Genomic DNA, 531,967 nt, shown 5'->3' on the forward strand with positions numbered 1-531,967 from the left:
TATTTTTGATTTATTTACCTGCAAATACCTGCCAGGCTTTCTGTCTCATTTTGGCTGCTCCGGCTATGTTTTATATGTGAGGAATGAAACTACATAGGTTACATCATAAAAGTATTTCTTCATACTGAGTCCCCAAAGTTTAAAAATAATGAAACAATATCTTGTGCGCACAAGATAAAAAAATTTTTGGGAACTTTGGGGGCTCCATACTTTCATCAATTCTGATGTGTTATGTGACCCTGCAAAGGGTAGAGCCCTTTATGGAGTATATGATAATAGTTTTGGTGCACAATTCATCTCCCCTTTATAGCAGAGCAGGTGCACACAGCTATCTGAGATGATTCCCTAATCAGATCATAATTCATGTTTGTGAAGCAGAGTAAGCCCACATTTAATAAATGAAAATTTGACATGATACACGCCAAATTATCCTGGATTGTCATTGTGACTATGTGACATACACAAAACAGGGCTCTGGTATAGTCTTTACCTGACCTGCCAATTTTGTTAAATAGCAAACATTTATTGAATGGTTCAGCATGCGTAATATTATGGAGATGGGTTTGAGTCTGATGTTTTATTGATTTTCCTCTGATGTTTGCAGTGGTGCTCGTAAATTCAGCTGTTAATATCTGGGGGAAACCATGGGTATCAGTAGCCTCCTTGCCAACCAAGATAAGCTTCTTCCCTGGACAAGCATACAACATTAGCTGGAACTTATAAATCATTCCTGTCAGCCCCCCCTCCTCCCCAAGGCAAAAGTGGAACTGGAACGTTATTCCATTAGTCTTAGCAGGGGAAATGGGGAGGGTGATGTATCAGAAGCTTAACTGGTTGGCCAGGGGTATCTGTAACTTCAAAGGTACCTTACTCCAGCATGTATTTGTCTTAGTGAAAGGGGCGAGTGCTGCATACACGCGGTCGCCTTTATCTTAATTTATTTCAGAATTAAAATATGGTTGCCTGCTCGGGAATCCAATGACAGTTTAGACGTGGAATCAAAATATTTAATACCAGACGAGAGTCAGGGACTTGGAACGATGAGCATAATGAGGAATAATAGAAATCTGTTAGATGGTCTATGGACTTTTCCCCCATTGATTTTTCAGAGTGCACAGAGGTAGAGGTGATTAATAGACAGAGCTCAATGAGAAACAGTAATGGCATTTCGCATGATCCGCGGTCGAGACTGACAGGCACAAAGGTCACGGTAAACCATTGGCGTTCTCATCGCGGGGAAGCAGTGGCTTTTACGAAAATGGATTTATCGCTCGTATCATTTGAATCTCACTTGTTCCATTGCTCCTCTTGGGCATGTGTGACACCGCTATAGCCCAGAATGGTTTAGTATGCACACACGTAGACAGCCAGGTATCATGCACCGAATATAATAAATGGTGTTATCCCGCATTGAGCGAAATATGAACATGTAATGTTTGGGGCTGTGCCACATTGTAGTCTTGGACATTGCAATAAATAAACATGCAAATAAAATGTGAAAGATTTTAATCAAATTTTATTTGAAAACATACATTTCAGATTTGATGAATAAATGTTACTCACTGCTTCAACATATTCCATCTATACTGTATTTGTGCATAAGGAATTATGTAATTATGTAAATATCTTATAATCTACGATGGTATAGTAACTCAGTCTAATTAAAATATGACTTGGGAGGTGTTCACTGGAAAATCCATGTTATTAAGTTGAGCTGTAATAGCGCATCTGTGTTTTTAACCTCCATGTCAACTTTATTTTCAGAGAAATGTATTTAAACAGAAACAGGTAACACTCATCAGTGGTAAATAGAGTTTTTCCAAAATGTTCATTTCTACAAAATGAAGTGACCTACTCCTGCCTCAGAGAAGAGCTTTGTTCAAATTGAGCAATGAAATGAAACAGGAATTTATTTCTGAAATGAGAAATTTAAAAGGGGCTGTTATCAGTACCATTTTATTTAAAATGCTTCCCATGCAGTATCAAGGATCTGAGACAGATGTGGAAAGTGAATGTTGTATTTATTATGCATAATTTGTTACTGTATGTAGGCCTATTCATGTTCAAACCAATCCATTTAGTCATTTTTTTCTGGCATTTTTGCCTGGTATTTAAAGAGCACAAATGCACTGTTATTGGCACAGCACTCTAACAGATTATTCATGAGATGCAATTAGAAACGGCTGGGGTCAGGGCTGAAGCTGCTACAGGTACAGTCGACATCGATGACTTTTTTTTCTGCTAGAGACAAACATTTTTTCGCCGCAAATGCTAATTTTATAATTAACTATGCACAAAGGAATGATTTAGCTTATTAAATGTATTACCTTGTTTTTTTTTGGTGAAAAAGCAAATGTCACTCACTTGATAAAATTAACTGTTTTGTCATGCATGTAGACCTTTGTTATTTCGCATTCAAGAGCTTATTCACTTCCAAAATAGATAATGTAATATATTTTTGTAGTCATCAGAGGTCTGTTTGTATTCCTGTTTGCAAAGGCCACATGCATATTTAATGCTCAGTATCTCCACTGCAGTGGTTTTTAGACAGGAAAAGCGGGATGGCCGACCTTCACATGAATGTGTGCTGTGCCTTCAGTCACAACAGTCACAACAAGGCAGAATACTGTAGGCAGCAGCTCTAGGAAATGAGCTGCAATGAGTTACTGTAATCAAATTTACTTTTGAAGTTATTTTTATAGCTCAAATCAATCTTCTTGCTGGAACAGTTATATTGTATAACTAGAGACATAATAGCTGCTGGCAAGTGGCAAAATCTTTGTTTTGTTCAAATATGTAGAATACAAACTCATCTGTGAGAGTGTGGCTCATTACAGATTGTGATAAAAGAATGTGTGCAGAATGATTAACTTTTTAAGGTGATGCACAAAAGAATCAGGAATTTGAAATGCATATATATTTAGTACTTAATGGGTTAATCCTAAAAGTATTGTTTTAACTAAAGCACTAAATAATTAGTGAACTTAAGACTTGATGAGTTAGAGCAAACTTTAATTAATTACAAACCATGAAAAATTGCATGGCACATCAAAGAGTCCCCAGGGGACCTTTTACAGATGCATTATGAAATTGTAGAATTTAATGTAATAACAGTGAATGAGCCTTGCTTAATTAAATGAGATCTTGTTAATCAGCTTCAGTATTTGTGAAATACTGCAACTCGAAAATGTCATGCCATCGTTGATTGTGTTATCTCACACCATGTTAACCCCCTGGAGTGTAATTTTATTTGCATGATAAATTCTTAAAATCAAATTTGCCTATGAAATAGACACTTATCTTCATTGATTTGTCATTGCCATTCCTGTAAATAAAGTACCTATATGCCACAGAGAATAATCCACGCTGAAGCGCAGCTACCCTGTTTATTGGTGTTGTTGCTGTCTCTCGAATGACTTGAACACAATTCAACATGAATAACTACTCAACGAGGACAAATAAACATGGGGTTTAGTGACTGCTAAAACACATTTACTTCACTCTGTTAAAGATATCAATAATTACTTTTGTAAATATCATTCTAAAACTTCATTGTGGCTGTCAACCTTCAACAGTGAAAGCAATTATGTATAACATATCTTACCTTTGGACAAGCCTTCCTAATAACTGAGGTCTCATTATGTCTGCAAACTGTATGTGTGTGTGTGCTTATATGTGTGTGCGTGTGCGTGTGTGCGAGTGTGTGTGTGTGTGTGTGTGTGTGTTTACGTGTGTGTGTGTGTGGGGAAATTGGAAAGCTTGGGGGGGGGCATGCAACCAGCTTAGGCTGCCAATATGTATCTTTGGTGTCTGTTTATAGATCATTATTCTGTATTTACATAGCCGTGGCTAGCACTGCGAGATTCAAATCAGGTAATACTAAGACTCCTCTGTATAAAGAAGTGCATTCTGAATTAGTTTGTGATACGTTTTCTCCTCCACAACAACATGCCAATGGTAAACGTGAATTACATATGTTGCCACATTTTTAATGCCCACCATGGCTGTATCTACTAACTAACTACTCCTGTGATCTGTAAAGGTGCTGTCTTGTAAGTTAACATATTGATAATGTTTTTCACTAGAGGTAAGTAAAAAGTCGGCTTTGGTAAAAAGCGTCAGTATGCTTTTATAATAACAAATAACAAATTTGCCTGGGTGAGGGCATGCTACAATATATTGAAGGATGGTATGCCGTTTTAGGTTTGCTGGTTCAGTTTTTCCTTTAACGTCCATCCCCCCCCCTTTCAGTGTCCCGGGCATTACTTTGAATGAGCCTGTTTGTGTGTTTGTATCACAGGTTAGTGATGTAGTTAAGGGGGTGGTTGGATTTAACCCCCCCCCCCCCCCCAAGGAGGTAAGAGCAGTTGTCCAGCAGTCAGAGGGTTGCTGGTTCGATCCCGACCTGGGTGTGTCAAAATGTCCTTGAGCAAGACACCTAACTCCCAATTTCTCCTGACAGGCTGGTTGGTGCCTTGCATGGCAGCCGATCGCTGTTGGTGTGTGAGTCAGTGTATGAATGGGTGAATGAGAGGCATCAATTGCACAGCGCTTTGGAAAAAGGCCCTATATAAATGCCAGAGAGTCTATCATATCAGTCAGTCAACATTTTTGCGCATGGAGGTTGCAGGAGGCAAATCCACGAATAGCCCAGCCATTCCACCTCGTTATATTCATGTATAACTGATAACAATGATCACTGTGCTGTATAGAAATCACTGGGGGTGGGAAAAGTAGCAATTTTGCAGTCACTATGGCATTGGTTTGTCAATTCGTGTACACAGGTCATGGGGTGTTTATCCCAAATTGCTTAGAATCAGCAGCCCAGAAACATACATCGCCTGTACTCTCATTGTAGACAACATTGCAGTGAAAAAACGCCCATACAGCAGGATGGTGTGTCTGTTAAAGCTGATGGTGATGACTTTGTTGTCAAGGAGCGGTTTCCTCTAATTATGGCTATGGGGGAGCAGTTTATCTTCCTGTATTCTAGTCTAGTCAGTGTGAGAAGAGGGCTTTAGGGTGGTTGCTGAAATATAGTGGCACCATTTTAGATCTGGCTTTCCTTGACTTGGACAATGTCTGGGCATTTTTGTCAATTAAAGGTGGTACATATTACATTACATTATTGGCATTTGGCAGATGCTCTTATCCAGAGTGACGAACATCAAAGTGCAAAATGCATACCCATAATCAGGGATAAGTGCGCTGAAAGACCCTAGAGGGAATTACAATTTCAAGTGCTCACAGTACAACAAAGATAGGAACTAGGGCCTATTTGATAAATGGATTATATGTATATCTAAAAACTGTTTTTATACTGCACAATGCAATAGAATGATATATGCTTCCATATGAACAATAAACGGCATACATAGCCAAGCAAAACTAGTGAGTAAGCTCTAATACACATAATGGCACACTATTTAGAACTGAAAAAAAAACAACAACTACCAAACAGTTAAGGATTATAGGGAGGTAGGGAGGGGTGGGGAGAGGTGCAGCTTGAAGACGTGTGTCTTCAGTCTGCGCTTGAAGGTGGTCAGAGACTCCTCCACGTGGAGTTCGTTACACCACCGTGGAGCTAGATTGGATTGTTCCTTTAATTTGCTTGTAAAAAGAAATATGAAGCCAGTGTCTGTGATGTCGCTCATTTACTTTCCACGGGCTTGTGAAAAGTGTTTTCACACCACGGAATTGGTGTTTTTTGGGTGCCACCATGTTGGATCCAGAGAGGTAGAATGATGTTCCGCCAAATTGGAGTCTTCCACTAAGCGCGTGAGATACAGCGAATCTGTAGTGATGCCAACTGCTCCCGATTCGTCCACAAAATCTGTCTATAATGTCCAAATAACACAACAACTTCAACAAATCAGGGCATGGGGAGACATTAGGCAAAGATAAAACACCAAAATATTCTTGTGGGGAAAAATGACTTATTTCATATTCGTACCATATTGTTACCATTGACTTACACTGAAACTGATGGCTGAAACACCTATACTGGAGCCAACCACAGTGCACTAGTGAGCTACATCTCTCCAGGAAAGTCCAGGAAATGAGGTAAAAAAAAATGCAATGGTTTTGGCCGCTTTGTCAATTTATCTGCAATATCGCTGAGCACACGACCCAAATAATCACAATGAACAGAAACAACATTGAGCTTTTTTATTCTGTCATTGGACAAATGTCTTATTCATGCCATCAATAATTTATAGATTATATTGAATATTATGCATTCATGAGCAGATATGAATACATTTACTCACCATTAATAAAAAATGAATAATTTACAAGAAATTAACCTAAAGACCAAGTGATAATTCAGAAAGGACCAGAAAAGTTTGTTATAAGTTATAGTTATCTAGTCATCTGAACATGTAATTAACATACAAAAGACATTCTTCTGCAAAAAAAATTACATACTTTTTAAATGAAGTCCCATTCTTATATAGTCCAGTAATTTAAAAAAATGCCAGATGTGCCTATTAATGAATAAAACTCAATTCATATTTTTCAAGAAGGAGAGAGAGAGGTGGATGCATTTATTAATGGCATCTGTGCTCTCTATTTACCCAAGTGGCTAAAACTGTCCTCTGCAATGTTTAATCAATCCAGAAATAACCTTCACTATGCCTTGATTCATGGGTGTGAATAGTTCATTATTCTCATTTGTATATAATACTGGCACTAGTTTTATTATTATTATTATTATTATTATTATTATTATTATTATTATTATTATTGGTAGTATCATTATTATTAGACAGCAGACTACTTGATCTAATAAGCATTATTTATTGATTGATTTATTTATTTATATTCTTTTATTTATTTATTTACTTGAATTAACTTATTTATTTATTTATTTATTTTCACATTTTGAATGTGGACATTCCCCTCACTCATCTTTACTGTGCTGTTGAATTATTTTTCATCCTGTTACTTAGGTTAATAGAATGAAATTAAATTACACTGTGTTGTGTCTAATGAGGCAAGCTGCCAAAATTCCCAGTTCTCATGGCATTCATGCCAAATGCACCACTGTTCTCTGGAGGCTGATAAAGATGGCATATCTGCACCTGGCTCATTAAACGGAATCAGCCTCTGCTGGTCCAACAATATTCTTTTAATTCCATTTTTTCCCCTGGAAAAAGCAAACATTAACAGACCAACCATTTGATTTATTTGAGGATTAGATGTGTTTTATTGGCCATATGTAGCCTTTTGAAAAAAGAAAACTAGGAAGCACTCCAACAGATTACATTTGTCTTAAAATCAGCAAAGTTTTGCATTTTATTTAAAATATATAATTTTTATGATTTTATTGACCTTATAAAAAATACATTTTAAGTAGGAATAGGCCATTTTATAGTTCATGTTTAAGAATAAAAATTTGTTTAATTCAAAATAATGTACCTTAGCCCTATTCAGACATTTTTGTGAAAGTTATTTTGTAAATGTCATAGTGTGGGACAGAAAAATTCTATTCCTGTTACATCCATCCCCAGCAAGTATTACAACTCACCCCGGTACTGGCGAAGGTTGTAACGGTAGAACTTTTTGAGCTTGACACTGACTCACACATTCTGTGATATTATATCAGATTTTTTGTATTTGTATTTGTAACAGAACAATATGGGTAGCTTATATCAAAATGTGAGAGCTCTACCATAAACTCTCATTGAGTTATACATGTTGGCACAAAAAGTGTTACAATCATCCCCTGTCTCCCCTACGTATGATAGAAAATAGAAACTGTGATTAGATACAAACTCTGTTGTGTTATGGGAAATCATCTTAGTGATCACAAATTGAGGTGTTTCCCTGTGACTAAGTTATACACATGCCTTGTCTGCTAGGAGAAACCAATGGGCAGTGCCTGTCTGACAAAGGACTCCTAGAGTAACAGGTGATAACAAAGGCTGCAAAACCACTGGCGGACAATGCTGTATGGTGCCATGTGCCACCTGATGGGATATTACTGGCTACAGGAAAAGGATTCTTGAGCAATCTCTGAATTCTTAACAAATTAGTATGTCTGTTCAAATTCACATTGTTTCCTACCCGGCCTCCAGCATTCTCAAAAATCCAGATTCATCACAGGAAGCAGAATCCATGTGACAAGTCACAGAGTGTCTCAGCTCCTCTGTTTCTGCAGTGAGAAAATCCTCATTGTTAATGATCTGCTCTGGTGACTTTATAAGGGTTTTGGACATGTTTGATTTCTTTGTTCCCTGTTTTCTTCTTTCTGCAAGAAAGAAAAACTCAGAGGTGTCAGACGTAGGTTTAGTCTGTGCTCAGATTGTGCATGGTGAATGGGATTCTGATCTATGCCATATGCCATTTGTAAATAATCATTGTTCCAAGGCAAACATATGTTTTGTTATTAATGATTGGAGATCAAGCGTGATAACAAGTTGAAGGTAACTGGTACATTGTTGTGGGAAGGAGCTACCATGGTAGTAAGCTGGATATCCTTTGCCAAATGAAATCCTCCCTACCTTTTTTAAAGATATTTTTTAGGCCTTTTTCAGCTTTATTGGACAGTATATAGTATAGAGAGACAGGAAGAATGGGAGCGAGAGAGAGGGGAAGACATGCAACAAATGTTGGACGGTCGGATTCGAACCGCCGACATCGCGGCTCGCAATGAGCATGCGGTCAGTGCTCTACAGGCTGCGCCACCGAGACACCCCTAATCCTCCCTACCTTTGGCAGGTTGTTAAACATTTATTCCAGTTTGGATAAGGGTTTGGGCCTTTCAGACAGAGTTAATTTTGACCAAACATCCAAAAGGACAGCCATTCAGCCTGGGCATGGAATAATTAATCAGCTATTCACATCTCACTCAATCAAAATGTCAGAATGATTTTTATGACCACATTGTGATTTTTTTATGACAACGTAGTCATTTTCTATTTGCATAATAATTACACCTGGGATAGTTGTGTGATGAATATAATAATTGCTTCATATTATGTAATGTTTTTTCTAGATGATTGACAGTTATGAAAGAAGAAAAGGGAATATGTTTAGTTAACATGGCCAAACAATTATCTATAATAACCTCATAGACTGTGAAAAGAAGCAATTCGCACATTTCATACAGACCAGCAATATGCTGAAGATCAAAACAGAAGAGAAATACAGAAAATATAAAAAGACAATAACACAGAATGATTGCAATTTTATTTGGGGTCCAACCCTCATTGTCAGCAATAATGAGGTCCAACCCCAGATTTAGGTCCAACCTTAGGTCCACCTGAGGAGGGCCTAACCCCCTTGAGCAGTTACCACTAAGACACACCTCAGGTAAAAGCGATGCTGAAAAGTGACTTATGATTTCTTTTAAAAATGTCTACGTATTTAGAGTTGCATAGACCCATTGGCAAACTGTTCCAAAGGCTAGTGCCATAATAGCTAAAAGCTGTCTCACCATACCTTTTAGTTCTAGCTTCTGGGAAAGTTAAAAGACCAGCACCGAAGGATCTAAGGAAGTGGCAGGCACATACCTAGAAAGCATAACAGATAAGTAGACAGGTGCATTGCCATTTAAAAAAACAGTCATAAAAGGATCTTAAAATTGATTCTAAAACAAACAGGCAGAGATTTTAAGATGGGTGTAATATGAGCTCTCTGTCTGGTGTTTGTCAACACTCCAGCTGCTGCATTCTGTACCTGACCAATAGATTTTCCTGTACACCAGATGAAAGAGCATCACAATAATCAAGCCAGCTAGTGATGCTAGGTGTGTATCACTAGAAGAAACTCATGAGAAGAGAGCCTATAGTATCCTCTGTTTCTTCAAAGGTAATTAGAAAATTAACAAATGATCACCAACATAAGCTGCAGCAATCAGCAACTGATTAGGCTTAGATGAGTATGTATGTACATGTCCATTCAGCATAGCACGTGGAACTTCTGAAGATCTGATGTAGCCCTTTGTCATTTCACAGAAAGATCTGGACTCTACACCAGCTTTAAATACCAATTCCCTGGCACACAATCACTGGCTGGAATAATTGGGGAAATATTTTTCCTTCTGACCTCAGGAATCATAAGTTACAGATTTCCATATGCAAAAATCAAACCTGAAAAGCTGTTCTCTATGAACTTTGAACATTCTCAGGGCCCATTTCCCACAGTAATTCCACAGTATTTCAAAGTAATGGCACCCGCTAAACAAGACATGACAAGATCCTTTCACAGCCATAAAGAATTTAGAAGAGGATCCCAGACAGTATAAATGCTGAACTCCACAGGCAAAATATGGAAATAACAGAGAAATATTTTAGCCTACTCTGGTTTTATTCACCTATGAAAAACATTTATTAAAAAGAGCGTACAAATCATTGCCTGCTGTCACACTGGGAAACCAGATGGTACAGATATTACGCAAATACCCCCAAGATAAATTATTTCACATTTAAATGTGAACATTTTCTTTTCTTTAAAATATAATCCTATTCTGAACAATCGTCTCTACTATTGAGAAAATGGAACATTTCTGGCGTGAAATCATCAATTGATATGCATACATATTATGCTAATATTTTTACTCAACATTTTTGACAACCAAATGCAGAGAACACATTTTTATTTTGTCAAAGAGTTGGCCTCTTCCATCCATTTAGGAACCACAGTAGAGGCAATACAATGTCCTGGGGAAGCGGGAAACATTATTTCCTGTGCTCCCAGCCGCCACATAACCCCAAAGCACAATGGATCCACCTCCATGCTTAACAGTTGGCAAGGTGTTCTACAAAGGGCTCACCGTTTTTTCTCCAAACATACCTTCTTTGGGGCCTGTCAAAAAGTTCCATTTTAGTTAGTTCAAAGCATATTGTTCCAAAAGGCTTCAGGAACATTTCTCACCAGGTCTCTGGCCATTCTATCCAAAATCTTTCTTGGTCTTCCAGACCTTCCATTTATCTTCCATTTTCTTATAATGACAGTGGAAATCGGTTTGAAACCTTGAGAGAGTTTTTGTAGCCTTCTACTTCTTGGTGGAAATGAACCATCTTCATTCTGACATCCTTGGAAAACTGTTTAGAGGAACCCAACAAAGAATAATCACAGGGCCCTTTTCCTTTTTTATATCATTTATAAACAGTAAAAAATGTAAATAAAAAGCAATCTTGCTTGTAAATTCACAGAAAGGTCTCTTATTTAACTCTTGTACCATGTAGAGTTCAAGGTTGTTTTCAATCACATACAGATTAATTGTAACAGACATTTAAACCAGGGGTGCCCAAATTTTTGCACCCCACTGTAATAGTTTTGAGTTATGACCAGAGTTGCAACCCAAGTTGGCGGGACTTGTACTTGAAAAGGGTGGTGGATTTTACCTGCTAATTAGCTAAGTGGATAAATGAGAAGTCAGGCTAATGGATAAAATGAATAACTGACACATTTATAACTGAGGAAGCTGGACTTAACCTGAGACCATACATATGAGTGTCAGTTCACTATAAATAGGGTCAAGTGATTAGACAGTCTAGACACGTATGGTAGTCATACAGTCCAACTAAGGTCCAGGGTCCACCTGAAAGTTTGGGAGGTCTGATGATGTTGCTGCTTTTCATAACTACTCTTTGGCATGTCATCATTTCAGGCAGAGCTGTATCTTTCTTTCTTCTCTGAAATTTGGACTATTATCCATCCCCTTTCAGGAAAGCTACAACAGCAAATCCATTTTTCAATTAAAAGACAAAAATAGAAAAAAGAATTGCATTAAATTTGTTGTGCAGCTTTTCACATGTGATAGAGAAGGCTAAGGCTAATGATGATGTGTGGATTACTTAGTCCCTCAGATAATTAACAGAAAATTACAGTATAGACAGTAGAGTAGGGTACAGTAGAGATCTAGGCAAAGGGATGCCCAAGTGTTACTTGACATCACCGAGACCACTGCTTGTTTAATAATATTATTTTTGCATTCACAAATTCTAGAATCTAGTTGAAAGGGGGAAGGGGGATTTCTGAATGATGTTGGCTTCCCCCATAGATCAAGCTATATGCCACGTAAATACTACTGGCACTTTAGTCACCACTGAAATAAATAACCGCCTTTCCTTGCACAAACATCTTCAGTAAAGCCTGCCCAAGCACCCAACACCATCAGCTAAAATGTGCCAAATTTATATTTCATGAACATAGAAAACAATCCAATGTATGTTCTGCAGTTCAAACACACTGCCTATGGGTTGCAGATGGCATTCAAGCAGCAGCATCCATCTGCTGAAAATAAGAGAATTACATCTGGAATCTCTTTGAGAAATATATTCATCTGTGTTGATATTTTAAAGGTGCCCATGCAACACATCCATATCCAGCTGATCCTGATGTGCTCAAGCTGTGCACTTGTAAATAGCAAACAACTGCTACCCACCTGTGCTACCTATCTAATATATTTGTAGAAAGGTCATGTACACAACGGGCATGGACAGATAGCACCCAATACAGCACAGAACAGCATAATAGTGTTCACAGGCAAGGACACGAGCACAGAACTGTCAGCTCCGTTCATCTGTCCACTCTATGGTCCTGAACCACCCTTTCTACAGATCCTTAACTATAGGTTTGACTAAAAAAGGTAAGCTGTGAGCCTTTGCTTAAATGGGTCTGAACACAGTCATGAAAAGTGAGATTGTTCCATAATACAGGAGTTCTGTTTCTCTGCCACCTACGGTGTTGTAATTTTAGCTATTCAGGGATCTGTCAAATAGCTACCTTGTAAAAGAAGGGATCATGGTGGAGAGTAAGGAGTCTACTGAGACTTATATTCTTATGAATTAGAAGAAACTTGAAACCAATTCTAAATTTAACCGGCAACTCAAGGTAAAATTAATACCGGATAGTAAAGCAACAGCCCAGCCAACTGTTATTAAAGCATGAAATATTTTTTAGCATCATGCAGGGACAGTATCTTCCTTGATTCACAGCAAGGTGAAAGAATGTCACTTTTTGTGATACTATTAGTGTGGGCTGAAAAGAGAGATTTTTCAACAACTGCAGTAGCTGTGACAGTGAAGCATGAACCAAAATGCATTATCAGAATTTATCTTTTATCTAAAGATTTAGCGTCTACTGCTAACATTTGAGGTGCAGGCATTCAATAAATGAGAGTCTTGGGTTATCCAGGCCTTAAATCTTTCAGACAGGCCTCTGGTTTCTGGGCTTAATTGATATATAGCCGACTGTAAAGTTGTCATCTACAAGTGGGTGTTAACACACATCCCTTAGAGGACACAGCAGAAACCTCTGGCCCCTCCCTCAGCCTACACTTCACCATCATCCTCACCATTCACTGTGTTATTTGATACGGACTATGCCTACGTTGAATTCTGTAAGAATGGAAGACATTGAGCACAAAACTGAATCATTGTAACATTACAGTAATGCCAGAGTTCAACAGGACAAAAAAATGTCTTGTCATCTCACAGCAAAAGAGCGAATATTCGATGGGAAAATGAAAATAAATGTATGACGTGAACTCCTCTCACAAAATTATTTAACAAAATTGAATGTTCTCCAGCGGTCGTTATGCTCCGACAAAGGTGTAATAGCAAAAAAACAAAAAAAAACACAGGCTTTGGTTTAATAAAGGGAAGCGTCTAGACTAAACACCTCCATTTAGCTGCTGCATCATCATTATTTAGGTTGATAGGCTTTCCATCAAGTCCCGTGATGCAAGACTCTGCCACAAGCAGCATGGAGGCCAATAAAGGGAAGTTTAAACTCCATGTCTGAGACTGTAATGACCCATTCAGCAAGTGAAGGACGATGTTCATTTTTACGATTCATCAGCCTCTTTATCATCTTAACAAACAGACCAATTTAAAGATTGCTGCAATGTTTTCTCATGAAACATACTGGGTCTCATTCATGAAACGTGAGCTGAACGAATTTGTGTGTAAAATGCGAGTAGAGGGAAATTTACGGGTTTTTGGCATTCATCAATATTTTAGTAGCTCCGATCTTTTCGTAGCTACTAACAAAATCTACACCTGCTGCTGACCACGCGTAGTGCTTGTGTAAATGCACATAAATAATGCTTGTCACTATTGGAAATTTACGTTTTTATTCATATTGCGCTCTGTTATGTAAACAATACGCAGATGCCTTTGAAACACGTGATATGAACATGACAATTAAAAATATAATACATTTAGTTAAATTAAATTACAGTTAAATTAGTTGGCAATTAGCAGGTTTAAGATCCAGATTAGGTTCATGATTGTGAATTATCTATGAAAATCAACTCAATAGATTACACATTCTTTGTGATGCATTTGCTTACATAAACCGGAAAAACTTTCATTCCGTTAATGTGCAACTGATCTGTGAGGCACACGCTGCTACTCAGGCCGTTGTGGAGCGCACAAACGGGGTCTTGAAGGCAAGATGGATCTGCCTGGACAATAAAGGTGGTACCCTTCTTTATGCACCCGTGAAGGTGTGCAAAATAATATTAGCCTGCTGTGTCCTGCACAATGTGGCCATTAAACAGGGCCTTCCCCTGCCTGAAGTCCCCAATGCAGAGGAACGACTGCCTCCGGAACCAGCTCTTGGGCCTCGAAATGCGGCTGCTATACAGACACGGCAGCGACTTGTAGAGCAATTTTAAGGTAAGTGTTGCTAAGACTGAATAAGCTGTGCACATTTTAGGCCGACAAGCTTTGCAGAAAGTTATTTTCATTTGTATTTTGTTTTATATTTATATACAACATCCTGTTTCAGTAGGCTACCTCAGTTCATTTTCAGGTCATGCTCTTTAAAATGTATACAAATAGGCTATATTTAATTATCAGAGTAAAAGAGAGTAGCTTGATTATCTTGTAGTAAATAAGTGTTTTCCCAGGATAAACACAGACATCACACAATACTGACAACATAACACTTCATTGTTGAGGACGCAAAAGTGCCTTGCAGATTTCCTTCAAGCTGGTGTTAATTTCTTGGAGGGACGTGTTGATTTGGTTGACTGCTGTAAGTAGACTTTCTTGATTCCTCAGGACCTCATCCGTAAGGACAGCCGGATCACCTCTTCGGCCTCGGTACCTGGGTGCAGCAGGAGCAGCAGCGGCGGCAGCAGGTGGTGGAGCCACATCATGGGAGGAGCACTCGCCAGCTAGAAATATGACACAACGTTTGTTTTTTTTCCGTTTTATGTGTGGCTCTTTTTTCATTTGAAAGAAACATTAAATAAATCTTATTTGAAAAATGTTTAATTTACGTTGGCTGCAGACTGACACTATTTTTACATTACATTACGTTACATTACGTGGCATTTAGCAGACGCTCTTATCCAGAGCGACGTACAACAAAGTGCAAATCAAACACAAGAACACGTGCAAAAGTGGACCTGAGAGGACAGTACAGTTCCAAGTCCTAGTGTAAACATACAGAAATTCAGAACCCTTGAAGAGTTGTTTGGAGCTGTACAGTATAAAACAGAGCTTTAGGCTATTAAGATTCAAATAATTTGAAGACGATGCATACAAAACTGCAGTGGGCTATACGCTATCCGTATCCTTTCTTGAAATGAATGTTAAATAGCTCTACATTCCGACACTGATATCCATTACGCACCATATCGTACAATATAACATTACTGGTTTCCCGTTTCCACTTCATTCAATCCGAAGAGAAACCCCCACAAATGTTCTGTTTGTTTGGTGGGACTGTACGACCTAGGTTAAACTACACTAACCACTAAGCTATCAGTGATGGTCTTCAGAATGTATTATGATACAACAATTATCACCTTACCATCTGGGTTTGATGTTGTCTCCAGTGGAGGCATGTCGGTGTCTCCGTCAGGTATAATTCCTGACAGAGAGGTCTCCCCAATAATGCCAGCGATGCGCTCGTCAGCAGGTGATATTTGAGCCTCCTCCTCCTGTGGCTGATGCATGTTTATTTTGTGCGCTTATGCGTTTCTTTGCCTCCAGTTTCATGTCAAACCATTTACGTTTAACCTCGGATATGGTTCTATTGTCTACAGAGGCAACATTAACAGCATCTGTCACCTCCTTCCAGGCCTTCGCTTTGCCTGTCCCTGTCACAACACGACTACTGATAGAAGAAAATAAAATATTTTGTACCCAATAAAATATATTTCACCCAAGATGATTTCGATCTCCGCTTCGGAAAAGTTTTGTTTTTTTTTCTCTCTTTCCTTGTTTGCGCCATGATGACTGACAGGTCGACTGGATGCGTCTACACCTCCTTATATGGCAATCATTGTCTATTCATGGGCGGGGATTTATGCTAATTGCTGATTACCGGGAGCGCGAGTTTACGATCAGATCTGAGTTTCCCGCGGCGTTCATGAATCCGGAGTAGGTTTTTAGTAGCGTGGACGTTTATGTGCAAATCTGCACATAGACTTACTAACGTTTCATGAATGAGACCCACTGTGTATTATCGCCAATTGCGTGCATTATAGAAGGAGAAGTGGAAATCTATCACATTCACACTGCCTGAAAAGTTTTGGCACAGGTGTGTTGGAATATTCAAAAGACTAGAAGTAGAAGAAGCGCCATGCGCTATGATTTTAGCTTCGTAAAATGTTTAATACATATAAAGGTCCATGCTAATGATTTAACAGTGAATGTACGCCAAACTCTATTAATGGTGTTAAATTTGTGAAAGATGCAGAAGGAAGTAATTGTAAATAACAAAAAGCCACAGTGAATAAAGAGTAAGCTACAAGATCAGAAATTGCTTCGAGGGGGACAATATATATTCCGTTTAATGATCAGACCCTGTCCATTGACATTTGGAAAATCCAATATTCAACCTCTGAGAACGGTGTCTCTTTGAGACTTTTCCTCCTGGCAGAGTGGTTTTCAGCATAATACAGAGACCAATAAACATTTATAACCCCCTGCGTGCTGTTTCCGCCCACTCCCACCGACCATGGGAAGGCAATAACACTCCACTTCACCTGCACTGCCTGCAGCTGCACCACCACGCTGGGCTGAAGGCACACTTCCACAATGATGCGCATAAATCTAACAAGGCGCCTGCTCATGGCTGATCAGAAAAAGGGAAAGGATTCGAACCACTGACAAAACCGTTCCCAAGGATGCACATATGAAAGGGGCTATAGGGAATGCAGGAAAGGTTTTAGACTTTGTAGCTGAAACCTTCCTCGTCGTCCAATATATTCATATAATTAAAGCCAACCTGAAGCAGTAATCTGGCACAGAGGAGCGACAATGGTGATGACCACTGTTACAACTTCTATCGTTCTCTCCTGGGCACACTCAGAAATGGCCATTATTCTACACGAAAGGAGAGTTGAGCCTTTGCATGCCAATAAATGCTGGATGGCATTTGGTAGCGAGTTTTCAGTGCTCTGTCAAGTATCTCATTTGTTTGAGGAAGACTCTTGGAGGTGGCTATCCCCAGGATACGACAATGGTAAATACCCCCCTTAGCAGCCCTGGAATGAAATTGTGAATGAGACAAATAAGGAGGACCCTTTCTCCTGTTGAAATTTTTGCTCACCATTTCAGCAACTGAGTGGTTGCAGTTAGGTGGCATGCAGAGAAAGTCATTACATGGGAGGCACTGTGAATACCTTGCACAGAAACTGGAGCAGTGACACACAGCGAGTGCTGAATACACAGCACAATACAGGCTTTTACAATGCCTCGGTTCCTGCTCTGGCTCAGTTCCTGACTCTGTCTAGCTGTGGCCTTAAGGGAAGCACCAATACAAACTGTTATGATCATTGGCCAAATAACTTTTGCAATGTGGAAATTCTTTTTTCCTAAATTTTTTTAGGAAATGGCACTAGGACTCCATGGAAAAATGTGTCTCCTTCAAGTGTGTTAAATAACACTCGCATAGCCCTCAGAGGTGAAAGCAGAGAGTTTAATCATTTGATCATTTGTGAGAAGTGACATGCAGGGAATTGCAAGCTAACTAAGGCAAGCATAGCCTAAGCAATTCATATAAGCTACCCAGCTTTTGAGAGTTGCTAACAAAAACTGGATGTGCCTCCATGACCTTAAAAATCACCCCCCAGCCCCACGTAATTGGAATCAAAGTAATGTCAAAGCTAATGATTATTCCACTTTTTCTACCTGTTTTTCAGTTCCTTTCCGTTTTTCATGATGTGTTGGATTCCTCTGTGGTTGTCGGTGTCTCATTGGCTGACTTTGTTTTCCTTTCCCATTCATGCAAGAATGTTTTGTCTCGGCCTAACAGCTCAAACACTGAATCAACACTATTATGCCGTTTTTGTCACTTCACTGGTTCTTTTGGAAGTGTTTGTGATCATGTTGAGATAGGCTTTCCCAATGTGGCACTTTATAAATGGTTTAGTAAAACAGATTAATAAACTCTGCAGAGTGATACATTGCCCATTAATTCTGCATTTAGAGAATATTCTCATTTATCAATGCTTAATTAACTTTTTTGATCCTAGAGCGCATCTTGAATGCTTATTAGCACTAAGCCTATTTTGGGGGGGAAAATTCCTTTAAATGTTTGATGCAATCTGTCAAATGCCTCTCTAATCCTGGAAAAATCAACACATAGCTCTGCTGACAAGCAGCAAAGGCAGGCCACAGAGTTGGACTGTTTATTCCATGTTCTGAATACCCTGTATGTTTTCATCTTGATCATCTTTATAGATTTTATGTGGCTGGCAAATGGATATCCATATCTAGACATGTTTACACATCACTGGCTGATGAAAGATCTTGTTTCACGTTTGAAGAAAAACCCCCATGTGGAATCTAGAGGTATGGGTGAAGTGAGAACTGCTGTTTACTATAGATGGTAAGTGCCTTGTGCTTGGTTCAGAACAGCTAGTATAACACTTACCTCCTCAAGTGGAATGCCCTCTCTGAGTGAAGCTTGTTTTCTATAAATCCATAATCAGTGTGTAAGCCCTTAATCAAGAACCATACCAGTCTCTTACAAACTATTCCTGCTCTGAGATACCAGAGGCCTATCAATTGAATAACATAAGCATGGTATCATGTGCTCCAGCTGTTGCTTTATTGCACTTAAAAACCAATGTGTTATAATAGCCCTGTGAACTCACAGTAGCCACATGAATTAACATTATCCAATATGGTCTTTATGGACATAGTAGGCAGTGATGTTTTGGGAGAGTTAGAGGTTCCCCTCTGAAAGACGTGGTGTCACCAGCTGCTTCTTTTTCCACCACAGCTCAGCTCGCATAGAGTGGAGTTGGAGGAAAACCTTTCATATGAGGCTCCAGAAGGAATTGGTAGAGAGCAATGTAATGCAGACCTCTGTCTGAGTGAACCCTCCCATACCCTGGGTAACACAATTGCCAGTTGCACATTGTTCTATGAGGATACCGATAAAGTCGATACTGGCTTGGTCCGGATTTAGTCCAAGACCACCGGGCTCATTCATGCACCACTGTATGGGGCCTTACCCAAAAGAGTCACCCAGCAGATGTTTGTTCTTATTTCTGACGTTGTGGTCCCAGCATAAAGGTCTGAAACAAGTGTTTGGCTAGGCCTCTCTCAGGGACAGATGCCGATGTGACATCATCTCCCTTGGGGCATGTAATGAGTTCAGGGAATCTGGTGGGCACTGCTTTGTAATCTGTCCCAGGACAGACAGCATGTTACCCCAATGCTAGTTAAGTCCCCCCTGTTCCCCAGCCTCCGAGTGACAGACGGGGGTTTTAAACCACACACCTGCTGCGGCACTTTTCCATCCAAGAACTGGGCTTAAGCATGCATGTTAGGCTGACATTCACAGCAATGCCCTGCTGCTCCTGGCTTCCTGGCAGCTGTTGCCTTTGAGTACCTGTTGTTCTCATTTCCACTCCACTGATGCTGCTGGGATAATACAATGTACCTGCGATAAAGGAGAATCATTCAATGAAACTACTATGGCGATCCTGCTTTCTTTCAGTGAATAATTTCAAAGCCCACCGATTTACGGCTTATACATTGCCAACTATGAACACCAACTCCAAAGGTTAGCGAAAATATTCAGCAAAAGAACTGAAACAGCGCACAGCAAAAAAGACTTCAAAAAGCATTTGATAAGATGTGAGCTTTTTCTTGGGTGATTATTTTAAGGCTTGCAGAACAGTTTTAAATCTGAATGATGAATTCAAATTTCCAGCATGAGCCTCTTGCACATGAAGAATGCTTCACTTCTGAGGATAAATTTCTACATTAACTCAACTTTCTTTGCAAATATGAAAAAGCTTTTGCCATCATTAAGCAGAAAAAAAAAATCACTTCCAGAAACGAATTTTGGGTGAATCTTGGGTGCCATAAAGAGCTCACTGAGTGATAATTCACGAATCCTGAAATGGGCGAAGCTACTGTGTTAACAGTAACCCGCAGATTTCTACCTGTACATATCACAATATTTTACAATGATGCAAACAATTATTTAATGAATTGAGTTAATTCAGATTACAGAAATGATTACACAGCATTGACCTGTCTCGGTCTATGCATTGGAGAGACGTTAAATGCAGAACATGACATGTTATATAAAGAACAACAGCTCAAAATATGTAATATTCACATTTGTGAGTAATCTGTCCATAGACTGCTTGTTATCTACCTCTGATGATCACCTGTCCCAGTGTGGATATCTGTGCTGTATGGAAAACCATCACCACCTGGGCTATGTTTGTTCAATGGCGCAGGTGTTTTCCCTCTGATTAATCATAATCAGTTTTGATCTACTGTATGGTGTGACAAATGTTCTCAGTGTTCTCAGATTCTCATACTAGTTGGTCTTAAAGTTGCTGTGCATCTGGTGCTAGATTCTGAAATTGAAAAGCAAGCAGGTTGGGCTGGGATTGAATAGCTTGTACTGTAGTGACTGATTTGCCATCATTTTTTGAAGCTTTCAGAATGAAATGCATTAGTAGGTTGCAGTTCTCCATTTGCTAACATACGACCTTATACATTCATAACTTTGACCTGGCACTTTCAGCATTCTCTATGTTGACACAGGGCATGTCATGCATGGCTTTAGGGTAAATGCTAGCACAATGACAGCTTACATTCAGCCTCCATTCCCCCATTGATTCTACATGATCTTGTGTGACAGGGCATGGCCACGAACCGCACACCACCCACACCATCATGTGCTTTTTTTTGTCTTGTTTTGCCATTTTATTCAGCATTCATACAGCATTACTCATTCACTAGATTTGTGGAGTGCACACCCAGCTCTTAGCTCACGGTTCCAGTTCACCTGTGCCATTCTACAGTGCCAATCATACAAACACCACTACTTATTCCTATAAAATGCACTAGCTTCAGAGAGTGCGCATACAACCTTCCCAGTTCCATATTCACACACCTGCCAACATATCCACTAGATATTCACACCCTCGCCGCTCAACCATTTGCCTTTCAAACAATCCAAACATACAACATATCTTTGTTACTGTTTATTTTAGTTATCTGTACATATTGGAGAGTTCTCCGTTTGTCTGAAAATTGATTTGCTGTGTTTTCCTGTTCCTTTATAGTTTTTTGTGTTCCAGCCAGTTGGAAAACTTGGGGAAAAATACCAGGTGTGTCATCATGGCGCACAACCCAAATTGAGGTCTTTGGCTTTGTGGTGCCTGCCTCGAGTTGCACACGCATGTTTCCAATCAGTTCAGGAACGTACTACAGAAAATGTATGGGCTGTGTTAAAATATAAATAATGTCTGTGCATGTGTTTTAATGGCAGTACTGTGTCATTTGCCATTCCTGCTGTAAAATTCAGCTATGCCTGCTTGGCCAGCTTGATCATTGGTCAAGCTGGTCATAAGCTGGTCTAGCTGGGTATGAGCTAGTCAACCAGCATCGCCAAGCTGGTCATAAAGCTGGTCTAGCTGGGCATCAGCTGCTAGTGCTAGAAGCTTGTCTGAGCTGGTAGTTTAGTTTATTTCAGTAGGGATCTAATGTATGAAGTGAATAGTTAATTGGCAGTGAGTACTGTATGCTCAGGCAAATTATCCCCAGTCCTCATATTTCGTATTTTGCATTATATACTGTATATTACTGCACCAATTTACACCATTTTTGCACCTGGGAACACTGTAAATAAAAACTTTGCACTAAAGCACTACTGCAGCAGAGACATTTTGGTTAAAATATACAGCAGGACTGCCTGAAACCCTTAAATGTACAATAGGTAAGATTTTTGTGTTAAAACATTGTTACAAGACCATTGTAAATCCCTTCCTATCATTGAAAAAGGCTCACTGACATTTTGACTCACCCTCTGCCTGTGTTTATAGTCCTTAAATTCAGGTTTCAAAGTGTACATTTGATGCGCCGTCACTCTGTATCAAAGCATTGTACAGCTGTACAACAATTCAAGCTCATTGGCTGAAAATTGGTTCTAACTGCCACGGCCAATGGCGTGGGGGATTATTCTGAATGTTCGTGTAGCTGCCCAAGACAAGTGTTCACTGAAACTCTGTATACTATTTCTTGTTATCCAAGGGAAGAATACATATCTAGTTATAAAACAATACCAGTTTGTTATCGGTAGCAACAAGCTAATTAGCTATAGTTAGCTTGACGAATTTAAAAATATCCACTTACGATAAAATAAAGGCAATACGAACATAGTAGCGAGTGCACAAACATGTTCAATCATCCGTGTTTAGCTAAACCTTTATTTCTCTCAAACTTTAAGTTACAGTTGCATCGTTTGTGGTAGAATATCATATCTTAGTTACATAGCCAGGTAGTTACGTAGCCAAACTTGCTTGCTCACAATATAGTTGGTTAGCTAAAGTGAAAACTTCAAAAAGACCAAAAATATAAATAGTGTTGTGTAGCACAAGTCAAAATGTTCTTACTAGAGCACTACAAAAAGACGGCAGGCTCTGTTGCGTTTGTCATTGGCAGATTTGCAAAACAGTGCACGAGAACACTGAACTGTATAATAACGCTTGATATTACGTGTTATATTCATAGACTGTGGTAAGTATGATCAGTTTTGAGGTTGTTTGTTGTTGCAATTCCTCTCTTGACTGTTAGGAGTCCAAAATTACCTATTGTACTTTTTAAGTCTACCCATGACCATGCAAAAAAATGTTTTTTGATTTCATGGAAAATAGTAATGCCTCATAATGCCTAGATGGATGTAGTGTGAATTTCAAACATTGACAGGAGCAGCAGATATTTGTGGGTCTGCTTGAAAAAGTTCTGATTTATGCTGTGGTAAATCTCCAGTTCATAACCCCTATTAAGACACAGCCCTGATCTTGGTATTGCCTCTAAGTGCGGAAGAATCAGACTGTGTCTGGGCCAGAAAAAGCCCACTGTTCATTACCAGCATAAATACTTGAAGAACAGATAAATTAAAAATTAACCAACCAATAAAACCATTAGGGGGTGCATTAGCATCTTCCGCAAGGCTGTTAACACCTAATTAGACTGGATTAAAATGATCAGACCCGCACAAAAGCCTGCTTGTTAGAATTTGCTCGTCGCCTGCTCAACACCATGATGACTGATGTCTCAAAACAGAGGAAAACAGGAACGGAAAAAACAAAAGGAGAGGGAGAAGGATAGGAGGAAATAAAAGCAGCACGAGTTACCTGCATGTCACTACAATGCAAATGAGCGGGGGATCTAAGATCTGAGAGAGAGAGAGAGAGAGACACTGCCGCTCTCTCATTCTCTCTCTGTTTTCTTCTTTTCACTTATTTAATGTTTTCCTACTCTGAAACATCAAAGCAATTCCAAGTAGCTCACACAGAAATATTTTATAGTGAAGAATTAATCAGTAAAAATGTGCCAGGCTATAGCATAAATCATTAACCCGCCCTTCTGTTATTTGTCCGGACCAGTGTCCTGAGGACATAGTCATTTCATTGTTTAACAGTGTGATGGGTGGCCTTGAGAACTACATTTTGCTGAGCTTTTTACTCAAATAAACCATAAATTAAATGTTTTGCATGTCCGGTGCTTTTACATTGAATCGAATATTACATTAAAACATAAAAAATAATAATTATCCTATAATCACGACAGAACTAGAATAAAAAGTCAGTTACCTGCCTCACAGAAATAAGCTCATCCACATTGGCTCCTCATCTGTCACTTCTACAGTATGTCTCTCTGCTCTGATTTGAATGGAAGTCAAAATTTTGCCTGTTCTCCATTATTTTAGGGCACAAATTTCCCTTAAGTCTGTTCAATCTTGAAAAACGTCTCTCTTTCTGGGCTGTAGTGACAAGAAGATCTGAGGAAAATGTCAATGTCAAAGTTTTGAGCATTTGGAAAGAATTGTTTATTGCAGGAATTTAATGTAGTTTTAAAAAATCTGTGTTACTGTACTATCAGAAGTTCATTTTCTGGCATCGCTAAAATACCTTCATTACAAGCTGCAGCAAATGAAATGCCATAATACTATTTCAACTAGAGATTCAGTGCTTTGAGGTTCAAAGTGTCTGCATTTGAACATCTTACCCAAAGGTACAGGTGCCTGTGGGTTTATATATGACTTATTATATTCAAAATGTCTGGGACATCTGTCTCAGCCCCCTTGTAGCAATTCTCTTCAAATTGCATCTGAAGAAAATAAGGCAGAGCACTGTAATCATTGAATGTGATGCATGAAATCACTGCTGACAATCAAAACACACAAGAGACAAAAGGAGTGGAACCAAGTGCGTGATACCTGCCACACAGGTATGAAGAGCTCAGGGGAGTAGATACCTTGATGCAGAGCACCAGCTTCAATGTGTAATCTGTACACTGACAGAGAGTGATAAGGCCTCAGATGTTTCAGAACTGAACTTAATTGTTAACTTCAGAAGTTAATTGATTTTATCTCATCCTAATCTCTGTCCTTCTGCAGAGATCTACCTGGAGCTGGGGAGCTCTAACTCCATGGAATGAACATGCATTGAGCACACACACATGTACATACAGACACACACACACACACACAGACACACGTATGCACCTGCACACGCATACTCATACATATACACACAGAAGCTCTATCAGGCTTGCTGAAGAACGGTAAATTCTTGAGTGTTTATGGAAGGGTTGTGCTGGGGGAGAACTTGGGTCTTGAGCAAGTGCAGCTGGACTCTATCGCCAGGGGCTCCTAAACCTTTCGATTTCTGATTCAGGCTCCCCCCTCACGCCACCCTCACCTCCACTCCAACCTCTCTCTGCTCCGCAGCAGTTACCTCCCCACAGTCCACGTGAGCGCAGCTCGCTGCAGCGAAAGCAGCCTCGCCTCACAGCAAACGCTTCTGGCAAACGGCAGCGGGGGTCAGCCAGCTCCATGGCGGCGAGGGAGGGAGGGATGAAAACAGTAATTAGACGTAGAAAAACAAATATTCTGTGCACTCAGATGAAAACCGAAAGGAGAGGAGAAAGGAGGGGGGGCCGGTGAAGTGTAGTGGTAGCCGTACTTCAAACACGCCGGCACATTTGATCACCCTAATGAGCAAAACAGACTCCCCCTGAAGAGATTCCGAGTGGCTTGGTCCGTAGAGGTGTCACTGGCTTCTGCCCTGGCCGTGACCTCAGCGGACAATGGCCGAGAATCTGAACAGTCGGAGTAGGAGTAGGCTGAGGTTCCTGGGGTTACCACTGCATTAGCTGCATCAGTGTCCTGTCAGGCCCCCACAGGCTGTTGCCGGCTGGGGGGCACGGCTGGGAAGGTGCCCTCTGTAACTCTGAATTGGAGAGTTACAGAGTGCTCTCCTCTTTAAGGAGAGCAAAAAGGCAAGGTGGGGTAGACAGAGACATGACATTCTGAAATGAAGGCAGTGTTGGGGATAAGTGCACTTACATCAATAGTGATTTGCAATTAAGAGTTCAAATCTGGCACGATGCCTGAGCCTGTGGGACCTGATTCATTGTATTCCAGCTCATCCCTTAATAGGCTGTTAATAAGCATGTGTCCCATGCAGGAGGGAGGGAGGGAGGGAGGGAGAGACAGAAAGAGGATAGATGGAGATAGATGGCACCAATGAGCAGCAAAACAAACAAAAAGATGAAGAGTACCCTGCTGAAAATACTAACTAATAAATTATTCAGATTTGCTGACAAAACATGAGCGAATAGGTGTGTTCATCAGCGGGTCTCTCTGGATCAATGGACGGATCGAGTGTGGAGCGTCAGACAAGATGCAGTTGTGCTGCAGGCCCAGCGGTCCTAATTATCCCTGGCTTTGGTCGTGACGGCAGCGGCGGAGGGCCTGGTGCTCCCACGACAGTTTTCAGAGGTGGGCGTCCCTCTAATCCCCCAAGGCAGGGGAGAGGTGGAGGAGCTCCCCTCATTAACTGCTGCATAGCAGCCATTTTATTTAGCTGCCTCCTCAAGTTTTCTCTTTTACTCTGAACAGTGCTCTTAGTCCACTCTATGAAGCTCTCTCCCTCCTCTCCGCTGGTTTGCTCTCAATTGAGATATTCTGCTCTGTGGAGGTTTTTCCACACCAAGCCATCTTTCAGGGCTCATTTGATGGCTGTTTTTTGAGGCTGGCCCTATCCCCCGGCTTTGGCTGTACAGAGGCGTCCGTAGAAGTCCCCACTCTGATGGTTTTTATGGTCGGGAGGCGTAATTTTGCAATCAGAAAAGCCTTTGATTACAACCAGCAGATGGCGCTCTGCAATAATCTTTTCCCTCTCCCATCTCCTGTCGTTTCACACACTATGCAATATATGCCCACTACCACTAAATTAAACAGTTCATGGTCCAGCAGCCAGCAGTACAAAACCATACTCCACTGTCTAATAAGCACATAGATATCGATATGGGTCATTTTGCAGTGAAAGGATGTCCCATTTACCCTTATGGTGTACGCCTTGAAAATACTTTTCTCTGGACCACATGGAAAAATAAATGTGGACAGTTGTATTGGCATCCAAATTAAATGTTTTGTTTGCCCTTTCAAGGTTAATAGCGATGGCTTTTTTTATATCCCCATTGTGGTACATTTTTCTCATCATTTTGTATGTGTCATGCATTCTAATTAAAGATGCAATGGCATGAAGAGTATATAAACCATAATTTGTGGATGCCACATTATGATTATGAAATGATTTAGAACTCCTGCAGACCTGAAGTAATTTTGGAACAGACACAAATTCTGTGCTTCCTAAAATACCCCTGTAGATGATTGTCAATCGCTCAAGCAAAATACATCAGCCTCAAACCATGAAAACTAAGTTCTGACTGCTGAAATTACATTATAGGAACACAGTGCCTCCACCATGCCCATCTCAGGTCATTATAACTGTTTCAATAATGTAGAGTGCTGTTAAGCCTTGAGAAAAGTGTAGAAAAAAAGTGTAGTGTAGAAAAGTGTAGAAAGTCTGAAAGTAAAAATGAGCAGTCCTAGGCCCCATATTGACCACTTCCTGTGCCTGGTGAGCCCATCCATCCATCCATCCATTATCTGAACCCGCTTATCCTGAACAGGGTCGCAGGGGGGCTGGAGCCTATCCCAGCATACATTGGGCAAAAGGCAGGAATACACCCTGGACAGGTCGCCAGTCCATCACAGGGCACACACACCATTCACTCACACACTCATACCTACGGGCAATTTAGACTCTCCAATCAGCCTATCCTGCATGTCTTTGGACTGTGGGAGGAAACCAGAGTACCCAGAGGAAACCCACACAGAAACGGGGAGAACGTGCAAACTTCGCACAGAGAGGCCCCGGCCGACGGGGATTCGAACCCAGGACCTCCTTGCTGTGAGGCGGCAGTGCTACCCACTGCACCATCCGTGCCGCCGCCTGGTGAGCCTGTGGATATCAAATAATTTTGTGGGAGGTTATTCTTGTATGAATAGCAGTCTTTAAAGGCCAATGTCATGGGTATGTGACTGTATTCCCTATTTCTTTTTCCACCCCAGTGTGCCACGCTCTAGGCCTGTCCCATTGCTCTTACATCCTCTGTAAATTCAGGAAGGGTGAACTACAGGTGACACTGTGTATCACTCCACACAGGTCCCATGTGTTTGCCTCATGGGGAACATGTACCAGCTGATTTTTATATAGGTGACCATGTATAGAATGGTGAATATTTCATAATTTTATTACAGTTATTTAGCTGATGATTTTATCCAAAGTAATTAAGCAGGGGCCAATCCCTCTTGGAGCAATGTGGGGTTAAGGACCTTGCTCAAGGACCCAACAGCTGCACTGATCTCATTGTGGCTACACTGCGCCCCCAACCTTCTGGGTCCCAGACAAGCAACTTATCTACTAGACTACAGGCTGCCCCAGCATGACTGAAAGCCCTCACCACTGCAGTGAATCAGAACACTTTCAATCTACAATAAGAAAATAAGGGGGGCATCTTAAAATAACGTAGTTTTGTAAAATGTTTTACAACTTTGCACATGCACTGAATAGCTGGACCACAGTTAACTCCGGTTAGAGATGTGCCCTTCCTGACTGCAGGGGGACTCCAGGCTTTATGGATTTCCTGACAGAGCAGGCCGGGGCCGCAGATCATTAACAATGGCCCCAGCTGGAACCTTTAATGATCACAACTTCTCTGACCAACTCTTTGAAGTGACTTTGTCATATCTGTCTGCGCATCAGAAACTGAGATTGGGGATCACTATTGATCCTTTTTAATGAGGTGAAGCGACGTTGCATACCTTCTCTTTTTGGCAAGATAAACTTCTGTGTGCCCTCGAAATGGCAATTATTGAATGATAGCAGTTAGTCAATGCCGGTGTGTATGCATGCAGAAGGTGCAGGGCATTATCATTACTGTGCAGGTGTGTGGAAGTGTTGCTTACCTTGCCTAGTTTCACATCCCATGCACTAATTGCTCTTGAATGTATCTTTAAGCCAATCAGTTTGGATCAATAATGTCACCAGACCCACTATAGATTTATGTACATGGACCACTGCTTTCTGATTGGCCAAAAAAGTTTTACATGCTGCTTCAGGCAAATCTTTGGCTCTGAGAACATCTTTCTTTTTCCCCTCCCCCTCCCCCATTTATATCTTTCCCTTTTGAAGCACCCAATCATAATTGCAGGCCATCCCTGGGTGACGCTAAGGCAAATCATGCGTGTCCCTCTGTTTAACAACCAGACCTGGCACTGGCACGGTCAGGATTTGTTCTGGACTGCAGCACATGTAAATACTTGTAATATCAATATGAACTCCGCAAAAGCCAGAGCAATTACAGTTTCTATATACACGTGTTGCTTGTAAAAAAGTATTAACAACAAGCTGGCGGTAAATGAGGTGGCCGATAGCTCTGGGGGGAGAACCTGCGCTGCTGTGTGAAAGGACATTGATTGGAAGGGATTGGAAAATGGACTTTTCATCTAAATACATGCCCACTGATGTGATCTCGTTTTCCAGGAAGTGGAAAGTTTGGTGTGAAAATACACAAGTATTACGTTTGATCATTTTTTCAGAATATACAGTGCCTTCCATAATCTAATGTTGAAGAATTAAATTGAGAAAAAAGTTCATTTTGATTTCATCTTGTCTTTAATGCTGATTTCAAAACCCAGGTTATATGAATCTAGAGAATATAGGCTGAAGCAAGGCCCTCCTAATAAGCAACAACTAAAAAGATTTCAATTCAGAAAGTCCCAGCTGAAGCTGGATAAATGACTAAGGGCACATTGAAAGGTGTAATGAAGTGTCTGCTCTTTTTCACCTTGGCAGTAAGTCCCGCCTGACAGTGCTGCTGCTTGAGTGACAGCTTTTGTCGCAGGTTCATCCTCTGAGTCTCTCCCCGAATATCCCTCTCTGACTTGCGCTCTCAGTAACTTTTGAGTGACGTCAAACGGTACTCCTCTCGTTCCCATTGGCCTGGCCTTTGTCCCTCTTGCAATGCAAACTTTCACTAATGGTGGCTGCGTATTGCCTGTTCCACTGGGCCTGTCAATCAAGTTATGAACCAATATAGAGTTCACAGGAAAAGATACCATCTCAAAAGGTGCCCAGGTACCCTCATTTTCCACTTTCAGCTGCACCTCTTCAATATATAAAATTATGGGACAAACCTCTGCACCGGGGACCCGATACTACTCTGGTTCCGTCTCTAAACCAGAATTTGACAAACTCAGGGCCTGCAGTGCTTGCTGTCAAAACCACCATTGTCAAGAATCATAGTGATCTTTGCATTGGCACTGACAGATAGTGACAGGTTGCCATGGAGACCTGTTTGCTATATCTTATTCTCTGCATGTGTCTGTCAGACCCCTATTCTGTTTTATATAACACACACACACACACACACACACACCTCCCCTTCACTCTTTCTCTGCTTTCTGTGGAATCGCATGACCCCCCCCCCCCACCTTTTCCATCTTGTTTTCCTCCCATGCTCCCTGGAGGCCAACGCTGAAGAAACTACCTCTTCTTAATAAAAAAACCCCCCGAAAAAAAACCAAACAGAAACAGACATAAACAACACATACAAGTCGACCCTGCAACCAGAGCAAAAGAATGTGTTTCTCATCAGGCGACAACCTTTGTTTCTTTACCATTGATCCGGTCAACTACTCATTAAAATGTGAGGCCTTCTGCCCATGTTCAGTCTCTGGCCTTTGAGCTGGGCCTGACACACCCCGATGCATAATGCCCAGTGCCCACCAACTGTTTCACATGCAGGGGATGTCAAACACTCTCCTGCATGTGAAATACACTGACCTGATTTAATATTCATCACTCTCATTTCAAGTACTGTGCTAAAAACCATCTATACTACCAACATACCTTTTGTCCTGTTAGTTTATGGGAAATATGGCATAACTCTTCTCAGTCAATAATCAATGCATTTACGGAGCTTGTGTTTTTGAGTAAATCTAAACCGAGTACTGTAATGTGTAGTGTACAATGAGCCATGGCTTAATGAAGCATATACGTCTGAAGAAGTACTCTGACCAATAACCACAATGGCCCTATTAAAGTACCAGGCCAGGCATACCCACGGCCACGTTAAACCAATGGGCAACATGGGCAGCCTAGGGCCTCCACAGGATGTCATCAATCGTTATTTCATCAATCATAGGCGTCTAATGTTAATTACAGTACCACAAATATGTAGTATACACTCACTGAGTAGTTTATTAGGAACACTATACTAATACAGGGTAGGGCCTCCCTTTGCTATCAAAACAGCCTCAATTCTTTGTGGCATGTATTCCACAAGATGATGAAAACATTCTTTTGAGATTCTGTTCCATGTTGATATGATTGCATCATGCAATTTCTGCAGATTCGTCAGCTGCACATTCGTGCTGCGAATCTCCCGTACTACCACATCTCAAAGGTGTTCTATTGGATTCAGATCCAGTGACAAGGAAAGCTACTGAAGAACTTGAACTCATTGTCATGTTCATGAAAACAGGTTGAAACGACTTTTGCTTTGTCATAGAGTGCATTATCATGGCATTCAAGCGATGATTGATTGGTATTAATAGGCCCAAAGTGTGCCAAGAAAACAATCTCCACACTATTACATCACCGCCACCAAACTGGACTGTTGACACAAGGCAGGTTGGGTCCATGGATTTATGCTGCTGGCAAATTCTGAGCCTACCTACCATCTGTATGCCTCAGCAAAAATTGAGATTCATCAGACCAGGCTACGTTTTTACAGTCTTCAACTGTCCTGTTTTGGTGAGCCTGTGCCCAATGCAGCCGCTTCTTGGCTGACAGAAGTGGAACCCAACATGGTCTTCTGCTGTTGTGGCCCATCCGCTTCAAGGTTCAACGTGTTGTGTATTCTGTGCTTTTCTGCTCACCACAATTGTACAGAGAGGTTATCTGAGTTACCGTAGGCCTTCTGTCAGCTCGAACCAGTCTGGCCATTCTCCGTTGACCTCTCTCATCAACAAGGCGTTTCCGTCCACAATATTCTGAGTAAACTCTAGAGACTGTTGTTCATGAAAATCCCAGGAATATCAGCAGTTACAGAAATACTCAAACTGGTGCCCGACTGACAATCATACCACGGTCAAAATCACTGAGATCACATGTTCACCCCATTCTGATGAAGCTCCTGACCTGTACCTACATGATTTTATGCATTGCACTGCTGCCACACGGATGGCTGATAAGATAATTGCATGAATATTGACTACAGGCATAATCTTCTGAAAGGTAACTCTGAGGTGTTTTCCAAGAGAAGTATTACTAAATTAAAGTTACAGAAGCTCAAACACAGTGGAAGTGGAAATACATTTTCTCACTGAAAATATTTTCAGTTTTTAAATTGATACAGATTATTATGGCAGTGCCTGGTGCACTTAAAAACACAATGACGCCACAGCCAAAATTCTGTGATTTCGACACATGAAAACAAAATGATATTATGGGTCTTGTAACATGTAGAAGTGTTTGCACTTACCCCCGCCTGTCACCCTTGTGCTCTCCTAAGATAGCAACAGGTCCAGAAGATTGTAAAAAATAAGTACAATAATCGCAATATTTACATAAGAACATCTTGCATACTCATCATTGAGGTCCAATGATTGACATTTTAGTCAAATACCCAACCCCCATCAACAAGTCAAACACATTGCACAATTTCACATGCTATTTATTATTCAAAAGCAGGTTTTCTCCTTATTTATAAGCATACTGAATAATAATACAATATTTTGAGAATGTATTTAGATGATCACCAATATAAAATGGGGTCACGATGATGAAAATCCCCTCTATTGTGGAGTCAAAGATGTTTTCACGGTCTTCCTCACAAATATTCACTCGAGAATATTCAAGAGGCTAGCGAGATGAGAAATTCGTTGGAAGTCCCCCAAAGGAGGTCTATTTAGTTGTAGGCATCCAAAATGTGTTGAAAAAATGTCAACCTTTTTGGCCATGAAATCTCAAGAACAGTTTTTGCTGAAACGAAACAGTCTCAGCATGCGTATTGAAAATTCTATTGTTACACAGGCAAATGAATATGAAAACATAAGGCAAATGAAAATGTAATGTCATTAGCTAAAATGGTTCTTAGTCCTTACTTCAATACCATACCACTAGCCGGTTCTACATTCAGTTGAAGTTATACTGTATTTTCTGCTCACGGATGGGGATCACGCCTTTAGTGTGCAAAAGGATTACCGATGCTGGTCAGAGAAGTTTGTACGTGGGCCTATACGAAATGTCGGTCATGGCATTCATATGTGAAATTAACATCAATTTGAAAGATTGGGAAACTTGGAGAAATTCAGTGCACTATAAGCTATCAGTGCATTCGGCATTTACCTATAAGACAGCATCCAATAGGTATAATTTGGCTTTGAAGGAGGCTAATTGTGAATCGATTGTGATTGTGAATCTCAATGTGACTTTGTAAATCGCATGCTCAGAATCACTAGTGACCTATGTGTCAGCCCAGGGCCACCAAACCCCTTAATGCGGGCCTGGGAATACCTATCTGGGCCTGTTAAATATATGTTCTTGTATCTGTTTAGCCAAGGGCCTGTATCATCTTTGTCTGGAGCATTAGACAAAATGGCTCTCCACACTACCCTATTTCTGTAACTGAGAATGACAGAAACAAATCACGCAGGTGAAGCAAGCGAGTCACAAAGCATTTGCGAGATGAGTCTGGCACTTGATATTCGCTGCGTGCCACTGCTGCTTGGCATGCGCGGAGGGGCATTTTCAAGTAAGCATTTGGATTACTGACCTTGGGGGCAAAGTAATTAAAACATTTTAATATGCTTTCTGCAAACACACTGCATGGTGCATCGAGGGAGCAACCCTCTGCGTCCCTCTCCCTCCCGTGTTTGTTATTCTTGCCCAGGGCTTGAGCACACAACGGTACAGGTGCTGAATTAGTTTACATGTACGTTGGCAAGAAAAGTTCCTGATTAAACATTCAGTGTGGTTGGGGGTTGGATGGTGGGGGGTCGGGGGGCTAAGTGGAGTACACTATTGATTTGAAAGCCCAGCTACTTTCTCTTGGTTTCAAATAAACACAGAAAAACATTTAAACACTGGCATTGCAGCAAATTGGCAATGCCTTTCATGGGTAATTGCCATGCAGGTTGCACAGGTAGGTTCTTGTGCAGGAATTAGTTAAAGTTTAATTAAAAACAGAAAGGTACACAGTGAGTGCACTGGAGGACTGCACAGTCTATGTTAATTTGCATTAAGGTCAGTGAGGTAATCTTTTGCAACAGCTTATGCCAAACTTGCTTTGTGCTCCCTTCACTAGTCAGTTGTTTATTAAACACGTTCCCTGTTTTAATTGAACCCATTCATTATAACTAATTGAGCCCCACAGATCCCACAATGGGAATGGTGGAGGTGAGGGTAATTGTTTTTCTACCTGGTTTGATAAGGCACAACTAAAATGTACAAGGAGGAGAATGAATGACTCTGTTATATATCTTCTACCTGATGGATTATACTACATTTTGCTGTAACTGAAAACCTCTTTGCCATTTTTTGTAGCAGCAGTTGCTGAATTAGAAACACTTTGTTGCTCCTCTTGAAGATGTGTTTGAGTTCAGCTTTGATTTGATTTAAGGTTACTTTTTTTGTGGCAATGTAGGGCTGTTTATGAAAATGTGTACAATAAACATAAGCTCTTGGACACACCTAAGTACTGTATATCTCTGAAACTTGAAGCCAGCATTTATTAGTGGTTTCTGCAATCAGGACACTTAATTAGTTCATGAGTATCAGAATTCGATCAACCGTAGAAATTCTACCTTCAAAGGAAATTCTGGGTGTCCTGAATGAACTGGAAGTAACATATAGAACTGATTTACATGTAAGAAATGTTTCTGGGCATTATGAAGTGCTACTGCAAATTGATTTTATTCATATTAACTGCTTCAGAGAGAAGGCAATTAAATTGTTTAAACAATAGCTGGAAAGAATCTAAATATACTGTAATTCAGGGGAAATTAAATTAAACATATTCTCATTATTCTTCACAAAGGTGTTTGGTTTTACACATACATATGTACCTAGTTTGCCAAAAATGAACAAGATCAGGGAGGTTTATTAACTTTCTTGACACAACTGAAAAATGAGAGGCAATGATTATAATTCTCTGCATAATCCCATTCACACCTCTTTCATAGGCTTTATTGATTCAATTTTAAGTTAATCTTGAGGAAAAGCCATGGGACATCACACAACAGAGGTCTCCACGTAGGTGGCCAAGATTAGGGCGAAGGCTTCAGACAGGTTCTGTCTGAATGAATAATTATTTATTATTAGTGGCATCAGACAACTTTAAGAAGTTAGAATTCCTAACCATTTTGTAATAATGAAATGTTAACTATAAATCACCAAAGTAAGTGCATCTAATTTCTTTAAGACAATACTCAATGCAGATAAATTTAAAAAGACAGCAAAGTTTGCCATTATGCATTTCATCATCAATATTTTCAAAGTGATGATTGAGTACAAGCAAACATTGCTTATAATCCTTGGTCATTTAAGAAAGAATTAATTCACTCTTTTACATTATTGGCATTTGGCAGACGCTCTTATCCAGAGCGACGTACAACAAAGTGCATACCCATAAACAGGGCTAAGTGTGTTGAAAAACCCTAGAGGGAAGTACAATTTCAATTGCTACCCGTACAACAAAGATAAGGACCTGGGCCTATTTATTTTTATTTTTTTTTAAACAACAAATTAACAAACAAAGCAAAAGTGACCAAACTTAACACTTAAACTCTTGAAGATCGTGGGTTCATCATTTAATTCCCAATCGTAACAGCTAAAAGCAGACGTGCCAGAATGTGACATAAGCCATTATTCACAAAAGATTCAGATTGAACAATGTAAATACTGTAAATAAATCAACGGGTCACAATTATAAAGATTTTTAAAGAGTACCCAAAATAATAAAGAGTATAAAATAAAGAAATTGGGATAACAGGACATGGTTATTATAATCCAATTATTGCTGGAGGTAACTGCCCCAGTAACTTACTGTATTTACTGTAAATGCACCTCATTATTTTATATACAGTAACTCTGCTTAGGAGCTACTACTTTCCTTGTTTTTCTGTCAGTAGAAACCAGCCTAGCCTCGTATTTAGCCTCAGCATAGCAAACCTGCTGATTCAGGGAGCATGTCCCCGTACATTTGCAGAATCCACTGTGACTCTGCTTGAACTTGGCATTCCAGCAGACAATCTAGGTAGGAGGCTGAGTTTGTTTCCAAACAGTGGGATTGCTTGCTCTGTAAACTGTCACACCTGACTGACTACAAGAAACAAAGTGTTGCATTTTAAATAAGACAACACTTTTCTGACAGGCTTAAGTGGCAATGGTCTCTCTCCTCCAAAGAAACCTGTGAGCCAAGACTTTTAGCCTTTACTAGACAGTCAAGTCAAGGTGGTGTCTATGCTGAAAATATTTATGAAGAAATATTTATTTTACTCATAAATCAGCCTGATGGACAGCACTTACAAATTTACAAATGAATCAGAACTGAAAGTAAAACACTGCATGCCATTTTTTTGTGAATGAATATTGAACCATTGATTAATGAAAAACAAACGAAAGACAAAGAAAACTTTCGCAACTCGAAAATTTGATCAAAATTAATTTGTAATTTGGCTCTGGAAAAATTAATTATAGTTTGCAATGCTCTCAAATTGAAATGTAGACAGGAAGCACAAGAAACTAATGCATGACTGTTTAAATGAAAATATGATGTTTGTTTATTGTTCATTAAGGCCTCAATTGAAAGCCATTCAGCATTGGACAAATGGAGGGTCATGCCACTTACTGACAGGACCTGCAAGGCTCAATCTCTATCTTTCTCCTTGAATAAAATTGTGATTGACGGCTTTGTTGAGTAGATTTAATCAATAAATGTTGCATAGTTCCAAAAGATTGATCAGAATGAATATTGATTACCACATTTTCTCAGAAGTACACCCCTTGCATCATATTGTGCATTCACTGACAGCTTTTTGTTGCACTGGGAGTAGAGTAGAGTTCACTTGTTATTCTTGAGCTGATGTTAGACAAGGAGACAGCTTCTGTGTAACTTATTTTATTCCCTCAATATGCTAATAAAATTGATAAGGCATTCAAGGTTATACTACTACTATTAGGAACCGAGATAGACACAGTCCCGCCTCAGGATATGTTATAGTTAATATGATTATTGTTGTTAACTGGAATAGTAGGTAAGAAAGTAGCCAGTTTTAGAGGACTTTATGTATACTCTAATCAGTCCACCACCTAAAATGAAACCACACAGGGGCTGCGGTGGCACAACAGGCTAAGACGCAGCGGACTTGCGGTTGCAGTTCACTGCAGTTGCACACCGGGGACCGGGGTTTGATTCCAAAAGCCAAGTTTGGCCGGCTCACGTGGAGCAGCATAATTGGCTCGCTCCCTCCAGAGGGAGGGACTTGGCAGGGTTAGTAGATCGCCGTACAAAAAAAGCACCTCGGGCGCCTTGGAATCACAGAAGACGAGCATGAGACGAGACGGCTTGAAGAAGGTGTGTCGCTCTCCTTCGGGCTGCCAAGGGATGGGGTGTGGGTGATGTATATAATACTAGCTCTAATTGAATCAGACGGGGCACAATTGGCTACCAAATTGGGGGAAAAAGGGAAGAAAAAAAAACAAAAACAAAAAAAAACAAATGATACCATACATCGTACACATCATACCAATGAGCTAAAATGTTACGGCTTAATATGTTGTTGGTCCTCTGCATGCTGCCAAAACAGCTCTGACCCACCGAGGCATGGACTCTACAAGACCTCTGAAGGTGCCCTATGGTATCTGGCACCAAGATGTTGGCAGCAGATCCTTTAAGTCCTGTCAGTTGTGATGTGGAGCCACCATGGATCGGACATGTTGTTCTAGCACATCCCACAGATGCTTGATCGGATTAAGATATGGGGAATTTGGAGGCCAGGGCAACACCTTGAACTCTTCATCATGTTCCTCAAACCATTCCCAAAAAATATGTGCAGTGTGGCAGGGCACATTATCCAGCTGAAAGAGGCCACTGCCATCTGTGAATATCGTTGCCATGAAGGGGTGTACCTGCACCAGTATAACCTAAGTTGGATCGCAAGTTAGGGTGTAAAGTCCACACTAAACGTGACATTGTAACTAGTTAGTCTAGTTTGTTAATAAAACTAAAGTTGTCTTTGTTCGGTTGCACAATTCAAACTTACACTACATCTTAGCTAAATTGACTGCAAGCCAAAACATTGTCGCATACAGTGACGTTTCTATATTCAGACTAATCACGCATGTTTAAGAAACAAATCGCTATTCACTTCTCGTGCCCTTCTAACATGTGTCAAGTGATATGTAATATAATGGCTACGTTATTCCTTCTCAACAGCTGCATACCACCTATTCCAGCTAGTGACTCGTTATGGGCTTTTATTGGATGTATTTGGACTGCCGTAACAGTGTTTTTTCTTTGGTATGAATTGCTCTCCAACAAATGACTTTGTATGAAATAAAGTATTTATTAAATGTATTCTTGTACTGAGAGATAAGGTTGGTTATTTTCTGTATCTCCATAGCTTATACCATGCTAAATTTGTCCTCCAACAAGTTTTGCAATCTTTCAAATTGATGTGCTCTATCAACGGCTGTTTTAGGAATGACTTTACACCTAGTAGGGAAGAGGTGTACATTTTAAGTTTTACCTTAATTGTACATCAGGACAAAATCAGTTGGTGCAACCAATTTAAATTCAGTGGTGTCATAACTTGAATTTACATTCAAACTCGACTACATTTAAACTTACATTATACTGGTGCAACAGGCTGCTGGCCTGCAATGATGTTTAGGTAGATGGTCAAATTGACATCCAGATGAATGCTTGGACCCAGCATTTCCCAGCAGAACATTGCCAAGAGCATCACACTCCCTCCACCAGCTTGTCTTCTTCCCATTGTAGGTGCTTTCGACGATGGACAGGGGTTAGAATGGGTACTCTGATCGGTCTGAAGCTATGCAGCCCCATACGCAGCAGGGTGCGATGCACTGTGTGTTGTGACACATTCCTCCTGTAACCACAGTACCACAGTGCCACAGTAGCCCTTCTGTCCGTTCGGACCAGATGGGATGGACTTTGTTGCCTTTGCGCATCAAAGAGCTTTGGGTGCCCAGCACCTTGTCATTGGATCAAGGTTTGTCCCTCCTCAGGCAACTGTCAGTAGGTACTCACCACTGCTGACTGGGAGCAACATGTCGCCTACGAGAACCAACCATTCGCTTACAGTCTAAGATATCACAGACCTTTACATGTGTCATTGTTATGAGATAATCAACCTTATTTGCTTCATCTGTGAGTGGTCATAATGTTTTAGCTTATCTGTATATATTCTATAACAAATGCTGTTCCAGTAATGAATAAATAAGTACATATTTGTGTCTTTGTATTTTATTTTTTCATATTGTTCTACAGAATTCTACATAACAAAATGTACTTTCTGTTGCAGTTGCATTACATTATATTAGGATATTAAAATGTAACTGACCCTTGTTGATGGAATAAATAATAGAAAATTATCTATATATTTGGCTGTCCACTTCAAACATGCTCTGCATGACCGCCTGACCGTATATCCATATTTCTAACACTTCTCCATCTGTCACTGTGTACCTCTCTGATCTATTAGTGTACCTCCCTGAGTTTGGTGTTGCTTCATCTCATTTAATCTCGACAAGAACATTGGGTCAATGTCTGGGTTCATGCATTTCAGTCCTGAGTGGGACATGAAATAGGTTTTTGCTAGACTGCTGACCAAACTGTCTGTCATCTGTCTGTCCCAATCGTGATGTTTAAAAAAAGAAAAATGCCTTTTACCTATTAGCGATTCCTGTTTCTTCTTTCTTATATATGATGTATAATACATGCCATGTTCAGTGGTTATTCCACTTTAAAGTAAAAACACACTTTAAATGATTTTGTTACAAGGAGGGATATTGTTGCAGGAAATAACTTGCCAAGATACTATGTTATGGAACCTGAGGCGTTGGGACCGTGACTGTTGACAATGAAATACTTTAGCTTGAGAATCTTACCCTGTATGATAACATTAAAATGTAATTAATGTAAGTTGGTGTCCTTCTGTGTCATTTATTTCCCCCCTTTTCACATGTTTAACAGCCAACAGCCAAAATAAACATTACGATTGAAAGTATTTCATAAAGTTCAGTGAGGGAAATCTATCTTGTTGGCAATCATCCACATTTAAGTTTCAGTGATATCTAGCTTCCCTTCCCCTGCACATTATCATTCAGGTATGGTCAGACATTTGTCATTTGCATGTTCTGCCTGTTCTCACTTTGAATTCAGAATTATTGTTTATTTTGGCCTATGGCAATACAGAGTTGGGTGTTGTTTTGACACATTGGTAAGCAGGTGACATTTAATGCGTATGACATGTTTTGGTTGCAAAACAAATGCAGAAATATGTTGTCTGCTAACATCTTTTGATTGACATTTGAGGCACTATTTACAATTAGCTCGATTTGACTGAATGGTTTATCCCCCCAATAGCAGAGGCCAAAATTACAATATTGCATAAACTACAAATTTGGCAGCTGGAATCAAGTAATGGTGGGCATTGGAAATCAGTTCAAAGCAAACCATAATGCAGGACCATAATGCTTTCATTTATGGAGGGCAAGACCAAAGATATTGAAAATATCAAAGCTCTCCAAAAGGAATGGTGGCAAAGAAATATTAGTTCCTTTGTAGAAGCTACTTTACTGAGTTATTTTATTTAGTATTGCATAATTGTAATGCTTGCATGCTGCTTCAGATAAGATTCTCATGAATGCATATACACTCTGTGATCACTTTATTAGGGAGACCTGTACACCAGCTTGTTAATGCAAGTATTTCATCAGCCAATCATGTTGCAATAACTAAATGCATAAAAGCATTCAGATGTGGTCAAGAGGTTCAATTGTTTTTCAGACCAGATGCATCTCTGAACACAACATGTCAAACATCAAAGTGGATAGGCTACAGCAGCAGAATACATAATAAGCCTAAGTAATAAATGCCTAATAAAGTGCTCACTGAGTGTATCTCCTTACTGGTGCTCAAGAAATTTCACCTCTTATTCATTGCAGTTCTGTGCACCATCCCTATAAGTTGCAGAAATGTATTATTATTATTTTTTTCCTTTTTCTCCCAATTTGGTAGCCAATTGTACCCCGTCTGATTCAATTAGAGCTAGTATTAGATATACCGCTCGGCGGCCCAAAGGAGAGCGACACACCTTCTTCAAGCCGCCTCGTCTCATGCTCGTCTTCCGTGATTCCAAGGCGCCCGAGGTGCTTTTTGTTGTGCAGCGATCTACTAACCCTGCCAAGTCCCTCCCTCTGGAACAGCGAGCCAATTATGCTGCTCCACGTGAGCCGGCCAAACTTGGCTTTTGGCAGGACCAGGAATCGAACCGGCAACTGCAGTGAACTGCAACCGCAAGTCTGCTGCGTCTTAGCCTGTTGCGCCACCACGGCCCTATTTAAAATGTTTTGATTTGAATTACACTTATGCCCCATTATAAAGTATAACGTTTTCATTACCAGTACAGAACTGATGGGAGTATTCAGGCTGGGAAAATAGTGGGAAATGTATCCAAAGCTACAAGTGCCCACTCATCAATTTAATTGCCTGTGTCTATTGTACCTTGAAGAGAAATAGTCAGGGCGTTTACCTCCATGCCCAATTGTGTGACCCTACCAGTGTATCTGTAATTGATTTACAATGTTTTGTTGAGAGCCTTGTTATAATAGTCCCAGCCCAGCATGATCAGGGTAACCTACTGTAATCTATTGATGAGTCATTTAACCATGTTTCTTTGTTCAAACAGAAAGGCTTTAGCAAGAGGTGGAGTACACAACCTTATGGAGGACTATTACAATGGATAAAAATAGCAGATTAATCCATTAAGGACAATGACTTTTTTATGGGTATGTCTACCTGAGTGAAGATGACTGTCCACAAAGACAGTCATATCTATTTATTATATGGGTTTGTTAATAATGCTGGAAGCTATGGAACCATAGATGTTGGAGCATGCTCCCTGTGGCTTGTACAGAATCAATGACACTGGGTGCACTAGTATATGGATGAATGGTCTTGTCTTCCACTGAACTTTCTAGAAGGAGCGCCGGGCAGGGTCCTGAAGGTTTGACTGAGTTGGCAACTCATTTGGTGAGCCATCTCAACTCTCTGATGGTAGCACCTCTGTCTGCCTGAAGCATAGAGAGGCCTTGTCTGCCATAGGCCTACCAGACTCACAGAAAATTATGGAGGGCCAATATTTACAATATTTAGCACTTAATGGAGTTGGACATCTAACCACAAGGTTCCAGGTTCAACTCCAGGTGGGATATACCCCGAGCAAGGACCATGGTGACAGCACCAAACATACTGGAACTTATTTATACCAAACAGGTGACATTCACATAATTGGACGGTGATAGCTCCAAGCAAGTTGGAATGAAAACTACAACAATTATTTTTTTTCTCCCTCATCTGAAAATATGTTTAGCAAATGCAAAAGATAGTATGGTGAAATTCATTGTTACTACTGAACAAAACAGGATTTCTAGACCAAAACAGATGATAGGGCATATTTCATATTCCTGAAATCCTGTCATCTTTGGCGAGGCAACGCCATACATGTACATGTAGCCAATCCCCAACCCCAGTCTATTTCTTGATTGCATCTGATTGGATCAGATCCCCTACTGTTTGAAGAACCGGAAGTTAGTAGGGTGAAAACTGTCAAACATAAATCTTAGCATCCATCTCCCCCATTTTTATTTGATACCTTTATCTATGGTCTGCAAAACATGTGGATATTTACAAAATACCATTATAGACCATCAAACGTCCCTCAATCTGACACAGCTATATCACAGAGCTTTGTGTAAACACTGGCTTTGTGTATTCAATGAAAATTGATGCGTGCTTTGTGTGGTTGAATGGGCATGATGATCACTTAATGTATTTATGCAAATGCAGCATGTACTGTATAGTAGTAATAGAATCAGGTCTTTGTAGTGAAGAGTTTAGACATTTATTCAGTGTCACCACTATATCACCATATCTAAATGTTTTTCATGGAAAATATGCAATGGAAAAAAAAAAAACGCCTAAATGCGTAAGCTTGCCACAACACGTTGTACTTCATCATGATAAACATGTTTCAGGCAGACGATTAAACAGCTCACTCTGTCTACTCTCAATTTGCTCAAATTGCAAACACGGACCGAATGCCAGAGATTGGCAAATGTTTACCATGTCGTGTAATGACAGTTGGACTTACCATCTAAATTTCAGCAGTGCTGGGACAGAGGCATATAATTCAGTAGGCTATGGAGCAACAAGTTAAGCCTTTGGCAGATTTAGCCCTAGTTTAAGTGGCAATATAAGAGAGTTAAAAAACCAGGAAGTCCAAACAAGCGAAAGTACAAGAACAAAAAACAAAAATAGAGTCCAAAAAGGACAGTTTTAAATAGACTAGTGACTGACAGACACAGGTCAGAGAAATTACAGAAATGGCAGGAAGGAAGTACATATAAGGAGTGGGGAGGTGGAGACACAAAATGAGACAGGTGGAACAAATTAATGAGGGAATGAAACCATGGTGGTCATAGAGGGAAATGAGGCGAAAAACACTAGTGACTTACACAGAAAATCAGGAAACAGAAAACACAGAAGCTGACAATAAGCATTAGCAACATAGGCTCCTTTGTATGCTTATTATATCCATTATAGCTAGTTACCTGGAAGCATAATTTGATACTGAAGTTGGGCCTCATTTATCAAACGTGAGCTGAACGAAATTGACCGAGAATCCTTCGGAAATGTATTTACACAAATTATGTGGGATTTACCAAAGTTTTCGGATGTCAGTTTTTTTTCAGATTTTTCCCTTTTTCCTCCCAATTTGGTAGCCAATTGTACCCCATCTGATTCAATTAGAGCTAGTATTAGATACACCGCCCACACCCCGTCCCTCGGCGGCCCGAAGGAGAATGACACGCCTTCTTCTAGCCGTCTGGTCTCATGCTCATCTTCCGTGATTCCAAGCTGCCCAAGGTGCTTTTTGTTGTGCGGCGATCTACTAACCCTGCCAAGTCCCTCCCTCTGGAGCAGCAAGCCAATTATGCTGCTCCATGTGAGCCGGCCAAACTTGGCTTTTGGCAGGCCCGGGAATCGAACTGCAACCGCAAGTCCGTTGCATCTTAGCCTGTTGCGCCACTGTGGCCCCTTTCGGATGTCAGTTTTTAGTAGGATCCGAACGCACTTCGAGAGCGGTCTCAGCTGTTTGTATTGTGTGCGGAAATGAAAGCGCATGGTTGTACAGCTTGTTCTGAGCTTTTATTATTCCAATAATTCATATTTTATTTTGATTTAGAGTGGCAAAATTATTTTCATTAGCCAATTGAATTTTATAATTTTTTAAACCATAATAATTAATGCTTAATTGGAGTTGAATATAATAAATTCCATAAAACAGGTCAACAAAGATTGCAATAAAAATGGCATACAAGTCATAGCTTAGACCATTGTTTATATGGCTAACCTCTCTTTACATTACATTTGCTTTATTAGAAGATTTGGCGCATGGCGTAGCCTAATTCGGAAAGAGCAAATCTTCAGCTGATTTCTTCGGTGTGGCTCAAAAGTCGGTTTAGACCATAGGTCGTACATAAATGGTTCCGACAGCCCAGACACCTTCTAAGTTTCTGCAACACACAATTTTATAACTTTGCCTCCAGTTTAATGTCAAACCATTTTTGTTTTACCTGTTACATAGTACATGGACAGAGTTTACAACAACAGCAATATCTTCCCAGGCTTTAGTCTTCCCCGACCCTGACATTCCACTGCTAAATCCAATTTTTATTCCAGTCCTATGTGGAACATACTTACAGTCATTTATGTAGCCTATATATAAAAAAGCAACAAACTATGTTTAGATTTTAGTTTGGCACATTTGTTTGGCATCTCTATGTTTCTCCACCAGGACAATCAGCTTTTCCTTGTCCATATTTGAACAGAATAAACAACTAACAATAACGGTGAGTTCAAGTTCAAGTTTCCACCTGCAAACATGATGGCATAGAAGTGGCATGGCATGTGGCTGATGTGCTTCATTTGTTACGAGTTTTCTTTTTTGCCTCACGTTCAATGTCAGAGGTTGACGTGTACTGTTTTTTCAAATCAGGAGGTGGTAATTTTGGTCATTCCCATATGTCGTGAATGCAGCATTAGGCTTCTCTCTTTACATTACATTTACTGCTTTATTTGAACATTTTAGAAATTTTCCTTAATATATGGAAAAACTATTTAAAGCACTAGCGTCACATTGTACAAATATATTAATAAATCACAAAAAACAAGGTTTTAAGTTAAATGTTTGCATTAACTAAATTTTAAATGAAATAGATCAACCCTAACACTAACATCAGCCTGCTCTCCATCAAAGTAGCGGCACAGAACTCTGACAAATGCTACAGCCATGTATAACACCTACTGTACATCAAACAACATGTACTCACCACTGGGCAGATTGTGGATTCTTTGAGAGGTTTGAATCCACAATCCACAATGGAGTTCATGTTCATTGCAATATTTTTTCAGTAGTTTTGTGTCCGGAACAAGATGGCACAGGGATGAGTTAAATCAAACCAAATGTATTTGGGAAGGGTGTTAAATGGGCTCTTTGTAATTGTGCTCAAACCCAGAGAGTTTAAAAACCCCCTCTAGCCAGAGTTTTACATTTATGGGACTGTAAATTTCAAAGGCGGAACTGTACCTCGGTGGAAGTTTAAAAGTTTATATTGCTCATATTTAATTCAGCAAGCTCTCTGAGGTGTTTGTGTCACATGCTCCTGCTTAGCAACTATGTACGGAGACAAGCTCAATGCCTCATTCGGAGAAACACGAACTCTTTCAACTCTTCTGAGTACGAAGAGGACTGTGAAAAGCTGAGTGAGGGCAAAACAGAGCAATGGGGGCTTGTTACGAGACGGGAGAAGAGATAACTCAACCAGCGATAACTCAGCCACAACGTAATTCTTAGCCCCTGGAATTGAGTGCGCGGGTATGGCTACATGATCTACATGCGCTATCCTTTTCCACAGAAAGTCACGTGGAGGGCAGTTTTAGAGTCTTTAGAGACAGGTGCAGTGCCTAGTTCCTGCCTGTGTAGTGTATTAGGTGATCAGTGATTTTGTGTCATACAATAAATGTTGAATTATGAGGGTGAATTCATTATCACACTCACCAGGATAATCATAACAACCACACCTGCTCCTTTATTTTACCATTAGCAGCAATAGGAGAATCCATCATGACCATGTTAAGGATTTCTCTTTTAAAAATTAATAAAAATGCATGCTTGACAGTAAGCCCATAAAACATATATACTCAGTGAATTACATCAAAAATGCATTATCTGAGAAATCTTTCCTAATGCAGCCAGACAGGCTGAATCCATGTTTTCATTAAGAATCTGATAAGGCAAATGGTTTTCATGTTTGCATAGTGCATGTTCCTTTCATTTAGTATATTTCAATTCAGTCATGCCTCCATACTCTCTGTGCACACCAGCATAGGTAAAAATTCACCCATGCCAGATTTCCTATGAATAACACCTAAGGACCTTGCCTGGGTGAATGACAATGTCTGCGAACTGATATTACTTGAGGTTTACTTTCAGAGAATGTTTCACTTTCAGATAATTTTTAATGACACACGTATGAGTGCATGCTTGCTTGGGTATACTTGCCAGGATAGGCGTATGATTGTGTGCGTGTGGTAATAAATATTGGCTGGGGGAATTAGTGTGATGGACAGAATAGACAAAAGGTATGTACTCCTGGAGGTCATCCTGCTGAATCCTGTCCCAGCGTTGGCAGATTCATTAATGCAGCATACTAAACAGTAATCCATTACCAGGTTGAAGCTAATGAGACATTTTTTCATTTCTGCAGTGCATAACTCAGCCATCTGCTTTGGGAACACTTTACATCTCTCTCTCTCTCTCTCTCTCTCTCTCTCTCTCTCTCTCTCTCTCTCTCTCTCTCTCTCTCTCTCTCTCTCTCTCTCTCTCTCTCTCTCTCTCTCTCTCTCTCTCTCTCGGGAGTAGCTGCTTCAGGTGAACATAAAAACAGTCAAATAGGTGTGTTCTCTGACCATCATAACCTCTTCAACAGTGATGGGCCTTATTACTGAGGCCCAAAGTGCAAAACGCTGGCAGTGAAATAGAGCTGCATGTGGAACCTGACTGAACAGCTCAGCTGTAACACTGAAACAGATTCTCAGGAACTGGGTGTATGTGAGGTTGGCTGTAAGTAGAGTGCACAGTGCTCAGGAGGAGAGTACACTTGTGATTGAGGAGGGAATAGATGTTTTGGATGCCCTGCCCCATGGTGTGCCTGCCCTCGGAAGTGGGCACATCTGTTAAACAACTGTTCAGGAATGTGGAGAATATCGGGCCAGACTGGGACACATGAACAGACAGACAGACTAACAGACAGACCGTCAGGAATCCGATGAGCATACAGTAAAGAATATATCTAGTTTGCTATCTAGTAATAATAAAAAAACAGCTTTATTACTGATGCAGGTTTCAGATTCATGTTTCTAATTAGTTAAAGCAAAATAAGGGAATCACGATGTTCCCAGAATGCTTACCAGGCCATTGATGTGCTGGTGCTAATATTATAAATGCTGAATACCAGTGTTAGCATATACTAGCTATGTAGCAGTGATTCACTTTGCTACAACAGTAGTTCATCATAAGTGTTAGCTTACTTACCAAACAAAATTGGTTCCTTGCATAACAGCCTCAATTAAGGAATTTAATATAGACTAATGGAAAAATGGGAGTTATAATTAACATCGCTTCTGGTTTCATGGGAGAGCCATTTTTTCACAGATATAATGTTATATATTTTTATTATGAATAAAAAAGTGAGAGACTAGATCATTTCTGCCACACATACTCCCCCTCAGCTATAGCCTGGTCTTGTTCTTTTGGTAACAAAAAGTAACCTCAAAAATCTGCTCTTTGTGAAATGGAAAAGAAACATTTTCTAATGTTTAGTTTGAATGGCAGCGCAGCTCAAATCCTACCTCTTGGTGGATTTTAATGTCCAACTTTCTAACATTTGTTAACTTTCAAAATTGTTATTCATTGACAAATACTGCAAAGCAAATGTCATACATTCCTTCTCAAACAATAGTCAACAATGCTTTCTGTAATAGCTTCATATCTGCTGTTCTTGCCATCACCTTAGAGGAATCCTATTGAAGCCTGCAGGTGAAAAGGGGCAATGTTGCAACAAAATGGCTGTCTGGATCTGTGTTAAAGAGATCATAGGAGCTCCAAAAGCCAAAGGCAGACCAGACAAAGCCCAGATACATGATTAATTCTGATTAGCCTCTGCCCAGCATCAGTCCAATGGAGCGGTTCCCCCCCCCCCCAAGGAAAAGGTCAAAGGGCACTGCCACCCTTTTCCTCTGTGGAGAATCCAGTTAAAGTCCATAAGTGTTCTTGAAAAGACAGAGCTGTCAGCCCCCAGCAAAGCCAAGGCCTGGAGAACTGTCAAACAGAGGTGAGGCCAGTTTTGATTTTGCCTGGAGGCTGGGATGTGATCTGTGTTTTATTGTTATCAGCCATCTAGTATTTGTGTAGCATTATCATTATCCTTCTGATTGCTAATATGATTGTTTACTCATTCAGCAGATACTGTTATCTAAGGTGATAAAGAAAATATTTAAAATAGCAAATAAGGAAATAACGTGTACCCTGAAGCAAAGGGAAACTTAAAACATAATCTTATATACTGTATATCTTAATATTGTATAATTACAGTTTGATTGGTATGATGCCACTTTCTGGGTGTAACTAAAACACACAGACAGATGCGAGCCACATCACGGTTCGACTAGACAACAAGGGCAGCTCAACGTCAGATGAAGCAGGCTCAGCCTTTCATCACATCAGCCACAAACACTCCACTGAAATCTTCTGATCCAAAACCACTGGCTCTGCAGCCAGACCCCTCGCTCCCCAAACATAAAAGAGCAGCACAACCAGAAATGTCCTAAACGCGTGGCATAGCAAAACAGGGAAAGAAGCAAGAAGTGCATAGACAGAGATTGCCAATGCATCATAGATATGCCTGGGCATGGTTATTATCATTATAACTAGTATTACTATTATGAAGGTAAAAATCCTGCATAGGATATATTGAATCCAAACCATGGACTATGTTCCTCTGTTGGTGTAGAGCAGCACTATTAAACTCCATGTCCTGTGGGTCGCAGTGTCAGCAGGCATTTGCTTCAACCATGTGCTACACCACCTGGTTTCACTAATTAGCTCATTAACTGAACTAAGCAGATAGAAAACAGGTGATGTAGCGTACTGTAGGAGCAAATGCCTGCAGATACTGCCGCCCCCAGGACGTGGAGTTGAGTCGCACTGGTGATAAGTGAAAGAGGACTGTTAGCAGGTGGGGATGCAGAAAGGTGCGGACACAAAATATTCACTTGCAAATAATGCTATTATTACTGCAAACAAACACTGTGATTCAGTAGCATTAGCTGTTGTAGTGTAGATGCAGATGAACTAGATTCAATTGTAAATAACAGGAAAGGATTGGTTTTTAATTACAAGTGTAGTGGTTTGGCTCTTGTGAGGTAAAGACACTGGGTTTTAGTGACGTTACGCCCTGTCCGCTGTGCGCCATGTCCCCAAGCTGCCATCAGGGCACACACCAAGGCAAACACTAGTCCCTACAACAGTGTGAGCAAATTATTTATTCATCAGTAATTTGCTGCAAAAGCGACATTCATTTTATCTGGTCATGTTTTACAGAACAATTACATGTAGGGGCACTGGAAACCATGTATTAATAATTAAGTTGGTAGAAGGCTGTAGGTTGGACACGAGTATCAGCGTACGTAAGATTAATTAATGTTTTTCCACATGCACACATGGGTCTTAATAGGAAAATATGGCTACCCACTTCCTCTGTTTATTAAACCAAGGAATGGCATCTGATGTGAAAAAAGCGTATTAGAAAAATAAAGGTAAATGATAAGTGATGCTGGACTGGAAGTGCTGCCTCCAAATTGGCCAGAAGACCGGCGACACTACTTCCTGTCTGTCAACTCAAGCCTCATAACAGCCATTGTACAGGTGCTATCCTTGCTGGTCCTGAGGTAAAATAAACTGCTTGGATAGGTGACAACAGATTCACCCGAGTTTGTGATTTATATTGTTTATGCTAAAATCCTTTTAATTAAGTGGACTATTCATCAAGTTGTTTACCTGGACCCTGTCTGAAATTGTCAATACGTGGACTTGTGAATTAATCTAAATGGTGAAATTGAGATACGTGAGATACCATACATGCACTCTCCAGAGGACAAGAAGTAGCTGTTTTAAATTGCTCCTCAGACATCTATGACCTGCAGAACATCTAGTGGAATGAGGCCACATGTGGCTCATGATGGGTGGAGTCACCATGTGTTCTTAATGTGTGGAAGTTGACTTGTGTGATCGATCATGTACGCTTTAGGGCTGACTTTTAAGCTACAATATGCATGCTTGTGTCTGTTTGTTCAACAGCAGTTGTTTGATGAAGATGTTTTGCTTAAGAGCTGATTGAGCATGAATGAGAACAATATAGAATATAGAATATAGAAACGGCTGGAACAATATAGAATGTGCCATGTGTATAGTTTTGACGTAAAATGCAGAGCACATACCTATATCAGAGAGCTTGCGGCTTTGTTTCACAGAATTCTCTTCATGCCGCATGTAATAAAGTGGTCCTTTCCTCAACAATTTGAATTTTTCTTCTATACTTTTATGAACCAATCAGAACATGACTCATCACATAAAAGCATTCAGTTTATTTTATGTTTCAAATCAGCAAGGTGGTGTGTGCGGGTGAGTTCTACCCGCTTTGTGTTCATGAGGCTGCACAAGTAAAGATAGTGTTCATGAGATGAAGCATGATGCAATACAATACAATCATTTATTGTCCCTTGTTTTGCACTCCAGGTTTAAACGAGCACAGAACACACAAGTTAAAAGAACACAGGACACACTTAATGTGACAGCCGTAAGGCAGAAACAAAATGTATTAATAAATAAATTACAAATAGCAAACAGGAAACATAAACATAACCACAGTCCATGAACTGAATACGAACGAGTACGAATTAGTAAATAACTCAATATGTACAGCATATCATCAATTTGAAATTCTAAATTTTGACATATTATGTTATGTCATATTAGCATTTGTCATGAAAAGTACAGTATGTAGGAAGCATTAGGTTGAAATAAATAAAAAGCATGATTAGTTCTGTGTGTTCAGCAGATTAATAACAGTGAAGATTGAGTTTCTGGTTCTATTATACTTGAGTTTCGGTGCCTTGAATTGACACCCAGATGGAAGAAGCTCAAATGTATTGTGTCGGGGGTGGTCATGGCAGTCCAGGATAGTTTTGGCTTTTCGTAAAATTAGTTTGCAATGGATATATTTCAACAGTGCCTGCTGTACACCAATCACATGGCTGCAACTTTTACTATCCTACACATCTGTTTGCACATTGCATGTTTTCAGGTTACCAAAACAAAAAAAAAGTTAAAAGTAACTCCACAAATTACCTATAAAATGGTGGCCAATTATGAAGGCACTCTTGAGATAAACTCTTTAGACATACTATAAAGAGTTGTGGAACGTGCCCACAAAATCTTGCAAACCTTGTGTACTCCCTTGTGTTCTGTCCACCATGCCATCTCAGGCGAGTGAAGTCATCACTTTCCCAGGGCCCTCCTGGGATTATCACAGAGCTCGGGAGGAGAAGCTAATTGGTGACGTCACTGGCTAGACGGCTACCAGGCCTATATGTGTGGGCATTTTATTGGGCTGTTTTTATCACCCCCTCAGAGGGAATGTTCATTGCAAAAGTGCCTCTCCTGCCTCCTGTGTCCCTGCTCCAGCTGCAATATTACCCTCACCATCTGCCTGCCTCTACCTCTACCCATCTCCTTGTGCACCTGCCGCACAGCTCTGTGCATTGGCCTTCCCCAGAGGCTTCTTTGATACACGGCAGCTACTGTGTATGCCGGGTACCCTTAGCTCAGGCCCAAGATGTTCCTCAGAGTAGCAAAAGGGCACAGCTGTAGGGCGCAGACATTAATAAATAAAGTATGAAAGTGAAGTCAAAATACACTCCTTTTCATGAAGCTTTGAACTTTTAAGGCAAGAGAACCTGCATACGGATGGCAGGTGTGCGGGCCGCTCGTATGCGCACTCCCTGTGCTCAACCCCTCAAACACGCACACCCCCCAACCACCTTTAGACACCGTGCTAGCATTTGCTTTTCTCACAGCATGCTGCAATGTTTGTTCTGTATCTTTTTCATGCTCACCCCTCCCAGAACTCTGTAGGTGGTAGCGCGGGGGGGGGGGGGGGGGGGGTATCTTTGCTCTTTCAGTTCAATATGGAAACAGTGATCTGTATAAGCACAGACACTTTGACTCTTCCCACGTTAATAGTCTTTTTCTTGTTTTCGAGTTTGGAAAATGTAATTTGTCAAGCATTTTAGATCTCTTCATTTAGACTTCCTACTACTGGTTAATATGACTGCAACCTGCTCACCGGTTATTATTTACTGTGGAAGATGCCTCATTACATTTGTTACCATCCATTCTACCCTCATTTTACAATGGGATCCTCCTCTGTAGTCAGGTTCCTCCCGAGATTTCTGAAAATAAATGGCAAGGCTTGTGTTCAAGTTAAAGACTGCAGAGCAGTTCTCAGAGACATTCAGGCATAAAAAAGGTCAAAAGTATTCAAATGCAGACATTACATGATGATAATTATGCGTTTGGCTTCTGTATGAGTGTACGCAAAGTAAATGAGATATACGGATGCTCCTGTCAATAAGTCTTTGTTTCAGTTGATTATACCTGAAGACCTCTGGATTGGAACTAATTGAGAGGGTGTTAAAGGTGATTACGGTAATAAACACAAAGAGGAGCTGAACATCACAATTGGAATACTATCAACCAGGGACAGTTCAAGCCTTTCTGCTGGCCTAGGTAAGATAGCCAACAGGGGGGCATGCAGGTTGCGATTGTGAACAGAAAGGGGTGAGTCATTCAGTTATGTTTTTTACCTGTCCAAAATACCTCTTAAACTGAATTGAGGAACACGTAATGTACCTGTCAGTCTCCTTGAAAAATGTTTTCAATGGTGGGATGTCAGTAAACATCTACTGTACACTACAGTGTTAATATTCTTAGTAGGACTAATTTGTGTTTGTATTTATATTGCAATACACATTGGTGATAGTGCAGCATCTTGGCTAATTATATTGAATTACACTTAAACCAAATTTATACAGAGGGAAGATGAAGTGGGTGCAAATCAAGGTAAATTGATGATTAATTAAGGATGAATCATGTCATTGCAGTGGTTTGAAATTCCAGTCTGAACTGAGAAACTTTGGAATGCAGCTTAAAATGGTAGTCTGTGATTTTTTAACCATGCATACTATATTTAAGTGTCTTCTCCAAAAACATTGTTTGAATCACTATACATGTCCGCCTTTGTACTGCACCTCTCCACCATTTATTTTTTAAATCATTTAGTTCACCAGGAGCCTTTCTCACGCATTTTAGTCACTGAAGCAGGAAATAACCTAGAGACAGGGAGATGAAATTAAATGAATAAAGTCACTGTTTTGCTTGACCCCACTACAGATAAAAACTGTACTCAACTTCCTTTCCGGTTTCTTACCCCATTGTTTCCAACTCTGTGAATTTCTTTATTAGGATCTGTCTCATAAATGTGCTGCCTTGCTAATTTAGTAGCTTCATTACTGACAGGAACCCTTTGAAAAATCATTCAGCTTACAATCAAGGTAATGTAGTCTTTTCCTCCCTCTAGCCATAATTTGACAATTTAGTCATTATTTTAAAGCCTGGAAATGACTACATTTCTTCTATCCTAGCATTTTTATGGGCACCTTAAGTTTTACAAATATGTACATTAGGGTTTTCACTGGATTGATGTCAGCATTCTTTTTCAGGGAAGCAGTATAAATCACCTATTCAGGAGACATACAGTAGTGGTGTTGTGTTTGCATAACGAGACAGAATGTTGGTTGCAGGCTACTCAGTCTTGTGTTTATTTTTCTGCCATAAAATTCACCGTCACTGACAATCGTCACCGTCAGACATTACGGCGAATGCCCAGCACATTAAATTAATATGGAATAATTAAATTATATAACCAAGCATATAACTGAACCAAATATTTTATGAACTGATACAACTGATACAACATGGAGGTCTGGGGGCTGGTGCCGCGACAGGAGGTGGTAGCAGTTGGGTCAGACCAACTGTGGGAGGAGGAGACCAGATCCTGCAGTTGTGGAGGAGTGTGAGGTACAGTGGGCATCATTAGTGGACAGTTCAAAGTAGTGTCAGGGCCAGGGCGGTTATCTGCAGGACAATGTACCTTCTTCAGTCGACTGGAATGCTAGAGGGAGCCATCTGGCCATGACCAGAAGGTGTGGAGTTTGTTTGCCCTGTGGAGTCGTTGTCCTCTGACCAAATCAAACACCTTAATACTAGGTAGCCAGGTCCTCTTCCTTTGGTTGTACCTCTTTCTGTTTTGCGTCGACAGCTGTGTACTGCTGGTTTTTTAGACAGGGTGAATGTGTGCTGTGTAAAGGGGCAGCTCCAGCTCATATGAGCATCAACTTGGCTCCACTCCAGTGGTGGTGTGGTGAGCAACCCTGTAATGCAACAGCGCCTGCCACCGCCATTACACTGTGGATGACAGTGAGCTGTCTTGATGAGCTTTGTCCCTTTACTCAGAGTGTAAGAGGTGAACTGAGGTGAGATAAACTGGGGGCCATTGTCTGTGGCTTGTGACTGCAGCAAGACTCATCACACAAAAAGGAAGTTGATGACAGACTCTGATGTAACTGAGCCCATAGGAGCAACCTCTAGCCACTTTGAATCCAAGTCCTATGCCAGGGCCGGGCCAGTGCCTGCAGTGGTGGTGGACCAGTCTTACCCAGTCTTACCACTCACAGGTGTTTGATATCTCTCTCCAGGCCACCATTCAATATCCCTGCATAAGTGCTTTAGCTTTACCACACCAAGATGGACCTTGTGAGCTACAGCCAGTACTCGATGAGACTGGAGGGTATCACTGTGCAGTTTCCACAAGTTAGGCACTTCCGATATGAGAGTTCATGTTTGACCATGGCATATGACTGGAGGTCAGCTGGCACCTGCGCTGGGCAACTATTTGCAATGTAATCCCAAATGGCTGTGAAGAGGGGATCTTTTTCAGATTCCTCAGTGAGCTCACGGAGTAACACAGTGTCTTGAAGCGGAGAGTGCAGACACTGGATGAGGTCCTCTTCTATATCAACCTGGAAGCAGGTGGGGTCTGGGGGCACAGAGCGAGATAACAGATCAGCCACCATGTTATCCTTCCCTGGCGTGAACTGCAGCGTGAATTTATATTGTTGGAGGTGGTCAACCCAGCTATACATGCTGAGGGGCTCATGGGCTGACCCAGAGGTGGGCTCATGGGCTGACCTCAGTGCTTGGTGGTCAGTTCTTAGCATAAAGGCACACCGGTAGATGTTCCAATGCTCACTGGCCCGAAAACCAATGCCTCTCTCTGCCCTCCAGAGTACTTCTGTTCAGTCAGGCTCTGCATTCTCGAAGCAAAAGCCACCGGTTGCTCAACCCTCCTGCAGTTGGGAGAGCACAGCTCCAACCACTGTGGCTAAGGCATCACAGGTGACCAGAGTTGGGCGATCAAGACTGAAATTGGGCAGAATGGGTGGACTGGTAAGTGGAAGCAGGATTTGAGGCTCCCATCCAGAGTTATAAAGCCTGAAATTTCGCACCTGTGGGAAGGGGTTAAGTGGCACATATTGCTATAAGGACTTCTGGTGGTGGCATTCTCCCACCTCTGTGTGTTAAATTGTGAAAGCTGTAATTGTAATTATAGGCCTTGCATCTTCCATGCAGGTAATATTAGTCAAGTTAATTACATAAATCAGGCAATTAAACCTAGCTCATATATATTCATTAGGATTTTATATGCACATTTGATTAGCTTAAGAGATCTGGGACCTTGGGCAAAGTGTGACTGCTGGCCAAAGGCTCTAAGAATCTCAATGGCGGTTTATTATTTTCCCTCCTGTACAGCAAACTCCAAGGGTTGATTGTGATGCAGTTCTGGGAGTCAGAACAAAATGTTTGAGTTAAATGTAATTTGTGAATGTGTATGCGATAATCTGGATATTTTTAACATTAGCCAGTGACATTTTTTAAAGGATTGGCTGAGCCTTTTGTCTAATGGGTAGAGGTGTCAGAGCTAATGAGAACTAATGATAATTAATACTACTTCATTTAGGCTTTCTGAACCAAATCCAATTACTGGTAAACATTATTATTACATTATGCAGTGCTGAACCCCCCCCCCCCCCCCAAAATCTAATTCTCAGATTAGAGCATAATATCAGAGAATTAGTTGCAAGCAAGTTACCAAAAAAATTTAAATAAAATAACATAAGTGAGGCAGCACGGATGGTGCAGTGGGTAGCACTGCCGCCTCACAGCAAGGAGGTCCTAGGTTTGAATCCCCGTTGGCCGGGGCCTCTCTGTGCGGAGTTTGCGTGGGTTTCCTCCGGGTACTCCGGTTTCCTCCCACAGTCCAAAGACATGCAGGTTAGGCTGATTGGAGAGTCTAAATTGCCCATAGCTATGAGTGTGTGAGTGAATGGTGTGTGTGCCCTGTGATGGACTGGCGACCTGTCCAGGGTGTATTCCTGCCTTTTGCCCAATGTATGCTGGGATAGGCTCCAGCACCCCTGTGACCCTGTTCAGGATAAGCGGGTTAGGATAATGAATGAATGAATGAATTAATAACATAAGTGAATTCAGCTTAATTAAATATGTGTTTTAAATGCTAAAGGTAGTCTCCTGTACTATTGTGTTCGTGTACAGTATGTATAATAAATAATACTACTCCCTCCCTTTAATATATAATAATGGCAAACTCAATTATTTATAGATCGATTCAGCATGAAAATGTAATTTCAAGCCATCATAAAAAAGCAATATGAATTTGTCCTGTGTTGATGTACTTTCGGATGTAGTGATATCAGTTGAATCTAGGCTTTCCTCTCCATTTATTTTTATATTTTTATGCAACAAGGACCAAGCCAGTGAACTGTAATTCACAAGTTGCCTGCTTTTACTTGCATTTGTACATGCATTTGCCTTTGTATTAAGTCATGAATTTTTCATAAATTTTGATCCAAACTCACTAATTAGCTCCTTAGGGATCCATGCTAAATTTTACATGTGTAGGGAATAATTTTGGCAAAAATGAAACTTGTCAGAACAGAGGATGCAATAGGCAAAAGGTTTTTCTTGTGAATTACATTTTTGGCCTTACATACGTGTCCATTTTAGACATACTAGTTCAGTATTTTCTCCCTTTTTCAGCATGGAGGAAAAAAAATATTTTTTGTTTCTGCACACAGCAGAGTTAGCTTGTCAAGCATATGGGAGCAATGCATGATGAGAGGTCCCCCTCCCCCTTTGCCAACAAAAAGCAGGAAAAAAAAGAACTTTACTTAACCCCTTAAGTTGCACAGGCCTGTATTTGGGCCAGAGTGCATAGTCTGAGTGCATAGTTCTGAGGACCCCATTTTATATCCATTTTACATTGGTGAGCATCTAAATATATTCTCAAAATGTTTTATTATTATTTTGTATGCTTATGAATAAGGAGCAGGCCTGCTTTTGAATAATAAATGGCATGGGAAATCGTGGGATGTGTTTGACTTGTTGTTGGGGGTTGGGTATTTGACAGAAAACATAAATCAATGGACCTCAATCAATATACTGTATTAGTATACAATATCTTATTATTGCAATTATTGCACTTATTATTATTATTATTATATATTTTTTTTACAGTTTTCTGGATCTGCTGCTGCCAGATGGGGAAAGCAAGAAGAGGCAGAGGTAGAGCAAGGGTGACAGGTAGGGGGAAGGTGAGAACACATTTTCCATGTTGAGTCATTTAATATGCAAACTATAGTCGTTTACACTTCATACAAGACCCATAATATAATTTAGTTTACATGTGTCCTGAGTCTCCAAATGTCCTCTTTGGAAACCTGCCAGAATGCTAATTTTTACTGATATTGTCATCAAATTTGGTTCCATTGTGGTCATATGCCCACCAGACACAGCCACAACCATCTGTATCCACTCAAATGCAAAAAATATTTTCTGCGAGGAAAAAAAGCTTCCACTTCTGCCTTGTTTGAGCACCTGTAACTTTATTAATTAAATAGTAATTTAGAGTATTTATGGCTCTTGGAAAACAACCCCCCAAGGGTAGCCTTTCAGAGGAGGTTCAGAAGGGTAGTAACCAGTTTATTTTGCATATGTAATGTTTCAAGCAAATGTTAAGAAAATGGGTGATACTTAAGGGGTTAATGAGGGGAATGTTACAATGTGATCACATGTTTTATAGAGAGTTAATTTTGTTAGAATCTGAAAAGCTATGATCTTGCAATGGCTCCATCTCATAAAATATATCAGTGGCATTAGGCTACTAGCTTTTTTATCGTTACAGTACAGTAACAATACAATGCTTATCACTTGAAGAATGTTCTAAGAGCAATGCAAAGGAAAGGCGAGTCCATTTATAAGACTGAATTAAGCTAGTTAGTGTCAATGTTCGGGTATTCAGGGGGCCCCCAATGGTTGCTCATGTGGGTGCAGCGCCTCGCTAATTCCGCTATGGGTGCCACCAAAAGAACATTGGCTGATACAGATTGTGTACAAGGGGTTTTGACCTCCATCAATACACTAATCCTCATTTCAGAGAAATGTGTACCTGTAGAACAGACAGCCATAAAATCAAAACACTACCCAATGAAAGAAAAAGACAGGCACTATCCTACTACTGACACCAGTAGTGCATGCTAGCTAAGGGCACTTAACTGGGACAAAATCAATTGTATTCACTGTCAAGACTAAATAAAAAACACATGGAAGTTGGTTTCGCATTCTTAAGTATCCATAAGTAATTTTCTTTCTTTGAAATGCATCTTTCTGAAATAGATTTTTGAAATTGTGTCTTTAGAAATCCTAAATTTCTGCAACAAACCAGGTGGGGATGCTTGTTTCTGAACCAGAAATGATGAAGAGCATAACTGGAAGATGTAGAGACCAACTATATACTGCTTCACTAGCCACCAAAGTCTCTCTGGGAATCCCTGATACATGAAGCACAGAAATTACCTTGGCTCCAAACACTTTGCCTCGAGAAACTCTACACAGCAGGCCCATCTGTCATGTTTCAACATAATCAACTTGACAGCTGGGGGAGACGAGTGCTGGTGCAAAGCAGACTCTCAATTGCCTTTGAATTAAATAACGAGGTATTTTATTGCTGAAATCATATTTCGTGTAAATTGATTTTTATTTGCTTCCCTGAAAACTACTAAGAATGAATCACATTAAATAACGAACAATTATAAAAGTAATTAAAAAGATGGAATATCAATCAAAGCCTTAACATCCATTCAAGGCATGTAAGTCTTCCCTCATCAACTTAGTGCCAAATCTGACTTTGGTTGTGTAATTGGGAATGAATCACAAAATGGCAAGATTACTCACTGTACTCATTTTAGGTATTGTTTTTTATTGGTCTTTGGTAAACACAAACTAATTTTGAATGACAGATAAATGTCAACCATCGTTCCTTTCTTGTTACCATCATGTTTTAGAGTACAGTTCCCCTTATATCTCACCGGATTATCCCAGGTCATTTAGACATCCCTACTATAAAATAATATTAAAGGCAATGCATGCATAATGACAGAAGTGAGCTTCTTAAAATAAGTCTTAAACATTCAAATTACAGTATTGTACTTTCTATTCCCTAGTTAGTACATATTTCTTCAAGATCAACATAATTTGTGATTCTATCCCTGCATATAAATAAATAAATAAATGGAAACAACAATTAGGTATGTGTGGCACTAGGTTAGCTGACAGCTGATCCCCTTTCAATGTTGCCTCACTGATGCTGTGGCTTATGACACAGCTGTTGAAATTTCCACTTGCACGTAGCTTTCTGCTTTTCTATGTTTTATATGATTCTGAGTATAAGAGGTGTTTTTGCTAATGTGCTAAATATTACTGCTGCTATTATTATGGTGCCTGTGCATGGAGAATTGGAAGACTGCTCCATGTTATCAGGGAGCTAGTTGTTAAGGGTGATATGGTGGGCTACAGAATTATTGGCACCCTTAATAAAACTTTTATTTCGACACATTTACTCTCATGTTTCACGGTTTTTTATTTTGTCAAATTTTTTCTGAAAACCTCAGCACCAGCATGGGAAAAAGCGATGAAAAAACTGTCAATTCAGAAGACACAGATGGTAATTGAGGTAATATTAGTCAATATTATTTGTAGTAATATTAGTTAAGGCCAAAGAAAATTGCCTCGTATTGAGGTGATATTGATCGACTAATGGGTACAAAAAAATACATAAACGGTTACAGTAAACATACCACTTAGCACTGTAAGGTCACTAATAAAAATACGTAAAACATATGAAATAGTTTCAAATTTGGCAGGAAGAGGATGCAAGTGCCTATTATCCCCACAGATAGTAAGGTGAGCAAAGCCAAGCATATTGAGTTTGCCAAACCTCCTTGGAATTATGACTGGAAGAGAGTGCTATGGTGAGATGAGACCAAAATGTTGGCCACACACACACAATGGAATGCATACAAGGAGAAGCACCTACTGTCAAATATGGCAGTGGGTCATCAATGTTTTGGAGATGTTTGGCTGTCAATGGTACTATTTAAAATCAACGACACAAAGAATTCAACAAAGTATTTGGAAATCTTGTCAGAAAATCTCTTTGTATCTTTGCCAGGTGTGTGTGCATAAATTATTAAACCAGGGGTGCCAATAATTGAACATGTTTTTTTGTAAAATTATTTTTTTTATTTGAAAAATGTCTTTGGTTGATTCCACTGAATCATTAATATTTGTTATTATTAACCTTTATTTATACAGGTTAAGTTGACTGAGCACGTGTGCACTTTTGCAGCAACACCCTGTTAATGCCCCCCCAAGTAGCCTAACCTGTATGTCTTTGGACTGTGGGAGGAAACTGGAACATGCAAAGGGGAGAACATGCAAACAGGAAGGCCCAGGCCAGGATTTGAACCCAGGACCTTCTTGCTGTGAGGCGACAGTGTCAATAACTATTCAGTTTTAGTATACAGCACTTTTTTGTGCATATTTACCATTTTGGAGCCCACTGTATATACAGCATATGATAATACATGATAATTTCCGCCAGTTTTGCAGACACAGATTAAATCTAGTCCATTTTTAAAGGAGATTCGCCATACCAACTGAATTTAATCCAGGAATAAGCATAATCTTTCGCCATGAAAATGATCCAATTCATTATTATTATTATTATTATTATTATTATTATTATTATTATATAAATTAGACAAATTCTCCATAACTTCTTGAAATAGCACTAGGAAGGAGTTTAATGCTACTTTATCAAGGCACATAGAAAAATAGTTGCAACCAAGAAAAAAAGTATTTATCCTCTTAAACTGAGATATATATATATATAGATATGTCATATTATTGTTCAAACCAAATCATTTTGCCAATAGCCTTTGTAAGGGTTTCATCAGGCTGTTTAATTTGCACATCAATCGGGTTTTACATTTACATTATTTGCTAACCCAGGATTGTGTTTGGATTTTTTAACCTCTGTACCTTAGCTAGTAGGTCAGGGACTTACCAAAGTTAGTAAGGTCATTTGAACTCTTTGATCCAATAAAATATGACAGGGATTGGAGACCAGGTGCACATGACACATCTTTGACCTTCACAATGCAAAACCCCCCCCAGAAACCCAAGGTTTGGTACATAGGTCCCTCTCCTCATTGGGAACAAATTTCAAGGACCACAAAGTGCACTTGGGTAAAGTCTTTTTTGATTGTAGATTTTTTTTTCATCACTATTACATATTTTTTATTTATTGCTATTCATTTTTTTCCATTCATTATTCATCTGATGTTGGGATTATTTATGTAGCGTTGTGCTGTAGTATTTTTGTAGTATATTACCAAGATATTTTTGGACATAATGTGTTGTTAATGATGTGTTGATTTCATATTAATTCAATTATTATTCAATCAATTTAGAGAAACTGAATCTATGAACTACTTGAGATCTGAAATGAAATGGCATGAAAAAGCATGTAGCTGAACATACAGTGCATCCGGAAAGTATTCACAGCGCTTCACTTTTCCCACATTTTGTTATGTTACAGCCTTATTCAAAAATGGAATAAATTCATTTTTTTCCTCAATATTCTACACACAACACCCCAAAATGACAACATGAAAGAAGTTTTTTTGAAATTTTGGCAAATTTATTAAAAATAAAAAACTAAGAAATCACATGTACATAAGTATTCACAGCCTTTGCTCAATACTTTGTTGATGCACCTTTGGCAGCAATTACAGCCTCAAGTCTTTTTGAATATGATGCCACAAGCTTGGCACACCTATCTTTGGGCAGTTTTGCCCATTCCTCTTTGCAGCACCTCTCAAGCTCTATCAGGTTGGATGGGGAGTGTCGGTGCACAGCCATTTTCAGATCTCTCCAGAGATGTTCAATCGGATTCAAGTCTGGGCTCTGGCTGGGCCACTCAAGGACATTCACAGAGTTGTCCTGAAGCCACTCCTTTGATATCTTGGCTGTGTGCTTAGGGTTGTTGTCCTGCTGAAAGATGAACCGTCGCCCCAGTCTGAGGTCAAGAGCATTCTGGAGCAGGTTTTCATCCAGGATGTCTCTGTACATTGCTGCATTCATCTTTCCCTCAATCCTGACTAGTCCCCCAGTTCCTGCCGCTGAAAAACATCCCCACAGCATGATGCTGCCACCACCATGCTTCACTGTAGGGATGGTATTGGCCAGGTGATGAGCGGTGCCTGGTTTTCTCCAAACATGACGCCTGGCATTCACACCAAAGAGTTCAATCTTTGTCTCATCAGACCAGAGAATTTTGTTTCTCATGGTCTGAGAGTCCTTCAGGTGCCTTTTGGCAAACTCCAGGCGGGCTACCATGTGCCTTTTACTAAGGAGTGGCTTCCGTCTGGCCACTCTACCATACAGGCCTGATTGGTGGATTGCTGCAGAGATGGTTGTCCTTCTGGAAGGTTCTCCTCTCTCCACAGAGGAACGCTGCAGCTCTGACAGAGTGACCATCGGGTTCTTGGTCACCTCCCTGACTAATGCCCTTCCCCCCCCCGATTGCTCAGTTTAGACGGGCGGCCAGCTCTAGGAAGAGTCCTGGTGGTTCCGAACTTCTTCTATTTACGGATGATGGAGGCCACTGTGCTCATTGGGACCTTCAAAGCAGCAGAAATTTTTCTGTAGACTTCCTCAGATTTGTGCCTCAAGACAATCCTGTCTCGGAGGTCTACAGACAATTCCTTTGACTTCATGCTTGGTTTGTGCTCCGACATGCACTGTCAACTGTGGGACCTTATATAGACAGGTGTGTGCCTTTCCAAATCATGTCCAATCAACTGAATTTACCACAGGTGGACTCCAATTAAGCTGTAGAAACATCTCAAGGTTGATCAGTGGAAACAGGATGCACCAGAGCTCAATTTTGAGCTTCATGGCAATACTGTGAATACTTATGTACATGTGATTTCTCAGTTTTTTATTTTTAATAAATTTGCAAAAATTTCAAAAACACTTCTTTCATGTTGTCATTATGGCGTGTTGTGTGTAGAATGTTGAGGAAAAAAAATGAATTTAATCAATTTTGGAATAAGGCTGTAACATAACAAAATGTGGAAAAAGTGAAGCGCTGTGAATACTTTCCGGATGCACTGTAGTCTGTCAAAAGTATTTTGACACATAGCAGCGTGGAATAAATGAATTGGGGATAATTCTAACTCAGTATAAAAGTGATATGAATATGTGAGGAATATTTCTGTCTGATATTTTATAGACAAACATGCACAGCATCGTCTCCGTTTGAACTACAAATAACAGTAGAAACAGTTTGCGTGTAAACTCTTATCCTTATCTGTCTGATCTCAGGGAATGCATCATGCAGCAATGTATAAATTCATATTCAAGAGCATTTTTCTGTGAGGGACTTCACATGATTTTGTTTGGGTTTCTGCTGTAGCTCTATTACTTATTCATTCATGCCGGAGAAAGAGCATGGGTGCAAACAGATTCTGAAGCGGAACCATGAGTAGATTCCACCGAATTCGTAGACCCGTCATATCTAATTCAGGCTGAGCCAGGCGGCGACTGGATGGAGAGATAAAGATTAGACGGAGAGGAAAAATGGATTTTCTCAAGCGTCCCAAGGGTTTGATAACTATATCAACACCAAATTGTTTGTGGTCAGGATTCAGAGTGCCGCTATAAGAGTCACTTCTTTTTGTGCGATTTGCGAAATTGATAGCGTGGCAGGAATTGGTTTTGGACACAGAAGCGTGGAGGATTGTGCAAATTGACTATTTCAGGGGGGCACGCAAAGAACAGAGTTTGAGGAGGGAGGCCAAGTGTGGGAGTGAGGCATGTTAACAGAGCCTGGTGTGGAATGGTTGTATTACTTACAAATACCCAGAAGAGAGAGCAATATCAAAGGCCTTCTATTTGTGACGAAGGGACTTCAGGTAGACAGGAAAACTTTTGTGTCCAATGAACGCTGTGGACAAACTTTTGATCTTTCTTGTCTTTGAAGGGCAAGAGAAATTTCAAGCAAGCAGTCAATAAATTGCCTCTTTTAATATTTTACAGTGCAGCATAAATCAATGTCAGTGGTGTGTGGGAGGAAGAAGGGACTCTGTATATTGAAAAAAGTTACTTGTTCAGGATTATTGTACAGTTTAATTGGAGGGAAACAGAATCCAGAATTCATACCACATTTCTTTATGATTAAAGACTCATTTTAAAACTATTAAATGTTCTTCAGACATTTGTAATTGTATAGCAAAACATATTTCGTTTATGTATCAGGGGCTGGAAGCCAAGATGGAGGATTGGCCCGTGATCTCTACTTGTGTACACGATTATGTTTACACTGTCTCTATGTCCCTGAGCATCCACCCTCGATCCATTAAAGGTCCAACATCCGTAACCCCATGCAGTTTGCTCATGATGAATGAAGAATTGAAAAAGTATTTACCTCTATCCCCTGCTGTGTACTGTGTGAGCACTGAAGACCAATTCCAAGCAATTCACTTTTAATTAGAGTAGAATATGCTATGGAAAAGATCTCCATTATGATTCATTATATTTTAGCTTTCTTTTACAAATCTTTTCACACTCTCCATTCCTAAACTACCTGGCCTTTTCTTTCATTATTCATCACTGTTCAGAACTGTGACTGCATCCTATCACACTGCAGTCGTACACTTTTTTATGGGTATTGCTCCTTGTCTGATTCATTGAAAACATTATTCTTGGTTTTCAAATCACTGGAGATATAACCCTGTCAGGACTGGAGTTGGGCTTGTCTTCTGTAGAGAGTTAATGCTGTACATTTGTTAAACCTGATTAACTGTACCTCATGCTATGCAGAGAAAAATCTTCCCCTGTAATATCCATGCATAGCAAGGTATATCCATATAAGAAACAGGATTTATTTCTGCACTTTCTCAATCCATCATGCAACAAGGTGGACAACCTTGAACTGAAGCTAAGATATGGGTGGTCCCCACCTTTCACAATCAATCAGTATTTTACTATTAACATGCATAATTATACATCTGGTACATAGTTATACATTAACAGAATAAATTGTAACAAATGAAATGATCGGTCATTTCGACCAAGGTCCTACGACCAAGTCTCAGCTTCCTAGGAGAGGCAACCAGATTTTATGCCAAGATTTTCTGGTACTTTGGTGAATTAATTGTGCCATTGATCTTAAATAGTGCTTAAATGTGCACTTGCGTCCTCTTCCTGGCAAGTTTGCTACCATTCTATATGTTTTACACCTTTTTATTATTGCCCTTACAGTTTTAAGTGGTATGTTTAACCATTTATATATATATATATATATATATATATATATATATATATATATATATATATATATATATGTATATATATATATATATATATATATATATATATATATGTATATATATATATAGTACCCATTACCTGACTTTTCATGGCTAATTACCGTCTGTGTCTTCTGAATTGACAGTTCTTTGGCTTTTCCCGTGTTGATGATTGACAAAGGGATTTTGCATGCTTGTTACCTCATTCTTATACTCTAGTGAAACAGGAAGCGATGGAATGACACAATATAGTTCCTTCAGACTGAGACTAACTAAATTAAGTAATGTTGTATCGCAAATTTCACTTTGTTTGATTTCATTTCTAATCATTGTTAGGGGCGCAAATCATTTTGGCACCTGTGTTTTTAGAGGATTGTTGTTTATTATATGCAGCCTTTTTTATTTTTTATCAAAGGTGCCAATAATTCTGGAGCCCACTATTGTACCTGCACCAACAGCCAATATCACTTCAAATGTAAAATGGATGGTGATGGCAGAGGATAAGAAACACCATTTGCGGCCCTTTGCAAAACCAACATCTACAGAAGAATCATAAAATAATAGCGAATGGAAATAATAATAATAATAATTTTTAATAAAAAAATGGCAATATAATGAAAATGTGCATTTATAATTGTATATATGTGTCATCATTAAGCATTCTGCATTAAATAAAACATTTTATTAAACCCAATTGTAGCATGTGACTACATTGTGTAGAACACGCCAAAAATAATGCACTACCTTTCTAAAGGCTCTATTGTAGTGTACCATCTGACCAGTCAAGTCTTTTGTGCCACATTTTTAACATACCAACGGTTTGCAAACATTGACTAGCCCCGTCAAAAGCATAATTTAAAGCAAGTTGGCATGAATTTATGCCACAATTATAATGGATTTCATGGATGGCAAATCTGGCCAATTCTGCAGGCAGTATGCAGAACTATATGCAGAATCTATGATGCAAAATGTAGTCTCTTAGTGTCTCTAAGTCTATCCTACCAGGAAACGAACTGGTGCAGGCTAATTGTACATTGCTGTAGTGTAAATCAGCTATGGGGCGAGTTGAAACAGTTCCTGGGCAAATTGGAACAGTGTCAAAAATGTCAGAAAACAGACTGTAAAAAGCTTTGTTGTAATACTCTTTCAAACTTAAAAGTCAAAAGGATTGAATCTAACATTTCTTACCATTTACATTTTTCATCAGAAAATTGTCTTGTAGAAATGGTCTATAACGTTGTCTGTACTAATTGCATATGACAACATTTATATATATAATTGATGTCTCGGAAGAAACTGATAAGAGCGAGTGTTAAATCAGACTGAATAAATGCATGAATTATATATAGACTTGGAATATACGGCATTACATTAAAAGTTATTGTGGCTGGGGCAGGGGCACATTGCCCACAGTTTCGAATCTATGTCTTATAACCCACAAGACAGTGATTCAATTACGTATATTTGGAGTCACATATAATCAGTTATTCTAAAAATACTAAAAAAAACATTTCATGGTGATGAAACACAGATTTGTTAATAACTCTTGATGAAGTTTTCAAATCATCCAACCACTCACACATGAGAAGCGCGTTGCTATAATTAAACAAACCCATCGTTCTTGCGCAAATGCAACTAGGCAAGATCCCCATCAACATGCCTTGTGTTAGTTTGTGTCCCACTCTCCCCCTACTGCCAGTGTATTCAGGCAGTTTTTTAATAATAAATAATCACTAGTGTTCCCTGACATAGAGATTTAACATTTTAAATTCAAATTAGATCAGGAAACTTGCTACTATAAGCTATGTTGCCAAATAAACAATAATATCAACCTGGAGACGCAAATGCTGTAAGCATGTAGAATTCTGGAACAGACCGTTTTGTTTCTCAGAGCTCTGCTTTCTCCATATAGAGCACCTCTCCAAGATCATGAACATCTTCCTATCATCTGCCAAAAGGCCCCAGTTAGTAAAATATGCAGAAGGCATTACTTCTCAATTCTACTTTATATTTCCCCATTTTTTTAATGTATAAATCTCTGTGAAATGAGTGCCACAAGCCCAAATGGCTTAATTTTTTGTTATTGAAATTGACAATATTCAGCCACATTCTCATCTGGAGAGACACGTCATCTGGACTGATTGAATTTCAGAAATCTAATTATCCTTTTCTCAGTATGGCGCTGATGCACTCCAGTACAAATCGGGGCGAGACGAGACCCATTCTCCCAAGATAAGCAGCTCCAGATAAACTTCCATTCTGTCAAAATTTCTCTGCTCATTTTTTAAATTGGAGCCGAGGTAACTTGATTATCAGGTATATTTTTCATTTTGGGCTTCCTCTGTGCCTCTGACCCCTTTTTGTGAAAAGGATCACACCCAGAAAGTAGGGCCGGTGGAGCTGGAAGGAGTGGAACACAATACAATGGAAATCATGCCTGGGCATAGACGATTGATGAGCCCCATAGGGGTGTGAAAAGTGTTTAAAAGTGGGTGAAATAAGCACATTTTCTCTTGAATCGCAAGTTATCAAAATCACAGAAGCACCCCCTGCTTCCCACCTGCTCTTCCTGTCAGCAAATACCCATTACATTTTAACTTTGGTAATCCATTTCAGCATTTACATGGGAAGCTTTCTTTGTAATATTTTATTGATAAAAAAGTATCCAATGAAGAGTTTGTACATCTACTCTCATATACAGTATATTAAACACTTCATAGGTATGTTAGCTACTGTCAAATTATGTTTCCAGCCATCAAAATACAAAATCCAAGATTTTTGTTTGTTGTTGTGGCATGTTATACCTTTACATTACATTACATTATTGGCATTTGGCAGACGCTCTTATCCAGAGCGACGTACAACAAAGTGCATACCCATAACCAGGGATAAGTTCGCTGAAAGACCCTAGAGGTAAGTACAATTTCAACTGCTACCTGTACAACAAAGATAAGGACAAGGGCCATTTTTTTTTTTTTTTTTTTTTGAACAAACAAACAAACAAACAGAGCAAAAGTCACCAAAGTTAACTATCCAAACACTGCTTACCTAGCCAACTAAAAATACCGATACACAAAGCAAGTCACAGAGACAACAATTAAGGTTCACAGGGAGGTAGGGAGGGATGGGGAGAGGTGCTGCTTGAAGAGGTGTGTCTTCAGCTTGCGCTTGAAGGTGGGGAGAGATTCTATAGTTCTGACCTCAACGGGGAGTTCGTTCCACCACCGTGGAGCCAGAACAGACAGTAGTCGTGAGCGTGAGGTGGAGGTTCTGAGAGGGGGAGGTGCCAAGCGGCCTGTGGAGGCTGAACGAAGAGGTCTGGCAGGGGTGTAGGGTCTGATGATTTTTTGCAGATAAGCTGGGGAAGACCCTTTAACTGCTTGGAAGGCTAGCACCAATGTTTTGAATTTGATGCGAGCCATGACAGGCAGCCAGTGGAGGGAAGTAAGCAGGGGGGTGACATGTGAGTATTTGGGAAGGTTGAAGACCAGACGAGCTGCTGCATTCTGGATGAGTTGGAGGGGTCTGATGGCGGACGCTGGGAGGCCAGCCAAGAGGGAATTGCAGTAGTCCAGGCGGGACAGAACCATCGCTTGGACCAGGAGCTGGGTCGAGTAGGGGGTGAGAAAGGGGCGGATTCTCCGTATGTTGTATAGGATGGATTATACCTGACATCATACATGACTTATGTATGTCTCCCCGGATGTTATATCTTACTCTGGAAGGTGACCCCTCCTGGGATGACACAACAGTTACCACAACCACAACGTATATAGAAAAGGAAGGAAATGTTACACAGAAGATATATAAACCCATCTAACAAAGAATTAAATTAATCCCTAATGTTTGTTATATAAGAAAAAAGTGATATGTCAGACACAGTGCAGTCCATATGTATTTGGACAGTGACACAATTTATGTTTGCTCTGTTCTCCAGCACATTAGATTTGAAAAGAAATGTACAATTCATTTGAGGCTATTTTCATCCATATCAGGTGAACCATGTAGGAATGTTCACCTCATATGTATGAAGAGATTTAATGAAGTTGAATATTAGCTCAATCTTACTCATGCAATTAGGGTCAAAAGTATATTTCCTGAAGTAAGGAAATTAATGAAGAGCATTTATTTTTAGGGGACCGTTCTTTTTCGAGAACACGTTAGGCTTCTGGCATATATTTTAGCTATGCCAATCACTGTTCTTGGGATCAAAGTTAGACTGGGTTTGTTGCATTCCCCACCAGAGCGTGTGCACCAGTTTGTCAATCTGTTCCACGCATGAAGTTAAGTAGTGATCAGGTACAATAATTCGATGAACAAAGAAGGCAAGTCTGTTGGTGAGAATATATTCACAAACTGCTGAAATACTGCCCTTTTGCTCTAACGATGAGGTATCATCAGGGTTCCAAGATGTGCTATAGTTTCATGAAGTTATGAGCGGGATGAGGCTTGGCTTTGAATAGGCTGTGCATCAGGGAGTGCCCTACTGCACGCTTGTCAGAACAGAGCTGTATACAGTAACGATGACATCCAGATTATTGATGAGAAACTGGATCATTTTATGCTCTTCCTTGCACCTTGAAACTCGTTCAACTCATTTGAATAGCTGTAATTGATTTCTTACTGCATTTAGGTTTCATCCATTCAACCTTTACACCTTGCTGACCAGCGGAGGATGGGCTCCCCCTCTATAGCTGGGTTCCTCCTGAGATTTCTTCCCATTGGGGCTCTGGCATGGTGTTTGCCCTTTTGTTATACACCTCTGTAAAAATCGTTACATCTTATCATTAATGAGGAACGACATCAGTTCCTTCTTTGAAAATCCACTTTTGATTACAATCTAAATCCCCTTTTAAGAAAGTAGAGTAAGAGTAAAATCTATTTGCTCTATTCTTTATGGGTCTTGAAAACACTCTTAAGACTCTTTAAGGACAGTATATCGGGTAATTAGGCAAATTAAGGCAGCAATTACACATCACAATTCTCAACTCTCATAAATGGTCAATGACCGCACTCGAGCTTGATGTGAAAATTATGGATCCATTAATAACGAGGCTGTTTGAACCTATTATCACAAACTGACCCATTATATCCCCATGTGTAGTTAATGTGGATAATAAATGGTGGAACCACCATTCAGTCTGTATGTGTCAGATTCATCAGGACGGTTTGATGATTGTTACAGTAGCTAAGTAAGAATTTGGCATGTCTGTTCATCACATTCAGTATGAATTTAACTGTCACAAAGTTGATGGAGTTGAAGTGTGGCTGTATTCTCCATTTACTGTACTTACATTCTCTTCACCTACAAATATTTGCTCTCTTACAGTGGCTGTGTCATGACAAAAAGGGAGTTATGTTCATATAATACCGGAGTGCTCTGCTGTGGAACATAAAAACATCATTTATTGTTTACAGAGACTAGCCTACATCAGTGTAGTATGCAAGTCTCAGAAGCCTATGAAGATTTTTGAAGATCAATTTGAATCACAATGTCTGGCCATGTCGACACTTGTAATATTATTTTAATGATTCATATTATAACAAATAATATGAATCATTAACAAGTGGTATTTTTATTTTTGCTTGGTTGAATTCAATGGTAAATGGTAAATGGTTGGCATTTATATAGCACCTTTATCCAAAGCGCTGTACAATTGATGCTTCTCATTCACCCATTCATACACACACTCACACACCGACGGTGATTGGCTGCCATGCAAGGCACCGACCAGCTCGTCAGGAGCATTTGGGGGTTAGGCGTCTTGCTCAGGGACACTTCGACACAGCCCAGCCCAGGCTGTGGCATTAAAACGGTCTCCGCAATTTTTCTGTGCAGCTAGATCTAGCTGGCTAGTCTAGCTAGTGAACTCACTTTGTTGGTGTTTATGACTAGCCTAATAAAACATAGCTGGTGATTTGGGCGTCCATAACACAGAAATGGCACAATTTAGCTCTACCAAAATCAGCAGTTGGCGAGCATGTATAGACATGCAAAATGGCATTGAACTCTCACAATAATTAAATGCCCAATAAGCCACACAAACAATTATTAATGGCAGTCAGAAAGTAGGTGATATGGGTTTATATACAAGTGTGTGCCTGTCTGCAATCTCACCCTCAAATTTCACCACAAGATGCAACACAAAATATACATTTCAAAGTGCTTTTTGAGATGTCACCAATAGCGCAGCTGTGTACTCCTGACACGTTTCACAATCTGGCGCCCAGCAAAAGGCTTGTATTGATGGAGCTTTAGAATTAAACGCCCTTCATGAATACAGGGCCTAGACGTGTAATTAATGTGTAAGATTGAGGTGAGGATTACTGGGACACTGGAATGGAATCCAGAATTAATTGCTCATTACTCTGCATACCTCTGTAAAACTAATGATCCAGAACCTTGCAACTTCTTCATCTGAATTTTACTTTCAAGTACAAATGGGAAGCATACCTCTATTCAGTCAATAAATGGCTCCTTTAAGAGCAGCACTGTGCCAATTTCTCATTAGAAGACTGTGCATAATTCTTCCCCTCTCTGCCTTTGCACACAATGTAATCTATTTTCACCAGTGGTTAATGATCTCAATCAAACTCTAGAGTAGCCCGTGTCCGAGGCTCCAGATGTATCCGGTAGTCAGCGTGTTTTTTGGGTGATGTACTTTTCTTTATTAGGCTGCACTTCTGAAAATGAACCCATTTTATCTCCTGGAGTCCTTTCAATCATGCATGCCAGTCCACAGGGGATTCTTACCCACAGTCTTTACTGCTAGCTGCATTTAATTATGTCCAGTGGTTCTGGTGTTGTAAACATGTTCAAGGTTCCTTTCTAGTGCTAGACTCAAGCTAAGAGAGAGTGTTCCATTACCTACTCAAATAACATAGAATTGCAGGTAATAATAATAAATAATAATAATAATAATAATAATAATAATAATAATAATAATAATAAGATCTTTTATTCATAAAGTGCCTTTCAAGACACCCAAGGTCACTTTACATATGCCCATGTGTATGGCTAAAAAAGTGTGTGTATGAGTGTGCAGTTAATGTCTAATATGTTTGCTATTCTGAATTAGAGGGTCTTAAGCTGTTTCTTGAATGAAGAGAGTGAGGTAAGAAACATTCTGGCCTCCAACTTCACCAGTCTGGTTGCTAAGGAACCCGCTGGAATGCATCCATTTGAGAATTCATTTTGTAAATGAAAAATTAAATGCATCACTGGTAAAAAGGATAATATTGTGTGCATTTGTTTTTAATTTTACAGTTTTTTATAGTATAAGGGAATAGCAATAGGCTTAAGTTTAGCTAAGGCAGCAGTCTTGATAAACAACTGCATTTAGAAAATATTTAGCAAAAATAGCATGCCCCTTCAAGCATTGAGATGCTAATTTATAACTATATCCACCAGTAGTGGCAAGGGGCCATTTTATTCCAAACAGTTTATTTACAGTAGTGTACTCGACAGTATGGAAAGTCCTCTGTCATACTACAGTACTATGCTTTCTTTTCAGCTGGCAGCCGCCTTCAGTTACTGAGACCAAAATGAAATTGTAGTTATTGGTATTGGTATTGTAGACCATTTAGGAGAGGAATTAATTGGCTATCAGTGATTATGGCTATGAGGCCATAAGATTTGGTTATGAGTGATTATGTGGTTGCAGACAATGACATATTTGGGCAAATGATTATACGTAGGGCCAGATTCACTCAGCCTTTCACAACTAGTTTGAGGCACAGATGCAAACTGACCTATAAAAGTGTGTCTTTTGTATCAAACAGGCTCACGCCGCTGGAAGCACAGTAGGAAAACCATTAAAAAACACAACAGAGTGCCAACAGCATCAGGGAGTGCTGTGAAGAACTGGATGATGTATAACGTAAGCAGAGACTTCTGTGTTGGTTTTCTTAACCATATTATTGATCTGAGGATAAACATTTAAAACTGATTTAAAAGAAATCAACTGATATGTGAAACTCATATGTGTGACAACGAGGTTTAGAAATTGTTTGCTCAATAGATTTTTTAACAATTTTGTATTTTTTGGGAAATCCTGTTGTTTCAAATCACTGACTAGATCCAGTCACTTTAAAACTACTATTGAGGGTCGATTAACAGTGACAGTAACTTAGTGCTTGAAGAAAAAAAATCAGTGGGCAGTTTCTAATAGAGGAAATTGAAATTTTTTAGTCAGATTTGTTACATGTTGTAGCCTACCTTGCGAGGTTCATGGGATATACGTACATCTCAGCACATATTTGTAGGAGCAGAATTACGTTCTCACAGGTACACTTTGCTGCCGTTTTGAAATGAAATGTCCAGTTGGGGTGCTAAAGGGAAGCTTAGAATTTAAATCACTGGAGAATAGGCACGTTTACTCAGAGATGGGCTTGACAACTCTGCTGGTTTAGTATAGTGGTTCAATCTTGTGGTTAACTGACCAGCTTCTCCATTTTATACAATAACATATCACTGCCTGGCGTGAATCGAACAAACTATATTAAATCGAAACTAATCAAGGAGGAGGGTCCGATGGGGAAAGGCAATCTTTAAATCTCTTAAAATTTTTAAAATTACATTTTGCCCCAAAACTGCCCCAAATTGTACCCATGAGAACGTAATTGTGGTTCAGCATATAAGTGCTCAGAAGTACGTACAGGCCATGAGACTGGGCAGGAGGTTTGTGCCTTTGACGTAGTGCCTGTTGCCACTGACAATGTCACTGTAGCTATAGGAGGAGAAGCAAGCGGCATCAAGACTGTTGATAGGGGTTGTCAAACATTTTATAACAATCTGCCATCTAGAACTGCTGAAAAATCACAGAAAACACTAAAAATGGGGAACTGCCAAAAAAAGACAAAAATCATAGAATCTGTGACACTTGTAAAGAAATAATTACTCATCTGGGAGAAATAAAAGATGACCTCCAGCAATAGTTAAACTCACATCTGAATTAGTTGACAATTGGAACATCAGCTGGAACATCACAATCCACATTTTGGTCCCGTACAGTCTGTAGTGCTGGATGTGCTCGTATATCGCACCACAAGATCAATTTCTCCACTTCCAATGAAGATATTCAATTCACTAAACAGTAGTTTTTAGTTTTTTACTTTTAAGCTGTGCTTCATATGCAAAATGTGATTAGTAGGCAGTCCTATTTGTTGATTGAGTAATTAGCTGTAGCCTTAGTAAATAAGACATTAATACCAACATACCCATGTCATGCTGAATTTTATACTTATGTATGTACATCTGGCCTCTTTATTCTGAAAAAGCAGAAAATATTGACAGAGCAGATCTAGCAGAGAGAGAGAGGGAGAGAGAGAGAGAGAGAGAGAGACACAAGGTCGGTGGTTCTAATCCCGGTGTAGCCAAGATAAGATCCGCACAGCCGTTGGGCCCTTGAGCAAGGCCCTTAACCCTGCATTGCTCCAGGGGAGGATTGTCTCCTGCTTAGTCTAATCAACTGTATGTTGCTCTGGATAAGAGCGTCTGCCAAATGCCAATCATGTAATGTAATGGAGAGAAGAGAGAGAGAGAGAGAGAGAGAGAGTTTTGGGTTAAGGGCCTTGCACAAGGGCCCAACAGCAGGGTTCTTCTTTCTTTTGGGGATACAACTTAATCTGTACAGTTGCAGGTCACCATCCCTATATGCCGACTGGGGGCTGAAACCAGCAACTCTACATACAGTATGTGTGCTTCACTTTTGGATGAGGGTGTCCGGGGTCTCTGGCCAGTGACCACACTTTGCACTTTACAACTCTGACCATCTAATCACATTCCTCGATGGGTTCTTTCAGAATCTGAGCTAGGCTGGTGAAAACAGAAAACATGTCATATATCATTGTAAAAAATTATGTGAGGTTTTGCCATGCTCTGGTGGGACAACTATGGTTGAGATCACTATACTGTCCACTTTATTCCCCTTTCCTCAATCCCATAATTTTTTGCTTGGAGGTGGGAGGTTTATGATCGATGACCCAACCGACCAGCCACCTTCGTGCCAGCTGTGGGTGATGCGTACAATGACATCAGTACAAAGCAGTGTTAGGGCTGGATGAAGCCTGTGAGAAGACTGTTTCCTTGGTGTATTGCACAAGAAGACATCTGTGATGAGATGCTGATTACAATTTATGATCAGACATTAAATGCGAGACAAGAGTGTCCATGGCTCAGGCAGTAAGAGCAGTTCTCTGACAGTCGGAGGGTTGCCGGTTTTATCCCCCACCCGGGGTGTGTCGAAGTATTCCTGAGCAAGACACCTAACCCCTAATTACAAATTAAAATGTTCATGATGCCTTCATGACAGCCAATTGCCATTGGTGTATGAGTGCATGTCTGTATGAATGGGTGAAGGAGAAGCATTTGTCCAGCGCTTTGGATAAAGCCATCTAAATGTTAGCTACCTTCCCTTACATTATAGTGTCAGGGAATCATGACTATTTCACTGTTTTCACTGGGTTGTGAAAGGTTTATCCAACAGGTTGCTCTACCTATCAAATACTTTGTCAATGTAATTGAGAATTGGTATCTTTGATAATAACTGATAAATGACATCAAATAACACTCCTTACTTATAAAATATATTTAACTGTTGATATACTTGTGTTTGATGGACTGGCGACCTGTCCAGGGTGTATTCCTGCCTTTCGCCCAATGTATGCTGGGATAGGCTCCAGCCCCCCTGCGACCCTGTTCAGGATAAGTGGGTTAAGATAATGGATGGATGGATGGATGGATATACTTGTGTTTGGTGTTCAGAGGGTGCTGACGGTTAAAACTGCTGGATTCCTTTTTTTAAAGGCATTTTACTTAATCCTTGGTTCCCCAACAATAGTATAATAATATAATATAAATAGTATATACAATAATAGCATAATAAACTGTTTCACTCTTTAGGAAGGCAGTGAACAGGAATGCATCCACCAACACTTCTAGGCCCCCTGCATAATTTAACAAATCATTAGTAAATAATGAAACTGAAACTGCTTTGTTATGTAAACAGTATAATTTGAATAGCTTCTTTGTATCCGTTCAATTAACTGACTATTCTTTACAAGATAGGAATGCGTCCTACACTTAATTGCTACAAAAAGGCCAATGCAATTCTACTTACTGTAACATATTGTAGATGTAGGATTGACTTTGGCAGGGCTGAGGCAAAACAGGAAGCTTGACTGCTGTGTGAAATCACAACAGCATCCTGACTGAGAATGTTAAATTTAATGAATTTGTAAGCAGGTGTTTTTTAAATTATTATATAGCATTTATATTGAATCCTGTGCAGTGTTTTTTTTCTGTGTGCAACAGCTGTTCTAGAACAGTACATCACACTTGCCTTCACACGACTGATGTTTGCCTTGGCCTTGATATGAGTCCTGATAATTATTGCAATTATAATAGCCTAATAAACCTAATATAGGCAAGCTACAACTATAATAATATAAATATAAATCATAGTAATAATAATAATAACAATAACCTTACCCTTTAGTGTGGAAACTGCCCCCACATCAGTGGATACCGTCCTCCTTCATCCTACACCACGTAACCACATGGTGTTTTGCAGCTGCTGTTTACATTTATAAAACAGATAAAATCTTTATCTTCATTCAATTTTGCCTGCAGTGGATATCTGACAATTTATTTGTGTTGAATATGGCTAAATATACTGTTATGTACGGTACTGAGGACCCAGACGCAGACCAGGGGGTAATCCAAAAACGTAGTTATTTATTCTGAATTCATAGCAAGGAGATCCAAGACAAAGACAAAAACAGCAAGCAAAAGAATGGTAGAGAAAACAGGCAAAAAGGTCAAAAATCCAGTAAGTCAATAGGTGAAAGTACAAAAGGGCAAAGGCAAAAACCAAAGTCACTAAAACAAAGCAGATAATCAAAAACCAGGAAAACAAAACAAGAGGGTAAGGCAGGCTCGAAAATCAAGGTCAAAGGGGTGTCTTTATGAATCTCAAGAAATTGGCGTACAAGTAATTTGGCACTATAACTGATCAACGTTCTGACAAAGAAACGGAGACTGAGGTTTAAATACATGAGGGAAGGTGACAATCTAGGCGGGGCAGGTGGGGAAACATAATAGGGTAATAACATAGTAACAGGAGGGAGACGAAAACACGGACTGGATGCACGTAACCAAACATGTAAAACATACGGCTCCGGATTAGGGAGTAGACATTTGCATAGATTGAAGACGTAGTGATAGTCAGAGACAGGTGCGCTGAAACTAAGCGAGTAATCAGGGATAGCATAGGGAGGCGGAGTTATAGAACAGTGCAGAAACACTAAGAGATTGCGTTAGTGAATTAGTCACGTGAATACTTCTACTACCCAATAAAAGTGACTGTTAGTTAGTTAGTTAGACAGACAGTAAGTTTATTAATCGGATTAGTACTGTACAATATCTAGATTAGTAGTAGTTATTAAGAACACTGCTTTACAACATTTAACTACCAAGAGAAGCAGGAAGTAAGAATCGCGAGTTTGGAAGGAATGTTGAAAACCCGAAACTACCGTAAACACCCGAATAGTGGGACATGCAGACAGGGGAGTGACTAGGCTGGTAAACATTCAGACGCAGACATAACAGGGGATGACAAATGATAACTGTAATGGAAAACAATAACGAAGGATGTATGAAAAATGAATAAATAACAGGACTAAACAAAAATATACACAGGACAGATACAGAAACATTACATATACAACAAATACAACAACGCTAGATGGCTCTTTGTATAGCAGGTACATGGCAATACCGCCTGAATTGTACATTTTATTATACTTCTCATACACAAACATTTTCATATTCTTCTCATAAATTGCTCTTATTTTTTTACATACGAAGTGCTCATAGGAATGTGCCACATTGGATTCAACAAACTCACCTAACTTCAGACAACTGTCCTAAATGAACATGTCCATTATAATTAAGCAATAACTCATGACAGGTATTGGTATATTGTAATTTTATCACAGCTAAGGGCCGTGGTTCGGCCCGACACACATCTAAAGCAAAGAGCTGCATCATTCAATAATTACAGGCACTCAGGATTCAGTGCAAACAATCTACGGACATTCACTATCTCTGCATCAGAAGGTACAATCTTGAAGGGGAAGCATTTATTTATTTATTCAGTTAAACATTTTAAAATTGTTTGCATTCCTTATGTCGGTGGTATGATTTATGAAGGATCCAAGTTTTGCTGTGGCTTGTTGAAAACAAATGGCGCACATCAATGTTTATATTTTTTCCATTTCATTTCCTAGCCAAACATTCTGTTTTTCTCATCAGTTGTGCTACAGTATGGTATTTTAAAGGTTCATCATCATAATGTGTTAGCACAGCAGCACAGAATATTTTATAAAAGGAGCTGTATTACAGATGGGCCTTGTTTACAGCGCATATCTGTAATTGCTTCAGAGAAATTTCAGATCTCCTGCTGGGAGAGGGGCTGTAATTAAGAAAGGAAGAAAAAACAGGATCGGAAAATAAAAAAAATATGAGAATACCACATCTGACTGCATTTGAAATCAGAAAGGCTCTGTAATAACTTGGACTTGGTTACAGTTTAGCTACAGTAGATTGGGATTGGTTAGTGATGCGACAATGAGACAATAAAAACCATATTTTCCAAACAGGGGCACACAATCTATATGCTACAGAAGGTTGACAACATGCTATGCTCTTGAACCTGCATTGTCAACACATAGAACACCACCACCTCCTCCTGTGGGAAAAATCCTGAATATTTTTATTTGGTAAATGGTAATTCTGCATTTGTATAGCACCTTTATCCAAATTGATGCTTCTCATTCACCCATTCACATACTCACATACCAAGGAAGACTGGCTGCCATGCAAGGCTCGTCAGGAGCAATCAGGGGTTAGGTGTCTCAGGGCCACTTTGACATACTCCGGGCAGGATCGACACATCACACTGCCAGAGCTATCCTGAGCTAATGTCGCCCCATGCATAGCATGTATAGGGTTCCCACATGGCTGGAGAATTGAGCCAGGAGCTCCAGTTTCACAGTCTATTCCACGGTCCTTCTGTTTTTTCATGCAGCAGTTGCACTCAGCAATAAATCTCACCAACTCGCAATAAAAAATCAAATATAAACTTGAATGAAAGCCCATCGGATTTTGTATTATACATGTAATACCTGTAATAAAGAGAATACTACCTTCCGCAATAACGACACAGTTTACAGTGGAGGCTATGCTGTATCTTGCTCTGCTCACCGGGTATAATATTTCTATCTTGCAATCTAGGCATTTTGTTCCTTACCTCAGTTATGAGTGTCTCTATTTCTCGATGGGAAAAATGATGTACGCTGTCTTGCAGTTGTCACAGTGGTAGAGGTTGAGGCTCTGTCACTCTCTGCACAAATTAAATGCTTCCCATCCTGAGCAATGGACAGCTCTGAGCATTACCTGCCCTATCGCGCACATTGCACTAGCAGTGGTACAATTTCCTGGGCAAGGAGGAAAGTGATATTTTGCATCAAAGCTATAGCGGATATGATGTTCATTGCCTTTGCAATTCTGATGCACTTTGCATGACCTGTGTGGCCCGCAAAGCCATTTTTCATCAGTGCCCCAGTAATTAAACAAATGATGTAGTTTGTTAGGAGAAAAAAACTGAAACAAGTGAATTTTTTTCTGGTATTCAAGGATTGCCTACCACAATACTGGTTCTTGAGGTTGATCTAGATTTTCCCACATTCCTATTTAGAATACGTTATAACAGCTATAGGCCTTCTCCCATTACTGCTGTGTCCTCCATTGATTCAGAAGGGGGTACAATGATATGCGCAGCCTTCTAAATGCATGCAGACCTCCACTTGTCATTCTACAATCCACCAGCTCAGTTGCAGCAGTGGAGGCAAAGACAGAAGCATGTGCCAAATTAGTCTTTATTGAGAATTCAGGGAACAGCGCTAAACAAACCCTCCGTCCTTGGGGGATGTTGTGGTTGATTGTGTTTCACCCTAAGGGACTCAGGGTTACTGTTGGCACTAATGTGGTCTGGATTTTATCTAAACCACATCGCACATCACTGAGTGCCTCAAAGGGATTCAGGAATTTGGAGCTCCGGATCCAAAACATCTCACAAATGCTACTGGGGACAGATAATAAGCCTTTATTTTATTCCTGAAATTGGAGAACTACTCATATCCTTAACAAATACTCAATGCCGAGTACTTTTTTTTGTTTTACATAGGCAAATATACAAATAGTCACACTAAGTACTTGGCATAGCCATTGCATAATCTGACTGAAGGGGACCATTTACATTATTTTAATGTTGTTCACTGAACGACAACAACACTATACTGTTTGAAAAGTGTCCGCTGATTTTCAGTGGTTTAGCACCAGTGATTCATGAAAGTCATTGATCAGCTAATCTCCTGAGATCCACACTTGGATCTCAAGGCCTCAATTTGCTGCTGATTTGAAAGGAAACCTCGAAGAAATCACAAGCCTGCCAACCAGCTGCTTCTGACACCCGTTTTGACACAGTAGTGTAGATGATAAAGAAAAGGATTGAACAAACACTATTTCACACATTGTATGACTTCTCTGCAGGACCTTCCAACATCCAATGCCTTGTCGTGAAAATTCACCACTGTTTGCCCTGGCAGCCATTGAGCAAGTGAGTGAGGGACACTGCAGCCTGTTGGCCTGCATCTTACCAGTCCCAGCCGTGAAAAAGAACATGAATAACAACAAGCCTTATCTCTTTTCATTAGCTGGCAGAACCTGCTTTGTGGCAGTGACACTAAGCTGTCTATTTTCCTTGTCAATAATTTGTGGGTTTAATACAGTTCATGGGCAATAAAAGCGATGTCAGACTTACCACCTGCTCTGCTTACACCTAAGTCTCTCCAAGCATGACTCTGGACGAACAGAATCCGAGGGATTCAGGTTGTTGCTTTGCAAGACGTAGTAGTGCTTCTTATTTCTGTAGCAGGAATAAATCTGTGAACCATGCCCTCCTTCTACCTGCTCAGTCACAGTCAGATTGATTGATCAGGCTTTCTCTACAAGGAGAGCATAGTCAATTGTGGGTAGATACAACCCTCTCAGTAGTCATCGCTCCCCAAATAGTATGCAAAAGAAGAATTATCTAAATGGAAACAATAAAATCAAATAATACAGCATGTGAGTCAGCTACATAAGCATTTGGTAATAGCAGAATAATAAATGCTGTTTTGCACTTCAAGTTCTGTTTTTAAAAAAGTTTCTCCCCCAGACCCCCCTAGCACCAAAGTTGCCAAACTGGCAAGTTGCCAAAACACTCCTACACTCTCAGAAACAGGTATATTCCCTCAAAGCTTGAATAGAGCTCCACTGGCTTGAATAATGATCATTTAACACAAGGCTCAGAAATTGCTCTCCTGGCTGCTGCTTCCATCCTTATCTGGGAGAACCCTGTGATAAATGCTACTGCGGTTCTTCATGGAAAAGGCAACAAGTGGATTATTGAGGAATCTCCTGATAAGTACTGTTACGTCCCATCACACCCCTCTGGTTCAAATACCGACGCAGACGGTGGCCCTACCAGGACAAACAGCATACGCTGCCTTACAAAATGGGTTTAAGGAAATTAGCAAATTTCGAAGTCAAACAGTAGGCAACCAGAACAATTTATTGGGCTTTCACAAAACAATATGAACCTACACTAGGGTACCGGTGGAGTGGATTCACCGATTAATAAAAAAACTTCCAACCCGAAACACACAAACAAACAAAGTCTTCTGGATCCTACACTGCTATAAAACCGCACCGAAACTGAGGTACTAGAACCTGGATACCATTGAGTTGGTAATGACCCGAGGTCTGTTGAATAATTTTTTACAGAAATTCCTCTAGTCAATTCTTCATAACCATACGAACACGTATTAAAGTATATATTCTATAAAATGGATAATAGTTGTGTATTTTCACCACTATGTTTTTTTTAAAAGATTTTATATTGATGTGTACCAGTGGGCGTATATGTCAATCAAATGTACATTTTCTGTTCCCCTCCAATCTATATCCCTTTCACACAGCGGCGTGCATCCTCATTTGACGTCTGCCTCCTGATTTGTCAAATTGACTCCAAGTCCTTCAAATATTACCAGACAAAATCATTTCACTCATCAGTTTCACTATGTAATATCGCGGAAGTTAGTCCTGCTTTAACTTCTGCTTCAGCTTGACATTAAGGGGTAGAAGTAACAAAAATGATGTGATAAAAAATGTGGATAAAAGTCAATAAAGAGATTTCATCAAGGCATGAATGATTTTAAAAAAAACAGGCAAACCCTCCTTTTTATCATTCAGCACCATTATCATTAAGCCAAAAAGCCACACCCCCCAAATCTGATAGCAAGTTTTCTGCTCCCAGTTGCTAACCTTCAGCAGGCAAATCACCTGGCGCAAAATCAGCTATCACCTCTCAAACAATTCACTGCAATACCACTACTTGTGTATTTTTGAGGAAGGATTCCAGCTGCCAAATACTTTGATACTATATCACATTGTGAACAACTGAGAGTAAGCTTTTACCTAAACAGGATTTGTGGGACAAAGCCACTGTTCACTGTTGATTATGATTGGCTGCTTGAAGGCTATAGGAGAACAGCAATCGGGAGCAGAAAACCTTGAGCAGATTCAGTGGGCATTGACTCATGAACACAGTAAATGATAAATGCTAAAGTAGTGTGAATCTTATTGATGACCAGACAGAGCAGCAGTGGTAGATGATCCAAGAAAGAACTTGGATTTATAAAAAAAAAGCCTGTTTTAATCAAATAACTTGGGCTTTTATCAAGTCACTTGCAGTTCTAACATCTTATTTTATATAATTTAACAGTGAATTTATGAATTTATCAATTCACTTGCACTTTAGTCAACTCAATTTTGGAGGTCATGTCCACCCCTCAGTCTTAAATATGTGACTAGTTAATTTTGCATGATTCAAAGACAGCAGAACCACACCAAAAAGATGAGCTGTAAAGATGGATATAACTGAAAAATGGTGAAAGATTTCCAGGTCCATGATTCTATTTCACTACAGAAAAAAGGTTTAGCGTAAGATCCAGGATTGCATGAACAACAGAGGCTGCCATGTGACACTAAAATACAATTCCTACTACAAAGTCCAGCACACTGCTTCTCTGGGCCAGAACAGATACACTACTAGTGAATAAGTTCAGTCATAGTGTAAAAAAAAAACATAATAAAGTTGCAAAGTTGTAAAAGCAAAAGAATTAACCCTTTCATGCACAAGCTATGCAAAGATATAGAAAATAAGAACTGTTTTGACGCATATTGTGCTTGAAAGGGTTAAATGAGTACTTTGTAAGTGTATTTGAAAATATCAGAATAAAAATGAAACTCATAATCAAGATCTAAAAATAAAATATGTGCATGGAATTCATTGTAAAACTACCCGTATTATTGGCTTCTGTCAATAACAGTAAACAACTGGAACTTATTTTCATAGTGAGTTTTGAAAAATAATTAAATGCTGTGAAAGAGAACAGTGACCACTTTATTAGGTTTACCTGTGCACAAGCTCCTTAATGCAAATAATTAGCCAATCCTGTCAGAAACTCAATGCATAAAAGCATGCAGACATGATCAGTTGTTGTTCAGACCAAACATAAGAATGGGGGGGAAAAGTAACTTTGGCAGTGGAATAATTTTTGGTGCCAGACGGGGCTATCTCCTGGGATTTTCCTGCACAACAGTCTCTAGAATCTCTGGTTCAAGCTGATAGGAAGGCGAAAGTAACTCAAATAACCTCACATCACAACAGTTTTATGCAGATGAGTATTTCTGAATACACAAAATGTCAAACCTTGAAGTGGATGGGCTATAGCAACAGAACCAATAAGTCAAAAAAAAAACTTAAATAAATACCTAATAAAAGTGTATTTTACATGCTTGGGTATATCAGAGAAGTCAGAACAATGAAAAATGACGGGCTCTCTTCAAATTAAGCTTACAGGCATTTAAGGGGCTAAGACAATTACACATCTTTGCAGATTGCAAATCTGGGGCTCATTTTGCAAAAGATGGCATGTGTGAGTAGAGATTTGCAAGATGTGATAATTTCCCTTTTGAAATGTTTTACATAGAAATCGCGATTGCAAGCCATAAAGGCATATCGTAAAGCATGTTCATATAGTATATCAGTAAATCAGTAACCATTTTCATTCCCCTGCCTTGTTTCGGTTTTCTATTTAACCATTGTGTTTGTGCGCAACATTGTAGCACTCCTCTGCTCCCAAGGGCAGCCACAGGTGTCAGTAGCCAAGGATGCAACGGACATCTGGGGGGTGGAAAATTTAATTTGCACTCCTATTCAAACTGGAATTATATGTAGCAATATGAAAATGACATTTGAACTGTTTATTTGACCTATTATATCTCCAAAGTAGGCTTAATATAGTCTACAATAGTAACATTAGGAATGTTGCAATTTCTAATAGACTTGAAGAATCAGTATTGCCACCTGTAATGTGGTGACAGAAATCACCGTTGCTCCAAATATAGCTGTTGTAGTTGAGTGCATATGGATCTAAAGCTCTATAATTGGCATGGCACGCAACATTTTGTGTGTGTTTGTTTTCATTTGGTGCCCTGATGAGAATTTGCAACCCATCAGTTGCACCAGAAACTTTTGGGAGATGAGTTTTCATGAGTTTCCCTTTATGCCTGTGTTGGGGCTGGGGAAACTGAATGAATCAGTATTTACAATGTTTTGAGCTGTCGGCACTTTAAAAATGGCCTTTCTCATTCTACGGCATTGTCCTACAACCCTGAGAAAGTTGCTGATATACGTACTTATGTATGCCACCTGAGGATACAAATTTTAGTAGTAGTTCATAAATGGTATACTTAAAGTACTGCACTTAATGTGCCAATATAGTTTTATAAAGTTCTCAAAAAATATACTGAAAAATAAACTGAAAAAAATGAACTTTTTTTTAAATAAGTGAATGTTTTCTATGATACTGGTAGGGCTATGCTCCTTTTAGTTCTTGACCTAAAAGCTCTGTCAAGAAGGTCTCATAAATGTAATATTTCATGCCCTGGAAATGTATTTCTTTTGAGTGGCTCATTATCTTCACGGTTATCTAAAAGGGTGGCAGTGAACACGGACGATTTTCTCGGAGCATGCCTCCATCTCTGCACAATCAAAAGAAACGCCATATTTGTGAGGAAATAATACACCTCTACCGTAGTTGTCACACATTTTTTGCAATTTTCAAGACGCATTTTTTTAAAAAGTTTTTTGCAGGATATCGCGATATGCGAATGAAAATCCTTGATATGCAATATTATAATGGTAATGACTATGTAGTGTCCTGTGATTGCCAACCATAATGATCATTTTCAATCAGTGCTTCTCCATGTGGAAAGGCAAGTATAATAATGAGTGATTCTGGATAGGAAGGTTGTTTTCCTGACAAGCAGCTTCTTGATTGTAGTACGTAATATATTCTAGATAAAATCGTCAAAAGTAGCGTTGATGTGTTTTACATAATAAGGGGGTAATGACGCTCATGTCTTCTGGAGTTACATATTATTTTACTGATGACAATGTGCTTTGCTGTTGGGGCTGGGTTTGTGTCAGGAAAATCCTGTTGTTGAACCTTTGAAAGAAGCTCATAATCAGAATTTCACAAGGAAATATCCAGCAGTGAAAAACGGATAATTTGTTAATAAGAATGAAAACTATGTCATCAGACCGCTATAATTGCATTTCTTATCCAAACAATGGATGACAATTATATAACTTTATCTTTTCATTCATGCTCAGAAGCCAGTGACATGGAACATTTCCCTCAGATACTTTGGCCACATGCTGTGATTACTAATAACATGTACACAATTACTTCACAATTACTATATTTTTGTACCCAGCATAAAAGCTAATAGAAGCTGAATACAATATCCATGATTGAAGTGGATTTTTTTCATATTTAAATTTTTTTATTTTTTAGAAACAAGGGCAAATGCTGAACTCCAAAATCTAATTTCAGGCAACTTGGGGTGAGTGATGGCACAATTAGTATTTTGTTTTTATTCCTTTTGCAAATGAAGATGATAAGTTTGATAACTTTAGATGCAGCAGAGAGAGAACTGAACCAGCTCTCTCAAAGTTCATCAAATGCTCCCTATTTATAATGTGAACATCTGTTAAGCGGAAATTGTTCAGTTGTTGGAGCTGTTACGCTGGGTCTGACACTCACCAAATGACTGAATTCAGCGTGATTAAAGGAAAAACTGAAGGAACCACCCAGAATATATTCACACATTAGGGAATGTCTGTAGCTTCTTGAAAAAAGCCTTAGATTTCACTTTCTTTTAGAATACAAGGACAATAGAAAGAGGAAACTTGTCTGTATAAATATTGTGAGCTGATTTAACATCCACAATGGTGCAATAAATAAGCCCCTACACAATCTATCAGACCCACTCCTCCAAACCAGATGTTCTCATCACAGCCCAAGATTATCCTGTCACAATCTTTCATTTAATTTGTCAAGCTAAATATAATGGGGTCATTAAATAAAGAACCTAATCTCCCATGCTGTCACCTTCCTCACTAATAATTGTCAAAATCAAATTTCAAAATAAATACAATTTCTCCTTGGATATTAGTGCTGTCAGTTCAGGATGGAATCTTTATTCCATCTTGCATATCATAGAATAGTTGTATCCAGTTTATTCTCTGCAAGAAGATGGTAGGCTTAAATTATGAAGTTATACTGCATAAACCATGAAATTCTGTCCTGTAACATTCAAAGGATGATTAATTATACATTTTGATTTCTCTTTTGGGAGTTATTTCAGTAAGCTGAATTCCATGTAAAAACACCTTTAATAATTTACAGAGATTCAATTTACAGAGATAACTTTTAGATATATATTTTAATTTGTCATAAAATGAAAATGCTTTTCACACAAGGGTTTGAATACAGCCCTTTTTTAGTTTGTGTTAGGTCTATTCAAACAGTGATTTCATCAACGTCAGTAAAATATTCAAAGCCACCTGAGGATGGGGTAATTTGTAATTCCATGTCTTACTTTCCGTGTCTGGGCAGCCTGTAGCCTAGTGGCTAATAACAAGTTGTTGTTTTTTAGTTTTACAGCTTATGCACTCAAACCTAACCTAGTCAAACCTAATTGTGCCCACTCTTTACCCCACACAACATAGCAAGAGCTGTATGGAACTGGTTTTGATATAATGGAAAAATAAATGATATAACCAGAGTATGTTATAGTTTATTGGTGTGCTGAAACAAGACATTTACATGTACATTTTAATCATTTGGCAGATGCTTTTAATGCAAAGCGATTTACAAGTGCATAGGTTATTCTGACTGGCTACTGACTGGCCCACTGCTGTTAAGCTGGCCTTGGAGTCTATCTGACTGGCTACTGACAAAATTGGTCTGAGATTGTATCATTAGTAACTTTCATGTTATGTTGCCTCCTTACCATACAAACTCCTTGAATACTTTCTGCATACCAGAGTCCTGTTTCCCATGACTCTTGTAGCGCCCTTGTAAAACCCTTGTAAGGTGTATAATCATGAATGTAGTTGTTTCACAAAATGCTGTACTTAAAACCCTGTGTCAGGGACCAGGTCAGAGGAAACAAGAGCAGACTCAGGGATAACGTGAAAAAGGCAGATAGGTACATACAGGGCAATCTAAGGTGTAATGAAAAGCAGGCAGAGATCAAAAACCAGTAGAAAGTCCAAAGAAGCGAAGGTACAAATACTAAATCCGAAGCCAGGCAGAGATAAAAAAAGGTTATCCAAATAGAATCAAAACACAGCAGAAAGCATGAAGGTTTTTTACAGGCTACAGTAACCTACATGCAACTACTTGAACTTTACAAAAAACTTTTTTGTAAGCTTTAAATGGGGTGAGCATAAGATTTGTGGGCTCTGCAAAATGTAAAAAGTCATTTCATCAATAGTAAACGTCGACTGATGATGGACAAGCAGATAAGCTGTCTCAATTGTCATCGTGCCTCCTCATTCTCTCCTTTCCTTAACCTATCTCTTCCCCTCCTATCCTCCATTTACTTCTAGGTAGAAGATAAGTGGTAGGTGAGGTGGTGAGGAGTGAATAGTAATGGGACACACCTATGCTTTTTGTAGCATTTAAACTTCCATCCATGTTCATTTTCCTTCCCGACTCTCCCTCTTATACTTTACTGGTAGTTTGCACAATGTTGCATTGGAGAAGACAGCGGGCAGGCCAGAGCAGAGCTACAGAAGAAGACTACGAAGGGCCCTCGTGTGGTGTCTCTTTATATATAATTTCTCTTTATTATTATTCTTGGGCTCATTTTGAAGATCTCTCCAAGGACCCACAGGCTCACAGGCCGGCCCTGTCCTTGGAGCAGTAGATATCTTTATGCGCCTCCACAGGATTCCTACTCTGACCGAACTGTACATGGCGCACACAAAGGAGAGCAAAACAAACAGTGCCTGCCCTCCGCAATCTCCACCACACAAAAGGCTAAAGAAAGAAAAAGAACACATGGAGATCAAGTCATGAAAAGACACAGCCGGCTGTCGCAGAGGCCAGAGGGCCGGTGAAAAGCCATTGAGAGAACCAACACGCAGGCAGGGACTGGCTGCATTTATCTCCAAGAACGCAGGCTTACCCAGGTGTGATTCAACAATTAATTAGGCTCCTACTCCAGCTCCACCTACAGGTGCACAATCGCAGCCTCCGAAAAGAAAACAGCAGGGGAGCGAAACAGAGGAGCGAAATACGAAATACGAAAGGTGCAGCGTTGCCCAATTCACAATGAATGACTTGGCTGCAACTTTTAGCCATTTTGAATGCTTTGTGAATCCCATGCTACATTTATACTTGTTTGACAGACACAAAAGAGCACCGTTCGTTATTAAAGTTCCTTTCCTTCTGGTTTTTGGAGGCATGAATTTGTGTACATATCTGACAAGAAAATAATTTTCCCAGGGATCCTTTTATTCACTGCTGAAGGGTGTTTTCCTAGCTCATACATCATCAGTGAAGTGAGAAGAAGCTGTTCAAAAGCAACAGAGAATATGTATTTGCCTAAGGCTAATGTGGGAGAGTATTGGTCTTGATAGATGGCATAAACAGATGCTAAAATGATGAAATACAATCAGCAATGCAGCACAAAGACTATTTGACTATGACTGTCCATCTGACTGGATTATCCAACATCATTTGGATATCAGTGGATTCTCCCTGCTGTAGGATAACAGATCAAATGGCAATGTCTGCACAATTATGAAATAAAATCCCAAAAGCCATTGCTTGTCTCCTTTCCTGCCCCTTTACCCTTACCTGTTGCTGCTAGGATAATAGCCAATGAGTCCCAAACATCCATCAGTTTTTAATAATGTTTAATCTTGTGTGAAAGCTGACTCATTGAACAAATATATTGTATGTATTATCCAAAATGGAAACATTGTGGAGCACACTGCATTGAAATGCTTTATAAATGTAGAATTGTTGAAAGTCTGCGATAATTATTGATGTCAATCCATAATAAAGGCAGGGCCTGCGTGTTTGTTTTTATACATGCATGCTCAAATAGTGCTTTGACTAAAGTGTGATGTCATGCTTAAATATGTCATGTCACAGTGCTCCTTTCATCTCATAACTGGAGTGTTAAGGCAGCTGAATTGATATGGGTCAGGCCGGCAAGGAATTTTAAGGCAATACTATCGGGAAAATGTACTGTATTTTCACATTATCGCAGTGATAACACCAAAATGAGGATGGTGCTATGAAGCTTCCAGTGTCATGTTGATGTTGTGATTGTGTTGTGACAATTGCAGTGTAAGGTTAATGCCACATTTATCAAGTGTAACCATTGTTTGTGAATAATCCTAAAAGACAGTAGTAGGAAGAAAGAACCAAATAGAAGTCACTCAGAGGATGTCCCAAGGATAGTTGGCATTGTGCTTACAGTTTACATTCAACCACTGTGGACCACTCCTGGACCAATGTGTTTTGTTCAATTCTCAGTTGGTCAGAGGACACAAAGCCTTCACCCAACTTTGACATTCGTAACGCATACACCCTTTACTTAGAATAAAGATCAACATTATTCCCAACAGCCGAGAAGATATTACATCTCCGGTTTCCACCAAAAGCGTATCTCTCTACCATATTCCATACAATATGTACGAGGACGGAGCCCCCTGGTAATTAGACATGGATATTCTTTAAAGGCTCTCAGCAACACAAACACACAATTACCATACAGTATCATACCATCTTTTTTGCAAGCTGATCAAGGAGAGGAAATCAAACTTCTGGAGAATCTGATGAAAAAACAACAGAATATTCTGTGAAGCTTTGTTCAGTCAATAAGCGCAATGCTCCTCTAGAGCAGTCTCCACTAGAATAGTGTAGAGAATGCTATTTTCTAATCCATCTTGGTTCCGTTTTACAATTTTGTTTTATTAAATACATATATTAATTGAGAGGATCATCAAGAACATGGTTGATATATAGTATAGGGCCATCCTGCCCACTTCAGTTCCTCAGCTAGTTATGTAATTCTGGAATGTTCTTGACATATTCTGCATATCATGTCATTTAAATTGCTATTTTAAATATATATTTAAATACCTTTTCACTTGCATTTCATGATAACTCCTGGCTCAGTAGCTTCCTTGTTGGCAAGGCAGGCAGATAGCTATCAAGCACGCATATTTGGAGCATATTTAGATTGGTATCAGATGAAGGGCATGCTAAACTGATTTCTTACTTTTTTTACCGCAAAAATACTGCTGTGAGAATATTTTTTGTTGTTCTTCAACTGGAACTGAACTGTGTACAGTAGGAATGGCTAGACTATTGCTGGCCAACATAATTTGCTGGCCAACAGAAAATATCCACTTATGAATATGCATATTGATATTTCTTGGAGAAACCCTCATGGGAGTAGAATCGCTCATAAAATACCAAAAAATGTATATACAAAGTAAGAAAGGTTAGTGTTCTGGGAATTTAGAGAGACAATAGCAAAAAGTACAGTGGTTGAAGAAGCATAATTACTTTAAATTAAATTAGGTACTTTTCCAGTTATTTTACTGTTTTCAATGTGTTTTTCATTCCCTGAAAATATATTTTTTATATTTATTTTTCAAGTTATAGAATTAGAAAAAAAGTTACATATCCCAGTATTTCCCAGTAACACAATCGTGTCAGCCACCTATTTAATTTGTCTGGCCAGTTTCAGAATTGTGCCAAAATAGTTTTTTTTTACTGCTGATCATGAAAATAGGAGTAAATAGTAATAAAACATAGTATGAAAAAAAACAGCTATTATCCAGCAATACGCCTACTCTCTGAACACAGGCTACATAGATGCAGGCCACTATGCAGAACACATTGTATGCAGGTATGTCTGTGATTTTATAAAAGAGAACCAAAGGCGAAAATGCTGTCATCCTCTTGCAGCTGTATGTTCTTATTACTTCATAATGATTGTCCACTCCTCCCTTGTTGCTACTGTAGTTGAGGATGATGGATGCCCTCTTGTCCTCTCTGCAGCTGACAGCAGATATTGATCAATTGGGAGAATTAATCATTGTGGAACTGGAGGAGGAAGTATTATGTCGGAGAATAAGTTCATCACAATCATGCTTTCCTCTCAGTTCTGAACAGTACGGTATGGCAATGCATTATACAATGAGTGTACGCTGAATACACTTTCTGTGCAGCACATGCATAGTGCATAATTCATATAAGAGACCGTGACTCTAATCATACATTCATGGCAAACACTGCCTCAAACACTCACATGCACTTGACCATGGACCATTGACCATCTCACCTTTATTCAGGCACCCACAGCTTTCCTCCTTCCCCTCAATGGCTCATTCATTTTGCAACTTTGTTGCTTTCCTGAAGGACACATCAAAAGAAAAACACAACCTGCTTGACTTGTCATTTTAGTGGAACAAAGACAGAGAATTGGGTCTTGGAAATTATTTTGGGTAACGATTTACTGTATTAAATAAAAATCAGATAAATCTGTCCTGAGGTGATAATAATATACGCTCCCAGAGCACTTTATTTGGAACACCTGTACACCTACTTATTCATGTGATTATCTAATCATGTGGCAGCAGTGCAATGCATAAAATAATGTAGATATCAGGAGCTTCAATTATTGTTCACATCAACCATCAGAATGGGGAAAAAATGTGATCTCAGTGATTTTGAATGTGGCATGATGGTTTGTACCAGACAAACTGGTTTACTCAGAATGGTGTGAAAAACAGACTTAAATGCATTCATGATGAGAGAGGTCAACGGAGAATGGCCGGACTGGTTCGAGCAAAGCAAACTGGGTTCATGTACATGACAATTCAGTGTTCTTCAGTGGCCTTCCCAGTCATTGGATCTGAATACAATAGAAAAACCTTTGGGATGTGGTTGAATGGGAGATTCACAGCATGAATGTGCAGCTGACGAATCTGCAGAAATGTTTTTGCTCTGTGCTTTTATCTGTATTTTCTCTTTGTTTTGAGGCTTTCTGTTTCATTTCCGGTGTTCGTGTCTTGTGTCCCACTTCACTGTCCGTAGTCTGTTCTGTTATGCTTTGTATTGTTTGTAAGAGGAAAAAAGCAAAAAAGCAAGGCCCTTAACCCTGCATTGCTCCAGGGGAGGATTGTCTCCTGCTTAGTCTAATCAACTGTATTATTTACATTGAGTGTATTCACTTAATGGGCGACATGGCTCAGGTAGTAAGAGCAGTCATCTGGCAGTCGGAGGGTTGCCGGTTTGATCCCCCGCCCGGGCTGTGTCGAAGTGTCCCTGAGCAAGACACCTAAATGCTCCTGATGAGCTGGTCGGTGCCTTGCATGGTAGCCAATCGCCGTTGGTGTGTGAGTGTGTAAGTGTGTGTATGAATGGATGAGTGAGAAGCATCAATTGTACAGCACTTTGGATAAAGGCGCTATATAAATGCCAACCATTTACCACTCAATGTAAATAATGATACACTTGTAGAAATTCTTCAGTCAACAGTTCCTCTTCTTTCTTCATGGGAACTCCCTGCACCAAAAAAGAAAAGTGAATTGACAGGTTAAACAATGGAGTGAACATAGTAATTAGGGGAGGTCAAGGGGTTCATCCAGCTAGAAAACCGGTCCAGTGCAGTGACATGCCCTACATTAAGTACATGAATGACATTTGGTAGACGCTCTTGTCCAGAGCGATGTACAGTTCATTACATTACATTACATTACATTATTGGCATTTAGCAGACGCTCTTATCCAGAGCAACGTACAGTTGATTAGACTAAACAGGAGACAATCCTCCCCTGGAGCAATGCAGGGTTATGGGCCTTGCTCAAGGGCCCAACAGCTGTGCGGATCGTATTGTGGCTATACCGGGATTAGAACCACCGACCTTGCGGGTCCCAGTCATTTACCTTAACCTCTACAGGCCGCCCCCTATGGTCTGGTACAGAATCCTGAACGTGCTACTGCTGACTGCGGCTAGCAGCACAAGATGGCGGTGCATTATTTACAAAAGCATCATCCAGAGAGGGAGGGTTGTCCCCATTTCCTATCGCACCAAAAGAGTAACTCTCCGGCGAGATTGGATACCTGCACCTTGCACAACTCGGCTTGTGGAATACAGAGTGCTTTTGCCGGTGCTGACTTGCAAAATGGAGGACACTGCATTTTCCAAGCTACAGAGAATGTTAGCAATATTATTTTATTGGAAATCATATTGGAAATTATTTTTGATAGAATAGACAAACATAAAACAGCAATTAAACAAATATTTGGACTGCAGAGCAGTATAACAATCCATGATCAATCCTTGGACCTGTTGACCTTTGCTTTTGACCTTTGTCACCCCATTTGCTAGCAGTGTGTGTGCTGTCAGGAGAGTCATAATTTTGATCTTGACATGCTATAACTGCACGTGAAGACAGGCCTAGGCTTGTGGTGGGACTTCTGTTGTGTGCTTTTCATTAAAAAACAATCAATAAAACTATTGATGTTGGTTGGTAATTTCCTTGTTTCCTAAATGAGGCACTGAAGGAATCATGGTGGTTTGCGCACCAGGGATGTGTGGTCAGGGTAGGCACAGTCGTAATACTTTAGAAGTAAAAATGGATGTTTATTCCAGTGTTTCCCCCACACAGCGCCACTGCTAGAATTGTATATGCTGTGCTGTCAGGCAAATTAATTAATACATTTGTTGAAAAAAAAAAGTAAAACAGTGGTCTATATTGACAGTGACAGTAACGCAAATAACCACACAATACAACAGTGGTATGCAGAAGAGCAACTCTGACCACAAAATGTACCAAACCTCTTAAGTGGATAGGCTACAGTAGCAAAAGACCAATAAGTCCTAAAAATATGTGTACTCACTGAGTGTATATTGGTTTGTCATTCATTCTTCTATGTTGGCTTGTTGCTTATGCATGTATTAATTGTATTGCCATGCATTTGTTTGCTCTCCAGTTGTGTGAACTGGGCTCAAGGTACATCATTTCTGTGTGAGTTACAGAATTTATATTTTCTCAAGTTTTAAATATTTCATGGGAAGAATGTAAAAACTAGGAAAGGTTCAATTCTGGTCCAATTAAAGCATTGCCAGGTTTAGTGTAATACTATGCATTGAAGGATTTAAAAAATGTCTTAGAATTTTATGACTGCCACCTGATGTTAAGCAACTGTGAGTATGAAAAAAAACTGCCTTTTAATCTGTGAAAGTCGGAAAATCATTGCAAATCATATTTTCTTTCATTTACATTTTTTTGAAGTCTCCAAGCTAACATTTATAACCACAGGACTAAAGCTTAGCTTCTTAAATTGCGTCCTCACCAAAGCTGGATTAGAGATGATTCAGCCCAAATCTTCCCCTGGTTTGATGTTTGAGAAGTGTTACATGTAATGTTACAATGCTTACAGTGTTACAATGCTTCAACTTCCTTGGTATGGCCCATGAAATTTCAAATTGCAGATTCAATCATATTTCTTAATGGGTCTTTACTGAATAAATTAACTGATAAAACAAGGTGTATTGAATGCACCTGCGGCATTTTTCAAAAGCTTCTCAAACCTGGCTCATACATATGGAAATCGCTAGGAAACCACTTCATGAATATGCTAATGTCTGCTGAAAAGCGCCATTAATTAGAAATCGCTGCTTGTTCAATATTCTACAACTTTTCAAACTAAACTCAGCCATCAAAGGAATTATATATGCACTCACTGTAGAGAGTTGCTAGGGTGACAAAACTCTTATCATGAAGAATTTCTTTCTTCCTTGTGCGGAATTGCAACCTTGCCAGCTTTGAGAAAACAAATGGAAAATGAAAAAATCTAACAAAATGACTCCTTTCATTGACTGTTATATGCCTCTGTTGCAGGAAGCAATATACTGCCTGGTGGAGCATGAAAACGTAATCAAGCCAACTATAGCAATTTAAATGAATGTCCAATAAGTTCTACTCCAGAGACACCCTGATTTAATATTTTGAGGAAGTTGGAGGAATCTTGTGTATATGAACTCTATGGTGTCATATACCATTTTGTTGGTATCCTTTGAGGCTTCTTGGGAAAATTAAAGTAATTAAAGACCAAGACTGCACGGAATGCTCACACAATTTCATAACCTGAACGTATGCAAAGAGGTACAACAGTTTTCTGATACAGGACTCATAGGACTCTATTTTGTGGATGTGAAACACCCTTTGCTAGCAGACGCACAGCTTTTGCAAGGGCAGATTGCAGTGCTCTGAGCAAGTGGAAATGGAAGAGGGAGTTGGTTGGTCATTTTGAGGTGTATATTGGTGTAAACTCACAACACAGTAGTATTTTAAGTGGTCAAAATGCATAGCACAGAGTAGTGCATGTGCTGGCAATACCATATTATTTAATGGGGGCAATTAGTAGCAAAGAGTAAAAGAACTAATAATAAAAAATGAGTAAATTTAGTTGAATATGATCAAGATACCAAGATACACATATTACAACAACAAATTCCATCCGTTTAAATCAAAGTAAAATGAATAGTCATGATGTATTTATTCTCTAACCATGTATCATGTTCTGAAGTTCATGCAGGCAAGGAAGCCTATACTATATACATGGATATTACACTGTAAATTGGCAAACAGTGTCACCTCATGGAACAGTGAAGCCCAGCCCAAATATTGTCTACAATCAGGTTGTTATTTGCAGCATGGAGTCAGCAAGGTCTGTTAAAATAACACCGCTCCATGCATTTGCACCAATCGATACCCGTCTAATGTCCAACCAAGTTCAACCATTCTAGCACAAGAGCTTAACAACCAAGAGTAACATTTCTGTCTCAGCAAAAATGTCCTGGCACACAGCTCTCCTCCTTTGACAGGTGCTTGCAAGGTTTTGTATCCACCTGTATGTTGAACATTCTATATGAAATACAACAAACATGGTTATTATTTGGTTATTATGTTTTTTATGCATTATTTTTATTACATAGAAAAATGTGTTTTGTTTGTAACAAATGCTCTCCCAAACAACATGATTGTATTATTGTGACCATGTGTCGGAGGGTTGCCGGTTCGATCCCCCGCCCGGGCTGTGTCGAAGTGTCCCTGAGCAAGACACCTAACCCCCAAATGCTCCTGACGAGCTGGTCGGGCCTTGCATAGCAGCCAATGGGTGAATGGAGAAGCATCAAATTGTACAGCGCTTTGGATAAAGGCGCTATATAAATGCCTGCCATTTACCATTTACCTTTATGTATTTGGGGGGTGGGGTAAAAGTCTGATTCCATTAAATGTACACAACAGACATCTTATATACAATATACTGTACATATCTCCTTCATAAGCACTACATAGCTTCTTCATAAGCACTATATAGCTCCTTCATAAGCACTACATAGCTCCTTCATAAGCACTGCACTGCTCCTTCATAAATACTACATAGCTCTTCATAAGCACAATATAGCTCCTTCATAAGCACTATATAGCTCCTTTATAAGCACTGCTCAGCTCCTTCATAAATACTACATGGTTCCTTCATAAGCACTACATAGCTCCATCATAAATACTGCATACACATTAATGTATTTGAAGCTGTGCCAACTTAGAAAAGAGGATTTCAATGAGAATAACTTTATAGTAGCTTAATTAGCCAGAACTCTGTATAGGCATGCATGTGTCAGTGACTGCTGTCCACAGACGTCTTCACAGACAGTGAACTACACTGCAAACACTAGCTAGCAGCAAAACAGGATGGCCCCATTAGTTTGCCAACACATACATGCAGAGTTCTGGATAAAGCAATAAAAAAGTACAAATTAGATGAAGGAAAAACTACATTTTCTTGCAGGAAAAAATGACTGATTTTGGATTTTTTATGTATTGTTACCATTGATTTACATTGAAAGGGGTGGCTGAAACACCTATCCTGGAGCCAAATGCACTGGCACTAGTGAGCAACATCTTAAAACCAGGAAATTAGCTTCAACAACAAAGCTCAGTTTAAGCCGCTTGACTCAGTTGATGTGAGTGTGGGCTGACCATCCAGCTGTGATAATATCAGATTTAATTGTAAAAAATAACTGAAGGTTATCTCCTAGTATAAATATAGCTACAGGAAAGATGAAATACTGTGTAATAATCAAAGGCAGTCTGTGGACAGCAATGATAATTGGGAATTCAGATACGGAATTGTACAAATTTGGCAGTATATTTTTAGCAATCCCAGTTTCCTGCATTTCTCCAGAAGTAATTAAGTTAGAGCTCACATCACACCTTAAGAATTGCATTCCATTTTATAAATGATAAAATTATTCCAGTTTTTTAAAATTATATTCCATACATGAGTACATGATGTTGTATACTTGAATATGACTACTTTTATATAGCAATTCTTGCTTCTGTGATAAAATAACAAGCAGTAAAACACGGCACACCCACACATGTATAGGAATTCACTCAGGAATGTGCATGTGTACTCTCTCTCTCCCTCCTTCTCACACACATAGTGGCAAGAAAAAGTAAGTGAACCCTTTAGAATGACCTGAATTTATGTATAAATTTGTCTTAAAATATGGTCTACATATAATAAAATAACAAAATAAGTTACAATAATGAACAAACATAATCTGTATTGTTTGTATTGTGAAAGTATTGTATTGTTCTTTTACATATTGAATACATCATTCAAACATTCACAGTATAGGTTGGAAAAGTATGTGAACCCCCTAGGATAATGACTTCAATAAAAGTTAATTAGAGTCAAGAGTTCGCAAACCTGGAATCCAATCAATGAAACGAGATTGGAGGTTTGGGTCAGAGCAAGTTTCAGCATAAAAAACAGTCAAACGTTTTGAGTTTGCTATTCTGTATCTGCTGATGTGAACCATGCCTTGCACAAAAGAGAGCTACCTACATTCAAAAATGGTTGGTTTGCATGAAGCTGGAGGGCTACAAAGTAGTTTTGATATTCATCAGTCCACAGTTAGACAAATTGTCCATAAATGGAGACGATTTAGTACTCTGGCTACTCTCCCTAGAAGTGGGCACCCAGCCGAGATGACTCAAAGGCACAACGCAGATTGCTCAATGAGATAAAAAAAGAACCCCACAGCTAAAGGCTTGAAGGAATCATTGGAACATCTCTGTTCATGAGTGTACCATATACAACAGCCATTGCAGGACACCACAGAGAATACCGCTGCTCTCAAAAAATGCATTGCTGCACACCTGCACTCCACAACACTACTGGGGAAAATGTTGATGAAACTAAGGTTGAATTGTTTGGGAAGAACATGCCGTAAAAAGGGCACCACATACCAATATGAAAACATACCAAAAGTGAAGTACGGTGAAGGGAACATCATGCTTTGTGGCTGCTTTGCTGCTTCAGGGCTTGGACAGCGTGCCATTATCGAGGAGAAAATTAATTTCCAAGTTTATCAAGGTATTCTGCAGGATAATGTTAGGGTGACTGTCCTCCAGCTTAAACTCAGTAGAAGTTGGGTGATGCAGCAGGACAATGACCCTAAACATCAAAGCAAATATACAACAAAATGTGTTTGGAATGTGTTTGGAAGCCCAATAGAAATGCTGTGGAATGACCTTCAGAGCTGTTCAAATCAGACATCCTAAGAATGTGACTGAGCTGAAGCAGTTCTGAAGCTGAAGAATGGTTCTGATCCACAGCAAAGCTGAAATTGTTTGAGGTTTTGCTGCCAAAAGGACAAGTTATTAAATCCAACGGTTCACTTACTTTTTCCGCCAGCACTGTGAATGTTTAATGGGTGTGTTCAACACAGATTATAATTGTTTGTGTGTTATTAGCTTCAGTATATTGTATTTGTCTATACTTGTGACTTAGATGAAGATCAGATCATCACATTTCATGACCAATTAATGCAGAACACTAGTAAATCCCAAAGGGTTCACAAACTTTTTCTTGCCTCTGTTAACACACACACACACACACACACACACACCACATACATACATACACACACAGTATGCCCTTCGGGTACAGTATGTCAGTGTGGATAAAGATATTGTAGAAACTCCTGTCACAAACACTTAGCTGTTTTAAATAGCTTAGGGAAGAAGGCTTGCTGTTGGGCATAATCTCTGAGCAATGGATATTCGAGCAGATTTTGAAGTGACATTTTCATTCAGGATATTATTTCTTTGATCTGACCCAAACACACAATGAGCCTTTGCTTTTTTTTTTTCTCCATGTGGTGATATTATTTGGTCTGTAAAAATAAAATCTCAAAATAATCATGGAACTTTTTTTATCTGTTATTTTGTGTGTTATTCAGGTAGTTATTTTGAATATGTTCTTGTCATCTTGTATGTGAAACTTGCATATGTAAGTCAAAATTAATTAAACTGTGACCACAAGATGATGGAAAATGGCTTTAAGATTTGACAAAGAGGAAGCCACTAAGCTTTCATCATGGCAATGATTATTTGTATATTTCATACATAGGGCAGGATAAACCAAAGTGACATCAAAGCCAGAGTGTTTCATTTTGAATTAATGCATATCTCAAATGTGGCGTATGTGTTTCTACCTACTGTTGCCCTTTGATTACAATGCCTTCCCCGAAGGGTTCCATATAAACACCTTTGTCTCCATTGCAAACTGAGCTGCACTGGTCACTATTTATTTGCTGTTTTCAGCTTAATTACTGGAAGTCCCATCTGTTTTGTATTTTCTATAGCTCATTTACACCGGTCATTAGTTTTTTGTTCCATACAAACATGCATACTATGGGCCAGATATACTAAGCCTTTCGCAACAAATTACCGACAAAGATATGACAGATTCTGCCCCATTGTGCTGGAAGTGCAGTTTAAGTCATTGCAAGGTGCACGTCTCTCCTTAATGCGTATGGAATGCGGGAGGAAAGTGCAAATACGGGGTGCAGATATTATAAGTGTGGTTGATTATGTATTCTGTTGAATTTTACTAACATTCATGCAATTAACAAGGGTCGACTTTCTCTGCCTCTGAAGGGCCAGGTGAGCAGTCTCAGTTGAGTGCCTGGTTTGGAAGCTGGACTGATGAGGGTCAAGCGGGTTGTTCAGATTGAGAAAAGATGATAATTGTTTCAGCACTGCTTATTCAAGAGTTTTAGGAAGAAACACAAGGCAAAAGTCCATAGTTCCTGAGATGACGAGGGTCTAAGGTCTTAAGGAGCAGGGTAACACAAGCCATTGTAAAGTCAGAGGGAACATAGCCGCAGGTGAGAGAACCATTAATAATAGTTAACCGGATATAGACTGCTGATGGGATGGGGTCTTGTGGATTTCAAACTAACAGTGAACATAAAAGGGCATTATGACAATGATTTTTTCCTTTTATTCAATTTTTATATTAAATGTGGTTCACAAGTGTTTATCGCAAACATTATTACTATAGCCTGGAGAATAAGCAAACAGAACCATCTGGTTAGTCAACATACATTTTAGCAGATATCCTCCAGGTGTCCCCAAAGGCACTCAGTCAGCGCAGAGGCATGACAAATTGTACAATTAGGGACTAATTATGAGGTGTCACCAGTGCAAAATAATGTAAAAAATGAAGCACGGATGCACAGTGTTAACCAATGACAGAGCAAAACTACTGGTACAGTGGTTTTGTTTTTCATTTAGCGCCCCCCCCTCAGGAGATCTGCCGGGTAGCTGCACATTTGCATATATTTTACTACTTGTTCACACAACCACCACCAGGTGAAATATGTGTGCACTCTAATCCACAGTGGTCTGAAGTACTTGCAGGTTCAGACGGCGTCGGGGTGTAGGAGATATGCCTCTACACTATGTGTAGAATTGCAAGGTTTGATAATTAAGACATTTCCATCTTAATAATCATCAAGTATGGCACCAGCTATGTTGTGTTTACTGCAAAATTAATCTGTCACATAAAATGACTGTTATCTAAAATATCTAACCAAAAATCTGAAGTTAAAATTAATATGTCAAATTACCAAAATGAATGGTCAAATATAATTGATAACCTGATGGTTCATTCGGTTCAGTCTTACTGAGTGCATTCACACACACGTTGTTTTCTCTGGGGAAAGCTGTGGGCTGTCCTTTGAGAAGCAACGCAGAGTTGTGAAGTCGAATTAGCTAGCTAATTTTTTTCAATATATTTCATGTATCACAACCTGAAATAAATGAATGATAAAATCTTTGAGGACCCCTGCTGCTTTACCCCCAAAAGCAAATGATATCTCCAAACTAGAGCTAAGTGTGCCTCAGTATGTGAGATGCAACATGACTGCCACCTACTGTCGGAACTTTGCAAGTATTTTTTCCTGGCTGGCTGCATTCTTGCCGGAGAGGCAAAAACTAAAAATGAACCATGTAGCAAGTAGCAATATATTGTGAAATTGTTGATTTGGACCTGTCAACCAATAGTGGCAGTTATTAATCTGTTTAGCTTGCAACAAAAAGGTGAACCTCTCTCTAGCTAGGTTAGGCCTCTAGAAATGAAACAAAGTCTTATTTATTTGATTATTTGATAAATTGTAGCTCTGTACATAGATTAAATTACATTTTTGTACAGTCAGTGAAGCCCCACTGAAAAAGAAATTTACACATTTCTGTGTTAGGGTAGAGCATTATACTTTGCACATTATAAAACACAGAGGTTGCCTATCATTGCATGGCACGATAACTTTCAGGTATTCACAATTTATGGCACAAAACAATTGTGTCTACTTGTGTGGCTGGTAATGAAGGTAGAGCAAGCAAAGGTTGTGTAACTGGAAACACAAGCTAATTTATTGGCTCTTCAGCAAAAGTTTTAATGTGTGGCAAATGAAAAAGAGGGCCAGGCAAATAAAATGCTTAAACAGACCTTCTCACTATCCCTATTGTGCCTTTGGGAATTTGGCTTTAAATAGAATCAGCCATGCAATCACTGTTGAAATGCCTGTTTCTCACCACCAGTCAGCCTACCCCTACCCCCACAGCCTGATTGATAACATTGCATTCTTAAGTGACCATTCTGGACTGTTAATATTTTGTTAAGAAAGGCAATTAACAATTTTGATGAGCACAGCCACTATAACCTCCCTTCCCCACCATCACAAATAAAAACACGGAGGAAATGATGTTTAAAAACTGAGAAGAATCCAATTAACATTTCTCATTATCAGAGCTGTGCAGTGCTGATGCCATTCCATTGAAAGGAGTGACAAATGGAACAGCCAATCAATCACCATGAAACGAGAGGGTGGGAAAGCAATTAGGACTAAATTCTCATTTTAACTTTGACTGGTCAATTGCCAAAAATTGCATCACTCTGCAATAGTTAAGCGGCAGAGTATCACCCTTTTACTGATATGATTTGTACCTGCTGCTTCTTTTTATTACTGGGATCAAAAACTATTTCAGGAAACATAACAGCATGGAAACATTCTCATAAAAATTCCAATCCATAAGACTGACATGAAATCAACTGAGCGGTTCCCTTTTATTTTTGCTTCCGGCCTGCAATGGTGCCTCCATGCCATTTCTTTTCTCCAAATACCTTCATATTGTGAGGCTAAACTCAAGCCTTCTTTAACCCTCTGGGGTCTGAGGGTAAACTGAGGAAAACTAGTGATTGTTGCACTCTCCTGGACTCTTAATCCTCCCCATGTTGAGGTCAAACTCGTCACTTATAGCCTCATCACGGTAATAAATATGAATTGAGCCCCCCAGGAAGAACATAACCTGCCCGTGACTTTTCAGTAATTCATGGGATTAAAATACCAGCCCTTCTGGCTTCCTTGAAATTCTACCCCTTTCCATTGAATATTTCTGTCTTAAGGCAAGTTTAATAATATGTCTACTAATAATAAAATAAGGGAATCCATCTTTCAGGTTTGAGATCATGACCTGGGGCTGGAGGGATGGAGAGAAACAGGTGAAACAGTTGACCTGCAATGTGGAAAGAATCAGTGACTTGATCCTGAAACAAATGCTTCATGTTTGCTGAAAAGTAATGAAAAAAGAGATATTAATGACTTGTCTGCCCATTAAGAGACAAAACGGGATATAATATATTACATAAGTACATTTAAATACATACAAGAGGAGAAAGTTAGAGTAACAGTTCAACAAAGGGCTTTTTTTATTAAGAGTTTTACAGGCACCATTATTTTCTATAGCTGTAATGACAATGTTTTCAATTTAGGAAATTTTGGCTTCATACTATTTTATTAACAGGCTAAGGATATTAACTGAACAAAGTCAGTTTTGAACACTGCTAGAAATTCAGTTTCTTTCAATGTACTTTTGTATTTTGGAAATGGGGGAATGTCCCTTCCCGGTTTACCACCAGCCATGTTCCATTATACTTTTTTTAGTTGTGAAGGCAGGAAGGATCTGCAGGATTTGCCTCAAACCCAACAGGGGACACCAGCTGATTCACTAGAACTCTCCTGAATGTGTGCAAAACGCTTTATTTTCTGGGGAAACTATTTGATCAACCTCCTAACTGTTGTGAATTCAAGGTCTTTCTGTTGTCTGCTCACATAACAGAGCCTGGCTCGTAAGTGCTGTCATTATATTGAGTCTGCTGTGAATCTAGGGAGACTGATCAGAGGTGTGCTTTGTACAGCTCTGTCTTTTGTTGCTCAAGCTGCAAGCTGTTTCGTCAGTATTGAACAGTGAACGCTTGTGCTGGCTGATGTTAATGCAGCTTCAGGATGTGTGCGAATTGTCACTGATGCATAAGAAAACAATGAAACTGGCATAATGGTAATTCCGTGATTTAACTACGTTTTGTTGGAATTATATTATTTTTCCTCGAAGAATTGTGTTTATTTTTATAATTTGCAGTATAAACTTCTGCAAACATAAGATTAAATGCTTTTTTTGTCCATCCTACTTTCCAGATAATTCCGATAGGAAAATAACTCTTCATTTGTGTATGTGTTGTGGCACTAATCTAGAGGAATTTGACCCTTCTGCCATTAACCAATTAATTATACAGACATTTATTTTGCGGGGAAAGTTCATTATAAGTCCTATTAAACGAGGAATCAAATCAACTGTAGGGCTCCCTAAATAGTTTATATGAATATAAATAGTTAATATAAAATGTTCAAAATTATTTACAGCCCAGGTGTAAAACTATGACTTCTTGATGAATGCACTTACAAACTTTTTGTGTGTGCTTACATTCCCATGTTTCAGTGCACTTAATCATTCCCTAATGTCAGGGGAACATATGCTTGCCTGCTTTGCTTAACTTCTGCCAGGCTACCTGGTGTCTCCTACATACAATAGGTACAATATGTAATTTCAGACTTCTATGGCCAAGAGAGGAATTGCAGCAAAAAACACCTTCAAACCACAACACTGTTTATCCTACCCCTTCTCTGTGAACGTGCTGAAGTTGAAACGCCATTGGCTGTGGCAATTAGAACCACTTTTCAACCAATGAGCTTGAATTATTGTACAGCTATACGTTTTTTTGGTACCGAGTGCTGGCCCATCAATAAACACAGGTAGAGGGCGAGTCAACATGTCAGTGAGCCTTTTTCAATGATAGGAAGGGATTGGTCTTGCAACAATGTTTTAACACAAAAATCTTACCTATTGTACCTTTAAGAGCAACTTATCCTTGCAAAACCAATCATTACCAAAATGCACCAACATATTTCCTTATTGTTTGTTTTTTGCTGTCCCCTGTTCAATAGGCTTCCCTTCAGCTCAAATGTACAGCTCAAACAGCCAGGCTCCATATAAAAAAGGGCCCTGATTGGCCCTTTTTTTTAGTCTATGGCCATAGACTTAAGGCAGACTTTTTTATTTTTATTTTGAGTTTTTAGCACTTGTTTCAGTGTTCCAAAATTGTAATACGTGACAGGTTGAGGTCCACAACCTCTCCTCTTCCAAGGGATCAAACCCCAAACACTTACAAAATATTCAGAGCATTGAGCTACATTTTGGCAGGAAGGGAGTATTACACATCACATGAGAATAGCAGTATCTGTTGAATCAATTTAAATAGCTCTAGGCGATTTAAATGATTTTTTTACTATTTGTCTGGGTCATATGATTTTTTCATGGAAACTATGCATGCAGCAGACATATACAAGGGGAGTGGTAGTAGCCTGCGGTGGATTTAGTGTGTGTGGAGACTACCCATGGGTGATTATACCCTTCAGATACCCCCGAAAAGAAGCAGAGAAATGGCAAGTTACCACCAGAAAAAGCTGATGTTACCTGGGAGAGTCATACATTATAAATTATAATATTTGAGAAACAAAGCGAAGAACAGCCTGAAGCTATTTTCACTGGAATCTAAATCTTAATCTGGATGCAGACCCTGAGATAGGGTTTTAATACCAACCGCAAAAGTATCAAATTCAGACATCTCCAGACTGCAGAACTTACTAAGGTAAGTATGGGTCTGAAGGATGTTATTCCATAGAAAAATTGGAGAACATTATCCATGATAGCCTTAATCCTGATGGGGAACATCATATACAGTACACTAGAAGAAAATGGTGTCCTGCTCTTCACAGTACTTAAGTCCCTTGGACCTCTCAATGGTCCATGATTCGGAAATGTCTGTGTTTGAAGGTCTATCCCTCATGTGTGCCTATCTTCTTGGACATCATAGTGAACCCCCCCCCCCCCGACAAAACTACTTCATTTTGTGTGTGTGTGTGGGTGCATGTCTGTGTGTGTGACACATAATGTTTCCTGCTGGTGCTAATAATTGAGATTCAAATGTTTATTCTGCAAATTGTTTGCTAGATCCTACTGGTATGCTTTCTGCTGCTCAAGTGAAGGACATCAGAATGTCGCTGAAATATATTTGGGCCCTTATAATGTATTTTATAAATATGGACCTAAATAAATAATTAAAATGTGTGTGTGTGTGTGGTTTATCTTAAGCTGAAAAAATCTTTAATAATGAATAAACAATGAAAACTGAAATTTAAGGACATGCTGGCAGTAGTACAATTATGAAAAATAAAAGGAAACAACACTTTTTTCAATGTGTGATACAGCACAGCTACAGTATTAGCAAGTTAAAACACGTACACCAGATATATTTATGAGGTGTTGAAGAATTCAAGAGTGGTTTTAATCTGATACGAAACAATGAATGATATAATAATTTTTAAGGTCTAATTTTCCATGGGAATATGTCATTCTATCATTTTGGCCTCAGAGCATCCATCCGTCCATCCATTATCTGAACCTGCTTATCCTGATCAGGGTCGCAGGGGGGCTGGAGCCTATCCCAGCATACATTGGGCGAAAGGCAGGAATACACCCTGGACAGGTCGCCAGTCCATCGCAGGGCACACACACCATTCACTCACACACTCATACCTACGGGCAATTTAGACTCTCCAATCAGCCTAACGTGCATGTCTTTGGACTGTGGGAGGAAACCGGAGTACCCGGAGGAAACCCACGCAGACACGGGGAGAACATGCAAACTCCGCACAGAGAGGCCCCGGCCGACGGGGATTCGAACCCAGGACCTCCTTGCTGTGAGGTGGCAGTGCTACCCACTGCACCATCCGTGCCGCCCGCCTCAGAGCATACTGACATGAAATTCTAGGGATAAATAAAAATGTGAATTGACAATGGCAGTACATTATTTGAAATCAGATTATAATTAATATCCTTTATTTATCCCCTTTTCCCCCTTCCTGATTAGAAATAAGCTATTGTTCCTCTCTATTCAATGCTATGCCACTCGCTCCCTCTCTAGGAGTACTGCAGACGAAGCACATACACTGCTCCAAAACACGTGCCCAGAAGGCAATGATTTTCTTTTTACACCACGGAGACCACCCAGTGCAATAGAACAGGGCTGTCACCTATCAGAATAAAGGCATATGATGAGAACTGGTAGCCTGCAGGTGTGTGGCATAAGGCTGAGAGTGACTAATCCTGCATTAACCCAGGGAAATCAAACTGACTTAAGCCCACCCTACTCCTGGCAAGATGAAACCAGGGGATCAGGGAGAGCGATTTTTCTCAAACACGGTCATATTTTCTCTCGTCTAGCACGTCCCTTATTTAGTTATTGAAAGGACTTTAGGCTAAGGTAGGAGAGAATAACAGACTTTTAGGGACAATTACTTTTATTTAACAGCAGATCATTAAGAGCCCATTCACATATGGCATTTGAATCCAAGCATATTTCTTTCTGATTGATCCGTATGTGAAAATGAGGTGTGTTTTTTGTGTGCCATTGACATTCATTAGTTTGCTTATTAAAATACAGTCCACAATATTAACACAGTCTCCTTGGAATCACTCAATTCCCTTGAGCTTGTTTGCCTGAGAAATGGGACAGAAAAAACAGAGCATCCACAGATAAATCAAGCTTTGTGGATACTTGTATGTGAGCCAGTGTGATGTTCTTTGGGCATGTTACAAAAACCCCCAACCGATGTTAAAAGCAGGAAACTATAATTATACACTCACCTAGCACTTTATTAGGAAAATTTTTACTTTATTACACCTACTTATTCACGCGATTATCTAATCAGCCAATTGTGTGGCTGCAGTGCAATGCATACAATCAAGTAGATACGGGTCAGGAGCTTCAGTTAATGTTCACATCAACCATCAAAATGGGGAACAAATGTGATCTGAAGAAGTGACTTTGACTGTGGAATGATTGTTGGTGGCAGACAGGGTGGTTTGAGTAACTCAGAAACTGCTGATCTCACACTAGAAGTCTCTAGAGTTTGCAAAGAATGGTGCAAACAAAACAAAGTGAGCAGCAGTTCTGCAGACAGAAAGGCCTTGTTAATGAGAGACGTCAGAGGATAATGGCCCGACTGGTCAAAGCTGACAGGAAGGTGACAGTAATGCAAGTAACTAAACATTACAACAGTGGTATTCAGAAGAGCATCTCTGAACGCACAACACATCATAACTGTAAATGGATAGGCTACAGCAGTTGAAGTCTAATAAAGATAAAGATAAGTCTAATAAATGACTGAGAATTTGCATATATCGTGTTCATAATTTTTCCATTGCAAAGGTTTTTTCAATAATAGAGAAATGGTTTAAAGAAAAACTATCCAACATTCTCCACACTTTATTCAATCCAGTTTCTTTTACTTTATCAACCACTTCATCAATGCTGATGAAACAGCTTGTAGCTTGAGCAACAAAAGAGAGAGATGAAGCATTCCTTTGATCAGTCTCCCTAGATTCATAGCAGACTCAATATAACGACAGCCTTACTGTATGAGGTAGGCTCCATCATGTAAGCTGACAAAAGAAACACTTTGAAATCACATTTCAGTTAGGAGGTTGATCAAGTTAAAAAACATTTTTTTGTCATGGAATCAGGGACACATGAATATGGTTATGTATACTCTTTTGAGATAATGCTCATAAAATGCAAAACAAGTACATATGGTGCAGTAAAATCGGCGTTAATTCAACTCTACATACAGGTATGCGTCCAATTAGGAACATATGTAGGGGAGAGCAGAACATATTGTCACATATATTGCTATATTTATTGGGTGCAATACATCACAATGTAAATACCACATTAAAAAAATGACACATTTTGCATTCAATACATCTTCATATCTCATTTCAATACAGTTTTATACAAAGTTAAGTAGAGAGTGTGCACTTGTGATAAGTCCCAGCTGAGACTTAAGACTATGTAATTTATTATATCAAAATGTTACTGGAAATAAATATACAGTTAATATAATTTGGCACAAAGGTAATTTATCATATTAGATAAAAACAAATACAAATTTGAAATACTTAATAAAACTAAAGATTTAACCAAACAGAACTACAGACAAATACAACTTTAAATACTGTATGTTTTTAACCAAACCTATTTCAAGCTTGGGAGCCTCCACTGTTATCCAACCATTTATCCAGTTGTACAGCAGGCTGTTATGAAGCTATTGAAGTTACATGTCTTAAACACGCGTGGTGTCCACACTATAGTTATTAATTCCCAGAAGTACACTGCAGGTAATCATTTGGCAACTTTAGCACCAGCATTTCATTTCATTAGTGAGCACAGAATTACTTAATTTCATTAAGTTCTGAAGTAAACAGAATGCTGTTTCAAGAAATGTATTGCTGACAAGATCCCTACATCCATGTAATCCTTTGTACTGCACAAGCCTGTCTTATCTGCAAGGAAAATGATCCTAGTATGTGATCAATTAACATTTACAGTGGTGTGCAAAAGTGTTTACCCCTTCCTGATTTCTTATTTTTTGCATGTTTGTCACACTTAAATGTTTCAGATCATCAAACAAATTTAAATATTAGTCAAAGACAACACAAGTAAACACAAAATGCAGTTTTAAATGAAAGTTTTTATTATGAAGGGAGAAAAAAAAATCCAAACCTACATGGTCCTGTGTGAAAAAGTGATTGCCCCCCCTGTTAAAACATAACTTAACTGTGGTTTATCAAACCTGAGTTAAATTTCTCTAGCCACACCCAGGCCTGATTACTGCCACACCTGTTCTCAATTAAGAAATCACTTAAATAGGACCTGCCTGACAAAGTGAAGTAGACCAAATGATCCTCAAAAGCTAAACATCATGCCGAGATCTAAAGAAATTCAGGAACAAATGAGAAAGAAAGTAATTGAGATCTATCAGTCTGGAAAAGATTATGAAGCCATTTCTAAAGCTTTGGGACTCCAGCGAACCACAGTGAGAGCCATTATCCACAAATGGCGAAAACATGGAACAGTGGTGAACCTTCCCAGGAGTGGCCGGCCGACCAAAATTACCCCAAGAGCGCAGTGACGACTCATCCAAGAGGTCACAAAAGACCCCACAACAACATCCAAAGAACTGCAGGCCTCACTTGCCTCAGTTAAGGTCAGTGTTCATGACTCCACCATAAGAAAGAGACTGGGCAAAAATGGCCTGCATGGCAGAGTTCCAAGACGAAAACCACTCCTGAGCAAAAAGAACATTAAGGCTCGTCTCAATTTTGCCAGAAAACATCTTGATGTTCCCCAAGACTTTTGGGAAAATACTCTGTGGTCTGACGAGACAAAAGTTGAACTTTTTCGAAGGTGTGTGTCCCATTACATCTGGCGTAAAAGTAACACCGCATTTCAGAAAAAGAACATCATACCAACAGTAAAATATGGTGGTGGTAGTGTGATGGTCTGGGGCTGTTTTGCTGCTTCAGGACCTGGAAGACTTGCTGTGATAAATGGAACCATGAATTCTGCTGTCTACCAAAAAATCCTGAAGGAGAATGTCCGGCCATCTGTTTGTGGCCTCAAGCTGAAACGAACTTGGGTTCTGCAGCAGGACAATGATCCAAAACACACCAGCAAGTCCACCTCTGAATGGCTGAAGAAAAACAAAATGAAGACTTTGGAGTGGCCTAGTCAAAGTCCTGACCTGAATCCTATTGAGATGCTGTGGCATGACCTTAAAAAGGCGGTTCATGCTCGAAAACCCTCCAATGTGGCTGAATTACAACAATTCTGCAAAGATGAGTGGGCCAAAATTCCTCCACAGCGCTGTAAGAGACTCATTGCAAGTTATCGCCAATGCTTGATTGCAGTTGTTGCTGCTAAGGGTGGCCCAACCAGTTATTAGGTTTAGGGGGCAATCACTTTTTCACACAGGGCCATGTAGGTTTGGATTTTTTTTCTCCCTTAATAATAAAAACCTTCATTTAAAAACTGCATTTTGTGTTTACTTGTGTTGTCTTTGACTAATATTTAAATTTGTTTGATGATCTGAAACATTTAAGTGTGACAAACATGCAAAAAAATAAGAAATCAGGAAGGGGGCAAACACTTTTTCACACCACTGTATACAGTGTGAAAATACAGAAGCTGGAAATGAGTAGCCTTTGCTATGAGCAAGCACAAGGCTTTCCCTTGTATTATAGAAGCCTCTGTTTCAAGGTAATTAAGGGAAGGAATATATGGGATTTCTGCCTGACATGTCTTCATAGCCAACAAAACCAGACAGGTCCATTTTCATATTTTCATATTTTATATATTTTATATAGTCTCAGTTGACTTCATTTTCCTTCACCATGATCTGTGCTTCAGAATTGAGAATCGCTCAGTTAAGCTCACACACTGTAACGCCAATGTGGCTGCTTTTTTAGATTTTAGGAAAGATATTTTGCTGTTCTATGACTATGAGAAACAGAGGAAGACACAATGAAAAATCAAGATTTAAAAATTTATAATGTGGTTCTTTAATTTATTACTGGAACATTGGTGCTGAATTTTGCAAGTGAGGCCTGGAGCCTGCTGTTGGCTGGGAGAGCCTCCATCTTGCGAGGCAACAGTGCTAAGCACTGTGCCACGTTGTTCTTGAATGACATGAATGCATTGTTTGCACCGGGAAAAACAAACAAGCAACAGAACAAGAACCAAAATACACAGAAGAGAACCATAAGCCTGTTGCAAGGCTAAATCAGTGTATACTATACATCCCCATCAGTATCAACAGTGCTGGGTCAGCTCCTAGTCTTATCCTATTGATCATACTGTGGCTGTATATTTATTGACATTTTTTAGTGATAGAAAAAAAAATCTGGGAAGAATTTCAGTTAATCTACAATGTGTTCCAAGATCTGTTAAGTCTGGCCAAGCATGACTAGCATACTGCAAATTAATACTTCCTTCTGAAAAAAAAATTGTAGAATATCAGTGATATTTCAATGAAAAGAAGCCAAGTGGGCCCTGAAGTAGGCAGGTTGCAATTATTTGTGTTTGACAATGTCAGAGAGGAACATTTACAGTAAAGGCTTACTGTTCCCCAGCACTCCTTGTGGGCGATAACCAATCCAGAAATAGTTACTGCAATTCAGGTCATTTTCTTCCATACATTAGAAAACTTCTACTGGTAGAGCTGCGGGCGCACACAGCTAAAGTAACGGAGCTCGATGCAGCATCAGTTTGTTGCAGTTGCACACCCAGGACCAAGGTTTGATTCCCGGTCCTGCCAAAGCTGAGTTTGGCTGGCTCACATGGAGGGTGGGGGTGGACTCAGCAAGGGGGTTTAGTGAGATTGCCGCAAACAACAGCACCCTGGGCGCCTCGGAATTACGGTCACGAGATGATGCGATGGCTATGCCAGTCCGCAATGCCAAAACTATGCTTGTGGTTTTGCAAAGAAACATTACATTTACACACCGATTAAATGAGTGCTGGTGATGTCTAAAGAAGAGACTGTTCATGAACTTCTGCCTGCCCCATTAGCTTCCACACTCCAAATAAAAAGGGCAGTACAAATGTCATTATGGAGTGCTGAAAAACTATAGAATATAAGTGCATTACAAAAGTTGTTCATCAAAGAGTTTGGAGAAAAAAATATGTTACCTGTACTGCCTGCAATTGCCCTATTCCTAAACAGCACCTTGCATACTGACATGAGTAGTTTTTCATATCAGAGCATGCTTAAGACAAATCAAGGTGTTCCGTAGCCAATACCAACGAAAATGCACCTTCTCTCAATGATACCAACAAATTGTGTCCACTATAGATGATTTGCATCTCCCCTCGATTCCCCTCCAGGACCTTTTAGTATAATTCCTGTCTGTTTTAAATAAAACCCTCTTGACTTCCCCCACCTATCTAGAATGTAAACCTGTCTCTCTCTCTCTCTCTTTCTCTTTCTTTCTTTCTCTCTCTCTCTCTCTCTCTCTCTCTCTCTCTCTCACACACACACACACACACACGCATGCACACAGACACATACACACTTATGTCTATATAATTCCTCCAAAAAAGAACAGATTGCACTCTTTAATTGATGTAACAATATTGATTGCAGGGGAAGTGACTCAATTTAAATGCAAGTAGCTCCCCAGCACTCAACTCCAACCCTCACAATAAATCACCCGAGCAAACTCATGGGGATCATTAGTTTTCGTTGGACTTTGCAACAGGGCTACGAGTTCTGATCCTGTGTATGGCAGACAGACTCAGTACTCTCAAGTACTAGCCTAAAGGAAGTTAAAAAAAAAATTTGAACATAGTTTAGTTATAGTATAGTTTAGTATAGTATCATCTTATTGGATTATTTTATTGGGTTTCAGCTGGCTTGGGGCTTGCGAATCGCGTACCGTTTCAGCTGTCTTTTGTCTCGGCTCTCTTTCCTCTCTGTTCCCCGATCTCAGTGGAATAGTGAGTGAGTAGGGATGTGTTTAGTGTTACTCACTCTCCAGACAGAGCGCCGGCATCATATAAGCGCAGGGCCATGTGTGAGGTAGATGTGCAATTGAAAGTGGAAGATAAACTTTTTATTTTTTATCATTGGAGATGAAGAAAAAGTTATCTGTCATAGTCTTGTGTACGTTGTGGATTTCTGGAGTCCTTCGTCTGTCGTGACTGCATCTCTAAACACAACACTCCTAAAAAAATTCTTGTTATTGACCAACTTTTTATTTTATGGTCACCGTGCTGATCTAAGTAGAGAGAAGACTGCCTTCTACACACACTTAGCTAAATAGTCTATATTTAATGTATAGTTGCAACAGCTGGCTAGCTAACATTAGCCAGGCATAGTGAATGACAGAACACAAGAGTAGGCTACAAGAGTAGCAGTCTTTAAAAACGAATTTCTATTCCACATTTAATTTTACATACGAAGTCTAGCTTATTAACTAGCTGCATTTGTTGTAAGACTCAATCAATGGAGAGTTGGCAGGGGATTGACTTATGGCGCAATGATGTCTCGAGTGTCGCGTCTGAAATAGAAACAGGCTGAGCAGTAGCACAGGTTGGCACGTGAATTGACGTGACGCACGTAGCTTGTGTTGGTTTCAAGATTGATCATAATAAAGACCTTTTTTGACACTATGCGGGCTGATGCCAGTCTGGAGAGGGTGTTAGAAAGAAAGAGGTTTAATTGTTGCATCATTCATAAACAGACATTCTAATATTGTGTTCTAAACACACTGGTGAGACCTGTAGGCTTCAGAGACCACTCAAAACAAACCAGCCGTTAGGAAAGTGTAAGTGTTAATATTGTAAAAAAAAAAAAAAAGAATATTCAATCTATCTATCTGTCTGTTTATCCATGAGGTGATGGTTGTCCTAACTGAGGTCACCACTGCTTTCTGAGATCATGTTTTCCAATCTTGTGTGGGAGAGATAGCAGCCAATTTTATATAACATTCTCAAATTTGTAAACCTCTGATTTTGACAAAAAATAAAATAGTAAAAATAATGCAAATATTGAGGTTTTATTCAATTATGAAGAGAATGGGTAAGCTAAAAATAAATATGTATGAATATAGTTTGGATGGATCATTATAATCACAACTTTTTACATTCTGGACCTTTCCATGGATAGCTTGGCAAAGAAGCTGGCCCAATTACCCTGTCATTTGGAGAGGGGGTGAAGAATAAAGGGAGAAGGAGTGAATACCTTTGTGATGTCTGGATTTGTGGCAGTCGTTTTGCCAGTGCAAGCTGGACAACATTAATAGGAACTGACAAGTGATTCTGAGGTGTCCTCCTTGGGCCACAGGGTTCCTCTGCCAGGAACCTGTCAACCTATTTATTGGGTCATAGGTGAATGTCTGGCATACATACTGCTAACATTTCAGAATTTTGGTAACAAACAACAACACCTCTTGTTTGTCTCCGGATCTGAATACCTTGCACCTTTGGTGTTTGTTCACAACTAACTGTGTGGCTCCAATACCGAAGAATGGGTTCGGCATAACCAATGCGAAATAATAGTCATATTATGATATAACCAATATCCCCAGGGGCGACATGGCTCAGGCAGCAAGAGCAGTCGTCTGGCAGTCGGAGGGTTGCCGGTTTGATCCCTCGGTGTCAAAGTGTCCCTGAGCAAGATACCTAACCCCCAAATGCTCCTGACGAGCTGGTCGGCGCCTTGCATGGCAGTGAGTGTGAGTGTGTGTATGAATGGGTGAATGAGAAGCATCAATTGTACAGCGCTTTGGATAAAGGCGCTATATAAATGCCAACCACCATAACAAAAACTGGAGATTAATTATTTTACAGTAATGATTTAACGGTTGTTTAATGGTTGGGCGCTGTGATGGACAGCACTAGATAATGTTGTTAATAGCGTATGCACTTTTTGCACTTTATTTGGAAAACTACTAATACTGGGTAGGGCCTACCTTTGCTCTCAAAACAGCCTCAATTCTTTGACAAGATGTTGAAAACCTTCCTTTGAGATTTTGTTCCATGTTGACATGATTGCATCATGCAATTTCTGCAGATTTGTCAACTGCGCATTCATGCTGCAAATTCCATTATACCACATCCCAAAGGTGTTCTATTGGATTCAGATCCAGTGACTGGGAAGGCCACTGAAGATACAATAAATGCAATAAATGTTTTGAGATGTTGTGAGATACCACGTGAGGAGAGGTCTGCTGAGATGGAAGGGAAAGTAGGGATGCTGAAGTTGAGGATCTCGGATAGCTTTCTCATGACCTCCGACCAAAACTTCTTAATTTGAGGGCAGAGCAGTGTATGCAGGTGTTGTTGTCTGTGAAACCCATATGATACATTTTGTGGGTGGTGATGTGTGCTTTATGTTGAAACTTGTACTGAATAAGCCAAATTTATGAATTGCAATACATGGAGAATGTGTTCAGATCTTGAGATTTTATGCCAAAAAATTGTGATGCCTGAATCTAAATAGAAGACTTCCTTAGGAGTAGTTCCAAGGAATCTCCTGCCTGAGAGTGAATATTTCTGAGGAAGACAGTGAAAACACCTTTGACTCCACAATAGAGGGCATTTCCAGTGATGTAACCCCATTTTATATCGCTGAGCATCTAAATACATTCTCAAAATATTGTATTATTATTCAATATGCTTATGAATAAGGGGCCAGTCTGCTTATGAATAATGAATAGCATGAGAAATTGTGGAATGTGTTTGATCTGTTGATGGGGGTTAGACAAAAACTTAAATCAATGGACCTCAATGAATATATAAGTATACAAGATGTTATTATTGTGATTATTATACCTATGTTTTATGATCTTCTTGACCAGTTGCTATCTGAGGAGAGCGCCAGTAGAGGGAGGTTGAGATAGAGAGGAAGGGGGAGGGTGACAAGCAGGGGGTAATGCAAAGACTTTTATTCTGTGACTCCAAAAGGGTTACCTTTCAGAAGAGACCAGGAGTATGCCTAGTAGGCTAAAGGTTTCAAGAATAGTAACCATTTTATCTTGGGCACGTAATTTTCAAGCTGTCAAGAAAAGGGGCGATATTTAAGGGGCTAAGAAATTGATTAGCTCATCCAACTGCTTCAATTGTCCAGGTTTGAGTACGGGGAGTCCTCCTTGGAGACTTGCTACTCGATGATCAGAAACAGATGGGGTGGGATGTACAGCGTCTGGGTTTTTCTGGGGTGGACAGGCAAGCTTTTCACCCTCAAAGGTGGCTTTTTATAACAAAAAGATACTGACAAAATTGAACTCCATGTGTGCCTCTTCGACCAAGATTGGTGCATGGTAGATTTGGTGGCATCAGGTATTTCATTGGTCTATGTTATCAGAGCTGTCAGTGAAACGCAGATATTCCACCATCGACATCCTGGTGTGAATCAATGTTTTGGGGTTGTTCTATGAAATCATAATTGGTATCCTTTCGTGAACATAATGTCTGACGTAAGGGATCTGTGCTGGGCCTTGGAACATTCCATCCTGACATTGGTGTAAATTATGGCCATGCAACTGTATGTGAAGGTCGCCTGTGTTTGCCTTCACCCAAACCCACTGTCCATTCATTCATTACATGAGCAATCTCGAGATCTTGATTCAGAGTAAAACAATTTCAGGTGTCATATGGGTTCTTTTTGAAAGCATTGTCATTCATGAAGGATGTGTGAGATTGTTGTAAACAGCTGGTGAAAACAACACGATGATGGTGTTGTTTTCTTCTAAGAGTACATTATTTACCCAGTCAACTATTGAACTCCCTGGACCACAATGCAATTTCTAATTGTTCCCCTCTTGGCAATTTCATTAAAACCATAATACATGCCTCCAGAGAGTAGCTTGCATATAAAGCCAGACGCAACATTCAATTCAAAGAATATTTTCATTGAGCCAGCCATGCTGGCCCCTTGGCATTGTGCCACATGTAAAGCATGGTAGAATTTGGGCTCATTTACAAAGCCATCTTGGTTCATATGACCACCGTTTCTTACTGGTCCTTTATAGCAGTGTCCTCAGGCTTTTGATGCTGTCAATTCGGTACAGTACATTGCAGGTATGGCCACATCAAGCAAAGTGTATGGCGTTTTCCACAAATAAAGGAACTCTCGTTTTCCTTTTATGGTTTTCTTTACACGCAATGTGGATTGTCCATTCTGTTTCATTGTACTCTTCTGACTGTGTGACAGACTCCGTGCTCCTACCCGTCTGTAGCGTTTAGCAACGTTCTAATGTACTTTGTTGAATTTTTGTTGTTGTTATGTTACTGTTGTAGCTACAAAGTAACCAACTGACACCTTGCTCCCTGCAGGATTTTTGCATTAGAGATGGCACAGCTACGCTACCTGTGTTACTTCTCTCTCTTCTTTTTGGCAGTTGTATATGACTTGTCCGATCGGGGATGTCAGTGATGGGTCCAACTAGCCCAATTCTCTGTTGTTCCTGCCAATTGGCCAGTCTTCATTGTCGGACCATTGATATGTTCTTATAATCTAACAAATAATCTTATTGCTTCATACCTTGGGGAGACATATCTTCAAATAGTATGATAATTGTTCCCTCCTTGCCCTTTTCCCCGGAAGGAACAATCATAAAATGTACAAGATTATTCTACGTTAATTGAGATTTCTGATGACTTGGGGGGGTTTAAACTCCCCATAGGCCATAACTTCCATGATTGAGTTTAGGGAAAAAATTTGTTAGAATAATGAAGAATGGACAATGCACTATGATGATTTTGGCTTATTCAGTGTGTGATCATTAAAACAATTCCTGGAGAGACTGGCAGCTCCTGAAATCATTATAGAAGAGAGAAATCTAATGGTTCATAGTATGAAAAAGTAAGCGGATACATATGAAATCACACCTTACCTCAGACCCTGTCCCACAAGATTCAGATGTTGCCAAGCAACCAATAAACTGCAGAATTCTCTCCAGCCTTTCTGAACGGAGTCAACTTTGCACAATTTCCAATGATATTCAATCCTACCTGTGAAATAGGAGCATGACGCGATCAATCAAGCCGCATGGGTAATGAAAATGAAAATTGTAGGAAATTTGTGCTGTTTGTATTCTGTTCAGAATAGCTTTTCATGTGTCTTTACTCTTTATGCTAGGGTACAATATACTGGGCAAACCATGGTTAGAAAATAGTTCTTCTTGGGAACTTCAGAGCGGCACATTCATCTAATGCCCTATTACTTGATGCAGGTCTGCCACACAGATTGGGATCAAATCCTGGCTGCATCAACTGAGGCCAGACATCCTCTCAAGCAATTCACAATTAGCCACTGTGGTATTTGTATTAGGAGGGTAGTTTCTCCTTCATCATGTGAATATTTACAATTTGTATTTTATTTTATCACAGTTATTTGGACACAAACAATACATTGGAAACCTGTGCCTGTTTAATGCCTGCTAATGTCACTCACTCCTGAATGTAACAGTACAGCTGCAGGGTGTGCACCCTGCCACAGGGGAGCATTTCATCCCCTTCAGCCTATAGATTACTACAGAAAAGATCAATGTCTCACTGACAAAAAAGAAAGAAAAGATAGAGACTAAAAATTGTATTCGGTGGGCAGCTAGCATATCATTGGGATGAACTAATACACTGGTACTGACTAAATGTGTTTGCCACCCCTGTCAGGATGATGTGTCCTGTGGCTGTTGACTCACAGTCAGTAGAGGACAAATCCGGAGCCTGCGATGATAGGATCCTAGGGTCCAGTTAACTAGGAAGAAATAAAGAACTCAACTGCCCAAAACAAATTAGTTTTTTAGGTGCTTTATGAATACCTTGAGTTAGAAAATATGTGTACAAAAGTATGAACAAGCATTCAATTTATGAGCACAAAATTATTTCTCTGATGCTAAGTTTATATCATGATCACACCCAGATTACATCCAAAATGAGGCACAAATGGCGTACCGTTGTCATGGTTTTTCCTTTCACCATGTAATGGTCACATCTGTCTACCTTTCGTAAGGGTAGTTACACCCCTGCCACCTTTGTGATCACAGCTGACACTATAAAGGCTCCTCCTGCACTGTTCCCCGCACACAGAGACATTCTTGTCTTGTTTGTTTGTGCCTTTGGCTTTATATGATGCACAACACCCTCTTTTACCCCATACAACAGCATGCTTTACACAGTGACATTACACGGTCCATAGCTTTGGTTATGTAATACGAGCATTTGGGCTTATTAAACATCTTGTTTTCTTGTAATCATCGGTGAGGTATTATTTATCCTTTGGTATTGAGCCAGTCATAACAGCTGAAATTTGCTTTTTGCAGAGGCTGAGTAAGTGAAGAATCTTGTTTGCTGCCTGCAATTTGATGTTGGCAGAGCACTAACATCACCCTTAATGTTCTCTCTGTACATGTCAAGCCTCCTCAAAGTTGGCCAATCATAACAAGAGAGTGATTTGAATACATTTGTCCTGGGGTATTCTGCTGTCCCACCCAGCCCTCCCTGGAAGCCCCTCCTTATTCTCACACTCTTGGCCCCTAGCAATGTAAAATACCATAACGTGGATTAATGTTTGACTATTTTGACTCCAAATTCCAGCACTGAGGTAACTGGACCACATGGTATCTGCATGGCCTTGAATATGCACACAGTAAAATGTATTGTGTAAGAGTTCTTTTAAACTGAACATTTTACTGACTAGCTCTTGGCTTGCTGTTGCTGTCTACTCTTACCCTATTCCATAGAAATGCCAGGTATAAATATGCATGATTGTATAAACGGTGCAAATTCTGGAGTCCTTGTATTGAATGTGCCACAGCAATGCCTACATGTGTTCAGGGCCAATTTGTAAAAAAAAAAAAACTCCTCTGATCACATCCGCATCAAATCTTGTTGTCAACATGATTTATTGTCCAGACCCTATTAAATCACAGGCCATGTGATGTACTTAATGGCTCTCCACAGTTAGTGTTTATGAAGTTTCTCTACTGTTATTTAAATGTAAGACCCCTGGCCAACATGAGTGCTGCCCTTGTGTGCACTTCATTAGACAGCAAACACATCCAAAACAAATTGCGGGGGGAAAACATGTCTGAAATGTGAAAACTGATGTTTGATTTTTAAATGGATTTCAGATCAAACACATTACATAAAATTGCCCAATTAGGCTATAATTGCTGGCACACAACTAAAATTTTAGTTAGGATTCAGCTGAAATGTAAAACTGAGAATTAAATTGCAAACATTCCAGACACACACGCACAATTGCAGTTCTGTGTAAAACTAGCAAAAAAAAGATATATTTGCATCTGCTTTGCAGTTTCACGGGCAAAAAGCTTGATTAAAAAAATCCACCCTTGCACTTAAAGTTCACCAGACACTATACTCTTCTAGAGTCTCATTATTAAATGCTCACATGGTTATTGAGCCCTACACGCTGATTCTCATTTATTCATCACATGGGTAGATGCAGTAAATAATTTAGATTGGCAGCCATTCATCTCCCTAAATGATATCTGTGGATGCAGCAGCTTCCCTGTAATGAGTGTTGCAGTCACTTTGTTGACAGACCACAGCTCCCTATCCTCCCCTAGGGCCCTTTCATTTTCTATGCTGAGCTGGGCCTTTATTTGCCACACGATCTGTGCAGCAGATACCAGGGTGCTGGAACTGTCCAAGATACTGGAGTGCATGCTGTGCTGGGGAAAATCAAACTCAGGAGTATCATGGAATGTCAGGTGACTCTGAGGAGTCTCATTTGTTCAAAGTAACTGCAGAGATTGAGATAAACATATCTCAGGATAACATTCGGTCATACTTTAAAGGAAGTGTTGCTTATGAATGCTTCATGAAGCATATGTAAATAATTTCATAAACATGACATAATGGCTTCATAAACCATACATCAGCAAATGTCAAACTTCATAAAGGGAGACATAACACCTTATGCAATGCTTTATACCAAAAATGACACCTGGCTAAAGTCTAAATGTTATAGAAGGGTGAAATAAAGCACTTATTTAGGATGCTAGGCTAACTGTGGTATCCACTTGGTCTAATGAGCTTGATATTGTGAAATCTAAATCACATGGCTCATGGCTCATGGCTCAGGGTGACATGGCTCAGGCAGTAAGAGCAGTCGTCTGGCAGTCGGAGGGTTGCCGGTTCGATCCCCCGCCCGGGCTGTGTCGAAGTGTCCCTGAACAAGACACCTAAATGCTCCTGATGAGCTGGTCGGTGCCTTGCATGGTAGCCAATCGCCGTTGGTGTGTTGGTGTGTGAGTGTGTAAGTGTGTGTATGAATGGATGAGTGAGAAGCATCAATTGTACAGCACTTTGGATAAAGGCGCTATATAAATGCCAACCATTTACCATTTAAAACAGGCCAACGAAAATAGGTCCCCTTGACTCTAGCTAGTATGGTGATAAAGATCTCTCATGTTAAAAATGTGCCATAAACTTCAAAGGCTATGCGAAATTAGTGATGCAAATGCCCTTTAAATACTATGACCTTCTCTTGGCTCACAAGATGACATGGACCTTCAACCAGTCTGGGTCTTCCACTGAACTTTCATATGCCGAGGTAGATTCAGAGTCAGAAACAATTATTTGTTTAACCCTTTCCATTTTGGGCCCCTAGAGGACAATTTCAGTGTCAATATCTCAAAAACGATTTACTGCACACTCATGGTTGAAGACTTATATTGAAGAAGATGCTGGTACCATCCATACAATTATAACAAGAGAGTGATTTGAATACATTTGTCCTGGGGTATTCTGCTGTCCCACCCAGCCCTCCCTGGTAGCCCCTCCTTATTCTCACACTCTTGGCCCCCTAGCAATGTAAAATACCATAACGTGAATTAATGTTCAACTATTTTCACTCCAAATTCCAGCACTGAGGTAATTGGACCACATGGTATCTGCATGGCCTGAATATGCACACAGTAAAATGTATTGTGTAAGAGTTCATTTAAACATTTTACTGACTAGCTCTTGGCTTGCTGCTGCTGTCTACAGAACACATTTTTGTCATGTACATACAGTTTACACAAAAGTTGCAGAAAGATACAAAAAAATTGAAAATGCCTCATAGTTTAACACTGAATATCTACATTTTTAAGTCAAGGACCAACCCAAAACTAATTTATATTTGCGCACAAAATTTTTGTGAACTAGCGGAAAATTCCACATGCGTTTTTCCCAAGTCCCAAGTGTCCCAAAATCTATCCAAATACAATACATCTGCATATCCTTTTGTCCAAACACATGAATGATCAGAACAGCTTATTGTTCTATTAAAACAGATTTTTTAAAATGCAAAATATAAGAAAATACATATATGAAAGTATGTTTTTATAAAGCATCCTCTCATATAGCATTTCATATAGTGTCCATAAAACTAAATAATAAATGAATAATAAAAGAACATTTGCACATTTGTTGCCTAAAGACAACTGGCAAGTGCCACATTCAACCACCTTTAATTTTAAGTAAAATGTAAGTATGTAAACATGGACTAATGGACTGTCTAATTTGGCATTAAAATGCCATTTCATCCCATTAGTGTGTTACCTTGCTACCACCCATATACAATAATCCAGGTTTAAGAACTACACAGCATGTTCTTTATTAATGAACCAAAACTGACAAGATTATTTACTATTTGGATTCTGCAGTATACCCAAGATGCACAGAAACATCTCCTATATCAACTGAAATATAAATGCAATTGTCAAATGAAGTCTGCTTTGTAGATATGCTTGAAATCACTATTTTAATTTAATTCAGGAGAATATTCAACCAATGATACATATGAACAGTTAACTTATGATGGGTAAAGAATAACTGTTTTCTCTTTTATAGATTGAACATTTTAAATTTTATTTGGAATAAAATCTAATTAAATAATTCAAAATTAGTGCCTTTTTAATGTCAGAACTAAAGAATTTAGTGAAATCTTTTAAGATGGCTTGGCCATTATGTTATGATTTTAAGTCCAATGTTACCTATGTTAGGCCAATATCTTACAAAATACCAAGTACCAAGCATTTCTTAATCCTTTTTTATTCAGTATTTATCCTGACATTTCTTTTTTGGGGCATGATTGGTATTATACGGTACTATACAAAGATGTGATAAAATTTCAAATTATTCTTGAATACTTATCTGCTTATATGTTGCAGTCCTCAAGCTTGTTTGGGAAAATAGAAGGGGGGAGTCCCATAAAATGGTTGTATTCTAGCTGGTAACAGTGGTATGCTACTTAGACGGTTGATTTATTCTTCACGAGTTCAAAGTTCTATCTATGTGATCACTCTAGGACTTGGAACTGTACTCTAGGGTCTTCATCACTTTTTCCCCTGGCTAAATGACTATAATGCAGTGTAATAATGTAAAGAGATCAGAACTCACCTGAGGTTGACTGTCGTCATCTCCTGGGATTGGACACTTTGATTCACCCCTTCCTACCCCTCAAATGTGATAGATTCATCAGATCTACTGCATATAGATGCAGCTTGAAAGCCTGGGAAACACTTTGCAACTGGAAGGATGAGCAGTATCATTTCTCTTGGACCCTTCAAAACAAGGGGCCAGCTTTTCCATCAGTTTCGTGAATGGATATGAAGTCGCCCCCTATTGATACCTATATATTCTCATTGTGCTTGTGACTAGGCATGTGACCAAGGACATGACTTAGCATATTGGTATCGCTGCCTCTATATACACATTATATACACTTTAAAAGAAACATAATATGTTCCCCAATGTTTGCATGATCAAAGGACCTCTACTGGACATTTCTGTTCTGGGAAAAGCAATTGGAATGGAAGTATACAAATGTCAAAAAGTTTAAAGTATATATTGTTTCCATAGTTTAGTCATGAGCTTTTCACTAACAAAAACAGTAAAGGAGGTTAAAGTGATCATATCTGGCTTTCTGCAGCATTTAGCTGTCCCTATGTCAATATCTATGTCAGTGTCAAATGGAATGGCTGGACGTGAAATGTGGTTCATTTCCATTTAAGTGCCCTTGGTGGACTTCCCAGAAAAAATTTACTGAAAGAATTGTATTATGTAACCAATTTGTTTGGCCTGCACATGTCCCTGAAAATAGTTTTCATTAAAATCAAATAATAATCGAATTGTTGTAATTTTTTGCATAGCATAAAACAATCTATGTTATTAAAGCATTTAAAATTTTCTTGTTCATCTACTACTATTTAAGGTAAAATGACTTATGTGTAGAAATGTAGATTTGATACAGAGTCAAGGATTTAGACTGAAAAAAATGCACCGGTTGATACCATTCATGCATTGATGACCATAAAAGGCAAGGGAAGACACCCTGCACATTATCAGTATCCTGTATGTAACTGACGCATCTCCAGATCATCATACTTATGTTCCAAATTGTTGCAAAGATACCGGGAAGCTCTGTCCAGATCAGCTGTGTCTGTGCTCCTGTACATTAAGATGCCATTTGAATCAAATCTACAAAGCGCAGACAGCAAAACACGTTTAACAACAAGTCAGGGATATGGTTATTTCATCACAATAATAGAAAAAGTATAAATGCAACCGGACACACAATCCACATTGCATTATTACACTGGTAAATGAGCCTGCGTTTTTGTTTTGTTTTCTTGATTCACAAGCGCATGAATTTAAAACTTATTTTATAACACCCATCCACAGCTTATTTCTCTAGGTGACATATTTGCATATAAATAATAAAGTCAAATAAAAACCTCAAATTCTTTTAAATCCCCCAATTTTGCTTTCTCAAAACCTTTATGCTGTAAATTGTGTGTTTTCTTGCTGTGTATCAATTTCATGGGCTGCTGTGAGGCTTGTCACCTCTGCTCTGCTCTAAGTTAAATGTTACGGATGTTGCCTTCAAATCCGACCACGGTGACTTTTTATGTCACCGCTTAAACCTCTACCTGCTCACCTAACCATGTTAGTCAGTATCAGGAGAAACTAGGCGTTGACCAGACAGTAGTTCATCCACTGAGCCTTGAAATTACCTCCCCTGGACCCTGGCAGGCCCTGCTGGCCAGTGCACATGTCCACACTGGGTCTGTTAGGTTTCACAGCATGGCTGCAATTGGCACACACTGACAGACCACGATGCTTGGAACTGATTGTGAGGCTTTTTTTAAAGAGCATATTTTAATTTACAGTATTTTTAGCCAGTCTGGAATTATAGCTTGCACCTATAGCCTGAGTTTTGATTGGAATATCTAATGAAGGAATATTCGGATAGCCTACACCAACCATAATCATTAGAGGATGTGGCCAACTGTTAAACATACCACTCAGTACTGTAAGTGCAATAATAAAAAGGTATACATATATGGAATGGTTGCAAACTTGCCAGGAAGAGGACGCAAGTGCATGTTATCACAAGGCCGGTAAGGACGATGGGGACGGAGGCCATAAGAGGCCATAAAGATTGCAGTTTAAGAATCGGTTGTGTCTTCGGGTCACAAAGTCTTGAAAAAACCCAGCTAATTTATAACAATGGTGGCACGTTTTGACATCCATTTACATGCAGAATAGATTTTACTATAGGTACATCCCCATATCATTCTGTCAATTGTTTCACTTCTGTTATGCTGGTAAAAAAAAAACATGATAATGTTTTCTTTTTACAAAAAAGAAAAATAGAAAAAAAAGATGACTTTGCATTTCTCCTTTCCTATAGGCTGACCAGACATTCTCTTTTTTTTCCTGGATTTTTTGGGACTAAAAATATCCTGAGGCAGGCTTGAGGCAGGCTTTCTGAATTCCTAAATTGTCTGGTTAAGTTTCGTTCATTCTATGGATGTATATAAAAAAAAAAACAAATAGCCGAGTATGATGTTCATAATTCACCCGCCAGCCCCTGTCCTCTTTTTTCGAAATTCATATACAGTATGGTTACCCTACTTTCCTAAGGCCCCTCCCTTGCCGCTTAGGAAGAATCACTATAAAGCATTTGTGACATCAGCACAATAGGTCAGGTTCTCAAGTGAGGTTTCTGTCTCAACTGGGCCAATTAGAACAAATTGTTAAGTGGATAAATGTTCAAGCACTCTCTGGCTGCATCCCAAACTTTCTATTTTGCTTGTGATCTCAGAAAATTTCTTCTCTAAGCCATGCTGAGCCAGTTTCTATGAATCTTGCTCTTTATCTCAAGTGCACATTGTCTAATAGTCAAAGGCAAATGCTTCCCAAACTTTCTGAGTCTCTGACCCACATGAAAGTACATTTTCATTCACCGGCCCTTATTAAAATAAATTTAAAGATAATTATGTCAACAAAACCTAATGTATGCTATGACTAGCAAAACACCAAGTTTTCTGCCATGAATATGGAAATATGAGATTATGGAAATTGCGATTACACACAAAAGTCTGTAAGTATTTGGACAGTGACACAATTTTAGTTGTTTTGGTACAGTTGCAAACCGAGGACCAGGGTTCGATTCCTGGTCCTGCCAAAGTTCACATGGAGCGGCATTAGTGGGTTTAGAAGGTTCGCTGCACACAACACTGCCCCGGTCACCTCAGAATCACGGTCGCTAGATCCATCAGGGCCGCCGAGGGACAGAGTTACCATAATACCATAATTAACGGTAATTAATTACCATAATTAGTGGTAATTGGAATGAATAGGGTGCAATTGGCTACCAAATTGAGAGAAAATGAGAAAAAATAGAAACAAAGAAAGAGTCAGAATTGCAACGCCCCATTTTACACATTAACATAATCTTGAATAAAGTCATCACATTTGGTGGTTGGTTGCAAATCCTTTGCACTCGATGACTGGCTGCCTCTGTTGATACACAATATATTGTACCACATGGAGACCATTACATTTTCATCAAATTCATTTTATTGTCAAAAATAGAGCTTTTGTAGTGCAGATGAGGATGGCTCTAAAACCCCCCTTAAATTGAAAGTGGCAAATCTGTTTAATCTAACTGAATGATTGGAGACCAGTTGAAGTCATCTCTCTTTTGCTGGGCCGCTACGATTTGCAAGACCAGTCTCTAGATCACAAATACCAATAAACGTTTATCTAGCGCACAATCTTTCGGGCGGAGAGTCTTTCAAATGGAGCCTCAAGGTATTATTCATCCAAGGCCACAGAGGCACAGATGGGGGATGGAAATTGAAAAGAAATGCTTCCCATAAAGAGAATTCTTTATTTTTTCCAGAGACATTTCAAACCCCATTAGTTCTACAAATTGAGTTGGAGGTGCTTTGAACTTCCCGCAACTCTGTGTCAACTTTGCGTTTCACCAATTTTTTTACAGCAGAGGTAGTGAGTGTAAAAATGTGAATGTTGCATTACATGACTTAATGTAATGAACTTCAGATGGAATGTGTTAGTCTTTCCATAAGAAATTTAACTCACAAAAAAACACCTTTAAGATGTTTTGTGTGTTTTTTTATTATTTTACTGGATTACAAGTATAATTATCTGAGACGGCAATAAAAAAATTTAACAAGCAAGCGATCAAACAAACAAACAACAGTTTAGTTACCCCAAAGAAACTTAAATGCATTCACTGCAATACTCTATTTTGTGGTTGCCCATGCTAATATTCAGTTTTTTACAATCCTTGGTTAATGAATAATATAATTGGTGTTGCTATGATGAATAATAGCATAGCATGTGGTCCAAAACCACTAGTAAAAATATTGTTTCACCATCACTTACAGGGCCGAAAAGAAGGCAGGCTTATTTAATTTTCAGGCAATTAACTCAGCACCTGGCTCCAGTACAGTTGCATACAGTAGTATTTACAGCATTATTATGTCACATATTAACAGTTCAATTGAGAATGGCCACAAACAAACTACAGAATACAGTACACAGGATACATCAACAGTGAAGTCAATTTTTAAAAGGTGTGGATAAAATGGTACTAGCTAGCTAACATTATTTTAACAGATATTATTATTGTTTTAGCAAGGAAAATCAAACTCTAAGAGTTCAAACTCTAAGATACATTGGTCACTAGCTTACTATCCAGAATGTTTGGCAGAAGGGAATGAACCATGATCAGTGGTGTTAATTACCTGGAGGGGAGAAGGCAGTCAGTGAGCTGAGAATTGGTGGGGTGTAAACCTTTCCTATCATTTACCTCAACCTGCTTTCATTAATTTTCCTCGATTAACAAGTGTGTCAATGATCTGACTAATCAATTGGCAAGTAACAGAACTTCTTCACATCATGTTAGGGAGACTCAATGAAAAAAATGATGATTCATGAAAATCTAAGCAATGGCGGAAACTGCTCAAAACCATCAGATTTTATCAACATTATTTGTAGATGCATGTAAACATCTTCCTTCTCCGCACTCACTCGAAGAGTAGATTATTCATGCAAAGATAGATTGCATGAATGCAATGCCTACATTTTTTCTATTGCTGGTTACACTTAAAGCTAACATGCTAGATAATGTTTTGTTGATTGTAGACCACTTAGTGATTAAAATGGATTTTTAAGAGATAAATATTATTTTTCACTCAATCCACAAATACGTTGTGAAGAAGCTGTACTTCATTAGTCCAATCATTAGCATGTTTGTTAATGAAGGAAAACTAATGAAAACAGGTTCAGAACAAGGATAGTTTAACCCAGGGCTGCCAACTTCTGGTCTTAATTAATTAATTGGCTGAATCGTATCTTATCTGACATGTGTATGAGTACCGGCTACAGCTGCAGACTGCACGTGTATCCCAATGATTTTACTGTGCTCAAGTACAGGCTTGAACCAGGGTAATTTATAGAGCTGTCAGCAAATTAAAAACAAGGCAATTGGTTGAAACAAAAACCAGTATGAGTTGTGCACCCCTGGTTTAAAGGAAGGTTTTGCACCCCAATTTTCAGCTCACCAAGCCAGTTTAAAATAATATGGGCTCACTAGTTTTAGAAAACTCGTTTGTTAGCTATCTAATTATGCATCTGGCGAGACAACAACGTAGCATAATGAATTGGCAAGGGTCTGCTAAAACAAAGGACGACAAGACAGTACACAGTAAAACTGCATCAGATTTCATTTATTCTGGGACTGATCAATTATATGTCGCTGCCGAATGACCTTCCAGGTCTGAAATGCTCCTCTGCTGCCAGTGGCAACAAGCAACTTTCCCATTTTTTATTTAATAGAAAATAGCAAAAGGCAAGAGTTCCAAAATTATACAATGGGTGAGATTTACACTTTGTGATGTCAATAAAATTTAACATTTTAGGAACTGAACAAAAATTATATATTGAATGGAACAGGAGCCCAACACTGAAATTTCTCTACATTCTAGACAGAATGTAAATCAGAAGAAAATAAGGAAATGTGATAAAAACGGAAGGGAGAACCAGGTTGAAGGCTTTGCAAGGGTTTTTCCCTCACAAAGTCCCTGCAGGTATTTTTCGGTAACCACTACAAGTAGTGCATGCAGGCTCAGAAGCTTCTTTGAAGTGGAACAAAAGTCATCAAGAGAGCTGCTCCACTTGAGATCTGGTTTCCTTGGTATCATTTTAAATAAATCATCAAACCTGCTCAACAATTCTCAGGGCTTCCACCATTTTGTGCAGTTTCAATAATGTGCTTCAGAGGTGCTCCCTTGAAACCTTTCCACAAAGGAACCAATGTTCCATTTGTAGATACAACCTACTTAAGCCCCAGTGATTAACAAATGTACCATTGTTAATCAACACTACTGAGAAGAACATATATTGTGGATTTTTACATATAGTTCCAGATTAAACCTGCCAGTTGTATGATAGATGGTTTATCGGTATGTAGATAATGTTGTATAATGAATTATGTAGGCACAGGGACACATCTGGTGACAGACTGCTTGCAGTTAACCGTTTCAGAAAAAAATTAAATAAAATACATGCAATCGTAAAGTCATTAGACAAAATTACAAGAAATTACATCTAAATGCATTAAGGTGCCAATCAAGATTTGATACAACATGGAGAGAATGGAGACCACAGTTTCAACCATATACTAGATTTTATTCCTGAAACAAAAGTGTCACTAAGGCACAGCTAGCTGGGAGCAAAGAAATTGTTTATACACATAAAAAAAAGTCATGTCCACCTGGTGGTACGATGGAGAATAACTCGACACAAATCAATTAAAGCGTGAGCCAGATCCAAAAGTACAAATGCAAGCATTTAAAATTACCCCGGTTCTTGCCAACATCTTGATTCCAGGAAAACTGAGGCAGCCAGCATGGGAGGGTATTTTTATGCTGCCTCTCTGATCAGGAAATGAGCAGCAGCTGCTCTAATGACTGATTAAACTCAGCTGCAGCTGTGTCTGTGAGCGGGGCTGCTGCCGTCCACGGCTCTGACACGGCGGCAGGATAATCTCCTGAGGCTCCACCGCCGCTCGACAGACAACGGCTGAGACGAGACCTGTACTCTGCATCCGCATCGCACTCTCTGGCACCAGAGTCACACGACACACTGCTCAGTGCAATCACTTTTATATTGCGTTGTCCCTGCTATCCAAATGCCAATGGTGCTCTTGGCAGCTACTGTAGGAATTAACTTTTAATTTGCTACATAGATAAAATTAGAGAGACCAAGTGATGACACATCTGTCTCCATAGCTAGCCCGCTGAGGCCTTAGCTACAATAAAAATCCAGACACATTCTGAATGATAATCAGTTGCATGCCCAAAAGTATTACAATATAAAAGTGTAGGCCTACTTTGGCATCAACAATGAAAATAACTGATTAAAAACCCTGTATGTTTGCCCCTACTGTTCCCACCTTGTTAGTCTGCTGTGTTTGCTTAATAGTTCACATATCGGGCAGTGATGGTTCTTCCGAGAGTGTGCCTCATAATACAAATATACAGCGGGCTCCAGAATTATCCAGAACTGAATGCTGTAAACTAAAGTAGTTATTGACATGTTCTATTTTCAAACATGTGTAAAGCAATGTGCTTTATTAATGATTCAATGGAATCAAACAGAGTATTATATATTTCAAATAAAAAAAGTAATTTCCCACAATTATTGGCACCCCTGATGTAATACTGGCAAACCCCCCAGGAAAATATGACAGCCCTGAGTCCTATATTTCCTATATTTTGTTAGAGGACACATTTGAGGGATTTTTGACAATTCTTCCATGCAGAACACTTAAGAATCATTGATATCTCAGGGATTTGAGTCTAGAGACTGAGATGACCATTGCAGAACATGGTTGTTTTTTTACTTAACCATTTCTGTGTGGATTTTTATATATGTTTGGAGTCATTGTCCTGCTGGACAATCTACCTACGACTAAATCTCAGCTTCCTGGCAGAGGCAACAAGATTTCCTGGTACTCTGTTGAATTCATTGTGCTATTGATCTTAAATAGTGGCCCTAGTCAATGGCAGCAAAACATCTCCAAAACATCAATTACCCACCACCATATTTACCAGTAGCTTCTCCTTGTATGCATTCCATTTTGCCACCAAATATGTTGATGGTGTGTATTTTCTATTTTGTTCTCATCTGTCTATATCACTATCTTCCAGTCATAATTCCAATGAGTTCTGGCAGACTCAAGTTGCTTGGCTTTGTTTATTCTGCTTCCTGTCACCCTTCCAAAGAGTTTGTTGGTATGGATCTGCCATTTTATGATTTCTTTTGAGACTTGGTGAGTCCAAGACACAACCAATTCTTAAAACTGTGATCCTTGGGTTACTTATGGCCTCCCTCACATCTTCCTTACTGTCCCTGAGATCACTAAATGAAAAACATTGAAATGTGAGAGAAAATGTATTGAAATAAAAGTATATCGTTTTCCCATATGTTTGAACATAAAATATAGATCATTATCCATGTTGTTCATTATTTTTTATTAAGGGTGCCAATAATTCTGGAGCCCACTGTACCACTGTAAAATGTACATGTATACAGTACAAAGCCGACATATTGATAATATTCATTCTGCTTAACTGCATTCTGTTTCCTGTTATAACTATTGATTATTATATAATTTTCTTATTTTCATTTACTTTTCTAAGTATCCATAGAGTGATGCTCTGACATACTGTGTATTACATTGTATCTGTACATAATGTAATTTTCAGTCATGTAAGACTGAATGAACAAATTAATGACTGAACCAATATTTATTCTATACCACTATTTACAGTAACTCAGCTCAGCACATGTATACTAGTACCTACACCTGTTATATCTGTTCAGTCCATGGGAAAGATTCACTTTTCACCAATGCATTTCAGGCAAGGCAAATTTTACTGCGCAGAGATAATAAAAATTCATGTTGCAAAGCAAGATGATATTAGAGCGTTATAAAATATAATGCCATTGAGTGAGTTGAGTCAGCCAAGATATTCTAAATACTATGAACCTACACATACTGACAGAAATATGTTCCTATTTTCTGAGACCTAATCTCTTAATGCAAGATTCTGTGTTCTGATCCTGAAACATATGCAAGGAATGACATTAAAACCATATTATTCAGCCTTTGTGCATTGTCATGCTTAATTGCAAGATAACTCAAAAGCTTCTAACTTTACAATTTTCAAACCTAAATTTGAATGATGGAAAATTTTACTTGAGTGCTTGAATTGAATAATGCATCAATTCAATAATTCATGTTTAAGTGCCCTGCAGTCTGTCTGAGTTTTGTTAATGATAACCATTGTAGGAATATAGTGCGATTCATTTATCTGTTTCTAACATGCTCTCCTAATTGTCATTTAAATGACTCAAGTTAATCATTCAGCAACCATTTACATTTCAAAATATCCCCACCTCAAGTGAATTATTTTAGATAATTAATTTTCAGTCAGTAAGAAACTTAAATAATTCATTTTATAATAAATAATCATACACAATATGTCCCCTAGAACATGACTGTGATGTTAATGAAATTAATGAAAGAAATCTTGCTGTAAAATTTCCAAGTCCAAGAATCAGTCATGTTTTTCAATTACCTTCAGGGTATGTTTGTGTTGGTCACCTCTCATATGAAACAGTATTTTTTTAACCTTGATACTTCTGCTATATGAAATAGACTCTGTGAAAGGAGGTTTGAATCTGCCCAGTGATTAGTTGTTTGAAGTACAGTAGACATATACTGTACAGGGCTGTAGCAGTTGTCAAAGCTCTGTTCTGATACACCTTGATGGACAGCGGACTGATGTTATTGTGAGCCCCATTTTCATTTCCCCAATGATCAGCCCCATTTCCATTTCCTCTCTTTTGAGGTTTTTGGCAAACACAAACATTTGACATTGACCATAATTTTTTGTCATTAATATAACATCATTTATATGTCAAATAATATATATATTAAGCAAACCATGTACACTAGTCCATTACCTGTATACCTGAAAATGGCTTTGTACAGGTTTAATATATTCCATTTTAAATATAAAAACACCAAGGGTAGTCTTGGGCCTTAATCATTCCACATAAAATGTTACTTGTAATTCTGAAATGTGAGGTACCATAAGGATCTTCTGGTCTCCAGTTCTCATAGACTGCAACTGCGCTTAAAGCTACGTTATGTGCTTTTTTCAATACCCAGCCAAATCCAGCATTTGAGACTGGAGTCATGTCTATTTCCCAATTTTGTCACGCTGTAATCTTAGGTGATGGGAGAGTAGTCCTGGAGACAAATTTATACCGAGGTGATAAGAACTGAACCTCTCTGCTAATTCATTCATACAAGCATGAAGCTTTATCCAATTAATTAATGAGCAGGCATTAGTATCTCCTGTCAAAGCTGTGCACAATGCTGCCCACACTCATTAATTGTCAAGTGAGCAAATATGTCCTTGGGTTTAAGAAAGCAGCAATGACACAGTCAGACAGACGAATGTTTGGTTTTATATCATATGCACACAAGTGGTTTTCAATAAATGAATGAGTAAATGCATAGCCAGCAGCCATACCCTGCCATTAAACTGGCATACATTTCTGAGTTAAAATAATAGCAAGCACACACGAATACCAAAAAGACAACTGTTGAACCTTTATTAAGGAGACAGGTTTGTGCAAGCCACAGTTTGTGTTAGCTGCAGTTTTCCATAGCATGGAGGCACAAAGTGGGGAAATAATGGGATGAATCTAAATTTCTGTTGAAAATCTACTGAGCTCTTCTAACAGATTTTAGAGAAGGCTGTGGTCTATTGTCTCTACCCACTTGAATGAATGCATAATTTGGATCACTACTTTAAATGTCATTTTATTTGTTGAACTTCCACAGCGCATAGTCAGCCTAAATCCTTATGCCAATATTTCTTTGTGCTACTAGCATGTTAACATTAGCTGACTCACAAGAATAATGAAGCATCATTCTATAAATGTACATCTATTCAGGAATATACACTTGCTGTCACCTAGTTAGAAGGCAGCAAATACAAACACGACTGGAAACAGTAATTTGTCATTGTGTGGAGTGCAGTTATTTATTAAAGTAAGAGATTGCCACAGCTAGTTTAACAGGTGATAATATATCAATTTTGCTTCTGCATTATGGCCATTTGTATAATGCTAGATGTCTAGCTGAAATCATTATATGAAATTACTACAACCTTTTTTTAATATGAATATGTACATTCAGAAATATAATGGCAGGCATTGGAATGCGCTGCTATTTAACTTTAACTGAAATAATTTCAAATAACTGTTCAGATTGTGACTGCAACCACCATACTGTATGTAACTGTGACTGTTTTTATATACAGATTACCGTTTCATGGAAATTCTTTACCCTTGAATAAAAAATAACCCAATTGTTTATGAAAGTAATATATTCATAACAGAACCATTCAGAAGAAAATAGCAAATGTTACAAAATTAACAAAGGTCTAGATGAGTGTTTCCCAACGTCACATTGGAAAAATCCTTGTAAAATTTTAAAAGAATGAAAAACTATACGCTTCACCAACAAATAGTCACCATTAGAGGTACAATTTCTGTGTTAAAATATTGTTACAAGACCATTGTAAATCCCTTCCTATCATTGAAAAAGGCTCACTGACATGGTGACTCACCCTCTGCCTGTGTTTAAATTCGGGTTTCAAAATATGCAGTTGACTGGCCGGCAATCTGTACCAAAACATTTTCAAGCGGTACAATAATTCAAGCTCATTGGTTGAAAAGTGCCTTAGCCTACTGCCACTGTGCCCTGATTCCGGATAAGCGGGTGATAATGGATGGATGGATGGACCTTTAATGAGCAAAGTTGCAGCATCCAACCATAAATTGACTATTGTGATTGTTAACGTTACCTCTTAGCTTAAGCTCGTAGGCCTGTAATGATGTGTCATATGTCAAAACAACAACATACATGTAGGCATATTTGTGAAACAATTATTCTTAAGAAAAATATTTGTAAATGAAAATGTATTTCTGTACAGTTTATATTTATTTAATTATTTATGAGACAATAATAACCCATAATGTTGTTAACCTCTAATTTGTTGTCCTGATTTTTAGTTTTTGTTGTACTTTGTTAAGTCATGAAATCATTTGCCTCTTGATGTTCTTGTCAACCATTGCAGGTCATTGCTGGATTTTATTATTATTTTTTTACAACACAGCCTGCAGACCAGCAGAATCCCAAGCCAATTGACTGCATCTGTACAATGAGAGCCATCAACATGAGCCGGGCCTCAGCCTGGGTGTTTAGTTGCAAAAGATTGTGACTCTACTTGCCACAGCCAAGGAAACATCAAGATTGTGATTTGAAATTTATGCGCCATCTGCATGAACTGAGGCAGATTTCCCTGCCTGCTAATTAAATGGCAATGAATAAATATCAAGTAAGTTTGGTAAAGGATAATGACTGAGGGGCTGGGCGTTATGCAGTTTGAGCCCCTGACGCAGAGGTAGTAAATTTCCCTCTGCAAAGGGCTTTCAAGTTGCATAACGCGTGGACCAGTGGTCATTATCCTGCTTATACAACGGCTTACCAACAAAAAGCTAATATAAACATTTGTTTCAACTGTCACTGTTAACATTCCCATTACTTAACTTAATGTACTGTAGAAACATTACTTAAGTATTCCAGTAGATATCTCAAACCCGATAACACAACAAATGCATTTTTCTAGTCCCTTGTCTCAATTTGGTTAGATAAACAAGCTTTATGCTGGGTTCCCTGTCACTCAAGTTACCGAGTTCGCATTAAGATTTAGTTTGGTTTTATGTTTGTTATCATGGATAGCTAGCTAGCCAACTATTATTTTCAAAACAAGGGTTAAAATATAAACCTAGCTAATCATTCTCACATATAAGCTACAGAACCAACTGTGCCCATGTGAATTAAATTGGCTAACAAAACACATCTTTTACTTTAACATGAGGGGAATGATACTGAAGGCTACCACACTGGATGGTTGGCAATAGTAAATCAAGCAATGATTAGGCCTGCAACTCTGTACAGCACAATCTAACCATTTATATCTGGAGATACCAAGGGACACCAGGGTAGTACGTACACTGCATTTTGCTTCACAGATCTTTTAGTAATTCTGAGTAGCTAACACCTTCAGATTTTGCACAATTGTTAATAGGTTTATGATGCAGGAAATGTGTAGTTTAATCTGTTTTATAGTTGCGACTGTCAGTATTTAATTGCAAATGGTAACTAAATGGTAGCAAGCTAATTGTTTTTGTATTTGTAGTGGACTAAGGCGTGGACAGCTCAGACCAGTAGGTCCGAACGTCTGACTCGATACAAGACTAACATGATCTTGTACTGAAATAAATAACATAGCGTCGTTATGAGTCATCATTTGCTTAACCGGGGTTTGGTGGTCTTGCTGGCATTTCGATCTGAGGATGTTGCCTTTGTTGTATTTTTTTCATTCCTACTCCTTTCTAAATCCCCGAGAAGGTCAAATGACACTTTAAAATCACTCATTTCGTTTTACTTTGGTAGGCTACTAGCGGTGAGATGAAGATAACTTTACGTTTATTTTGGCAGATAATCTACAAATGCAGATTAATATTAATAGATGTGTGAACATTACATTTAGCTGTGCGCATATCATGGATATTGGCATGGCTGGAATGCTAACTGAATAATAGAGACAAAAGACTGGACCTATCCATTATATAATAGATATAAAATGGATGTATTTACAAACAATCCGTGGGCGAACGGTAAAAACATTGTAGCAACAGATGGTATGGTCTGGGTTAGGGTGAAGATGTAATATTAACAATATTAATTGAGCATAGAGACACAAAAAAGTTTTGTACTCACACATTCCAGTGCCTAAGTTTTGGTTGGGGAATTAGAACATATTGTTAACTTCAACCGCTAGGGGCGGATGTTCAGATTTTGGAACACAGAGGCCAATTTAAGTTGTGAGAACATTCGGTCACCTGTCGTCGAATTAGTGTGAGACCAGGCTCTACAAAACTTTGGGTTGCTTATGCTAGGTTTGCTGTGACTGACGTTGCCTAACATTCTGTTTGAATTTAGATCAAATTGTCTAACAGCATGTTTGTTATCTCAGATAGTCTTGCCAACTACCAAATAATATTTAAAACTGGTGCTAAACTATAAACCTAGCTAATAGGGGTGGGCGGATCGATACCAAAGTATCGAAACTGCCGATACTGTGATTTTGTTTCTGGTATCGATCTCTCCCATAAAATATCGATACCTTTATTTACAAAAATAAGTTTTGCTTATCTGAACCCGGGCTGAGCCAGTGCACTGCTTTCACAAAATTAAATGTTTATTTCTCAAACTCGTGAGTACTCTAGTTTTGTGCAGGGGAATCCATTTTGTAGCTGCCTGCAGAAATGTATCTTTATTCTTTGTACAGGGATTTCTGCGCAGCGTTTACATAGCATGAGTGCTCATGAACTTCCTGCGATTGCTTCTGATTGATTCCTCACCTCCCAGAACGTTGTAGGAGCAGGAGACAAAACCAGGTTAACCAGGTGAAATGGCTGAAAAGAAGCATTGCATAATGATAATCTGTTTAACATTTCTACTTTTTTTTGTCTTTTTTTTAAAGTGACTCTTCAAGAGCACAGGAAATTCCTACAACAGCATTTATTATTGAAAAGTATCGGTATCGATATTGTTGATACTGGCCTAGTATTACTTGGTATCGTATTGAACCCAAAATTTGCCGTATCACCCACCCCTACTACCTAATCGTTTTCAAAGATAGCTACCGAACCAACTGTGTCCATATGAATGAATAGGCTAGCTGGATAGAAAGAGTCTTTTACTTTGAAACAATGTTATGATTTCATATTTCACAGGACTGCTGGCAACACTAAATCAAATTACAATTCGTCATTCATGGACAGCAACCTGACAATGCTCGAGCTAGCAGTGGCCCCAACATCCCTGACTGTGTTGCAAGTGTGATATTGTAAGTTTTCAATTTTCAACAAAAAAAAAATCATTATTCACTGTTTTGTGTTGACGCACATTAATTTAGACCTGTGATTAAGCTGCTTCTGACGACGTTACATCACAGCTGGCCAGATATGATGAAATAACACTTCCCTCCCAGCCAATCAGAATTGAGTTTTTAACCAAGCCATTGTATAAGCAGTTGTAACAGACCATTGTTTATGTACCTTTTCATTTGATTCAAACACTTGAGAATATGTCAGGATGCTCATTATATATTACATTTGGCCAGGTACCCCTAGAATAAGAGACAATCTTAAGGGTGTTCTCGTCTGGAAACATACATAAATAGTATATTAAATGGAGTAGTAATTATACCTATGTTAAGGCTAATTTAATACTACTTTTTTCATTGTTATTTTCATTGTTATATAGCATTAAATTAAGCAAATGCGGTAAAAGCCCATGATAAAGTGCCCCTCGAAACCGCAAATTCTGTTAACATTCGTCAACTGCATAGCATTCTTGACTTTGCAAGGACTTAAGCCAAAAAGCCAGCCAAAAAGCTGACTACTCCAGATAATTTATTTAGGAAATTATTGTGCATGTGTTATACAGTTAACTGTTAAGACTTATATCCTGAATAAAGGTTTCTGCACTCGGTAATTGGTGGTTCAGTATTTCAGAACTGTATTAGTAAACCATAGCAATGTAATTTCTCACAAGGTTTTATGTATGGTACGTGCACATTTTGTTTGTACTAATCTATTTCCTACATGTTCAGTTTCCGTTTATACTGCATGTTAGTAGCTTATTTTTCTTATTCAAAATGGAATAAATCAATTTTGTCACATACCCTGCATGTATTGAGTTACGCCTTATACAGCAATGATAACAAGTCATTGCATTTTTTTATGAACTCATTTTTTTCATCATACACAAGTTTGAATCAGTGCAGTGTGAAATAATCCATATCCTTGAAATATTTAATGCGTGTAAAGTACAATATGTGCCACTGGCCTGTTTTTGCTCCAAGAGAGCTGAAAAGTGTCACCATTATTCAACAGTTTATTTAGCACCATTTATATTTTCTATGCGGGAATTGAATAGGAGGCTATATTAAAATAATTTTATTTAAGTTTAATAAACATTTTTGATTGGCCCAGACAGTTTTATGCAATGAAGGATATTTTAGAAATACTTACAGAAGTCTTTGATGATTAGCTGCCTTTAAAATGGCTGGTGTGGGGGGGCCTTCTGGGGTTTGTAGTCTAGAAAATAAGCAAGAAAATACACTTCAGATAATTCCAAAGCAGCGTGTACAGCGATGTTATGAACAGATTAAGTTTATAGGATTTATTCAGAATTGTAAAGATAAAAATGTGTTTATATATTGTGCTTAGTAGTCTCAGGTTAGTTCCAAATGAAAATAAGATTACATTTCATTTCATAAAGAACAGTAGGGTCATATATACTGTACACACACAACCTCTGGAGGATATGCATGCACAAGCTGCTTAATCGTAGCTTGAAGTGAATGTCCCTAAGCCAGCCATTGTACCATCAGAGACTGCATAGTTTTTGGAATTGACAACATGGATTTGTTTTGCTTTTTTTGTTGAGATAATAATATACAAAAACAAAATGCAATTTAACACACTCAAGACAACATTTTACATATATACTGCAACTGTACTCATCAACCTAAACACCTGACCAATTGGGAAATAGTATGTTAAACGTTTTAAAATAAACATTCTAGTTTCAATGATTTATAGGATGGGGAAATATTTTTTCATTTAGAACAGCATAAGTATATACACTCAGTGAGCATTTATTAGGTATTTTTTAGACTGATTGCTCTTCTGCTGCTGTACCTATCCGTGTGTGTATCCGTTGTGTGATCATAGACACTCTTCTGCATACCACTGTTGTAATGTGTGGTTATTTGCATTACTGTCACCTTCCTGTCAGCTTTGACCAGTCCTTCTCCTCTGACCTCTCTCATTAACAGCACGTTTTTGCCCACAGAATTGCTACTCACTGGATGTTTTTTGTTTTTCGCATACTCTAGAGACGGTCGTGCTTGAAAATCCCAGGAGATACTCAAACTACCCTGTCTGGCACCAACAAACATTCCACATCCAAAGTCATTTAGATCAGATTCTGACATTTGGTCTGAAAAACAGCTGACCTCTTGACCATGTCGGCATGCTTTTATGCATGTAATTGCTGCCACACGATTGGCTGATTAATAATTAGAATTGAGCAGCTGGTGTACAGATCTACCTAATAAAGTGACCACTGAGTATATACTTAACAGAAATGTTGTAGGATGATAATGTAATAATAGTTAAAGGAAAAACTGTACATGACGTGTTCATTTCCATACATGTATTACATACAGAAGAAAGTGCTCATGTGACCAGTGTCATGTGACCTTCCTTTGATCAATTTCAAAGCAACAGAAATGCAAATCAGCTGTTTGTACCATAGGCATTTACATTCTTTGTCTCTCCAACGTCAGCTTTGGGCAGCATGTTGAGGTCAAGTGCCATCAACATGCTCCAGTCTCTCTTTCTAAAGCTCAGTGAAGGCTTTGAAATACTAGCCACATGATCCCAAGGATCACCCCTGCTTTTGCTAGCATATTCATTGAAATCATATTGGCCTTGCAGAGACATTGCTCTGTGAATTCTCAAAGTCTCCACCCATAAATGTTTAATGATATCAAGGTAAACAAAAACTGAGAAAAAGGTCCCTTAAAATGGAAATAATGTTGGATAAGCTCATTAGAATTTTTATCATGTGCTGCTTTCTGCCCAGAGTTTGTTGCTATCTTTTCATTCTAATCTGCTTATCTTTCATAAGCAGCCATTTCCAACTGAGTCAATTGGTTAAACTGGAAAATCAGGGCACATTTATAATCAAAGATGATCGGATGCTTCCAGTTATCTGTTACACTTGCAGTCTTTAGTGTAGTGTGGACAGCGATTCATAAATTGTTTTTAGATTGCAATGAAAATAATTAAGCTTTATCCTAGTGAACATGTTGGAAAAATATCATATCTCAGACAGTACTGTACAAGAGATTCACACCCACATAAAGTTATATATCTCACAGGGGGATTTCCAAGTCATTCTGAACTCTAGGGTCAGTGGGAAACTGCCCAGCAGTTAACAATGGAAACAGCCAAAGCTGTCAATTTGACCCCATGCATATTCTGCTCCTGTGAAAAATATACAGTTTCCCACGTTTTCTCCAGTGTGCCTTACACCTTCCTGCCTCTCAGTGTTAACCCCTTAACTTTGCCATTGCATTTTCTGAGTATTCACTCCTTGCTTCCCTTCCTAACATTTTTGTGTCTTATGTCCCTGTTCTCTTTTCGTAGTCCATTGTGTGCAGCCTGTTCATTTTTTTCACCTGTGTCTCCACCTTTCACTCCTTATTTGTAGTTCCTTCTTGTCTCTTGTCATTTTTTTCACCTGTTACTCATTGTGGGCCTGTTAATTTGTATTTATGTCTGTCCTTTTTTCATTTCTTGTTGCTAGTTTGTCTTATCCTGTACCTGGCTCTTGTTATTCTCCTGTCCCCAGTTCTAGCCTCCACTTCCCTGTTTCCGTTACCTATGTAGGGACCACAGGACAATTGCACAAAACGTCCACCCCGCATGGCTTGTAGTTACACCTAGTTTACCTCGCGGTATCTTAGTGGCCTATAGCGAGTGGAAACTGGTGTACGCAGAATGCTACATCAGTTCACCACAGCAACTGAACGGACTGGACGACAATGCGCGGCTGAGACGGGAACACCCCAGCTTTGCGCTGCTTCTCCAGGACATCATTCACAACACCATGGACAGCTTGTAGAAGCCCCAATGGTGTTGTGAATGGATTATGGATCCAGCAATGCAATGCAATGCAATTACTTGGATCTTAGTAAGACTCAACAACAAACATTCAGGCATAGCCAGTGTTTAGCTTAGTCTTAATTGATATTGTGAAACTGTGTTTTTTATATTTGCTTTGTGTTCATTCACGTTTGAATGCATTTGGTTAGCTGGTTACATGAATAGATTCGCCATCATTCGCATATGCATAGAGTAGGCTACGCAAGTAGCCTCTCTTTTTCACAGCTTACACTAACACTCCCACTACCCAAGTAACTACCCAAGCTAGCCACCCAAGGTAGCTACTCTTACTTTTCCTTTGTTCAAGGGACACGCATACATTCCTAACATACCTTATCCTACTAACTTCCCATTAGTTCAACCCCATATATGTTCTGTGTTGTATGTCTGTTTAATAAATATCTTTTATTAAACCCGGTGTCTGTTTTTGCGTCACATAGACATGAGAGCGGAGTCAAAGCAGTCTTTCAAAGAACTTCCAACCTTCAGGTTATCGGTATGTTTAAACATTGATATCGGTTATTTTACAATACTAAATTTGTGGTTAGATATTTCCGATAACAGTAATTTTATGAGACAAATTACTTTTTGCAGTTATACTGCTACATAACATTAATTGGCGCCCCGGTTTCATAGAGAGTAAAATCCCTATGTTATTTGGCGGTCCGTGCAAGAACCCTACACCTGTGTGGTCTTCTGTTCTGTTTATTGTTCTGTTTTGGATTTACTGTTTACGACCTCTGTCTGTATTATTTGTATTCTGCATCTGGATTGTTGTTTTTGTACCTTTGCCTGTATGGACTGCCTACCCTTTACTGAACTCAACCTGTCTCACCTTTCCGCTACTGAATTGCCTGTCTGCCTGGATTTCGACTATTGCGTTTTTTGGATCACATTCTTTGTTTGCCCATTGTGAATAAAGCCTGTCATTTTCACCTTATCTGAGAATGCATTTCGTTCCTCTGTCCTGCACCCTGACATTTATGTATCGCATACCCAAAATAAAGATTCTTGAACCCTTTTGAGTGTACAATCCTGCACTCTTCTATAAGATAACCCTTTGGGGTATTCCTGGAGTCAGAATTACTCTTAAGTATTATTAAATCAAAGTTATAGAAGCTCAAACACAGTGGACGTGATTTTATTCTCACTGAAAATATTTACAGTTACAAAACACACAGCCACAACACTGGACAAATCCAAAAGTTCATTGGAACAATGCATTTTGCGTTGTTTTTTTCTAAGCTACGTCTCAGCAGTTTTCCAAAAATGACATTTGGAGACTGCAAAAGGAGTGTTTGCACTTCCCCCACCTGTCACTCCCTCTCCTCAGAAAGAAACAGGTGGAGAAGATTAATACAAGATAAATAAGTACAATACTGACAATAATAACATCTTTGATACTAATGTAGTCATTGAGGTCCATTGATTGAAGTTTTTGTCTAATACCCAACCCCCAAGTCAAACACATTCCACAAATTCACATGTTATTTATTATTCAAAAGCAGGTTGGGTCCTTATTTAGATAGATAGATAGATAGATAGATAGATAGATAGATACTTTATTTATCCCGAGGGAAATTTTAGGCATTCAGTAGCTTATACATACACATATCTCACACACATAAAGATCAAAAGTAAAAAAATCAGAAATAAGGTGCTATGGTAATAAAAATAAGGTGCTATGTTGAATTAAATAAATGTGCAATCAAATTTTTTATTTATAAGCTTACTAAATAATACAATATTTAGAGAATGTATTTAGTAGGGGTGAACGAGTACTGCATTATCTATATCTGTATCTGTATCCGTTCAACCAACTATATTACCTGTATCCTTAGCCGTACTCGTAATGCGTGTAACTTAACCCGGAAGTGGGCGGTGTTACCTTCCACTTATGTATGTCTGTCTGTTTCCCCCCTTAAACCCTACCGATGAAGCCATCAACCCTTTCCATTCGCTGTCCCTGCTGTCAATCATCATTGCCCTGGTCCCGCCCCCACCAATCACGTTCCTCCTCTGCTTATATGAACTGTGTGTTGGCTGCCCTATGGGGGGGCGATGCTAGGCTTGGCTGCTCATTCTATTGAGATCCCTGTTGTGTGTATGTGTGTTTATCCGTTCTCCTACTCATGTGAATGTGGTTGTCCGTGTGTAGGCCCTGGGGCAGGTAGGACAGAGGCCTCTATACACTGTTGCTGCACGTAGGGTGAACAATTGTTTAGACACCTTAGAAAAGGGGTGATTGCCACCTATATAATTTTGATTATAGAGTAGAGAGATATTATTTTGTTCAGGGAACAATTAGTATGTATTTTGTTTTTAGCTCTATTTGGTTTTGTTAATTTCATTGATTTGGCAACACCCAGGTCCCTTGGCCTTGTACCCCATGTGTCAATATTTGTTTGAAAACTGTAAATAGCACCGGTCTGGTTTGTTCGATCATTTTCACTCCCATAACGTTCAAATATATCCTCCCGGTCATTTTATTTCATTATAATTTTGTTGCTTACTCCCTCCTACCCCTGGACGCCTGAGAACATAACAGGCGGGGTTTCACCTGGCAGCTGTTAGATCATTCCCAAGGCGTTGTATGTTTACTTCTGAATTTCACCTTTACAAAGAATTACGTCTTTCATTTTTGTAGTCGGTGGCACGGATGGTGCAGTGGGTAGCACTGCCGCCTCACAGCAAGGAGGTCCTGGGTTCGAATCCCCGTCGGCCGGGGCCTCTCTGTGCGGAGTTTGCATATTCTCCCCGTGTCTGTGTGGGTTTCCTCCGGGTACTCCGGTTTCCTCCCACAGTCTAAAGACATGCAGGTTAGGCCGATTGGAGAATCTAAATTGCCCGTAGGCATGAGTGTGTGAGTGAATGGTGTGTGTGCCCTGTGATGGACTGGTGACCTGTCCAGGGTGTATTCCTGCCTTTCGCCCAATGTACGCTGGGATAGGCTCCAGCCCCCCTGCAACCCTGATCAGGATAAGTGGGTTCAGATAATGGATGGATGGATTTTTGTAGTCCATCCAGGGGCTTGGCTATTCGAAACAAAAATCAGGTGAGTAGTTTTGTAGTTTTGAAGAAAGCCAATCCATATGGAAGTCACAGGGTGAAAGGCATATAGGCTAGAACTGGCACAGCTGAGGAACAAGAGAGCAAACCAACTATTTACAGAACAGCCTCAGAATTGACTCTGCCAGTGTATTTGAGCACAAGAGTAAAACATTTAGAAAACAACATGTTTATATATTATTTATTTATTTATTTATTATTATTATTATTAAGTGTAGTCAGCTCCAGAACTACTGGCACCCTTTATGAAAATGCTGCATACAATAAACACAGATAATAATCATATGCTCATTAAGTTGCTTTATTAAACGTGCCAAAGGTCCTGTTGTGATCAAATTGTGTTCCGCTTTTAATGGGCAAATGGCCTTCGAGCTCATGCGCCCAGCTCCTTTAATTTTTTATATCACAAACTAGGCATCAACTGCCTTTTCATCATCACAAGTCCCTGCCCCTTTTATCAACTTGGCTTGTCCCCAGTTGAACTTTTGAGGCCTTCATTCTCTCTCATTGAATATTATTAGGTTAAATTCTAAGATAAATATAGGCTAATGTAATATCAGGAACTAGCGAAATGGCAACCCAGCCAGAGCCGGAGTTGTTTGAAATATTGTCAGAAATATTTATTCCTTGGAAGTTCTCCAAAGGAGGTCCTGTATTTAAAATAATTTTTTTGTTGTAAAATGTCAACCTTTTTTGGCATAAAATCTCAAGAACTGTTTTTCTCTAAGCGCAATAATCTCCATGAGCGTATTGAAATGGCTACAAAAAAATGCTGTGTTGTTTTATGCAAGCCAAACAAACTAGACACCACTGGAAACACTGGAATGTCACTAGCTAAAATGCTTTTCAATTGTCACTTCAATAACATGCACATAGTCGGTTCTTTGCAGGATAGGGAGAATGCCTATACTTTATGCAATGCCTGTATGGTCAGAGAGTGTTCTAGTGTGCCAATACAAAACATAGATAATGGCACTGATATATAAAAGTACTTTTTTGTAACAGCAAAACAAACAACAATGATAATTACTCCAGAGCAAGTTTACAATGGACCAGTGTTTCACAGAGTTAACATGTTTTTATAATTCCAAACTATTATGCATTCAGTTTGCGGGCCCTGAAAAGAACACTGACATTATGGTATTTCCCGTAGTATGTGGATTTCCAACGTGCAGAGAAGGCAAGTTCCCCAAAAGCTTTTTTTGCCACCCATGTTACACAATAGGTTACACAGAGTTTCAATGCTTTCAAACAGTATATCCTGTTACCATAGTAAAATTGTGCAGTGGAAAAAGGAATGAATGCAAAAAAACCACACTAGCCCTAACTAATTAAATGTATTTTTATGAACAGTATCCATAATTTGTTACCTATAAAATAAAATGTGCTGCCAAGTATATATGAACATATTGTATCTAAGAACTTATGGTACATTGCTATACTGTTAAATATAAATAATGTGTTCGCTGGGAATATATATATCTGAATCAGAAAGCAATGCTCTCTTGCAGGAACAAAACATTTCTAAGTAAATATCCCTGAGACAAATTGCATACGGATTCCAATTTGAATTTAATTTCATAAGGTGATGGGCTGATGGGCAAGTAAATCCATGAAAACTAACTATCTACACAGTCCTGCTTTTATAGTTTGCATCATTTTTGTAATCCCCAGTGTGGAACAGTATTATAATCTTTCTCCTCTGCTGTGGCTGAAAGAGCTGAGTCCCTCCGTCTTTATTACCTTTGCTAGTCACAGACAGGAAACATATTTACAAGAGACTCCGTTTTGCATTTCACTCATCATTGTTCTTCTCTGCTTCATTACCACCACCAAGTCTTAGCATACATTTTTGATAGCAGTAAAAGAAAAGTGGATTACATTCATATTTTGGAAAATCTGTGTGGCTCAAGGTTCCCCTTCTGCACCCTGGCTCTCAGAGATGCTAAATCCATGGTCGGTGTCAGGATGATCTTATACCATTGGCCAGAAAGAATGAGTAACGAGGTTACATTCATTTTGGTTCATGCTGCCATTTGTTTCCATTTTGTTGAAGGTGTGCCCTGTATGTTGCACAATCCAGATGTGTACATTGTGTTTAAATAAGAAGAAATGGAGGATAAAATATTACTTACCCTCTTTTGTAGAAGAGCACACTTCTCTACTCATTTTATAATTATTCCACTACAGAGGTACAGTTTACTCAAACAATGCTGTATTTTAAATGTGAGTACAATCAAAGATCAAACCTTCCAGTATATTTGCATATATTTCCATTACCTATGAGGGGCACCAGTTCATCTATGGCACATGACCCAAAATTATTTCTACCTGCACAACCATCTGAATCCCTGTTGAGTCACTGTAGGCTTCAGATTGGCATAGTCACCTGACTAACAACAGAATTAGAGGTCAGGGAGAAGTAGGGATTGTCCATGAAACACATGTACAAGAAAAGTAAAAGCTGACTGCTGACTAGCATGACAAAAATATGGTCACAGGTTTTTAAAATTCCTAAAATATCAATTTGGCTTGTTCCATAAGCCATATATATATATATATATATATATATATATATATATATATATATATATATATATATACACACACACACACACACACACACACACACACACAATAGCCTAGTACTATGTACAGAATGCCCACCAGCCCTGTTCTTTTTTTTCTGAAATCCAATATATAGTCAGCCATGCTGAAATCATACAATGAAAACACATTATAATTACACTCAATCATTAAATTAACCAAAATGAATACATTGGTGTAATTATAGCTTGAAGGATTACATTGGCGTAATGTTGTTGTCAACCGACAACTAAAATAAACAAACCTCTGCACAGAAGTTCATGGTCTGACCAAGGGATTATCACCCTAATTTGTCTAATTACTGCATCTTTAAGCATGCAATATTAATGTATAATCACCAGAAGGTTCTCACGAAAGAAAACTAGTGGTGAAGATATGCTTGTGAAAAAAATACATACGATGATAACATCTTGGATAATTTTTCACATGGAGTCCTTCATTATGAAAGTGTCTCAGGTCTCACAAATATAAAGAATTATCATCCGAAAGACTGATAATCAGAAGCTGTAAGCAGAATTTTATAAAAGGAGAAATTAATACTTTCCCATTAATGCATATATATATAACCTTTATTTGACTAGGAAGTCACATTGAGATTAAAACCTCTTTTACAAATGAGACCTAGCCAAGACAGGGTCAGATAGTAGCATAACAAAATCACAATCACGAAACCATTACAATACAGTGCTATACATAAGCATGCAAACCTTGGGCTTTCAGTATGGAGGTGGCATTGTTTGTGGCACACGGATGCTGCTTTGTGGGAGGAAAGTTGGATCAAAGATTAGATTCAATGAAATAGATAACAAATTGAATTTTCATTCATTGCTTCCACATAAGGGTGGTATTCACGTGACCTCGACATTTTTCTTCACACCCTCGTCCTTGTTCTCAACCAAAGGATTTTGGTCAGACTTGATTAAAATAACTAGAAATATTAGAAATAATATTAACATTTACATATATACATTTTTGGCGGCACGGATGGTGCAGTGGGTAGCACTGCCGCCTCACAGCAAGGAGGTCCTGGGTTCGAATCCCCGTCGGCCGGGGCCTCTCTGTGCGGAGTTTGCATGTTCTCCCCGTGTCTGCGTGGGTTTCCTCCGGGTACTCCGGTTTCCTCCCACAGTCCAAAGACATGCATGTTAGGCTGATTGGAGAGTCTAAATTGGCCGTGTGAGTGTGTGAGTGAATGGTGTATGTGCCCTGTGATGGACTGGCGACCTGTCCAGGGTGTATTCCTGCCTTTCGCCCAATGTATGCTGGGATAGGCTCCAGCCCCCCTGCGACCCTGTTCATGATAAGCGGGTTCAGATAATGGATGGATGGATATATACATTTTTGACACATTTATTTGCTTATATAATGAAAAAGAAATTACTTTAATTTTTCTTTTTTTAAATATATGTACATTTTGGAGTGCTACAGCATGCTGCAAGATGCTAATAGGCTCACGGTTAGGGGAGCTGGAGTGCCTTAAAAAATCAGCTTTCTAATTTTATGAGATTGTATTTCATTGTTGTTAATCTAGCTGACTGGGTGGCTTGATTTTCTCATGTGTCTACTTCACCTAATAGCGGCCTAAATACCTATTAAACTAATCACCCTGCTAACATCAATTGTATAATCTTGTCTTCTATCTCGGCAATTCAAGTAATATGCCAAAGTGTCCATGCGCTTTAGATTTTTTCACCTCAGTAGTTTGATTATTAGCTATAGTAAAATATGTCCTTTAAAGTGGGCTCTGGAATATTGACGCAACTTCCTTAGGGCTGATCAGCCTCCCGGATCTGACTTCACAAAGCAGTGTTTTGGTGAACCTGAATGGGTCCTGAGCTGAGCGCCCTTGGCTTCTTTCTCTTTCCTCAGTTTCTGAGACGTTCTGCCCTTCTCAGTCTACATAGTTGCCATCAAAGTCCACTGACCAGTGTTTTGAATCTCTGAAAGAAACATGCAATACTTGGAACTGGTCTACTGCATTAGTGCTTACTGCTCTGAGGTCCCTGGCCATGAACGAGAATTTAACTTCTTTTAACTCCATTCATACTTTTCTTGAGAATACTGTGTGTTCAGAAATCTGGATCTCATTCCCAAGATGCTCTTTCACTGCCTTTAATATCTTGTAATTCAATTTAACCAGTTTTATTTACAGCAGATTGATCTGATTCTCATGTTAACATCAAGGGGGTCTGCTCTACATATTATTTATACTTTGCAATGTTTGAGCCAGGGGCAAGAACTAATCACACCACTGTTGATTTTTTCAAAGAAGTCTTCTCACGTTTTCAATGTCTTTCATTTTGTATAAAGTACAAAACTGCTACTGTACATTACACTCATCATTGTGTCACACTCATCATTCATAGTTTTCTTTCAGTTTTTCCATATGGTTAAAAATGAAATATATTAATTATTGAGTGATTATTTCTTGAAGGGCTTCATCTGTATCCTGTCATTGAAAGAATGCAGCTTACAGTGGCAATTTTGAAGGATTTATAAATATGTAAATGTCTATGCTAAGGTGGAGGTGGAAAGTTCTGCCTCTGGCAAGAGGCAGGCAGTAATGGAATTCTACAGTGCATAGTGATATTGCTCTTTATTGCTATTTGTCTCAAAATTATTCTAGGGAGTAAAATCTGACTTTTTTGCACTTTTCTAGCAATATTTATTTTATGAGGCAATCAAAGTCAAACTCTTTTTGAAGAGTTTTAAGTGCACATAAAATCACTTGTTCTATAACATTTTCAGAGGCTACAATAATTTTACTGATTACCTGCTGGGTCAATGCATTTGTAACAAACTGTTCAGGAAGTGGGCTGAGCCTGTATTATTGCATGCACTTGAGATCTATTTTGCTGTGGTCACAATAAAATGTTAAAAGTTGCATTCACTGGAATATCAGTTGGTGGTCTTTGGCCCTAATCTATTTCTTTAAAACATGACATATTATGGCCCAATCATGTTAATAAACAATACCTAAACAAGACCAGCCTGGTTTAGCCAGACCCTGATGTAGCTTCATATATCACAGCTTGCTACTAGCCTAGTAATAATAACGTGATTATTATTATTTGTCAGTCACACTGTAATGTGGAAATTGTGCAGCTAGGGGGCGGCTAGCAAACCATGTATGAATGACTGTCCTGTTCAGTTGTATACATAAATATATTCACTGCCATGTAAATATAGTTCCCTGTAACGCTGTCGGGGGGACTACACTGCCCTCGGGGGGCGACATGTTAACTGTGCGCTTGTTTTTACTGCAATTTCTACTGTTGTGTGAATTGCTTGCTTTCTCCTAGCTAGCATGTACTTGAAGTGTAAGCTGACACAGCATAGCTGTTTACTCTCACATCTTCTTACAACTGTCTGTATCTTCCTATGTACTGCATAAGCCGTCTCGTGAATGCGCATTTTAACAAGGTTTGTCAGTCACTTGATAATAGAAAACACGATTCCAGCAAGATGGTAATTCATGCCTTCATTTCATCCTGTTTGGACTACTGTAACTCTTTATAGATTGCTGTCAGTCAGTCCTCCTACCTCACCTGCAACTTGTTCAAAACGCAGGATTTTAACAGGCACGTGAAAGAGGGACCATGACACTCCTGTACTTGCCTCTCTCCATTGGCTAGCTGTGAGTTTAAGGTACTATTTGTTATCTTAAGGCCCAAGCAGTCTGGTTCCTCCTTACATCACTGACACTCCACCTTGTGATTGCTCGGATCCTCCTCCCAACTACTCCTGTCAGTTACTTCTTCGCAGCTTCAACTGAAAGGTTATGGAGCCTTTTCAGTGGCTGCCCAGAAGCTGCGGAACGCTATACCACTCTATGTTAGAACTGCCCCCACTATTCCTTCATTTACATCCCACCTCTTTTCTCTTTTGGAGACTAAGTTGTTGTGTCCTTGTCTTTTATTGCCTCTTTTTCTGTATGATGTATTTTGTACAGCACTTTGGTCTACTTCTGTTTGTTTTTAAATGTGCTTTATAAATAAATTTGATTTGATCACAAGGTCACATTCTGAGCTGAGATCTGTTAGGGCAAGCATCATGCAAATCTGAGGATGGTATGAAAATTCACTGACATTTTGTTGCTATTTTCACAGAGGACGTCCTTAATTGCTCTTAAAAATATATTACTCCCATGTGTACAATACCACACGTCAAATGCAAAATTTACAATCCTATTTTAAAGGCCATTTTAAAACATTTTCGAAGAACAGCATTAATATTCCCCATTTTCTGCTTTGTTAAGGAGTCCATCCATTAATTCTCCCCCCCCCCCCCTTGCTGCTTGGCTCTCATTGCAGCAAGTTGCAGTAGCTTCATTGACTACCTGGCCTCTAAAATTTCAAGCAATGGACATCTAATAACAAAATGAGCGACATTAGCGGGTGTCAATGGGGAACTGAAAGGTGAACTGAAGCAGCATTTGCCATTCCTCCATTATGAGTTAATTTGTGAATCTCAGCTCCAGAATCAATGATGTAGACTTTGATTAAAATACTGTCGGCCCTATTTTCATGACAGCATAAGTGCAAACATACCTGGGCACAAGTGGAATTGCTGTTGCTCATTTCATCTCCCGCAAATAGAATACAGGGCGGTGAAAAAGTGTTTGTCCCCTTCCTGATTTCCTCTATTATTGCATATTTATCACACTGAATGATTAAGTTATTTTGACTAAATGTAACATTAGACAAAGGAACCCCAAGTAAAAAAAAGTTTTTTAATTCTTATAAAAGTTATCAAAAATTCATAGCACCCATGTGCAAAATTAATTTCCCCCTGAATTCCTAATAATTGGCTGCACACCATCTTTAGCAGCGATAACTGCAGCCAAATGCCTCATTTCATTTATTGAAAAAAAAAAAAAAGATCAAACACCCATATCACCAATGTTGCCTTTGCCAAGTTTGGTATTTCTTTGGTTTGTTTTCTGCAGTTAAACCCAATTGGGGTGGGCACCAAAATAGGGGGCATATCAATGAAAACATTTGGTGCTGTGCAAGTTTGGTGCTCAATAATGTGTTTACTTTTTAAACCAACTGAGACCAGCGGCTGTATGTATAAAGCCACTCAGAAATACTCCTAAGAATGGTCTCAAACATTAACTTGGAGTTAGCAATCCGCACCAAAATGTAAGTGCTATGCATAACAATGCTATGACCATTTTTTAGCAAAGATAAGCAGCATTCTTAGGTGCTCAGTTTAATTCACAAGAGGAACTACAATGATGGCGCCCAGGAATCAGCCAATAGCAAGCCTTCATAGAACAGCCAGTTGCATGAACTGGAATAATGCTCCTGCTTCCATTAAATTTATTTTAAAAAGGAAGCTATGTTTACAAATTTGCACTTCCCTCGCCTGTCACCCTCGCCCTACCTCTCTGTCTCAACCTCCGTCTCCTTGTAACTATCCTCAGACAGCAACAGGTCGAGAAGATAATAAAAAATAATTGGAATTATATCATCTTTGTACTAATCTATTCATTGAGGTCCATTGATTTTTGTCAAATACCCAACCCCAATCAACAAGTCAAACACATAATTCCACATGCTAGTTATTTTTCAATCCTTATTTGGAAGCATACTGAATAATAACAAAATATTTTGAGAATGTATTGAGATGCTCACCGTTATAAAATGGGGTCATGTAACTGAAAATGCCCTCTATTGTGGAGTCAGCGGTGTTTTCATTGTCTTCCTCAGAAATATTCACTCAGACGAGAGATTCCTCGGAACTCCTCCAAAGAAAATCCTCTATTTAGACGTAGGCATCACAAAATATATTTTTTTGTTTGTCAACCTTTTTGGCATAAAATCTTTTTAAATTTAAATGCTACTTTTTCGTTATGCAGGGGGAAAATGCTGTGTTGTTTTATGCAAGCCTAACAAACTAAAGTAATTGAATAAAAAAAGCTGTTTTCAAAAGTTCCGACTAATGGCTATTATATAGGAGTAAACGTACAGCGACAGAAGGGCAGTTTTAAAATCTATTATCTTAAAAAATATTTCCACTTCGGTTTTCGGTCTGTCAAACAAAATAAATACTGCTTTAAGGAAATCAATAATTTGTTTGTTCTCAGTCAACACAGAAAGAGAAATGTGTGTACAAAGTGTACACATTTTGGGAATTGTATGTGTGATAGTTGAATTGTACATGAATTACTGACTGGACACCAACATTTTGTCTTGTGACATCAACCTCCTGGGAGGAAGAATGGTGTATAGTGCTGCAGTGCCCTGCGTCCAGTGTTCAATAAACCCAAACCAAAGGCTACAAATGGTTTCCCCTGCCTCTCTGGTCTGTGCTAAGCTGTAAAATAAACAGCCATACAGAAGACTGACATTCCTTTCAGGGGGTGAACTTGAAGTCTTTATAATAAAACAACTTTGGCTTCTCATAATAATAATTCTTTAAGGGAATGTCTGAGTCTGGCAGGTTCCCAAAGTTGGCACCCATTGGCCATAAAATATTAAGTCCAGTCAGACATGAGGATTTGGAGAAAACATTACTCCTCTCTTTTTCAGTTTCTTTATTAATCCCTTAGCCTTAGGCAGTGCCTTTGCTGTTCATTTTAAATACCAGGGAACACATTACAATGTACTCTAATTTGGCTTTTCATTTATAGCCATACTGGCAGGATTCAGTGTAATGCTACAAAGGCACAATTCATCCATTTTGTTAAGGTTTACATTGCTGAATAAAAACATACAGGATAAGCCCATGGAACACAAAATTCTTTCAGAGCTGTCTGTGCTGAAATTATTTCCAATAAAGGTATTATGCAACCATTTTATTACTCTGAAATACAGTAAGTTGTCAGTTGAACATTTATTCTTATCCAGAGTTTAAACCTGTGTTTACCACTGCTTAATTGATACCAAGACTCAACATTTAAGCAAAGGGGTAATTTCTGGGCAGGGTGTGAGAATCTTGGTTTACCCTAATAATTTGATTCAAATTATTCAGTTTCATTAGAACTGTATAAATCTGACAAAAAGGTCAGCTTTGGTCTCTGCTCTAACATTATGCAGAGACAGAAGGCAGAACGCTGATATGTGTTGGGTAAGCCATTAACAAGGTGATCTGATGATCCATCATATATCTCAGCACACTGTACACACATAGTGCAATAAAATATGGTTTCCTAGTCTTGCGGCTATTACTCTACTATGGATTACTGCTTTGTGTGAAAATAAGCTATGCAATATTCATGTTTGAGCCACAAAAAAATATCCTGCTTTAGAATAATAATAATAAAGGTATAGGTGCTCCTCCAATGTTTATTTTATGAAAGTATGCTCTAAGTAGAATGCATGAAAAATGTATACACATGCCTCATCTTTGTTTTGAATTAAACTAAATATATACGATTGCACTTAGATACTTACATGATGATATTATATCTGGTTTCAGATCAAAACTCAATCATTAAAATAAATACATTGTACAGATTATAATTACTTGTTTCTCAGAAAGGCTGTTCTTAATTAGGCCTTGACATGACATATTTTTTTATTTCTGATTCATTCATCAAAATTTGTGACTGAAGTCACAGGAGAATTAATTGCAAGTAAGTGCTTGGTTCTATCTAGAGGTCCATGCTGCACCATGTGTCTCTCTCCACAAGACATCTGAGGTGATGATTTTTCATGTCCTACCTGACCGCACACATTTACAGTGCATCCACTGTTATTATTACGAAGATGGCATATGGCCAGGGCAAAGGGAGTACTGTCTTTTGACTTGCGCTGAACCTCTCATAATGTGACACATATCTACAGGCAGTGGAGAGGCGCAGAGGGAATAATGAGAGCAGCTGCATTGCTCTGGAAGGTTCTCTGGAAAAATATCTAACAAAGAAGCTTATTTCCAGTATATGATTTACTTTGGCCTGCTCTTAAATGCCCCATCCCCCTCCCCCCGACCACAGCACTGTCAGGAATAGGCCAGCCTTTAACCATTGCAATGCTACACTGCCATATGTACCACAGGCTACTGTTAGAGGACAATTCAATTATCCTAGTACAATTAGGCTACCTAAAAACATTCACTATCTAAAGCTATTTCCACAAGCCTAACACATTTTTCTGAAATTTAGCAGCTTTGGGAAAGTGATCTTATGTTTGACTACGTACTTCTGCAAGTTACAATTTTGTTGATTCAAACTGCCTCAGTAGCCTGAATTGGTGCATTTTCCAGTTTTAATTATGTTGTTAGCACAAACGTCTTAATGACATTTTCATTTTGTATTGCAAACACACCTTAGCACCTCTGCCATACTTACTGTACAGTGTCAGCTAGTAGCCTACAACACTGCTGTGATTTTATGGCACACTGCATTAACCTCTGCTACAAAAAAGAAAAAAAAGAAAAAAAGAAATAATAATAATCTTCATCCAAAGTGACTTACAGTTGATTAGACTAAGCAGGGGGCAATCCCCCCCCTGGAGCAATGCAGGGTTAAGGGCCCTGCTCAAGGACCTTAGCCACTAGGCTGAAGGCTGCCCCACATGTTTGTTCCACTTGCCTTGCTCTCACATAATTTATATTTAAATAGGCATTAGCATTCACTTATTTCAAAGTGGGTCTGTGAAAAAATTGTCGGAAGGATTTGGTAGCCTTCCAGAACAAAAAACTCACCTACTGTTTATTAGTTAACTGAAGTTCTCTTGGAGTAACTCTTGAAAGATTCTGTGTAAGCTATCTTTTGGGAAACGCATGTAAATCAAGAGCTGTCTTGATACATTGTCAACACATGTAACTTTCAGGAAACTCACCTCATTTAAACAAGGTACTTGTAGAGTTTAGGTAAAAGCTTGGACGAGCTAGCTTCAGCTGAATCTTTGATGTCATAAGGCCATCAGTCAAACAGAGGCCTCTACTTTATTTGGCTCAAATATTTGTCTGTCTGTTCTAGCAATGACAAAATTTCAAGCATGATCTGTGGCTTTTCCTGTCTCTGTCAACAATATGAAATAATGGAATTAAGTTGGTTTTGACAGATTTCAGCTGCATTAGCTCCTCCCAAAAGATTGCACACAGGCCACCAGTGTGACCTGTCATTTGTAAAATACTTAGTGACTGGTTTGCAGGTGAGTACACTGGGGAGTGTGTATCATTCAGCTGTAGTGCTCTTTGCTAGGGTGTTGGTGGTACAATGTTGATTCAAGAGACCCAATGAATCATAATGAAAATATTTCTTTAGAATAACGGGACAGCAGCCTCTCCAGTTATTGCTTTGAACAACAGCACAGCGAAGCAAGCACATAACGGTATTTTATGTTTTATAAAGTAACACGTGCTATACATTTGTAGAACCAATAACGGGAAGCTAAACTAAACCTTGATTTTGCTTTCTAGAGAGAGAACCTATAATTTCCCCATACTTCATAGAAATATTGATAGTATCGGTGGCAGCCAAATGTGTATTTCTGCAGCCATACATTCTGGAAACATGCTATTGTATAATTACATATTGATTGTGTTTGGCAATTATGGGATTAAATAGGAGCACCTAGAGCCACTGCAGTGATCCCTTCTCCCTCAATCACATGCATAATTTCACAACAATGCTGAAATAATGTAATAAATGAAACATGACAGCATATAACAATGAAACTGCTTTCAGTAGATTGTTTTCAGATATTTGCACTTAACCTGTGAATGTATAACATTTTAAAATATCCATTACAGGCATCCCACCTCTCCGGGAACCACAGGCAGAAGTGAAATTAAGAAATGTGTCATTTGAGGGCCATTAAATTGAGGAACTGAAAGGTGTTCCTCAGAGGCATTTCAATACCCCCCCCCCCCCCCCCCCCCCCTTCAAGGACCTCTCTGTATGCTGCGTTCATCCTTCCCTCCCTGACAAGTCTCCCTGTCCCTGCCACTGAGAAGCACCCCCATAGCATGATGCTGCCACCACCATGCTTCACTGTAGGGATGGTATTAGCCAGGTGATGAACAGTGCCTGGTGTTCGCCAGACATAGGCCTGATTGAGTGAGTGCTGCTGAGATGGTCATCCTTCTGGCAGGTTCTCTCATCTCAGCAGATAACTTCCGAAGCTCCCATCCCTGACCAAGGCCCTTCTTGCTTGGTTACTTAGTTTGGAAGAGTCCTGGTGGTTCCAGACTTTTTCAATTTCACAATTATTGAGGCCACTGTACCCCTGGGAACACTCAAAGCTATAGAAATTATTTTATACCCTTGACCTGATCTATGCCTCACCATAATTTTAACGCAGAGGTCTATAGAGAGTTCCCTGAACTTGCCTTAGTTTTTCTCCTGACATGCATTGTGAATTGTGGGACCATATATATATATACAGGTGTGTGCTTTTCTAAACTATGTCCAACCAATTCTATTGCCACAGGTATACTCCAATAAAGTTGTAGACACATGGCAAGGATAATTAAAGCAAAGAGGGTGTGAATACTTATGTAAATGAGAGATTTTGTTTTTTTTCCATTATGTCATTATGGGCTATTGAGTGTAGATTGATGGGCATAAATGGCAATTTTATCCATTTAAAATTAAATCTACGACACAACAAAGTGGGCACAAAGTGAAGGAGTCTGAATACTTTCTGAAACCACTGTAGATTCACAATAATCTGATTGGTTGCAACAGATCATTGCTACTAGTCTTGATGGCTGGGTAGTGGGTTATTTCATATATCCACCCCAGATACTTTATGCCTGCCCCTCCCCCTAACTTCCGACATAGTACTGCACAACTCTCCTCGGTAAGGGCTACTCTGCACTAATAACTTTCAAATTCTGTAAAATGGCACAACTATTATTAAGCACTTTACATAACCATTCTGGAACCCTTCACATAAGTGACAATTGAATATCCACTGTGTTGCAGAATTGAATTGAAAAACTAGATATGAACCAGTTTTGCTTCACTGGCTCATAGGCTAACTTGAAATGAAGGTTGCTGTAATACATTTGCCTACTCATTCTTCCTAGCTAGCTATTAAGTAACTAGCTCTAAATACAGCAATTTCAGTTATTTATATTTTAGTAATTGTGTCTGTAATTGAATCAGCATTGTGAATGCCATACTACTTGTGTTCATTTAGCTTACAAAACTTGTAAAAATGTGTACTCTGCTGTGGTGATTTCATAAGACCTTTTTGAATCTGTTATAGCATGTTTGCAACATTCATCTTGCATCTGCTCTGAAACCCCATTAAGTGAAAACTCATTTCAATGGCCATGCTGTCTTCAATACTGTGATGCTAGCCCCAACAAACTACTGGTTTTGGATGAGTTGATGTTAAATGTTTATAGGAGATGCCATATCTGCAGTGACTCAAATAAATAAAATCTGCACTGCAAGCATTTCCTTAGAATACTCTCTATAACTCCAAACTGCAGCACAATAACAAAAAGTAATCTTGTTCCACTCTTTCTGTCCAGAATTCAAAGGCTCTGGTTCACTTGATGGATGGGTAGATTCTGCTCTTTAATTATTTAGCGTGAACTGATGTCTTAGCAACATTTATTTTCAGTGAGCTCATGAATGATAGGGTTTTCCCTGTATACAATATTTAAAAATGGTATTATCTACAAGTTAATCCATCAATGATAATTAATATTAATTAAACCAAGGTACAGTAATTACTGGGGACACATACACACACTAGCTGTCTGGAAAAACAACAACAATAAACACAGCTGCCAGCACCGCAGACACTTTAACAGAGGAAATCCATATTGGCACTTGGAGAACATGTTAACTACATGGAAAGGGCCCTGGCCAGATTCAAACCAGGGACATTCTTGCCCAGAGGCAATGGTGCTATCCACTCGACCACCAAGCAAGCATGGATTTTTACCAGTGGAAAAAGAAACTCAGCAACACTGACACATTCACTGGGACCAGGGGCTTATTCCAACTTACTTTTTTCCTTTTATTTTCTCCTTTTCTTGCTCCACCCATGGGGAGCGGCTAGGAAAAGATGAAATAAAAAGAAGTAAAGAAGTAGATACTATGGTTGCAATAGTTTGCCAAGTTGCTTGATGATCAGATAAAGCAGTCAAAAGTAAAAGCTGTTTCAATTAAACTGGCCATGGCCACAACAATTGCTTGACATGTCATGGACAAACGGTTTGTAGCATCAAAAGAAAGTGACAACTTTTATTGTCAACAGCATGCTCTGTGCCAAGTTTTTGGCAGAGCTTTTGTAGGGCTTTTCTCCTTCTTGGTGGAAATGAACCATCTTCATTCTGAAATCCTTAGGCAACTGTTTAGAGGAACCCATGGTTGTTAACACCAGACAGAACAGCCACTGCAGTTGGATACTTTTGAAGGCATGGACTTATTTCAGAATAAAAATTTCAGCCCTGGAATTATACTCACCTGACTCATTGAAACCCTAGCGAGTAAATCACCTGGGCATTAGAAATCAGCTTTTGAAAAATAACAAAAAATAATACAAAAGGGTTCCCAAACTTTTGCACAGGGCTCTTTGTTTTGTTATAATTTATAAACCATAAAAAATTCAAATGAAAAGCATTAAATTTGCAGAAAGGTCTCATGTTTAACTATTGTACCATTGAGTTCAGGTTTGCTTTCGATATGGTAAATGGTTGGCATTTATATAGCGCCTTTATCCAAAGCGCTGTACAATTGATGCTTCTCATTCACCCATTCATACACACACTCACACACTGGCAACCCTCCAACTGCCAGACGACTGCTCTTACTGCCTGAGCCATGTCACTCCTCGATCACATGCAGATGAATTGTAACAGACATTTAAACCAGGGGTGATCAAATTTTTGCACTCCCCTGAATATACGGTCTAAAGTCAAATTGGTCAAATTAAACAATTTTATTGTATTTGATAATAGTAACCCAGATATAAATATATAGATATAAAAAGATGTCATAGTATAGCATATATTCCTCACACACAAACACGCACACACACACACACACACACACACACACACACATAATTACTAAAGCACTCAAATGAAATGCAAAAATTAAATCCTTGCGGAACAGAACTCTAGAACAAAACATTTTGGCTGAGTTTGCCTCTTTTCCATAAAATATATTTCATATGGAACCATTATCTTCTCTGCTAATAGAATGGATTTAACAGCTAATTAAGATGATGGCCCAGGCAAACTACGCCTGAGGTGCATAATGTTGTTTATAAAATGTAAAGATGCCTTAATCAAGCCAAACACAGAATAGAAAAGATTTATAAAAGAATTATAAAGCACAAATTATTCTGCATCCTGGGCGCAAATGAAACACTAACCCTCATATTGACAGGCGTTTGATGTAGCGGGAATTCACTTCTGTATTTGCTCATTACTGGCTTTCGTGAAGTTTAATTATAGCACACTGTCATTGTCTTTCCAGCCCTAGGAAGAATATTAAGGTCCCCCAATTTTGCTCACTCAGACTGATATGAACAATGAGATGGATATTCTTATTTTCCATCAAAGGGGGTATGAGCCCCCAGAAAAATAAACATTATATTTTATTAATGTCTAATGTCATTATAATATCAAATCAACTTTCAAATTTATCATGTACATGTTAAGGAGTCACCATAGATTAGGGATATGAATGCATGTGCATAGGTCTCATCAAAACTGATTTCACTTAAGCTATAAACTTGAGGGGACAGTGGTCACAGTTTCTGTGCTGCATAACTACTAATAATAATGCATCACCCACCCTTATACAAGGCTATTTCTGGCGTTTTGTTTAGGATGGCTGCCTTTAAACGATAAAATACTGTATGTAGGCATATTCGTACTTCAGCTGACCCCAGACAAGAAATTCAGACACTCAGGCTTCTAAACAGCAAGATATGGCAGGTCCAATGTGAAATAACACTGACACAAATCCAGGCTGTTTCTGTGCTTTACTGGGATCAAAGTGATCATAATCATGTGCAGACCCATAAAAATCAACCCCTTGACCAAATGACAACAACTTCATTTCAAATTTGACCCATGCTCTTCAGAAGTATGAAGTCAAAGGACGAAGGCTAAAGCCAATCAAATGATTTCTTTTGAAGTAGCGTGGGACGATCTCTGTGTAGACACTCTGTGAAATGCAGATGCGGTCCACAAAGTCCTCTTATCCCCTTGAGGCTCCTTGTTATATAATACCATCAAAATGCTGCCTGGCTCCCCTGAAAGTCACAAAATGGTGGTATGAATCATAGAATGAAAGATACTTATGTCACAGAGTGAATGTAATGGCATAATTTGGTGTGATGAAACCAGTTATGAAGGAATGAGGCATGACCATATAGCTTTAACGTACTTTGAACTAAGTACAGCCTTCACAGGCTTCAACATCGCTTCAACACAGCACAGATACACAGGGCCGACACATAGGCGTGATGTCACTTTCCGTATGTGGATGGTAGTGGCGGCATAGTGTGGAGGTAATTTGTCCGTTACTAAGATGTAGAGGCTACGTCACTTACCTCGGAATCGGATTTGTATATAATTATTAAAGAAATCAAAAGTATGACACAAATATGAAGGAACCATGCCTTTGAGGAAATGTTGAATTTATGCCTCTGGTTTAAGACGCTGGGATATCACATCAGACATGTTCCAAACGTAACAACTGCAAATGAGTCATACCGAGTTCACAGGTTTCCTTTGTAAATGGTTGGCATTTATATAGCGCCTTTATCCAAAGCTTTGTCTGTCTGAGAGCGTGTCATCATTCACGCCGTCATTTGTGTGAATTGTTATTCTCCTCATTTGTTAGAGCATCCATGCATATTGTCAGAAATAAATAAACCTGGCAACAAGGCAGCTGACAGCAAACTTATACATAGACAAAAGAAAATAAAATATAGCTTGTTTTATGTTCATTATATTGTATCTCAAGGAATACAGACGTTATTCAGGGTAGATCAACTGTAGTAGACAACATTCTTCTGTCATCTTTTCTGTTAAGTTTTCCATCAACATGACCTGCATTCTACCGTATCTATAACATATAGCTAGCGACTATAATTTCATTTGCTGACGTTACAATGATACAAATTAGCTAATGGATGAATGAACGTATTGCCTCGTAAGGAATTTTTCTTGTCCACAATGAGCACACAAAGGATGGTGCATACACAACAAATCTATTTCAAAACACAAACTCCTGTATTCACGAAAGAGTTTCCTCGGAGCCTCTCGGTTTTTAACCATCTGCTGTTGCTGCACTCGTTGTACTTCTATGTCACATCCCCAGGTTTGTTAGCTGTAAACATGCCTGTATGCCTACTTAATACTATAACATTTTACTCCATGCCATTATTTCAACATTTGTGAAATAATATCATTTTGGCATAAAGAAAAGCTTATTCTGCAGCCCTATAAAGTCTGAAAAATGCTTTCTGCTGTCCACTCTGACCACACACCAATTGTGATTGAGTACCCTTTTTGAGGAACCTCTCAAGATATTGAGTCAGAAGATTTGTTGACGCCCACACATTTTTTAGTGGCTCATTTTCAAAGTTGTAAAACCAGCTGTTACCAATCACTACGCGGAAGGCTGCTGGCACCCGATTGGTTGGCGATTGGTCGGAATAAATTATTATAGGACACACCTATTATACCACAAAATTTCTTTTTTCAAAATTATGTAGAAGGTGGAGCCAGGCTGAGAGAGTTTCAACTCTTTAAATTCATTTGAGTGAATCTGCCCAGAGAGCGAACCAAGAAATACATGTGTAAGTACTGAAAAATTCAGAGAATAAAGGAACCAACTATGGGTCTAATCCTAACTGCACTGAATTGATTGCTTTTTATACAATGGATAGATCGGGTCCATTGTGTCACTTGAGAAATGCAGTCACAGAACAGAGCCACAAGTCAACAAGTAATCTCGTACAATACCTTTACACTCTTTTTTCACTTGGCTTGACATTAGGGAGCCCTAATCCATAGCCATTTCAGTTGGCTAAGGATAGTTTTGTATTGTACCTAACCGTACTGGGACAGTGTCAGATTCCCATATAAAATGTGATAAATGATTTCCCAGTGTTATGGCTGTGCGACTACTCTGCCATCTGTTGTGCTCTTCACGACTCATCTGAGATGTTCCGGAAAAATAAGAAAAATACAGCTGCGCTTGTGATTCCCAGGTGAAATCATGTGGCATTATGGCACCTTCTGGCAGGATCATGGTGACACTCTAAGCCATTGGGGGCACATACGACATATGCTCTCTGTGGTTCTATTATTGGCAGAGGCGTATGCAAGGCATGTGCTGTTTATATGCAATTCTACTGCTATAACTATAAAGCAAAACTAGAAAGATATGATTTTTATTTTCTTTTTGCAAAATATGCCAGCAGGCTACACTGTCATGATGCTCTATTTATATGCATTTTGCTTCATCGGTGGGAAGCGCAATGGCAGTTATATTACATGATTAACAATGCAGTCAGACAATTAATTTTATCACTTCTGCCTGCATACGTGAAAGAATCCGGCCATTTTTAATCAGGTATTTTCTATGCAGAGAAGAATATTAAATATGTATGAAGAGTTAATGTAACAGTAAGCATATTATGTTTATGTTTATGTTTAACATTATTGTAGTAATGGTTGTTATTGCAGAATCAGATGTAGGCAATTTGTTTAGAGCTTTTGTGACCCCCAATTGTAAAGTGCAATTGCTTTTTTTAAGAAAAAAGTATACAGGATCATTTTAATGGCAGATAAAATAATGAGACCGTTCCAATAGGCCTGCTGACACTGGGGGGCTGTTGTCAGCAGGGCTGCACTGAGTATTGCATGGGCATGTAACCTAAAAATTGAGTCGATGCAAATTGGCGTAAATAGCTGACAACAGATGGGAAAACAGTAGCACATCCTCAGAGACAGTTTTGGGGAGTGGCAGCATGGGACATAACCAAAGTTGCTTCTTAAAATCATTATTGTGCTTTTTTTATCATCTATTGCACAATAAGTATACCATTTATTTTAAATGCAATAGGGGCAAAGCCCCACAGAGAGACAGTAGGACCGGATATCCTCATTTGCTCAGTTCCACTGCCGACCCCTGCCACGAGGATGTTCAGTAAGGAGAAGTCACTTAGAAATCACTTTTCAGAAAATCTAATTATAGAGCCATTAATTTCTCCAGCTAATCCAGACTGTCAGGCATGTTGGAGAAGCGATCTCTTGGGGTTGTTTTCATCAAACCCATAATACCATTTGCAACGAAGCATTATCTGATTAATATATAATCATTGGTAGGGTGGTGGTAAAGGGGTGCAAGTGTAAGTAGCGATTGCAAAGAGATTGCACATTCCTCTGAGTTGAGTTTGCACTGAACATTTTACCTTTTGATCACAGTATTCCTGGCAACAAAAAAACATCCCTTCTTGTCTCGTAGCCTTTTCACAAACAGGAAATGCAAGAATACAAAGCTGCAGTATGCAGATTGGAGTGCCCAGTGTTGGGGTAAAAAACAATCCTCCATTTCTCACTCATTTGCAAAGTTTAATTATCAATAAAGCCCTATAAAACTCCACCCCTATATCACGTTGGGCATGCAAGTCATTAAGCCATTCAGGTTAAGAATAATTAATGTTAACTAAGAGCTAAGCAGTTAAGTAAAATTAATTCAGAATTCTAGAGTGTCTAGAATATTCACTTTTTGGCATTTGGCTTTGTGCCATCAGATTTATGACAAATCAAACATTTTGTCTAAGTCTGGGTAAGTCAGAAAAAAAGGCATATTTCCCAAAATGTTGGTGTTTTCCTTTAAATTAATCATTGATCTCAAGGTTCTTTCATTGGCATTCATTAACAAGCGTGCCAAAGATATGGATAATAAATTGGAAAATAACATGCATCTCATACTAATGACGGCACGTCATAAATGGCGGAGGGTTATTTGTGTTTTGGAAATGTTTTGCTGCCAGTGGTCCAGGAGCACCATTTAAAGTCAATGGCAGAATTGATTAAACAAAGTACCATTATATCTAGATGCCTCTGCTCAGAGTCTTGGTCATAGGTAGTGTAAAACCTCACGCTAACCCAACGACGGAATTTAGCGAGGGCTGAAGGTATCAGCGTGCTCGTCCTTCTGGTGTTGCTGAAAGAATACTAATAGGGTTAAAAATTAGTGGCCCCTATGCAGACAGTCTAGATCAGCCAATAATCAAACCACGATACAAAGGCAGTAGTACCACTCTGCCTTCCGCGCTTTACTGGTCCGGGCTGACCCAGAATCTCCACAATCACATTCCACATCGCGCACTATGTGCACGTCTCACAAACTGACTAGCTATCTGTAGTCATTACAGAGGTCGCAGGAATAGCTACTAGGGACTAGCCTAGGGACCCAAGCAGACCAACATAGCTACGGCTGTGCTCGATATGAATGAACTACCATGCGGAGGCGAGGGATTTACCAACATAGGTCTACGGGTGCTATACGCCGTGATACAGTAAGTGGAAATAATCATCCTCCCTAGACCAGTTCGAGGGGGTAAACCACGCATTCCCTGTGTAACATTAAGTGTCAGATCAAGTTTTAACAATTTTATTTTACCAGGCAGGTTACATACACGTAATTACATTCTAGTTCCAAATCAAAAAACATCACAACGGAAACCAAATTACGGAGTCTTAAAAGTCATACCTGGTAATAAAAGCTACATACGGGAGTCTGGCTACAGACACCCTGTACATAGAAATTACGTGCACGGAGTGCATGGGAGGCTGATTGCATTCTCCCAGATTGCTTAGTTTGCTGTCCTTAAATCCAAAATCTGGCCTTTGATGTTAACCCTAAAAATGGGTCACCCATCTGTAATTTGGAGCCACGCCTCCCCAGGAAGCGCAGGGGGGTTGAGGCACATGGCTTTCACTGGGGCAGAGCTCCACACAGCTTCTCCTGGTTGGTTATGATGTCCAGGGTTTGCTGTTGCAGAAATAAAACCATTGCACCAGTCGCACTGAAACAATCAGAATAATACCAAACAAGAATATTATCTAAACTGACTTTGTCATGAAACATCCAGTGCTGTACACATCATTTAGTGACTGAGTAAAGAGGGAGAGAGCAATAAAGGGGGGTTCAGGAGATTGTCAGGGCCTAACAGGCCGTGCCCTCTGAAACCTTCCCGTGCCGTAAAGGATGTTGCCCCGTCGTAACGAGTTTTACGGCTGGAGGCCTGAGTCTTCCCCCACAGGCTCCTGCCCGTATGGGTGCGGAGATAGTGAGGGTTAATGGTGCATGCTCCTTAAATTACTTTACAGCCACATTTTGCCACAATACCAGAGGGAGCCAGCAAGCTGACCAGCCCTGAGTGATAATGCCAGATATTAATAATTTAATACTCTTACAGTAGATTGTCCAAGCAGGACAATGACTCCAAGCATACATCAAAATCCCCACAAAAATGGTTGAGTAAAAACAACAACCACAGTGCCAATAATTCTGGAGTCCACTGTATATCACACATTACATTTAAATTCAATTGACTATTTTGTCATATTGAGTTAAGCTAGTTACGTTAGTTGTCATAATATTTATTTTTTTCCATTTGCATCATGATTGAGTATGTCAGTAGAGTACCTTATATGACAGTTTATCCCTGTTGCCTACACTCATTACTAGTACAAAGCGTATATTTTTCTTTACAGACAATTTAATGTGACAATTTGCCTCGATGGCATTCTTTTCCTCGTGCAGTTTAATTAATCAATTACATTCTCACCTGCCAGTGAGATATTGTACAGCCTTTGTCACCCATGGGACCGAGGATATGTTGGTTGGGGAGAGAAACTGAAGCTGTGTAATGTCAGCAAATACATTTATTGGAACAGAAATACCAAATCAGCATCTGTCTGCAGAAATAGTTGCAAAAAAAGCTGTTGTGTTTTTTTCGCAGCCTAGCCAACATATTAAATATTGGTTTTTACATAAAATCGTATGCCTATGCAACTATGCAGGATAGCTAATTTTTAAATGACTCAATTTTCCAGATCATACTCTAAATGAATGAAATATAAAATATTAAAACAAACTTGTGGCTGAGATTCAGTATCTGTCTTTAACTTTGACAGTTAAAAATAAGATTTTTTTTTTTCTTAATAAGATCAGTTTGGAAATCCATAAAACTATACATTTGTATTTTCCTGATTCCTGAATTCTGCCAATACCCTCATACCATCCAGGCTTTTCATTTCATCATGACAATTTCACCAAACAATAGGCCTCATACAAGAACAGATTTCTTCTTAAATCGCTCGTACAGGTGATTTAAGAGAACTCGGTGCATTTACCAATTTTCTCTGAGTTAGAATTTTTTCTTAGGTATGAACAATGGATAAGGAGGGAGGACACACACCAAAAAATTGTAACTAGGTGCAGACCCATGGAGAGCAATGAGTGGGTATCTGTTTTAACATATTCAAATTATAATATAATTCTGAAGTTATCAACATAATGATATTCATTTAAATTGGCTATTGAAGTAAGAGCAGTCATCTGGCCCGCCCCGCCCTGGCTGTATCGAAGTGTCCTTGAGCAAGACACCTAACCCTCAAATGCTCCTGGCGAGCTGGTTGGTACCTTGCATGGCAGCCAATCACCATTGGTGTGTGACTGTGACCACTGCTATGCGGACGATACTCAACTCTTCGTCTCGTTCCCGCCGTCTGATACGCAGGTTTCAGCCCGTATCTCCGCTTGCCTGAGGGACATCCAGAGCTGGATGGACAACCACCATCTAAAGCTCAACTCAGGTAAAACTGAAATGATATTCATCCCTGCTAATGCCTCTCCCCATCTGGATCTCTCCATTTCCCTCGGGGATACCACACTCACGCCGTCACCCAGTGCAAGGAACCTCGGCGTGGTGATGGACAGCAGACTGTCCCTTTCCGAGAACATTGCGGCGGTGACCCGGTCTTGCAGGTTCTTCCTATACAACATACGGAGAATCCGCCCCTTTCTCACCCCCTACTCGACCCAGCTCCTGGTCCAAGCGATGGTTCTGTCCCGCCTGGACTACTGCAATTCCCTCTTGGCTGGCCTCCCAGCGTCTGCCATCAGACCCCTCCAACTCATCCAGAATGCAGCAGCTCGTCTGGTCTTCAACCTTCCCAAATACTCACACGTCACCCCCCTGCTTACTTCCCTCCACTGGCTGCCTGTCATGGCTCGCATCAAATTCAAAACATTGGTGCTAGCCTTCCAAGCAGTTAAAGGGTCTTCCCCAGCTTATCTGCAAAAAATCATCAGACCCTACACCCCTGCCAGACCTCTTCGTTCAGCCTCCACAGGCCGCTTGGCACCTCCCCCTCTCAGAACCTCCACCTCACGCTCACGACTACTGTCTGTTCTGGCTCCACGGTGGTGGAACGAACTCCCCGTTGAGGTCAGAACTATAGAATCCCTCCCCACCTTCAAGCGCAAGCTGAAGACACACCTCTTCAAACAGCACCTCTCCCCATCCCTCCCTACCTCCCTGTGAACCTTAATTGTTGTCTCTGTGACTTGTGTATCAGTATTTTAGTTGGCTAGGTAAGCAGTGTTTGGATAGTTAACTTTGGTGACTTTTGCTCTGTTTGTTTGTTTGTTCAAAAAAAAAAAAAAAAAAAAAAAAATTGGCCCTTGTCCTTATCTTTGTTGTACAGGTAGCAGTTGAAATTGTACTTACCTCTAGGGTCTTTCAGCGAACTTATCCCTGGTTATGGGTATGCACTTTGTTGTACGTCGCTCTGGATAAGAGCGTCTGCCAAATGCCAATAATGTAATGTAATGTAAACTGTGAGTGTGTTTATGAATGGGTGAATGAGAAGCATCAATTGTACAGCTTTGGAAAAAGAGCTATGTCACGGTGTTGCCCTGCTACCATTGGATGTAGGACGGGGGAAACGTGGGAATCAGGAAGTGCGCACAATTTCTATCTCACCTGTAATTAATCCCCAAACTACAGTGTACAATGGCAAATTCAATGTATACGATTTATTAGTGAATAGTAATGTTTTGTCTTTAGTTAACTGAGACGGATGTGCAATGATTAAATCGGGTAATCTCCTAGGTAGTTTTAAAAGTAAAGATACCAGTGAATGCAAATGGGCAAACAGGTTTGTCAAATAGAAGAGACTAGTCTCAAATTAAAGGAAGTTTATTCATTTTAGTTATAGTAAATACACTTACTGACTTGCAGGCACACTTACTTGCAGAACTTCCTTCACGGCACTGCAAAACAGAGGCGACTGTACCAATACTCTTAATATAGAGTCCCACACTTGGGAAATGGGAAAACCCATCTATTTTGGTGTTTTGGTGTAATAATGACCATTATTATTTTTGTTGATCGATTTTGGTTTATTTAATTGTTATTTCTTGGTATTGTCAAGGGGAAGTGCTTTGTCTTTTTAAGGTCCTGCTGCAGGTTCCTTGGGAGAGAAGGAGTTGAGTACAGTGGCACACTGTAGAGGGTCGATAGACATAGCCTTGTGTGTTATACAGTAGTTATTTGGTAAATTTTAGTTTCTTTGTTTGTGTATTTGTTAGTCTTTAGTAAATAAGATCACTGCGAATATCTGCACTTTTGAAAAAAAAAAAAGGAAAATAAACGCTGCACTGGTTGTGGCTCTTGAGATTTTGGGCTCTGTCTCCCTCACTCCTACACCACCCTCGGGCATCTTACCACAAGCTATATAAATGCCGACCATTTACCATTTACCATTACTATCAATAAAATAAAATAATTAGTACTATAGTCATGTGACAGAATATTAAATTTTCTTAGCCTTTGTTGATATTAAATGCATTCTATGCAGGATTTCTCTCCCTGCTTCCCTCCTGTGTTTACAAACAAAAAGTGTCCATGCCCCCATTTGTAACCCTGCCTACACCCCAAAATGATTCTGGCTAGCTGTTGGTATCTTTGTAATACTGTAAGACTAGGCTATTGCAGATTACCGTGCGAGAGCATTCAACTAAAACAGTGGTCTAATAGGATTCCTAAATGATCTGCTTAACCCCTTAAGTATTGCCTTTTTTCTTGACACAAGCTTAAAAATGGCATAAATAAAATGGTTAATATTCTTGAACATTTTTGACATAATCCTGGTCTCTTCTGAAAGGTAACCCGAGAGGGTTTGTTTTCCAAGATTCAGAATTACTCCAAATATTACTCACATTACCCTAGATGCTTTCTCAGGAGAGGAAATACTCTGGTAGAAATACTCTGATCCCCATGATAAGCAGTAGTGCTGTGCAGGGGTACCCAGTAATTTTCATTTAACAACTAAGAGCGCCTTTCCTCGAAGCTAACCTATTTTTTCAGATCATCAAATGAACAGGCCTATTGTCCAACCGGCCCAGTGCCTGACTCACAAAAGTTTGTCTTTCCATTCATATTATTAATGCCTGAATGCTCATGAAATTTGGAATGGTCATATTGTTTTGCATTGCCCATGTCAGACAATGCCTCAGAGACAACAACAACATGAAATTAGCCTCAAGACAGTGCATGTTAGCTTGTTATTGTTATTCTAATTCCGTGTTTATGGCTTCATCAGTGTTCCCTGCAGTGTCTGTTTTCGTCATCAGAACATCCCAGCCAGAAATCAGAGTACTAAAAATATCTTATAAAAACAGCCAATCAAGCAGAGATGGCTTCCCTTACCATGCTGCTAGCATCATTAACTAAACAGCCGAAAATGAGAAGTTGTTCTGTGAACACACCAGAGAGCCACAGGCACCTAGTACATGACAGCGGTACGCTTTGTTTAGCGGCCTGCATCAGTGATTAATCAGAGGGAGGCTGGAATCGGCATCCTGTCAAAGGCGTGGACCAAAGTAGTGCAAGAAGTGCAATTAGCCGTCCCTAAAGACAGTTAGGAGTGACAAGGTGGCCTCTCACCAGGGGCCCCAGGGCTGTCTGGGTCATTATACCCCATTGCACAGTCCATCCATTCGGCTCCAGACCCAGTTTATAATCTTATAATTGCCTGCAAGTGTAAACTGTTTGTTCAGGTACCAGTTGCAGAACTACAGAGGGTTCGATCAAATGCCCTGAGGACTTTGGGGAGAGGGGGTGGGGGTGGACACTACAAATATATCAAACACAATTTTAATTGATCACAAGGTAAATTTCCCTGAATTTTCAGTAGTTGGCCCCAAGCCAAGGGAAATGTATGAATTTCATCCCATGTATCTCAGTTTTGCATATAAAAAGGATATTTTGGTGCCACTGTTTTTGACCTCCACCTTTGGATGAATGCTGTGTAGTGTGACCAGTTCTGTAGTGTGACCAGTTCTGATTCTGAATTTGGTATGTTTACTGTCTGACTCTTTCCCCATGTCTTCCAGGTGGAAAATTGCGATTTGAAAAACAGTTTTTGCTTCCCCATGTGCATTTCAACAATAACCCGAAACGGCAAACCGTCTCTGCTTTTCCTGGAGTGGCTTGCAATGAGTCATGCCTTCTCCTTTCAGATTAAATCACTAAGTTATTGAAGATAAGATAGAGTGCAAGACTAAAGCAACCATGTTGTCCAGCTGGTCACATGATCTCATAGCTGCACTTATTCTGAAGAGAAATTACAATACAAGTGCTAGTATCCACATGAAACAAGACATTGCTATGAACAACATTTTAACAATCAAAGCCTGATGATATTCTCCTTCCTGTCATCATCATATCTGCATATTATTTTCTTCTCCTCAGCCAGGAACTATGAGCCCCTGGAGTTATATATATTTTATGTGGCAATATCTTCAAACTAAAATCCAAGTCATGACATGGTGTATGAAGTTGTAAAGCTTCCAGCAAAACAATAATTGAAAAACATGAGATCAAGGAAATATTGCAATGCATCACACAAAGACGCAATCTTGATTTCCTGTATTTGTCTGTCATGTTCTGTGTACAATCTCTGTGGCCAACCTGCTGTGACAACAGAGAAGCTGAAACGGAGAAACTGAAACTCTCACACATATTAAAAGATATTTCATTCAGACTGTGTGAAACTTTGAGGGAATGTAAAAGTTGCCTTCAGTATGATTATGAAGATGGTAGACAAAAATCAAGATGGAATACTATCTTGATTCATAAATGTCAGTTGCCACAGGTTTTTTAATGTCACTAGTATTGTTGTATTGTTGCATTGGATTCTGAACAAGAGCATGAGAATAAATGTACCCAGTCTCATGGCAAATACGTAGCTCTCAGCACTTTTTTTTTTTGCACAAAGAAGATTACTGTACGCTCTCACAGTTACATTTGACTGCAGTACTCTGCTGGCTTAGAGTAGTGATTTAATCTAGTGGTTTGCGTGTCAGCTTCTCCCGTTTGTGATCTGAGTTTGAAAACCACACAACAAACAATATATAACATCGAAACTAATCAAGCAGGACGGTCCAGGGGGTTTACGGAAAGGCAATCTTAATTTCTATCTTTAAATTTTTTCTTAATTAATCTTATGTTCTGTTAGATTTGCAGTCACCACACGATGCTTGTCTACCTAATATGTAATGGAATGTTACATTCCGTAAATTAATAGTGGACATTTTGTTTCACAACTGCAGCAAAGTGTACCCTTGAGAATGTAATCTTTGTTGTGCAAAAAAGTACTCAGTGGTAAATATTTGCCATGAGACTGGACTGCAATAAATGCCTCATGCTAGACTTTAGCTTTTGGTGGAGATCTTATATATTAATATGGCTTTTTTGTAAAACCTGAAAACCTGACACTGTTGATACATGAGGCCAGCAAGGATAATATGTATAGTCAGTTTGCAGACAGTCTTGGGCATGGAGGCAAACATCTTAAAACTATAATGTGTCCCACCATGCAAAATTAATTGATTTGTATTCCAAAGTACATTGACTTGAATGTTTCTGTTTCAACTTTAATTTCAACTTTAAATCAAGTAAAATAGCAGGAGCTGAGTTCGAACAACTTTAAAACCCCAAAGCAAACAGAAATAAGCCTGCTGTAGAGTTATTGAATGCCCTAATGAAATTGAGACTCTTGTCAAGAAAATTCGATGAACAAGAATTGCTCCTTAGCTTATTTGAAAAGAAAAAACAGATTCAAGAGAGCACTCTTGCATTTGTCTGCAACGCAGATGAATTCAACTCAGTCTGACTGAATGAGTGGAAGCCAACAAGCAAATCAACAACTTAGAGAAAGTGCTGAAAGAGGCCTGTCTATTTCAAAGGCCAATTTTCTATCACCCACGGGACTCCCAGGCATGTCTGGCACTGGCATGCAAACAATTTGCTGAATCAGGAATCTAAAAAAGGGAAATACACTTTTGATCATATATACAACAGATGTTCAGTATAAGATAACTCTATATTCAACAATTGTTATCATTTTAATATGCTACAGGCTATTTTTTCCACTTTTTCCTATTCTGTTTTGACTTCTGTTTTTATGCCAGAACAAAAAAAATTATTGCATCTCCTTTAAAAAAAGACAGAATGTCATGTACTGGAGTGAATTGCAAGAAGTAATGAATTGTTCCAGACATGAAATCCATCAATGGCAGGATTACCAGATTATGTCCATACATGATAAATATGGTCAGCCTGGATTCTTTGGAGATGAAATAAGGAAATATGACATGCAAGCTGCCATCCTTTCTATCTGTGACAGATATTAAATTTGAATCCCAAGAATTTTGTATGTAAATGACCCTGCCTCGATTAGGTAATTAGCTATACATACCACTGTTAGTTCCCTCATAGGTAATACTAAGGTAAAAAGTTTTACATATGAATACAACAGCAGTGTTTGGTTGCCATTCATGAGTAACCAGGAAATGCAGCTAAAGTGTCCCACAAAATGACACAAATGATTAAATCATTAAGAGTTGAAGAAGGAATGAACTTTCTTGCCCTATGGTTTCAGCCCTCCTATTTATCATTATGTTTTTGAAAACAGCAGCCATCACTGTGGATAAATATGTTTTTCCACAGTCTATAAGAGCTCTTGGTAATGGTAACTTTGTCTGATTTACATTTTGTTTATTAGATAATTTCCTGAAGTGAGTACAGTTGGTCCCTTTTCACAAAGATCCCCTCCCCCTCATAAAAAACTGAACTTAGATTCATTTAATGCATTTTAGCAGTGAGGGTTTTGTAGTAGTTTTGTTCCTCAGCTGCAGGTAAAAAACAATCCTACATGACCATCAATCTGAAAGTGCACTTCTGCCAAATGTGGGAGATTATTATATCTCTGTCTGGTGAAGATCATAGTGCTGATTTACCCAACTTTTCATCATGCTCATTTGAAGAAAGTGAGAAAATGAAGTTTGCTCCTATAAGTAGAATAAATTGAACATCTAGTTTGTCCTAGAATTTTAGTGTCTACTCAATTAATCTATTCTACAGAAAGTCGACTTGAGAAAAGGCAGTAAATCCTTCAGTAAAAAAGTTTTTTATCGGATCAGGACAAACTGGTTCTGAGCATGATTACTCTATTAGTCTTGGAAGATAGTTTGTTTTCTTATGTGTCTAGTTTATTTTATCACAATACAAAAACAGCTTTAGACTATGACAATACAAACACTATTGATTTGGTATATTCTAACATTAATTACAGTTTTGTTCTGTTTCTAACCTGCTTCATATTGATGTACCAACAAGCACTGAACATAAAGCCATCTTTACAAGGTTCCTTCAACAAAAAATAATCACCATCTTTTGTTAATCTCCCGATGGTCTTTTCAAACTGAACATTTATGTATGCCCCTGGTATCACAAGTACAAAATATTATTTCAAGTTCACAACTTAATGCCATTAAATTTGTGAAGAGAACTTTGAAGAATACATTAGGATTGCCTTTCCCCAAACCCACTGGATCCACCTCCTCAATTAGTTTTGATTTAATATAGTTAGTTGTGTTTATGCCAAGCAGTGTTATTGTATAAATGCTTCTGAATGGGAGAAGCTGATGCACTAACCTCAATACTAAATCAGTGGACTGGTTAAGCATGTCTCTCGAACAAACCCCAGCTCAGCTAAGTCTAAGCTTCTCTTTAACACTCTGAGTGGACATTGGATTTTCGAAACTGGAGCAAATTGCTTCTGCAAATGAGTGCTCAGAGGTACATACACTCACCAAGCAGTTTATTTGCCATTTATTAGACTTATTATTTTTAGACTTCTACTCCTGCATACCACTGTTGTACTGTGTGGTTATTATTGGGTTACTGTCACCTTCCTGTCAGCTTTGACCAGTCTGGCCATCCTCCTCTGACATCTCTCATAGATAAGGCGTTTCTGTCTGCAGAACTGTTTTTGTTGTTTTTTGCATCATTCTTTGCAAACTCTAGAGACTAGTATGCGTGAAAATCAGCAGTTTTGTGAATAAGTAGGTGTAATAAAGGACAAAAGTTTCTAATAAAGTGCTTGGTGAGTGTATATCACATGAGACGAAGTATAGCATAACACATGTATGCGGACCACTGCAATGGTTTGGTGGGTCAATTTACATGAACAAAATAGCATACGATGAACAAAGCAAAGGACAAGATAACAAAACAACAAAATTGTTTTGAATGGTTTCCAAAGTGCAATCTCTCAGTTGACAGTCCCACTGAATGTGTTTTTAAAACAATAAAAGAGCAGAGGGCATAAATCAAAGGAAGCAGAATGAATTATTTGTTCTTTGAGCAATGGGCTATGTTGGTGATAGGTTGCCCTTGGGAACAGCCTCTAATCCAAGGCTAAGTGAATTGAAAACCAGTACATGGGATAGTTCCCCTAGAATGGGGCCAGAATTGGACATCAACAGCATAACTGCTGACCTTGGTGACTGTTGATTTTGTGGCCACAGTTTGTCCTTTTGTGTAACCAAACTTCACATGAAAGCATAACCAGAATACCCTCAACTCCCAAATAACATTAGCATTTTAAAAATTGGCATGTTTATTTCAAATGACTTGGTTCTGGTTGGTCATCAGAAAATGAAATATTTTCCCAGTGACAGAGATGAAAACTGCAATCACCTGAAATATGAAATAATGTTTTGTCTAAAGATGTGTATAGTATAAAATATAAGTTATGTCAGTAAAAATTATATTATTTAATTCACATACTCATGAGAATAGTATTTAAAAAGTAGATTTTATCATTCTGGCAGATATAAAAAATAATGGTATTAATGGACCATTTTATATAGAATTTTATATTATGCAGTATATAAAAATAATTTACCATTCAATGTTATCCTATTATCAATCTCTATTGCAAACAGATGATGTTCAGCCAGCATGAATTAATGCTGATGATGAGAACCATTCTTACATTTCTTAAATTGTAACTATTTTTATTGCAAAATGAGAATTCATGTGGTAGAGTTGGAACCTGAGGAATCCATGCATTTTATGTTTGCAACATAAAACAGGATTTTCCAATGCCATATTCTTAAGGCTTTACACGAGGATTAGCTGAATACAGGATTTTGGAATTCATTCATTTCATTGCATTATCATCAAATGAGGAAATACTTTTTTGACAACTTACAAGCATCCTAAACATCAAAAACCAGAACACAGTTTAGTGGAAAAAAACTATTAATTCAAGGAAAAGAACAACTAATGCAGGCAAAGAGTATGAGAAAGGAATAATAGTTAATAGAAAAGTTAAAAAGAGAAACATCATGAATGCAGCACAAAAGCTTTTCTTAGCTGTCATAAAATTATTCTAGGCACCTACCTAAACTTTAACCTGTAAATAGCTTTGTTATAGCATACTTGTGTGTTGTTGTAGTAATTAATTCAGTGAAGTACAGAGTGTGCTGGTTGAGAACTTATTTCAGGGATAATTCTGTGCATGCCCCCTGGATGAGGCTTCTGCGCTGAGCTACAGTGACCAGAATTTCAGTGCACTGCAGGCTTATGCCAGTCAGTTAGGAGAGGTGTAGAATCTCTTCAACTGGTCCCTGAGCCTAACACAACAAACTAAAATAACAACCTAAGATAGCAAAGAAAGTAAAACCAACCTACTGGCCCAATTCAAGCAACTGATTACAAGGGGTGATGACTGAAACCACAACAAAGTAATGTCTCCTGTTTCTTTGAGCTAATTGTCCTTCGGTGTCTGACATTTGTGTTGTTTATTAATGCAGGTGTGTATTAAGAGATCGCGAGAGTAATCGCTTTTTTTTATATTAATAGCCTTTTTTTTGTATCACAATGGAAAAAAGTGACAGTCCAACTCTGCACCTATGGATCCCCATTTGCCACCCATGGCTCTTGCTTTGAGCTTTAAGCCTTTCTTGTCATATATTTAAATCATAGCAATTTCCAAAAGTTTATTGCACAGCGAATGGATAATTGCCAAGAAACCCATGGTCAGCAATATCTAGGTAGGTTACTTATCATGCTTATGGATCGTAATGTAGTAAACATGACTTTTAATAAGATAGAAGTCAGGGAATGATATCTTCAGGTGACTGAGTTGGATGATTTGTCAACTCCACACAAGGACACTTGAGTCCTGTTTGGCTTATATTGCAACAATATCTTGTCTGTTCTTTGAGTATTGAATGTAATGTACTGCCCCTACTATTTGTTAAAACACAAAAATAGCCATTATCTACGATAGCTCTCAATTCAGAACAATGGCAGATGCGGGTTTGCTTTCCCCTTCGAAGGCTCCAAATGCCTATGATGCGTGACTGACTGGATCTATGAAGCCAAGTGTGTAAAGGCCACAGACTATTCCAAATGACATTCCAGATAATGTTAACTATCTTGTTACCCTCCTGATTAGAAGAAAATGAATAGGCGCATTAAAGGAATGTGTCATGTTAACATTCAGGGCCAGATTTGTTGAGGGTTCAGTGAGTTCTGAGATAAATGAAGGCTCGACTGAGTGATTTTGGTGACAAACAACACACTGGGTTGCTGAGATTATTCAGTATAAAACTTTTTTGTTTTCCATTGTGCAAAAAAAACATGGTATGTCTGCCATGGTGTTGTTAATAATACCCCAGTCATAAAACATTTAACCTTGCATCCTGCTTCAGACAAACGGGTCGATCTCCAAAAAAGTTAGACTGAAATAATAAAGTTAAAACATGTGGGCCATGCAAAATAAGCAGAAAGTCGCGATGTCTGCCAACTGCAACTGCCTGTTTTTCCCCTCTAAAAATCAGTCAAACAAAGGGAGTGACTGACAGCTTGCACTCAAATAATTTAAGTGTGGGAGAGTGGCCTTTCTGTTTTTATGCTCATAACCATGTCTTTTCTGCCTTCGGTGCCAACCTGAACTAAGAATTACTTTAAAAATGTTGGTACTATAGGGCAATGTATTCACGATAAGTAAAAAAATAAGACTTTTCATAGATACATTTGTTTACTTTAATTATTTGAGTGCAGGCTCCCTGTATCTGTAGGTTGTACCTTTTGTTAGTGCAAAGCAAAATAACACCCTCTTTGTGTGGAAAAAGTAAAACTATATGAGAAGAGGTGTCTGCATGTTGGAAAATGGCCTTGTTGAACCTGTTCATAGCGAATGGAGTGCCCCTTTTTTGTTCTTAATCCTAATGGCACTGTGTGGCATTTATTTTTCACTGATTACTGAAAGCTGTCATCACATGCAGGGCATAGGACAGTGTGTTCTACTTATTTTAAAATGGAATAACATACAGTAAAATAGTATGCACAGCATTCATTTCAAATGGGATTATGGTTCATTTTTATTCTCATCAATGAAATTTGATTGTGAGCTGTGCTTGCAAAAGTTTTCATGCATATTTTGCCATATGTGTTTTAAACATGCATAAAGGTACACACAAAAGAAAATAATTTTAGTTATAGCAAGGGTTATCAATACATTTATTACAGTAGTAACACAGTAGTATAGTAACATTAAATATACTATTGACCATTTTAACTATATTGACCCAGGTTTGGTAGTATTACTTTTTCCTTTTTATTTCAGTTTAAGATAATGATAGAAAAAAAAAATTTCCCCTCACAAAATTTTCATCTTACAGCGCCATGAAAAAGTATTTGCCCCCTTCCTGATTTCCTCCTATTATTGCATTTGTCACACTGCGGTGAGTTTTCTGATAGCCTAGTCTGGAAAATGCACGACATACTTCACACACAAGTGCAGCGGACTTGCGGTTGCAGTTCGTTGGAGTTGCACACCAAGGACCAGGGTTCGATTCCCGGTCCTGCCAAAAGCCAAGTTTGGCCGGCTCTCGGGGAGGGGCACAATTGGATCACTGCTCCAGGGGGAGGGACTTGGCAGGGTTCGCGGATCCCCGGGTGCCTCGGAATCACAGTCACGAGCATGATATGAGATGGCTCTCAGAGACAGGGTGTGAGCGGTGTATCCCCCAGCTAAAATGGGAATAATCTGAAATACATTTATTTAAAAAAATGAAAAATAAATACTTCACACACAAGTCAGCTCTTGAAAATTTTATGAGTCTTTCCCAAAAGTTGTGAAAATAATTTATTTCAGGAATGTGGGAGAGAGGGACCATGCACAGAGGTGAAAAAAGCAAGGTTTACTAACAAGAGGCAGACCAAGAACGAAATCCAAAAACAGGCAAGTCCAAACCGGATAGATGTGTGGAGACTGTGGCGCTTCAAGCGCCCCTGGGGTTTTCAGGCGGCCACGGAACTTCAGGCGAACCAGGAGCATCAGGCGCTCATGGAGTTTCAGAGTGCTGGACCTGGAGAGGCCCGTAGTCTGAGACAGCATAGTCTGAAGTTTGGGCAGAGCAGGAGCTACGCAGCCATGTCTCAATGTCAAATTCAGTTTAAAAATATAGTTTGAAATGTTTAAAGCATAAGATGACAAGGTAGCAACAGAGTTTGTGTCATTTGAAGGCTTCATGGTCATTATGTCTTAATGTCAAGATGTAAAGAAGCTTTCATGGTCTGTATGTCTTAATGTCAAGAGTACTTACATTCTCCTCTTTAACTCTAGTTTCTAAAACTCAAAATAAGTTTTGGGGTCTATGTCACTGATTGTTTATAGAGCAAGTCACATTTCACCTTTGGCAAAAAACACATTAAGAACCTTGTAAGTCTAGAACAAGGATGTAAAATCTTATCCAAAAAGGGCTAATGTGGGTGCATGTGCTTTAGCGCTGCACCTGTATCTATTTACGAAGGTCTTGATTGAAGACCATAATTATTAATGGTCTAGAATGGTCTAGAATATGAATGGCTTTTTCTGCTACAGATAAGCCAGTTGCATGCTGCAATGTTTATCTTGTGAAAATCTCGTGTAACCGGACACAGTCAAGATGTGCTTAAAAATCAATATGATGTCTTGGTTTATCGATTTCCATCCTGGCAATGAACATTCCTGGGTACTGAGACAAACTATTAACAAAGCTGTAGCCCCACACTGTAGCCCCATTTCATTTACAAGTTTCTGTGATGTACTGGGGCTAAGAAAAAGTTTGCTTACTTAATGTATAAACAAATTTCCTTCCATCATACAACAGTTGTCATTGTTTTGGAAAGTACCTGCATCGCAAATATTAGAAAATAATAATTATGAGTGTCTGTACAGTTTCCAGTAGATGGACTTGTTCTCTCGTCCTTGTCTTCTTTCTTGCTCAGTTAATTGCATACATATACACTCACTGAGCACTTTATTAGGGACATTTTTTACTTTATTACAACTACTTATTAATGCAATTATCTAGCTAATTGTGTATGCATACAATCATGTAGATATGGGTCAGGAGTTCACATCAACCATTAGAATGTGGAAAAATTGTGATCTAAGTGACTTTGACCGTGGAATGATTATTTGTGGCAGACAGGGTGGTTTGAGTATCTTAGAAACTGCTGAATCTCCTCGGATTTTCACACACACACTAGTCTCTAGTTTTCAAAGAATGGTGCAAAAAACAAAAAAGTCCAGTGAGCAGCACTTATGCAGACAGAAACGTATTGTTAATGAGAGATGTCAGAGAAGAATGGCCAGACTGGTCAAAGCTGACAGGAAGGTGACAGTAACTCAAATAACCACACATTACAACAGTGGTATGCAGAAGAACAACAATGCTTTATAACTGTAAGAGGATAGGCTACAGCAGTAGAAGTCAATAATAAATACCTAATAAAGTGCTCACTGAGTGTTTGAGGGTGCATTAAAACAAAGGGGTAATAGTTTCTTACAATCTTATCTAACCATGCAGGTTGCACTGCACAGGCTTGTATATTTGAATGGCAGATAAGCCATTGTAATTTAATCTGACCCTCTGAGATGGCTGAACGGGCGTTAAATGTGCCAACAGTAGCCAGTTTCATGGGGAAAGTGCGGCACATAACCAACTTCCTCAACAGAAGCACGGTGGCAAACCACGCTTTGGAGAAAAACCTGAAAAAGATAGAGCTCCCGACGCACAAGCTCAAGATTGATGTCAGCATGAGATGGAACAGTGCTTATGAACTGCTCCGGCGTTTCCTCAGATTCGTGCAGCGCTGTTGTCTCCCGAAGTGAGAAAGAGTGGAACAGATATCTTCACACTGAGCGAGGTGGATATTGGGAACGCCGAAGACATTGTCCTGGCCTTGAAGTCAATGCAAGTGCCGACCATTGTGACTGAGGAAAAGGACCCTACTCTGTCACTCATAGCACCGCTGCTTGCACAGCTGTTGCAATGGCAACACAGCGCTGGTCAGAGACATCAAACAAAGCATCAAGAACTTAAGAAGAGATCTGCCAGTGCAGTAGAGAAGAATACCCTCTCCACATCATCTACCAGGTTTAAAACCCTGTCGTTCCTGTTCCCAGAGGAGTGGTTGCTGAGTCTGAGACCCTTCAGATAAACAAACATTGAAATAATAATGCTAGAATGTAACCCATTAACAAATGTCACTGATTTATTTCAAACTTAAAGACAAATTAACCACAAAATGATTTAGCTTCCACTGTCTCACTTCAACAAAGAGAAACAACATATGTGCAGCAGACTTAATTAAAGATATATTAAACATATTTATTCTCTCCCTCTCTGTCTCTGTGTGTGTTTGTATTCTACTGGAAGGCAGCAGACTATCTCTGAAATGAGGCGGCAGACGATCTCTGAGCTAGAAGCCCAAGAACATCAGGAGGAACCTGGCTACACTGAAGAGGATCCCAGACCCCCTGTCATAGCAGCCAAGATGAGGAAGTCATGTGGGCTAGCAGACTTATGATGTTGGAGCCCCAACAAAATCATTATCTTCCATAGCTGAGGAGGTGATACCAGGAGGTACCACTGGCACTGGTGGAAAGCACATGAGTCTATCCTTTCCTGGCCAAGCTGGCAAAAAGATACCTTTGTATCCCAGGTAGTAGCATCTCCACAGAAAGAAAAACGTATTCTCGACGGCTGCAGACATTATCACAGCACAAAGGAGCACTCTGACCTCTGGCTTGTTGATCTGGGAAAAAATGCTAACATTCCTTCACTGTCCAAATGTATTTTAACCTCTTGCTGAGCAAGAATGCTAACATTCCTTCACTGTCCAAATGTCATTAAACCTCATTCTGAGCAAGAATGCTTACATTCCTTCACTGTCCAAATGTCAAGTGTACATGTTGTATTTAAATTTAATTTCAATTGAACAGTAATTTACTTTCAAATTCCCCCTGTTGCTGAAGGGGCATTGTTCAAAATACCTGTAATACAGTAATCCACACACGTTTGCATTCAGTTAAGTTGGACTATGTAGACTGTAATACAAACAGTTCAGTTTGTCAGGTGCATGCAACATTTATGACAGGTTTTTGTGATAGTGTGTCAGTCTGTCTGCTTGAAAATCCCATTTTGAAATAGAAATGATTGAAGTGAGATGAACAGACTGAAAACCTTATCTTATAAGATAAAACAGAATTAAAACATAATTTGTAGTTAAAAAAAGGTAATAAATTACAATATATATTATCACAATACATGTTCCAAATTGTTTAAAATTGCAATAATATCATATCGTGCCTTAAGTATCATATTGTGGGGACCTGCATTAGGGGTGTGAATGGTTAAACATTTAAATGGTTAACCAAAATTAGTTGTACATGTTCACAAAGATTACTAACCGATTATATTTTTCTGAAGCTGAAATGGTAAGCTCAGGTTTTAAAAAATGTGCTTTCACCACTCGTGACAAAACGCACAAATGATAATTAAAACAAAACTTCTGGCTGCGTAATAACTTCCTGACACTCTGTTTACATTCCAAACTAGCACTCGACAAGCTAGTCCTAGCAAGCAATCTTTAGCTATTTCAGGGGGTTAAGAATGAAAACACAACAGGGAATTGGATACTGCAGTGTTATAGATATCAAATTATTTCTTTGTGTTTCAAATCTGTAGCTGTGGTTCACTTATGGCTTATTGTATGCCGCTTCTCAAGGTTCACAGAGGACTCCTTGTTTATTCGTATTTTTTTGATTGTGTCTAACTTAATAGTGTAATCACTAACCAAGGTTTTTTTAAATGTTGTATTCTATATATCTACTGTTGGCCAGAGTCAGCTTACCTACATTTTCCAGGAACTTTTTGCGATCGCACAGCTTACCTGGACATAACCTACATGGCTTTGACTACAGAATGCTGGACATCTGTGAGCATGATGTCAATGTAAATGAAAATCTTTAATTTCTCAATTAGGCTATTATTATCTGACTTACAATTTTGAAATTTAAATGGAACTATTTAAGATGATTTTTTTTTGTTTGTGGGGAATACTGTAGGTGGCACAGCTCCCAAGGTACAACTGCTGATTCTAAACGGGGGACGAAACCAGCAAAACAAACCTAAATGTTTCAAAAAGATGAAATAACTGAACAACAAATCAATTTGTTAATAATTTAGTCATCACAACAACAAAAAAAATCGTTATTGCCACCTCAGTAAGACAACAAACTTCGGATTCAAGGTTGAACAAACAAACCACATGGCCACTTAGGAAATTGCAATTGTAACATGTCTTATGTCATTCCTTTATGGATTCTTTGTGAAGTATTGTAACACTGCCATGTGCCGGAATATACTATAAAATAAAACACATTTAAGTAGCAAAGAATTGAGATCTCACCACTGAATTCACTTGAATGGCTCATACAGACTCAGGTGCTGTCACCACTTATCCTGATTATTGATGGGGAGGAGTTGGGGGCATTGTGTGATGTTACAGTGTTGAAGACATTTCCCTGGATGCGCATTGTCAATGTGACAGGCAGTAACAGGGCTTGTCGTATTCGATCTGAATGGCTTTTCCTCTGAGATGTCATACCTGCCAGTTTGGTGCAAGGCTGACAGAGGAGACTGTCCAGAAAACCCTGTGAATTCTCAATAAAAAATATTTTTGTGGGTTCTACTTACTCTATCGTGATGCTTAATATGTGAAGGCAGTTGAAGGGTGAGACAAATAGCTTTCTATGGAGTGATCAAATTGACATTAAATAAATAAGTCTCAATAAGTGCCAATTAGCTTGCTAGCTGATATAGGCAGTGCATTTCCCACTGTTTGAAAAAAATAGCTGGGTGGAATATGCACACTTTAAGAATTTGAATCCTCTGAAATTGGGATTGTATACTGAATTTAAGGTATAAGGAATTCGATGTAGCTACAATACTTCATTCAAAATATAATCCAGTGAAACCTGCAGTGATCAGGATCTCATTAGAACATTTCATTTTATGCACTGTTGGTGTTCCCACTTTAGCTGTAGTAATTTTAGATGTGCCACTTTTGTCTAATGTTAAAAGAAAGACTAATTTAAATTTAATCCTCACATTTTCACAACATATTTAATAAGGAGCTGAAACAGTGTAATTGCATATGCTACTTCTGATTTCTTACTCAGCTGATAAGCCTGTCCATTAATTCAGAGGTTCATAATCAGAGGTTTTACTGTAAACTGTGAGCAACAACAGCACTCATTACAAGAACTAGCAAGGGCCTTATTCTGTCTAATTTTTGATGAACTGTTCAGAACAAGTACACTGACACACACAAACAAAGACACACCCAGCACAATTTAAACACATCTAAACAAATAATATCTTGATCTCTGATGTCAGGCATGTTTTGGATTTTCAGTGGATCTCCCCAGTGTCAATGCTGACTATATTTTTAACCTTGCATTCAGACATTTAATGGTAACAGGGCAGGCTCGCTCCAATCAGAGAACCTTGGTTAGGTACAAGTAGGGGTTTGGTCGTAACAATACACAGTTCAATTCATCCAGATGTGTGTAAAACATATTAATATTATTGTTTACACAAGTACCTAAAAACAATTAATCAGGGATACAAACCCTCTATGTCTCCCTGTCTCTGTCCTCTGTCACGAAACATCAATGGCTTTGTCCTCAAGCTGGCTTTGTTCAAGGAACGTTGTGGAAAAAGGACGTGGGAACCAATAGTTAATTCACATGTGTGTAAAATGTATTTAAAAGTCTGTTTATACAAGTACCTAAAACAATGAATCAGGGATATAAACCCTTTATGTTTCTCTGTCTCATATGAAACATGTCCTCTGTCAAAAAACAATCAATGGCTTTGTCCTCACGTTGGCTTTGTTCAAGGAACCTTGTGGAAAAAGACGACATGGGAACTAAAAATGACTAAATTATCAGAGATTGAAAAACTGAACTGAGACAGCTTGTATGAAAAATATGCTGCTGTAACCTGACATAGAAATATTAAAAGTACCTTGACTTTGTTTTAGTCAGGTTAGCAAATCAGTGTTAGAAAAAGAGTTGCAAATAAGGAAGAAAACCTTTAGATTTAACACTAAATAATAGTGTAACTTTTATAATTAAAAACATTTGAGAAACGTTTTTCGCAGTTTTAGCATTAATCACCACTGAACTATTGACTCTTTTTTCAGATGCTCGAGTAGATAAAATATGAATGATAGCCATAACCATAACTATGTTACATTTATGTATTTATCAGTGAATATATAATTTTAAAAATTGTTAATAAGTTGTTTATGAGTCTACAAATAATACATACATAGGTGCAGGATTATGCTCAAAGAAATGCACATTTTAGTTTTGATTTTGTTCTGTGTTAGATACAGGAATTCCTATGTGAAGGTATAGGTAATTTGTATGGCTTTGTATGGTTCTAAACACTACACATTCATGTTGCATCATCACCTGCTGAATGTATTTTTTACTAATATACTGTACTATATTCTGATTTTTCTCCTTAGAAGTATCGTGTACAATACATGCCAATGTAAGCTAGATTTAATGTTTGCCCATAATTTTAGTTCAGCACTCCAGATAGGAAATGGAATTATGCCATTTTAATTAATAATCTTTTGTCTGGCATCTGCCTGGGTAATTTTTATTCATGAATATGAAGCTGATGTCCCTAACCTTTTTAACACCCAGGCTGAATTTAATTAATTGTATTTCTGGGAGACAGTCATGACATTTTCAATTGACTGAATTCATTTTAAAAGCTTACATCTAAATGACGATCTTTAAATCACCTAATTGAGACAAAATCACCATGTAATGACTTCTATTTCTGCATCCAGTAAGGGCAAACTTAACCCTGCAAAATGGTCACTTACCCATGTTTTCTTTGCCCCTTTTTCCATTGATTATTATACATTTCTCTCAGTCTCCTTACATCAGTCCCAATAAAACCACTTTCTGATGGTAAACAGATAAGATTGTTTGTTTCTGTCGATAAACACCATGAGCCTGTTGCCATGTCTACACTTTTCTCTTCAAGTCCTATTACTCCTGCTTATAATACCACTTGCATTTACCATGCTCTTTAATCCCTTAAGCGGGTTTTGTTTTTGCATTCATTCCCTTTTTTAAAGGTGCAATTTTTAATGACGAACAGGTAACAGGATATACCATTTCAAATCATTAAAACACGGTTCTATCTGTATAACCTATTTTGAGATGCCAACAGTTCTTTCTTTGTAACATCCATCCATCCATTATCTGAACCCGCTTATCCTGATCAGGGTCGCAGGGGGGCTGGAGCCTATCCCAGCATACATTGGGCGAAAGGCAGGAATACACCCTGGACAGGTCGCCAGTCTATCGCAGGGCACACACACCATTCACTCACACACTCATACCTACAGGCAATTTAGACTCTCCAATCAGCCTAACCTGCATGTCTTTGGACTGTGGGAGGAAACCGGAGTACCCGGAGGAAACCCACGCAGACACGGGGAGAGCATGCAAACTCCGCACAGAGAGGCCCCGGCCGACTGGGATTCGAACCCAGGACCTCCTTGCTGTGAGGCGGCAGTGCTACCCACTGCACCATCCGTGCCGCCTACTTTGTAACATCTGGGTGATAAAACAAGCATGGGGGGACATCATCTTCTCTGCATTTTGGAAAAAAACGTGCAAGCTCAGGGGAACATCGATAGAATGCCCATTGTTTACTTTGAATATCTCTGGAGAAATTAGCTTTGTTGTCCGCTTCGCCATGCATACTTTTACAAAAGTATGTGTACATAGGAATGCTATTATCTACGTTTTGTATAGACTCTCTGGAACAAGAAGAGCCCACATACAAGCTTCTCTGACCAGTATTGGTAATCCAGTTGCAAAGGCGTGATCCCCATCCATGAGCACAAATAAAGTATAACATCAGCTGAGCCTAGAACTGGCTAGTGGTATGGTAATGAAGTAACAAATGAGAAGCATTTTAGCTAATGACATTACGTTTCCAATGGTGTACATTTTGTTAGGCTTTCATTTTTTTGCCTGTGTAATGAAATCATAGCATTTTCAATATGCACGCTGAGACTTTTACACTTTGGTAAAAACTGTTCGTGAGATCGTATGGCCAAAAAGGTTGACGTTTTACAACAAATTTACAATTCCTACATCTAAATAGCTATTTGGGGGACTTCCGAAGAATCACTCATCTTTCCAGCCTCTTGAGCATTCTTGAGTTAATATTTCTGAGGAAGACAGTGAAACCACAGTAGCTCCAGAATAGAGGGCGTTTTCATTGATATAACCCCATTTTATGTCAGTGAGGATCTAAATACATTCTCAAAATCTTGTATTATTATTCAGTATGCTTATGAATAAGGAGCCAGACTGCTTTACAAAAAACAAAATGGCATGTGAAATCCTGGAATGTGTTTAACTTGTTGATGGTGGTTGGGTATTTCGCAAAAATGATATGCCTGTAGTCAAAAGGGTTCAAGAATAGTAGCCATTTTATTTTGGGTATGTCATTTTCAAGCTTGTGTTAAGAAAGGGGGTGATACTTAAGGGGTTATCACACATTAATCAGAATGACATAATCCTGCCTTTCATGTAGACCCTCCATATCCTCCATATCTAGTAAGCCTAGGAACACTTGATTAGTAAGCTTATGGAGAGCCTCATTTAGATCAAAGATCTAGGAACAGCAATACATGTGTCTGAAAATAAGCATAATCTATTGTAAAGACTGAGCTCAAAGGCCATCAGCAGTCATTATGTAAGGTTGGACCACTTCCAAGGACCATTGAGGCATTTCCCATTGAGTGGAAAAGCAGAAATGGAGGAATCTGAAAGCAGATTGACTTTGGACTGTTTGCAGACAATTTCCTGAGACACAGCAGTTTGAAAAGGGTAATCTAAGGTCCTTTTCTGTTCTGGTATTCTCGCCCATATCAAGTACAATTTGTGTAAGCAAAAGTTCCACTGAGGTCCTTTCCCATTTTCATGCAGTCATCAAATGAATCCCTTGTTGAAGCCCAGGCCTCTTTCATGAGGGCTAAATGGTGTGTCATCCTGCCCTCCTGACTGAATGACTGGTGCTGTGATCAGAAGATGGATCGCCTCGGGAATCAAGTTTCCGTTGTTTTAAGTGGAGGTCAGCAGAGAGTCCCAGCTGGCCTTGTGGTTTGTCATGATCAAAAGGCAGAAATTATTATTTTGTCAAGCTATTTCGCCATTAGTTGCACACATAAAGAGGAGAAAAGCAATTATTTTCTGTGACAGCTAGATAAAAAATGGAGTTTACTGAATGAAGAGAACAGGTTTTCAAGAGATCATGTGAGTGCAGTGGTAAGGGAATTATAATTATTCCATGTCAAATGGCATCAAACTGACATGTCCAAGTCCTAAAATAATTATATGGACATAAAGTACACAGCCATTATAACAATGCTTATGTTTAAGCTGATTTTGAAGGGAAAGTTTTCTTTAGGGTTCTCTTGGTCAAAAGAGCTGGAATTTCAAACATGATGCCTGTATACCACAGATAATTTTCAGTTCACTGCTTTTAAAAATGTTATGAAGATAAATCGACTGTTATGATTCAGACACATGTTGTGCACATGTATGCAGTGTTTGAGTGGAAAGTAGTAAACAATGTTGTGTGATGGATTACTTCTATTCAGGGAAACTACAGTCAATTCTGTGGATTTCAGTTATATTAATTTGTAATACATGTGCCCATTGACTCCCATTCAATAACAGCCATTCTTGAAAATTAGAATTAAAGTGGTAGCATCACAGTTAATGCTTTATCGTGGGTTTCCAAGAAGCTAGTATACAGACCACAAAAGTAAGCTCTTTTATATGAACATAATGGTTACCAAATATCCAATAACAAATCCCCCTGTACTACACAGAGGCAGAACTAGTACTGTTGTTCAGCAGCTGACCCATTTCTCAGATGGCGTGCGACTCAATTTTAGAAGTTTATGTCAGATTGCATGCTGCTGTGGCGCACGGTTAAGGCATTGGACCTTGATCCAGGCATCAATTCCATGCAGTTGCAGTGTGCATTTGCATACAGAGGACCGGAGTTTGCGCCCCGGTCCTGCCAAAGCTTACCCGGTCCTGCCAAAGCCGAGTATGGCCAGCGGGTATGGGGGAGCGGCATGATTGGGCCACCGCTCCGAGGGTGGGGGGAGGGACTCCACGGGGAGGATCGCCGCATACAAAAAGCACTCCAGATTCCCCCGGAATCACAGTCCGGAGCATGAGTTTGGCCTGAAGAAGGCATGTCGATCTCCTTCCGGCCACCAAGGGATGGGGTTGTAGCAGTGTTTCCTCAACATGGGTGATTTAAATAAACAGGGTACAATTGGCAACCAAATTGGGAGAAAAATGAGAAAAATTAAAAAAAGAAAAATAAATTTACATTATATTGGCTAACAGGATGTTTTCCAGCCAGCTAGCTAGCTATATTGATAAATGTTATTAGGCACAGTACTCCCACCAGTAGCTTTAATCTAATGAAATAGCCAGCCAATATTAAATGTAAGCAGACAGTTGATTAATACTACAGCTAACTACGTAGCTATTTATAACATCAGGTTACCATTAGGTGATGTGATTGAGCCAATAATAGCAACCTGCAAAGCAGACGATGAAACTTATTCTGTCTATCACCTAAAAAATCTCCAAATGTTGCATATTACAATAATGTAATGTAATATTAAAAAGTGAAATGCAAGCAAGCAACCAATGAATGATGTGACAAAAATCCAAGACTGGCAGTCTGTCTGGAACTGTGGAAATGGACTGTCTAATCAGGTGTGAGTATATAGTATATGGTCACTTTCCTACAACTGTCAAGGTGCAAAATCAATACAGGCTAGTGAGGCCAGAATATTATATCACCCACTGTCCCCTTTTGCAAGCATAGTGCCGATTACTATATTGTAAGTACCACTGCACATTTTATATGCTCTGCAGCTGACTCTCCGATCTGAAATATCTATGAGCTCTTAAATCTCCTTTAAACCACACTGCCTTAAGCATTTAGTGAGGCGAGTGTTAGGTAAAGTCAGATTCATGCGGCTGATTATGAAAGTTGAGACTGATACTTCTTTTCTTCTTTTCAGCAATGCCCAGCTTCTTTCAGCCTTGAAGTTGCTTCAGGAGATTATATATTTTGCAGACTTAACTATATTTGAAATGACAGTAAGGAAATTAGAGAACCCACAGGAACACAGGGAGATCACGTGAACTCCACAAAGAAAGTACTCGGACTCAAGCTCAAACCTTCCTTCTTGTGAGACAGCAGTGCTAATCACTGAGCCACTATGACAGCCCTTTTTATTAATGTAATTTTTTCAATATATATACAGTGGGTAGCACTGGAGGTCCTGGGTTTGAATCCCCGTCGGCCGGGGCCTCTCTGTGTGGAGTTTGCATGTTCTCCCCGTGTCTGCGTGGGTTTTCTCCAGGAACTCCGGTTTCCTCCCATGCAGGTTAGGCTGATTGGAGAGTCTAAATTGCCCGTAGGTATGAGTGTGTGAGTGAATGGTGTGTGTGCCCTGCGATGGACTGGCGACCTGTCCAGGGTGTATTCCTGCCTTTCGCCCAATGTATGCTGGGATAGGCTCCAGCCCCCTTGCGACCCTGTTCAGGATAAGCGGGTTAAGATAATGGATGGATGGATGGATATATATATATATATATATATATATATATTTTTTTTTATGAGACAGAAAGAAGTTTGGCACATGCTCGCTTTCATCTTGCTCCTTTGTCACAGGTTCATTGAAGGCTGGATTTCAAGCAGGGAAACACATTATGAAACTGCCTCTATGCATCTTATTTTGAGAAAAAGTATGTTTCTCATGTTTTTTTAAAAGGGTTTTTTCTTTGATAATTCACTTTCTGCTATTCCCCCTCCCCCAAAGACCGTCACCGTCTATCATGGCGAATGCTTAGATGATGAATCACATACCCTGATTTTGTTATCGTCCCAGCCTTAGCTGCCAGATATCAATTTGTCAAACTGTTTATAAGAAATTCAATTTCACAAGGTTGCATCAGACAACACAGGGGCTCTTCTACCTACTTGGCTAGCCAGCCACTTCATTGAACACGCAAACTGGTGATATGATGGTTTCACAAAATCGCCTGCCTTCTCCTCTCTTTTCGTCTTCTCTTCTTTTCTGAAATAGAGCCTTCAGTGCCATGTATGACATGCTAGGCAAAGTAGGGCAGATTTCCTGAATTTAATGACAATGTCACACCACTTTACGAAATCATAACAGTGTAAGGAGTGACATCTGGTAAATACGTGGGGCGTGTAATGTGTGCTCAGCTCCACTGCCTCCTTGTATTTCCACAGTCTGTGTAAAGCATGTGTGGCACAGTGCCAGCTGATGGAGGGGGGAGGGGTGGGGGTTTGTCTGGAGCATAAAGGGTTGACCAGCAGTGGGACAGTAAGAGAGAGAGGGGAGAGACAAAGAGAGAGAGAGAGAGAGAGAGAGAGAGAGAGAGAGAGAGAGGAGAGAGAGAGGAGAGAGAGAGGGGAGAGAGAGAGGCATAAAAATATAAAAGCTTAAAAAAGCATAAAAGAGGAAAGGCAGCACTCAAACTGGCTGTGAGCAGGTGCAGCCATAAACTATACAATATATAAAGACGAAGGCCTGACAATAGGCCCTAATCATCATTGTTTTTAATAAAAAGGGAATAAATAAAATCCAAACATTTTAACTGATGGCAAGAGTTGCTACTGTTCATTGTTCAGTCCAGTTGCAAAACTTCAGAGTTTGCACTGCAAGTGAGTACTGATCACACCCACCACAAATTAGGTTGATTTTGGGTAAAGGCTCCTAATCTTTTAGTCATTTAACATCCATTAGGAAAACAGAATGTTTTAGTAAGTAAAAACCCTTCTGTTTATTATGATTAATCAGCCAGTACGCTTTACACTCTGGTATAGCGTGCATTTATCTTTATTGACCTCACTGGTGTGGGAAAAGTCAATGTTCCTCTCACTGAGTTTAGTTTTTCATGTGTCACCAGGATTTCTCATGTTCCTCCACACTCCAAAATCCATCTTACACCATAAAAGAGAGATTCAATAAAATTGGAACATGGGAACCATGTTAAATTTAAATCTCCCATTTTGTGTCTTTATTTATATACCCACTCTCTCGCTCACACGTTTACGTACAGTCATGCTCAGTTTACGTAGAGGGATGCTCAGTATTATTTTGTGGGCCGATAATTAGGCCCTGCGGCTAGGTCTGCATTCCTCTGGGATTGACTCACCATGTCACTTTTCCTATTAGTCCAAGAAGCAATAGTGCTAGTTGTTCAGCTCTCTTAATTAAACCTGCCTTGCATTAGCCTGACCATAGAAATCTCTGGGTAATCAAATAGTTGGTGTCATTGTTTTCCCACTTATCTTTCCATATTCTGCACTTAATTGCTGATTACTTGCAAGTATTATAATTACAGTAAAACAGTGTTTTCAGTCAAATATTAATTGGACATGATGGAGATTAATTTTACTCATACAGTCTGCAGCCTGTTTTCCTGCTCCACACATGTGAATTTGACCATGTAAATGATGATGCATTTGCATTACTTTAGCTTCACTAGAGGTCAGTTACAGGACACATAGATTATGTTTTCGCAAAAGCAATTACGTATTCTACTACAATCTTTTTTTGTGATTAGTAAACCAGAATCCAGACCTCTGCACTAATGGAGTGGGGCAAATGTCATGATATGTCTGAAAAGGATGATCTTTATTTTCCTTTTAACGTCACCCTTGAAACCTAACAAATGCTTCTAGAATGAATGTATGATTACTCCGGGGATAAAATTCTGTCTTGTGTTCCAGAGCTACTTTGGACATTGCATTGGACATTTTGAGGTTAAGGTCAGGTCACAAGGTAGGGCGACAATAGTCGACTGGGTCATTATCAGGTTTCAGAAAATACCAAGAGGAATGCCATTGTGGTCATTGTAAGAACTTTCCTTTTGCTAGGCCTCTAGAAACATAAGCATGGAAGGCTGCTTTATTGTAGCATGCTGGATTATTGTGGTTGTTATGTACAGTTCAAAGACCCAAACGCAGACCAAGGAGTATCTAAAAACATATGTCACGTTTCAGGTCTGTCTTGCCATGTTTTATGTTTATTCATTTTGTCTTAGTCACGTATTGTCTTATCATGTATTATGTTAGTCTAGGTTCGTCATGTTGTTTAGTTTATTTCTTGTTACGATTTATTTTCTCGTCATGTCTAGTTATGTTTCGTTACGATTGTATTACCTTGTTATGTTGAGTGGTTATCGTCTTAGTTTCGTTTTGTGTTATGTTTTGATTCATGTTTATTGTTACGTAGACTGGTTACTGTTTAAACATACACTTTTACATGTCTTTCCGCAAACCTTGCATTCCGCCTTTTCTCTCTCTCTCTTTCTGTCATTCACACCCTAATTGTTTCCATTTGTCTATTTACTAAAACTACTAACGCTAGATCAGGATTGGGTAGAACTAACAAACTAAATATGTATTCATGTTACCTTACGTTTCTCGTGCATGTCATTTACTAATTTACTAATGCTAGGGCAGGATAGGTTTATTACTAACGATTACTAATTACCTTGTTAACCTCGTCAGCCTTCGCACCTGTTTTTCATTTCCTTTCTGCTCTCTAAACGAATTGTCTACACCTGTCTACACCCTCATTTTTAGCCCAGTCGCGCAACTGTTCATTGCGAAATTGTCTGCCTCTTGTTAACGCAATTCTTGAGCATTTACATTATTGATTACACGTTACGATCCAAGCCTGTTTTACCGACCATTGATTATTGATTTCTGTTTTGTTGACCATCGTTTGTTTTTGACCACGTCCTCGCCTACCGATTTTGTACTTTTGCCTCGCTGTTTGTTTTATGGTTTCGAATTCCGCATCGCCCACGACTACGACCCTGCCTGCCGTCCGCCTGTACTTCAGCCCCGCTGACAGCTTTCCTGCTATATATATGTATATATATTTATATGTATGTGTATATATATGTATATATATATGTATGTATATATATGTATATATATATATGTATGTATATATATATGTATATATATGTATGTATATATACGTATATATGTATGTATATATACGTATATATATGTATGTATATATACGTATATATATGTATGTGTATATATGTACATATATATGTATATATATGTGTATATATGTACATATATATGTATATGTATATATTTATGTGCATATGTATATATATGTATATATGTATATATATACATACAAGGCGCCACAATATATATATATATATATATATATATATATATATATATATATATATATATATATATATATATATATATATATTGTGGTGCCTTGGGGTGGATCCTGAGGTGCAGAGGGTGGGCACAGCTAGAAACCAACACAGGAGATAGCAGATGTCAGAAAAAATACTTTTTTATTTTTTCTGTGTTTTTTTTTTGGGGTATCGGTGATAGCGCCCCCCCTCAGGGCAAGGGTAGGGGAAAACTGGAGAAATAAAAGGGGCCGTTTAGGCAAAAAATAAACGAAGGTTCTTCCCAGACCAGGGTATTTTCCAGGGCTTCCTCCCTCCTCCCCCCTCCCCCCTCCCCCCTCCCCTCTTCGGCCGCGTCAGGGCTGGCGGGAAACACAAAGACAGGGGGTGAATAGGAAGGGATTTTGTCTGGCTCACGTGACCGGCGTCCGTTTCCAGGTCTTTGGTGTTGCCGTCCGTGAAGGTGGGGTCTTCCTCAGTTTCAGTATGGTAGGGCGTTGCCGGTCCTTCCTCTCTCTGCCTTCCACACTCTCACACGCTCAGGAATGGCACCGACTGAACCTGGCTGCAGCCTCGACCACGCCTTAAATCCCATTCCCTGCTCATTAGGAAAAGAGGCTGCAGCTGAGTCAGTGATTTTCCATTCTGCTCACTCACGTGCGCTGTCCTGGGTCCTGGACCGCAGGTAGAGGGATCTCTCTCCAAGGTGCTGATCTCCCCATCACTTCTCTAGGCAGATATACTCCTTTGCACACCTCTCCCAATGAGTGACGTCTGAGCGGTTGACCTGCACGGGCCCCTCCAGGGTTCTCCACCCACATGGCACAACATGCAGGAGCAGGGGTGCCACAATATATATACTTGCAATAATAATATGCACTTTGTGACAATATATAATAAATATTTTTTTTATCATATATATATATATATGATAAAAAAAATATTTATTATATATTGTCACAAAGTGCATATTATTATTGCAAGTAATAATTTTATACTGTCCATGAATAGCTTAAATGTAGCCACTAGACAGTTCAATTCTCACAAAAACTTATGCAAAAGTCATAAAATTCACAAAGCTTTCATTCTCAGGTGGATATATCTTGGCAAGGGAAAGGCCATATTTTCTGATTCACTATGCCGTGCTATCTGTACAGTGCAGACGGGTTATCCCATAAAAGAGAAAATAAATGTGAAATGCTCCCATCTGCCCATCATACATGTCCTCCTACCCATTATATCCATTCCACATTCTGACAAAAGAAGCCACTTTTGTTGGGCACAATATAGGATATTTGAATGATTACACAGTGACAAATGGCATATATTCAGCTATATAGACATGTGGTGAGCTATTGCCAGGATGCTTGGCATTAACCCTTGCCTCTTTAACCTCTGTAGTAACACCTTAATTACTGCAGTGAGTTACAGCCAGGTGCAACATGTCACTAGACACAGTTGATTCAAGGTCACTTAAGATGCTTCTGAAAAATAATAAATAGGGTAAATGGTTGGCATTTATATAGCGCCTTTATCCAAAGCGCTGTACAATTGATGCTTCTCATTCACCCATTCATACACACACTCACACACCAACGGCGATTGGCTGCCATGGAAGGCGCCGACCAGCTCGTCAGGAGAATTTGGGGGTTAAGTGTCTTGCTCAGGGACACTTCGACACCGCCCGGGTGGGGGATCGAACCGGCAACTCTCCGACTGCCAGACGACTGCTCTTACAGCCTGAGCCATGTCATAACTTATATTTATGAAAATTATAATTACATTATTACATTTATTATTATTATTATTATTATTATTATTATTATTATTATTATTATTTATTATTATTGTATAGGTACAATAGGTAAGACTTTTGTGTTAAAACATTGTTACAAGACCATTGTAAATCCCTTCCCATCATTGAAAAAGGCTCATTAACATGTCTGCCTGTGTTTATAGTCTTTAAATTCGGGTTTCAAAATATGCAGTTGACGGACCAAAATTCTGTACAAAAACATTGTATAGATGTACATAAATTCAAGCTCAACTGCCATAGCCAATGGTGTGGTGTGGGGAAGGGGAGAGGGATAAACAGGGTTTGAAGGTGTTTGTTGCAGCAATTCCTCTCTTGATCATTAGAAGTCTGAAATTACCTATTGCACCTTTAATATCTCTGGAACATGAAACTGACAACTGAATGAAAGGGAATTCCAAAAAAACGTTTAGTCATTTTTCACTTTTGGAAACTGGAAAACAAGAGTTCACTTTTTGGAGTAACTTACTTGAGTAGAGCAATTTGTTCAAGTATTCACTCGTTTTTAACATTTAAACTAATTTTGACTCTTTTTTTGAATAACAAGCTGTTTATTTAAGCTGAGACTACTCAACTAATTGAGTTGCATTCAGGTTTGAAGGTAATAAGTCTGTGATAAACTTCCAAGTGTATGCTTCATTTTTTAACCACACTTAATTAAAAATGAATAACATTCAGTTTCTATCTCAGGCCCTTTAAATAAAGAGTGACAGTTTTCTTATTCAAACCAGCTTTTATGTCTCAATATAAAACGAAAGTTCCATAAACAAAGCATGTCCTCAATCTTTCAGTGGGCAAAGCTGTATAGTCTCACTGATCTTTCAAATATAAAGTTATATTAAATAAAACGTATAAAAATACTGCTTGTTTCATGGGTAAGGATCAACATCAAATACCTTTTCCTATACAGTATATAAAATTTAGAGAAAGCAATTGGGGAGTCATACCATGCTGATACCAAATGGATGGCTGACTGGAACTATTTCATGGTGCACACAAGTTGTATTAGTTTACAGCATTAACTTTTCTTATTCCCCAGAGAAAAAACGACTGTTTTATTTTTTAGCAGTTTTGAACAGCTTCTGGGGTTATAGCCAATAGCTTGGAATCCTTCTTAAGGGAGATATACTGTACCTGACCTCAAAACACAAGCACATTCTGTGAACAGAAGAAGCACAATTCCGCTGACGAATTTATGTGACAGGAGCCATCATTGGATCATTTTTGTTTACTGGAATTATATGTAAAAGTCAAGCAATGTAGTGAAATTTCTTCTAGTCATCAACAAATAGTCTCATTTTCAACCCTATCCACTGTGGCCCCTTGTGGTTGAGCCATCGACGTCTCAAATTATTGTTGCAAAATGGCAATGCCAGATTGTTAAAAAGACTCCGCTAGTGAGAACAGCATCAGATTTTTAGCAGCCTCTTATCAGACAGATTTCTGGAACCCAATATCCCACTTGGTTATGAAGCTGACTAACATTGAAGTTTATTTCATAACCCGTTCAACCATTTTCAAGAAAACTGTATTTTTGCCGGGACTATACCTATACCTTGAACTACTTCTTATAAATGCACTACTAGGTCATTTCAGTACTGAATGAATGTAAAATATGGCAAGCTTCTTTTACGTAGTTTCCTATACTTTCCAACAAGGTGTAATGTGTCATATTCAGGTGACGGACAGTTGAGGAATATCGCTATGTTCACATAGCAGAATTAATATACAGATGTGCATAATTACACAATTTGGACGTGCTGGAGTTACATTTTAAATGTTATGCAGATTGGTTAGAAAGCGTCAGGGTGAAGAATGCTTTTTGGAGAGCTTTTTGGAAACTTTGGGCATGCTTTATAAAAACATATTCTCATATATGTGAGTAAAACACATGTGAAAATTAATTTTCTTTACATTTGTATCAAAACGTCTGTTTAAAAGAAAAATAAGCTTTTTTCTCATTCATGTGTCTGGACAAAAAGACATTCTGTTATGTTAAATGTATGTATTTTGTTTGTTTTCTTGTCTTTGGTGTTGCAAATGGTGCTAATGATGGGGGCGGCATGGCTCAGGCAGTAAGAGCAATCGTCTGGCAGTCGGAGGGTTGCCGGTTCGATCCCCCCGCCCGGGCGGTGTCGAAGTGTCCCTGAGCAAGACACCTAACCCCCAAATGCTCCTGACGAGCTGGTCGGGGCCTTGCATGGCAGCCAATCGCCGTCGGTGTGTGAGTGTGTGTATGAATGGGTGAATGGCGCTTTGGATAAAGGCGCTATATAAATGCCAACCATTTACCATTTAATGATGACGAAAAACGAATTTCAGAGCAATCTGATAATAAAGTATTATCAATCAATCAATCAGAAGAGGTTTTGTATTTAGAGAGATTTGTGGACATTTGAGGACATCTGGGTACAATTCTGGGAAAAATGATGTGGAATTTGAATGCCTGTCGATATCTTACCATCGTTTGTACTCAAGTTGACATCAAGTTTATATTTTTGCACAAAGCAGTTCTGGGTTGGTCCTTGGGGGGAGTGGAAAGGGTTAATGATACCATACACCACATGTATTCCCTATAATGTATTCCCCATAAAATAGTAAAATATGGAATGTGGTTCACAGCAATTTAGGATCACCTTTTCTATGTCTTTGTTCCAAATTGTTACCACAAAATCAGCCATATTGTTATGATATGCATGCTGAGTGCATGCTTCATAATCACAGCATATTCACATTCACTTGCCAATCTGTTGTGGCTCTTGTTAGGGGATTCTGTTATATTAGGAGCAGCAACAACAGACTATCACAGAACAAAACAATACAACTACTACTACCACTAATAATAATAATAATAATAATAATAATAATAATAATAATAATAATAATAACCATTTTAGTGTACTGTCGCATTCCATTAGGAACAAAGTTATTTTCCAATAATAAAATCTCATATCTTCTCTCTGCACATTTGTATGTAAATATAAACATCATCTGCAAATGCATGCTTCATAGTAGTAGAATTCTATTAGTAACATCTTTCAGTCCGGAGACCAAGACATTTGTAACAACAAGCTTACTTCTCTATATCCAGACAGATGGTGCATACTTACCAATATAATCATATTGATTATTCTGGAAGGTTGCTTTATGGTATATTCTCAATTGAAGTAGACATCTCATTATCTTGTCATTATAATAAACTTGCTATCTGCCTGTATCGTTTCATGGAGGGAAAAATCACACATGATTGCAAATAATATTTCATTATTGTCTTACAATGCCTACAATGAAGGGTGGTTTTTCATCTTTCTGGAGGTTTTTCATCTTTCATCAAACTAATCAAAAGCAGTGGGGAAAGACTGATAAGCATACATTATGCTCAACTTCATTAGGGTCAGAGCCTTCTTTTCAGCACCCCTTCAAATGATTTAACTGAAAATAGAATCAATTTATTGTCCATGTCTGCACAAATATGTTAATGTAAAAATGCTTACTGAAAACAAAATGCTGTACCAGTTAATGGGACATTAGCAGTAAGGTGCCATTATTGTCAAGATGTTTATAAATTTGCCTTAATATTACTAGTGATGTCATGGTTGCTTGATGATCTCTCGGTCTTTTCTTATGTAATACTATTTTATTTGAATAATCTTATACATAAGGCGTGAAATACAGTGGGCTTCATAATTATTGGTACCCTTAATAAAAATGAAGAAAAAAACTATACATATAAGAGACAACACAGATAATAAGCTATATGTATGTGGAAACCATGTTGTTTTATTTCAATTTGCCTGTCATCTTGCGGGGGTGACATTGTCTGACAGTCAGGTGGCTCCTGGTTCGATCCCCCACCGTGGGTGAATAGAAAGTGCCCCCCCTAAAATCTGTAACTGCCGCCCCAATCAGAGCAGTCAAGAACCAGGGGCTGTTTTAACCCCACATCTGAAAAGTACTCTGAAAATAGACTCTGACATCAGACATTCTGCTGCCTTAGAACATAGCCTGTTAGCGGATATTTACCCAATTTAATATCTTTGAGTGCTGTGAGAAAGTACCATAGAAAAATTGGTGTGCAATCTGACCATTTTTCTTCTCGCACTACACCTGCCACGCAGGTTTTGGCCCTAGCCACAGTCATACATAATGGCTCTGTTTTCATAGACCCATTTGGAAAGTGCATTGAAGAGGCAGCCACTACCATTCAACTGTAAACAGATGTTTCTCATTAAAGGCAACATAAGCTATCAAGGGGGTTAAATGCTGCTAATGAAAATCAACTGTGGTTTGTCTACAAATAACATTAGGTCCAAACAATGGCAAATGATATGTTTTCACAGAGCGAGAAATGTGTATTTGGTTGGTGGAGCTGGAATGGTGCGTGGATTTACATTATATTCATGAGCAGGAGTGCTCATGCATCACAGACCGGCACCCACAACATTGGAGGTGAGATTATGCAGTGCACAAAAAAGAATATGCAAACAGCTGCCAAGGCAAAGACTCAGGCACAGCCCATTAAAATGGGAAATTAGATTTTTCTTCGGTGTCATGCTGGAAGTCAATGGCATTATCTGAGTTATTAAATCTGATGGCTCTGCATGGATTTTTTGTTGGGGGAATGGGGGGGGGGGGCATAGACACAAGAACTATGAGTTATGCCCATGAGACTATGAGTGATGGCAGGGTGAATCATTGACATTGAGGACCACTGCTACAGCTACTAGGGGTGAGCTGAATAGTGGGAAAATGTAACTACCTAGTACTGATATTGTGTTTTATCCATGCTGCCCAACTACTATGGACCAATATCCATGAGCAAAGGAACACACTGCATATTTTATCTGAATATGTAAGCGTACATACTGCTGAATGGAATGTGAACTTAAAGCTTGTGGGGGTAGTCGTAGCTTGGTGGTGGTGGAACCTTTGCTAGCCACTTGTAGCAGGCCATAACTTTCAGTCTGTTACGGTTACTGTTACTGTTTTAGAAGGACAGCATTATGTAACGCACAAATTAATGATAATTCCAAATTCCCCAAGCAGACAGGGGCCCTCAATGATTCTACCATTTAATTTGGTTGCATATATAACATTAACTTATGGTGGAAGTGGCCGCTTGCCCGTGTTCTGTTTGGAAGACTGTGAGTCTACGTTAGCACACTAGTCTACAGCCTTGGCTGAAGCAGTTGACTGCCAGATGTAGAACGGCGAGAAACCATTGTACTCACCGCATGTTTTTATTCCTTTAACTTGAGTTGCTAATGTTATTTACCTAATTTATTTTATATCCCAAATATTTTCTTCATAGAGCTGGCTTGCTTTTATGTCACCTAGCTGGCTTTGTCTGCACGTCACCTGGCCATTGCCAGAATCATGGAAGACTGAAGGATCATGTCGGTTCGATCCCCCACCCGGGCTGTGTTGAAGTGTCGCTGAGCAAGACACCTAACCCCTAAATGCTCCTGACGAGCTGGTTGGTGCCTTGCATGGCAGCCAATCGCCATTGGTGTGTGAGTGCTTGTATAAATGGGTGAATGAGAAGCATCAATTGTACAGTGCTTTGGATAAAGGCGCTTTATAAATGCCAACCATTATCTATCTAATGTTTCTCTGTTTCAGTTAAAAAGACAAATTGATTTCAAAGTGATAAGTAGCCCTTTTTTGATCGCGCCATGTTCATAATTTTGTTGACAGCATGTAAGAAAAGAAAACACATTATTGAATCATTTCAACATCTGTTCAATTTGCTTTTGTGTTCATACGGACTTTGTTCTGAGATTTCTTTCTCTGTAAAGCAGACGAGCAATCCCAAACATTTGGTGACAGTTGTTGTCGTGCAACATAGTAATGTGGGGAAAATGATTTATTTTAAGACTTAAAATAATGACAGGACAGGACAGGACTCCCTGTTGCAGGCTGCTATGCCCATCAAAATAAATCAAGTTATGCTTGCAGAGGAGAGACTTACATTATTATCAATATGGAAATGTGCTGATATGATTGCATCTAATCTAGTGAAAGTAAGAGTTTGAATTATGGAGCTTTAATGAAATGATTGGAGGGTTATGAGAATTTTTGTAGGTTAAAATTTTTGTGAGGCAAGGGGCCCAGTGCATTATCCTTCCATGGGGACCAATACTCTTACAAAAACTTCCAGTTTTGCTCTCCGATCGATTAAGCAGAGTGCTGCTTCATGCACAGATCTCTTCAGTTCTAGCCTACAATAGCCTTCTAGCGATTGGAATTGTGTACTGTTGTGTCACATTCATTGTATTCTTTCGCCAAGTGCATGGTTAGTGCAAGCGCATGGAATTATTTAAAAAAATGTTTTTATAAACATAGGCATATATTTCTTGGAATCTACATTCATGCAAAAATGCAACACAAATGATATAAAATGAGCACACACTAAAATTAGCTAACGTTAGCTACTAAACTACTTTCAGGAATTTAATGAACATTTTACTGGCAGCAATAGGACTGTAAAGAGAAACTTAGAAATAATCTGTAACAATTAGCCAATTAGTTTTCTTTCAGCAGACATCTAGCAACAATGTCCATTTCATACTGTTACCATGCGTTAATCATACCCGCTAAGAAAATGCGAGTGAATTTAAAAGATACGATATGCTAAATTTCATTGTAAGCTCTGATTAAAAATATGCCTTGTCTATCGATCTTTGTGTGTACCTTTATCATTCTGTGACTTTTGTTTTTTTTTTTTATCAAAGAGAATATCAACAAGTATTATCTCACTACTCAGCTGCCTGTGAATCCATTCCCATTGGTGTCAGGAGTGGCGTGGTACTCGAACTGAATTGTAAATTAATATCGCCAGAAAATGTATAATGATTGTGTTGAGAACAATGCATGCTAACTGGTGTCGGAACTATGCAGTTGTGGGGGCTGTCTTATAGAAATGGAAGGCAATCAGTGTTTATTTTTAGCCAGCTGGCATAAACGGTGGTACTTAATAGAAACAGATGTCTTTGCTTTATACATATGAAACAGACCATTAAAACGGGGCAGAAGCATAACTGTACGTAGTGTAACAATATGTGTTTGTTGTCACAGTTACTTATGTGCAGCATTTCAGTCAAACTAATTTAGCAAAATACAAACGGCATGAGCTTCCGTACAGTGCTGCTAACTAACGAACAAACCATTCTCTTCTTCTCTCTTGCATTTTTATAACGATGTTCATGTGGCATTTTACAACAAAGCAACACCAACAGCAACAAGTGCCAGCCACACAGAGTAACCCATTTTTTTCCCACTGACTCGGACCATAAACACTTGGGGCTGGTTTCTGGATATGGATCAAGCACTGACTATGAGGAGGTTGGCTCAGGCCTATTACCTCAGCATCAAGTGAAGGAGATGGCTTTGAAAGGGTATGATTTTTCATTGTGTACTTTGACATGTGTAGTGTGGACAGGTAACTTATAAAAGCTCTCAAAAAAGTGCATTCTCTTGAAACAGAACAGGTGGAAACTGAAAGAATGAATGTTTTTTTCTCCAGGTTATGGAATCAATAATTAAACGAGCTGTCAGACATCAAATATATAATGGATAATAACCGAGGGGAGGTAGTAAATTGCCAGAGGTGAAGCCCTTATCAAACTGCGCCCGACCCCTAGGCCATTATCCTGCTTATACAACAAAAAGCACTATTCTTATATACGTATTTGTTACAGATATTACTGTGTTAACATTATTTAACTTACTGTACTGTAGAAACACATATTCCAGCAAATATGCCAAACCCTATAACACTTAGCAACAAATGCATTTTTCTCGTCCCTTAAGTCTCATCGGGTTAGATAAACAAGCTTTTAATGTTAGGGCCCCTGTCACTCACGTTACCTAGTTAGCATTAAGATTCAGTTTGGTTTTAGGTCAAAATGGCAGCATGTTTGTTCTCAGTATTGTGGGTATGCCTTTAGGACCCTGGGGGAGATAATGGTTTTGGGCCTTCCTTTTGCGCCAAGCCTGAGTGGAGTGTTTGGTGGGAGAGAGCGCTGAAAGTTTGGTCACTCCTGGTAGGCTAGAAGTTAACTTAGTTTTAACATTTTTGAGTTGTGGCAATGATTTTGTGACAAGGGTTAACTTGTTATGCCCATTGTTGAGCTTGTCCAACTTTTGCTGTTTGTGTAGCCTCCAGTCCCTGCAACCATTTTGGTCTCCATTCAAGGAGGATATTTTAAGGGGGAACCTTGGGTAGAAAAGGTATTGAACTTCATTTTCAATGGGAAACATTGTAGTGTTTGTATATTATACTGTTTTGTATTGTAGTGTTTTTATATTACTGTTGTTTTAAGAGTGTTAGTTTTAAAACAATGTTTTTGGTATGATTTTGTTTCATGTAGATACACTTTATCAACTTGATTCTTTTGTTTTGTGCAGTAGTAACTCTTTTGTTTGCTGTGGATTTTGTTTGCTGTGCCTCTTAATAGGTATTTAAGCCTTCTGCCTAGGCCCCTGTATTACTTAGATGCCCCCTCAGGCCTAGCCCATCCAGGGTAGCCAACTCCCAAGCAGCCACTGCTCTTTAGTTTTCCATATCAATCCATCCCCTGTTTTGTTTATTTTCTCTGGTTCTGGTTTTGTATTTTGTTATTGCCTTTTCGCTTCCTCCTGTGATGATTGTTAAGCCATCCTGTATTGGAAGAAATAAAGCTTGACATAATTGTTGCATTAGCCTCTGGTTCTGATTTCTCTGAACCCGTACTTGTCTGGGGACATTGACCTTGGTAAAACATATATAGTTCATGTTTCTTGTAGGACCTCTCACTCCTATAAATGAGGGTGGTGTTGTCATTTATTTGTTCGAGCTAAGTCCCATTTGTGCCACATCAGGGATATCTGGCCAACTACTGAATAATATTAAAAACTATTAACCTAGCTAATCATTCTCACAGATACATATTCTATTTTTCCTGGATTGTGGGCAACACTAAATCAAACTGATTAGCTGCTCTACTGTCATTCATTGACTGCAACCAGAATTGAGTATTTAATCAAGCTGTTGTATAAATACATATAGCACACATTACATCCTGTGTGCTGTGATAAATTGTTTAATAGTACAATCACATTTACATAAGTATTTCAACAGCCCCGTTTTAACTGCAGTTATTAATAAAGAATGACTTTCAGTGATTCCCACATATTTGACTTTTAATTAACCCATGAGCTGTCTTTGGGTTTATGAATCAATTATGAATTGATTTCCACCTCAACTATTGGACATCTACTGACTACTAATTGGAACATTAAATTGCTATCTTTAAAACTTTAAGAAAAGTGCAAAATCTCACACGTGCGCATGCGCATGTGCACACACACACACAAACACACACACACACGCATGCAGAGCAAGGGGATCATACTTCATTCTGAAAAACCTGAAACTTAATTGCATTCAGCAGTGCTAAAGTAAGCAGCAGATGGCCGAGTGCTTTAGATAAGAAAAGTGGTAATTAATACATTAAAAAGCCACATTCAGTATGGGAAGATGTGGTGATTGGAATGGGGGAAGCACAATGGCTTGCGTCAGGGTTGGTGAGAGTGGCTCAACTCCCCTCGACCAGCTTTGAATTCAGATTTCAGCTTTGTTATTAACCCCCCTCCCCCCTTTATGACCTGCTCTCATTATCATTCTCCTTTGTGCATCTCGGCAGCGATGAGTACTAAACTTATCTTTTTTGAGCAAGGTGTGAAATTGCTTGGCTAAAGAGGTTGCAAAATAAATATTGAAAGTTGAGAAGGGGGAAGAGGTTGTTATTGAGAATGTGCTTAGAGCAGTGTTTTGTGATGTTCCATCTGCTGTTATTCTCCTGTCTTTGGGAGTGGTTACTTAGGTCTTCCTTTAGCAAGACGGCCTTGACTGAATTTATAGTGTTGCCAAGCATTCTCCTCACCTGCAGTGATTTTCTTTTTTGTAGAATTGTATCAATGTATCTGCCACTGCTTTGTGTGCTTTAGAGACCTTGTTTTCGTGGTCCCCTTAAGATGGCTTTAGTAGATACATAGATTGTTATGTAGCACTTTTCTCGCACTCAAAGCCCTTTACAGTGATGAGGGGGAAACTCACCTCGACCACCACCAATGTGTAGCACCCACATGGGAGATAGGCGGCAGCCATTTTGTGCTAGAATGTTCACAAACACATCAGCTAAGGTGAAGAGGGAGAGAACATTTTTTTTAGACAATTAAATCAGGGGATGATTAGGTGGCAAGTTGAAAGAGCCAGTTTGGAAATTGGTCAACCCCCTTCTCATTGCAATGAGCATCATGGGATCTTTAATGACAAGTCGTGTTTAACATCTTATATAAAAGACAGCGTTTTATACCGAACAATGTACCTATCTTGGCACTGGAGTTTACTTGACCACAAGGACGAACACCCCTACAAGCCCACACTTATTTAGCTTCAGCCATTTCACATGAACTGGGTGCATGGTGGTATGGCTGCTTGTGTTATTGATTCTGAGAGCTCTGTCTAACACTGTATAGTGAACAGCAGAAGGAGCCCTGAGATTCAAGACCAAGACTACTGGCAATATGCTGCAGTGATGGCTCTCTGCCTGATTTACAAAGATTCCCTGCTTAGTTTGGTGTAGAACTCTCCTGTGGAATCTAATTGGCTGACACACATAATGCATAATGCAGAGATGAGAAGCTTTCAGCAGTGAGGGAACCGAGGTAAGGCATAGTAAGACATTAGGGATTGCAATAAAGTGTACAGGCACAGAAATAAAGGGTGCTCACAAGAGATTTGCTGAAACACTCTCCACCTTAAAGGCATACAATGCAGGATTTTTGGCCTTGTTGCGGCCCTGAGTTTACAATCCTCCTCTGTCCTCAACTCTGCCCTCACTTCTGTTGAGGACAAGAAAAATGTCAAGCAAAGAGGTGAGGTGATCTTAAAAATAAACGTCTTAGCAGCATACATGGCAATGTTATAACAATCTTCACACTATAAGTGCACCCCTTAGCATGTGGGCACATCATTATATAACGCCGGCTACACTCTCAGAAATATGCAAAGGTAAGTGCCTTAAAAAGGTACAAATGCTTGTAGCTAGGGTGGTACCAAACATTGTATCCCGAGCCAGTAATATGATTCATTTGTACCTTTTTTGCTTGGAAAACATACTCATTTGTACCCAAATGTGTTATTTCTGAGAGTGTGCATTTGCAGCAATTGGACAGAGCTAATCACATTAGCAACTTTGTTAGTCAAGATGGCTACATGAAGCTACACAGCATGTGTGCTCGATGGAATTCAGTTCGAGATGTGTTCACCCTGATTTAAATGAATACAGATGAATTACTTAGCTACAACTATAAACAGTAGCAGCAGTCCCCATTTGGGGGATCAAATCTCGATGGGGTGCAGAATTTGATACAAAAGGTAGGGTAATGTAGCTAGCTGGATGGCTAGAAGTAATGTTACTTACAGGTCCAACAGAAAACACAAAAACTTCACAAGGCCTTTCATCCCCTTTGCAAACTTAAGCTGTCACCACTGAGGAAAAGCAATTCCAAGGTTAACTGTACTTCTTGAACGAGCCCTGTCGGCTTGGCTTTTCGTTTTGCCATATCTGGGATGCCTGCCTCACTCCAACATTCTGCTAAAATCTGATCTCAAACCCCAGGCTCTGTGGCCATACTCACCCCTCCCCACACAGAAAAGAGTGCCATGCCCAGAAATGTCCCCAAAACATTTTAGAATATCAATTACAGGTATAGGAGTGCACATTTGGCAAAAGTGGGAAAAGCCAGAGATTGCCAGTGTATCATAGATATGCCTTAGTTTGGTTATTTTATTATATTGTCAATGTAAATATCATGCATAGTATGCCTTTAACAAGAACGCATTAATGGCTTAGCAAATAAAAACCATTCCAAAAGGGGTCCTCGGCTGTCATTGTTCTCAATGTCAATAGGGAAAAGCATTGGTATATTATCTGGAGGTGATGCTCCATGTCCCACCCAAACACCAAATAAATGGAGGATATACTGTATAATGGGCAATAAGGCAGAAAGGGCAACATTAGTAGGGCGTGTTTAATAATGCTTGAATCACTGTGAGTGTAATACAGTTCAGATTATATTGGACCAGGAATAAACAGCCTTTGCTTCTATTATGCTGCATTGCGCTATTCTGGCAAATTCTTCCTCACAGGGCCTGAGGTGGTATTCTGCTCAGGTGTTGGTAGAGGCCTCACGGGCTGATGCCACCCAACGGATGATGAGGACGCCTGTTACAGTGCACTATAATATCATCTAGTTCACTAAGTGGTGCCGTGCTCAGCTACACAGTGTCAACATGGCCAAACTTAGTGAATCTCCAACAATCCATCAAAACATTCTTATCCCATGAACAAGAGCTTCTGCAGGCAAGGGTCACATTGTCTTCTCAGGAAAATGTACAGCAGGAAGCAAAATTGCATGGAAGAGTAATAACCTCTGTCAGAAAAGGAAAGTTTTTATCCATAGTGAGGTTTTGGAAAGTTTATTTTATTCCTCTCAGCTTTGCCTTTTGCTTGCACTGCGTCCACATTTTTGGAAGTTCAGGAAGGTTGGAATTATTTATGACAATTACTGTTTTTTTTTATAGCTAACACAATAATACTGGTTCTTAGAGGGCCAACACATCTCTACAAATGTCTACAAACATATGCCCTCAAGAATCTCCGGTTTCACTCCATGCTCGTGCAACAGACACTAGCAGTTAAAACAGTTATCTCAAGTCATCACCATCTAACCTCACCTAACACACTTTTCTCCAGTTGCAAACACAAGGCTGCAAAATTGTTAACACACCAATCACAGTCTCAGGATCAATATAGTTTTTCTTGATTGCTAACACACTAAAACTGGTTTTCTCAGGCTCTCAGGACCAACACATCTTTCAAAACTAAAAGCACTTTTCCCTTGTTCTACCACATGCTGCAAATTGTAAAAAAATGTTTTCTGCAAATCCCTAAATATCATTGGACAGCGTGCCATTGTTGAGGTGTCAGGACAGGAGGCAACATGACCCTATGTGCCACCATCAGCCAGTGGGATGTCCTCCACCACCAAGCTAATCTAGGCCCTTACAGCAAGGTACACCTCATTGCATTCCTAAGTAACATGGAAAACAACAGACATCAAAAGGAGCCAGGGTGGCCAGAGCAGTCCCATTATCTCATTTGGGACAATGTCAGTTTCCATTGTGCTGTTCTTCTTCATGCCTGGTTCACTTACCACCCTAGATTTTCTGTGTTATTTCTGCCTGCATATTCACCATTCCTTAACCCTATATTCCTTATACCTGAGATTTTTCTCTCTGCAGAGGTAGAGGGTGTATGATCACAACCGTTATATGCAGGAATCTTATCCAGGAGGCATGTGGAGATCTTGCACTTGAATCCATCCAAAGGTAGACCAGGCATACCAGGGCATAATACATGAATATTATGGAAAAGTTTAATTTTTTCCGTAATTTAATACAAAAAGTGAAACTTTCATATATTCTAGATTCATTAAACATAAAGTGAAATATTTCAAGCCTTTTTTGGTTTTAATCTTGATGATTATGTCTTACAGCTCAAAAGTATCGCGTATCTAAAAATTTTACAATATTATATAAAAAAAGGATTGATAATAAAGAAATGTTGACCTTCTGAAAAGTATGTCCATTTATGTACCCAATACTTGGTCGGGGCTCCTTTTGCACAAATGACTGCATCAATGCGGTGTGGCATGGAGGATATCAGCCTGTGGCACTGCTGAGGTGTTATGGAAGTCCAGGCTGCTTTGATAGCGGCCTTCAGCTTGTCTGTATTGTTGGGTCTGGTGTCTCTCATCTTCCTCTTGACAATACCCCATAGGTTCAGGTCAGGTGAGTTGGCTGGCCAATCAGTCACAGTAATACCATGGTCAGAAAACCAGTTACTAGTAGTTTTGGCACTGTGGGTAGGTGCCAAGTCCTGCTGGAAAAGGAAATCAACGATATTCAAATTTTTGAGATGCACCTGTATTCTTTAAATTGCTGTTTTTGTTTATAATGCTACATATACTGAGTTACTTTTTTGAATGTTACTCTCCTTTGAAATGACTTTTTTTGTTTTTTGTTCCTTCAACTGTGTTGTGTTTCCTGAACATTCCTTTTCACTCAGCATATATTTTCAGTACTGCAAATAACTGCACACTCCCTCATTTGTTAGTAGGGTAACATTGCAAAGATCAAAATCTGAAAACCAGAAAATGACTATTTTACTCTTGACTCACTGCTATTAAAGGTTTTTGCAGTTGTGCTTTGAACTTAACTCACCGGTTTCTCATCTACATTGTCTGTGTTTTTGATGGCTTGAGTATGCCATATGAAGGCAAAGTTTAATTTTGCTGAAAGAATGCATGTTTTTAAGAAGAGAAATTGAGTTTGGCATGGAGGTTTCTACTGATTGATGTGTAGTTTTGGTATTGTGTTAACAGTTTTGTGAAAAGGGAGAATTGTTTCATGAAATGTCTCTTAGGAATTGGAATTTTGTTCCACTCCGTATATGCGTTGGCAGCTCACTATGAAGACGACTCATCAGCTGAGTTCCCAGGCCAAATAATGTAGTTCAGAAAATTGAACGGTGCTCTATCAAATCTTACACAAACCATGTTAGTCAATCACCAGTATGTCTTGCCAAGTGTCCCCGGCGTTGCTGCAGCACTAAAATTGTTTTTAACATTGCTTGTGACCGTTGCCACTACTGGGAGATTTATCAATCCTTAGTAATGAGAGCCAACTTGTGCGCATCTAAATACAAGATTTTGCGTGAAGTAACCCCGGCAGCGGTGCTCGTATAAAATTAAACTAAACTCCTTATTGCTTTTTTGTTTTGTAATTTGAAATGTCACATATTAATGTAGAACAATATACTTTGCCTTCTGTGAGCCTTGAAATCAAAATATTGTAGGCCTACATAAGCAAGCATGTTTAGCGATAAGGTTCATATTAATAGCCTACGGATTAAATTAATGCATGGATATTCTATCTCGGAGAATGTAGCAAGCTATTTAGTATTAAAATTTAGTTCCAAAAGATCAGTTCATTAAAAGACCAGTTACATGGCTATAAATATAACAGAACCTGATTTCTGTCAAGGTTTCTTTGATGCTAATTACTAATAAACAGCTACATATTTGTATGTTTATGTAGCATGCCTTTATGTAGTATGTGGATTGCGGAATTTAGGCCTACGCATTTGTTTTTATATTCATAGATATATTTATGTGTGGATATATAAAACACAATTGTGATACGTCTCTTATTTGTGGATCATGTCACACATTTTTTTATATTACCCATACAATTTGCATTTTAACAGTACGTTAAAATTTTGATTACGGCCAATGGCACCAAAAGTTTCTGTTGCAGCATCCATAAACAGCAGTTTAGAGTTAATTTAAATATTTAAAAGTTATATACGAGATGCCAGTGCTAACAAGGTTTGGTGCTGCGGTGAAAGATATATCCTATGCCCTCACATTTGCCACCTGGTGGTGGTTGTATGAAAAGCAAACCCTAAATCACTAAGGATTATGGGACATCTTGCTACAAATGACTGCTTGTGAAATGCAACGTGACTGCCCCTCAGTCAAAACCTCACTATTTTTTTTTTCCAGCTGGCGATCAGTTTTTATGATCTTATTGACCTGTTGCTGTCTGAGGAGAGCGCAAGGAGAAGCAGGTTGAGATGGAGAGGCAGGGGGAGGGTGACAGGCGGAGGAAAGCGCAAACACTTTTTTTCAGGATAAAAAGTGTTATATCATTTAGTAAGCAAAATGCCATATTTTACACCTTATAAGACCCATAATATAATTTAGTTTCCATGTGTTTTCTTGAGGTCTCAAAATTCAGAGGAAACAATGCTCATTTTTGATGATATTGTCATTCAATTTGAAAGGGGATTTGTCCAGTGTGTGTGTGAGGAGAAAGGCTTCCACATTCACTGTGTGTGAGAATCTTGGAAAACAAACTCCAAAGGGTTATCTTTCAGAAGAGACCAGGATTATCAGAATAGTCATTTTATTTTGGGCATGTCATTTTAAAGCTTGTATCAAGAAACGTGGCGATACTTAAGGGGTTAAAAGCATTCAAGCTGAACTCAAGCTGAATTCAAGCTGAACTGCTGGGATACAAAGAAGAATTTCCATTAAATAAAAAATAATGCAAGTAGGCCAGACTGACAGGGCATCTCAGTTCCTGCGATGGCTAGGTTAGGCTAGGCTCATTATTTACAAATATGCTTGTGAGGTTTATTCATGTGATACAATCTCAGGTACCATCCCTGTGGAAGCCATGTCTCATTTCTAATGTTTAGTATTACCATCAGGAAGCACTGAATATGATGTTTCACCCTGTTGATTTTTGTTTACCCATATCTGCTTCATTGGTTCACTGGCCTTCATTATACCTGAATTCCAAATGAGTGAAATTGTGCCCAACCGTGCATGATATGAACACAGTGATAAAAACACATGGGGAATGAAACTTTAATTTATGGGCTGTTTGCTGGAAAAATGTGACTGAATGTCTTAAGGTGGTGCATAATGTTTGTCATTATGAATAAGAAAATGATGCCAGTGACAGTGACAACTTTTATTTTTAACTTTTCATTTTTACTTTCAATTGCAAGTGAAAGGAAGAATTATAAACATCACCCTTTACTGTCTAATGTTACTTTGTTAGACCAATACTGGAATTCTGGTGGATAACCTACAGGTACTGTCAATGCTGTAAGACAAGACATCCTAAAAATGATCTCATCAGTCAGCTGTCAAATTGAGTTTTCCTCAGGTATGTTTTGCATCTGTGAACCAACTTAAAATATTGGTGGGGTAAAGTTGGATTAGCTCATCTAATAACATTGGCTTTTGGATACTAATGATACTAGTGAATAACCACCTAACTTTCAGTCAGTAAACTATGCTGTATAATAGGACACTTCAAATATTAGTTTAATGTTGCTTTCCAAATAGCAAACTCAACTGATGCTTTTCATTTGCCATTCTTGTTAGCCAGTGTTATGCTAAGTATTCTTGTTCACCCCTTGAGTTGCAAATGAGCAACTCTAACTTTAGCCCACTTGTAATAATGACATGTACTTGGTAGCTGTCAATTTAAAAGACGTCCATGTGCCTTGAACAACAACATGAAAATGTCAGGACCTTATTCAGGAACACACCTGCTTCTCTAATATTTAATCATTTTTTTAAGACAGTCTGACTTGTCTGGGGTATATCTGAAACCATGCAGAGGCAACCTCAGTAGCCAAACCAGTGTAATATACTGTATATCATATACATTATATTAATCTTATTGTTGTTGTTGTTTCTGTTGTTGTATTAAAAAAGCAGTATTAATACATTACTACCAGAGTGTGCACAATTACACTATCATAATTACTATTGTTTCCGTTGCAATGCTATATTAATTTGTGATGTAGAATCATTGTTCAGGAGGGCTTTCACTGTAAGCTGTGAGACTGCAGGTTCATGAGAACTGATGGAAAGTGTAAAATGCATCTGTGAGTTTTCATCAGTGATCTCAGGTCATTATATGCACAGCTCAGTTTTATTTTGCCCATATTTATTTTGAGAGGAGATGTGACATCTAGCAACTAAATAGCTTGAAGTCATACACAGCCTGTTACCAACTCAGAGTTTGCAAGACAACGCATCACACAAGCACTGTAAGAGGAAAAAATAGAATTCTTGCAAATTGCAAGAATTGTACATGCATAGTATGTGACAGTTTTTTTACTCAGTGTCAAACCACACTCAGTTGAAAGAAGCACACCATCAGTCTCATACAATTACTAGTGTTCAACAGAGTGTGGCTAAGTTTAACCCCTGGGTTTTTTTTTCATTCCTTTTTTCAGGGCGCAATTTTCAATCACTATGGTAACAGGATATGCCATTTGAAAGCGTTAAAACTCACATCTCAGTTTTACTTTCTATCTGTATAACCTATTTTAAGATGCCATTGCTTTAGTGACAACAGTTCCTCATTTTGTAACATATGGGTGGTAAAACAAGTGTGGGGTACCTCACCTATTCTGCATTTTGTAAATCCCCATACTAGCAGTAAAATAGGCCAATAAGATGCTAGGATACATAGTCAGGAATACTGATTATAAGTCTATTTTGGAAAACCTTTTGTTCTCTTACTGGTGCCACGGTCAGTCTCTCCTCTGGTTTTCATTCACAGTCCAACGGCCAGATGGGAAGGGTTAACCTGGATCTCAAGACAACCCTCCAATGCCTCACCTCTACTAATCCTTCCACCTTGAGCAGCACCCTACGCTGCTCATCCACAGGTATGTCGCCTGAATGCATGTTCAGGAACCAGCCCCCATTGTTCCTGGACCAGTAGAACAACGTACAGGTATGTTTGACAGTCGGCGCAGAGGTACGTTTGACAGTGTTGGCAGACCTGGAAGAAGGTCCGGTTGTGTGTCCTTTCAGGATCAGGAAAAAATCCAGCATCTTATCATCTCCAGCTTCCCCGGTCAATGCAGCTCAACCCCACCTTTCACATTTCCCATCTCAGACCAGTGGTGGCCAGTCCCCTGCCTCCTGCCACAAGACATCTTCCTCCTCATCTTATTGATGGTCAGCCTGCCTACATAGTCCAACACAATCATTCTTTCACGTTGTGTTGATATATACTTTACTAATGGTTATAGAGATATAATCCATTTTCAGATTAATCTGCAAGGCAAAAGTCCTTATCTTTGTTGTATTCTTAGCTTCCCTCTAGGGTCTCTTGGTTATGGGTATGCACTTTGTTGTATGCCGCCAAATGCCTATAATTCAATGTACTGTGTAATATTTCAATGGAACCAATCAAACTTAAACATTAATTTAATAAAAAATAGAGTGTTTTTCTGTAATGCTTGACAAGGTTAGGGAACACATTTTAGACCATTCCTCTGTGCAAAATCCTTGCAAAATCCTTCTCATTCTTGTGTTTGCGCATATCAACTGCCCTCTTCAGCTCAGCCCACAGGTTTTCCATTGGATTGAGGTCCAGCACCTGAGAGATTATGTTGTCACGGAACCATTTCTGTGTGGATTTTGAGGTATACTTTGGGAAATTGTCTTGCTGAAAAGTCCACTAACAACCAAGTCTCAGCCTTGTAGTGGAGGCAACCACAATGTCAGCCAAAATTGCCTGATGGAGTCCATTATACTATTGATTTTAATAAGTGGCCCTGGACCTCTGGAATTAAAACTGCATGAAAACATCTCTGATCCACCACCATATTTCACCCTGGCTATGAGGCAAATCTCCATTTATGCATCTCATACATTCTTGGCTCATCTGGTTTATCTCTTTCAATTGAATGCAGAGTACAGCCCGTTTAAATGATGCAAGTCAACGTGCAAGTCTGATTTCATAACTGTGGTTGATTAACAACTATGTGTATTGTACATTTTTTTCACTAAACCCTCCTGTGGAATTGCCGGCATGATTCAGTACTGCTAAATAGGGTGTAGTGTGGCATTAAGTCAAAGAAACACAAAGAAAACAGAAGGAAATATCATTTTAATTGATGATAGCGATAATGAGACCACACCTCAATAGATCTCCTTTTCCTTCATTTAATCCAGTGTAGTCTTAACATTCTGTATACTCCCCTTGTCCTAAGGGTCAAAAAGGACTTCAGACAAGACGCCTTCACTAAACCCCTAAAATAAAGCAGCTTAATTGAATTTGAAATTCATTTTGCATGAAGAAACAACTCTGCTGTTATAAAAAAAACAAGGGTTATCTCTGCTGTTAAACATAGTGGCGGGTCATTTTTGACCCTTAAGGGTTAATTCCCCTCCCATTTCTGAATATTGACATACAAAAGGAGATCCATGCATTATTTGAGAAGTTTTCCATTCATCTAATTTCAAAGATCTGAACCCAATATGAATTGTTTTGGTCCTGGACTAAAATATACTGCAAAGGACTGTATATGAACAACAACCCACACTGTTTAGATTTCTGAAGATACTGATGTCTCATAAGATCCCTGACCTCAGAGATTACAGCATTGGAAATGGTGACAACAAAAAAGCAAAGTGTTCACAGACCCCTCAAGGCAGCAATCCATCTCTGCCAATGTAAAACAATTTTGAGAGTGGCTGCCAAAGTAGCGCCAAACCTAGAGCGTGAAAGTGAATGCTGATAAAGAAAAAGAAATACTTGCAGAGAAAAACTCAACCAAAGCACCTGCACCTCCCCAAACTTGCTGACTTATCACTGACGATTTGGGCTATGTTACAAAACAGTAGCACTGAAAATAAAATAGAAAAGACGAAGATTTTGTATTTTTGCATTGTTTACAAAAGTACGGGATTACAAGACACGCTGAAAATACCAACACTGCTTTGATATGACTGGCAGTTACAATTACCGTTTACTCAATTTGGTAAGCATACTGTATATGTGCATTCAGTGTGTTGGTAGTACCAGGAAATGGTGTATGAGGTGTCAATTGCCAGTTTTAAGGTTGGGAAAACGAGTGGCAAGCCCTTGCCCTTGGTTTGCAGTGGCCTTTGAAGTCTGGCTGCTCCCCGTGATTACAGTGACTGTAGGAGAGTTAGACATGCAGCAGAGAAGTTTGAATCATTTGAGTCACTGGCTTAGGGGTGTTATGCGGTAGCAGGAAATTGTTTGTTTTATAACTACTGCAGATGCTTTGTGAGATCTCTATATGTATCCCTTCATTAACCTGGGGGCTAGCTGTTATCCTGCATTAGTTATTTTGCTTTTGTGCTTTTCCTTTAATTAAATGCTCCTTAACATTTCTAAGTGCAAATGGAGAGTGAAAGGCCACAAAGGGTATGTCCTCACATCTTTTTTGGTCTCTCTGTAAATGGTCTCCTTGAGGCTACAGTTTAGATAACAAGGAGGAGCTGCCTTTGCCGCAAGAATCAGTAATTGGAATGCGTGGAATTTATTATATTATTTTACATTCAGTATGTATACATTCTGAGCCCCCAGGAATTTGTCATTCTGAAATGTGGGCGACATAAAGCAACACTGGACCTTGGTTGATAGTGAGTGCACTTTGTTGCACAAATTATGACAGCACTGAGGACAAGACATTACACTCACTTTATAAAATATAGGACAAGGAATCTGTGAAGTTGAAGTCAGTATACAGAATATACAGAATGTGTATGTGAGTAAAGTATGTATTTATTTTACTTTCACAGCAATTGTAAGTTCCATAAGGGAGAGGGACTGAATATTCCAAATCACACATGCACACATAATAATTTACATATATGGGTATTGGGTCATATGAAAGCTATGAATTAATTCGAGAAATTATACATGCATATAAAAAATGATTATTGGATATTTTAATACAAAACATAGTAAATACTGAGCACCTGCTTTAAAAAAAATAAAAAATAAAAATACATTGCAAAGATCATCATCCTTTTAAAATAGATTTCAGAGCTGCAGCTCTGAGCATACACCCACAGCTTACGTCAGGCGCATGCAGTACTGGAAAAAGTTGCAATGCGGTGTGGATTCTGGGCGGTTGCGTGGCCTTGTTTTCGAACCTCAGGAATATCCACAGAGCTCCTTGACATTCCTCATTTCTCAATGCCCTGGAGTGTTGACATCAAAAGAAATGTGGAATGGATAAGCGCCGGGTGGACGTCTTGGAAATTACGAGGACTGAAGATGATGTTGGATCGGGAGAGGAGATGGGGAAATGAGAGACCTCTGAGTGGAAACGATCAACAACATGCTGCAGGGGGAATTTATCTTTTTCCCATAACACATTTCCTGCCAAACATGGCAAAATTATTGTACAGAACTGTACCACACATAGCATCCCAGTGATTATAATACAATAATATAATAATTCCATAACACATTATCAAAACATCATTAAGATTAGTTCAAATTAATACATTATAAGAACACTACATACGTATGTACAGTATATGGAATGGAGTTAGTGATGCTTCATCAGTCAATACATGTATTTTAAATTGAGGTGTTACCACTGCCAAATGGCACAATGCATATTGTATTTTGGGTTACTATCGAGTTCTACTATATAGGCTACTACACTCACTGAGCACTTTATTAGGCAGATCTGTATACCTGTTCATGCAAATCATATGGTAGCAACTAAATGCATAAAAGTATGCAGGCATGGTCAAGAGGTTCAGATGTTTTTCAGACAAAATGCCAGAATGGGAAAGAAATGTGATGTAAGTGTCTTTGACCATGGAATGATTGTTGGTGGCAGACAGGGTGGTTTGAATATCTCAGAAACTGCTGATCTCCTGGGATTTCCACGCACATTAGTCTCGAACTAGTAGAATTTACAAAGAATGGTACAGAAAACGAAACAAATCCAGTTCTGCTGACAGACATGCTCGAGAATGCTGTGTTTGACTTACTTGAGATCCTTGATCTGCTCATGACACGTTAGAAGAGGAGTGTGCAAATCTACCAGAGATCTGTATCATTTATGTGGTGCAGCCAATTATTAGATGATGAGGATGCATAAACTGACTTGCTGGGCTGTACATTCATCATTTTGACAAGATACAGTCCACCTCAATCATTAGGGGTTTGTAAAACAAACTCATGCATTATTTGGAGATGTCTGCTCTTGTGGTTTAGCAGGAATGTATGTCAGCATGAAAAATGGTGTTACTTGCTGTATAAACAAGAACAATACCTGTTTTTTTTACAGAAGTCACACTAACAATCGTGTAAACTGAAAAACACTCCAAACACAATGCCGACTGGCAAATATACATTTAAAAACATCTACATTACACTGTATGATATATTCAGTTCTATAAGAAATCCTATCCTCAAAACAAATGACATTTCTGTCAGTGGTTTCATTCACCATGCAAAGGCTAAATTGCCTGTTATTATTCATATCTGCCAGTAGAGGGCGCCCCACAACACAAGTCTTCCCGGCTCAAATAAAGATGAGATAGCAAGGCTTTTCTCTAGCCAAAGCGAGAGGCATTTTATGTTCTGACTGTTGTGAGCAAGCCCCTGGAACTTAATTGTTTCTCTGTGATGATGAAGATCAGACCCTGGAGTTTATTCACTCACAGAAATAAACTGGCTATGAATGGTTTTACATTTTCAAATATGCACCCCCATCTCAGATTGTCATGTTGCAAAAGTGACAAACTCACCAGAAATTCCAATGCACATTGATCAAGAATATGAAAATTATCTGATAAGAAATTCAACTAGACGTTGAAGAGTGAAAATAAAATAAAACAGTAGCAATAAGCTAAGGTGCAACTTAAAGTGAGAGTTGGGTGTTTTATTATTATTATATATACATTTTTGTAATTATTATTTTTAGTAGGCCTACTTCAGTTTTAGTGTGTCCCAGACAGTTATTTGTGGGCAATGAAGGAATTTTTTATATTTACAAATGTTTCTGACAATATTCTGGCTTCACAAGGGCTGGTATTTGAAAATCTCAGGTAGTTTGGAGTTTGTATAGTGCTATTGTTTCCAGAGTACAAACATAGCAATTATTTAGCATGGTAAATGGTTGGCCTTTATATAGCGCCTTTATCCAAAGTGCTGTACAATTGATGCTTCTCATTCACCCATTCATACACACACTCACACACCGACGGCGATTGGCTGCCATGCAAGGCGTCGACCAGCTAGTCAGGAGCATTTGGGGGTTAGGTGTCTTGCTCAGGGATACTTTGACAGAGCCCGGGCGGGGGATCGAACCGGCAACCCTCCGACTGCCAGACGACTGCTCTTACTGCCTGAGCCATGTCGCCCCATATTCACATGATTCACATGATTATTAAAATCATTATCAGTTTTATATTATGTCTGTAGTTTGTTCCTTCTCAGACTGCTTCCACCATAGGAAATATTTCCAGCTGAAAATATTAACTCTGGAGGCATAGCACGGCTGTACAAGTTGCTTTGTCGTTATTTTGTTTCTGCAACCCACGAACTGATAATGCCCAGGAACCAGCTATCGTAAAGATTGCAGTTCTTTTGTGTCAGCAGGTATGATATACACTCAGTGAGCACTTTATTATGTAGACCTGTACGCCAGCTTATTAATGCAAATATTTAATTAGCCAATTATGTGGCAGCAACTAAATGCATAAAAGCATACAGACATGGTCAAGAGCTTCAGCTTTTTTTTAGACCAAATGACAGAATGGGGAAGAAATGTGATCTAAGTGACTTTGACCAGGGAATCACCACTAGTCTCTAGAGTTTGCAGAGAATAGTGCGCAAACAAAAAACATCCAGTGAGTGGTAGTACTGCAGGCAAAAAGGCATTGTTAATGACAGAGGTCAGAGGAGACGGGCCAGACTGGTCAAAGGTGACAGTAAAGCAAATAACCACTCATTACAACAATGGTATGCAGAAGAGCATCTCTGAACACACAACGTGTCAAACCTCTAACCTATATTATTGGCCATCTGAGAAGAATGGCTTGGCACTGTCATGCTGCTTTTGTAGAACATTTCCGCCCATTCTTGTCATCAACAGAAAAAAGGCTTTAGTTCCAGCATCATTTTTACCCCATTTTATTCTCAGTTGGATTCAAATGGAACTCAGAACACATTTTGGTTTAATGTTTTCCCTTGAAATGCACTGTAATAAACATTATGTGCAGTTCAAACAGTCGACAGGACACGTGATTTCAAGGGAATAACATTATAAGCACACAAATTAAACGTACAAAGAATGTAGTAATTTCAATAGTGATGCTGTTTGAACTGCGATCATACCGATCACTCAGCCATTCCAAAAGTCCAGCTCTGCAACTGCTGTAGGCAGCTCTCTAGCATTGATTTGTTCCAGTAGACGTATCACAAGTATCTCCATGACACAGTGTCCAAAATGGTTCAGGTGCTCCATTTGCAAAACAAGGTTTAAGAGATTAAATGTCCTTATACGGTTCATTATGGTTGTCTGTCTTGTGTGTTTTGTGTGTGTGTGTGTGTGTGTGTGTGTGTGTGTGTGTGTGTGGAATTATTTGGTCATTCTGCGGTTCACGAGTGTGAGAAATAGAGAGATGAGTGAGCCAGAGTGTGAATGAGAGAGAGAGTGAGAGAGAAAGTGCATGTGTGTGCGTGTGAGCGAGTGAGCGAGAGAAACTGAGAGAGAGAGAGAGAGAGAGAGAGACTGAGAGAGAGAGAGGGGGGGGGGGGGGGGGGGGGCAAGCGAGAAATACATTTTCTGGGTTTTTTTTTTGCATGGGTGAAATACTCAGTGGCGTCCATGAGGACAGCACGTAAGAATTACTCGCAAATGCTGGAAGGCTATGATAGAATGGCCGAATTAAGCCTAAACGTAATTCTCAGTAGCTTGTGATTTTCTGTAAGCTTTGCTGTAAATAAACAAAATCTAAACATTTTTTTTTATTTTCCATTCGCTTACACGAACAGTACCATTTTCACATGGTCCGTTTGACATTGCTTGCTGCTTCCCATACAGATGAGATCTGAGGACTCACGCACTCCTTGACGTCGTTGGCTGGCTGCGGCTCCGCGCTCCAGCTCAGCACGTATTGCGCAACGTGACTGATCATCCCTCAACCAATCCATCCCCTAAAACTGTGTGGAGGAAAGGGAAAAAGACACACATACATCCAGAGATTCACCTCCTACTCTCCTTTCTCGTCGAGGTACTGAGGGGAGCTTACACGATACCAGGTGCACGATCTGTTTCTGTTCGTGGACCCGTCCCCATCCGCCGGAGATGACTCGTCTGGACACCCAGGATGCAGTTGTGGTGTGTCTGTGAGCACATCGAATCCTCTCGCCTCTGAATCTTGGAACTTCCTCGCTTTTCTTGACTCCAGAGTCGCTCTGAATATTTGGGGAAAAGAGAGAAAAGTCAACCTGCAATGTATGACGATTCAACGGATGTCCAGACGGACTACGGCTTGCAGGATGTGTTTTGTCAACGTATAGCAATGGGAGCTTCTAGAATTGGAGAAGAGGGTTGCCAGTGGATATTGCAAGTCAAGTCTGCAATCAAGCGTATTTCTATAATTATTCACTAGGGAGCTTCTGTTACTTTTAACGCATCAGAACTGAAGAGGTCCTGTTTTTTGGACTCTGATTTATAGGTTAATGCACTGCCCACTCAATTTCTCGGTTTGTTAGTCGTACAATATTCCTTTCCTCCATCACTGTGAATCCATTGCTTGTGTACACCTGCCTTTCCAAACCAATTCTTCAAACCCCGTTTAAAGAACATTACAAATTCCTTCAACCGGAATGAAAAAATCAGCTGGTAATCCGTCCATTTTAATTTGAAATCGATGTTCTTTATTTTAAATACTGAATTCAGGACCTTGATTTATCATCGAGGGCACGGTGTGATTTTTGCCGTGATTCGAGTTCTGCCGTGCAGTGTCTTGCTTCAGGAAGGACCCGTCACCGACGAGCTGGATAGGTTGACATTCACGTAAAGATGGATTTAGTTTTCGGTCTCTTGTGGCTGCTCACTGTGTTTCTGGAAGGCATTTATTGCCAAGGAGTCTATGGTAAGTGATTGTGCAAAGAAATATTCAATTGAATTTTAATGAATACGATCATGACCTTGTAAAAAAGGAGGAAATTCGCTTCCCGATTCTTACACCCGTTCCTTATAAGATGATAACCGCATTTCACTGGACGCATGTACGTATGTCAGCATAATTACTTGAAACCGGCTTTCTGCAAACCACAGGTGACATGTACTGAGCATATTGCCGTGAATACATAGGCTGTCGTTCGCACCAGTGCTGCATGCCATTTGAGCTGCATACAGGACATTGGTTGCAGTTTTAAGGAACATGAACATATTCACGAGTAGGCTACAACACATATTGCACTGTACTTTTAAATCAAATTACGAATCATGGATATTGGTAAATGTTGAAGCATGCTAAAACCTCAATTTTTATTCAGCTTCCCGTCTATCACCATGGAAATCTACCGTGCTTGCATTATTAAAACGAATGTTAATTAGTATTGCAAAGCTGCAACTGCTTGCTGTAGAGTAGTGAATTGAATTTCCTCCTTCGGCGAGGTCGTGTAATTTATTAGGGGTTCTTGTGTCCTAGTGCGGAGGAGACTGAAGCATAGTCATTGTCAGATAGATTAACTCTTTGGATGCATATTTTCTCTGTTTCTATCAACTACAATTAGATTATAGATTGATTCGAGGAAAATGTTGGACTTGTGATTCAGATTGTTTTGAACTAGGAGGGATTCAGTTTTAAAGGTATACGACAGACGCAAAAAAAATGTTTTCAACTAAATCCAAATTGTAGGCTATTTCGAGTTATCGACAGCTATGATGTTATGCCGCACTAACTAATGCCAAGCCCAAATCTGCGATTGAAAGATTTATGTTGCAGCGTGGAAAATAGGTTTGGTTCCTTCATGATAGTGTTTTTTTTTTTTTTTTAAACGATCAAAATTTGGTAACGCCGATTTTGTGAATGGAACGCATGCACGTTCTATTACAAATAATCGATGTCTTTAATTTCAATATTGTATGTAAGGTGAAATCTGCCCAGTGGGCTGTTGAAGCATAGCGCACAAGTGCAACCGGTGTCATAATGATACGCTGACATAGCAAACGCCTGGCGAATCGATTCATTGCTTATTGAAATTCTGGTTATTAATCTTTAGCCGTAGCACACATATGTCATCTAGAAACGGTATAAAAACATCACAGCTGAATCCTGTGCTGTGCGTTGAGGCTGAATGCATTTCGCCAGAGAATGGGTCATGCCACTGACAATATGGTGCTTTGGCAAATAACTCCATTGGTCAGTAACAGTTGAAAAATTGTGATTTGAAACGCTGATTCTTCTGGATAGTACTACTTTCGCATGCTATGCTATAGAATTATGACAAACTGAAAAAAAAAAAATCTTAGACCTCGATACCGCTAGTAGGCATCACTTTGGCTTGTTGATAGGGGTGTGCGTGCTAGAAAGACATCTGTACAATACTCCAATTGACGTCATTTGGGTTTAAAACATGGGATTTAACAACCAAGTAGGTAGAGAAAATAAATGCATGAATTCAGCTGTCATTATGGCGCTGTTATCTTCCCCCTCTTCTGGTGGACCGATGTGCACTTTATTCAAGCGGTGTTGTTTTTCTTTTTTTCTGTTTTCTTTCGTTGATATAGTTTAAACGTATTCACGTTTATTATGTTCTCGTAGTTTCAGGCCTACTACATTTTATTCGATTCATATGTTATGTAACTTAATTATACGACTGTAAGCTGTCTGAAGCAGTTGTAAAGGGCTCATATATTGCTTTTTGAGAATTACCTCAAACACTTTAAAGAACAATTTGGGGATACGATGAAAAAAGCCCACACTTTCTTACCTCAAAGGCAGTCATTGTTAAACTCCTCCAGAGTACATACTGTACAGTACAGCATGGCCCCGAAAATGCTGGGCATTTCACTACGAGGAAGTACGGCATACTAGAGATCTTTTTAAAATTTATATAACCACTAAATTAAAGTTACATGGAGATACATTATTTTGTCACCCAAGTTGTATCATATTTGATTCTTGCTATATTGCTATCTTGTGTAGATAAAAGGTTAGTCAAACCTAAAAATGCTTTATGGTATAGCTATGTGAAAGACAGTGGGCAGTGATGTTGACATAGACTGTCATTGCACACAGTATCAATCTTTTACAGAATGTTGCATGCTATTCATTGAAAACCATACATTGTAAACTACAAGAATGCTCATATTGTCTAATAATAACAACAGAAAATCAAATAGCTGTTGAATCATTGCAGTTTTACAAAAGGCAATACAGTTTCCAATATTTGTCCTTGTAAGTCTGCTCCGTAGTTACAGAATAGTAGTTTAAAGTATATTCCTCAGTTTCCTCGGAGGCCCTGAAAAAAATGGGAAACTTTTTCTACCAAGTAACATTTTTTCTTGTCGTTATTAATCTGGGATGGCAGATGTTTCACTGTGTTAGAGGTTATGAAGGCAAACTCCATGCCCCATCGTTAATGAAAAATTCACTCCCTCACTAGGAGTACACACCCACATTTAATAGGTGGTGAAAATACCTTTTTCAAAGTATGAGCAATAAAAAAAAATGCAACGCAAGCATGCTGGCATAACATCAGACCCTATGTATAATACATTAATTCCAAATAATGACAACAGTCTCAGGTAATAAGATAATCAGGCTTTGTTGTCATTTAGAATACAATTCATTAACAGCTAGTCACCTGAAGACATCCAGAGTTGCAGGTAATGATCAATTATTCAAAGTTAGATTTCATTACAAATTATAGTTACTTATAATTGACATGATGAAGCAATTACCTGTGACTGGACTCATTCCGGTGAATTGATACCTGCTAATTAATTATATTCCAAATGACAACAATGGTTGATCATCTGGTTATATATGATTGTTTCCCAATTTGTGTGTAATGGATTTGACAGCGTAGAAGTCATTCATTTACCTTGGAGACTGCTTGAATATACAAGCATCATATATTCAAAAAATGATTCTGGGATTCACTAGAATAAGATAAAAACACTGGTGGATTTAGTTTCAGCCTGAAAACATATATCAGTGGGTCACTTGTTAAACAGTGATTTTAAAAACTACAATCAAATCAAAGAAGGTGAAGAGCCAAGGTGGTCCACTGCTAAGGAAGTGCATATGGTTGTGGTAAACGTCCAGTTATTCCTCCTAAACAAACATTTGATGTGAGAAATTACAAATGCAGTTGCTGAATCTGTATTCATATTTGATTTGACATGCCTAGTTTGAAAGTTTGATCTGCGTTTTGATCTGCACTGGCAATTTCCATACATTATGTACCTGAGCAGCAGTGGGTAGCACTGCCGCCTCACAGCAAGGAGGTCCTGGGTCCGAATCCCCGTCGGCTGGGGCCTCTCTGTGCGGAGTTTGCATGTTCTCCCCGTGTCTGCGTGGGTTTCCTCTGGGTACTCCGGTTTCCTCCCACAGTCCAAAGACATGCAGGTTAGGCGGATTGGTGAGTCTAAATTGCCCGTAGGTATGAGTGTGTGAGTGAATGGTGTGTGGTGTGTGCCCTGCGATGGGGACCTGTCCAGGGTGTATTCCTGCCTTTCGCCCAATGTATGCTGGGATAGGCTCCAGCCCCCCTGCGACCCTGTTCAGGATAAGTGGGTTCAGATAATGGATTGATGGACGTACCTGAGCACTGCGCTTGTCTTGCACTGCCAGCCTCTCCAAAGAAAATGAATGGAATGCATTGCTTACATGATTAGTATGAGCGATTTTGGAACAAATCTGTTCATATGAGTGGTTCTTGCATGAGGCCCGTTGTTTATATAGTATCGCTCAGTCAAGGATCTATCAGTGAACTCTTACAGTAGTCTGCATCCATACTGTATTACAGCCCATGCCATCACAGCTCCAACCAGTCCACTAGCACAATACAACATGAATGGTACCTCTCACAGCATCTGTGGCATATTCCCCTCCTGCTGTTTTTCTTGAAAAGATGTGTGTTCTTAAAGGAATACTTCGGCATTTTTTAAACTGTATCTTAAGTCAAGTAAGGTAGTTACCATGATCTAAACAAGCAATCAGAATCAGAATACGCCATCGTATTCACAGAGAAAATTGTGAACAACAACTAAAATTACTACAACTACTACCAATTCTGAGGTTTCCTGGATGGCCGCTTTCAAGGTACAAACAAAATTGATTAATGTCATGGATGTTTCTTGATATGAAAACCTCTAAACCTGTGGAGCTGGCAACTTGAGAAGTGCTGCCCCCTCGCATGACACTTACGAGTAAAAGGAGGGGCTATATAAATGCACCAACCTTACCCGTATAGACCCCTGCTCATTTTGCTGCTGTGCTACCATGTTGTGTTGCCTGCTAGCTGTTGCTACATTGCTCAAATTGCCCTGCTCTGGAAATCATACAAAAGCTGCCCTGCTGCCTGGCTCCTTCCACATGCTAAAGCCATAGTGCTGCCTGGCTCTTTCTGCTGCATTGCTGATTTTGTTATGCTGTCGCTCCTGTGCTGCCTAATTGCATGCTATTTCTGCGTTTGATTTAATTATCCTGCTTATTCCCGAATCATGCCTTCAATTACTTGTAGTTACTCCCTGTTGTTTTGGCTGACTTACAACAGGGAGTGATAAGAGGCAGAGCCCTGACACCAAAGTTTACATTTACATTGAACCTCAATAAATATTGCTTAATTCATCATTGTCTGGCTGAAATAGAGTTAAGGTTGAAAAATCAATTGATAAAAGACATATTGTTCTCACTTTGTTAAATGTGAAGGTATTAAATAATTGAACACTGCAATAATTAAGAAATATGTGCTGCAACATTTAAAGTGGAAATCTTACATTTCTGTCTGTTAAATTTGACTATTGATTGTGGTTTACACAGGTAACATACAATTTGCAATTTTTTTTTCAGATCTGGTTTAAAAGATAAAGGAGAATTCTATTTTTGTCCATCTCCTCTGCTAACCATTTCCTGCACTTAAGCAGTTGGGCTTAAGCACTTATCCTTCCTCTGGTCCATGTATTAGTACTCTTCAAAAAGACTACATGATTTGAACTCATTCATAATGCTGACTTTTATTAATTGTATTAATTTTATGAATGCAGCTAATGTTTTTTGAAATAACAACCCGATACTTAAGTCTCAGCTTCCCTTCACCCACGGAAAATACGATTTCACGTTATATATTAATATGTACACCCACATTTCTAATCATTAATTACAGTATTGCTGTGAACCTGGCCTGAATAGTTATAACAAGAAAGCGTTTGTGTGATCACATACACTAAGTCATAAGACTTGTTCCATCACCATACATCTTTGATCAGCATGTATATGTCCTTATCTTAAAAGTTTAGTATTCAGTTAAGATCAAGACTGAAAAATAGGGCAACTACAGAGTTTTAATGAGCATTGCAAGGAGAGATGTTCTGTCAATGTCAATGTTCCACGGTAATAGTGATACATATTCAAGGCTAATATGAACATTTAACTTACAGTCTAACAACTGATTTTTAACTGAGAATTTTTTAATACTGTGTTCCACATTTAAATGATTAGGGCTTCTTTGGGTCATTCCTGGGTGGCTTTCCCGATATCGTTAGATCTTAGGATTAACAAGTGTGTTTCCAACGTTCTTAAGCAATGAACATTCTCCCGAATGGGTTTCCCGAACACAGTCATTAGACGGCCTCTTAAGATGAACTTATCGAAGAGCATCTTTGCAAAGCGTATTCCTGCAAAGGCAAGAGTAGTTGATAAATCAATGTCGAAATGAGCAAACTTGTTTTTAGCCAATCAACACAGAAGAATGACCTGTTTAAAATGTGAGAAGATATTGTGTCGTCATTAAACTACCATTTTGATTTCAAAAATCATTTTATGATATTTTAGGCAACTAAATAAAACTAATATTAAAACAAAAAAATCCTAACTAAATAATTATAGGCATTTCCCCAAACATAACCCACCCTAGGCGTCATCTGTGAAGTGGTCTAGTTGTTTAAAATTTACCCTGATTGCAGCATTAAATCTCACAACATTATTGCGTCCTTTACGTTAAGAGGCTTTTGGGAAACCCACCCAAGATTATCTGGTTTTGGTGTTGAAGTCTGTAGATTGAATGCTGTAGAAGAGAGGGATGCCAAATTCAATCCTGCCCTTTTTGAAATTTATGGCATCAGTTGGCATCTGTTCAATGTCATTTCAAAGTTGCTTGCACCTTCCCTGTGCCGCAAAAACAAAGTGATCTTTTCTGGGTTAGGATCTTTCCTTAACATAACTTGTTATGTGTGTTTTCTCCCTTTGTGAAGTCCTTTGAGAAACGCATTGCACCACATTGTTATCCAGTGTAGTTTGTGACAATTAGGCAATACATTGCTTCCAAAACAAATATGGAAATGCACTTGTGATAGGAGCAGTTGATGAATTATGAATTATGTGCCCAAATCATAATAACTGTATTACAAGCAGTGTCCGCTTTGAGTACTGATGGGTTTGTATCCGGGCAGACTAGATATCGTAATGTCATACAACACAAAAAAACATAAATTTATATGGAGCCAGGGTTATAGTCTGTAAAATACCACAGTTAATTGTATATATTCTTTAGAATATATGCTTTTCCCACTTTTGTTTAATTTAACAGGAATAAAGTGGAATAACCAGAATAATGTGGAATAACCAGAATAAAGAAATCTTGGGAAATGTAATTGCTGTATTCTATATGCCCCATCCGAAAACAAGCATGCCCACAACAAGCTAAAGCTAAAGTGATGAGTTCAACATGCATATTGAGACTGTTTCATAATCAGTCTGGTCTCACACTAATTTGACGACCGGTGACTGAATAGTCTGACCACTGAAATGAACCCTAACCCTTGACCCTAATCATAACCTCTGTTGTTGCAATTTTTTGCCATTTACCCACCGATTATGTCTAAATATATATAATTTTCTATCTATTTTATTTCTCCCTGCAATTGCAGAATATCATCATGGATTGGCATACTAAGATTCTGTATATGTGAACTGATTTCCAGGGCAAGAAAAATCGGTGCAATATCATTTTATAAACATAATTTTGTTTGACCAGACAACTTAGGAAGTGATACTGCTAAAGAGAATTTGGGAAAATATCTCATTCAAGCATACACAATACAAAATTTTTTTACCACCATTTTCTCAGCAGTTTATCTTGTCGTTTTTTACTCCCACTGCCATTTTCCTGGGTGATGTTGAAGCCTCTGCTAAAAGACATGGCATTTCTCAAGGGACTTCTTCATGGCTAGTTCAGACGTTGAAGTCCAAGCTATTCAAATGCATTCTGCCTGTGATAGCTGTAGTCAGGGTAGTACTCTGTAGTCTGGCTCTCAGCGCCTCCTCCATCAGCTTCCTCATAAATTCCCATGGACCGAGACCCTCTCATTCCCTTCCAGGGTGAACCATATTAAAATCACTCTCTTAGATCCCCCACCTGCTTACTATTCTGCAATCCGCTGGGGAGGAACTGCTGATCTTTGTCCAGATCCAACTTAAGTACAGACAAGGAAATTCATTCTGTCTCGCCTCCATGTTTTGATTTGCTCTACTTGTTCCCCCTTTCTTCTTTCCTGGAGGATTACTCTTAAGTGCATGCTGTTGGCTCAGTTTCCTCTTGGTGTCTGCACATTTTGTACATCCATATGGAACATACCATCCCAAGTGTTAGCTTCAAGAAATTAATCAATTAGTTGTATGGACCTTTGAACCTTGTTGTACTTCATGGACAGTGCTCTTGATGCAGTATCTTTTGGATTTCCAAAATAATTTAGGCCGTCGGACAGGGTTATGTTCGACCTCTGCTTTTTGAGTAGATTTTCAGATTATTTTCTGCTGAATGTCTCAATGGCGGGTGGCCAAAACGGATGACAGGTGCATTGTCATCATATGCAATCTAAGACATGATCTCATAAGCCCCGCTCTTTAAGCAGGACACCACACTGCCATCTGTAGACATCTGCGCTCACATAAAGGACGCTGCTACTACTACTGACATCACCGGCAACCACGTTGTCAACATCTGCGATCGCAAGTCATATTTTTTATCTGTTTGTATGAGCACAGGCGTTAATTGATGGGATTATTGATTTATGGCAGACTGCATGGTTTACGGCTGTGGCTTGAGGGCAGCCTGTACAGCAGAGTGGCTTTCCTCGGTGAGGGTGGAGTGGAGCCACAACATTACCCCAACGTCTCCGCTGTGAGTTATGGGTCATCTGAAGATCTGACAGCTTGTTTGGCAGAGGTGCTGCTTTGTGTGGCCGAATAATATTGCTGGGATATGATTTGATGGACAGATGGAAAGGTTTTATCTAGCTGGTGCACAATTCTATGGTTACATAGCAACCGTTGTGTGGCTTTGACAAATTCGAAACCAAATGTTCAGGGATCACTTTGTCCCCAAATATTTTGACGGAAGCTTTAAAATGCCTGATCCTTTGTGTTCCTACCAAACTTGAAGATTTGGAAGCGTATTACGAAATAATTCATAAAAGTACCTTGAAGTCTCATTGACAGTGTGGAATCAATCAGGAGAAAGGCTACTTATCTCTGGAGCGAGTAATGCTTAAATAGCATTGACAAGCAAGAGCACGGCTATGGTATGGCAGTGACAGTGATGCCTTCAGAAGTCTCAAAGCTGAATGCTAAACACCACAGGCAGTAGGGACTGCAAAACAAATATTCTCCCCACACTTCAAAAGTATGACAAGATTTTATCTTTAAAGTTCATCTTCTCATTTACTTAGTTATTGAGCAAAAGCCAATGTTTATATTATACCACATACACGATCAGATGTATACTAAGAAATTGGCACTGGATCAAAGCAATTTTGTATCTTTATTTTGAATTAAATTACTGGTGTAGCGGTTTGGAAACTGCACTCACAACTCGGTTCATATCCCAAAAGGGAATTGCTTCAGATGTTACAGTAAGTGCCTTATCCATGAACAAGGTAGTAAAAAATACTAGTATACAGTATATAAATTGGTTTGATTATGGGTATCTGGGAATAAAATAAATGATCAGTGGGTCTTATAATACATTTACTAATCATTATGTTTTTTAATGCAGAAACAGGTTTGAAGTGTTATTTGGTGATATAATGCAATCAAACAGATATGTGTCAAAAAATACAAGTTTTCCTGTGCATTCTCTGGACCATAAATGATGAATGCATGTATCATTTTTTCATGTATCATTTTTTCATGTATCATTTTTTCTTTTAAGTTTTTATAATTCATATGTAACTAAATCAGCCATATGGTTATTGTACATAGCACACATATTCTACCAGAGAGATTGATGTTCTGTTCAGCTTTAATTCATAAAGCACTTATTTGGATTTGAAATACACATATTCCAGTACATTTCATTTACATTGGTGTTTGATCAACTTTATATTTTTTGCAGAACATTAACCTTTGCAGTTCCATCATTTGCATAACCCGTGTAATAGGATACAGTAGTACCCAGTAAAATGATTATGACCTCAAATAAAAATATGCTATGCTCAACCTATCTTGAGTAATTCGATCGTCAAATATCAGATTTTATGTTTAACGGTGCTCTACTGTGAGTATTTTGTTCAAACATTTTTTTCTGAATTATCTTAAAAACATCCCCTTAAAATAGTTTCCATATAGTAAATGAATGCTTTAGCCCAAATCTTTCTCACTATTCACAGATTGTTGACCATTTTCTCAGTATTACCAAAGGACATTATGCCTAATAAGGTCTAATAGTTACAATTGCTGCTTCATTCAAGCATCTCCTGATTGTATATGTAATATGTGAGCAATGTGGAATTCTGTAGGTTTAGTCTGATGTATTCCAGAATTTGTGGGACACAATGGCATATAAGTCTTATGAAATATATTTTATTACTTACACATCCAGGATAAAGTCTTGTGCATGGATGATAGAGGATGTGTCACCTGTATTCATTTGAGTATTTTCTTATCATTGACTGACTGGACATATGGATCTCATTTTGAAAATGATCAATAGGTGGCTTTTTGCTGTGGATTAGGTGATATGAGATATATTTCTTTGATTCTCACTTTGGGACAGAAAAACACATCCTAAAATTGGTAGGAAGCCATTTAAATAATTGCGCTCCTTATCAAATATAAACATTGCAAAGTTGATGTTGTCCGTACCACATTCTTCCAACCACTGACCACAAGACCTACCATTTCAAAATGTGTCCGAAAGTTTCAGTCCATGCTGAACAGAAATAATGTTGTGGTTGAGCATAACATGGACCTGAACCATAAATCATACTGTATGATAGATTTGTAGCTGCCAATTTTTAACCCTCTTTTGCGCGTTAGTGTGGACTGAACCCCCAGTCATCTATCCTTTCTGACACTCAGTAAGCTTAATCTCCTTTACAGCGCAATGAATTGAATGGAGTCAAGCCCATTCTCAGGTCCCAACATTGGAAGATCTATCAAAGGGCACATCCAAGGACATGAAGTGGCAACAAGAGGTCACTGAAACAAATACCAGACTGATGGTGGTAGCTAAGAGCCACCATTGTTCCTTTAATATGCAACTGCAGGAGATGAACAGTAGCGTGACACTTCCATTTGTACCTCCATTTGTGGATTTCTGCTTCCTTGTTGTCCAGTAGTGCCTACTAGCTACTCTACTAGCATACTGACCTACTGGAAGATGCGTACAATGCCATTACTTAAAGCTTGTGATGGGATTTGAGGCTTCTTATAAGAGGGAATATGACAGAATTGTATTGTGTTCTTTAAACTGGGCTTTCTGGGCCAGCTGACATTCCAGCCTGATCTCACGCTAATTTGACGACCAGTGACCGAATGTTATGACCACTGAAATCGGCCTCTGTGTTCCGAAATCTGAACATCTGCCCCTAGCCCTTGAAGTTATCAGTACATTCTAATTCCCCAACCAAATCTGAGGTACTGGAACATTACGTACAAAGCGTTTTTGTGTCTCAGTCTTGTTAATGTTATATCTTAAGCCCACAATTTGTTTGCCGTTTTCCCATGGATTATGTGTAAATACATCTATTTTATATCTATTATATTTCTCCTTACAATTTCTGAATGTCTTAGTGGGGTAGCACTTATCCAGGATTTGGTATATGTGAACCGATTTCCAGGGAATGAAAAATCAGTGCGAGATCATGTTGGACATTCTCCCCTTGCATTTTATTCAAAAAACATAGATGACCAGGTGGAATCCTGCATTTAAAAATTCCATGCCAAAAAATAACTAATAGCTGGAATCTGTGTGTAGACAGGTAGAGTCAAGGTGCATTATTACAGGTTTTTTATGGTAATGGAATTTTAAGCCAGTGTTTTAAGATATGGGCTAAGTAGAGCAAACCAGTTCTGTCAGAAATAGAGACAGAATGAGATGTTCCTGTGCTCCTTTTTCCATTTGATGATTTGTTTGGGCATTTAGAATTAAAATATAGGGAATTATCTTTGGCAAAAATTCAATAATTTTATTCATCTGTGGATTCAACCCTTACTGTCCCCCAAACCTGTTGTAATCTTCGCAATTCCAATGAGTAGATTCATCCCTGACATGTTCATTAATTTACGCATGTAATATGATATCCCTTGTGTGAATTATGCTTGGGGGAGATATCTCTATAGAACAGTAACAATGTGAAATAAATTGCATCATGATAATAAATTGGATTGGATTGGATTAATGTTTAATCTTTTAATAACATGGTCAGGAAGTTGTATGCTCTTGAATGCCGTAGTCATTACAATGACCCATAAAGTTGCACTGAAAATCCTCAAATAAAGCTAAAGCAGATACTGTATTGAGTAATTCTGCCCCAAATGCTTGTGCAAATGTACAACAATACGGGCTCAGCTGAAAGTGTCCAAATGATAATGAGCCTGGCTTCACAGATGTTCACAGGTGCACTCACTGAAGGGTGCACTTAAGTTTCTTTCCTTTATTTAATTTCATGAGCAGTTGTTTTCATGTAAAAATAACTTCGCTGCCAGCCTTGAGTACAGCATTTGTCATGCAGTATTAATGGCCGGCATTAACACTCACATTAAAGGTGCCCTACAAGCAAATGGCCATGAGAGAATGCCGATTGTCTCCAAAGGCCCATTGAATCCTATTCTTGGGAACAATGTTTCTGCAAAGCACACTGCAGTCATTACCCAATCGATATTCTGTAATAGAGAACCATAAATGCGGTCTATTCCTTTTCACAATGATGTGTGAAACACAGGCATTCTGTTCCAGAAAATTATTTGGTGTCAAAGTAATGTTCATCTTAAATTCACAAAATGCAATACTTATAGTTATTTTAAACTGCAAATCCATCCATATTTATGCAAACAGAAATTGCACTGATTTGCAACAACATAATAATAACATTTACATAAACAATCTATAACTGTAATTTGACCCAAGTGACTCAACAAATGATAGTAAAAGGGAAAAAAAGATTCCTTCTAAGAAGGAATCTTCCTTCAAAGTCAATAACAGGAAGTCCAAAAACTTTCTTTTGCATTGGCAGTAGCCAAAGTTAGCACAAGTTCATGTAAAAAATGACAAAATGTGAATGAATTGATCACTCGCATTTAATTCAGTTTAATTTAATTTGATTTGTATAACATTTTCCACAGAAGACTGTCACAAAGACACTTTAAATAATAACAGAAGAAAGGAAAAAATGGGAATTACCAGCCCTTAGCCCCCATATAACACATGAGGCAAAAAGCTCCATAGTGGGGAATAAAACTCTCAACCAGTGGTGAGGAAAAACTCTAAGAAATTGTTTGAGTTGGTAACAGTTGAGCTAGTAAACTGCAGTTCAGAGGGGAGGCGGGGGATGCATCTGTAGCTTCGACACAACTGAGTGACATATTCTGAGCCTTTTAAAACATTATAAGTTAAAAACATAATCTTACTAAATTTAAAAGGCAGCCAATGTAGAGTTTTGAGCACCAGACTGATATCTTCACTTTTCTTAGTTCTAGTAAGGAGCATTCTGTACAAGTTGGAGGTGTTTCAGGTCAGAACAAAAATATTACAGTAATCCAGCTGTAAGGAAAGAAAATGCATGTACCATTTGGTCTGCATCCTGGAGGGACAACATCTTCTTTCATTTAGAAATGTTCCTCATGTAGAAGAAGGCCACTCTAATGATGTCACTGTGGGCCTGAAAAGAGAATTCTCAATAGTTACACCACGGTTTTTTAACCCCATCCACTCTGACCCTTGTGGTTGAGTCATCAATGTCTCAAATTATTGTTACATTCATATTTATATAAAACAAAAACTGCAACGTAATACGACTGCAAAATGGTGATGCTAGATTGTTAAAAAGACTCTCTGCTAGCAAGAACAGCAGTTTAGATTCATATCAGTTTATTTTTTGCAATGCAGGGTAATACAACAGCAGGCCCTCCCATGCTACACTAATGGTTTGCAACCCTGACCTGGTCACAGACTCAGATAATAAAAGGCATATTCTAACAATCTTTGATACCATTTCTCTATGTCAAAATGTTCCAATATAAGAGACAAAATATACAATTCAGAAGTTTTTCTCAGCTCAGTTCTTACCAAAGTAATGTCAAACATGACATGCTTCTACCCTTTCCAAATAGGTATAATTTGTCATATTCAGGTGGCAGACAGTTTAGGAGTAATGCTGCATTTGCATAGCAGAATTAATATACAGGTGTGCATAATTACTTGATTTGGACTTGCTGTACAACCTGTAATTGTACTGGCTAAAGGGGCTCTGGTTAACCTAATTTAGAAATAAAGTTCCGTTTTAAATGTTTTTCAGATTTGTTAGAAGGCGTTAGGTTGAGTAATCTTTTTTGGAGAGCTTTCTGAACCCTTTAGAGAGCTGTATAAAAACATACTCTCATATATGCGAATAAAACACGTGAATGTTTTTGCTTTTTTTTTAACAACAAATTTGTTTTTATAGAAAAATCATGATCATACATGTGTCTGTACAAAAAGATATGCAGATGTTTTGTATTTGGAGAGATTTGGGGACACTTCAGGACATCTGGGTGCAGTTTTGAGAAAACTCATGTGGAATTTGAATGCCTGTCGATATATTTACTATATATTTTGTGCAAAAATATAAAGTAGTTTTGGTTGGCTTTTGACTTAGAAATTGAGATATTCAGTGCTAAACTATAAAAACATAAGGCTCTTTGTCATGCTGGATGTACATGCTCTGATATGAATTAGCTCTGTCTCAAATTTCTGAATGGTGCAAGAATGAGATTTATTGATGTAACACAGCATGCTGCATAAATAAAAAAAAGGGACAAAGCAAATTGTGGCATAGATCTGAAGTTTCAGAATAGCCGGAGGGTGACGCAACACACACAAAAGCCATGTGGATAGCCAGCATTGTCACAAAAGTGTGAGATGTTAGAAACTGGGTGTATGAGCCTCAGATTGGCGTCAATCTGTGAATCTCACATATGATATATTAAGTCTCCGTTGCAGTTGCAGATTTTATCTTGGATCTTGGCCTAAGCGTGATTCAGTTTACTGACTGCGCTCTTTGGCACTGTGCTGTATTATTATTTAAGGTTTTGACTCCTCCTTTTAGTAAAGCCCCTGTGCTGCCGTGATACATAAATCTTTTTTGACACAAGTGCGAGCTGCCATCTGACAGATTTTTCAAGATGCAGAGATATTGCAGTCTTTTTATGAATAACCTACAGCAGGGATCCTCAATACTGGTCCTGCAGGATCACAGTACTGTATGGTATATGCAGTTTTTTTTACTGTTGCTCAACACTTAATTTAGAAATTAAAGTCTGTTTTTGGGTCTAAATTCATTGCTGATTCGGTCAAAAGCAGTGGTCATGGTTCATGGCATCACACAGAGTTTCTGGTCTTTCAGCTGTATGTCTTTTGGCTGACATGGTGGTGTGCGATGATGTTCTGCGAATCTTCATTCTTATAAAGCATGTATGCAGCACGGTGAAAGCATAGCATAACCTTTGTATTGAATACACTGCTTGTAAAGCTCTTCGGTGGTGGTTCTTTTTCAAAGAAAATATGGTCAGACTGCCTCTTGTGTAGCTGGAACATGCTGGCCCATCCCTGACTTCCTGTCTATTTCTGTAAGAAAATTGCACAGAATTATGACCTTGATCATTTATATTAAACAATGTTGTGCTGTCTGATAATTCCTCTGAAACTAAAGTCATGTCAGTTTTCTGTCAAAATGGCCTATCTCAAATTCCCTTAAATACCGTGAAATTCCCCTAAAATTCCACCAGCTATCTTTGCTCATGTGTCAGAAATGTGAGGATTACCAGGGATTCAGTGTAACTATATTTTAATATCACTGTATTCCCTCTGTCTGTGAGTTGCTTTTTCCCTGAAATGCATTCATGCAGCTGTGAATGATTTCTTAAGGTTCTAGTTCCTTCTGCAGAGGTGGGACTTCATTCTGCATTCCAGTGTGTTCAGGGTGATGATTGAAGACACTTTTCTCTCAAGGGTATTAAAATTGTAGTTCTACAGAGATCATAATGACTACCTCATGATAATAGTCCAACTACATAGGCTGCATTTGACCGTTTAATCAGTTTCAGCTCAAGTTTCAGTTGTTGAGGTAACTACTCTCATTACAGACCAGTGGCGGACCAGGGGTCTCATTTATCAATCTGTTCGTAGAATTCCTCTTAACAGGAGCATTTCATGAATGCACAGTGAAGGTCATGTCCCTAAAGAATGCCCCATTTATGCCCACACATTCCCTATATATAAAGCCACAGGTGAGATGGAGAACGGCGGCTTCCTTGATATAATTTCAACTGGGCAGCTATCCATTTAGCCGTTACACTGGACAAGGCAGACCTAGCTAGCTAAATAGTTAGGCATAAACTAGCTGGCTCATTTTAATTTTGGAGAAAGAACATGAAAAAAACACTTGACACAAAACATCCATTTACTGCCCATCATTAGTAGCATATTCATATATGCAAGTACACTCACCAAGCTCTTTTTCACTTTTTTAAACCTACTTATTCATGCGATTATGTAATCAGCCAATTACATAATGGCAGCAGTGCAATGCATACAATCATGTAGATACAGGTCAGGAGCATCAGTTAATGTTCATATCAACCATTGGAATGGGGACAAGATGTGGTCTAAGTGACTTTGACCATGGAATGATTGTTGGTGGCAGACAGAGTGGTTTGAGTATCTCAGTGAGTATCTTTGAGTATCTCAGTTATACAGTGAGCAGACAGAAATGCCTTGTTAATGAGAGATGTTAGAGGAGAATGACCAGACTGGTCAATGCTGACGGGAAGGTGACAGTAATGCAAATAACCTCACATCATAACAGTGGTATGCAGAAGAACATCTCTGAACACACCAAGCATCATAACTAGTCTAATAAATACCTAATAAAGTGCTCACTGAGTATATACTTTTACTGCATTTTAGTGCAACTTTGGGGATGCTATATGAAAAATGGTTAATTATGCTGGCATACCTGGTGAGGGGTGAGGGGGCTGGGCAAGCACCGAAACCTATCGCTATGGTCTCCACCATGTGCTTTAAACTTGTATTTCAATGCTTATCCTCCAGGGGTCCTGATAGGCACTCCAATGACACAGTCAGGTGCCTAATCACACATTTGGGTTTCTAATTGAGACATTTATAAAAACAATTAGTTTCTCATGTAGGGAGATTCAGGAATGAAATAAACATGAATGTCATGAAAATCATCTCTTTGAGCCAGTGGTCCTCATTCCAGGTCTTGGAGAGCAGCGGGCCTGCTGGCTTTGGTTGTTACTCAGCTCTTGAGTAGTACAGCAATTGATCATTCAGGCCTCCTGGTTTATTGGGTTTCTCCTGGACCAGGATTCAGTATCACAGAAAACCACATAAAACGGTTTTTGCTGTTTTTGAGTCATGAATGTTTTTCCGACAACAAAATGTGTACTTTATTAAAAATGACTATATGTCCACATTTGAAAGCAATCAGATTGAATTTAACATGTGATTTTCACTGGTAAACATTGCTGTCTGCCATTGTCTGCTTAATTACTACTTTATCAAATGAGCTGATGCAAATGGGATAACTGTTTGAGAAGTGGCTTGACAACGATGCTATTGTGACATCTAGCTGGTGGAGGACTGAAGTACCATAGCATAAAACAAGGGAGGACAATCTGGTGGCCCGACCCTAACTGCATTGTCTGGTTGACAGTCCAAACAATCTTGCATGCTTCATGACCATGCACTTATAATAATAGCCACCAAAAACACTAGCCGCAGCAAGTGATTTTCTACTCGCTACTAAGTCTAAAAAGTATCCCAATTTGGCATGGAAACTGCACAGCTGGCTGGTGGCGAACCTTTTATATGTACTACCAAGACATTTCTCTACAAAACGAATGACTTCAGTTATGTATGACAAAGGGGCCAATCGCAAGAAAAAAATGTGCACCAACCGCTACAGATTAAAATGTCTGGGGCACATCAATATGGATTTTTTTCCCCCAGATTGTGAAATAGGGTGATTGGCGGAGGTCTGCTCCCGAAGAGTTCATGGCCTTAATAGTGACTAATGTTCTCTGAGGAAGTGGACCTAGGCTATAGCATTTGCTGAGTGGTTGAGTGAACAGCTATTGAAACGTTGTGATTGCGTTGATTATTGCCCCCCATTCTTTAGCCAGCTTACTCTTGCTGAGACAAGTATATGATTTTATGTTTCAAATCCCTTGAGAAATGAAGTTATTGTGCTGATTAATGGCTCAGCAGTAAAACTCATTTGCTCGTCTTTCTGTGCTCTAAATCCAAACAGTGAAATAAATGAATAAAAGGTTTAGAAGTGCTGTGCGAAGGAATTATTTGATTGATTCGGGTTATTTGGTATTCACTATTCCCTGTACTTTTATTCCGGCCTGGAAATGCAGCAACCCGCCCCTTTTTAAAAACAAGAGTTACTATAAAAAGCCCCCGGTATGTTTTTTTGATTTAACCGCTGAGATTAAAATCCATCTTCACAAGAGTTCAGGCTCAGGGTCTGGAGAGAGTTGTACATGCAGGCTTACAAAAACAAACAAAAAAAGAAACAAAATGTGATTTAATGTGCTTGAATGTGTAGGTCTTTGCCTGCTTTTTTTGTCACATTTGTTCACTTAATACTTTGGATCCACTGGCTGTGTGTGGCATGCGTGTGATCGACATGGCCTTGGATTGGCTGCCTTGATTTAAAAAGTCAAAAGATGCTGAAAAATGTATGGAGTCTATACCTTTCACTTCAGCCGCCTCAGAGTGTGTACCCCGGTTTGGGTGAAGATTGTAAACTGACACTAGGCAGGGCCTAACTCTGTGTTTTACTGTGAACACATTCACTGCTCCTGTTTTTATTAGGCCATTAGCTTTAGATTGTGCGGAATGAGTGCTAATGAGGATGCCGGTGATGAAGTCATTAAGCCCGCGCCCCGCAGGGACGCTGTGCTGTGCGGATTAGCCAGAGCCGTACGGACACCCTTCATTTTGTGCTACGCCGCGCGGTTAGGATTTATGTCCGTCCAGGCTTTTACTCCCGGGCCATCGCCCAAGGATTATCCCGGAACGTTATCTCTCCCCGGGCACACGAAACCCAGGTGATCTGTCAAGGCAAGATCCATCAAAAGCTACAGGAAGGCCTGCTGCTTGTTCGGACTCTTGAGGTCACTGGGTCGGCTGGGCTCAGCCACTCGCAAACCTTCAGTCCAGTAGTAATTCATGTGTTTTTTTTAAACTGTCTGGGGGCAAAGGTCACTGTTGTAAGTCCTTGTGTCCTCTAATTTGCATGCTGCTGTCGGAGGCTTATGAAAACATTGGCAATCGCTTCCCAATGACTCCATTAACCGATGTGTTGTCTTAAGGGTCAAAAATGACCTGCCACTATGTTTAACAGCAGAGAAAACCCCCTAAATGACCTTTTTTCAACTACAAAATTTGATGACAAAGTTTGTGATGACTGACAGGTTGTTTCTTCATGCAAAATAGATTTGGGGTTTAAAATTCAATTAAGCCGCTTTATTTTAGGGGTTTAGTGAAGGCGGGTCATTTTTGACCCTTAGGACAAGGGGAGTATACGGAATGATTAATAACTTTCAGTGGGGCAGACACACACAAAGCTGCTGTTTTGTTCCAAATGCACTGAAAGTGCTTTTGCTCTAAAAGCATCTTCAACATTTTTAAGCTATACCAGGGGGCGAAGTTTAAAAGGATGAGTAATTAACCAATTGTGTTTATTTTCCCGTCATTTTTGTCTTGGAGCACAAGATCGAATAGCATACACGTCCAACAAATTTCACAGTTTGTTCACTCACAGGGAGAAAGTCAGCACCCCGGACCACAGGTTGTTTTTGCGCGATATAATTCCCGAGGCGTATTAGACGAGTCAATCGCGGCCCTGATTGAGTTATTCCCCAGCCCAGGCCGTGATCTTCTGAAAACGAAGGCCCGTTTTACGACCTCTGTGGCAGCGATCGTGCATCTCTTCAGCCGGAGCGATCAAGGTGAAGGCACCCGGCCAAGGTCACTTTGTGTGGCAGATTAATGGGCACGGCCCAGAGAAAGAGAGATCTGTGTGTCAGCCCTGTATCATCACAGGAGCATAACGTACAGAGGGCTGCATCCATCCTGGGCAGTAGAAAAGCTATATTTTATTTACATTACCAACCCCCCCCTCATTTTTACAGTATGGAAGCTGCAACGTAGCATAAGTCCATCTCTTGTGCCCACTAATGATGTTCTTTCCGCTCCTTTTTCTGCTATGTGTCAGCAACACACGCTGACTGGGAGTAACACTGCATGTTACCGTAGCTCATTTGTGTTAGGATGGAATGAGCTCTCTGAAGCAGACCTGGTAAGCACTCAAAGCATTTCTCACTTCTAATAACACTGTAAAAAAAAAAGAAATATCCGGTGGAAAAGAGTAAACGAAAAATAAAGAACACGTTACCTGAGCAAGCAGCCTACTTTCTCGTACCGCAGGTATACTCGGGGGCTCACGGCGACTGCTGCCCCATGTTTTGTTTTTGTTTTTAATTCGCGTGACCTGTGAGGACGACCTTCAGATGTAATTACTCTTTGTCGTGAGAGTGAGTTACTGGGCTCGGTCCGTCTCGAGGAAGGTAAAACTACAGCGTAATGTAATGGCTGATTTGATGCAGGGAAAATGCAGGCAGCAAGCCGTTGCTCCCAGGTGGGCTTAAGGCATTCACTCTAAGGTCAGGTCATGCTCACTAAGGGAATTGCAGCCATTAAAGGTGCAGATCCACTTTGACTGGATGAGGGCTAAAACTGCTCTCTCCATACTGAGAGAAAAACAAAAAAAACATTTTTAATTTACAATTCGGCTATGAGATTTGCATTCCATTTTATTACTAGTAATTACATATTTTTAGTTAAGTAGTTAAGTAGTGGAGAAACATTCTCTTTCAAAAAATACAGATTGATATAGGCAGGCCATCCTCAGGCCTCACATTGAAGACTCTTGGGTGAAATGTATATGAATTCCTTATGGATGTACAGTACTTTTCCAGACCTGGGGGATGCACAAGCATAATAAATTGATAAACTTTTGTTTCATTTGGGCGCAATCTGTATTACACCTTAAAAAATAAATGATATGAATCTCAATAAGGTTTAACATTTTGCTACAAAATGATTCCCATGAATACTTCCTTGGATGCTCTTAAAAACATCTCTGAATCCTGGCTAGTGGGACTTCTGTGTACTTTGTACAGTTGTAGGTGTATTTATTAAAGGCATTTGCTGTAAGAAATTTTTGTCAATATCTGTTAATTTAGCAAACCTTAAGGCCACATTCTCACTTAGTTTTAATAGACTTCTCAATTAAATGTTTTCGGTCCCATTGCAATGGATTGCTTAAAAAACAAATCCTAATTAAGCTGAATGCTAATCTATATAGCCAACTCATTGAACAAATTATCTATCAAATTATGTAAAGCTCACATGATAGCTTTACATGAATATATTTATATACCTTTGATAACAAATCAGGTCATACAGCAGAGATCAAAGAGATTATAGATTTGATAGTTCGATCAAACCTAATTACTGGAGTTTAGGTACAACCAAAATGAACATGTACAGTGGTGTTCTCCAGATCAGGATGAGGAATTGTTTTGTTTTTTTTACAGTTTCTGTAGAAATCCACCTGTCAATTTTGTTTTGGATTATACAGTGGATAGTCAATGTTGGTTTACCTCAAATTAAGGCATATATAGAATTGCCATATATAATGCTTACACAAATTCACTGCAAAATACATTTTCCATTTCTTTCCTTACTCTAATCAACAAACAGTATATTATTTTTATAAAACCTTTTGCATATGGGTACTGTGCTGCTGTCGCCTGTTATTAATATGTAGTGACATGCGTGTGCTCCTTAAACATTCCCTTGATGTGCGGTCAAGGCTCATATAACCCAGCTCCCCACAGCGTCTTCTCCTCATCACATGCGGAGAGCTACCACCGCCGCATACACAACTCTGCAAATTACATTCGCCGTAAATCACAGCGCACTATAAAATCTGCTGTTTTTCTGTGATCACATCAGCGGAAATGTATGCATCTTCAGACAATAAGAGGTAGCAGGATGGAGCTCTTTTGAAAGGTGATGTGCTCAGTGGATTTTTTTCCTCACTCAATTCAGTCTCTGCAAAGCCTGACGTTAAAGTGAATATGGATAGTTCTCTTTCACAGCTAGAATGTAGATGATGCCATGTACTGTATGGGACATCAGATTTTTATTGGGGTTCTCCCACAGGACATTTGCTAAACTGAGTTTGATGCGTCGGAGCAGATGCTAAGTGAACAACACGCGGTCCTTTTACGCGGTCGTGGAGGTATTGGTTCATTAACGGAGCCCAAGTGGTGAAAGTCACGCTGCTTTAATTTACCCAAAGTTGACACCAGCAATGCGGATATCAGCTTCCATTGCTTTACAAATGAAGCAGGCTGTCAACTGTGATTGATTCCCGCGTTCTGTTCTGTTAAAGACTTTGCGGTGTCGAGCTGCAGCGTGTGGCTTTGTAAATTTGAAGGTTAGATAAATTAGTCGGAGAGAAGAAATGTCACGCATGGGGTACTTACATGTACATGCATTACACTCAATTACAGACTGCGTAGCTATCCGTATATTGAAGCCTGCGCCTGATTGATGTTTTCAGTAATTTAGTCGGCCCACCTCTCCCTGCCCATAAAATCTTTAATGGAAATTCTCCTGTGTTGCACAGTTGGCAGAATTTCCATATCCAATAGGATTGGAATGTTGAGTTTAGACTCCAGGAAGGTGGAAGACAACCACACTGTTTTTCATGGCATGTTACCTTGGTTAAGATTCCAGCATTGGTGCTCTACTCCAGGTAGCCATTGCAGGTTGTAAATATAAATATAATAGATGTTCCTCCCTCCTCTCTGTTTTCTCCTTTCGCATCACTCATTGGCAAGTGTGCCTCTGCTCCAGTAATACGAGTCTGTAAACAAGAGAGCTCTCCAGACCACTTAATCACCAAACAGTGACTGTTTGCACAACAGAAACCCTGTTGGTCCCCTTATCTCCCATTGCTGGAGGAGATCCGCTGAAAGTGTTGATTGGGCGCAGGTGCAGCTGGACACCAGCGGATGAGGCCTGTCCTCCAGTGACGCTCCTCTTCTCTGGTGCAGGGTGATGATGAAACATTGTTTATAGATGCCACAATAATATGAAACAGCGGATACTGAAATTGGGTGGCACAGATGGTGCAGTGGGTAGCACTGCCGCCTCACAGCAAGGAGGTCCTGGGTTCGAATCTCCGTCGGCCGGGCCTCTCTGTGTGGAGTTTGCATGTTCTCCCTGTGTCTGCGTAGGTTTCCTCCCACAGTCCAAAGACATGCAGGTTAGGCTGATTGGAGAGTCTAAATTGCCCATAGGTATGAGTGTGTGAGTGAATGGTGTGTGTGCCCTGTGTGCCCTGTGATGGACTGGCGACCTGTCCAGGGTGTATTCCTGCCTTTCGCCCAATGTATGCTGGGATAGGCTCCAGCCCCCCTGCGACCCTGTTCAGGATATGCGGGTTAAGATAATGGATGGATGGATGGATGGATGGATACTGAAATTGTGCGGGCTGGGATCAAATGCAACCTTTGAGAAATGCCAGTTCTGAGTCGCATGGTGATCACGATCATGATGATTGCAACTCTGACATCATCATGGATCTAGCATATGTTTTTTTGGTTTGCATTGTGATTTAATATCAGGAGGAGGAGGAGGAGCAGAAGTGTATTTTCCAGTTTTGTTCTTTTTTTTGGCATGAATGCCAAAAAAAACCTGACCCTGACCAAATTGTTCCCTTCGGCCTTGTTGCTCCTGTCATTATAAACTGGGAAAAAAAACATCTCTGCAAGTACCATAGGAGCAGGAAAGTAATGGAACAGGACCTAAACCTATTCTCCAGAACCTCTTCTTTCTTCTGGTGCCAGGTGACGATGAGTGTGACTGCAGCCTGGGAAATCCCACACTGCCCTTTTGTACCTCATTAGGCCATACTGTCACTAGCCCTCTTGTTCATTTTGTAGTACACGGATGCTGATGTCACATTGTACTCAGTAGCAGGATTTCACAAATCAGGAACGGTCAAACTCTCGTGTACACACACACACACACGCACGCACACCAAAATGATTTATGAGTTCCCTCGCGACTTTAAAAGTGTTCTTATGTACAGAGTAGATTCCCCTTCACTATTAAGGTCATCTTGATAATAAATGGCCCGTGCACCTCTGCATTTTGTCTCACACACTGCACAGTGTGTCAGAAGACTCGTACAATGACTTTGCATTTCCCTCTCTTCTGCCCAGCTCACTTCCCTAGCTTTGATTTCCCTTTGACACAAGGCCTGATGTCCCCACAGGGAGGAAAAGATGATTTTACGGTGTGGTAATGCACTTCAAGTCGCTCCTCTGTGTCGGGTATTCGTATAAGACATTGCAAATCACACCGCTGACTTTGAATTAACGCTGCACATCCACGATCAATCACAGGTGTTCAGTAGCAGGGACTCCGTGTTTGATACATAGCTTTGCTTCCTTGGCTTGTCTGCAACCCTTGCAGACAGTGTTATCAGTCTGAAAATGGCTGCAGTGTCCCACAGCTGCTCTCCCTTACACCACTCCCCACTTTCCACTGTTATACTCAGTGAATTTAAGCACCAAGCTGACTTGGTATTCCATGGTTCCAATATGCTGTCCATATTAATACACGGAATACTGATTTTTGGAGACTTATTTTAGGTTGTTCATACAGGATCTTGGGAATACTAGTGCTGATAATAATGGTACATTTTGTGTTCAGTGTAGACTTCTTTCTTTCCATACGCACTCTAGGCCATGATCAACAGCTGTTTTGTTTCCCTTCTCAAAAATGCAGAAAAAATGGAAATAAGTGGAATAATTGAAGAGCGGAATAATTTAAAGCAGCCGTCTCCATTAAATCCACAGAACCCCTGTGACTGCATCTATGATAATCATGTACCACAATGTATGCACAACTGTGTATATTCTTTTTGAGTGTTCTGTACCGGAAGTCAGATTCAAGAAAGATTCACATGCATATTTATATAATCAAATTCAAAATATCTTGCAGTATCTTGCCGTTTCAATTATTAATGCAGCAGCCACGATACTTCATTCATTCTCAAGATAATGAGTTGCATTTCCACTGTAACAGAATACTGAGCACCGATTGGTCTTTAAATAAGAGGCTGTTTCCTTTGGCTCCACTTCACTCTGGGGGAGCCATGCCTGTAATCACTCCAGTTAGGCATTGTTACGTGCTTTGCCTCATTTACAGCAGTCGTCTTTGTCATATACACTCACTATTTAATTTGGCAGTAGCATGTTGTAACTGTCATATTGGTTATAATTCTGTGCATGCAAATCCTAATATCTGTACTATAACTGAGCCAATAATGAAGTTAGAATTTGATTATTGAAATAATTTGACAAAGGGCAGAGTTTGCATATTCCCCAAGAAGGATTAACTATGTTTGTCACAGCAGGGGAGTCATTGCTTTAGACAGGCTATATGTGCTAAACAGGAGGCATTTCCCCCAACATCACACATTACAGGGCATCAGACGTTGCATTAGCTACTTGATTATACTCTTTAACTTTAACTCCTCATAACAGTTTGTAAGCAGTACTGCCCCATTGTACTTGCATTGTAATCACTTTAAATGGGCAGTAGACTCCAGTTGTTCATGCTAGAATTTTGTTTATTTAAAGATATTTTTTAGGCCTTTTTCAGCTTTATTGGACAGTATATAGTATAGAGACAGGAAGTGAGAGAGAGGGGAAGACATGCGACAAATGTCAGACGGTCAGATTCAAACCGCCGACGTCGTGGCTCGCAATGAGCATGCGGCCAGTGCTCTACAGGCTGCGCCACCGAGACACCCCAAATTTTGTTTATTTTAATGTTTGCCACACAAGCCTCATTGTGTATTTGTTGTCAAGTTTTAGTATTTAGTTTTTTTTCTCTCGCTTAAAAAAAATGTAAGGAACATTTTTTAAATTCTCTGTAGAGAGACAGAAGGGTTTAGTGATTCAGACAACAGGCCAAATGAAACAGAACTCTTCTCCCGTTGCCGTTTCTGTGAAACAAGGGCTGTTGTTTTTTCAATGCATGTTTTCACAAAGGAACTCCCATCATCCTACAAGGGATCCTTTCTGAAAACATTCTTTGTCTGTCTCAGTCAGTCAGCTTCAGCACCTGGAGAAAATCTCAATAATGAGCAATCATCCGCATTATTACGTAATACCCTTCTCTAAACAAAACTGGCAGCCATTATTGGATTTCTACATCAGATGTTCCTCATGTATCAAAATGAGTCCTCCTCAAATGACCAGAAACCAATTTGAACCAGTTAATTAATTAAATCCACATTTTACTTTCTTCAAGAAAGCAACTCAGATGTTCTTTTGTCTCCATAAGTACCACTATTCTGTCCAATGTCATAACCTTTCTCATTTCTAATCTTAATTACAGCTACTACTTTCACATTCATTTGAATATCCATGTTTTATACACTCATCAGAATCTGACACTGTCCTTCTAAGCCACACAAATAGGCATTTGCAATTTCTGTCATTTTCATTTTAAGGTATCTGAATGGTGTAGATTGCAAAAATGATAGTTGTTCAAAGGTTACTTTTTTCAACCTTGCTTTTCTCACTGCATGTTGGGTGGGTGTGCTGGATGCACTGTATTTGATCAATCAATCACTCACATTAATGTAGCCCTGCAATCAGGATAATCAGGCTTATATTGGATAATAGAATAGCAACACAGGGTCGAGACGGGTTCAAGATGTGCAAGCACACAAATATCAATCCAAGTTCAGCTGAACCTCAGAGATGTACATGGTGATACAAGGGCATCCAATTATATTAGCTGTGCAGTCCTTTCCTTCACAAGAGTTTCATGGAAAACCTGCTCAGTCTAAATCAGACTAAGTGAAATTACCTATGCGTAAACTCTATACTCTATTGTCTTAGACACACTTTTTCAGACTGATATACTCTATGGTCAGCACACACCTGTCCCTCGTTCTTACCTGTTGCTGTGAGGGTGACAGTGTTAATGTGTCATGTTATTTCTTTAATATATGGAATGCAGAAAGTGCATTTCAGACACTTGGATAGGTTTAATGGGACTATACAACTATGCAAAGACTAACGCCATAAAATGGAGAACTGCAGGAGGAGACAAGAGAGGCAGGAGCACAGGGAAATGCTATTTAGCTGTGATGGTGGCTCAAATACAATATACTGAAAAGTGAGCAAGTGTGCACAGTCACACATTTTATCACATATTCTTAAATCTCAGTTATTACCCCTTGTCCCTTACATTGCATGCACTGCTAATTGTTATTATGGTAGACACACCTTGTTTGATCTACAGTTGTCAACTGTGTTTGTGGAATGAAATATATTTTCATATATAAATATTTTCATATTTTCAAAGTTGCCAAAATTATGAAATGGAAAAGTAGCAGTACCATCCAACCATTGTGACCATAACTGAAATAATAAAATATGCAAATTTGCAAATACAAAATATGCAAATCTTTATCTCTATTTTTGCATTCATTATCTTTCTTTATTTGAAAGACTATCAACATTGCATACAGTGTAGCAATACCTCGGTAACTAGGCTTATGATGTGTTCATTTATTATATGATGTGTTCATATATTTATTGCAATGCTTAGAAGAAGGGATAAGAAGAAGATGTCTTGGAGAGGGGTTCATGATATCACTGGTGGTGTTTAGTGTAAGTTATGTGTTAAAAAGTAAATATTAATATTTTTCATGCATATCTCTGGTAAACACAGATGTAACCTGCTTTTTAAGCAGAAGTATTGGATTGTGTTTAATCAGGGCATGTTTCAATTGTAGGGCCAGACTAAATAAAAACTTTGGCCCATTGGCTAATCACAAATTACAAACCCATTACTGATAGCTTCTCCATTTTGGGGGAGAACCAGAAGCCTAACAACAAAGAGAGAGGAAAAGGATGTTCTTTATAGGGCCAAGTTTTCTGCTAGTAATTAGCAAGTGTGCCAAAGTTTTAATTGGATTCCAGCCGTAAAATTACAGTGGTGAGGCAGCTAGGCTTAAGTACCTGAAAAGTTCTATAAGCTGTTCTATGAGAATGTGCAAAGGCTTGTTTATATTTATGAGGTGATTTGAGACATACTCTTGACTCATGTTTTTAATTTTAGATTTCCGGTTCCTGTTTTATTTGTAAAATAACAAGAAAAACGGTTTGAGATGGCCAGTATATTTGTCTCTTATTCACTTTGAGGTCAAAGGTTTTTTTGTGCAGTTAATTCTTTTGGGCAGCTGTTTGCGAGAGTTTATCCCTTGCAATTCCCTCTCCCTTGGTCTATTGTCAAGAGGAAGGCCAGATGGGCTAGTGATTGACGGTGTGGGGGAGGGGGACATAGCAGGATTTCATGCTTATGTGACTGCCATATCATATTTTCTCACATGAAAATATGCTGTACACAAAGACACACAACATGTTGACTCAGTTATCTTAGACCCTAGGGAAATTAATGAAATCGTTTAAATTCATAGGGGACGATTATAACACCATAGTGCAAATATGTGCAGCATGCATCGGTGCTAACAAACAATTGATGTTGGTGAAAAAATATATATTCCTGGGATATTGAGATGTATAATAATACATTGTGCCTGTACACAAAAGCAAGACCTCTTAAAATGTATGGATATTGCATTATGCTGTCTTTGGCAGGTGAGGATAGGGTTGGAAAAATGTTGAATGAATAGATATGAGTAAGAAAAGTATCATTTGGTCATTCACATAAATGTAAAATTAGTTTCCATTCTTAGATTTTCACAACACATTAAAATTAGTAACAATTTTATTTAAACAAAATGATAATTAAAAATAAAAGAACCAGAACTTTCACAGGAGATACCACTACTGTGCTGTAGTAGAATATAAAATAGGTCCCACTTTAATCATTCCTTGATCAACGAATGCACACACAAAAAATATATCAACATATTTAATGGAAGCATTAGCATTTACCAGGATGATTTCTGGGATCAATTCAGTCTACCCGCCAGCAGCTACTGCATAAAAAGACTATATCCCTGAATCCTACGGTTGGTTTGATGCTCCACATCTCTTTTCCTCCACAGCGCCACCTTCTTGGGGGGCGGAGGCATATGCTCTCTTACCCTGCTCCTACAAGGCTTCCATACTGGCCCCTCCAGTCATGGTGGCCCTTGTTCGAAGATGGGACTTGTGCCAAACCCTGTGTGTTACTATGCTATCTTTTGTAAATAAATGTCCAGAAATCAGACTGGTTGAAATTATCCTCATATTTCACGTTTGCAAGCTTTCTGTCTGTTTTCTGTGGTTTTTCAGCATTTGAATTTTGTGTACATTAAAAAAATGTCAAGAAATGTCTTTTGGCTTCATAAAATTTGAGAGAAAATTGCCAAGTCACACAGAATAAAGATAGAGAAGATCATTCTATTTGCTAATATTGCAGATAATTGCCATTCAATCAATTTCCTGTACCATTACCATCACTTGGAGTCTGGAATGTCTTTTCATGTACAGCAGACTTGCCATAGTCGAGATATTATTATTGTTCATATTTCCAGACAAGCAGCTATTATGAGCGTACATCACTTCTGATGGCATTATCAACACCAAACTGCGTGCAGTACTATTTGTTTACTGTTTCACTTCTGCGGCAGGGGTTGTGGGAGATGTAAATGTCTCTCTCCACTTCTGAGCTGGCATTAGTTGCGACAGTATCCATAACCTATCGGTACATCCAGCATATAATAATGCATTTCCACTGGGGAGCGTTTGCCAGCAGCTTTTAATGCTTTCTGGATGAAATGCTCTATGCGCACCACTGTATTCCTAGCAGAGAGGGGTGCTGAATCTATAGTTGAATCATCCAGACTAATTCAGAAGAACCTAGGCTGACAGATTCCTGCCAGACAATTATCTCGTCACACGCTCAGAGGGAATTAGGAATTTCATAGAAGCAGACTTCAAATACAGCTCAGCTCTCAGCATTGCTCTACCTGTCCCCCGTTGAGAAGCCCCACCTCGGTGCAGAAGCCTTGCTAGTGTACAAGGGTGGAGCCATCATTTCAGAAGTGTGGGGGATGGCATACTTAGGAGTCAGACCATTTTTTTGCAGCTTTATAATCACATTAGATGTTTACGTGCCAATGGGCTTTACGAAAATGCAAGAAATATGAGAATAAAGTACAATGTAATACAATAACACAGAATGATGTAAAAATATGTGCATTAAAGTATATGCTGTAGAGCCTCAGAGAACCGAACACGTTGGGAATAAAGGTCATTCAGAAAAGCATTTTTGGTACTTTGAAGTGACATTGAAATACACATTAAATTTCCTAAAATTGATGTATTTCATTTCATGTCATTTCATTTCGAGTCTCAATAAACCAATAACCTTAATAGCATTTTCCCCAAACAGTAATGGTCATAAAGTGCAATCAAATAGGCTAACCAACAATAGGCTGAACTTGTAAGCTAAAATAAAATAGACAAATCAGAAACAAATCCGTATACTGATTTTGGAAAAGCTCACTCTCTTGTGGCTGTAACACTAATGGTAAGCGAAAGTCACCATCTGCGTTGTACGGAGCAATCAGTGTGATGCGATTTTTGCTGAACTTAACATTATTTGCCTGCTTCTTGCTTCCATCCAACAGTGAATTTTGTCCTAGTCGAAAGCGGTAATTTCCTTGTAGGCTACTCGTTAGCAGCAGCTACAGTCCCTTGTCTATAGCTATTCCCTTAGCCAGCTAGATTTTTCTAACTCATGAAGCCTCACCGATTACCTGTGGTGAGCACTCTGAGCTACCCGCTCCCTCTACTTTATGTTGCAGGACATATAAAACCATGTCCAAAGCAAATTGAGTTTTAAAAAGTCTCAATTGATGACTGACAGGTCTATGTTGATACTGAATGTAAAAGTGTTTGAAACAGATCCAAGCTAGTAGTGTTACTACAGCTAGTTTAGCACATTGATAGACAATAGCTTGGCCAGTTATTGTCTCAATGTAGACTGTTTTAAGGAAATTACTGATTTATACTAGCTTAACTAGAGTAAAATGCCTGATTTGAGCTCACTCACTTCACTGGCCTGATTTATACTCGAAAGGCTTCTGATTGAAGTTCAGATTGGAAGTATCTGAAGTATTTTGGAATGAGTATAAACTCAAATCCATCAGTTTTTGCCACTTTCCTCGCTTCCTGTTAGCTGTGAGCTGTCATTTCTCAAATGAAGGCAGAGCAGAGCATCTGATGTGGACCGTACCCCGCATACTTTTCCAGCACAGGATTATGGGGGACTGAGTCAACAAGGAGCTGATCTTGCCAGATTGTGTCACATCTTCTTCAGGAGTGACGAGAGGGCTACAGTGCATGTTGGTCTTGTCCGATGTGTAGAAAAGATGTCCCCTGTGTATACTCCGCCTCTGCTCCTGCACCAAAATCTGACTGTAAATTCAGGTGTGTGCATGCTAAAATGGGGATGTCTTAAGTATGCCACACTATTGCACAAAACAGAATAACACTGCCACTTTGCAGCCAGTTCTACTCCAGTCATCTGAGGAACTGTGTGATTCCCCCAAGTTCTAAATAATATTTTCCTGGGATAAACACTCCTATTTTGATGATCTATAGTCCGGAAATTGCTGTTATTTTTGTCAAATGGTCAATAGAAACTGCTGAGTGGTCACATCTGCACAGTTGGGTTTATTCAATTCACAGTCACTAAAAGGGACACCAGACTACATGACTGACTGAATTGTGCCCCAACCCAGTCACTTGCATTAGTTGGCATCACTATCAACTCATGAAAAGAATGATGATGATGCTGTCAGAGCCTATGCAAAGCACTGCCAGGATTGGATTAATGAAGATGGCTGGACCTCTAAGCCTCAGCCTTGTCCATGATCCTCTGCGTCATAGACTCCTTCAGTAAGGTTTTGATGTGTTTCAGCTCTACCGATAGACACCACATCTGATTTCCAAGCAGCACAGCCTGCAATAGGAAATCAGAACCAGGCTCCAATGGTTCCAATGGTGTGGTGTGAATATGTGCAGCCCTCTGTATTCAATACAGATAGTGAGTCAAATATAGGGTGTCATCTGCTTATGAGGGGATTTCACATGAAAAATGTGATGAAGTTGTATGAAAGGGAATGGAAGATGACATGGTTTTTCGCATGTTACATTGTTAAACTGGCAATGGATAAATTCTGCAAATTAGTATTCTTTTCACACAGAGAGTGGTCACTGTGTGGAATAGCTTGCCAGGACATGCAGTGGAGGTGGAAACACTGGGGGGTTTTGAGACCAGGCTTGATACGATGCTAGATGCTGTTTAGCTTTTAGGCAAACTAAACAGTAGGTACGCTTTATGGGCAGGAAAAGGCGAGCAAGGCTTGGTTGAATGGCCTGTTCATTATTATGTTATGTTACGTTACAGTATATTCGGTTTCTTTAAGGGTATATATATATTGTGTTATGTGTGTACTTTCTGCTGTATGCTTACATATTGCAAACATCCAGATTGACTTCTGTCATGGCAAAATCAGAACATTTCCGCACAAGTCATTTTGCAAAGTCAGCGGCATGATATATTTCCTCTGGGCCAGGTGAACTAGCCGTGATTTTAAAACTCTCAACTGCCTCACAGTACAGAAATGAACAGACAGCTGTAAAGCCAAGATAAATATTAAATATTGGGTTGGAAGAAAGGTCAAGCACTTTCTATTTTCAGTCACACTATATTCATATTAAATACAATCAACAGTACAAATCAATTCTAACTTACTATTCATCCAAACTGATGCAACAATTTGAACTGATGAATAGTTATACACCTACAACACTAGGTATTCGTTAGCGCTTCCACCCAGTGCCTGGTTGGGGTATGGATGTATAATTAAAGACCTGGGATGTTTCTTTAGTAAATGTCCTTTGCTTCAAAAATCAGACTTTCGGGAGGATGACATCATCTTAACCGGGGAAAGCTTCCTTTACCTTCCATTCCAGATGCACTGCTTCAGAAATAGGCACCTGGGTGGCTTTGAGCCTTCAGAATATTCATTCAGGCCCATCAATAATGCCTCGTTGACTGATGTGCATGGTAGGGTACTGATCTCTCAAATGGCCTTGGCAGCAGACAGTTTTATGGCAGGGCTGTGCATTGGCAAGGTCTTGGAAGGCGCCCTTGCAACCTGATGGGGAAAATAAATTTGCAGCTGATTGGGTTTTGGTGGAGGGGCTGTCTCCTGATGAAGCGCACACTGCCTGCTGAAAGGACCCTTATGTCCATTTCGGCCTGGCTCTCGCTCCATGGAAACGCATTTTGCAGCGTGAGGTCATCCTTGAAAAACGTGGAATGACACAGCACAGCACATGAGGAGAGCATGCGGTGGGGGTGCACGCATTGTAAATTTAGCATAGCCGTTATAATAACTAAATTATTATTTCTGTGCACATCAGCGCTCGTTTGTGAAGATGACATGAATGGTGTTCACTTGGAAAGCCTGTGTGTGATACAGGCACGGCTGCGTTAAACCAATGGGCAACAAGGGCTGCAGCCCAGGGCCTCCCCTACCGACAGGGCCTCCCCAGGATGTCTTCAATCCTTTTGCATCTAATGTTAATTACAGGACAACATTACATTTCATGACATTATTGGCATTTGGCAGACGCTCTTATCCAGAGCAACGTACAGTTGATTCGACTAAGCAGGGGACAATCCTCCCCTGGAGCAATGCAGGGTTAAGGGCCTTGCTCAAGGGCCCAACGGCTGTGCGGATCTTATTGTGGCTTATTGTGGATTAGAACCACCAACCTTGCGTGTCCCAGTCATTCACCTTAACCATTACGCTACAGGCGTGTAGCGTGTAGTATATAATTCATATGAAACTACGCTTAATAAAATAAACAAAACTTTACGCAAAATGTATTTGCATGCCCTTCTCCTCCCCACCACACAATTGCATAGGCCTACTAACTGCATCTAAAGCTAACTTTAGTGCAAACTGTAGTTTTCAGGTATTTAGTTTGCACATCACATTGTAAGATAGCATACATTCACAGCATACTTAAACGATTTGAGAAATGTCATCTGACATCAGGAAACACGAAAGCGGGCCGAAATTTCATTTTACTTGAAAGCAAGGGAAGAGCCATGGATTCCTATGGGAGCTGCTCAATGGTGCGAGAAGCCCATTCACGGAGGCGACCATGTCGGATTTTTTGGGTTTTGGCACCGGATTAAGTGCACTGGGTACCAAGAGTATGGTCCAAAATAATATAATTCGGCCAGGTTATGGACGCCTACATAATGCCATTATTTATTTTAATTTAACAGCTGTTAAAATCCTATATGTGCACTTGCCTGGTTTGAATAAATATTGTTTTGTTCAATTTGTTCAATGTTCGTGTGTCTGCCCAGGGCCTCCAAACCCCTTAATGCAGGCCTGGAAATATAATTACTGAAATATGTAATGCTGGTATACTATTTCTTTCAATACTAAGAGCCTACTGTTCTTTAGAGGAACAAATATATAATACGTCATCATACATTATATAAAAAGTAATTATGTTATTCTTTGTTCAACTGCTCCCAGCTCTACCCGCAGAGTAAAATGTCCAGTGCTAATTAAATAGAGGTTAGATGCATTGAATAGGGATTGCATGTGCACTGTAAGAGTTCATTTTATTGTGCAGGACATACTGTGAATAGAAGTCCTTCCTCTGTAGCCATTGCACACTCCCACAAAACTGAGATCGAATAATTTTCTTTCTCATTTTTTATGATTGGATTACCTTTCCTCGCATACTGAGTTAATCCTCACCGAGGCAAGAATTCTCATAAATTATTCACGTGTTGACTGTGTACCCAGTGAAGTGGCGCTTTGTTTAGGTTCTGATTAATCTGATTAATTTGGATCTCTAATTGCAGGTGCAGTCTGCAGAGGTTCAGTATAAACTTGAACTCAGTGTATGTTTTGACAGATAGCTTCCTGCTTCCATCTTTTATTGGAGATTATTACTAATTATGACTATAAAAAATAAACTACAATTTATTACTCTTCAGAGTCATAAACAATTGGTTTTATTGTTTCAGTCAACAGCTCAGCTCAGGCCTGGTCAGGCAAAGAGCAGGAATACTTCTGTCCTATACAGTATTTGAGTTCTTATCATCAGTGATCATTTCTAGACATTGAGAAGAAGAAAAGGCATCAGTCTCTGTGATATAATCAATTAAGAATAATTATTATTAAGTCTGGGCATAACAATAATAATCATTTATGATGGAAAAATTAGGCAATAATCCCAGAAGAGGTTATTCCCAAATCAGGGAATAATAAGAATTCAGTGTGGAGCAATAATCATCATTTAGAGAGATATAATCAGGGAAGAATCATGAGTCAATTAAAAAATAATCAGGAAGCTATCGCCGGCCAGTGAGGAATGATTAAGGAATAAAACCGGTTTGTGAAAATATCAATCCAGCCAATGAAGACATGATGGTACAGCGCAATACCAGATGCCCAATCCACAATGTACATAGTTAATTCAAGTCCATTCTGGCCATAGTGGACTTGTAAAAACACTGCACATTTTCCTGTGCATACAATGCTCGTCTTTTCCTACCCATAAGTGCACTTAATTTGCCTAAAAGCTCAATATTATCTAGCACCGTATCAAGCCTGCTCTTGAAAACCCCCAGTGTTTCTACAATAATCCTGTGCTACCCTCAGCATACTCTGACCCAGTGCAAAGGTTCCCCTCCGATTCAGGTGCAGCCCATGACACTTGTACAGGGCACCCCTGTCCAAAAAGGAGTCCCAATGCCCCATAAACCTGTGGCCATCAACGTGCCCTTCATCAATCCTCCCACTCTCAGGGACAGGGACCAGGTCCAATTCCTGGAATTGGTTGGACACCACCACCTCTGCAGATGCCAGTTCCTGGTACTCTGAACTCTGAGCTATACAATTGGCCTGCGAGCTGGCCTTCCAGATCAAGAATCTTGCTCTGGAGATGGTCAACAAGCAGACAACAATGAACGGCTCAAGGAAATCACTTTCCCGCAGAGCGATTGTTCGGCACCCCTTGCGTAGCTTAGGCTGCATTTTACCCCAAACTATCTCATTTTCTCTCCCTAAATCAGAAAGTTGCTACCCAAATGGAGACCCAAAAACCACTGCTTAAAGTGTGAAGTGGCTCTGAACAGTGGCAGGTGGGAGGTGGCAGCAGAACACCTCTGAACTTCATAGCTAGCTACGCTATTGTTCAAAGAAAAATATCAGGCATTAGCTATAAATCATAGTATCTTATCAACATAGTATTTATCAACAGACAGCCATTACCTGGGTTTGTCATTGCTTGCACTGCTTCTTGCACGACTGTCTATTGCTGCTCAAAACAAATATTTGAAATTATATGCTCTAGATTGTTGTTCTATTCACTCAAACAATCTTTGCCATCCCTTCACCACCCCAGCTACCAACTGTTGTTCTGGTATTCTACCTGTTCTAGTATTGTGCTCTATGTTCTATAGGGTAGTGCCTGCACTGTAGTATCCGAAAGAGACCCATTCAGCACCAAACCTAAAAAATGTCTACTTACATATCCCTTGACAAATTCTTCCCCTAGCCTATATAACAAAACCAGTACAATTTAGGAATACAAATCTTGTCATTGATTTGATTCAGCAGTGTCCTTTTTTCAAGAAAATAGTTTTTCAACATTACAAAATTAGGTCACTGTGGTTGCAGAAATCAATGCTGTAATTCTGGACCTAATGCTGCTGGGCGGTTCTAGGTAGTAAAGAACTGTGTTAAGGGGAATTCTATAAAGGCTGATGATAATCTGATGATCTACCGTTATGGGAATAATCACTTCTGCTCACAGTCAGAGACTGTACTTTCTTTTTGGATAGGAAACAGAATAGCATTTGTGTATGACTGGTCTCCATTACAAAATATGAAGACCTTTATATGTTTATACTAATCAACATGTTTAAAAGCTGTCACTAGTATCTTGTGTCATTTGTGACAAATAAATATTTCCCTGAACATGTCATAATCCATGCATTGAGTTAACTCAGTAAAAGGCATAGGGCAGCCTGTAGCCTCTTGGCTAAGGTACATGACTGGGACCCGGAAGGTTGGTGGTTAAAACCCCAGTGTAGACACGATAAGATTTGCACAGATGTTGGGCCCTTGAGCAAGGCCCTTAATGACACATTGCAGGGGTATGCTTAGTCTGATCAACTGTAATTCACTTTGGATAAAAGCATCAGCTAAATAAGAAATTATTATTATAATGGGGTGGCTAGATAACTGTACTTCTCTTTCTCATAAAAAATCTAAATTGAATCAAAATGACTGTTTAGGATGAAGATTTTGCTACACAAACTGGTTGTGAAAGTAAAAGGATACCTGCCTTTACCACATTGAAAAATGTGAATATGCATTTATTTCTTTGCTATAATATGACTACAAGTAGTGTCTGCTGGGTGCTACATTCCTTTGCCGCACTGTTTCAGATTTGCCATTCCTTTTTTTCTGTGAGAGAAACAGTGCCAAATATTTGGTTAACAGCATTGCTATTGCAGTTGCCAGGATCCAGTGACATAATAGTTTACTATACTATAGGGTGGCCTGTAGCGTAGTGGTTAAGGTAAATGACTGGGACACGCATGGTTGATGGTTCTAATCCCGGTGTAGCCACAATAAGATCCACAGCTGTTGGGCCCTTGAGCAAGCTCCTTCACCCTGCATTGCTCCAAGGGAGGATTGTCTCCCGCTTAGTCTAATCAACTGCACCTCGCTTTGAATGAGAGCGTCAGCCAAATGCCAACCAATAATATATATATATATATATATATATATATATATATATATATATATATATATATATATATATATATATATATATAAGAATACTATTAGTACATTAAAACCATTAAAAGGAGGGAGGGTATTCCAAAATATAGACACTATCCCAACCATTTTTACCTGCGCAAGGAAGGAAGCCCATTTCAGTGTCAAATAGTTCAAACTGGCAACCTCAGTCTTTGTACTTAGCTTCACAATTGCAGCATTCGCTCCTTCAGCATGTTGGGAATTGTTAGGGAACTTTTGCTGACAGAATGAGGGACAGGATGCCAATTCCAAACCAAGTGTGAACGGTACAGTATGCCAAGATTCAGCAAGCAAGCCAAATATTTCAGGTTATTTCCTTCATGCATTCAGAAAGTTAATGGCTTTGTATATATAAAAAAATAGTTAATTCAGATTCAGAACATCAAAACAGGGATCCTAAGTATGTTAATTGTTACTGAATCAGCAAACATATAAGATAGTACTGTACAACTGATCTAATTGGCAAATTAGCTATAAAAAAAAAGATGTATTCCCAGTTGTAAAGTTTACTTTATTGAGACAGTTGATGTTGACATTGATGAAATGATCGCAAACCAATTTGTATAAAAACCCCACATTTGCTTGAACAGGTGACAGATTTCATTTCAAGCATATATATTATTTTCTGCTAGATGAAATCATTTCACCTGCTAGACACCTTCCGCCATTACAAGGAGAGATAGAGGGAAAGAGAGATTTAAAGTACCGGCTGCTGTCTCTGTCCTTCCCTTCTTCTTCCAAGGTCTTCCTCAGTGCATGGTGCCTTGCAATCATTCACCACCTACACCCAACCATGCCTGCCAGCATCCCCTGTTCACAGTATACTGCTGGCATAGGGAACCCAGACATTACCAACAGCCAGTATTTTAGCTCAGTAAAAAAGTGTGAACCATGACCAAATAATTCACCTTTTACCTCTCTAATCAGTTCAGAAATTGTGTACAATATCAGCAATCTAAACATTCCGGCATTGCAGTATTCTTGAAATAAAGCATTACTCTTCATGTTCACGTAAAATAGTAATAAATAAAATGTTTTATTTATATACAGCTAAATAGCAGTTAATTTAGCTATAGAAGGAATATAATCTATAATATACAAGGAATGTACACTTTATTCGGTATTTATTAGACATATTTTTTTTACTTCTACTGCTGTCGCCTATCCACTTAGATGTTATAATTATGATGTATTGTGTGTTCAAAGATGCTCTTCTGCATACCACTGTTGTAATGTAATGGTTATTTGCATTACTGTCACCTTCCTGTCAGATTTGAACTGGTCATTCTCCTCTGACATCTCTCATTAACAAGGCATTTCGGTCTGCAGAACTGATGCACACTGGATTTTTATTTGTTTTTTGCACCATTCTTTACAAACGCTAGATACTAGTGTGCATGAAAATCCCAAGAGATCAGCAGTTTCTGATATATTCAAACCACCCTGTCTGCCACCAACAATCATTCCATGGTCAAAGTCACTTAGATTTTTCCCCATTTTGATGGTTGATGTGAACTGAAGCTCCTGACCCATATCTACATGATTGTATGCATTCACTGCTGCCACACAACTGGCTGATTAGTTACTCGCATGAATAGGTAGGTGTAATAAAGTAAATGTAAATAAATGTAATGAATGTCCCTAATAAAATGCTCGGTGAGTGTATAACATGAGTAGATTGGAATAAGACTTTCTTAAACTGACATAAAGTCACTTCCATGCACATTCTGATGTTTCAGAATTGTTTAACATCCATGTAATTTTTTATGATTCATTTTTTGATCCTATGTGCCTCGCCCGTCTTACTCATTTGCACTTTTGACTCTTAATGATTCGACGCATCAAAATCATTTCAAAAGAAACGCATTTCGATGGGTCTTTTTCTAGGCGGATTCTGCCCCGTTCTCCACTCAGTATAAGTATCCCCCTTCATCAAAGTGATGTATTTTGTCAGGATTCATATCCGGCTTTGTTCGCACTCAGCATGACGCCTCTCTATAGCTCTATAGCTTTTCCTGCCAGAAATAAATTCATCCAATTAAAAGGAACTGGTTTAAAGGAGATGTGAGCTTGGGTCAATGTGTGTGGAAGATCTGCCATGCGCTCACACGAAGGCGCTGGCCCCTGTGGCTTCCCCCTCTCTCACCAGGCACTCACGGAGAGATGTGCACAAACAGTTCCATAACCTCGTCGCCGGATGCCTTGTTAACTTTTCTCCCCTTAATGGGTTTCTGTCAGTCGCGTTCCTCCTTTGATCATGCATCCAAGGATTTTTCCTCCTCTTGCATCAGAGGAATTTTTCCTTTTCCAAAGGTGGCAGGTACCTTTAGTGAGAAGAAATGATTGAAAAGTAAAAGGTTTATTTGGCGTGTTCTTTCCCTGTACTTCCTCCACAATTTGGAATGGCCAATTATGCCTCTCAAGTTCCCTTTGTACCGAATGCTGCTTCGCAAGTAGGACTGGAGCCGATGCTTGTGCATTCCTGCCATGCTCTCACATATTTTCAGGTTACACAGTGTGACAGAAAAGCTAGCACCATTGTTCAGAGAGGCATATCTCACCGAAGATAAAATTTTTCTTTGAGTATACCCTCAAATGTAATGTTCAACTTTGATATTGGCCATTTGTTCATTTATTGCGTTGGTTATATGTGGCTGAAAAGGGTTTTTTGACCACTTGACTTACAAGGGTTGTTCCCAGTGAATTTGCTCATTTCCATCCTGTCAATATTGTTGTTAGACTATAGTGGTTATTGCAGTAGTAAATGGTGCAGAAAGCCATAACTTTAATAATACTAAAACACATTTAATGTAGTTGGATCAATAACAAGCAGAGTCATATAGATGTCCTTCAGTGAAACAAAGCCCTTGTAACTTGAGCAAGGGAACGCTCCTAGTCTTAATCAGTGCCCTTGCGAACACAAGGTCTGTTTCTTTGATTATTGTATATCATCAGCCAGTATGATTTATGCCATGTTTCAATGTCCATGCATATTTTATCGACTTCCTTTATCCCGGTGGCTATGAAGAATCCATAAACACGCGGCAGAATTTAATAATTATTAAATGCTGCTACCTATGTGCAGTGGTGTGTTCAGAGGGTCTTCATTCATGTTCAGTTGTATGCCAAAGGGCATTCCACCCCTATTTTCAAGATTAAAAAGGAGACCGTGAGCAGTTGAGACACAGAGAGGCGGGTTATTCTCTATCGTTATTTTTATACATTACCCTGATCGTATGTGTCCCGTGCAGAACATTAACATGAAGAATGAGGACAGGGAGTTCTCGCTGCAAGGTGCTCTTTTGGCATTTGGAATGCACCATTGTTTTGCCTCTTGACGACTTCACAGATTTACTGAAAAAGAGATGAAAGGCTCAGAAGAGACAACATGTTCCAGCCACTGGATATGAAATTATGTACAATGTCGAGATAAGACATGAATTACAATGTAATTTTGCATTGTTTCCCTCTTCTTGTGACATCCACTGTGGTGCAGTAGCTCAGAAGAAATGATTACACTGTGACACTGCCTACTTTCAGAGGATATGAAAGACATTTGTCTCTCTTCCTACTTTATGTTGAGGTACCCTAAGGTTTAATGGAGAAATGTATGTGTGAAAGCAACAGTGGGCTATACGAGTGGAATACGTGGTATATGTTGGTTGACATGGTTAAACACGGTGTTTTAACTTCTGTTTTTTTACTCCCTGCTAATGTCATACAGTAGATGAATTCTTGTTTCCACTGGAAAGCTACTCAAACCGTTCTGTTCAATTAGAATTAGTTGCTTTTCATGAAGAAATGGCTAGGTGTGCATTGCAGATAATTAAACCCATTAAAATTCTGTAGGTTTAATAGTCCAGAGAAATCCATAAGGAGTCACATTAGCATTTACAAGGATGGATCAGCAGGTGTCTGAATGGGATTTAAGACTGCACACATCATCAGCTTAAGCATGCTGTGCAGGAGATCTTTTTAAAAATGCACATTCCTTAGTACCTACAGGGGGCGATGTAAATAAAAGTGACTACTTTACACTAAGTACAATAGAACATCATAGGTACAAATCCTTCACGAATGGAGGAGATTTGAAATTCAGAAATGTTGGTAACATTGAATCTCGTCTTTTTATTGGAATTGTCATTTGAACGACTCACATTTTTATAATCAGGCTTGGTACCACCTTAGAATAAGATGAATCGGCATTAACTAATGTAGTTTGCAAACCAAATTGGCATTAACTAATGTAATTAGTTTAGTTAGTTAAGCCAAATTCATTTTAGCACTACATAATTCATATTGGAATAAAAAAAGTTTATTCTATGGTCTGCTAATGTAGAAATATTCATGTGGCAGCTCTGCAATAATGCCTTGTTAACGATAGAGGTCAGAGGAGAATGGCCAGACTGGTTCAACAGAAAGTGACTTGGACTCAAATACAGTGCAGTCCGTATTTATTTGGACAGTTGGTATAATTTCTGTTCTTTTGGTTCTGTAGTCTAACACATATTTGAAATGAAACAGGATATGAGTATAAATGGCAGACTGTCCTCTTTAATGTGAGGGTATTTACTTACAAGAACAGATCTAACAGGTGTGCAGAATTTTTTCACAGCTAAAATATCCAACAAATATCAATATGCGCAACATCATGCACAACGCCATTTCTAATTCCTGCAAGTAGCCGACCTGGTGACAAAAATTATGTTACCGTTGGCTACATTGCATTGAGTTACACTTTACATTGTAGTAAAGATAACCGTGGGAGATGTTTCAAACATAATATGACCAAGCCATTCAACTTTGTTAGTAACTTAAACTCACCATGTTCTGAACAGAACACAGGCAAACGGCTGCTTCTACCTGAAGTTAACGTCCGTTCAATGGCAGTTTTTCTCCTGAAGAATGCGGTTTATGATTGTGGCTGCTTATTGACTATCTCAGACACTATAACACAGTTTGATTGATGTGAATCGGACCAATATTTATAGAGAAAATAACTGCAGAATGTCCTAGTGTTCGGAAGACCTTGTTTGCTCACGATGGTCCAGTTAGTCTGTCGTTAGCAACAACTTCCCCACGACAGTGTCACAGTGGATCACCATTACCATGTCAATGTATGGCGAAATGGATCGCGTATGTGACTCGTACCAAGTTTTATGAAAACGGAAGGAATTAGACTTTACACACACACAAATACCAACGCTGATCTGGAAGTATTATTTTTTTTTATTTACCATGAAATTTTTCAGAACATAGTGCGTGTGTGAGGAGGGAATGATCAAACATTGTCTATAATTCACTCCGTAAAACAACAGAAAAGTCACAAGCATAGGAGAATATGCTTAGATATGGAACACCTCCTGATGCAAAAATATATTCACTACACTGATATTCTCTGTAAACTACATATAACCTGAAGTCCGTAATAATTTAATATGTTGTTTTGCGGGACTGGATGCAAGAACGAGACATGCCAGTTGATTTTGTCATCTGTGTTGTAATACTCTTCGAAATATTGAGGTCTTTCTAAGCTTCAGTTTAAGGGCTCTGTTCAGTTGCAGGGCACTGAAGTCTGGAATACAGCGTCAAATTTCTAGTAATTGCTTACTATTATTTCGCAAGCTAACATTAGTTAATATTCTAGCGTTTTATTTCCTTTCAGCAATGGTGAGCTTGTAAACTTTTCTTTGGCGATGATGCAGTTGGCTTTTAGTTGCAGCAAGCCATTTTAGGTTGCATTCATTTTTTTCTTCTTCTCAGCAACAGGGACTATTGTTTCCATTGTGTTTCAATTAATACCTTTGTTTCTCAACTCAGAATTGTCCAAAACTACATTACTCTGCCAAGTTAGCTGTAGTTTAAGCTGGTAATATCCTATGAACAAGGCAGTTATGAAGAAATAATTGGCCTTCAGCCCACTCTGTCAGGCAATTATTTCCTCATAACTGACTCCTTCATAGGGTATTATCCCTTACTTGTCAACATGAGGCCAGAATTGTGCCAATCACAGTCAAGGAAGCCATTATGAGGCAGAGAAATTAGAAAAATATATAAATATATAATTTCCAAAACAAACAGTTAGGAACATCGTTAAGAAGAAAGAGAGGCCATAATATTGAATATTACAATATTTCTTAAAGGCATATCAACAATATGAAAATACAAATGAATAAAAAATATGTTTTTGTCCCAAATGTTAATGGAGGACGTGATCTCACCAGTTGACTTTTTTCATTTTGAAGCCATTGATGAGCGGAGTTGATCACTTGCGGCAATTGCATATATTCTCTAAAAAGGTTCACTTTGTAGTGCCTGAAAAACTGCAGAAGCTATCAAACCAACTTAGCTTGTACCTTTGCCAAAAAAGTGTGAAATTGTGCAGTATCCAATGCCTGTTGAGACATACCATAGTACTGCACGCATCCTGACTGAAATTTGCTTGCTTCTGAATGCTTTGTTGGGAAAGGTGACAGGAAAGAAAATGTTCAAAGTATTCCCTTCTAACTCTAAAATTTTCTGACCTCTGGGAGCCAGAAACTACTATTCTCAGAGCGGAATTGGCACTTCTCCACCATCTTACCATCAACTGCTGTTGCATGCAAGTTCTGCCTTTGAAGGGCCTGACATTGAAGAAACATAACATGATCTTAACTTGTTGGTGCCTTATCTGTTGCTATCTCAACCTTACCTGCATTACTCTGTGGGACATGCGTGTCATACAAGCTGTATGTACAAGTAAACACACAGGTCACATACAGGTGGTGTAATGCAAACGTAATAGATTAAAGATTGGATTTTAAAAAATCCCATTCAGACTTCAATAACTGCAGTGTAAAGGTAGCCTCTGTGTGCTTAGGAAACCGTTAGACTAACTGTGTAGGGAGAGGGAGAGAGAGAGAGAGAGAGAGAGAGAGAGAGAGAGAGAGGTCTGTGTCCATGCCCTGGCCTTGTGCCACAGATCTGCTCATCTTTTCTGCTCCATTCCAGACAGTAGTCGTGTAACTGACTAGTTCAATTGTGGCCGGTTTATCAGCATGCCCGGATTCTCATACAATAACTTGGAAACATGCTTTACGTATTCCATTTTGAAAGCATTTTGGACTGCCAGAACTCCCCGCAATAAAGCAGTTTGTCTCAGGGCATTGCATCCCATGAACTACTGTTCTTAAATCCAGTGGATGTCACCGAGCAGAAATAAAATTGCCACTGTGTTGAGGCTTATTAGATTTATTGAAAAGATGAAGATGTGTTATTATGTCTAGCTTTGAAGGTAGAAGGATTGGCAATTTACCAATGGGGAACAAAAAATAAATAAATTAATGAAAATGAAAATAACACATTGCTCCGGAATTATGTGCAGTGCATTACTGCCTTCTAAAACAAAACCCTCCTCAGTCTTGCACTGTTTTTTTTCCTGCCTGAAACTCTTCCCCTTTGATCATTTTTCACCCCCTATCCATATTGCTGTGGATATATTTCCACTCACATGGTGCATTAACTATTTATTGTTATTATTTTACATCTCGCTTTCCCTTTGATTTCCAAAACTGCTCTTTTGAAATATTTATCTGCATTAAGAAGTGTGCGAGATACCAATATGAAACCAGTGTTTAAGGTGGGGACCACATACCTGCCTTTTCTGCAAGGTTTTCATATGCTCTTTGGCCTCTGAGGAGGACAGACCATTTCTATAGTGTTTTGTGGGAATACTGAAATGCACTCTTTGCTTAACTTAAACTTCGGCATTGTGTAGTTGTGAATAAGGACTTATTTTTGAAATTCCATAAGATCATAATGTCTGATTTTCTGAATATTTTCCTGTGTCATAATCTTGCTTTTTTCTGTAAAATAGGCTCAAATAAATACAACTTAATTCCCCATCTCGAACAAGCACAAAAAAACAAATAACAAGTTATTGTGATGTTTAAAAAAAAAAAATCATGGCTTTCAAACTGTTTGGTTTTTCCCTTGCAAGAAATCTGACATACTGGATAAAGGCCCTTCAGGAGCTATAGTGATAACTCACACAGGCTTTGTATGGGGTAAATGATGCCATTCTAATGATTTCAAAAGGGGGCCATCAGAGAAAGTCTTTAAAGGATTCACTCAGGTCTGCATTGAGTAAGCAGTGCCAGAGAGACAAATGATTTTGTTTTTCTCTCCAGTCAGGCATCTCTCATCAGAGGCTTTCAAGTGGGAATCTGCTACACTATGTTCTCAGCAGCAAAACAGTTACAGTGTTGTGCAAACAAAATCCTATTCCGCAAGTCTTCCTGGCATTCGGTAATCCTTTATCTATTGCGAACAGGTTCTTTAATTTTGCCACTGTTTCTCAAACAGAATTACTTTTTACCTAAACCTGATCAGGAAGAATCCGCTTACATTCCTGCTTAGCCAATTTGGCACCTATTTGTGCATTCTTAGGCCCCTAATTGGAACTCTAAACTGCCCTGCGGTTTGTAGGACAAGAAAACAATTCCAGGCACTCTGCCGCAAGTGGTTGTAGACCTCGGGGAAAACAAAACAAAAAATAGTCAAGGTCAGAGACTGGATCCAAGACTGGTGAATGTCATTACACTGCTGTCCACAGACATCCTTTTCATCTCAAGCAGTTCATTACTGGGGGGAAAAAGGGGAACAGCTTCAATTAGGAGAAATTGAGTTGATGGTGAAAGAGTGCAGGGTCATCTGTGTCCTTGGGAAAGTGGCCGTTCTCCCTCTGTAAATTCTACGTCCAGTCCTAATCACCTGCTCTGAGTCCAGGGCAACAAGGTACTTGACCGTCTCCTTATTTGACTTAATTGCTTTTAGTTCATCTCTGGAATCCTGCCTCACTGGAAATCAGTTACTTTTCTGTGAAGCAAATGTAGTGTTACAGTGCCATCCAAAAGCAGGGGAACAGTAGAGTGAATTTTTTCATTTTTGCAATATAATTAAGGCATGTGGATTTGAGATCAAAAGATGAATACGAGACAAAAATAAAGACCATCAGTTTTTATTTCCTGGTATATTTGTATATGTGTATATTTTATATAAATGGCTGTTTTCGTGTTCAGTCCCACCATTTTCTTCTGTGCAAGAGTAAATCAAAGTAATAAAGTCTATTGTTTGGTCACATGTAATGCCTGCATCAAGTCTATAGCATCACAAATTGTTTGGGATCTTCTTTGGAAATGCCTTTCAATGGCTTCACTACAGCCGCTTTCAGTTGTTTTTGTACCGGAGGTTTATGTGTTCAGTCGCCTCTACAGCAAATTAATTGCATACTTTATTGGATTTAAATCAGATGACTAACTTGGCCAGTCCAAGACTTTCCATTTTTCCCATAGACGAATGCTTTGGTTGTGTAGGCAGTGTGTTTGGGGTTATTGTCTTGCTGCAGGATGAAGTGGCAGCTGATGAGACAAAATCAGCCTGTACACTTGCAAATTCATCCTACTGCTGCCATCCTCTGTTACATCATCCAAGAAGACAAGTGAGCGTGTTCAAAAAGCAGCTATACATGCCCAAGCCATGACCCTACTTCCTCCATATTTCACAGATGAGGGGGAAGGGGGGTGCTTTGGATTATTTCTCTTTAGCTAAGGTTTACTTGAGTCTCATCTGTTCATAAAATTATGTTACAGATCTCTTTTGGCTAGTCTCTATATTCCTTACCAATTTTAACGTGGCCCTGCATTTCTTGTTGTTGATGAGAGGATTGCCTCTTGCCGTGCAGCCTACATGATTCTACAATTTGAGTTCTCTGCTGCCAGTGGCTTGTGATGTTTTACCGCTGTCCTCTGGAGACTGCTGGTGATGTCACTGACTGTTGTTTTAGGGTTTATCTTCACAGCTCTTAAGATTCATCTGTCATCAACTGCAGCTGTCATCCTTGGCTGACCTGAACAGTGTTTATTTTTGAGTCCACCAGTCATTCATTTATTTCTCCAGACTTTCCAAATGCTGTACTTCTGTCCACTCACCTTACAGATTAGTTGAGATTAGTAATTCACATGTGGTTAAATTGTAGATAGTCTTTTATTGAAAGTGTTTATTTGTAATTCTTCAGGTTTTCGTGGATGGGGGCATACCAAGTGCTTTATTTTTCTTGAAAGATAATCTAGCTGTGGCATTTTTGGGGAACGAAGACTGCCTAGAGACAACCAATTGTGACGCAGCGCGATAAATGGCGAGTCATAGTGGAGAACTCATTGATGTGAAACTAGAACAGATCAGAGCTACAAAATAAGGTCTCACTTGTCAGGATTGGCCAATCAGTTTTGGAGATATGGCTTGTTAAAGCATGTGTGTCTGACAGAAGTGGTTTTGTGAAATTAGCCTTCAAAGTTTTTTGAGCGGTTGTCACCCATAAATGACCTGGGGTGCATTTTTTTCGGCTGGGTAGAAAACAAATATGATCTAATCTGTTTAAAACACCTAAATGTAACATTATATTTAGAGCAGATTTTGGGCTGGAAATTTCAGCAGGACCTGGAAACCCTGTGAGCCTCTCTTCTGACCCACCCTCACCAATGCAATAGCTCTAATGACTGTGCATCTCTGAACTAGTGACGGGCTTTCCGGCTCTTTTCAGTGTGTTGGATACTTTGGCTCAGCTCACCGATAAGAGCCGGCTCTTTCGGCTTCAAATCTGGAGACTGATGGCCATTGCAAGACATGAATTTTGTCAGTCCACCCTTACTTGCTTGATACTGAGTCACGTTTGGAATCATCACTATGCAACACAGTTTGAGAAACCTGGCACAGGGAATCAGATTTTTTCCAAAATGTTTTGCCCAAAACAGGTCCTGGGCCACAAAATGCAATAATACAAATACAACTATCCCTGGTTGCGGGAATGCACTTTGCACTTTGTTGTACGTCGCTCTGGATATGTGCGTCTGCCAAATTCCATTAATGTAATGTAATGAGTGCTAGTTTGGAATGTAAACAGACTGTTAGGAAGTTATTACGCAGACAGAAGGTTCGTTTTAATTGTCGTTTGTGCGTTTTGTCACTAGGGGTGAAAGCACATTTATTTTAAACTGAGCTTTAAACTTCAGCTTCAGAAAAAAAGAATCGGTTAGTAATCTTTGTGAATGTGTACAACTCATTTTAATACATAATACAAAACAGCATATCAAGGTGTACCTGTGCATAACCAAAAAGATCAAATTTGTTTACATCTGGCTAAAACACTTCAAGTTCCAATGCCATTTAGCAAACTCCTGATTTTTTGTTGAATGTGTTCAATAGTGGTTTTCTAGAAACCCTTCCAGAAAGTCTATTAGTATGGCGGTGGCATCTGGTGGTACATTTGGAGGCTTTGTTTTCCAAAGATGCAACCAAACTTTGTTGCCTACAACAACCCTGTGTCTTGATTTTGCTTTGCCTTTCCCCATGGACATGGGTGACATATTGTATATATTGTAAGTATGCTATAGCATTGTTATACCACAATGAAATAGGAAAAAGAAATACAATAGATTGAGATTAACTTGAAAGAAATAGCATGTTACTGTAGATTTATTTTTAATGGATTGTATTAATGGTCTTGGCAATCTGTGTTACTCCTCTTTGTCGTATGTCATGATTAATGAAAATGCATTTCCCCAAAGTGGATCTGAAATCTGCTGCAGTGGCCTTGGGATTCTAGAGATTCTTGAGTCTCTGTCATGCCAGATAAAAAATAAATAACCAGGATCAGAGGTGTCACATTTTCTTCAGAACTTTCCAGACTTTTCAGCTTAATTAGAGTTCCAAATATGTAAAGGTTGTTTTTTTCTTATTTTAGAAAAGGCATCTGTATAGGAGTGACATTGGCAATTAAACTAATTACAAATCAAATGCAGAACTCAAGCAACAATGAAGAAAATCCTTCGTGATCCAAGCCCCTGGTCTATGGATGCATTTCTGCTTAAATTCAAAGATGTGAGCCAGACAGACGCAGTCACTGCAGCTGAGATAACAAGCATGTGTGCACTGTGCACCACTCCCATTCATACAGTCTACTGTGCTAGCAAGCTACTGCCTGTCATTATGCCAGACTCTGAGATTGCAAAGAAAATAACATGTGGTTGGACAAAAGCAGATTTATTTTTGTATTTCATTTTTAAATCTTCCTAACCATGCAGTTAATCTCCAGGCAAGTAGATATTTGATTTTGACATGCAAGATTTTTGCTTGGTCGATTTTATATAAAAAGTATACAAAGTATACTTATTTCTTAATTAAACTACATCAACGCTTACCCTTGATGATGTTCCAAACAGTTTCTTTTGGCAGGCATAATTGTTTGCCGTATGTCTCTGATGGCTTTGTCTTATTTCTCTGCCTCATAATGGCTTCCTTGACTATCATTGGCAGAACTCTCATGTTGACAAACACCAATAACAAAATGAAAGGGCAATCAGAAGCCTAGAATCAAGACTAGATACTGAAAGCTTTCTTATACCTGCACTATGCAGCAATTGAATACACCTGACTAATCAGAAACAGTGGAGAAGCCAACTATCCAATTACTTTTGGTCCCCTATAATGGGGGGTCTATGTATAAAAATGTAATTCCTACATATCACACAATATGGTTGTAAATACCCTCAAATTTATAATTTGTTGCTTTAGTAGTCTGTTTAGGATCATTGTCTTGCTACAGGATGAAACACTGTCCTATGAGTTTGGAGGCATTTGGTCGAATTTTCGCAAATGAGGGCTTCAGAATTCATTCTGCTGCTGCTATCAGAGTTTGGTTCTTCGGCAGTTCCTTTTAGTCTTCACAGTCTGCTCTTGCCATCACTCTGATACAAGTCAATCTTGTTCTCATCTGTCCACAATACCTTTTTTTGGAACTCTGCATGCTCTTTTATTTACAAACCTTAACCTGGCCATCCTGTTTTTGTGGCTGTTCGCATCTTGCAGTGTAGCCTCTGTAGTTCAGTTTGTCTTCAGTGCACCATTGGGGCGACATTGGCTCAGGCAGTAAGTTGGAGGGTTGCCAGTTCGATTCCCGCCCTGGGCATGTTGAGGTGTCCCTGACCACCAAATGCTTCTGAGGAGCTGGTTGGTGCCTTGCATGGCAGTTTGCATGGTGTATGAATCGGTGAATGAGAAGCATCAATTTTACAGCGCTTTGGATAAAGGCGCTATATCAATGCCAAACAGTTGCCATTTGCCATAGTCCCCGACACATTCCTGCCTGCCTTCTGATCTGTCAGACAGGTGTTTGGGGACTACATTGTGATGAGAATTTACTAATCATCAAATGTAGAGGTTGTCCTTTACCTACTAGTTCCTTTGTGATGACTTCTTAATAATGACCCAAACAGTTGGTTATGTGAGCATTTTGAAATCTGATTAAATGAAGGCTAACAGGAAAAAGCCTAAATATGTAGAAAATGTATAGTCTCCCCAAGTTACCTGTCTTTTTGCATTACATCCATTTGCATTAATAATTTTTTGGGCCCTTCGCCTCAGCCAAGTGGGTGCTATAATAATATGCATTAACATTTTTTTGTCCATGTAAGAGTTTTTTGTCATTTTGTGTCCAAATGTCAAAGGTAGTCTCTCCTGTCCCATTCTGCTCCTTAAGCAGTTCTTGATACATTTTTAGTTTTGAGAACGAGCGTTTGGCTGTGGAAGCAGTGACTAATAGCCTATGGTGAAATTGAGAATTAACGCAGTGCACACATCGGCAAAAGCAGTTGCTAGTTAAAAAAAAAGGATGTACCTTTGGTCGTCGTGTTGCATTTTCCCGTTCCTTTTAAAATTTTTATGTTTTTGTGTGCCACTTGTGTTTATATTCTAACATTCTCTTGATTTATTTTGCTAGCTATCTTTTGCTGATGTACTGTAAGGCAATCCCGAAACTGAACATGATATATCAAGCTCAGATCAAAGCAGGCCAATCATGTGAAAGATCATCAAAAACAAATAGCTTCCCACAAGCCTTTGTGAAGCACAATTACAAAGATAAATACACAGATATCCATCTCTTAAAATATTAACGTGTCAGTCCCTTGCTCTACTGCCAAAAAAAAAAAAAAGGAAAAACATATTATTGGTTTGTAGCAATGGCATGCAAATGAAAGGTAATTTTAGCCTGAGCAAAGATCGTCTCTCAGTTCATCTGTACTACTCAGCAGTCTTCTTGTCACCAAAGCACAAAGTCCCAAACTTAGCTACGCCCCTGGATAGCAGATAATCCCTCCTCCCTATGTATATTTCCACTTTATTCTTTAAAACAAGGAGAGCACTCAACATATTTGTGTCAAACCATCTGCTTCATCAATGACAGCAAACCTCAATTTTAATGTTTAATTTAAATGAACTCAATTTGGATATTGTATAGTCTTAAATGTATTTCTGTCTTCTGCTCACTATTGGTATGGGCAGTCCACTGGCCAAATAACCACCTAATACTTGTTATTGTTCATATCACGACACTACTGCTGATAGCACCCCACTTGAGAGCACAGGTGTGGTGCATTACATTCATAGGCAGCACATAGGCAGCCTTTTATACACTACTGAAAAAATAACTACCAAATGCATGTTAAATATTGGGGGGGTCACTTTTTCATTTCAGTTTTAATATCTTGTCTCCTGCCTAGATTCGACATGGCTCAGGCAGTAAGAGCTGTCGTCTGGCAGTCGGAGGGTTGCCGGTTCGATCCCACACCCAGGCTGTGTCGAAGTGTCCCTGAGCAATACACCTAATCCCTAAATGCTCCTGACGAGCTGGTCGGTGCCTTGCATGGCAGCCAATCGCCGTTGGTGTGTGAGTGCGTGTATGAATGGGTGAATGAGAAGCATCAATTGTACAGCGCTTTGGATGAAGGCGCTCTATAAATTCCAACCATTTACCATTTACCATTTAGATTCAGCAGTCAGTGATTAACACCAGTACAGAATCAGTTTGACATGTGGACCTCTCTTGAATCTGGTATTCCACTCAGGATTGAGTGCTTCATGCAGCTCAACAAGTGTAAATCGTGATGGTACCCAATGACACGTGCTCCAGTCAAGAGCACCGCAGACATGCTTTGTTAGGTTCTTGTCAGGTCAATTAGATGGTCATTCAATCACATGCTCTTTGCATATTTCCAGGAGAGTTTGACGGATGTGTTTGACAGATGCATTTGACACACAGCCGTGCATGCTGTAGTTGTGGAGGACGGTATTTTCCTTTTTTATGTGGAGGTGAGAGCATTGTCTCTACTGTACTTGAGGCATAACATTTCATAAATATAGTACTGTATACTGTATATATATTTGGGCGCCCCTGGCCAAAAAGCCTTTTACAATAATATCTGGATGAACAGAAGCAAACCTGACCTCTTAATGGTACAAGGTTAAACATGACACGTTTCTAAAATTTTAAAGCTTTCTTTTTATAATTTTTTTTCACAGTTTCAAAACAATAAAAAAAGGAAAGTGGCCCTGTGGCCCTATCTGAACCACACACCCGTTGGGCCCTTGAGCAAGACCCTTAACCCTGCATTGCTCCAGGGGAGGATGGTCTCCTGCTGAGTCTAAATCAACTGTACGTCACTCTGGATAAGAGCATCTGCCATTACTGTAATGTTTCTGACAGTGAAAATAGGTTTGAAACATTGAAAGAGTTTTTGTAGCCTTTCTTGGTGGAAATGAACCATCTTCATTCTGACATCCTTGGACAACTGTTTAGAGAAGCCCATGGTTTTTGAAACCCAACAGAACAGTTGGATACTTACGAAGGCATGGTGTTACTTCAGAATAAAAAGTTGACCAGCCCTTGAATTATACTCATCACTCATTATACTCATTGAAGCTATAACTAGTAAATCACTTGGGTCTGGGCCTTGGTAAAAAGCAACAAAGAACAATACAAAAGGGTTTCCAAACTTTCGCACTGGGCCTTTTTCCTTTCATGGAAAAATCGGAGCTTTTTTCAGTGCAGTCGCTGCTACCCAGCACACTGGCAGGATAAACTGCAGCATAAATCAAGTGCATCCAGTAATTGTACCTGTGTGTCTTGTAATTGGCCACTATGAACAGATCTTTTTATTGGTTGAAGTAGATGTGAACAGCTGTTGTTACTGGCTAATGTAGATATATGGGGAGAATTAGTAATGGGGACCTGGAACATCTCTAATGATTTATTCTGCTGGAAAATTAAGAAGGAGAAGAAGCAGAAGACTGAGATGAAAGTTTGGTGCTTCAGTGTGACTGTGTGAAATATTTGAAAGTGTGTTTACATGAGGGTATAGGGTACAGACGTTTATGTTTGCAAGTATTAACTCTCTGGTAATTGTCATAGTTTCTATGGGAAACCCTGAAACTCTGACTTTCTGTGCTGCATGGATGTATAAAGAATTCTGTGCCAACCCATAACTTGCCAGATGCATGCCTACCATCCCAATTTAAATTGGGAATTTATAGTATCTACAGTCATATCAAAAAGCCTTTTACAATTAATATATTGGTGAACAGAACGTTTTACTAGTTATAGATGATAAAAAAAAGGAAAAGGGCCCTGTGCAAAGGTTTGGGAGCCCTTTTGGTTATTCTTTGTTACTTGATGATTACTAAGGCCCCTGACCCAGGTGATTTACTCATTGGGCTTCAATGAGTCAGGTGAGTATAATTCCATAGCTGAAATTTTTATTTTAAAGTAACTCCATGCCTTCTAAACTATCCAACTGCAGTGGCTGTTCTGTCCGGTGTTAACAACCATGGGTTCCACTAAACAGTGACAAGGATGTCAGAATGAAGATGTCAGAATGGTTCATTTCCACAATTCAATCAGGCTATTTCCACTGTCAGAAACAATTTTCAAAAATATAAGATAAATAGAACAGTTGAACTCAAGGCCAGGTCTGGAAGACAAAGAAAATGTTCAGATAGAATGGCCAGAGACCTGGTGAGAAATGCTGAGAGGAACACACACACATCACTGCAAAAGAGCTGCAAAAAAGAGTAGCATGCACAGGTCTCAGGTCTAGCTGTTCACAGGACAACAATACACTGTACTTTAAACAACAATAACCTACATGGCAGAGTAGCCAGAAAGAAACCTTTCATACGAGCTCAACACAAAATTAAGCATCTGCCTTTTGGAACAATTTGCTTTGGACTGACAAAGCCAAAGTAGAACTTTTGGCCACTCCCAAAGAAGGTATCTTTTGGAGAAAAAAGGGTGAAGCCTTTGTAGAGAAGAAAACCTTGCCAACTGTTAAGTTGGATTCATTATGGAGTGGATCCATTATGCTTTGGGGTTGGGTGGCAGCTGGGGGTACAGGACATATTGTGCAAGTGGAAGGAAGAATGGATTCCTGCAAATATCAAGAAATTGAAGTTCAAGAGAGATTGGGTTTTCCATCATGACAATGATCCCATACATACCTCAAAATCAACCATGAAATACCTCTAGGAAAGACGGATGAAGGTTTTGGAATGGCCACCATAGTCCCCAGGCTTGAATATTATTGAAAACCTGTGAAATCATCTCAAACATGCCGTACATGCAAGGAGGTCAAAGAATATTTCTGTGCTAGAGGTGTTCTGCCAGGAAGAATGGGGGGAAATTGAAAAACTCTTAGCTGGCTACAAGAAGCATCTGCAAGCTGTTATAGTTGCCCGAGGAGGAGTTACAAAGTACTAACCGACAGGGCTCCCTAACTTTTGCACAGGGCCTTTTTCCTTTTTTTTATTATTTTGAAACTGTAACATTTTTTAATAAAAAGTATTCTTGCTTTGAAAATAGAATAAATGTGTCATGTTTAACTCTGTACCATTTAGAGGTCAGATTCGCTTCTGTCCACCAAGATATTAATTCTAAAAGGCTTTTTGACCAGGGGTGGCCAGATTTTTGCATATGACTGCGGACTGAATACTCTTAATATTCTATCTTCTGCTACAATAACAGCATAATCAGTTGCACAGCAATACAACAATATTTAGAAAAATATGGCCTTCTTTAGTGGTTGTTTATTGATGAGATGGGAGCATTTGTACTCAGGTATTTATCTTCCCAATGCCCCACAGTTCATTGACACTGGCTCAGGCGATAAGTGCAGTTGTCTGGCAGTTGGTGGGTTGCGGGTTCAATCCCACCCTGGGTTTGTCGAAGTGTCCCTGAGCAAGACACCTAACCCTGTCAAATGTTCCTGATGAGCTGGTCGGTGCCTTGCATGGCAGCCAATTGCCATTGGTATAAGAGTATATGAGAAGCATCAATTGTACAGCACTGGATAAAGGTGCTATATAAATGCCAACCATTTATTCTACTTTCAGGCATGCATATGTCTTCAGTGACTGACCTTGCAGAGTCTTTCACTTGTCACACCTAGTTTACTTATCTTTAAAAACAAATAAAATAATCTCCTTATAGAAATTAAAATGTATATCTCTAGGGAGTGGTTGTGAGGTTTTACAGTGGGTGCTGTCTTATTATGCAGGCTGTAAAATATAATAGAAACGTATAATGTGAAAGACTGAATAGCCTCAGTAGGTCTGTTTTAGCAGAAACAGCAGCCAGCAAGTTCAATTTAATTTTCGCACACAATGCAAAAGCTTGTCATAACAGAAGTCTTTTGCTAATTAAAATTGTATCTCTCAGAGCAATAAAGCATAAGTTTTGTTTGCTCTCACATAAAAAGTTTCCTTTCTTTTTTGTGGTTTATGCTTAATTGGATGATCTTTAGAACAACTGCTTCCAGGCAATTTGTCAGAAAATGTATTTAAGTGCTGCAATTAATTCAAGTGTTATCACAAAGATATGAGAAAGCTGTAGCTCACAAGTGGGTGTCATTGAAAAACACAAAAAGGCTGCAGTGCACTTAATGATGACAAATTGTCAAGTGGAACAGGATGGCAAGTGACAACGATGTGTTAAATCAGAAACATACATGAATACTTCCAAAATGACTGCAGGGCAATCATCTACTTACTGATGTTTATACGGTCTGCCATTTTGTATGACATAAACACGGTATAATTACTTACAAACCTCTTGTTCTCTGTGAATGTGCTGCTTTGTTATTGTTACTTAAAAAGCGGCACCAATCCTTCTGATTGTCACTCTTAATATACAGCAACATCTGGACAAGGAGGAAGGGTTCCAGCCACAATTGGGTCAGAAAGGCAATTTATAATACAAGGGAATGGCCTTTAGAGACAAGAATGTTCTGTTTAGTCAGTGTCTTCTCTCAAAGTCATTTTCCCAGCCTGCCCCTTCATGAGCCCATAAAGCTTGTAATAACTGTTGTGTTAGGCATGCCTTGCAGAAAAAAGTGTATGGGTAAAATAATATGAAGACCTGGACATTATTAGCAGGTATGTTGCACTAAGCTCCTTGCCTTTATACAAAGTTGGGTGGGTTAACGACTGACAGCCTTGGCTGAAGGTTAGAAACTGTCAAAGTGTCTGGGATTCCTAAGCTTTTTCACCCTAACCACCCACCATTACACACAAACACACACACACATGCAAACTCAACATTCGACAACAACTTGTGTGCACACATTATACCATAAAACATGTATGTGATTTTTTTTTTTTACGATATAATCACTCAAAATGGTTCACCAGCAACATACGGTTGCACGCTTTTGAGATGCTGAGTATGCATGGGCATATGGAGCACTTAAAATGCAGAACTTTTTATTTGACATGAATGATGTCAGTGACTAGTGACTCATAAAGATTTTAGTGCTGCATTTTCACCCGAGAAATTACTCACTGCCTAGATATGTTTCACGTAATCTGGGGGTTTATGACACATACAGCCTTGAGAAGATCTGCATGATATTACACTCAGTCTCTACTGGAAAATTAGGATGGAAACGAAGCAGAAGGAAAAGAGAGAAGAAACACAAATATACCTCATTTGATGCTTTAGCCGTGTGAATTTGTACCTGAATGTTTATGTGAGTTTAGATGTTACAGAAGATTACATTTGCAAGTACTACGTGTGTATGGTCATTGTGGATGGTTATGGTCCTTATGGATTTTCATAAACTCAAAGGATACTAGTAGTATCAATTTATGAATCAGGAGTTCTGGGAAATACAATGTATCTTTGAATTAGCAGAGATTTCCTTTGAATCAGCACATTGATTGTTAACACTGAGTCTGCACTTTTGGCGATCCGCACCTTGAATAACTTATCCACCCCCTTAACACCAACTCAGCACAAGCACTATAAACAACACAGGGGAAAATAGCAGCTTGCACTTTGCAGTTTGCATGTTGTGCTTCCATTTTGAATTGCAAAAACAGAGCACTTTGTTTCTAACCTCACAGAATAGGCTGTCTTAATGAAATCTTCATGCTTCTAAAGGAAAGCGCACCATGAAAGCAAACCACACACTCTCAGGTTTACTTTGCTGTACAATATTCTGAGAAAACTGCATGTTCTCTAGTGCACCTGGGTTGTGTGATTGAGTTCAATGCACTCATACTGTGAGGAAAACGACATTATTTCCATTAAATGGTCTTTTTTGGAGGGTTGTTCCTCAAGAATTATCTTCAGAAGATTTCAACGCATGGATTTGCTTGTTTCTTTAGCCTTTCTTGTTCTGAGTTGTTGATAGACAGTGCAGGTTTTTGTAAAAAATACCTAAGAATAAAATAAAATAAGCTATTATAGCATTTTACAAATAAAGCTGCTAATTATATTCTCACAGTTAAAATGTGGTATGTATAACATAAGACAAGATGATACTTTTACTACTATTTTCCATAAATAAGTTTTCCATTTCACAGCTTCTATGTTCCCATCTTTTATTCACTCAGAGCTCTGGAATTTGATAACAGTAATGGAACTTTGAAACAGGTGAAAACCAATTTATCTCACATGCAAATAAGGTCCAAATGATGAATTCTATTTCCATGCTAGAAAAGATTATCTAGATCAAAATGCAGTGATAGGTAAGAGTGAATGGTAGAGAACTGACAAAAACTTACAATATCTAAAGTAAGAGTTCCCCATATAATATTTAGCCCCCTTCCTGATTTCCTCTGTTATTGCATAGTTTTCACATCAAATGGTTTCAGATCTTACAAAACTTAATATTAGACAAAGGGAACCAGACATTTTCATTTATTTTTGTTATTAGAACTTTTTATTAGACTTGTGACACATTCCAGCCAATAGAGCGAACTATGTATATTCTATATTTATTAAATACACCCACTAACATAAATAATGGAATAATATAAATGTATTTCTGGCTACTATTGAGAGTCTCTAACTGAATTCCATCATCAAGGTAAAACAGGTAGGATGTTTACATATCACCCATATAAATATGCACTCGTATATTTACTGAATCAGTTTGGGTTAATGATGTTTGCTAAGTCTAAGTCTAAAGCGCCTCTTCTGGGATTTGAACCTAAAATCACCAGGTACAGCTGTTTTCAGACCAAATGTCAGAATGGGGAAGTAATGTGATCTGGGTGACTTTGACCGTGTAATGGTTGTTGGTGCCAGACAAGGTGGTTTGAGTATCTCAGAAACTGGTCTCCTGGGATTTTCATGCACAAGAGTTTCTAGTGTTTGCAGAGAAAGGTGTTAAAAACCAAAAACATCCAGTCAGCAGTTCTGCGGGCAAAAACACCTTGTTAATGAGAGAAGGTAAATGGCTGGCATTTTTATAGCACCTTTAACCAAAGCACTGTACAATTCATGCTTCTCATTCACCCATTCACACACACACAAACACAAACCTTGTTCGGCTGCCATGCAAGGCACCAACCAGCCTGTCAGGAGAACTTAAGTTAAGGTTAAGTGACTTGCTCGGGGACACTTCCACACCGGCCAGGCGGGGGATCGAACCAGCAACCCTCCGACTGCCAGACAACTGATCTTTCCGCCTGAGCCAATGTCGCCCCATGGAGCTGTCGGTGGAAGGTGACAGTATCCCCACATTACAGCAGCGGAATGCCGAAGAGCATCTCTGAACACGCAATGCGTAAAACCTCTTAAGTGGATCGGCTACAGCAGCAGAAGTTTAAATAAGTTTAAAGAATTAATCTATTAAATTCCTAATTAAGTGCTCACTGAGTGTATATCACACATCTGAAACCTCTGAATGTAGCCATCTCCAAGCTAATGGTGTCTGTACATTATCAATACAAAACCCCTGGGCAAGATGCATGAAGTGAGTAAGATACCTCTCATTCATGCATTTCAGATGAGACAGGCAAGCTGTTTACCCGTTAGGATGACATCTGTCTGTCCCCAGGGCAGGCTAATATTGTCTGTGATAGTTTGACCTTGCTTCACTGTCTTAACCTGTAAATCTTAGCAGCTCTTGTTTTGTGTGAACATTTCAGACTCTGTTGCCCACAGACGGTGTGGAAAACACATGTTGTGCAAAGGTTGTTTGAATTTTTGGATGAGTGCCAACCTCCTGGCATTTCTTTGGCATTTAATTAATTAAATTCCAATTACTTGGTTATGCTGCTTCCAAGCTTAAAGGCAACAGGTTTGTGCAGTGCAGTTATAATAGTAGCTGATGATTGAGATTCTCATAACGCTGAATTCTCCTAATTGCAGTACAACAATATCTTACTCTTAGAATAATTTTGTAATAAATAGAGTATTTATGTCTATTGGTATATTACTCATAACTATATTTCCATAATATCTTAAAATATTGTAATGACCCACTCTGGAAATAACCAAGCGAACCAGTATAGCATCTCAAATTCCCGGTTTATTAAGGAACCAGCTACTGTTAGTCGTAGCATGCACCAACAAAATAAACCCGAGGTGGTATAGTTCAGTGGTTCCCAAACTCGGTCCTGGGGGCCCCTTGGTATGCTGTTTTTTGTTCCAACCACAATTTTAACAAACCGTTCATTTGGCTTAATTAGGTACTTCATGGGTTATTTAAGCCACATTATGTCAGATATATCTATGCATGCCATGAAGAATAAAATTGGACACCTGGCTACTAAAACTAACCAAGAAGATAAAGAATCCAGTTCAAGAAAATGATAAAGAGCCAAACTGGTATGGTGTTAATTATTAATGAAATAAAATAATAACCTGAATAGGAGTGTATTGATTAACCTCAAATATTTTTATGTTTATGTAATTGTTTGCAATATAGCACAATATGAATTTGGGAATGGTATACTTCATGGCATGCATAGCTATTTCTGACAGAATGTGTCTTACACAATCCCTTGAAACATGAAGCACCTAATTAAGCCATATTAACTGCTTGTTAAAATTCTGAGATTGCTATTACGGTTGAAACGAAAACTAGCATACACAGGGGACCCCCCAGGACCGAGTTTGGGAACCACTGTTATAGTAGACACACTCAGATCTCGCATAACAAGTGCACCTTTTCTTTTTAGCTACAGGCTACCGAATAAACTCACTGAGCGCTTTATTCGATAGACCTGTACACCAAACTGAAGATGTTTGGTTTTGCTTATTTTGGTCAGAGTGCTCAGGGCTGTCTCTGTGCCTCCCTTCCCAAAGGTATGCTGGTTTGGAGGTGCCATTTAGACTTGTTGACCCATACAAACAATCTCTGCAATTGGTAAACTGCGATCCTTCGGTTACTTATGACCTCCCGCACCATCTTTCACCATCCGTAGGGATAATATGTGCTTGCATCCTCTTTCTGGCATCCTCTTCCTTTTTATTATTGCCCTTACAGTGCTAAGTGGTATGTTTAACCATTGTTTTTTTTATACCCATTACCTGACTTGTGATGGCCAATTACCATCTGTGTCTTCTGAATTGACAGTTCTTTGGCTTTTCCCATGCTGATGATTGACAATGGGATTTTGCATGCTTGTTACCTCATTTTGTATACTCTAGTAAACAGGAAGTGATGGAATGACACAATATAGTATAGAGATTTTTCTAAAATTGTATTGCCAATAATACTTTGCTTGGTTTTAATTGTTAGGGGTGCAGAGGAGGGAGTTAAGGGAGCCAATCATTCAGCAGCCCATGGATATGTGATTTCATGGTGTCATTTATATTTGCAAAAAAAGGCTAAATATACCATGTACCAATACCAATAATCCACTGTTTGATTAGATTAGATATAAAAAATAAATATTGCTCTTATATTTGCTCAGAAATGCCAAAGACTAACAAAGTAACACAACAAATGGTACTAAAAAACATAATTTTTTCAAAAATTTCATCTGTGCACTTTCAGGGAATCTGTGCACTTTCTCTCCTGAACAGGAGAAAAAAAACTAGCCCTAATTTTTCGGTCTTTATTTTCTATGGATTATTTCTGTATTTTGTTCTATCACACAAAATAAGGGAAATCTCCCACCCGTATTCCCACCAAACCACACACCCACTGTAATACACCGTACATATCGTACTCTGGGTATTGATGCACAATGAAACATTTTGTCTGAGATTTGGAGCTGGATATGGGTCCCCTCGACGGTTCATGCTCAACAGCACACCTCTGATTTGCACCCTGCTCCCACCTGTGCTCTTTCTTCCACTGTTTTTCTTTGCGGTTGTATCACAGCATGGAATCGTGGTGTCTGCCATATAAAAAGTTTGGCTTCTTTGTAAACGAGAACCCTGGAAGGATCATTCAAATGTATTTTATTGTCGTTCTTTCACTGTGATTAATACCTTTGCTGTAGGCTGCTTTGCTTTGTATGAGCGTTACTGTGCATACTCAATTTAAAGTGTACTGCCCTTTGTTGCTGCCTAAAACTCTTCCGAAACCTGGCAAAGTAATTAGGTTATCTGGGCCATCTGACAGTCGGTCAGGTGGTATTTTAACTAACTGACCCACACAGGCGAAAAAGGACACGGTAACCTGTGGCAAGTGCATTTCATTTATTTATTCTCGCCATGGAACTGAGTTTGCATTTATGTTTGACTTCCTCATATTTTCACACTTCCAATGGCATTTTGTCATGGAAGATTAATGGTATAATCTCATGCTGTCCTGTCAACTGTTTCCAAGTCTTTATGCATGAACAGGAGCCTGAAATATGCCTGGCATAGGATTTGCTGGCAGGAACAGAACGTCGAGGGCAGCCAGTGTTAATTTCACCACCTTCTGAAGGCTCTATTTTTTGCATGACCTGTCTGCCGGCTTCAAATGATTATGGATTTTTTTTTCCTGCAAGTTTTTTACGTGCCGAGCAATGCTGTTACCAGCTCTGAAAGAAGCACTGTTATGAATAATCTGTTTCTGTATCTGTTCATTTCTCACTACTATAACATCACTGTGCCCATAGTCTAACCCTTTTTTTTTTACTCTATTTTCCATATTGCTTTTGAACTATGCAATGACAAAATGTCTTTGTTAAAGATGATAAGCAATATTTATTGCTTCTCCACTGAGGCTGACATTTCACAATCAGGATTTAGTGTTACTTTGCAGGACATTATCATCCATTTAAATGAAAATCAGTCAAACATGGGCCAAAGGTTCAGGTTTTATAAAATACCAGAGATTCATATTTAATATTTATTAACTTTCTGACAGATATTAATTTCTAAACTTTGAAACGTTCAAATATATAGTGTTATCACTGACAAGCAGCACAATAATTTAAGGATAACACCAGCAACTGTCAGGCTAGTCATCTCTGCCATTAGGATACATCATCATATCCAACATAGTAGCTGAGATACTTCACAGACATGGAATTTGAATCAACAATATGCTTTTCAACATTTTAGTAAATATTAGACCGCAAAAGTAAAAATATAAAATACAGAAAAACTTGAATTCTAAACAGTAAGCACACTCAGTGTAAAATATTACACCTTCTGAAGAAATGTTCTTTTTCTTTTTGAAGGGTGTTGACTTTGTATTTTACAATCAGTCATGAAGCACAAGGCAAAGTCAATTATTTCAGGCAAACTGAGAAACTGCTGTTTTGGCTCAAGGCACAAGAGGCATGGTGCTATTTCAGAGAGAAATGAGGTAGAGTCTTAGAATGCACCTGGGTCTTATTATATTATGATGAAGAAGAAGAAAAGGAGAAGAAGACGCAAAAATTGCTTGTTTACTGCCCGCTGGTTTTTGTGAAATATCAAGAATGGTGGCTAATGGTTTCTGTGCACATGGTATGAGACTGCACGGTTTAATATTAGACCAAGGCCAGCCTTTTTGTATAGCAGGTCATTGGAGCGCATGCTTAGTTTTGACAAAGACAGCATGCTCAAAGATAAATATTTCCCTTGGCTAATAATACGGTCTTTGTGTAGCTTCATGGTCATATCAACTTTGGCACTTAAATCCCGGTGTAAGTGTGATGTTGTTAGGTCATGCTGAAGGTGATTAGAGTTATATTCTCAGGGGTTTTCTGGAAAGGTCTGAGGGAATGTATGACTGTACTGTATGAAGCAAAGTCATGCAGCGGCCATCCGTCATTCACTCGGGAACAGATCTGCAGCTTGGCATCTGTACCACCTCAGCCTGATAAGGCTCTCCAAAAGAAAGTTCTTGAAATGTTCAATCCTCTTTGTATGTGCCCATAACTACGGTTCCACAACATCTGCTCCTGTTTTGTTCACTTTTTGTAAAGATTCGGTTGATTTCTTTGGGTAAAGAATGGCAGGTGTTTGGGCAGGGTATGTGGGGAGAAACAGTCAAACTCCAAGGACAAAGGTAACTTGTTTCTTCCATAAAAGACATGTCAAACCTTTTCTTCAGATTTGAGAATCTTTTATTTTCCCTTATTTTTCTTTTGCAGAGAAATGAAAGCCTCAGAACTCAGCCCTTCAAAGGTGTTTTGTTTGCTGGAGTAGAAAAGAAATAGTCTCTTAAAAGATTTTTTGGCTAATATGGACATTTTTCATTGTTGGAACATGGCTATTACAGGTCAGATGCTGATTGGGCTCTGAAGCTGAAATAGTGTGGCATGCATCATGATAGTCTCGATGAGAGTAGAAGATGAGTTTTTGTGTTTTGATGTAATTTTTAATTTATCCAAAACTCAACAGAAAAACTGAATTATTTGTATGAAATATCATCACTGTCTCCTGTTTGTTCATGAAAACTGCCCAAAACAACCTCACAACTAAACAAATTATAATTATTCTAACAGTTAGAGTAATAGAAAGCTTTTTGTGTACATATGGACATAAGCAATTACATTAAACTATTATTTTGCCATGGTGCATTTGTTCCAATTCAAGATTTCCCCTCTCGAGTTGAATTAATGCAAGCTTAGAACATCGGAGAATCAAACCAGTAATCTAATCAGCACCTCTCGTGTGGACAGCATGCTGCATTAAAGGATTAGCTTCACTAAGCTGAAAGCAGTTTTTCCAAATTTCATTATTTTATTGTTCATGATCAGGTGTTTTAATAAAATATGCCAGCCACCTTGTGGCCCCGAGATGTTTGATAGTAAACAGTGAAATACTCCCCGTTTCTGTTCCAGGCTTGTGGTTTTGCCCACTGCAGCTGAAAGCACTCCAGATGCCATTTTATTATTAGACGCACAACCTCGTGGGAGCTACCATCCCGATACAAAACATCAAAAAAAGTGAAAGCATCTCATTTAGATTCTTGGAAGCCGGGAAGATGCGATTTTGTCGATCTGGACTTTTATTTTACACTGTGTCAAAACTTTGGCAGCTGGAAATCTGACGAAGGGCAGCACACAAATAGCATTCATGAGCGGGCTCTAATGCGATAGCATCAGTATGCGGCGCGGAGCTCTGGCTTGCTTTTTGGCAGCTGAACTTTCCTCTGTGTTGCGGCGGGATGAGTCACTGTCGTCTCCGTGCTGCTACGGGAGCCAAATTGCCATGCCTGTAACCGGGCCCGGTGAGCCCCCCCCCGTGTCATTTGGGAGGGGGGGCCCGGGTGGGATTTATGGTGGGGAGTGAAGTATTATTCCAACAGTCTGGGGCTCTTTGTTGCTCACCACTGTTGACTTGACTTGCAGGTCTGTCTTGACATCTGTTAGACCATCTTCAAAGTTGATTAATTTATGATTATGATTTTGATAACTTATGATTATGATAATGAAATGAAATACACCCAGTGTACTTTATTAGGTATTTCTTAGACTTATTCTTCAGACTAAGTCTTCTGCTGCTGTAGCCTATCCACTAAGAGGTTTGATGCATTGTGTGGTCAAAGATGCTCTTCTGCATACCACTGTTGTAATGTGTGGTTATTTGCGTTACTGTCACACTCCTGTCAGATTTGACCAGTCTGGCCATTTTCCTTGGACCTCTCTCATTAACAAGGCATTTCTGCCTGCAGAACATCCAGTGAGGATGTTTTTTTCCCCCACACCATTCTCTGCAAAGTCTAGACTATTGTACATCAAAATCCCAGGAGATCAGCAGTTTCTGAGATACTCAACCTACCCTGTCTGCCATCAACAATTATTCTGCAGTCAAAGTCACTTGGATCACATTTTTTGATGTGAACATTAACTGAAGCTCCTGACCCATGTATGCATGATTGTATGCATTACACTGCTGCCACACAATTGGCTGATTATATAATTGCATGAATACGCAGGCGTACAGGTGTTCCCAATAATGTGCTCAGTGAGTCTATACAGAAATATTTCACACATGAACTTTTAAACTATAATGGTAAATATTCATTGTATATATGCAAACAATAAATGTATTAACACTAATTTGATGTGCCCATTTAGTTTTGTCAAAGCAGTGGAAAACCATGAAAACATTTCACTGGAGCGTATTGGGGTGCAGTTATGTCATGACCAGTGCATGGCTATAGCTGTGGCTATACTGCATGCTCTAGATGCGGCTGTGCTGTGTACTGTTGCATTATCCTCACACGGATAGCACACAATGTGTTTTGATTTGCGTCTTCATGAAATGCAGGACTTCACTTCATAAGTCAAAATGTGTTCTATGCTTAGTACAGATGTAGCCCTTGGTATTTCTCATTTGCTTTGTTTCCCTTTTCCGCCTCATAAGACCCAATTTCTTTAACAATAACTCTATGAGTAACAATGAAAAATTGTAAAATCCATCCTTATATTACATTGCATGGCTGACTGAAATGTCTGACATTAAATGCACTAATACTATTAGATTTCAGTCAGTTATGCAATGTCATTTAGTGATAATATCCATAATCACCACTGTCAGTTACTGTACATGAATTAATTCAAAATGGACACATTGAAATGTTGAAATCCAGGTGGTATTTAAAACTGGTCATATTAATGACGTGTGTATTTCTGTAAATGTGTTCCATCCATTGGCCCTTTGGGTTAGCGATCTTTGTCGGTGTGTGAAATATCTTCATTTTTCAGCCTCATCATCAATCAAGGCTCACCAGAGACCATTGTTATTTTGTTATAAGCCAAAACCCAAATGAACTAAAGACTGTACACTGAATTTAGTGTCTGACTGACTTCTGATTTAAATGTAGGTGTAGTCCTACATGTTGTATCTTTTAAACACTAGCATGGCATGGCATGTGAATTTAGATTCCTGTTTGATGAAGGGTATGTGATTAAAGAGACACCTGGCCTAAAGGGCATCTGTTATGACATCTATGATTGACACTTAATTTCCCGAAAGACATTTGTATTTCTGTCTTTGTGGGAGGTACATGACTTGATCTGAACACTTAGAAGCTTTGCACCCTCTTTTTGCACTTCTATCCTCGCATGACTGCAGTGTCCTAAAAAATGAGATGCCATTATGCATTACCCTGACTAACTTATGCATATCTAGTAAATATTTCATCTTACTTGCGCGACAAAATCTAATGGGTTTTTTTTTTTTTTTTTTTGCCTGCCCCTGCAAAATCCACAGTATATTCTTGTAACTCTCGCTCTCATTGGTCATGTGTGGCAAAGATGAGTTGTACATTTGGACAGTGTAGAGTGAAGAACGGGGATTGAACCATGTGGGATCAAATTTAGCCCTGTTTATTAAAAAGACAAAAGATGCACTAGTCACCTTAAATGCCGCTATACGGTTTAGATAAGAATATGGCTGGGCAATTCCACTTTCTTTGTTTAACTGGTCAAAATACAGAACAGGCGAGGCTCGCCAACATGAAGTGTAAAAAACTAAAAGATGCAATGTGGAAACTGAGCCAAGCAAAATAAATAACTTTTTGTGGGTTAGAAGGTTGTGAAGGCTTATCTTTTGTATTTTTCACTGCGCTATTTTTCCACACAGACAACCTCATTAGCATAAGGTGCAACAGCCGGTCACAAGAAGAATTGAAACACAATTGTTCATTAGTCATTCTTTTTTTTAGCCTCATAATAATCTAATCTAAATACAGAACATCCCTAAGTACACACACATGCACACACACAGACACACACACGCACATACATTGTCTGTAACCTATCAATATCGTGAGTCTTATTTTCAGGTTGTCCTACAAGTGATACTAAAACTTTTTGCATGTGAATGGATATCAATGGGAATTGGGGGGTGGGACTAGATCCAGCAGTAAATTACAATGGTACAGTATGGAACACATTTGTTGGTTGAAAAGGCTCCAAGTGATCAAGGATGCAGGAAACAATAAACATCTAAGACCAAATTTATATTTATCTAGGGTGCCTAAGACTTTTGCACAGTACTGTATCTACTGTATATCTAGTGGCAGCATGGTGGTTTGAGGCAGGCTTGATACCTCAGACTTAAAGCCATTTACCCAACAAATGTGTTCCATACTGTATCAGTGTAATTTACAGGTGACTCTAGCCCAGTGAGATCCATTTAAATGCAAAGAGTTTTCATATCATTGTAGGACAACCTGAAAATAAGATATCCAGACTCTGATGATATTGATAGGTCACAGACATCGGGAAGTCATGGCATGTAAAGAATATGCAGCCAAATACAAAGCATGGCGCTTTTATTTGACAATTCGTAAATTCGTTGATTTTATGTATGCGCATACCCTTTAATAAAAGCTATGAGTCTGTGCTTTGTCTATGTGTGAATTGTTTGATTACAAACAGAGAAAATAAAATAATACATCAGAAAAAGCAGAAAAGGGCAAGGTGATTCCAAACTTTTGATCGGGGGTGTATGTACATTATGCCAGAGGCAAACGTTGTCTCAGCACCTCTTCAACCTCTCGTTATGGTTTGTACATTGTGCTGTGAACAAGATTTGAAACAAAGCAGCTTCGCCATTTTGAATGATAGGACTAGTTACAGTATGTTTGGAGAAGTACATTCCCACTCTCAAACATAGATTTGCAAACAGAGGGGAAAAGGAAAGGAGCTATTTCCTGTTTACTGATTACTTTAATAGATTGATTTGGCCCTGCTGTAGCATGCAGAGTCTGTTCTGAGACCCTTGAGGGACTGCTGGCCACCTGCTGTGGACATGTTCCATATGCGGCAGATATTGCTCTGTTCATTTGGGAGTGTCAGACATTAAACAAACAAAGGTGATGTTTCTGATCAAAATCCAGTAAAATGCTGTGCAGAATATGTACATCTATCTGGGGGGGGGGGCTTAAGCCTGGGAGCTAGGATAGGTTCTTCTAGGACAGCGGTTCTCAAACTAAAGTAGTGATTCTTGCTAACAACCTCAACTCCTCGCACCTGCACATTTCACCGTTGGATGGTTTGTTCATTTACATTATTAAATTATCTTGTGCACAAACTTTAATAACTTGTTCCAACAACATACGGATCTGGTTCCCGACAGCTTTATGCAGGGAAATGTACAGTGCCCTTCATAATGTTTGGGACAAAGACCCATTATTTATTCATTTGCCTTTGTACTACAAAAAATATTAGATTTGTAATGAAGAAAATCATGTGGTTAAAGTGCACATTAATCACTGCTGATTTTTTAATAAAGGACATTTTTATATATTTTGTTTTTACAATGTAGAAATTACCGCAGTGTTTAGCCATTTCAGGGCACCATAATATTTGGGACCAAGCAATGTTATGTAAATGAAAGTAGTCATGTTTAGTATTTTGTTGCATATCATTTCCATGCCATGACGTCCTGATGCCTGTGACCTATCAACATCATCAGGGTCTGGATATCTTATTTTCAGGTTGTCCTACAAAAAAAATATTTGCATTTGAATGGCTCTCTATGGGAATTGGGGGTTGGGACTAGATTCAGCTGTAAATTATGCTGATAAGGTTGTAAGGTTGTAAACAGTATGGAACACATTTGTTGGCTAAATGGCTTCAAGTCATCAAGGGTCCAAGGTATCAAATGAGCCTCCAACCACCGTGCTGCTGCCAGATATGCAGTATATACGAAAATAATTGTTTCTCCTGAATACTTTTCCATTATGGTCAACAGCAAAATTGTCCAGGAGAAATAATTATTTTCATTCCTACTGCATATCTGGAAATGTTAATTTACATAATATTGCTGTGTCCCAAACATGGTGCCCTGAAATGGAGGACTACGTATAAAAACTGTTGTAATTTCTGCATGGTGAAACCAAAATGTGTAAAAATACCCTTTATTAAAATCTGACAGTGTGCACTTTAGCCACATGTGATTATTACAATTCAAAAATTGTGGAATACAGAGGCAAATAAATGAATGATGGATTTGTCCCAAACATTATGGGGGGCACTGAAGTTTTACTATGTTAGTGACAACAATATGCATCTTCTAAATGTAATTCTAATATTGCTGTTAATAATATTGAATGATGAAATAGCACAACATTTCTAAGAATGTTCTTACAAGCATGTTGCAATGTCAAATTATATAGATTAATTTGGCATCAAGATTTTGAAGGCTTAGTTTCTTAATTTTATCAACTATCTGGCTACTGAAGGTCCAAGGATGATGTGTTCAAGGGCAAACATTTTAGCAGTAAGTAATTGAGGCATAGGGTGCTGTATTTTCATTTCCAAACACTGGCCATGACTGCAAAAATAAAATTCCATGGATTGACTGGGTCTCAGACACAGGGAAATGTACTGATGACCGTTATTTCTCTCGCAAACCAAGGCATGGAAGCCTGATATAATGGGGTTGATTTCCTTTACCTCTGCCTTTCAGCTGCTTTGATGAGATTATTGAATAAATGAATTTGGTAGTCCTTTATTATAGATTTTTCTCCCTTCCAAACTGTTTGTAAGTATATTGTCTTCATGCTCTTTAAAATATTGTGGGAGATCTGGGCTCTGTGAGAAAGCAATAGTCTCTGTTCTATAGTTATGTGAACAGTAATTGGTGGCCCAAAAGGGCACTATCCTATGCATTGATTGATTTCCTGTTGACATATCATTTGACATTACTGTGGTTGGTTGCTGTCAGGACAAATATAAGAACTCTAAATTTATATAATAACTCTCATATTCAAGCGATAATTCAGTGCTATCCCACAGCTTTGAGGTGGTTGTTAATTTGCTCACTCTGTAGCGGAGGTAATTTAAAAGCACGCAAAGATAAACACTAAATGACTCTCATTCACCCATACACTTGTACACCAACAGCGAAAGTCTGCCATGTAAGGCACCAACAAGCTCGTTGGGAACAATTGGAGGTTTGGAGTCTTACTCAGGGACACATTGACACAACCAGGGCGAGGTATCGGTCTGACTGACAGATGACTGCTCTTTCCTCCTGAACTGATGTGGAAATGAGTGTTCGAAAAAATATTTTATGTCTTCCGTTGGCAGAAAACAAGAAATGTTCTATGTTTCAGAATGACTGGAAAAGTAGCTAATGATATTGAATTGATTGCAGATGTTTGCTAATGGTCATTTCTTTCTTCTGGGCATGAGCATAGAACATTTAAACCTTGCTGGATCTGTATTCTATTTGTTCAATCTGGTATCGTGACAAGCTTTCATACTTCTTCTGGAATGTGAAGGCCCAGGATAGTTTTTTTTTTAACAAACTTCAAAATGTATCTCTGCGTGAGCTGGAGTCATAAAGCTTGAGTCATCCTATCTTCAATGGTAGTGATTTGAAAACATTTAATCATAAAAGGATGCATTATGAATTGCCCAAGACAAGGGCATTCACTTCACATTCAGAATAAGTAGGTTATCAGCAGTGATTAATATTGACTACTAAAAACGACAGGACATCTGAAAAGCAGTTGCCAAACTGCACTCATTTGCGCCCATAGACCTCCCAGAATTAGCACGGTGGCAATGAAAGATAATGACTAATTTCACTATGGTAATTCCATCAGGCCTACATAAATCAAAAAGGAGGGACTGTGAAGTCCAATCAAGCGCAACTCCTTGCCCACTGGGAGAAAAAGGACTGGCTGTAGACAAGCTGATCTTTCTAAAAAGTTGATCTTGTCCAAAGCCACTTTATCCAGAAAGGTCACATGGTTAATCTTAAATTAGACTCCAACTCTTGCCTGTGTATTAACACTGTGGGTTGACTGCAGAATGCCTTCAATGCCTTTTTAATACGCAGTGATTTTTAGACTAATGAAGGGTTAGCGGTGTATAAGGTTTTGGAGGTTCCTGATTGCACTGGGCAATTGGAGTTCCATATCAGCTAATCCCCAGTCTCGGGCTTGTGCCAAAGTTGACTGTTTATGGTTTCCCCACCTTTGTGCACATATTCCTGAGTTCAGAGAGAGGAGGTGTAGACACCGCAAAAGCAAATAATTGCATTGTAAAAAAATTGATACGGGCCATTTTATTTATTCCTTAAACATCTGTAATTGTAATGATTACAACCCAAAGCCAATATACACAAGTCAATGGGTGAGGCCACATTACATATGTTAAATATGCTTGCTGACTACAGCTAAACTCACATTGAGGAGGAACTTTCATATGTGCCTTTTTCATGCAGTCGACTGGCACCCAAATCGACCACAGGGCAATTACACGATAAGGATAAGGACTCCTGTCAAACTGGACCTTATACTCTGGGAAGCTCAGTCTCCTATGGCACATGTGGATACCGGCCACAGTCGGCACTGGTGTGACCCAGATTCGATCTGAGGGCATGAGTCTCTAAGTCTTTGAGTTAAGTCTTTAACTTTAACTCAACAGTCTACTGTAAAATACCCATTTAATGGAAGAACGGTGAATACCAAGGACAGTGATTTTGGAGACATTACACTATATTATTTTTTCAATGTAAAAAGCACTTTATTACACCTCCTTATTCATGCGATTATCTAATCAGCCAATGGTGTGGCAGCAGTGCAAGGCATACAATCATGTAGATAGAGGATGATTATAAGTGAATAAAGTGCTCGGTGAGTATATTTTTTTATGTGAATAATTTTTACCAGCCAGTTGCAGATGGATGGTAACATACATGAATGAATAGGCTATAAAGAGTTGTGAACATAGACAATTTTTCTTTATGACGTGGCTTTGTTGAACGCTCGATTCTTCTCTTTAACTCTGCAGAAAGTGTAGTTAATATTCAAATTTGCTAACTTGTGGCACCTGTTGTCAAAATACCTGTTGTCCACTGTTAACTTGCCTTTTATTAATTTCTTTCATGAATGTCTTGCAATGCATACAAGGAGAAGCACCTCATACCGACCACTGACAAATATTGTGGTGGGTCATTGATGTTTTGGGGATGTTTTGCTGCCAGTGGTGCAGGGGCACTATTTAAGATCAATGGCACAATGAATTCTACAAAGTCACAGGAAATCTTGGCAGAAAATTTGGTTGCCTCTGCTAAGAGGCTGAGAGACAGAAGAGATTGACGCAGGGAGGTAGTGAAAGACCGGATTTCATACAGAAAGTCCTGTGATAGTCTGCAACTTGCCGGCATCAACCCTGTATGTTCAGTGTTATATCAACTCCACTAGAATACATCCATTGTGAAATCATGTAGACTTGAGTTTAAACTACAGCTTGAGTTAATAGGACATTCTTGTATGTATCGTGTTGGCTAAGCAAACTATATGCAAATACTGTACGTAACCTGAGTAGGGTTGCTTGAACAAGGTTGTTGGAGAGATCTGCTCCTTCCATCCAGATTCAGCACCTGTACTTCTGAAAGCACATGCTACCTTACTTCTGCACTTGCTACCAATCTCTGGTGACTTTGGGGGTTCACATTTGTAATTGTATTTTCATTGTTTGTCAGAGTGAGGTGGACGGCTGGCCGGTTAGGTACGTATATTAAGTGGCTGGATCATTGCTTGGTTGGGTGCTGCCAGTTAGGCCCGCAACATTAACGAGAGGGGTTGCTATGCTGATTCAAGTACGGCCCACCCCCTTTCGCCATCTGACAAATTGTGTGTGGAGGTGCCGTCCTCACGCAAATAGGAGCGGATCAGCACTCAGTGAGACTGGGCTGGGCAGCAAAAGCCCCCTGCAGCCACCTCCTGCCATGTACATCAAAATGGTGATGAGAGAGCTGGTGGCTTGGGCCAGCCAGTCATGGCTATTATCCTCCCCCTGCAGATGCCTGATTAGAGCGATTGAGGGAGAGGAACTAACTGTAACAGGAGATTACTGGTGAATTAGACCTCCCAGAGCCAGTAGGGTAGATAGGATAGCAGACCCACTGTGGCAAATTCAGCTGGAACACATTCCTTTTGTATTGTCCGGCTCATGCATAATGCAATCAGCGCTCCATATACTCTGTGGCATTTACTGTCAAAATGTTTTTTACAAGATTACCTTTTGTAAGGCAGAATTTTCAGAGTTTCTTAATTTACATGCAGTCCAAAAAAAGGCCACTTTCTGTATTATTTTGTGTTATATATCCCATATATTTATAGACATAGAGTATATAACCCCTGCTATAAAGATTTATTTATTGTGGTCTCTTTAACTAGAGTTACATGCTTTGGGGTTATACTGTGCATTTCTGTATTTAGGTGATATGCTATTCTTGTTAGCTGTTGCTGAGCTGATGCTTATAAGATGTAAAATTCCATGGGACTGTTGGTGTAGCCTTTAGATACAGTATCTAATGCACGGAGACAGATTGTAAACAAAACATTTCCTGTATTGAACTGATACAGCTTCAGTTGTCATGATGCAGTACTGTGATGTTGTAGCAGTAGGTCCTTGGGCATTTTGTTTGTAGAATTAAAATTCAATATCTGCAAGGCAAACTTTACTCACAGCGACTCGTCTCCTTGTACTACTGCCTGCTTTACATTTGAATGGCTGCCTCAGTCCTCACCATTGATATTAAATAGACATAAAGTGTGTAATGATGTTTTTGAATGTGAATGTTGCTGGGATTAAGGGCCACTTTATGGAATATTGAATTATTTCATTGAATGAGTTCCCATTTTTTTACTCCAGCATTATTAGAATATTTTTGGTTCATGATGAGGCATCATACAATTTATACTGATAATTGCAAATTACTAGTCATATTTTGTATTTTCTCTTCCCAGAATCTATGCAAATTGTATTTGAGTCCGATTACCCTTCATAGGCATGTCAGCCAACTTTAAATTTTTTATTTTCCATGAAATGGAAACCACACCATGTTATATGAAACACCAGCCAGGTAGTGAAAAATATTTTTATTCTAAAAATCATATATTTTTTTGGTGCAGACTGTGAGGACACAAACCTGAGAGACAGTACAGTGAATAGTGAAGACTCCATACGCCCATTCCCACTGCTTTCCCTGTGGGGTTCAACACCACTAAGAATAGATTCATCAGCATTCAGTCCCATGGACAGATCCCAAAATGGAACCCATCCAGTCACAACCCTCTGTCAGAACTCCAGAAGCAGAACAGTCATTTTATTTTGCTGGCTTTGCACTGGCTCCTCCTTCCATTTTCAGTATTTTCAGTATTCAGTATTCAGTATATAACTTCCCCCCTTACAAACACATACACACACAAGCATGCACACACACACACACACACACACACACACACACATACACAGACACAGACAAGTATACACACAGATACTCACACAGATACAGAAGCATGCACACACGCACACACACACACATACACACACACACACACACACACACACACACACACACACACTCAAATAAATATAATTCTTTGTTTTTGTCATGAAAAAAGTTTTTTGGGTTCTGAATGCAAATGCAAAATAGCAATTGTGGCTTAGCAAATTGCTATCCACTCAAATTTTAGCCGATATGTTAGGTTTTGAATTTGAGTGTTTCAGTTTTGAAATAGTGAGTGCAAGCATTTGCAAATTGGGCTGTAGAAATGTACCACTGAGAAATGAATTCAAGATTTTTGAAAACTTTGTCTATTGAATGCATTTTTGTCAAAGCAATGACAATATTGTTCACAGTTTGATCCACATAGTGCTATTTTGCTGTGTGAAGAGTTCTGAAAATGTACTCAAAAATTCACAACAAATTGAGCAAAACAGAAAACAAGAAAAGAACAGTCAGTAGCTCACTTCTCACTTCATTCATTAATTTCACCTGTTCCCCATTTAGTGTCTCCGCCTCCCATACCATATATGTACATATGGCTGTTCTCATTATCTGTTCCCCAGTACTGATACCTGTTTATCGTTTAGTTAATTTGTTACTGTATTTAAACCTGTCCTTTTCAGTTTCTTGTTGCTAGTTTGTCTTTCTGTTATTCTGTTTCCTACCCTGGTTCTAGCTTCCTCTACCCTGTACCTGTGCCCTGTTATTTTTTGTCTAGTTCTTCTTTGCTCTGCTTTTGCATTTCATGATTTTGATCTCTGCCTGGATTTTGGACTCTGTGTTTTGGTTTTTGTACTTGTATCTTTGCTTGTTTGGACTTGTTTTTGAACTCTGCCTGTTTCCTGACTTCACTCTGCCTGCCTTGCATGTACCTGTCTGTTTGGATTCTGACCATTGCCTGTTTTTTGACTATGTTTTGGATCTGCCCTTTGCCATTAAAGCCTGCCTTGTTCACGTTATCCTTGAGTCTGCGATTGGTTCCTCTTTTCCGAAACCTGACAGTAACTTTAGATGCTGTTATTTGGCAATGCAGTTAATATGCAGACTGAGATTTGTTTAGCCTTCAGAGATGGACATTTTTTTCCATTCCAATTGTGGGTGATGAAGGCAAGAAAAATGACTATAGTGCTGTATTACATAAAAACATGGGTGTCTCTAGTCTTTGGGGTATGGTTTGAGGGTATGGTGCAATTAAATGTCCAGGGAAATTTGTGTTTTATTGGCCAGAATATTATGTATTTCACATAAAAACACAAGTATTAAAAGTATAGCCTATCATTGAACAGTCATTCCATGGGCAAAAGTCACATTTCTTCCCTCTGAACAACAGCTGAATCTCTTGACCACGTCTGTATGCTTTTATGCATTTAGTTGCTGCCACATTGGCTGATCCAATATTTACATTAACCAGCTGGTGTACAGGTCTACCTAATAAATTGCTCACTGAGTGTATATACTGTACATAAAATAAAATAAAAAAGCGTGATATATTACCGTGATAATTGTAGTCCATCTATGACAAGAAAAAGGGCAAATTCTATGACACCTCCATTAATAAAAAGCTATTTGGATCAATACATAAAAAGCAGTCTGAAATGTTCACAGTAGTTAACCGTTGGGGGTCTTTTTGTGAAAACCCAAGCATTTACAACAAAAAGGACATTGGAAACTACAGGAGGCACGCACAAAGTACACAAGCATACAAAAAAGGAGGAACAGCTGCAATCTCCAGCAGCAAAATGTTCACTCTATAATATCATGTAGTGTTCAGAAGGTTATATCACTTTCACAGCAAAAAGAAAGAAACTGGGCCTGTCTCACATGAGTTCACCTTTCCTTACCTTTCTGTATACATACTTTAGCCATGGCCTTGGAGCTTAAGAAATACCCTTTGTGCTACTTTATTCCCCAGAGGCCTGGGAGGGCATGGAGAGGTAGATATGTTTTAAAGCCAAGGACAGATGAAACTAGAAGCTTTAAAAACCCTTCTTGCATTAACATTGGATTGGACAGCCAAGGCAAGAGAACAAAATGTATCAGCCTTTGTCAAATACTGCGCAAATACATTAGTATGTGGAACATACTCAGTGAGCACTTTATTAGGTATTTATTAGACTTATCTTTTTAGATGTATTGGTCTTCTTCTGCTATAGCCTATCCACGTACAGGTTTGACACATTGTGTATTCAGAGATGCTCTTCTGCATACCAATGTTGTAATGTGTGGTTATTTGCATCACTGTCAGCTTCCTGTCAGATTCCCCAGTCTGGTTATTCTCTTCTTACCTCATTAACAACTCGTTTTTGTCACTTAGATCACATTTCTTCCCCATTCTGACATTTGTTCTGAACAACAGCTGAACCTCTTGACCACATTTTTATCCATTTAGGTGCTGCCACATAATTGACTGGTTACATGTCTGCATTGACAAGCTGGTGTAGAGGTCGAGCTAATACATTGCTCACTGAGTGTATATGCCTAGCAATACAGTGCCACTGAGCTTGTCTGAAAGGATTCGCAAAAACTGTGAAGAACGCAGGGGATGGATGCGATTTTTCCACTAATGTGCCAGAGCATCTAAAATCACTTGGATAGGAAGTAAACCCACGCACATACTGTAAACATGCACAAATCACTGAGAACATAGAGGTGGGCAAAACTTGGTAGCATCTCCCATGGTTGGACACATTAAATCATACTCCACCAAGCCCCAGCTGTTCTGCTTTTCATACTAATGTGTGTGTTGCATTTGCATTTTCTCAGTTCCAAGGGAAAAAAAACTGGCACTCTGTCCTGGTAGACTCGCTATTAACAAGGCAACCAAATCCCATTTGGCCTGCATTGGCGGGCCGACAGTATGCGATGTTTATTTTTTCCTCATGCATGGCGGGAAAGCTGATGTTCTCTAGTGACTGCTATCGAATCAACCCTCTCCCCACTGGTTTGCCACCATGGCGGAAGTTGAAGAGGTGTGATCCACTTGGACCCTCGTTGATATCACTAGGGACACAGCATATGCGCTCCAAAAAACAAGGGTATTGCCGCCGGAAGAAGTCTGCATTGATTGAGACGCGTTGCTGCTTTGTGTGCAAGTACAGTAGCTATAGCCAACGGATGTTTGTTTGTTGTCTGATTGCTGCGTGGTGCAGAATAATGAACAGACAGCATCGTTGTTTTACTTGCTGCATTTTTGGATGGATTATGTCTTTGTGCCTTTGATTTCACTTGTGAAACCCTCTCTGTGAGCACTTGGGAATAACGACTGCATGTGATGCGTGTGCCAGTACCTCAACTCTGCAGTGAGAAGCCTGTACAAGAGAGGCATGTTCCAGCATTGAACACCGATCCCCGGGCAAGGGAAAAAACTGAAACGTAAGCAAGGCCCACAGAAACCCTCAGGAGTACGGCATATTCAGAAGCCGTCTTAAGCTTTTGTTTACAGTTGCACAGCTTTCTTTGTTCACTTCCGGGTTTCTATACCCTGTTACGGCCTGGGTCGTAACAACAGTCACTGCACATAGCATTATTACGTACATGGGACAATTAAGCTGGAAATTAAGGTTGCGCGATCGCCCGAGGTGAGTGGTTTAGAGGAACACCGAGTAAAAAAAGAGAGCATTAGCCTGTGGGATAATTCATGTTAACAACTACATTAGTTATTGCTAAGTCACATTGGAATGAAAATAAATAACAGTTAATGTATTTGTATTAGTTAACTAATCATGCAGTTATCCAATGGTTTGTATAAATATGAATGTGGCAAATAAATACCTTAACTAGCAAAAGGTTAATTTCAGAGGTGGGTTTGGTGGGTGGGAGGACTATAAAAAATTATATATGCTATTTTGAAATTGAAAATATATTATACAAAAAATTACTTTTGTGATGTTTACATGTAATTTGATTAGATGAATTTGATGTCTAATGCTTGCTCTTTATGCTTTAAAATTAAGTTGTGTATTTTGGCTTAGTGAAAATGTATCTGGGCAAGCAAAACCTCTACAGCAGTAGCCAAAAATTCTAAACTTCCACCCCTGCATATACTTAATACTATTGTATGCAACCATTGTTCATTGCAATTATTCATGTTTTTAGTTTAGGAAAAGATCTATAACTTACATTACTCTACACATACATTCTTTGCCAAAAGTTGAAAACATTGGAGGAATTTGAGTGAAGCGTGCTTACTCTTTGACAATAAATAGATACATTATAAATTCAGTCAAAGTGAATATCACAGAATGGCAATATCACCTCGGTTCTAGCTCCCCCGTATTGTTTGGATTTAGTTTTATTGGAAGTGAAGCGTGTATCCCATCATTTTTTTGTCTGTTCTTCTGGTTGATTTCCTCATTGAGAGCTGGTCATTTGCATAATTGCCATTGGATTTCCTACGTGCAGCACTCTCCTGCTTGGCTGATGAAGTCACGTTCATTAAGCACCTGGAGTCAGCCAGAGTGTGGAATGAGGACTCCCCGGTAAAATGTTTTCATTACTAAAAGGATATTCTGCTCCAGGATAATGACCAAATATTATTTTGTTGAAAACAATAATTGAACACCCTTCTGCACAACATACAAACCACAGCCTGACACACCACTCTGTTTCAACTTATTTCAATTTGTCTTTTTTTCCCTACTATGAGCTGTTGCGCCCCAACCAAACAGAGAATGAAGTGATCAAATCAAGCCATAACTGCCAGAATTGTCAGGCCAACAAACAGTGGAAAGTGTTGTTTTTGATCAGTGCTGTTGTTCCTCTTGGTATCATAACCCTCATCTCTGAAAACGTATCGCAATTCCTGGAGCGTTCCCGAAACAGGTGTAATTGGAGAGACCTCTGACTCGCATCTGATTTGTCATTCATCCCAGTTTGTCCCTCATTTTTCCTCCTTCCCAGCTGTCAGCCAAGTGACGCACCTCAAAGGAGAAGTGTGATTAAGCCGACGCCAAATCTGAAACCGAAACCTTTACAAACAATTCGGGAGGGCCCTAATTACTGGCAGGGAGCACTCCTGTGACCTGTGCCCCACAGCCATTAAGCTCGGGGGAGAGCATGATTGGATGCCACCGTTTGTTGTCCTTGGGGGCCCTCGGGGTGATGCGCCTGGCAGAAGGCAGGAAGAGACTTGGGGTGGGGGGTGGCGGTGGTTCACTTTATGGAACATTACAGGAGTCGTGGGGGGAAACAAGCTTGTTTTTCTGAAAATAGACCTGGGGAAACTAGGCCAGTGGAAATTGCAGGCAGCTGGAACAGAAGAACACCTCTGTTTTCCTTGGCTGCTGAATTCAAACAAGCTCCACTGACCTATCCCCTGTCAGATTTGTTTTGCGGTTTGTTCCCAAATGGTTGACGAGCAGTTCTTAGCACCCAAAGGACGCTGCTGAGGCCACTGTCTTCTTTTTTTTTTCGGTTTGGAAAGAGATTGAATCTGTCAGAAATCCAATGTTGACGGTTAAAATGTGAAGCCAATGCTTAATTGAGCTCTTGTATAGTAGGGTGTGTGGAGCATGCTGACAAATCCTTGCTAATTTTATATTAGAAATGTATACTGTATCATCTACTTTATATATGCAAATAACCTATAATGCAGTAGAAAACTGTAGTCATTTCAACAAAGTTGAGACATTGATACGAATGAACTGTCCCTGAAACTTCCAGCAATGTGTAATGTGAAAAGTTTTGGATTGAAGATTTCGATCCTATATTGTGCATCATCATTTTTGCAGAACTTTCTCGTATATGGTGCCACAAATGTGCAGTCTCAGCTTACAGTATATCCAAACCTGGTATTGCTTTTATTCTGTTTGTGAGTCGTCGTCATCCCCCATACTTCCCACTCCCACCAGTCTCTCGGAAATAATTCTCACAAGAGTCGGATGTCTGCAGTGCACTGTAGTGAATGTGTCTATGGAAAATGTGCCAGATGAATATGGTTTTTGTGATGAGTGAATGCAGGTATGTATAGTACATTCAGCATTATACTGATATGTCCTATACTCACCAGTTTACGCAGTTTGTGAATGCTTATCTTGTTCTAGGGTGCAATACATCACAGCTAAATAACAAAAACAATATTATGGACTCCTGTGTAGAGGGAAAATATATGACTTATGTTGTTTATGTTCTGGTGTACTGCCTTTACAATTTAATCCATTTAACTGAAAATATTGCTACACATCCAACAGAATCACTCAGCTCAGTTGGAATTTATGAATCTTCAGCTTACACATTGTTGACAGCGGATCCTAAACTCTCTATATAGCAGCAAAAGTATGTTCCTTTAACAAACCAATTGTTAATGTCATGAATTTCCAGATGCTTAACTTGCTGGACCTCCCATCCGAGACTTCTTGCTGTGGGCAGTGAGACTAGGAAATGTTATGTCTAAGAGTGATGAATATATAAAGAAATAATAAATATATATTATAGTATAACACATATTATTTCAAGCGAGAAAGAGAGAAAAAACATCACTATGAAGCCTTTTGAGAGGGAGGTAACACATCAAACAGAGAAGAAAAAGTAAATTAATAAACAAGAATAAAAAAGAAATAATTTTAATACAAAATTTAAAAGTTGTACCCCCTTTTTCCTTCCCTCTTGCTACTACCCAACTATTTTGCCACCTAGGTACCACTGGGTTTTATCCATAGGCCCTATGTTTCCAGACAATGTTTCCAGCCTCAATGTGTAAAATTGCATTCATGGTCAGAACCAAACCTCTGGAGATAATCCACACTCCACTGACCCCCTTACATAGCTCTGGGAGGTGCATTGAGTAAAAGAACATGGCGGAAGGGGGGAGGCAATGTGGTATCTACTGGGCTCCACTCCCTGGTAAGATATGTAACAGGTGAAAAATAACCAAGAAATAACATGACAAGCTCTTTATTGTGATCACCTGATGCAACATAACAAAGAGTTTGCCTTTTGACAGAGTAACAAAGGATAAAGCAAGTTTTTCCTTTGCTTAGGCCCATAGTGTACAATGTTGTTCAATTTTAAAATCATTTTCCATGCAGCTGTTATAAAGCAGAATGCTGTCAAGGCATCATTGTTGATTTTGAGAAATTACATTATGATTGGAGCGATTCAGGCAAATGCTTCGTAAACGAAGATTACGCCAGTTCATGTGCTGCACCGGTTTTTGTTCTGCCGTGTATAGAAAAGGAAATCAATGGTGAAAAAAAGTCTACTTCATCAGTCTCTCCCACTGTACTGCTTGCTCCTAAGGTGCAATGAAATATGATACGATTATGGCAGTTTTGCCTCCAGTCTAAATTGGGCTAATAATGTTTTTTAATTTTATTTTGTCTTACTCTCCATTATTCTCCTAGAATTCGCTCCAATTGATACGGATAAAGATAATGAAAGTTTCTTGTCCAAGCAGATCTTTTTAAGGTGATTGTTACACTTTGTTTGAGACCCTATGATTAAATATAGATGGAAGATTTCTTTGATTGATTTGAAATCATTAATAGCAGTTATGTTTAAGAACAAATCCTTTATTTTCTGCTGGAGAGGAGCTTTATATTCTGAGTCACTGTGAATGCTTTGATCATCAACGTATGTTGTGTCTGATTGGATAATGCTTAGTCTACTGGCCCATGGGAATTCCCAACTGTGGGTAATTCCAGTTCCCTCAAACATGTACAAGATAATCAGAAAAGGAGTGCCACTTAGGTATCTTGAGATCCTGTGCATCTTCATCAAGAAGCGGCTCATTGGAAGAGGTCCACTCAAATCACTTGACAAAAAGAAAATCAAGGCAATTTTTCCTAATGTTTCTCATGGTGCCTTTCATTCATTCATTTTCCCTATCCATGTATGATATTAAAAAGAGCAGGCCACCAAAGTGATACTGTTAATGCAGGGCTTGCCTGACACATGACTGGTTTCCCTCAACAGCTCCGCCTACTGTCCGAATTGTGCACTCTGGCCATGCGTGCAACATCGAGGAGGAGCGGTACACGGAGAGGGTATACACCATCAGAGAAGGGGAAACTCTGGAGCTGGCCTGCTTGGTCACTGGCCACCCTCGACCGCAGGTGAGCGCACCATTCGTATTGTAGTCTCTAGTTTGCAGACAATATTGCGAAAAACAAAAAACATTCAGTGAGCAGCAGTTGTTATGCGTTCTTGATGAGAGAAGTCAGAGGAGAAGGGCCAAACTGGAACAGGAAGACAGCAAGGTGACAGTAACACAAATAACCACGCATTACAACAGTGGTATGCAGAAGATCATCTCTGAACACACAACACATCAAACCTCTAAGTGGATAGGCTACAGCAGCAGAAGACTTAATAAGTCTAAAAAATATGTCTAATAAATAAAGTGCTCACTGAGTATATATGTCTTGTAGCTATCATGTCACTGATTTTTTTATGCTTTCAAAATGTTGAATTGCATTGACATGGAACTGTATTGTAAGTGGAAGGTTGAGGCAGTACAGTGAACAATACTTGACAAAGCATAAGAAAAGTATAATCTCTCTGATGTGCACCACAAAGCTGAGCTTTCTTACTCATTTCCTGTTTGTATTGTGTTTGTCATTGACATGCTCACAATTAAAGATCTTACCTCTAATGAGAATGTGAGCTGAGAGGAGGAGGAATACAACTGTTTATATGGCAGGAAATGCAGTCTGCACAGAGTATCTTTTATATTTGGCAGTTAAATTAGATTATGTTATATTACACATAGCCACATGGCCCTGGGTGTAATCTTGGACAGGGCATGGCAATTGTCAGGCCCCAGTTGATGAAGCAATACTGACACAGCCTGAGGTTTGTCCAAACTTAACCACATGCGCAAAACACAATGTTTGCTCGATATTTTAAAAGGATGGTCCCACTCACGCTGCTCAATAAAATTCATTATATCTGACTAATAACGTCTCAGGGATAGACTGTGTCAATTTATTCTTAATTAATATTTAACACCCTTTGTGATCGATGGACAACCGGTTGATATGTGCTCACCCTCCTCAGGAGATCATTCATAACGCATATCGACTTCTGTTTCAAATTAAAAGGTCAATCTCCCTTGAATAAGCAAGATGTTCCGACACAATGGATTTATGTTTCACTGCCACGACAGTCACTCAGCGTTTCATCAACTCTGTGTCTTCTTAATTGAATGTAAGAAGGAAAGATCAAAGTTTTAGCATTCCAGGGGCCAGGAAAAGCCAATGTTTCCTTTGAAATCAGGTAATTGGAATCTTCATTCAGATCATGAGCGACTAAAAGAGGTTGCATTCGTCACATCCACTGATGCTGTACGGATCTGATGTGTTCATGTTTCACTGTCTCCTTCAGCTACTTAAGGGAACTCTAAAGACTATAATGAAAAGTGCATTAACAGTGGTCTCCTTCAGATACTTAAGGGAACTCTAAAGACTATAAAGAAAAGTACATTAACAGTGGTCAGCAGAATACACCGAGAAATTTAATGGGAAATATCCAATTGTTTCATTGTATTTTATCATCACAAAATTCTTGTGCCAGACTGTTTCATATTGTGGTGCAAGCATTAAACGAAAGACATTTAGATGAGTCATATTCTGCAATCTCGATAGAAAATGTTCCTCCTGATGTAGCAAGGCATACATTTTTCATCATCTATTTATTGTTTTTCTGCAAGGCATATAAGATCACTTATTGCTCTCTGAAAAGATGACTTTGGCAACATTAAATACTGGGTTTATAGTAATGTCACACCGTTCAACAGCAGTTCATTCATGGTCTCCTGTACTCATTTAACCCTTGTTAAACCATGTTGGTGGGCCCCTGGATACCTATACCTTTTACACACAAAGAAATCAAGAATTTTGGATTGCAGTTCTATGATTATGGGTTGTTATAGATTACTTGTTATGGGAAGTCATTAACAGCCAAAGTATCTCTGTGGGACCAGAGCTTTGGTCAGTATATGCGACACATTCCCCCTGAGAGACATTAAGTCCTCTCCAGGCAAAGGAAGGACAGATTCCATCTTAAACAGGACATTATTGGTTCTTTCACCAGCCTTTAATTATTTTCATGTCAGCTCAGGGTGATGTGCAATAAACACATTGTACGTTTCTCAGTCTGACCTCCCAGGCTTCTGTCTGATGAAACTGTTGGACCTTGTCCAACCCTGACTCCAGTCCTTTCTTGGCGGCTAGAGGTGTCGGCCCACTCCTACATGGAGCATTTTTTGGCAAGAAAAAAGTGGGTTTGTCACACCAGTTCCTCCTCTCCCTGTTAATGAAATGACCCTTCATTGTTTTCGTCATTGTTGTGATCTATGCATATTTAAGGGCATTTATGTGCCGCTGACAGTTGAAGCCTGGAATCAGGATGTTTTGATATTTGACAGTATGCAGTATATGTATTTGGATAAATTTATGGATAAATAATATGTCTATTCTGGTGAATAGGGATTTCACCTTGACTGGTGGTGGGGATATTGAAACACCAAACAAGACCAGAGATTTTTTTGCATTACATAATGTAACATAACATAACATAACAGGCCATTCAGGCCAGCAATGCTTACCTCTTCCTACCACTAAAGTGTACCTACTGCTTAGTTTTCCTAAAAGCTAAATAGTATCAAGTACCATATCAAGCCTGGTCTTGAAAACCCCAGTGTTCCGACCTCCACTACATGTCCTGGCAAGCTATTCCACACAGTGACCACTCTCTGGGTGAAAAAAAACTTCCTAATGTAAAGTAATTTATCCTTTGCTAATTTTCATTTATGCCCCCTCATTATGCTAACAGAGCTCACCCTGAAGAATTACATGCAGTTCACTTTGTTAATCCCTTTAATAATATTAAAAGCCTCAATCAAATCCCCCCAAAGTCTCCATTTACTAAACTTGAAGAGATTAAGCTCATCTATATAAGCTTACATTTATAAGATATAAGCTTTATTTTTCCTCATAAGTTTTATCTTTTATACATGGAAGCAATCTGGTTGCCCTTCTTTCAACCTTTTCCAGCACCTCTACATCTTTCTTGTAGTAAGCAAAGTGATGATTACACAATTAATAATTTCAATGGCAATGATAATTGCCATATTATGTGTACATTTACATTTGTACATACTAATTTCTACACTGCACCACCAATCACACACGTCCCACGTCACAGGGTTAGAATGAGGTCAGCATATTCTCAGTTAATGCATCCATAGGTGCCTGGTCTGAGCAGGTGTGGCCCCTATAGAGCTAGACCATGGAAGCTAAGCCAATTGCACCACCAATGTGGACCTTCTCCAGCCATTTCCAGCAATGGTGTGACTGGCTGAGAACACCATGCTTTTGCTGTGAACAAGCATCTTTATAGGTTGAGCCACCCAGAGGCTAACAAAGTGTGTTATTTACAGACCTGAGTCATTCATTGAACATCCACTGTCGATTTGTGAGAGCACAGAAAAGCATGTACCCCCCACTGAAGCCCAGCTTGTCAGGACCCTGCTTTATTTCATACTGCAGTGGACCAGCTGAGCTGTACTGTCATTGCACAGAGGAGCATACTTCACCTGTAGTTGCTGTGAGTAGACTGCAGCTTCCCAAAAGACCATAGGAGGTCATTGGTCTGCAATGATATAGAGACAACCCTGGCAATGCTATGGCAAATTATTGCAAGGCTACCACCCACAGTCAGAACTCAAGCAAGGATTCATTACCAGATCACAGAGGGCATCATTACACCACGCCAGTGCTTTAGCAGACAAAGCAAAATATGGTATTTAGCCAACAGATCTCCCTTATTATCATCATTATTATTATTCATCGACTGCTTCATTGGGCTGCTTTGACATGGATTATCTAACTGTATTTGTATTTCATTCGCTTTACACATAATAGCCTTTTTATGCTAAGTTACTTTCAGACACATACAGTACGGAGGTGCAGTAGGACAGCGATAATTTTAAGAGGCACATAGGATTTTCCTTGGGATTGGCCCTTTGGCGCACGTTGTGATAACATTCGAAATTAGAGGGGAGAGGCGGCGGGTCTCTGCGGCTTTGAGTAGGTCAGTCTCAGCAAAGTGTCAGCCCGGTTGAGGAGATGTTCTGACCACCCTGGGGCCCACTCAAATGTGAGACTAATGCTCTTCCCCAGCTCCAGACCGAGCTGCTCTCCTACCTTATCTCCTACAAGCAAGGTGTTTCCGTATATGCCCCCCGTATCCCCCCCCCCCCCCCCCCGTTCCACTGCACCTACAGCCTCCTGTCATATCAATCTTTTTCCGGAGCTGGCCTGACGCCGCACCAGTGTCGGATACATTGTTTGAGAACACGCAGCTGCCTTGTCAGCCAGCGCTGAGTAAATATTGGCCATTTTGTTTCAATCAACCACCCGGGGTCGGGTTCAAAAGCGCTTTGCGAATAGTCTGAGGTGAGCAGTCATATTATTGGCACCACTACTAGATTTACTGTCGATCTCATTGTAAATACCTATAAATGTGTAATACGAGCCTGTTTTTTAATGTGCGGTTTGGAACAGAAAAAAGCTGTATAAATACAGGGCAGAAACAGCGAGTATTCTTGAACAGGATGGAGTCTTGTGGCCATTTTATGGGCCGTTTAATTGGATTGCGTGATACTTTGTGCGCTCATTTTAAAAAGGTTGATGCACATGGCAGGAAGGTAATTGTTTGAACTAATCCTTCCGTCTCTGCAGTAATTGTTTGGTTTCCATGAAGACCTTCTGGACAGATTTTTTTCTTCGACAAAAACGCTTTCGTTTAACAATAAAAAAAATATTGTGCAATTCCTGCCTAGGCCATCACAATATTCTCCAAAGGAAAACCATAAATACACCGCTTATTGATTTTTTCTCAGTGTACTGAATGCTGTAATTGCATTGAATAGGCAAGTGGGTTTTAAAAGCTTGGTGTGCCTGGTTACTTTATATAGATTCGGTGAAAGGCCTTGGGAAGCATACGCTTCATTCAGTTAAAATTCCTGCAGTTGCATTAGAAAATTAATGGCTGGAAAAGAAATGTGGCAGAGCACTGCCCTTCAATTTACTAGCCCTCTGCTATGTTCTGGGTAGGGCCCAATTCTTGTGATGGAGTAGACACAAGAGCACAGAATAGAAAATAATTTACTTTTAAATGCCAGTTGGAATCCAATATCATTTCTCTCATGTCAGTTACAGAAAAGCGTGCTTCAGAGTAATGTGAAGGACACTGTCTACATGTTTCATGTTTTCTTGAAGAAGATCAGGTCCCTTCATACACATATCTACTCCGCTGCCCGTGTTCTTGGTGCTGAGCTCAAAATAGGCACAACCTATTGCTCTTGAATTGCCATTCCGTCTCCATCAAAGGACTGGTATCATGATATTATGAAGGTGGCTGTCATTTTATGGGGAGTAGGTGGGGGTGGCAATCCAAATATTAACACGAACAAGAACATGGGAATGTGGTACTCCATAGGGAGAGACTTGCTCAGGGCTACACTGCAGTACGTAGCTTGAACATGCAGGGTATTATCTCATTACCCCTTCACCACATGGTGCCAAAGTACCCCTGTGACATGGTGACCAATTACGGGGGACTGCAGCAGGGCCCGAATGCACTCCTTAAAATAACCACGATGGCGAAAGAGCAGATGAAAAGAGCCAAAATTAAGAGGCAACTGTGACCTGAGTTCACAAAATCCAATAAAGCACTTTATGAAAGAACAGCATGCACCCAGCAGGTTATGGAGATAATCCCGCATAGTGGGAGAAATTACTTGTGTTGTTTGTCGCTTTGAAAGCATCCAATTTGTACTGAAAAACTAAGATGACACGACTCTGCAGTCAAGACAAATTTCTTTGCGAAGGCCTCAGCACGGAGCTTGGAAAAGGTGGTTGCACAGATGTGACGTGGGCCAGTCTGCATTTGTCTATGGAAGAATCAATTGAACTTTCAATTTAAAATAAAATAGCAATGCACAGCTTCATCTCGACCATGAAGTGTTTAAGTGAACAGAGTGCTGGGAAAGAGGCAGAGGTAGAGAATTGCACAGTAAGTTGTACTTGCTCATGAATCACTCCATTGAGCGTTGCGATTTAAGGTTGTGGTTGTTCATCTTAATTTTGGCACATGTCACCCCCCCCACCCCACCCCCCACCCCCAGCATGGAGGACACACTCTCTTATGTATGTGCGTTGCGTATTGCTAAGGAAGAGGTCAATCAGTAGAGCAGGGCCAACGGATGACGTGGAGATTTGTGGATGGGTGAACTGCACGGCCCCCTCATCCATCAAAGCGCGTGTTGTGCCGGAACGATCTGGAGCGGCAGTAGGATTTCAGATGTGTGGGTGACTGTCCTCTGTGCAACTCGGCCTCTGCATTGTCTGCATTGCGGGTTTGCTTTCAGCTGCCGTTCATTTCTTGAGGGTATTTTAAAATATCTTCCAGTTGCAGTTCAATTCTTGAGGATATTTCTAATCCATTTCCCTTTAAATCCAAAACCATGTGATCACAAACTTACGTATTACTGTAACTACTGCACCACCTCAATGTTGGTAGATAAGTACCTCCAGAGCAGAAATAACGTGTGAAGAAAATAAGGTATTATAATAATTATTTGTTATTTAGCTGAGGCTTTTATCCAAAGTGACTTACAGTAGACTAAGCAGGGTACCTTAGCCACTAGGCTACAAGCATCCCCCATTTCTACCATGGTATCAGTTTTGCTACTTTAATCAATCACCCAATACAACTGTCAGAAAGATAGAACTCACAAACTGGAAAACACCCACACAAAACACAAACATTATTTAACAAATGATTTGCTTGGGCAAGCCTCCAGAAATAATTCTCTAGACAAAATCCCTTAAGAGTCATGGTAATCTTGCTGCAAATACCAGGTATAAATCACCCTTTCCAATTTCAAAATAATAATTTATTGCATTGGAAGAGTGATGTATTTGTTTATTTATTTTGAGATTTAAAAATGAAAATGGGCTTATTGGTTTTTACTGTTATTGAATGATGCTATTATGTGGAATGAGACAGGGATAGATAGAAGCACAGAAATGCCAGGTTGGAGAGGTGGCTTGCTGTAGTGCTAGGGAGCACAGAAAGTGACATGCATTTTTAATAACTGAAAAAGTGCAGTGTGTCCCACGCTGCCAGCTCTGACAGCTATGATTTCATCACTTATTATCTCCATGTTGGTCCTGTTAGATATCATTTCTGATATACGTAGCTGACACCACAAGCAAAGAATTTGTGTGTGTGTGTTGTGCATGTTTGTGTGTGTCTGAGTGCTTGTGTCTGTGTATGTGTGTGTGTGTTGTGCGTGTTTGTGTGTGTCTGAGTGCTTGTGTCTGTGTGTGCGTGTGTGCGTGTATGTGTGTGTTGTGCATGTTTGCATGTGTGTGTTTGTGTGTATGTGTGGCAATGCTAGCATAGCCAATACCACATGTTGAGAGGGAAGTGGAGACATTTCTAACAGAGAGATAGCTTAATGAATTGCTAGGTCTTCCCAGAAAAATATAAGCAAGAGTCCATAAAGCACGTGTGGCAGCCCTGCTTCATGATGGGCCGTGAAAGAGGTGATGCTGTTTTCTGTCAGGCCAGGCCCCTTTCTTAAATGAGCGCTTACTTTACCATGTGACCGTCTTTTATGCAGCCGTCACTGTGGTACAATGTGTTCATTCTAGCCCCGCTTCTGAGATTCTGTGAATTTATTCAGGAACTCCTTGTGCCTGAAAACTCATTTTAGATCATGTGCAGAAATTCAATGCTGTTCAGCTGCTATGAAACTAGCTTCACAAGTTCACAAATGCCCTCTCTTCTTTTTTTGTCCAGAAATCCAAATCACACGTATATCTGATGACTGGTTTCATAGCCAATATAACCTCAATGTGAAATGATGGATATCAAAATGGTACTGGAAGGTGTTTTTTAAAGGCCCACACGCATTAGTGGTCTCTTCCTGGTTTTAGTATCTAAAATGCACACATAAATTTCACAAAGAGCAATAACATAGGCTTTTTGAAATGTCCCTAACCCCGCCCCTAGAGCTCAATTTCCCTCCTGCGGTCAGCTCTCTGTGTTGTTCACATGGACAGTGACTAAAGTAATACAAATATATCAACATACACTCACTGAGCACTTTATTATGTAGACCTGTAAACCAGCTTTTTAATGCAAATATTGAATCAGCCAATCATGTGGCAGCAGCTAAATGCATACAAGCATGCAGACATGGTGAAGAGTTGTTATACCACGATGGTTATATCGCCCAGCCCTAACACTACTGTAATATGTAGGTCTTTATTTTCATGCTACATCTGTACATTTGTGAAGATCGTAAGAACGTAATATTGAATGTTATCCTGATTGGGCCAGATGGTAAAGGGACGCCTCTTGGCTAAAGGAAGGATGAGAGACGGGCTGAAAATAGAGTAACGGTAGCTGGTTTAGTGCCTGCTCTTTAGCGACCTTCTTTTATGTTGTCCGAATTAAATTTAATGGCTGTTTGAATTTATATGAGCATCTTCATTTCTCTGACTAAAGCAATCACGGAACTTCAGAAAACCCTCGGTCCACTAAACTTCCACGCCTTACACTACTATAACATGGATTGTTTCCCATATTATTAATGCGTGGTTGAGCACATTTCCTTTTGCCTTTAAGCTTACATTTAACAGGCAACGTCTGTGTTATTTGTTTCACGGAACATTTTGGGAGTCTCTTGCGGTCCGCAACTCCAACTGTTCCATACAGAGTTGATGATTGGCTATATGGTACACGCAATCGAGGTGCTAGCATTGAACATCTGTGAATCAGCTGTGCATGCACGTGTGCAACAATGAGTGTCATCGTATTTGTATCTTTAGAGTGGTGCACCGCTGCTGGACAATCCTAGGGGAAAATCCTGTATTCAGTTGTGACCTTTATTTATTAGAAAATAGTTCTACAACATACATTATGATTTCATATTATGTATTTTAGGTTGCTAAGGGTGCAGACAATGACGTTATAATGCTGGATAAGCATTATATGGCTAATATGAGGTTTAAAAAAATACTGCATTATTAAACCTCATAACTTGTAACTCTTGTCACATGGGAAATCGTTTTACAAACAGCTTGGAAAATAGCAATTTGACCCTAAAATATGCATATGCATTAAAAATGACACATTTGTACTTCAATCAGTATGGAACACAAATTGAAAGATCAAAACATGTTAAGACCAAAAACACAAAAAAATATGCGGGTGGGCCTTTGACATTTGGACCAATCACCTTTGTATATGGAACTGACCTCTGAGGATGGTTGTGTAAAGGAGAATGGGTTCATATTGGACGGTTCGGTTGACTGCCAATAGGAAAAATGTCGAGAGAGATTGTATTTTGCACTCATCATTTCTTTAAGTGATAGAGGCTGCTGTTTTGAATAGCTCAGATCAATTATCTTTTGAATAAATACTCAAATATTACTGAGATACATTTTATTGCCTCTGCCAAAAAGACAGAATAAATACACACAAGAAACAGAGCCTTAAAAACAGCCTACCTCAAGCATCTGTGGCATGACTCTCTTTGTATTTCAGGTTTTTTTTTGCAAGGGAGAACAAAAAGGATTCATATTTGCCTTGTTTCTGCGTGCTGCTCACTGAATGATGCGTGTAGAGTCCTCAAGGCCCAGTCTGTCATGGTTTGTCTTTTCTACAATAAGGGCCAGAGAGTTTCACCAGCTAGTTTGTTTTCTTCATTCTCTGTGAACGGCACCCCAGCGCTGGGAAAATGAATTTGCCAGATTAATGGTAACGCCTGTCTCATTCTCCCACCACCTGGCTACTGGCACTCTCTCCTTCCCTCACTGGTGAAACCCTGTTCTGGAAAATGGAAGCTGAAGTCTTATATTCCCCCGTCCGCTTAGTAAGCTCCTGCGCTTACTTCCTGAGGGGGATCTGGAAATCTACACCGAAAGGGTTAGCGTTCCTGAGAGAAGGTTCTCAGTTTCCCTTCTCCACCCCAACACCCCGCCCCGTTTCCCTAAAGAAGCCAGTGTCCAGATAAGCCCCTTGAATTCCAGTGCATTGTTATCCCTAATGAACCAACAGAAATATGCATGTAAACAAAGCCATTCCGCCTCCAACTTCAGCAAAGCGTGAAATGGATCGCCCCCTCCCCCCTTCTTTGCCGTTTGGCGCCTAGGCCTGGGCTTTCTGCCGCCCTGTTACATCCCAGACTTATTTTTCCCTCCAGTTTAATTCCTAAAGGGAGCCGAGGGCTGCCCTGTGTGGCTTCTGGACGAGGAGGTGAAGCAGCCTCCGATTAGCGAGTGCGGGGGAATAATTTGTGGGGCGGGGGGAGGGGGCAGTGGTGGTGGGGGGTCGGTGTTTCCTGGACGCCTCTCTGAATTGAACCCCGCAGTTGGGCCTGATTCCACGCACGGCCTTATTTGTAAGGAGCAGTATTGATAAAGGGAAGTGTTGTTGCAATGTAGGTCAGCCACACAGGAAGCCCTCAGACAAGCTGAGCAGGGCCACGCCGGGGATGAATGAGCGATTCGCTCCGCTCAACGCCGTCGTAGGGCACAGGCACGGAGGCCTCCACGGCAACAATCTCAAAGTGCCGTTTTCCATTCTGAAGCAGCCGCACTTCGGGGAAAAAAAACAGAAGCGTTCACATACACTGTATATGTAAATGCCGGCAGGCCCGCAAGCATAGCGAATGGTGTAATGACCCAGGTTAACCCCCCCCCCCACGTCCATTTCTTAGCATATTGTGTAGTTCCCTCACTATATGTTTACATGGATATTATTGGTAGCTTGATGAAAGTGGGACAAGACAGCATGGTCATTTCACAATCGCAAGCATCGCAAACAGTGAAAACTACCCAGGCTTAACCCCCCCCCCCCCTCCTTGTATTTGTTAGCATATTGTGTAGCTCCCTCACTATATGTTTGCATGGTTATAATTGGTATGTTTATGAAAGTGGGATAAGACAGCATGGTCATTTCATGATTGCAAATAGTGAAAATCACCCAGGCTTAACCCCCCCCCGTATTTGTTAGCATATTGTGTAGTTCCCTCACTATATGTTTGCGTGGTTATTATTGGTATCTTTATGAAAGTGGGACAAGACAGCATGGTCATTTCACGATCCGCACACAGCACCAGCAGCTTCACCATCTGTGGGTTGGTTTTGCTGCTGTTTCATCTCTGAACGACTCTGACTCATCATCGTGAATCATTTGGGCTTTTCCTTCCTACTGAAAGAATGCATTAGAAGATCAGTGTGAACATGGCTTCTAATCTGATCCTTAATATCATTATGTATCGCCTATTTGTCAACATTGACCTTCAAATTTTAAACTACCTCAAAAATCCCCATAAATTTTAAATATGTGCGCCATTGTCTGCCTGTAATTGCAAAAAATGAAATAAGGAACCAAAACAAGCCATCCATATGAATTAATGTGGTATTACATTGGCTGTCTTTAAACTGCTTGGGTTTGCAGAACTTTTCAGCTAGTTTCAGACCACAATACTTTTCAGACCTTCGAGCCCGCTTCTTCCGAATCTCTTGACATGGAGACAGAAATAAAGATAGAGACAGGGAGAGGGAGCCACAGAGAGGTTTGGCTGGTTGTATTATACCACTGGAGCTCTTTGATTAGCTATTCTGTTGGGAATGCTAATTCTGCTGCATAATGTAAATAAAGAAACCTGCATTTCTTGGAAACTCAGGGAGAAGCAGTTAAAGCTGGACAGAGAATGATGCACTATAAATGCTATGTGAAAAGTATACAAAATGAAAGTGTAAATGGTAATGGTAATAATGATAAAGCAGACATGTTAGTTTTTAAAGCTATTTGCATGGATTTAGCCAGTATTTCATACAAACATTACATACAATGTTTATTTAAATGCAGATATCTGTACATTTTTCATTGTGATTTTATTTGCTCTGTAAAAACGTTTGCTTTAACTGTGAATTAGTGCTGATTACTTGTAAATATTTGGCAAATCTGCTGATCGGTTGCTTCCACAATATTCAGTTGCTTCTAACCTGCTTCATTTATTATTTTCACCAAATTCAGTTATTGCAGACTATGTAAAACAGTAAAGTGGTTATTGCTTAGAAACTATATAAGAATCATGGCAATGCACAAGGACTGTTTTTCATTACAATGTAATTAAATAAATATTTGTCTTTGCAGATCATTAAGCTATGTGTCATTGCAGACCTAGGGTATGTGCATGGTTGGAAACTATACATACATATTCATACTGACATAAAGTGGTATATCATTCCGAAGTCATATTGGCTCAAGTCTGCGTTCTGTCGCTCCAATTGCTGTTGATGTAATTTGCTGAAATTACAGTAGGTGGCAGTGAGCAGTCATTATCAGACAGAAAAGGGTGTGAAGGCACTTGATTATTTATATATATATATATATATATATATATATATATATATATATATATATATATATATAAAAATATTTCAGTTAAAACACATTGATTGGATACAGCCGCTTTGTTAAGTCTGTAGGAGTACTGTAGGTGATCTGCACTCATTTTGGTCTTGATTGTGAAATTAAAATGTTCACAGTTTACTAGGGAAGACATTTAACATATGCTGCATGGTAAACCTCAATATAAATTCAAGGCACCTTCAGTAAATTGCACATCCATCTTATGTATCTGATGTATCCAGTTCCTGCTGTGTATTACAGCACAGGATAGATTCCATGTTTTTGAATAATCTCCTGTGAGATGAATGACACATTGCAATAGCCTCGTTATTGTTATACCCAGACCTTGGCATTTCATACCGCCGCATGGATAGTGTATACATACAAAGTGTGGTAGTACACAGGAAAGGGGCAGCCATCTCTGGTCCTTGTGTGCAGTAGAGCCTGCTACTTTTAATTCTACCAGGCAAAAACAAACAAAAAACGTCCATCTTAACATCCAATTCTTACCAGGTTGGGTGAGTTAACACCTTAGGATTGATGACTTCAATCAATCTTTTTTGATAATGGAGTGGAGGTGCTGCTACTGTCACCACCTCACCTCCACCTGAGAACCAAAAGCTATGGAGGTGGCAGCACACTAAATAGAAAAAAGAGAGACATTACCTCATGAACACCATTAATTGTGGCCTTGGCTAATAACGTTTCGGTATGAAACATTCGTCAGAGCGTCAAACTAGGATACTACAAGCTTGTACATACTAGTAGCAGTAGTAGTTTCTATGTATCTCTCTGTCCACCTTGCAGATCCGATGGACCAAGACGGCGGGAAGCGCCTCGGACCGATTCCAAGACTCCAGCGTCTTTAACGAGACCCTGCGCATAACCAACATCCAGCGTCACCAAGGGGGGCGCTATTACTGCAAGGCAGAGAACGGCCTGGGCTCGCCGGCTATCAAATCCATCCGGGTGGACGTATACTGTGAGTTAACAAGATTTCAGGAATTTATGTCATCACGTTCCCATGAAATAACGCAAACATTGAATCAGCCAATTATATGGCAGCAACTAAATGCATAAAAGCAGGCAGATGTGGTCAAGAGGTTCAGCTGTTTTTCAGACCAAATGTCAGAATGGGGAAGAAATGTGATCTAAGTGAGTTTGACCGTGGAATCATTGTTGGTGCCAGACAGGGTGGTTTGAGTATCTCAGAAACTGCTGCTCTCCTTGGATTTTCACTCGCAACAGACTCTAGAGTTTGCAGAGAATGGTGTGAAAAACAAAAAACAGTATGTAACGCCAGTGAGTAGCAGTTCTGCTGGCAGAAAGCCGTTGTTAATGAGAGGTCAGAGGAGAAGGGCCAAACTGGTGAAAGCTGATAGGAAGGTGACTGTAACGCAAATGAGCACGCATTGCAACAGTGATATGCAAAAACATCTCGCGTCACACAACGTGTCAAAGCTCTAAGTAAATGGTTGGAATTTATATAGCTCCTTTATCCAAAGCGCTGTACAATTGATGCTTCTCATTCACCCATTCATACACACACTCACACACCAACGGCAATTGTTTGACATGCAAGGCACCGACCAGCTCATTAAGAACATTTTTTGGGGGGTTAGGTGTCTTGCTCAGGAACACTTCGACACACCCAGGGTGGAATCGAAACGGCAACCCTCCGACTGCCAGACGACTGCTCATACCACCTCAGCCAATGCCGCCCCCTAATGTCACCCCGTAAGTGGAGAGGCTACAGCAGCAAAAGACCAATAAGACTACAAAATAAGTCTAATAAACACCTAGTAAAGTGCTTACTGAGTGTAGCTTGCTTTAAAAATTCTCGTATCCAGGCTTAAACCAGATTTCCATTTGTTTCTGTGAGTCTGCAGATCCTGTAACCAATTTACATGCTATATTTTTAACTTGTTGTTTAACAGCTACAGTAGCGTCTCACTGATATTCTAAGCTTTTAGTGAAAGCGGAAAACTGTTCCCCTAGATAGCTCGCTGAGTTCTCATTATGACATGATGCATTATTTACAGTGCTTGCTTGGTTCCTTCCCCTCCCTGCATTGTGTTTCATTCAGCTATGCTAAATCAGCTAAATCACAGCCCTTCAATGAACTACTTCTCCCAAATTCCCTGTCAGCTCTGGGTCAGGGTGAGACTACATCGAAACTGACATGTCCACAAGTTAACGGCGGGCTGTCCTGAATAGTCCATTTTGAGTCCTTGAATGTCACACCCTATATCCTGTATCAAACTGATTCAGGAGTGATCTGGATGACATTTCTTAACCTTCACCCCCCTCCCTGTGACCCTGCTTTAGATGCAGCACCCCCTGCAGGATGTACAGCAGGGCTTCTCTTTTTACTTAAAGGTCTACATCTCATTTTAAGTCAAGCTCAGACGTCCAGAAGGATTGTCGATAACAGAATAACATTCATTCATTCATTATCCTAACCCGCTTATCCTGAACAGGCAAGGGGGCTGGAGCCAATCCTAGCATTCATTGGGCGAAAGGCAGGAATATACCCTGGACAGGTCACCAGCCCATCGCAGGGCACACACACCATTCACTCACACACTCATACCAATGGGCAATTTAGACTCTCCAATCAGCCTAACCTGCATGTCTTTGGACTGTGGGAGGAAACCCACACAAACACGGGGAGAACACGCAAACTCCGCACAGAGAGGCCCTGGCCGACGGGGATTCAAACCCAGGACCTCCTTGCTGTGAGGCGGCAGTGCTACCCACTGCACCATCCGTGCCGCCGACAAAATAACATTTAATCACCTAATTTAACCTATTACTTTTGAACAACATTGGCCTTTTTTAACAACATTTCCCCCAAATTGCATTGTTTGCCATACCAAAATGTCATTGTATCAACTCACTTATAACTTCTTAACAAAATACATTCAAGCTCAAGATAAAGATAGCGAAAATACTTTCAGATGTAGTGGGAGAAATAGCATTGTTTGCCGTCAATTGGTTGCTTGAACCTAGGTATAAAAGTTGTAATTGACAGACACTGGCCCAATGTTCATTGGTGTGCTGCGGTATGAGCTTTTCACCACATTCATGGTGGAGAATGCGGACTCATGCCGATGCCAACTAAACATGGTGAAAGAAGGCCAGTGGGAACATTTCCCGCTGTAACTATCTTTGCCCAGAAGGTCACAGGGTCACAGTTCATGTCAGACAGAGCCACATTCTCTTGCAGGTCGATCAGCCCTGTTTGCAGAGATGCAGCACTAGCCCATGGGAAGATGCTCTTTTGAAAAGCTCTTGAACGCTCTTCGCTAGAAAAGGGGATGGAATGCAGAGCAGCACTTACTTACCCACATTGAAGCCATCTAAGCGTTCTCTGAAATCTTTAGCCAGCCTCTCCAGGAAGGAAACATGACTATGGTGATGATTGCCATTAGTCTGCTGAAGAAGAGTTGGGAAGTGGAGATGGTTCCTCCATTATGTCACCCATGAAGATCTCCAACTGCCTTTGGAAGGATCGTACTGCTGCATTTAGGTCACACACTGTTTCCTTGGCCTTGGGGTTTGAGATTGAGCTGATTTAGATAAGATGTTATGTCTATGAAAAAGCCAAAAGCTCCATGGTGTGATCATCTTGCAGAAACTGCAAGTCCTTCCAGGCTTTGGCATTCTTCTGTTCTGTTAGAAACATCTCCAGGTCATTGCTGACAGCCTTTCCAGGACCCTTCCCTTACTCAGGGTAGGAGTAGGTCATCATAAGCTGCATTGACCTGGTAAGAGACAGGGAGAGAAAATAGGTAAGACTCTCTCTCTGTCACACACTTTCCCCCCCCCACACTTACTATATCAATATATTCTATTGATGACATTTCTAGCATTGTTGCACATCAAATACAGTAAAACAGAAATGGCTACTAATATTAATACTCTCCTCACCTCAGTCAGAAAGGCTCACAGAAGATAGTGCTGGAGAGCTGAGGAGGCTCTAAGGTAGTTCACAAACTTGGCACCAGAGTATTCCTTTCCAAGGCTGGCACACAGTACTGACTGGTGTATTATGCAGTGGTGCAGCAGCAGGTCAGGACGGTGCTCCTACAGTCGCTAGAGAGCTCTCTTCTCCACAGTCATGTCTGGAGCGCCATCAGTTGCAATGGATACAGCCTTGATGTAAATTCCCCTTTCATAAAGGATCGGAATGATGGCCTCATAAATGTCCTCTCCCCTAGTATGGCCAAGAAGTGGCGTCAGGCCTAGTAAGTATTCACAGAATTCTCCCTTTGACTTGCTGGAATATCTGACGAAGACACACAGCTGGGCTTTGTCAGTGCTGTCTGTTGACTCATCCACAGCGAGCGAAATGCACTGTGTGGTCTTGATATCATCTTAACTGCTTTACGAGGTCGGCAGCCAGTAACTCTGTTCTCCTGGTGGAAGTGCAGTTAGATCATGGTATTTGCTTGCTTTTCTCTGATATATCCTTTTTCTCCTTTCCCTCGCACATAGCCCCAACTATTCCATCCAAACACTCCTTAACTACCACTGCACCAGAGAAGGGCCTTTTGAGCTTGTCCAGCCCTCAGGCCACTTGGAGTGAGACCTCAGTTGCACTCTCTTGCTGTGTCACAGATCTGACAAACAATTTGTAGTTTGATACAAAGACTTTAACTGCACTAGTTATGTTGACCCACGGCCTGTCTTCCACACGTTGACCAAACGGACCGCTTCCTGAAATACGCAGAGCTCAAAGCAGGGATGAAACGTGGGGGAGTGGAGCACGGAAGGTAGGTGACGGGGGAGGCAGGCAGGGTCTGGTAAACAGAGACGTAAAACCGTTATATCGCAGGGCAGGGTGGCAGCTGTTATAATGGAGGGTTTGATTGATCAGCTCCCTCTTTTTTTCAGAGGCGTGCGGAGTAGCCGTACGGTTTACGAGCTTCATAAAGAGCCAATCCTAAGAGGCGTTTATTTTACGGGGGGCCATTCCGGCTCCTCTGGGCCGATAACGAGGGAGCGTCGCCCCTCCCATAACCATCACGTCTCGCCGACATGAAAAGCGAGAATGAGAAAATGGCAGATGCCAGACCTCCAGCTGCTGGAAATATCTCCCTAAGAAGCGCAGCAGGCAGACTGGGAGGGACTTGGAGGGAGAGGTGCAAATAGTGCCCTCAGGATGTGTGACGGCAAGCAATTTCCAGAATCCATCGCGACCGATCCTTTCTGCTGCGTTGCGACGTGCACATCAAGCCCACGCCCAGGTCCGCTCGGCATGGGGTCCTCTCGAGTTGCGACGACTGCGATCTCCGATCTTCGATGTTGTTTGATCTTACATGGAAACACATCGATGCGTGAGGGCCCGCAGCCCTCGGCGAACGGAAACGGGGCTCGATAGGTACAGTTGTCCATCGAGCCCTGTGTCCATCAATTGATTTCCTGTTCCTGTAGCAGAGCCGACCGGTCCTTTTTATTTTCCCTTGATGTGGTGACCTGAGTCCCTTTTCCCATTCATTGAAGGTGAAGGGAGGCCCCTGTGGGTAGTCTTAATTGATCTCTCTCTGAAAGATGCAACTATTTTCACAGATTTGCTGCCTCGCTTTTTAGTATGGAAATCATTTCTTTGTAGAAGGCAATACCTCCAGTACAACAAATCAATGGTAATTTGGTAACATTGTTTTGTGCTGTAATCATGCAGCACAAAACAATAAATACATGCCCTTAACTTTAGTAATTGCCTCCTTACAGTGTGTAATGTGGCCATTCCCCACAAAAATCAAATATTATGCTAGAAGGAAGGCAGGAAGAGGTAAAAGGTTAAAAGATTTGGAGAAGAATAGAGAGAGAGAGGGTAAGGAGACAAGATGATTACTGAGAATTGAGAGAATAGCATTTGGGTCTTAAAGCCAAGCAAATATGAAGAGGCCTATGAAATCTCCCCAAATATGAAGAAGCTTATAAAGTCTTTCCCTCTTCACTGCTACAGCGAGGTGAGCTAGACTAGGTGAGACCCTGGCTGCTTCATTCTTATTACTGTGAACAGATGCGCTCCGTGGCTGCAGGGCTGTGCTGTGCTTTTCATTCAGCTGGAGACAACCTCACTGTCTAAAGAATGAAAGAACGCAAGCGCCGTGGTGCTTTACCCATGTAAAGGCAAAAAGCAGATAAAGTGAGACTCCCCCAGAAACAACAGAAAAAATATTAACAAACGCAATTGTGGAACAGAGCATTTAGGGACTCGCGAAGAGACGTTTTATTCATGTGCTGCTGTGGAGTTTTAATCAAGGCCAGCATGCATTCTACAATGATCAAGGTCTCTGAGCTTCCATTGTGAAGTAGGGAGCTGCAGGAGAAATCAGTCGCAGATGAAGGAACGGCGAATTAATACATGAAAAGCCCGGGTAGGTGGAAGGAGGCTCTAATTCCCAGGCTGTGCTGCACAGGTGGGGTAATGAGTGCCGGTAGTTCTCAAAGCAGCCGCACAGATTTGAGGAAACCTGCAGTCATTTATAATAATATAATATCTCTGTGGGAAAAGTGCTGGCGTTGGCACAGGAACACCTCATTAAAAGTATGTTGTGAAACTTTTTTTTTAAGTTGTTTTATTTGTGCTTAAACCTATCAGTGTTGCATACCTCACCGTCTTCTTGATGAAAGCTTTTTAACCTTAATATCTTTAATAAACCATTTCATTTAAAAATAGGCCTTTGGGGGTTCATCTTATTTTTGCATCATGGTAGTGTCCCAGTTGAGCAATCCATCACTTCCATAAATCTCAACAGTCTTATTTATTCCACACCATCTTCCGCACAGTACTATATGACATAGTATTAGATGCTCCACCCTTTTTATAGCTCACTCAAAATGGAAGAAAATATATTCACCCCAATGTTACTTCTCTTCATTGTTAACAGTCTGGGAATTTTAGCGGGCTAGAAAAATGGCTTTGACTGAAGCCCTTCATGACCCCTCAGTCGAATGCACATGGATGCGCTGAGCTAAGAGGGTATTCCCTTCCCCCACCTCCACTTATAGGTTGTCAAGCCAAGAGCTGATAATTCACAGTGTGCACACTGCATCCCGAATGGTGTTGTTTTCAGCCTCTGTTTAATAACGCTCTGTCGACATGATAACGGGTTGCGCGCCTGGTTTGTAATGTGAAAGAGGCCTGTGTCAGGCCCACATTTGCCTTTTTTTTTCCCCCGGCTATTGCCTGACTCTTCTAATCAGAAGGTTTCAAACAGGCAACCCTTTTTTTTTCTCCGTACCCCCACCAAGTCGGCCCCCGCCACACGCACCGTGCTCTCAGAGCCGGTAATTACGACATCACGCTGACAGGAGACCTAGTTTTCGCCGGCAACACCACTTCTTGCGACCGCCTACATCTTCAGGAGGAAACATGGCATCACCTGCTGCTGGCTGCTTGGGCTGCTTCGGTGGGATTACTCTTTTGTCCTCTTAATGTCTCTCCGCATTGCTTTTCCCTCTTTGATCTGGAGTGTGGGAAACCGTGAAACGAGATTAGGTACGTCTCCGACTAAAGCGCCTTTCCGGTAGATGAGGACACCGATGGCGAGAACGCACGGGGAGGCATCGCAGGCGCCTGCTTTGCAGACGTGAACTCACTGTGTGGTGGCCTCCAACGACAGGAAAAAACAAGGTTACGGACATCGCGCCGTCTGGATGTCGCGACGCCAATGGCGCTATCAGCGTGCGCTGATACTAAGCTGACACACAACACATGGCATGGAGACCCAGAGATAACTTCGTTATTTAATGCTTGAAAAACGCATTTTCTTTTTCCGGTCCGGCTGTGAGTCAGCCAATGCATTCAAAGTATAGCGGTTAATATTACTATTTTACATCAGTCCTGCAAACGACTTATTTCTTTCCTATAATATCAGAATGGCTGGCGTCCCATGTCATCTGGGAAATTAGAGCGGTCTTAGCTGTGGAGCATGTGCATCACCACAGAGTGCCATGTCTCCATTGGCCATGACTGTGGCATGCTGGGATATTAATAGAGATGGAAAAAGAAGGGCAGACCCTTGCCAAGGGACTGAAATACATTCTGAATCAATCACCGCGGCGGCGTCAATGAGGCCCGGCTACCGCAGATGGACTCAAATGAGGCATTATGCAGATGCCGCACGTTCGTGGGCCTTCACATCATTGATATTTGCAATCCCAACATTCAAAGAGGCTCAAATTCAATTTCTCTGAAGAGAAATGGGTGTATTTGTAATGGATGCGTGTATATTATGCAGAATGCGGGGGTGGCAGGGAGGAAGAAGCAAGCATTTTTATGTGGGTAAATTATCAATCTGCGAGCGAAATTGAAAGTTGTTGATTTGAAAGGGACATAATAGATGCAGGAGAGAATTTATTGGCTTTCTGCTGTGAAGAAAATAGATTGTACATGGACCCCCGGAGCCGTCTGTTTGGACTTATTGACTAGTCTTGATATCATCATATGCAATGGTTTTCAGCATCATTGAGCCTGTTGTGATGAAGTGCAAGTGTTGAGGATGGCCAGATATAATTTTAATATTCCATATTCATAGTGTCAGGAACGTGGACAGAAGAACCAATAGTGGACTCAATGATGAAGTGAAATGGCAGGCTTTAATGCGGAACAGTAAGGTAAGGCAAGTGGGGTCAAGAGCAGGCAAAACAAATACAGTGGGATTAAACAAGTTTGGAGTCGTTATAGCAGGCAAACACAGGTAGGGAGTCCACACATGCAGTGGTGCAGAACGTAATCCAAGGGTCAAAATCCAAAAGTCCAAGCAAAGTTTGGTGACAGGAGATCCAAGATGGAACAGATGGCAAATCCAAAATGCAGAGGTTGGGGTACACAAAGGGAGTCAAATTATTGATGTTACAAATGATACCGAGGCTCTGAGGAGTGTGTCAATACATAAGTCAGTTTTCTCTGAAGCCCCGCCTCGAGGCTTGTATCATTTTCAGAAAATCACATGACTGATGGCAAACGAGGTCTCGTTTTGTGTAGAACCACCTGATTGGTTTCATTTGAACAAACGTCTTTGCTCTCTGGTTTGAGTTTCAGGTTGTCGATGTGAGGACGCAAACCACCACTTTAACTCACAGTTTTTCATAGTGGTCGATAAGTGCCGAGAGTGTCCCGAGTTACAAAAGCACTTTTACTGCCCAGTTGAACCCACACAAATTGTCCCTCTTTATTTCAATTTTCCATCTTCCCCATTTTGTAGTCAACTTGACATAGTTGTATTATTGACCAATTTTCTAACTTGTTGAATCAGACATTATATATTAATCCTTATTGGTTACACCAGTAGTACACTTTACTACTTGTCAAAGCTGTTTTGGGTAGTGTCTGTGTGTTTGCTAATAAGTCAGGGGAAATAATATAAAAGATTTGTTGTTGGTCTGACTGTCTTTCATGATGGAGACCAGGGTTCAAGGCACAGCTATTTAATTTTTTTTCTCTTTGTTTCTCTCACTTAAAAAAATGCAGTAATAAATTATATTTTTCAACTTATATTTTTTTGAAACAGGTCCATTGGAACAACTCTCAGTTTAGACCAAGGGTGGACAACTCCATTCCTGGAGGGCAGGTGTTTATGCAGGAATTTGCTGCCAAAAACACATCTGCACTATGGCATATGGCACGTGATTATTCGGCAGCGGTACATTATTCATCAAGAGATTAATCCATTTGTAACACAATTGGCTGGAAAGCTTCAACGGTTCAAGAAGCATCATCTTGCCATCACTAAGTCAAACAGAGGCTGTAGAGAACTACAGATCTCAAGCAAAGAAGCAAGAGAACAAAATGAACTAGCAAATACATACACAGGCTTTTAAGAAGCACTGACAATGAGAAGACAATTAACAGAAAGGAAATTCATATATGGTGTGGACGGTGGAGACATGTAATGAGGAGGAAGGGAAAACCAGGACTGGAGCAGGAGCTCAGAAAGCGTAGAGAAAACAAGGAAAAAGGGGACGGAACGTAACATATAGTCTTGATTTCACAACCATATACAACTCATGTTCAAAAGCAGAGCCAATTTGAGGATCAGAAATATGCCATAGATTTCCACGAGATTCGATGACAGTATAAAACAATGATATCTTTATTTCCTTTGAAGAACTGCAAACATTGAGGGATACTTATTACTGACATATTGCCAATAAAAATATGCAAGCATATTTTGTAAGATAATTAAACAATTTGTTACAGTAATTTATCTAAATATGCAGGATCACTTGCAGGATGAAATCTCCAGAAATGAAAAGAATCAGAGAATGTGGGATTTTGAGAAAAGATACTATATCTGTCTCATTATGAAGAAGAAATGTATCCTGCCAGGTGCGCAACCTTCTCTCAATAACCTGAGACAGACTTGCTAGCATTAGGTTTTACTGGAACATTTTCTAGGAATGCTATGAGGAGCAGCCTGGAAAAGTATAAAAGAGATACAGAGCATTACTCCTAAATGTTCAGCAATGGCTCGAGTGTAAATGTGGCTTGAGTGAATACATTAAAATAAATACATTAATGCGTGTTCAGTAAACACAGTGTTAAATGTAAGAAGTGTTGTTACTGATTGCAAAAAGGGATGAACAGATGAAAAATGTGACAATTTGAAAGGTTGCTGTCAGGGTTGGAGGTAGTACTGGTTGTGGCCATCAGGGGGCGTATTACTTTCACCTGATGGTCATTAGTGCTTACATGATGTCTACCTCCTGAAGGTACTTAAAGCCCGCATTTCCCCTCAGTCTTCGCTTCGGTGTCACTGTTCGCTCTGCCACCTAAAGCCGGTATTTGGCACATGGTAGACTCAAAGCTACGAGTCGGGTATTGTGCTGGTTCGCTCGTTTTTTCAAAAGAAAAGGGTAAGGAAGGGGTCTGCGTGCGAAGTGTGTGTACACTGCGACCGCCTTCCGTTTGGTTCTTTTGGTTCTTTGTTTCTCTTTATTTTCGGCTCGTGTGAGTCCGTGGGTGAGGGACGTTGTCCCCGGTATTTTGTATTTTGATTTGTGTTATTACGGAGCTGCGTCTCCTGTATCTTTATTTTCGTTTCGCCCAGTCTTTTATACTGGGTTGTACTTTTACTTTGGGTTTTCCCCGGTCCGGGAGAGAAGTGCTAGCAGTTACGCACTTATTTTTGGTTTGTGATTTTCGCCCTAGTTTTGTAGGGTAGTTTTATTTTCAGAGCCGTTATTTGGGGCTCTTCCTTTTATTTGTTCGGAGTTGTCTCCGTGTCTCAGAGCTGTCTCCCCTACCCCCCGGGGTCTTAGTGGCGGGCACGTTTGTGTGTCCGCTTATAAGGGATTCCCCTTAGTTGCACCTGGCTCTCCGCACCTCCTCAACCTTACAGTTGCATTACATAGTTACTCATTAACTGGTAATTAATAATAATAATAAAACATCTACACATCATGCCACAACTATATAGACTAGCGAAAATGGTCCTGCTGATAGTTTCCAAATTTCAATGAAATTTCAATTTCAGAACAGTACCAAAATATAACATTCTCAAATGATTCACCATATATGTGATTTGTCATATAGTTGTATGATGGTGTCTGCTTTATCAGAATGCTGCACCTCTAACTTCTAATCTCTACAGTCTTTGCAGGTGTGCCTGCCAGTGTTTGATGTCACATCCACATTTTACGACCTAATAATCCTGAAACAGTACCTCATATATTGCACAGTTATCATGTCATAGTTAGTGCTTTACATAGCACCTTCATTTTTTAATGTTGTTTTCTGACAGTTGTGAAATGTGGAGTTCAATATCTGCATGAGGCATGGCACCCATTGAATGATGGGGAATGGAGGACTGGGATGGATATGACAAAGTTGGATATAAGTTGCTTTCCAGTTTGACATTGTCACAATTTGCGGAAGGGAATTGAAATCCCAGGAAACCTTAAAGGGGACTATAGCTGGAATCTGCTATCGCCCACCAAGATCAGACAATAACAGCGCTAATCTCAACAACATCAGAAAGACCTGTGTGGAACTGAAAATATCTATAATGGCCAATTTACCTTTCCCTAGACTGGGAAAATGCACAAGGAAATGAAAAACTGGAGCTGGAAATTTGAAAGGAGTTCAGTATGATGTAAATGACTATCTTTAATGTAACGTGGTACCTCTGTGATAAATCTAAAATAGAATTCAGATAATAACAAGCAATTCTACTGTAAAATCGACTGGGACGTTAATAAAAATTAAAAAAAGGCTGACCAGAAGATACTTTGAGATGCAAAACACTCCGGAGCCAAAAAGTAATTTGACGGGTAGTATAAATATTGTAGTATAAAAAGGTAAAGTCAGGGATTACAGTAAAATGGATGTACATTTCTGTCCATAAATATTGGGACAGTGACACAACTATTGTTCTCTGGAACATTGGATGTGAAATGAACAATGAACATGAGGTTAAAGTAAAAGGTATTTCAGAGTATTAACTCTTTCATGCATGGTGTCCACGTATGTGGACAAGTGATTTAAGGTTATTCTAGACAAACTTAAGATGTCATTAACCTCCCAACCACTTAATGGCAGAACAATGAGTGCACTCTAAAGTTACATTGACCATGACCATGGGGCTTCATTGGCTCAGGCAGTAAGAGCAGTGGCCTCGAAGTGTCCCTGAGCAAGACACCTAACCCCCAAATGCTCCTGATGAGCTGGTTGGTGCCTTGCATGACAGCCAATTGCCATTTGTGTGTGAGTGTGTCTATGAATGGGTGAATGAGAAGCATCAATTGTACAGCACTTCGGATAAAGGCACTATATAAATGGCAACCATTTATGACTTTACATTTTTATGATTCCCTGATTGTTCACATTCTAAATCCAATGTTAAACCTTTGTACTCAAAAAAACAAAACAACATTTGTATTTAACATACTCTGATGAACAAAATTATGTAGGATTAAACTACTTTTCTGGTATAGTCTGAATGTTTTACTATACAGGGTGATCCTTTTAGGAATTACAGCCCATTCATTAGACAGCAATTGGACAAATCAACATAATCTTAAAGTCATATTTAGTACTTGGTTGCAAATTCTTTGTATTTGGTGACTACCTGAAGGCGGCAACATCACCACACGTTGGTTATCTTCCCTGACGGGCATGCGCTCATTGTGGGGAGGGGGTAAAACATTCATTGGCAAAAAAAAAGAAAAGAAAAAAGATTTATAGACTGATTAAACCTTTTTAACAAATGGCCGTTTGCCATAATAAATTAAATACACAAATTAGTAGCCTACAACTAAAAATAAAATAAAGCATCTGCCGGATTAGCAGTCGACAGTTGAAAACTGTATGTTCCATAATGCATCAGGACAGGTTGGCAGGTTTGCAGCAGCTACAATATCAGGATGAATGTTACCCTTTTTTTTGCTGAAGTAAAAATCACTCACATTGTCACATTGTCAAATAATTTTGCAAAAAAATCCCCCAACGGATGCTACTGCTAGCCACCAGGATAATTGCGATGAGGTGGTGGAAACAATGAAAGAGACTGAAAGCAAGGGGACCTCTTTGCTTCATATTGCCGGAAAAGGCCACAGCCAACCTAATGGCGGATAAACTGTGATTCCAAGCTGGCTGGCATCAAATTCCAGAAGCTAAACAGTGGCTCGAATATTCAGACAAATGCGACCAAATGTTTTGCTTTCAATGCAGGTTCTATGCATCTAGTAGCCATATAACCACATTTAATGACACTGCTTTCATAGTGTGAGGGTATGCTAATGGAAAATTTGGTTGGCATAGATAAATAAAAACATGCAGCAGGCGATCGCCATAATACGCCAACGTCTGAACTTCGTTGTAGTGCTGTCCTCAGAGATTTTCAAAAATCACTTCATTTTTGATATTGTAAGCATAGTAGCATTATATTAAACAACTGCTATGAAGAGGTGCTGTTGGTGTCTCAAAATAATGTTGCAGCTTCAGCTATTAAATTAAATAAATTTTCGCAAAAAAGGCTTAACTCAAGCAATGTTCCCAACAAATAGGCCCCTTCCACGTTATAAGCAGCTTATTTGTATCAACCCTGCAGATGTCGCTAGCGTTCAGATTCAATTGTGTCTTTCGTTGAAAATGCAAGTAGCCTGCTTAATATAGCCTGGCCATGTTCCAAACACCAAGTTAGCTCATGATGTTCCAAACAGTGCTACTTTAATGATGAATAAATAAGACATTACTTCCAGATAAGCTTTGGTTTTTCTGTGTTTGTAAAGTCTCATTCCTCCTGTTTCTATAAAAACTTAGTACAAGTTACGTACGTGATCCGAGCATACAGTGACAAGGTAATAGTGTTTTCCTGTGACAGTGTGGTGGGGAAGCTGTTGCTAAAGAGAGACTACGAAACAGGCAGACTTATACAGCTCAGCCAAATAAGCCTGTGCAAAACTGTAATAGTTGTGCTTCAGGTGCTGTTCAGAAAATAGTGAGCTAACACAGGGAACTTCTGTAGTTATTTATCGTTTTTGCTATAGCCTAATTAGCCATTGGTTCATGTAAATCAAAGTGTCTTAGTGTATGGGATAGTCAATAAGCAACCATAATCATAAACCACATTCCTCAGGAGAAACACTACCATTGAACGGATGTTAACTTCTAGTGGAAGCGGGCGCTTCCTGTGGTTTGTTTGGAACACACTTTGTCTGCGTGACTACACTAATGTTAAATGTGCTGCAATTTTTTTGCGTGCCTCCCCCCCACGAGAGGGTGATTTACAATTCCTGTGCACGCCTTTGTTCCCCAACAATGTTGCCTTGAGTCATCGCTTCAGCAACTGAAACACATGCTCATTTGGATTCAGGGCAGGTGACTGACTAGGCCAGTTAAGAATATTCCACTTTGTGGCCCAGAAAAACTCATTTTTTTCAGTTTGCGTCATTGCCCTGCTGCAAGGTGAAATGTGTTTTGAAGCATTTGGTTGGAACTGCGCAGATAAGCCGTTTCTGGGCACTTCAGGATTCATCTTGCTGCAGCCATCAGCAGTCACATCAATAAAGATGAGTGAGCCGGTTCCAGTGGTAGTCGTACCTAAGCCATAACAGATCCTCCACCATGTTTTACAGATGAGGTGGTATCATGACATGAGTAGTTCCTTCTTTTCTCCACACGTTTTTCTTTCTGTCACTTTTGTGTGTTTTTCATACATGATGTATCAAGTTTGACTAATGTTGAACTAACCAGCTTCCAATACAAAACATGGCATTTGTATTGGACAAGAATTTGATAAAAAGATTGCCTGTGCATCATAGATATGCCTTGGATGGTTACTGTATTTTATAATACTTTCAGGGTAAAAATCCTGCATAGTATGCCTTTAAGGTCAGAGTTGGGTGACGTCTGGGGGTGTTTGTTACCCTAGCTGTATATCTGACAATTCTCTGGTGAGCTCTAAAATACATCTTCTTGTTCTCACTTGATGCAAAATAAAAAAAGACATCCAGAGCAGGAGCACAGAAAGCACATAGGTTGTTTTTTCTCATAGGATTCCTCAAAAATGACAATCCTGTAAAAAAAACCAGCCACTGAAAGTCACCAAAAAAGTTCAGCCCAGCAAAAAAAGAAAGAAAACCACAATTCCAGCTTTGCTGTAGACATTCTGAGTGTCTGCCAGTTGCTATATAAAACTCCCTGCACAGACATCAAACAAAAAACAAAAAGTGTTGTGTCTGTACTCGAAGCATGCTTATGGTGTCGTGGGATCCTGGGCTGGCTTGTTGCTGAGGTGGCAGACATAGTTCAGATGGACTCTTGCTGACAACAGCGCCAGGAGAAGCCAATAAAAAGACTCATTACTTCTGAATTTTAAATTAGGGGCCGGTATCTTAATATCTGCTCCACTTAGGGTTAGAACCAGGAGAGGAAGGCCTCGATTGATCACCTCTCACACAAACAGACAGTGCGATCGAAAGACTGACACATGTTGCTGATAAGAACAGAGGTGCTCGAAAGCAATGGATGGCCAGTAATGTTGTTTTGTGCTGAGACATTGTGGGTTCACTTTATGTATGCAGTGTGACAGCAGATAGCACTCTTGTGAGTATTGAAACCTGGTGGTGTCTATTAATGATAATTCTTCCTATTATAACACCGTATCTGTCATATTGAATAAATGCCTGCCAGAGTGAAACATTATTAATTATTGTGACAATTTCTGCTATTGTTTGAATGTGTATTCATACTTGTTTATGTGAATGTGCAATTCTGTGCATGTCTGCATGTATGAGTGTCTTTGCGCTTGCTTGTAAGAGTGATTACAGTAAGTGTGTGTATGCTTGTGTGTGCATTAGGTGTTGTTCAGTTATTTCAAGCAGATACTCTGGGCTTAAAGTACTTTTTTTCACATTCACATAAAATGATGAGATGATTGTTTTTTTTAAAAGCAAGTATCGGCATAATTGCTTTGTTAAGTACTATAGTTATAGCCTGTGCATCTAAGATGCTTTTTAAAATATCTATATTGCACATATGTGACCTATTTTATCAAAAATTGACCACAAAATGTATCTTGAGTTTTAGAAACTAAATGAAAGAGGAGAATGTAAGCTTTCTGAAGATGCCAAAGTTCTCTCTACTCCAGATATCAGGGAAGTTGTGTACCATTTTATTTTTTGTGCAACCAAACAATGTTTTTGAGAAAAACGGATTCAAAGTTTCACAGAAACCAATGGTCAACATTCTCTGTGGAACTGATGAGTGAGACAGTGCGTGCAATAGCAGGAGAACAGGATGGGTGAAGCATGCTGAATTCCTTAAGAAATGACCTTTTAAAAATATCTAACTATATTTCTTTAGCTAATTTTTACATTTTCATTTTCATTGTCTTGTTTTGCACATTTTATCATTTTCCTCAGTGTGGCTGAAATAACCTATGCCTTGCCTTGCTGGCTAGTTTACCTGCTAAAAACCTATATGTTGCTCAAATGGCTAAGATTAGTAACTCGTGGCTACTGTCGTAATCATCAGCTGGTTAAATTCAGTGATAATTGTGTCATTTTCAATTGACTATGAAAGCTATTCTGTGCCACATTTATATATATATATATATATATATATATATATATAGCTACAGCATATCTTTTTTTAAATGTTGAAATACAAATGTCAGTATGGTTTATCTCCCATGTTACATATAATCAAGCTGAGATAATTATTAGCCAAGTGCATCCTGGGTTGTGTTCATTTAAGCCATCTGTAACCTACCGATGACAGCTTTGATGGGGCTGTGCAAGTTGTTTTTTCCCCCTCCAAATTACAGTCCTAGATTACGCTGGTTGAAAGCTGCACATTATGTCGCCCCCGCTTGCTGCCTCCCTCCCAACCAACTCCATGCCTGCTCTCAGGATGAGGGATGGGAATCTGACTCTGTACCTGCTACTGGTGACGGAAATCACTACTGAAAGGAACAATCATGCTGTTTGATTGAGATTTCCCTTATAATAGCATTGCCTCGGACACAATGCAGGGCAGTCCGTAGGGCGGTTGACTGTCAGCCCATATTTTAAATCCCCCTCTGTGGTGGCCAGTAGTCAGATTCCCTGCCATGGAAATTTTTGCACTGGAATGTCAAATGACCACTCTGCTTACATAAATAAGCTTGACTCTGATCACTCTGCTTTTAAAAGGAAACTTTGGTTGGATGCTGTCTCATTGTCAAACACCTAAACATTCCTCAACTGAATGAGGTTTGCTCCACCATGAAAAACACATTATTACATTTTAAATTGTTACTTAAAATGCTATAATGTGATAAACTATAGATGCCACAGTTATGGTATGATTCAGTCACTCCTCATACCTAATGATACCTGATACCTAATGATACCGTCACTCCTTCCAAAATGGGCAACAGCTGCTCCTGAAGTTGTTTGCCTTATTCTTGCAGGTTTTTTTTTTTTAGCAGTCCAGAGCTCTTTTAGGTTGGTTTCCATCTGTTTAATCTCCTTCATCTCTGTTTGACCCAAAATATTCTCAATTGCAGCTAACCCCTTAAGAGCGAGCTTATTTGCATACACTCTGTTTTTTTACAGTGAATTTTCCACTTCCACCGTGCTTGAGCTTTCAGTAATATTTAGAGTAATTCTGACCATTTGGAAAATAACTCCCAAGCATTACCTTTCAGAAGAGACCAGGATTATTCATGTGCTCAAAAGGGTTCCGGAAGAATAACTTCTTTTTTTTGGTATGTCGTTTCCAGGCTTGTGTTAAAAAACGGGCTAGCAAGGGGGAGGCTAGCTGTATTGGCCTACTCACCATCTCAAATACTACCTCCTCAAAGTATACCTACACACTGTCATGGCTTCCATTATTCCATGTCTTCTAAAATGAGATCAACATGCATCCAATGACGCATTAATCTAGCTTCACCGTACACTGTAATAAGCATCGTACACTGTAATAAGCATTTCAGCAATAGTCTTCCTCTTCACCCTCCTCCCCCACTTCTGTACTGATATATACAGTGGGCTCCAGAATTATTGGCACCCTTGATAAATATGCACAAAAAGTGCTGTAAACAAAAAAATTATACAGTTACTGACATATGCTTTATTTTCCAACATGCATGAAGTAGTGCGCTTCATTAATGATTCAATGGAATCAAACCAAATTTGTGACTCATTTGGGGGATTTTTGACCATTCCTCTATGTAGAACTTTTCTACGGAATCTATTCCGTGCCACATTTCTAATTATGAAATGAACGAGGTTGGCTGGCACACGTGGAGCTGCATAATTGGCTCGCTGCTCCCGAGGGTGGGGGGGAGGGACACGGCAGGAGCTTAAGAATCACCGTATACAGTGGAGCGCTGAGTGCTGTCACCTCGGAGTCACAGTCGCGGGAACTTGAGATGATGCGGCTTGTAGAAGGCGTATCGCTCTCTAATATCCTGATCCTCCTGGGCCGTCGAGCGACGGGGCTGTTGCAGTGTATCCAAGGCAACATGGTGATTGGAATAGATAGTAATAGGTACAGTTGGCTGCCAAATTGGGAGAAAATTGGGAAAAATCAGAAACAAAATTTAAAAAAGAAAAGAAAAGAAAAATAATAATGATGTTGCATGCAAACTGAATGAATTAAAAAAAGACTGCATGCGATTTGATTAAAGTGGTCTTTATTTAGTTTAAAAAAAGATCCGCCTTGTAACAATCCGCCTTGTAATTTAATTCAGCTCTCAATGTTTTCTTTGCAGCCAGAAGTAAATGCAGTTTTCGTGTAGTTCTGCAGTGAGGTTGAGCCACACGGATTTTAAACGAAGGAAGAAAGCACCTAGGCTATTGAATGAGCAGGCAGGTTAGAGTAGCTCTGCAGTTTGCTCAAGCAAAGCGATACTGAGGTGAGCAATAGGCCTATCTTTTGGTTCAGCCATTTTCTTAACCCTGCTGCTAACACTAATAGTATTTTTAATTAATTGTAATTATCAATATTTCTATGCATTTTTATTATTGCAGTGCATATGTGCATTTTTTTGGTACCAATTACCTGACTTGTGATGGTCAATTACCACTGAATTGTTCTTTGGCTTTTCTCATGCTGATGGTTGACAAAGGGATCTTGCATGCTCATTACCACATTTTTTCTACTCTAGTGCAACAGGAGCTGATAAAATGAGGTAATATAGTTTGACTAAATTAAATTTTAAAAATGTAATTCAAATTTCACTTTGATTTTATCTACAGTAAAAAATCATGAAAAAATTTGGTATTACTAAATAAAAAAACTATGAAACATGAGAGTAAATGTAGTGAAATAAAAGTATATAGTTTTCTCATATGTTTAAACATAAAATGTAGATAATCTTCCATGTTGTTTATTATTTTCTGCTTTTTTTCTCCATTTGAATTAAGGGTGCCACTAATTCTGGAGCACACTGTTCATCCTCAAGGAAGTTTAGCATAAGAATCAATCAGCACGCAGCCAGAATGCATATCCTTATATTGAAATGAGGCATCTGGATAACAGGATGGGATCTGCATCGTGGCAAATTGTGCAGCAGGAATGCTGGCAGCTGAGGCATGGGAGACAGATGTAAATTTGGTATTTTCAAGTATATCAAGCTGATTCTGGTCCTGTCGGCATTTTCAGATTTTCATACTCTCGATTGAGCGCAGTGTCATGAAAAAGGAAGGAGCCTTGTAATCAGCATGCGGCGGGTTAGGTTTATTGGTGTTATACTGCTATCACTGTTATCAGGCTGGTCAAGGTGATTCACCTGAAATGCTGATCTGTACATGTATGTGAAGGAAAGACCCTAGATTTGCCAATGCTGCTGATTTTGGTGACTGCTAAAAGAAAAATATGTACAGACGGTTCACAGTGATTTTTTACAGTGTCTATGAAGGCTGTCAACTGATTAAAACATTGGTTGGTTCAGTTAGCCAGTTAGCTGAATTATTCAGTAGATTAATCTGGACACTCAAAATTGATAATTAAGTTTTAATAGAAATATTCCTTGGAATATAATGCTTGCTGTAGGACTTCTTCTAACCCCATCATTGACCATGTTAATTGGCCAGAAATGTTATGCAATCCAGACTACAACTGCAGTCTCGGTAAAGGCTTTTTTTCTTTTCCGATGCATTCAGTGTTGTTGACTCGAAGCATAGAGTCGTTTGCTTAACATTAATGCAGCAGTCTAGCTGAGTCAGATGGGTCGTTAGAAGTTTTCCCATCACCATTTTTGTTTAACTGTATGTTCAACTGACACGTTTAATGGTAGCTATAAAAGGGTGATTTCTTTGCAAGGTATACTGTAAAATCATCACACTATCCTTATTGAAAAAGCCATGTTTACAAGGCTTGCAGTGCACTTTATTTTTATGATCATGTTTCCCTGTGCATCAGACTTGTTTATAACCGAAAACTCCATGTAAATGGCAGCAGATTTAACAAACAAGATGTTGATGACTTTTGCACTACTTCCTTTTCCCCAGATAACAGAGACAGCATTACATATTTAAAATGTCATCTAAAGACAATGTTATCTAAAATTAGTTTACTTTAGCATTAGTTGTTTAGCCAGATCAACTGATATGTTGTCACAGCCCTAGTTTTTAACTGTATTTTTTACTGTACTCAATACTGATGTGTAGAGAGATACAATACATCCTCTGGGGTTGTTGTCTTGCACACCGTACATTATTTTCAAAGAAATATAGTATGTCCTGGGCACATTATAGTTTCCCACGTGTATGTTGTCACCACTATTTTGCTGTGTTGTGAGGAGAAAGAAAAAAAAGAAAAGAAAACGTCCTCTGTATGGGACTGTATTAATCAACTACCCATGTGTCAGTGTATTTATTTAGAGTAATGAAAAAGCCACCACCGCCTTCCTCTCCGCCCAAACAATATAGATCACGCCACACCTAACAGCCCTTTCATTTGCCTAATTGTTTCCTTGTTTTCATTTTTCAAGTAATTGCCTGAGCCGACCACATTTGATTGTCGAGGAAATATTGACCAACACTACATTTTAATTGAGTGTGGAGCAGAAGGGCTGAAAGCATGTAAACAACGCAGGAATGGTCATTTTACTATGCCAGGGGTTTTTGGTGTGACCCCAAATGAATGTTCGCAAACTTACATGACCCCCAACACTGCACCCGTACACATCTTGTGCCTAACAACACCCTTTAGCTACGACTATACTGGAAATATACCAAAATCTCTCATTGCTTTATTATAGTTGTAATATTAAACATGTAGTGGCCTCCATTCACATATTTGAAAGAGGCATAAATGTCATTTTATCTTTTTAAAGATTTTCAGGCGACCCCATCCTGAAATCGAGTGACCAAACATGGAGTCCCGACCCACAGTTTGGGAACCCCTGTACTATACACTTGCATGCATACAAACTTTTTGTGTGTGTTGGTGGTAGCTGACAAATTAATGGCACCAAACATTGCATTATTAATTGTAGACTAAATGCGTAATGTGATAAAGCTGTGCATTGAACACTGTTTGTAATGGTACTGACTATTAAATATGCGGTTGGCCTTCTGAGTTAATTATGACAGTGATGGATCAATGGTTTCAACCAATCATTGGGCACCAGTTCTTGAGTGCCATTGACAATTAATAAGGAGGAAATTATAAAACCTTGAAATTGAGTTCATATTAATCCACTTTCTAGCATAAAGAGACATCACAATTTGTAACACAAAACATTAAATTAAAAATATTCTACAAACGACAGAAGCTTTATTAGAGAGGTGAATGAATATTTGAATTAAATGAAAAAATAATTAATTAACCCTTTGAGGGTGATTTTGAGTTTGAGTTTTTTTCCCACAATTCTCTGTTTTTTACTGTATAGTTTTTAATCCCTTGTGCAAACCCTCATTCTTTTCACAAGACATGTCCCTTTCAGACAATATCAAGATTAGAACTGAAGATCCAGGCCTGCTGGTTTAGATTTCTTACTGAAACCAAGGTCTTTGACTCAGGCGATCTCATAATCTTCTGTCCCAAGAATTGGAGTGAAGAGAGTCCCAGCTTACCAGGCAATAACCACATTTCCACAGTTAGGCCAGCCAGGTCAAACCAAAAGTTTTGCCTCAAGCCTCTTGTGTCCAAAGACTCAGACTGCTGGCTCAGACTCCAGTCTATGTTTTCAAGTGCCAATGAATTTAAATCCCACCCCTACAATGAATCATTGGTATATCATATTCCCATTGAAAGATTGAAATTAACTTTCCCTTTCATAATGATAACAGGTACCAAGACCATGGCCATGATGCATCATGTTTCCAGGGCCAAGGAATCTGGAACTGGGGGGAAACATGAAGCAGAGAATAGAGCTCTACTGAACAATAACAGTTGGGCCTGGACCACCCATTCACAAGCTTGGCCCACCCTAGAGATTTGCATATTAACTACAATGTCTCTTTGTTATAGCTATATTAAATCCCCCATATAATTCAGCAATACAAGCATAATAACTGTTTTATTGATGATGTTTGGTTTTGTATGTAAAATATTTAAAATGTAATTATCTTCCCTTTGATTTCTAAATATATATAGTACTTTTAAGATATATGTATTGATTTTATAATCAAGAATAAAGACTGACCTTGAGTTCTGTATTATACAAAATAGAATAGATAAATCTACACTGTTAAGTGTCAAGCAAATACTTGTACTTGACACATAATCACTTTCTTGGGAACTGATTCTCATCATACAAGTATGGAGATCATAGGCAAGGACAATTAAATTCAAATCAGTGCTCTAATGCCCGCAATGGGCACTTCATGTTGACCCCAGACTTTGTAAATACCCTGCCAATGAATATCTCCCAGTAGGTTTTGCATGCGTATTGAATTTTTGCAGAGGATGTCAATGAATGTCAAACAGTAGGTGGACGGTTGACTGCACACCAGGCATCATTACTACCAGGAGGCTGGCAATGAAGGCCATGCCTCTCTGATTCACATTGGCCACATGATATGTGCTACCCCCTTGGTGCTTGAGTTCAACTTAATTTTAATATAATAAACTGTAACATTTAAGTAACAACCTAGATACAGCTATCACCTGTGATATTTTGGAGGTAGAAGAGCTCACCTTCCTAGCATTAATGCAAACCTAAGTGTCAGTGCAGTTGGTTGATGGTGACCTTTGATCTTCCCTGATAGCAAATTCCTGATAGTGAACCCTCCAACAACCAAACAAATAAAAACCGCATCTTCTAGCAAGGAGGGAGCTGTAAGCACATACTAGGAGTGTAACAGAAGTTGTAGAAATATAATGGTCGATCTGTTGCTTTAATGATAGTTCCTTATTGCCGCATTATCACATTATGAAGCAGTACGGCTAGATTGGTTTAGTGTTGTGTTTGTTGCTACTCATCTACAAAATATCACAATGCATTCATTTTAATTAGGCCTCTGGCCATTGCCAAGATGACCTGCAAGGGCTGTTCATCCGGTGAACACAGTTGTGCTCCATTTACTTGGTTCACTTTAGGTGGGAGTGAATGGTCAGGTTGCCGCTAAACAGCCTTTCAGCTGGGAATAACTGGGTCACTACAGGTGAGAGTAGGTGGTCCGTTTGCTCTGCTGTTATGAGTTTGATCCTCGGACACCTGGGTCACATTTTCATCACAAAACATTCTTGAAATACCGGGTACAGACAAGCTCTGGGAGAAGTGAATCATTGCTGCTCCATATCCACTTTCTTGGAACATGACTCATGCCCGTTTTCAGAAATAATTGTGAAGGAGAACCCTAGGGTCCACTGTCAGCATTGATGTGCAACTGCAGGGCCAGGAGCTGGGGAAGGAATCATTATGGCTCGGATAATTAGAGGATCACTGTGGTGTGACACAGATGTCTTATGCCACGACTGTGCTTCTCACTTCTGTCAAATCACTCTCTACATCCTGTATAGAATGGGACATAGAATAGGTGTTGCTTTTTGGTGTTTCTGTTTGGAGTGTCCTTGTTCTGATGGGCAGGCATTTCAGGGGCCCATTTTCTTTAAAAGGGCACAAATTGTTGCTTGGTTGGGTAGTGCTTTATCTATCAGTAAGATCATTTTCAATGTGAAGTGTTGCAATAAAACATAATGCATAAATGTATAGTAAATATGAAAAATAATATTAATTTGATGGTACATTGTGATACTTTTTTACTCTTCTCATTCTCTGCCTATCTTTGTATGTCCCTTCAACATTCTGTGACTTCAGTACATTAACAGTTGCTCTCCCTATTGTTTTATTACAAAGCTCTGACTGACGAGCTATCCCAGAATGCAATTGCATCTGAAAGGCTGGCGGACTAATGGGTGCTCAGGCATGCAAGTGTTGTCTCCCGCTGATAATGATTATTACAATGTTTCTCCGACATTTATCCATCCATCCATCTATTATCTGAACCCGCTTATCCTGATCAGGGTCGCAGGGGGGCTGGAGCCTATCCCAGCATACATTGGGCGAAAGGCAGGAATACACCCTGGACAGGTCGCCAGTCTATCTCAGGGCACACACACCATTCACTCACACACTCATACCTACGGGCAATTTAGACTCTCCAATCAGCCTAACGTGCATGTCTTTGGACTGTGGGAGGAAACCGGAGTACCCGGAGGAAACACACGCAGACACGGGGAGAACAGAGAGGCCCCGGCCGACGGAGAATTCGAACCCAGGACCTCCTTGCTGTGAGGCGGCAGTGCTACCCACTGCACCATCTCCGACATTTAAATACAGTAAAATGCAGTAGCTTAATCTCAAGTATATATATATATATATATATATATATATATACACAGCGGGTAAAATAAGTATTGAACACGTCACCATTTTTCTCAGTAAATATATTTCTAAAGGTGCTACTGACATGAAATTTAAACCTTAGATGTCCAGAAATTAAGTTATGTGTAATAAAATGGAATGACACAAGGAAAAAGTATGAATGAAGAAATGGAAGCCAAGACAACAGCTGAAATCTATCAGTAATCAGAAAGCAATCCTGCCCCTTGTCAGTGCAAATTAATATCAGCTGGTTCGGTCCCAATTGATGGCTTATAAAAAGGTGTCTCATTGCCAAGGTGTCACACAAGAAACAACTCATGATGGGTAAAAGCAAAGAACTCTCTCAAGACCTTCGCAACCTTATTGTTGCAAAACATACTAATGGCATTGGTTACAGAAGGATATCTAAACTTCTGAATGTTCCAGTGAGCACTGTTGGGGCCATAATCCGGAAGTGGAAACAACATCATTTCACCATAAGCCGGCCACGATCAGGTGCTCCTCGCAAGATTTCTGACAGAGGAGTCAAAAGAATTATCAGAAGAGTTGTCCAAGAGCCAATGACCACTTGTGGAGAGCTTCAGAAAGACCTGGAATTAGCAGGTACAATTGTTTCAAAGAAAACAATAAGTAACGCACTCAACAGCCATGGCCTATATGCACGCTCACCACGCAAGACTCCATTGCTGAAGAAAAAACATGTTGAAGCTCGTTTAAAGTTTGCTGCACAACATTTAGACAAGCCTGTGAAATACTGGGAGAATATAGTCTGGTCAGATGAGACCAAAATTGAACTCTTTGGATGCCATAATACACACCATGTTTGGAGGTCAAATGGCACAGCACATCACCCCAAAAACACCATACCAACAGTGAAGTTTGGAGGTGGGAACATCATGGTGTGGGGCTGTTTTTCAGCATACGGCACTGGCAAACTTCATGTAATTGAAGGAAGTATTGTCGTGAGCCACGGACCCCTTGCCGAGCTCAGACCTCACGTTCCCACGAGCAGTACCTCACCATGAGGTGTCTCGGGGACGAACTCAAGTACTCCGAACGTTCTGGAGCCCTGGTAAGTTCTACTGAACTTCCAGCCCAGTCTCGAAGTGAAGGGTGTGATGCAAATCTGGTATTCGATGTCCTGTATTCAATGTATTCCTCTAAAGAATCTTTATCACATATGATTATAGTAAGATATACTTTATTATAATCAATCAAAAGAATAGAGTTATACAGATTACAGTGTAAATATCATCTTTCAGTTTGCTGATCACATGCAAGTTACATATACCCCTTTAGCTCTTTCTAATTTACCTTTCCACCATGATGTTTAAAAGTCAAGGTACACCCCTCAAATACCCATCCTCCTCTTTGGCCTTTACCTTATCTTATGGCTCCCCCTTCACGGAGATAAAAGCTACTGAACTTCCATTAATACAATGGGTACGAACACCCCTAAAGTCTACTACTTATTTATATCGTACATAGTATCTTACTAAAAAATAAAAGACATAAAAATGAAAGGAAACTTATAACGTTGAGCTTCTATGTACTACTTTTCCTACTTTTACAAGTAATATAGATTATAATTACCACCCATGCCCTAAATATAGCCAGCTCGTTTTCTGCGGGATTTGATCCCTCCTCCTTGCTGTTGATGAGCTCTTTGAACAGCTGCATTGGTTTGGGAATCTGGGGCAGGATCAGGACCCAGACTTTCGAAAGATGTGACTTTGCACTTCGTATTTCTCCTGCCTGTTGTATGGGATGTGCACTGGTATGTCTTCGAACACGTCGGGGGTTTTGCAGTGCAGCCGCAGCATATGCCTCTCCTCACTGACACTGAGGTTAGGGGGGGAGGCTTCAGGTTCTTGCGTGGGTCCAGCAGGAAGGTAGCGTGGAGGAACCCCGCGTCCCGTCTGTTGGCCTCCAGGTGCAGTTCACGGCTCCAAGCATGTCGTAAAAGCCCTTTAACTCTTTCACCAGCTTTTCTGTATGATGAGGGATGCGCATGAACACCTCTTCGACATCAGTCCCGCTGCCACAACTCTTGGGCTAAGTCCGCACCGCGTACATCACTCTGTTCTCCATATCCAGATCCTGGAGTGGCGCGCAGAGGGAGCACGCCACTCCAGCTTGACTACAGCTGTCCTGCGTTGCTCTCTCTTCAACAGCTCGTAGATGTCTTCTGAAGCAAAATTCTAAGATCCCATCCTAAGGTCTAAAAGCTTATTCCTTATATATCTTTTTTGCATACAAAAGTTTACCTTTTTGATAAGAAATGTCCCCAATATTTCAAGCGGGAAGACATTTATCTCTTATGTAACTTGTTTTTAAATGATCATATTAATTATTTCTGTTTTTCCAATTGTCATTTTCTCATACCTCAAAAGAAATTTCCCCAATATTTTATCTCATGTGCCCCTCCGGTTTGGGAATTTCCACCATCTTAATATACGAGTGGAAAAACACTAGCTCTTATGTAATTTTTTAATGAACCTATTCATCACTGGTATTTGTCTCCCTGTCATAATCTCTCCTTGGACTCTCTCCAAACTTTGACTTCATACAAGCCAGAAGTTAGTGCCCTCCACCATCTCAACACACTCTTCAGGTGCCCCTCTCCGCGGCGCCTTAAGGGATCTACAAAGGACATCCAGCCAATAGCTGAGTGTAAATCATCCACCAACTCTTCTATAGTCAGTCCTTTGAATCTATCCGATAAATTATTTGTGCTATAATCAGGAAGGCCCTTGAAGCCTCTTAATTTTCTTTCGGTATTGACATCCCTTCCATTTTCCTTATTTTTGTTTTTCTTTAGCCAGGCATTGTGCCCCTCCCCTGTAGGGTTGGGGTATTCTGAGTCAGAACTTTAACCTTGCTCCTTAAAACCCTAAATCTAAGTCCCCCGACTTCAGACTCCTCTACTGACAAGTATGGCTGCTCATTATCTGTGAACCACATATTTTTCTTCTTACGGGCGTTCTTACTACCACCTCGATGGCGTGTGCGAGGGGTTAACAATGCATTCCTTCTGAACCCATCCCCCGTCAATCTCTCATCAGGGGGGCCTAGGGCCGGGTCCTCGACAGTATGAATGGAAAAATGTACCGAGACATTCTTGATAAAAATCTGCTGCCATCTACCAGGATGATGAAGATGAAACGAGGGTGGACATTTCAGCAAGACAATGATCCCAAACACACAGCCAAGGAAACTCTCACTTGGTTTCAGAGAAAGAAAATAAAGCTGCTAGAATGGCCCAGCCAATCACCTGACTTGAATCCAATAGAAAATCTATGGAAAGAACTAAAGATTAGAGTTCATAGAAGAGGCCCACAGAACCTTCAAGATTTGAGGACTGTTTGTGTGGAAGAATGGGCCAAAATCACACCTGAGCAATGCATGCAACTAGTTTCTTCATACAGGAGGCGTCTTGAAGCTGTTATTACCAACAAAGGCTTTTGTACGACGTATTAAATAAATTTAACTAAGTGTGTTCAATACTTTTTCCCTGTGTCATTCCATTTTACATTTTATTACACATAACTTAATTTATGGACATCTAAGGTTTGATTTCTTATTGATATTCATATTTACTGAGAAAAATGGTGACGTGTTCAATACTTATTTTACCCGCTGTATATATATATATATATTATATATATGAGAAGTTTCTTACTGGCTGATGTATATAGCCCCCCCCACCTCCAAGGCAGGTTAGAAGGGTTTAATTTCTCACACAGTTACACACACACTCATATACCTCTGTACCTGCCACACTTTTCCCCTTTGTCTTGTTACAGTAGTTAGACAGCATAAAGGAACAAAGGGCTGAGCATCTGCAGTAGAAACTTACTAAACAACCAGTCATTAAATAATTAGAGATGCTATTGATTTCTTTTTTTGTAAAACAGTTAATTAAACCGGTCATTTCCAGACAGGCTAAATTTAGATTGTGTATGCTTCGTTGTCAGGACACTACACTATTGAATACAACCCGTTTCGATTTTAACCATCCAACAAAAATAAACCTTTAATCTTACTAGCGCCGGTCAGATGGGAGCCACACTACATTAGCTACAGCTAACGTTAGGTAGCTCGTAAAGTTAGTTACCTAAAATATATTAGCTAGTACCTTGTTAACTAGGTAACGTAGACTCACAGTGTTCAAAACAGAAGATGGGAAAGTGGGGGCTCTCACCAGACATCAATGTCAATGGTAGCTTTTCTCCTGAACAGTTTATGTTCATGATGATGGTTGCTTTTTGGACCAATACTTATTGAGAACACGATAAATAAATGTATAAATTCCCTGCATTCGGAAGTCCATGTTAGCTCACAATGTTCTGAACACCTATTCACAATGTTCCAAACAAAAACTGAAGCATAACTAGTACAGTTTTGCACTGTTATGAAATTAATTTGAATTATTTGGTTAATCCTGCTTAATCGTGCTTAATTAAAACCTGATGCCGTCTATATAAAATTATGTATGTATATGCGTGAACAATTTTACAAGGAACACTTCTGTTAGTTCTTGGAGGACTAACTTGCCTTGATATTTAATTTGTATTATAAATTACTTCCAGTTTCAACAATAAGGGGGATGATAGGTAAGCACTTCGGGAATTTGAATCCACCACTATCTAATTTTTGACCATGTAGTACTCCTCACGGTTTTTGTGCTCTCCTGTAAACAATAGGGTTTATTCACTTTGGGTCACAAATCCTGAAAGATCGTGAACTGGATGACTCTGCTTGTTCCCCACAGACCTGGATGATCCTATCGTGACAGTCCACCAGAGCATAGGAGAGGCTAAGGAGCAGTTCTACTATGAGAGGACAGTCTTCCTGCGGTGTGTGGCCAACTCCAACCCCCCAGTCCGCTACAGCTGGCGGCGTGGGCGCGAGGTCCTCTCCCAGGGCTCTGACAAGGGCGTGGAGATTTATGAGCCTTTCTTCACACAGGTAAGCTCCCAAAGCAACACCCCAGAGCAACCGGAGATCAATCATGAAAATTCAGTGGGTGGTCATTTCAATGGAGGTTGCATATGGAAGGTCATTTCGCCGGGATACGAAATAACTGTTTCACGGGGAACACCTGGTTGAACATGACAAATTAAAGTGACAAATTAAAGTTTATGCATTAGAATGAGGAAGAAATGTGATGTGACTTTGACCGTGGAATGATTGTTGGTTCCAGATAGGGTGGTTGCAGTATCTGAGAAACTGCTGATCTCCCGGGATTTTCTTGCACAACAGTCTCTAGAGTTTGCAGAGAAAATGGTGATGGTGTGAAAAATTAAAACATCCAGTGAGCGGCAGTTCTGTGGGCAAAAACGTCTTGAGCCTCACTAGCTAACTCACTAGCTAGCCACTGCACAACATACACAGGCATATTTCCCAGAAATCTAGGCTAAAAAATTCATACATTTGGAAAAAACAAATGTTAGGAAACTATCTGACAGAGATAGTTTTATTTTTCATTCGTCAAATTTTTAACTTTTTCCCCCAAAACAGAGCAACCCTTATAAAATTGCCAATGTGGGCAGTGAGTATCACATGGATATCAGCCCTAAGATGTCCACATCATGCACTTTTCCGAATATTTTGCAGGTTGAAGATGCTATAAATTTTATTCCAGAGGAGCTGTGTGTCCTCACACACCAAAGTATGCAACCCAATAAAGTATAGCAATATAGCTGGAATGTCTGAAATTTCTGGAAACTTCTTCCAATAGCGTATTTCACATTTTCTTCACTTTTCATCATGAGGGGCAAATATGCAGGACTGAATCATAAAAGCTGGTCTAAGTGAAATAAAAAAGGGCATAAAAGGTTAAAACATTTCTATTTAAATGAAAATGTATAAAATATAAGGAATGACCTGTGGGCATGTGCTAGAGATGGGCAGGTGTGGAATTAAATCAGAAACTGTCAGTCAGTTTCAGTTTGTTCGCTTCCCCATCTTACCTGAGTGTTCCAGTAAAGATAGGAATGTATTGCTTCCACCTGGGCACTTGACCTTTTATCCTGTACAAGGGCTCTGTCTGAAAGCCTTCAGTGTTTTACCTTTGTAGTACTTTGTTAGGCTGTCTTCCAGTACTTGCTGAATGTTTCTGCAGAACATGTCTGTTAGGAAAAGCATGCTCTTGAAAGGCGATATTTACCTGTGCTTTGGAGTATGGGAGAGAGCGGAATTCTGAGGCTCTCCTACATCAAGAAAATTGCACTCAAGGATGGGTGGTTACAATGGAGCCATTCCACCACGGACTGACTGGAGATTGATGGGTACAATCAGGAGGAGAAGCAGTGGCCGGTTCCATTGTCGGCTGAGCCTGGGAACTCTGTCTCCACCACAATATCTTGCAAAGTGCCATCACTGATGGATGAAATCACAAGGAGGAGACCATAGTGCCATTCCAAGCACTGGAAGACAATTGTTTTGGTAATTTGCAAAGGCAGACATCCCCATTGGGGAGCTCACTACCTTTATTTTATATTCTTCTGTATTCCCATGGACAGCATTGAACACAGTGGATCAGACGGCACATTTAATACTCTAACTTGTTTTTCAATCTAAACATGAGAATACCATTTAACATGCCAAAAGCCTCAAATGCTTGTTCTTGAAGGTGACGTTCTTGATGTTCTGCTGAGACGTCGATACCCCTCCACCACCTCTAGACACGGCACGATTTTTCGTGATCCGCGTTGCGGCTGGGACTGTATGTCCTCAGTCCTGCTGCCCCTTGTTTTTCAGCTGAAATATCTGTCCTCATGTATCAAAGTAGAGATGCCCGCCAAAGTCAGAGAAAGAGGAAAAAAGGGTGAGCGAGAGAGCATAAATCTGTGACTAATCAAATTACGTCCGAATAATAAAGAGTAATTTGATAAATGGCTGCATGTCCAAGGACCATTACAATGCAGGCTCCCAGATGCCTTCATTTTTCATTTAGGGTGAAGCTTAGATCGAATAGGCTCTGCTTGGCTCTTGGCCAGGCTATTGTGTTTCAGCTTTTGTTCTATACAGGCAAAGTATATGGTAATGTCTCTTTTGTTATTAAGCCGTCAAGTCGAAGGACTGTGTATGTCTTGGCAGAATTCCTTCTCTACGGTCTGACAGGCCTCGCTGCCACAACAGCTGCCCCCGCTTCACTAAGGACATAGAACGAAAAAGCTTACCTTTGACCTTCATGAGCTGATCCTCCCGCATGAGCCGCCTACTGTCAATCACCGCAAATGTATCCGGACATATATTTGCTCTTGTGTTATCTTGCCAATTAAGGGATAGACTTGGAGATGAGGGAGGTGGCCATTGAATAAAGTTGGAGGGAAAAACTTGCCTGTATAAATAATTCTGGTGCATAATTTAACAACAAAATAATAAGTTGTCTTACTGAAACATATTTATTGTAATAGTTTTTGTTTGCCTATGTGGCTCCTCTGGAAGACAGTCTGTCTCTTAGGTAATTGTTCTTAAAAAGGTAAAGCCTTTGTCAACATTTGATGTGGGCTGGATGATGGCAGGTAGTAGATAGTTATTGGGGGGGGGGGGGTTAAAGTGTGAGCCCCCTGTACCACATTATAAGGGCCTATAGAACAGCATCAGACCACAGTCCAGGTTTTCCCGGCCTGGTTTAATAAATCTCAGAATGCACATCTCTACAAATATGCGAGGGGAATAATAAAACTTGTCCAATTAAGCAGCTCATTAATTCAAGTAGGTAATTAGGGGCTCCGGTGATATGACAAAAAACAGATCTCCCACCTTGGTTCTAAAATATGGACATAAATTAGTGCCTACTGATCAGGAAGCATGTACACATTCATGCAGTGAATACAGAATGCATTAGCACAGGGGTCAGCTACTGGGATTGGCCCAATGGCAGATCAGATGAGAGATGATGCTCCCCAACTCTGTTTCTGGAGACCTATAGTACCTTCCTGTATGTTTTCATTTCAACCCTAATTTGGCACACCTGGTTCTAATAATTATCATCTCACAGAGATCTCTAGCTGTTGACTGACGTATGCTTTTTTATGGTTGGAGTGAAAACTTACAAGACAGTAGATTTCCAGAAACAGGGCTGGGTAGACCTGCTCTAAATGCTGCACTATACACTGTTGTTGTTATTGATCTGAGTTGCAGGGGGAGACAAAGATCTTAAAGCTGAAGAACCTTCGACCTCAGGACTATGCCAACTACAGCTGCATTGCCTCAGTCCGGAATGTATGCGGCATCCCAGACAAGAACGTCCTCTTTAGGCTCACCAACAAAACAGGTAGTGTGTGCATGTGTGTGTGTGTGTGTGTGTGTGTGAGAGAGAGAGAGAGAGAGAGAGAGATCTGTCCCAATTCTCAGTGTTCACACTGCCCTAACGTTCAACTCCTCATTTGCATCTATTTGCATTCTTTACCTCAGTGAACACAAGTTCCTAATGGTGTCTGCATTGTTTGCCGGGAGTTCCACCTCTTTTTAATCTTCTATGGAAATAGAATATATACAATGGTGGAAATATTTGGACCAAGATATTTAATACTGCCAGCGTAGGTGAGGGGTGAGTTTTGAGATGCAGAATTCCTGCATTGCAGCATGTATTTATGGGTAAAATAGTAGATTTTGTCCAGTTTATAGCATAGTAGGATATTTCGGAGAATTAATGAATGAGCTTGATGGCCTCATGCAGGGAGTTTGATGGGTCTTGTAGGTAGAGCAATATATCATCTGCGTAAAGGCTGAGGCGTATGGTTTTTAACTGAAGAGTGAAGAGGGGATTGATGGAACTCCCAAACTGAATATGTTTTTCAAAATAAACAAGTCAGAAGGGATTTTTTTGCACATTTCTGCCACTTCTTTGGCTCCTTTCCAGGCTCTGATTAAAAGGTGCAGGGTTTAACGTGTCACAGACATCCTTTTGGCCTGTTCCATGCTGTCAGTCTTGAATAAATGGTCGCCTTTACTGTTACTCATGGGTCCCCTGTGGAGCCCCTATTCTTCGGCGCGAGGACCGGATCTTATGTAACAACATTAGCGGGAGTCCGAGACAGGCTCCATACCCTATCTCCTCTGACCTTTCCTGTGAGTGATATTAGGCCCAAAAGTAAATCCCACTGTGCCGGATGAAAGGGCCAGCATGCCCCGAAATGGCGCCTGGATTGACTGCGTCGCCTTTCATAAGTGCATCGGGCCAGCATTAATGCCATTTGTATCTCAGCGGGTGCTGGATGGGCTGATGGTCAAGCAGCTTGCCCCCTCTGGCCAAATATATCAAAAAAGCAGTATGGTCTGTCAGTGTAAGGAATGCCAGTGCCACTTTTTGTCAGTGGGTCATAGTGATTGAGGGGGTCTCCGAGATTGATGGTTCTCCATGGACAAGGGCAGCTAATGTCAATATCTCCATATTGTATCATCTTCAGCAATTTGATCATTGGACAAAGTGTTGGTCGTCTTGATTATTTCTTCCAAATCATCTTCTTAACATTAAGTGTGATCTCAGATCTCAGATTTGCACTGTAGTGTTTACAATGACATAAACATTTTTACAGAAAAAAATGCACACATTTTCTGTACATGGAATGTAGAACCAGGACCTCTAGTTGTAGTCATAACTTTAAATGGATGATTGCTCTCATTCTGTTTCCATTTACTTTGCATGATTAACAAATGTAAATTATTTTGAGATATAATTATTGTTTTTTGCATCATGCACTTGTTTATCATTTTCCTATATCCATGTTTTTCATGACATAAAATGTGTTAGTATGTCCAGCAAAGATTCTGTAGCTCAATGAACAGCACAGATTTCCCAAATTCTTTTTTCAAGCTAGAATTGGTTCAAGACACTTAAAGGGTTTTTCTCTTTAAATCTCAGCTCTCTAATGTTTAAATCGTTTTTAAAAATGAACACCATGCTATGAGATACAATGCAGAGAAAGCTTAGAATTCTTTGCTAATTAATTATTCATATTATTGCCATCCTTGTCACATTGTAATTATCTCTTTGTCATTATCATTTCTTCATCATTATGGCTACATATTGGTGTTGATTGTACAGATATTTAATTGGTTGGTTGTTAATCAAGCAAAATAAATGGAAACAGGTTGAGTGTACTATTCGGTTTAAACACCCTCACATTTTGTTCTTTAAGGAACACATTTCCTAAATACACCCTGAAAGTACAATAATGTTATATTTAGGTAGGAATAAGTATGTTTTACAAGCAAAAAAATGACAAATTAATTATTTATTGCCGGCTAGGGGTACAATTGTATGTAGGGTACCACCCCAGTGACACATTTTTTACCTTTTTTCCTGCAAATTAAAGTAATGCCCTGCTTCACTGTGCACTCAGCCATCACTCCATTATACAATTGTATATTTCAACACGACACAATTTAATTAATTAATTCAATTAATATCCTAGCATGCAAGAACTCACTATATGTATTCATTCTGCTATTAATTTAATGGTATGATTGATGAACAAGAACTGTAAATGGAAACAGCTTTTGAATAATCATCCTTTAAACCTAAGTTACACTAATTATTAATAAAAAAATGTATGCAAGGTAATGCTTTGTCTCCTTCAACGGCTTCAAATTGTGTAATCCAGTGCCTCCGTCTGGGATTTCTCCTCATTCCTTGATGCCTGTCTCTCTCTAATCTCCTCTGTGGAGCTGAGGAGTGCACGCCTGACCCACTACTGGCACTGGCTGAAGGAAGCTGAAGCAATAAACCACAGCTTTGCCAGTTCCGCCACTAAATCTCCTTTGTCGATGCCTCATCTGCAGATGGGTGTCGAGTATATTGTATCCCTGTGATTGTGAATACAAGTAACAGTCTCACTTGGTGATTAGAGTACTGGACTGTATTGTAGTGAAGACTGCATGCATTGGACAATAGTGTAGCAAATTGACCAGTGTAATAAATTATCATGACAGACAGTGCCTTGAAACCAATGAAGTTGAACTTTGCCTAAGGGTCTGCAAAGCTATTTGATGCACAGGTGTCAGGTCTGGTTAAGACGGTAAAGCTTGCATTGTGTTTTTTGTAGCATCGCCTACCATCAAACTGCTGGGGGATGACCCTGTGGTGGTGAACCCGGGCCAGACGGTGACTCTGGTGTGCATCGCGTCTGACAGGGAGCCCACGCCCACCCTCACGTGGGTGCGGAATACGGAAACGCTGCCAGAGAAGAGCGTCCTGAACGGGGGCACCCTCACCCTGCCCGCAGTCACCTCTGACGACGCGGGGGTCTACAGCTGCGTGGCTAACAACAACGTGGGCAACCCCGCCAAGAAATCCACCACCGTAGTGGTCAGAGGTAAGCCTCACCATGTCTCTTTTTGCAACGGGAGTAGTGGTGGGTGTGAAAGATGGCGAACGTTAGCAAAGTTAGTGCGCGGCGAACAAAAATGGCTGTCGACAGGGTTGACGTTGAGAGAACAAGAGTTGACAATCCTTTGGCTGTTATAATGCCCTTTAATCAATGTAATATTCATATTAAAGGGGCCTTGGTGGCAAACTAAATGGAATGTTCATTTAAAATCATTCAACAGTATCTGTTTGCTGCAAACATGCAGTAGTTTGCCATGAACGTCTGCTTTTATTGGGATGATGCTGCCTTGTGGTACTGCATCACCATTCTTGGTGATTACTAGACAGATGTACTTGATGTCTTCATTGGTCCTAAAAATTATAGCTATACTGTAGGGTGGGTTAGTAGCCACAGCTCTATGATCTGTTGTATTTTTCCTTGCTTGCTTGATTAATTTATTCAATTATACTCTTCCTACTCTGCATTCATTTGTGCAATGACTACAGAGCAGCCTATTTTTTTTTTTGTCTCTGTCGGAGAATTAAATTAGAAAAGCAACCTCCTCAACCCACCACAAAATACCAGCAGATAAAACATTAAATGATGCAACTGTTTTATGTAACAGTTATTAATATGCATAATATATTAATAGTTACATAAAAATGTGGTGCATTACTTATTTAAACTAGACCCACTCCATGAGGGGAAATACAAAGGATTAATTATTTTTATCACCACAGTGATGGTATCTGTATATGTGTGACCTTTGATGAAGTGCTGGGATGGTCTCCAGTTGTATATATGCAGATATGGATATTATATACTGTAGCATTCCAAACTGACTTACACTGGCAGCAATATTCAGACTGTGGAACGTTCTGCAAACACGACAGAACCAAAAAGACAGGAAGAGGGTGAAGCCATACCTTTTATGTAATTTGGTGCACCCCTACTGGTTACTATGGCTCAAAACATGCCTGGAGAAGTGCTAGTAGCATCTGTTAGGAGGCAATGCATAATTAGTGCACAATCATTAGGGTACGGTGTAATGACATGACAATGCTCACGGGAAAGACAATAAAGATCATTGGTACAAAGAGCATCAATGGAGCACAGAGCACCAAAACAGCACACACAGTTGGGAAGAAACATACAGTGGTGTGAAAAAGTGTTTGCCCCCTTCCTGATTTCTTATTTTTTTGCTGCTAAGGGTGGCCCAACCAGTTATTAGGTTTAGGGAGCAATCACTTTTTCACACAGGGCCATGTAGGTTTGGATTTTTTTTCTCCCTTAATAATAAAAACCTTCATTTTGTGTTTACTTGTGTTGTCTTTCACTAATATTTAAATTTGTTTGATGATCTGAAACATTTAAGTGTGACAAACATGCAAAAAAATAAGAAATCAGGAAGGGGGCAAACACTTTTTCACACCACTGTAACTGCAGTCACATACTTGCTCATATAATACAGGTGCATCTCAAAAAATTTTAATATCGTGGAAAAGTTAGTTAAAGTTTTTTTTATCCCGTAATTTAATTCAAAAACTGAAACTTTCATATATTCTAGATTCATTACACATAAAGTGAAATATTTCAAGCTTTTTTTTTATCTTGATGATTACAGCTAATGAAAATGAAAATCAAAAATCCAGTATCTGAAAATATAAGAATATTACATAAGAAATGTCGACGTTCTGAAAAGTATGTTAATTAATGCACTCAATACTTGGTCGGGCAATCATACTGACTTGACAGATGTCCAGTAGACACTCATTCACACCCTCCACAAGGAGGGTAAGCTACAGAAGGTCATTGTTGAAATGGTGTTCACAGTGCTGTATCAAAGCATATTCATGGAAAGTTGACTGGAAGGGAAAAGTATGGTAGGAAAAGGTGTGCAAGTAACAGGGATGACCGCAGCCTTGAGAGGATTGTCAAGCAAAGCCGATTCAAGAACTTGGGGGAGTTTCACAAGGAGTGGAGTTGGTGCATCAAGAGCCACCCCACACAGATGTGTCCAGGAAATGGGCTATAAGTGTCGCATCCCTAGTGTCAAGCCACTTCTGAACCAGAGACAACGTCAGAAGCGTCATACCTGGGCTAAGGAGAAAAATAACTGGACTGTTGCTCAGGGGTCAGTGAAATTTTGCATTTCATTTGGAAATCAAGGACCCAGAATCTGGAGGAAGAGTGGAGAGGCACAGAATCCAAGTTGCATGAAGTCCAGTGTGAGGTTTCCACAGCTAGTGTTTATTTGGGTGTCATTTGCTGGTGTTGGTCCACTGTGTTTTATCAAGTCCAGAGTCAACACAGTCGTCTACCAGCTGATTTCCTTTTCCAGTAGGACTTGGCACCTGCACACAGTGCCAAAACTACTAGTAACTGGTTCGCTGACCATAGTATTACTGTGCTTGATTGGCTAGCCAACTCGCCTGACCTGAACCCAATACAGAATCTATGGGGTATTGTCAAAGGAAGATGAGAGGCACCGGACCCAACAATACAGACGAGCTGAAGGCCCCTTTCAAAGCAGCCTGGGCTCCCATAACCCCTCAGCTGTGCCACAGGCTGATTGCCTCCATGCCACACCGCATTGATGCAGTAATTTGTGCAAAAGGAGCCCCTACCAACTATTGAGTGCATAAATGAACATACTTTTCAGAAGGTCGACATTTCTGTATTATAAATCCTTTTTTTGATTGGATTATGTAATATTCTAATATTTTGAGGAACTGGATTTTTGATTTTCAAGAGCTATCAGCCATAATCATCAAAATTAAAACAAAAAAAGGCTTTCAAAAGTCTTATTGAAAATATTTTCAGTTAAATATTTCACTTTATGTGTAATGAATCTAGAATATATGAAAGTTTCACTTTTTGAATTCAATTCCGGAAAAAAATGAACTTTTCCGCGATATTCTAATTTTTTTAGATGCACCTGTATGTTTTCTATAAGGTCAATTTCAGACACAACAATGCATATACTACTCTTTTGAAAATTACATAAATACTGTATCAGGACTATAAAGAGGCATATGTATTTTGGCTCACGTGTGATCATGTCCTTCCCTTGATAACCAACAATTGACAAGATCAAATAGTATACAGTGCCCTCCATAATGTTTGGGAGAAAGACCCATCATTTGTTTATTTGCCTCTGTACTCCTCTGTACTTGAGATTTGTAATAAAAAAGACCATGTGGTTAAAGTACACATTGTCCGATTTTTATAAAGGGCATTTTTATACATTTTGGTTTTGTCATGTCGAAATTTCAGCAGTGTTTATACATAGTCCTCCCATTTCAGGGCACTATAATGTTTGGGACACAGCAATGTTATGTAAATGAAAGGATTATGTTGATAGGTCACAGACATCAGGAAGTCATGGCATGCAAAGTATATTCAACAAAATACTAAACATGACTACTTTCATTTACATAATATTGCTGTGTCCAAAACATTATGGTGCCCTGAAATGGAGAGACTATGTTCAAACACTGCTGTAATTTCTACAGGGTGAAACCAAAATGTATAAAAATGCCCTTTATTAAAATCTGACAATGTGCACTTTAACCACATGTGATCTTTTTCATTACAAATCAGAAATTGTGAGTACAGAGGCAAATAAATAAATGATGGGTCTTTGTCCCAAACAGTATAGAGGGCACTATAGCTTTGAAATAGCATGTTTTTTTGGGGGGTTTTTTGCCAAGCCAGGCCAATTTCTCTGACCTTTGCTTACTGCCCACTCACACCCACATCTTGCTCTTTTCTCTATATCTCCCCTGCCTTGTCTCCTCCTTTCTGTCATTTAACCATTTCCCAAAGAAAATCCCCCATATGCTAAGACATCTTTTTTCTGCATGTGGGGCCCTGGTTTGACTAAATCCCTTCATTTCTCAGGACATAAGTGGTGTCCGATAACAGGGAAAACCAGATTTGCATGTGCTGGGGGGGAGGGGGTGGCAGTCTTTGCAAAGGCTGACAGGCTGGTTATTGGGAGGCGAATTCCCTTTAAAGCCAAGCAGGCTACTGACAGATACAGAGATCTCCTCCAGTGCTCAGCCAAGAGATGCTTCCATACAAGCAAGGTCCCCTGCCCTACATATGAAAAATGTGTTGAATTTAACATTTTATTTTTATTTAACCTTTTTTAGTCAGATGATAATTTTTTTCCCCAATGTGGTATGCCAAGTTGTATTCGCAAACCAGTCCCTTGGATACTGTGCTTACAATTCCGGAGCTGACAAGCAAGCACTCTCCAACAAAACACACTCTGTTGTTAGCTGCCACTTGTTTTCAGTCTGTTGTTACCCAGCAGAGCTCTCACATTGGTTCAGAGGTTCACTCCATGTGCAGCATGTGCAGAAAGACTGCAAAAAATAATATATAAAACTATAATCAATAAATACTTAGTTATTTAGCTGACGCTTTTAACCAACACATCTTACAGTTGATTAGACTATGCCGATGCTATGAGCAATTATGCACTGCCCTGCAGTGATGTTGGCCACAGTCAGCAGTGGCACAACCTGAATTTGGGGTGCTGCTACAATGGAACACTGTTCTAACAGCAATAGCCACAAAGTAACCCAGAAATGATATTATTGACACAATGAAGTCAATGCATTATGCTGTAATATGTTAGAATGTATTCCAACCTCATTTATATCAATGTGTGAATCCCTTGTTAAAAGTCTTATTGTTTCACTTCATTATGTCTGTGTTTTAATTAACAGATCGCATACTTATATAGATTTTGTACTCTCTGATGCATCATAGTGAAGACCTTAATGGAAATATTACGTATTGGACTCTTTCATTGACTGTCTTTCACTTCATTTTTCTCCACCTCCAACAAAAGCTACCAATCAAAATGTACCGTGTACACATAAGCTTTTGGGACCCTATTTGAGTGAACATGCATGGCAGGCTGCTATGCAGAGATGTTAAACGTGAAAGATTAAACATGCACTTGTCAAAAATAATGCCTGTAGAAGTAGGGACTAGTCTCTGAGGAATGGGCTAAAACACAGTATGCCTCTGCACTTGCCTCATTAAAGTCTTATTGTGTCAAGCTATTGTTAGCTCTGTTTTAGAGAAATCACCAACATACATTATGAAAGGAAGGCGGCCTTGTCAGAGAGAGGAAGTGTAGCATAACATATTGCTTGAATGCTTGCTGTTGGAAGTTGTCCCAACAGAATACTTGCCCGAGAGGCTTTGTCTTCTCAACAGCCACGTTAGATGGCTGCGTCGGCCTACAAATTATTTCTCTGGTAAATGCTCCCAAAAATGAGGGTGGCCATTTTATTGAGACAAAAGTAGCTACACTGAGGCAGTTTCACAGGAGCGTACTTGATGTCATTGCTCCAGTATCCCCAGATGGAATTCTCTTAAGCGCACAGCATTTTATAGAAAAAGTAGGACATCACCCTGCATTTGTTCTTAATCACAGATTAGTGGTCAGATGAAGGCTGGGATTAAATTGCCATTGTGGCCCACAGTCTAATCACGAATTATAAAGATGATATAAACACTTGGTTTCAAGGTCAGTTGTATTTACCTTAAATTGAAACTGTTAATAGAGTGTCTACTGTGGTTTTGTGTTTCATTCAACATTTGCCTTCGCGGCAAGAATACCGGCAGCCAGGAAAAAATACTTGCAAGGTTCTGACAGTAGGGGGCAGCCGTGTTGCATTCCACAAAACGCAAATGGTGTGGCAAGTGTATGACCACTTCAACTGTCTGAATTCTGCACTAACCAAACAACAGAAATGTATCTATAACATTACTTTACATTACTATTCTCCTGTCTAGCTCTTAAGAGTATAATATCGGTCTAGCTAAATCGGTAGCTGAATAGGAAGCACAATTAACTGATACAATAAAGATTGTGGTGAACAAGTTGTTAATAGATAAATGGGGGGACACATGACCACTAAAATGAATAATTTGGTAATGAAGCATCTAAAGATAGGCTAAAGCAAATGATAACATGACAAACCTGCATTGTGTTAATGAGTTTACTGTTTAAGAAATATGAACGAACTGAAACATGTTAAATAACTGAAAGGAGCCTATTGATTTACTGATCCATTTAAATATGTTGTTACCTTTTAATATATGCTAATTGTTTGCAATATAGCACAATAAACACAAAATAGGATTTGTACTCTTCATGTCATGCTTAGCTAACTATTTCTCACATAACATGGCTTAGAGGGTATAAATAATTCCTCTAAACATGAAAAGCACCTAATTAAGAAAAAATAACAGCTTGTTCTAGGATTGTAACTCTGTTCACAGGCGGTTTGCAGCATGGGTGGTCATTTGAATTTTGTACCTTCATATCTCCTAGCAAGTGAGCCACACTGCTTCCTCCTTTCGTGATTTTTTACAGTATGCCATAGCCTATCTACCTGTTTTAGAATTTCAAAAATTCCTTTCTGAAAACAGAATACAAAAAACATATGTAGAACAGCAGGACAAAAGCGCTGAAGCGAACCAATTTGCATATTCGATTATATTCTATGAGTGAGCGCTAACAAGAGAGACTTACTGCAGACATACACTCAATGACCACTTTATTAGCTAGACCTGTACACCAGCAAACATTTAATCAGCCAATCATGTGGCAGCAACTAAATGCATAAAAGCATGCAGACGTGGCCAAGAGAAGGCTGTTTTTCAGCCCAAGGGTCAGAATAGGGAAGAAATGTGATCTAAGTGACTTTGACCGTGGAGTGATTGTTGGTGCCAGACAGGGTGGTTTGAGTATCTCAGAAATTTCATGTACGACAGTCTCTAGAGTTGAATGGAATAGAATGGTGCGAAAAACAAAAAAAACATCCATTGAGCAGCAGTTCTGAAGGCAAAAAGCGTTTTGTTAATGAGAAGGGGCGAACAGAAGAGCATCTCTGTTATTTTTCTGTTAGCTCTGTTCTTGACATGTTAATGAAAATGTGTAGGTTTTCAGTGAATTAAGGGGAACATTACAATGTGAAATTTTATACTAAATAAATTTTGTCAGAATAGCTACGTTTTTTTGGCACAGTAAGGACATAATGTTTATGACTTGATGAATGTTCTTCAAGAAATCATGGGCAAACCGAATAACGGCAGCTACTGCCAGCAACACATGTCAACAAAATGGGCACATTTAATAATAATAATAATCATTATCACAATGCAAATGCACCAAAAAAATAGGGGAATTATTAGCCTATAGAACAAACTGCATAGACTCTGAATTTGTAAAAAAAAGCAAGAAAAAAAAAAGCAACAATTTAACTGACACAATAAATCGTCTGGGAGAACCAGCACATTTGTTACATTTTTTAATTCTTACTCAATTACTCAAAGGTATGTGATTTAAACCTGTGAAATGTCACTTCAGAGGGCCTACACTATGTTAAAGGTGATCACAAACGGTTTGTGTACAATTTAAACAAATGCAAAACATTGTCCGATGTTGCTATTGTAAAGTATGTGAGGGATATTGTAACAGAGGTATGGTACAACTGTAACAACTGCAGAAATCGTTAATATCTGCATTATTTTCCATGCCAACACTTGGTTCAAATCAGCATGTTCTGCACAATTATTTTTACATTCATTGCGAGAGATGGTTTTGCATTTTTGTTCCTTATTAATAATTCATAGTTAAAACTGTTTATCTGAATGGTAAATGAGTTGAGTTTATACTCAAACTATATATACTCAACTGTTTATCTGAGTTGAGTATAAATAGAAACAAAGCATAATCATGATTCAAATGTCATGTTGTTAATTTGATTTCCACATAACTCTTTTGAGAATTGTATGAGTGTTCTGTGTTTAATGTATGGTCTCTCCTCATCAAATTCCCTATGGCGGGTATGTTGGTACTGTATTCTTACTAACTGAAACAACATTTCAGTTCGATAAGGATAGCCCTTTATGATGAAAAAGGGCACTGCTGCCTTGTACTGTAAGAACCTGCAAGTATTTCAGACCGCCATGGATTGGAGTGCTCACATTTGCTACCTGGTGGTAGTTGTGTGAAAAACAAGTAGTTTCTGTGGAAAAACCCAAAAATATATGCTAATTTGCCACTGTCCGGCAGATCTCCTGAGGGGGAGTGCCAAATGAAACACAAAACCACTGTACTACATGGCTAAAGAAACAGACAGATAAAGCATTTGATTTTTGTTTGCTATACATCAAAACCCCTGTATACATACTGTATGGACTCAGCAAACTAGAAACCCAAACCAAAACATTTTCTCCAGTTCTTACAAGAAATGTCTGTTAGTTTTTTGGTATTATGTGATCTTATAACTGGCATAATTAGACACCAAGATAGATTACGGACAGATCATAGACAGATCATTGGGCCCCAAGGTTTCGACACATTTTATATTGAAACTGATGTATGTACGTGTATGAGTTTGTGGTTGACCAGATATGCTGGTTGGCCAAAACTGATTATCCTTGCTTTCTTAAAAAGGAACAAAGCAGGATAATGACTTTTTCGCGAAATAATACTATTATTTTGAATAATAAATTATTTAAGATGCATAGCCAGATGGTTACAGCTTTTACCTTGTGGTTTTCAATTGCTGATTGATTTTTTAGAAGGAAATGTGGGGATGAAGTAGGGGTGCGATCTCATCTCAGTTGACACGCCAACAATTATGTTCAAGTTAAAACAAAAATAAATGATTGGGTAGACTCTTGACAGGAAGGCCTTGTAATTGCACAGGCATGAATGTATGGTGGAAGTTGAATGTTAATGTGAAGGGAGAATATAGTATGAATAGATTTGCTTAAGGAAATGAAACATCTGCCATAATGATGTTCCCAGGACAGCCTAGGAAATGCAGCAGAGGGAATCTTTGGAGTATGCCCTGTGATTGTGAACATAGAAAGGGGACAGAATTACAGTTTTAGCAAAAATTATTTCATTGCTTAGGACTGCAGAAGAATCATGTTACTTCAGTGAACATAGTGGGGCAACTTTGCAATATGAAGAGACATGCTATAGTAATGCCCAATATATCCTATCGCCTATACTCTGGTGTTAGTGCAGTGGTTCCAAACTCAGTCCTGGAGTACATCTGTGTATACTGATTTTGTTCTAACCCTAATTGCCATTGAATAATTTTAGCAAGCTAATTTTAACAAGATTAATAAATTAATCTTTCATAATTAGCTGCTTTTTATCTTAAAATTGATTATATACTTTAAACCACATTATACCGGAAATAGTCTTGTAATGGCATGAAGAATAAAATGACCACGTTCATATTGTGCTTATTGCAAACAATTACATAAGAAGAGTTAATAAATAAAAGACCGAGGTTAACTAATAGGCTCATAATTAGGTAGTTGAACATGCGTTTAATTTAATTTGTAATTTCTTTCCATTAGCGTCTCAGCACAATGCTGGTTTGCCTTGCCTTATTGAATTCTTCATTATCTTCCAAATGATTAGTTTGGTGACCAGGTGTGAACACTTTCACCAATTATGAGCCCAGCGATTCACTTCAGTCTTTAATTTCACTATAGTCTTTCTTCAGAATGTATGCATTCTTTGCAATATAGCACAATAAGCACAATATGAACATAACAATTTTATTCTTCATTGTATACATACCTATCTGTCAAAATGTGGTTTAAGAGGGTAAATAATCCCTCTAAACATGAAAAGCATCTAATTAACAGCTTGTTACAATTCTTGGATTGTAATTGTGGTTGGAATGAAAACCAGCATACACAGGGGTACTCCAGGACCGTGTTTGGGAATCACTGCCTAAGAGGGACACATCACATTCTCACCAACCCTATTTCTTGATCAATAGCTAGAAAACACACATTAATTATATTTGGTGTAATCAACCTATTTATTGATAGCTGCTAGTTGTATGTGGATAATATGCAACACATACATGCACAATTTACAAAACCTTTTATCTTTTAAATTCTTCTTAAATTATTTTCTTCATAAAAGTTCCAACACAAAACTGATATTGGATTCTTTAAACATGTACATACCTTCGATTTGTGTGTAGGTGTATGGAGGGATGAATGCCAATTATTCATAAATTGGATGCACATGCTTGTTTGTATTGATTTACTTAATGAAACACCCGAGCAATCCCATAAGAGGGAGGCGGACTTCAGGGTTGTGTGCAAATATCAGCAAGTCATCGTTCTCTGCAAATGTACCTACACGCTCTCCCCTCAGGATGATTAGCCAAGTATTCCAAAAGCAAGTACATTTCTCAATTAACAAAATTAATAAAAATGCCTGCTCTAAACTGAAATTAAATCAAAATTGAATTCAAATCAAGTCTATTTAATATCAATATATTGTATTACAATATTAATACATATATTGATAAAACATGTAAAATGACTTTACATAAATAATAAAGCATTCTATATAGAAACTTCTGTGTATGCCTTTTTACACATTTCCAAACACACACAAATGAAATGAGATAAAAAATAATGAATGCCAAAATGTTTTCAAACACTATCAATTTTTTGTCTTTCAACTGAGCCGATGAGTCAAGTAAAATCAGATGGATACGATTTCTAAAGCTCACTTGTCTTAGCCTTAATCTGAGCCACTGAAGGTCATTGCAAAAAAGGAAGAATACTGTTGAATGACATTGAAGGACCTTGGATGTACCAAGCAATGGAAAGTACTCTGGTTAATTACTTTGAAGAACTTGCACATTGATTTATGAGTTATGTAGTTACAAAGGATAAGAAAAATAGGGGTTTTAATTATGTTTGATCAAGGATACTGTTACCGTTGTTAAAAAGCTGTATTAAATGGCAGGCAGCATGCCACCACTGCCGGCTTGCAATCACTACTGATAACCAGGACTTACTGAAGGTAATAGAGTTTCAGTTTTTGCCTGAGGCGAAGAGACAGATCCGGGCATCTTGTTACGCTCGTCCAGCGAACACAGTGACACCAGAGCTTAGGCCATTCTGGCCCCAATTTTCACATTTGGCGCTAGCAGATATCTATCTGTAGGGTTTCCCTGACAGGCTCTGGAGGCTTAGACCCCTCCCGGACAACATCATCAATTAAAGCATTATGGTACACTTCAGTTATCGCAATACAGCCCTTGCAGTGAGAGCATCAAAAACCCAGAGAAGATGGCTGTGTGGCATATCTCATAAGTCAAGGTTATTTGCTGAGCATACAGACTGCCACAGAGCTCGCTCTTATTTACAGATATCACCTCTTATTTGGGATATTTTTTCACTACACCTCTGACTGGTAATGAACAAAAAAAAAACTTAAAAAATAAACAATATAATTGAGAAACACAAAATGCCAACATGTGAAAAACACTGTACTTTAATGTTTCAAAGGAACCAACCAAAATCAAACATTAATTTAATGAATTAATTTAAACAAAATAAAGGTTTCATAATTATTGGCACCCCTGTTTTACTGCCTGGTGCATCCACCTCTGGCAAGGATAACAGCATGGGGTATTTTACTGTAACGCTTGACAAGGCTAAGCAACACATTGAGGGATTTTGAACTAGTCCTCTTTGCAGATCCTTGCAAGAGCATTCCCCTGCATTGGTTTGCTTTTATCAACTGCCCTCTTCAGTTCAGCCTGCAGGCTTTCGATCTGGTGCGAGGTCTGATGCCTGAAACGGCCAGTACAGAACATAGATTTTGTTGTCACAGAATGATTTTGGTGTGGATTTTGAGGTATAACTTCGGGGTCATTGTTTTGCTCTATAGTCCACAAACAAAGTCTCGTGGTAAAAGCAAGCAGAATTCTGATTCGGAATCCATTATACTATTGACCTAAACCAGTGCCCCGGCACCTCCAGAAATAACACCAAAATGCAAAAAGTCTACCCCAACTTACAAGAAAACAAAAAAAGAGTCTTCCGCAAGTAAGCTTCCCTACTCTGACCGAAACCATCTAAAAATGTGCTTAAACAAAAAAGAACCTGCCCGACCATCTACCACCTTACAAAAGAACCACTAATCACTGGAGCCAAAACATGCAACAAACCACTGCAGAAGCCTCCGGCATATTATTTTGGCCAGGTGAACACTGCTTTAGATAATTGCCAATTAGTTAAATTGGCAAATTGGCTGCACCTGCAGGAACCAGCCACAGGCATACAGGGACTCCAGAGCTCCAACGGAGCGTTACACCCGCGCCATATTTCACCGTGGGTATCAGGTGCCTCTCCTTTTATACATCTCTGTCTCAACACTAAACATGGCCATGCTGTATCTGACCAAAATGCTAGTGGCAGTAAACATCTTGGGCAAGACCTACATTATTATAATGGATACAAAACCTTCTAAGGATGCAGGTTTCCTGAATGCATCAGCAGAAAAAAGCTCATCAGTGGTCTTCAGGCTGTCAGTCTAGCTAATTGATGGGAGGGCCTTTATGGCAGAGACCGTGTTCATTAAAACCTGACTGAGGAAACGTTTCCCATGCCAAAGTGACCTGCCGGTACATAATCTGTGTTCGGAAAATGCAGGCGTTAAATCGAGTGCATTGGCAATGGATTTACCTGCGACTTTCCCAGGGTGTGAATGAATAACTGATACTTTGCTTTTGATGCCAAATTGTTAGTTTGTTTTGTAACTACTGGAGGCATCTATACAGAATAGCATGTGAGCGCTTGTGCCTTGGAGGCATTGAGCAGTTCATTTGTTATATTTAACGTGTAAGCAGATGCGGTGCCACCCTGCCTCAGTCATTGGTACAAGTAAGACAGCCAGTTTGTCTTGTAGATTCAACCTCATTCCACAGCTTGAGTTGGCACAAGTGACTCTTGTGTGTATCGGCCCCTGGTCCTTGAAAAATCCTTTCTGGATTGTTTTGCCGTCGGGCCTGTCTGTGTTTCCACAGATCCTCTCAGAACAGATGGCTGCTCTTCTGGCCGTACTTCCGACAGCCCGGGATGTCGTTCAGTTTGGCCTGCCTTTCCAAGACGCCAACATGTGCTTTGGTCCGCCAAAGTCCCTATAATGATCCTCCGGTCGGGTCTGTCTTTATGTTACCATTCAGGTAACAACCTGGATCTTCCACATTTTCCAGGTACGAAACAACTTTGGGACAACCAGAGTGCAGCTTACCCAGTCTAAAGTACACAGGGGCTGAAGATCCAAGTCTGCTGGATGATACCAGCTCCCCAGAAGGCGGTGGGAGTCTATTAAAGTGAGAAGCTCCGGTTACTGTCCTTTTAGCCAGCTTCTACAGAGAGGGCCCCAAAGGACCGGATGGAATCACATGCTCCACAGCTTTATCTAGTTTGTGGAGGCAGCTGGCTGTATTGGAACACGACTCAGTAACTCATGGCAGTTCATCCAGTTCCCTCTGTTCATAGATTGTCTGATAGCATCCTATTGGTGCGGTGAGAAAATAGCCGTGTTAATGCACACTGTTCTGCTTTCCAGAGGACTGTGAGGGATGTTTGCGCTTTGACGACCGTCTGCAATTCCTTTCTGAATTCTGCAGTCATCCCTCAGAAACACACAGACATTCACTTCACATGTTTCAAGGACTTTTCTAAAGTGACTTGTGTAAAGCGGAATATTTTTACCGCTACAAAGTCTGTAGTTGAAAAACGGGGGGAAACACTGGGCTTATTGTGACCTGCCCCCCAGCAAATCTCCCACAAACGCTGATGTAAGGGTGCTATCACCTTGTGCATTAATGACTTTTCTACCGTGGCTTTTCAAGATGAAGCAGGCCTCAAAGCACCAGAATCATCCACCACACAGTCCCACCCCTAGTCCACAGACCCCATCTCCATAGCAAAATTAAGTTGTAGTTTGTTCTATTTTATAGGAGCACACATTGAGATACTCATCCATTCTAGTTTGTTTTCAGTTTGGATGCATTTAGGAAGGCACAGAGGAGGGGGTTACAGGAGCTGGGGAGCAGCCTCTGTACCGGCCTCATCCTCAAAGGCATTTCTAGTATTGGGAGGACAAACATACAGTAGCTCTGAATAGGAAAATGGCACCTACAGTACCATTCATACTGTTGTGGTTTGGCTACATGTATAAAAGTCTTCTCAGTCCTGACTTGTAGAAACCTGCCGACTACATGTAAATCAACATGTAAATCGGATCTTATTAAATTTGTTTTTAAATAATTTATGGCCTGGAGTCACATCCCATTAATGAATGGCAGATGAGCTCTGAGAATTTTGGACAGAAGGGAGCTACATCCCCACCCACCCGTCCTATACAGCCATTCACCATCACCTGAGGCCTTTGGGAATTGGCTGGCCTACAATTCAATAGGCAGACAGGGTCAGCTAACTTCCATGTGGGTCCTCATATGGACAAACATCCACTGTGAGGACCCACCTAGTTAGTTATTGCTGGACAGATGAACTGCAACTTCACTGGTTGGTGGAGGCATACAACCGCAAGGCGTTTATTTTGCTGTAGTTATTTATTTATTTATTATTATTCTTTTAATGATATGACTTTGTTTTGTTTATCTGTTTCCAGAAGACTGTATTTAGCCTTGAAAGGTTATTTTTAAAGTTTCAGCTTATTCAGTTTGTCTCATGCAGCAGCTGTTCTGGTCTGTTAATAATAATCTGGACAGACAGATGCCATTCACATGAAATGAGATGAGTCATGTTCTGGTTATATAAAGATAAGTCGACCTGCAAAGTTGTTGGGACTACTTTGAACCTTGCACGCTCAGCCTTTTCCTTTTTTCTGAAAGATTAAAATGATGCTCAGAAAATAAAGTGGTATCAGAACTCAAGACTGTCCAGACTTTTTTTTTTTTCATGCATAGTTGATTTTGCCTGACTAGGCACTGTTTTGCTGAGAATTACAAGTTGAGGGAATGCCAATCACTTTGCGGGTGTCACAGGCTACATGCAGTATGTTTCACTGCTGTATAGCTGTTCTTTTAGCCCGGATTCACTCAACATTTGTCTTTAAGTTTGATTTACAAATACAGGCGTGTCTTTTTGTCTACACATGGTAAATTTGGCAAGTTCAGTTGTCTTTACACTACATAATTGGCAGGTACTTGGTGGAGCTGCTATCTATGCCTGTGTAGACTTCAAGTGGGAAAAAATGCTGTTATTTCTTCTGTGTAAAGTAAAGCCAGAGGAATGTTGCCATGGTAACAAGCCATGTAAACATTCCATTAGCTGGCAGCTGTCTGCCACAGTTACTTTGTGTCAACAGTTTCAGCAGAATTATATTGTTAAAGAAAAAGTGTTGTGTAAGTTACGAATTTAAAAAAAGTGAACAAACAGAATGATGGCCACTGGAGGGGATATAGGACATAATTAGACAGAACTGGAGATCAGGGAATTATTAAATATTAAATTAAATATGATATAAGATTCTTATGGAATCAATGCCGGTTCCTTTGGAACATTGTAAAGGCAATAAAAGAACATCAGTGTAAATGAATTAGTCATTGTTTTTGTTTTTTTCTGGCTCTGATTCAACATTCTTAACCAGTATAGCAGTGCAAAGACGGCTTTAATGTTGGTAACGTCTGAACTTCCCTCACTATGTTTCTGATGAAAAGGATTTGCACTTCTTTATAACTAAGTTCGAAGGATAAAGGTTCGGTCAATACATGCCTTTGACTCCTGTGCAGACCATTGTGTCCTGCTTCTGTGGCAGTTCAATGGTTGGATATTTTATCAGCATCTTTTGTGCCCATTGTTATGAATTGGGTATAAAATCCAAGCATTTCCTTGCTGGAGCAACATCAGAGTGGGGGGAGAAGAGCATAAAGTGTGACTTACTCGATCTGATTCGCTCTCAAGTCTTATGTCTCGAATCGTACGCAAGCAGTTCTCGCTTCATTCTTTTTTGCACGGTCAAATCTGGGATCCACCACCAGCCATGCACTGCTTGTCTGTGACTAATGTGTAAATTAAGCTTTGCTCGTCTCATCAGAATACTGCCTTATTCAGTAGAGCCATTGACGGAAATGGGGTGATATAATCTTTAAGTTTCATCGTTGCGTAGAAAAAGGCTCTTGCCTCTGCAATCTATTTTTAGACCCAACAAAGTAGGTCTGCTTAATAATAATGCCCAGAAAAAGGACAATTAATTTAACTAAATGTCTAAAACCACTGGAAGACAAGCATTGTTTTTTTTGTTTTTTTCATTTCTGGATGAAATTAGATTATATATAGGGCTTGGAACCACCCCCTGACAGGCTACTCTTTATTATATATAATAAAAATGACATTTTTATGGGCTGGCTAAACAAATATGGAACCACTCCAATTTGATATAGGATAGGTATTTGAAATGAAATGCTAAACATTCAATTGGGATCAGCTGGGCTTTGAATATATGGGCGAGGGCACTTGTGTACCGTGTATAATTTTATTTTGGCAATCCTTTTAGCTCGCACTGAATCACAGCTTGTGCATAGGGGATAGGATGGGAGAAGATCTGAAGTTAGCCCTGTTGCATTTCTGCATGCTTTGTGATACCACCTCACTTGCTTCTGGTGATCCTCCTCTGTGGTTTAAGTACACATTGGGCACAAGGAGAAAGAACCTTTGGAATCTTCTGCATTAATAATACATCCTGATTGTTGTGAATTGTTCTCTGTTATTTTCTCCTTGAGACTTTTAAAGCTCCTCGTTCCCAGGCACTTTGTGCTTTGTGCTTATCCTAAGCTTGTTTCAGACACACTGCTGCTATCTGCTCAGGTCATGTGGTTACCAGTCTCCTGCAGTACTCAGTAAGCCACTTACAGTACTAACCTTTCAAAATGAATCCTAATGTACTTTTGCGGCTGCAGCAAAAAACATCAACGCGCACAGAAGTCAATGTAGTCCTATAAGAGGGAAGGAAAAAAAAGATGTCATTTCTTGTCAGTTCCCGCATTCGGACAGTATGAGTAAATTGGAAAACGATGTTTTGGTCAGTGTCCCGGTTAAAAATTTAGCAAGGCTCTCACAGGGAATCATGTTTTCGTGTAGCTGAGGAGGACAGTGTGACAGCTGACAGTGTACGAAGCCGTAAAAAAACATCCTCGAGTCACTTTTTCAATGTGCAGCCATGCCGATACAGTGTCTCAGATGTCTGAGAAGAGATGCATGAGGCCTGGCCGTGGTCTAAACCAGTACAGTGGAACTGAACTCCAGGCTTACTGCATCATCAGGGCATGCTAAAGCTTTCTGGGGAGGCAATTCAACAACAGACGCAAATTGCATGCATATAAATAGAAGCTCTCTGAACCGGAATGACGGCCACTGTGTAGTTGAGAATTTGCGGCGACAGATTTGATTGAATCATCCATTTGCCTAATCCTTTGATCTGGGAGCAAACACTTGCAAGTACTTGCCAACTTCTCTGCAGTGTCTGCAACTGGAATGCTGCCTCTTTGTAGAGTTGGGGATGTGGACAAATGCTTGTTTTCCGCTGGCAAGAAATTAGCAAATTTCAAAGAGTTTAGCTTGCAGTACTGTGACACAATTTAGCAAAGTGTGAGTAGTTCATCTTTTGTGCACATTGCTGCAGTACCACGTTATTCGCCTGCTACTAGTTATAAGGGAAGGGTGTGGGTACAATAAAGATACAATAAAGCCATCTTTCAACTCTAGTTGGAATCAAATGCATGTCTTGTTTATGTCTGTTCCTTTTCAGGTATTTCTCTAATCGTACAATGGCCTGATCTCGTTAACAACCTCAACGATACGATCAGAGATGGTCACAAAAATGACCATATCGGTACCAATAACTTCTGCATTACATGATACGAAAGATTATGTTTATGCACAGCTATGTACAGGCTTGATAGTAGATTAAAATGTTTAGAAATATGCTCAAAGCAATAGCCTATATTTATCTTAGTGACGGCTGAGGCAGGCTTGATGCTGCTTGTTTTACCCGCAAATTTTACAATGTGTTTCCAGACTGAGTAGAAATAACCCTCCGGCCAGCCTTGCTCCCAAGGCGACCGTGAGCTATTGTCGCTTCCCTGTCTGGATGATAATTGATCCACTTTGTCTGGTTATGGGGGCCTAGGAAAACACTGACCAGCCCGAGAGCCGTGTCTGGGCTGACCCACAACCACAGGGTCATTAGTGCCAAACCAGTTTAACTGTGGATGCTCAAACACTGAAATCACTCGCTGAGAGCTCAACAATGGAAAGAAGCCGGCCAGTTTGTTTGGATTGCTGCCCTCCGCACAGAGCTTTAGGGGGAATACGGAGGGGCTGTTGTGTGCTCAGCAGCGATTCCGCCAGCGCCAAAATATCTCTTATGTTTCATAGTTGGATAGTAATATTCCCAGGTTGCCAAACTACCTTATTTTTGGATTTTCTGTTGGGTAAACTTCTTTCCCATGAGCTCGGGGAATTTTTAAAAAGCCTGTGTAGACATATTTTGTTTACCAATATCTGAGGTATTTTTATTTTGTAATGTTGTTTTATCAGTGTTGATTAATGGTTGTTCTGTGTGGCAGCACCACCCTTTAATTGCTAATTCTTCACAGTCATTAATATCCGTATGGTGATACACAATTTTCTAATTACTTTAGATTTCCTTTGGGAAGTACAACCAAGGTTATCTATAGTTTGCAGGTCCCTGTAGAAATCTGCATGAATAACACAGCCCAGATTGATGGAAAGAAAGAATTGAACGTGCTGCAATAATCTTCTTTCTTCATTAAATTTTTTTGATCTATTACAGAATTTAAAGATATTGTAGTTAATTGGCTAGCATGGTTGTGCTTGGGTGTATTGAAGTTAATTTGTTATTTTGATGCATGCTTTGTGCTTTTCAAATGTATCTTCCATTAACAATATTTGAATGCAGTTTGTTTTTACAGATACATGGAAAGAACAATGTTTGTGTCTTCTTATGTGTCACTGCACTGTGTCCTAATTCATATCTCGGCATCCTTTCCTTTTTTGTCTGAAGCGCTAAAGAAAGGAAGATTCTGGATCACCCCGGACCCCTACCACAACGACGACAACATCCAGATTGGACGGGAGGTGAAGATCTCCTGCCAGGTGGAGGCCACGCCCCCTGAGGAGCTGATGTTCAGTTGGCTGAAGAACGGGCGAGCGCTCCGTAGCTCCGAGCGAATGGTCATCACCCAGACCGACCCTGACGTCTCCCCAGGCACCACCAATTTGGACATCATTGATCTCAAGTTCACCGACTTCGGCACCTACACCTGCATGGCCTCTCTCAAGGGTGGTGGAATCCCAGAGATCAGCATTGATGTCAACATCTCCTCCACCACTGGTGAGTGCCAGTACAATTACCTCACCACCCCTAAATTCCCCCTGGTCACTGATACACTCAAAAAGTGAGGAGTAGATGACCCAAAATAGCCTTCCAACAAGAGAGGAAATTATAGCAATGAGGAGATAACGTGCAGGAAGCCATTTTCTGATCACAGGAGCATTTATGTAAAATATTATTACGGCATGCGTTCATTGCAAAGTGGGGCTTAATCAGGCTGGACCTGCTACTAATGTTTTGATGCTCGTTAGCACACCGAGGTCTGTGATTAATCATTGCCTCATGACAGAAGTTCTCTTGCAAGTCTGCAGTTTGTAAGCTGGTTTATATATAGTATGTATATGTGGGAGAGCTTATGCAGAGGGATTTTAATGGTCTTCCTTTTCTGCTGGAGAGTTCTGCAGTTTGAGCTTAATTTCTAATGACTAAAAAAATGTGTTTATTTGTCGATTAAGGGGAAAAAGTGAATTATTTGGAGAGAATGAGAAAATAATTTCATGTGTGCAGGTATTTAGTGGGTCAATCTGATGTAGCTTGGACTGATTCAGCTTGACAGTTCATTTTATACAGGAGCAGGAAGGACTGGCATAAATTTATTAATTTGCATTAATATAAGAAGGAAACAGGAGAGTCGTTGAGTAAAAACTGTAAACTAAAATATATTTTAGAATGAATGGCTGATGGAAAGGTAATTTTACACCTAAATTAGGAATGCTGTGTCAGCTCTTAAGACATCGATTGTAATTTCAACAAAAACACTGTTGCCATTATGTAAGCTTCACAGTATTCAACCAGCAAAGGGCAATTTGTTGGGTAAAATGGGTAACAGTGGGAAATTATGTCCAATGTAGTTGCAACTAAGTTAAGGTCAGGAAATTGGTCCACCAAATTATCTGCTGGGCCATTGCTAAAATGTTTTCTTGTTTTTTTTGTTGAGGACAGAGAGATGAATCCTGAAAAGATTTTTCCTGAGCAGGTTTTACAATGGTCTGCCAGGTGGTCTTCCTACCCCTCACTGTGCTACCTACAGTCCTGTGTCCCTCATCACAGTTTGCGGCAGCCTCTGTCTGAATTTAAACTTGCTCACAACTTGTTTAGCCAAGTTATTTAAAAAAAACTTGTTTGGCACCAAAAAACACTTGCATTTATTTATCAAGAGTCAAGACAACTGTCAATTGAATCCAAGCCAACATTTTCTATAATTGTTCCTTGCAAGAGTTCATGTGCTGATAACCTGAAAAAATGACACATAACATATAGTTACATGCCAAATGGAACACAGCATAGTGAAATATAAAGCACCATTCAAGATGCTTCTCACCATAACTACAGTGGAGAGTGGGTGGCATAGAGGTTTAGTGGGGTGGGGGAGGTTGTTTTTGTCAATAACAACACATTCAACTCTGGCTTAACAAAGCTGTTAACAGCCATCATGCCACCTTTCATTAGAACGTTGTCTATTTAAAGGATAACAGACCTTAAACAGGTAAATAATAGGTCACTGCTGTGGACCAGTGAGGTTCTCCCTGTGCTGCTCTTCCTTAACCCCTTCTGTCACACAATAGATGGTTTTGATGAGGTTGGTTTCTACCAAGCATCTGCAGCAAGACAAACATTTGCAGTGGCTCAGAGCCCTTCCTTGAAGCATGTGATGAAAACACAAAAAAATAGAAGCATTCCTGATGAACTGTCACGTCAAGTGTCCTTCAAGGAGCACCTCACATGTCTGTCAGACAGATACTTACTAATCGCACAATGCCTTATATTCACTAGCTTTGTTAAGTGATTATGCCAGTATAGTTCAATAAACTGAATTGGGTAAGGTTGCTTCCTGACTCCAATTAGAGTGGTGTTGTATAAAACAACAGAGAGATGGTGTCATCTGCCAGTTTCCTTCTGTTCAATATTTCAATAATAACCACTATTCCTTATTCTATTCACAAAATGTGGCAGCATTTGGACTGTTGGAGCTGTAGTACCCCTTTATATACTATTGATAAGGAGCTGTACAGCTCTGTGCCTGTTTTTCTGGAGTGTAAGACTGGGGAGAACTAAAATAGAAATCATGACAAATGTACTCCAGTTCAGTACTATAATTCTGCCATTCAGATAACTTCTCTCTGTGAATACAAAAGGCATGCACAAAGTAACAGACACACAATGGCTTGATTTCATTTCTTGTGACACTTCTTATAGATGTTTCTCATTCCCGGAAAAACTATAAAAATACCTTTAAATATAGACATTAACCAATGGAGTTTTCTTAGATTTTACAGGCAATGTTTGATTCATTGTAAATAAGGAAGATGAGTGAAAAGATTTCCTGTACAACTGTAGCAAAATTGAAGAGTTGGTACAAATTATGTTTTCATCCATCTTGTTAAAATGTGATGCAGTTTCACCTTCAGTCTTCTGAATGTTAAATGTGGCGATGTATGGGAAGTGCAAACTGCTGATAGAACACTTGTTGAAAGCAGTTATCTTTTGAATGTGAAATATCTATTTTCATAAAGATTTTGAGGCCGGAGTCATATGTTATTATTTTTTTTAATATCAAAAATTGGGAGGCAGACTATGCAGTAATTTCTTTCTTTGCTTCGCTCCTGTGTTTTTATACAAAAAACGTATACGCCCCATTTTCAACCCTGCCTCTCCATTGCATCAGACTATATATGTGCCGTGATAGCAATGAGCAGAGAAACCGCAGCCTACTATGATTTGTGAAATATCAGCTTTAGTAGTCACCCTCCACACAGGCCGTTTAGCTACCTATTTAACTGAAGTTACTTGTGTTTGTATTTAGTTAGCTAACAATTGCTTAGCTAAACATTAGCTAGTGATGACGCTAGCCGCTGATGCCCTATAGTAGCTAGTTTCAGAGCATATTCAAGTAAATAACACAGGCTGTCTCTGATCCTCCCCTGTGGATTTCCCAAAATATTGATTTAATAGATCAAGAATTTGTTAATGCCACTTTAGAACCGATTCCTGGAACCTGCGCAAATGAATCTGTGACTAAATTTGCGTGACCATAACGCCTGCTCCTGACCAGAATACACACCTCTCTTACTACCAATATATTAGCTAGCTTTGTAAAATGTACATTTTCAGATTATGAATGTCTGATAAAATACAATAAACACGGCCACTGGTTAACACTAATATTAGCTCCACAATTCATGCATCAACCATCCAATACAGAACGTTCAGTTAACAAGGCGACAAGTGGTCCATAATAATCTAGGAATCTCAAATATCTTTAATCGTGCCGTAACTAGATTGTCAACAACAATCATTGCACCCAAAATGCACAACAAGATAAATGAATAGCTTAAAAAGCACTTAGCCTACTAAGTCTTATAAACAAGAGAGTTAGTTTATGTTAGATAACTAACTCGTAAAAATGACTGACTAACTCATAAAAAAAGAACTTACTATCTTGTTAGTGGTCCACATTTTTTTAGTTTCATTGGCAGCAATATGCTTGGATTTAGGCATGAGCTCCTTGCCCAGGAGAGCAAATACACTGGTATAAGCAGTGATGTTCGTACTGTGAAGTGGGACCCAGGTATCACGGCCCGCCAGCTGACATACAAAACTGAATTTAGTTAGCTTATAACATGGTGGCTAATTAATGTTACTGAAAGCTGGCCAGCCGCTTGATGAACGGTTATCCAGCAAGGCTAATCTCTCGCAAACCCAGTTTACCACTCCACTTACCACTCCCCCCCCCCCCCCACCTTCTATTTGATCTGCAAGCATATGAGTTCAGTATATTTGACACATGCTTTTCAGATACAGTACAGAAATAAAAAAGGCGACGTCCAGAAGAGGCCCGAGGAGTTTTTAGAATAACAAATACAAGTAGAAAAGCAAGGGTTTGGGCAGAAGTGAACACAGGCCCAGGCTGCCAGTGTATCATAGTAATGACTGAGCATGTTTGTTTTATAATATTTCAAGGCAAAAATCCTGCATAGTATGCCTTTAACAAAAACATATTTCTGCTTTACTTTGATGCCTTGATGCCATACAGTAGATATTTTGACAGAATCCTTCGTCTTTCTAAATATATCAGCTACTACAATGTTATTCTGTTCTTCAGGAAAATTTAAACCGAAGACAGTTAAAGTCAGAAAATGGTGTGGGCTTAATTGTATGCTTGAATTTGTGCCTTTGATAGTTTACTCCCATTAACATTATTTATAGTCAGTTAGGCAATGTCCATATATTGAATTCCATATACCTGTGCCAAGGCTTTTCTCCTGGTGGAAGAACACTTAATGTAAACGAAGGTGAAAGTGCCTAAAAAGGTATAATTGCTTTTCGCTGGGGCGGTATCCCATAAAAACTTTTTGGCTTGAAAAACATACCCATTAGTACTAAAATAGAACATTATTGTACTTTAAAAGAACATTTCCAAAAAGAACAAATATGTACCTCCACTGAACCTTTAATTCTGAGAGTGAGCATTCCAAAATGAATCATTGCTGCATATGCATTGTGCAGCAGAGAAGTTTTCATAACTCTTGTGCTCCAGTAATAAGTCTACACATGAAATATCTATTGCTTTGCAGTCTATTTATGGATCTTTTTCCCTATTCCGTGTTGCAGATTGTCCTCTCCTCCTCTTGTATGTCTCTGGAGGCTTACTCATAATCCAAATGATCACTTTGTCATTTCCATTAGCCTGCTCTCACTCGTTCTATTACTGCCGCCCAATTTCCTCTTCACCGGACTCTCTCATGGTAATAAGCCAAGTTGACTACTGTACAAGATGATTAAATGATCCCTGGTTTATAGATCAACACACTCAACAAAAAGGAGGAGAACAATAATGGTAATGAAAGGCAGACAAGGGCAGGTTTCTTCAGCCTGCTTCACTCATCAGCTGGTCGCCATCCCTGACATTTTGCCTTTCCGAGCATTCATCGCACTGCGCTACATCTGGGCTAACCCCAGAAGCCATATTGTCATACAGTACTAATCATCATAGCAATTTACCTTTCACCCATGCAGCAGACCCCCAGGGAGAAAATGAATCTCCCTTTAATGTGAAAAGTCGGCATGTGCGGAAAAAAGAGATGTCAGCATGCCAGGCGGAGCTTGGTTTCACCGTGGGGTTCTGGGTCAACTTTGGAGAGGACAAGGACATCCAACCTTACAGTGGCATTTCTTTTTAGTCAGGTCTGCCATCTCTGATGAATCAGTGTTAATGCAAGAGACCAAAACATGGTTTTCTGAGTGATAGAAAATGTGTTAATGAGGAAGGACAATACATGGTAGGTTATATAATGCCAGCTAATGACATGAAGGCAATCAGCCACAACAGACCACTGAGATTTCATCTTAAATATAAGGATAGGTAAGGGCTCATTTCTAAAGATTGTTAGGAAGGTCTCTTCATTTGTGATGTGAAGTGAATAAATGATGATTTACTGTGTTTATTCATTTAACAGCTTGCTTAGTGGTGTAGCTGTTGCCTGGCAGCCACCTATTAGGTAAAAGGTTCTGCTTGCGCCCCAGACAGCGAGATACTCTTAGTCCCAGCGGGAGAGGGAATCTGAGTACTTTCTCAAAGGTGAAGCCACTGAGGCGGGTATGGATGCTTGAGGTCCACTGACATGCTATTTTCATGTTATGCTGTCAAGAAGTATCACATATGTGCAATGTAACTACTGGCATATTTTTTTTTATTATACCAATCATTGATTGGTTGCTAGGTTACAAAAGTACTGGCTCATCCCTATAGAGCATTTAGCTTGCTAAAGTAGTTGATTAGCTAAAGTATACTGTAACTGGGCTGCTTGCTAGCTTGCCAGCTAGCCACCTAACAAAAAATGATAACAATGATGACATCATCATGTTGGAAAAATTATGCCATAATGCTCACAGGTAATGTGGATAATGTGATAAAGCACTTATCCTTTCTCACTGGAAGCTGGAGTGGTGACAAGTGGAAGCAAGCCTGGAAACCATCTGCCAAAACCTTCATCTAAATCTGCCAGATTCAATGTATGCCATTCAGAATCCCAGTACACCAAGTCTTCAACATGTTTTGTGCTTCTCAGTGCAGCAAAGGCTTCTTAAATGTGGAAAGCTAAATGCTAGATAACACTTAGTGTGCGAGTGACACTGAACATTTTTTAAATGAAAAAACTGGTCCACACTTTGCCGCATAATGCTCCTATGTTGATTCACAGTAATCTGCAGAATGTGAATAGAATTTGAACATCCTTCTGCCTCATAATGGTGTATCACAGTTTTCCTAGACCAAGGTTCTTTGATTGCCCACCTCACTTAATGGCTGATTTGAATGGTGCTGATTTGAATGGCCCAACTACCCTATGGCTGTTCTTTCAACAGCTGTATGCCCAGACCCTCTTAGAGTACAGCATTCATTGTTAGTAAAGCTTGCAGTCATTTTGCAACATGAGCCAAGGGAACACCAGCACCGTTATGCACTGAGGAGCACAAAGCTCTCAGTGCAGCAGGGGATTCCACTGACATAGCAGTGATCCCTTACAGGACTCCCTGAAGCAGAAATATTTACATTCTTTACATTAGCAGAAACTCATTTAGTAATTTCCTACAGGAATGATGTATTTTTCTTCCTGTTTTCCCAAGAAACGTTGGATTAGAGCAGTAGACGGACTGAGCACAGGGAGTTGTGCATCCAAGTATTCATAAATTCAACCGAGAAAGGGGATTCTGTGCAGATGCAGGGTAAACTTGTTCTTCTGGGAGCAGGCAAGGCAAGTGAACTAAAACTAGACAAAAGTCGATCAGATGCTATCCACTATTGGGTATTCATGGCTGTACTGATAACCTCTCTATAAACATATAGTTTGTGGTTGGTACGAAGGTAAATTAAATTGGGTGTATTGCTTAAATAACAATGAGCTGAAACATACGTGAACATTCCTGCTAATCCACTCCTTCCAACCTTTGCACAAAGCTCTCATCCAGGGAGAAACTAGTCTTAATATACAGTAAGCTTGGAATGAGCAGTGTTCCAGAGTACATTTTGAGATTGACTCACAAATAATAAAGAGGTGGTCTTCAGGACTGGAGGCATGGGAGATTAGCCGGTTGGGTCTGACCTCCTAATAGCAGCAGAGGGGTTCCTTCAGCCAGCTACCCCAATAATCCAGTTTACACTCTTGCTAGAGCCCCATATCAGTTCCTCCCCTGTTTTTCTCTTCCTTAGTTCCTCCGAACCTGACAGTTCCACGCGGGAAGTCACCCCTGGTGACCCAGGAGGGCGATACGGTGGAGCTTCAGTGCCTTGTTTCAGGAAAACCCAAACCCATCATTCTGTGGTCCCGGGCTGACAAGGAGGCCCCCATGCCAGACGGGAACATGCAGACGGAGAGCTACGACGGCATCCTGCGCATCGTCAACGTCTCCCGGGAGATGACCGGGTCCTACCGCTGCCAGACCAGTCAGTACAACGGCTTCAACGTCAAGCCCCGGGAGGCCATTGTGGATCTCATTGTGCAGTGTGAGTACCTGGTGCTTGGCTTGCGTGGAGGGGGGGGGGTTTGAATCCATGACAGGTTGTATCAGAACTAGCAGTCCTGCTATTGTGTACTGAGTTGCAGCGAAAGAAAATGTTAATGGCATGTTTGAGATGGAAGTTCCTCTCTAATTGATGTCAGCTAGATGCTCACATCAGATGCAGATGTAGCTCCAGATGGTAGAGTTTGGCCTACTATCAAGAAAATGAGTAGGAGTATCTTAGACATTACTAATGCTAATTGACAATCACAACATTGTTGTATTTCTGTTCTAATTATCTGGGCGCTGGTTTATAGAAAGGCTAAATGCGCCTTTGCATTGCACAGACTGCGATTGAATCAAGTGATACAAAACACACATATATGAAAAACAAAAGGAATAGATAACAGAATAAAAGCAAGCAAACAGCAGCATAAAAGGAAAGGAGGGATAAAATAGAATAAAACAGAATAAAAAAATTATAAAAATAAATAAATACATTGACATTATTTCACCACTGACCAGGGAAATGAGGTAGATGTTTGTGTACATCTACAGTATACTAGATACATACCTTTGAGGAGCAGTCAATCAAACTACCACGGCACTTTATTGTACTTTTGAAGCATTTAAAAATTGAATTTAAGCAAGCATTTGTGGATTTCTTACACAATGAATTGTAAAGGCCAAGGCAATTAAACGGAATGCATTTCTCCCCGAATGCCTGTATATTTTATATGTAGGCAGTAAACCATGTAAATTAGTGGCGAGCGTGGTGCATGGAGACCCTTTATGATTCATTTTGAGATATTCACAGCCCGCTGAACTGGCGGCATTCTTTGTATGTGTGAGTTGGAAATTAGTTATGAAACCCACAGGGATGTTGAGTGTCTGGGGCCAGCTTGTTGAAGCACACCGAGGGTATTGATCAGGCCCAGACTGCTACCGCCACTGTTTCTCTCTCTCATTTCCTGCTGAAGTGGACACCCCGCGCCAAACCACTCACACCTCACAACCGGTCTGGTTGTACAGGACATTTATCTGCACATCACCTTGCAATTCTGCCCCTCTGACAGTGAATGGCAGAATTCTGCCGATGCTTTTATACTCAACTGTGAAGTATCTAACAAAGTGCAAGCCTGGTGTAAAATCCTGCTATTACCAGCTTGAAAGTACCAGACACCAGCTGTTTTAAAACATACAGTAGCTTGAGCTGGGGAAACCATGTGGACTATGAAGCTAGTCTGAAAAACCAGCTGCCAGCTGTTTTAGCAGGGCCATATACAGTATATAGATACTGTATGTATATACAAGCACCCGACAATGCGCACACACACATGCATGTACACACACATACAGAGGCTGCTCACTCAGTAAAGCCAGCCCATCTTTCACAGTGCCTCTGGCAGTCGTGGTAGCTGAACAGTGGAAAGTTGAGGCACACATATTTGAATTTGAAGATAAGCCGACAGGGAAATTGTATTGGAAAGATATGGCAGCAATGCAGAAAACCTGACTCTGCCAATGGGGTTAAAGTATGTGCTGCACCAGGGCTGGTTCTAGGCAGAGGTGATATAAACAATCGCCTCGGGGGCGCCTCGCACCTGGAGAGGCACCAAGCTGAAGGAGGAATAAAGGAAATGATAGTCAGCACCCCATAACCGCATCCACCACCACCCCCCGCCGCCCCACTCTGACCGGCCTCCAATCTCTCCTACGGTGTCACAAAGGCGAGAGCCAGGCCTGTGTTGCACTATGTGACTGGATAACAATATCATAGCAGAACACCCCGAAACAGTTATCAAATAGAGAACTAAGGCTGAACGCCCAATAGAACTGTCTGACTTCGGTGGAAACAGTTCAGCAAGGATTCCATTATCTCTCGTTTCCAAGCAACCTTTCTGGGTCTTCCTTGCTCCCTTTGCGCATTTCAGATACTGCGCACAATCAACAAGTGGAATACTTTGTGTATTTTATCTGCTTTCTTCATGTCCTGTGTTATTGACAGGATGAGGAAATGTCTCCATTTTATCTCCAGTATTATGCTCCAGCTGTCTGGAGCACCCTCCAGTAATGCTCCACTGTATGACCCAGTGGAATGGAGGGCCCTGATGGTGATGACTCATACATTCCACATCTATCTGCATCACCCAGATGCCTCCTTTTAGAATCTATTCTGTTTTTTTCCCCCCTTCTATTCTGACTGCGTTCCCTTTTTCAAAATAAAAGCGGCAGAAAGGCTGGTGATAATCCCCACTCTAACGTCATTAATTGTGAACGATCTGGGCACACACGTCTGCCACTGAATGACGTGGGCTCATTTCTGTGACAGCTGAGTACTCACACAGGGAGGGAGGGAGAAAGAGTGAGAGAGAGAGAGAGAGAGAGAGAGGGACAGAGAGAGATAAAGATAAAGACGATAGAGGGAGAATAAGATGGGAGAGTGGGAGGAGTTGACCACTTGGGGGGAAAAAAAGAGGGCCCCTTGATTGCCTCTGGATTTTCACTGAAATAACCCCCCCCCCCCCCCATGCCATTACTCTGTTATATTAGGGATGAAATAGAAAAAGCTCCTCTATTTTCCTCCCCCTTACCCATTCAGCATAGCAACCACACTAATGCTTTAGCGCCATCTGTTAGCACAGCCCCCACCACCCTAGCTTTTTGTGCAGTTTGTGTTCATGCACTATTTAATCATTTCCCCTTTCTCTGTGGATCATCTTATCTTGATTCCTGCCCTCCGATCCTGGCCCCGGAAGAGTGGGCAAAGTAATACAGCCACTTAATGCTCCACAGCTGAACAGTATTCAGTCACATGTTCAGCTCTTTAGGAAGGGTAGTGCTGCAGGAAACAAAGACAATTGACATTGGTGTATATAGTACATGCCATGTTATTCACTGGCCACTGCTCCATGAATATTGAACTGTTGTTAGATGAATGCTTTCATGCATTTTAACTCATAGCTAGTGTTTGCTACTTTATCTGAGTTAAACTGAGTCTTTTCACCCCTTTCTCCCATCCAAATTCTCTCTCTCTCTCTCAATCTCTCTCTCTCTCTCTCTCTCTCCCCCCCCCTCTGTATGTATATATATATATATATATACACACATATATATATATATATATATATATATATATATATATATATATATATATATATATATATACATATATATATATATTAATGAAAAATATTTAGCGCTCTCTCTCTCTGAGTTATTGTAGAATAAGTTTGTTCAGTAACTACATACTGTATATGCATGACAAATTTTCACGGTAAAGGTTTGTAATTGGATGTAGCAGACTGAAAGATGAGACCGTCTTTTTTTCCAGATTAATGGCTGTGGTTTGCCTTGATCTTGCTCCCAAATTAAGAAGTTGTTTGAATCGGATGTCGCCTGTGCAATTCTACACAATCAATACTTCCCATTTTCTCACACAAGCATTGTCTCTCTACACACAAGTGTAGAAAAAGTGTGCATTGCCGTTGCAATCCCAGCTGTACTTTCATTGTAACGTCAATATAATCAATGAAAAGGATGGATTGCAGGTCAGGCCCATTGCAAGCCGTTCAGTTTAGCTGACCATTAGATAATTAAAAAAAGAGAAACAATTGAAGAGCACGAGCCATGCAATAACCCGGTCGTTTGCCATTCCCGGGGCTGTAGCGGTCATATGTTTGACCTGTCAGACATGGGTGAAGTACCCGACATAGGTGAAAACTGCTTCAAGGGGAAGAGTGATGGTATGCACCTCTATGTTGCTCTAGTTATTACAGAAAACTGAGCAGTCAGAGTGTACGGATCAGAAGAAAGTGGGTTTGCTGGATGACTCAGAGTATGTAGCACTCGAGTGGTTTTTGGTTATAATAATAACAATAACTTTATTCATATAGCACTGTGCTGTACAAAGTAAGCAAATACAAACAGAAACAAGATACAGAAAAAAACTGGGTAATAAAATTCAATAAAGTTAAATAATTAAAACCCGAGATGTAAAGGTAAAAGCAGTCCTATAAAAGTATATTTTTAATTGTGACTTTAAGATGGACTTCTTGGAGTCTTGGGGCCCTGGCAGCAAAAGCCACATCGCCTTTTTATTTCGAACTAGACTTTGGGACGGAGCTTTGCCCGCAGACCTCAGGCTGTGTGACTGGTGGTAGGGAATTTAAAGCTCAGAGATATAGGGATGGGCTAGACCATGAAGGGCTTCATATTATATCAATAAAATGTTTAAATTGTCTCTGCAAATTGTGGTTCTAGTTAAAATCCTTGCCGCTGCATTTTGGACAAAACAGGGGCCTTTTGGCTTAGTGAGGAGTATGGTGAGTTGCTCTAGTCACTCTAGATGTGATAAAAGCATGAATCACTCTTTCTTAAGACTCTTTCTTATTGTATTAAGAGAAAAATCTTGAATATGACCCAGAGATTATAAAAACATGATTTAACAACTGCTCGCACTTGTTCCTCATAAGTAAAAGCAAAGTAAAAAATAATGCCAAGGTTTTGGGCAGAAGGCTTGATCACAGCAGCTATGTAGCGAAGGTGCTCACTGAACTCGTCATCACCAATGCCGCTATAACACTAGGAGTCCGGACCCCAGGGACTGCTGAAACCCAGAAACTTGCTCAGGGCCAATGAAAAGCACTGAATTGAGCCGAAGGACATTTTGTGCCATCCAGTTCTTAATATCATTCAAGCAGTCAAAGAAAACTGCCTACTAAAATCATTGGGGTTTATGTACAGATACATAATATACAGACATGTATATCATCAGCATAACAATGAAAAGAAATGTCATGTCAATGAATGATGTGTCCCAAGGTACAACATATACATAGAGAACAAAACTGGCCCCAAAACAGAGCCTTGAGGCAGCCCAAAAGTCATTTTAGCAGCTTTTGAAGAAAACATGTCTAATAGACACTGTAAGAGATGTATCAGAAAGATATGATGTGAAGCAGTCTCTGAGACACCTATACATTATTTTAGTCTATTTATTAATATGGCAAGATCAATGGTGTCAGACACATCACTGGTTGTTTATTTAAGTGAAAGGTTTACTAGTGACAAAGATAGTATACACATTTAGGAAAATGCCAGTGATGGAAAAGTAAAGATGAATTTTATATAGTAAAAGAGGCAATGGAACAAAAAAGGAAAAACGAAGCCCAGGAGAATTGATGATAATTAAAAAGGACGAGCTCTAATAGAAAGGCCACTGATAAACAGACACAGAGTGTTCACAGGTAATGCATTTGAACCCAATTAACACTGCTTCGGTTGGCTCCTCTGTCTCTGTGCAGAGGGTGCCATGTAGCCAGACTTCTGGATAGAAGGGTTAATCACATTTATTGGCCAGGCACTTCAGCGTAAAACAGATGGATACTCCGTTACATGATGAGCAGTTCTCCGGGATCAACCCCCAACCCAACCCTCCACCCACCGCTCCAGAGTCGAGCTGGGATAAGAGGATCGTGACCAAGCCAGTGGGTTCACTGTTATCCAAGCTCATCACCGGATATGGCCAGCTGACTGGAGACTCGTTATCATTTGCAAAGGTCAAGTGCTGCACTTGTTATGTTTCCACCAGCTGCCAATGGTGTGCAGGCATAAATAATCCAGTAATAAAAAATAAAAAAACGGACAGGCCCTTGAATTATGTCAAAACTGCCAAATCCACTGCATCTCCTGGTATGGCGAAACTACTGGTCTGTTTTTAGTGTCAATATTAAAGGGAACAGGCAGCAGAATTTTGGTCTACTATGAGCTTCATAATATTTGGGACAAAAGCATATTTTCTTCTTGATTTGGCTATGTACTCCCATCCTGTCTCTCTCCACTCCACAATTCCGCATTCTTGAACATATTTTTGTTTCACCATTTAGAAAATACAGAACATTTTACACATAGTCCCCTCCATTTCAGGGCAGCATAACGTTTGGGTGTTTCCGATTAGGGAGGTGTGCTTCCTTAGTACAAGTACAAGAGAGCGTTCAGTATCTAGGCTTGATTCTTGGCTTTTGATTGCCTTTAGAGTTTGTTATTGGTGTTTGTCAACACAAGGACTTGAAGAAACTCAAGGAAGTCATTATGAGGCTGAGAAAAATAGAGATGTAGGCCAAACCTTAGACTTGAACAACTGTTTGGAACATCATTAAGAAGAAAAAGAACACACTGATTTAATAATTTGGTCATCGCAATGAGGAAAAACCATATGCTACACCTGTCCAACAAAGAACTAGGTGAATTTATCCAGCTAACATGGTAATCCTGCTTTGGGATAGGCCAAGCCCATAGAGCAAGCCCAACTTAGCTAGTGAATGATGTTTAATGATGTTTAAAGACTTGCTAGCGGGTACAGGGCTGCCAACTTTTGACTACTGGAAAGCGTGAGATTCATATCGCAAGACAAATGAGCTCATACATATAATAAACCAATTTGCTACAGCCTTCAACCCACTGCCTTTTTTTCGAGTGTCTAGGATCTACTTTGTTTAAATATACTGTAGCTAGGTTTCTGTATATTGTAGTATATGGACCATGCCAATATACAGATTTGTGATGTAAATCTATAGCAAAAAACATTACTGTGCGCTAAGTGCAGCCGTGAGTCTCAACAAGCATTCTCTGGTGTCACACAGTGCTTGTTTCGCTTCTGCATCATATTCCAGGGTCTATGTGGGTATGATTCTGCTAAAACCCACAAAACAATTATGTGGTAAAAAACAACATTTATGGAGCAAGCAATACATTGTTCATGAACTAGCCGACAGTTTGGCCTTGCCATGACATGCAGCTAACAGGTTGCTAGTTTTAGGATAAAATAACTATTGTTAATACTATGCTTGTAAGCATAGAATTACCCGGCCAAAACGTGTTTGTTCTGTCTGCCTGTGCTAGTATTGTTGCAGGGTGGAGCAAACACTTCCCTCTGTCTTTCGTGACTGTGTTGTGCTTGTATTGCTTGTTGTTTGCAAGCTAATGTTACAGTAGATTGTCCAATGCAATGCCATCAGGAGGGCCAAGGCAGGCAGTGTTAAGATCGTTTCACCCAATTATCTACATGATTCGAGTAGCTGGTTAGTGGGGATAAGTGCTCAATCTGCCCGGATCGAAAAAGCAGCACTTCAGCATGCTCAACTTTTCCCTGCTAGATGAGACCTTTGTGAATTGTTTAGAGCAGATGCTTGAATTCATATAAGATTATGATAAAGTCGGCCATTTCAAATGAATTTGCTAAAACAGTCTTGCTGCTAGTTTGTTGAAAACAATTTGAGCTAGTGAGCTAACTTAGCTGTATTATGTGGAGCTTAATTGCTCCTATAGCCTTTTACATTTCCTCAATCTACTGACGAATCTTGTGACAAGTGATGAAAGGGCACCCCTCCTTGATAGGAGGAAAATTCTGTGCTACAAAAGTCTGAAGTATGGGCTATGCTCAAACTCTTGAACCCACTGCCTTCTTCCATATTTAGTGCACATTTAGTAAACAGCTGAAAATGTAAAAAATTGCTAAAAAAGGGTAAAAGGCATCAACAAGTACCAAAAAATGTACAGCAAAAATATATACATTATAATATAAAAAATGTGTATAAACATATTAGAACTTTCAGGCAACTAGCCACCGAACCAAACAGATGGTGAATTATGGTGGAAATTATGTGAACTTCCAGACTGCTAAGTCACTGGATCGAGAGGAACAATGCCTACCACAGTCATAATGACTTATGCAAAATCAGGGGAACAAATTACCTTTCCTGACTGCAATCCTGATTGCACAAAATAAACCCCCCTCCAGACGGCGTGAGGGAGAGACTCAGGCCAGTCCAGATCCAGCTGTTCCTCTCTGCAAGGTTGCAATTAGCTCTCATGTTTGATTCACTGCAATAACCCCCCCTCCCCATAAAACTAATACGTAATTAAAAGGATTATGAACCGCACTGATCCAAGCAGCTCGGTAAAGAAGCACCACTGCAGAATTTAATGATCACTTGAAACATGGGTGCTTCATTTGAAAGGGGAAAGGAAAAAAGCATATTAAATGCTCAGATTTATATTAGCCGCTCGAAATGAATCTTCCGCCCCCCCTCACCATTACCCCCTTTACCAGGACACAATAAATAATAGTTGAATTCTGCAGCACAAAATTGGAATAAGGGGCACATAATTATCGGCTTTGTGATTAAGTGGGGTGAGGGGAGGAAGGAACGTGAGCCAGGGATGACGATTCCCACTTGTACCCAATAACGGGCTCTGTCACAGAACTGTTTTAAATCCCCGCTGTTCGTTAAGCGTGGCATTCAAAGCTGGCTCCCAGCCTAATTAGCAGCGAGCTAATTTATCCCCACTAGTATTCATTTATGTAGATTTGGGGAGAATACTTACTTTAAAATACGCTGCTATTGCAAGCGACATCGCCCGAGCATGCAGTTCGAGGAGACCCACAAGTTTTCAGCTGTAGAAGTCCTCAACTGCAGCCCTAAAAAGGTCTGTCTGGAGCCTGTCCATTCCATGCTGGAAGTTTAAATGACTGTACGATCTGAGCCTTTGATGTTGAGTTGTTTAGAGGCCGGGTTCATTAATTGTGTCGACAGAACCAGCGATGTGATGTTTGGAACAAGACGAGAAGATACTGTAAGTGCTTCTTTGTGCTGCGTCAGGACCAAGAGATCTCCTTCCTGAAAGCACTGTCATCTTTATAATATACCAAGCTTAAGTGAGGCATCAAGCCAGAGACAGAAGAGCCAATTGTGAACAAAGAGCGCATCTTCAGGACACAGAAACAAACAGGACGAAAAGTAGGACGACCATCAGTAAAACACTGCCCTTTGTGCGACACATTACCGTAGGGCTTTACCATTCCACCAGTTTCTCAGTCCAAAAAAACAGAGCATCCCTTGAGCCTATTTTTCTCCCATCCCAACCTAGTTTCCTGCCAACTTATATCAAACTCCACTTTGAGGAAAATTTGACTGCAAAGGATCGCTTTGGCACTTTTGAAGTTTAACAGTCAGCTTTATTATCATCTTCCTCCCCTGCTTCTCGTGTGTCGATTAGTCGACTGCAGCAATGCAAATAGGTGAGGCCAAGTTGGGCATTAATTTGTACTGTCCTGATGAGATGTATCACTTGACAACCCAGCATCTGCTATTCCCACGTTAACACTTTACTTGAACCCCTCACCATGACTGACGTAACACTGTCATACACGACATAACAGCTGTCAAGACTGCATAACAGACTGTCATACTTTTATTGGTAAATTTTATGACAGTAATATTTGATAAAAGTATGATGGTTTCATATCATTTGACATCAACTGACATCAACTGACATCATCTGTTATGCCATCTTGTGACGGCTGCTATATCATGTGTATGACAGTGTTATGACAGCCTTATGGTGAGGAGTTCAAGCAAAGTGTGACTGTGTTTTGGCTTCCTTGCCCCCCTCCCAGTGCATGATATCATATGCATTGCCAGACCCAAAAGGCAGTATTGGTATTCATTAATATTTTGTTTTATATAAAGTGACTTACAAGGTCATCTTGGAGTGTACACACAGTGTATCTTGTTACAGATACAATAATAAAGGCATAGTGCAATTCACAGTAAAAGTGAGGCGTCAAGCCTAATAATGAATGCAGAAATGTGCACACAAGCTTACCAATACAAGCTTATACTGAGTCGGTGTACATTGAACTGCCACATCCCATTATTTCTGTAATCAAATGCGGGAACCGCAGAGCAAAGGAAAACTGCTTGAGTCGCAGTTAAGAGGGCTTGCAGGTTAGGGGCCTCACGCAGGAACAGAAAGAAACTTCTACAGTATGCCCTCGATCATGCTTAATACGGGCCCTCCGTGCCCCCCTACACCCCCCCGCACACCCGCCTTCCCGCTTTCCGACGGACGGCGTGTTTATTTTGAGCCGTAAAACGGCTGGAAGAAATCGGCAGCAAAAGTCATTAAGTCATAATGCAGTTTGAAAAACAATTGTGCTGCTGTATGTCTCCCTCAAATGGACTATGATTGAGAGTTGCTGCCTGTTGCCCCAGAACGTGAGCCAGGGTGCACTGATATAATGGCCATGGTTGAGATGCATGGATGTAGTCGCTGCTGCTGCTGATCAGCCACTTTAAGCTGGCGTCTGCAGTTCAAGAGCACATATCTATTTATTGCTGTAGCATGGGCTTGGAACATGCATTTTTTATTTAAGATTCTTGTCATAGCAGCTCTGTTTGACGGGTGCCATGTTTGTAGAGGCATTGTAGAAATAGTAAAAGCTATAGTATGCTAAAGCTCCAGAGAGCATGTATAAATAATGAAGAAATGACTTCATGATTTGTCAATCTATTTACGTGTTCCATCTTAATGCATTGCACAGATGTAAAGGACGTGGGAAGGTGAACAAAATTATCTTCCCCTTAAAGGCTTCTTTCATTCATCTTTGAATACTGCACATTTCTATTTAAGCTGTGATTACGAATACAATGGGATAATGCATTATTTAATGGTTCATGTACAGTACCTGCAAAATGACACAGCCATTCAAACCTTTTCCATGCATAAGCCAGGCTTTGGGTGGAAGCGGGCCTCTAATTGCCTAATGCCAAGGTAATCGTGAACAAATGGTGTTTCCTGTGTAATTTGGTTGGGCGCTGTGCTAATGAAGACATAATCAAATCCTAGTTTTGATAGACACTGCATTTGAAGGAGGATCACAGGCAACCTCTAAACCAGGGATGTTAAACTCCGGTCCTGGAGGGCCGCAGTGTCTGCAGGTATTTGTGATTTCCTTTGAATCAGCATCCAATTAATGGCTTGAGAACAAGGTGTGTGGACTCTTTAGCCAATGTAAGACTTCAATTCATCACTTGTGCTGATGCACGCCAAAAACAGACACTGTGGCCCTCCAGGACTGGAGTTTGACACCCCTGCTCTAAACTTATGGTATCTCTAAATGATGATTTTGGAAACCCTATTATGGGGTCGTGGTTAAAATATAACTATGCTCACACTTATTTAATACAAGTGTTTTATATGTAGGAATATTGAACTAATTAGCTCTTTTAGGTCATATAGAAATCGTGCTAATTCAAAGGTGTTGGTCACATTTAAAACATCTCACGACCACCAGAGTCTCCCCTATCTCCCCTCCCCCTCCCCCACACACACACAAACACACACACACACCAGGCCGGCCTGACACGTTGTCTTATTGTATCCTCTCGTTAGTTGATTTATGTCAAAGATTGTGCTGTAAACACACCTTAATTAGCCTGCTCCCTGTACCCAGTCACCGAGCTCTCCTCACCCAGCCGGCTGCAGGGATTGGCGGAGTGACTCACGTTGTCGATAATCAGTCACCACCCTGTGACACCCGCGTTCTATCCCGGGCTATTTTTAACCTTCAGTCCGCGGCTGGCCGACACTCGCATTTTAATTCCAGCCGCCTCTCCGTCGACGACGGGCGTGGTGACGGCATTTGCATATTTCAAAGCGTTAGCTCCCAGTGTCTGCGAGAGGGGATGGGGTGTCGTGCGGAGTGCAGCGAGCACCAGAAGGACTGCAGCCCCCATCAGGCTCAGTTAGTGGGATGTCATTGTGACTCTGGAGGGTTGTGCTGTCGTAGGTAAAGTGGGGGGAGTTCGGGAAGTGCCTGGTTCGGAGAGGACATCGATGCTCCAGATGGTGCCGCATGGCATCCTGTCGTACTGACTGCTAGGCCTGCATACTATGCCAGGCAAGGTGACCCCAATTTAATGAGCAGCCCTCCACAGAAACTAAGTAGGTGAGTAAGTAAATAACTAAACAAACACAGTGATACACGGGTTCCCAAACATCTTTCTGATGTGAACCCAAATTAATGTTCACAAACTTTCATGACCCCAACCCACCCACACACATCTTGTGCCTGACAACACCCTTTAGCCACGGCTATACTTGAAATATACCACAACCTCTCCTGCCACATTGCTTTATTATAGTTGGGTTGTTATAATGTTAAACATGCAGTGACCTACATTCACATATTTTAAAGAGACAAAAATTTAAGTTGATCTTTTTCCAAATTTTCAGGTGACCCCATCCTCGACAACATGGGGTGCCTACCTACAGATTGGGATCCCCATCATTAATAAATAATACCGTTGCATGTGTTGATGTCAGCACTGGCAGTATAGTGGGGCAGGAGAAAGAAGATGGGTTTTGTGCCACCCCAGGGCAGACCTTACTCACCGTACCAGTTGAATGCAATTTCTTTTTCTACTCTGACCCTGGCTGGCTCAAGCCCCTGCCTCTCATGACAAGTGCAAATTTGAAATAGTGCAGTTTAGCCTCAGATCACTGAAGGGCTAATTATTAATCTTCGAGCTTGCAGCATTCTGCCATCTGGCTCCCACACATGCCAAAGAGTTTAGATGGAGGAGAGGAGAAGGGAAGCATGGGAACAGCTGCAGGCTGTAGCTTCTCAGCTCTGGATGTAGAGAAAGCGAAGAGCATTGTAATCACTGCTCTAACTCGTACTCATGCATCGGGAGAGCAAGACTTTTCAAAGAATGTATAAACATGAAGCTTCAACCCACAGCTCAAGGTGAACACGCACATAATCTCACACTAGTTTAACTTCAGCCCTGATCGACTACTTGCTGTTTTCACATTTTAATGAGACCTGTCCTTACAGGAACAATTTCACTGCTGCTCTAATCATGAACAAATCTCACCGCTAGTTATTCTTACCACCTTTTCACAGTTTTCAGGCCAACTGCTACAAGGTCTTGGTCAAGTATTGCAGAGGTGGCACAGCTTGACTGTTTCCCCCATACAGAGAAATTATTTTATTGTTGATTTATTCTGTGTAACCTTTATTTAACTTAAATGTAGTTCAGTACTTATGCCATACGGTAAATCATGAGGGCTGTTTTTCTACTCACAATTATGGCACAGCTTCTTTAGATTCAAAACACAACTGACTAATGTCTTGTTGTAGTATTTGGATTAATGTCTCCAATGCTATTCATCTGTCATCAGGATTTGTTTCCTTAACCGGTAATTTAATCTCACTAAAATGAGCCATCAACTCAAACTGGGCTTAATTTCAGGGGAATTAGATATGAATGGCAGAGGAATCAGATTCAGTGGGTCACACAGGCCCTGTACTAATCAATATTTACCCGTGCTAAAGAAAAATTACACTTGCATTTATTAAAATGTTGTTATATATATTAATGTTGCTTATGGGTAAACCTACTGGCAAATCGATTCAGTGAAGTTGGCCCTCAATGAAACCTTTCACTCTGAGCTTGCTGCGTGTCTGAACTGATTAATTACCTGAACAGATGCATCGCTTCACGGATCTTGATCAATGTTTAAAGTGTATCCTATTAACTGAAAGTGATTACCATTAATCATATCAGATTACTCATTAGTCACTTGATCTCTGAATCCAGGTAGATTTCAAGGGCAATAGGAACATGCCCTCAGGACAGCGTAAACCAATTTGCATGATATGTAAGCGGTTATCTGTTGCTGCAGTCATTGCAAGCACAGATGTCCCCAGCCCAGACATCTCCCATTGTCTAGAACACGTTAATCCTAATGGGCCAGCCTGAGCGACTGTGTTGGCTGTGACAACCTTCTATGGCTTTCAGAAAGCCAGGAAAACCTGTGTGCCCACACTGCATTGGAAGCAGGGGATTTGGATGTTTATGCGGTAAATTTGAGGGTTTTCACTTTGGGCCCTGATCTTCATGCTCACCCGCCAATCCTCCAAGATGCTGTTCTTCCCAAGTCCCCTACCCGCCTTCTCTGTACCCAGCATTTCAATAGCCCTGTCTGAGATCCCCAGTAATTCATTTCTGAGTCATATGCAGAGCTGCATTCAGTAGCCTGATAGAGGCTGAAGGTGCGTTCCACTGAAGCGAGGGGGTTTGAAGGGTGGTAATAATAATAACAATATTAATAATTATAAATAATTATGTAAAATAAACAGTTGTACAGTCTAAAGGATGTTTAGCTATCCATGTCTATGTTTTGAGGCATTTGTCTGCAGCAAGTCTTCGGACGAATGATATTCTCAAAGGGGAAATAACTACAATGACAATATTTATTTATATAGCGCCTATCCAATAAAAAGTTAACGGGCTTCACAGACAAAAACATTTAATAACTCATATAAGTTGCCTTTTCCCTCCTCCTTTGATATTCTCCTTTTTCCAGGAATATTTCTTGCAAGTATAAAAAATTGTGAATCAAACAAAAACATTTAATCCTACCTTTGAATTCTCACATTATGAAAGGGAGGACTTGGCTGAAGGTTCTAAACTGGAGTAATAGTATATTTATGCCTTCAACGAAGACCCAGTCCGTTAAACTGCAATCCTCCTGCTAAATCGCCCTCAGGTTCAGAACAATGATAAAAATGTGCTGCCAAGTAATTTGATGATAACTCAGTAGTCGTTTCAATGGTAACTATCAACAACACCCTGCTTAGTGTAGCCGCAAGACACACTTTATCTGCTTTGTTCGGTGCAGTTCATTTCCCTTGGGTTAGATGTTTTTTTTTCTAAGCACAGTTAGATACTAGCCAGAGGTCATAATCAAAACCAACACAAACAAGATGGCCCCAGTGCAGTGATGGCCCTTCTGCATCCTGACAAAATAATGTATTAGACATTGATCATGCCGAATATGGTTCTTTAATCATATTTAATGGCCATTGGGCCATGCCTTATTATCTGTCTCATTGCTACCTCGGTGCATAGAAATTTATCTTTTGCTTCAGCAGCTGACAAGCTTGCAAAGTACATTTTGCTTTTGGGTAATAACTGCTTTTAAAAGTAATAAAGAATTCTCTGTAGAGGTCAATGCCATGTAATCAACAAAACACCTTTAACAAAAGATTAACAAAAAACCTCTATCAACAAAACCCTGCTGCCAACTCCAGAGATACATGTATAGACATACACTCACTGAGCACTTTATTAGGAATACCTACACACCAACTTATTTATTTAATTATCTAATCAGCCAATTGTATGGCAGCAGTGCAATGCATAGAAACATGCAGATACAGGTCAGGAGTTAATGTTCATCAAGCATCAGATTAAAAAATTAATCTAAGTGACTTTGACCGTGGAATGATATCTTGTACCAGATAGGGGAGTTGGGCATCTCAGAAACTGCTGATCTCCTGGGATTTTCACGTACAACAGTCTCTAGAGTTTGCAGAGAAGGATATAAATAAAATAATAAAAATCCAGTGAACAGCAGGTCTGCTGGCAGAAACGCCTTGTTAATGAGAGAAGTCAGAGTAGAATCTCCCCTGAATCTGACTGCAGTTAAATCAAAAGGCCAGAGGTTCAGCAGTCAGAATCCAGCAAGGTCCCCTCAAGCAGTGGAGAGCCACCTCAGATGGATCAAGACTGATCAAAGCTGACAGGAAGGTGACAGTAATGCAAATAACCACACATTACAACAGTGATATGCAGAAGAGCATCTCTGAACACACAACACATCAAACCTCTAAGTGGATAAGCTACAGCAGCAGAAGACTTAAGTCTAAAAAATAAGTCTAATAAATACCTAGTAAAGTGCTCAGCGACACAAAGTGCTCTACATGTTATATGAGTAAGAAACAATCAGGTCTGATTGAGTTGAAATGGATGGTGGAGACCTGTTTATCTCATAAAAATAGGGTGCAGTGATTTACGCTGTTAGCCAGTGTATGAAGAACGGCCATCTTCGGGCAATTTGATCATAGTTCCCAAGGTCAATTGCAAGGGTTTCTTTAGCCACTTTGTCTTGTCTAGAGGCTGTGGTCAATTCTCTGGCTGTAGCTTCCACTCTTTGGGATTCTGGTGGATGGATAAAAAAAGCATTTGAAAAAATGTTTATGCTCAGGATTACTTCTGAAATGTAATCTCTTGAAAACTTGATTAAGATAAATCACTTTGTGCTCATATAATGTGATGACAAATGGATTCTAAATATCTGGTGCCCTTTAGCATTGCTGTCTCAACGGAAAGGTTGAGTTTCGAGGGTACTGAAGCCTTGTAACAATGCCAGATACTTGGTTGCATAAGATGATCCACAGCTTCCTTCTTAGAGGGCATTTTTCTTCTGTACAGTGGGGTTTCACTTAATCCAATCTGGTGTTCTGCCACTCACAAGTGCCCTGGACCAAGCTCCTATGTTCCTGTAATTTTGGAGCAAAAGTCAGAAGCACGGAGCTCTGGATGAGAAGAGCTGATCAGTTAAGCACCAGCATGGCCCAGTGTTCAGGAAATATGGCTCTGGATTGGTTAAAATGAGTACATACACTCAGTGAGCACTTTATTAGGTAGACATGTACACCAGCTTGTTAATGCAAGTATTTAATCAACAAATCATATGCCTAAGAGCATGCAGATGCAGTCAAATGTGATCTAAGTGACTTTGACCTTGGAATGACTGTTGGTGCTAGACAGGGTGGTTTGAGTATCTCAGAAACTGCTGATCTCCTGGGATTTTCACACACAGCAGTCTCTAGAGTTTGCAAAAAACATCCTGTGGGCAGCAGTTCTGTGGGAAAAAGTGCATTGTTAATGAGAGAAGTCAGAGGAGAAGGGCCAGACTGGTCGAAGCTGACAGGAAGGTAACAGTAACACAAATAACCACACATTACAACAGTGGTATGCAGAAGAGCATCTCTGAACACACAACGTATCAAACCTCTGAGTGGATAAGCTACAGCAGCAGAAGACCAATACATCTGAAAAAATAAGTCTAATGAATGTCTAATAAAGTGCTCACTGAGTGCATCTTTTACAATGGCTCGTTTGAGCTGAGTATCTCCAACCTGGCCGACACAGTTCTAATTGCTTTTGAAGTACAGTACACTCTGTTGGCCTCTTGTAACTGTTAAATTTAAATTCAGGATTAATAGGGGATAAATATTGGCATGGTAAAAAATGAAGGGGTCTATTTTTACATGTATTTTCTTTGTTGTGGTATCCTTAGCATTTATTTGTTGAGTGGGCTGCCTGCATTCATGTGTTCCAGAGCTTAAAGGTATGCCCTTGTGGCAAGATTCTGAAGTGACTGTTGTTGATGTAACTCCTAGCTCCCAGCTGAATTCTAAACATGCCAGCACTAGAAAGGATCCATTTCTGGATAGGGTGAAAAAGTGCCAAAGCTCCAGCACAGGTCCAGAAACTGGTCTGATTCAGCTGGAAGGTGGCAGTGCAAAAAGGGGCAATAGATTCTTTCTCAACAGAGTATGCAAGCGCAACTACTTTTTTATTTTATTTTTATTTTTTAGGCCAAGCTAAGATTTAAGCTAACTTTCATGGGCAGCTGAAGGAAAGGAATATTAAAGGGCATTAGGATCTCATTACTCCCATATATTTTTCCACTTAAGATGGAGCTGTCTTTTCAGCTAATTGATTAAGCTGGAGCCAGTGTCAGCTTATGACTGAGTGTATTTGGAGTAATTACTGTCAGTGATCGTCTAAATGTAGAAAAATGAGGCGTCCAAAATTCCTAAATAGCCATTTAATTTTTTTTTGTTTTGTTATGGATAGAAGGCCTGTGGTATGCTTGGATTGGTTTAGAACTACACAATATGGTGCGTGAGCTTGTGTTTTTTTTTTGGTTGCTCCTGAAGAAGCAGCCCTAGAAACAATTTCTGATCGACCGACTAACTCGCTTGTTCAGTGAGTCCCGCAGCAATAATGTCTTCTCACCAGAGGGCAAAAGGATAAGCCATGGGAACTGGGCCTATTCAGATCTCATGAAAGTTCCCAGTAATCATTCTCCCTTCCTCCTTCCCCTGCAGATCCTCCCACCGTGGAGCCAGTGTTTACGGAAATTCGACAGGGCCTGACTCGCACCTTCGCCATGAGCTGTCGGGTGCTGCGAGCCCACCCGTCGCGGGTTCTCACGTACGAGTGGCGTCTGGGCTCCAGACTGCTGAACACGGGGCAGTTTGACTCGCAGGACGAGACGGAGTACAGCGTGAGGAGCCTGAGCCGGGAGGGCTACGGCGAATACACCTGTAACATCACCAACGAGGCCGGAGCGGGCCGCTGCAGCTTCCTTGTTACAGGTAACCTACTTCCTGTTCTCTCGCAGAATGTGGAACGAAGAAATGCTGTATTCCTTGCCATGAATATTTTACCGCTGTTTCACCAAGTAGATAATCATCTTTAGTTCAGCTTGCATTGCAACATCTTTGCTTCATCTATTATCAGTTATTGCCTTACTTGCAGTGCATTTCTCCTTATAAATTCAATGTAGCTGGAAAATTATTATTTATGCATGTATTGTGTAAAATCCTTGTTAGTACCTATAGGCTGGAAAATGTAAAGTATAAACACAGCGCACCATTTACCTGTTAAAAGGGAAGTATGCTTCCTTTTCCGCTCATTAATAGACTATGGGCCCTGTTTTGCAGTGAAGGTGCAAATCTAGCAGTAACTCATGCTTGTGGCAATCGAAGGCACATCCAACTCCATTTGGTAATTTTGTGAGATCATAGTGCACCTGCAGCACAATTGTAAAAGAGGTTGGTTTAAGAAGAATAAATTGTCGGTTTGATGGTTTGGATTCATTATGGCTAATTAGATTGGCCAATTTCTTCACCTTAAATCCTAATACCTCAATAACATAGCCAGTTTATGGTTTGGCCATGTCAGATAATTGTCTGGAAGATGTAGGGTTGCCTTATGGTTATTTATCTCAGAAAATCTTAATCAAGAACATGATGTCATGCTCAAGATAGCCTGGAAGGGCTGCAGGAAGGCTCATGTGGTTAAGGCATCGCACTACGGTGCGTGGATGAACCTCACAGACTCGGATTGGGTCCAGAGTACACCAGTGACGACTGGCCAGACGCAAAACAAGCCATAGCCTGCAAACTAGACGAGGAAGATATGGTACATATGAATGGTTCAGTTTGTGCATTTTCATCTTGATAAAAGCCTGAAGTATTTATTAATTATTCATGCATATAGACTGTGCACCTTTTTCATTTTTTCTATTTTGCACATTCAAGGTAATTACGATAGGACATTTAACAATAGGACATATAAACTCCACCCTGCTGTGGTCAATGAAATGAAAGGCCAAATAAAAACGGCCTGAAAAGGAGATGTTGAGCAAACATTTCTAATGAGATCACAATTACCAATGGCTTTTATTAATGATTCATTTTACATAAAGTTTATGAACATAAAATAAGTGTAGCCTCATTAAAAACATGGAATGCTATTATTTAGTGGCACAAGTTACCATAGAAATATTTCAGTTGGAAAACAACCTTCATTTCCATTTATATCCTAGAAATTCTTTCTGTACATACAAACAAATCTTCACATCGCCAAACATTTTCATTGACACACTACGTTTTTATGCCTGGACAGAGGGGGAAAATATATTGTTTGCAAAGGACAAAATCAGCAATTCCACTGTCACTTTCACTGTGAGGATTACAGACAAATTCCAAAGCACCATGCTCTTTTGTTTGCAACTTTGCCTATCTCTAGCTCTTGTGGTGCTTGCTTACCATGCTACACGCAGTGCTGTAAGTCAGTTTTGCTAAAAGTGTCTGCCAAATGACTAAAGTGTAAATTGTAACTATAAATTGTCTGACACTGTTACAGCAGGACACATTCTGACAGCATTTGAAAAACAAAAATCAGAATAGCTGGCCTTACCATCTGCATAGCTTCATTTTTCCTGACAAGTCGCATTTGCACCATCGGCGCATTTCCAGAGTTGCGAGGAGCGGGCTTGTCTGTCATGTCACCCTGAGCGATTAGTGAGGATCGGCAGGCAATTTGTTGCTTTGATTTTGTGCCACTTCATAAGTAGCCCAGCCTCTCTCCTGGTGCTGGCGTTTTTCCCCAGAAAGGGCCATTTTTTCACTGCCCTTTAATATTCATGCATCAGACTCCCAGATGGCAGTGATCAGGCACCAAATCCACAGTAGAAGATGTGCCTACTGATAATACACACTGTGGGTTATTCACTGAGACCTAGTGATGCCACATAGTTTACTCACTGAGATACTGTATGTCTACTGATGAAACATACTGTAGGTTACTCACTGAGATATACCTATTGATGATACATACATTACTCACTGAGATATACCTACTGGTTATACATACATTACTCACTGAGATATACCTATTGATTATACATAGGTTACTCACTGAGATATTGTATATCGACAAATGGTTTCTCACTGAGATACTGTATATTTACAGATGATACATACACTCAGTTAGCACATTATTTGGTACATTTGGTATTTGGTATTTGGTTTTTTTTTTACTTATTAAGTCTTTTGAGCATCAGAGATGCTCTTCTGCATACCACTGTTGTAATGAGTGGTTATTTGCATTACTGTCACCTTCCTCTCAGCTTCCAACAGTCTGGCCCTTCTCTTTTGACCTCTCATTTATAACACATTTCTGCCCACAGAACTGCTGCTCACTGGATTTTTTTTTTCCGCACTATTCTCTGCAAACTCTAGACACTGTTACGTGTGGAAAATCCCAGGAAATCAGCAGTTTCTGAGATACTCAAACCACCCTGTCTGGCACCAACAATTCTATGGTCAAAGTCACTTAGATCACATTTTACCCCCATTCTGATGGATGATGTGAACATTAACTGAAGCTCCTGACCCGTATCTGCATGAGTGCATGCATTGCACTGCTGCCACAAAATTGGAAAGTAGTTTGCTTATACTCAATTCTGACATTTGGTCTGAAAAACAGCTGAACCTCTTGACCACATTTGCATGCTTTTATGCATTTAGTTGCTGCAATATATATTATTGACTGACACCCCTCTAGCCATGTACATTGTATTGATAATCCTACTTTGCAGAGCAAGTCACAGATAGGATTATATCACGTTCAGCTCTCCCATCTATCCGGATTTGAGCCATCTGGCCATGGTGGCTACCAAAAGTGTTGAAGACTTATTGCCTTTGGGATACGCAGCGCTATTCAAAAGCATGCTTGAATCAAAATCAAGTATACTCGGGTTAGGCTACCCTCACTTTCTCCATTATCACCAATTCAATTCAAAAATAAGGTGGTGTTTAATTAACAGGTTGATAAGCAAGTTATATTCAAAAAGGCACCCAGGGGAGAAAATGTGTGATTTCTGCCTCTTTGTTGATTTGTATGAGTGTCTTTCTCATACAAAGGTGGTTTCGCTACCCCATGACTCCAGGAATGAGGGCCTGATGCTGAGGCACTTGTAATCCTCCATGGTGGGGTTCTCTCCAATATCCTGACATGAAAGGGGAGAGTGGTCTACGGACAGGCCTCCCCGGTTCTCGGTGATTAAACAGGGCAAGTTGCTATCGTGTGCCCAAGCGGCAGGTTGGGAGGACATCTGTGGTGTTGCAATAAATGCCTGTCAGGATGGCTGTTGCACAGCTCCGAGGAACCTGACATGAAATATTCATTAATCGGATAACTTTGGGGCACAGTGCTTGGGGGGGGGGGGGGGGGGGGAGAGCTGCAGTGTCAATGCTGCTTGTGTAATGAGAGGCCAAGTCTCATCGTAATTACTCGTAGCTGGGCCTTTTCACTGATGACCTCATACACTATTGTCGGCCTATGGCTCTCCTTCTCCCGTTTTTATCTCCATGGTGCTTTCTTTACATATATTCTTTAACATTTTCCGGTGGATGTCAACGCTCCGACCGCTCATTCAGAATTTTACCGTTTGAACCCCACCGTACGCAAACCTACGGCCTCCAGACAATTCCCCTCCGGATGGTGCTGTTTCAGACAATGGCGCATGCGACACAGTCCAGGGGAAAAAAGCGGGCAGATGATTCAAATCTGGTAATTACGCCTGACAGCCACTTTAAGGGTAATGGATGTACAAAGAGAATATGCTGTGTGCTGCACCCGCAGGCCCTACCAACTGTTCGAGGAGACTGAGGGCTGGTTGAGTGGTCTGCTGTAACGGTCAGGGGAGAGAGAAACACCTGGGGCAGCACACTGACCGATTAGGCACGAAGGGCCCCCGGACCTCTGACATATCTGCGTGGTCGGCTGCGGTCACCTCACAGCTGTAAGGCCCTGTCTTTACGGATCTTGTTGTTCCCCCGTGGCTGTGCTTTCCTCCCTCCATTGGAAGACGTGCTGTCGAGGTAGACACGGGCGGACAAATCATAAATCCATTTAGTATTTCTCTGGGCTCCCGAAGAGCAAAATCTTGTTGTTGAGCCAACATTTTGATAGGCCAGGTTTACCTGGTTTACCTGTGTGTGTGTGTGTGTGTGTGTGTGTGTGTGTGTGTGTGTGTGTGTGTGTGTGTGTGGGTACTACAGAGGAATACTTGAGGTAGCATTTTGTTTTTTGGACATAGGCACAGAAAAATAATTGGAAGCTAAATAATTGGAAGCTAAACAGGTAAATTATCTATCCAAATAAAATACAGATTCTTATGTGTGAAAACTCACCTATAAATCAGGGCGGCTTGATATGTCTGACTGGTGGTGGCCATTAACCAATACTCATGCTATAAACATTGTTTAATTAAATGTATTATTTCATACAGTATTTTAAAAAAATTTTTAAAAAGCATGCATCGGATCATTTTGATTCTCAGGAGAAATAAATAATTAAATCCTTGAACTGAAAGATTGAATCAACATCTGTTACCGTATTATTTTGTGCTTACTTTGTTCACCATAGTAATTCTAAAGGAAAATGATCTTTATCTTCAATAAATTCAATAGTCATAATATTCAAATATGAGTAATCCTAATAATCCATTTTGGTTATCTGCATACCATTCATGGTTATTAGGTGGGAAGCAATGCAAGACCAGTTCGATAATTGAAAAATGCTATGCACATCAATAGACCCAGATCACTTTGTAACATGTAAATGGGAGGTGGGGGGAAATGAAAGAAAATAGGATCCAAAGCAGATTAAATTAAACTGAGCCGTTGCAAAAATGATTTCATTAGGCTTTAATTAGATATTGCAGGGGTTGTGTTCTGTCAGTATTAAGTACAGTACAGTATATCCTATTATAATCTATTAACTGTGGCTTTGATGGAAGCAGAACAAAATACAGTGGGGTTCCGATATAGCACTGCTTGGCACCAGACATGTTAGGAATGTATAAAAACACAATAAAAACTTGAACAGATGTGTTGCCAAACACTTTGACTAACTTTGACTATTTGTGCATTATAGATAAAGCAGGCCGGTTTCCAAGGCCGTTAATACCCTTTTTGCATAATGCAACTTCAAAGACAGACATTTCCCCAAGCTTATTTTATGTTATGCTTCAAAGGTAATGGATGCAAACTCTTGGCATATAGAGCTGTGTGCTCATGCAGGTCATACATTATGTACATAAGTAGAAGGGCATGTCGATATGAAATATTTCGCCATATGATGCCTTTAAAATTAATACATAAATTAGAATAATAAAAAGTTTGAAAAGTTTCACGGTTCCAGTCTGGACATTGGTTGTTAATACGAATTCCAACAAACCCATACATTTAGGATTTATTCTTTTATTGGTACATATACAACTTAAGTAAATCTTCACATTTATTTACTACTTAACCCTTGCGTTGTCTTAAGGGTAAAAAAAAATTTTCTATGCAAAATAGATTTGGGGTTTAAAATTCAATTAAGCTGCTTTATTTTAGGGGTTTAGTGAAGGCGGGTCATTTTACAAGGGGAGTATGCAGAATGTTAAGACTACACAAGGGTTAAAGTCTGCATCTTGCATCTACTATGGCACTAAACATCACATTGATTATATCATTATCATTATCATTATATAATTTATGTTACTCAATATGATATAATTCTAGCTCTTTGCCTACAATACAGAGGGAAAATATAGACTGTGCGTGTGAGCTGTAGCAACACTCATAAACCTCACATTACTCTGTGACTCTGTGTGCAAGGCCAGTGTGTGCCGTCTCATCAAAATTAATGAACTTTAAAATGTAATTCCCTAGCATGCTACAAATGCAGCTCAGCAACCGTTATATGGGTGGTAAGCTGACAAATACAAGCAAGCTTTGCTATTAGACTGCACTGTGACATTATTGTGCTTCAGGGCACATTTCTACTGTAGGTATTGCCCCAAAGAGAGGCTTTTTTTTGGCTGGTGACCAGATTTTCTGTAAAAAAAAAAAAATACATAAACAAAAACAAAACAAATGTGAGATGATTGCTTTTAATATATGTATGAGCAGACTGACAAATAATATGTACCATATCCAAAATGCAAATAAATATATTAAATAAATATTGTACATATTGTGAGTGCCATAATAAAAAAACTGCAGAATCACATTTAGCAGAATGGCAGAGCATTACTGTTTCATAGTTGAATGAATATGAATATGAATATGAATATGAATACTGAATTCCGGTAGGGACTTAAAACTTGTTGTCTCAGTCTCTGTATTTTCTTTAATCTGTTACTCACACATTCTAAATTTACTTTTGTTTAATCGCAATCGCTTTAAAAGCATACATAAATATTGGGTCTAGTGAGCGTGTATGCCATTCAAGTGCAAGGCGGTATCCGATGAGAAACTTTTGAATAACATACTTTCATACTTAACATATTCTACTATAAAGAGATTTCCTATCGATTTCTGTCTCAAGTTAATAATGCATGAAAGCAGTTATCAAATATTCATGACACACTTTACGTAAATGCTTTGTATTTTTTGCCATCAAAATTAATCTTCAGGGCCTTCCTAATATAAAGTGCTACCAGCCCTTGCAGCAGAAGGAGAGGTGCTGTGGAAACACTAACACATTTTGCTTCATAAGAAAACTGAATGAATTCAATACATTTCATTGTTGGAATTCATAATTTATCATTATTATGTGTTTTTGCCTTTTTTGGGGCTTACCTATTGCATTTGCCAGAGGAGCTACACTGTTATTTTTTTCCTTTGTGTGTGTATGTGTGCACGCATGTGAGGGTATTTGTGTGTGCATGTGCGTGTGTGTGTGTAAGTGTGTGTAAAACTTCAATGATGTTCTGAAGAAGCAAAGCAAGAATGAGCAGCAAATTCGCCAAATGAGAAGCCAGAGTTCTTTGAAGCCAGAGTTCTGAAAAAACACTACATTTACACTACAGATTTTCTCGTTAAATTACTAAGTAAATCATAGTTCTAAAAGCAGTGCAATTTTAACATTGTGCTTTTATTTTACTCTTGTAAATATTAAACTCCCTTTGAACACAATTGTGCAATGTGGCCAAATGATATTATATTTTGCAGCCATAATGAGGGAATATTCATTAATCACACCTAATTCAAACAACAAATACTGCCAAGTTATTACAGTGATGTTCTGAAATGAATTTAGTTCATTATGGCTCAAAATATTTTGATGGTTCCCATGAGCCACTTGGAAAAATCATAACATCACACAACACTCTTTCAAACATGGCAAGGCAATTGTGTATTTCAGTGGGTTTCAGAAATCACCAGGGCCAGAAGGCAGAAGCAACAAGAAACACTAGACACTAAAACCTACCTCAACTAGTAGCTGCACAAGTTCCGTACACCCTCTCAAAATGAATTCCAGTTCTCAGCCTTCTGCGATAGAACAGGTTTTAATTGTGGCCATGAAAAAAGGAAATTCCAAGGTGAGCAATTATGATTTCCCCCCTGTTTCAAGAGGAGCAAAGTGTGCTTGTAGAGTAAATTTGCCTTCACTAAGGCAAACATCCCAACCACATCAACCCTACTCCTTTTGGGCTCCTGCGGGCAAATTCTGCAGGATTGCTGAAAGTGTCTGTGGACTCATTCTGTCTTAATAAACCTTGGATAAAATAAACACCGCTCCTTGTGACAATTTAACAGCTATAACCTGCAGAGATCAGCAAATACCCATTCCCAATTTCATCTGGATTCCTCTGACACCTAGATTTATCTGGATTTAACATAACTTCTCTATAGCCCCACCCTACCCCCCAACAAAAATAGAAAATTATATTCTCCAGCCGCCCCAACTGATGATTTTGCAGAATGACTGGTGGCACTTAAGGCTCACATTCCTGATTGTAGGCATATTTTCCTACAGCGTTTACGTATTAATGATCAGGGCTCATTTCACGGAAGCTGAGATCTACAAGGTGCAATAGGTTTCTACTACTCTTTTTGGAGTGTTTCATGTACAAAATTGTATGCAGCAATTGCTATGAATCTACAAACATATGTCACAAGCACATTTATGTAGACAATAAGTAAATTGACTGTCGTTCCCATCTGCCTGCCTTATTTTAGTTTTGCACAGAATTTTTGCACTCCTCATCTTGCAGTCAGATTAAAGTAGAATCATAGGCCTACACTGTAATATAAAATGTCATTTTATTTCATTTGAACTATTACATCTCCCCGGTAGGCGATATACCTAATATAGGCTGCAGTTTATAGTGATGTTAGGTGTTTTGAAAGATACAAATAAACCTGCCACCTAGAAAGCCTAGAAATCAGTCATATCACCTGTGACAAATGGTCACACAATTTGCAGCCGCACCAAATGTAGGCCTGGCCGATGTGCATGCTCCCAGGCCATTTAACCTCAGTATCCACACTCAGTGTCCACTTAATTGGGTATACCTTTCTGGTACTTTCTAGTGCTTGAATTCACGCTGCGAATCTCCAATTTGGCCACATCCCAAATATGCTCGGATGGTGACTGTGGTAGCCATTGGAGTACACTGAAATCATTGTCATGTTAGTGGAACCAGTTTAAGATGACGTATACTTTTAAACATAGCGCGTTATCCTGCTGGAAGTAGCTATCAGAAGATGGATAGACTGTGGCCCTAGGATCTCTGCCAAGAAGGTCACAGAAGCATAGTATTTCTTATTACTATATGAAACTATATCATTCAATCATCAGTTAGTGCGATCACAGAAGATTCTCTCTAGAGCCTTCCTCTGTAGTCATCGCAGTTTGCGTCACAAGCGATGCATTTTTGCAAAAGCATGTTTTGACAAGATATTATGATCTGCGGGTGACATTTGCAGCTTGTCTGTGGCAAGTTTGTTTTTATTTTAATAGGGCACAGACAGGTCTTCCTGCTGCATCCTCCCGCATGGCTCATCAGCTTTCAATCCTCCTTTGCTGCTGGGTTTTGAGCTGCCATGTTCTTTGAACCCTTAGCGTTGGGTGCCTTTACGATACAGGCTTTTTTCTTGATTAATCACAACTCCAATGTTCCCTGGAATCAGTTCGACACGTGAGGAGAGGAGACGCTAAAGAGCTCCTCCCATCTCCCTTTCCAACGTGCCTATGCATTTGACTTCAAAGTATCTGACAGCCCTGTCAACCCCCACGCTTCCACATGAATAGCTTCTCGACTGCGTCGGAAGGATGTCCATTTTAATATACGTGGTACAGGCTGGGTATTGCGGAGAATTACAAAAGTACACATGCACTACCATCACAACCTCCCAAAATGAATAGAAAGCCAAGAGTTAAGCTTGAATGTAAAATGTTAAAAAAAAAAATCATATATTTGAAGCAGCAGGTCAGCAAGTTGAAAAAAAGGTTTTGTTAATCAACCAACAAGTGTTCAGCGCAGAAAATGGCAGTTTAACAATAAAAAAAATAATAGTCCTCTTTTTTCTACTTTGAAAAAAGAATGCCTTCACTGGCAGAGATCAGGATTACAGCCGGATGTCTGTTTTATTTACATTGGGAATTTTCATGAAAGGAACTGATCCTGCATTTGAAGACAGTACTATAAATGGTGACCTACTCAAATGACTTGTTTCAAATTTTATGAATATCATCGCATATTGTTCAAGTCATCATGCTTGTAATTTTAAATCCATGAGTAGTTAACTTGATTAAGTACTTTAGTGATGCTGCATATACACTCACTCAAAGTCACTTAGGTCACATTTTTACCCCATTTTGATGGTTGATGTGAATATTAACTGAAGCTCCTGACCCATATCTACATGATTGTGGTTGGGTTAGGTTAGCAGAACGAGTGGACACAAATGGAAATTCCCTACTGATATTAGGAAGTATCACACAGCGAATGGTCAATGTGTGGAATAGCTTGCCAGTGCATGTAGTGGCAGAAACACTTGGGGTTTTCAAGACCAGGCTTGATGCGGTGTTAGATTCTATTTAGCTTTTAGGCAAATTAGGCAGTAGGTACACTTAGAGGTAGGAAAAGACAAGCATTGCTGGGCTGAATGGCCTGTTCTCGCCATTACCTTATATTATGTTATGTTATGTTATGTTATGATTGTATACTTGTATTGTATACTTCTTGGTCAGGGAATGTTTTTAGCCAGGACCTGTTGCTCATGCAAGTCAGATGGACGCACTTACATTCTCTTACATTTTAAGCATGTCTGGGTAAGAGCCTTAGCTAAATGAATGCGAGATAACGTCATGTAATTCGGATGCAGCAAAGCGGTTTTTACTTCTGATGCTATGTTGGCAATGACAGCACTGTCCAGCTGTATTACCGCTTTGAAATTAAGCCGTATAAATGGGAGATATGTCAAACGCAGACAATGCAAATTGCTTGGATAAAGGAGTCTGGTAAACTGCTACTTCCAATCCGTGGTCAGGGTTGACGAGAGCCACGCGTAACAATATGCTGATGTTGTTGGTTTTTTTTTTATAGGAAAGGCCTATCCTCCAGAGTTCTTCTACGACACGTACAGCCCACTGTGGCAGAACCGGCCCCGCGTCTACGCTTTCAAGCTGCAGTGGACACAGATGAACCCCAACGCCGTGGACCGAATCATGGCGTACCGCCTCGGGATTCGGCAGGTGAGAGAGAAGAGCACCTCCGTCTCCCTCCTTCCTCCTCCTGCCTTTAATGACTGCATTTTGCACTCCAGGCAGCCTCCCCAGCTGTCTTCTCAGGTGGAGAGGTAATTTGAACATCTGCAGGTTTCGCTGTGTAGATGCCGCGGTGCTCTCTTTCCGCAGTTCAGAGGCAAAAACAACTCTTTGCCTCACGTCTGAAAGAAGTGGCATTTTCCCCCCACATACTGTAGACATGTGCATCTGCTAGTTTATTCAGTTTTAACATATATGTACATACCTGGCTTTAATTAACACTTGTGTTGGAGGCTGTGCTTTATGTTTAGATATACATTACATTACATGTAATTTGGCAGTCTTTTTATCCAATGTGACTTAGAGTTGATTTTAGACTAAGCAGGAGACAATCCTCCACTGGAGCAATGGAGGGCTAAGGGCCTTGCTGATCAATCCACCGACCTTGCGGGTCCCAATCATGTACCTTAAACACTACACTACATTATATGTTGGACTATGCAAGTATTTGAACTGAGACACATTTTGTTGTTTTGGCTCTGTATTCCAACACATGCTTAATCACAGTTTGAAATCACGCGATAACATTTGGCTTCGGAACAATGTTTTGACATGTAAGTAGTCTGGATGCTGACATTGGGTTACATATAGACTTCTATAGACTTCATGCACCATTCATAATCATAGTATAGTAATGTAATATTTGTAACTCATCTAGTCCAGAATATGGAGGGGGACTAGAATTTGTCGGTGGAGCGAATGTGTTAATTATTTTTGTTTCTTGGAAAAATTGTCATGAAAAAATTGAAGTTAAATCGTAAAGTATGCATACTTCTACCAAAACTTCTATGCAGTTGTTTTACTTGGATCAGTTTGGAACACATATCTAAAGCTCCAGGATGATATCAAAAACTCAAAAACACATATGCTGGTGGGCCTTTAATATATCCTCCTAACTGCCATCAGATTGAAAAACAACTATCAAGTTCTAGCATTTGTCTACACTGTAAAATTCTTGATGTTCCCCTGGAAAATATGTTAGGCATGGTTAATTGGACAGGGCTTTGTGTAGAGTGAATAATGAGCACCCATATGCTCTCCTAGAATCCAATTTATTGTAACCTGACATATCTATAAAAACAGTATTAAGAGGATCTTCTGATTTTGTTTAATGCATTTCTTCACTTAGTGATCTCATTATTAGTTAGACCTAACACCAGCTTGTTAATGCAAATATTTAATCAGCCAACAATGTGGCAGCAACTAAATGCATAAAAGCTTGCAGATGTGGTCAAGAGGTTCAGCTGTTTTTCAGACCAAATGTCAGAATGGGGTAGAAATGTGATCTAAGTGACTTTGACCATGGAATGCTTGTTGATGCCAGACATGGTGGTTTGAGTATCTCAGAAACTTCTGATCTCCTGGGATTTTCACGCACTGCAGTCGCTAGAGTTTGCAGAGAATGGTGGGAAAAACAAAAAACATCCAGTGAGCAGCAGTTGAGTGGGCAGAAACGTTTTGTTAATGACAGAGGTCAGAGGAGAAGGTGACAGTAATGCAAATAACCATGCATTACAACAGTGATATGCAGAAGAGCATCTCTGAACACACAACACGTCAAACCTCTAAGTGGATAGGTTACAGCAGCAGAAGACTTAAGTCTAAAATTAAGTAATAATACCTAATAAAGTGCTCACTGATTGTACAATACTATGTTCCTGGAATTAACAGTTAAATTATTGCATTGTAAATTTAAATGAATGTGTTGTGATATGGAACATTTTTATTTTACAGGCATATCCGATGTGATCACAGTGCTGACATTCCAATCTTGTTATGTGATGCTTGATTATTGGCTCCCCTGTGCATACCAGGATGATATATTGCTCTTATGAAAAATAACTTTGTTCTGTGCAGTTGAAACAATTCCACAATGTGTCTTGTCTTTTAAGGTTGCCAGATACAGTGATGGTCACGTGTCACTTTAAAAATTACTGTTCTATTTGAAACCATATTATTTCAACTCCTATTGTTTATCGTACTGATTTGTACTCAGATTCTGGTTCTATCATCAGGGTATCATCAGGGACATTCAAACTTGAGACAGTTGAGCAGACTTTTTAAAATGTATTTAGCAATTTTTATTAATTTTTGGGGTTGAATTAGTGCACCAAAATTATTGCTGCAACAGCACATTTTTCCCACAGACCACCAGTTACTGACCTAGGCTCTTGATAAGTTATCTGTTCGGAAAGAAAGTACATTTATTAGCATAACAGTAGCCCATATCCAGGCAAACCTACTCAGCCGATTTTGTTTGCACTTCATTTGTCATCCAATAACACATTAGTATTTATTTATTTATTTATTTATTTATTTATTTAATATACATAGTTCGGTGTAAATGGCCAAATGCCATTTTGGTCATAAGTCCAGGATGCAATCGACTACTCTGCAGACTCCCATTTTCGGACCTGAGGGGAGAGGATTAGCACAAAGTAGCTGGGGAAGCTTTCCAAATGGGTTATCCATGTCAGTATCAGGGCAATGATCATATCTAGATCACTAGGAGAGATGGGCCTGAGGCAAAATGGCTGTTATTGTTTTGAAACACATAATGGATTTTTGACGATGCGACACATGATTCAGTTAGCAATCCGTGGTGTGAAAGGTGGTCTGAGAAAAGACCGGAAGGCTGCCCACTGATGTGATGTGAATCTCAACCACGGCAATGTCATTGCAGCCGCCTCCTCTGCCGTCTTTATGATAATGGCGCTGTCCAACGAGTGCTTTGCGCCGTTGTCACCCCGACTCTTTCCGCTCGTATCCCACTTTGTCTTCCCTAACCTTTCCCTTGGCTTTTCTGGCGTGTTCTCCCCTTGAAATGTTTTTTTTTTTTTTTTTTTTTACAAAAGCCTTACTTCTCCCCCGGCAATTCTCTCCTCCCGACTAACCACTCTATGATGGCATTCAGAGTACCCACGCTGCACCGCAACCTGGACTGAACTTGGTGAATTTTTGTTGAATTATCTAAGCTGGCACTCTCTGTGACCTTGCCCTCCTACTCTCCTTCAGCTTGTTGATTAGCCGGCACCTCTTCAAAGCTTTCTGAAGTTACTGTGTGGCGTTAGCTTGCAGGGAGCTGGTAATACTGTCCCTGTGTTGCTACATTGCACGTCTGACTTTTCCTCTTTCAAGCCTGCATGATTATTTCAGTGCTCAAAAGGGTATTATAGGTAGCCCTGTTTATACGTTTTTCTCTGAGAGTCCTCATTGAAGGTAGGATAAAGGGGGAAAAAAGCAATTTGGTACTTGATTAAAAGGATTCAGAGACTAACTATTCTATTGCATGTGATAGATACTGCTACTGCAGGTCTCATCTTGTTTTTGCATTTTTTACATTTTTAATTTATTTGAATGACAGTCTCACTGCCTGCACCTCACTATAGATCTCAAGGATCTTTTTAAATTATTATTAAGTTTTCTGTTTCTTTTCTATTCATATTCTCAATGTTAACTGAAGAAAATTTTGCATCCACTTTTTGTATCCACTCAGCTGTCAGCATTCATTATCATGAATAACCAGTCTAAACTGTGATTTATCTCTTTCGTTTAATCATTGTTGCCATTTTATATTGTAGAAAATGTCCAGTAGTTCACTAGCTCTTTAGTTTGAGTGACAATACTGAAATACTGGCTCAGTCTGCAGTCATTTATGCTTACAGACAATAATATTTATACATTTATTGCAGGCTTTTTCACCTGATCCTACAATTATGCAAGACATGAATCATCTTTAAGAACATGATTACAACAAACATAACAATAAGCATGTCCCCAGTCTACCGATACACCCCCCCCCCCACACTCTTGGTCTTGCCCATCTTTCCGTGTACTTCTGAGGGACAACATCTTTTATTCTAGGGCCACAGGAGAGCACTGTGTTTGTGTTCTGTAAAAATCATTGCAGCATGCCTGTCATATCAAAACACGGTTCTCGTTGACGAGACAAGCAAGGGTTGGCTTTTGCTCCGTTTGCTGCCCTGCGCTTTCTTTTTTTCTGGGCTGTTTCGAAGGTCTAAATGTACGCAAGGATTTACGGGAAAAGGTCAGAGCGCGCATGCTGCCCAGAGGGTCAGAATGTAATAAGGCACCACGAGGAAACCCATGATTTCACGGCCCTGTGGAGTTTGGTTATGGATGTGGCTCGCGTGCGGAGGGTGGGGCGGTGTGGGGCTGAATGCTAGGGTAATGCGCACACTTCACCTTTTATGAAACCTGCTAGCAGTAGAATGTGAATGTGCGTAGGTTTGGGCCTTTTGGTTCTGAGGCTTAGAATTCCACTGGGGAATCTTCTGTATGAACACTTAGAGGCCCACTGCAGTTACTAATAAAATGCTTGTGGCTTGCAATGAGCCAAAAGACAAAGATATGGTATACTCTCAGAAAAAAGGTTATTTGGCCTGTCTCCATAGATTTGCCGTTTTTAGTTATTTATGGAATCACAGGGTTTCTTTTGGAACCATTTTCTATGCGTGTATATAGAATTATTCTCCCAAGACAAATTATGATAAAGAGCCTCATGAAAAGCACTTCAAAAGGAAAAATAGGTTTCTAAAATAAGTGTTAGACCGAGACTACTTCCTTGTTCATCTTCCTTCTTCTGCATTTCATTCTTTGTCTCTTATGTTGATATCAGCATTTACAGTATGTAGTCCTTGCGCAGTTCAGCACCATGAAAACAAACTCATCGCTCAGTTGTCAGTTAACATACAGTCGTATGCAAAATCTTTTGCCGCACGGCTAAAGTAATGGACCCTGATGCAGGCATCAGTCCATTGCAGTTGCACACTGAGGACCGGGATTTGATTCCCAAAGCTGAGTTTGGTCGGCTCCCATGGAGCGGCATAATTACCTAGCCACTCTAAGGGCGGGGGAGGACTCAGCAAGGGTTAGTGAGATTGCCACATACGACAGCACCCCGGGCGCCTCAAAATCATGGTCATGGGCAGGTCGTTTTCAGGATCAACTGATCCATCCAGGCCCCAGAGGGACAGGGTGTAGGCAGTGTATCCCTAGCTAACACATGGGCAATTGGAATAGATGGGGTACAATTGGATACTGAATTGGAACAAAACAGGAAAACAAATGAAAAAATAAGAGAAATATCCCTTGGCCTCCTTGCATGTACAGCATGTTGATCTCTCCACAGAAGTCTGGGAACTGTGGTGGCCATTCCAAAACCTTCATCCATCTTTCCTAGAGGTACTTCATGGTTGATTTTGAGGTATGCTTTGGATCATTGTCTTCCTGAAATACCTAATCTCTCTTCAACTTCAATTTCTGGCCTACGCACACAAACCCCCAATGCATAATTAATCCACCTCCATGTTTAATAGTTGGCAAGGTGTTCTTGTCTACAAAGGCTTTACCCTTTTTTCTCCAAAAGTTACCTTCTTTGGTGATGGCCAAAAAGTTACATTTTGGTTTTGTCAGTCCAAAACATATTGTTCCAAAAGGCTTCAGGCTTCACAATGTTTTCTTTTGCATACTTCAGACACTTAATTTTGTGTTGAGATCATAGGAAAGGCTTCTTTCTGTCAACTGTGCCATGTAGGTCTTTATAGTATGTTGTATTGTCCTGTGAACAGCTAGACCTGTGCCTGCTAGTCTTTTTGCAGCTCTTTTGCAGTGATGTGTGGATTCTTCTCACCAGGTCTCAGGCCATTCTATCTGATACTTTTCTTGGTCTACCACACTAGCCTCGACTACAAATGCTCCGTTTATCTTCCATTTTAATGTTTCTCATAGTAGAAATAGGCTGTTTTTTGTCGTCTCCTTCTTGGGGGAAATTAACAATCTTCATTCTGACATCATAGAGGAAGCCATGGTTGTTAACACAAGACAGAACAGCCACTGTAGTTAGATACTTTAGAAGTCATGGAGTTACTTCAGAATAAAAAGTTCAGCCCTGGAATTATATTCACCTGACACATTGAAGCCCAAACAAGTAAATCTTGTCTGGGCCTTAGTAATCATCTTTTTCAAAAGTAACAAAGAATAATCCAAAATGGTTCCCAAACATTTGCACAGAACCATTTTCCCTTTTTATCATTTATATACAGTAGAAAATAACAAGTAATCTTTATTTAAAATTTGCAGAAAGGTCTCGTGTTTAGCATTTACAGTTCACGTTTGCTTTCCCTGACATACAGATTCATTGTAAGAGGCATTTAAACCAGGGGTGCCCAAATTTTTGCATACCACTGTATTGAAAGGACTTGTCATTTCCTCAGTACAGTTATATGAATTGCAGCAGTAACAAAGGCTAAGCTGTCACTCAGGTTACCAAGATGTCAGTGCAGGATCCAATACAAAGCTCCATCCGAAGTTACCATCCGCGTAATTTTCATCGATTAGCAGCCAAAGTTACTGCGTGGACCTTTAATCAAACGATAGCATGGATTACTCTCTTGATCAAACAAATAGAGCTAGTGCCCCAGTACTTGGAGTGCTAATCATTTGTAAAGAGCTCAGAAAACAATTTGTTCGTGAAGTGGTCATTACTGCTGCTAAGAGAAGAAGCATGTTGAGGCCATTGAGAAAAATGGCCATTAGTGACTTAATACACAAATGAAACAGTTTAGAAATGTTGACTGAATTTAAACCCTGGACCTTCTCCCTCCGTGACTGTAACTGTACATTCAGCTCTACAGGGTGATGGACACCGTCTAATTTTTCACTTCTCCTCTGGCTGCAGTGAAGCATGGGATGGAAATGTTTGCATCCACAACTGTTTAGCAGGACTGAGCTTTCCTCCTTAGCATGCAGGGTACAAAAACATAAGGAGAAGCTGGCTCTGGATTTGTATATGTCCCTATTTTTCCTTAGCTATTCACCAAGGAGAAATATAAATGCAAACATCCGTGATGACTCGTAGGCATTGCCATTCAATGCCTTACCCCTATGCCTCTCTAAGCCAGGGGGTCTTGCACTACTGAATATATTAGAATTTTTACTTTTAATATCTGCAATTTGTATGACCACATGTCATGTGGAAGACCAATGTTCAAGGCCCCGACGGGGAGAAAATAATTCATCATGTTTAAGGAGCTGAGTGTATAACCCAGAGGTGGCAAGTTCAGCAGCACTGCGGCAGTACCCATGAGCATTTAGTAGATTGCTATAAAAAGATTGCATTAAAAGAGATATCATTAAAAATGTGATATCATTAAAAATTCGCCTGAAATTTGCAGACATCCTCTCCTTCTCGCCGCCATCTATCTGCTGTCACTGTGGAGTCATAATGACATCATGCGGCTTGATTAATGTCTGGTCAGGATTGTCATTGCTGGTAGCCTCCCACTGGTACTGAAAGTCAACATAAAACACACAAGGACACTGTTTTTACCCATCAATGTGTCAAAATTAATAACTAATTGCTCATCAAAATTTGGCATACTGTCAGTCATCACGGCAGGTAACTGAGAACAGTTTTTCTTTTTTTAGTTTTGGGCCACAGGTAGGATTTCTGTTTCAGTTCTGCTGTTTTACACAGTAGAGCGATTCTACTTTGGCAGAGGGAAATCTGGAGGGGACCTGGACACATGGCCAGTACTGTGGATTCAGCAGCTCTTCTGCTGTCAAGGGGAATTAACTGAATGGCTACTCTGTCCTCCTAATTCAAGATAATGAAGGACAGTTCCACATTTGAACTTTATTTGCAAATGACCTACTAAGCACAGGTCGAATTTCCCCATGTCGTCTTAACGCATCCCGGTGCAGCTGGTGGTCAGCTGTCAGGACTGAAGCCAATGCAGTTTGTACTGACCTCTGCAGGTCATTCAACCCTGCTCACCTCTGACATTTTCTGGACTTTGTCTTCCGGGGGGGTGGACCTCTGCTAGCCGCTCTTATTCTGTCGGCTGAACGTGGCATCTCACGAATCGAGATACTCTCATACATAATGCATCCCCCGTTGACACTCAAGTTATGTCCTCTCAAAAGAATAAAAGGCTTTTACAACCGTGATGGTAATGAAAATTACCTCTCTGTTTATCTTTAATGTTTTATTTATTTGTGTAGCGAATGTCCTGACTTAATGTTTCTTGCCAGGCGTATGTCTCTTCACACATTAAGGACCCTATTTGTGCAGTCATTTGATCGGAGCAATTTAGTGGAAAGGAATCAAAGGGATAGCGGCAGTCTCTGGGGTGATTCAAACTCAGAGCCCTCAGCGTTTAAAGAGATGCCTTACGGGCCCTGCATATTTACTGCAGGATTCCTGAAGGTGTTAATTGAGCCTACCAGGAATTTGGATGAAGCCTTCTTGAACTTGGCTTCATACAAATCACCCACCCTCCTATCAGAATCTTGCCTTTGTTGCCTTTGTTTACGTGGCATACTATATTGACTGCTGCAAATGACCTCTAAGGTTTGCAGTTTTGCTTTTATAACCTATGAAAGTTTTATATATGGGTTATGATTATGTGACTTTAAAGTCCAGCTGAAATCCAAATTAAATTTTTCCTCAGTTTAGTCAATTCTTCATAACCATATGAACACATCTCAAAGTACATTTTAGAAAAAAAGGTTAAAATGGTAATACTTGAGTATTTTCACACCAAAGTTTTTTCCCATCCACTTACCGGAAAACAAGATTGTATGTTTACCGCATGGTGTACCACTGGCCATGTATATTGATCAAAAATCAATCTTCCGTTCCTCTCCAATCAATATCCTTTTCAAACAGTGGAGGGCATCATAATCTGACAACCCCCTCCTCATTTGACATGAGTCAAATCGACTCCCCGCCCTTAGAAAATTCCCCCAAAGATCTGTTTTTATTTATATTCATTAATTTCAATTAATTTATACAATTGTAATGTACTGTATGGCTTTTGGGAGGGAAAAAAGGGAACCTCAGCTTAACCATCCATAGTATGTGGTACACAATTACTTGCCATGGTTGGGATGGCATGATCGCATTCTGTACCAGATATTTCATGTTAATATATCATTAATGGGGCTAGGACCATTTGAAGTCCTCAAGCATCAGAGCATAATTAATCAGATTCGAATGATATGTATCTCCATTGGAGGAAGAACAATGCTACCACATATTATAACATTTTGTTACTATTGCATTGTGATGGTATTTATCATACGCTGTTATAACAGCATTCAAACAATATTTCTCTGTGTGGTGGGACATTGTGAGACATGTTAGACGAAGGAAATGAAAAACCACAGAAGTGAATAACAGATGCTGGTAACTCTTCTTCTCTGGTGTTCCTGCCACTTCCTTTGCCTCCGGGCTTGCAGACCCGACCTCATTGCGCCCATCCATCTCGCCGGAGTCCCACGGCTTTGTGACATGCTGCTGCTTTCTGATGTGCGGTCGGTAGGACACCCTTATCTCCCGGAAACTTCCTCAGATGTGTGGCCCCCATGCTGCTTATCCTTTTAATTTCCTCAACGGTGACTTTTCGCCTCAAACCATCAGAGGTTCTTGCTGGCTGGGATTTGCGCCGCTGTAAACAACATGAAAGTCTCCAGCCAGAGCATTGCTTCCACCCAGCGTAATGCATAATATTCCCACAATGCTCCCTGTCATGCTGAATTAACATTTCACTAATGTCCGTGCACCATTACGTAAATGTCACGTGTCAGGCCCGGGTTGTTGCCCTGGTGATGAAATATTGCACTTTGACCATTTTTGGTCCAGATGGAGGTATAAAGGCGTTGGGCTTAATGGGACTCACTGTAGGCAGTAGTCCACCGGAGACACACAAAGGGGGTTGCATTAATATACCTTAGCCAGTTGTTGGCCTCATCTGATGGAGCTCTTATGGGATATGAAATTAGTTAAAATGACTAACTGTTAATCCTTCTGTCATATCTCATACAAAAGCAATGTCCCGAACTTCATTTGAGGAATATCTGAGGAAACAGATAAAAGGAAATACAAAGTCTGTTGGGCTGGAAGTCAAATAAATGCAACTGCATGAGATATTGAAAGTCAGTCTCCTGCAACAAAAAAAATTTAATTAGCTGAGCAATTTCCATGACCTGACATTTTAGCTAAATCTCTTGATAAGTTCACAAATGGCAGCTAATGGCTATACTTGTGCTCCTGTCTCAAACGTTTACTGTGGTCTAATCTACAAATGGATGTCCATTATGTATCTGAGGCCAGTTAGGCACATTAGCTATGGCACAGTTGTGTATCCATACTTTCACCATTATAGCAGAGCAACAGCTATACACTACATGAGAAACACTGTTATAGGAGAGTTGTTTTCAGCTGAGGAGAGGCTGTACTGTTTCTGAGAGATTGCAGAAGCTACAGAGATGAGATAGTTCACCCAAACATCTACGGCCAATATTGCTCTACTTATCTGTACTTAAGGAGGAGGCTGGGGAGTGAGTCGTACATCACTGATAAGTCCAGCCCTGTCGTTGTGTTCAAAGGGAGCATTTAAATACATGCTAAAGCGGCGAGGGTTGTTTATTTGTCTGAAAATCAGAAGCAGTAGCCCCTTTATTGATTAATCCATTAACATTAATTGGCTGCTAAAGCTCTGTTACAAAGTTGCTTCTCCAAAACATAGGATTTTAAAAGCGTGGTCCCATGTGTAAAGGTGGGCGGAAGGCCCTTGACAAGGTGCACAATTTGCAGAGAATGAAAGGAACGTCTGCCTTCCTCCATCATCATTATTGCAACCAGCTGCTAAGCGTTTGGGCAATTGTACATGATCTATTACTGTGCAGTGATACATACTAACAGGATCTGATCCAATGGCAGGCATCATAGAAGGATGAAAAAAGTTCTGACTTCATCATACGCCTCTCCAGGAATGCCACAAATGGAATATTTATCAATTTGCAGGACATTTTCTCTCCCAATATTATGAGATCAATGAGTACAGATCATAAATATTTACTGTTAAAGTATGAATCAGTTTGTTATGATTTAGTGTGCTGTGACAAAAAAAAGAAGCTATTTTAATTTCATAATTATTCTAAGAGAATGAAGGTGACTGTATTTTGAACTCCAGTATACCGCACCTAGCCATGACAAATAGCGCTAATTCCATGAAGTAGCCAAACCTTCTCCTTTTAAACCTATCAAATATGTACAGTATGATGCTCTATAAAGCATCTATAACATGTTACCTGCTGTGAAACAAGTTGCAACAAAGTGTTGCTGTGTCTCTTCTGTACTGCATTAAAATTACAGTTAACTTTGCCAGGAATATATTGCCATCAGATTACTATGAAATGGCATAATATCACAATTCTTCTGTTTTCTGGACTAAGTGGTCATAAAAATATTTGGTACACTTTGCTTCTTAGGGATTCATCTCAGATACTGAGCTACAACTCCATATTCAATATGCTAAACAGTGTGCTCGCTAGTAGTACGGAATGGCCACCATTTCCATTACATATCAACAAAATGTTTTAGGAATACTCACTACAATTGCCTCTTTTATTCATTTTAATATTATAAATTAGGCATCGTATAAGTAGATTTCTTTGTAAAAAAAAATAAAAATAAAAAAAGAATAGTGATCATGGTTTAGATGACCTACTGTCAAATAAAGACTGCTGCAATGGCTGAATAAAGGTGGGTGTTCCGTGTGTTCTATGGGAGGTCCCACAATGGAGGCTCTCTGGGTCTGGTGTGTTTAGAATCACAGAGTACATGCAGAGGAAGGAATTAGCATGAGCAGAAATCCTTCTCTCTCGCTCCTGCTGGAACGATGACATGAATGCGAAAAGGGAGGCCTGTTACCACGGCAACAAACAAGGCATTTTACGCCTGACTGGCATCGTGTATTAAATGGCTGAACAATATGGGGGGGACTACGTTCTCGCAGGAAACTCAGAATGGCTGAGAATGATCTATTGTTTTTATTTGTATCACTTTTAAACTTTATTTGCATCAGTCATTTGATATGATTGTATCTCAAGGATGGACCCTGTCTGCTCATGAATACTCTGCCATGGAAAGGGACTTGAATGTTTAACTCGCATAGCCATTCCAAAGCAGATAAACAGTTTATTTTTACTGAGGTTGAGGTGCTTTGACTGCTTTAAAGGGATATCAATCAGATTACAGCTGTAGTGGTTAAGGCATGCTTTTTTTATACGGCTCGGAATGAGGTTTTAAAATGCGACAGATTGTTACGGCACCTGAGACAATATCTGTCTGAGATGCTAGCCAGGGGGGAGTTTATGACTTTCACCTTAACTGGAAGGCAGGGCTTCAATAGCTCTGATGCCTTTCATGAATTAATTCCGGGCTGTATAGTTCAACTTTCAGAGGCCAGACTCGAGGGGATAGACCTGCATATATCCCCCAGATGATGGTATTTGAATAAAGGTCATTTGGGTAACGAAATGTCAGAATTGTGGACAGTAAAAGTGCAGCTGTAAAGGGTGGTGGGCAGGGTATGGTAGGAGGGGGGGGGGGGGCACAACTCTCAGGCTCAAAGTGATAAGCATCTCGATCAATAGGAATCATGATCAAATCCTCCAGCATAACCAGTCATCTGATCCCAGGGATGTTAAGAGTTTAGAGTGCCTTTGTGGAAAATAATCTGGAGAGGAGACTGAGCTTTTTATCCCTGCACAGAGGTAGGTCAGGCTCAAATGGTTCATTATAGCGTTATTTTGTGCACTCAGTGACCACTATATTAGGTACAGCTGTTCCTTACTGCTGATGTTTAATCAGCCAACCATGTGTCTGCAGCTCAATGCAAAACAAGCATGCAGACACTGTCAAGCGATTCAGTTGCTGTTCGGACCAAATATCAGAATGGAGAAGAAATGTGATCTATATTGACCGTGGAATGGTTGTTGGTGCCAGTATCTCAGAAACTGATGATCTCAAGGGACTTTCACTCACAACTGTCTCTAGAGTTTACTGAGAATTATGCGAAAAACAAAAAAATAGCCAGTGTGCTGTGGGCAGAAAGGTTAGCTATATTTTTGCCCTCATCAGCACCCTGGGGGCAGACGGTCGTGTCAAAAGGGTAATTTCTTGTTTGCTAATCAATCAGGGAAAAAAAGAGCCTTGGAAATGGAAGTTCTGACTCTCAGCAGATTTGGTGTTGTGGTTAATGCATTTGTCTTATGTCAGAGACCAGGGTTCAGGAATAGGTCCATTGGAGCAACTCTCAGTTTAGACGGTTGAACATTACTATCGAGTTCGCTTTGGTGGTAACATCAAGCAAAACACATTTGTCTGCCCCCAGGGTGCCATTGAGGGCAAGAAACCACATCAAAGTGGAAAAAAGGCCTTGTTAATGAGACGGGTCAGAGGAGAATGTCCAGACTGGTTTAAGCTGATAGGAAGACGACAGTAACTCAAATAATCACGTGTTACTGCAGTGGTATGCAGAAGACACTTATCACACAAGTGGAACCTTGGAGTGGTAGGGCTGCAGCAGCTGAAGACCAATAAGTATAAAAAAATAAGTCTACTAAATACCTAGTAAAATTGTCACTGTGTGTATGCAACAATATAATTAATTCTGGTCACTCTTTTCATTGTGCAGCAAACCAGCACGTCTTAATATTGCAAAAAATAATTGCTTCGACAGTGACTAAGTATCATTGTGGGATGATTTTGTTATTAGAAAACTGTAGTAATTTCTTTCTCAGGTTTGTTTAACCTGGGGGAATCTGTTAGCCTGAGAGCCCACACGAGGTGTGTTAGGTGTGTTAGTTATTGCTTCACTGTAGATTACTTTAATTCCTTACCGCAAATGTTTTTATCTCGACACACTCTCTTTCTCATGTTTACCATCTCCACGGCAACAGCCATTAAGGAAATCTCAACAGAGCCTGCAGTTTGTTGCCTATGATTAGTAATGCTCAAAAAGGCATCTGATTAGACCCCCTCACACAGTCTCTCAGGGGTCCTTCAGAGGGAGGGGCGGCACCTGTGGGTTTTGACTGGGGTCTCTTGTTGAGAGGGTTTTAGGGAGTGTGTTCAGGGAGAGATTGCTCAGGGGCCAAGTGATGTTAATTAGAAATCTGCTTCATGTCATATTGATTCATGGCTTCAGCCCCTCTCTCAAGATTAAGAGCTTCTGCTGTCCCCCATGCATTGATGGACTACTCTCACCTTGCCCTGAGTCCAGTAAGGAAAGACTCCAAGTTCACCATTTCCCCCAGTTTTTCTGAAGTGAGAAGCAGTGCTTTATTAAGATATGTTCAATCTTGTCATCATTTTTTCACCACAGTGGTTCTGGTCTTTCGTGTCTTGGTGGAGAAGACATGCAGTCGATATGGTCTTGAGCATGGCTGCCCAATCCTGTTACTGCAGATCTACTATCCTGTAGGTTTTCATTACAACCATAATTTGGCACAACTGATTCTACTAATTAGCAGTTCAATGAGATCACTAGCTGTTGAATGAGTTGTGCTACAGGATGGTAGATCTCCAGGAACAGGGTTGGGCAGCCCTGGTTGAGAGTATAGTATTAAACATAAAACACACACACCCTCTTACACACTTGATAACTTTGCTCACACAAGATTGGTCAAAATGGATCCTGTTACTGTGTACTCATTCTGTAAAACAGGAATTATTCCAATCGGCCCAGTACCACTCCATTCTTTCTTGGTAACCACGTTGTCTAGTATAAGATCATGGAGAGCCAGTCCAACCCATGGCTCATATATTACCATGTATTAGGTCAACATGCAAACCCCATGCAGAGAGAACTAGATTCAAGCCTTGCACTGTGAGGTATTAATAACAATGCCAAGTAATGGAAAACAATATTATCACAAACATATTTGTGTATGTGTTATGTAGATAATGATACTAAACTGTTAGGGAGTGGGAAGAAGTGACACACTCAACGGTTGAAGCCACCTACATGATTCAAAAAGTTTGTTGTGCAAGAGCACTCATTCAGCTGAGGTGGATGAGGAGGGACTGATTCATTAGCCAGGTGATTATTTATCCAAGGCAGAAACAGCTGTTTCGGGAATTTAGCGAAGAGATAGCAACAAAAAGATAATGGCCATAACTTGCAAGAAGTGCCATGGCACTAACAGCAATCATGGTGAGGGAAGGACCGTAGGTACAATGGAAGCACCACACCCTTTTCATCTCCATAGTCTCTTTATCTTCCAAGCTGTTTAAATATTACTGGTTTTGAAATATCTTTTAGTAAAGATCTATTTTGTATCTATCTATTAAAAGATAAAATAACTGAAATTCTGCCAGATTGCAGCCTTCCAAGAGTGGGAATGAGAAGCCCCCTTAGAGGATGGGTTAATAACAGTGAATTATACTAACAGACGTGCCTCTGTGTCCTCTGAACCACACAGGCCAAATCGCTGCCGATGTCAAAAAGCCTGTCACACCAAGTGGATAATGACCGTGTTTAAGAGCACAGGAGTCGCATGTTCTCTTCCCCCGCCGCACTTTAGAGTTTGGGCTCTGGAAACCCAAAAAACAGACCTGACAACCTTGCAGGAAATTGGATCCATTCGACGACCTTTCGGTTGAGATTCAAGTAAAATTGACGAGGATAATGGTGGTCTGGGCCATTGGATAACTATCCCCACACTCACAGAAATACATCACTAGGACCATCAGGTGTTGGGAGGAGGTTGGAGTATGTATGTATGTATTGACGTGAGAAACAATTTTAGTCTTGAGTAAGGTTGTCATGGTGGGAGGTAATTCTCACTGGTGCCACTAGATGGCCGAGGATAATTGTTTCCACCTGTTCCTCGTTTACTCCAGGGGAATTACCTCCCGGGAGAGTATTTAAGACCAGCATGGACTAGTTTTCAGTGCTTTTGTGTTCAACCGTTCGCCCTTGGCACAAAGCCGGTAAAGCGCCCGGTAGACTCTAAACCTATACGAGTCAGGTACGGTGCTGGTGGATAATTCTCTCATTGCTAAAGAAAGAGAGATATCTAAAAGGTAAGGAAGGCGTACAGCTGGAAGTGTTGTGTGTGCTGGCGCCTTCCTCAAGGGTTTTGTTTTTTCTTTTGGACTCGTGTGAGTCGATGGTAGAGGGACGTTGTCCCCGGTGTTGTATTTTGGTTTGCATTTTTGTCCCGAGCTGCGCCTCAAGGTTTTTATTTTCGTGCCTAGCTTTTCTCGCTAGGTTGAATTTTCTTTTGGTTTTCACTCAGTGCCCAGCTATTTGGCACGGTACCAAAGTTATTGGTTCGCCCTGGTTATTTAAGGGTTGTTTTACGTTCGCTAGCCGTTTTTGAGCTACTTTTCTGTTTACGATTTCGAAATTTGGTTTGTTTAATTTCTATTCCTCCCATTGTTCCGGGAGAAGTCTTGTTCCTAGCTGGGTATCCCTATTTCGGTTCTCCCTGGGATTTAGTGACTAACACGTTCGCGTGTTGGTTAAAAAAGGTTCTACCTTTGGTCGCCCCTGGCTCTCCGCTTAGCTTCCCACGCTACAAAGGTTTCTTCTTGCACTGGATTTGTATCATTGTTGTAGCGCTGCAGAACAGGAGGACAATATGTATGGCCAACATCTCTCTTTACAACCATTCCCCTTCTTTACTGTGTGTAACTCACCATGCCATTTCTATTATGAACTATCCTGCACTCATCTTAGCCACCAAGAGTATAATTACACGGCTTGTCCTCAGCTACTCCTGTACTCAAGTTCACATTTGTGACTAATCTATTTTACTCATTTGATTTTTCCCCCTCAACAATTCTTTCCCAGATTGTGATCTGATTTCATGGATGGCGGGTCAGGGCTTTTGGCCAAAAAGTGGGGGATTTTTCCTCTCCGTTAACATGCATTTGTTTTCGATTTAGAAATTCCTTCTTTGTCATTACACGTCTGTGTGAACAAAACATAAAGCACAGCTGAAAAGCTTAATTTTCCGAAGGCGTGTTTTTTGCCAGTCACTTCATGCTCCGTGTCATTTTGTACCCACTGCTGGGGAGGAGGTTCAATGCAGTCAAAGTGAATTGGAGAAACACTCATGTAAACACTTACATCATACATCCCTGAAACCTTGCGGTAGTCTGTGCTGCTATTATCTTGTTTCTATTCATATGTTTTTGGTGGGAAGACTGGTTAAGGTGGTGGATAATAGCTGTGGGGGAGCTGTGGGTCTCAGATTGATGACTATGCTAGAATGCTGCAGTCAATTTCATCTTGGTGCTGTCAGCATTGCCCCACGGTCCACCCCTCAGCTAATCCGGAATTTCATTTCTAACAAAGAAGCGATTTAAAACAAAAGGGTTTTTAACATTTTTAAAAATTTATTTAGTTTTTTTTTTGAGACAATCGATAAGAACTTACTTGGCTGGCACGGGGTCACATTTCCATATGTCCGTGTGTGTATTTGCATGTCCTTGCACATGCATGTGTGTGTGCATAGAGATGAGTATGTATGTGTTCAGAGGTATGGGTTCCAGAGTGTGAATGCATGTGTATTATTAGAGAAAATATGTCAGTGCATTAGACCAGGGTCAATGCACTGTAAGGGGTGTTGTTCAGTGTGTGGGGTGGTTGGGAGATGGTTGGCGGGTGTTGTTGAGTGTGTAATGCACTGAGGGAGACAGCGCAGTAGCTCTTTTCTCCCTTTCCCGCTGCTCTCTGGTGACCACTAAAACCTGGAGAGTCCAACAAGGCCAGCCTTTCATTAAGCACTGGACAGCTTGGAGAAAGAACTATGACTGAGAGAAAACAGCGAGGCATTTAACCATAATCAGAAGTGAGCTTCAGGGGGGGAAAAGCAAACTCATTCATGCTTAAGTGTCACATTAACACATGCAACGCCATATCATTTAAACTGGATCATTAACTAAGAGGGAACAGGAAACTAGCCCACAAAAGGGCAGGGACATTTCCACTGCCCATACTAGTGAGCCAGGAACTCCAGCGACAGTTTTATTGAGCAAAGGCCAAGACAGATGATGGGCACAATCTCATCCAGCTATTTCTTTAATTAGCAATCCTGGGAATGTGCATTTGCTTTTGCCATTTTCTAACAAGTGGAGAGAAATCAAGTCTGTGTTATGATTATAGATTTTTATCCCATCCATTGAAGTGTCCATTTTAATATTTATCTCCTTGGCAACTGTTAGAGACATGGAAGTGATCCGTGAAGTCTGGAAGAGATGATTAGTAACCATTAAAAATGACATTATTATGATGGCAAGTGACTCTGGATGCATTCAGCAGTGTATTGCCTGACGTTGGATAGGATGAGGACATGTCAGTGTCGACGTGTGAAATTGAAATGTGAAGAACATATTTTCTTGGCTCCAGCTCCTGGAAAGTCACAGGGATTGCCAAGTTGGTGTCCAGATCCTAAGCAAAAGTATTCAATCTGCTTGAAAAGCCAATGCCCTCAACTTTGTTCATTTTGCCAAGTTGCCAAATGGCTGCTTACAGCAAACAAGGCATGTAGAAAGCTAAAATATAGTGTTTTGTTCTCAGGAATGAATCCATCTTAGTATCTCAGCTGTGAGTTTTGAGGAATTGAAAATGAAAATGATTTTATACAAAAACAAGCCCAGAAACAGTGGAATAGCAGTTTTATTTTCACTCACAAAAATCATTTGACTGAAAATGCAAACGCTGACAGAGAATGAATTCAGGAGGACTGGGAGATCCTTACACTCTGGCTTGATGAAGAAAAACCTGCTGGTGTGCTTCTTTTACCGTCGGCTTCGCCTGGACCCCTGAGAGTTGCCTAAGTTGGGCTCTCAGGAGTTACTGCGTCTCAGATGGGCAGACAGTGATGCTGCTCTACCTCCGGTTTCTGTCCTACCAGAGGAGGCCGTGGCCATGACCTGGAATCTGGATGCATTCAGGGCACCTCCCTGCACAGCACCAGAAAGCTTTGAATAGAGCCAAGATTGAACAGTAAGTCATGGAAGGAAAGGGAGGTCTCTGAGGGGTCTCTTAAATAGCTCTACTTCTATAACCTTCCTTCAAAGGTTAAAATAAGGGGAGTTATTGAAGTGGGTGGTTTTGGCACAGGCATTCCTCCGTGATGATATCGACTACTCCTATTTCTCTATTTCTAGATAACGTGGACAATTTTCCCCCCAAACAACCAAGGTCAGATTCATAATTCTGTTTAGTTACTCTAACATTTGTTCTGAAAGCATTTATTCTTTCCCAGAATAGCTACAGTTATTATCTCGGTCTGCTTTCAATCACAATTAGTCCTTAATATTAAAAGCATTGTATCTTTTCTTCATAAACTCAGTGAGTTTAAGAGATCTCTAAACTTGTGTTTGTGATGAAAAACGAATGTCGCTTTTAATTGTTAAAGTTAATGATAAATGTGGGTTAAATGCCATCATTTGGACTCTAAAAATAGTAGCAACAGCTATGTTGCCGTAATTTTATTAGTTTCAAGTTATCTCTTGCTAACTGTGCTAATTACATAAATTATTGCATTTGCCAAATTAAAACGATTGCGCAACTAGAGTGTATGTTAATTGGCTTGTCAGTCAGATGTTTTTTTACTTTCACAATTCACATCAAAATAGAGATTTCTACAGTATACTATGTATGAGTTTTAGTTGATGTTTAAAAATTGGAATTTTACCTGACTGATACAGTAAGTGTCTGATAAATATGTTATAGAGATGATGTGTTTGCATAGCCCACTATTTACCTGACGAGCTTCAGTTCTTGAGAATCTGTGTGGGCATCACAGATGTTTATGTCCAAAGTGGAAGACAAAATTGTGAACAAAAGGTTTTTGGCCCCCTTAATAACAGCAAACTGGGATGTTGCTTGTGAACAATGCATCTCTTGGGGTCTCTTTCTCTGGGAACCTCAGTCTTCATGCCAGGTTTTCTTCAGACTAACATCACTCTTCGGGGAAGGTTGTTTTGGTTGCACTTGAAAATATGAATGTCGCTTGTCACCTGACACCCCTGGGATCAACAGGGAGAGGTGGTAATTCCAGTTCGCACTGGTGTTTTATGAGAGAGAGAAGAGAGTGAGAGTTCTTAAACAAATAAACAAAGGTGAATCTTCACCATTCACCCTCATGGGATCCTGGAAAAATGTTAAACTAAAATAACAAAGATAAAATAAAGCGAAACAACATGACAGCTTTTCAGCTCGGTTTCTGTCTCTCAATCTCTCTTCGTGTGGATTCTAGCCTCAGGCACCTGCTGTGAAAAGAAGCACACATTTATAGCTTGGGCTGATTAGCTAACACAAGCCCGGTGCTTGTGCCCACTTAACCAGTAGGTGTGGTCTCAGATTGCCCCCATTTCCACTCCTAAAAAGAGCCCTGCCACAATGAACAATCACTTAATATTTCATTTTTTTGTGCAGCTTAACTTTCTCAGACTGTGGCAAGGTAAAAATATATTCTTGATCTACATTACTGTATGTAAATTAAAGTTAAATAGAATAAAATATGTTTTTCCTTTATGTAAAGCTGAATGTAGAAAATTAGAGCCTTGTAGAAAGAATGAACAATAATTGAATTTGCAAAAAAAATAAAAATAAATCTGGTTAGCCGGCTGTAAGGGTGGGGAAGTGAGCAGGGAGAAAAACACTGGCTCCACTGGCCAACTGGCTTTACCACTAGTTCTATTTTCTTCACATGATTTAGCCAATCAGGTTTTATTTGTCCCAGGTGGATTGGGTGGGATACTTTCCGACATTTTCATCAGGTCCGTGGGAGCTGGAGCAAGCCCCGGTCTGCGCAGCGTGGCACATTGGAAACAATAATACAAGCCGTAGCCTATCCCTGCCAGCAGCTGTGGCCAAGAACAACATCCATCAGCGCACCGCTGCTTGCCAGTTGCAATGCAGGATGCCAGGCTTGTCTATAGGTTACATGCTCATTGATTTTCCTCAGCAAATGTTGAGTACTTTGAGCCTTTGATCGCTGCTTTGAACAGCATAGATGCTGGGTAGGTAAGCCTTTGTGTGGAAAGGTTTTTTTTTTGTTCTTTTTTGTATGTCCTAGGAAGCAGAATAACCTCACAGAATTTGAAACCCTGTAACTCCCTCATAATAACATACATATTTACCCAAAATGTTCCATTCTCAGCTATAGCTCTGTATATTGCATTGTTAATTTGAGCAATTAAATAGTGTTGCTACTTCTTTAAGTATTGTACAAGTTATCCTGTCGGAATGATGTTGTCATTAGTCTATTAACCTAAGAATTTTTTTTTTTTAGCTTTTTTCTTTTTTTCTGCTGCTAGTTAATCATAGAAATGCATTTTGGAATGGTGGACCCTGTATAAAAATAGTAAAGTGTGCAATAACATGTCACAACTGTGGATCAATGGCTCTTTTAATGAACGGATTCATGATTGATTTCCCAATGACCAGGGTTTATCCCATGTCTTTCGCAGTGAAGTATGTCACGCTGACACTCTGCCGAGAATTATGAGACACTCTGTCGGAGTTTGTTTACTGCAGTAGTATTTATGCCCCTGGAGAATTTTGAGAAAGAATTGGTGGTGTTGTATTTTAATTAGCTGTGCTCTCACTCCTGGGCTAAGATGGCTTGCAAAGGCAACACCCAAAACCTATTTATGTTCAAAAGCTTTTCATTTAAGGGCCGGTCGTGGAGATAAAATTGCTTCTTCCCCATCATTTGTGCTGTTCAACATGTGTTCCGCTCAATTGAACATCGTAATTTGGAGGTCAGAGTGCAAAAATAATGTACCACTGTGTGATTTACTCTGATTTATTTCTGCAGTTATTTTCTGCAGTTTTGTCAGCTGGTTTGGTTATTTTCTTGCAAAACCGTGTGGTTGTGTGCATGTGTGCGTGCGTACTCTGTGTTGTATATCTCTGATATTTATACAGATATTATCTTTCTGTTCACTCACTGCTTTGCTTCTGGAGTGATATTTTAGTCCATTGCTGCTTCCTGATAGCCATAATATAAACTTTTAAATGATGTGTTCAGTACATTCTATTAAAAGCATACAGTAAGCACTGATTTTTTTTTTCTTTTATATTTTGAGCAACATGGAAATTTATTGTTTCCCTGCTGTTTCACTCAAAGTGTAGGGAATGAATGCACCCAACACTCACACATTCAGCTGCAATTATCTGTCTGAATTATATAGCCAGTAAGGCTTTCTTTTTTCACCAGTGATGAAAAGATGAGCCACTTTTTGTTCCTTTCCATTTCCACACTTCCTTTAATGTTCTTCTTCTCTAGTATTTACTTGGCGAAGAGATCTTCTAAAGTACATTAGACTGTTTATTCAGTAACTTGCAAATGCCAGCTCTGTCCATCTAAATTTAGGCTGACCTCTCTCTGGTAGACCTGGTAGTTGACTGTGATGTGCGAAGATGATGTCAAAGCTGTGATGTTTTAAAGTCGGACACAGTTCTAGTTAGTGTTTTTTCTTGATTGATCAGATTTCTTCCTGTTCATAAAGCCAAAGTGAGGAATGAATAATGGCCAATACAGAACCCATGGCCATGAAAGGTCTGATTAACTACTACAGTAAGACCTGCTGTTTTGAGATATGGGCCTCTGTGCTCTGTGTATTGAAACTACACGACAACTATACAGCTTGCACAGGTAAACCTGTCTGGTTTCCACTCTGTTTCTTCAGGATTTAAAGGGAACAGTAGCGTTATGGTAGTGTTTTGGTTGTTCGCTTTGGTCTGCTTCTGACCTATTTGGGGACTGCTCCAGCCTGAACCCATAAAAACATTGTGACACTGAAGTGCTTTCAAACAGCCTCACAAGCTGTTCTGTTGTTTCCGACCCAGACCTTCAGGTAGCACCACAATGCATATGTTCCCTTTCCTCTGAAAATAATTGCTTTGTCAATTTGTTTTGGTTCACCATTAACTTTAGCAGGCAGGATCAATGTGGCACGCTCATCAGCTTGCATATGCATTTCTAATGCACTTAAATACCTCAGTCTCAGTCATGCGGTATCACAGTGTGAGTATAGATTGTGAGTAGCGAATGTGTCATGACTACACATTGTGTATTTTGGTGCCAATCGGGCTGTCAAAACACACGCAAAGATGGCCGTTCATCGCAAGCCTTTTAGCCTCACCAGCTGCTGGGGATTGTCATAAACAGATACAAACAGAGTTGTGTGTCGAAAAGTTGGTTTATACAGAGGGGTGTGTGTGTGTGTGTGTGTGTGTGTAGGGGTGGGGGTGATGTAAGCTGAGATTTGCCAGTACTCTGAGGTAAGTGTGGGGAAATTAAGCAGGTAGAGCAGGCAAGCAAATTACACAAGCAATTACCAATGCGTGCCAAGCATAAACAGCTAAGTTCTGATGCTTTCCCATGGCTCTACCTTTTCAAATGACTGTAATTTCTTAATTGCACTCACACCTCGCTCCTGTTTTTTTAATTGACATAATTATTCCGCCAAAGCTTTCGAAGCCGTTCATTGTATCACAGCCTGTGTCCTGGTCTCTGTTCCATTGAAGGGAATCACTCGAATTGGCAGGAACCTTTCACCATATGGCCACAGCTAGAAGACCGTATGCCAAGAGGGAGAGGAGATATGGCACATTGGTTGGTGCTCGGTCTTAAATATATAGTGCCCTGCCAGGAAGCTTGTCTTACTTTCCTGGGCGGGGAGGTTAAACCTGGTACATAAAAAGTGCCTCTGTTTTTGTGTAAGCTTGGCGCATCTTCCATTTTTGTGGCGTTGACCTCCTCAACATGACAGGGCCACTCTGTAAGAGAATCACCGTTTCAGGGGTGGGAATCCATGAAAGGATTGCAATGCTTTTTCACCTTTTAAGCCAGCACAAGTACAAGAAAATATTACATAAGATAAACCAAGAACCCTCAGTGGAGGGAACGTGCATGCAACCACACTACCAGGGAAAGAGCAACACAATGTGCTGTCTATGATAAGCAAATATTAAACTGCATTATCTCCATAACTTCCAGTTCCAAATTGGCTCATTTTTGTGTAAATGGGCTCTCTGTGTCCAATTCACAAATATAATCACACCACTTACAATAGGCATGGATTTTTTAAGAAGACCTGAAAATTTGTGGTCATGCAGATCTCCCATACAATGTTATCCCTCTTTGAGTAAATTGAGTAAATTGACACCAAGACCAATTTTGGAATTGGAGAAAGAAATTGTGCAGACTCAAATTTTAACTGCGCCAGAAACATATCTGTTTTGCTCAAAACATCTTTAATGAATGCTCATAATGGCCAAAATGTTTTGGACATGGTGGCAAGGTTGCTTCATTTGCATCAATACTTGGTGTGAATAGTGAAATAGTTAGATAGCATTCACAGCTGTGAGCCGTGCTTAGCATTTTTCCTAAGTGAATCTGGATATAGCCCTCAGTGTGCCTTTCTCTGTAAGAAATGTAAGTACAAGTTTAAGCTGTATGCAGACTACTCTGGTTCAAATGATCTGTCTGCCAGTTATTGCCATGTTGCCATTGACATTTCATGTGATTAAATACCCATAGTTTCAAGTCCAAGAGCCTTGGCAGTACCACAGCAGGTGTTTGTATTTGTTTATATGTGACCTGCTCTCAGTCATATTGATCCAAAAACGGATTTTGAGTTTTAGAAACTACTTGAAAGAGGAGAATGTAAGATTTCTAATGATACCAAAGTTATCTCTCAACTCCAGTTACATTTTGAGTGTCACCAAACACGTTTTTGAGAAAAACAGCTTAAAAGTTGAGTTGCAAGATGGTAGTTACGTGAGGCCTTGGGGCTATACCTTGTCATTTTATGTATAAACTTTTTAAAACTAAATTTTTACTCTGAACATTTACTCTTGACATTAAGCCAAGACATTAAAGTGGTCGCATGATTGTGTGACTGCATGGTGACTGCATGGAAGCTGGCTAACCTCCAAACAAACAACTCCAATGTTACTTTCACTTTGACATCTTGCGTTTAAAAGTTTAAAAACAATATTTTTATTCTGAAATTGCCATTTAGACATTCATCAGCCACGATATAGTTTATTACGATGAAAGCCTAAAACAGCCAAAAATTGATCATTTTTTCATAAACATCGATTGACATAAAATTGGCCATCGCGACTTCTGGCTGATTATGCTAGAGCGATTAGGAGTGTTCCTCCCACTACTGTATGTACTATATTTGTCTTATGCATTTTCACAGAAGTCTGTCCCATTGGGCTGCTACTTGACTGGTGAGCAATGAAGTTTAACAAAAGAGTGAACAAAACCTGAATGCCAGATCAAGTAGAAGTAAATCCTGTAATCACAACAGATAATAAAGTGAGCCAGTTGTAAAGTGAACCTTCTCTCCAGACAGGGCAACAAAGATGGTGGGAGCAGGAGATCCCGATCGAGGGCATGATCCAGAAGGGAGAGCTGATCACCTATAATCTGACGGAGCTTATCAAGCCAGAGGCCTACGAGGTCCGCCTCACCCCCATCACCCGGTTCGGGGAGGGGGACTCTACCATTAGGATCGTCAAGTACAGCGGTAAGTGAGTCTGCCCCTTTTGCTTATACTCCACCTTCACCACCCCTATTGGTCTCACTGCACCTACTAAAAACATTTGACACCAGAGAAGCCAAGGGAAGTGCTGTAACCATAACATTGTTGTATGCACAAGCCTCGTCTTGCTGTTTTAGCATATTGTAAATCAAAGCATCTCTGGTTTCACTAGCAAGGAATGGGTAGAGGTTGGAGGGTGTTTGCAGACAGTGAAACGCTTCAAGCCTGATCTTCAAGCAGACTGCCTGTTGTTTCTGAGAGTTTATCACTAGCGGAGTTTCAGGTGTGACGACGTCACAAGATGGCACAGCTGAAGCTGAGGGCTTCGGTGCTCCTGGGTTGAAGAGTAGCGGTGTTACGTCATTACACTTTGTTTCAGTCACTTCATCAGGGCATTGTGGCACCGTGAGTCTCTATGGCCCTCTCTGCACTGTACGAGTGGCACATTCCCACAGTCCAGTACGAAAGTCCTTCCTCGGTCTGTTCATTTTGTCAACAAACGCCTAAGCAAGAACTGGTACACGTGCCGTTTCTGCACCTCGATAAGTGTGCCAGTTTGGAATAATTCAGTCATACTGCTGCCATCTGCTCATTGGAATCTCCCGCCCATCATGGCTGCTCCACTGACTCTATACCCAGTTTCTGCCTGGGACAAGGTTAATGGTCTCTAATTGAAACCAGTTTTGCTTGTGAGTATGCTGATGGGCATAATATGTATTGTTGGCAAGTTGTAAATATTAAGCCTGTTTGAAGCCTATTGAAGCCTGTTATCCTACATAGGCTGACTTCTAGAAACCAGAGGAACACTGTACTTATTCGGAAAAATACCTTAATGCATCATACTGACTGTTGTATAACCTGTTCTAGCAGACTCTGGTTTGATGAAATGTGTGATATTCAGGAATAATGTATGTTAATACACACAGCATGTAGAGGTATGGATGCAGGGTTAATCATACATCCCTTATATGCTAAATGGGACCTATTCTGAGAGAATTTGCCTATGTTTAAGAAGAAATTGAACTGATATTGTTGTATTAAACCATCATCAATTGTAATGGAGATTGTATTATGGACTTATTATTTGTCTTCTGAGAATTCTGTCTATTGTGCCACCTGAATGAAGTAGGTTGGTTGTATTGGCTGATGTTATGAGAGCATTAATGCACATACTATTCAACAGGAGCAAGTGTATACTTGACTGTAGAAGATGTCCATCTTCATCTTTGAAAGCTTGTGAGAGAAATATATACAAGTCCTAAACGTGTAAATAATATGGCTTGGTTACATAAATCTAGCTGTATAGCATACCACTTATTATATAATGAAGTTACTGCTTGCTGCCGGAGGTGGGATTCATAATGTAACAGAGACACCTACTGGTTGTACAAAATATATATTTATTATAAATTCATTGATGAATTTTGAATAAACGAGAGTCTGGGAGCATCTGAAAGCGCTGCTTTGGGTAAACAGCTAATCGACTGGCAAAGGAGATTTTCAAGGGCTCTTCTCTGCCAAGTCTGCTTTGAAGCATCTGGGTTGTAGGCAGGAGAAGGGCAAATGTTAATTATTCAAAAATCCAGGGAAAGAGGAAGGAAACGAAGGCATTAATGGAGGTTACGTAGGTGTGCGGGGGTGGAATCGCTAAACGCTGACCTGATAAATCCAAAAGGCGAGGACAAAGCGTGAAAACACCACAAGTGAAAAGAATTGTACCGTCTCCTCCGAACTTCTGCATGACGCATTCATGAACTTGACTGTTGAGAAAGCTCCAGTGCCTCTATTCAGGGAGTCAGCGGCGCCCTCTTTATTAGAGATAATCTTGCATTACTCTCAGCTTATGTCAGCCATGACATGAAGCAAACTTGGGTGGAATGTAGGAACAAAATGGAGTCCTTTCTGAAAGACTCTTTTTGCGCCTCATTTCAACTGCTCATGTAGTTTCACAATGGGTGGCCAATTAATTGCTGGCTGGTTATAGCCATGTTACACCATTCCTTAATTGGCTGCTTTTGACTTACTCGTTTTGCTTTTCTTACGCAAGTAAAAAAAAACCTGTCATTGATTTATTATTTATACTTAGGAAGGAGAATATAAAGCATATAAAGCAATAATGTGCTCTGAGGTCTTGTAATGACTGTATGTCCACCATGACACAATGTAGTGCCCCACCCCTCCCTCACCTCTACTTCACATATGTTATGTCTGGGGGCTAGCAGTAGGGAATATGGAACTAGGTCTAACAAGATCTGCTTTCCCGCAAATAGTTGTACACACCTCACTAATCTCCCATGCTGTCTGTGCAACCCTAGTACTGGCAGTCATCGATCATATACACTTCACTTCTCAATACAGCCTCGATCCTGAATGTCACCCATTCCATGTGGCACACCGATTGTGATTTTACTCATTGAACAAACCAGTAGGCTTATCAGTAAACAATTGTATTATAGACTGTATATTATACTATAAATAAAATGATATATATTACATATGGTAATTCAACTATGAATTGTGTTTATATTTCAGTTTACTGCAACTCATGCATTTTTATGGTTTTGCATGCTATCATTTATGCATGAGCTTGACTTGTGACTGCGGATCCATTCATTTGTCTTTTTTTGTCTTGTTTCACAAAGGGGTCAGAAGAGGTGAAGGTAAAGTATTGCAAATCACCTGTCATGCAAATCTGTGGGTACTAACAAACTCCTAGAGCCGGCCGCGAGACTGCTGTGGTGCTACTGCAGGCAGGAAGAAAGGCAGGCACTCGCACATGTACAGTGTGTGGACAGTGAGAATCAACAGCAGGCTTTTTTTGTAGTGTGCAGCTGTGCCGTTGCTCGGAGTCCTGCTCCGAGCGAGGTCGTCTCATTAGCAAATCCGTCACTAATAGCGTCAGCTGGCTCCTCATCTCCTCTCATCCTGTCACAGCCCCCAGTGCCCTCTCCAGCACACAAACAACCCCCTATTACCCCTCTACTACCCTCCGCTGAGCAACACTTTGTCTGAGTTTTCATCACCAGGGAGCACCAGACATGACCAGACAAGTACGACAGGTCACTGACCGTCCCTTCTGGCTCATATTGTTCAACCCATTCCTTTTATATTGTGCTCTCTCTACTCCCCACTGCAACTTAGTAATTGGCAGAGAAGACAGCCGTGCAACCTCAAGCTCACGGCTGTGAGATTCTGTGGGAAAAAGAAACACTTTTTAGAGCGGATATATTTTGAATTTCAGGTTGAGTCTATAATGTATCCAAGGTCAGTGCTTTAGATTTGGTTAATTAACAACCAGTGCATTAACGGCCTTTAATTCCGTTGGAACCAAAAGTGGTACTCTATTCACCCATTAACTGTACTGAATGGATTTCCCCATTTGACATGGAGAGTGTAGACAATCACACTCTCTGACTAGTAGTCTTTTAATAGCCTGAAATCGGAAAGCATTTGAAATGTTTGGCTGTGTGTATGGCTGTTCAGGTAACTATATATCTAAAACAGCTGTAGTAATTCTTTGGAAGTAGTAACACAGCTTGAGATACTGTCACAAGATGAGATGTCTATCCTCCATATATTTCCTTGCTATTGTAGGAGGCATATGTGCTTTTAGTGCTTTTGTGATGTTTTCCTCCAGCCTAAAATTAAACCACCATCTGCCATTTTAGTGTGGCTATTACATCAGTAACCTTCCTTACAAAGGTCTTGCTGGTCCTCGGTGTTTAAGGAACTCAGATCTTATAAGCAATTCTCAAAGGCTTCTGAGCTTGAATGCATTCTAAAGATATTGAGAGTTCCAGTATTTTATGTAACAAGAAAAACAAAGAATGTGTTTTAGCTGACATGCATGTGTTCATCACACATTTGTAGTACAAAGGGATTATGTAAAACTGTCAAGGGGAGGGGCTTTCAATCAAATCTTACTGTATGTAATATGGCTGCTACACCATGTGAGCAAGTATATTTTTAATCAAATGAATATGAACATATTTTCAAGTGGCTATCGCAATCGGCCCTAAAGCGTGTAACTCAGGCAGCTTCCAGCTCTGATACCTTTATGAAGATGACTTAATACTACAAAGCGCTTCTGAGCCCTGAATTCTTTGTGTGACAGAACCAGTGAAATGTGCAGAATCAGGCTTTTTATCTTATCTTTTCACTATGCGTGATATGGGTGCAAAACCTTTTGATCCAGTCCATTCAAATGAATACATATGAGGATTACTGCATACCTGAACCCACTTGCAACATCTGAGTATGCTGCAAGACAAATATTTGGAGAATTGGCTTTTATACATATGGACATAACCAAGTGACAGTTCTAATGTTTTAAATGTATACTTATAAGTATAACAGGACAAGACAAAATTACAAGAATGGCATTTATTTTTTCTCTATAATGGTCAGTCAATGTAAAATATGGGTGCCTAGCTAAATTATTAATCCAACTGTTTACAGTGAATATTTATATATAATACTGATTATTATAAGCATTTATCATATTCTCAAGCCTCTTATAACATTGAGGATTATGAACCTTTTTGCAAGATTTGAAGGTTATGTTGTGGGTTATGAGATGAGCATCTTAAGCATTATAATGTGTATTCATCATATACAGTTTGGTGGTTATAATATGTGACCAGGCCCATTGTAAGTCACAGGACAATGTGGTTGTCAAATAATCAATCTATATGCTAAACAGCCATATAAATATCTAATATGGTTTGTCTTGGAGTAGAACGATACTGAACACACAGTTAAATGCCCACTAGTGCAATTTATTGGTTTCTCTGCACAGACAACGTTTTAATCAGGCAGGTCTTTTTCAGTAATTTCATTGTGATGAAATCCTATACATTCAAAATGTTGTCTGAGATGCACAACTGCAAAATTGTACTCAGGAGGGACTTTATTTCTACAACACTTACCCATCACTACTGCAGGCTTTCATGCAATGAGCTCCATAATGTTCGGGACAAAGACATGATTTTCTTCACCTGTATTCTACATTTTTTGTATAATTCACAGCACTTTTTATACATAGTCCCCCATTTCATGGCACCATAACGTTTGGTACGGGTGGCTTCAGATGTGTTTCTGATTAGTCAGGTGTGTTCAATTGCTTATTTACTGCAGGTATAAGAATTCAGACCTTTCAGAATCTAGTCTTGACTCAAGGCTTTTGATTGTCTTTAGTTTTTGTCAACATGAGGACATGAGTTGACAAAAACATGAGTTATGCCAATGAAAGTCAAGGAAGCCACTATAACTCCGGGAGATAAGAATGAAATGTCCGAGACATAAGCCAAACCTTAGGCTTACCAAGCAACCAAATAATTAAGAAGAAAGCGACCGGTGTTGAGCTCAGTAATCGCAAAGGGCCTGGTAGGCTAAGGAAGACCTCTAGTTGGTGACCAAATAATTCTCACTATAATGAAGAAAAAAATCCAAAGATATTTCAGTGACTACTGTCCATAGAAGACTTCACAAACAGAACTACAAAGGCTAGAGGTATCCAGAACAGCCTGCAGAATTCTGGAAAAAAAGTTTTGTGGACAGATACTGTAGATTCACTTGTATCAGAGTGATGGCAAGATCAAAGTGTGGAGGCCAAAAAGGAAGTGCCCAAGATCTGTGAAACATGGTGGTGAGGGTGTTATGATTTGGGTATGTATCGCTGGCTCACTTGTCATCACTGATGATGGAACTGCTGAATTAATTATAAAGTGTAAATTTGCTTAGGTTAAACCAAATGCCTCTGAACTCATTGGATGGTCCTTCGTTCGATAGCAAGACAATAATTCCAAACATGCTCTTAAAGCAACAAAGCAGTTTTTCAAAGCAAAAAACTGGAAAATTCTTGACTGACCAATTTCAGATTCTCGCCCAATCTGAATCCAAATGACCATGCGTTTCATATGCTAAAGAGAAAACTTGAAAACCCTGAAACAAGAAGTTGAAGATGGCTGCAGTACAGGCCTGACGGAGAACACCAGAGAACATACTCCACACCTTGAATGACTATTTCTCACAGGCTTCAAGCAGTCATTGCATGCAAAGAATATGCAACACAGACTACTTTCATTTACATAACTTCAGACTCTTACTATTCCAGGCAGCTACAGTCATATTGATTTGATGAGTTGAAAATATAGAAGGATAGTTAGATATAACTTTGAATGACTCATTCTTGAGTATGAATATTGTTTCTTGAATATATACATTGTAAGTAAATATATTGATTACCACAGGCAGGTATCTGCACATCCCTTTTGATATGTTTGAAGCATAATCATTGTAATATAAATTACATTTTAATCATAGTATTTTATCTGCCAATTTTTGGTAACCCATGTTCAGTTTGAAGACATTCTGCTTTATTGGCTATATAGGTATAGTCAAGAAACTTAATTTCTGTGAGATTTAATTGTGTTAGGTTCATTATATGGGAGAAAGGATTCCTAGCCTCCCATTCTCAGACATTTACAGCAGTATTACCGTGCTAGCAATTCTTGAAGTGGTCCATTTAAGGTGTTAGGCAGCTTCTGATCAACAGAAATATTCTGGCAAATTGAATGTGCCCTCTAATGCAATTTCTTTTGACTGTCATTTTGACCTATTTTAGTAAAGTGGAATGAAAAAAAATAAAAGCCCTGAATGGCACCTCATCCTTACAGCAACACATTTCTTGGCTGTTCACACTGTTGAATCGACTCCCAGGCCAGCAAGGCTGGCTGATAGTGTCCCTGTGGTTATACAGATTATTGTGAGCTGAAATCATTTTGATACTGAAATCAGCTTCACAGAGCGTTTCCCTTCCTTCTATAATACTACTGTGGGATAATTTTTGGCCTCAGGAGCAGGGTCATATAATATGAAAACTGTGCATTTCCTTTCTCTATTTACAGTCCCATGTGAGGGTAAAATGCTTGAAACTGGTAATATTTTTTGCCAGTAAACTTACCATGATGAATAGCTGAGAATATTACAGGTATAAAGCAGATGAAGGATACAGAAGAATGTACATTGATGAAGGTCTGCTGAAGGACAGAAGAATGGGAGAATGTATGTTTAGTTAGAGCAGTGGTCGGCAACCCTGGTCCTGGAGAGCCGCAGGGTGTGCTGGCTTTCGTCTCCACCTTAAAATAAGCAACCGATTCAGACCCAAGAAACCAGGTGAGGTGAGTTAACTGTGTAATCAACGGCTTTCATTGATCAATTAATGCCAAGTAACAACGAAAGCCAGCACACCCTGCGGCTCTCCAGGACCAGGGTTGCCAACCCCTGAGTTAGAGGAAACCAAATGAGCATCTTTTAATTTTTTGTGTCAGAAATGGAGAGGTTCTCACTAAACCAGACTGGAAACAAGTATAATATGATCACAAAATGACAGAAAGACATCTGGCAGCAAATTATATCACACTGTATTCCTCAAAATAAAACGCATGACTGTCGTTGCTGAGTACCACAGGGTAACTCCAAATTGCGTAAATGCTTGGTAAGCCACCTTTTCATTTCATTTCAGTTTATTTGTGCAGGAAAAAAGTTTAAAAGCAAGATTTGCAATGGTGTTACAAGAGTACACAAAGTACTTATAATCCTTGGCCCAACTCAAAATATAGAGAAAAGGAAAATGAAAAGACACACGATAAAAAGAGTAAAGAAAGAAAGAAGTATATGTTGGGGGTAAGCAGGTGACACTGGGGGAACTACTGTCGTCCATTGAAAACAGTTGGTAAAAGCAGTCATCTGGCAGTTGGAGGGTTGCCGGTTCGATTGTCCCTGAGCGAGACACCTAACCCCCAAATGCTCCTGACGAGCTGGTTGGTGCCTTGCATGGCAGCCAATCGCAGTTCATGTTTGTGTATGAATGGGTGAATGCAAAGCATCAATTGTACAGCGCTTTGGCGGGCAGCAGGCGCTATATAAATACCAACCATTTACCAGAAAAAGTAAAAGGGATATGATATCCACTACAAAAAGGAGCACGAGAATTGTTAACTGCACAGATGTTATTATTCCTCCCATGGGATTAGTGCTATTAATGCTGCATTCATGCATTCTGAAGTTGTGACAAGCTTACAGTGAGTATTTTTATTTTATGTAACCTTTATTTTCCCAGGAAGCCCCATACAGCGATATACTGGAGACTATCCTTAATAGGAAAGCACATCTCAATAAATACAGATGATTATACAATATCAGACACTAATGATACACAGTGAACACACCAATAGAATACGAACAGATATAAACAATTACACGCTTCCAGTATTGCTTTTTGAATTCTTGATTTGAATTGTTTCAGAAAAATAAAGCTCTAGAGATTCTTATGACGATTATCCCTGGACTAAGAAGCCAAAATCTTTCCTTCCTAGCTCTTACTCTTGGCATGTGTAATTCAATGAAGGATTGAGAGTGGAGGTTATACAGCTTTGTAAATGTACCTGTATTTTCTTTTTTCACAAGAAAAGGTTAGACTACAGTTGGCACTGATGACAACCAAGGGAGTTACAAGTTGTACTGTAAATCTTAGACACAAGCTATCTTTACCCCCGTCCAAACATTTTTACCAGCGTATTTCAAGTTTATCTTTTTTTTTTAATTATATTTATTTATTTTTCCAATTGCATGGTTTCTCAATGACCAGCTATTTAAACATTTCCAGAATTTCTGACCAAATAAAATGCTCACCGTTTGTATTTTATTGACTTTTGTTGGGTCCTTAATAACTGCGGCTGAGCTTGATAAATCTGTACAGAAGAATGCTAATGGAATGTTGCTAGTGACTGCTGGTAGGGGGAGACATAAGGGAGGCATCACATTCAAATGAAAACAGGGTGATCCTTTGATACCCAAGCTTTTACAGTAGTTATATATAAAACAAGCAGATAATTACAGGTCTTAATGTATATTTTGTGACTCTCCCATTTTATTCATGTGTCTCAATTGATTAGTACCTCTGCAGGCATCCCAAATACAGCACACCGCAACACCATTTTCTTCTGTCCATTCTCCATTTTAGCATGTCATCCATATTTAGATGTGCCAGTAATTGCATTTAATATGACTGAGAGATATTTAGTATGATTCACTCATGAGGAATATTAGATTTTATGTTGATTAAATACAAGCAGGGTGTGTTGAAATGGCTGTAATTGCAGAATTGAATTTAATGCTTCTCAGTGAAGGACATGCTGGAGCAGGGTGGACAAAGGGAAGGAGGAAGAAAGAGAGGGAGGGAGGGAGGAAGAAAGCGAGAGGAGAAGGGGATAGTGTCAAAAAGCTGTGTCCGTCAACTGTAATAACATCCCCCATGGCAACGTTGTACAGTAATTGGGAGGTCAGCAGATGGGAGTCGCCTTTGTCAGTTTGGCAGGTCCTTCAACAAGGCTACCTGACCTCTTACTGTGCTGTTTGTAACACTAAGTGAAAGGTAAAATGGAGAAAAGAGTCTTTTGTTTGTCCCGCAGCAAGGCAGATGTCTGTGAAGCGTTGTAACTCCCCTGAATCTCCATGTAAGGTTGCTGCCGCATGTAAATGGCATATGAATTTTCAATATATTGTCCCTTCTATCATTCTGAGTTTAATTTTCAACATGCACAATTTTTATGATATCTGTAATGCCCAAAGTTCTGCTCTGGTTTACTGCATGGGAGAGATTTACGGGTTCATGAATGTCCCTGATGCGTACTATGCAGAGGGGACTGGTGAGCTACAAATATTAGAGCCTGACAATTTGACTGTGTTTGATAATCCTCCTGAAGTTCTTTAGATTGTGCTTGGTGATTAATGAAGATGTGAGTTTTTTTTAATGCCAATATAAATAAGCTGCAGAAGATTCCTATTTGCTCGATCACATCAATAGCAATTCTATGCTCTTGAGCACTCCTCATTAATGGCATACTATGCAGGATTTCTTTACTTGCTTCGATCTTATGTTTACACGCAAAAAAACGTCTACGGCAGCTACCTAATATTATTGAACGCTGGCCAGCCACTTGATTAATGATTAGCCACCAATGCTAATCTCTCACAAACCCAGCTCATGACTATAGTAGCCAGTCCATACACATCTCCTCTTGCCCTCTTCCTCCTACTATTGGATCATAGAGTATATGAGTTCAGTGTATTGAATGCTGCAGCCTGCCTGATCACCAGTCAGCCCAGGTCGGCTCATGTCACCCCACTCCTCATTGGCCTCCACTGGCTTCCTATTGCCACATGCATCAGATTCAAGGCCCTAGTGTTGCCATTTCAGGCTGCTAAGGGGACTGCCCCACCTTGCATCCAGTCCTTAATCACTCCCTACTCCCCAGCTAGACCACTCCGGTCTGCCAGCTCTGGTCGCCTTATGGTTCCCTCACTACGAGCACCTGCCGATCGAGCTGCACGTTCATGCCTGTTTTCCGTTCTGGTTCCTCAGTGGTGGAATGACTTGCCTACCACTGTCAGGACAGCAGAATCCCTCCCCCTATTTCGACGCAGACTAAAAACACACCTTTTCTGTACCTTAGTCCTACCCCCTGATCCCCCCCCCCTTTCCGATATCCCTATCCCTCTTATCTAACCCAAAATAAAAAATTTAAATTAAAATGAATTGCACTTATGATGAATGTATGTTTAGAACAGCACTTCATGTGTATTTTACTAGTTATGGATGTGTTGCTTTAACTTGTGGAAGAACCTATGCACTTGTAAATCGCTTTGCATTAAAAGCGTCTGCCAAATGACTAAAATGTAAATGTAAATGTATGGCACACATGTTTTTCAGATAAAGTACAGAAATCAACAAAATACAGATCAACAAATACAAGTAGAGAGCAAGACATTTTTTACAGCAAGTAAGGTATTTTTAAAATATATTTTCAAGCTGAAATTGCTGAATAGTATCCCTATAACTATTTATGCTACAACAGGACAAAATATGTTTGTGAGTTACAAACCACCTTGCAGTTTTTACCCTTTTTTTCATTCCAAAATGCAATCATCTCCTTTGCCTCTTGAATTACTGCTGTGCCACTTGCACCTGGAGCAGGGGCACTGCAGCTGAAGTGTGTGCACTCCTCTCATCCAATCACACGTGTTTCCGTAAAGAGGCCAGACTTTACCACAGGAGAGCAGCTGCCAAATAGGTGTAACTTTCAGCAATGGAAATCTGCAGCTTGTGGGCATCACTGGGAGTAGCCAAAGCAGCGGCAACTCAATGAGTCCAATGCCAACTCAAAACAGCTCTACTCCTGCTGGAACCCAGCCAATTGTTTCCTACCACTGCAGACTGTATTCTTCAGGATGCTTCAGGCACAGCTCAGCTTACACTTGTAAGGGGCAGCTGGCATACTCAAGGTATACATGAAATTATTAAATGACCATAGGCACCATGCAATCAGCTGGTGATTGGCTGATCTTCGTGAAACAGGCAAGTGTTTTTTTTGTTCCCACCTCTCTTTTTTACTCTTCACACCAAAGGTCATTTATTTATTCACTCCCCCCCCCCCAACACACACACAACCAGCATAGAGATTATAGTATATTATGTAACTGTACGTATACTGTAATCTGTATTTTAGAACTGGGTGATCTACATGTAGGCTATTATTGTTTTGCTCTGATCTTAACAGTACTGTCTGCCTAATATGGCCTCAGCTGAAAGAGACTGTCAATCAGCTCTCTGTCACCTAGTTGCAGGCACTGCAGATGATAAAAAAAACAAAAACAAAGGCCTTCGTTATGTAAGGCAAAACCGAGAGCTCTGGTACACTCAAACGCATTATCTCAAAATGGCCCTCAATCACAGACACGGGGAAGGTGTACATATCTATGAATAAGGGATACCGTGTAATGCGGGCATTTAATCATGTTGACTGAGCGTAGACGCAGTTCCCCCCTTCCCCCACACATGCATTAATTATGAAAACGGCCGCAAGGAGAAAAGGTGGGAAGCCATTAATTAGACATTCTGCTAATGCTATGTGCATTTCCCAAATATGCAACATCTGTTTATGTTAGCTCAAGCGTTTTCTCCTTCCTTCCTCTGTTCACAAACAGCTGGGTGGGCTGGTGGAGGGGGAGGCAGATGAACTTCGGGAATGAAGTCGAGTTACAGTCCGTCTCCGCAGATAGTTTAAAAAGTCCTATCCCAAGCCAAACATTTGGTTCCATTCCAAAAATCCCTCTGTTTTTCCCCCCAATTTTATTTTCAAAACTTATTCAGTTATTCAGAGAAGATCATGCCTTGAATGGATATATGACATAAATGGGTCACACCTATTTTAAGGCTCTGTGTACACTATGAAATCAGTTAATAACCACCTTGGATATGGCGTCTTCGTAAAAGTAGCTGATAAAAAGACAGCAAACAGTCTGTAAAGAGGTAATGAGCTGCCAATTTAGTGTGACATTATCAAAAGATTACTGGGCTCTCTAAATACATGAATAAACTACAATTTATGGCCATATCATTCAACTCACTTTATCGCTGATAAAGTCTCTGGAATTATTGTTTGGTTTGCTAGTAAAAAGCAAAACCTTTTTTTCTTATCAGTTTTGCTGTCAGCAATTAAAATTGAATTTCATTTAATGAAATTTTTCTGTTATTCTACTTTTTTTTTTAAAATACTTTGATATTTAACATTTTTACTTTGTCTGGTGAGCTTATCCCCTGCATTCCTTTTTAGGGCATCCCACATCTCCGCATCTCTGTATATGTGAGATTGTGTGTGCTTATTTGCGTTACTGTCACCTTCCTGTCAGCTTTGACCAGTCTGGCCCTTCTCCACTGACCTCTCTCATTAACCAGATGCTTTTGCCTGCAGAACTGCTGCTCACTGGTGGTTTTTAGTTTTTTGCACCATTCCGTGCAAACTAGAGACTGCTGTGCATGAAAATCCCAGGATATCAGCAGTTTCTGAGATATTCAAACCACCCTGTCTGCCACCAACAATCATTCCACGGTCAAAGTCATTTAGGTCATATTTCTTCCCCTTTCGGACATTTGATCTAAAAAACAGCTGAACCAGTTCACCATATCTGCATACCTTTGTGCATTTATTTGCTGCCACATGATTGGCTGACTAAATATTTGCAGTAACACGCCGGTGTACAGGTCTACCTAATAAAGTGCTCAGTGAGTGTATGTGTGTGCTCTCTGACATTCGGTTGGTGTTTTGTTTTGCTCAGAGATACTGCTGGGTGCCTACGTTAGATCTGGAGGCACTTGTGAGTCAATATTCTTTCCCCGCCAATCTGCCATGCCATGAGTGCGTTACAGTGAGGTGCGCCCATGTTCCCAGTTCCTGTGTGAGAACTAGCTATGTGCCCTCACGGGCATTAGGAAAGGCAGAATTTGTTGGATATAGAGGAAATGGTGAAAGAGACTTGCTTGAAAACACATAATTTATTTAAATTTATGTCGGGGCTAAGTCAGTGTACATGGGAAGCAGTCCAGTCAGTTGGCAGCAGAGGGTCACATGGTTAAATGATCAGGTTAAATCACATCCCTCCTCTTCACTCCACTTTTCCCAGAATGCAATGCTGTGCTCCTGGAGATTGCAGGGCACTCTTGTTGTTTCTGCAGAGTACAGATAGGACAGTTCTGAATTACATTTCAAAAGATGTTGGACTGTGTCATTCACCTCTGTGTTGTGCATAACATTTGTACCAGCCTTCATTTCCCATAAACCCCCCCCCCCCCCCCCGGTTCTGATGAACAAGGCATTCTTTGAGTCTGTTTTATTAGATTTTCAAAGTCACAACACCCTTCAGGGACAAAGAGTAAGTTTGTAATGCACATCGATATTCATTCCATTTGTCAGTCATTTTCATCTTGAAAAAACAGCATGATCATATTTTTTCTGTTTTGATCATTTGACAGGCTAGCACATTTAATTTTTTCTCTCCTTTTTTGCAGCTCCAATCAACCCACACCTCAGTAAGTATTTCCCTATATGAAGATCTTTAATTGTGTGGTCTGCTATAAGAATTGGTATATTATTTCACCATGAGAAATAGTTGGTCCATTATATTCTCTGTTATTATATTCAGCAGATAATGTATGTTTGTTAATTAGAGTAATTAAAACTTGATTTGTGAGAAACTGCTGAATTATGTACATCTCGTTGATACATAATTATTTTGGAAGAGCACATTTAGTTCGAATCAAATCAAAACACTCTTTCTCTTTTAATGAAAATGAAAAAAAATATATACTGAAACACCAAAAAATGCACATGTTAATTTGGCACAGATTGTATAGCTGCAGATCTCCCAGTTGGGTCCAAGCATCAGTTGATGACATTGTCTTTTGCTGTGGAATGAATGTCACACGACTAATGGGCACACATTGAGGAAAAGCTGAGCCCTTGGGCAACTCAACTGGCAGCGACATTTGTAAACTGAAAATGACAGGAGAGCTGTTTGTGCAGGGGGTCATGCTCTGCCGACAAAGCTTGTGAAAAGACATAATTGGCTGTGGTTTGCAGAGGTGTGGCAGACATTTAAACCTTCAGCTTTCAAGAGGGAAGTCAGGAGAAGGGCACAAAGCACAACAGAACCTTAATGTTTTGTACTGCAAAACCACTGAAACGACAGAGCTGAAATATGCCGTCATTCTTTATTTCAGTATGTACATATTTTGTATTGATTTGGCAAGATATGATGTGTGTGTGTGTGTGTGTGTGTGGAGGGGGGTATCCTGTGCTTTCACGTTAGTGTTGAAAGATTGTCCATATTAAGTTTGGTGATGTTGAGCCCTCGTAAACCCTGTTTGTCTTTCGTAGCAAACATCTGAAAAACAGTCCAGACGCACAAAGAGGAACATGCAATTATATTTGCGGCTTACTTTCACGAAGGTATCAGGAGTCACTCGGTTCAAGCCCTACGTATAATTAGAGTATCATTTCCGTTTTTACATTTCGTATACAATTACAGCCCCATTAATGGAAGATATTGAGGTTAATATCCCTGTTAATTTCACTTAATGACGCTTTGCACCTAGGAAACAGCCGCACCGCATGCATTGAAAGTCACCCGCTCGTTACACGTGCACGTCCTACCAGCGTGTCTGTTCCCTCTTCAACAGGAGAGTTTCACTGCAGCTTCGAGGAGGAGCCCATCTGCATGTTCACGCAGGAGAAGAGCGACGATTTCGACTGGACCCGCCACAGCGCCGCCACCCGTGACACCAAGTACACCCCCAACACCGGGCCCAGCAGCGACCGCGGAGGCTCCAAGCAAGGTGAGCCCAGCACGTGTCACGCAGGAGAACTACTACTACATAATAATAATAATATGTTATTTAGCTGACACTTTTATCCAAAGCAGGGCTTTTAGACTACACAGGGGACAATCTCCCCTGGGGCAATGCGGGGTTAAGGGCCTTGCTCATGGGCCCAACAGCTGTGCGGATCTCATTGGGCCACACCAGGGCTTGAACCACCAACCACTAGGCTACAGGCTTCCCGTAGCATTAGTGCCCCCATTACTGCTCTACATCCTAAAGTTTCAGCTTTCTCATTTCCAGACATGTCATCATAGTGTCAAGGGAACAAAATTAAACACAGAACTAAAGGAATATAGTGGGTAGATCTGAGATGGGTCACTTCAGTCCACTGAGGATACATTTTCATCAGGATGCAGGGAGAATTTAAGATTTTTATATCAAAGGCAAAATGTTTTTGATTTTTTCTGGTATTGACTGCATCATTACTTTTCTTTCTTTAAGAACACGCATGATTTTCCCTGATTAATTATATTATTAAAAATTATTCATTAAAATGATATATTTTTTAGAGTAGCTAAACTCTTTTCCTCTGCTAAAACAATAATTCCTTGTCTTCAGGTTGGTTGTGAAATATTTGTGCACGTCTTGATCCATTTAAAAAACCTTACACACTTTTTATATTTCCTTTTGTGGCATAATGTTGTCTTAGCCACCTTTGTGCTGTTTTTACATTACTGAGTAGCAAAGATCATAGCACTGAAATACACAGTACAAATCAGTTTTCCCCCTGGGTATTTCATCTCAAGACACAAAGATACTTCACAACACACTGTTGATTTCAGGTGCTAAAAGTACATAACATCTGTGTTTGACTGTGCTAATACGCCGTGCGAAGTTGATTCATCGTGTGTGGGCAGGTGGAAAATGGGCTTGATTATGCTCACTATATTATCAGTTAATCTGGTGCACCTTGATTCATTCATATCCAATCAAAAGAACTATTTTCATGACCATTAAGATTCATGCATATTGTGCAGGTTGGATTGGTATTTCCATCGTCTCTATGAATACTGTCTGGCTTCGGGACAGAAGAACCATGCACACAGACAGGGATAAAGTGTAATAGCAGGTTTAAAGACGGACAGTGGGAGAAATCCAGCAAACAGGTTTAACAGGGCTGATCAGCGGCGTAATTGTATGACAGGTCCAAAACTGGGAAGGCAGTCCAAACAAGCCACAGTACAGAATGTAATCCATCGAGAATCGAATCCTAGTAACCAAGTTTTAGTTTAAAAATTTGGCCATCACATATTTGATGATTAAAAAGTGACAATTTTAGAAGGTTCATTCTGTGAAAATGACAAAATAAGCATGAAATTACAAGGGTTTACATCCCCATTTTGCCAATGTCAGGGAATAGAAATGCTTTTGTAAATGCACTGAAAAATGTTGCCCCTAATGGTCCACCATCATTCATAAATGACGTTTCCCAAAATCAAAGGTCACATTTTAGAAACAAAGTATAATTTGGAGTGTATTTGAGTGTAAGAACATATCAGTAGATTTTTTTCTTAAATCATACTCTGGTCCATAGAAGGTTAATTACTGAAACTTGTGCCTTAGACCTGGGTTGAACAAGTGGGTGGCAAAAGGGTGAAATGCGGACCTCTCTGACCGGAAAATTGCAATAACCTACACCAAATTTGCAATGAGCTGCTCGCTCTTGACTGACACACGAGCAGCAACTCCCACTTTGGCGTGCTGCAAGTCCTGAAATTACCAGAGGCATCTGGATCGTCCAGAAAGTGTGAAATCAACAGTACGCCTGCTCGCAATACAGCAGACACCGGCCAGAAATATGTCCCTTAATTTTCACCTGGCAATGGCTGTTGTAACTGACTTACTAAGCTGTATGTTCATTTAAAGGTGTAGATGTATGTGAATAAACCTTGAAACTCTGAAGCTTAGCTGCCCAGACTTGTTCTGTTTTTATTGTCCCAGCCATCCCATTTGGATGAATGCATAAAACATGCAGAAAGGAACTGGAAACACCAAAGTACTAGTATTGTGTTTTTCATTTTATTTTTCAGTCCTTGTCAGTATTTGTGACAAGAACCTCTTTTGTCATTGTTGTCTCTCTTTTTTTTTGGAATAAACAATCAGAAACAGCTTTAAAGACTTATCTTGTGCGTCTTTTATAAGATTGAGGGAGAGAATATATTTGAATATATTTGTAGTTTGTGTTTAAAAATGGGTCTTCTGTGAGTGTTGTTTATTCCAGATGGCGCACTTGATTTCACGTTGAAGCAGACGTGATCTTTATCCATGTGGAATTGCTACAGATTGCTTGATTAAACGGGACCTTCTCAGGAAAGGTGCTGGCTCATAAAAAGTCCTTTGGTTCAAGCCAGCCAATTAGTCACAGTAACAGTTTACTTTGTTAACCTCACTAGTGCTAGACAGCAGATGACAATGCCATAACGAGTAATGTTATGTCCCCATTTCATTTCACCATTATTGCAGTATTGATTCCCTTCAGCCTTAATTGTGTGCAACACAAGGGAATGTTCATACATTTGAAGCGCTGCTTGTGGAGATCAGCTGTTACCGAGGGCAGAGTGTCTTTTTTGTTTTTTTGTTTTTTCGGTGGTACCGCTCTCATTCTTGATGCCTGCTCCTTCTTCCGCTACATTTGCAGTAATTGGTCCTCTCTCTGCGTCCCCGCGGCACAGAGACCGCTGTGTGCCAGATTTGACAGGCATTTGTGTCACCGCGGGATTGGCGCAAACCCATTCATTAGGATAGGGTGGGCACGATGTGAGGGTCTGTCACCCCCAGGCCCTGGATATCCGCCTGAAGGGGAGAGAGAGGGAGACCAACCGCCAGGCAGTGAAAAACCCACAGCGGCTGGGTCTAGTCTCCCTTCATTAAACCTTTAAAAGGGACCTGTTAAAATCAACTAATTAATTTGCGGGGGCCTCCTTAGGGAGAGGTTGGTTGATGTATTCTCGTTTTTTGCAACGTTCAATGTCATAAATAATGCATCACTGTAATTACCTAAGGCTTTGAAGCTTCAAGTACATTGTCCAGGGGTGTCATTGAAGTCATATTCTTTGTAAGCTGTAATTATCTACTATTAAATAGTTCAATTAAAAAAAAACAATTTCAGATCAAGATGGTTTGTTTGTTTGGGGTTGGATGGAATTCCTGTGTTCGGCCATGGCAGGAAACATGGACTTTTCCCACATGGCCCTTCGTAATTGTTATGTGGGTCACAGTCTTCTCCAGAATGTATTTGCCAATTGATGTTATATAATGCCAGCCACATTGACCGCTGTCTCAGTCCATTAGCTTGTCTTGCTTTGAATTCATCTGACAGACCAACTTGAAATATAACGCAGAGATACCTGTTTCCAAGCAGCACCACAAAACTCAGTTTCTAAATAGACCTTGCACTAAATAAAGATGAGAAACATTCATAAGTTTGTGCTGCAAATATTGTAATTCTTGCCTTTTTTTCAAGGGGCACCCTGAAGCAGAGAACAAGGGAAGAACTGGCTCTTGTCCTGGGAGTGAGCAAACTGACTGCTTTATAGCAGTAATAATTTAGATCTGAAATTTAATTGGCCACTTTTCCGGGTTGCAGTCACTTGCTTATAGAGATGTGCATTTTGCATATGGGAATGCAGGCCCATGAGGGATAGACCTTCTTCTGTTCTCCCTGTGTACATGCAGTATCACAGGCTACTGTAATGCTGTAAACTCATGATATGACCAACAAATTAAATGTGACATTATTTCCATAAAAGACATGCAACTTACTTACAACTTTAGCGGTATTTTATGAAGATGTTAATAAACATATGAGTATGATGCGTATGACTGTTTCTCAGACAGTTACAGTACCAATTAACTATATACCTCTCCTTTGATTAGCATGGGCTCTCCTAAAATAATACCAGCAAGACTGTGTTCAAAATTAAATAGAAAATATAAAAACATGTTAAGTTGAATAGTTTTGACCTCACAGGGAATAGGAAAAGGTCTTATAAACTGTGAGCATGTGCAAAGTTTGTTCACAAAAGAGACCTGGCATACAAGGCTAGTTCAGAACATCATCGTTGCAAACTTTGGTCAGAGGTAATATCTCCATATAGACAGGACATAACTGATTTTGAGTCATTAATATATGTAATCTGTTTATGGCACCATTCAGGGTTCTACATGTACATCGAGACTTCAAGACCACGAATGGAGGGAGACAAAGCACGTCTGCTGAGTCCAACCTTTAACATTGCCCCCAAAAACCCATATGGCACCACCAACCCCTACCACCAAGCCTACTGCTTCAGCTTCTACTACCACATGTACGGGAAACACATAGGTAAGATTTCAGCCCTGCAGCCCGTCATTTCCACAGAGAAAACGTTTCCATGCTCGTTTCCGTGATTCCTGAAGGTAACATGAGCACATATGCTGTTATAATTTTGTATTTGGCAGCTCTCGCTAGTGTGGCACAGGTGTTTGGAACTAGGTTGCTAACCTGCAGCTGCAGGTTCGATTCTCAGATGGATCAGTGCTACTGCACTGTTGAGTAAGATATGTCACCTGAAATAACTGCAGGTAATACCCTGCTCTAAAAAGTGCAGTTGATAGTGTCCTCGGGAACTGGATGCAATCCCATGCCAGATTGCAAGAGTCACAAGTGACACTTGTGTCGAGATGAATATGGAGACAGCCCCCAGTACCTCCAAGGCACACTCATTGCATCTCCTACACTTCTTGAGTCTCCTGAACTTTTGTGAAAGTTGTGTGTCTTGAAATAGAATTAATTGGGTGTCTGTTGAGCAAAACGCAAGACACATTGTTGCATTATCGGTACCTCTTGATGTGCTCCAGATGCACTCCCATCCATGCTGGTTGAATAACTGTGTATAGGATGAACATTGCCAAAGGTTCTTCTCCCCATCTGTGTAGAAAGAGTGTCTCATGGATAAGTCAGGTGGAGGGAAACTGTGGTGCTCTGTGGTGTCATGGAAGATGAATCCATATAAGGGCTTATCGACAAGCAGAGCCAGGGTGCGAGCTGTCAGGCCGCCTGGCAGTTAGGAGTGCACATCGTACCAAGGCTAAAGGTCCGCAACCACTTAGCAAAGGTTAGGCCGGCCTTGACATTTCCCATTTGCTCGGATTGATCCCTCTCGTTGACGTGGCACGGGCTCTGCATTCTGTGTGATGCTAAAAGGCAGAAAAGACCAAGGCTGTGTTTACAGGAATGAGAAGACTAGCATCTTCCCTTTGTGCTATTTCTCTTGCTATATTTCATGTTAATTCATAATTGTTTAAATGGTGCTGCCAGTTATCATTATGTTATTATTGTATTTTGTATTACAGTGCCATGAAAAAGTATGTCCTGATTCCCCTTCTTGATTTCCTCTATTATTTTGTATTTTTAACACAGAACGGTTTCAGACAAAATGTAATATTAGAAAAGGGAACCTGAGTAAACACAAAACTCATTTTTGAAATTACTATTTCATTTCTTTCATGAAAAAAGTGTCAAATACCCAAATCACCCCTGTGAAAAAGTAATTGCCCCCTTAATCTTAGAAACTGGAGGCACAACCTTTCCAAACCGCAGCAATAACTGCAATCGAATAGTTTGATATCTCAAAGGAAAGTCCAGACGAGATTAGAAAAGTTGTTGAAATATATCAGTCTGGAAAGGGTTACAAAACCATTTATAAGGCAGTGGGACTGAACCACAGTGAGAGCCATTATCACCAAATGGAGAACAATTGGAACAGTGGTGAGAACAGGAGTGACTGGCCTCTCCCGTTCAATTCCTGCAAGGGCACAGTGACAACTATTCCAGCAAGTCAAACATGATCCCAGATGAACATCCAGAGACCTGCAGGCCTCTCCAGCCTCAGCTATATCAGTGTTCATGACTCTATAATAAGTAAGAGCAAAAAAATTGATTTATGAGAGAGTTACAAGGTGGAAACCAAGAGAAACATCAATGCTAATCTCACAACTGCAAAAAAGCACCTGGATGATCCCCAAGCCTTCTTCTTCTGGCGTAAAGCAAGTGCCCTATTTCCCATGATGTAAGGACATCATACACTACCGAAATTAAGACATGGTGAAGTTAGTGTGATGCTGTCTGGATGTTTTGCTGCCTCAGGACCTGGACAGCTTGTCACTATTGAAGGAACCATGAATTCTGCTCTGTACCAGAAAGGTCTTCAGGAGAATGTCTGGTCATCAGTCCATGAGCTGAAGGAAATTGAGCTATGTAATAAAACAATAATCCAAAATAAAAAAGTCCACATCTAATTGATAGAACCTGAATTGTAGTTTTGGAGTGGTCTAGTCAAAGTCAAACTCGTATAGAGATGATGTTGCACAACCTGAATGGAGCAGTTCATGCTCAAAAACCTACCAATTTGTCTTTATTAAAGCAAAAGAGTGGGTCAATATTCCTCCACAATGATGTGAAAGACTGATATCAAATTATAGGAAGGAAGGTTGCAAGTATTGCTGCTAAAGGTGATGAAACCAGTTATTAAATTTAAGGGGGAAATTGCTTTTTCGCAGGGGTGGCATGGATGTTTGATAATGAAAATAATAAAATACAATCATTTTTTATTCAGTTATTATTATTATTATTGTTATTATTATTACTAGGATTCTTGTGTGTGCACAGCGGTGGTAAATCAGTTAAATTCTCTGAGGACATTCTCCGCTGTTGTCATGACATATATATTGTATGAGTATCTTGTTGTAGGAATTTTCCACAATTTCACACTGTCTAAATAATCTGCCTGTTTTAAATATTATCAACCCAGTACAACACACCAAAGGCATTACAGTGCACTATTTTTCTCCATAATGTATAAGAAACTAATACAAAGCAGGTGATTACAAACAAAATGCAGGCAGTGTGACTGAAATCAGAATCGCATTAGCACTCTCTACTAATGAATCTTAAGTAAACCCTGTTGGGATTTTTCCGCGGTTTCTCTGTGAAGCTAATGTACAAAGAAACCGTGGTGTCAGTGATGTGATTTGTTTCCCCAAATCGTTGTCAGCTAAAACATAGGAAAGGATTAGAAAACTCCAGAGGCCAATGTAAGACACTGCTGATAATCTTCAGCCTTTGAGTTCATCTGAGGTCGTTCCAACCCCAAGGACTAAGGAACAAATCCAAAGCCTGATGAATGCAGGCTAATAAAATGCATTCCTACTTGTGATGGAACTGGTGGACCCTGGTGCTACTACACAGATGCTACAGACCCTGCTAATACTCAACACCGTATTCTTAACAGTGCACAATCTGTCTCCCTGCAGTTGAAACCAAAGCTTTCCAAAATTACATTGTGATGAGTTGTGAATATTCATGAAGGGACAAGTACAATAGCCTGGAAAAAGATTCTCTGTACTGTAATATACACTCACCGAGCACTTTATTAGGAACTTATTACTTTACTACACCTACTTATTCATGCTATTATCTAATCAGCCAATTGTGTGGCAGCAGTGCAATGCATACAATCATGTAGATACGGGTCAGGAGCTTCAGTTAATGTTCACATTCCTATTTTTTCATCATGACATAAATTATATAATAAAATATTTCTGACATTATACACCATGGCAACTGGTCAAAAAAGTTGAAATGATCAATTTCTCTTCTAATTAAATGCATATCTCAGCATATTTATAAGCTTCTAACTCCCACAAACCCCAAATAAGTGAATAATTGCCATTTATCCCTCAATATTGTCCTTACAACCATTGTAGGACTGCTGTCACATGGACAAGCTAATGCTGTTGCCTTTCCATAGAGCATGGATGTGCCCATTTTTCTGAACAGAAGAAATATACATCATGATGAATTAGAAATATAAATGTTAGGCCATATATAATTTATTTGATTGCAGTTATCAATGAATTTGGAAGTGTTTATATGAATACATTTGTGTTTATGCAATCAAATAAATGCTGCCACTAACTAAAAATCCCAATGGGGAAATCCATTACAGCAAATCCATATGGCAACATACCTATTTTTGTGGAGCAATTTGACATGCGTCTTCCATGTGATAGTGACCATGGGAAAGAGAGGCCCAGAGGGAAATTCAAATGTCATGCAACTTAAAAACAACACATTATTGGCTACCTAAAAGGTATGTTTTAGTCTCATTGCATATCTCCTTCCATAGTTTCATGACAGTTGTAGATATAGATTTTTATAGAGAGGTTTGTAGCATAAGCTATGTGGCAGCATGGTGGTGCAGTGGATAACACCATCACCTAACAACAACAATGTCAAGGGTTCCAGTCCTGACAGGGTGTCTTTCTGCGTGGAGACTTTGCACTTTGCTATTTTGTCAGCTCTTAACCCCTCTACCAACCATATCCCTTTCTCAGTCTCTCTCTTTCTCCAATACTATTTACAAATGAAACTCTGCTTACTTTGCCCAGCACACTTTGTGCATCCCTGCTGGGCGAGCTAGCCGAGATGTTCGCACACCAACGCAAATGCAGATTCCTTGCAATTGGTTATCACATGGTCGGCTGCATCCCATCTCCGCGTCTGATTAAGTAGATAAACATACCATCTTCTCTTTGTTATTTTCTCAATTTTAGCAGAGCTAAATAAAGTAAAGCTACTTAATAAACATCCGTCCGACAAAGCTTCAGCTCCTCGAAAGCCAAGATAACATTCTACAAAATTACGACAGCCAAACATTTAACATTTTTGACAAACATTGATTTGTGTGAAATACAACGACTTCTGATGGGTCACAAATTGTCGATAAAGACCTTTTATAGATTAATCTAATTTCTTTCATAATTTTCTCAGTCTTTGTTCCTTTAACAATTCTTAAACATGGGCAAACTAGGTACCACATATACAGTTACAAGACCCCACCTGACACCTGAGGTATCCAGCAGAATAACACTGCGCTACCCAACTTGGTAGGGTGATATCTTGTAACTCTATATGTGGTACCTAGTTTGCCCATGTTTAAGGAACAAAGGAAAAAGCTGTGTACAATGTTTGGATATATCTCGCTAAACAATTGGTTTGCACTTGGATTTGGCAACTGGATAGGTGGTATCTTGTAACTGGTATCTTGTGTCTACTTTGCACTGCCTTTTGAACTGGTTGTCTCTTCATTGCAGTTCTTGCGATGCCATTGTAAGGAGTCAGGTTTAAGGGCACTCAAATGAAAGGGTGTGATGATTGTCCCTGAGGGAGGATAAACTTCCATGCATGGCTCCACTGCCTGTATATTCCCTGATCTAGTTTCTTTTTTGTTCTTCTGATCTTCTTGAAGTGCATTCGATTGTGTTGGAAAAGGCACCCACAAATCCTTTGGGAACAATAATTATGCACAACAAAGCTTGAATTCACTTAATCCGCTGTTAGCATTTTTTAGGTAATTGTGGAAAATCACTATCAGAACGTGAAATGATATGCAAGCAATGTACTATACAGGCTTGCTGTGGCCCATTAGAAAGATACAGAGACCTGGAATAGATAAAAAAAATATTGTGCATTCAGTACTGTACTCGTATGATCTAATTAATTTGATCTTGATCTAATTCATTTTTGTTTGTATCCTTATATGTAAGTAATTATGTATATCTACAAGAGCAGGAAGGAGAAGGTCTGCCTAAGCCAAAACCTGACTGCTTACACAGTATCTCTGTGGGGAATCAATCTTTGTAATCATGTGATTCATCCTGTTGAAGGCCATCCCAGGAGACTGCAGTTTACCACTGTGTGACTGCACCTTCACCATTTGAAAAGATATTTGCTTTGCCGTCATCTCCTGTACAGGACACAAGAGTTAGCTTCCCAGACAGGGAGACCAAAATGTAACATTCATTTCATGCTCTTAACAAATGTCAAGGAGGAATGTTAAGACGGCCAGTGAATACTGTGGGTCAGAATGTGTTTTTATACTGGCAGTAATACTGACTTTATTCACAAAGGAAAATCAGAGCCAATCTGTTGACATCAGATAATTATAGGAGGATAACTATGAGCTCCTCTGGTGTTTGTGCTTCCTTTCCCTTCTTAGACAATCTCATTGAACAAGAAGAACAGAGCATAGAATCTTTTTGAGTAATTTTATTTTTTGGTTGTAATGTTGACCCTATAGTGTATAGTGCAAAAGTTATATGGTTCCACATATACTGCGTCTTACAGTTGAATCTTTTTTTACTGCAAGCCTGACAGGCTTAGATCAGTGAGCGTGTGGCAAGGTGGTGAAGAGATTTGAACACCTCCATGATTGATACCAAAGGTGGCAGCTGTGGCCGGGCTTTTGCCGAGGGCCTTTTTGCGCCTCAGACTTGTATGTGGCACTCAAGTGTCAAGTGGTGAAGAAACACTCAAAGGCTGAGTGAAACAGGAGAGAAAAGTATATCTTCTATGGGGTGAGAAGAATAGAGGAGAGGAACATGTTTTTTCAAACATGAATGTAGCTTACGCTCAATGAATTTGCTCGCCGGAACTCTTTCCACTGTGTCACTGCATATACATAACCATTAGATTCCCACAGGCGCAGTGGACATATAATCCAATTTCCTCCGTGCTACCAAAACGTTCTGCTATCACTCTGCTATGGTTGGCGCTGGAAGAACCAAATGTGTAGTTTCACAAAGCCCTCTTCAACATGCTGCTTCCTACAGAAAGCATCTTTTTTGCACTGTATGCAGCATCTCTGATCAGAACCCACTCTCAGCCTGTGTGTCGACTCGGAGATGAAGGAGAAAGCGGAGCAATTAAAGTTAAAATGCATAGCTGCAATACATTCAAGGACATTCAGACAAAATGAAATCAATATGTACGCGCATGATCTAAATGCAAATCCAACCATTTAAAGAACTTAAGTGCTGTTACATTTCGTGATTTCATGCTTGCCCACCCTTTTCTGCCTGAAATAATGAAGCATGTACAGAAGTGGGCTAAATGAGTGATTTTCAGTGTTGGGTGGTGACTATGTACATCTGTACTTGAACATGGAAAGGCAAGGTAATACTTAAAGTAGAAAAAACATCAATTTCTGCCAGATTCTTTTGCCAATATTAACCATAAACAAACAGGCTCCCCGATATCAATATCAGCTGTGTATAATGGTTGTTTGCTTTTTTTTATCTAAAGGTACGCTGAATGCCTATTTGCGATTGAAGAGTCAGACCATGACCGAGAGTCCTGTATGGACACTGAGTGGAAATCAAGGTGACCGCTGGAAGCAAGCCAAAGTGAACATCCATCCGACATCAGCTTTTCAGGTTAGTGGCTCCATGAACCATCCACCTGTTTTCCTAGCAACAACAGTTGGCGGTTGTCATCTGTTGCACAGAGTCCTATTCTGAGCCTAGGTTGGTGGGCAGCTAATCTTCTGAAAGAGAACATACACAACCAGAATCACATCACACATAAGGAATGACCTACCTGGCCAGGAATAGCATTAGAAAGCGCTAGTCAGGCTTTCATTACTTAGTAGCAGGCTGTGTGCTCTCTGCAGGGCTGAACCTGATATTTTATTATGCACTTGCACTGTGAGAATAGGTTCAATCACTCAGCTTCAACCATTAAGGTTGTTTGTAGGCTGGCATGTTTGTGAATATATCCCTACCCCCAAAGTGTCTCACTGTGACAGAGTAAGATCAGTTAACTAAACACCAGGATTCCCCCTCAGTGGGATTTTCAGTCAAGTGTATTGATTTTTTTTTTTATTGGTTCTGCTGAGCATTGCAAAAGTTAGACATGGCTGATCTCTGGAGAGGAGTGCTCATATTGCAGGGACATAAAAATCCAATATGCCTCAGCCCGATTCTTCACAATCGATTTAATTAGCTTCATCAAACCTGGCACATTCACAAAGATGTTTTATTTCCATTTAAAAGCTGGCGTCCATTTTTTTTACTTTCAGAGTTCAGAATTTTGATGATATTTTTGTTTATAGTTTGTTCATAGCCACATTTGTTGAATTCCTTGTGCCATTGATCTTAAATAGTGCCTCTGGACAATTGGCAGCATTATTATATGTAGCTTTTTTGCCAATCATTCTGGAGCCCACTGTATATGGTACATATTACAGCACAGCAGAGTATGTGTATGTATGGGATTTGGAATCACCATTTCCCCAATCTTGTGATGAATCGCATCTGTAGCCATAGTAACCATTTTAACCTTTACATTCATGGTATTACATTAATGGCATTTGACAGAGGCTCTTATCCAGAGCGACGTACAGTTGATTAGACTAAGCAGGAGACAGTCCTCCCCTGGAGCAATGCAGGGTTAAGGGCCTTGCTCAAGGGCCCGACGGCTGTGCGCATCTTATTGTAGCTACACCCAGTCATGTACCTTAACCACCACGCTACAGGCTGCTCTAATAGACACGGCCAACAGGCTTATTTGAAATCATTTTATTTCAGGATTCTCTCATGCTTATTTGGGAGGTGCTCAGCCCAAGAGAGAGTCGAGATGGGGGGAAAGAAAGAGTAGCCACTTGGGAATAAGCAAGATGGGGTAGACATGGTATGGAAAGAATGCACATGTCTCCTTCCTACAGTTTCCCATATTGTGTGTATAGTGTGACAATGAACTTTAAGCTGGTTGATTGCATTAAAAAATGGGATGAAATTTTACAGTTCTGTATAGCATGAACAGGTAATGCATAGGGGCTGTGTCAGAGACAGCAACCTCTGGACTGAAATCTGTAGTAGACTTACAGCTAGCTTGTCGTTTCAGGACAGTGCCTGAGTTCGCTGAATAAATCATTCAGATGAATGTAAATGTCCATATGTAATGTACGTACATTGCTCTCATTCCCGGTACATCCAGTACTTGCATCTTGATGATTCTTTTATCAAAATACATTTTTCTAATCCAAAATAGCTCTCTTCACATTCAAGTTGCTGTTGTTTTCTAGCTCGGACTCAACAGGTTTCCTTAGAACTTGGCCAAGAAGCTATGAAACTGATCTGGAGAATCTGGCGATGTACATTTTGTTGTCTAAGTAGTGATTTGTTTTTAAGCAGTCAAGCAGGCTATAGGATAAATTAGATATGACTCTTAATGTACCTTTAAAATGAGCCATAAATGGAGATTATTAGTTACAGTAAGTGCTTCTTATCCATCACCCAGTTCAGCGGTGAGCTTGCAGTGGAGACCAATCAGTTTGTCAGAATAAAAGATCCTCCTTTTGAAAGCCATCCCTTTATCATGTAAAATGCAGTATTTACTGATAATAATGGTGTATGTTCAATGGAAGAAGAGCAAGTGAATTATAATATTTTATGTTTTTCTTAAAATCTTTATGTACATTTGGAGTGTATGATGAATACTTCCTCACCTATTCCAAAGGTTTTGATACATTAGTCTTGATGGTACACTTGTGCCCTTCAAATCCTGCCATCAAGATGGGGCAGAGAGAATGGATTTGGCCGTGACTTTATTTAGCAATGCAAAAAAAAAGAAGGCAAGGTACATGGTACGTTGGTCCTCTACGACCACGATGATGCTACCGCAGCACAGTACAGTGTTGAGATGATTTGGAAAAGAAAGTTGAACCCTGCCCCCCCCAGACGATCAACCATAACGCAACCAACCATGTGTTATTTCGATCAATTGTAGATGGGGGGAGGTCTGTAAGCTGGTAGCCTGTTTGTGAACCGCTCACTCGGCATGGGCTTGCACACATAGCACTACGCAAACTCAAAGTGGGAGAGGGACTCCATCTCAGCTACCATCGTGTGCTACTTCAGTAACGCTTGACAGCCATTTTGTATCCAGAACATTCGTCACACTTCCACCTTAGACGCAAGGATGTATTAAACCAATTCAAGGTGACAGCTCAACTACATTAGAAGCTCAGAGAAAATTGAGGTCGCCGGGTTGCATTCTGTGATAGGGAAGGATTGACACTACAGCCAATCACATGCGACCGCAGTGTCTTTTTTATTTTTTTTGTGTCTCTCAGAATGCTCCATAGCCCAAGAAAAAAATGCACAGTAATTTTGGTTATTCAAAAGATTTTGGGCAGAGGTGGAGTCTGCAGGAAATTGGTGTGGGAAGTGTGAAAATGACTTGAGTAATGTCTGGTTCTTGGTATGCACGGCAATAGCAGGACATTAATTAGAGAAAGGGCATAAGCTGATATAGAAAATGTCCATCAGCACAGAACCAAAGTCTTGGCGCAGTCAGAAAATAAATATCCGAAGCTAACAGTTTGAAATGTGGTTATTTGATCATTCAACCTAGGGATCAGATTCTCGGGTTATTATTATTTGTTGGCAATTAATAGATCAAAATGAGAAAATCAGGTTCTTAGTCACAAACAGGACATCACTGTCTTGGAGGAATACTGAGAATCTGAGAATACTGTATAAGTTAACACACAATTAACTTTTTAATATATTTTCTGTATGAGAAAATGCATGTCTTGTTGTAGCAAGATTTTATAACTTCATGGAACTAGTTCATGCAGTGCAGAGGGAAAATAAGAAAGGTTTGAAAATTATTCATAAATACCTTTGGAACCCGAGAATATTTAAACATTAAATCAAGATGAACATTCATAATGGATACCAACCAAATGGAGGAATTCTAACTTCTGGTTGTGAATATCTTTTCTCCTCTGTGTTCCCTCTGTGTGTGCAGATGGTGTTGGAAGGTATCCGTGGCCCCGGGATTGAAGGGGATATTGCCATAGATGATGTGACTATTGAGGAGGGAGAGTGCGGAGACCCTCCACCTAGTAAGTACATTATTTTATTACGATGACACCCCCATTTATTGGTTGTTATTTTTTCCTGATGATTTGAGACATCAGTACCATGGAAGATACAACAGCTCATCCACCTTGTAGTGTTGCCAGTTAATTCAGCTCAAAGGAGCCTTTCCTTTTGGTTGCTTGCAAAATTGTGAAAAGGCCACCAGATCAGAATAGAGTTTTGAAAGTTTGTTGGCTAGCCAATGAAATTTAGTGTTTTATGATTATCAGTCAGTATGGTTTCAGAAAATAAATGGGGCATTGCAAAACTTGACTTAATGCGTTCAGACTTCTTATTCAGTTTCCTCCACTCTGCCAACAGATCTGAGGTCTGCAGCCTGTTCCACTCCGCCCCTTATATGGCATTTATGTGTCACCCTGCTCCTGGCTGTTTTCGTCAATCGGAGGTGACCTTGCAGCGGCAGAGGCTATAAAAGTATTCACCTGGCTCTTATACCAAGGAGGAGCCTGTGTACCTGGACCTTCAATATATAATTACCAAAGATTCATCCAGTCAAACTACAGAGGGAAAGAGCAGCACACCTGGGGCTCAATTGGGAGCGAAAAAACAATGAAAAAACAACAAAAAACAAAAACAAATAAAAAACTATGGAAAAAAACTATACAAAAATGAATAAAGATCATGAAGATTATATTATTTTTGAATAAATATATGCATAGAACGCTCCCAAGGGCAGGATGGAATATTGTTTATTTGCTCTTTATGGACGGTCTTGTTTCGGGTGCACCCCAGGCTACCCTGTTACAGACATGGTTTTGGGGAATTGAAAGGGAGAATCTTTGTAAAGCACAAGGACATTGCTGAGGTTTGTTCCATAAAGTCGGTCTGTATTCTGTGGATTTGTTTTTCTCTTCAGAACAATTTTCTTTTGGCCAAGGATTTATATCTATTTGAAAGGAAGTGGTATAGAATATAAACACAAAAGCTTACCTGGCTGACTGATTGAAGAAGGTTTATAAACCCCCTCGACCTTCATGAAGGCATGATTAACCCTGGCAAGCACTTTTGCCTTTGGCTGTTAGTTTTCCTCCAGTGACCCACATGATCTCAAAGCTTATCAAGTTTTTTTGCCTTCCTTTACTTGCAACAGATAACAATACCTCCCTTTTCAGCGAAAAAAATCAGCAACCTGAGTTTTCTGTTCAGTATACCCCCATAAAAAGTGGGAGTAAAAATCCTCATATCTATGTTTTAACCCTGCATGACTTTCTGATTGTTGTTCCACGACACTGTGCCCACGTATCATTGTGGCAGCCTGGAGGAGAGTTGCTCGTGAGGTTTGAAAAGGCGGTTACGCTCTTGTACGTCCCATTTCAGCAGCTTGTCAACCCGAGGAATGGGAGCCACTTTCTGCCATGAAACCAAGTGCCTTCAGATTTCAAATAAAACTGCATCCCTGAAGTTCAAACGAAAGTTCAACGATGTATTCCAGTGCCGCTGCTGGGCTATTTTCTACACAATCCTGGCCCAAAGGCACGGTTTATAGGCCAATAGTAATACCGGAATTAACGGCCGATGTTACGTCAAAGGCTAGACGATGTTTATGGATGACCCGGCTTCTGGAATGAGCAAAAAGAAGCCCACCTATGGCTGTCTTGGTTCTGATGAAGGCAGTTACCTCCCTCAGCAGTAATGGCCTTTCAGCATGCAACAGACACCATCCTCACCTTCAAACGGAAAGGAGAAAAACTGTGCTGAGAGAAGGAGAGTGACGGCAGAACGTTTTCACAGTCACCAAGCCAGAGGACTAGGCGCACTGGTGTTGGGCCTGTGGTATACTGGGGTGAAAAGCTAGGCGGAGTTTGCCCTGGCTCACCAAAAGCGATTCAAGAGTTAGCCCCCAACCCAATCCAAGAGGTCCCTAGGCATGCAAAGACATTTCTCTGACATACAGGGACTACAGTGCTAAGAGAGCCTCAGCATCACAATCTTTAAGGACAGGGTTACACTGAAAACTAGCAACCCGCTGGATGAAATATAGGTTTTCCTGCCTCTGCCCTGTGTTTCCAGCTGTGTGGATTCTGACAAAAACAAATATTTTATTAATCTAGCGAGTGTAGCTCTGCTTTTACACAAACTGTAAAGAATGACTTTGGAACTACCTGAGATCATTGGATACCTTAACCAGCTGGTTTTTGAAAATGTATTGTAAAATCTCCCTTACATTGTTGATTATGATGATATCTAAAGACTCCTTTCATTTTTCTCCTTTCTCCATGCTTTCTTTTTGCCGAAAAGATCTGAATTTATAGCTTCATGTAACAGACTCTTTTTTTACTTATGGTTTCATTCTGGAATATCACCCTTTCTTTGTCCCCTCACATTACAAAAATATCAAAAAGAAGCAGAAGATGATATGCAAATTAATTAGGTAAATTATTTTAATTGAGGGCTCCATTAGGTAACATTTGTGAGTATTCATACAAAAGCACAAGATGTAATAATAAAGATACAAAACCAAGGCTCCTTTTTTCTTTTTTTTCTTTTTTTTCTTTTTTTTCTTTTTTTTTGCTTTAATCTGTAGATTTTTACACCCAGAATTTTAAAAATTACATCCTTGCAACTTATGACATAAACCAGAAAAAAAAAGATTTTACATCTGTGTTCAATAAAGCTCTTTTTTGGGTAAGATGTGATTTATTGCATGTGTGTTTGCTGTTATAAAAAAGCAAAAGTCTAAAAATAAGACAACTATTAGCCCTTTTCATTTTACCAGCTCTCCAGAGGCTTACAGTTTTGTGTTTGACTGCTTTGTTTATCTCTGATTTGTGCAGCCATTATCAACTCCCCAGTGAACACTTGTCTGAAGTTCAAAGGAGTTGGGTGGAAAATACAAGTACAAATTCGTTTTTTGTGTCTTGCAAATTAATCTCTTTGCACACTCAGTTTTTACAAACATGTAATGTAGTTTCACACAAAGAGATCAGGTGACACTCTATTTCTTTGCCCCCGTCTGTTTTTCCATTTTACATGTCTACCACCAGCAAACCCACTGTGTACAGCAGAGTATGTTTTTGCTCATGGCCACTGCTTCCACAAGAAATTGCATTACAATGGGTGAAGTGAGTTCTTATTTTTTACCTAAGGTAAATGCTCTATATAATGCTTTGCATAAAATACATAAAATACATGAGCTTTTGGGGAGGAGGCGCTACCCCATTTTTTCCCATTGAGGATGAAAGTATGCCTTTTCCCCATCTCAAATAACCTGAAACTTATCTCTAACTATAATTATTCTCTCATTATTTCTATTTATTTCCCTAATGATATAGTAGAGCTTACATAACGTAATTATAAATAAATATATCTAACGCTTATTTTCCATTATGTGTGCTCAGTAGTTTATCCAATGAGAGTCTGTGAGCTTTCTGTCTCAGTTTATTGTTCTGTCTCATTATGTGATTGTAATAGTTCTCACATCTCACATCGCCCCACCATTTCATCTGTTGAGTGCATTTTTACTGTCTTCACGCAAATGTAAAACAAATTTATTTCTCGAATTAATATCTTGAAGTAACATACATTAATAATGCTGTTTTCCACCAGGAGGGTTGACAGGAGAGTTCCAAACCAGTAATATCATCGTATTCTTGTGAACTGCTAGTGGACATTTTTCATTTTACACTGGTATTCGACTACAGCAAAGGTCTTCTGCCCTGAAGTGCCTGTTTTCTTCAGGGAACTCAGGAAAAACTCACCTTCTCAGAATACATATATCTAACATGGACCTGTGAGGGATCCATATGTTTCTTTTTCTGACAGTAATAATAGTACATTTCCCCTATAGTTCGACCGATTTCCCAACAGTACATCTTCAGCTATAGGCTTGTGTGGGTCAAGGGCAGCCTACTGTTCAGGCATTCCATAATTTATTGCTGTTATACCTTGCTGTCTTGAGTTGTGAAAACGGTATTGACATGCCATCGTTGGCATGGACATGTTTTGTTTGCAGTTTTATGTCCATATTTTAGTAACCTGCACCATAATGAACAGATTAAAATATACACTGTGTTAACTGCCCATCAAATTAAAATGCTGTGTGGAAGTCCTTTTCGATTTTTAAAATAAATAATTATCTTTCTTAAATGGGGCTAATTTTTTCCTTCTCAAAATATTATTTTCCAAAACATGTAAATGTACAATATTATACACTCACAGTGCAAGTGATAAGGGTCCTTTAAAATCACTGCAGTGGTTAAATATTTAATGATTGGGACGAGTGTCAAGGTTTATAACCTTTATTGCATTTTGATTGCCAGAGCAAGCCGCAAGTTAATACTTCTTCACGCTCACAGGGGAGACAGTGAAAGGCTTGATCTTATATGCATTCTTCGGGATTGTTGGAGAAAATAAATCTGGATGGGAAAAATCTGTAGAGTTCTGGCAATATTTGCCAAGGGGGGATTTTGAAATGTGAATGAATTACTCGAATGCGCATTGTGCCAGCACAAAGAAAAAACAAACAAACAAGCTTATCATGAAGTGCAGGATCCAGATTTGGACAGCTGAGCTGTGGCAGGAGACAGCAGGTCCAAGCCCTGCCCAAAGACTTGTGCTCGTTAAGTCTGAAAAACTGACTACATTTTCAGTTTGGCATGAACGTGGAATGTAAATTTAATTTTATATACATTTTTCTTCCAGAAATGTTTTAAAGACCATTATGAATCTGATTTTACTATGCTAATCATTCACACAGATTTGTTTTTATTATTAGGCAAGATGACAAAAAAAACCCCCAGAATGTTGCTAGTCTGGAACAAAAACAAAAATACTCCCAGGGGGTGAATGCCATTGATAAAAAATATGATATCTTTCCTTTTATCCACTTTTTCACCTGCACACAAGGAGTGTTTTTAAGTAATGCATCAAGCGATTTCCTTCCTGGAGCAAAAGAGTGGAAGCTCCCATTCTTTCACAAGACAGGTGTTAGTCAGTTCCTCCAATCCTGGAAAGTAGAGCAGCATGCTCTAGCTGTGTATGTTATACTGAACATTTTACCGTATAATATTGGTTCTGATCCGATATCCCTATCTATACCTCTTCAGGCGCTGGCTCAGTCGATCCCCTACACCGCTGAAACTGGGGAAAGGGGAACGGGGGAGTAATTTTGTGCACATCTGGGCTGGAGCATTACCATCTGCTTTGCCTCATCTGCAGTCAACACGTCCACCTCATCACACACAGAACACCCCCTTCTGCACATTATTAAATGTACATGTGGCTTTTGTAATGGTGCGGTTGTTTATTTGCACTGTGGCACGTTCCTTGTGTTTACCGGGATCTGCTCACTGTCGGGGTCAGGTTAAGTTGGGGCACTAAGTTTAATGAATATAAATAAAGAGATGCTGTTTGGTATGTGTAGTGTGCTCAAGAGCTGCACAATGTGCAAATGTGGACAACACGGTTAATGAGCATGAGTCATTGTGAAGAATATAATCGAGAGGGTGACCTCGTTTTTGGAAAACTGTGATGAAAATTCATCACCAACTCAGGTGAGTTTCTTCCTTTTTTCAGTTTTTTCTTCTAATGCAAGCACATTTGTGATAAGGTGTTAACCATATTGGTTGGACATAATTAAAATGAGAAACTGAACAACATATAATAAGATGGTCCAAACAGAAAAAGTGTAAAAAAAAGGCCAGGAATGTGATCTTGTATGCTTCATTTATACAGCTTAAAAAAACAATTCAAATAATTGTTGCATTCCTGTGATTTTACTAACCATTATTTCCTACTCTGTGTATTTTTCATTTCATTTCATTAAGTGTGTATAAAGCCCAGCAGCCTTCTGCAATGTATGAGCATGCTGAATGACTGTTCCGATTTGATCTATAACGGTTCTGGTTGACCTTCAGAGTCCTGGTCTGTTGTTGTCACTATCATACTTATTTTTTCTCATTTTAATTTCCTCTGTTTTACTGCATATCTGCATGTTATGCTCAGTTTGCGACCATGGGAGGCTACTCAGTTTTGCTGATTTTTAGGGAGATAGATACAAGAATTGTTTCTCCTGAATATTTCCAGTCAGTTCAGGAGAAACAATTCTTGTAGTATGGACTGCATATCTGGCAGCAGCATGATCGTTTGAGGCTCATTTCATATCTTGGACCCTTGATGACTTAAAGCCATTCAGCCAACAAATGTGTTCCATACAGCATAATTTACTGCTGAATCTAGTCCCACCCCCCAATTCCCATTGAGATCCATTCAAATGCAAAGGGTTTTAGTATCGCTAAAATAAGGCCATAAAATAGGACAACATGAAAATAAGATATGACTCTGATTATGTTGATAGGTCACAGACATCAGGAAGTTATGGCATGCAAAGGATAAGTAACCAAATACAAAACATGACACTTATTTAACATTATGTTAATTTGTCTCAAACGTTGAAATGGGACATTACATATACAAAGTGCTGTAATTACTACATGATGAAACCAAAGAAAATACCATTTAATAAAATCTCTAGGTCTGTGCTTTTTTGTTTGATTACAAACAGATAAAATAAAAATAAGAATAAAAAGCAGAAAAAGACAAGATGACCCCAAACCTTTGAACGGTAGTGTATGTGTCACTACAAATTGACACATAGAATTTACTCAAGAATCCTTGTGATATTGTCTACTCCGCAACTTGGTATCTTATAATAGTACAAAATGTATTGTAAATGGATTATTAAAAAGTATAGTTTAGAGTGGCAGACATATCCAAGGGCTACACAAGACTGGTTTTTAGTCTATCAAATTGATGTTTGTGTCCAAGGCCAGGCAATTCATATGTGCCAGATCTGTAAATCTGACTAATCTGAGTTAGTCACATATTTAGAAGACTACAACTTCAGCATACCACAGTGTTCTCCTGTTGTTCACTTTGGAGATTGTTGATGGATGGGGGAGCTCGTCTTTCATCATCGAGATTATTGACGAGGATGGCGGGTAAAAAGGGGTGTTCTGCGGTTGTTCCTCATGGAGATGGTTGCAGAGGTTCTCTGACCGTCAACATGCAACCAGTCATTTTAACCAGCAAAACCCCCGCAAAACCCCCCCCCCCCCCCGATCCAGCCTCACTGGTCCTTTGATGAAGTTATAACTGGTTTGGAATTTTATATGGAAAATAAAATCTATATTCACAATCAGTTGGCTGTGTTTTTATCTGTTGAAAGATCAACTTACTATAAATGAAAAGCTGCTGTATACTGTACTGTGGATGTTGTTGCAGCAAAATAGTAGTTTATGCTTAATTTATGTCGTTTATGTAGTATTAATGCTTAATGTGTACTGCTACCAAGAAGTTTTGAAGTGTATAAACATGTAATACACGTTTTAAAAATGAGCAATGGTCTGGAGCTTGCTAAAAATGGAAATGAGTTAGTTCTGCTCATACTAATAGAAACCAAGTAGCTACAAATATGTAATGAAAAAACAAATGCAATCCATTGTACTGAACAAATATGAAATACTGTCTGTGTATTTAAAAAATGCAAGTATATGTTGTGTTCAGTTCAAACCAACTGCAAGCTTACAACCAGATCTCTGATTATTTAGTAATCAAGTCAATACAGTGTGGCAATAAAAAAAGTAGCATATGAGGCACCCAAAGTGATGCATGGAGTTGGTTTCCAATATATTTATTATTTTTCTCCTGCTACATTAATTTGATCTGGACAGGAGATCAAGTCAGGGCAAGGCAAAAGAATGCTGGTTTATTTTTTTACTTGGTCTGCCAATGGCACAGGGAGTAAATGAAAGGATTTCATTTTGGGCAAGTTTGTGAGGGCATGCAATAGTCCTGATGAGCGAGCCTGCCAAACAGCTGAAAAGGTTGAGTGGTGAGACAGCAAACACAGCACGAGAACAAGCATACTGAGGAGCCTGTGCCTGAATCTTGATAGATTTCAATACCAGACAGAAGAGTTGTTCTGCATGAGCTAGCAGTGGCTGGGGCTAATACACTGCATTACAGTGCCGAAATAGCATTTTTAAAGAAAAGATAACTATTTAGGGACACGCATCTATGACCTCTGGTTATCAGACCTAGAAATTTGCTTCCAAAGGTTTAGAGGATATTTATAGTACGAACGTTTGTCTGGGAATTGGAATCTTAAACAAACACATTAAGACATTGCTATTGTATTGTATATTCTAGTATAGTCTAGTCAGATTTTTGCAATAAAAGTGAAGCTGTGTAGCATGTGCTATTAGGCTCACCTCTCTTATGCCCATCTATTCTATAAATGGAATACATATTTGCATATGCAGGCCTAAAGTTTGTTTTAGTTCATGTTTTAACCCAAAAATTAGGTATGGTTCCTAAGCCACAAGCCAGCTGTAAATGTTTATTTTGGTATAGCCTGCAAATATCAGTACAATAGATAGTCATCAGTTCTGTAAAACAAATACAGTAACATTGGGAGGGGAGAGGGGGCTTTGTCACACTTTTGGCACAATATATCACAATGGAATGAATGGAATAGCCCTGGCAGTATGACAGAGAAGCCCATCTGCCCATGTCATAACAGATTTTCTATGTTGGCCTGTGGGGCCCGATCGTCTCAGCCCTACGTCTGGTAACGCCCACAAGGTGCAGGGCGCAGAAATCGTAGCTATGTGTCAATTGGCTAGCTGTCTGTAGATCGTAGTAGTTGAAGCTGTAGTAGCGGTCTCGTTATAACTAGGAGATTTTCATAGTAGCTAAGCTGTAGCCTAATAAATATCACAGCTTATGAAAATATGACCAAGAACAAGGTTGAAAACCTCTTAGCCTCTATAGAGAAGCCACAGATCAAAATGTTGGGATGTGGTAGCCTAGACTAACGTGGTCAAATCCTTTAGAATTACCTACTATTTTTACATTTTAGCTAGAGGAGTGACATGCTGTGCTTTTGTAAATTTAACCACAGAAAGTAAGATTAAGAAGATTAAGGAGAAAAAAAGTTTAATTGCTTGCACTGGACACATTTTCATTGAATAATTCTATGATATACAGTAGCTTGTTGTATTAATGCTAGCTAAGTAGTTTGCTGTGGTATTATAAAATTAATAAAAATAGTTGCCTACACATAATTTCAGGGAGATTGAGCTGATTTTGTTCTTACTCTGTGTGGTAGCGTAATATTTGACTGTAAGCATAGCCTGTTGAAATGATCCACATTTATTTCACCTTTTCTTCACTGTATCATGCAGTTGCAGACCACCCACAATATAAACAGGTAATTATACCAGCTAACTTTATGAACTGATAATTATGCCAGCTCCCCTGATTACCTTCATGTGTGATCAAATGCTAAATTGGCAAAGATTGAGCCAAACCGTTTCATGTGCCTCCCGAATTTAGCTTTGAACGTCATTTATTTGAAATGCTAGGCCCATCTGCACTCCCAAGGTAGGTTACTTTCTTATAGCCCTATTTTGCAAGTGAGCAGCTAGTGATAGTATGTTATAAGGGTTTCATCACAGTGTCAAACAAGCAAGGTTGAGGCTCACAATAGTCACTGCTAGGCTTGACATGCTTGTTGGTGCCCCACCAGAATCTTTATGCTAAAAACGGCACTGCAAGTCATTCTGAATATTCAAATAACTGAATCAAAGGACCAACTGGGCCAGATCTGGGAGGTGCTTTGTTCCCCAAATGCAATTGCTGGTAGCCCTGTTATTGTCAGACGCGAATCTCTGTGACCATCAACAATCCCCATGACGAACAACTGCAGAACATCCCCTTTACCCCCCGTCTCCCGTCAATAATCCCTACAATGAATGACAGTGGAACGTGACCCTTCAGAGTCAGATACACAGTTCTAGCACACATAAATTGCCTGGTCTTGGGTACAAGCATCAATTTGCTAGTCACTCAGCTCAAAGCCTGTCCAGGGATACATCTGTGTCCAGGGAGGGAGATGCGGACTTCCGGGATTTGACCGTTGTTTGTTGCATGGAGAAAGAGAGAGTGCCCACGCCACCACAAAATAAATAATAAAGAGTATTTGCCCTTCCCCCTCATGGTTTCCGGGCAAAAATAATAAATTAACACAATAAATCCATTCCATCAATTGGGTATTTATGTACGTTGATCAGTGCTATGTGAAATTACAGTACAATGTTTTTCATGATTAAACTGAACATTCTATATGTTAGCTTTATCATATACTAATTTGCCTAAACTCTATTTATAGAAACACTATAAACACACATTTATTCTTTTCCTGGAATGCTATTTGTTATAGTGACATAGTTTTGACTTTAGTCTACTGGTAAAATAGTGCTATGATGTATTTAGAATTCAAAATAGCTCTCTATCTCACTTGTTTTCACTTTCTTTCTCTATCTCTGAGGGGGCAACTGCAATGTGAGGAGTTATAATGGATGTTTCCCTCAGATTATTTTGAGAAAAAGGATAAGATTACAAATTGAACTCATGCACACGCATTCTAACAAAGGCTTTTAGATGCATTTCTGTTGCTTTCCTGGGCAGAGCTAATACTGTTCACATGTGAGCAGCAGGAGAAAAATCAATATTTTTCACACAAGCAAATGAATTATGCTCATCAGAGCTACATAACTTTAGCAAGGCCTGTGGAGTTATTGCAGTGACAGTGACTATGAAAATAGAGATACTGTCAGAGCCGGGCGGCCCTATACACTTAATACGCAAGTTGCATAGGGCCCCGCAAATTACACAAGGGCCCCGCCTCCCCCTCGTGTACATGGATTCGCAATTGGAATGAATCCGATTGGAATAAAAATGCCTCATGTAACCATTCAATTGGAACATAATATCCTATTCTGAATTTTATTCGGTTTAAAAGGGAGAACATATGCCATGTAACACTTAAACCGACTACTGTCTTTGGATGAAATACATATTCTTTCTGCACGTGTTTGTTGACAGCAGTAATTGTCAGCTGCCTCTGGGAGACTTGCTTTTTTCTTTTGCAAACATTAACGGTACAATAGATAAGATTTTTTATGTTAAAACATTGATACCATTCCTATCATTGTAAAAGGCTCACTGACATGTTGACTCACCCTCTGCCTGTGTTTATAGTCCTTAAATTACGGTTTCAAAGTGTACATTTGTCAGGCCGTCACTCACTCTGTATCAAAACATTGTACAGCTGTACAGCAATTCACGCTCAGTGGTTGAAAATTGGTTCTAACTGCCACAGTCAATGGTGTAGACGCTTATTCCCATTTTTCGTGTAGCTTCCCAAATTGCACTCCAGCGATCACTGAAACTCTGTATACTATTGCTTATTACATAGACTACATATCTAGTTATTAAACAAAACCTGTTTGTCATCGGCAGCAACAAGCAAATTATCTATATTCAGCTTGACGAATTTACAAATATCCACTTATGATAAAATATAGGCAATATGAACATAGTAGCGATTGCACAAGCGTTGTGCTTCAGGTGGATATTTGTACATTTGGGAAGCTAACTAGTAATAGCTAATTTGCTTGTTGTAACTGATAGCGAACTGGTATTGTTTTCTAACTAGATAAGCAATAGTATACAGAGTTTCAGTGATCGCTTGTCTGGAGTACAATTCGGGCAGCTACACGTTCCTTTTTTCTCTTTACATGTTCAATCATCCGTGTTCAGCTAAACCTTTATTTCTTTCAAACTGTAAGTTACAGTTGCATTGTTTCTGGTAGACTATCATATCTTAGTTATATAGCTAGCAAGTTACATAGCCACATAACTTGCTTGCTCACAATATAGTTGGTTAGCTCAAGTGAAAACTTCAAAAAGACAAAAACTATAAATAGTGTTGTGTAGCACACCAAAGTCAAGATTTCATAAAGTCACATGTTCAGCGAACATTTTCTTACTAGAACACTGCTTTGTATTTGTCACTGTCAGCTTTCCAAAACAGTGCACAAGAACACTGAACCGTATAATAACCGTTTATATTGCGAGACTGTGGGTTGTGGTTTGAGGTTGTTTGTCATTGCAATTCCTCTCTTGACCATTAGGAGTCCAAAATTTCCGATTGTACCTTTAAACGTTAAAAGAACTAAAAAAAATGTGAAAGGCTTCGATGGTCAACCAAATAAAAAGAAACGCTGGAAAAGTTTAAAGACTGCTAAAGGGCTAAAAGCCAAAAAAAAAAAAGTGGTTCTGGTTTGGACAAGAAGCAAGTATTGTGCTGCCCGAGCATTCTGCGCTATTAGAAATATCTGATGAAATGCCTGGCATGTAAACACACAGCTTATTCGGATCAAATTTATTCAGTGTGCATGTTAAATCAGAACAAATTATTCAGAATGAAGAAATATTCTGTATGCAACCGCAGCTAGTATTTACAACTTTGATGAGAGGATGAAGCGGAACTGTCACATTCTGTTTCCCCAGTCCTAGTGTTGTGTCCTGTCAACACAAAATGTCCCAATTTGCTTGTCGTTCTGTCATTTGTTTTATTATCTCTTACCAGACTCTACAATTCACAGATTATGTTCTCTACCTTCGCCAGTTCGAATTGCCTACCTGTGTAATGGTAAATGGTAAAAGGTGTCCATCCAGAATCAAACACGGCCTGGGAAATAATTAAGCCGCGCTGTCTCCATGTGTGTGCACAAGTGCGTGCGTGACTGTGTTTATGCTTCAGTGCTCACATGTATAAATGTACGTTTGACAACAGAAAAGCAAAAGCCAGGTTGAAATAAAGAGGAGCTCACAATGTTTTTTGACTTGGGCTCAGACAAGAAATGAATGTACAACTGTCTGGTTTAGTCGGGCTCAGCTAGCAATTGTGTGATATGGGCCAGGTTCGGACACCTATCTGAGGCTCATGCAGGGCTCTAATTTGGGAGCCTTGTTGGACATGCACAGGATAATTCAGTAACTAATATAATGTTACAAATATGGGAATGATATCATCTTCCAAGGCTATTACAGCTCATTTGTCAATGTTTGAGGAGTCTGCAGAGGTTATAAAATGGAGTAGAATTGCATAGCAATGCAAATCAAGGAACCCTCTGCACTGCAGCATCTTATGGACATAAATATTGGCTTTTTTCATAATGAACTGGGGTAATAAACCAGTGCCATACTATAAATCTTTGTGATGGCATGAAACAATGTCACCTCCATAACAGCACCCATTCAGTGCTGCCAAATGTTGGTTACAGCATATGACTGTATACAAACATTGAAAAAAATTTCTACCCCAAAGATTGCACATCCTCCACGAACAGCTCACATATTTAATGGGCACTTTTTTCTTAAAGGGTTTCCTTCCCTAGGTCATGCATTGCTAGGTAATTTGAATACAGAACTAATGTAAAACATGGAAAGCTTCTTGTAGGGGGTTTACTCCCCTTTCCAACAAGGTAAAATGTGGCATATTCAGGTGACGTACAGATTATCTCCGCGTTTGCATAGCAGAATGAATATACAGATGTGTGTAATTACAGAATTTGGACTTGCTATAGATACACCTGTGCGGGCTAATGGGGCTCTGGTTAACCTCATTTTGAAATAAAGTTCCATTTTAAATGTGATGCAGATTGGTTAGAAGGCAATAGGGACACTAATCCTTTTTGGAAAGCTGTTTGGACACTTTGGGCATGCTTCATAAAAACACATTCTCATATATGTATGTGAATAAAACGTGGTTTGTTTAGGTAAATTTTCTTTAAATTAATGGAAAAAATATTCAGAAGAAACAATGCTTGTTACCGAATCCCGTGCTAGTGGGTTATAGCCGTTACATAGCCTGCGTAGTGCATGCATCGTACAGTAAGTCGCAGACAAATGACCAATGTGCCTGGCGAGCTGCTTTCACAGAAATACAGTGTGGAAATGCACTGTTGACGGTCATATTTGCGCAATATCACAGCAGAAGCATATTCCTAGACTTTATATTTGATAAGCAACCTGTAGGTTCACCAGTCACAACACAAAATAAACACTGTGAGAGCCTGGAGAAAGAGGAATGTAGAAAGTTAATTGTCCAGGTGGAAAAATTACATGGAGTTGTAATCTACGACCTCCAGCCCACCTTTAAAAATAAACGTGGTGAAGTGCCTTTTGCAGCATATATTGCACAGTTTAGCCTATTTACGTCATTTTGATGCCACCCCGAAATGCCCATCATGCTCCTGTTCCACCAATCCAGAGCAATGAAATCAGTATGAATAGATTCACCAAGGCACAAACATTTCATGCAGACACTGTACGCCATTCCAAAATACAAATCTGCGCTTGTGACAGCTGCAACTGCAGAAGTTCCAGGCTTACTGCATTTTCAACACAGAGGCCTTGAATTATAAACTAAAAGTTATTGCACTGTAGCATATTTCATACCCTGGTGAATCTTCGGAATCATCAAAGCTATTTGTATGATACTTGTATTTGTAAACTGGAGCTCAGAAGCAAATTGCATAATGGCTCAAAGGATCATACCAGGATTATTGATGGTAACTCAAGTCTTTAAAAGAAAAACTTACAAGAGGCTCCTATGTCCATTAATCCAGTGCTTGACATGTCTATTGAGGAAGGAGAGGGCGATAGATAAATCAGTCTGTCATGGTGTGGCCATGCTCCACTCTGCCTGTCCTTGGGCCATTTCCTGACACCCAAATAGGCTCAATTAATAGTCTATCAGTGTAGAGAGGGAGAGCAAGAAGAAAGAGAAATGGCTGAACACACAGGGACAGTGGATTTTTTTGGATGCCTTCCAGGTTTTTGATGTGGGCTGGCAGAACCCAATCTTGTTTGCATCATTTGGTCGTGGGGAAAGAATAGCAATCATTACATATACTGTTTTGATGTGACAGCATGTCTTTTCAGTGCTATGCTATTTACAGACAGCTTTACGTGATGTTGCAGCCATCCTTGGACTAAAATGCCCATTTTAAAAGCTTATAATAGTTTACAGGAACATAATATCCTTGTCTGTTTGTGAAAGCATTATTTTGCACAAGTAAGATGTTTTAGTCAAGAACAAAACATCGGGGCTTATCAAACCAATGACAGAATATGACTGGTCAACTTCCGATTGCTTTTTTACATATTATGCTTTTAAAACAATTGTATGCTCAATGATTCCTTGTGACAGTCAGCTTTTTACTGATTTAGAGAAAATAATCTAGCAATTTATGTCTATAAGGAAGCAATGAAGCTGAAAGATTTTGGAGATTTTCCAACCAGACATACTGGCCTTATGCGGGGGTGCTGATGGCTCTTGGTTTATTGCTATCTGGAGCTGAGTCTATTAACCATCTTTAGACAGCTGAAAATAACAACATGCCACATCTGCAGATTATTAGACTGTAGAAACTGTTGTAGTACTTGCTGTATTATACGTACAATCATCTTTACAGTCAGTAAAACTCAATTTACCTAAATTTAAATTTCAGATTTAAGATTTTGGTTTCCAGTTGAGAAAATGAGTTCCTGTCAATGCTAGTTATGTCAGAATCATGACAGTACTAATATTGCTACTTCAAGAAGATGTTGCTGTCTCCTCCTGAATAAGGAGTCCCTATCGACAGCTTTTCAGAGGACAAAGCTAGCAGACTGCTGTAGAAGTGCCTCTATGTTTTAGACGACAGCCATGAGCGCAGGCTGTTTTTTGTAGTTGGGATTGATTGGCAGCCTGACAGTGATGGTGCCAGGATTTTCTCTCAAACGGTGCTAAGCGAGAGCTAGGACAATACATGGGGATGCTAAAAAAATTGTGCGAAGAGCTCTTGTTTTTTCAATAAAGGCAGATACAACTCAGCACTCTTGAAATAAACACTTGATATAAAGGGCAGCTTTTTGCGAAAAGCAAAGTCATTATGCAAAGCCAAGGACAGATTATTGCTCGCCCTGAGCCTCCAAATGGGGCCCTGGTGAATCGAACAATTAACAGGAATAACTGTTTTAAGCAGCCGACCCCCTTCTACATCTACACTATTAAATGAATTACTTATGAGTCTGTATATGACACATAATCTTTTTTTTAAAACAGATATGCTCTTTGGCATCACTCATGATTTACATTGTTCACATATGCGTCGATTGTACAAGAGACAAAATGGAGGGTAAGCATCATGTGAGTGGGTGTAAGAAAAGAAAAATAAAACCGGAGAGAAATGAAAGACAGGCATTAATATTACAAAAAAGACTGAAAATGAGTGGTTCAAAAAGAAGATGAACAGTAACTGCTGCCATTAGTGGACAGGTAGATGAAGGTAGCTGGTCTAATGTAGCAGGTGTGCTAGTGGTGGCCACGGAGGAGTCAGCTCCTGCATGTTCCTGCATAAAAATGTATTGTGTTTGTCAAAAGGAATGCACAGGACAGACCATTGCACTGATACCATCCTCTCCATGAACATTCATGCGATGCTCCAAACTAGAATGTTTTCAGAAGCAATGGCAAAGAGACAGAACTTTCCAGAGACATCTATTGTAGCTAGTCTGCGTAATCTGTGATTTTTACCTAATGATTTGCTCATGGATTAAAATCTCTTTTAAAACCAGTGGCTCAGTGCAGGTTAATAATTTCTGTACAAATTATGGCTGAGACATCATTTACCTACACTGACTCTTTTGCCTTTTTTGTGGGATGAAAAGCATACACTGGATTACAGATTTACTGTAGCAAAGGTCTATGTTTGGGCTTGTGACCATAACATGACCTATTAACATGATTTGCCTGGACAATAATTTGGCAACATTGAATTTCACTTGCATCCCAAACTGAGAAAGATATGCATGCATCGCATGGATGGTAAGTGCAGTACAACCATGCTATCTAACACATCTAATCCACAGACTAGAGAAGAAGGCTGATTGAATGATTATTTATATCAGGTGGTTAAGAGCCTAGTTTGGAACAAAAGTCTGCAAACCCTGCATCCCTCCAGGACAAGAGTAGAGTGATGCATGCACAAGCATACACAGTATTCCCCAAGGACCAGTGTTGGAAACACTGTTTTTAAATGTAACCCAGACCATGCTAGAGCCCAGAAAGGAGACAGCACCTTGCCTCCACTTATTTCACTACACCGTGATAGAGGCAGCAGCTAATATGCATAACATTAGTCTTTTTCTTATTTATTCATTTGATTTGTTTCATGCCCTGGAGGTGTAATTGTTCCAGAACAAATAATAACAAGATTAAAAACAATTGTGTTTCAAGTATGGTTATTTTGCAGAGATTCATAGCACAGTCTTATACTCTCATCTAAGGAAGTTAAGTACCTTTGGACATTTAGATGGAATATACCTATTAGAATAGAACCATTCAATTAGAATAGAAGGTTACATTTTAGTCTTATCTGGCCACAGCACCTTCATTCAAACATAATTTAAATGACTAAATGAGAGAAAAATGGAACATTTTGGTCAGATACCGAGTCGGCATGTTTGGCGTTTGAACAGAGATGCAGCTGCAGCTTTCAGTCTGTTATTGAGCCTGCTTTGGTTGAAGCACAGGAAAATACATGTTCCTCTTCTTCACTCTTGCATAACAATGTTCAAGTGCCATTTTACAGCAACATAACAGCAAAGCAAGTGTCACACAGAGCTGCCGGTGTTCTTTTATCCTCGCTACAAATATGACTATGACTACAGGGGCTTGGCTACCGGATATGAATCTGTCTTCCATAATGATGTAGTCACCTCAGCCCTACTATTTGAGCTTCTGAGTCAAACCCCATAGAGCACAAAGATTCCTCAGAGTTTTGCTTATGAATTGAAATGGTCTATTAGACACCAAAACAGAAGAGGGAAAAACCAGCAAGCATTCTGTTTCGGTATGCTATGCAGACCGTACGGGCTGTAGTTTGAAACTTGTAGCAGGCCTACCTCCATTATATGTGTGTCTTCAGTAAAATGTAGACTGATGATGATTACGGTCCGAATTTACAGGGAGTATGTAGAGCAGTGTAGTGACATCGCCCCCAAGAGTCAGAACAAGGGAATGATCAGTGATTCCTTAAGATAAGGACCTAGGCCTTTGAGTAAGTCAAATATACATAACTTCCGGTGTGCTACGGGAGTAGACTCAAATCTGACTCAGTCATTTTGTACTTCTTTTACTTATAATATAAATGAACAGGAAAGGTTTACATCTTAAAGAAAAAACTCACAGATCTCTCTTATAGCTTACCATCTCTCCCCTGTAGACTCCAGCTGAGTGCCAACCAACCAACAGCATAATAATGGGGCTCCAGTGGGCCAGAGGAGGGAGCTCTGTATGATCACTAATAAAGATACTTCTCTTCAGATCAACGCTCATCTAAAGCCTATTGAAACCAGGGCACATATTCACCCTTCCCACTAGTCTCCTTACAAAGTATTATTGTTCAAGACTTTCGATGGAGATTCAAGAGGCCAAAAGAGTTACTGTGTGGTTTGTTTGCATCCTGAGGCAAAATGTATATCCTGAGGCATCCTGCGGTATAAACAACTTAGTGTAGTGCTCCAATCTTCACCTTCTCCTTCAGGGCTTCCATGCCACTATAACACCCATCTGCCCCCCCAATCAATCCAAGAAAATACAAGGGGGAAAAGAGGTCATTTTGAACAGAGTGTTGAACTCCTCCTTAGCAGAATTTTAATCCTTCAAAAGCTGAATGAAAACTTAATCCTGATATTTGCAGAACATGTAGCTGCCTGTAGCAGTCAAGACGGTGAAATATCAGGCAGCATCAGTTCCCCAGCCTGTAGTCTTGCATTGACAGGTTTGTTGAGTCTAACCCTCCAGTTCGCATCCAAATGAAATGTGCCTTTCACACTCAAGACCTGAAAATGCATACCAAGTATAATACAGTGTTTTGCTGCCTGCATATTATGCTAAAAGCATAAAGATGAACATGAATATTCATAATCAAATCATGAAGCCAATATTAAATGTGCAGGATAATCTACTTTGCAATTATCTATATTCACACTGCACTATCATCAATTCTATACTCCATGTGCATACTTAAAAATAGGGCTTACTTGATCCATCCTGAAACTGAATTTCTCTCTCTAATTGCCTGAATTTATATTCTGTTGAAGGATTCCATCAGACCACCGTGAGAATAAATTAAACAATGTTATTACAATGTGTGCTCTCTACTCGTGCAGAGATCATGTTATGACAACCCTACCGCTGTTTTATGAAAGCCCACTCAAAATTATTGGTGAGTGGGTTTTTTTGTTCATTTTCAGGAGGTAGGCCTGAGGGCACTTTTCAATGGTGACAAGGAGGCTCTATTTCTGATTCTGGAAATGGTTTTCATCCCAGTTTGAAAAAGTTAAACAACATGGACATACTATGGCCCTTTGTTTACATCAGTTATCAAACAGATTTAATTTAAAATATATTTTTAAAAACTAAAACATCCACAAAATGCCTTATGTTAAATTACAAGACCTATTTTAGGTTAATATTTTATCTTCTTATATTGAAGAGTTTGGATATTTTCATGAATTCTTTTTCTTACCTTTTATCTCTCTCTCTTTTATCTATCCCTCTCTCTCTATCTCATGTACCTATGTATGCACTCAAAAATTTAAAATAATACCAAATACCTTAAGTTCAGCAATGTCAGATCTTTGATAACTCACAACCTTTTAAAAAGCCATTAAAGGTTTCATTTGAATACGAGATAAAAAAGCCTTTTATAAATGCATGCTATTTTCTTGAACAGTTTTTCCATTTACACAGAAATGAAAAAAAGTGCAATCAATGGATATTTTTAAAAGAAAGTAATTCAGAAAGTATTCAGCCCCCTTCTATTTTTGCACACTTTATTATGTTGTAAATTGATCATTTGCCCATCAATGTACACTCCCATAATGACAAAGTGAAAACATGTTTTTAGACATTTTTGCTAATCAAAAACTAGTTTACAAAGGCACACCTGTGCATATAAGGTCCCACAATTCACACTGCATGTCAGGACAAAAACCAAGCCATGAAGGAACCGTCTGCAATAAAATAGTGCCGAGGCATAGATCAGAGCAAGGGTTGCAGTCCCAGTGGCATTACTGGTGCTAGTGATCAGGTGTATCACTCTCAGGGTTAAGGAAATTAGCAGGATGTGCCACTTCCAAACAGGATGCCCATGCATCTTTCAACATTCTTGTTGCTGACAAGAGGTGGAATGGATGTGACCAGAGCGTTGTACAGTATCCTGTTTTCTGTGGCGTCTCTAACCTCCGAGAGGGTTGATTTATCAGCGAGGCTCAGCTCTGCTATTGGTACTTGTGGAATTACTGGTCATAGAGGTCTGGAATCTGGTAAAGGTATATCTTGACAAATACTAGATGCTCACTCATGATCAGTGGAGTACCCTGGACTTCTTCTGGCCATAGCAAGTGAGCTCAACAATGGAAATGAACCCTCTGCTGTGGTTGGACTTGGCTCTGCTGAAATCCTTGCTGATGGTGAGACGGGTGCATGGGGGTTGGACCCAAAATGCACGACTCAGAAACAATAGTTATATAAAGACCCCTCAGGGCTTTATTCGGGACGAATCCCAGGAGCGTAGTCAAAACAAGCAAAGTCCATACACGTAGATCCAGCCAAACAAATAGTAAACAAACAAAAAGCACGGTGCCGAGGGAAGAGGCAAACTCGTAGTCGGTAGACGTGCAGGGAGGTCCGGTAGCAGGAGAGCTGTCAGCGGGGCAGATGAACAGGCGGACGGCAGGCAGAGGCGTAGTCGTGGGCGAAGCGGGAGTCGAAACCATGAAACAATCAGCGAAGGAAAAGTACAAAACGGTAGGCGAGGACGTGGTCAAAAAACAAACAGTGGTCAACAAAACAGAAATCAATAGGCAATGGTCGGTAAAAGGGTTGGATCGTAACGTGAAATCAAACAGTAAATAATGCTCAAGAGTTGCGTAGTAGAACTAGAGGCAGACAATTTCGCAGTGAACAGTTGTGCGACTGGGCTATAAATGCGGGTGTAGACAGGTGTAGACAATTAGTTAGAGCGTAGCAAGGAAAGGGAAAACAGGTGCGATGGATGACAAGTTTAACAAGGTGATTAGTAATCGTTAGTAATAAACCTATCCTGCCCTAGCATTAGTCAATTAGTAAATGACATGCACGAGAAACGTAAGGTAACATGAATGTCACGTTTCAGGTCTGTCTCGCCATGTTTTATGTTTATTTATGTTTATTTATGTTGTCTTAGTCACGTAGTGTCTTATCATGTATTATGTTGTCTAGGTTCGTCATGTTGTTTAGTTATGTTTCGTTACGATTTATTTTCTTGTCATGTTTAGTTATGTCTCGTTACGATTTATTTTCTTGTCATGTCTAGTTATGTTTTCGTACGATTATATTACCTGATTATGTTGAGTGATTATCGTCTTAGTTTCGCTTTGTGTTATGTTTTGATGCATGTTTATTGTTACGTTAACTGGTCGTTGTTATGCATACACTTTTACATGTTTTTCCGCAAACCTTGCGTTCCGCCTTTTCTCTCTCTCTCCCTCTCTTTCTGTCATTCACTCCCTAAGTGTTTCCATTTGTCTATTTACTAAAACTACTAACGCTAGATCAGGATTGGGTAGAGACTAACAAACTAATCATGTGTTCATGTTACCTTACGTTTCTCGTGCATGTCATTTACTAATTTACTAATGCTAGGGCAGGATAGGTTTATTACTAACGATTACTAATCTCCTTGTTAAACTTGTCATCCATCGCACCTGTTTTCCATTTCCTTGCTACGCTCTAACTAATTGTCTGCACCTGTCTACACCCGCATTTATAGCCCAGTCGCGCTACTGTTCACTGCGAAATTGTCTGCCTCTAGTCTAACTACGCAACTCTTGAGCATTACTACTGTTTGTTTACACGTTACGATCCAAGCCTGTTATCGACCATCGTCCATTGATTTCTGTTTTGTTGACCACTGTTTGTTTTTTGACTACGTCCTCGCCTACCGTTTTTGTACTTTTGCCCCGCTGATTGTTTCATGGTTTCGACTCCCGCTTCGCCCACGACTACGCCTCTGCCTGCCGTCCGCCTGTTCATCTGCCCCGCTGACTGCTCTCCTGCTACCGGACCTCCCTGCATGTCTACCGACTACGAGATTGCCTCTTCCCTCGGCACCGTGCTTTTTGTTTGTTTTATATTTGTTTGGCTGGATCTTCGTGTATGGACTTTGCTTGTGTTGACTACGCTCCTGGGACTCGTCCCGAATAAAGCCCTAACGGGACTTTATTTAACTATTGTTTCTGAGTCGTGCATTTTGGGTCCAACCCCCACGCACCCATCTCAATGAACACATGATTAGTTTGTTAGTTTCTACCCAATCCTGATCTAGCGTTAGTAGTTTTAGTAAATAGACAAATGGAAACAATTAGGGAGTGAATGACAGAAAGAGAGAGAGAGAAAAGGCGGAACGCAAGGTTTGCGGAAAGACATGTAAAAGTGTATGCATAAACAACGACCAGTTAACAATTCAACAATTCAATCAATTTCCCCTGGACTTACTCTTATAAATCCATCAAAATACAATATGTGTACTTACATGTAATGTCTGTAGTAGTTTGATATCCCTGACTCTCAAGGGAAATATACACATGCTATTACATTTCTTCATCAACATCAAACTATGTGGTAAAGACATGCAAAGACTGTATTACAGTAGCACCCATATCCTACATAATGTATGAATCATTACCAGTTCTCTGTCAGTGCATTCTTCATGCAAACTTTATTAATGTGGTAACTTTAACCCATTGTTTACTTCCTTCCCACCACTAAGCCAGAGAGGTCAGAGAGGATGCAAGAATCTATCTAAGGTATTATATTGCAAGTGCCTTGAATAATTATTTGTAATTTATGATCTGAAGGCTCCAACCAGCAAACCCATTTGTCACTTGTGACACCCCACTAAGAAAATGCACATCTTAATGTATATAGCCAAAGTGCACATCTCCCCCACTCAAAGATTATTTTCTTAATCTGGCTCTGTACTCCACAGTTCTAGATATGCAATCAAACTATTAAGATGTGGTTAAGGTGCACATTCTCAGTGTCTATTTGTATACACTTTAAACATATAGACATTACAGCACTTATAGACCACAGTATATGTTATTTAATGGGAGCCTAATATGAAGCATTGCAAAATTATAAATAATGTGCATAGCATACTTTCATAAAGATACTGTATTTTTTATTGCACCACTTCTACCCACATTATCTCTGCTTACTTGCATTTATACCTGAGGCGAAAAGCCACAGTATTTGTATATATATTTGATCTGAAGTTTTGGATAGAAACAGCTACATTGTGTTTAATATTGGTACCTCACACATTATAAACTTGTCTATAAACACTTAATATTTCATTATATAATATGTGTACATATATAAGCAGAGAATCATAAGTGAATTATATTCAAAAGTTTAATTTTTAAATGAAAATTACCATTTTCTAAGCTCATTGTTTTGTTATTTAAATATCTTGGTTCATGATCACTTCTATCTTAACAGATGCTCCAGTACCTGTAGAATTTTTCATAAAAAAATAAAGACCACCCGCCGTATTTAAAAATGCATGGCATCTAATCAGTTTCGCCCTTCTTCCCTCCATTGGAATTACACAGTACTGCATGTGGTGAAACTTGCAATGTAGGAATAGATCCATGCATTTATAAAAAATGTTGTTCTTGCAACCAGTCCTGCAAAACAATTTTTTATTATTATGGACTTCACGCTATACACTCAGTGAGCACTTTATTAAGTATTTATTAGACTCATTTTATATTTTATATTTTACAGAATATAGAAGCCGTAATCATCAAGATTAAAACAAAAAAAAGGCTCAAAATATTTCACTTGATGTGTAATGAATCTAGAATATATTAAAGTTTCACTTAAATTACAGAATTACAGTTTTTTCCACGAGATTCAATTTTTTTTAGATGCACCTGTATTTTTGTCACCAGGTCCGCTGTACCCGGAAATGCATTGTTAGTACCTAGTGTATATTGAGCGCATTGATATTTGTTGGATATTTTAGCTGTGAAAAAATTCTATGCACCTGTTCAATCTGTTCTTGTAACCAAGGTTACACGAAAATAATGCACACCCACGTGACACGTCTCAGCCAATCAGAATGCTGTATTTGCCCTAGGTGTTCGGTTATTTTTCAGTGCCGTGATATAAGATCCTTTATATGCAAGTAGAAATAGAATGGGACTCACACATTTCTTGGCTAGTTGCTGGCAAAGTCTTCTTTAGAAATTTGAAATTTCAATGAAATTCATATCTTTTCAACCCTCAGCAACGCTTTTTCAGCATTCACATCCTTTTACATTAGTCATCAACCACATAAAGCAAATGGTCACTAAAGTAATCAAAGTCTACCTAGTGATCCATTAAAAAAATTAATTTGAGCTTTGGAGCATTAAATATCAAAGGCTGTTCTGAGCCCATGGCCAGCCTACAGACTACAGACTACAGACTTGTGCCTCCCATCTCCCACGGTAGAGCCTGACTATTTGGGTAATCACAATGAGCTGTTTACTCCACGATGCGACCCTGATGACCAATTTATCCAGAGATGCGTACTTACAACCGACTTTATCGAATTGAGATTCCTCTTGGAAGCGCCCAGCACATTGCACACCGGCACCGGAGAGTTTAATTGTGTCTCCAAAGGAGGTGTTGATGAATTGGCCTGGGGTGTAATGAGAAAAGCCCAGAATCCTAATGTGGTTGTCAAAGCAGGCTCTGTCAGTCAGCATCAGGCAGAGGCCCTGATACTGCGAAACGAGCCAGGGATCGGCGCGTTGTTGACTTGCACATAGGCTACTAATCATAATTCTATTGGCTTTCTCTCGGATAGTTCTGATATGTGGCGGTGAATTCCTTGTGGGGCTGCTTCATTTTCATTTTACTGTGGTTTGGTTTCTTTTCTAGGGAGCTAATAAAGATAGAATGGTAATGGGTTGATGGAACTCAATGAGGTAAGTGTGTTTTTGCAGTCAGTTAAGGTCCAATGAACAGTAAAAGATCTGTCACTGTCACCGTCTTGAATTCATCCTTAATCTACCGGGTATTTTCCATGGATATACAGTATATATGTTTAATCAATAATGCTGTTTTGGTAATTGGATTATATCTCATGTTTTTTCGGGTATAACAATGTTCTCTTCACACTGTAATGGACTGCTATACATATAATGTAATGACCATAATCAATCAGTATGCATGCGATTCTTTTGAGGTATATGAGATATTTGGATCTATAATTTAACTATAAACTGTGAACCATATTCATAGCAATTATACCAATTCAACTGTACCATAGTAGGGTAATGATACTGTCATGGATTTAAGAAAATACATGCAAAATTATGCATTTTATTTATCTCTGTCAGTCAAATGCTGATAAAATATGCATATGCAAGACATACACTGTCTGAAAGAGGACTATGGAATTAAATGTACTGTATATTTCTATTTTTGGAAGGGATTTATATTGGTATATTAGGACCTGAAAGAGTTATCTATCTCTTTACCTCATTTGGCTTGTAGGATTAGGGACATGTTTAATGAAATTATATCTTTCTGAAATGATATACTGTTCCTTACTTCCCAGAACACAACTGGAGTTTTGTTCAGGTCCATCCAGCATCAATACATATCATTAAGCTACCATACATGCTCATATTACATCATAATATTACAGAATTCTTTATATTCCTGAGTTGCACACCTCCACATTTGATTTTGATTTTGATCTCGATTTTATTTCAGGCTTCAGAACACAGACATGGCATCATGGGGATAAATTATATTTTTTACTGCTGTGAAGCTTTGAAGCTCTTACAAGAGCATTGCCATACAGGTCATTTTGCTTTTGATTTCACATAGTTGCTGTTTTGAGAATGTAGAGTTCATCACCTCTGGATAGTGGGCCACGGTCATTGTTCATCTCAGAATGAACTTGTCATGACTCAAATAACACGAAGTGGTCACACTTTACAATCATGGATTGGCATTAGCTAGTTGTTAACATGCTTTTCATTAGTTAATGTATTTGTTGACTACTAACTAATATTTTACATGAATGTATGCATTCAACAATCAATAGGATACATTTAGAATGAGTTAATACATGAACTGGCATTAACTAATATAGTTGTGAACATTAATGAATGATTTACAAATACATAAACTGAGCTAACTTCTCAGAAGTTAGTTAACAACTACATTAGTTAATTCATGTAACCTTACTGTAAAATGTTACCCCAAAAAGCTCGTAACATGCAGCTAATACAACTACATGCTTCTTTATTTTGCTTTAATTTTTTTTAGATGAAAGGCTGATTTATACAGTATGAAGCACTTAAATGGAAAATAGAAAAATACCTTAGTTATAATCATCACTGCAGTGGTATTATGTAAAACATAATTTTTTTGTCATTGGTTCCGCAACATAGCCAACTATACAGAAACCCCAGAAACAATAGGTTGTTGTGGTTCAGCCAAGATCAATGACTGGGCCAGGATTGTTCTTATAGGCGGCTGTGGCCCACCCTTGCCTACTCCAGTGCATTGAGTACAACAAAACAACAAGCCAGCCCACATGTTTTATAAAGGAGAGAGCTTTCAACTGGGTAAATGTTCTTTTTGTCGAAATGCACAAGCTCACCCCCCAAAAAAGGAAAATGTGGATGAATGGAACAGTACTGTCCTGTGGTATGCTTACAGGACACTGATCTGAAAGATATTGGCTTTCATTCCACGGTAAAAGGTTTTATATACCGTTAACCAAGTCATTTATATCTGCCATTGAACATACAGTGGTGTGAAAAAGTGTTTGCCCCCTTCCTGATTTCTTATTTTTTCGCATGTTTGTCACACTTAAATGTTTCAGATCATCAAACAAATTTAAATATTAGTCAAAGACAACACAAGTAAACACAAAATGCAGTTTTTAAATGAAGGTTTTTATTATTAAGGGAGAAAAAAAATCCAAACCTACATGGCCCTGTGTGAAAAAGTGATTACCCCCTAAACCTAATAACTAGTTGGGCCACCCTTAGCAGCAACAACTGCAATCAAGCATTGGCGATAACTTGCAATGAGTCTCTTACAGCGCTGTGGAGGAATTTTGGCCCACTCATCTTTGCAGAATTGTTGTAATTCAGCCACATTGGAGGGTTTTCGAGCATGAACCGCCTTTTTAAGGTCATGGCACAGCATCTCAATAGGATTCAGGTCAGGACTTTGACTAGACCACTCCAAAGTCTTCATTTTGTTTTTCTTCAGCTATTCAGAGGTGGACTTGCTGGTGTGTTTTGGATCATTGTCCTGCTGCAGAACCCAAGTTCGTTTCAGCTTGAGGTCACAAACAGATGGCCGGACATTCTCCTTCAGGATTTTTTGGTAGACAGCAGAATTCATGGTTCCATTTATCACAGCAAGTCTTCCCGGTCCTGAAGCAGCAAAACAGCCCCAGACCATCACACTACCACCACCATATTTTACTGTTGGTATGATGTTCTTTTTCTGAAATGCGGTGTTACTTTTACGCCAGATGTAATGGGACACACACCTTCCAAAAAGTTCAACTTTTGTCTCGTCAGACCACAGAGTATTTTCCCAAAAGTCTTGGGGAACATCAAGATGTTTTCTGGCAAAATTGAGACGAGCCTTAATGTTCTTTTTGCTCAGCAGTGGTTTTTGTCTTGGAACTCTGCCATGCAGGCCATTTTTGCCCAGTCTCTTTCTTATGGTGGAGTCATGAACACTGACCTTAACTGAGGCAAGTGAGGCCTGCAGTTCTTCGGATGTTGTTGTGGGGTCTTTTGTGACCTCTTGGATGAGTCGTCGCTGCGCTCTTGGGGTAATTCTTGTCGGCCGGCCACTCCTGGGAAGGTTCACCACTGTTCCATGTATTCGCCATTTGTGGATAATGGCTCTCACTGTGGTTCGCTGGAGTCCCAAAGCTTTAGAAATGGCTTCATAACCTTTTCCAGACTGATAGATCTCAATTACTTTCTTTCTCTGTTCCTGAATTTCTTTAGATCTCAGCATGATGTCTAGCTTTTGAGGATCATTTGGTCTACTTCACTTTGACAGGCAGGTCCTATTTAAGTGATTTCTTGATTGAAAACAGGTGTGGCAGTAATCAGGCCTGAGTGTGGCTAGATAAATTGAACTCAGGTTTGATAAACCACAGTTAAGTTATGTTTTAACAGGGGGGCAATCACTTTTTCACACCGGGCCATGTAGGTTTGGATTTTTTTTTCTCCCTTAATAATAAAAACCTTCATTTAAAAACTGCATTTTGTGTTTACTTGTGTTGTCTTTGACTAATATTTAAATTTGTTTGATGATCTGAAACATTTAAGTGTGACAAACATGCAAAAAAATAAGAAATCAGGAAGGGGGCAAACACTTTTTCACACCACTGTATGTAGCCCAAGCATTGGCAAAGTAGCCTACTGCACCAAGATATGCAACAACATATGCCATTTAGAGGCAGACAGTACTGTTAAATATTTCAAAAGACACCCAAGTGTGGTCATGAATATATTAATTTGGGTAGGTCAAAGCTCAGAGCTGTAGTGATTGGTCATGATTACTGAAGATTTCCTGTGGTAATTCATGCAGTGGATGGACATCATTGGCACACAGAGGTCCTGCACTGGCACCATTAGTCCTCTCATACTAGACTTGTTCTCTGAGGTACTCTTCAGAACACTGAAGAGCACTGCTCACAAGACCGTGGAGCAGAATTGTAATTTGGCTTCATGTTTCGTTCATGTTTCACATTTTACTTGTGGTTTTTTTCCTGAGAAGTTGAAGAAATGTTTTGTTTTGTTTTTTAATACACCAATACACCATCTTATGCCTAGGAACAGAAAGCATTGTACACTGTAATAGAGAGTCCATCCTCCCAAACGGCCTGAATATCTACTTGCAATTTTGCTTTACTGGCATTCCTTCACAATCTCTACGGTGAAAGATACAAAAAGTGATGACGATAAGATTAGCTAATATAGAATTACAGTGCTCTAATATATAATAATATTCAGTAAAATTATCCCTCCCCTTGGGGGAGAAGAATGTAATCACTCCCTTCCATTTTTTAAGCTGATGGACTTGACTTTGATTCTGATTTCTCGTGCTGTGCTAGGTTGTTTACAGGGTACTGTTTTTTTTATTGGTGTTTATTTTTATCCAGTTCACTGAGTCATTCTAAAAATGTAAATTTTCAACATGTGTACTGCAAATAAAAATGAATATCTGTAAACATTAGCCAATGGGCGTCTCACTTTTTTTGGTGTTCTAGATCAAACCATGGGGAACACCATGTTTTTCCCCAGATGATGAATATACGGTGTCTTATTTTATGAAATTCGTTATGTATGAGCAGTCCCAGAACTTTCCGAGTAGCTCCAGGACTGTTCCGGATTGGCTCCCACACTCTCTGAGATTATGCTAAATATTCCAGAAATAGTTGCCAATCACATATAAACCTATGTTTGTGAAACCTTGTGAAGCTTTTCTGGATTTCTTAGTTCACTGTAATGGAACGCTTGTGTTATATTCAATCCTATAACGGTCTCTCCTAGCACCAAACTGCAGGCAGCATATTCATTTAGAACAGCGATTACACTTTACCTGGACTATATGCCAAACTTTGAAGGATTATACAAATTTAATCACCACCTAGCATCCAATCAGAATTGAGTATTCACCCAGACCATGGTATAAAAAAGTAATAAGTGGGATCTCTTTACAAGCTTAGTGATTTTTTACATGGGCTTTACAATTGATGTGTCTCTTTTTTAGGATTATCTTTTACAAACCGTTGCAAACCTTTTACAAACTGTGTTATTTTGCTCCAGCTATGCTTTTTATAAGATCCAGTTGAGTTGTACAGTTGCATAACTTCGATTGAATGATTTGGATTTTGGTGTTTCTCTGCACTGTCCTGGGTGCACCGTCTCTTGCTCTCTCTCTCTCATAATACACACTTGAGTGACACAAATTTGAAGTAGAGCAGCAATTCCATCTCTGTCATGCTCTTTAAAATGGCATCTGGCTTAGTTTGAGTCTTTCTTTGCCTCATTTTCTGTCTGAAGAAAATGACCTTGAATAAAAAGAAAACATCGCTTTCTTTACTGATCAATCCCCTAGTATTGTATCAGCTGCAATTTTCAGTGTGAGAGAAAGAGAGAAAGAGTTTTACTTTGGAACTCGTGGCCTTATGACATTCAGTAAGTCCAGACAGGCTATCAAGCCTTTTAATAGACTGTCTAAGTAAAGACTAAACTACATTGGGCAACAGCTTACTACCCATAAGACACCCAATGTTATTTCTGCATATCTCTTGCTAGAGCTGATGGTACTTCATTACACCTGCTAATTTTTTTAAATGAATGCAGCAATTAATCAATAACATGCATTAACAGTGTTTACTTTTACCTATGAATGCTGTTGAAACAGGAATGAACAGCAGTATCAGAATTGTTTGCATTATTTTTAAGACATGAATGATGGCACGGCAATTAATGTTAATACATGTTTATTCATGTCTGAATGCATGGCCAATGAATGGGACCTTTATATACTGTTGCTACAACCTTCTTCAAAAAGACACATTTATATCATATACACCTCCAGTAGGCCTAAGGATAAATGCTGTCAAAATCAAGCACTCTATGATACAGAGATAAATACTTACTGACACAGAGCTGTCCGTATAGACTTCCTTCAGTTTGTGTCACTCCCCTGTTGGAGCCATATCAGAATAATCATGACAATGCATTATTCTTAGGTGCCAGTTTAGATTAAACAGCCGTATTTGAGGTAGAGACGCTTAGTTAGAATGCAGGCACTGCAAAGAACAATGGTGGGGTGAGGTGTCTTACAGAGCACACTCTCCACAGAGAAAGGGAACCGGGCTGATAAACTGTGCTAATTGTCCGGATTAGTTCATTCATCTCCCACTTAAGATGTCAACCCACGATAAGCGGTTTCAGGAAAATGGCGTCACTTTACACAAAGACACATGCCACTAGTTGCTAATGAAGTTTCGAATGCAATTAATATCATCTTGCCAGAGCTCTTTTCAAACCTCCGATTGCAAAGTTGCATTTCTGTTCTTCTCCATTTTTTTCTCACTGTGGTTCATTAATGTCTTGTGCAAGTACATTCGGCCTGAGTATTTTAAACGATGTTGCTAAACCATTTTAATTCAATGCACAAAGCAGACAGTTAGTGGCAAAGCTGTCTGATGACTCTTAAAAGATCTGAGAAGTAGTCAGTTGAATAAACTGTACAGAGAAACTCAGTTGGACATAATCTTTTATGCCTAGAGGCCACTGTTCTGGTTATCAAATCACTGGTATTTTTCATTATGAACTAATTGAAGGCAAGATCTGGTTGGGTTTATGCCTCTGTTCTGCCAAAAACAAAAGTTTGTTAATTGATGTTGGATTAACACTTTGCTAAAAACAAATTACTTTCTCAAAGCTGCAATCTGTAAGTGTATTGGGATAACTTGATCGTGTTTTAATTTAATGTTAGTGAGACTGTTATTTCCTGACACAAATGAACGTCCTTCTATGTTTTAAAAGCGAAAATAAAGTATTTATCATAATTGATTGTATAGCCTCCATTTAGCTCAGACACAGAAAAAAGTGCTGTTGGCAGATTACGCAATTGTTTTGGATTCAAATGCTTTACTGTGCTTGGTTCATCTTGCCTGGCGCAATTGAACCAACAAAGAGAACCAGAAGGTGGGGTTTGCACTTTTCATGCTGTAGGTTTCAATACACCAGACAAGCTCAGTAAAGCGTAGAAAAGTATGTGAATCCAAAACAATTATGTAATTGACCCAGGTCTGCCTGCTCGTCACCCCAGAGGTGCAGTGGAGTGTGTGAGCCTGTCATCCTCATTCCAGAGGCAGTGTCCTCTCTTCTGTTTCTCAGCCCTCTCCAGGAGCAGGAGAACTGGCCATGTCTAATCACCACACAGTTCACTACTGTGGAGTGTCAGCGTTTGACCCTGCAAGTGGAAAAGTCTCTCAGTCCAACAGGCCTTAAAACCTCAACTCTCTCATTAGCTTTTTTTCTTCTGTAATAAATGTGTAAGAGGGACATTTGGACTGAAGGGAAAAAAGAGGTTGAAAACAGGGACCCTGCATCTGCCTAACTCCAGGATATTGTATGTGCCTATATCAACAGTTGGCCATCAGTGGTTTGTTTGTCTTGTATCATTCTTGATAAGGAACACAAATGCATCAACGGTTTACTTCCTTAAAAGATACAGTATACAGTATTTAATGGGATTAAATTGCAGAATTTTTTGATAGGCAAAGCCTACCTGTTGGATCAACTTTTATGAAAACTCACAACCAGATTAAATATTAGAGTTGTATTAAATTACTGCAATTTTTTATATGAAATCGAAAGACAAAGGCTCAACTACATTAAACAATGAATATTAGAAACATAGACATGTTACAGTCACAAAGAAATGAATGGAAGAATACATGGCCAAAGCCTGTCCCTTTCCAAGGTAATCCCAAGTACATGCCAAGACTAAAATTCTAAAACTAACAGACAACATATTATTTAAAAAAAAAAAAAACAGAATGAAATGTAGATTTCCAGACCTAGATAAAGGATCTGACGTCAATGTTAAACTACAGTGGCTTCCAAACATACTACTCTTATTTCCAACTTAAAATAAAAGGAAAAATCTGCATTTTACCAAGTTGAAGGAATTATCTTGGCCCATGGATACTAAATGGATGATTGAGTATGAATTCAAGGATGAATTCACTGGTTTCTTCCCTATATTATTATTAGTTAAGGTCAATGTAAAATAAGACTCCTATTTTTCAAGAATTAGCCTTTACCTAGCGAACATTATGGTGACATTAAATATGAAGATATATATATATATATATATATATATATATATATATATATATATATATATATATAGATTTGGGAGGGACAGCTTTAGCTATTAAGGAAATGTTTGTGAGCTACTATGTAGAGACTAGATCAGGCAATAAAGTTACAAATCCAGTAGTGACACCCTAGGTTCTGCTTTTTTTCTGGCCTGACCCAGAATATCCAACATAGTGCCTGTAGGTATATCAACCAATGTATATTGTATGGAATCCAATGTGCATTTTCACAGGCCATAACTGTTGGCCCACACACATGAATATGTACACACCCACTCCAAAGTGAAATATGAAACATGAGATATTTCAATACATGAGTATGTAAAAAAAAAAAACAGATGTGCTCATGAAAATTAATTTCATGCACCAGTTGGAAAAGTCAATTCAAGGATTGTGATGTGCTTGAAGATACTTATTACCTATTCACAAAAGATCACTCTCAGATCAAAATCATTTGTCACTGGTAATGTGTGAAGGTACATTTAGTAAGATAATTATGTCTAATTGCTGCAGGACGTCCGACAAGTTAAGTATTGCTGATTGTAGAGAAAGAATTAGTAATCATGGTCAAGACACATGTATCGGGTGGCAAGAGTTCTGTATTTATTTGAGTTTGAGACAAATAAAGCATTTTTCAAGACAGTGAACAAACAGGTAACAAACATAATACCTGCCTTGTTCCATCCGGTGTAAGACAAATTAAGAACAGAGTCAACCTCTCTACAGGAATGCATTTGAAATTAACCTGACACAGAAGGAATAGGGTTACTCCTTAGGAGACAATTAATAGCATGTCCTGAAATTTCAAACTTAGTTCCCAATTTAAAACTGCTGAAAATATGAAATATATCTTTCTGCTTGTCACAATCTTTACCTGGATATAGTGTAACCGCTTGACTTGTATTAGAGGTGCTCAGCATTGAGAGCCATGAGTTTAAGGTTCAAACTTGGTAAAAACGTCAATGATGCCAGTGACCTGCAAAGCAGCAAGTTTCTATATGGTGGAAAACATAATTCAGCTACTTTATTTTAACTTAATTCCTTTTCTGTAATTTGTGTTGGCCATCTCTGCCTATCCTGGATAATATTGCTTGACACATTAAAGGTATGTTTGAGAGAAATGACACATTCCACTGAGTACATATGCTTGCCTTTTTTGCTGTGTGGTGATGAGACAATCTTCGTTGTTTATACATTTGAACCAATATCTGCTGAGGACTAAGGCAAAGTAAATGTATTATATTATTAGATAATTATATTATTGTAAGGCGGAAATGATTAACATCTGGCATTATCACTCAGGACTGGTCAGCTTGCTGGCTTCCTCTGGTATTGTGGAATATGTGGCTGTAAAGTAATTTAACCCAGGAGCATGCACCATTAACCCCCACTATCTCCGCACCCATACGGGCAGGAGCCTGTGGGGGAAGACTCAGAGCCTGGAGAGCCGTAAAACTCGTTTCGACGGGGCAACATCCTTTACGGCACGGGAAGGTTTCAGAGGGCACGGCCTGTTGGGCCCATTATTCCCTTCGAACCCCCCTTTATTGCTCTCTCCCTCTTTACTCAGTCACTAAATGATGTGTACAGCACTGGATGTTTCATGACAAAGTCAGTTTAGATAATATTCATGTTTGTTATTATTCTGATTGTTTCAGTGCGACTGGTGCAATGGTTTTATTTCTGCAACAGCAAACCCTGGACATCATAACCAACCAGGAACCAGAGAGAAACTGTGTGGAGCTCTGCCCCAGTGAAAGCCATGTGCCTCAACCCCCCTGCATTTCCTGGGGAGGCGTGGCTCCAAATTACAGATGGGTGACCCATTTTTAGGGTTAACATCAAAGGCCAGATTTTGGATTTAAGGACAGTAAACTAAGCAATCTGGGAGAATGCAATCAGCCTCCTGTGCACACAGTGCACGTAATTTCTACGTACAGGGTGTCTGTAGCCAGACTCCCGTATGTAGCTTTTATTACCAGGTATGACTTTTAAGACTCTGTAATTTGGTTTACATTGTAATGTTTTTTGATTTGGAACTAGTGTGTAATTACGTATGTAACCTGCCTGGTAAAATAAATTGTTAAAACTTGATCTGTGTGGTTTCGCTTACTGACACTCAATGTTATACAGGGAATGCTTGGTTTACCCCCTCGAACTGGTCTAGGGAGGATGAATATTTACGCTTAATGTATCACGGCGTATAGCACCCATAGACCTATGATGGTACATCCCTCGCCTCCGCGTGGTAGTTCATTCATGTCGAGCACAGCCATAGCTAGGTTGGTCTGCTTGGGTCCCTAGGCTGTAAACAGATATACCCAAGAGTAGCTATTCCTGCGACCTCTGTGATGACTATAGATATCTAGTCTGTTCGTGAGACGTGCACATAACGCGCGATGTGACATGTGGCGGTACCAGCAGAGGACTGTTCGGAGAGTAAATCTCAGTACAGGATTCCTATAGCGATCAAGTCAAAATTATCAATAAGAAATCTACCTAATGTGGATAACTAATCTAAATTATTATTCTAAAATGGAGTCAGATAAACGAAGGTGAATATATTTGCCCTATTGTGGAGATTCTTGGTCAGCCCGGACCAGTAAAGAGCGGAAGGCAGAGTGGTACTCCTGTCTTTGTATCATGGTTTATTTATTGGCTGATCTAGACTCTCCGCATAGGGGCCACTAATTTTTAACCCTATTAGTATTCTTTCAGCAACACCCGAAGGACAAGCACGCTGATACCTTCAGCCCTCGCTAAATTCTGTCATTGGGTTAGTGTGGGGTTTTACATTATTGTTTATTTTTTATTTGCACATAAAGAACCCTTCAGAGCCCAATGCAATGCCAGGATAATTCAAGTAAAGCAGCTGTTCAGTTCATGTGCACATTATTTCTTTTAGTTTGTTGTTTAGTACTACATGACATTGATGGCTTGAAATCGAGATTTACTGTATTCTCCAATGCCAGGTCCGAGGTCTTACAAGGCACGGGTAAAAAAAAAAATAATAATAATACAATGTAGGATAGTTTCTATTTAATGTGGCATGTAGTCTCAAAATTCAAGCAATTAATTTGAAGTCCCTATTCATTTTTATTTATTTTGTGTTTTCAAACACAATGTGCAATTACAGTGCCAGGACTGGCATCACTGTGAATTGCTCTATGTAGGTCAGCTCCAGTGGGAACAGGAAACCAATGTGGCAATGAGGCAAATGGACATGAAGAACCTGCTTCATGTCTCCCCTTTCATCTGTCTCCTCGTGTTAATGTGAGAGAACCCTGAAAGTGCAGGGATAACTTGTACAACGTCAACGGCTATAAGAACATCAACCTGCTGGAGAGCAGGAAAGTGACATCTGTGTGGAAGAAGAAAAAAATAGTATTTCCTCAGAGGCAAAAGCCCTTTTTAGCAGCCTACGATATCATGTTGCCTTGCCCCATGTTACCGTTTCGCCTGAACGCCTCTCTCTCTCTCACTCTCTCACTCTCTATTTTTTTACTGTATGTGTGTGCTTAATTCTATGAATGACAAACAAAGAGAACCATTTCAAAATATAACACAGTTCACAGCCTTGGTACAGAACAGTACAGTACTCTACTCTGCTCCATATACAGTATGTGCTTGGTGCCAACACCACAACACCTTCATTTATCAGGGTGGTAATCACATTTGGAGGCCCACTGATCTGAGAATATTGAACTCAATCACATCAATCATTGATGTGCAGAGAGTAGCCATGCACTCTTAAACCCGTTACACCACCCATGACCATCCATTTTCATAGTGCACCAAAAACACATTGTAACAATCCAATACAACAATAACAATACAATTTAACAATACAATCAGTGATCACTTTATTAGGTAGACCTCTACACCAGCTTGCTAATGCAAATATTTAATCAGCCAATCATACGGCAGCAACTAAATGCATACAATGTGGTTACGAGGCTCAGCTTTTTTTCAGACCAAATGTCAGAATGGGGAAGAAATGTGATCTTTGACCATGGAATGATTGTTGGTGCCAGATAGGGTGGTTTGAGCATCTCGGAAACTGCTGATCTTGGATTTCCAAGCACAACTGTCTCTAGAGTTTGCAGAGAATGGTGCAAAAAACATAAAACATCCAGTGAGCAGCATTTCTGTGGGCAAAACCGCGTTGTTAATGAGAGAGGTCAGAGGAGAAGGGCCAGACTGCTCAAAGCTGAGAGTAAGATGACAGTAACGCGAATAACCACCCAATACAAGAGTGGTATGCAGAAGAGAGTCTCTGAACACACAACGTGTGGATAGGCTACATTGGCAGAAGACTTAATACGTCTACGAAATCAGTCTAATAAATACCTAATAAAGTGCTCACTGTTGAAGACATATTGTAGTGTTGTGAAAAACCATTCATTTTTTAATTCATTTTTTTCTTCCCGCACATCACTAAGTGCCTGCAGTTTTCCTGCACACTTCTCATTCATGTCAGAGAGGCACTGTTATTGCTGTCTCGTTGTGAGATCTGAAGATCTGCTCCTTTTTTCCCAACGCATCTTTGATGTTTTGCAGAGCAAAGTGAGGACAAAGCATAGTTTAATGGCACAACTATTTACCTGTCATTTTTCAGCTCTTCCTTGCCATGTTAGAACTCAAGTTCTGAACTCTCTAGCATTCAGGCAGTAATTATTCAAATTGTTAGCTACAAAAAGCATCAAAAGATTGTGTTCTTTTCCCAGCTAGAATGTGAGAAAGCTGCATTATTGTCTAATCAGGCACAAACTTAATTAAAGGGTGATGTGTTCCAAATTTTCCTTTCAACTGCATATTTAATTGTGCAGTGGCACAATTAACTATTCAAATGCCAGCGTGAATGTTTTCATTGAATAATTGAACACTGCGTACTATTCAGAGCATAGCATGGGAAAAGGATGTGCTTTGCTTGTATTTTATAGCAGACATGACATAAATCACGCACATACTTACCACTCAACTACAGTGGGGTGCATCTTAAAAATGATGATGATTACCTCTTTGCCTCTCTCCATTGTCAATACCATTGCCTGCAAAAAACTGATTGAGAACCTCGCAGTACTCTTCCCATGTCAGATTTCTTTGCATCAGACAGCACCAGCGTGCCAATAGTTGCCATATTTTACTTTTATTTCGCTCATCTCATCCCTTCTTCAGCTGACTCGGTTGCCAACTGTTTGCTTGCTAACGTTAGCTGTCCAGTGGGCCAGCAGGTGTCAGGCCCTTCACTCCAGTCGTGCTGCTGCCCCAAAATTTATTTATCCTCATCACCAAAAAGCTGCAGTCTCTTAGTGAATTATATACACAATAATACTCATACAATAATACAGTAGTATAATTCAAGGGGTTTTAATCACATCAACTGGCTGGAACGTGATTAACCACATAGCAAGTCTTGTATATATCACACTCTTCTGTTCCTCCTCTTGCAGGGCTGCACTGCTCTAAGACTTGCAGCGCCATCCCCTGGTAGGCTGTATAATCAACAGGTATGCACATGTAGAACACTATTAATCACTATACCATAGTAATGTTTCTGGCAGCGGCCTATCAACTCAGAAAGATATGCCATCTTAAAGAGAAAACACGCCCCTCCAATTGAGCATTCATGTGGGCCCATTCCAAATGCACCCACAGCTGGAAGCAAGAGGCATGCCCAGCCAAACTAACATACAGAATATGAAAAAAAAGGAAGAAAACAACAGACTTTAATCAAGTCTTTATGAACATGACTTACCAGACAGAAAATGTGATTTACCTGACAGAAAAGCCAATTTTAAATATAATTTTTTGTAAACAGCCCAGGCAAGGTGCGTTCATGGTCATACATTCTATTGCGCAAATGTTGCTAGGTAGATTGTGTTGCTTGGCTACAGTACTGCTATTGCTTGATTTGTTGACATTAATCATATCCCCTAAAGTATTCTGAGAAGCATAGAATCTTAGTGCTGCTGTTAGCAACCGCAATGACATGACAGCGCACCATTGCAATCAGAGACGTGCTCTGAGGTGAAAGCTGGTCAATTACTGTAATTCAAACAGCTCAACCGTACTGAAACAAAAGTGTTCACAACTCACTGTCTCCATATAGCCCTACGTCGAGAGAATTTGTCCATTCTCTTGTATGTGAAGCATGCTGGTTGAGACACTAAATATTCTCAGTAGAGAGGTTGTTTTGAATTTTGCAAAGAGCATTACCTATTAGAATAGTCCAAAAGTTTCACTTAAACAAACCCCATAGTAGCAATACAATTAACACCCAGATACAGTGCCATGGCCAGTTTGTGCAATCTGCGTATTTTCTACATCTGACCAGCACATTTTACATTATGCACAAGGCTAGGCGAATGTCCAGCTGTGCAACTGGCCCAAGAACACTTTATTTAAGGGCATTTGATTGCATCATAATAAACTTGTACCATAATAAAACAACATAGTAATAAAAATACAATAAAATAAAAATCTCTATTTCATAAAAACTATCATGAAGAACAAACAAGAGATTTGTTGTATTTGTCTGCCATTGAAATTATGAAATTGAAGCTGGCAGATTTCACAGCAGAAGGTCAATAATTTTCTGGAACCTTGCTGGAAATGGGAGGGAGGCAGTTGTGTGACTGCCACTGCTCTCAAAGTTTTGTTCATCTGCTCCTGGTAGTAAAACCAGTCCAGAGATTATGCTGAGCCTATTTGAGCCAAACCAGCGTTGGCAGCAGCACAACAGTTTTAGTTTTTAACAGAAAATCACCAGCTCCCCTCCGACCTGATTCTATTTTCTATTTTCTACATTATAATCAGCATAGTTCTCCGGACTCCTCCATTGATAGGCAGAATATTTGAGGAAAAGAACAGACAATTCAGCTGGTGGAAGAGGGATATGCATACCTGGATGTAGAGCTCTCAGTCAGACATCATTTTGAGGATAATTAATGAAAATCTGCATTAATCAATGCTTCTTGTTTTCTGCTTTGGAGTGCGCACATTAATTATATAATGTGTGATTTTGTAAATCATACAGATAATTCAATGCACCATGAATCTAATTCAACTTCACCTCAATGTGTTACAGAATATAATATATTATTATATAAGTGTGTGGAGAATTCAGCCAATTCAAAAATCTGCCCTGGTGCCTTTTTCATTAACCATGAATAACAAGTATTTATAGGCACTGGATATTGTGTGAAATATTACACAGGATATTACATAAGATTCAAACAAATGTAATAGGTACTTAGCATTCTTAAACGATTATGTACATAATTGAATTCCCCACCTTTCATAAAACACACAAAAGACCCTTGGTCATTCCGGTGGACCCATTATGGACCTCTTCCTTATGACGTAATTCAGAACTTATTGATTTGCAAACATTTCTCTGCATTTCTTTATGCTTTGAGTTTCTCTCTGAACCATACAATTAAGTAGTCTCAGGCACATATCAGCCGTAGACACATTCCTTTAGTCTCTGATTGGACACAGAGTGTTGCCTTGGGCTCAGGCAGATGTCTAGGGCATGACCTGCAGTGTCTCCTGGTGTCCCTTTATAGGCTTGGCGCCAAGGTGACCCAGTCACACCTGCAGCACGGTAGGTTCCGGTAACCCACCCTGCTGTAGTGTGGGTGAAAGCGGCTGCATGGGGAACCAGCAGCTGTTGACCTCAGCTCCAGGGCCTGATGGGGGTGACCACATGCTTTACCACTCTACCCCTGGCCTAGTTCTATATGGGGTTACACATCTTGTTCAGTTCAGCAAGCAGGTCTAAGATATTTAGCATTAAAATGGATGCCATTATTTTAGTCTATCATTGGTAAAGAGCTCATACTGTATTGCAGGCAATAATTTCAGAAGGGTGGCAAGATCTGCAATATCATCTGGGAAGGATATAATGAGCCAGGGTTTGGTTTTGTGTACCAGACAGTTAACTGTGCACCTGCTAAGTCGTAGGAAGCAACGTATTGGGTCATTCACCTGACACGCCTGTATTTTACTTGTTCTGTGCAGCTTCACCAAATGGGGGAAATTAAGGAACATAAAAGGAGAAAAGCAATGGCTTTAAATTGAGTTCCTTCTAAAGAATTGGACATGCAGCACATACTAGAATAGAGAGACAATGATATACAATTTGTAACACACCATTTGAGTTCAAATTGTTGACAGAAGATTTGTTCAATCAGATTTTCTTTCTGATATATTTAATGTTTTGCCCTGAAAGGGAAGCTACACTAGAAAGATGAGCTGATAAATTAAGAATGTTTCCTGCCTGTTTCAGCAATTCCTGCTCTCTTTATTATTTACTTGCATGTATTTTTTTGCAGTAACTTGACATCCAATGTAATTACCTTGCAACAGCAAAATTTGAGCTAACCAATAACGAAAGCTCACTAATGTAAATTTGGAGAATCTTTAAACTATCTTCACCTGCAGTTACACACAAGTGCAATAAAAATTAGTTAAAACAAAAATGAGGTATGCAATTTAATGGTTGGTTTCTTTTGAAGTCATATAACATTCCACTGTGCACCAAATAGCTAAGTTGAAAACACAATTTAATACAGGCATAATAAAAGACATGCTCTGCTAAATGTTGCAGAAGTAATTAACATTACAGTAGTCCCAGAGGTGTGACATTGCTCATTTGAAAATGAGATGATCTGATGCTGAATCCAAATGAATTAAAAACGGTTGGTAACAATGAACCCAAGACAGTCAATCCTCTTTCTTGGGAAAATCTTTCACCTTCACCAAATGGAGCTATCTGAACACTTCATTCTGGCTCATGAGGGAAGCCTGATATTCATGATATTGGAGATTATGCGACATGAAAATATTCTGTTTCAAACCAGGATGATATCTGTTGTTCTCAAATGCTACCATTCACCCTATATTCTATATGGGTGACAATCGGCTAAGGTGTTTACATTTACATTTTCGTCATTTGGTAGACACTTTTAATCCAAAGCAATTTACAAGTGCATAGGTTCTTCCGCAGGTTAAATGCATCAAATCCATAACTAGTAAAATATGCATGAAGGGATAATATTCATAGGCCATTTGGAAATGGCACTTTTAATTGGTATTTTTTAAAGAAATTCATGGACTGATGGTGGTATGATGGAATTTATTTACCCAAGACATTTTCTGTTTTCATTCCATATGATTTTTTTTTTTCTTTTTATTCTATTGCATCCTCTTGCTGAGCCCACCTTTGATGTCATACTCTTAAAATGCTCCCTGTCTGAAGAAAATGGGGAGCATCTCAATTAGGACAATTCTCTTGGTAATTTGTGTTCAAATTCCAGTGAAGCCTTGGAAAAAGGCAAAAAGAAAAAACACTAAAAAAGCAACATAGTGTTATAATCATGTTAAACAAGGTATGTTGTCTGAGTAGACAAGATTTCTAACACCCTTTCTCCAGCACAGTATCACATTAAAAGTATGTCTGTTTTCTTGAAGCACAACCCTTTTTTGACTGGCATGGTAAACCTTTTCCTTGCAGTCATTCAGCTGGAATTTTGTCATTCGCTTTCTCCCTTCTCCTAACAGGGTGATGACAGTCTCATCTAGAGCTAAAACCAAAAGTGACATTAATATTCTTAATCTTACTCAATAAGTAATTTCATCCCTCTGTGTACATCCTGCAGGAACTCTCATTCAGAGACCTAACGTGAACCTAATCTTAGTCAGATATTTCTATTGTCTTGCCTGGAGGCCAGTGGCACAAACTATGGGTCACGAGTTATAGGGGAGGGATAAGGGGAGTGGTTATCCTCGTGTGACGCACAACAAGGGGAATATTCTCAACCGGTTGAATATAGGACAATACATTTAAAAGGCTTACTTCTTCAAAATGAAAGAACGGACATATTTAATACTTTCATCATGTTTCTTCAATGCCCCATTGTCCAAATTGCATATGAAAACCTAGGAAGTGTGACCAACCACCATGTTATTCCTTTAAGTTTCTATGAATAAATTACAAACCCGTTTAAACTGTGCCTGAGCTACTGTATAAGGGTATAAGACAACTGACAAAATGGGTAAAATAATGTGTAAATCAAACAATGATGAGACTATACAAAAAGAAGGGATTATACTATCTATGTGAAGAGTTTATAATCAGTTTATAAAACATTAATTAAGATAAATAAAATGTTTCTATTTGGAGCATACATATACTGTCATTGTCCAGTAATAACTAGGTTGACAGTGAAACAGAAAAATTTTAGCTTGAAGATGAAAGCTGAAAAAACAAATATGCTGAATAGCCTGTTTAAAAATAAAGCATTAATCAATCATATTTATTTCATACTGTGTAGAGGTGCATCACAAAAAATTAGAATATCATTGAAAAGTTAATTGTTCAACTTTCATATATTCTAGATTCATTACACATGAAGTGAAATATTTCAAGCATTTTTTGTTTTAATCTTGATGATTACGGCTTACAGCTCACAAAAATCCAGTATCTCAAAATATTAGAATATTACATAAGACCAATCAAAAAGATAGATTTAATTCATTAATTCATTATCCTAACCCGCTTATCCTGAACAGGGTCGCTGGAGCCTATCCCAGCATACATTGGGGCGAAAGGCAGGAATACACCCTGGACAGGTCGCCAGTCCATCGCAGGGCACACATACCATTCACTCACACACTCATACCTACGGGCAATTTAGACTCTCCAATCAGCCTAACCTGCTTGTCTTTGGTCTGTGGGAGGAAACCGGAGTACCCGGAGAAAACCCACACAAACACGGGGAGAACATGCAAACTTCACACAGAGAGGCCCTGGCCGACAGGGATTCGAACCCAGGACCTCCTTGCTGTGAGGCGACAGTGCTACCCACTGCACCATCCGTGCCGCCAAAAAAAGATGGATTTATAATACAGAAATGTTCATTTATGCAGTCAATACTTGGTTGAGGCTCCTTTTGCACAAATTACTGCATCAATGGGGCGTGGCATGGAGTGTCAGGGTGGGAGGTAATACCCCTGGTCACCACCTGAGGGCTGAGGATCATTGATTACACCTGATCCTCATTTACTTCAGGGGAATTACCTCCCGGGAGACTATTTAAGCCCAGTCCTGACTTCCTTTCAGTGCTTGAGTATCAACTGTTCGCTCTTGTACCAAGCCGGTAAAAGCACAGGGTAGACTCTATACTCTATGAGTCAGGTATTGTGCTGGTGGTATTGTGTTTCAATTACGGGTAAGTTTGGCATGCAGTTTGTCACTCTATTTCACTGGCGCCTTCCTTTAAGGTTCTATGTTCTTTTTATTTCAGACTTGTGTGAGTCATGGGTAGAGGGATGGTGTCCCCGGTAATTGTATTTTTGTTTGTCTTTTCTTCCCGAGCTGCGTCTCGTGGGTTTTATTTTATCGTGCCTAGCATTTTTACGCTAGGTTGTATTTTCTTTTCGGGATTTCCTCAGTCCACTACAATCACTGAGGGTTTACAAGCACTAAGTTGGTTTGATATTTCGCCCTGTTTTGTAAGGGGTTGTTTTATTTTCTCCTCAGCCAGTTTTTGGGCTTCATTTCTGTTTATTTACTCTGAATCGCCTTTGGGTTTGTTTTTGTTCCTCCCTCTGTCTCGGGAGAAGGGAAGTATTTAGTTCCGTTTTGTTCAGGGGGTAATTAGTGGCGAACACGTTCGCGTGCGCGCTTTTTGAAGGGTTCTCCTCCTAGTTGCAACTGGCTCTCCGTCACCCCCAACCTCACATGGAGGCAATCAGCCTGTGGCACTGCTGAGGTGTTATGGAAGCCCAGGTTGCTTTGATAGCGGCCTTCAGCTCGTCTGTATTGTTGGGTCTGGTGTCTCTCATGTTCCTCTTGACAATACCCCATAGATTCTCTACGGGGTTCAGGTCAGGTGAGTTGGCTGGCCAATCAAGCACAGTAATACCATGGTCAGCAAACCAGTTACTAGTAGTTTTGCTGGAATAGTACATCAGCATCTCCATAAAGCTTGTCAGCAGACGGAAGCATGAAGTGTTCTAAAATCTCCTGGTAGATGGCTGCGTTGGCTCTGGACTCGATAAAACACAGTGGACCAACACCAGCAGATGACATGCCCCCCCAAACTTCACACTGGACTTCAAGCAACTTGGATTCTATGCCACTCCACTCTTCCTCCAGACTCTGGGACCTTGATTTCCAAATGAAATTCTAAATTTACTTTCATTTGAAAAGAGGACTTTGGACCACTGAGCAATGCCTTAGACCACTGAGCAATGCTTCTGATGTTCAGGAGTGGCTTGACACTCGGAATGTGACACTTGTGGCTCGTTTCCTGGACATGTCTATGCGTGGTGGCTCTTGAACCTCAGTCCACTCCTTGTGAAGCTCCCCCAAGTTCTTGAATCGGCTTTGCTTGACAATCCCCTCAAGGCTGCGGTCATCCCTGTTACTTGCACACCTTTTCCTACCACACTTTTCCCTTCTGGTCACCGTTCCATGAATATTACTTGATACAGCATTCTGCGAACAGCCACCCTTTCAGCAATGACCTTCTGTGGCTTACCCTCTTTGTGGAGGGTGTCAATGGGTGTCTTCTGTGTCAAGTCAGCAGTCTTTCCCCATGATTGTCCGACCAAGTATTGAGTGCATAAATGAACATACTTTTCAGAAGGTCACCATTTCTGTATTATAAATCCTTTTTTTGATTGGTCTTATGTAATATTCTAATATTTTGAGAATAGATTTTTGCATGTGTAATGAATCTAGAATATATGAAGTTTCAGTTTTTTAATAAAATTACAGAAAATTACGATATTCTCATTTCTCTGCTCCTGTATTTATTGTCTGTTCTACCTGAATTTCCTTACAATTATGTTTTATTATTACGTGATATTTATATTCTTATTTAAACTTTGATGTATGTCTCTTGAATTTAGGGCTGATTTCAGGATTGTATAAATAATATCTCCATTAATGTGCATAATTTACTGCTATGCCATATCCTTTGTCGCACTCGCTCCCGTGTCCTAGCATGTTCTGTTTCCTGGCTTGTTTTTGTGTTTCTTGTCCTGGTTCACTTTCCGTAGCCTTTCACTCACCTGTGTCGCCTTACCTGGTTTCCTGCACTCACACCTGTTCGTAATCTCAGTTAATTTGTAATTTGTCAGTGTATTTATACTCACCTAGTTTCCTTGTTTCTTTGCCAGTATATAACTATATAGTTTTTCCATATGTCTGAAGATAACTTTATTATTATATTATGATATTTATTATATGCAGCCTTTTTTCCCAATTTGTATGAAGGTTGTCTATAATTCTGGAGCCTTCTGTATTTGTGACATCTTCAACTTAATTAGTTGAAGTCACATATACTCAGTAATATTGCATGCAACCACATTTTTATCTTTTTGAGTGTATGTTATTTTTTACAGGCTTATGTTATATGTTTTGGATGTGGATGTTAAAATGTAAAAATTGGCCATTGTTTTCTAATTCTGAAAATATATTTGTACCAGTTTTTCTTTCTAGAAGTGTGTTCAATTTTGTAAACCTTGTTTTGAAATGGCTACAAATCTTTTACATGCCTCTCAGAGCGAATGTTGCACCTCCTTTGCCTTTCCCAAAAGCCAACTGTGAATGCTTGAAAGAACAAACACAAAGCTTTCAGGGTTTTGTTTGTTTTTGTGAAAAATGTTTAGCTTTTACTTCTGAAACATTTGATGGCATTGAAATCCCAGTGTTCTGTAGGCCCAAATAAGCAAAATGGCTGGTGCGGCCATATCTGTGTCTTAAACTAGTTACAAGCTGCTTAGTACATCTGGCCTTATGTATTGAAGGGTGATATTCTTTGTGGTGTCATTCATAAAGTAGCTGTTGTAAACTCCATAACCTTCTAATTGTATTTCTTTTTTGGGAAATGATTAAATTAATGGAGTGCAAATGTCACTCAGATTAACATGCCCACATATTAGAAAAACGAACTAAAACAGTGTGCCTGAAGATGAAGCCTGAAGGTAGGTGTTGAATGAAAGCATTGATTTCTTTTTGAAGTTACATTGTTTTGAATCCTGTGCTGTTGTTTGCCAGTGAGGAAGCATATTGAAGCTGCAGTCTTGAGAGAAATGGTAGGATCACAGAGAACTGCAGCTGTGGAATTTGTTACTGACTGCTTGAGTGTGTGATGGTGGAAACATAGAAGGGGTGATTGATGAATGTCTTCCTGTGGTGTACGCTTCCAGGGACCTCTGATGTATGTTTGGTATAAACTGGGGGCCGGAAAGAGATAGCCCTCTTCATCCAGATGACCATGAACCTCAACATGCAGATCATGGAAAAAAATGCAAATACCAGTGTGTTGGGCAACCACCTGGCCAATATGACCTGATTATGGAGGAATATAATACCATAAGGATATGCAGTATAACCTGTATATAGAGGAATATAATACCACACTGATATGTGACCTGTATATTGAGTAATACTGTATACCACACTCATATATGACCTGTATATTGAGGACTGTGCCACACTGACATATGACCGGGATGTTGTCTCTGGTGATTTTCTAGAAAAGCCCATGAATGCTTGATCAGTCGTGTGGCAACTGAGAAAACCATGACATATTTTGTTAATTTCTTTTTCTTTTTTTTCAATTTAGAAAAATACTCTGTTAAAGTAACTGCAAAAGATGCATATTTTATTGTGTGCAAGCCGTATTGCATGTTTTATTGTAGTCAAGTAGTTACCATCATTTGTTTCATGAATCAATTATTTCAGACATTTTCTGTGATATGTGAAAGGTTGTGCTGAATGAAATGTAGCCATGGTTTATATCTTCCCAGAAAGCCCTCATTCCTGTAACAAATATACTGGAGCTTAATTGGTTGTGAAGGTAATATGAATTGCTTTAATAGTTAAGTAGTTCACATTGTACACTGTAACAATACTGTTTAGGGCTGTTTAGACCCATCTGCAAATCCCATGCTCTTCTCAGTGTATACAAAGACTGGGCAATGGCATTTTGCAAGAATCATGTGTTCAGTTATAATGTACTGAGCACTGAGGTTGGGATCCCTTCACTGATTTTTTACATTTGATTTTGTTTTATTGTAGATGTTACACTGATCTCACAGGCATCCAGAATCTTCACACACAGCTTCCCCTCAGCATTTGCGGAAGGTTCTCAGCCATCTTCGCTCACAGTCATTCCATTCCACTCAGAAGCCATGACTCACAAATGTTCTCTCACATTCATTTCGCTCATCAGTCCATATTTAGCTTGAGACACTTTAAGGGTTCGAGACGGTGTGAATATCCGTGTGGGAGTCTATGCTTAATTCTGTAGAATGTGTACCGACCGCATCATAGTTGAAGTGACAATTATCAGCTTATCAACAATTATCAGAGACAACAATTATCACATTCATAATGCAAAAAGGTGTGAAACATGGAAATCAGTATGAAATGGTTCATGCATGCATGCTTCAGAGCTGTCCTTCTTAATGAGGGTACAGATGCTTCCACAAAACACGGTGGTTGTGACAGCTCTTTCCTTCTTATCCATATTTGCAGCTGTAATTTAGCACCATAATTATAACTACGCCCGCTTACCAAAGAATATAAAACTTTCTTAACAGAAATAAAAGAAAATGTGGAAAACGCAATGTTGTATATGTGAATGGTCACACATTTTCTTCATACTTGTGTGAACTTGCTAAATTAAACCAACACACTCAATAAAGCCCAAGTGCTTTAAGATTTTTCCCTCAATATACATGTGGTGTCAACTCTGTACACAGAGTAAATAGCTGAAGACTCTATGACTCTGTCCACAAGTTGCTTTTTTATCTTGTTCCAGAATTACTACATTTTAAAAGGACTGTATTCAGTGTTTCTCTTTTCCCTGAAGTCATATACTACAGAGAATTTGCAGTCCCATCAGCAGACTGTATTGATAGCCTATGCCTTTAAAAGGGATGTGAAACAGGCATCAGAAAGGCTAGCCGTAAAGGGTCATGCCCACGCATTGAAGAAATGTAGACTTTTGTAGAAGTTTGCATACTGACAGTTTCCCACAAGACATGGAAGTGGACAGAGGGATATTAAGTAAATGCGTGCCACCATCATGCCATGACAGCTGATCCTTCCATTTTAGGGCCTTGGCTAGTCCTTTTACTTTTGTGACTCTTATGACCCTCCATCTCTTAGATGTGTTCATTTCTCCAAATGCACAAAGTTACATAACAGCACAGGAAAGTGTCTGGGGACTTGATGGGCTTTTCAGAGGAGGTAGTAGTTGAATGAGAGGAGATGGGTTGTCAAAAAGTATTTGTTTCATCTCAACAGATGGCTCTAAAATGGTTGACAGTGCAACAGCTAATATACTTCAATATAGGGTCAGTTGTTTGCTGCTATACTGTATGTCTGATGATGTGATAAAAGATATTGTAGCTAGTGATCAGAGACTGATGCTCAATTAGTCAAAATTAGTCATGAAGTAAATGTCAGTATATTTAAAATTATTTTTTGTCCTCTGTGTGACATATGCTAATACAGTGGCATTAAATAAAATGTTACACAAAGTTGATTGAAGGCTATCTATCTTTTAATTTAGGTGTGACCCAAATCAAGCCCATGGGCAAGCCATACGTTTTTTAGGGACATTTAGCAAAAGACACAATTAGTCACTCTGTAGGAGGGTAACATGTTTGATCTTGTTAGCACAAGAAGTGGAAATGTATGAGTCATTCTCATCCCTGAGTAGCAGTTGGAACTATTTCAAAATTAATTGGAAGTACAATTTTAATACATTCGTCTGTTATCCAGGAAGCCACTATATTGCTGAAACATTACAGTCCTGCCTCTAGCAACCCTCAGGTTTAGAAAAACTGCACTCAAGCTGAGTACTGCTTTATCAGAATTGAAGAAAATTCCTCTGAAATGATGGTGAGTAAATCCAGATCTGCTGATACTTGCTTAAAGGTACAATAGGTGATTTCTAGCAGTCAAGACCCTCAAACCACAACTCTGTTTATCCCTCCCCCTTCCCTGTGAACGTGCTGATGGTGATACCCCCCTGCTCGCTCCAGGTCCTCATGCGTTGTTTTGGAAAGCTGACAGTGGCGGTAGCTGGAAAGCCTGAGCCTGCCGTGTTTTCGAAGTGTTCTAGTGAGAAAATGTAATAAAATAAGAAAACTTGATGCTGACTTTATGAAATGTTGACTTTATTGTGCTACACAACACTGTTTGTTTTGTCTTTTTGAAGTTTTAACTTTAGCTAACCAACTATATTATGAGCAAGCAAGTTATTTGGCTATGTATATGGCTATATAACTAAGATAATTTGGCCAGACCCTGAAAATCTCTTTCAGTCCTGCAGTGTTTTCCATCTGAAAAAGGTTGCACCAACGTTCGCCCTTGTCTTGCCCCGAGATTTGTCACTACGCACACAACACAGGTCTCATTTTCTTTGGTTTAACCACAGGAGATGTAGGACCTAAAGATTGCTTGCTGGTTGACTCCGCCGTAAGTTTATGCTCATGCACATTTCAGAATACGCCCCCCCCCCCCCCCCCCACACCCCCACGCCATTGGCTGCAGCAATGAACCAATTTTCAACCAATGAGCTCAAATTATTGTACAGCTGTACAATGTTTTGGTACACAGTTTTGGTGCGTCAACTATATACTTTGAAACATACATTTTAAGACTATAATCACAAGCAGAGGGTGAGTCAACATGTCAGTGAGCCTTTTTCAATGATAGGAAGGGATTTACGATGGTCTTGTAACAATGTTTTAACACAAAAATCTTACCTTGTACCTTTAACTTGCCATAAATAAGCAAATACTGTCTATGTACATTTCTGTATAATACTCTGACAAGCATTTCTGCTGTTAGTTCAGGAGGTAAGACCGGTCGTCTGGCAGTCAGAAGGTTGCAGGTTAGATCCCTTGCACTGGATATGTCAAAGTGTCCTTGAGCAAGACACCCAACCCCCAATTGGGGAAGATCAGCAAAAGACACAATTAGTCACTCTCTGTAGGAGGGTAACATGTTTGATCTTGTTAGCACAAGAAGTGGAAATGTATGAGTCACTCTCATCCCTGAGTAACATTTGGAACTATTTCAAAATTAATTTGAGGTACAACTCTAATTCATTAATCTGTCATCCAGGAAGCCACTATATTGTTGAAACATTACAGTCTTGCCTCTAGCGAGCCTTAGGCTTAGAAAAACTGCACTCACTTTAAGCTGAGTACTGCTTTATCAGAATTGAAGAAAATGCCACTGAAATGATGGTGAGTAAACCCAGATCTGCTGATACTTGCTTAACTTGCCATAAAAAAACAAATACTGTGTATGCACATTTCTATTTAATGCTCTGACAAGCATCTCTGCTGTTCGATTAATATAAGTTGGGTCTACGGAATACGTTTATTTCTAAGATACAAATATTTGCTGACTATGCCAAAGGCTCCTCATTATTCCTGATGCTGGTATTGAGTGAAGCTAAGGACTGGGAAAGCATCTGGATTTTTGGATAAAAGCTCTATATAAATGCAGTCCATTTTCCATTTAATGCTTATTAGTAGCTTTGCTTTTGGGTTTAACTCTTCATTAACATCCAACCCACTGGGTCTAATTCATTGATCAGCTTGGTCTGTATGTGCCTGCACATACCTAAAAATGAAATGGGAGCCTAAGCCACTATCGCAATCTAATAGATTGTTAAAGAAATTATAGAGTGTTGCTGGAGATCAAATACCATTTCTTCAAGCTGACAGCAAGCCTTCTATTATTAAAGCAATAATAATATTTTCCAACATGTGTGAAAAAGTAGTGTGCTTTTTAAAATTATTATTGAAAAAAATAAAAAAAACTATATAAGATACATAAAAAGTTACTTTGACCATGGAATGACACAGTGGAATGCCAGACACAGTGGTTTCAGTATCTGTATTGCTGATCTCCTGGGATCAAAAGTTAATTGTCAAAATGAAAAGCATTACATCTGATGCAAGCCCAAACACTGCCAGGGCTAGTTGTGATCTAAAAGAGCACTGACACACTTTCCCCCTGGAGTAAAGACTTGTTTTCTGCCTGAGACTAAGATGAAACTACTTATTCTCACATTGTGGAAGGTGGAAAAGCAAAGGAAACAGAGGCCCAAATCTCTGGAAACCAATGCCATCTGCAAGCAGAATGACGATGGAACTGTGTGAGAAACTCGCAGCTTTCGATAGGGACAGCTGCGCAGGTGACAGCAACTTGTCACTGTAATGCTTTGACGCTAATGCATTGTCAAAACATCAACTCATATAAACATTCATTTGGCAAGGGGCTTGTTGTGGCAGCAACCATTTATAGAGTAAAATAAATAAATTACACTGTGGGAAAAAATATGTATTCATTAGTGAACATGTTAATTAACTAGCTGGGGACTTGACTGCTATTGATATTTTAAGGGTGATGTAATTGACTCTCACTTATTTTCTTTGAAAACACCCGCTGATAGATATTTTTATCTGCAGGATAAAGAAAGGTCATCCTCCCAATTCCTCACATTGTGTATATGATAATTGTGGTTCTGACAGAATGATCAGGTTATCTTAAAGTGCTAGAAATCTGACCCCTGAAATAATCTGTATAGAGGGAGGGAAACAGAGCTCTCATCCACAAAGCCCATTGCACTGAGCTACTACAAATCTGTTTAACCACCAATTATTGCAGCCAAGCTTTGAACATTTTGCCAATGGGTTATTCAGGACAGAAAGTAAGAAATAAAAAAGGAAACAAATAAAACCTGTATTTTATAGAGATTAGCTCTGATTTTTTTCTGAATTCTGTCAAACTCAGTGATGTCTGGTGATTTCCATCCAAATCCACTTCGCTCTATTTTTAATGCACCAGCACGGACAAAATAAATTCTCAAAGTCACTTGAGTTTTTGTTGAAGTACACCACCACCCGCCTACACCACTGACACACAGGAGAATTCCAAATTCTGACCCTACCATCTGCACAAGAAATTGAGATTTGAAGAACAGGTGACATTTTTCACTGTAGGCTCATCTTCCTGTCCTCAGCTGACATTCTCCTCTGACCCCTTTAATTAATCCCTTCGCGCAAGCTCCATAAAGGTTTTGGATAGGCTTTTGGACCCCTACATATCTTACACGCTATGCTGAGGACAAGATCCCCCCCTGGAAATAAGGCAGATGTGAGTTTCGTGATTCAAAGCAGTTGATAGGTAGTTCTTGTACCAGAACTTTACAGTTGTTTTAATTTACTTTTTAGCAAACTCAATCCTAGTCATTCTGTTCTTGAGGCTTACCGGTGGTAAACCATCTGGAGATTAAGCTAATGTAGTCTTCTCTTTTTGGTAGTCTTTGACACATCTACACCCGCATCCTGGAGAGTATTCTTGAGGTGTTTCACAGTTGAAAAAGGTTTTTTTCCTCACAGTAGAAAGCGTTCTTTGGTCAACCACTACCAGGTCGTTTTCCAAGGCTAGAGCATTGTGTTCTTGCTTCTTAAGAATGTATGAAATATTTGATTTAGACCCATGTAATGGCTTGACTCTGATCAATTTATTCAAATGTTTCAGCCTTATGATGGCCTGCTTCACTGGTATCAACACTTCTTGGTTCCTCATGCTGTGAGACAACAAGCACAGATGCAAATGCTACGCCTGGAATCAGTGAAGGAGAAAGCTCCTTTTGTTAGCTTTCTTGAACTAATAATACAAAGGCACACCGCTGGCCAAGAAACAGCTGAGCAGCCAGTTGACCGATTGGCAATTGCTCCCCTGAACTGCAGAGTAACGGTCAAATTTTCCCCCTAAAATGGAAGGACAATGTATAAAAAGTAATTTCAACACAGCTCATTCAATATGGATATAAATATTATCACATTAAAACTGCGCACTTTAACCTAATTGTTATTGTTTTGTTTTAATTATATTCAAATAGTATGAATAGTGAATTGGGTATATGAAATTCTACTTTCTTTTCTTTTTTTGCAGATCATGCTAACTCATGAGGAACTTTGCATTGGGGGATGGGGATTACTCAAGATGGGGGATTACCATTTTAATTAATTCGTTCAGCTTTGACTTTCCCCCTACCAACCAAATCCCAACCCAGCATCCCCTCTGCATATTTTAAAGGAGGATACAGGGAACTGCAGTAAAAAAGTTTTCTTTGTGAGGAAAAGAAAAGATTTCTTTGGAACTTTTCTGTGTAGTTTATAAAATTGTTATACTGCTGAATAAGCAACATATTCGTTGGTGCTCTAATGCCACAGCTCAATATAAGTGTCCTTTATTTATAAATAATTCACCTCCAGGCCACATTCAACACTATTGACAGGCTCCACCCGTGAAGATGGAGAGCAGAATTTTTATTTTTAAGAATAATTTGCCAAATGGAGCTCAGGCACCACATTTACTCCTGGTGTCTTTCGTTTCTCACCAAAAAGTCTGTTCCATTATAGCCGATGTTGATTTCCATACTGTGCTGCATAGTTTTCTCCAGGCTATGCTGTCACCTTGCTTGATGTCATATTATTCTGCTAAAGTAGAAATCAGTCATTTTGAAGGACCAACCATGCTTGCCTTATGTTGTTTGGGAATTAGCACATGTTGAGATAGACGCAGCCAGGGCAAAGTAGCTGTCGTGTGTAAACTTTTAGGCTATGAGCGCACTCTGCAGGGCTGTGCTCGAATTATGTTCTCATTGTCAGTGTCTGCATAGGGATTTTGCACAGCTCCCATGGCTTGCCTGATTAAAAGCTCTGACCCAGCTGCCGGGACCAGATGGTTAACTTTCTGTTCGAATTAACAACCATTAGAAAATGTAAAAAGTCATGAAACAGCACCAGTGCTCTAAAAATGTGGAATGTGCAACAAACAACATTTTCTATATGAAAAACTGTATCATATTGTTGAACATCATTACAGTAATCGTCAAAAAAAATGTGGGCACATGTAGTATTTCACATTTATGAACCAGCAGTTTACTCTAATAGTCAGTCTAATAATGTAATAGAAAGAATATACATTTGAAGAGGTAATTGTAATGGTAAGGCAGTTTCCTTCAGCGTGACGTTTATTTTGACTGCCATTGGCATACTTATTTAAATAGATCATGTGACAGATGTGAAATTAGTCATGGAGTTTGTAAATTGGGTCTCTCAATTGTAAATTTGCTGCAGTGCATACTGGTACTACACAGTTATGTATAGAGGGTGCATTATTTTTCCACAGGAGGAGGTACTCAGTTGGAGGCAGGAGGTTACTCCTGGTTGAAGTCCAGGTACATTTGCGAGTGCTAGTCACATTTGTGAGGGAGCTGTATCTTTAATGACCACTTTTATTTGTTAACACCGTAGTTATGGCAAGTGTAAAAATACTTGTTGTTACAGGCCAATATCACTACCCCAGAACCCCTGGCCTTGTTGTCTAGCTGAGTTAATCACAACTGTGATATATCTAACCTGATATTTTTTAGACATGAGGTTTGGATTATACATTATATATGTTCATTACGTGGTTGCAATAAGGACTGTAAGTGTCCTGAGGAATTTTGTAGCACACAGACTTGATTATTTATTTCGTTGTCTATTAAAATTTTCATAAGAGACTGGTGCTTAGAGTAACATTTGAATGCAATTCCACAAGGACAGTTGATTAATCTTTCACATTAGCACTGCAGCACAAAGCTCCTCGTAATTTCCTGCCGGACTACTGAGCGGGTATTTAGATATGTACTTAGCATTCATTCCACACACTTCTGTTCTTCTCCCCTTTTAACAACTCCAGGGCTTTCTGACGTACTGGGAGATGACAGAATTCAAACTGTATGGAAATGCTATAAATAGAACCAAGAACATTTTGGTGCAGCCCGAACTGAAACAAAGGTGATTCTATACTACAGCTGAAAACAGCCATTGTCAGTTTTTCTTGTCCTATTGAATTCTTTTGTAGTTGGATGATGCATATTCAGCAAAATGCATTTTTCACTTTGTGGATGTCTACATTCCAGTCAGAAGGGCTACCTCCTTCCTCATACATGGATATTTTATAATAGGCGAAATACATTATTTTACTAATATTTATGAATATTATATATTTAAATAATACACTTATGACTATATAAAGAGTATTGTATGATAATTACAAAAGCTGTAATGTATATTACAAAGTTTAAGAACATGTGGTGCTGTACAGTCCTAAGAATGCACACCAAATAATTATTCATTCATTCATTCATTCATTCATTCATTCATTATCCTAACCCACTTATCCTGAACAGGGTCGCAGGGGGGCTGGAGCCTATCCCAGCATACATTGGGCGAAAGGCAGGAATACACCCTGGACAGGTCGCCAGTCCATCGCAGGGCACACACACCATTCACTCACACACTCATACCTATGGGCAATTTAGACTCTCCAATCAGCCTAACCTGCATGTCTTTGGACTGTGGGAGGAAACCGGAGTACCCGGAGGAAACCCACGCAAACAGGGGGAGAACATGCAAACTCCACACAGAGAGGCCCCGGCCGACGGGGATTCGAACCCAGGACCTCCTTGCTGTGAGGCGGCAGTGCTACCCACTGCACTATCCGTGCCGCCCCCTAAGAATTAATCAGTGATTATTTAATTCTCATTTTGGGTGCAGCTATTAAATAATAAAAAGCTGTAAATAAGCTCAACTGTTCTACAGAGGCCCTGTACTGTACTGTATACCTGTGAACAGGGCAGACAGAATCAGAATTATGCTCAAGGTACTTTGGGACATGGTGCTGACAATTCCTTCACACACTTTCTTCTCTGTCGTTCTGCAACTACAGATACAACACTATGTCACTTTTTCCTCACTATTCCTCCCCCTCTTTCCCTGCTTTTCAATTGCCTTCATTTTATCACAAATAATTTCATTTGGGTACCTGGTCTGGGAGAAACCATTTGTCATCAGCTGTTTATTTAGATTATTTTTTCCTGCCTGGCTGGATTTTCCTCCGTACTGCTTTTATTTTTGCATTCCTTGCACAATTCTAAGAGAATGGCTCCTGTGATAAGCACTGTCACTATTTCTGGGAATTGAGATATGCATAAAGTTGCAGAAAAAAACTCCCTCTTAAGCCCAATGTTCAAATTAAAAGGAAGTGAGTTAAGAAGTTGCTGAACATGTGAAAACATGCCAATTTCCAGCGCACTCCCATGCATTACATACTCTGAACGTTTACCGTTTTGATTCACTGTCAGAAAGAAGATTTTCTCATTTCCCCCCTCTGACAACAGTAAGATACTATAATATAGACATTTAGCAGATGCTTTTATCTAGAGCAAATTACTTTTTTATGTACAATCCATTTATATGACCTTGGAGCTACAAGTTCAGTTCCCCAAGTATTATGTCACACTGCCAAAGTATTTACCACTTACATTTACATCTGTATTCTCTGTGGGAGCACCCCGCTATAATTGCTACTTTATTATGCTATTTAACTGATCACAGAACTAACCTCACCTATCCACTAAATCTTTCTTCTGAATGCCTTCTCAGTCTGAATTGTTCCATTTCTTTACGTCCCCCAAAACATTGACCACTCGTTCATTTTACCCCTTCCGAAACAAAGCAGTGGCAAGGTCCTCTATGTGCAATTTCTGAAGCATCTCATTGCGATTCAGAGCACTAGTCTTTCCTTATCACTTCTACAGCCACCACATCCCGGCCTCCCCATCACCCTCCTATATCTCCCTAACCCTTTACTCCCCCTTTGCCGCAAACTGGTTATCAGTGCCTTCGCTGTTCTTAAAAGATTCCTTTCCCGCTTTGCCCTTTGGTGCTGGAATGGCCTGCACGCAGAGATCAGTGAAGTCCCCTGCTTTTCCCCAGCCCCCTGCACACCTGAATCCATGGCAACTGTGATTCCCACCTCCAGAGCTTTTCCGGATGCAAGGACTCAAGCTGACATGGCCGCCGTCTTTGATCACCAAAGAGCACCTCTGCTCGCGCTCAGCGGTGACAGTGCTCCCATGGCCCCTGTCGTTCGATGGCCCTGCTTACCCCTGCTTCCCACACACCCCCCCAAAAAAGCTCCCAGCACAACCTTTCCACAGCGACAATATTTCTTATCCTTTTTGCTTGAGTAGCATTCAGCCGTCAGCCCTCATCTGTCCCACCCACTTAATATAACCTCTTTGTTTCTTTGCTGTATTTTTCCATTGAATGGTAACTAGCTCATGGACAAGGAACAATGTGTCACATGGAAGGAGAATGCAATATATTGTAAGGCGCATAGACAGTAGCAAAGAAATGTGATATTGAAGACTGCAGCACATTTAATGGATGCGCTTAAGCCAGGGTGGGGGGGCGGGGGGGGGGCGGGGGAGGGTGCAATGCTTATTTCTTTCATGAGGAGCACTGAATGTCATGACCATTCACAACGTGAAGAACCTTTTCCAAGAACAGTGTTATATAACAGACCGTGACAATTCTGGAAGATTGTAGAGAAATGAATGGTAAGATCTGATGAGGTGCCCGTATGTGAGAAAATCAGTGGTACCATTTCATGCATGGAAATCTCATATCACTTCCAGAGCTTATTGTTTCTGACACTGTTCTGTTCTGGCTGTATGAGATTTGAGAATGCAGTCAGGGAGAGAGCAGGGAGAGAGTCGTGGGCAGCACAAGGGCATCACATCAATCTCATCTCTTTCATTGATCATCAGCATTATTTTTGTTTTTCATAAAGATTATTTAGGGGGCGGCACGGATGGTACAGTGGGTAGTACTGCCACCTCACAGCAAGGAGGTCCTGGGTTCGAATCCTGGTTAGGCTGATTGGAGAGTCTAAATTGCCCGTAGGTATGAGTGTGTGAGTGAATGGTGTGTGTGCCCTGCGATGGTTACCTATCCAGGGTGTATTCCTGCCTTTGGCCCAATGTATGCTGGGATAGGCTCCAGCCCCCCTGTGACCCTGTTCAGGATAAGCGGGTTAAGATAATGGATGGATGGCTATAGATTATTTCATATATTCAACAATGAGTGCCAGCACTCGGCTCAGTTTTTTTAGCATGCAAAAAGGGTATAGATCCATGGTAAATGTTTGAAGAAAAATGTTGTCTGGACAGTGATCCACTTTATTGAACCAAAAAAGGTACAAAAGCTAGTAAACTTTGGTCAATTCCTTCATCCGATCACAAAATCAGTAAGATTACAAAACGGTAAAATCACATGCGCAGAGACACAGATAAATTGAGTACACCGGGCCAATTCATCAATGATTATTCAAGATCCTGAACATGATTAAATTTAATTGATTTCTATCAAAACACATTCTACAGTCACAATGGAATTAGGGACACGCATTCATGTCTAATGAATAGACAATTTACATTGTTTTTAAAGTCCATTGCAGCCAGTGGGTCTCTATTAGAACCTCATGCCAAATACATAGACTATTTCTTACAGCCCATTGTCCATACATACATACATACATACATACATACATACATACATACTCTGAAATCTCTCACATGGGACCGTTTAAACTGCATGAATGTCATTGAAATTGCAGAGAATCATCTCTTTGGCTACTCTTGATATTACTTGTGTTTCACACCCTCCAAAGAATGAGACAAACAGCATGTCATGTCACTCATGTCAGCACACAGATTCCCAGATGAGGTACAACTGCTGTCTAACAGTTCTGGCCATGGAAAATATCAGGTGCTGGGTTGGGTTGGGAAAACGGGGGCGGGGGTATTGGCTTTCTCTCAGATATGTTATTCTCTTCTTTCTTCCCCAGTTAGACAGATAGTTGAGTGTACGGAGTCCCCTGAGCAAAGCTGGATCAGATGATAGTTTCCTCACGTACCTTTTAGCCTTACTAGTCCAGCCAGACAAAGAGGTTCGATATACTATGCAGAGAAAGGCTTCCAATCCACCCACTTTCATCCCATCTCTCAGCCTTCGGTCCCATAGCGGCTGACCACGTCTACTGGTGCATCAGTATTCTGCCTCTGCTGCTCAAACAAAGTACAAGAGGGATCAAAAACTCTGTCCGATGCAGTCAAATGGGAGAGTAACTGTGTTCAATTGCGTGTAAAAAGAGATAACCCATACATGAAGGGTAGCTGGGTTCCATTAATTTATTTTTTGAACGTGCCTGGGTTTGCCAGCCTAGTGTCCTTGCGGTTCCGGTAACATGGTTATGGGTTAATGGGTTAATTTCCAATGAAATTAGTTATGTATTGCAGGTTATAAAACTGGCAGGACAAATCTGAACTCATGCCACTGCTATGAGTTCTAATGCTTGTTTACAGTTCAATGTCAATTATTACTCCACGGCAAAGCAGTAATTCAAGTTAAAATGAAAAACCAATGCATGCAAGCTTCCACATGGTTCAAAAACTATCCGACGCAGGTCTTGATTTGTGTCCGAAGCGGGCAGACTTGCAAGAGTTCTCTTGGGTGACCGAAACTTGTGGACCGGAAAGGGCAGAGCAGCACTCCCCACGCCGTGGAAAATGCCTTCTCCAAATAATAAAACCTACGCAACGTGACCTACGCAAATGTGATATCTTGTGACCCTCCGCTGTGCCTTGGGCCTGTGGAACTGAGATGGCCTGTGGAAGAATGCGTGGTTTTATTATTATGCATTACACTTCATCCTTTGGTATAAGCTGTCATATATCTTTTGTATAAGCATATCCTCCTGTATACATAATTAGAATGATATTCCTGAATACAAATAGCTGAATGTAACCTTTAGTAGGTCTGCTGCGAAAAACAAGAAAATGAACGGTGTCAAGAGCAGAGTCCTGAGAAAGAGGCCCAGCTCGGATAAAAACTCTTGATCTACTGCTTTCAAAATGTCTTCATATGGCCATGTTTTAATTAGGGTGTGCGGTGAGAAGAACGGATGTTCCTTCTGGGAAAGCAGCTTGGGAGTAACCAATGAATTTGAGCCAAGGGCTGGTGATCAGGCAGGGGCCCGGCAGTAGATAATGTCAAGGCCTCAACAACAACTATGTCTTGATTAGAGAGCGTCTGGGTATGAGGTGTTTGGGCAGAAGTTGCCCAAATATGTAAGACAAAGAAGTGCTTCACCTATAAAGAGCTGTGTTATCGGTAAACCTCTGAGATCATTGCAGTATGCTGGAGATGCCCTGTCATTCCAAGCTTACTGTGCATGGACTCTTGCAGACGCTGTAATAAAGTACTTATGTTTTAAGATCATTCTTGCTTTCAGTATTGAGTTTGTTAGACTTCAATAACACCAGAATGAACCTACTGAGGATGTGCAGTTTGACTTCAACAGGCCATTGCAGAACACGGTTGTAGTTTTTACTTTTTCTGTGTGGATTTTGATGTATGCTCGGAGTCATTGTACTGCTGGTCAATCTACCTTTGGCCAAGACTTTCTAGCAGAGGCAACCAGCTTTTCTGCCAAGATTTCCTGGTACATTGTTGAATTAGTTGTGCCATTGATCTTAAATAGTGCCAAAACATTCAATTTTCATAGCCTTAATTCCAATGAGGTTTGGCAAACTCAAAATGCTTGGTTTTGTTTATTGCACTCAGTAAGGGCTGTCTTCGTGCCACCCTTCCAAAGATTTTGCTTGTATGGAGGTGCAATTTTATGTTTTTTGTATGTTGTTGACAAAAGGGATTTTGCATGCTTGTTACCTCAATTTTTATACTCTAGTGAAGCAGGAAGTAATGGCATGACACAATAATATTACTTTAGACTGGGATTAACAAAATTAAAGTAAAATTGTATTTCCAATTTCAGTTTGATTTTATTAACATTTATTGTTAGGAGCAATTGTTTGGCTCCTGTGGTTTTCAGAAAAAAACATTGAGAGTAGATGCATTGAAATAAAAGTATATTGTTTTGCCATATGTTTGAACATAAAATATAGATATACATTATGCATGTTGTTTATTATAGTATGCAGCCTTTTTTCTTAATTTATTATGTGACAATAATTCCGGAGCCCACAGTATTGAAGGCCTCGGTTACTCTGCAGCTCTTCTGATAGTATACTTTGGCTTAGTTACATTTTAAATACTGGTCTCCAGAGCAATAGGCGAAGCCTCAAGCTTCTCCAATTCACTTGATATCA

At 39.6% G+C, this 531,967-nt stretch overlaps 1 protein-coding gene across 1 annotated transcript; it reads left to right on the forward strand.

The window, feature by feature from the left end:
- Positions 1-226,176: 226,176 nt before the first annotated feature.
- mdga2a (MAM domain containing glycosylphosphatidylinositol anchor 2a) lies at positions 226,177-472,784 on the forward strand. The gene is made up of 17 exons (XM_061247358.1): positions 226,177-226,332; positions 309,697-309,836; positions 323,032-323,206; positions 352,282-352,478; positions 355,662-355,794; positions 358,568-358,837; positions 377,766-378,095; positions 385,303-385,596; positions 403,411-403,680; positions 414,264-414,412; positions 439,694-439,871; positions 453,796-453,816; positions 454,966-455,121; positions 459,323-459,490; positions 466,292-466,422; positions 469,802-469,898; positions 470,236-472,784. The coding sequence occupies exons 1-17, from the start codon at positions 226,260-226,262 to the stop codon at positions 470,322-470,324; spliced, it is 2,871 nt and encodes a 956-aa protein (XP_061103342.1). The 5' UTR covers positions 226,177-226,259; the 3' UTR covers positions 470,325-472,784.
- Positions 472,785-531,967: the final 59,183 nt, after the last annotated feature.

This window comes from Conger conger, chromosome 1 (genome assembly GCF_963514075.1).
Source record: "Conger conger chromosome 1, fConCon1.1, whole genome shotgun sequence".
NCBI lineage: Eukaryota > Metazoa > Chordata > Actinopteri > Anguilliformes > Congridae > Conger > Conger conger.

Excerpts from the sequence above, each read along its gene's own strand:
- mdga2a (XM_061247358.1), top strand. The coding sequence starts at position 226,260 with ATGGATTTAGTTTTCGGTCTCTTGTGGCTGCTCACTGTGTTTCTGGAA. Across the intron at positions 226,333-309,696 it reads TTATTGCCAAGGAGTCTATG|CTCCGCCTACTGTCCGAATT; the intron begins GTAAGTGATTGT and ends TTCCCTCAACAG. Across the intron at positions 378,096-385,302 it reads CAACATCTCCTCCACCACTG|TTCCTCCGAACCTGACAGTT; the intron begins GTGAGTGCCAGT and ends TCTCTTCCTTAG.